The sequence below is a fragment of the Hippopotamus amphibius genome, chromosome 2 (assembly GCF_030028045.1).
Source record: "Hippopotamus amphibius kiboko isolate mHipAmp2 chromosome 2, mHipAmp2.hap2, whole genome shotgun sequence".
Lineage (NCBI taxonomy): Eukaryota > Metazoa > Chordata > Mammalia > Artiodactyla > Hippopotamidae > Hippopotamus > Hippopotamus amphibius.
Genome location: NC_080187.1, coordinates 97674110 through 98250825, shown reverse-complemented (window position 1 = coordinate 98250825; position 576716 = coordinate 97674110). Strand labels below are relative to the sequence as shown.

The following is a 576716-nucleotide window of genomic DNA, read 5'->3' as shown; positions in this document are numbered from 1 at the left end:
AAGATGGATGAAGTAAATGTTTGGATTTTTATCCTTGCTATTCTCTTTCTGAATTGGAAACTGTAAGTCAGTCCATTTCATCTTACCTCATCAATTCATTTGAGAATTCATTAAATAAGCATTTACCACCTGTTTTTTCATAAGCCAAGTACTGGGGATTCAGATACATACCAGACCCTCCTCGCATCTAACCCAACAGACACTTTCCTTTTCTCAGGAGCACTCCCTCCTTGAAACACCCTTCACGTCATTCCTGAACACTACACACTCCTTATTTTCCTTCTCCCACACCAGCCACTTTTTTGCCTTTCTTGCTGGCATTTTATCCTCTATCTGATCTTAGCCCAGGCTATTTTCTCATCTCTGTGTATATACTCTTTCTAGTGCAGGGCTGTCCAATAAAAATATAATGCAAACCACATATGCGATTTTAGATTTTCTAGCAGCTGCATTAAAAAGAAAAGAAAAAGGTGATATTAATTCTAACAATTTTACTCTAACGAAATATTACCAGTTCAACATCTAGTCAATATAAAAATTACTAATGCAATATTCTACGTTTTTGTACTAAATCTTCACACAATTCCTGTGTATATTTTATACTCTGCACCTCCTGATTTACATGCTAAATTTTCATTGGAAATACTTAGTTTGTATTTAGATTTCATAAAATTCACAGCAGGAAAAGCAGATTCACATACCCAAGTTATTTCCAACATCTTTACAAGTCTACCAATAATTAAGTATCAGGTTTTATATTTAAGTTACTTAAATGTTTAGTTTTTCAGTCACACTAACCACATTTCAAATGCTTAATAGCCACATGTGACTAGTGATAGCCATGTGTGACCATCCTGAACAGTGCAACTCTGATTATTCTCATATATTTTCATGGCTTTGAATACCTCATATGCTGGTGAATCCAAAAGTTATAGCTCCAGTCAGACCTGTCCTCAGTTCTGAATTGTATACTGATTGTATTAAATACCGACTTGGATGTCTCACAGCCAACTCACATGGATATTTCTAGAATGGAACTCTTGATATCCCACCCCAACCTGACCCTCTCTAGTAACTTAGGTTGGGTTTCCAGAGAAACAGACTCTAAGATGAAGATTCTCCTACAGGAGGTTTATCAGGGAGTGTTCTCAAGACCATCACCTGGGAGGGTATTACCATAGAAGTAGGAACAGGCAGGGAGAGAAGCTGAACTGTGCTGGAGTTGTGACTCCAGCTAATTAGGCCTCAGCTAATTCCACGGGAAACTCCAGAGCTCAGGGGCCTGCAGAGATGTCCCAGCCTGGGACGAGGGGGCGAGGCTCTGTACCCCTGCATCGACCAGTCACTGTCTGTGGGCTGTGCCTGAGGCACTCCCAGAGAGCGGTGTGGCTGTAAACCCTTAGCAGCTAACATTCCGTGCAGCTGGGGGAATGAGGGCCAAGTTCAGCAGTGGCATCTGAGAGGCACAGAGCACCCACCACACCAGTCTTCCCCATCTGGTAAGTACTCTGATTCCCCACCCATTTCCTAAAGCCAGAATCCTACGAAGCATCCTTTACTTTCCATTGCCAAATACTTATAGAGTGAATGATTGAAACGACATTCAGTCTTCCCCTTTATATTTACTATTCCTGCATCTTGGAACCCTCCAGCCCGCCCACCCACCCACACACACACCCACACATACCCTCTTTCTTAAATTCCAGGTCTCAGCTTAATTGCCGTATCTCCAGGAAGCCTTTACCTGACTCCCTGATCAAAAGTAAGCCATTTAAGTCTGTAATTATTTTATATTTTGTTTGCTCGTTTATTTTCTGGCTCTCCCACTAGAACTGTAACCTTCCTGAACGTGGGTTTATTTGTCTGATTATATAACCCCTGCACCTAGTGCCATGCCTAGAGCCTATAGACTCATAGTATGAATTTGTAGGATGAATCACTATAAAAACAAACAATTTAAGTAGGATAGGCAGAGGAGAAAGATAGTGGTCAGAAATGAGCAAGATCTGGTAGAGGGAGGTCAAGGTGCTATGAGAGCACAGAACTGGAACATGTAACTAAAAGATTGGGAAGAATGTTCTGCAAAGGCAAGGTGCTAGCTGAATATTAAGCAAGTAGTAGGGATCTGTTGGACAGAGAAGGGAAGAAGGTTAGCATTCATGGCAGAGAAGACAACTGCCTTCCCTTGATAAAGCAGAGAAATGCCAGTCTCAGCTCAGCCAAGTTGGACACTCTCTGAAGTCATCATAAACTCTTCTCTGTGGCTATAACATATTACCCCATATCACCCATTTTGGATAATTCAGCCAAACCATCTGTTGATTCGGTTTTTAAAATTCCTCTTTTAATGATATGGTCAATTGTCTTCATTTTGAATTTAATTAAATTGCTCTATATTTTAACTGAGTGGTCAGCTAACCTGAGCTTTTTAGTAGTTGGTCAAAGTAAATAACCAATGCCATCAACCTTAATGGTCCTTCAAGAAAATTTGTTGTGATCTTAGTGAAGATAATATAGTGAAATGACCTTATGGTCATATCCCTCCACGTAACAGTGAAGTAGATAATAATTATTAAAAGGTGACTGTGTCCAGTTCCCTAGTGTAGCTCCTACAGCCGAGAGAGCCAAAAGCCTGGTACTGTTGATCACCAGCTTCAAAGTCCTCCAGTATAGGTGTGAGTCAACCATAAGGTGTTGCATAGACTTGACTATAGCCTCCATTTACATCTTGTCAGGAACCAGCAATAGTTCACGTCCTCCAGAGAAAAGTAAACAAACAGCAAAAGAAAATTGCCTTTACGAGCAGAAGACAGATTGGATGAGTGGTACATTGTTGTTTATATGCAAATCAGATAACAAAAAAATCTACCCAAGTTAATACTTTAGGTTCTGTTTATGTGTCTGTTTTCAAGACTGTTCACGCTATTTTGCCGAAGCAAAGTTTTTGTTTGCCTTCTTAGGACCAACTCTGCTTTAAGGTGTTCGTACATGAAAGGGTTTGGAAAACTTATTTCTCTGAGGCAAGATTTGAGACGTGAGAAATTCAAACACTTTGTAAAATGCAAAGATATTTGCTTTTGCTAAAGTCCATTTCTGAGTCACCCTCTCTTTATTCAACAACTATTTGGACAAAAGATGTGTGAACTGACCCAATTCATAACCTAATTTCCTGTACCCCCAGGACAGATATCACCCAGTGTTTGAGTTTCAGCGCTGATCTACCACTAACAAATTAAGGAGGCTAGTTGACTCTGCCCAACTTCTTTTGTGAAAAAAAGAAAATAATGTAAAGACGTTTGCATTAATGCTTGTCTCTATTTCTCTGCTTTCCCCAGGATAAAAACATATATTCTTTTGTCTGTCACTTTAGTAGTGAGTTCAAATGCTACCATCACAGTGAACTTCACTTGAGTTCCCCAGCTTACTGACAGTCTGGCACCTTTTCTTAATTTCCTATTATCTAGTTTAGTGTAATCCTGAAGCCCTTTCCCTTCCTTCTTCTCTCAATTCTAACAATATATGTCTTCTTCTAGGCCCAAATCAAAGATGTTTAATACTATCTTTTACCCTGCTGTGGCTTACTTCACATCTTTGGATCCTCAGCAAGTATTACATCTTATTTTCATATCTAACTAAGGTAATTTTTTCCTTTCTTCTCTGCCCACAGACTCATTTCCCACTTAACAAGCATGTCAAATTCTTTTAATCTCTCCCTTTAAATTCTACTTCTATATCCTATACAATTAAAGTATGTTGAAACAGGATTTCCCATCTTTCCTACCACTTGGATTGCATCATATTTTTTAAAGATGCTAGTGACATTTCCAATTGTTTCCATGTGCAAGTTAAATTCTCTGCTTCAAAGGTCTCGATATTACCCCTTCCCCCACCACATGATCCCGAGTCCCTCCGCCTGCCTTCATTTCCCCTTAAATTCCACAACCAGACTGTTTCCTTGGACAGGGAGGGGGCTAACATTCCCCCCCAATCACCTCGACCTCTCCTGGTATGCGTTCTAGCTTACTTGCCAACTGGAATGACATTAAAAGGATTTTACATGAATGGGGTCCCTCATTCTTTCCAAGTTCTTCAAAGAACTACTTCTGGTTAAATCATTTTTGAATTAGCTTAGTGGTAGCTACTACTCAAAGATAGACTTAAAATCCTTTAATCTATTTTTATCCCTAATTCTTTCCCATTAAAACTTTTGTATAATATGTTAGTACACTTGGTACATTTTTTTGACTCAGGAGCTAATTGTAAATGTTAGAAATCAATTTTGGGTTATGCTGCTTGGGGCTGCTGGTGTGTTGCCTTTGATTTTCCACAGTACATGAAAGAAGAATATAGGCAGTTTCCCTCTCTTGGGAGGGAGGTGGGACAGTGTGTCCCTACCATCCAAGGGAGGAGGAAGAGTCTGTAAATTTTTTGTGTCTGCTACATCATGTACCTGAAAGAGGAAAAAATAACCCCTCCTCTCTCGAGTTCCATGAAGGAATGTACTCTGTGTAATTAGCTCACATTCATAGCCTTTAAATTAGAGAACAAACTATTGGCTCATTCTCTACTTTTTTGTCTCCCCTACCTCCCCACGGTTGAAATCAGAATTATTTCATAGTTTACGATTCAGTTCATGTTCTATCTAATCAACTGATAACTCTCCCTGCTAATGCTGATAAAATGTCTGTCTTAACCCATCTTTGGTAAGTCTTCCCACGGAGGATGAGGGCCAAGAGAAGGAATAAAAAAACCTTTGAAAGCTATTTTTTAGCAGTTTTAGAGGAAGGTGAGCCCAGTTCCACGCAAAAAAATTATGTGGGAAGTATTTCCCCGTTGGCTGTTTCAGCTAATCCCTTTCAGCTTTGTACAGGTACTTATCTAGAGATTTCTTTCTTCATCTCTAGTTTGTCTCTTTTCAGAGACATTATGTAGACAGCCAGGTACCCTTTTGATTTTAAGATAAGTCATCTTCTGAGAATAAAATTAGAGACAATCAAATAATGTTGTGGAAAAATATTTCAAGACACAGAATGCTGTTCATGCTATATTCAGTGAAAAATGTTACAAAGCAACATGTGCAATCGAATTTTTATCTATCAATCTATCTATCTATCTATCTGTCTATCTATCTATCTAATATCTTTCATACACATACACGGAGAAAGCCATATAAGGCAATATACAAATTCTTAGCAGGAAGTTGAATTATTACGGCTGATCTTTATATCATTTTCCCCAGTTTTCTTTCCAGAGATGATGCATTGTTTGTATTAAAAGTAGTTTTCAAAGAAAATAGCAATTTTACTCTCCTTGATCACATGCTGCCGATTGTGACCAGCAGAAACTATATTAGAAAGCTTCCACTACCTGTGATTTTGAAATGATAAAGACTGTCCTTTATTGCATGCCTCCCGTTTTAAAAAAATTTTTTTTCAACTGGTAATTTACCAAAAGCAACAAGGAAAACAGACTAACAGAAGGACAAGAGAGAGTCACTTCACTTTTCAGAAAGCTCTAAACAATTAGAGAACACATAGCTCTCTGCCAGCTGTCTGCTCTAGCAAGAGTGGCAGAGAGATGGCTGTTCTGTTCCTGACATGAAGAGAAGGTACATCAGGGTTGGAGAGGATTGGAAGCCTCCTCCCCCATTATTCTGGAGTCCTAGCTTTGGAAATGTGATAAAAAAAAAAAAATAAACTGTTTCTGAATATTCGTTGAGTTTACTATGTGTGTATACACAGTTTATGTGTTAACTCATTTAATCATCCCCTAAACCCTGTATGGTGGAAACTATTGTTACCTCGGTTTAATAAGGAAACTAGGGCATAAAGACACAATAATCTGCCCAACATCTCATCTAGTGGGTGGCAAATCTGGGGTTTGAATCAGGCAGTGTGGCTCCAGAGCTTGTGCTTTTAATGGTTCCTCCTTTGTGATCCTCTGAAGTATCACCAAGAACCCATCACAGACCTATCCCACTCAGGGCTGGGGAAGCTTAGGTGTTCACCCACCAACAGCATCCCTTGTTGGTCGAAGATTTCCACTGAGAGCCACAGATCCCCAGCACTTCTGGGTGGCTCCACAGGCAGGCTGAGCAGGATGCCCTGGTGCTGGAGCAAGCCCGTGGGCAGAGAAACAGAGAAGCTCATGGACTTGGATAGGAAGCTGTCTATGTGTAACAGCAACTCCCCACTAGATCTACAGGAGAACTCAGAGGCAAGCCATGAGTTCTGGGGTAGGGCCTCAGCAGTGCCCCAACAATGCACCCATCAAACTAATGCTGGGTCAATGTTTTCCAAGATGTTGTTAGAGGAAAGGCTGATGAACACTCAGGGGATCTCAGAGTGGTCCCCAGACCAGGAGCATCAGCATCACGTGGGAGTTTGTAAGAAATGCAAATTCTGGGTCCCTCCCCAGACCTCTTGAATCGGAAACTCAGGAAATGTTGCCCAACGATCTGTGTTTTAAAAACCCTCTAGGTGATTCTGATAAACATTAAAACTCTGCAAACCACAGTTTTAAAGATGGACAGGGCTCCATCCACAAATTAACTTAAAGATGGAAAGGACCCCATCCATAAATTGATTTATCTTCCGAGGGAAGGTGGAGAGTTAGAACTTTTCTACTCCCAAATATCTGGAACCCAGTTCTCCAAACCTAGTTCCTCACAGGAATGAGTCAGACATCCCCCCCACCATAGGTTTGTGTATTAGTTATTGTAAATATTAAGCTGCTGTAACAAAAAGAACCCAAAAGGCAATGCCTTAAATGAGATAGAAAAGTATTTCCATGTAAGAGTCTAGCAGTATAGGCTGGTGGGGCAGTTCTGCGCTACAAAATCATTCAGGGACCCAGGTTCTTTCCTTCTTGGGGGCTCTGCCATCTCCCTGAGTGGAATCTCCATCTGGGTAGTCAAACTAAGTTGCTGTCTTATCCAAATTCTGGCCGTAGGATGTGGCAAATAGAGACAAAGTCCAGAGCCAGAAGCTCATTTTAATTTGCATGTGACACAGTATTTGAAAACATCATATCCTCAAATAGTCTGTGATTCCAAATTTAGTCATATGACTACATGTAACTGCAAAGGGCACTGAGTCTCCAGCTTAGTGGCTTTGTTTCCAGGAAAAAAGGAGCTGGAGGACAACCAGCAGACAGTCACAGCATGTTCCGCAATGTCAGACTAACATTGAGGTCTTACTGCTGTTTTCGTTTCGTTTTGTTTTGTGTTGTTTTAGTTACATCCCATCGTGTTCTAGGAAGGCTCTAAGGCACCTTCAGTATGTGAGTTAGAAAACCTCATTCAGATGGCTTATGAAGACACACAAATGATTTTGAAGGAGGGAAGCACAATCAACTAATATCTTTCAAAGAAATCCATGCTCAGGTGTGATAGACCTGTCATCCAGTAAAATGGTAAGTTACTGTGAGGATGGGATTTAGATCAGAACTGTTCTGAAGGGAATAAAGGTGCACAACAGCATCAAAATTTCTAGATACAAGGGAGAAGGAGAAGGAACAGAGAGAATAAACCCAAAAGAGGATGATAGTATCTGAAGTCAAACCTGTTCTCACTGCAATCTTGCCCACACTTGGCAAGGTTGTGCGGCAGGGGAGTGGGGGGTGGGATGGTATGTCTATTTCTCATCTATGAATTCCAAATACATGCAGCCAAGGCACTTGTCCAACAGGTTAATTCCAAGGCTGGGCTTAGAAGGGACTGAAATAGGACAAACAAGGTATCTAATTCATGGCAATATCAGGAGGAGCCAGAAGGCAGCATCAGGGCTGAAGTGCTATAGGACTCCAAGGGTCCTTGGACAACAGTGTAATAAACTGCAAGTCTAAAAGAGGGAAGCTCATCGTAAAAAAAAAAAAAGAGGTAGCAAAAACGAAGTAAAAGGCCAGGTGGAAATAGAGCGGAATAAAACAATATGGAAAGCAAAGGGAGAAGGGTGATTTCTGAGAATGGAACTGGATGGTCACATTTTCTGGTTGCTGGGCCAGTCCTGTGGGCTGATGTGCAATCTCGACAAGAAGCAGTGTAGGGGACTTCCCTGGTGGCACAGTGGTTAAGAATCCACCTGCCAGTGCAGGGGACACAGGTTTGATCCCTGGTCCGGGAAGATCCCACGTGTCTCGGAGCAACTAAGCCTGTGTGCCACAACCACTGAGCCTGCGATCTACTGCCCACGAGCCACAACTACTGAGCCCATGTGCCACAACTACTGAAGCCCATGCGCCTAGAGCCCATGTTCTGCAACAAAAGAAGCCACCGCAATGAGAAGCCCGCGCACCACAACAAAGAGTAGCCCCCACTCACCACAACTAGAGAAAGTCCGTGCACAGCAATGAAGACCCAATGCAGCCCCAAAAGAAACAAACAAACAAATAAATAAAAATAAAAAAAAAAGAATCAGTGTAGGTGTGGGAAAGGAAAGCACAGGAACAAGGGTTTTGTGAGCAGTGTAACTCTCAGAGCTAAAGGCACAGAACCAAATCCCTATTACTTCTAAAGTAATATGTCATCTCAACACTCTCTGGGCATGGATTGAAAATAACAATTTAAAATAAATCATGATTAGAAAGCTAATTAACTGAGGCCATGCGCAATAACAGACATAGGCCTTGAAGTGTGACCCCGAAGCCAGCTGACTTGTGCTTTTGCATTTTTTTTCTTCCAGGAATAATGATTATATCTAAATTTATCTCAGTAAACCTAACAAATAAGCATGAGCACAATTAAACCACTCCACATAAAGCAAGAAGCCTCACCAATGTCAGCAAGCGGCAGCGTCCTTTTAAATTTAAAGCTTCTATAAAGCCTAAAAGGAAATACCAATCAGAAACCCTTTATCCTTTTAACGAAGGCCAGCAGCACTCATATTTTTATCTGTCTTTGCTCTACGCTGCACAGAGCCTCTGAGTGTGTTGTTTTCTCTCCGCTCACCACAGAATCAGCAGATTATATAACCAAAATGATTACTCTCTATTCCTTCATCATTTCTTTTGATAGATAAGAAATCTTCAGCGCTATTTAGTTATGCTTGCCTACAAATATAATACGTGGAGTTTCAGATATTCAAAAGAAATAGAGTTTTCTAGATATTTTAAAGATGCCGGCATGCTGTGGGGCTCCATGCCTATGCACAGTTTTGTCCCCTGGCCGAGCAGCGGGAGCTCCTCTTTTGTACCTCTCCTCCTCTCCCCTGTTCAAGCCTTCCTCCTCCACCTTCTGCCCAGGTTCATGAGGCTTTCTGGGTGTGATGGAGTGATCTAGAGCTGAGACTCTGGAACCATGCTGCCTGAGGTCATGTCACAACTCTGCCATTAATAAATTGGTTGGGCAAGTTACCTAAGCTCTCTGAACTCATTTCCTCATCAACAAAATGAGGCCACATCTACTAAGGTTGTTGTGAGAATTAAGTGGCTGAATATTGTAAAGCCTTTGAGAACAGTTCATGACACAGAGTAAATGCTCAGTGTGTTAGGTGCTTTTCCATCTCTGATTGCCCGGTGCATACACCAGCGAGACAGGATAGAAGGGGACACAGCACAACTATTAAAAGAATGAGGAAGGAGACACAGCCTGAGAAAGAAAGGATGTGACAAAAACCAGCTGATACCAGCTAAAACCAAGATGGTGTCAACGGTGGCCTGGCCATTAGCTTATTACATCTTCATCATAATACTGGTCATAATAGTAAAAGTCACTCCCCCCCACGTTGCATGACAGTTCTGAGGATAAGAATAAAAGGCCAAAAAGTGAGCCATGGCCCAATTCTTGAAAATCCCCACCCCTTCCCCCGATAGTTAGAATATTCCTCCCACTCATCAGTGCATGAAATTACCCAACCCATTAAACACTAACAACCCCGTACCCCAGAGCCTTCTGAGACAGACCACATTCTATCTATGGAGTGTGTATCTCTCTGAATAAACCCACTTTCACTCTACCTCTGCTCGCTCTTGAGTTCTTTCCTGTGTGGAGCCAAGGACCCTCTCTTGGCAGCCCCTCCCAGGGACTTGCAGGAGCCCTGGGATCTGACCATCCTCTCGCTCCCCCTTCTCCTGCATCACCATAGCACCCAGCCTTGCCTGAGCCCTGACAGTGGTCCAAGCCCTCAGATGATCCCACCTGCCTTAAGTTTCAACTTCCTTCAAGTTCTTCTCTCCACCACTTGACGGGAGAGCAGGTCGAGCATGGAGCAGAGCAGGTTCAAACCTGTCCACACAAGACACTTGGGGACCTTGTTATCAGGCAGGTTTGGATTCAGCAGCTCTGGAGTAGAGGCGGAGCTTCTGCTCACACTGCTGGTCCGTGGACCATACTTTGAAGAGCAAGAGGTTGGTGTCAACTAAACCTAGATTCTAATCCTCTCAAGAGCTCTAGGACCAGGGGCAAGTTTCTCAACTTCTGCCAGTCTGTTTAAGCTCAAAAGTACCTCAGTGGATCAATGTGAGGACTAAGTGAATCAGTGGATGTAAAACATTCAGCAAAGTACCAGGCAGGCAGCGGCGCACTTCCCATGATTGGTACCTATTAAGTTGTTAGGAGCAGGGTTATTAGATATTAATTCCTAAGGGAATTTGCATTTTAAAAGAGTTGACTTATATCAGCTGAGTTTAAGTGCTTTAATTCCCATTTGTAATATCAAAGAAGAAAACTGTAAGGTAACCCTGGCCACTGGTATACTATTACTGCAACCAACTTCCAGACCAAGGGCAAAAATATACAAGAAAAGCTCTCTAATTCCTAAACAAAATTTTGGCCCTGCTACCAACAGCACAGATTCTATAACTCCTTAATCTTTTTTCAGCCAGCAACACAGAATTCTTCCACTTCCAAACTTTACCAGTGACTTCTGGCCAAAGTGGAATAACATGGATAGTTATTTCCCACCCAAAATATCCAAACAAACAAACAAAAAGGCAAAATACGTAAAACAAAAGTTTTTAAGACAGCAGAATTGGACAATGAAAGACAGTAATTCTTGAGAGGAGAGAAACAAATGAGGTGAGATCTATGATTGCTCCAGCTTACTTTTCCCTTGAAAGAATTTCCAGCCCATAGTACAGGAAGTGAGAACCCAAATGGAGCCCAGGAGCCTCCCTCTTTCAGTTGAGGAGAGACAGCTAGAATCCAGGGAGAACTTGGTGGCTAGAGTTTTCCGAATAAAGTACCGGAGAGGAGAGAGTTGCACAGAAAAAAGATCTCTGGACATCTTACAATACAAATCTACATTACAGATTAATACAAATTAATCTATAATGACAGAAATTAGATCAAGGAATGATGGGAAAGAAGGGATTACAAAGGAGCAGTAGGAGTCTTTGGGGGATGATGGCTGTATTCATTGTCTTGATTCTGGTGTATACCTGTGTCAAAGCTTTTCATATGTAAACTTGATATGCAATTTATTGTATGCCGGTTATCCCTCAGTAAAACTATCAAATGAAAAACTTCACCTGCAACCCCGATTTCTACTTGTTTACCTTACAGTTCCAGAACACGGCAGAGGTCATGCAGCGAGGGGCTGGCCACACAGCTCGGACACGATTCACTCTGTCCTCTTGATTCTCTAAACTCTATTCCTAAATCGTGTCAAGTCTCTGATGCTCTCCCTTAAAAGTGACTTCAGGATTACAATTTCACTTCATACTTTTGCCTTTAATAACAGGGAAGATGTCTAGCATTTTGAAAGTAACTGTCACTAAAGAGCCCCAGAAAATACCTCCTGAGAGCAGGCCTGGTTCTCATAAATACAACAATAACAATTTTTTCTGGCACCCCAGCAAGCACAGTCTGCCTCAAAGGTCTTAAATGAAGTTTGAATTGACATCCAGTATAGTGGGGCCCTGGAATTTCTTGTGGTCTCTTGGGTCCTTGTTGTATGTACTCTCTCTACCCCTGCCCTATCAGCCCTAAAGATACTTCCCATTATCTTGTTCCATGAGCTCCGCAGGAATACACACCAGATAATTCACTCCTAGAGTTTAAATGGTGGATAAAGTTTATCTCTAGATGAAAAAGTAAAAATCTTGCTATTTGATATGGAGAATTGGGGAACTAAATGCATTTTTTTTTTTTTTTTTTTTTTTGCTTCTCCACACTGTGAGCACGTCACCCAATTACATTTGCTGTTCCACTTCACTGCTTTCACCTTGATCCAAGCACCCATCACCATTCACCTGATGACTGGAGCAGCTCCTTAACTAGTCTCCCTGGGTCCACCTTTGCCCTCCTGCATTCTATTTGCAACACAGCTTCCAGAGTCATCCTTTAAAAACATAAGCCAGATCACATCACTCCTCTACTCAAAGTTTTCCTCGGCTCCCATTTCACTTAGAGTAAAATCCACACTCTTCAGTGTATTCAAAGCCTTTCGTGACCTGGCCGTTGTTACCTCTGACCTCTTGTCCTGCCATTTTCCCCAGTATCATTCTTCTTAGCCCCCTGGCCTCCACCCCATTCCTGGGACTTGCCAGGTATGTTGCTGCCACAGGGCCTTTGTACCTGCCATTTCTTTTGCCTGTGAAGTTCTTCCCCCAGTCACTAGCACAGCTGCCTCCTTCCCCTTCTTCATCTTTGCTCAGATGGTACACCCTCATACTGCCCATCCTGACCATTCTATTTTAAATTGCAGCCCATGCCCCATTTAGTTTATTAATTTGTTTACCGTCTGTCTGTAAGGGCAGGGATTTTGATGTGCTTTGTTCTCTGATATATCCCAAGCTGCTAGAAAAGAGTGTGGCACATAGTAGAAGCTTGATAAATATCTGTTGAATGAGTTATGATTATATATTCCTTGATCTAGACATGAATTCTTATTTATTTATTTATTTTATTGGCTGAGTTGGGTTTTTTGCTGTGCGCAGGCTTTCTTTAGTTGCTGTGAGTGGGGGCTACTCTTCGTTGTGGTGCGTGGGCTCCTCACTGCCGTGGCTTCTCTTGTTGCGGAGCACGGGCTCTAGGCACATGGGCTTCAGTAACTGTAGCGCATGGGCTCAATAGTTATGGCTCACAGGCTCTAAAGCGCAGGCTCGATAGTTGTGGTGCACGGGCTTAGGTGCTCCGCGGCATGTGGGACCTTTCTGGCACAGGCATCAAACCCATGTCCCCTGCATTGGCAGGCAGATTCTTAACCACTGCACAACCTAGGAACCCCTAGACATGAATTCTTGAATGACCTTGGCCTACCTATATGTAAATAGGCCAAGGTGACCTTCCATGAGGAGGAAAGAACTTGAATTCTGATTTTAGGCAGGTTAGGGTTAGTATAGGTCACCTCTGGCTGAATTTCTAGCAAACAGACAGTCAAGCTCTTAGCATTTTAACCATTCTCCTTGAATCGTTTTTACAGTTTTATTATCATGGCTACACTGCTTATTCCGAGAGGCCCATCTGTCTCATATCTCTTCCCCACTCCATCTGTCTTCTCATTGCATGCTCTCTCTCCCACTTTCTCTCTCTTTGACCTTATGATTTGAATAAGAGCAAAATGTCTTTGGCACTATCCAGTGTGAATTAAAAGCCGAAGGCTCTTTCTGTTGATACAAGAGGAAGCCAAGGAAATCAGTTAGAAGACTGGGGTGGAAGAGAGGGTAGGGTGAGAAGTTTGCTTGTTTGTTTATTTATTTATGTGTTTGTTTAAACTTCATTCTAAAAATAGAATTAAAGTTGAACCAAGCATAGGGTTTGTTTTTTTCTTCTTTTTGAGTCTAAGGCAGGGAACTAACAATTTTTAAACATCTACAAGTTGTGAAAGGTACTCTGCACACACACACATATAAACTAAAAAATGTATGTTACATATATAATATAAATTTAAAATATTTTAACTTCTGAATTTTTTGCATGATGAAAAATCTCAAATATGCAGAAAATTAGAAAAATGAACACATATACTCACTATCCATGGTCACAATTTTTTAACAGTTGGCCACATTTGTTTTATCTGTTTAGATAAGTTTTTGCTGAGCTTCTAAAAAAATTATAGACATCATGACACATCACCCATAGGTATTTTAGCACCCATTTCTAAAAATTAAAGAAATTAAAGAAATTCCCACATAACCCAAGACCATTATCACATTGAAAAAGATAATTGCTGATATCCATAAATTTCCCTAACTGACCATTGATTATTATTCTTTTCGATATTCAAATTGTTTTAAATTTGGTCTGTGAAAGCTCCTTAAATCTGGCCCCTTTTGACATTACTACATTAATCTTTAAAAACTTCTCAGTTTTCAGGCTCACCTTGTACGATCACGCCACAGACCAGAAATCACCTTCTTCTTCAAAAAGCTCTGATTCCTTTTAGTAGGAAATAGTATTTAGCAACATAACTGTGCAGCAAGAGATGAATGTACAAAAAAGATATGGATATACATACAATGGAATATTACTCAGCCAGAAGAAGAATTAAGTTTTGTCCTTTGCAACAACATGGATGGACTTGGAGGGTATTAAGCTAAGTGAAATAAGTCAGACAGAGAAAGAAAAATACTGTCTGATATCACTAATCTGTGGTATACAACAAAACTAGTGAATACAACAAAAAAGAAACACATGCATAGATACAGAGAACACACTAGTGGTTACCACTGGAGAGAGGTGCAAGATGGGGTGGGAGATTAAAAGATTAAAAACTACTATGTATAAAATAAACAAGCTACAGGGAATATTGTACAGCATAGGGAATATGGTCAATTACAATAACTATAAATGGAGTATAATCTATAAAAATTTTGAATCACTATGTTGTGCACCTGAAAATAGTATAATATAAATCAACTATATTTCAATTAAAAAAAGAATAAATTATTTCAGTAGTTTATCGTCTTCCAAGAGATTTTGGTTACACCCCCCACCCCCCAGGCTTTCCCAGTTTCCTGTAACTATGGTTGCAAAGTATGTCTAGGTCCAGATCAGCCACCTGGGGACTGGTTAGAAATGCATATTTTCAGGTCCTATCCTAGACTTAATCAGAAACTCTGATGTGGGGCCTAGTGATCTATGTTTGTATAAGCCCTCAGGAGCTTCTGATTCACGCTGAAGTCTGACAAGTGCTCTGCATCTTAATATTTCTGCTCTGGAAAGTGAAATTCCCAGAAGCTTCCTAGGTAGCAAAGCGTTTTTATATTTTTGGTCCACCACCCCACATGCATATAAACTTATCCATAAACAATACATAGAATTTTTTCTATGAATATATTTTAAATGAACATACATAATAATATTCCATACATCTCATTCCACTTACTTTTTTCGCCCAACATTTTGTTCAATATACATGAGTGTAGGTACCTCTTATGCTAATAAAAGGATTGGAAATGGAAAATACGTAATGAAGAATAGAAAAGAGAAATTTACATGGATCAACAATGATGGTGTGCCACAAATTTAGGAATGTGATCATTCTGAAGTATCTAATCATATTTCAGTTTTTAAAATCCAGCTACACAGAAGTTTCCTCTCAATGCCATGGTCAAGCCTGCTCCTAATGAAGAAGTACTTCCCTGCTCTGAAGTATGTCAATGATCAGGTCGGTACTGATAGTACACAAAGGAGCACTATGGCGAGATCTTAGCATAATTATTTCATCCCTTTAAAGCACCTGTATTTTTTGTGGTGAGATGGTTATTATTCATTATGTTATCTCAGCTGGTACATATTTATGTTGCCTTGTTCTGTATTCTGCTTTTCCCATACTCAGCAACCCTTGGCACTCAAAATCATGATTGATGAGAATGGAAGACACTCTGAAAGTCTCAAGTATTACTAGGCATTAAGACCACCTCACCAATAAAAATCAGCTGTCACAAATTTTCTGTCCTCATTACTCTTCTTTCTCTACACTTTGGGGTGGGGGTGATTTAAGTCATTTGCATGATGTCAACCATCACCTCTCTGCTGATGATCCACAAATTCACATCTCTTGTCCACACCTCTTTATTAGACCTCAGAACCACATATCTGACAGGTTTGTGGACATCTTTGAGTCACAGGGGTCCATCAAACTCAACATATCTAACACACATCCATCACCTGCCTCCCAGAACCCTCCATCTTCTGGTCTCATAATTTGCATAACGTCACTCTTCTCCTAGGCAGCAAGGCTAGAAGCTTTTGATTCCTCTCGGCTCACAAATTGTTGACGAAGTTATTTCCAATCTACTTTTAAAGTGTCATTTGAATATAATCCCTTTTCATGCCTACAGTCTCTTTCTAAATTCAGGACTTTATTATCTCTTATCTAGACAACTGCTATAGCTTACTATTTTCCTTGACTTCAGCTGCTTCCTACCTTATTTCTTCTTCCAAAAAATATCTAACTAGGATAATTAACATTCATTGACCATTGACTATTTACTATTTACAAATCACAGTTCTAAACACTTGCTGTATATTATCTCATTTAATCTTAATAAGGCATGTATTAATGTATCATTTCACTCCCTTGCTCCAAAACCTTCAACAGCTCCCCATTACTTCCCCAATAAAACCCAAGGCTTCCCTAGTGCTTCCAATATAGGTCTCCAGATAAATCTCCTACTGTCCCTTCTCATATTCACTATGTTCCAGCCAGACTGGATTGCTGATCATGTCCCTAAGACATCATGCATTCATGGCTCTGCTTTTACCAATGCAACCACACAGCTTTTCCAATATTTACCACCACCTTTTAAACTCTACTTTAAATAGTATCTCCTCCACCATGATTTTTCTATGTCTTAAAATAACTCTCTCATCATTGTTCCTTCTTCCCTTTGTTATTCATTCAATAAATATTTATTTCCTTCATTATCCTTTCAACAAAAGTTTTACTGCTAGGCACACATGCTCCTATAGCATTTTGTATCCCTAGCATATTCCTTAGAAAGCTGTCTTACAGTGGAGGTAAGATTAACATGTGTATTTTTCCCCCATGATTATAATCTCCTTGAGGATAAAAGTCATCTCTTCATTTTTGTAGTTCAATCTACCACCCCTTTTGATACAGTGCTTAGAATTCATGCATGTGTGTATTCGTTCATTCAAAAATATTGCTTAAAAACCTATTATGTTCCAGGAACTAGCAGTGAACAACAAATAACACAGTGATTGCTCATTGGTGTTTATAGTCTGGATGGTTATAAAAACCTGTTTATGAATAATTAGACTGCAATGTAGCATATGTAGGGAAAATGGTGATTAATCATGACTTCTCAGGGCAAAGACGGGTGGCAAAGGGCATTGGAGCCAGGTCTTTAAGAACAAGTAGGAGTACAGGACTTTCCTGGTGGTGCAGTGGTTAGGAATCTGCCTGCCAAGGCAGGGGACACGAGTTTGAGCCCTGATCCGGGAAGATCCCACATGCTGCGGAGCAACTAAGCCTGTGCATCACAACTACAGAGCCTGCGCTCTAGAGCCCACAAGCCACAACTGTTGAAGCCTGCACACCTAGAGGCCGTACTCCGCAACAAGAGAAGCCACCGCAACGAGAAGCGCACGCACCACACTGAAAAACAGCCCCCGCTTGCCACAACGAGAGAAAGCCTGAGCAGCAACAAAGACCCAATGCAGCCAACACATAAATAAATAAATAAATTTAAAAAAAAGAATGAGAAGGAGTTTACTATAGCAGAAAGGCAATCCAGAAAAAACAAATAGTATGTCAAGGAGGACATCATGAAACAGCATGATGAGTTCAAGTAAAGGTCAATGATTCTGAGTTACCAGAACTCAAGGGGCCAGTGGAAGGAGATCCAGCAGACAGGTAGATGTCAGTCGGATTCTGGAAGGCCTTCGACACCATGCCAAATGAACATCATTGTAGGAAACTTAACATTGGATACATTTTTTGTTGGATACCTGAAAAATGTTTTCTCCCATTTGTGTGGTTCTAGAATCTTACACCACATCTTGAATTAATATATTTTATCTACTTGCATTTGCAGTTAAACACAAATTTTGCAACCTCTTTTCTGATTCCACAGTGTCCGCCTGCACAATTCACATTCACTGGCAAAAGCTGTCATGAAATTAAGCAGTCACTCTAAGAAGAGACAGGGGCATGTGACCAGCCTGAAACAGGAAAAAGCAGCCTCCTCCAAACCCAGAGATTCTGATGCAATCCTCTAAGCAAGACTGTAGTATTGAGAACAGTGTAACCTCATGTCACCTTTCTGTGTGTAATGTTCTGTTGTTTGGGTGTTTGTTTGTCTTAATGTGGGAAGAGTTTGTTTTTTAAGTTGGTTAAATTATCAGTCAAATTATTAATTTTCCTTAGCAGTATAATGTGCAAGAAATCTAAGCCTCAAGCTCAACTGCTCAGGTCAGCATTGTTTTTCCAAATCAATTGTTTGACCCCTAAACCTGCCCTTTTAAGAAAATCTGGGATTGATCAATTGATGCACACCCAATCCCCTTCCCCTGCCCACATACCCAGACATAAAATGTCCAAGCACCTGGAAGACTTATCTAGACAAAGGAGAGACTTGAAAGTCCTTCCGTCTATAGGTGCCAGGCTTCAGTCTGTGTGGCCATCAAAATCCGGTCCTGCCCAGTCCAGGGGATGCTTCATCACTCCTCTGGAGATGCTCTTGCTTCAGCATCACAGTGGCCTCCACAATTAGGTGTAGCTCACTCTTCTGAGCTGTGGCTTTCCTAATCACTACTCTATAGGCAGGTCTAAAACTTCAGGTTGTAGCCACATATTATAACAGAATCAATATCCCTAGCCCTCATGTTGGGCTCATTGGGCTAAATAGTCTGCCCAAGGTTACACAGCTAGAGAGAAGAAAGTTTGGATGCAAAGTCAAGTCTTCAGATTTCTACTGCTTTTCCCATTAAGCTCTGCTACCTCCAATAAGAAACCTGTCTTAGTTCTAGGGATAGATAACTAGGAAATAAGCCTTGATATCTACAAGGAGTTCTGTGAGATATGTGAGCCTTCAGGATTATTAAGACCTGGAACAGGTTCCTAAGAGCCTCTTATCACATCCAGCTGATCTTCTTTTGAAAGAAAGGATTCCCTGAGTCTGGAGTGGATAGTCGGACACTGTATTGGGTAGCTTAGAGCCCATGACCTTGAGTTTGAAGGCATTTTGGACGTTTCTTCCAACACTTCATGCAAAGCTACCCTTCCGCCTCAGTGGCCTGCTGGCATCATGCAGGGAGAGCCTTTTTAATGCTACATTTGTTCAATCAAAATATGCACTTCATGTAAACATGAGGGATGAGCAAACGTCGAGATTTTAGAATGCATCATATTTAGGTGAAAACTCTCAGAAATTACTTTTAGCAGTTGAGATGTATAGTATATAAATCATTAGCAATTCATTTGTCTTTCAACCACAGAGTAGAACATACATGACCAACTACATCAGTAAGGATATTATGACAAACCTTTCAAATTATAATGTTCTATATATAATGTAACTCTTCATTAAAACGTATAATGAAATAAACAGATGAATTGGGAGAGTTAAGATTAAAACACACTTTCTATAATTTGAAAAAGAAACTTTAAAAATGATAAAATAAATGTACCTCCAAATTGAGTTGTTTCTCAAACTATCCGTGTTTCAGTATATCCCCTCTCCCACCTCACTTTTTAGCCAGCAATTTACCTGAAATTCCCAAGGGTGATGTGGTCCCCTCTACAAAGACACAGCACATTCAACACAACCCGAGGAGGGCACAGTGAGGCAAAGGATGGACAGGTGGACCGGGAGGGAACAGATCCCCCCTCCCCCACCTCCCCACCCCACCCCCCGCAGTGCTTAGCTTCGCGACATTGGAATGATCACCCAGTTCTAGGTTTCAGTTTGCTCATTTGGGAGTGGAGCCGGTGATGGAGGAACTGAATTAGACGACTTCTAAGATTCTTCCCACCTTTGACATTTGAGATGTCTGTGTCGCAAGTTGATTAAAGTCTCAGAAGGCCAGCCTCCTGATCCAGCAGGTGAGGACCACCTCCTATGGCTGCGCTGAAGACCCCACATATCCGCCCCCGTCATCCCAGGGAAGACACCGAGATGTCTTCTCGCAAAGCTTAAGCCAGCTTTGGAATATATAATGTTTCTTATGAAAAAATGTCAGTGATTTTTTTTTTTTTAGAAATAAAAGCGTAATTCTTACTTTTGTGGTGATCATAAAGGGGGAGGGGAGAGGGACTAAACTCAGCAATTCAACACCCCACCTACATTAACCTTAGAGACGTAAAAACATATCTCCGGTTCAGGCCACAAAGACTTAAAAGCCAGTGGTTGTGGTACACCAACAACTAACAGGCTAACTGGTATTCATACTATACATCGTTTAGAATTCGACCCCATGATAACTCTATCAGGTAGGTTCCTTTCTGGGTGATTACAAACAGGCACTTGGCATTACCATACTTGTAATCGGATGCCTGGGTGCACTCCCAAAATGCCTATATCCACCCCCACCCCCAGCCCCCCATCTTTTGCAGTAACAAGTTTCTTTCCTCTGCTGCAGGTTCACAAAACAAAGCCTGCCTTCTGGCTCACATGTACCACACGCTGGCCACATACAGCAGTTTACAAAAAGGCAGGCTTTCCTTGCATAGAAGAGTATTTTAGCTGCTACTCAGGGTTTATAGACAACCGATTGCCTGTAAACTCTGATGTTAAATTTGGGTTAGGTAAAAAAAGCTTATTTGTCCTTCATAACGCTTCCATGAAACAATATTAAGTATATACCTAACCTGAAAGAAAGTTACAGACCTTGATTTATGAATCCCTTAATTCCTAAATAACACTGTGTCCCCGGGATCACAATACAGATATAAAAATGTGTATGCACACACATTTCTTAATCTACCAACAGAGATCACCCAAATCAGGTTTGTTTAGAGGGATACAGGAGGCCTCAAGTCTGTAATGCACCTCTGTAATGCGAATGAAACAGACACTTAGGGGGAAATACCCTTTGCCTTACTTGAGAGTGAGGAGTGATCCAGGGCGCTGGCCTACAAGGGAAGTCTCCGGCTCTAGCTGCATTTCAATGCAGTGCTTAGTTTATTCACCAGGGGTCATCAAAGGTCTGGATTTTCTTTGTCTACTTGTTGACTTACGTGTACACTGTACACTCAAGAACTACTGAATTCTTTCCACTTGTGCATCAGGAAATGTGGCCTGCAGTTCCTTCCCCCAACCATGCCAGGCCCACCCCCACCCCTTAGCACAGAGCTGTTACTCTTTATAGGCTTCTACCAACGCATTGCAGCAAGAAAGTCGGTTAGATGCATAAGGAAAGTGCCTTTTCTAACTAAAATAATCTATTAAAAAGGAGAAACAGGAAACATGATATCTAATTAATTTTTTTGTTTTAATAAACTTTGCTTCCATTTTTTAGAGTTGGGAAATGGAAGGCTTAGCAGACTAGTGTTTTCTGGATCCATGAGGTGAACTGCATGCTTAGGAAGCAAGTGGGTCATGATTCCCTTTTGTCAGACTGTGCTCGTAGCTGGATTCCTAGAGGGCTAGAGGAGGCAAACAAGTTTACATTGTTCCCCGAGACTTTTTTCAGCCCCACTGAACAAGTAAACAATGGAAGTTTTTGATGAGGCTTTGGCCCTGGCATGAAGGACAAGGACCCCACAGGTCTTGGTGATCCTGATGTACCTGGGCCGAAGACCTCCTTTTGAGCAGCTCAGGGTATTTATCTCAGTTTTCCTGTGACATCCTGAAATGTCTTTAGCATGAAGCTTTGGAGCCAGATGGAGTCTTTCTTACCTGTACCCTCTGAGTAAACCAAATCGCATCCTCTGAAGGCTCAAAAGTGAGCCATGCTTCAGCCGCAATGAGGAGTAGATTCAGTCTGCAGAATTCTTTCCAGGGCTGCACAGCTCCCACTTAAAACTCGACAGTGGCTCCCTATACCCTTCCTCCTGCCCCCAAATAGTCAGAGAAACAGCCTTGCTCTTCAAAGCATCTGATCTATATTCCTTTTGTGCTCTATCTGAAAATGCAAAAGTCACCTGGTCATAGACTATAAGAGCTGGACATGGCCTCAAAATCCAGTTCAATCCTCTTATCTCACATGTTTGCAAACTGAGCCTCAGAAAACGTAAGTACTGCTTCGAGTCATTTGCTGACAAAAATGGGCCTATTCACTTTATTCTGTGGCACTCTTTCCAAATAAAATGTGGGGGAGACTTACAATACAGAATATATAAGGTAAGACTGTTGAAAAAGGCAGTCAAGACCCTGGAAAGAAAGAGGGGCTCAGTTCTGACCGATGGCACAGTTGATAGATCTAGCTCTGAGCACCGAGGCCACAGGGTAGCACTCAGGACTCCCGATCCCAAGACTGCTGGTCATCTTCTTTAGAACTTGTCAGTAATGAAATAAAAATACTATGAGACATGGGGACCACAGTTCTGTCAACAGAAGAAGACGGCTTGTTAAGGCTTGTTATGACAAGAGATTGTGAGTGTAGATACAAAGTGGGAAACCCGGTTAGGCATGGTCCACTGAAAATGCAGAAGCCTTTTGAAATAGCCATTCCACACCAGTCGGGAACAAACATTTCTGCAAAATGTACAACAGCATAGTGCCTAGCTTTTAAGTTAATAAACCACTACTCATGACCTATTAACCTCTTAACAGAACAAGGATTTGTGATTAAAAAAAAAAAGCAGTGCAGGTAGGCGGATGGAGGAGCCCAAGGCAAGATGAGTTGCTTTTTATTTTCTCTTCACACAAATACTTTCTTAAAAGATGAGCTAGGAAACCCTTACGAAGCAGGACTTGTCCACTGATCCCATGCTGTTTTACATGAAATCATACAACCCAGCATCAACTTGTGCAAAAACAGGACCTTTTTCAAACATTCTCAAACCAAATAGCAGGGGCAAGTTATAGGGACATGTATACTGTCAGTGGGGGATGAATGGCTGAATAGTAAAATAGTCATCAAGAGAAGATTTAATCCCAGGACCAAGAGGAGGCAGCTACCTGTGAAAAAAATAAGAGTGCCTGGAGCTGCCCATAGCTTCTTATTTTTAGACAATTGGGCAATACTGCAAGTTGCAAAGGCTTTACTAGTCTGGGGTGTGTGTGTGTGTGTGTGTGTGTGTGTGTGTGTGATCAAGAGAAGAAGCAGCTATTGGCTAGGTCCAATATTTCTTATTTGTTTCTCCATTATTTCCTCTGATGATGGTTGATTTTCTTATCCTCAGATGCATCAGTTTCTGCCTCAGTCTCCTCACACCCAGAAAATTGTCATTCAACAGGTATTTTATTGAGTCCAACAGGTTACCAACTCTATGCGGAATGTGATCTTTTTAAAAAGCTCATACGTCTTATTTTCGTTCGGAGGATTTAAACACTCTGGAGTATATTTCAAAAGTCTGCCCTCTCACTACCCAAGTTTTTGTTTTGGAGGCTGTTTCCATGCCTCCTATTTGATAGAGATTAAATGTTTCATCTTTAAAGAAAGATGGGAAAAAAAAAAAAACCCCAAACCAGTTAGCTTCTGTTGTGAGGAGAAGGCTTCAGAGGGCACTCATGGTAACCATCAGCTATAAAAAGTATAATTATAGCTGATGATGACCCTCTGTTTCCTGTTAAGCACAGCATGATGAAATGGGTTTTTGCGAAGAAGACTGCTGACAATTTAGAATGCACCAATGAGCCATCAGGAGGGCAAGAGGACTGGGAATGACCTCAAAAGGAGAATAATTGAAAGAACTGGGGGTGTTTAGCCTAAAACTGAGAAGATGTTAAGGCAGCATGTTAGCTTTCGATAACAATCTAAAGGGCTATTAAGAGGACGTTCAGCTCTGTAGACCCATAGCCTAGTAGGTGGAGTTGTGAATAACCAGGTTCAAAATAACACAAGGACGCGCTTCCCATCAACTGAAGGGGCTGCCAAATACCATGTGTACCTTCTTCCCAGAGTCTTTCTGCAGAGGCTGGACGACCACATTCCAGGGAGGCTGTGGAGAGGATTCTTGAAATGGACAGATATAGCCTTAGACGATTGCAAAGGCCCTTCCTGCTCAAATACTGTAGATTCAATGTAACATTAGATGTGAATAATCTACAAGGGCAACCCCAGTGCATTTACACTCAGCGAAGTCATACAGGAAACACCTAAATATGACGGCCTTGCTTTTTGTAATTCTACGTACCAAACTTGAGCCTTTTTTCATCCCTGCCCCCACACCCATTGCTGACCCACTTCCAATATCCTTACCATCCAAAGCAATGAGTAAAAATTCACTTGAAGAATAATAACAGATTTTCAGCAAATCTTAGAGGGTATAGTGGATATAATTATGTTTTATAGTCCAGAAAATGCCAAATAACAGTAGATTTAATGGGATATTTATTTGTCTATGGGGTCAAGAAACTCAAGAGTAGGCATTTTGAGACTGGTATGGGAGCTCCATGGTCATGGCAAGAGCCTGGATGTCTAGCTTTCTTTCCCAACATCTGAGTGTGTGGTTTTCACCTCACGATCCAAGGTGGCTGCTGGAAGCCCTGCCCACATCCCAGACAGCAGGAAGCAGGAAGGACAGAGAGACATATCTCCTTCCTTTTAAGCAGCTTTACTTGAACCCTCACAAATATTTTCACCACATCTCATCAGCCAGATATAGATTCCAAGAATGCAAGCAAACAGAACTATTTATCTGGACAGCACTGGCCCAGCTAACACTCAGGCTTCTGTTACTTTGGGAGAAGAAAAGAATAGATATCAGGAAGTGGTTGGCAATTTCTCATAAAAAATGTTTATGTATTGTACAAAACGAAATAATATTATTGTCTGGATTTCTGTTTCCTCAATATTTTAAAGTAAATCCACTTAAAACAGAGGCTGCCTTTTTATAGTAAGTAGTGAAGGAAAAGTTTGGGATGTAATTTTACCTCGGAAAATGATACTAAAATTCTGAAAATTAAGTTATTTTATCTTATATCTAACAAGATTTAGGTTATATCAATTATTCCTTAGTTTTTTCCAAGAATGAGTGAAATGCTGATTATTTAATCTGATGTTATTTTGATGAGAAAATAATATGATCTAATATTTCTTTGTTTCCATTTGTCTTTTGCTATATGATCGTGGAGAGACTCTCTGTGTGAAAATATGCATCACTTTTACCAAGAGCCTCTCTTAGGCCTTTGATATTCAAATCATTCTTAAAAAGTCTATCCTAGTATCAAAATTCCAGATGCTTTACTTCAGATTTTTCACTGGTCTACTTCTGCTAGATCCTCATGTCAGGAACTTGGAGAGTGATATGATGAATTTTTCAACATCACTTTAATTAGTGTCATGAAATCTTGTACCACTTGCAAAATATGCAATCTCAATTTGCAATCGATTTTTATTACCAGATGTTCACAATTTATAATCTAGTAGAGAGTCATCTACAAATAGTAGGATGGATTGGTAGAAATAGACACTACTCTTTAGCAGGGAGGATTTTTGAATGTGTATTAATATTATAAGTGGACAGGTCACTGGTAAATGTTTTTGCATTATGAAGACTCTTGTTTCCATGGACAATTTTATAAACACAGGATTTTAGATAACAAAGTTTTGGATAATGAGGACTATTTTTTTGTCCTGTATGTTGTACTTCAGTTATGAAGTTAGGAAAAGAAATAGAAATCGTGTGTGTGTGTGTGTGTACACACACACACAAAGGGAAAGAGTTAATCTACCATATATAAGTGCTATGCCAGAAGTATTTTGCATGCTATTTCATGTAATCTTCACAACAAGCCTATAGAATAAAGTCTTAATTTCCATGTATAAATCAGAAAACTTAGAGACTCTAAATAGTTTACAAGTGCAGACAGCATTGTAGAGCTCTAATTTAAGTCCAGGACTGTCTGTCTCCAAGGCTCATGCTCTTTACTCTGGAAATATGTTATGCTTCAAGGTTTTGATCAACTTGTTTTTAAGGGTTGTCATTGTAAATGGAAAGAACAAGAAAGATAGAATGTTTCTTTCGGGTTAGCTTCACATAAATCTGGCTTGAAACTTGGCTGGAGGCCTTTTCATCTTTATGTGTTTCTCAGAGTCTATGCACATGAATTAAGAGGCTTTCAGCTGCAAGTAATTGAAACCCTTGGCAATTGACTTTCAGACCAGTGAGGATCAAAGTGAGTTCCCTGGTCAGCCACGAGCCACGTGAGCATCACCTGGGAACTTGTTAGAAAGGCAAACTCTCCACTTCTACCCAGGGTATACTGGGTCAGAAACTCTGGGGGTGAGCCCAGAAAGCTGTGCTTTAACAAGCCTCCCAGGAGATTCTGATGAAGGCTAAAGTTTGAGAACTACTGTTTTAGACAATAAAGAAATTACTTTCCTCACTAAGCAGGAAGTACAGAGTATCTCTGAGTGCAACAGGATCAGGGCCAGGTTCTACTTCTCTGACTCCCCTCATGGCCTCAACACCTAGAGGCGGCAGGAAATGAGCCAGTTCTTCCTTTGTCTTTTTCAAAGAGTGGAGACACCTTTCCCAGAAGTCCTCCCAAGAGGCTTGCCCTCATGTTTCAAAGGCCAGAATTGTCACCCAACAACACCTTTGGCCAGTTATCGGCAAGCTGAATGGGACCAACATGACTGGCTGAAACAAATCAAGACCCACCCCCTGCCATATGGCCATACCAAGGAGAAAGCATACCTAAATAAAAATGAAGTTCTCCTTGGAGCAGGAAAGCAGAGCAAGGAGGTGCTATATGGGAAAAGACACTGTATAGACAACCAAGAGTGTCAGCTACAGTCGTGAGCATGGTTGATTCACACTGCAGCAAATTCTCAGCTACATAAGAACTTCAACTTGGAATCTGTAAATTTGTTTCAATAATCTGATTATCTTAATTTGTTAGCCTTGTAGAATTTCAGGTCAAAAGTAGCAACCTAGAGATCACTTTGTAAGTTTTGGTGATTACAGTCTGACATTTAGAATCAGCTAGGCATAATAATATATGACAGTCCTTTTAGTAGCATCATTTTGAGATCTGTTTTATCTATTTTAGGTAAATGTTCTATATTTTTATACCAGAGCTCTGAGATAATTATAATTAAAAGGACACAAAATTATGATTAAAGTATGTATTTTCCCTCTACAGTCTTTGTGCTTCTTCAAATGACAGGTGTTTCTTCAGAAAGGAAAGTCTACTTATTGCTATCTTTGCTCTCTTTCCTACAGCAAAAATGAATTTTAAGTAATGACTTTTCAGAAGAGAGAAAATCTGAAATGATGAGCAGATTGCTTTGATCACCGCTTTGCTGAACAAAACAGACAGTTGTTTGGAGACAGGTTGCAATACAACAAACATTTAATTTTTGCTTGATTCACACATGAAGCTATCAGTCAGGAAGGTTAGTAATTACCAAATCCTCAATTCAATCAGACATGAATGCCACACAGCCCTGTACTTGTTTAGCTGTAATATGGAATTGATCTCAGCAGATGTAGTAAATTCGTTCATACCCATAAAACGCCTGAAAAAATTCACACAGCCTGCATTTCATGGTTGCTCTGTACGACAGCCCTCCCCAGCTCTCCCATTTCTTGAGTTTTTCAATTAAGTGCTTTCTTCATTTATATTCTACATCTGATCAAATACCAAAAAATGTGGATTAGTCACATTCCTACATAAATTGAAACATTATGTAACAAGTGTCCCAGCAGTTTGAGAAGGAACCTCAAAGTGGCATGTTGGAAAGAGCCCTGGACTGGCTATTTCTGGCTTCTCACCCCTACCCTGCCGCCAACCTACTTGGTGATTCGGGGTGATTTAATTTACAATTCTGGACCCGAGATTTCAGCAGTAAAATTAGAAGGTTGGCATTCGTTGTCTCTCAATTCTCTGATAGTTCCAACTGCCCCGACTGGAGAAAGATCAGAGGAGAGGTAGCTTGGCATAATGTGAAAAACCCTTAAGTTCAAATCTCAGCTCAGCTACTTATTAACTGTGTGACCTTGGGCAAATTATTTAAAATCTCTGAGAGTGTTTTTCTCATAGGTAGAATAGAGATAATATCAACCTACCTCTCAGGCTGTTAAGAGACTTTGAGAAAAATATTAGAAGAGGCGGGCATTGTTGATGCCTGTGGTCGTCACTATTATAATTTAAATGAGGAGGAAGAATTCCACCTTACTGTTTTTTCTCTATTCTTCACTACTAAAATTCTTGGGGCCAAAAAACCAAACACACACCAAAAAGCAGCTTGAGCCCAAATCTCCATTTTCTTGCCACCCTCTCATTCATCAACACTTTACTCTCAAGAAATTGACACCTTGGACTAATACAATGTCATATGTCAATTCTATCTCAAAAAACTGGAAATAAAAGACCAGAAAAGTCTGACTGTGGCATGGCATACCTTGAAATGCTGTGTCTCCAAGAAAAACTCAGAAAGGGCTCTATCTCCTTCACTGTTAAAAAAAAAAAGAAGAAATTGACAGCTGAGTGCATTTTTCTACTCTGCATTTTACTTGAGTGTGCTTCAGAATCACCTGCAGGGCTTATGAAAATACAGATTGCTGGGCACTAGCCCAGTGGTTTCTGGCTCAGGGGATCTGAGAACCTGGATTTCTTACATAGTCACGGGGGCTGATGGTCTGACGACCGCTGAACTGGTTCACACCAGGCCGATCATCAGAATTTCTTTGAGACGTTTACAAAAAATACTATTTTCTAGACCCATCTTTGGAGGTTCTGATTCAGTAAGGCTTGGCTAGATCTTAGGAATTGGTTTTTAAAAGCTCTCCAGGTGATTTTCACGTGTAGCAGTTTTGGGGAGGCTGCTCTGATTTTAGCTCTGTGAACGCACTTCCCAAAGCTCCCTGGTGCTTTTGGTGGTACAGCACTTTCCTCTTAGGATTCTGAATCCTTCTGGACCTCTCCTCCATTTTCATAGTCAAATTATCATCATTCAGCACCATCTCAGCTTTTCTTGATTTCTAGATAAATGTGATTTCTCCTTGTTTTGATCCCTGCTATCACCAGAATGTGGAAGTCCTGCCTTATAATATTGTTTCTGCCCCTCAAGACATTGATCTTTCTACATCTTTTTTTAAAGTGAAGTAACATTGGTTTGAAACACTGTTTCATGTGTACATTATAACTTGACTTCTGTATAAACTACAGAGTGCTCACCACCCAAAGTTGTTTTTATCCATCACCAAACAGTTGAACCCCTTTACCCATTCTGCCCTCCCCCCACCCCCTTCCCTTCTGGTAACCTCTGTTACTCTGTTCTCTGTACCTAGGTGTTTGTTTTCTTCGGTTTGTTTATTTATTTTGTATTCTAAATATGAGTTAAATCATACAGTATTTGTCTTTCTCCATTTGACTTATTTCACTTGGCAAAGTACTCTCAAGGTCCATTCATGTTGTCACAAATGGCAAGATTTTGTCTTTTTTTTTTTTTTTTTTGGCACACGGGCTTAGTTGCTCCGTGGCATGTGGGATCTTCCTGGAGCAGGGATCGAACCTGTGTGCCCTGCATTGGCAGGCAGATTCTTAACCACCGCGCCACCTAGGAAGCCCAGATTTTGTCTTTTTTATAGCTGACTAGTATCCCAGTGCATGTGTGTGTGTGTGTGTGTGTGTGTGTGTGTGTGTGTGTGTGAGAGAGAGAGAGAGAGATCATGTATTCTTTATCCATCAATCAATCAATGGGCATTTAAGTATTTATTTCCATATCTTGTCTATTGTAAAGAAACTACATACATCTTTTATTTGTGTGGTCCATTCTTCCTCACTCCAACTTCTCTCCCCAGCAGAACCAATAAGGACCTTCAGGGCAAGGATTGTGTCCTATTCAAAGAATTACCCTCGTATAAAGCTATGCAAGTAGGTAATCAAAACAAAGACATTGAACCAAAATGCAAGAAAGCCAGTCACCATCACCTCCACTAGCAACAGCTAACATTTATTAAGTTGACTTCAAGGACTTTCTGATCATGAGACACTGTTCCAAGCACTTAGTCTGTATCAACTCATGTAATTCATTTCATTGGCTCAAGGCATCTTGCAATCATCAAGTCATTTTCCCCCCTTAAACTACCCCTATGAAGTCAGAGCAGCAACAACCCTCTTTAGCTTGTCATCAGAAATGAAGGGACTAGATGAAAGATAAATGAGGAAAAGCCAGACATCATAGCTGGATAAGGAAGCTACATCTCTCCTGTGAGTCAGCAAATCCTAACTTCGGCAGTGTTGAATCATCAGCCCCTAGTAACTCTGAAAAGACTACCACACGATGAAAACAAGCCTTTGCTGTTGTTTGTTTTGGTTTTTTTTTCTGTAAACTCTGAGCATGGGGGGAAATCCTAAACCAAGTACAAGAAGATATAGGTCAACATCACTAATTATGATACATGTGCATTAGTTAACCTCCATGAGCCTGTTTCCTTACTGGTAAAAAATGAAAATAATAGTATGTCTCTCTGTGACAATCCAATGAGATAACATCACTGGAAAGAGCCATTTTAGAAACGTACTGTACAAAATTGGTGATATTCAACAGCTGCAGTCTTCTGGGGGTGGTTTTGGAAGTTTGTAGGGGCTTTGTTTTATTACGATTTTGGATACCTGTGATCTGAGGAGCATCTGATTGGTGGGGATCAGAGATGCCACATATCCAGCAATGTGCAGACAGTCCTGTACAAGGAAAAACTGTTCTGTCTTCAGTCAATTTTCTAAAGTCATAGACTTCAATTTGAAAAGTCAGACATTTGTGTATGTGAAAAACTTCTTTATAATAATCTGAGTGTATATCTTTACTTGGACTATGCACTGAATTTTCCAGACGAAAATTGCCATTTGATGAAATTGAGGAAATACAGAATTTAGTTTTGTTTAGAACTTTTCCAGCAAAAGTAGTATTGAGTCACAAATACAACACGTGTTTCAGTTTGCATTTATAACTATAGTATTTACAGCAATTTACAAATACACATGTATATAAAGACACACACACATACATTTATATACATACACATATATGTACTTACATAACCTTTATTTTTCAAATGTGTAAAAAGTTTAAACAGGAAAACGTTGGTTGAATGTTATCTTAATTTCAAATTTGTGAATTTTTAGTATGTGCAAGCATTCGACTACATCTTGATTCTCTTAAGTGCAATGTTCCTCAGTATTTACATATTGAAACATATTATTTGATTATACATTACTTTTTCGTCATTGCCCTTTAAGCTACAGTTAGGGCATTCAATTGAGGTTTTTAAAATTATGCTTATAGATAAGCTATCTAATCTATGAATTTGATTTCAGAATAGTAAAAGGGCAGCAGAGAATACATGCTTTATAAAGGGAGAGCTGGGACTGAGAAGGTTGAGGACAGAAGTACTACACGAAAGAAATGTGAATGATTGCTGTTTGTCCTTGGTTTTGCACAAGAGACTGACTGAATTCAAATTAGCCATGGAGAGATGGCTCTCTGCTCTTTATGATGTCAAGGCTGCTATATTAAACATCTCCCCACCGGCTTCTTTTGTCCTCTAGTGTGTGTCCGTTAGTTACGGTTTGCTAGGGAAATCTATGGTCAGATCATAGAGAGTTTTCTGAAAGAAAAAGTCAGCTCTGGGTGTGAGAAGTAATCCTGAGGAACAATGGCTGCTGGCACAACGGAACCCTTAATTTGATATCCACATGTGCATGTGTGCCTGGGGCCTTCACGAGAATGCAGGAGTGTCTTTTGTCAGCAACTCTGCTAAGTGCCAACTACTACATTCTAATGCGGTTATAGCCTGGGCTGTGTTTAAGGTATTGTTCTACTTCTAACCACTCACTGAGAAAACTTTTTCCCTCAAATGTGTCACTAAGTATGTCAAAATGCATCTGAACATTTGAGGAGAGAAAAGAAGACATAAGCCAAAAGTCAAGAATGAGACTCATTTCCCACCCTTAGCCCCTGTGCTGGGTAATTCTACAGACAATAACTTGTTCACTCCTAATTGCTCTATGGGCTGTGAATTATCACCTCAATTTATACTTGAGGAAATAGAAACTGAAAATAAAGGGTACATCTAGAGCTTGTAGATACGTGCAATATTTGGGAATCAAAACCATGTTATCTGATTCCAAATCTGACAGTCTTTTCAAGGTATTTCTCCACTCTCTGTCCCTAGCCTATACAAAGCAACTCATTTATCCAAATAGTCCTTGAGTCCCAACTGTAGGAAGCAACAGCAATGGATATGAACTTGGCTTTGCCTTTTAAGAACTCACAGAATTATAGTGTAGGCAGGCAAATAATAAGAGAATATTGGGAACAAGTGTTCAACACAGCTACAAAGGACTGTCTGTAAAGATGGCCACCATCAATTTCTTCTTCTCTATCTGGTCACAACCCTCCTTCCATCAAGAGGTGAAGTCCATCTCCCCTCTCCTTGAATCTAGACGGCACTTATATTTGTTTCGGTCTTCAGAATGCAACAGAAGTGCTACTATGTCAGTTTAGTACCTAGACCTTAAGAGACCTGAGAGGTTCCATTTTCATTCTGCTAGTCCTGAGCTACCCTGAAGAAGTTCAGCTACGCTTCTGGAACGAAGGCATGACCATCCTCCATGTATCCCAGCTGCTCCAGCTGAGGTGTCACACGTGGGCTGAAGCCTTCTGGGATCCTCCAGCCCCAGTGGATCCACTAATACCACCCAGAGCAGAGGTGAGCCACCCCCGCTGAGCCCTGCTAAAATTCCTCACCCCCAGACTACCAAGCAATGAAATCGTTTTTGCTCTAAACCATCTATTTAGGGATGCTCTATTACAGGGCAGTAGGCATCAGGGACAGAAACACCATAGAACACCTGGAAGTGAGAGAGAATAGTAAGGGAGTCTGAGAGGGATTTGCCAAAGAAGTAGAATTTGAGCTGGACTCACAGGCACGAGAGGACTCTCAGGGAAAACTTTCTATAGCTCCGCTCAGGAGCACATGTCCTATCTTAGAAGCAAAATACAACAAACAGCCACTTACAAAAATGTAACAAAAAGGCTGGAAGAACCAGAATTTTTGTCTTCAAGATGGGGAAGAATGCCTTCCTTCTGCTGCAATCTGAAAGAGACCATTGAGGAGTAAACAACCTTACTCCATACATGTGTTCAAGACACTCCCCAGCTCACTGTTCCTTTTCAAGCTCTACACTGAGGTCTGTCCCCTGTTTCTCTTCAAAGATTCCCCCTCAATCTTACAGCCATTAAAAACATGCTAAGACAATTTTTCCCCTAGTTAGTTTCTTAATTTTTATGACTTCCAAAGGAAGCAGTTTCCAGTGCCTTTTTCCTAGTAGGTACTCTTGAAATGGGTGTTGAATTACACGGTACTGAGCAGGCAATTAATTTGTCATAAAGAAAAGAAAATTTTTTTGCAAAGGAAGCAATAAAAGTCAGCGACTTTTGCTAAATTTTTTCTCACCATTTCTAATGAGTCAACATGTGTTGAGAAGAAGAAATTAGTCAGAGAAGAATGTATCCTATTATGCAGCTTCACTTTTGCGAGGGTGAGTCAGAGATTCCCTTGTTGTGGTGTTCTGGGCACCTGGCTGGGATGAGTAGGGTTGGGGGTGAAGAGAAACTCTTTCTTGAAAGACTTAAAAGGAAACTCTAGCAGAGAAGTGTTTAAACAGTTTCCAATTGAGAAAAAGCAAACCATAGCCAGACTTTGGTTCTATTACTATGGAAAAACATATGACATTGTTTTCTCCTATCCCGTAAATCATCCCAACTTCTAATTGGTTTGAACAAAGCCACTAACCTTACCCACTACACAAGGTTAAAAGGAGCAAGATAAGCATTCAGGGTGGTGATTTCATAGCAGACTTGACCAGATAAACAATCGTTTGATCCAGTGTATTCTGCATATGCTTTGGTTGAGAAACTGCTATGTGCCTAGCACTAAGCTAGGGTGAGGGACCCCAGGTTGAGCAAGGTCAGCCAGCCTTCTGAGGGTGCAATACTTCAGTGAAAGAGATAAACAACTAGGTGTGACGGGGTAGGGGAAAACAAGCATGAATTTGTGGAACACAGTCTGAGAATGGAATGTGCCTGCCTCTACTACTTCCAAATTGAAATGAGAGATTTTTTGTTGGAGATGCTTTTAAACCTTACCCTGACAGTGCAACTTGAGAGCAGGAGAAAGGAAGGTGGCTACCTTCTTATATATGGACAACCATGTCTTCAGTAAGCATATTTCTGGAACCAAAGATGGGAGCCTATTATCTAACATTCTGACAAGACAAAATTTTTGAAATATGTGTTATGAAGGGAATGTTATAGACTGAACGTCCCCCCAAAATTTGTATGTTGAAACCCTCATACCAATGTGTCAGTGTTTGGAGGTGGGACCTTGGGGAGGTAATTAGGTCATGAGGGTGGAGCCCTCACGAATGGAATTAGTGCCCTTAGGAGAAGAGGCTGGACATCTAGCTCTCTCTTTCTGCTATGTGAGGATACAATGAGAAGACAGCAGTCTGCAACTCAGAAATCTCTCTCCAGAACCCAGCCGTGCTGGCACCCAGATCTTGAACTTCCAGCCTCCAGAACTGTGAGAAGTAGAGTTCTTTTGTTGATAGGCCATCTGGTCTATGGTATTTTGTTATAGCAGCCTGAACTGACTAAGACAGCATGAGATCAAAGGCTGTAGTATCCACAGTACAATGAGGAAGAAAAAAACGTGTTTTCTTCAAGGTCAAGTTCAGGGCCCTTGCCAATCTGTGTGTTATTGCACACAGTTAAAAATGCTTTTTATAAGTCCTGCTGCTCCAGTAATTAATAATTCTAGGGCAAGGACTACATTGTGTTTGAATGGTGCTTTTTTTTTCCCCAAAATCTTAATTATTAAAAAAAAATGCACTAGTAACTGGAAGGAGAAACATATGGGAGGGCACAGAAGTGGTAAGCAATTATTTTTAAGTTGGATATATTCAAGCCTCACTTCGGCAAGGACCCAACCAGTAAATATCACTGTGGGAATGCTAACATGGAAACTGGTTTCATCTTTGTTTATTTTGTATTTAATAAACATTTATGGGGAAGCTATGTGCAGGGTATTGTGCCTCCTACAGACCTGCTCTTCCATCTGCCTGGTCAACCTTTCCACAGAGATAGATTCCCAGGACGCAAGCTCAGCAGGTCCAAAACGAAACTCATCTGGCCCCCAAACCTGTTCCTCTGCCTGTGTTTCTTATCTCAGTTAATGACATCACCCTCCTCCCAAATGTTCAGACCCCCACCTTTGGAATCACACTAGCCTCCTCCTCTCACTGTTCCCACACATCCCATCCATCATCAGATACAATCATATTTCCTATTCATCCCTTCTTTCCATTTAATTTTTCTAGCAACTTCTTGTCTGATTTGTTCAACTATCCCCTAAATGATCTCCCCGTTGTAAAGGGACAACGTTTCATTTTTGCCACCCACCATCTATTTGCTTTCCCAGTCAACTAGTAGTTGCTGGGGAAAGAGAAACTCTTTCTGTTCTCATGGATTTGAAGAAGAGAGGCTATAAGATCTACATCTGCTACAGTGGTCTTACAGCCACAATGGGAGAGCCTTGTCAGAGAGTGGAGCTACCGCAGAGAAAGTGCATTTGGTCCTACTCTTCTGGTAAGGACCCAAATATAGTTGTATACCTACTTTTTCCCCTTCCCCTTCCAAGCTGATCCATGTATCACAGCTTATTATCGCTCTATCATAAAGTTCTAGTCATTTCTCTGGTGAAAACTTATTGTGAATCTGATCAGGCAAAGAATAAATTCTAAACTTTTTAGTGTTACCTAAAATCCTTATACAATCTGACTTTAATTTTCTATCACTTTTTAATCTTCTTTGCAAATATTTTAAGTATCTCCTACCAACTTAAGTCCTCCAAACAGGCACTAAACTCTCATGCTTCTGTCACTTTTCTCCCTAGGCTTTTACCTCTATTTGGAATGTCCTTGGTCCATATTTCTGTTTGTTGAACTATTCAAACTGGGATGCCCATCTCAACTGCTACTATCAAGGTGAAGCCTTCCTTGCTCCAATGCCCCATGCTCAGGCTTAATTAACAGTTTCCTCCTCGGTGCACCTCCACCACTATGGCACTTCCCATGTTGCGCTTGGTGTTGCTTGTCTGTGTACCCCCCTTTCCCCTTAAATTATGAGCCTCTTGAGGGGAGGGACCATGCCTCTTATCCTTTCAGACCCCATAGTCCTTCAAATGTTTCTTGAATTGATAAATCAATGAAAAAATAAATAAATAAATAAATAATCCTTATTTTCTTCCAACAGGTAAGTATTCTAATCTATAGCAACACCTGATCCCAGACATGCTTTTGCTTTTACCAGAATAACAACGACGAACACTTATATAGTACTCATTACATGCCACATGCTGTTCTAAATGCTATATGTTTAAGCATGTTAAGTCATTTAATCATTACAATGACCTTATGAGGTTGGGCATTATTTCTATCCAATTCGATAAATGTGAAAAATGAAGCACAGAAAGGTTAAGTAACTTTCCCACTGTCATACAGATAAACTGTAGAACGGAGACTTGAACTCAAAACAGACTAAATCCAAATCCACTGCGACCACTCCACTACCCCACTATTCACACAGAATGTACAGTGATGGGAACACTTGTTTGCTACTGATGGGAGTATAAATTGGAACAACCACTGTGGAAAGCTGTCTGGCATTATGTAGTAAGGGTGAAGATAAAGAAAACTTGTGATCCATCTATACCACTCTCAGCCACAGATACCCTAGATAAATCTGTGTCCACACGCACCAGGATAGAATGTACAAGACTGTTTATACTGTTGTTGTTTGTAACAGCCCAAATGTCCCAGGGAGCCTTCAGCAGTAGAATGGATGAATATATTGTTACAGTTATACAATAGAATGCTACATAGCAATGAAAATAAATGACCTGTAGTTTCACCCAACCACACAGATAAAATGCTGAGTGACAGAAGCCAGTTACAAATGAACACGTGTCTGATTTCACTTGTATAAAATTCAAAAACTGGCAAAACTAAACTATACCGTTTGTAGATTCATCTTTGGGTGATAAAATTAAAAATTAGCAAGAGAGTAGTAACCTACAGACGTCAGGCTAATGGTTACCCTGGGGAAGGAGAGAACTGCACTCAGGAAGAGGTATTTAACAGGAACTTCTGGGTGTCGGCAAAGGACTATTTCTTGACTCGAATGGCCATGACACAAGTGTTCACTTTAAAATAATTAAACCTTAAATATAGCACTTCTCTGCATTTCAACTAGATTTCACTATAAATAATGATTTTTTAAACGATAAATGAAAAAATAAAAGCCCAAAGAGAGAAAGAAAGAGAGACAGAGAGAGAATGGGAGGAAAGGAATCGGGGACATTAGCTATTTCTTGTCCCCTTGTGTTTGGGTCACATTCAAGATGCAAAGTCCCAGGAGAGAGCATCCCGTTGGTTTCATCTATGCCATGTGCCTGAAACTGTGCCAGGGCGGGAACAGGGAGGATCTGGGCTATCACGTGGGGTCCTCCAGAAGGCATATTAGGGTGTTAACAGGAAGGGGGATTTGAATGCCAGAAGGTCCCAAAACTAATCATAAATATCCTGTAGAAATTCTAGAACCTTCAGAGTTTTGTTTTGTTTTGTTTTTTCACCTGTTAAATGGGGAATAATTGTTCATGTCCTCATTACCTCATCTTAGTGAGAGTGAAGACCTAAAATTACTGTGAAAATCCAAAAGCTCTGCATCGTATGTGCAAGACTTGATTCACAATAGCAACCCAGGGAGCTTTAGCCAAAGATGTGCTGCGTTGTATTTTATGGTAAACCCTTGAGAGGACTAACCCCATTTCTAAAAACAAGGCCAGTTTTGTGGTCAAATTGGACAAACACACTGACTGGAAAAGAACCGTGAAAACCAGCAAGGAAATAAAAAAAAAAAAAAAAAAACCAAACCCATTTCACTGTTTCTGTTCTTCTTGAGCAGAGAACAATGAAGCCACAGGCCGGTGAGTTTTGGCAGCTCTACCACAGACCAGACCACAGGAGCACGTTGCCCTCTAACCCACGATTATGGTCGTTTTGAAAGTTGGAACCTGCTGTAACATTCATTTCGAAAAGCTTTTAGGGCCTTTGCTTGTTTTGCTCTCCCTTTCAACAAGAAAATCAGGGAACAACAAAATTCCACAAATTCTTTCATATAAATTATTGACCAGCTTTTAGGGTAACCTTTGTTATGCTAGAGTTATCTGGTACAAATGCACTTCCTGGAAACAAAACAGAAAGAAATCGAATCCCTATAGTCACAACTTTGGTGCAGACACAGTCCGTGGTCATCTAGGTAGTGGGAGGCTGGAAGCTTCTCCTCCCACACATTTCTATTAAAAGGAAAATGATGACATCGATTCAATACGCCTCAAACGAGATCAAGATTTGTTTGTGATTTTTTTAATTTTTTGATTATTTCGCTTTTCTTTCATTTCTTCTTCACTCAGTTTGCTCTCCTGTCTTGGGTAAATTTGCCAGTCTGGTTGGATAAAAGAATTAACACCAAAGCAAGGTCATTACCCTATTTAGAAGGAATGTGCTGAGGGAGAATGTAAAAGGCTGGGAGTTTATGAGGCTTATGTTTTCCAGATTGTATCACAGCATAGATACAATAATTTTCCAAAAAATAACAACCCTCACTGAACAAATAGGTACAGTTTAAGCACAGGCTAGTGTAACAACCTTTAAAGGATGACAAGTATTATTATGAGAAAAATGTAGATGCATTTCAGCCCTGTGGGTTAGTTAACATTTAAAAGCACATATGAGAATGAAAAATCGCTCACCCAGATAACCGTGTATTATTGTGATATCTCTTCCATAATATTTACTCTTTTCTGTTTCAAATTATGTTCATTTACCCTAACATATCTTACCAGAAGTTTCAAAATACGCCTAAATAAAAACTGAAGTCCCAAATGTGAACACATTCATTCATCCCATTATAAAATGCAGAATTTCCAAAGTGGTCTCCAATCTAGTTTACATTAATAACAAATCAGTCAGACTACAATATTTCCCCTCCTCAATGTCTCACTCTGTCCTGTGTCAGCTAGTGAATTCTCATTTAGGGCCCCAAGATACATCAGACTGTACCCTGGTCTGTCTTCCACTGGAAGGGGCCAAGTTCTCCCAACAACTCGCGATTTTCAACGCGCCTGAACTCATATGCTCAGAAAATACACATTAATTCTCAGCAATTAACCTAAATAAAATGACCTCCCATACTGACCACCCACATGTGGTGAGTCCAGACCATAGCAGACACGACTGGCACTTGGCGGGGGGAGGCAGAAACAGTTGGCTTATGTTGTTTTCGGAAGCAGAATTTGATTGGGGTTTTTTTAGCTATAGACATTTTGCTCTGTGATTTATTCCATTGCTCAAGGTATTTTAGATTTAATTTTTAGGCAAGTTAGAAAATGCTTATGTCATGGGGTGTTACGGATCATATCCCAGCCCAGGTGTATCCAACTCCTCCGTTCAGTGCTCTCACCGCCATCAATACAGGGATCCAACTTTCTCCTATCCCCCCAACCCCCAGACATGACTTCTGGGCTGAAGAACATGTGTGATGTTGTAAGAAGCAGGATGCCCACACCTGGTAGCATGACAAGGACCAAGCCCAGTTTCAACACACGGATGGGTACGACCTCTGATGATCAGGCCACTGGTGAGGCCCACTGGGGACCAACTTCCCACCTGCACCTACTGGAGAATTTACTGTCATGGGCCCACATGGTGGTGGTAGGAGATTCTCACCGTTTGGGCCTGAGCAGTTGGCCAGTGGACACAAGCCCTTTGAATATTATCTTTCTGCGTCGCCCTTCTCCAAGGCCACCAGCCTCCTTCTAGCTTTTTATTTTTTTTTTTGGCTACTTCCCCAGGATCAACTCCCAGATTATGGTAATCTGTCATGTGACTGTCTTGCTTTCTCCTTCTTACCCCAATTCTCCATTCCCCAGTTCTCACCTCACAGTCAGAGCAAAGAAACTATTTCTCCATCACTAAATCTTGAAACAGAATCGCCAGCAACAGAAAAGACAATTCTTCTGTCCTTCAGAGCTTAACCTTCATATTCCTCTGAGGAATATTTGTAGATCACCCTACAGGGAATGCTGTCCCCTCCCCTAACTTAAAATAGGTTAGAGCCTTCTAATGTTGTAAGCAGAGGGAAAAAAGAAGGAAAAAATGTAGGCTTGTTTCCATATTAAAATTGGTTAAATAAAAATAAAAATAAAACTCATCTACACAGTGCAGCTGCACTTATACAGGGTTTGGTTCCAAAGTTAAAATCCAAGATTAAAGATTCTTTAAATAAAATATAGTTCAACATTAAAAATCCTTTAAATCACTCCAAGTAGAGTTTACTTATATTAAACACACTAAAGTTTGAGATTTATTTTGTAAACTAACAGAAGAAATTAAAGGACAATCTGTATGCAGACAGTCATTCAAACTATTCTGCCTTTAAAATAACAATGAAATCCTTAGCAATAAATTGAGGAAAAAGTAGAGAATTTCTATTTTTTTCCTGCTTTCCTTCAGAGTTCATTCCACTCCATTTTGATATGAAACCCTATAATCAAATCCATGTTAATAAATGTGTTTCTAACTCTGGAAATTAAATGAGATAGTGGAGTGGCAGTTTACCAGGAGTTAAATTACTAAAGAAACAAATAAATGAAATATCTATCTATCTAACATTTATATATGTATCTCAATAGAGGGATTAGAGAGACAGCTAGACGGGACTCTACTGTAACCCTACTAACAAAATAAATTTGTTAATACATTAGTGTTTTCCTTCTAGATTTTGATACATACACACTGTATACAGTGCGATGAGCCTCTTGTAGCTAAATATTTTCACACTCCGTAATTATTTTTTCAGATTCTTTACCTTTGGAATTTGTATATTCTGTTTTTGGGCATACAAATTAAAAATTTTTTGTTATCAAATTATAAAATTTAAAATTTATGCCATTTCTCTTTGTGCAATGTTTTTAAAAGTCTTTGTACTTTAAAACAAAATTAATATTAATCTATGCATTCTTCTATTAATTTATTATATCGTGTGTTTTCCATTTATAACCCAGCTGTCTTTTGGTGTAAGATTTGTGGTAGAGAATGCAGCCTTTTTCCCAAAAATGTTAGCTGATTTTTATCATCATCATTAATTTAATAATCTATTCTTTTGCACTATTTGAAATACCCTTTATTTTATAAATTAAATTCTTATTTTATTCTTAGAGTTTTATGACACTCCAGATATCTGTCTATTCCTACACCAGATCACATTGTTTTAATTACCAGAGTTTTATAATGCATTTTATTAACTGAGAAACTCTTTTTCCTGTATAAATATTCTTCCCTAGATTGTAAGCATAACAACAAGGACTATGTCACTTAAATACTATATTTATTGATCCTGTACATGGGCCCAACACAGACTTAGGCAATAAAAATACCTTTCCTATGTAGGTTATTTTGGTTTTCAAAGCTTTCTTTATATACTTTTCATATGAGTTCTTCCACATCCCAATTTCCTTACCAGTACGAACAAGATTAGACCATGTGTCTAAAGCTCATTTATGCCTCAAATACAGGCACATAGTAGGTGCTCAGAGAATTTTTATTTGTTGGTCCATACTGCCTCCTGTCCTGCTCAAGAAGGACAAGCTGAAAGACAATGAAAACCATGATGTATAGCCAGTGACTTAACATTTTGATGGAGTGAAGTGCAAAAAAGAATTCTGTCCTGAACCTAAACAAAATTAGAAACCTCCTAAGACTCTGCTAGGTGTGTTGTCTTGAACTGTGATTGGCCTGAACAAATGGCTCGGTGAGTATCGTGTCTATGAAACATCACAAAGACAGTGTAGTGAGCGTACAAATCTCCTATGGCCAGTATAATAAATTACCACCAACTTGGTGGCTTAAAACAACACACATTTATTCTCTATGGTTCTGGACATCTGAAGTCTGAAATCTGTTTCTCTGGGCTGAAATCAAGGGCCACACACCCTCCCGAGGCTCTAGGGGAAAATCCACTTCTTTGCTTCCTTCCTTCCTCTAAAGCTACATCCTTTGCACTTCTAAGCACCTGGCCTCTTCCTCCATCTTCAAAACCAGCACTGGAGCATCTTGCCTCCATCATCATATTGGCTTCTTCTTCTGTAGTTAAATCTCCCTCTGCTTCCCTTTTATAAAGACACTTGTGATTATATTTAGGGCCTACTCTAGGTAATCCAGAATAATCTCCTTGTTTTAACATTCTTTTTTTTTTTTTTTTTAAACATTCTTAATTTACTCACATCAGCAAAGCCCCGTTGGCCATACAAGGTAGCATTCACAGGTTCCAGGGATTAGGAACTTTGTGGGATGATTATTCAGCCTGCCACAGTGAGAGATCCCAAGCCCTGTGAGTCATGGGTTTTAGTTAATGCGCCAGGAGGATGTATTCCTCCAAGGAGGTCTCTCTATCCTGGAGATGCTTCTTCTTCATTTACTCACAGAACAGAATATGAGCAAGTATGGAGGTTACAAAAAAAACTGACACAGTCCCTGTCTTCAAGGGGCTCCACAATTTTGTCGTTGTTATTTTTAATTTTTGTTATTATTTACATGTAGGCTATATATCCTTGGAAGTGGAATTCATTGATGGTATTATTTTTGCTGTAAGGGAGGAAAAAATCTTTTTCTCTACCCTTTAGGTTTAGCTGCTAGGGCATGTAAATTAAATTGATGAAAGACAGGTTAAGAGTAGAAAAGGTTTATTTCATATGCACGTGGAGGAGCCTCGTAGAAAAGAAGTAAAAACACCCAAAAAAACAGGCATGGGAGTTGTATACCATTTTAACAAAGGGTGATGAATTTGGGAGCAGTGACAAAACACAGGAAAAGCAATTCAAGCTTCTAAAGGGAATTTGGGGAAGGTAAATATGTGGGGAAAACTACTGGAGGACAAGAGTTATTTTAGTGAGGTTTGTTTGTGCGGACCCATCTTAGGGCAGACCGTCTGTCTCCAGTAACAAGGGCTGTTCTCCTGGTGCGGGAGAGGAGAGAGGGACCAACTTCACAAAGGGAAATTAATGTCCTGTTTTCAGCAGATAGGAGTAGGGCAAAGAGCTCGTCCTACACTTGCTGCTTCTTAATTGCCTTTAGCTCAAAATAATTCTTATGCTGAAGTGTATATTTTGGGGTGCCATGTTCTGAGCCTATTCACTAAAGATGTTGCCAAGTTTTCCACTCTTGAGGACTTCTTCTTCTCTCCCATTATCCTTACTTGTCTGAGCCCTCTTCTCCTCTAACTTCCATTCTGGTTGCCAGAGAATGATCACACACACACACACTCTCTTAACTCAGTAAGTCTGCATATAGACTAACAGGAAGTAGTAAGAGCTATTTTTACAAATTAAAGGAGATAGAAAGTGACAGAGCAGGGATGCTGGTACCATTTTACGTAGGAGAGTCAGGGAAGACCTCTCTGATCAGGTTACATTTCAGCAAAGACCAAAAAGAAATCTAAAGGAGAAAGTCAGACAGCTAGCTAGGGAAAGAGTATTCTAGACCAGGCAACTAGCTCGTGCAAAGGCCCTGGTACTTTGCTGTGTTTAAGGAATAGCAAAGGGGCCAGTGTAACTTCACCCTCCCTAATACCCCACAACTCCTCCCCGCTCCAGGTTCCTTACTTCTCCCTTCCTGTTTCAGCCCAGTCTCCTACATACCATTGTTATTGTTCTTCTGAGTTAATTCCTGAATTAATTGCCTACAGTGTGTTAAGTAACATTCTAACCACAATAACAAATTTAATTCCCTTTAACAAGTAGGCAAACTGAAGCAAGAAGAGGTTGAAAAACTTACCTGAAGTCATACAGTCAATAACTGGCATAGCTGGGATTTGAATCCAGGTATTTTGGTTCCAGAGTCTGACCACCTACATCATTGCCTATCATTTCCACAGATGTCAAAGCTTTTCTCTTTTCCTAGAATGCTCTCCTCTACCCATGGGATGATCCTTAAGATTCAGCTTTTCTAGTTCCTCAAAATCCCTCCCATGAGATATTCTCCCAACTCCCTGCTTTATGGCATTGAGCCCGGTCCATGATATTTAGGTGGTCATAATCTTCTGTCTCCCAAAGGGACCATAAGTTCTCTGAGACCAGGGCTACGTCCCATGTTTTGGCCATTAGCATCTGAAGGGGTGAGCACACAAAGTGCTAGGAAAAGATTGTGGACTAATGACCACTTTTCATCAATTCCGAAGTGCACACTTTTCCATCACGCTGAATATCTCTGACATCAGTCATTCAATTGATGGTTTGTCAGGGTTAATTGGCAAGTTTCTTTTCTTTCTTAGCAGCCTCAGAGATTTGATAAAATATAGTAATTAAAAATCTTGACCATGCCCTTTTCTTTGATGACTTGGTATTATGAGAATTACTCAGAATGATGGAATGAAAAGGAAGTGACCTTGCTCTTTCCTGACCACTCCAGAGCTGTACCAGAAAGCTCTTTGCTGCTATGCAACATACCCTAGACAAATTCCACTTATTAGGCTATTTATGGGACATCTGAAATGAAGAAAAAACATTTTACATGTAGAAAACAGTGGCCAAAGACTCAAGACTTTGGTTATTTGAGGCCCACATATATGGAGGATGCAAAGAGGAGGCCCCACTGGACAGAAAGTTTTTGAAGTGCACAGATAGCATCTCCTACCATTCATTTTCTCTGCTGAGAAAAGAAACTCATGCAGGAAACATTTTAAAACCAAGTAAAGAAAACAGAGATGCCCGCAATTTCCTGCAAGTCTGATTAAAAATAGGAACTCTGCAATCATGAAAGCCGCTCATCTTGCAGCTGCAGGGCCGTATACCTTGGGAAGCTGAAATCACTGGCGGCTGTGGAGCACGGTGCGCGGCAGGTGTTCATACGCGCCCTTGTGGGGGGAGGGGGAGGCCACATTTCAGACGCTTATGTGAACAAATATATAAATGACTTAATAACAGGTAGGCGTCAAAAAATTATTTAATTTCTCTCCTCATTTCCATCTCCACCGGTCCTCCAAGGTCTCCCCATCCATGTTCTCCAACGTGAAATTCGAACTCCTTGCACCTAAGAGACAGATTGAAATTTCTCCTTAAAACGGGGCTGCGAAGAAACATCGGAGTTTTACTCTCCCCTCCTTTACCGTACCAAAAATATCGCAAACAAATGCAGGCGTGAGCTCCGTTACAAATATTTATGGCTTTTTTTTTTTTTTTCCGCCTGAATTACAGGCACACGGATTGGATCTTCAAAGCAATGTACAGGGTTTAAGCCAAGCAATTCTCATGCAAGTCTGTGGGAGGCACACAGCAAGAATCCTGTAATATCTCAGAGGATTTATTCCTTTTTAAGTTCTTTTATAAGAAGCCTTTGCTACGGGATTTACAAGAACTCAAGATTATTTAGTGATAATAGATGAGAAATGTTGCTGGCAGTGTAAAAGGCAGACACATTCCCACCAAAAGAATTCCTGATAAATAATGTCATTATGGCTCAAAGAATACCAAATGAACTTAATCATTAGCTTCTAATTGAAGGGCTCTGCCAAAGTTGCTTCTCCTTGCTACCTTAGCTATTTTCTGTTCAGTGGGGCTCTGTCAAATGTAAACAAAGAGTAGGTGAAGGAGCACGATTAATCACTAAGCTGGTGAGACAAGCCTGGACCCGTGGATTGGTGGTGGGAATTGGATAGTGTGTCTTTCGTTTCCCTCACGCCCCCACACTTGCCCAGTAACTCCCAGACAGGCCTCCTAATCAATGGATTTTGGCCAGTGGAAGTCAAATAGTCCCTTATTGAGGAATGCCAGGATAAGATTCTCCTAAACAAAGAGCCAAATAATGCTTCCAGACTGAAACAGAACACTGTCTTTGAATGTTTTCACCGAGGGGAAAAAAAGCAACTCAATTACTTGCAACATTTTTAAGATAAGGATTTTATAGCCAAATAAACATTTCTAGGAATTCTTTTTTTTTTTTTTTAAGATTTATACTTATTTATTTATTTTGGCTGTGCCGGGTCTTAGTTGCAGCACCCAGGATCTTCTAGTTGCGACATGCGAACTCTTAGTTGTGGCTTGCATGCAGGATCTTAAACCTGGGCCCCCTGCATTGGGAGCACAGAGTCCTACCCACTGGACCACCAGGGAGGTCTCTCTCTTGTTTAGGAATTCTTACAGAGGCTATGTATATACACAACTTTATATATGACCCCTCATAAAGTCTCAATTACGCAGAAAGTTCAGGACCCAAATCAAGTGAATTGTGTCATTAAACAATAACCAAAATTTTTCTCACTTAAATTTTTGAAAAAACTCACTGGAAAACATTTATAAATTCATCACTCCTCTTTCCTGTCTTATTCAGTACAGTAGCAGAATAATCCCAGTTGATTCTTTTGATAATTGAGGATTTTCTAGTTACCCATGGTTATCTTTTGACCATCAGTTCTGTTTCTATGGAATTAGAGATCTAGAAGGCAGCTTGATTCTAAGAAAAGTCATGGAAATTGTTTTAAGATCCTTGATGTGAGTTCTTAAAGCATCACCCCCCCCCACCCCCATGTCCAAACAAAGAGGAAACTTCCAGTTAATGGGAGGTCCTGGTTAAAACAGTTGAATGCTTACAATTTCAAACTCTACCACTCACCCAATTCTTGCCCACTTAAAACTACAGTTGAAAAGTTTACTTCAGGATATTCAAGTAGACTGTAATCCCTTAACCACGAAAAGGTTCACTGGAAAGTAAATCTCCTAAATTTACCTCCTAGGTAATTGTTATTATGAGAAATGGCAAATTGCGTTCATATTTTTCCACCGCTGAAGCCCATGCAGAATGAAGATCCCCTGCTGTCCCATATTTTGTGAGAACTGGGATGCCTGTTTGTGGAACTGAGACAGGGCGGCTGGCTCCCTGACAGTGTAGGTGAGAGCACGGCGTGTCGGAGCCAGTTGTCTTGTTACCTCACCACACCAGAAAGGGATGCTCTCCTCTGAGAACAGACGCTGCTTGATAGACCCTAAGATGAATACAGACCTTTTAAGGAGCGTCACCGGAACGAGACAGTGGCGCCCACTGGGTTCTTGGATCAAGTATCACTCAGCTACAGAGAGAATTCACTCAGGCCCGTGTACAACTGGGCCTCTCAGGGGAATGGCAGCATCGAACATGCAGACGAAAATTTAAAGCAGGGGTCCCCAGCTGCTGGGCTGCAGACCCGGTACCTTGTTCAGAACTGGACCACACAGCAGCAGGTGAGCAGCGGGCCAGTGAGCTAATCCGCCGCCCCCCATTGCGCCGCATCACTCACATGACCGCCTGAACCCTCCCCACCCGCCCCACTCCCCACCCCCTGCCCCCATGGAAAAACTGTCTTCCATGGAATCAGTCCCTGGTGCCAAAAAGGTTGGGGACCGCTGATTGAAAGGACCAGTGCTTCTAAAGCAGTTATCTTCAAGCCAGTCGGTGTGCAGGAAAATAATACATATCACATTCCATTATAGAAACTTCCATCTAAAGCCATCTCTGGGTTCCCTGTCATTCCACCATAGTTTGGCCTTGGCTTCGTCTGCAGAGGTGAGAAATAAGAAAAGGAGAAAAAAGGAGATAAGTAAGTAACCCCCTTATTCCTGCTTTTCCCTTTTTTGTGTAGAGCCCAGGAGAGAGGAGAATAGGAAAACTTGGGGGATGTCTTAGGCTGGCTCGCCCATACTGCCTATGCCACGTGGTCTCATTCTTCCGTTTTATTCTAGCTTCACTAAAGATGGAGGAGACATGTAACCTTCATTCCCTTCCTCGAATGTGGTGGCAGTGATGTAAAGTCACCTCGTGGGATCCAAAAAAAATTTTGGAATTCAAATGGAGTTGTTTTCAGAGAAAAAAGGCACGGAATAAGATGTACAAATGTGAGCAGATCCTGTGAAACCACTCATATTTATATAGAACTCTCTGTTTCCAAAGTGCATGGGAGTTCAGATGTTTGAAGGAGTGCTTGTAGAAGCTACGAAGTCAAAGGGGTGGCCTGTGTGACTGACCGATTTATTATCACCTCTCGTATCCAAATCAGCCTCGTTGTCTGCTCTGTGTACATGGAGCTTGCTCTTTGAAATATGTCGCCTGTGCTAGCTGGCACGTTTCTTGTTTGTATGGAGGTTTTTTCCATTTTTAAAAATTGACATAAAATTGATGTGACACAAAATTCACCATTTTAAAGGTATCGAGTTCTGTGGGTTTTCAATATATTCACAATGCTGTGCAACATTAGCCCTATAGAATCCCATAACATTTCCATCACCCCAAAAAGAAACCCTGTAAATGTTAGCAATTCCAGTTGCATCTCATTCCCTGACAACCACTACATCTACTTTCTGTCTCTGTAGATTTGCCCGTTCACGCAATACGCTGCCTTTGCTGGTGTCTGGCTTCTTTCATTTAGCATGATGTTTTCATGTTTCATCCATGCTGTAGCATGTATCAGTACTATCATTCCCTCTTTTGGCTGAATAATATTTCATGTTATGGACAGATCATATTTGGTTTATCTACATTTCTGTTTATTCAGTTGATAGACATTTGGGTTATGTCCACTTTTTGCCTGTTATGGATAACACTGCTATGAATATTCATGTTCAAGTTTTTGTGTGAATATTTGTCTTCAATTCTCTTAAATACATACCTAGGAGTGAAATTTCTGGGTCGTGTAGTAACTCTGTGTTCAGCTTTTTGAGGACCTGCCAAACTGTTTTCCACAGTAGTTACACCATTTTCTATTCCCACCAGTAACATATCAAAAGCTCCAATTGCCCCACATCCTCACCAACACTCGTTATTTTCTGTCTTTTTGATTGTTGCCATCCTAGTGGGTGTGAAGTGATATCTCACCGTGGTTCTGATTTATATTTCCCTAATGACTAATCACGTTTGCGTGGTTTTAGTTTTGTATTTTGAATCATCTTTAGGCTTACTGAAAATTTTCAAAAATAGTATTTGGGTCAAATTCTGAACTTTCCATTCTATTCCACTGGTCTATAGTATTTGTCTACTTCTGTGTCATAGCACCCTGTTTTAATTATGGGAGCTTTATATATGTTTTAGTGTCTGGTAGCACTAGTCCTCCCTTCTAGGCATTCTTTATCAGTATTTCCTAGTGATTGTTGCGTGTTTGTTTTGCCATATGAACTTTAGTATCATTTTGTCTATAAAATAACTTCTTGGTATTTTTACTGGAGTTGCACTGAGTTTATAAATTAACTTCAGGGGAACTGACATCTTTTTGTTTTCATCCTAGCCAAGAACAAGGAATGGATTTCCAAGTGTTCAGGTGTGCTTTTGTGTCTTTCAGAGGTGTTTCAAAGTTGTCCTTATATAGATAGGTTTTGTTTATTTCTGGTTAAATATATTGCTAGGCATTTAATCTTCTTGGCTGCTATTGAAAACAGGGTGTTCTTTGCCATTATGTCCTCTGTTCTTTTATATATGAAAGCTATTGATTTTGTTTATTAATTTTATATCCTGCCACTTCACTGAATTCCTACTCTTTGAATTGGTTTTATCATTGATTCTCTGGGTTTTTTCAGAGTACCATCATATCTTCAAATAGAAGTAGTTTTACCTTTTACTTTTCATTTGTATACCTCTAATTACTCTCTTGTCTAATTGCATTTGCTAACACATTTGGTACAATGTTCAATTCTTGCCTTGTTCCTGATCTTAATGAAAATACATCTAGTATTTCCCCATTAAATAGAATATTAGCTTTAGGACTAAGGCACACATTTTATCATTTTGAGAAGGTATCCCTCAAATCCTATTTCCTTTAGTGTTTTTATCATGAATGGATAATAAATTTAATCAAAGGTTTTCTCAGCATCTGCAGAAGTAGTGCATTCCTTGGGTATATCCTACTTGGTCATATTGTACTATTACATCTAATGTGGTGTTGGATTATATTTGCTAATATTGTTTGTTCCCTTAACTTTTCCATACCTCTATAAAGACTCCACTCAGTAAATTCTCTTCAATCCCAGATGGACTGGGAATTTTTTGTTCAGAATTTTTGCATTTATATTCATGAGTGATACTGGTCTACAATTTTCTTTCTTTGTATATTCTTTATGCATAATTTTATACTTGCTTCATAAAAGGAATTAGAACTTGTTTCTTCCTTTTTAATATTCTAAAATAATTTTTAAAACATTGGGACAATCTGGTCTTTGAAGTTTTGATAGAAATAATTTGTGAATCCAGTATGATTCATTTGGTTATTCATTTGGTCATTTTTACTGTGGATCAGTTTTTTATCAACACTATTTCTTCTGTAGAAATTAGTCTGCTTGAACTTTTTAACTCTGATGGCATCAGATCTGGCAATTTGAATTTCCCTAAGAAATTATCCATTTCATGTAGGTTTTCAATTTACTTGCATAGAAATCTTGAAAGTAGTTTCTTATATTGTTTTTAACTTCTTCTGCTTAAATGGTTATATCCCCCTCAGCATTTTAATTTGTATGTTTGTGTTTACTCTTTCTTTTAATTGATCAAGTTACCTTGTGGTTTGCCTATCTGGTTAATTTTTAAAATTACAATTTTGATTTATTAATTAGATCTGCTCTCTTTCTCATCCTTGGGCATTCTATCTTCACCCTAGGGTGTGTGACTGTTTCACACACCTGCTTTTCCTATATTCTTTAGAGTTCTCCATACTTATCAGCCAATTCCTCATTACCTCAATCACTTTTTATAGATAATAATTCTTTATATTAAACTTTTCCCATTCAAATTATTGTGTGGTTCTGTCCTGATTAGACCCTGACTAGTACCTTTGCCATTTCTTGGATTTGTTCCATTTTTCCCACCCACTCAGCAACCAGCTTCTTCCAGCCTTCTCAAGTCTAGATAAAGGCAATGTTCTTTTGTTTGTTTGTTTGTTTGTTGTTTTTTTGGCACACGGGCTTAGTTGCTCCGTGGCATGTGGGATCTTCCTGGAGCAGGGATTGAACCTGTGTCCCCTGCATTGGCAGGCGGATTCTTAACCGCTACGCCACCTAGGAAGCCCAAATGCAATATTCTTATAATATCTTGCTGATCTCCAAGTCTCTAGTTATGGCCCCCTTTAACCTATGTATCATGATGGCATTAGATTACTCTATCCAAAATGCTGCTAATGTAATCATGCCACTCCCCAATTTAAAAGCCCTCAATGGGTACACTACCCTAAATATGAAGTCTAAATTCCTAAGCATGGAACACAAAGCCCTCTATGCTCTGGTCCCTTCTTAACTCTTATTAACCAAATCTCTTATGTTGCCCACTTTCTGTCTCCCTTTCTTTTACATTTTAGGCACAATAGACAATCTGAAGTTCCTTGAACAACTGGATTATTTCTCTCCTCTTTCAACCATTGTTAAATTTCTCTTCCTGCACTGAATTCTGTCTCTGATCCCTGGTGAACACACCTATTCATTCCTCGAGACTCAATTCCAGGATTCATTTATTTAAGTCTATCTTTATCTCCTAGAATGGAAAATTTCCTCAAAGATAGAAATCATGTCTTCTTTGTCTTGAATTTCCAAATTCTTCCCCAAAGTAGGTACTAGATACATATGTGTTGAATGAATGGATGAATTTTTATAAATGTAACTAGCTTTGGTACAATGCTGTGAGGTTGAGGTACTTTAAGATGTCTAAGAAATGGCTAAGGACACAAGAGGACACTGCTATTCGAAGACATTTTCTATTCTCCATGAGGTGACTTGAGGAGGGTACAGCGTTTCAAGTCTTTAGGCCAGTTCCTGGCTCCTCTACATTTTAAATTGAGTGTTCTTCTGTAAGCCATTCTGAGAACGATACTTTAATGTCACAATACCTGAAGAACTCGGGATACCAACAATAAACAGAAAGTGCACTCCACTTGCATTTTGAAGAAAATTAATTACTGGAGTCTTTGTACAGGTATGGAAGGATTAGAGAAACCAACAGAGGGGGAATGGGGCATTTAGAGACTAGCAATAGTGAGAAGCCATTACCACTTAGTCCTAAAGGAACAAGTGAAGAAACAGTGTTCCTAGAGCCTGGAGTGAACTAGAGCCATAAAGAGAGGCTTCCTGAAAGGAGGTGTAGACTTAGAGATGCAATTATTGCCAGAACAAAGTACAGTGCAGCAGGGTAACAGGGGAAGAAATACCTTGACTTCTTTCTCTGTTTGCCCTCCCATCTCTTGCTAGCACTTCCCCTTGGCTCCTCTACTCAACTAGGAGTTACTGGCGAGGGTGCTTGAATGACAGGGTCTGGGAGCCAGCCGCATCCTCCTCCAAGCACAGAGCAGGGTGGAGAAAGGCAGAGAACACACGGGGGAGTGCAAGCCAAGAAAAACCGGCAAACCACCTCATTTATTTTTGTGGGGAGTAAAATACATATGAAAGTAACATATCAGTTATAAATTTTATGCAAAAAAGAATCCTAAATATGACATCATCAGAAATACCGAATATTCCACAGTTTATTTCCTTCCAGAAGGAATGCTTGGGATAGGTACAGGAACTCTGATTACTTATGTCCTGTCTGTGGTTAACAGCTCTCTTGGTTAGGGCCTGGTGTTGGTGAGGCCGAATTAAGAGATTCAGTCACACGATCACCAGTGTTATGTGGACACAGGCTACAGTCCAGGCTTAGGCCTGGGGTCCTGCCATTATTTCATCCTAAGCACATCAGTCACCATCACTTTTCAAATAATTTGCAGAAGTGTGTGTTCTACTGTAGGTCTGTGTTAGAGGGGAGATACTCAGGCATTAGAAACAATCTTTATGTGATGTTTCCAAAAACTTATAAGCCAGTCCTAGTAATTATCCAAATATCATCCAACCACCCAATCCTGCACTTCCCATAATAAATGCAAAGAGTGATGCCTCACAGCGGGTGTCAGAGTGCGATTCCAGGGTATGATCTGAGGAATACTCTGAGGAACTTCTCCCCAAAAGTTTTACTCTATGCGTTGACCCCACATACTAATAATGAGAACCTCCTCTTGGTTATTTACAACTGCTTCAGAAGTTCCATCCTAAAATATGCACAAGGCACTTAGGATTGGTGACACATTTACCTGTAGCCCTATGATTTCACTCAACAGATCAGCTAGAGCACTTCATTCATTCAACAAGTGTTTGCTGAGAGCTCACTCTGTGCTTTTACACAAAGCAAGAACAGCACCATGGCATAGGTTATTTTGGGTGGAGGAAGAGTAGAGAGGGATCACAAAATGTCCAGAGCTGGGGGCCTTATCAGAGAGGACACAATATGAATACCTTGTTAGCCTAATTAGGGAGAGGAGGGAGAAAGCTATGAGATTGGGGCAGAGATAAGTAATGTGAGCTCACTTCAGCTTGGCAGAGACATGTCTGAAGATGTTGCTTACATATAATAAGAAATTCTCACAATTATGTGAGCATGTGTGTGCCAACAGTGTTAATATGTTAAGAGATTTCTTTATCCTTAATTCTTCTCTTACATGGTAGGTACTGTGAAGCCCTTTTTTTTTTTTTTTTTTTGGATGATAAAATTGAGATTCAGCGAGGATGGGATTCACCTATATCCAAGAAGCTGATGCATGGTAAAGTCAGGAATCAAATTCAATTCTGTCTTCAGAATCTGCACTCTTTCCACTCTGTAATTTCCTATGGGTTTGAATCAGTAAAACAACTTCTACACCTAAAATCTGGCCATTAAAAAATTGCTTAGACTTTAGTGGTCTATTGAAAAGAGCAAATAGTAAGGTGACTCTCTTACACTTACAGAAGGCTTGTCATGGTTCTGCCCTCGTTGGTTTTGTTTTCTGAGGAAAAACTGAGAAGATACACTAACAGATTACTCAGCAAATGTTTGGTGAGTGAATAGCACCATAATTAAGCAGTTAGAAGTCACGCAACCCTTTCTAACACGTAAAACACAAGAAGATGTCTCAATTCCTCCCTGAGACTCGTTTCTCATTAAATTCTAATTTTCCAGTTGATGAACTGCAGACCTGCCCAGTATCAACAAAAATTAAGCAGTATTTCCTTGCCAGACTGATGGCTGTTGAGAAGCAAAGTAACAAATTAGGGCTGGACCAAATAAAAGACCAACAAATGAATAAGTGTGCTCAACGAACTTCTGGCTTTCTGGGCTTGGCACCCTCCATAGAGAAGGAAAACAAGGCAGAGAGGTTGAGCAAAGAGTTTCAGGAAGTTCTGTCTTCTTTCTTGGAGTTTGTCAATGGGGTTGGTTCCCGTGGATGACCTGGCTTTTTCTTAATGACGCATTGGCAGGCTCGGAACCGTGAAGTTCCTGAAATGGGTGGGCCTACAGACAAATGTTTGTCCCCTCAGCTGGCTGAATGGAAACCACCAGGACAATGACTACAACAGGCAAGGAACAAAAGCCTAAGCCAGTTGCTTTTGGACATGTGGCTTGCTCCTCACACCCACTGTTTGTTTACAAAGCGCGGCTGATGTAACTCAGCAGCAAGCACCCACTCAGTGTGAAAGGGACAGAAATAAAGAGAACACAGTTTTCCCAAACAAAAGCAGTGAAGCTTGAAGAAGCTCCCAAATCATAGAGGAGGACCTCGTACTTCTCTGGCCTGGCTGAAACACCATCTCTACTTCCACCCTCTGGAAAGAAGGCCATTTCATTTGGTTTCTCATTTCCTCCATCACCTGTCTAACAAATTCCCTGAATAATCCACTCTGTTGTCAACTCTTGCAGTAGTTCCTGATACCCTGATTAGATGCTGACGGATACGTGTGTATTCTTCCCTTTATTGTAGAGGCAATATGTCAAACACAATCTCGAGTCATCTGCTTTCCTGCCAGCTAGACTGTGGGTTCACGTCAAGAGTGAGGGGAATTGGAATTGCACTTTGAGGGCTCTCAGAGAGTATCTATTGAGCAAATAAGTCTCTCTGGCATGTTGCGACATCCTGGGTTTCATGTGTCCTTGTGGCCAGAAGGGAGGTGATGACATTTGGGGATGAAGGGGTTATGGCTCCACCCACCTCTGACTTGGTATTCTATAAAAATATTTTAAAAATAAAAGTTACTTTAGGACATGCATTAGGACACTTTGTTGCAATAAGAGATAGAAACCAAATCAAATTAATTTAAGCAAAAAAAAAAAAAAAAAAAGATTGACTCACATGACTGAAAAGACCAGAGGTTGCACAAGCTTTAGTCATGGCTGGGTCCAAGGGTTCAAACAATGCCTTCAGGAGTCTGCTGCATCTCTCTCCATCACTCTGACTTGCTTTCTTTTGCCTTCATTTCATTCTCGGACGGACTCTTGCCCGTGATAGCAACAGGGCTTCCCAGAGTTCTAAGTTACATGGGATTTTAGTGCTCTCAGCCTCAGAAGGACAGACATTATTCTCTGTGTGTCACTACTGTCTCTTAAGAAAGGACTCTGATTGGCCCTGCTTGGATTTCATACCCACTCCTGGCCAATCACTCTGTCCTTGGATGCCAAAGGCTCTGGGAGTAACCTACCCCTCAGCCACCTGTAGCGGGGGAAGCAGAGTCCCTGGACTGAAGACAGAAGGGAAAAAAGAACACTGGGCAGGTGACAACAATTCCAGGTGTAGCGTATTATGAGGCAGCCAGGTACTGAGGGGAAAGTACCTGCATTAGAAGACTTGGTTTCACTGTGAGAGCCCGGGCAGAGTATTTCACCTCTTTTATCCTTGGTTTCCTCATTTGTAAAATGTGTGGCTTAGTCTTGGAACAGTAATTTGTAAACATTTTTAACTACAAGACTCTCAATTTAAACAAACTGTTATAGAAAACACACGGATCCTTAGCGAAGCCGGCTGGACAGGCGCTGGGGGACCTACAGCCCCACCTGCTCTCCTCCGTCTCCTGTCCTCCTGATGCTGCTGCTCAGAATACAGTTTGAGGAACCTTCAGGCAGCTCATCTCCACAGCCTCTTCCAGCCTGAACTTTGGGGAAGTCTATGTAGATTGTCCAGCTCTCTTTAATCTAATTTTTCTCACTTTTCCTCTATTTATTTTTTGGGCTAAAATCATGGCTGTTGGCTATGTGTGAGAGGCCACTTAGGAAAAATAATCATTTATTCAAATGCTCAGCCAATTTACTTTGGCTTACTTGGAGCTTATTTTTCCTGATGGGGAGGGAATAAATTTCCAAAACCCACTTTGAAGTTCAGGCTAGAAAAGGTGAGTGTACAAGTGAGGAAAAATGGGCAGCGGAAGCTGCCAAAGCTGAGCTGAGCTGGAAGTAGTACATTCAAACCACCTCCATCTCCCCGACACGTGTGCCCTGCTGGGCACCCAAGACCAAGTGTGAGCTCTGGAACGGACGGCAAAGGAGGATGTTGCAGGTTTTGGCCTCACCACTTGTGAAAACTTACTTTCGGGGAGACACCCTCAGCGCCAACCTGATGTCTTTGATTGAAATAGAGCATCAGATAAGAGGAAGGGGACAGGCCAGGGACGCGGGCTTCCTGCAGCCAGAAGGCAAGGGGGCAGGAGGGCTTCTTGGATCCAGGCAGCACCAGGAGTGAGAAATGAGTGCTGCGGTGGTTTCAAAGGAAGCCGGGACCTTTGCATCCCTTTCCCTGTGACTGTTTAGAAAACGTCTATAGAGAAGCCACTAGATGTCAGACAGTCCTCTGGGGACTAGGTGTAGATGAGTGGTGGTCTCCAGCCTGGGGGACCTTAGAATCACGCGAGGAGGCAGACAAGCCAATGCGGGACACGGTACAGGAAGGCTGGGATCCAGCTGTCCTACACTGGCTGCTGATGGCTGGTGTCTAATCTGATAGGTCCGTGTCCTATGAAACAGTGTAATCATTTTGTCGTGTGGGAGCAGTACAACAAGATACATGGGTACACTACACGGCGGTAACACAGAGCGGGGAACATAACTCTGGGGGAGTTGAAAAAAGCTTTCCAGGGTGGTGGCATTTGGTCTGTGTCCTACAGGAAGGGTAGGACATCACCAAGAGGGATGAGAGGAGAAGGGAAGGGGCCTTACAGAGCACAGTGGGACCACCACGTTCTGTGGCCTGAATATGCACGGAGAGGTTGGGAAATGAGCACATGGGCTGGTGACCTGAGCATTAGTTGTTGGGGAACAGCTACTGAGGAGGTGAGAGCGGAGTGTGATGGGCCTGTAGATCTGTTTAAAAGCCTGGCCTTGCTCATGGGTGCAGCTGGGTGTCACAATCGGGCCAGTGTTCAAGAAGCTTCATTAGGCCTCCAGTGAAGCTACAGGAATTGGAGATGGGAAGACCAGCCAAAATCACTCCTGCTGAAGTGCCCAACAACTGGCTACAGTTTTTGCGTGGGTTTTTTTTTTTTTTCTTCTTATTAGTAAAAGCCAACATTTGCTGTTTTACTCTGTGCCAAGCACTTGCAAAATGCTTCCTCTTATGTAATCCACTGCACATTCCTGGCTCTACTGACCCCAAGTTACAGAGGAGAAGACTGAGGCTTAAAGATACTGCCATTGGCCCACTGGGAGGCCATGTGAGGAGGAAGGAGCAGAGTGACCCAGAGGCTGCTGCAGAGGAAGGGAACTCTGAGTGCCGACTACGTGCCAGCCTCCGTGAGATGTGCATCCCATCTAATTCTCCCAAAACAGTTGCATTCTCCCAGTCGCTCAGGCCAAAAGCTTTGGAGACATCCCCCCCGCCACACACACCCCATATCCAGTCCATCAAGATATCAGGTTAGTCCTCTACCTCCAAAACACATTCAGAATTCAACCACTTCTCTGCCTTCACTGCTGCCAACCTGGCCCAGCCCACCATCTCTTCCTGATTCTGCCCCTTACCGGCGGCTCTCCGTGCAGCAGCCCGGGTGAGCCACTCAGAACCCAGGTCAGATGTCCTAACATCTCTGCTTAAAATCCTTCAGTGACTCCCGTGTCACTAAAGTAAAGCCAATGTCCTGACATTTGTTTCTCGTGACCAAGCTAATCCCACCCTGTCATTACCTCCTGACCTCCTCTCTTACTTCTCCCCCACTTCTCACTCTACTCTAAGCACTCCAGCTTCCTTCCTCTTCCTCAAACTCACCAGGCATACGCCTGCCTCAGGACCTCTGCTCCACCTGTGCCCTCTGCCTGGAACACTCCTCCTCCAGGTATCCTCCTCACCTAAGTCTCTCACCTTCAGATCTTTGCTCTTGAAGCCTGTGCTAAGTACCCCATTAAATTTTGCAACCCGATCTCCCATTACATGGTGAATCTATCCCCGTTGCCCTAATTTATGTTTCTTTCTTATATTAATTACCAAATAAGTGGTAGAGCCAGCATTGGTACTCAGGGCTGCCCCGTGGCAAGTCCTGGGCTCTTGCTGTCCCGCCTGAGGGGGGAGGAAAGCCAACGGGAGCCTTGCAGGACAGCAGCGCGGGCAGGCAGTAGGAATGCCACCAGTCACGCTGACATGGGGCAGCGTGACAGATGCTGCAGCAAAGAGGACGGCACATTCTTCTTGCTCAATCTTGCTGCTGCAGTTTTTCAAAAATAAATAATGAACATCATGGCTGAGAAGACGTGTGTGTGTGTGTGTGTGTGTGTGTGTGTGTGTGTGTGTGTGTAGAGCCATTGGCCTTCATCCTAGAGCCTTACCTCATTCAGCAGGCATTTAACAAAGGCAGCATTATTGAATACCAACTAATTATCTGGCAACAGAGGGAGAGACTGAGACATGGATGGGCCAGAGCACACCTGACGGGATGAACCATGAGTCATTCACAGATATCCTCCACAAAGAGGCATCACCGACACGTGCTGCTTTAGGAGTACCCCACACAAACCTTCCACTTCCCGCAAGTTTTTTGAACCTGAGAGGCAAGGCTGAATTTTCAGGAAAGCGCCTCAGAAAAGACAATTCCAGGCTGCTCCTGGAGTTGCTGCCCAGGACCTGTGCTGCTGCCACCACCTGCCATTGGGCTTTGGAGCTGGGACCAGGTAACCTGGGTCTCTAGGCTCCGGGTTCATAGTGTGCACCCGCTGGTTAACAGCAAGGACTGTCCGCAAGGGTGGAGAGAATGCAGCTTATCGCAGCGGCCCCCTCGAGAAAGGAGGCTAGACTGGGAGGAGGCAGGCAAGGCACACACGCAGGACACCCAGGCCAGTCCTCACCCTGGCCAGGGGGGCTACTTCCTTTCCTCAACTTTATGCTCCCTCCAAATGCTCAGGCTCAGACGTGTGCTGGGGGTGGGGGCGTGTTTTGCGGAAACACATGGGCTCTCTGTAAGGCTTAGTTCAGAAGTGAACCACACCTCCCAGGTGCGGTGAGGCGTTACGTGAGTAAGGCCACCAACCACTCTGAGGGATCAAAAGAGAAAAGGAGATGCCTCCTGGCTGCTTCCAGGACACAGGCAGCCCTAGAAGGTAGGATGCTGCTGGATAAGCTGCTGTTAGGACAGAAATGAGATTTACTTTACACAGACATCAACGGATGACCTCCCCCAAACTTTACATATGACTAGACTGAAACCACCCAAGAGGATATCAAAATGTGAGTGCCAGAGAAAAGTATTATGAAACAGCTACTTTAGAAGTGATTTCTCCCACAAAAGAAACATCCAAATCTCCACTCCCTCTCTCTGGATCCCAGCTTGCGTGTATTGGTATGCAGAAAAGTACAGGGGTCCATTAAGTCCTAATCCTGTTTTGGTGTCCTCCCTTGTCATATCTGCTTATTGCACCACTGGAAATTTGCAGCCTCTGTGACATGAAACGTTCCTGATAAGATACCATCCTGGTCTTACTATGGCTTTTTCAAACGTTCTCACTATAAATGCTAATCATGTCTGCTCCACAGTCTGCAACGACAGTGGGCACCCTCTATGCCAGGGATTCTCAAGCTTCAGCTTGCATTCAAGTTCCCTGGAGGGCTGGTTAAAAGACAGGCCTCTGGGTCCCACCCCTGGAAGTTCTGATTCAGGAGATCTGGGGAGGGGCTTGAAAACGTACAATTCTGACAAGTTCCCAGGAGCTGCCCTTGCTGCTGGCTCTGGTATCATACGTTTTGAGAATCTCTCTCATGCTTTGTACTTGGATGGCTCCTTGAAGGAAAAACAGCTGTTTCAGAATCGAACCCAGGTGGTGTTAACAAAGTCAGCACAGGTATGAGGCCAAACAGCAGCTGGAGGATGAGCTGGGAACTGAGGGCTGGGTGTGGAGGTGAAGGTGGCTGTTCGTGTTTCTAATAGTTCCTTGAAAGATCCTTTTTCATAGCAGAAGAACCTAAACAGTGAAACGGTCAGTATTGGTTTGAATTCCTTCAGTTGCAAATAACAACAAGAAAAAAAAGAGCATTTATTGGCTCATAGAAATGAAAAGCCCAAAGATGGACTAATTTCAGGCATGGCTTGATCCAGAAGCCCAAATGAGTTTTTCTCTGTACCTCTTTCCTCTGCCTCTTCTCTGTCTGCTCCATTCTCAGATGGACTCTCAGATCCTGGTGGCAAAATGAAGGAGAACAAGTTCCTTCCACTGGCCAACATTTTAGGAAGCCTACTATGTTACAGCTGCTTATGAAACAGCTGTGGGGGTCACCCCCTCCCCATGTTCCTGAATAGAGAAGAAGGGCAAGAAGTGGACTGACCCACAGTGTATTAACCACAATAGCTATCACTGCTTGAATAGGTAGGAAAGCTGGGACAATGTAAAAATAGCAAAGCACCATGTTTATAATCAAAGCTTTCCATTATGCAAACCCAACCTCATCCAACTAAGAAAATGAAAACTTTTACCTTGGGGATTTTCACACAACTTTTACTTCTTCTGCCATCATCAAATGTGAAGTGTTTTACAGGTGGGCTTCATGGTGGAAACCTGTCATTTTAATGGTAGAATATGCCAGAGGGGTAGCATAGGCTAGGTGAAACTGTAGCCATCATTTCCCCCAGATTCATAATAACTTACAAAAAAAAAATCTCTCCCTCTGCTGAAAAACACCTGCCTAGCTACAGAGTCAAATAGGAGACTCTGAGGGGACATAATGCTATTTTAAGTGCTATTTTCAGTCCCGTAGAGTTTTCATTTAGTTCTTCATGTAATAGGCACATGTACAAAAGCAATTAAACTAGAACAAAGCAGAAAATAACAGCAGGCAACTTGCTGCCTTCAGTCACTGTGCTCCCAATTGGGAACACTGTCAGTCACCAGTGGGCCCTGCAGAATTAAATTAGTTGGGGGGAAAATTTTTCTTTTGGCTGAGTCAGCATCCAAATATAGGAATCTTTCTGAAGGACTGCAGGTTTCTCAGAGGGCTATGCTGGAGGCAGGGAGTAGACTGATTTTCAAAAGTCTATCCAGGAGCAAAGAACTATTGCAAAATGTACAGGTTTCCTGAGTTGTGGTCTGGAAAAACCATTTCTGGCCCTGGAATCTTGCCTTCCTGTTTGAGACCTAGACTTTGTCTTTTATTTCATTATGTTAAGCCAGTACAGTAATCATGTTCCTAGAATGATATAATCTAAAGACTGGGTTGCGTTGTGTATCAGGAAAGTTGGTTGTAATTAATGTGAACTCAAACTCAAGTATTAAGGGGGTATGTTAGAAAGACACTGGAGGTTAACAGAATCAGAGGGAGAGAAACTGCTGGACTTAAGGGATTTGCTACTGTCAGGTCCACCCACTCAGACACTCCCTCCCCCATCATCTCTCTCTAGCTCTACTCCGTGCAGTTCTCTCTGGCTTCCCTCTCTCCTGCTGGAAATAGATTTCCGCAGATGATGGAAGATGGCCACCAACAGCTTCTAATTCATGTCCTCCTGCTTCTGTGACCCGAAATGCAAGACACTCTCTCCCTCTCTACTTGAGGACACAGCCCAGAGAAAAAGGAGTCCACAAAAGAGATGAGAGAGGGATGACCTGAGAGCAGGAGAGGACCCAGCAGAGAGCTACGTCACAGAAACCAGAGCAGGATGGAGTTTCAAGGAGGAGGCCATGGTCAAAGACACCAGGCACCACAGAGGGATCAATTAGAATGTGATGGAAAAGTTCCTTACGAGATTAGTAACGCAAAAAAGTCAGAGTCAGGTTTATCTGTGCACATAACACTGCGGATGTGTAAATACCACTATCACAGCCCTTTGCTTGAATTTTGGTGCTCCCGTGCTGCCTGCCACATTAATTTGGTTAACTGCCCACAACTTTGCGGCTCCATGTAGAGGTGGTTTAAAAGCAGTAATTAACATAAAACCAAAATTTGATAAAGGACCCACCAACAACAGTGAAATAAATCTCAGAGAAGAACCACGATGGGCCTCGCGTAGGTCACCCACCTGCCAAAGTGAAAGAGTAGGCCAGGCTGGGTTACATCATGACTGTTCCTGTGTCCAAGAGGCTGAGTACTCTGACTGGCAGCCCCACCAGGATTATAGAATTGGAGTGGGGGATAAGCTGCTTCCCAAGGAAGAGAAGGAAGAAAGGTGTGTGGATGACCAACACAAATGGTTACAGGTGCACAGCTAAAGTATAAACACATCCCAAGATCGCCAATAACAACAGTTATTATTCATATCAACACTTATGTTGCACCTACTTCGTGTCATACCTGTGTAGGTCTTGGGTATCACAAAGATGAGTGGGGCAAGATCCTCACCTTCAGAGTTCAGGTAGTTGATCGATAGACATATGTGAAAATAAATTGGGCACTATGGAATGAGGACTACGGTAGAAGAATTTGAAACATAGTGTAGGAGAAGGAGAGAGAAAGGGATGAATTCCATTGGGGAGGATGATCAGGGTGAGCTTCATGGGGAGTCCAAGTTTAGGGGTGGGCTTTGAAGGAGGCGTAGGAGATTTCTAGGAGGACAAGACGGACTCCTAAAGAAGTCTTTCCAAATTCATTGACCACTGAGCCCAATTTTACTGGAGAATATTATAGGTTTGCAGTACATTGGCCAACAACTGGGAAATACAGAGCTAGTCCTAATTTCACATACAGAAACTAAAGTTTATGGAGATTAAATGATTTGACCAATGTAACACAGTTAGGGTGCTGCAGGCTTAGGGTGAGACCCAGACTTCTTGACGACCCGAGTAGTGCTTCTTCCATTCCTCCACAGGAAACCCCAAGTAGCCAAGTCAAGAGGTGAGGTGGGCTGAGCACAGCTGTGTTGATAGGCACAGTCCAGAGGGCCAGATCCAACCACAGGTATGACACACCGAGGGCACTACCAGCTCATCCGCCTCACCTGTGACGATGTGCTCTGAGCAGGAGTGTCAGGGATCGCACACGCATAATTTATCACCTTGAACAGGCTCTGAGAGTAGTGATAGAGGCACACAGACCAAACCTCGTGCATTTGTGGACGGCTGGTGAGAGGCGACATGAGCCTCCCCAAAGTCTCCGTGTGATATCCTGTCACTCCAGAGAAAAGAACAACGCTCACGACTGTCAAGAGTAGGGGGAAAACGGTCAAGACCACAGTAAACCAGCCATGTAAAATGTGAAACGAACCATCACTCTCGCAGTGGGGTAAAAATTCCAAATTGTCATCAGAATAGAAAAGAAAAACAAAGCTTATTAGTGTCACCTCTTTACGCAAAGTCCTAACCCACCCAAGCCCGAGGTCTCTGCCAGCCTCTCCTTCACATCCCTTTTGATTACATACACATTTTTCATGCTTCAGGAATGTTATTGGTCTACAACGGGTTGGAGAACTCAGAGCCACTTCCTGCGAAGGACTGGGATATCTAGTAATGTTTGCTTGATTATTTTTTGTGGTTTTATAGACATTCTCCATGGTATAAATCCTGGCTCTGTCATTTATTGATTATGTGACCTTGGATAAGTTACTTAACCTCTGCAAAACACCTCTCAAAAGTCTTAGAAAATGATGAATATATGAGATAAACCTATAAAGTACTAAGCACAGCTCTGGAACATAGTAGGTGCTCAAAATGGTAGCTGTTAATATTGTTTTCATCATTAAACCACAGTCCTTGCCTTTGAACAGCTCACAGTCTAATGGGAAAAGCGGACCTAGTTGTGACTCATGCAGGATATAACAGAACAGTTTTATAAGTGTAGGTTGTAGTTTTTTAAGATTACTTTTGTATAATCTGTTTCAGGTAGATGATGACAGCATTTGCAAAAATTCCGAGGAAAAATCATAAAGTTCTCATCAGGCTGGGAGAGTGTTCTAGATTCTAGAATATATCAAGATCTTTGTCTAATGTGGAAAGGCAGAAGAGACCTAGTGACACTAGATGCTAGCACCTTCAGGCAGCTTGGATCTCAACCTTGCACCAGAGGCACTTAACATTCCAGTGCTCATTCCACAAATATGCCAAGACAATTCAATGAAGGATAGGTAGTCTCTGTAACAAGTGGTCCTTGAACAATTAATATCAAAATATGCAAAACCTCACAACATTAAAAACAACTCAAAAAAAAAACCCTCAAAAAGGATCATAGACCTAAATGCAGGAGCTAAAACTGTAAGACTTCTAGAGAGCACACAGGAGAAAGCCTTCATGACCTTGGGCTGGCCAAAGAGTTCATAGATATGACACAAAAGCACAATCTATAAAATGAAAAATTGACATCTTGTACATCATCAGAATTAAAAGGATTTGCATTTCAAAAAACACCAGTAAGAAAATAAAAAGACAAGTCAAAGACTGGGAGAAAATATTTATAAATCACATATCTGATAAAAGTCTTGTTTCTAGAATATATAAAGAACTCTATAAGCTACTAATAAGAAGACAGTTTGATGAAAAAAATGGGCAAAAAACCTGAATAGCTATTTCACCAAAGAAAATACATAAATGGCTAATAAGCACTTGAAAAGATATTCATTAGTCATTATGGAAATACAAATTAACAATTAAAAACACTGACAATACTAAATGTTAGCAAAATGAAACCCCTAATCATTGCTGCTAGGACTGTAAAATGGTACACATTGGAATATAGTTTGGCAGTTTCTTAAAAAGTTAAACATAAACTTACCATATAACTCAGCGGTTCTGCTCCTAGAAATATACCTAAGAGAAATATAAACATATTTCTACACAAAGGCATACTCACAAATGTTCACACTAATATTCGTAATAGCCGCAAACTGGAAATAATCCAAATGTCCATCAACTGCTTAATAAATGATATGTGGCATATCTATAGAGTGGGATACTGTTCATCAATAAAAAAGAACATGCTACAACATGACAATATTATGAGAAGTTAAAGAAGCCAGATGCAGAAGACTACACATGGTCTGATTCTGTTTACGTGGATGTCCACAAAAGATAAATGGCTGGAGATAGAAAGTAGATTAGTGGCTGTCTGAGGCCAGACAAGAAGCAAGAATTGACTGTAAACTGGTAGGAGGGAAATCTGGGGGAAGACAGAAATGTTCTAAAACTATATTATGGTAATGGCTGCACAATTCTAAAAATATATATTTTCAAATACTTGAATTTATAATTATAATGGGTAAATTTTACGCTATATAAATTAGATGTCAATAAAGCTGTTTAAAACATCCCAGTGTCTAAGATCTCCTCCAGTTCCATTACATCAGAATCTTTAAGGCAATCAGTATTTTTTAAAGCTCCCCAGTATATTCTGATGCACAGCTAATGAGAACCACTGAGGCAAAGGGAAAAACATAAATGTGAACTGCCTTTTCACAACTCACCAGCTATGTGACTTGGAGCATATTATTTAATTTCTTTGAAGATTATTTTTCTTGTTTGCAAAATAAAAAAATAATACCTCATCAAGTTTTTTTTGAGGCTAAAGTAAGATTATGAATGTAAAAGAATGCAGAATAATGTCAAGTGGAACAATCGCTACATCTTGTAGATTCCCTGGGATCAGCAGAGTTTATAGAGAAGAGATGATGGTCATAAGCTGTGAGTCTATCAGACAATACTACAGCTACAGTAATCAAAACAACGTGGTATTGGCACAAAAACATCCATATAGATCAATGAAACAGAATAGAGAGCCCAGAAACATACTCACACACCCACAGTCAATTCATCTTCAACAAAGGAGGCAAAAATATACACTAGAGAAAAGAGTCTCTTTAGCCAGTGATGCTGGGAAAGTTGGACAGCTGCATGTAAATCAATGAATTTAGAACACACCCTCACACCACACACAAAAATAAACTCAAAATGGCTTAAAGACTTAAATATAAGACATGACACCATAAATTCCTAGAAGAGAACATAGGGAAAACATTCTGACATAAATCGTACCAATGTTTTCTTAGGTCAGTCTACCAAGGCAATAGAAATAAAAGCAAAAATAAACAAATGGGATCTAATTAAACATAAGCTTTTGCACAGCAAAGGAAACCATAAGCAAAATGAAAAGACAACCTATGAAACAGGAGGAAATATTTGCAAGTGATGTGACAAACAAGGGCTTAATTTTTTTTTCAAAATATACAAACAGCTCATACAAGTCAATAACAAAACAGCAAACAACACAATCAAAAAAATGGGCAGAAGACCTAAATAGACATTTCTCCAAAGAAGACACATAGATGTCCAAAAGCCACATGAAAAGATGTTCAACATTGCTAATTATTAGAGAAATGCAAATCAAAACTACAATGAGGTACCAGTTCACAAAGGTCAGAATGGCCATCATTAAAAAGTCTACAAATAACAAATGCTGGAGAGGGTATGGAGAAAAGGAAACCCTCCTATATTGTTGATGGGAATATAAATTTGTGCAGCCACTATGGAGAACAGTATGGAGGTTCCTCAAAAAACTAAGAATAGAGTTGCTATGTGATCCAGCAATCCCACTCCTGGGCATTTACTCAGACAGAACTAATTCAAAAAGATACATGCATCCCTATGTTCATAGCAGCACTATCTACAGTAGCCAAGACATGGAAGCAACCTAAATGTCCATCAACAGATGAATGGATAAAGATGTGGGGTGTGTATATATACACACACACACATATACAATGGAACAATATTCAGCCATAAAAAAGAATGAAATAATGCCATTTGCAGCTACGTGGATGGACCTAGAGACTACCATACTAAGTGAAGTAAGTCAGAAAGAGAAAGACAAATACCATATGATATCACTTATATGTGGAATCTAAAATATGACACAAATGAATTAATCTACAAAACAGAAACAGACTCACAGATATAGAGAGCAGACTTGTGGTTGCCAAAGGGGAGGAAGGGCAGAGGAGGGTTGGACTGGGAGTTTGGGACTAGCAGATGCAAACTATTATATACAGAATGGATAAACAACAAAGATTTATTGTATAGCACAGGGAACTATATTCAATATCCTGTAATAAACCATAATGGAAAAGAATATGAAAAAGAATACACACACATATATGACTGCATTACTTTGCTGTACACCAGACACTCACACAACATTGTAAATCAACTATAGTTCATTTAGAAAAACAAATCCTAAAAAAAAAAAAAACAAAAAAAAAACAAAACCCCACAACCCTGTGAGTCCAGCTAAGACCCAGAAGTCAGCTTCATGTCTGTCAAGTAACCTTGAATACCAGATATCCTTATACCAGGGAACCCTATGAGGTTAAGCTCCCAGGTACAGAAGATTACTTTGACTCATGGCAATTGGGGATGATTTAATAGTCTCTCAAAGAGCACTTCAATGAGATCGGGCCTCTAACACTAACTGAATTATCCAAAAGTTTGCTTTGAACTAAACTATCTAGATGTCATCAGCAATTTGCGATAATATTGCAATTGAAGACAGGGTCAGATAGTTGAGTTCCTGAAACCTTAAAACCGTCAGCCTAGCCTCTCACAGCTGCTATAATGATAATCAAATATCTTGTACGAATTAGGATGTGTTTGGCTGCAAGTAATAGAATCTTATTTTTGGTGTCAAGTCATGATTATTTTTCCTTTAGCAGATAGTCTGGAAGTAGGCAAACCAAGTTTGTTTTGGAAATTCAGCTGTGTCATCAAGGACCAAAGCTTTTTACATTCTTTGTCATTCACCTCATGTGTGGGCAACATCTCTCCTCATGGTCCAAAAATGGCTGCCAGATCTCCCAGCAACTCACTGTTACATGACAACATCCCAAGAAGAAAGCTGCAGCAGGAGGGGTGGGGGCAGTGACAGAAGTTTTCTCTTATTAGAAAGGAATGAAAACTGTTTTCCAGAAGTCCCAAGAACCCTATCCTTTATGTCACCTTAACTGAAACGGTCAAATGTCCACCTGTTAGCAAGGGAGGAGGAGGACTGGCTTCTGGAAAGGAACAAAGAGCATCTGCTATGTCACTTATCTTCATATGGTGTTTTACAGCAATGCATATGCAGTAGACAATGTTCCTAATTACAAGCAATAGAAAATGTTCCTGCCTAATTTAACCAGAAAATGACTTTATTCATAGGATTTTGAGTAATTCAGAGTTGTCTGGATGTCTGAAGAATGAAGCTTGAGGTTAAACTGCTGGAAACAACGTCCAAAATCATGAGTGCTATTCTAATAAAGAAGCCCCCACTGCTGTCAGTCTCCACGCACAACATCTACAGTCTGCACCATTGCTTTTTCTCTGATGAGAACTTGATCTTGCTTTCATCGTTACTGCTGTGGCCATCAAAGAGAGAGAGTAAGGGCGCTACCCGACCTTGGCTGTTGTGTCACTGGCTCCCAAGTCAAAGTCAAAGTGTACTGTGAATCATCTGATTGGTGGAGCCTAGGTCAGATGATTTTTACCTGGCTGCTAAGGTGTCTGGGAAGATATGTGGCATTTTGGGTATTTCTAAAAGAAGAAAGTCTTTGTCCTCGACCAAGACTCAGTAAGTGGAGAATTCCTGACTTAGATATAGCTTTAGATACAAGGGAGCTAGAGTGAATTAAACATGTCCACCTCCGTGTTAATGACCTTATCTAAATCTCACAATCTCCTGCAGTTAATCTCATTTTATCAAGAGAGCAACTGAGGCTCTTGATCCTAGAGGTCTTGAGTCCCCCGGTCCCATCTTTCTCTTCAGTCTGTGTCGGTGTCTTCCTCAAGCTTGCGGCACCCGTCACTCACCTCGAGTCACCGAGTTGATCCCGGCACCCTGATGGCGGCGAAGTAGAGAGACGTGGAGTGCATCCCTCTCCACAGATGCATTGGGAATGCATGGAAGGATGCAGTCATTCCCACAGAGAACCAGCTGAACACCAGCAGACGGCCTCGGACACCAGAAAGCACTGCGGGGAGCCCGACATAGCCGACTGAATATTCGTCTAATCCAATACTTGGACATTAGTCTGAGGCTTGAACAGTCTTCTATAAACACCTCTATCACCAGGACAAGCAACCCCAAAAGCTTGGACAACCATGAGGAAACAAAGAAACACCATGCAGGCAAAGGAGCAGGAAAAAAACCCACAAGACCAAATAAATGAGGAGGAAATAGGAAAAATGCCTGAAAAAGAATTTAGAGTAATGATAGTAAAAATGATACAAAATCTCGATAACAAAATAGAGAAAGTACAAGAAACAGTTCATAAGAACTCAGAAAAACAAACAGCAATGGATAACAAAATAACTGAAATTAAAAATACTCTAGATGCTCTAACCAGCAGAATGACTGAGGCAGAAGAACAAATAAGTGAGTTGGAAGATAGAATGGGAGAAATAAACACCACAGAGCAGGAAAAAGAAAAAAAAATAAAAAGACTAGAAGACAGCCTCAGAGACCTCAGTGATAACCTTAAACGTACCAACATTCGAATTATAGGCATCCCAGAAGAAGAAGAAAACAAGAAAGGGTCTGAGAAAATATTTGAAGAGGTTCTAGTGGAAAACTTTCCCAACATGGGAAAGGAAATAATGAACCAAGTCCAAGAAGCACAGAGAGTCCCATACAGAATAAACCCAAGGAGAAATACACCAAGACACATATTAATCAAACTAACGACAATTCAACACAAAGAAAAAATATTAAAAGCAGCAAGAGAAAAGCAACAAACAACATATAAGGGAAAACCCATCAGGATAACAGCTGACCTTTCTACAGAAACTCTGCAGGCCAGAAGGGAATGGCAGGATATACTGAAAGTCCTGAAAGAGAGAAACCTACAGCCAAGAATACTCTACCCAGCAAGAATCTCATTCAGATTTGAGGGAGAAATCAAAAGCTTTCCAGACAAGCAAAAGTTAAGAGAATTCAGCACCACCAAACCAGCCTTACAACAAGTGCTAAAGGAACTTTTCTAAACAGGAAACACAAGAAAAGGAAAACACCTACAAATACAAACCCAAAACAATTCAGAAAATGGTAATTGGAACACACATGTCAATAATCACTTTAAATGTAAATGGATTAAATGCTCCAACCAAAAGACACAGACTGGCTGAATGGATACAAAAACAAGACCCTTCTATATGCTGCCTACAAGAAACCCACTTCAGACCAAGGGATACATATAGACTGAAAGTGAAGGGATGGAAAAAGATATTCCATGCAAATGGAAGTCAAAAGAAAGCTGGAGTAGCAATACTCATATCAGACAAATTAGACTTGAAAGTAAAGACTATTAAAAGAGACAAGGAAGGACACTACATAATGATCAAGGGATCCATCCAAGAAGAACATATCACAATGGTAAATATCTATGCCCCCAATATAGGAGCACCTCAATACATAAGGCAAAAGCTAACAGCTATAAAAGGGGACAACGACAGTAACACAATAATAGTAGGAGACTTGAACACCCCACTTACATCAATGGACAGATCATCCAAACAGAAAATAAATAAAGACACACAAGCTTTAAATGACACATTAGACCATCTCGACTTAATTGATATTTATAGGCTATTCCATCCAAAAACGACAGACTACACTTTCTTCTCAAGTGCACACGGAACATTTTCCAGGATAGATCACATGTTGGGTCACAAATCAAACCTCAGCAAATTCAAGAAAATTGAAATCATATCAAGCATCTTCTCAGACCACAACGCCATGAGACTAGATATCAATTACAGGAAAAAAACTGCAAAAAATACAAACACATGGAGGCTAAACAATTCACTCTTAAACAACCAAGGAATCACTACAGAAATCAAAGAGGAAATCAAAAAATATCTAGAAACAAATGACAACGAAAACACAACAACCCAAAACCTATGGGACGCAGCAAAAGCAGTTCTAAGAGGGAAGTTTATAGCAATACAGTCCTACCTTAAGAAACAAGAAAATGATCGAATAAACAACCTAACCTTACACCTCAAACAACTAGAGAAAGAAGAACAAAGAAACCCCAAAGTGAGCAGAAGGAAAGAAATCATAAAGATCAGAGCAGAAATAAATGAAAAAGAAAGGAAAGAAACCATAAGAAAAATAAATAAAACTAAAAGCTGGTTCTTTGAGAAGATTAACAAAATTGATAAACCATTAGCCAGACTCATCAAGAAAAAAAGGGAGAAGATGCAAATCAACAGAATTAGAAATGAAAAAGGAGAAGTCACAACGGACACCTCAGAAATACAAAACATCATGAGAGACTACTACAAGCAACTATATGCCAATCAATTGGATAACCTGGAAGAAATGGATACATTCTTAGAAAAATACAATCTTCCAAGACTGAACCAGGAAGAAATAGAAACCATGAACAGACCAATCACAAGTACGGAAATTGAGGCAGTGATTAAAAATCTCCCAACACACAAAAGCCCAGGACCAGATGGATTCACAGGCGAATTCTATCAAACATTTCGAGAAGAGTTAACACCTATCCTTCTCAAACTCTTCCAAAATATTGCAGAAGGCGGAGCACTCCCAAACTCATTCTATGAGGCTACCATCACCCTGATACCAAAACCAGGCAAAGATGTCACAAAAAAAGAAAACTACAGACCAATATCACTGATGAATATAGATGCAAAAATCCTCAACAAAATACTGGCTAACAGACTACAACAGCACATTAAAAAAATCATACACCACGATCAAGTGGGGTTTATCCCTGGGATGCAAGGATTCTTCAATATACGCAAATCAATCAACGTGATACATCATATCAACAAATTGAAGGATAAAAACCATATGATCATTTCAATAGATGCAGAAAAAGCTTTTGACAAAGTTCAACATCCATTTATGATAAAAGCTCTCCAGAAAATGGGCATAGAAGGAAATTACCTCAACATCATAAAAGCCATATATGACAAACCAAAAGCCAACATTGTTCTCAATGGAGAAAAACTGGAAGAATTCCCTCTAAGAACAGGAACAAGACAAGGGTGTCCACTCTCACCACTGTTATTCAACATAGTTTTGGAAGTGTTAGCCACAGCAATCAGAGAAGAAAAAGAAATAAAAGGAATCCAAATTGGAAAAGAAGAAGTCAAATTATCACTCTTTGCAGATGACATGATACTATATATAGAAAACCCTAAAGACTCTACCAGAAAACTGCTAGCACTCATTGATGAGTTTAGTAAAGTAGCAGGATACAAAATTAATGCACAGAAATCTCTTGCATTCCTATACACTAACAACGGAAGAGCAGAAAGAGAAATTAAGGAAACTCTCCCATTCACCATTGCAACAAAAAGAATCAAATACCTAGGAATAAACCTGCCTAAGGAGGCAAAAGATCTGTATGCAGAAAACTTTAAGACATTGATGAAAGAAATCAAAGATGACACAAACAGATGGAGGGACATACCATGTTCCTGGATTGGAAGAATCAACATTGTGAAAATGACTGTACTACCCAAAGCAATTTACAGATTTAATGCAATCCCGATCAGATTACCAATGGTATTTTTCACAGAACTAGAGCAAGAAATCTTACGATTTGTATGGAAATGCAAAAGACCCCGAATAGCCAAAGCAATCTTGAGAAGGAAAAATGGAGTTGGTGGAATCAGGCTTCCTGACTTCAAAGTATACTACAAGGCCATAGTGATCAAGACAGTATGGTACTGGCACAAAAATAGAAAGGAAGATCAATGGAATAGAATAGAGAACTCAGAAGTAAGCCCAAACACATATGGGCACCTTCTCTTTGACAAAGGAGGCACGAGTATACAATGGAAAAAAGACAGCCTCTTCAATAAGTGGTGCTGGGAAAATTGGACAGCAACATGTAAAAGAATGAAATTAGAACACTTCCTAACACCATACACAAAAATCAACTCCAAATGGATTAAAGACCTACATGTAAGGCCAGACACTATAAAACTCCTAGAGGAAAACATAGGCAGAACACTCTTTGACATACATCAAAGCAAGATCCTTTTGGACCCACCTCCTAGAATCATGGAAATAAAATCAAGAATAAACAAATGGGACCTCATGAAACTTAAAAGCTTTTGCACAGCAAAAGAAACCATAAATAAAACTAAAAGGCAACCCTCAGAATGGGAAAAAATAATTGCCTATGAAACAACGGACAAAGGATTAACCTCCAAGATATACAAGCAGCTCATGCAGCTTCATACCAAAAAAGCAAATAACCCAATCCACAAATGGGCAGAAGACCTAAATAGACATTTCTCCAAAGAAGACATACAGATGGCCAACAAACACATGAAAAGATGCTCAACATCACTCATCATCAGAGAAATGCAAGTCAAAGCCACAATGAGGTATCACCTCACACCAATCAGAATGGCCATCATCACAAAGTCTGGAAACAACAAATGTTGGAGAGGGTGTGGAGAAAAGGGAACTCTCCTGCACTGTTGGTGGGACTGTAAGTTGGTACAGCCACTATGGAAAACAATTTGGAGGTTCCTTAAAAAACTACAAATAGAACTACCATATGATCCAGTCATCCCACTCCTGGGCATATACCCAAAGAAAACCATAATCCCAAAAGAAACTTGTACCATAATGTTTATTGCAGCACTCTTTACAATAGCCAGGACATGGAAGCAACCTAAATGCCCATCAACAAATGAATGGATACAGAAGATGTGGCATATATATACAATGGAATATTACTCAGCTATAAAAAGGGATGAGATGGAGCTATATGTAATGAGGTGGATAGAACTACAATCTGTCATACAGAGTGAAGTAAGTCAGAAAGAGAAGGACAAATATTGTATGCTAACTCACATATACGGAATCTAAAAATGGTACTGATGAACTCAGTGACAAGAACAAGGAAGCAGATACAGAGAATGGACTGGAGAACTCGAGGTATGGGAGGGGGCGGGGGGTGAAGGGGAAACTGAGAAGAAGCGAGAGAGTAGCACAGACTTATATATACTACCAACTGTAAAATAGTCAGTGGGAAGTTGTTGTATAACAAAGGGAGTCCAACTCGAGGATGGAAGATGCCTTAGAGGACTGGGGCAGGGAGGGTGGGGGGGATTCGAGGGGGGGGCGTCAAGGAAGGGAGGGAATATGGGGATATGTGTATAAAAACAGTTGATTGAACCTGGTGTACCCCCAAAAAAATAAAATAAAATAAAATAAAATAAAAAAATAAAGTCAAAAAAAAAAAAAAAAAAAAGAGAGCAACTGAGGCTCAGAGGTGCCTTGCAGTGTCCCAAAATCTAAGCTCTGCAGAAATGTACAAGGAAGCAAAGATTAGTGTCCAAGTATGTTCACTGTGCATTGTCAGGGGATATGAACTGAAAATAAACCAGATGTCCACCATTAGGTATTGTTAATAGGTGTTTGTTAATAAACTGTGCTACATTTATACAATGGAACACTACATAACATTTTTAAAAATAGGGTAGATTTTATGTGCTGATAAGCAGAGATGTTCAGGATGTATTATTAAGTGGAAAAAAACTTCAAAACTGTATGTATAGTATAACTCCAGTACAGTTCTAAGACACTAATACATACATACATACACACACACACACACACACCTCCATGTGTATCAAACTGTTAACAGTGGTTGTCTCAGGGGGACGTGAATAAGACCTTTCACTTTTTCTATTATATATTTTTTGCATATTTAAAATCTTTTTACAGTAACTACGTATTATTTTGTAAGCAACAGAATATGTGACAAATGCATTTTTCGTGGAGCCAACTAATGAGCTGCTACACCAGCCATAAAGGCAAAGGTCTCAGCTGTTTACAGGATGGGAGGGTGGAGACGGGGAGACTCTCCACGTTACTTAAGGGCTTTCTTGCCTGTAGGATGGAGATACTGAAAGGAAATTGAATGAGTCACACAAAGAGTAAGGTCAGTGGGAGAGGGAAAAGGCAGGGAGCTCAGCATTCTGTGAGAGGCTGGGGGCTCAGCCACTGGGGCCAGAGGGGTCACCTGCAGCTGAAGTCATGAAATCCTGAAACGGTTCCAGGCAGCAGAAGAGCCAGTGTTTCGTCCCAGATTAGGAGAGGGTCAGGCAGAGGGATGAGGACCAGTGCCATGTGTCACAGAGGCTGGACACTCGTTGGAGCCTGGGAGGCAGGGACTGGAGCCAGCCTCGGGGCAGGGCCAGGCTTTATTCTCAGGCACAGCTGCTCAGGCAGGAAGCTGCAAGTTATGATGTGGAGTTTTTTTTTTTTTTTTTCTTTTTAATGGTAAATACTCCTACCACAATTTATTATTGATGAAAATTGTTTCTAGTTATAGGAGTCCTATATTCCAGTACCACAGATGGCAAGATTAAATGTACAAACACTGAAAGAGGGGCAGTAAAGCTTAGTGGAGAAGACTGTAGGTTTGGATTTGGTGGTTTCTCAGTGTAGATAAAGAGCTGACCCTGGATGACTCTAGAGGAGAATCTCTAATTGAATGGTTGGCTTTTGGCAAGTCCTGAGAAAAATGGCTTCAGTATTGACGGGAACATCCCAACCCAGGCTTCCCCCTGATTTGTGTATGTCCTGGACTTTAGTTGTGGGAGTTGTGGTGGTAGGAATCTCTCGCGCTCTAGCCCTTGCGCTCTAACTCTGAAATGCTCAAGCTTTTGCTATAAAAGAGCAAAGAAAGAATGGTTACAATGAATCCGCTCCAGTATGTGCTGTAAGTCCTGTGCATGTGTCTGGAGGAGGTCAGAGCAAGCAACAGGGGTCCTTAGCAAGTCAGAAGGCCTGACTCCTACTGTAGGGCGGCACCCCACAGGCCTGCAAGCCCTGACCTTGCCCAGCCTCGAGACGCAAGAAAGAGCCCAGAGTCGGCCACAGAGACATCAGTGGTCTAATGCAGGGGTCCTCGGCCAGTTAGGAACCGGGCTGCACAGCAAGAGGCGCGCGGCAGGTGCACGAGCAAAGCTTCATCTGCCGCTCCCCACACCACAGCTCACATTACTGCCAGAACCATCCCCCAACGCCCCCCACCCTCTGTGGAAAAATTGTCTTCCATGAAACCGGTCCCTGGTGCCAGAAATGCTGGGGACCACTGCTCTCATGCATGGGGGAGCTTACATGTCTGACGTGAGGTCCTGACGCAACATCCCACCCAGAGCAGGCAGCCGATGGCGGCGGGCAGCCCATGGTGGCGGCCTTCATGACGGGAGGGAGAGGTTCCCAGTTACTGGGGGAACTGAGTTCAGGTTGTCTTGTGGGTTACCAGGGAAACCAGCAAAGGGGCGTGCCCCTTGCTGCCCCTTTGGTGAGCTCTCACAGGAGAGAGGTTTTAATTAGAACGATTACCAGCTGGGTCTGGAGGCAAGTGCCTAGGCAGTTAGATTAGGCTCTACAAAGAGAGGGAAGGTCAGTTAGGTGAGTAGGGCATAGCTGAGGCAGGGGCTGGTCCAGCAGGGGACGTACAGAGAGGAGGAGAACAGCTACCCTGGGTGGCTTGACCAGACACCTACTCAGCAGGAGGGACACCCTGCCTGAGGGTCCACCATATTGTCATCTTCCCGTTTGTTTGAGGTTTGATGTTAGCAACTCCCTCCCGCACTCGCCACCACGTGTGTCATGTCTGTCATGCAGGTGTCACAAACCGCTGGTGAGGAGCTGTGCTTGCAGAGACAGAAATCTAGAAAGATCACTTGAGGCAACGAAGGAGGACAGTTCCCCCCAGAATGATCCTTCAACATCCATGTGAATTTTGGGCTAAATCTCCTTGGCGAGTTCCCATGCTAAAGACATGACTTTGGGACAGTTTACAGAACAGCTTGGCATATATCACATTTGGGTTTTTTTCCTTCCCCGTTTTGTTTTGCTTCGCTTTCCAGTATCAAAGCAATTCTAAGCCATTAGATATAACTTCTATCCAATGACCTCAGATGAACAATTTCCAGATGTGCTACCTGTAGTATGTCTAAAATGTAAGTTGTAAAATGTGAACATCATCAATCCTTGGGGACACTATAGCATAACATTCTAGAGTGTGAGCTCAGGCGCCTCACTGCCTGGGATTGAATTCTGACTCTACCACTAGGGTGAGTGTCTAACTTCTTTGTGTCTCAGTTTTCTCATCTGTAAAATGGTGATAACTGCGGTACCAACCTCATAGGGTTGTTGTGAGGATTAAATTAATTTTCTTTTTTACAAAAGGATATGTAGTATAATAGTGCCTGCCACATAGTAAGTGCCCGATAAATGGTAAACATTGTTATTATTCAAGAATCCTGTCGGCTGCATCTTTAGGGTCTCACAGGGTGGGAAGTAAGTGGAGGAATGGGCCTTGGGCATCATGTGGGATGCTCAGCTTTATAGATCTAGAAAAGTGATCGCCTCAGTCCTATCATAGTTAAGGGGACCCAGGGGGATTATCCCATACAGACTAGATTCACAAACTGACAAAAGGGCTTACTGCCCCTCTGCCAATGCGTTTACCTACAGCAAGGCAAGGGGGCCACCCAGACATTCATGTAGCATTTCGGTGTATCCTTCCCTCCTACGCAAAGCTACTTGGGAAACCAAGTTTTAATTTGAAGGTTACTTGGTGAACACAGCAGTAGAACTGTGCAGAATTAATGCAGCCATCCCCACTACACAAAGAGAATATTGGGTATTTGCATACAAAAGGGGATGCATCTTCCAGCTGCCTGGTCAGGAAACTCCCTCTGTGAAGAGGGTGGACACAGCCCTGGTTCTGTTTCCACACAGAATGTCTCATTATGATAATATGCTTTCTTTGGAATTGTGGAGAGAAAAAAAAGGAGGGTCACCAGCTTTAGATATGCTAACACCGGACCCTGGGTACATCTGAAACTTATTAGCCATTTCGGCTTCAAATGAGTTTTGAATTGACATAGGCCAGAGTGGATTTTCTAGTGCACTGAATGAGGAGGTGAAGATTTTGATGTATAATAGGATGGAGGAATTTGTATTTACCTGAACTCTTCTAAAGGACAGCCCTTTGCAGAGTTGAAGGCTGTTTTCTGAGCCACTTGGCATCAATGTATGTGTGTTGGGGGGACGGGGTGGGTATGCTTGGACTCAAGAGATAGTCAGCAGGTTGAGGGGTTGGTTCTAGTCACCACAGGGCTTTCATTTAGCAGAAGCCAAGTTTTAGACAAGTGAGTGCTGCTAGAATCAGAAAGAGAAGTAGGACTGCATACTAGACAGGTAGTCAGGAAGAGATCGACTTGTCAGAGGCACATGTTTGAGGCTGTTGCCACATGGGGATTGGAGCAGTAAAGCGAAAACGTTCTCTTACTTCACGTGTCTTACCCTCCTCTTCCGGTGCAGAGTGCCCTGCAGCGCCCATTGCCCAAGTGTTCTGGGATGCTGCCTATTTTTCGATCCCCATTCTCCACCTTTCCAATGATTTTGTGAGCTCAGCTATTAGTCTTTCTGTGAATTCCCTTTTAAATTAAGTAATTAATTTATGGTGAAGTGAATTAGAATTAGTTTCTCTCTTTGCAGCCAAGAATTTTGAATGATACATTCTTATTTTAAAATATACCCTCTCTCCCTTGCTATCCCTTCCTCCCTCTCTCTCTCTGTCCCTCTCTGTCTCTGTCTCTTTCTCTGTCTCTGTCTGTCTGTCTCTCCCTGTTGGTGATTTACAGAAACACACAATGGCAATAGGGGAGAAAATCATGGCAAAGAGAAAATTATTTAAGAATAGAACACAGCAAGAGGTGACATCAATACACAAAATTCATGTTGTGCATTTCTGTGCCTTTTGTTTAGGTGGGAGCACATTTGAATCTAAGCTTCCCAGTAATCAAAGTGATAATAGGAACACAATTTGTTAAACAATTCTGTGGCCCATAGGAAAAAAACATAAAGCAGTTGCTCCAGGAAGCCATGGCTGACACTGACACCAAGAAACAATTTCTCCCATGGATCCTCCTGAAGAGGAAACAGTATGAAAAAGTGAACAACATCCTGCATGATATCTATGCTCTAAATACAATAGTTCATAAAACTGCAGATGAGAAAAACAAGCTAAATCTAGCCCTTGCACCAAAGGGCTAGATATATAATTATAGGTATATAATTCAGTGAGATAACTTCTATGGATAATAAAGCAATCTATCCCAGTTATTGGGATGGGGTCTGGCTTAATTTAGGGATAGATTTGAAAGAGTGAAGCTTCAGGCAGTTCTCATTTCACAAGGTATGTTTTTCAACTGATCTTTGGAAGGATACTGAGCCACATTAGATACCAGATTATACTTTCTGACAAGTACCTGGAATGCAGCTGTTCAGTGTTTGGTGGTTAATTATAAACTCATATGTTTCTAAGCCACTAGAACCGGGGTTAGGGCTGACTTTTTTTGTGAGATGTTAAAAATCTGAGGAGGTGATGTGCTTGAAGGGACAACCAACCCAGCTATTATCAGAGGTAGATCAAGGCATACCTATGAAGTCAAATCTTCTTAAAAAATAAATTAGGTGTGTATCCATCAGCACTATTCACTCTAGTCAGAAGGTAGAAGCAAAACAAGTGTCTGTCTGTAGGTGAATGGATAAACAAAATGTGGTATGCACATACAATGGGAAAATATTCAGCCTTTGAAAAGGAAAGAAATTTGATATATACCACAACGTGGATGAACCTTGAAGACATTATATTAAGTGAAATAAACCAGTCACAAAAGGACACATATTATATAATTTCTATTCCCTGAGTAGTCAAATTCATAGGAAGTAGAACGGTGGTTGCCAGGGGCTGAGGAGGAAGAGGAGGGAGGGTTAGTGTGTAACAGATATAGAGTATCAGTTTGGGAAGGTGAAAAAGTTCTGGAGATGGGTGGTGGTGGTGGTTGCACAACAGTGTGAACACACGGAATGCCACAGCACTGCACACTTAAAAATGGTTAAAATGCTACATTTCGCTATGTATATTTTACCACAATTAGGAAATAAAGCATGGAGAAAAGTAAACTTGGAATACTCCAAAAAAAAAAAAAAAAAAAAAAAAGGACGAATGGCCTCAAAATCTGACAGCACAGAGCCTCAGCATATAATTTTAACTTGAAAATCTTTAAAAGTAGCCATTGCCAAACACCCACCTTGGCTATTAAAAATCCTAATAAATCTCCCAGGTTTAGAATGTCTAATTTTGAGCAATGAAGTTTCCTGGTGAGCTCTCCAAGATAAATTGATTCCAAAACACACACGTGTGTAAATGGATTTATTGGCTTGGCGTCTTGGGTTGTTCACTGGAGCCAGTAGGGGCCGTGATCTTGTTAATTCCTACAACAACCCCATACAATTCAGGTCCATTTTGCAGAGGAGCAAACCAAGACTCAGAAGGATCAAATTGTTTTCATAAGCTCACCTAGCTAGGAAGCAGTGGATCTTGGATTTGAACCAATATCTTCTCCACATAGGCTATAGAAGGCCCATTATCTTTTATTATTACACCTAATGAATCTTCAAGCAATGGAAATTTCAGCCTGTATCCCTTTGCTGGGTTTTACAGGCTTTGGGGGGCTAGTACAAGACAACTGAATTGTAACTAAAAGTAGCCTGCTCTACCTCTGCCAGCAGCCTCTAAACTTCCATAGGGGTTGAGGACAGACAGGATATGTACAAATTTCCTTCACCATTTCATTTTACTTTATTTCCTCATTCGTAAACATTATTGAAAATCTACGACGTGTCGTACTGGCCTGGAAACTGGGGGTTTAAAGCAATTCACAGAGAAAATATTTGGTACATTTGAGTAGGAATCGCCCCTTCGATTTTCTGATCTCTGTCCTGAAGCTTTAGAGCACAGAGTCCACGGCAAGTCAGTTGAGAAAAGCCCCACTGGGCCACCTCCCACAATTCTCTAGGGAAATTATCATCCAATCAAGCCTGTTCCACATTCTCTCTGGTCCCCTCCAGCCCTTGCTAATTGCTCCTAATTACATACCTCAAGAATTCCTCTCTCTCCAGGGTGTGTGTCCGGAAAACACTTTGTGTTTTGTCTGCTCCTGGGCTAATTAGGATTTGCTAAAGGAAGCAGCAGGGCTTGGAGCCCTCTGATCTTCCAGAGAGGGCCTGCCCTGGTTTGTCTCCCTCACTGCATCTCCTTGACTCTGTCTTCCCCTGTTTGGACACCTCAGCTGCCAGGTGCAACCATCTTGTGGTGGATGTAAAGGGTCTCTCCTCTCTTTGTGCAGGTACCTGGTACCTTGGCAGCCTAAAGAGTACTTGCTGAGTATGCTAAAAACTCAATTTCTGCTGCTTTCTCCTTTCGCTTGGTTTTAGAGCAAGTTGAACTTTATGAAGTTTCAGTGGCATTTTTCAAGGCAGAAAGGAAGCGGTCTCCATGCATTTTTTTTTTAAGCTCTTTATTGGAAAATAATTGCTTTACACTCTTGTACCAGCTTTTGAGGTACACAAAGTAAATCAGCTGTATTTATACATATATCCCCATATCCCCTCCCTCCCACGACTCTGTCCCGCTCTCCCTGTCCCGGCCCTCTAAGGAATCACCCATCATCGAGTTCATCTCCCTTTGTTATACAGCAACTTCCCACTGGCTATCTATTTTACAGTTGGTAGTGTATATACGTCAGTGCTACTCTCTCACTTCGTCCCAGCTTCCCCTTCGCCCTCCACCCCCAACCCCGTGTCCTCCAGTCCATTCTCTGCATCTGCATCCTTATTCTTGTCCTGTCACTGGGTTCATCAGGACCATTTTTTTAGATTCCATATATATGAGTTAGCATACAGTATTTGTTTTTCTCTTTCTGGCTTACTTCACTCTGTGTGACAGTCTCTAGGTCGATCCACCTCATTACATATAGCTCCATTTCATTCCTTTTTATAGCTGAGTAATATTCCATTGTATATATGTGCCACATCTTTATCCATTCATCTGTTGATGGGCATTTAGGTTGCTTCCATGTCCTGGCTATTGTAAATAGTGCTGCAGTGAACATTATGGTACATGTTTCTTTTTGAATTATGGTTTTCTCTGGGTATATGCCCAGGAGTGGGATTACTGGATCATATGGTAGTTCTATTTGTAGTTTTTAAGGAACCTCCAAACTGTTTTCCATAGTGGCTGTACCAACTTACATTCCCACCAACAGTGCAGGAAAGTTCCCTTTTCTCCACACCCTCTCCAACATTTGTTGTTTCTAGATTTTTTGATGATGGCCATTCTGATCGGTGTGAGGTGATACCTCACTGTGGCTTTGACTTGCATTTCTCTAATGATTAGTGATGCTGAGCATCTTTTCATGTGTTTGTTGGCCATCTGCATGTCTTCTTTGGAGAAATGTCTCTTTAGGTCTTCTACCCATTTGTGGATTGGGTTATTTGCTTTTTTGGTATTAAGCTGCACGAGCTGCTCGTGTATTTTGGAGATTAATCCTTTGTCTGTTGCTTCATTGGCAAGTATTTTCTCCCATTCTGAGGGTTGTCTTCTTGTCTTTTTTATGGTTTCTTTCGCTGTGCAAAAGCTTTTAAGTTTCGTTAGGTCCCATTTGTTTATTCTTGATTTTATTTCCATGATTCTAGGAGGCGGGTCCAAAAGGATCTTGCTTTGATGGATGTCATAGAATGTTCTGCCTATGTTTTCCTCTAAGAGTTATAGTGCCTGGCCTTCGATTTAGGTCTTTAATCCATTTTGAGTTTATTTTTGTGTATGGTGTTAGGAAGTGTTCTAATTTCATTCTTTTACATGTTGCTGTCCAATTTTCTCAGTACCATTTATTGAAGAGGCTGTCTTTTTTCCACTGTATATTCGTGCCTCCTTTGTCAAAGATAAGTTGCCCATATGTGCTTGGGTTTACCTCTGAGTTCTCTATTCTGTTCCATTGATCTTCCATTCTATCTTTCTGCCAGTATCATACTGTCCTGATCGCTGTGGCCTTGTAGTATAGATTGAAGTCAGGAAGCCTAATTCCACCAACTCCATCTTCCCTTCTCAAGATTGCTTTGCCTATTTGGGGTCTTTTGCGTTTCCATACAAATCGTAAGATTTCTTTTTCTAGTTCTGTGAAAAATGCCATTGGTAATTTGATCGGGATTGTGTTGAATCTGTAAATTGCTTTGGGTAGTACCGTCATTTTCACAATGTTGATTCTTCCAATCCAAGAACATGTCTCTCCATCTGTTTGTATCATCTTTGATTTCTTTCATCAGTGTCTTATAGTTTTCTGCATACAGGTCTTTTGCCTCCTTAGGCAGGTTTATTCCTAGGTATTTTATTCTTTTTGTTGCAGTGGTAAATAGGAGAGTTTCCTTAATTTCTTTCTGCTCTTCCGTTGTTAGTGTATAGGAATGCAAGAGATTTATGTGCATTAATTTTGTATCCTGCTACTTTACTAAATTCATCGATTAGTACTAGCAGTTTTCTGGTAGAGTCTTTTGGGTTTTCTATGTAGAATATCATGTCATCTGCAAAGAGTGACAATTTTACTTCTTTTCCAATTTGGATTCCTTTTATTTCATTTTCTTCTCTGATTACTGTGGCTAAAACTTCCATAACTATGTTGAATAATAATGGTGAGAGTGGACACCCTTGTCTTGTTCCTGTTCTTAGAGGGAATGCTTTCAGTTTTTCACCATTTAGAACGATGTTGGCTTTTGGTTTCTCCAATATGGCTTTTATTATGTTGAGGTAATGTCCTTCTATGCCCACTTTCTGGAGAGTTTTTATCATAAATGGATGTTGAATTTTGTCAAAAGCTTTTTCTGCATCTATTGAGATGATCATATGCTTTTTATCCTTCAATTTGTTCATATGGTGTATCACATTGATTGATTTGCATATATTGAAGAATCCTTGCATTCCAGGGATAAACCCCACTTGATCATGGTGTATGATTTTTTTAATGTGCTGCTGGATTCTGTTAGCTAGTATTTTGTTGAGGATTTTTGCATCTATATTCCTCAGTGATATTGGTCTGTAATTTTCTTTTTTTGTGACATCTTTGCCTGGTTTTGGTATCAGGGTGATGGTGGCCTCGTAGAATGAGTTTGGGAGTGTTCCTCCTGCTGCTGTATTTTGGAAGAATTTGAGAAGGATAGGTGTTAGCTCTTCTCTAAATGTTTGATAGAATTCACCTGTGATGCCACCTGGCCCTGGGCTTTTGTTTGTTGGGAGATTTTTAATCACAGTCTCAATTTCCATACTTGTGATAGGTCTGTTCATACGTTCTATTTCTTCCTCATTCAGTCTTGGAGGATTGTATTTTTCTAAGAATTTACCTGCTTCTTCCAGGTTATCCAATTTATTGGCCTATAGTTTCTTGTAGTAGTTTCTCATGATCTTTTGTATTTCTGTGGTATCAGTTGTTACTTCTCCTTTTTCATTTCTAATTCCTTTGTGTCTTCTCCCTTTTTTTCCTGATGAGTCTGGCTAAAGGTTTATCAATTTTCTTTATCTTCTCAAAGAACCAGATTTTAGTTTCATTGATCTTTGCTATTGTTTCCTTCCTTTCTTTTTCATTTATTTCTGATCTGATCTTTATGATTTCTTTCTTTCTATTCACTTTGGGGTTTCTTTTTTTTCTTTCTCTAATTGTTTTAGGTGTAAGGTTAGGTTGTTTATTCCATATTTTTCTTGTTTCTCGAGGTAGGGGGACTGTATAGCTATAAACTTCCCTCTTAGAACTACTGTTGCTGTGTTCCATTGATTTGGGTTGTTGTGTTTTCATTGTCATTTGTTTCTAGACGTTTTTTGATTTCCTCTTTGATTTCTTTAGTGATTTCTTGGTTGTTTAACAGTGTATTGTTTAGCCTCCATGTGTTTGTATTTTTTAGAGTTTTTTTCCTGTAATTGTTATCTAGTCTCATGGCGTTGTAGTCTGAGAAGATGCTTGATATGATTTCAATTTTCTTGAATTTACTGAGGCTTGATTTGTGACCCAAGATGTGATCTATCCTGGAAAATGTTCTGTGTGCACTTGAGAAGAAAGGATATTCTGTCGTTTTTGGATGGAATGTCCTATAAATATCAATTATGTCGAGATGGTGTAATGTGTCATTTAAAGCTTGTGTGTCTTTATTTATTTCCTGTTTGGATGATCTGTCCATTGATGTAAGTGGGGTGTTCAAGTCTCCTACTATTGTTGTGTTACTGTTGATGTCCCCTTTTATGGCCATTAGCATTTGCCTTATGTATTGAGGTGCTCCTATGTTAGGTGCATAGATATTTACAGTTGCTATATCTTCATCTTGGATTGATCCCATGATCGTTATATAATGTCCTTCCTTGTCTCTTTTAATAGTCTTTACTTTCAAGTCTAATTTGTCTGATATGAGTATTGCTACTCCAGCTTTCTTTTGACCTCCATTTGCATGGAATATCTTTTCCATCCCTTTACTTTCAGTCTATATGTATCCCTTGGTCTGAAGTGGGTTTCTTGTAGGCAGCATATAGAAGGGTCTTGTTATTGTATCCATTCAGCCAGCCTGTGTCTTTTGGTTGGAGCATTTAATCCGTTTACATTTAAGGTGATTATTGACATGTGTGTTCCTATTACCACTTTCTTAATTGTTTTGGGTTTGTTTTTGTAGGTCTTTTCCTTCTCTTGTGTTTCCTGCTTAGAAAATTTCCTTTAGCAATTGTTGTAAGACTGGTTTGGTGGTGCTGAATTCTCTTAACTTTTGCTTGTCTGGAAAGCTTTTGATTTCTCTTTTGAATCTGAATGAGATTCTTGCTGGGTAGAGTGTTCTTGGCTGTAGGTTTTTCTCTTTCAGGACTTTCAGTATATCCTACCCTTCCCTTCTGGCCTGCAGAGTTTCTGCAGAAAGGTCAGCTGTTATCCTTATGGGTTTTCCCTTATATATTATTTTATCTTTTGCTGCTTTTAATATTTTTTCTTTGTGTTTAATTTTCATTAGTTTGATTAATATGTGCCTTGGTGTATTTCTCCTTGGGGTTATTCTGTATGGGACTCTCTGTGCTTCTTGGAATTGATTAATTATTTCCTTTCCCATGTTGGGGAATTTTTCCACCAGAACCTCTTCAAATATTTTCTCAGACCCTTTCTTTTTTCCTTCTTCTTCTGGGATGCCCATGATTCAAATCTTGGTGTGCTTAATGTTGTCCCCAAGGTCTCTGAGACTGTCTTCCATTCTTTTTATTCTTTTTTCTTTTTCCTGCCCTGTGGCAGTTATTTCCTCCATTCTATCTTCCAACTCACGTATTCATTCTTCTGCCTCAGTTATTTTGCTCTTTATACCATCTAGAGTATTTTTAATTTCTGTTATTTTGTTGTCCATTACTGTTTGTTTTCTCTTTAGTTCTTCTGAGTCCTTATTAACTGTTTCTTGTATTTTCTGTATTTTGTTACCAAGATTTTGTATCATTTTTACTATCATTACTCTGAATTCTTTCTCAGGCATTTTTCCTATTTCCTCTTCATTTATTTGGTCTTGCGGGTTTTTTCCCTGCTCCTCTGCCTGCATGGTGTTTCTTTGTTTTCTCATTTTGTCTAATTTATAGGATTTGTTTTCTCCTTTCCCTATGCTGCCTAGTAGTAATTCCTTTTGTTTCTGCCCTCTGCCCTCTGTGTTGGGGTTTGTCCAGTGTCTTGAGTAGGCTTCCTGGTGAAGGGGTCTGGTGTCTGCTTTCTGGTGTGTGGCTCTGTGTCTTTTCTCTCTGATGAGCATGGCCATGTTAGGTGGTGTGTTTTAGGGTATCTGTGAGGTTAATATGGCTTTAGGTAGTCTGTGTGCTGATGGGTGGGTTTGTGTTCCTGTCCTGTTTGTAGTTTGGTGTGAGGTGCCTAGCACTGGCAGTAGCAGACAGTGAGAGGAAGTCAAGTCTTAGACTCTGATACAGGGCTCTGTGAGAGTTCTCTGTGGTTAATCTTCCATGTGTCTGAGGACTCCCTAGTAGTCTAGCATCCTGGATTCAGAGCTCCCTCTGCAGAGCCTCCTACTTAACTTCTGATGGAGTAGTCCAGACTTCAGAGGTTGCTTGTCCTGGTGGTCCAGTGGTTAAGACTCTGCACTTCCAATGCAGGAGGTTCGATCCCTGGTCAGCTAGCTAAGATCCCACATGCCAGGCGTCTGGCGGAAGCTAAGATGAGATCAGGAAAAAAGTTCATTAACTCCAGGTGCACTGATGGAATTCTGCAGAGGGCATAGTGGGCACCAAGGGGAGGGGGGTTTCTTCCTGGGGGAGTGGGGAAGTGACTCAGAGGCGAGGTGATGCCGGGCCCCTGTGGAATGTGGAGCAGAAGCTTGAGAGGTGGATGTGGAATCTCCATGTATTCTTTATCTGTGTAATGTGAGTACCTCTGAGTTTTTTACACAATGTCTTCTGCCACATTGGAACATGAAATATTTTATAAACTAACTGCAAGTTTATATTTCCTCAACTTTTAGAAGTTGATTTCCTCCTGATGGTCATTAGAGGCAAAATGACTAGATGTTTCGTACCTTCCACGTCCATGTCTTTTTTCTGGTCATGTCTTTTTCTTCGGCCCTGCTGCTATTCTGCAATAATATTGTAGAAATATTTCAGTGCTGCTAAGAATTGCTGTGCTGGATCAATTAAGGGGTACTGCCCCACGTATGTTCCACAACCATTAAAAAAAAAAACAGTCGAGTGTATTGGAAAAAGAAGCAGGCAGAAAGTCAGGAACTCAAGGTTCAAGTTATGATTCCATCATCAATATCCTTGGGAAAGTGACTCTCCTTCTCTGCTTCTCAGCTGTGCCATCCCTATAGTGAAAATGTTTTATCAGATGACATCCTGTTACTCTGTCTTTGTGTTGTTTCATCAACTGCTTGTTTGTTTTAAGAGATTTGATGAGTTTTGTTGACATACAAATTGAAGAAATCTCGAGTTGATCATTATTTAGCCTTATTCTCCTCCCAACGAATGGTTGCCTTGAACCAGCTACCTTAGCCCAGCCAAATTTTTTTATTGACTGTGAATGAAAAGTCTTTTCTGCTCCACCTGGATTTGTGACTTCCCTTCTCTACCCTCCACCTCTTAGACTCTCCAGGCTTTGGATCACTGCCCTTTCTCTTGGAAGACAGGTTCTCTGCTTTTTCTCCCATGGGAATTCATTCTATCCCTTTTTCAATGTTAATTCTACCCTACTCAGTAGCTAAAAACTCATCCACGTTTCTGTGACAGATCTTTAAAATTCAGAGGGTCGTATATGAAGGTAAAACAAAGTAAATTCTTATTTACATTTAATATTAATTTGATATTAATCACATGAATCCGGAAATAGACCCTTTTTAGAGAAAGAGGTACCTGCTATAATTCCACCACTTGCCTTGGCTTGGAGGTTGCCATTTTGGACAGCAATGTTAGTTTCCTTTCTTTCTTTTTTTCCTGCCTCTGTGAATAAGGAAATGCCAGAGACCTTCCCACCCCCTCAGCCAACCCAGTACTCCCTGTTCAGGTGCTTCTGCCAACTAATTAACACCTCCTTCACAAGCTGTAAATTGGACGGCAGATGCACATGAATGCCGAACCCGGTGGGGAGTCTCATGCTTTCTCTATACATATATTTCACGAAAGGCAGGAAGTGAAATCAAGTAGGCTGATGGGAAATTCACTTTGCCAAAATGGCCAGCCCCGGAATTTTAAATGAATTTATGGGGCTTTTAATGCAAAATACATTTTCTTATATCTTTGGAGGAGAGACCCTTTTTGGTTGTTATTTTTCAAATGTAACCCAATGGGTTCTCAAAATTCCAGAAAAATTAATGAACATCTTTGGGTAGCCCTAGGATGCTACCAGAGATGCAGGCACATTTGCACACTTACCCTGGGTCCATGGAACATTGTTCTTCCAACCTCAAAGGACCAGGGGCTGGGTCATTAAATCCCTGCCTCTAGTCTCAGTCTGCTCCAATCTATCCTTTATTTTGCTGCCAGTGTTCTGTTCACAAGCCGGAAAGGATCATTGCACAGGCTTAACATAGTTAAGCTTCTCCAGATCTCATAGGATATATTCTAAGCTATTTAGTGGGTGTCTGTGACCCCTGAGGATCTGCTTCCTGCCTGCCTTTCTCTCCTGATACCCACGCACATTGCACACACCAGCCAGACTGAACCACCTGCAGTCCTTTGCACAAGGGATCTCTCACAACTCTGCATTCTAGATATGTCCCTGTCCCATTCTTACTCCAGAAGCCATCATTCCCACTTTCTCCAAAGAGTGGGGAAGTCATTTTTTTCATTCACCTTCAATTCAATTCAACAAAGTTTATTAAGGACCTTTTGTGAGTCTAACACTGCTGTGCTCAGAAAAGACAATGATGCTCTCTCTCTGGGGAGCTTACAAGTTAGTGGAGCAGGGGAGACATCAGTAAGTAACTCCAATAAGCTTCAGGGGCACGCCCCAAGGCCCACGGCAGCACCGAAGGATTTATTCTTCAGAAATGGTAGCCAGTGGGGAAAGCGGGAGGTGGGGGGTGGGGAGAATGAATTGGGAGATTGGTTTTTTTTATTATTATTTTTTTAAGCTCTTTATTGGAATATAATTGCTTTACACTCTTGTATCAGCTTATGAGGTACACGAAAGTGAATCAGCTGTATTTATACACATATCCCCACATCCCCTCCCTCCTGCGATTCCCCCCCACCCTCCCCGATCTGGCCCTCTAGGGCATCACCCATCATCAAGCTGAATTGGGAGATTAGGATTGCCATACATACATTACTAATAAGAAAAAAAAAATCAAATTGTACACTTTAAATATATACAGTTTATTGTATGTCAATTGTATCTCAATAAAAGTTCTTAAAGAAAAAGAAAGAAAGAAAGAAATGGTAGCCAGGGTCAGGGAGGGCAACTGTGTTGGGGGGAAACTTCAGACAGGGGGTGAACATTCGAATGGGTCCACTGCAGCTGCCTTATCTCTTTGCTTTTGTCTCATGTGTCCTGGTTGGTACAGGGTAGCTCTTTGTGCAAAATGGGAGGGAAACAACACAGAGATGGATCAACTGAATCGCATGGAAGGGCCCAGAGTGCTGGTTATTAAGTATCATAGATATGGGGAAACATGAAGAAATAATCCCCCAGATATGTCAGAAATTGGCTAACTTCCCTTTAAGAATAACTTAGCTTCCTTTCTGAGGGAGAAATGTCTATATTTTTGTACAGGCACACATTTGTATCTATAACAAATTGCTAAAGAGAGTCTGTTGTGTTCAAGCAAAAATTAGAGGTTGGCAACCTATTGCTGAAAGAGTTTTAGCTAAAATTTCAGAAAATTTTGAACATCTAGGTAAATGTGTGGAAAAAATGGAATAGTCAGGTAGCAAGAAATACAAAGCAGGTGCAGTTAAGTCTTCACTTTTTCCTAAGTAGCAAGTGATGACCTTGGCCTGGGTGTGCAAGGGGCTGGCCTGCGTGGATGTGGCCGGGGTCTTCACATCTGTGCAGGTCAGTCCGTATGGTAATGTCTGCTTCTGATGTAGGTGTCGATCTTTGTCTCTGCAGCTGGTTCTCAGCATGTGGTCCCCAGTCAGCAGCACCGGCACCACATGGGTGCTTATTAGAAATGCAGCATCTCAGGCGCTTCCTCGAATCTACTGAATCAGAATGTGTGTTTTATCCAGATCCTCACCTAATTCAAACGCACATTAAAGTCTGACCATCACCTAAGGCGGGAAGTGGGGTGGGTGGGATGAGCTGGGAGGTCGGGATTGACATAGACACACTACTATGTATAAAATAGATGACTAATGAGAACCCACTGTATAGCACAGGGAACTCTACTCAGTGCTCTGTGGTGACCTAAATGGGAAGGAAACCCAAAAAAGAGGGGATATATGTGTCCGTATAGCTGATTCACTTTATTGTACAGCAGAAACTAACACAACATTGTAAAACAACTCTACTGCAATAAAAATTAAGAAAAAAAAGTTTGACCATCACTATGTTCCCTCATGCAAACCTCTCAATGTCCTGATGGGTTCTCAACTCGGCCTCAGGCCTCAAGGACACAGGACATGTCTGATGAAATCCCCTGCAGTGTGTGCATTCGTGCATGTAAAGTGTCTTAGTTAAGAAAGTTGCCCCAGATTGTATTTACTCGCATTTCCTCCTGCATCGCATATGTGCACCACACACATTTTGAGAAGCAAATCAATAAAAAATATTTTCCCCATTAAAACTCCCCCCACCCCGACTCTCCCCCAACACACACACAGACAACTGTTATCAACTTTTATGTAGCATTTATAAAGCCAGTGGGCAGGGAGGGGACACCTGTCCATGGGGTACCGGATCTGTCTTGGAGGAATAAAGGAAACGAATCCCTGCACACAAATTGTAGTGAGAAGGGAAGCCTAGGTAGCCCTCACTCTTTCATTGTTTCTTTCTGTTGTTGCAGTTGTTTTAAATGTCACCTGATCGGTGGAAGAAAATTGCAAACCATTCCTAACCCCACGGAGGGGGACCAACAGTGAGCAGGACAGGCAGTGCCAGCAGCCCACACTTCCCAAAGATACCCCAGTCCTCAGCTGGATTTAGACAGAAGCAGTAATGTGTACAGACTGTGAACAGCCCCGTCCACCAGCAGCAAATTTCATATCTGCTCATGCTCAGAACCTCTCTCCCTACGCTTCCCTCTTGTCGCAGTGTTATTCATTTTCGAAAGAGAGAACTAAATCTGAAGAACTATTGGAAGAAGCAGGTCTGCCAGACAGTAGTCAGTTGAGGCAGGTTTTGAGAAGCATCCTGCCATCTCCGGGTCGCTATCCACTTACGACTGGTGGACGGTAGCCCTGGACCGATTGGGCTCCTCTTGACCTTTGAGTCATGCCTTTGGCTTTCACAGTGGCTCAGTTGCTAGGCTGCCGTGGTTACCTTTTAGAGCCCATACCAGGATCACAGAGCTCCCCCTTTATTGTCCCCTCAACCATGGGGGAGGGGCACAGGGGTCCAGTAAACAAAACTACCAAGTGCCAGGAGTAATTGATCAGACCAGGGGTGTGTACCTGTGTGAAGATGGACGTCCCAGAAGGCCTCCTTGTGGATTTGAGATCCGGATTGATAGGATATATATCCATATCTATGTCTATGTCTATGTCTATATCTACATATACACCTCTATTTATCTATGTGTGGAGAAAGGCTGACTGATTTACTCTCTTCCTTTATGCTGGTAAAGCATAAACCTTGGGATGTAGGAGGGGTGGGCATCCTGCTAGTTTTGTGGATCAGAGAAGCAGAGGAGGCAGGTCTGCAGAGACAGAAGAACAGAATAGCCAGGCCAAAATGAGTAAAGATGAAAGATGAGAGGGAGAGAAAGCTGGGTGAGCATTTCAGTTCCATCCCTGGTATTGCCTTACCTCTGTACCCTGTGTCTTTTCAGTAACTTTCCCTTCACCACTTAAGCAACTCAAGGTGGCTTTTGTTACTTATAAACGAAAGAGGTGCTGCTTTCCGTCCGGCTGTGCAGAGCTGTCCTTTTACCCTCTGACAGCTTGGCTGTAACCTCCAGTACTCTGCTCTCTGTGCCAATCCTGAGATTGCAGCCCAGGGTAAGGAAGGCCAGGAGAGGACGCCTCGGTATTGTTCTGTGGGCTGCAGGCTCTGAGTAGAGGCTCCCCTTCCTGAATGACCCCTATGGTTCCCATGCCTCAGGATGGCCTGTCCTACTGACTTCAGAGCTCTGCTGGAAACTCTCAGGCAGCACGGAAGGTGACCTTGTCACACGTCGCTTCCTGGATCCACCTTCTGGGTGGATCATTAATAGAGCCAGAGGCCAGGTGGATGACTCTGGCTGCAAAGCCCTTTGTGGCCCGGGAAGGTGAGGGACAACACACGTTCATAGCAGACTTTCCAACGAACACAGCAGGGCTGAGGAGGGAAACGACCCCAGAGGGAGAGCAATCCTGGATCCTGGGGAAAATGCTGGAATAGGAAGCCAAGCGACAGCATGAGAGCCTGCCAGATCTGTACAGGTCATCTGCTTCCTCTCCGGGAATTTTACAGTTGTGGAAGGGACATCACGACTTATTAAGAGCCCCATCATGTGACAGGCACGTGAATCCCTAAGAACCCTGTCGCTCTGGTGATCTCCTCATGAGTAGATGAAGAATCTGAGGTTCAGAGTCGTCATGTCATTTGCTCACGTGGTGAAGATGGAGTGGATTCTGAGGCCATCTCACTCCGGAGCTCAGGCTCTGGTCAGAAGTGACTTGGCCATCATCACCCAGTGGGAGCCTGGTCTCAGGAGCCCAGACCAGCGCTCTTCACCTCTCACCATGCTGCCTCCATCACAGGGCAATTGGCATGGCTGGAGCGGCACTGATCTCCGGTCAGATGGCCAGAGCCCAGCCAGGCAGCCTGAGATCTACGGCAAAGAGGAGACTGGAACAGGAGCCCAGGATTTCCCAGAGCCCCTCTGCCTCCACTGTGAGCGGTGAGCAAGCCTGACCGGTAATAGCTCAGCACAGCCCAGTCAGGTTTTACTAAGGGCAGTTCTAGAGAGCCTGGGATCAGAGGAAAAGTGCCCACCGTATAAACAGAAAAGCCCAGGCTTCTTGGTCTGGTCGTCTCCCTGGCTGGCCTTGGACAAGCCGCTGATGCTGCGTCTTGGTGCCTGTGCCGTAGCAGAGGCGCCTGGACTGGAGAGTGTTCAGTGACTGAGCTCCAGATTCCTCAGGTGTCCACGGGGGCCTGGAGCACAAACGGGCCTGTTCCATCACGAAGCCTAGGCCTCAGACACAAACCCTTTCTGGGGACATGAATCTGGCCTTCAGAAAGACCGAGCAGGAGTGCGCACAGGGTACAGGCCAGGGAGGAGAGAGAGGATGATTTGGAGTTGATGATGGGAGACCCAGCTGTGTGGCTGGGCTACACAGATGTGCCCCCCCACCCCGCCCTGCACCCCAGAGAGACCGTTCACTTAATGTGCCACGCAGATGTGGAGGCGCGCGTGAGGGGCATCCCGTAAAGCAACTCTCCAGTTTCATGGGTCACGCTATATACATGGGCAACACAAAGCACTGAACTGGACAGATGTTCCGTGGACCATACATGGGGACACGGTCTAAGATGGTCACTGGGGACTGAAGAGCACAGCCAAGTCAGGAAGCTCTTGGATTAGAAATAACAATGCATTGTTTTGTTTTTAAAAGCATCAGACTACAAATGTTTGCACTGTACACCATGTGCTGTCTGGCAACTGTCTAGGTGTTTGTTGAGTTCTTAAAGAGTTTTCACAGGCTTTCAAATCTCCACTGCACACCTTCTCTCCTGGTGCTTTGGGGGCCTACCGATTCCAGGCTGTAAGCATCCCGCCAGGCCCACCTCTAACACTTACAGGGCCCCCAGGGCAAGAGGGCGAATGGAGGCCCACAAACTCAGAGATCTAAATATTTTAAAATTCCAAAGAAAGCTAAAACAATTGTTAACAAATATACGTTCATAACAACCTGGAAGGCCAGGTTTGATTTAGAATAATCAAGACTCCTTGGACTTCTTGGCCAGAACACAGTGGTACCAGGAGAGCCAGTCCGGCTTCCAGCCTGTGACCTACTCCTCTTCTCTTCAAAGTGCTGGTTCCATCTTCAGCCATGAGGAGACTTTATGCTCAGGCATTGACAGCCCCGTCTCCATGTCTAGCTCCATCCACAATCCCTCTAAGAGCTATCCCTCACTACCTCACAGGCCCAGGGAAGTACACACTGAAGACCTGATCCACTCTAGCGGGGATGGGCTTGAGGAAGAAGACTGTGCTGGCCCTGGGACTGTTTGGACTGGGAATTCTGAGGTTACAGATACCTGGACTGGGTCTAGAAGTGGAAGGAAAGTGGGTTTGGGCTGCATACATACCTTCGGTCACATGAGCTCCTCATTTTGTGGGGCAGGGCATGGCTGGAGGATGGTCAGGAGGGAGCCTTTGAAGCACAGGGCCCAGCACAGAAGATCCTCGTTTGCTTCTAAAGGCACTACTATGTATTCTGATGGTCCCAGGAAGATGCCAAAGAGGAGTCTATGTGTACTATAGGTTGCTCTGAGCTCAAGATAAAGACAGACCTTTGTGGGCAATCTTGTCTGGGTGATTTTATGACTTGCATGCTCTCCGAGCTAGCTCATTTCCTCCCTGTTTCCATGCACTCATCTCAGAACTATAATCGTTTTCGTGGTCTCCTCACAAATTATCAGTCTAGTCTGGGTGCAGGATCAGTAATTTTTAAAATATGGCAGTCACTCTTTCCCAAGTACTTTACAGGAACTTGGGACTCTGCCAGATAATCTCCATAGTCTCACTGCCTTTGAGATGGGTGTGATTATTCCTGCTGGAAGAAGAAGGGGCTCAACACTGTAGTTGAGGAATTCTTTCTTTTGCTGCAAAGGGTGTAAGTGACAGAGAACAAGGTCTGCCTGACACCAAAGCCTGTGACAGTCCTTGATGTCTCCTGGATGAGAGACAAAGCAGGAGGTCATCTACTGCCCTGTCTCCCTCAAAATTTCTCACCACTCTTCCCAGGAAGGAGTGTTCTAGCCTTGAAAGTACTCTTGAGATGACATCCCAATGACTCTGTGTGTGTGTGTGTGTGTGTGTGTGTGTGTGTGTGTGTGTGTGTAGAGGTACCAGGGGAAGGGCTGAGTCAGAAATCCATTTTCAATAGTGTGTGTGAGTGTGTCCCCAATACACTCTTTATTACAAACTGGGCAACATAATGATGGGGGAACCTACGTTTCCCCTAATACCCTAGGTGACAGGAACAGAGCTATGCTGCTCAGACCCCCAGTTCCATCCTGTGGGGTTAGACGACACTATTAACGTCTCCAGTGTCCCCTCAGCTTTCTGGCTCTCTGGAAGGACCTCAGCCAATGAATGACCAAGACAGCGATAGCCAAGACACCCCCTTCTCAGGATGGCCTTCAGCCAGGGGGTGGCACCATGGCCTGGCTGTTTCCACCCAGCATGGTGCTCTCGTAGTGGGGAAGAGCAGTCTGTCGTCCAGAGCACTGGCAGAACCTCTGTCCAGTTAGCATCACAGTCTGCTGGTGCCTCCAGCCCAATCCAGCTCTGCCCCCTTTCCTTTCACTGGGGGTCACTCTTCAAAACTTCCTCAAAATTGTTTCCACTCCCATCTGTGCCTCAGCACCTGCTTCCTGGAGCACCCAACCATCAACGACCTCCCAGAGCCTCATGCTTCACAGACAACCCGAGTAAACAATTTGAAATACCAGTCCACTGGAATACGAGGCCACGAGGACAGGGATGCTGTGTTCTCTTTTCTGCATTATCACAGCACCCAGAACAGTAACAGGCACCCAGTGATAGGTATGGAGCTCAGTAAACAATGGTTAGATGAATGAACGAACCCCGAATCTCTGCACCTGCACACACTGGGATGGACGGGGTCTATGCCAGTGCCTCCTGTCTTCCGCTCCCGTTCACTACCTCTTCCTCTGCTACACTGACCTCCAACCCCTTCCTTCCATCTGCCTCTCTCCCTTCCTCAGTTACCTGAGAATTTATGTCGGGCACAGTGCTCTGCGTTCAGCACCACCTTCTGCAGTTGCTCCACACCACCTGGCCGTCTCCTCTCCTGCTTCTCTTCCTCTTCTGCTTTCTCTGCCAGCTGGTGCCATTCACAGCCCCCACTTTCACCTGTTGGGGGCCAACAGCCACCTCTCAGGCTCTACTCTCACCTGTCTCCAGAGCGCCTGTTCCCAAACAATATCCTAAGGAACATTTACCTAAGAAGGCGATTTTTTTAAAAACTGTCTTCTGGGTGTCAGGCATCCTATTAGGAGCTCTGTTTACATTATACTTAAAAAAAAATCATGGTAAAATAGACCTAACATAAAATTTACCATTTAGACCATTTTTGAGTGCACAGTTTACTAACATTAAGTACAGTTGTCCCTCAGTATTCGTGGGGGATGGGTTCCATGGATACCGAAGGCTACGGATGCCCAAGACCATTATATAAAATGACGGAGTTCCGTCAGCTGGCTCCAAACCTTTGGATACAGAAGGCTGGCTGTAATTCAGTGTTGGATAGACCACACTTCATCCATTCATCAGCTGATGGACATTTAGATTGTTTCTGCGTTTTGGCTATTGCGAATAACGCTGCTAGAAGCATTGATGTACATGTATCTGTTTTTAGTCCCAGTTTTCAATTCTTTTGAGTATGTATATAAGGATGGAATTGCAGAATCATGTGGTAATCGTATATCTAATTTTTTGAGGACCAGTCAAACTGTTTTCTACAGTGCTAAGGAGGTACTTTTTGGAAAAAAGGGTTCCCTGGTCAATAGACTCCATCCTCTTTCTTTGTGAGTCACAATGCACTTTAGCATAGTAAAGTCTCTGACAGGTCCTGTAGAAAATAACAACTTTGTAACTCTGACCCACAATTCCCCAGACTAATTTGAAAGCGGAACCCATTTTTTTGCAGAGTAAGTGGTAACATATCCCCTGCTGGTTTGGGAAACAATGTCCTGAGCTCAGTGGGGCGGACACAGGAAAGGCTGGGGCTCAGGGCCAGAGAAGAATCACCTGGAGCCCAGAGGCAGGGCAACCTCCAACTCCCCAACTAGCTTGTTGGGTGACACTGGCAAGTTCCTTCCCTTCTCTTGGTGGCTCTGCACATGTGCCATCTGCTGCCTGGTACACCCTTCTGCTGCTTCTTTGCTTCTTGAAGATTAACTTGACCTTCAGGACTAGCTCAGGCAGCCATCCCTTCCTTCAGGAAACTCTGACCATGCTCTCCTGTCTCCCCAGGCAGGAACTGGAAGACCCTCTTTGTTAGCTCTTATTAAACTATGTTGCCTTGTTAAATGGTCTGCCTCATCCACTAAATCAAGGGGGGAGAGGTGTCATAGTTAGCTTCCGTAAACAGCCACCTGGAGAGTTTATTTAAGAACGCAGATGCAACCATCCTACCCCTAAAGACTAACTCAGTAACTCTGGGTGTTGCATCCAGCAGCTCTACAGTGTGAATTTTGAATAAGCACCCAGGCAGTGTTTTTGGGCAGATGCTTCTTAAAATCCTCTGCTGTCAGCTATTTGAGGATGAGGGCCACTTCCACCTCTGTGTATCTTTCACAATACATGTTAAAGGAATGAAAGAATGAACAAGTGAATGAAACAATCTCAATTTCCTCCTGTGTAAAAGATGAGGTTGGACTGGATATTCTCTAAATTTCCTCTTGGTTAGACTTGTCTTTATAAAGTTCAGATTATTTCATCCATGACACTGTGTTCCCTGCAGCTTTAATATCCAAGCCATTCACAACATACAAAGCCAAGCACACAAAACTGCCAGGGAGACCTGCTGAAGAGAATGCAGTCCGTGCTAGTATTTAGCAAATGCCCCAGGACTCATGAACAAGCACACTTTTATCACAAACTAGAGATACAAAGAGAGCATACACTTATGAGCATTTGAATTTAGTCTCATTCTCTCCCATAAGCGTGAGCAGCTGCCAGGCTGCACTGTCAGGGCTGACAAACCCTTAAGCTGGGGAACTAGGGAGCTAGGCATTACAGGAATCCAGGGGCCAGGGAAGGTGCTGGGGTGTTGAGCACCTTCTCCTGCTATGAGGCAAAGGCACAGACTGTTACAGCACTGTCAGGGCCCCCTGACTCTGCTCCAACCATTTCTCGGTGGAGTCTTTGAACATAAAACCGTGACTCTCCTCTCTCTGAGAACCCTGCAGGTTTTGAGAGGCAGCTCCAGCTTCTCATAAGAGCTATGGCCTGAGAAAAATGAAGTCTCCCATTACTTATAATCTCTCAGCATTTCAGAGGAAAAGGTTGGCTCTGGCTGCCAAGATCCAGCAAATATTTGGTTAGCTTGGAAAGAATGGGTGCTCATTTTCCAATTCTCACAGATTTCTCTATGCCCAGTTCTTTTTATTAAAAACTTCAAATCCAGAGTTAAAGTCGAATGGCACTCCAGGCTCTAAGCATTCATCTGTATCCCGGGGAGCAAAACCCAGAATCTAAACAAAGAAAAGCTTAATCAACAGAACTCATGAATCTCCTCCAGGAACAGGACCCAACGTAGCCAAAGAATAAGCAGAGGGGCTCCTCACTGCGGTTTTCTTTGCGCAGATATTTATGGGAAGGGCAGGGGAATGTTTCCTCAGTTGACTAGGACAGCACACTGTGGCCCATGGCAAAGCCTGCCTGCTGCCTTGTTTCTTTTTGTATGGCCTGTGAAGTAAGGATGCTTTTTACATTTTTAAATAGTTGAAAAAAAATCAAAAGAAGAAAAATATTTCGTGACATCTGAAAACTATAGGAAATCCAAATTTGTGTCCATAAATAAAGTTTTATTGTAATACAGCCGTACCCATTTGCTTGTATATTGTCTTTGGCTGCTTTTGAGCTACGATAACAAAGTTAAGTCGTTGAGACAGAGACCATATGGCCCTCAAAGCCTAAAATACCTCCGATCTGGCCCTTTGCAGAAAAAGTTCGCAGACCCCTGGAGTAGAGAATGTAAGAGCTGATCTTCACTGGTATTTGAACTAAAAACTAAAAACTATGTATGGACAGTGAAATAATCGCAAAGCAGACACCTGTTTAGCCTCACACATGGGTTAGGAAATAAAACATTGCCGGTCAGCACCCTGGAAGTACTCTGGGTGCCCTTTCTTCCTGACCAGAGTTCAGCAGCAGCTGGACCTTTGTGGTAGTATTTTCCTCGCTGTTGTTTATGCTTCCGCCCTCTAAACTCTATATTTGAATTTTGGTTGTTTTCAAACTGTGTATAAATAGAAGAACACTGTATATTTTCTTTTCTGTCTTGTTTTTTCTTTCAACATAGTTCATGAGACTCAGCTCTGAATTACTGAATGTGGCCACCGTTCTGTCACTGCCCTTGCTGCAACACATTTCACGTCATTACTTTAGCACAGTGTCACTTATTCTGTTGGTGGACAGTTGGGTCATTTCCAGTTTTTGGCTATTGTGGATAGCACTGAACATCTGGCACCTGAACCGCCGCTAACTCCCGAGGGAGGAATGGACGTGTTGGATCTCGGGGTATGTGGATCTTCAACTCCACCAGTCAGTGCCACACCATCCTCTGAAGAGGCTGGACCACATCACCCTCCCACCGGCTGCCTCCCTTTAGGGAGCAGAGACACTCTTCGTGTCTTGTCAGTCAGCACTATTTTCACCTCCGAACCCTGAACCACATGAGTTTGCTGCCGGTTCCCCTCGCATCTTGAAGAGCCAGATGAGGTACATGGGAGCCATCATCCTGCTGCTTTGTATCTTCCATTAACATAATTCTCAAGTCTCAAACATTCAGTGAGAAAACTGTCAATTTTCTAAGAATGCTCCTTGAGATGATGTGATGTCTTTCAGAGTCCCGCGCTTGGCTCACGGGTCAGTCAAATGGGTGAGCATCCCGACCACCCTTGCCCCTTCCCTCCCCCCTCCGGACGGGAGCTGAGGAAAGCAGCTCATCACAGCCAGTGGGTCAAGCAGCCTCCCGAAGTCTGCAGATCGGACAGGACGGGGAATCAGGGAAATGATAACGGTCTCTTTCTCCTTTGGGAAATCAAAGGCCTTAAAAGTCAGGGTATTAGTTCACAGGAAGCTGATGCTTATGTCTATCTTGGAAGAGTTTTAGGAAAACTGGGCAGAAAGGGTCCACCCCAATGGCCAGCACGCTGAAACCCCATCACCTGGAGGACCACGTACTGGAGGAATTTCTGAAGCATGATATAGCACTACGCTGAAAAGGCACAAATAAACCCCAAACCCTAGCACACATTTATCCAGTTTTTGAAGCAGATTAATAGAATAACCAATAAAACATGTATAAAAGCTTTAATTAAATCTGATGAAATAAAACTTCATGTTTTATTTATGGACACTCTCAACATGTAAAGGATTCAGGGACACATTCATTTTTACTGCCATTTCGTCCTCATATCTATCATTAAATCCAGGCTGCAGCTCTGGCCCAAAGCGATGCGGCATTTTAAAACTGGCCTTGGACACGCCCTCCCCCACGCCCATCTGCTTTTAATTATAATTACCAACCCAATATGAGGGAGGCGGATGGTAAAACTAAACAAAATAATACAACAAACAAACAAACAATGGCTGTTGCCGTTGTGTTTTAAAACGACAGGCTGAAGGAGGATTTCAGGCAGGTGGGTGCATCCTCTGTTTCCAGTTTTATTATGTACCAAGTGCACAATCCCTTCATTTTACTTTCGACATAAAAAAAGGACTTCATGAAACAAGACAAAATAACTTATGATTATATGAAACATAACTGTGACAAATCACAAAACTATACATATTAATAGAAAAAAAGTGTACCTAATTCTTTAAAAGATTTATGACAATAAGCACCAGATGTGCCCCTAGAGTAAAATCAGCCCCATATCCAGTATGATATATGTAGTTCACTTCTCTACGTGAGTGTATATAACTATGTACAAGAGTCTGTGTGATTTATGGAAAACAGATTTCCACTCCCCCGCACCCCCCCAAAGTGCTTTATGTCAGCAACATTACACAGGATGCTCTGCTGTCTGTACAAAATAAATCTCTTCTTTTTTACACTCACCATCTCTCCAATGAGTTTTTTTTTTTTTCGCTTTACTCATTGCAAAAATAAAAAAAATGTAACCGCAGAAATTCCACACCACCAACAAAAAGTGCCATTAAAAATGCTGCTATAAAATGACATGGTCAAAACAGTCAAATAAAATACCAAATAATTAAATTGGACATTTACAATTCCTATTCCCAATACTTCAAGGCAACTGGGAAGCAAGGCTCTTGGATAGGGGGTTGAACACTTACCTCTGTTCTAGTACACTAATGTGCTTGACAGCTGCTAATTTAAAAACAACAGAACAACACCAAAGCTCTGTTTCATCAGTGGAAACTTTGCTGTGATTGAAGACCTTTTGTTCATTTTAGAATCACCTAAATAATTTGGGGGAGACATGGATAATGGAAGATAACCCCACAGGACTAGTAAGTATTTAAATAATATTTAACAGCTGATCACAGGCTAAATTACAACTTACATTTTGATGCAGTCCCTTTAGGGAATTAAGACAATGCAACAAACGCAATGTCTCTAGGCATACTGATTTTTTTTAATGTTATAGGATAATTGGCTTTGGGCTGTGTGTATTTTCACAAGCATCAGTTTTGTTTTTTTTTTTTAAAGGGGAATGACAATCTCTGTTCATATGTTTTATGAAAATGGTTACATATCAAGAGTAAAAAGACCAGGAAATGGATGGGAATGAGTTTTTTGAAGTTTCCACTTTTACTGCTACAGACATAATGATGAAAGCATATATAAATCTTGTGCAATGTGAAGGCAAGCAAGAAACAAATTTTAAGGTCAGGTGAGATTCTGGAATCTAAGGACAGTGTGTGTTGTCTAGAAGGAACCTGGAAGTGTCACGTCCTGGGTCCCTGAGCTGGGAAACGAGGGGAAACACGAAGGGGGCGTGAGGGGCATCGGCCTTGCAGGCTGCACTGGGCCCGCTCCCTCTGCCAATTCCTGGGGGAGGGAGGCCCCACAGGTGGGGCTGCCGCCTGGCACACCCTGGCTCCCTTGGGCTCAGGGAGGCCAACGGGGAGATAGAGATGCACAGGGGTGTCTCCTCCAGCCAAAGTTTCTGAGGCTCAGCTTCTGGCTTTGTCGTCCTTCCCTGTTTTCACCTTAAATTATAGCAAGAAGCTGTAGGCAGGCTGACAACATCAGCTGCAGTAACAACCTTGTCTTTCCATCTTTTTCCTCCTATTCACACAAATGAAATGTGTTTTGAGTTCCCTGTAGAGGCTCCAGAATTTAGAATGAATAGATTGTCTTTCTAAGATACCAGAGCCTTCCCTTCTCTGTAGGGTGTGACAAAGGACACGGTCCCTGTTTAGGCCAAGTGATGCAACCCACAAAGCCTGCCAGAAGAGTGGGACTTTGTGTGCCGTCTGAGAGCTCATTTGGGAAGAAAGACGGATGTGCATCCTTTCGTAAAGCAGAGCAGATTTTTGTAAAGTGGATAACTTGTCTCTTTTGCAGACATGGACATCTGTGTGATGGCTCTTCTCAGATCAGAGCCCACTAACCAGAGAAACTAGATTGACTGAGTGCACTGTCAAAACGGACCCCACACTTGGTTCTCTATTGACCTGATTCTACCGCATGTCGGAATGAAGTCAGGAATCAGGCAGAACACTACCCTGCAGACTGTGCAGCCAGACTGGAAGGACACGTTCATCTCTGGGATACAAACTGTCACCATATCCCAAGTCTGACACCAAGCTGTTAAATGTCTTGTTGAAGATTGTAATTATCTCAGTTTGACAAATAGCATTGTTTCATTTCTCTTCAGAGAACATTTTTAAAGAGAGAGAAAAGAAACCATGAGATGTGATAGTACTGGAATGTCAGAATTTACCAGATGTTTTGGGGGTTTGGCATTTTTTATTGCCTATGTCATAGGACTCCAAATCATTTTAATAGCTTGGTAAAGGTGTCACAGAAAACAGCTTCCTATTTAGGTTTGAGATCAAATGGCCAAGAGCTCTGGGAAAAATCCTGGCCCTCGAAACAGAGTTTCAGATAAAAAGGTTGCTTCCTTCCGGCCACCTTTCCAGAACTGTCCCCTCTACCTGCCTGAGGCCAGACCTTGCTCAGAGCTGAGGGGCAGGCAATGGCGGGTGGTGGGCATGTCTGAATCACAGTCAAGAAGAGGGTGAGAGCCATGCAAAAAGAGGGAGAGAAGAAAGGCAAGGGATCGACAGACAGACAGGGGAGAGGAGATCCTGACGGACGGAGCAGAGGCTGTGCAAAGTCGCTGGACATCAGGCATCTCTAGTTTGGTTTTCTGAGAGAACCCAAGAGCACACCTCCGTGTGTACCTGCTCTCTACAGCTTCTAGCAGGTCTCCGGGCAGAGCACCGGATCCAAGGTCACAGGTGAACCAGTCAAGTGACCTTTTCCTTTGAATAAAGTCTTCCAGGTGGAGTCGTTGAACAGTCAACCCATGAGGGTCTCTGTGGCAGCACTGGGAAGGAGGTGGCCACCCCATGCCCCTCAGGTAGCCTGTGCTGAATGCACAACTAACATTGCAGGCGCTTGCAGGTGCTGTGAGCCGGGGCCAAGCAGAGGCCAGCGGAGGCAAGATGGACGCAGCTGGGGTGATTAAAATAATTCTTTCTATCCAAAGAACAGACTTCTAAATATTTTTTTTCCTTTAAGAGTAGATGTAAATAACAAGTCTTTAAAATCAAAGAACTACAGTTGCAGGAATATAAAATAAGTTGTAGTGCTTTTCAAGGGCCTGTGCTTGACAGAACCCTCTCATTTTGCTTTTGCAGAAACACTGAAAAGCAACTGGTTAGCATGGGAATATCTAAGAGGAGAGAGGCAGCCAGCTCACTGGATGCCAGGCCAGTGCTGGGAAACCTGGGGCTCCTCCAAGAGTCGAGCCCATGCTGTGCTTTGGAAGTGGATTTCCCTTGCTGTGCTTGGCTCTTGGGTGAGGCAGTTCACCGTGCCCCTGGCAATTTGGGTTGTCCTCCCCTATTTGGAGTTTTCAGCCAGGGTGATCCCCAAATTATATTTTCACATGCACATCATCTCACTGGTGTCCTTGAAGGCTGACAGCCAGGAAGTAACAGGTATCCGGCAGAGTGAGACTCTGAATTCCCTTTGAAAAAACAGTCCTGCTGGTCACCGGCAAACCCAGAGAGAAAAAGGAGCAGCTGCAAATGCCTACAAAGCCCAGCTCTGACCATCCAGCCCTGCCCTCCAAAGACACAGCTGTGACTTGGCAGGTTCCGCTGATTCACTTGACATCCTTTTTCTTACAGTCTGTGAAAGTATAAGAACAAAAGGTGGCAAGGAACAGGAAGATTCTGGACGCCAGTGGTAGTGGAGGTCAGGGGAGTTTTAGCCTTCAGTATAGACGGAGGAGAGCTGGCTAGGACAGCGGTCCACAGCGCTGACCTGTAAGAATGTGGTGTCTTCAGGTCCACTGCGAAGAGACTCCCCAAAGAGGCTTGAGGAACCCGAAGGCAGATCACACACTGGAAGAGAAAGAGCGCACAAGTCAACTGCTGCCTTGTCACACCCTCTGGGCATGCAAGGAGCAAATGCTGACTGGGGGCTGAGGAGGCAACTGTGCTGGGACAGGCCATTCAGTGGGTCTCTGTCCTTGGGCTCCTCAGGAGGGGAAGAGGCTGACGTGCAGGCAGATGGCTAAACTGGGACTTGGCACAAGAGATGGGCTGAGGAGCAGTAAAAGTGAAGTTTTGTAGGGAAGAGTGAGGGTGACCTCCAAAAAGAGGCGATATTAAAGTTGAGTCATAAAAAAGGATGGGATTCTCACAGATGGAGAGGTAAAGAAAGAACATTCCAGAAGGAGGAAACAGGGAGCAAAGACAGAGAGGGGGCTACGTGGGGCCGAGTGTGCTGGCAGAGCTCAGGTGCAGAGCATGTCAGGAGACACGTGAGGGCAGGTCTGGAGAGTTTGATAAGGCTCAACTCCTGGGGGCTTCGAATCCTTGCTGAGGACAGTCAACTTTATTCTCCAGACAACTAGAAACTACTGAAGGTACCTGAACAGGAAAGCACCTTATTTTATCCTTCATTTTTGGAAGGCAATGGCTACAGTAGCATGGAGGGCAGAGTGGTAAAAAGATAAGGAGTTGACTCAAGGAAACTTGTTGGAAGGCTGTTGCCTAAGTCTGGGAGAGACCTGATGGCACCTGAAGAAGGGTGGTGGAAGTGGGGCTGGAGAAGGGCTGGAGAGGAAGATGAAGAGGAGAGACATTTCGCGGGCAGACTGGACAGGATTTGATGCGGTCATGTGCTGGGTCAAGTCCAGTCCAGGCTGGTCACGGGAAACCCACCTGATCTCACCTGCTAGTCTGCCCGAGTGTCTACGTACAGACACCAACACACCTGTAATGCCCGAGTGAGTTGAGAAGGCTCTGTGGAAAACGTCAAAGCCAGCCTGGCCCATAGACGTGGGGACCAGGCAGTCCTCGAAGGAAGGCACCACACTGCAGGAGCTGCTAGGCGGCATGGTTCTCTGAGAGTCAGGGTAATGTGGGGGGCAGAATGTCTGCAGCTGCCCATAAAATCCTGAAATGCAAACACGGCATTGAGCTACTACAGGGCACAAGTTCATTAGATCATTTCAACCCAGTCAGACCCTCACTCAGCCTGGCTTCATATGACAAAATGCCTTTAACCCTTAAGCCCACCTACAAAACCTTCTGACCTAGCATCCGTAATGCACTACCTGAGCAGAAGCTCTTCTACCTTCAGGAGCTTTCAAAGCTTGTTGGCTTATGACATTTTTATTTTTTGCTCCAATACCTGGAGTTGAAGGGATTCTCCCTTTCCCTAGACTCTCCAAAGAGTCCTGGACACTGAAGGCCTGACCTTAGGGGACATTCCTACCCCATTCCCTCTCACCAGGTTTTAAGCACATCTTCCTTACCTTCCTTTATTCCATATTCTGTTTTTCACATTTGGTAAAAACCTGAATAATGCTCTTAACAATGCCCACCTTAAAAATGCAATATAGATCTATCCATCTGCACTTCTAACAGACACATTCATACACATTTATATCTTTCCTTACCCATTATTGTGAATAGGTACATGGTGTCTCATAGTTGGATATGCTACCATTTACTTAACTATTATTATTGTTGATCTTTTCAGTAAATGGAAAAACTGCAAGTGAATAAATAATACAATGAAGACATGTGGAAAGATTTCTTAATATTTGAAAAAGATCAACATTTTGCTAACCTTGTTTCCTTATCTTTTTCAATGTTTTTCTTACTTAATGACATTCTTTTCCTTGGGGTCCTATGTGGTCCTTTTCTATGATCCTCCACACCTTCCATGATACCTTACCTTTTCCCTCTTCCTCCTTGTCTCATGATAAATTTAAGTAAGAGATTACTTTCTTGAGTATACAGTCTTAAAAGTACAATGAAATCTTCATTTAATAATTTATTTCATGGTACCTGTTTCCTCAACTCTAACGTGTGGAAGTCACTGTCTATTTCACTGGGTGATTATGAAGACTAAGCAAGTCACTGGACAAGGCAGTCCATATATAACATTTGAAAGTGCTTTATGAATGTCAGTTATTGATATCACGACTCTGTTTCTGGTGAAAAAAACAAGGCATTAGTAGAGGAAGTGCCCCAGGGTTCCTTCCACAAACATTACATGATGGCGAATACAGCACTAATTCACAGACTTTGAAGCTGTAGTCCTGTGTGCTTTCTTTCACTAGAACTGCTTCTTCTGACCTGAGTCACCTATCAACAGGTAGGGAAGGTGCTCTTTGGGTTCTTTTTAGCTCTCTTTAAGTACAATTGAGGCACACTAACAAATCCAACCTATTCTGCTCACACCCTTCTCATTTCTGATTAGTACTCTCAAGGCAGACTCCCCTTGGCCAGGAGGCCCGTTCTATGATTGCTAGGAATACCACCAAAGAATGTGTGCTGAACTGCTCATAACGCCACAGGCCAGCCCTCTAGGAGCTTATGATACAAGGCAGAAGGATGAATACAGATTTATTAACAGGGCACACTCACAGTAGAAAACAAAATAATATCCTTTATAAGTAACTAGTAGTATACTTTATATAGAATCAAGAGAAAAATCCATAGAAGATTTGGGAGAAAGATTAAATTTGTGTTAGCTGTATAGCCTAGAAAAAAACTACTGGCTCTTCTCTTTTTGATGCCCTAAGGCTTCTGCTTGGACTCAGCAGACAGATGGGCAAAGGACCCAAAAAGACGACTCAAATATGCATATAATTTATCAACCAATATGGACAACTGTCAATTCTCTAGCCATTAAAGCAATAAAAATCAAGACAATGATAAAATACCATATTCTGCCTCTCACATTAGCAAAGATTTCTGAAAGTCATTCTTGGTGCTGAGCTGAGATTGGTCACCAAGGGATCTGTGTAGTGTGTGCAGACACTACGAAGGAGTTTAAGCCTCTGCAAATCACTTGACAACCTGCACCTAGAACCTAAAAGTGGTCATACTTCTGGACAGGGGAATTTTACTTCCAAGAATGTATCCTAAAAGTGTATTCTGAAAAACAGAAGAAATTCTGCACAGAGGTAGTCATCACAATGCTAGTTGTCATAACAGAAAACTGAGGAGTCAAAATGGCCAACCATAAGAGAATGGCTGCACAAACAGTGGTACATTTACCTGACGGGAATGCTAAGTAGCCATGAAAATAATATTTACAAGGAGATTTTAACAACATGGAAAGACCATTATAAGGTTCAGTTGGAAAATAAAGTAAGATATGGGAGAGAATCAAGATGGCGGAGTAGGAGGACATGTGCTCACTCCCTCTTGCAAGAGCACCAAAATTACAACGAACTGCTGAACAGTCATTGACAGAAAGACACTGGAACTCATCAAAACAGGACACCCCACATCCAGAGACAAAGGAGAAGCTGCAATGAGATGGCAGAAGGGGTGCAATCGTGTTAAAATCAAATCCCATAAATGCTGGGTGGGTGACTCACAACCTGGAGAACAGTTATACCACAGAAGTCCACCCACTAAAGTGAGGGTTCTGAGCCACACGTCAGGCTTCCTAACCTGAGGGTCCAGCAAGGGGAGGAGGAATTCCCAGAGAATCAGACTTTGAAAGCCAGTGGGATTTGATGGCAGGACCTCCACAGGACTGGGGGAAACAGAGACTCCACTCTTGGAGGTCACACAAAAAAGTGTGCTCACCAGGACCCAGGGGGAAGGAGCAGTGACCCCATAGGAGACTGAACCAGACCTGCCTGCTGGTGTTGGAGGGTTGCCTACAGAGGTGGGGGGCAGCTGTGGCCCACTGAGGAGACAGAGGCACAGGCAGCAGGGGTTCTGGGAAGCACTAATTGGTGGGAGGCCTCCCAGAATCCACCATTAGCCCCACCAAAGAGCCTCTAAGCTCCAGTGCTAGGTAGCCTCAGGCCAAACAACCAACAAGGTGGGAACACAGCCCCACCCATTGGCAGACAAGCATATTAAAGTCTTACTGAGGTCTGTCCACCCAGCCCTACCCACCATCAGGCCCTCCCATCAGGAAGTATGCACAAGCCTCCTAGGTAGCTTCCTCCACAAGAGGGCAGACAGAAGTATCAAGCAGTATCAGCAGTATTTCGTCTTGTGGAACTGAAAACCACAGCCACAGAAAGATAGAGAAAATGAAAAGGCAGAAGACTTTGCACCAGATGAAGGGACAAGATAAAACCCCAGAAAAACAACTAAATGAAGAGGAGATAGGCACCCTTCCAGAAAAAGAATTCAGAATAATGATGGTGAAGATGATCCAGGATTTTAAAAAAAGACTGGATGCAAAGATTGAAAAGCTGCAAGAAAAGTTTACCAAAGACCTAGAAGAATTAAAGAGCAAACAAACAGAGATACACAACACAATAACTGAAATGAAAAACACACTAGAAGGAACCAATAGCAGATTAACTGAGGCAGAAGGACGAAAAAGTGACCTGGAAGACAGAATGGTGATAATCACTGATGCATCATAAAGAATAAAGAAAAAAGAATGAAAAGAACTGAAGACAGCCTAAGAGACCTGTGGGACAACATTAAACGCACCAACATTTGCATTATAGGGGTCCCAGAAGGAGAAGAGAGAGAGAGAAAGGACCCGAGAAAATATTGGAAGAGATTATAGTTGAAAACTTCCCTAACATGGGAAAGGAAACAGCTACCCAAGTCCAGGAAGCGCAGAAAGTCCCAGGCAGGATAAACCCAAGGAGAAACATGCCAAGACATATAGTAGTCAAATTGACAAAAATTAAAGACAGAGAAAATTATTAAAAGCAACAAGGGAAAAACGACAAATAACATACAAGGGAACTCCCATCAAGTTAACAGCTGATTTCTCAGCAGAAACTCTGCAAGCCAGAAGGGAGTGGCATGATATATTTCAAGTCATGAAAGGGAAGAACCTACAACCAAGATTACTCTACCTAGCAAGGATTTCATTCAGATTTGACGGAGCAATCAAAAGCTTTCCAGACAAGCAACAGCTAAGAGAATTCAGCACCACCAAACCAGCTCTACAACAAATGCTAAAGGAACTTCTCTAAGTGGGAAACAGAAGAGAAGAAAAGGAACTACAGAAACAAAAACAAAACAATTAAGAAAATGGTAATAGGAACATACATCTCGATAATCACCTTGAATGTAAATGGACTAAATGCACCAACCAAAAGACACAGACTGGCTGAATGGATACAAAAACAAGACCCATATATATGCTGTCTACAAGAGACCCACTTCAGATCTAGGGACACATACAGACTGAAAGTGAAGGGATGGAAAAAGATATTCCATGCAAATGGAAATCAAAAGAAAGCTGGAGTAGCGATACTCATATCAGATAAAATAGACTTTAAAATAAAAAATGTTGCAAGAGACAAGAAAGGACACTACACAAAGATCAGAGGATCAATCCAAGAAGAAGAGATAACAATTATAAATATATATGCACCCAATATAGGAGCACCTCAATACATAAGGCAAAGGCTAACAACCATGAAAGAGGAAATCGACAGGAACACAATCATAGTGGGGAACTTTAACACCCCACTTACACCAATGGACAGATCATCCACACAGAAAATTAATAAGGCAACACAAGCTTTAAATGACACAATAAATCAGCCTGATTTAACAGATATCTATAGGACAGTACATCCCCAAACAGCAGATTACACCTTCTTCTCAAGTGTACATGGAACATTCTCCAGGATAGATCACATTTTGGGTCACAAATCAAGCCTTGGTAAATTCAAGAAAACTGAAATCATATCAAGCATCTTTTGTGACCACAACACTATGAGATTAGAAATCAATTATAGGAAAAAAAGTGTAAAAAACACAAACACATGGAGGCTAAATAATACGCTACTAAATAACCAAGAGATCACGGAAGAAATCAAAGAGGAAATCAAAAAATACCTAGAGACAAATGACAATGAAAACACAAGGATCCAAAACCTATGGAATGCAGCAAAGGCAGTTCTAGGAGGGAAGTTTATAGCAATAGATCCTACCTCAAGAAACAAGAAAAATCCCAAATAAACAATCTAACCTTACACCTAAAGAAACTAGAGAAAGAAGAGCAAACAAAACCCAAAGTTACTAGACGGAGAGAAATCATAAAGATCAGAGCAGAAATAAATTAAAAAGAAACAAAGAAAACAATAGCAAAAATCAATAAAACCAAAAGCTGGTTCTTTCAGAAGATAAATTAAATTTATAAACCTTTAGCAAGGCTCATTAAGAAAAAGAGGGAGAGGACTCACATCAATAAAATTACAAATGAAACAGAAGTTAAAACGGACACTGCAGAAATAAAGAGCACCATAAGAGATTACTACAAACAACTATATGCCAATAAAATGGACAACCTGGATGAAATGGACAGATTCTTAGAAAGGTAAAACCTTCCATGACTGAATCAGGAAGAAACAGAAAATATGAACAGACCAATCACAAGTAATGAAATGGAAACTGTGATTAAAAATCTCCCAACAAATAAAAGTACAGATGGATTCACAGGTGAATTTTACCAAGCATTTAGAGAATAGCTAACACCTATCCTTCTCAAGCTCTTCCAAAACATTGCAGAGGAAGGAACACTCCCAAACTCATTTCATGAGGCCAACATCACCCTGATACCAAAACCAGAAAGAGATACTACAAAAGAAGAAAATTACAGACCAATATCACTGATGAATTTAGATGCAAAAATCCTCAACAAAATACTAGCCAGCAGAATCCAACAACACATTAAAAGGATCATACACCATGAGCAAGTGGGGTTTATCCCTGGAACGCAAGGATTCTTCCATATATGCAAATCAATCAATGTGATACACCGTATTAACAAACTGGAGGATAAAAACCACATGATCATCTCAATAGATGCAGAAAAAGCTTTTGACAAAATTCAACACGCATTTATGATAAAAACTCTCCAGAAGGTTTGCATAGAGGGAACCTACCTCAACATAATAAAGGCCATATATGACAAACCCACAGCAAACATCATTCTCAATGGTGAAAAACTGAAAGCATTCCCTCTAAGATCAGGAACAAGACAAGGATGTTCATTCTCACCACTACTATTCAACATAGTTTTGGAAGTCCTTGCCACAGCAATCAGAAAAGAAAAAGAAATAAAAGGAATCCAAACTGGAAAAGAAGAAGTAAAACTGTCACTGTTCGCAGATGACATGATATTATACATAGAAAATCCTAAAGATGCCACCAGAAAACTACTTGAGCTCATCAATGAATCTGGTAAAGTTGCAGGATACAAAATTAACACAGAGAAATCTCTTGCATTTCTATACACTAACAATGAAAGATCAGAAAGAGAAATTCAGGAAACAATCCCATTCACCATTGCAACAAAAAGAATCAAATACCTAGGAATAAACCTAACCAAGGAGGTAAAAGAGCTCTACTCAGAAAACTGTAAGACACCAATGAAAGAAATCAAAGACGACACAAACAGATGGAGGGACGTACCATGTTCTTGGATTGGAAGAATCAACATTGTGAAAATGACTATACTACCCAAAGCAATTTACAGATGCAATGCAATCCCGATCAAATTACCAATGGCATTTTTCACAGAACTAGAACAAGAAATCTTACGATTTGTATGGAAACGCAAAAGACCCCAGATAGCCAAAGCAATCTTGAGAAGGAAAGATGGAGTTGGTGGAATCAGGCTTCCTGACTTCCAGCTATACTACAAGGCCACAGTGATCTATACAGTATGGTACTGGCACAAAAACAGCAATATAGATCAATGGAACAGGATAGAAAGCCCAGAGATAAACTATGGTCAACTAATCTATGACAAAGGAGGCAAGGATATACAATGGAGAAAAGCCAGCCTCTTCAATAAGTGGTGCTGGGAAAATTGGACAGCTACATGTAAAAGAATGAAATTAGAACACTCCTTAACACCATCCCCCAAAATAAACTCAGAATGGATTAAAGATCTACATGTAAGGCCAGACACTATAAACTCCTAGAGGAAAACATAGGAAGAACACTCTTCAACGTAAGTAACATCAAGTTCTTTTTTGATCCACTCCCTACAGTAATGGAAATAAAAACAAAAATAAATAAGTTGGACCTAATGAAACTTCAAAGCTTCTGCACAGCAAAGGAAACTATAAGCAAGATGAAAAGACAAGCCTCAGAGTGGGAGAAAGTATTTGCAAACTAATTAACAGACAAAGGATTAATCTCCAAAATATATCAATAGTTCATCCAGCTCAATATCAAAAAAACAAACAACCCAATCAAAAAATGGCCAGAAGACCTAAACAGGCATTTCTCTAAAGAAGACATATGAATGGCCAAGAGGCACATGAAAAGCTGTTCAACATCACTAATTATTAGGGAAATGCAAATCAAAACTACAGTGAGGTTATCACCTCACACTGGTGAGAATGAGCATTATCAGAAAATCTACAAACAGTAAATGCTGGAGAGGGTGTGGAGAAAAGGGAATGCTCTTGCACTCTTGGTGGGAATGTAAATTGATACAGCCACTAGGGAGAACAGTACAGTATGGAGATTTCTTGCAAAACTAAAAATAGAGTTACCATATGACCCAGCAATCTCACTGCTGGGCATATACCCAGAGAACACCATAATTCAAAAAGACACATGCACTCCAGTGTTCATTGCAACACTGTTTCCAATAGCCAGGACATGGAAGCAACCTAAATGTCCATCAACAGATGAATAGACAAAAATGATGTGGTATATATATACAATAGAATATTACTCAGCTGTAAAAAGCAATGAAACTGGAACATTTGTAGAGACATGGATGGACCTAGAGACTGTCATACAGAGTGAAGTGAGTCAGAAAGAGAAAAGCAAATATCGTATATTAACACATATATGCGGACTATAGGAAAATGTTACAAATCAACCGGTTTGCAAGGCAGAAATAGAGACACGGATGTAGAGAACAAACATATGGACACCAAGTGGGGAAAGCGGGGAGGGCTGGGGAGGAATGAATTGGGAGATTGCGATACAAAATCATACACTCTAAATATATGCAGTTTATTGTACGTTAAAAAAAAAAAGAAAAAAAAAAGAAAAGAAAGCAAGATACAAAATTGAATATGGAGACCGGGTTCAGTTACATGGAAGACTATGTACAGGACAGATCGCAAGGCAACATATTCATAGCTGTCTTTGGGGGTTTTTTCGGCTTTATATTTTTCTGAATTTTAATAGTGGTGAAGAACAAGTACTCTGGAGCCAGATTTCCTGGGTTCAAATCCTAGCTCAACTACTTAACCAATTGTGTAGTCTTGGTGCATTATTTAGCCTCTCAGTGTTTCAACTTTCTAATTTGTAATATGGGGTTAAAAGTAGTTACCCATAACTCATTGAGTTAATATTAAATTTAGTTAATATTTTTTTAACACTGACACAATAGAGTTTAATATATAACCCATATTCAAATTTCCATATTTGCCCCTAAAATATTCTTTATAGCTTTCGGGGGGAAGGATTCAGAATCCAGTCAGAGGTCATACATGGCATCTGCTTGTCACACCTCTTTAGTCTCCTTTCATCTAGATAAACTGAGTTAATATTTATATATTATACAATATAATCTAAGAATATAATTGATTATATAATTAATATTTATAAAATATATCTTAATAATATAATTTGTTTGCTAAATAAGAAAAATAAAAAAGTAAAATTATAGCACAATAATGTAGCTCTCAAAAGTAAAATGTTTATTAAGAGAAATAAAATCTTCAAAAGGGCAACAAGTAAGTCCTTCAACAATAACCAAATGTAAGAATGGACAAGGCAGTGGGCATGTAGCTCACATCCAGTTCCCAGGTGGAATCCTCTGGAACATTCTTGGCCCTGGGAACCTGGGCTATATACCTCTCTCTTATGTTGGTTCCTAGATCCTGCACTAATTGACACACATTCTGATTTCTTCACTCATCCCAGTGCAAGCTCAAAACAGCAACAAGCTTAAGTGTGTTGAAAGACCTGGGATGTGCAGTTCTGTGGTTTGAGAGGTTCTTTGGACTGATCTTGACTTTGGGTACCCAGAGGCCAGGCACATGTAATCATGGCATCCCCATCAGGAGGAAAACATTATCACAAACTATCACAGTTGGTTTATTAGAATGTAATGTCTCAATGAACAAAATAGACAATTTTTGCTATTTATATCCCTATACTGGCTCTGTTCAAATTTGTCACCCATATATATGCCCTGATAGCATTCCTCAGTGTAATATTAACCTTCCAGGAAGAGAAGACATTTTTCACTTAACTCCCACAACTCCCCAGATAGGGACATTAATCACTCAGGTATGTCAGGGACAGTGATAGAGACTTTCACTGGCCTTTTGTGAAAACCAATTCATTCTCTCTTCCTGTCTTCTCCCTAGTTTGAAGACAGAGCAGGAATTTCACATGGCTTCAATCTACATTTGAGTGTTGTGATGCGTTAAGAGTATAAAAGGTGTGTAATACAGTGAAATATACTCGGAGAAGTTGAACAGTAAACCCAATGTCCTGGGCTCCATCTCCCAGTGTCCCCTGTCCGTCTGGGTCTGAGTGAGAGCGCAGAGTGAGCTGTAACTCGTGCCTGTGGGTGTCTTGGCCGACAGGAGAAACAGTTGAAACCAGAATGGCCCCACAAGCATGTTTTATCACTCTCACAGCCAACTCAGGGAAAGAAAATCCTCTTTATTAAATTCCTCCCTTCAAGAAGCCAGTTACTAGAGATGCCAAATACACTGGTGTGGATGACTGTGGTCATCAAATCAAAGAGCTTTAACATAGCCTCTTCCCACTGCTATTTCCATAAAACTAACAAAATGTTTAAAAATTCCATGAGGATCTTGCCACATGCACAAACCCAGAGAAAGCCTAACTCATTTTCTGATGAAAGGCTCCTGTATTCCAGCTGCTGAATTTCATGTAGTAAGTTTGGAAGGAACACTACCTCGAGGACCCAAAGCAAAATGCGGCCAGATGGTAACACATTTCATGCGCATAAAACATAAGAGCGATGGCGAGGTCAGCCAATCTGTCAGTCAGTCAGTCAATGATAGTTATCAAATACTGGTCAAGGTGTTTTTGGAGAGACCAAAGAAACAGAAGATAATACCTTGTCCTTGCAGTTGGAACAAGAATACATACACTTACAATAGCATAAGAATGCACACATAAGTTTACATTGGCAATAAATGTTAGTCATAACCTTTGCTCAGAAAATCACCCCTCCCCCATTTTAGAAGTTATTTTACCTCCAAGAATGGAGGAGCAGAAGAGGAACGTGCAGATAAACTGACTTTACTCAACTTGTAGCCCCTAGGTCAAGGAGAATCATTCCTCCTCTTGCCAACTTTGGGAAGGTTTTTTTTTTTCCCCTTCTAAAAACAAACTTGTTTTTCTAATTATGAAAATATTCTGAATTCATTGTTGGAACAATGAATTCAGACTACTATATGCAAAGAAAAGAAAAATTATCTTTATTTCCACAATTCAGACATAGCCAGATATATACACACAAAACTAGAATGTTATATATATTGTTTTGTATCCTGTTTTCTCTCCTAATATTATCTATGAGATCACATAGTATTACAATTCATTCTTAAAAACCCCTCCTCTTTACCTGGTCACATGGGGTCACTGACGACTCTGTGATGATAAGTTAGATCACGAGTTCACAGTCACTCTTGCTGCTTAATGATGATAAAACAGCCCTATGAAGCTGGGTGTGGATTTCCTTCCCACCGTGGAAGGGGAGTGGAGTAAGTTAGAGCAGAAAGGAATCACATGACTAAATACGATAATGGAAGGGTATTCTCTAGGGCAGCACGTCCAAGAGAACTTTGTGTGTTGATAGAAATGATCTATATCTCACTGTCCAATACAGTCGCTGCATGTGGCCACTGAGCACCTGATATGTGGCTAGTGGACTGAGGAACCGACTTCTAAATTTTATTTAGTTTTGATTAATTCAAATTTAAATGGCCACATGTGGCTTGTGGCTACTGTACTGAACAGTACAAATTTAGGGCAATCTGCATTCTCAGGTTTAAAAGACTTTGTTTCAGGAATGTTTCAGATTAAATTCCTAGAGAAAAAAAATATGACCTACTAAGAGTTTAAATAAAAGCCAGATAATGATTCTTAGACTCCTGGCCTGCAAGATAGTAAGTATATTAGACTCTTTATTACATTTATCTTTTCCTTACAAATTTACACTCTAGTCTTTGTGGAAGGAACCAGAGTATAAATATTTCAATAAATAAATAATGGTCACCCAACTCACAACCCTCATGAGGGCTGACGGGCATTGTTTTAAGCTAAACTTTCAGGGCATTTCAGCTTTCCTGCAGGAACCACTTTCCTTTCTGGAAGTAAGAGAAGGAAAAGGCAACACATCACCCACTTTCTTTCCTGCAGACTATGGGCCTAGCTCACTGTGGGTGGGGGAAGGGTAACAGCATAGGTGGGTCTCCAGTTTCCCTACCACATGATGATGGAATAAAGTTCAATACAGAGGCTCTACCTTACACTCATGGGTGGAGATGAATACTACCAGCCTGAACTTTGTCAAGGCGCTATGTCAGGAGCTGTGCCCCTAGTGGGTTTGTCTGTATAGCAGATGGCTTTGCAAAACAAAATTCTTGTTCTCCTTTATGATGAGGCTGAGAACCACCACCAAACTCTGGGCACCAGGAAGCGAGCTGGATGGACAACATCCAGAATCAAGGCCAGCTCTTTCCTGTGGTAGGTTCTGCCCAGACCATGATGCCAACTTACAGATGCAGACAGCCCACGTGTGGAGCCCATCACAGGCATCAGGAAGGGCCCCCAGAACTAATTCCTCAACTAGAGTGTGGCCTGATCAGGCTGGGCAGGACCCTTTGTGAAGCTCCTTGGAAACAATGCTGAGAGCAAATGCTTCCCAAGACCCCTCAATATCTTCAGATGGGAAAGCACTTCAACTTCTGTGTGATCGGAAAGTATCCCTTCAGGCAGCCAGGCCAAACACTGTTGTTATCAGATACTGCCCAAATCTCAGGAGTCATCTGTTCCCTTGACCTTTCAGAAGAAACAGTGGCTAAGCATGTGCTTGCCTCTGCTATTGTATTTTTATAAAATGGGGGGTGTTCACAGTGTCTACTTCATAAGGTAACTGTCAAGATTAAAGATTAGGATTAGGAGATGATCCATGGAAGGGCTGAGCACTCTACAAATGTTACTTTTCACCTTTTTTCCCTATTCTTCTAATAACGCAAACATTATACTATATACTAAGCACTTACTCAAGTGCTGGAGACACACTGGTGAATAAAACATACTCCATGCCTTCTTGGGAGTTTATGTTTTAGTGAGAAAGAGAGATACACAAATAAATGAGAAATCAAGTAATACAATTTACTATTATATGTGACAATAAAAAGGAAATTTTCTTTAAGGAATATAGAGAGATGCAACTCTTTTCTCTAGACTGCATCCAAGATAGGAAGAGGAAAAAGCTCAAATAAGAGAGAAGTTTTGGCACTCTCAAAACTTTTTTAAAAGACGTGGCTGTGCTTCTTTTTGTTTGGCTCAGTCTGGCGATGGTAGATATAATTAGGAGGCCATCCCACAGCTCTACTGAGGACCAGCCCTGGCAGAGTGTGGTTTTTTTTTTTTTTTTTTTTTTTTTTTGCCAGTAGTGCTGATCAGTTTGTGCCTGGGTAGGAGAATAAGCAGATATCAGTGACAGAGGCAGAGCTGGCAGTGCTCAGCTTTTTAGTGGAACAGCTGTTTGCTAGCCAAGTGGAAGGAGGGATGTATGTTTATGAGCTTTACAACTCTAATCGTTTTTCACAGAGACTACAGTTTTGCGGGTTACTTTAGGAAGTGCAGAGTTTTGGGCCCCAGTCATGACTGCTGCATGTACAGGGGCATGGACGAGCCTAAGGGGTGAACAAGGGGGCTCAAGTCAGGGAGTTCCAGGGACAGGGACACAGAAAGAAGGTGCACCGCCTACTCCCTTTGGCTGCCCTAGTTTCTTTTTCTCCAGCAAGCTTATGGCTCTTTGTGCATTCCCTGCGACTCTCTGGGGACCCTTGCACTCCCCCCTTTAAATACATTCTGCAATCCATGACACAAGCCAACGAGAAGAAGAGAGAAAAAAACAGATAAATCGCTGGTAAAGCTCTTAAAGGCCATAAGATATGATCTCTGGCATCACATCTAGCATGATTTCAAGCCCTTCAACTTTAGTCAGAGAAAGGCCCAGGGAATCACACACTTATTACTCACATGGTACCTTTTACAAAACTTTTAAAAAACTTAAAAAAACTCCTTCTTAGGCAGCCTCTGATGTACCTGTCTTATAAGTAGGTGATTCAAACAAATGTTCTCATTTTACAGACAAAGAGATGGAAATCGAACCACTTGCCTTTAAAACCAGTACTATGTTTATATGATACTGTGCAAATAAGAGAAAAGTCAAAAATTCATATAATCATTTTAATATTTACAAACATCCAGCTATTTGTAATTATTCATGGATCTAGCCTTTATCTTAAAACAAATGGGGAGCAGAGCTAAAATAGTCATCATATACATTTCTGCTAAGTCCAGGGTTTTCTCATCTGTAGTCCCCTTGCTCTGGCATTTCTTTAGACATTTTGGTTCGTGTTACACCAACCCCTCAGAGAATTCTTTCAGAAGGAAGGAAAGAAACTAATATTTATTTGCTCTGAGACAGGCATTGTCTTAGGTGATTTACACAGAAAATCTTGATTCTTACAACAACTTTTTAAAAAACTGAAATATAGTTGATTTATGATATGTTAATTTCAGGTGTAAGCAAAGTGATTCAGATATATATATATTTTTTTTTCAGATTATTTTCCATTATAGATTATTACAAGATATTGAATACAGTTCCCCATGCTATACAGTAAACCCTTGGTGCTTATTTATTTTATGTATAGCAGTTTGTATCTGTTAATCCCATATTCCTAAATTATCAGCACCCCCCCCCAATTCCCTTTGGTAACCATAAGTATGTTTTCTATGTCTGAGTCTGTTTTTGTTTTGTATATAGATTCTTTTTTTTATTATTTTTTAGATTCCACATATAAGTGATGTCATGTGTCTTTCTATGTCTCACTTACTTTACTAAGTATAATATTCTCTAGGTTCATCCATGTTGCTGCAAATGACAATATTTCATTCTTTTTAACTTACAACAACTTTTAAGTAGTATTGTCCCCAGTTTATAGACAAGGAAACAGAAAAGTTCAAATAACTTACCCAAATCCTCATAGCTACCAAATTTCAGAACCAGGACTTAAACTCTGGTCTGTTTGGTAACAGTTCATACAGACTACTAGGGCTTAAACTCACAGACAAATCAATTTAAACAAAATCTTGCCGTTTTTGTTGAGGTCCCTTACTGCCAGATTACAGGCAAAGTTACTCAGACTGGATCAACATTTCATAAAATACAAACCTTTTTATTAGGGAGAAAAGCATTGAATTAATTAACAAAATTGATGAAATTACCTAAATATTGAAAAATTCTAAAAACCCTGAAGTGTAGAAACAGAGACATCTCAGAAATTTCTCTTGGCCAATTTTCTGATTTAGTCACTATTTTATTTCTATCCATTGCATGAACAACTTGGATCTGGGTTCAAAGCCTGAGTAACCCATTAACCAATTGTGTGTCTCTGCATAAATTATTTTCCTTTTTGAGCCTCATTTTCTTTTAAAATAATATCTCTTTTATAGGATTGTGGAAAACATTATACATAAGGGCGTTCATAAAAGCATCTAGTGCATTCTCCAGCATGTAGTAGGCCCTCAGTAAATAGTAGCAATTATTACTACCATGAAACACTCAGAAGTATTTATAGATTCTGTGTAATGCACATGCAATTCTTAAGCAATTTTTCTCTTATAGCCCGTCACCCTTAGGTATAAAATGATGCTGCTCTTCAAAGTGAAGCCTCCACAGTTCGGTTGCCATTTTTTGCCTTGGCTTCTGGTCCAACAACCTCAGCCAGGTCTTCATGTAGTCAGAACTCTACTAAGCTTTCTCTCTGGAAGTGATGGAGAAACTGACTCTTCATTTTAATACAGAGTCTATAAATGGGGAAGCTACAGGAACAGCTCACAGACTGTGTTAGGAAGACAGATTTTTCTTCGGGCTGAGAACTAAACCAGCTTGCAAAGCACTCGAGCTATTTAAGACTGACATTTAAGCAACTACTGTACTAAGAAAAAGGAAAATAATGAAAATAATAACCCTTAACATTCCATCTGGGCACATTCCTTTTGAAGGAACCAGGTTAGAGTGGTTGGAAAGCTGACCAGTGGAGCAACTACCTGGTCCCCTAGCCTCCGGTCAGGTGGGTTGCCGCATGAGGGAGTCAGGTTAGACAAGTCCACCTGGTTCCAAGAAGTGGGGCATTTTTGTCTATAGCTTCTACCACTAGCCTGAAGGCCGCAGAGAGATGCATTCTGCACACTCTGGGTGCTCTTCTCTGCCCGTGTGCCTCACAGCACCTCACCTGGTCTGCAGCAAGCTGCTAACAGCATTTATTATTATTACGATGAGCCACACTCTTGCCCTCTGCGTTGTATACTCGGGGGTAGGGGAAGAGGGAGATGGTCTGCTACTGATGTCTGCAAAGGTCCAAATAAGGGGATGAGAGTGGGCAGAGCATGTTACTGAAAGGGACAAAAAGAAAATGGGAGAAAGCAAAGTGAGAAGGAAAGGCGAGTGTAAAACCCTCTTGTTAAAAGATGTAATCGATTTTCATTTAAATATCCTCAACCTAACCAAAACCCGAATGCAGTGTGGCCTATGGCTTCCAAATTCTCAACATGATAAGCTGCCAAAGTAAACTAATTGCAATGTGTCTCAGTAATTGCCATGTGTGGGTATATATAGTTACAGTAAAATGGTTCAGTGAACCCTGATGGTGACAATGCACATATGGCAATTATATGAAACAGAGACTCTCAAAACCAGAAGACCCAAAGATTCTTAAGATGGATATGAAAGCGAGCTTTGCCATTTATTGGCTGTGTGGCCCTGAGGAAACCATAGCCTCTCTGAGCCTACGAGTCCCTATTGATAAAAGGGGGAAAATAATACTATTTTGGCAGCATGATCTTCACAGTGGGGAGGGGAGGGAGCACAGGGAGCAAATGGAAATAGATTCGGCGCCCAGTTGCCCATGATTTGCCACCTGTACTCCATCACCTGCCCATGACTCAAAACTCTGGGATACGTATAAAGTCCAGAAAGAAGGGTGGAGGATTTGGACATTCTGGTTCTGATGGGTATGTGAAGTAAACACTTTGGTCAACCTCTGGTCAAGGTTGAAAGGAATGAGTTGGGAATTTCTCTATGAGAGGGGGTCACTGTTGCTGGTGTATATACCCCTCCTAGGTGGTTACAAGGATCAAATGAAATAATAAGTATGAAAATATTTTGCAAAGGGTAAAACACACTGAAAATACCAGGGCCTACTGTCTCGTTATAAGCCTGGTGTTACTTAACCTCCCTTCTCTGAGTACAAAGATACACTTGCCCTCAGTTGTATCAAGCTCTGTTGTATAAAGTTCATAAGAAACCCTTTGACTCAGGAGTACTTGAGCCTAAAACAGAACAAGGAAAGCACGGCAAAGAATGAAGATTTAATTCTAGCTGCTCTTGTCTCTCCAGGCAAGCTTTGCTGTAAGAGAGGTCTGGCAGATAAAATGATTCCAGACGGAGATTAAAAGGGACACTAACACACAATGCTGCAGGCTCCCCTGAGAGCCATCTTGGTTCTCTACAGCTTTTAGGTTGTGCTGCATTTGTAGGACTTCCCCAGAAGGTAAAGGGAGAAGGAAGCTGGAAGGCATTTCCTCAGTCACGGGCCAGTTGCCTCCTTTGGATTATCTCTGATTAGGGAACCGTGGTGAGGGGGCACGGAGTCCTACACTTCAGGTCTAGGCCACAGCAACAGCTCCCCCTGGGCTCTACCGCAGACGCAGAGAATCAGAACCTCTGGGTGAAGGGCCTGGGACTGTGCACGTTAACAAGGTGTTTCTTACACGAAAGGTTTAGAAGCCCTAAGAACATTTTTTGGTGATCTTCAACCTTTGGAAAGTTTTCCAAGTGAAATAACAGGAAAAAACAGAACAACTCTGATTTCATCTGAAATGGAGGAGGAGAGTTCTTCCCATGGGCATCTCTTCCTCTTGGGGTGACTCCCAGCCCTTTCTGCCGGACTCTGGGGCCTCCTGGGGATAAAGCAATGAGGACTGTCCCAAAGTGACTTTGGATTACAGATACAGATCAAGAGGACCTCGCTCCCCACCCCAGTGCCATTCTCTCACATGTAAGCTCTTGGGTAAGGTGAAATCATGGGACCTCATTTGAGTGACTCAGAAGTCTTACTGTTGGCCCCACACTGAGCTTGTGGCCTACACGTCTGCTGTCTAGCGGTAACCAAACTCCCACGTTATATCCGCTCCACTAACTAGGTGATTTCTTGTTTCCCCGAATCAAGTCTATGACTATACAACTTTCGAGCACTCTTATCTCTCTAAGAGTGGGCACCATCTCACACACAAATGGCTTGTTTCTCCTGCTGAACCTCTGCCTCACAGTTAAGTCCCTGTTACATATTGTTAAGCCTCCCCCAAATCTACTGTCTACAATATTATGTTGAGAGGAAATCTGGGCTTCAAGTAAAAGAAATCTATATACGTGGGTTTGAGAAAGCAGAGTGGACTTTGCATCTGTAAAATCTGATGTATGTCACTGGATCCCCAAATTCCTGTCACTTACTTACAGCTGGCCACCAGGAAACCTGCCTTTTCATCTTGTCAGACCTTGTGGACAATTACTAATGTGCGTAATCCAGTTTATGACCTGCCGTCCTCTGCTCTGCCTCTCTAGCGAGACAGACTTTGTCCCACTGCCACCTGGGGGTCACACTCCGATGAGCGTGTCTAGTCTACAGGGTCTTTCCTCTCCTCATCCCACTGCACACCAAACTCAGTTTTTTAGTATGTATTAGGCATCTCAAATGTGCCAAGTGCTCCAGGGATTAAATAGATGACATGATTCCTTGCCTGCATATGGGCCATGAGGAATATTCTCTCATGGTTGAATTCAAAGGTTTTGCTTGCCAAGAATCATCCCTTAGATGTAAGCTCAGGACAGGCAGGGACTTTTGTCTGTTTTCTCTATTAATATAGCTTTAGCACCCCAAGCAGGACCCGGCACATGATAGGAGCTGAATATTTGAGAATGAATAAGTGGACGAGTGAATGATACCTACATGTAGAGCCTTCGGTGAAGATGCTGATGATAAGAGGAACTATAACTGAGCTCAAAAAATTTTGATCTATGAACTCTGTACACAATAGCCTGTCAGGAGTTTCAGAAAAATAAAGTGACTTCCCTTTCTAACACTGACATTTTCTTTTAATGGAGGAAGAAACAGAGATGATGGAAATACAGTTGGCCCTGTCAAGGTGACCTGGGACGTTCTGCTGCTCCAAGCCACCATCTTCTGCTGGATGCCAGGAGGCCACTGAACCTGAAGAGCAACAAGGGTGTGCAGGAGAATTAAGTGACTCAACTCATCCATAGAATACTTTGCACTCTTTTAGGAAACCATCCCAAGGTTAAGGAACTTAGTCAACTAATCTGAGTTTCACCTCTAAATAGGAGTAGAAATGTATTTCCTACTCTCTTCACAAAGTTATAATGAGGATTCAGGTATTCATCCAACAAATATTTAATTGATCAGTTTCTTTATAGTTACCAGGCACTGATAATGATTTTGTACCTAAGGGTAATTGATAAAACATATATTGCAATATAAATGTAGGTACTATCACTGACCTCAATGATATTGATAAAAACACTACATCAGCCCAGATCCACAGACATGAACAACCTTGGGGTAAATATTTGGCTAATTCAGACCCCCTGAATCATTTTGCCATACTGATGACAGAATTTAAGAATCTGAAGTAAAGGCTTTGCTTTGGGATGTGTGATATGAGATTGGGTTGTGGAGGAATGTAGGAGAGGAGTGGCTGGTCGTTATACTTAAATGATCTAGAAAAATACCTGAATGTTTACTTCAATAGACTTGCATCTTTAAGGTCTAGTTCTCAAAGACCTTGCAAAAGAATGAGATACAGAGTTTAATCAGGACAATCTGGTTAGAGAGTGAAAATTTCTGTAATGAGAAAGCACTCACAATTGTTAAGTAAATCAACTAGAAATTTTAAGGGAACTAGGATTGTGGTGCAACAAGATGATCCAAAGAGGCACAGGTCAGGCCAGTTCCAGTGTTTTATTGTTGTTCTGTTTTATTAATACCGTGGCCTTGTTACCAGTAACACAGATGTTTCTGATGTGTGTGGGGTTTTTCCTTGTAAGGAAACTGCAACCAAAGCTATTCACATTTTTTTCTTCTAAACCATGAGTTGCTTATCATATTTACAAGGAAGATTCCAACCCAAAATACAAGAATTACAAGACACAGATTGCCATTAATATGTTCAGACCTGAAGAGTTCAACTGATCAGCTCCTAAAATAGAGTTATAAGAAAATATTTAACTTGATTTTAAGAGCTCTATTCATTAGAGGCTAAACTTCATGAGTTTCAGCTATAAGACAAAACATTTGCTTCTGGAAAAAATGTCATTGCTTCCCCCAAAGAGTGAAAAAGCAGTAAATCTGTAATAATGTTCATTGAACACTTTTCTCTAGTTTTTAAGTTAACTGACAGAAAAGTCACTATAGTCAATGAAACAGAAATTTTCTGGATATTTTCCTTCTCTTCAATAAATTCTCGCGTTCCAGTTAAGAAAACAAACTGTCATGCTGCCAATGACACAACCTGACTGGCAGGTGAAAGAATAAGTGAACTACTTAATAAATAATATAAATACCCAATAGTAGCTCCTGTTACTTAATTCCTATTATAACTAAACTACCTTTAGAGCTCAATAAAAATACTAAAAGATGCTCAATCACATTACTAACCAAAGGAAAAATCAAAACAACTTCGCTGTACAAATTGGCAAGAATTAAAATGACTGACAATATTGAGGGTGGGGAAATGAACACTCTAATGCACTGTTGATGAGAGTCTAAATTGGTACAGACTTTGGGAAGGAATATACGGCACCACCTATCCAGCTTTAAAATGTGCATACCCATTAATCCAGCAATTTGTCTTTCAGAAATATTTCCTAAAGAAAGTATGCAAAGAGATATATATGTGTGTGAGAGGGCTTCTATAAACACATGATATACATAAGGAGATTTAATATAGCATTGTTAATAAAAGCAAAAAAGTGGAAAAAAACCATAAATGTCTTTCAACAGCAGAATAAGTTCCTGTAAGTAGTATACAACTAAAAAGGAGCTGATCTACATACATTGACCTAGAAAGCAAAAGCATATATTTTAAGTTAAAAAAAAGTATGTCATAAAATAAAATGCAGAACGTGAGGCCATTTTATAACAGGGCACATGTTATCTACGTATACACACATATATTTCATTTTCAGAAGCATTTAAAAAGGTTCAGAAGCATTTTAAAAGGTCTAAAAGGAATACTCACAAATCTTAATAGTCATTACTTTTGAGTAGTGGAATTAGGGTGAACATAGGCTGGGAAGCAACTTAAACTCCTTATAAGCTTAAGTACCCTAAGCACCTTTAAAAAAATAAACAGGTAAATTTTTTTCTCCAATTTAAAAAATCAATACGAATTTTAAAACTGCATTTAAGGAAAGTAATAAGAGTCCAGTAAACCTGGTTTGTTGATTTAGTAATCAGGCTTCCAAACAGGTTCCCCCAGCACGCATGTGCTTGTGCAAACACGGCACGAGAGGATGCGTGCATGCGCGCGCGCGCACACACACACACACACACACACACACACACACACACACACACACACACACACACACACACCCCTGTGGGGTAACACCATTGGGGGCAATCAGAGAGTGAGCTTTCCCTTCCCTATAGGGACCGTGACAGCTCTCAATTCAGTGGTTAAGAGCATAGACTCTGTTGTCAGGTGGTCTTGGGTGTAGTCTCCAGCTCCACCATTTCAGGATTAAGAAATCATGGGCATGTTACTTAACGTTTTAGTGATTCAGATTACTTAGCTGTAAAATGGGAATAAACAATGCCTTCTTTATAGGGTTGTGAGGACTAATGAGAAAAATCACTGTAAGTGTGCACCATACTGCCTGATACGGGGTAAAAAGGCAAACATTTTCAGCAATCAGTATGCAAAGACACGAGACAGTGGTTGGTGGGAAACCATTTTGTCTCATGAATCATAGTACCTGTACTGCCAGCAGAATTTTAGCCCTGTAAGGCACCAACCTCATCCTCAATGGTTCCACATTTCACCTTCCCACAAAAATAATTCCCAAGTAACTAAAAACTCCCACAGCACTCTATCTACAGGCATCATCACGAAGGAGAATAAGCGTGGGCTTTGGGGTCAGACTGTGTTTGTAAAACCAGCTCTGATATTTACTAGGCATGTGACTTGGGGCAAGGTGTTTAATCTCTCAGTCTCACCTGGGAGGCTAGATTATATTAATATTTTTATTAATGTTATTGTGAGGATTAAACAGTATGAGTGGAAGTATCCAGCATACCCAGTATCTGGTTCACAGTAGAAAAATAACAATAATAATAATAGCTCTCATTAACTGAGCATATACTGCAGACCAGGCATTTTCTCTCATTCTTATATCACTATCCCCCTATTATACTCAGAATTTTAAAAACAAAGAATCAAAACAAAATGAAAACAGACTCATAGATTATAGAGAATGGGTGGTTTGCAGAGGAGAGGGTGGATGGAGAAACAGGTGAAGGAGAGTAAGAGGCTCAAATCTCCAGTTACACGAAAAGCCAAAGGAATGTCATGTACAGCATAAAGCATATGGTCAATAGCTTTGCATGGGGACAGACGGTTACTAGATTTGTGGTGATCATTTCATACTGTGTGTAAATGTCAAATTTCAGTACACCTGAAACTAACATAATATTGTACACCAACTGTATTTCAATAAAAATAAAATAGGAAACAGATTCAGGACATTGCATCACTTGCTGATATGATCCCAATTCAGATCTGGCTGACTCCAAAGTCTTTTTCTACACACTTTCTACAGCTCCCTGTTTTTCATCCTGTATCACGTTGGGCAAGTCACAATTTCCTCTTCTGGAAATCTCCTCTTCTGAGATAATATGAGCAACTTGGGGGTATGTAAACCAGCGGCTGGGAATGCTTTGAATACTGACAAGTGCTTTCGAAAACAAGGGCCGTGCACCTATGGGCCCTGGAAATGCCTCAGAAACCTCCTCCACAGGGCTGCCCCTGCTCAGAATTTCACTGCCTGACACTCAGTACGAGATGTGCAAATACTCACGAGAAGGAGTATTGCATTAAATTTAATGTGTAGGTGAATCATTAGCTCATCCTATTTCCTCTATAGGGAGAGATCTCAGGCAGTTGGTAAGCACTGGATATCTAAAGAGACGGACAGGAAAATAAGAGGAAGTGCCTGAAGAAAAGAGGGGCCCTAAAAACTTGATTTCAAGTCACAATTTTGCCAACGGCTGGGTCCACCAACCAGATTAAGAAATCATGGGCAAAATCCCCCTCTTCCTCCTCCCCTTTTATTAATTCATATTTATTTTAAAAACTTTTATGAAGCATTTCCATGTGCTAAATGTTGTGAGGAGATACGATCCCTGTCCTAAGGAAACTTAGAATTTAGTGATGATTACTCAATTCAGTCCTCTAATATCCTTACTGATATATGGGTTTAATCTGCAAGTGTGTGTGCTTGTGTGTGCACATGCTTACTTACACATGTAGATTATTCACAGTTCAGTTTTCCATAATCAAACAGTTCTTCTGATTAAGATGACCATCTTACACACCTGTCATAAAACTCAGAATGCTGAAATTCTGACTGCACTCATATACACAATTAAGTTTAACTTTTGTTTTACAGAATTAGCACATGGTCAGAATTTATCAAGTACTAGCTATGCAAAATTACTCTTGGGATGATTTTGTAGTAATTAAGCATATAAGAGCAATTAAGAATTTCCCTGGATGTAATCATCAATCCCTAGTACTATATAAGCATTAATAACATCATGGCTGATACCAAAAATTATTGCTGATTATGACTGCTGATGGTAACATCAGCTGATAACATCAGAATAACATGAAGTACACTCACTGGCTCATTCTCCTTATGAATACGTCACCCTTCTCAGTGAAGACTAACACACTGTTGATTTATCAATCTTATTTGTCTTCCTGAGATTTCAGGGGGAAGTTGTGACACATGCTTAAGTTCTAAGCAATGCTACTCCTAGACTTACTGCTTTATTATTCCCAACCTCACATATGCAGATGTGATCAAATTTCCTGTGGGAGGGAAGTATGTTTATTGTCTCTACAATTTGCCTTTGAAAAAATAAGCTTTAAACATTTAACACTATAAACCCCCAGAAATGAGATCAGTCATGGCTGTGACCCATAGGACTCTTCCAGAAAATACCACTGCACAATCCCTGTTAAGTAAACAGCCAACACAGAGGAAGAAGTTACGCTTGTACCTGCCACTTCATTTCATTTAATTATCAATGCTCTGAGGTTTCTTCAGTTTGAAAAAGATGGTTTGGCTGTTTGGTAGGACAAGCCATTTACAACATGTTTTGTTCTTGGAGGCCTGTTGGTGTCTGGAAACCTTTTGTTTTCCGCATTGTGGTGGGAAAATGCCACTATTTTCTGGGAACTGACTGGCCTGTTTCTTCGGGGCCTGCTTGCAGGGCACACGTTAAATCAAGAGAAAGACAGCTTATGATCCACAGGAGCCAAGACCAGCAGAGAAGCCTCCCGCTTCTCCCTGCTGCTGCCTTGATATCAAACAGCTCAGGCTGGGGAGAGAGCTTCGTGGTGATTTCCTAATGAAATCTAATGACTGGATCTTGGATGATGGAAATCTCTGTGTTGGCAACTGGCAACTCCAGAGGGGTGAAAATGAGAGCAAGCAGTGGGAAGTATAGAAACCTAAGAGAATAGAGAAGAGGGGCAGAAAATGGGGCAGAACCCTCAGAAAGAGGCCTCTAGGCTCCACAACTGATTTCCAAGAGGCAATCAATGTGAATGAATCTGTGAGACAGTTCCATTTTACAGATTAGAAAATCATTCCAGAGAATCTTTGGCACACCCTGCGGTCTGTGTATCCAATAAACATTATTAACAGAATGTCAGTTCTGTCAAAAATGGCAATGCACTAAAATACCTGTCTTCCCAGACTCCCTACACCGGTCCTTCACTCTTCTCCCTCACTTTTGTTTGAAATTGAGACAAGAAACGATTGGAGAACATCAGCATCCATATTGTGACCAGGAGGATGGAAGCCACCATTAAAGACAGCAAAGCAGAAGGCTGGAGGAGACTGGTGCAGTGCTGGCTCCGTGGGGCTGCTTCTCCTCCATGCACTGTTAGATGTCTTGGCACATGAGAAAAGTACACTGAGCAGCTGCTATAACATGAAAATAAATCTGGAGAAGCCCTTTGCTCTGTACAAATGTGTGTTACAAGTTAACAGGTACTTTGGGAAAACCAGTGTTGGGATGGACCACTCAAAATCTCTGAAACCTGCTAATGGCAAGAGTAACAAAATAATCAAGAGAGGATTTGGGCAGCCAGTTCAGTGTGGCTAGATGCTCTTTGGTGGTTATTAAAAATGCACAAAGATGTGGACTGGAAATGGTGCCTAGCAGGAACTGAGACAGCAGGTGACAGAACCAGCACTTAGGGAGAACTGTCATCTGTCATCAGCTGAGGGCTGGGCCTGCCAGGCGTGTACCTTTCTGGGGAGGTAGCCCCTAGGATCACGCCCATTTCAAATTTTATTAAAAAAGAGCAGAAAGGGGTCCTTCTTGTGCAGCAGATAGGCTGAGGGCTTATTCATTTTCTCCTTCTCTTGCCATCTCAGCTCCCCTTGCCTAGGAAAGATTGTGTGTGAACAGAGTTCCACATTATTCTAACATCATTCCCCTATTTACCAGTTATATCTGAGTGAATTGGACTGTTTACTTAAGTCATTGTTGTTTGGGTGTTCTATGCAGGGAGTCCAATATAATCCCAAGACTTAGGGATTTCGTTCTCCACACAATGCCCTAGCTGAGTTTCCTAAATACCACGCTGGCTTCTTCACTCGGCAGCATTACACTTAGTGTGGCCCCAAATCCCTTTATGAGCTGCCCTGGCTGGTTCCCCAGACGTCTCTCCCTCTGCTCCATGGCTGCAGCTGTATATCCCAGCCAGACACAAACTGCCTTCGCCTTGTCTCTCTAGGCACACACCATGCTGTCCTTTGTGTTCTTGCCTGGGTACTTTGCTTTCCCCTGCCTGGAATGCCTCTGGCCACTTGGCTTACCCAATGATCTATTTATCTTCAAAACTCTGTTCAGTGAAAGTGCAGAGTCCTAACCACTGGACATACAGTGGAATATTACTCAGCCATTAAAAATAATGAAATAATGCCACTTGCAACAACATGGATGGACCTAGGTATTGTCATAGCAAGTGAAGTAAGTCAAACAGAGAAAGAGAAATGCCATATGATATCGCTAAATGATACAAATGAACTTATTTACAAAATAGAAACAGACTCACAGACTTAGAGAACGAACTTATGGTTACCAGGGGAGAAGGGTGGGGGGAAGTGATAGTTAGGGAGTTTGGGACTGACATATACACACTGCTATATTTAAAATGGATAACCAACAAGGACCTACTGTGTAGCACAGGGAACTCTGCTGAATGTCATGTGGCAGCCTGGGTGGGAGGGGAGCTTGGGGGAGAGCGAATATGTGTGTATGTAGGGCTGGGTCACTTTGCTATGCACCTGAAACTATCACAACATTGTTAATCGGCTATACTCCAATATAAAACAAAAAGCAAAAACAAAACTAAAAAACAAACAACAACAAAAAACTCTATTCAAGAGTCACCTCTAGGACCCCTTCTCTGACTCCTTCCTCTGAATAAACTGGGAGCCTCTGATATCTTCTGTTATTGTATGTATCACATTGCGTTGAGTAAATGACATTCGTGTTTGCCTGGCAAAAGCAGGTGACCAATAAACACTTGCTGAATTGAACCTGGCCTCTCCTTGATGGGTCCAGAAGCAGGAAGGTTGTGAAGGTTCTAGGAATTCCCATGGCATTCTAACAGCCTGGAGTGGCTAGGGCATTTAAAAAGAAATTATCCATTAGTATCATAACAAAATGTACAAATATCAACTCTCAGGCAACTAATCCAGGCAAAATTCTGAAGCTTGCCTGGGCAAGAGAAAGAGAAAGAAAAGACCAAAGAATGAGCTTACATGATTAGAAAGAGTTGTCCTTATGTTTACACCTTAAATAAAGGACTAAAATGTACTAGGTAGTTGCCTTGGAGATGCCACCCAAACAGAGGCCTGTAAATGCTATCAGCATTCAAACATTAAAAGAAATGACACCTTATCCACCTTACTAATGAAGGCAGTATGAATGGATGAAGTGGATGCAGAATCAACAAAACTGAGCTCTGGTCCTGGGTCATCCACTAGTTAAGGGAACTTGGAAAAGCAGTGCTATTAATCTTTTCAAAGTAGACCTTTTACAAAATACTTCTTAATAAAAATATACATAGAGCACACAATATCTAAGCTCTTACCAATTAGTACAGCATGAACAAAACTCAGTGGACCTCGTTTTCTTCATTAATAAGGCCAAAGCCACTCTGAGTACTAACTTTTCATGGCTCTATGTAATGCAACAGCATCTACATACAAGTGTATATTCCATGGAAAGATATAAATACATATTTATTTTGATGTGCTGTTGACTTAGAAATAGGTAGATCAAGACTGCGGCCTGGAAATGTGAACTTCTTGTTAAAGATGCCCATGTCCTTTGCCAAAGTAGCAATGCCTAGACATTTAATATTCTTCTGTGTCTCCGTTCCCATCTCTGAAAACACAGCGATGACGTTTTCCTCTGACCTCTACCTACTGCAGGCAGCACAGGGAGGGTGGGGGAGATGATGCTCATTAAAGCTATGAACTTCTTGAAAGAAAGAACAAATATTCACTGTAGCTATTGTGTTAGCAACCCTGACACTGCTAGGGGCTTTAAAAATCTAGTTTTATTGAGGATGAAATTCCTTGTTACCAAGGTGCTATATAACACCACAGAGCAAACGAGTGCAACCACAGCTGAAAGGCACGGCCAATAAGAGCAGCTCATTTAGAGGGTCTCTGCTCCCCTCACTCCCAGCACTGTATCACCCACTTGAAAAATATTAGATGAATTTGGCCCTTATCATAAGGAGTAGTTGATGAGAAATGCTCATGCCCAGAAAGTGGCACAAAAACATTTTCAGAAAAAAATGCTTGAAGGAGGAAGTAAGTCTGCATCTGGATCTCTACTCCTTAAATCTTAGCGGTAGCCCAGGGGTTAATGCACTAACACTCCCTTTGCAAGCTTTTCACTGCAGCCACTTGTCCATCTTCCCAGGAGAAAGTCATGATTTCCCAATTTGCATAACTATATCTTGATCTCTTCTAGAAAGGCTTGTCCTATGTATTTATCTTAGAGCTGCTATTGTCACTGGCAAAGTCCACTTGGGTCTCCGGGAAAAATAAGACTCCTAGGTGATAAGATTAGGTATAACCTCTTCTTTTGTGTTTAGTTTCACTTGCCGATAGCGGACCTTGCACTTAATATGTCGGATTAGAGTTCCCACTGCAGAACTGCTGCGCCAGACACTTCAGCTTGGCGTGCATTGTGCAGAAGCACTGAGCACAACACTACAATTCAAGATGAGAACAGTGTGCCATTTGCAGAAATGCCGCTCCGGACCCCCAAGAACTCCTCCCACCCCCCTGCAGGAGAGAACCCTATAAAGCAGCCCAGCCTACAGCCTTTCTGGGAGAGCCTGTGCTCTGGAGTGGGAGCTGGAGCCTCTGCATGATTTGATCAAAGAATAAGGCTTTCCTTTGCTTCTGAAATGAACTCAGTCTCATCCTACTGGCTCGAACAACACTGGGCGGAAGGACCTTACCAATTAGGGAGGATCGGTAACAATATTAGCAGTTTCTCATTGGCCATGGAAAGTTTTAACAATTAAAGGAAATTTAAAAAAAAATCCCACAACTTCAAGTTTCAATTAAACTTGAGAAAATTCATTGTTCAACTAAAAATGAGAAATGTGGCAGAAGAGTCTTTTGCTAAGAGGTAGGGCAAAATCATAAGGTAAATCCCATTATCTGTATTTTCTTGTCTCATTATTCATTTGGTGAATGAGAGTGTCACTCACTTATTCACTAAATACTTATTAAATGCCTACTTTGCACTAAGTATTATGGTTGCCCCAAGGCTACAAATATTATTCCTATTCTCAAATAGTCTAATAAAAAAAAGGGAATAGAAGGAAGAGCATTAATTAATTAATTAAGCTCCTACACAGAATCAGGTGCTTTTCTTGGCGAATTCTCATAACAACTGATGAAAGAAGGTAGGTAAGACTCCCCTCACTTAATGAAAGTGAACTGAGGCTCAATAATTTGTCCAGAGTCACACAGTTGAGTAGATTGGTATTTGCATTCAAATTGGTCTAATTACAAAATCTCTTTTAGAATTTCTTTAGAAAGCAGAAAAAAGGAGAAGAAACTACCCATTATCTTACCACTGAGATTAAAAAAAAAAAGAAAGAAAACTGTTAACATTTTGGAGAATTTCCTTCCAATTTTTTCATACAAGTAGGTTAATTTTTGAAATTTTAAAATGTGTGTCACAGTTGTAATCAAAGTGTGTTATACTGCATTTCATTGGAACTATGACACTATTGACTGTGAAATGCTCCATTATTCCATGTAACACTGGAAAGAAAAATCACTGCCAATTACATGATGCAACTGACTGAGATACGTTCAGATTTCAGCAATGTTAAAATTTGAAGGTAAAAACTGTGTGTCTTAAAATCAATGACCTATTCTGTATTCCACAAAGCCCAAACTCCTGTTGCTCGCCTCCTGCCTGCAGGTGAGGAAGGCTTCAGAGCACCCGGATCTCTCCCACATTAGAAGAGCTCCTTGTCAGGGCTGGGAGGTCCCCCTCAGAAGGCAGAGTGCTCTGTTTGTCTTTCTCGCACATTCACTGCTTTACATATAGTAGGCATTCAAGCAATATTTCTTGGTTGCGTAAACATATAACTAAAGCTTGAGAAGAAATTTACTGACAGAAGAAGGTAAAAATTACCACAGGCCCAAGTTTTGCTGGGGAACAGAGGGTTTGTGTGGCTACTATCAGGAAAGGGGAGAAGTGATGGATGGAACTCTGAGCCAGAGCCAGTGGCCTTGGGCTTTCCAAGATTCTTCCCTTCCAACAACCTGCCACTGTCTCCACTTTGTCTCCTTGTTGGCTGTCTCGACCCCTGCTTTGATGTTGTTATCCAAACCTAACTCCAGAGTACTGCTTGATTCTGCCATCTTGGGAGGTTATTCACACTTATCCACACAGCTTGAATACTGATATAGATCTGTTTGGGGACACCGCCCATTAATTTCAAGTAATAACTCATACAGAGCAAGTTCAGGAATCAGCATGAGACAGATGGAGGACAGTCATGTTTCTCAGTGCTCAGACTCTCAGTCTAAAGGTACAGTATTCCTTCTGCTTATATAGCAAGTGTGTTTGTTCTCAGGAAGAAAAAGGCTACGTGTACTTTGAGTCTATATGATTTGACAACTCAACTTTCTATGGATGTCCACTAAGATACCCGCCTGAGTCAGCACAATAGGTTTAAGTAAAGAAAAGAAACTAAGCTAAATTAGTTCTCCATGCACCTTCTTCCATGAACCTATCAAGTATCTGTGTCTTTACAACATGTGAAGAACTGTGCTAAATTCTATAAAAGAAAGAACAATGCGTCAGAAAATTTTGACTTTAGAAAGAAGTTTACACATTACCAGTGAAGACAAGTTATACTCACAGAGAAGTAAATTACAAGGGAGAGAGAACATAAGTTGCATTAGAAATACAGGTGATATGCAATCAGAGTTTAGAGCCAGGAGAGATAACGTCCAGCAAGGAGATCAGGAAAGGCTTCAGGAAGAAGTGCCATTTCATCTGGCTCCTCGAAGGATGGAGGGGATCTGGACATATGGGAATGGGGGCAAAGATCTGTGAGAGGAGAGGCATGTATGGGCAAAAAGAACTCCTGTTGTTCCCTTTTACACTGTTTATTATTTAGGAAACAAGATGCTGTTGTTAGGGCCTACCCATGAGGTGCTAAAAGCGCTGGGTCAATGAATGGGTCATCACCTTGCACAGACCACTTGGGGGTGTCCTAAGTCATACCACCTTAGGGCCAAGGTCAGGAAGATACTGAAAAATTTCACGCTGATTAAGTGTGAAATTTTAGAGGAAAGTCATAAAAGCCAAAGCCTGGTGGTGTATAACAGGACATCTGAAATCCACAACAGGTAACTAAGACACTTGATTAAAAGCAACAACAAAACATCACTTTTCAAAACTCAAGGAACTGACAGCTACTCACTTACCATGGACATGGATTCCATTTGGTTGAAAAGAAGAGTTTGTTTCTGGCTGATAAGACTTCAGGTGTGATCCTGAGGGCTGCTGGGTATGGGGAGGCTGTGTTCTCTGCATTATTGAAGAAGGAGCTGGAACTCTCCGGGGGCTGATGTGGTGAGGAGATGGAGCAGAAGGTGCAAACCTGAGAAAGCAATTATAAAAGGAAACACGAGAGACGTAAAATAGCAGGAGCAAAGACAAACTCTTCAAAGCCAAATTCTAATTCCCTATTCTGGCTGTATAAGAGTGTGACAAAAAGTCCTTTAAAAAAAAATCTTAAGACTTTTCTCTCCCATTTTTAACCACTGACTTCTCAATTGAGATACTGAGGGAATAAAAGAGATCAACAAAGGGAAAATCTAGTCACAGTCTGAATTTGTCAAGCTTCTTAAAATGCATTTCAAATACTCTGGATTTGGTGAAATTCAAAGCACATCTTTTGCCAAACCCCTCTTCCGCTAATTTTTAGACCCATTTGCATTTTAGGGGAAATTTGATCTGTATGTCTCTGATTCATTTACACTTCGCTCATAAACATTTTGTTCTGTAAGACATATCTGAGGTCCAAGAAATGTTACAAGACTTTATTATAAGCCTCTCTAGTCCTACTCTCTTTAAACAATACATTTTCTTTTGCCAAGAATAAATTAACTTAAACCTCAAAGGTCAAGTGTGGTTTGAAATCCAGAACCCAAGAGATCTGTGTGGGTTCTGTGCTTGGCAAAGAACACTGCCCAGGGTGTAACAGGAACATGATTTGGGACATCATTTGCAGTAAGACGCGCCAATCACAATGAGGCTATTGATAGTTTCTGCGGCGAGACATACAGGTGTTTAAACAAGGTGACATCATCAACTAACCTGAGATATAAAATGGATAACTATCCACTGATGTTCTAATTGCAAGGGAAAATGGCAGGATCTGACTCACTAGGTTTAAAATGACAGTTTATACTTTCTAACATTGAAGTTCCCTTGAAGTGTACTTGTGTGAGCAATGTCACAGTTGAGCAATGACCACAGACTATCAGAACGACACTTGATTTGCCAGTTTAGTAGGGGCTGCTGCAAGTGTGGTGGAGAAAGGAGCAGGGACTCTGTCCGTGCAGTGAATGGCAGCATCACAATCATATGCGGAAAAATTATATTAGCAACGAAGTGTTTAGTTTCCCCCCAAAGGCTCAGGAGGTTGAAACCTTGAATAGACTGTTTCTTACACTGTGCAGAAAGGCAGGCTTTGTTTTATGCCAGCGTATAGATGTTGCCATCTGTGTACACCACTTATTTCATACAAACCGGTCACTTCATTTTTCTGGGCTTTTTGTGTAGGGCCATAGATGATCAAAGGGAGGATGAACTAGTCAAGTTTATCCAGAAATTTTCAACATTTTGAACCACAGTATTTAACAAAGCAGAGCTTCTAAATTTGTATTGCCGTAGTAAGAAACTATGGGATGAAATCCCATTTCTTTTTGCGTTCCCTTTGCTGAGGTCTGATGAGACTATGTAAGAAGATAATGTAGGAACCAAGAAGGGAGGATTTGGACTAGTTAACTTACGGAGAAGAGAAGTCAGAGGAGCCTTAAAGAAATTAGCTACTTTAGGGATGCCTGCTTAATCAAGAACGTATATCTTCACTCAGCTGGAAGAGAATAGTAACTGAGTGTCCTGTGCCTGGTAAATATATATTTTCCAAGCACATCATCTTAATTGGAATTAGCTTGAAAAAATGTGCTAAATGGCCTTGAGAAAAAACACAGCAAACAAACGCTGGCACTGTCCTGAGAACATCTATTAAAAACTTGTATGTCAGGATTCCCTGTATAGAGGCTATTTTCTTGGGGAACACGTCTTCAGTGTGTCTCACACACTGCTCTGAGGTTGTGGGAGAGGAAGGAGGAATTGTGAGATCACAGACTTTGGGGCTAGAAGGAGTCCTCACCATCAACCAACACCAGAATCCTGTGAGTAGAGGATCGCAGGGGAGGGAGGGAAAGGGGTGGATTTGAATTGGAAGGAAACCTGTGTCATTGCTAAGTAGCCATCTTTGACATCTCAATTTTGTTTTTTGGGGGCAAAGCAGTGAGATCCTTTGGCTGCCTTCTTAATCGTATTTCTTTATTTGGGAATAAAAGATGTAACATGCTTTTGGTGGTTTTTCAGTCTTCTCTTCTGGCACTTCTGCCACCTTTCCTTTCTGTTAAAGACTGAGGAGAGATGTGTAGATGGGGCAGGTTGCAGTATTTAGAAGTATGACCTTAGTATCATCGGCTTGATGGAGGAGAATAATTTTGTCTCACAGCTCCCTTCCCCACAGAACAGTAAGTCTGATTCACAAACAAAAGTTGGATTAACAAAGAGTAGAAAACGTGTATGGGGAAGGGGAAGGAGGCAAAGATTGTCGGCAATATAAAACCTTATATTTTTATAATTTGGGATGATGTGACTATAGGGTGAATTATGATTACTAGCTATAAAAATGGGGTGTATTCAACCAACTAAAAGAACAGAATTCATTTGAGCATTTTAGGTGTCATCTAGAATGTTAATTTCATACAACAGACCTCTATATCTATATTTAGAGTATATACATCTGTATATAAATTATATATCTATGTATCCTTCTATCTAAAGAGCATATAATTATATGCTAATTACAAATCATTCTTATCTATTCACTCACACAAGTCTCACACCCGGCCATCTCTCTTGGCCACCACATATTATTTAATGTAACAGCAATGTTGAGCAAAGGAAAACACTGTGAAGGTACATACACATCAAGACTCTAGCATCGTCTATCTGAGAGACCTGGGGGGAATAAAACAGTACTTCCTGAGCCTTCAACTGACTCTACATTTTGCTTTTTGCTAATTCAGACCAGATTTTTCTCCATGTTATTCAAATAAATAAAATTATATGGTATAAAGTTAATATAATTTCAGAATATAGTATGTCACTCCACATAAAGTATTAATAAAACTTTAAATATATACTATTCTAAATGTAATAAACGTATACCTAAAGTAGTCTTTGCTTTTGGAAAGAAAAGAACTGGTACAAAAACTCTAACATACATATAGAGAAAAGATGAAAAGTAACAAATGTGATCTTAATTGTGATCCAAACAATTGCTAGGAACAAGAAAATAAATAACAATTTAGCACTAAAAAGTCCAGTGTAAGAAATGAGTGCATAAATATGACTGACTTTCAAGTATAGCAACATAGAATCAATTTTGTTACTGCCTAAAAACACTACATGGTATTTTACTGAAAAATCTCTCACAATCTATTAACTTAAATTTAATTTTTATAAACTTGCTTACTTGTTAACTAGCTCATAGAAACAGAAATAGCAAATTAGAATCAGGGATGAGAGGGTAGGAGAGGAGCAGAGGAGGAAAGAGCCCTACTGTTCGAGGCAAGGCCCTGGGAGCAACCAAAAGCAATCACTAACTTACAGCAAGAGAGATGCCAGGAACGTTATTTAAAAAGCCAAAAAGACTCAAGAGGCCATTTACTCCAGAAGCAAGCAAACAAAAAACATGCACGCTTAAACAGAAACTCGCTAAACAAAACATAAAATGCTGTTATTGTTACTGAATGTAGGGTGGAGGGGGCTTGGAAATCCCATTTTCTTAATGTCCTCACTTATTTTCCAAGCTAGTCTTTTTACACACATGCCAAATGAAGATGGTCTGAATATTCTGCCCAAAACAGAAAGACTTTAACTCCACAGAAGGTGAATTAAATTTTCTTTGGTGTCAAAATAAACAAACAATTTTGACGCTGAGTATAAACTGCAGTGATTTTCAAATTTTCTCCTATGGAATATCTCATTCCCCCATTATGTCAGGACAAGATGATATCACTCTAATTCATTCTGAGCAACAGCAGTGCCTAAGAGCCAGAAGTCAGAATGTCTGAAGTCTTCCTTGGTCCAACTCTGTCCCCCAGCTGATCTGCAGTTAACATTTCACAGATTTCATCTGACATAGCTTACCAGTCTCTTCTTTGGCCTTTCATATTGCATTGAAACAATAGAAGACTGTTATGTAAAAATGCACACAACAGACTAGAATTAAAAAAAAAAAAAATCACTGCTTACCAGAAGCAGATCACACAAAAGCAAACCAGAGAACTGGGTCAACCATTTCCACTCATTTAGTGGAGGAGTTTGTATAACCTTAGCATGAGCCATGGTTCAATGGTTTGAAAAAAAAAGAGAGAGAGAGAGAGAGAAACAGGTTTTAAAGGGCTCACCAAAGATCTGGGGAAAAAAAAAAAAAAAAAAAAAAAACAACCAAACAAACAAACCTTGGAAAGGTTTCTGCAAATATTTATCTATACACACCTTGGAAAATGTCTGATTATTTGGAGGTATTTACTTGGTTATGCTCCTTCCCTTCTGAGGCCTGTTCCCACCCTCTGTTCACACTGAGCTTCCCAACCTTGCAGTGATGTGGGCCAGAAGCAAAGAGCTCTCCTGTACATGCAGTACTCAATCTTAGAGCATTTCGTAGAACAACAGGTCCCAAACGAAATACGCAGAACTGGTGAAGTTCACGTGCAGAGAAGCTGCAAATGGCAGGAGAAGCAGGTGGATGTTGTAGAAGACAGATGGGCCGCACATCAGACCCCCTGGGCTTGGAGTGTGGCTCCATCCCTTACTAGCTGGGTAATCTTGAATATATTCCCTGACTTCTCCCAACCTCATTTTCAGATTCAAAGTAAAGATAATCTTGACTCTTACTGCGGAATCATAAAATCTGAGATAACATATTCATGTATGCATTCATGAGGTACTTGCTGAGCACTAACCAAGTGCTCTGGGCACACTAGGGATAGAGTAACATATAACACAGATCTCTGTGTTTGTGGAAACTATATTTTGGTGAGAGGAGGCAGGCAATGAACAATTTTAAATCCACAAATTATATATTGAGCTAGAGGAAATGAGTACAACAGAGAAAAATAAGGAATGGAAGGTGAGCGGTAGGGGTGGATTATGAACAATTTTAAATTAGGAACTCACAGATATCAAAGTACTTTAAACAATGAATGTCTGACACCTGTTAGATGATCAATACATGTTTATGGTTTGACTGCTCTAAATAGAATGTACATTTAAGGTATTCCTGACAAAATGTACCCAATGCTGGAGAGTTGTCTAATAGCACTGTGTTAGAATATCCACGAAGCTCTAAAAATAAAACAAAAACAAAAACTTAGGACTCTTTTCTCCTTTGACTATTTAGATATGGAAAAAGGCTCAAAGAAAGTGAGACATTTACTCATTTGGCTAATTTCCTACTTCTAGGAGCACTCAGTGGTGGTCTTCTGTAAGAGTCTCTCTCTTTTTTTTTTTTTTTTTATACTGGCTTTCCCAACAAATTATCCTGAACTCAAAAATCCATATCATCATGGAATATTTGAGCTGAAGGGCAGCGGAGCACCACTGTATCTGGCCCAGAGACATGAAATGATTTACCAAAGTCACACAGCTAATTCTCCAGATATCACTTTATCCCAATAAGGTCAGATGCTCTCTTGTGGAGATGCAAGGCAAAGAGATGGGTTGAGAGAGGGATGAGGACTCTTGCGGGCATCTGAGCTTCTGTTCCTCATCACCAGGTGATGGATGGGGGGTATCAGCAGCCTACTGCCTTTAAGAAATCGGGCAATGTGAGTGTTTCCCAGTTTGCTCTGATGAACGCACTCAGTTCTAAACTGGGGCTCTTTACGCCCAAGTCAGGCTTAAACCTTTACTCTTTCCCATGGGATAACTCCTTTCAGTTACACTCTTTTCCTTGTGAATAATTCCAAAGTATTTCTATGTCAACTAACAACTGTATTTCTTCCAACAAAATTTACTAATAGGCTGTGTGGCAAATCAAGCGCATGTCATAAACATGTCTCACTTTTCTTCATTTTTACTGTATATGCAAGCAGTGTTAGCAAGCCATGTGGAACTGTGTGTTTTAGCACTGCTTTGGGGGTTAACACTTTGAAAAGAGGTGCTTACATGATCAACTAGATTAAATGTTGGTTGATATGTGCTTTGGAGAGTTCCCCCTCCCCCACTTCTTTCTTCCATGGGGCTCCCAAAGAAGGAAGAATGCATCAGAACAGCTCGTTTCATTGTATTCACATGAAAAATAGTATTGATTTGCTGCCAGGGAGTAGAAATAATGAATAGAAACTGGCCTATGGTAGATTTGGGGAGGTATTCTTTATTCCCCCACAGAATTGTGGGGTATCATCTGTAGTGGTTTTAAAATTCATCTGTGAAAACTAATCAATGAAAAATGGCTTTAGCAGTTGGCTGACTGCAGAGGGGGGGAAAAAAGGAATCCTTTTCAAAACCTAAAAAGAAAAGCACAGTTTTAAGGATTTCACATCTGATTTAACATCTAAAAAAACCCCCCAATGATAATACCCCACTTTGTGTAGCCAGACAGCACTCCATTTTAGTAGACTTTAGCGGTCTTTATAACGATTTATGAATCACTTCATGAATTCCTGGCTGACTCATCTGGGTGACTATAGTATCTACTTATACTTCCCTTCTGTCTCACAAAAGAGACACTTGGACTGAGTTCAATCCAGATTTGTCCCCGAATGAATCACAGCACGTTACTGGGGGAACTGCAAATTGAATTCTGCTTCTGAGACAATCAAGACCAGCTTTCAGAAATGAAGAAACGGCCTTGGGTAAGTGTGGGTAATTGCAACACTGTCCATCTGGGCAGGACCAAAGTTGGCCAAGAGCTGTATGTCTATCTGAGGACTCTATTCCAAACCAGTCAAAGAGCTGAATCCATCCGCTGGAAGGGCTTAGTGTTTCTTTCTCCTTATGAGGGTCTGGGTCAATATTAACTGCAAATAATTTATCACGTTGGATGAGACTAAGACTCAAAAATGACTGCCTGAGCCTACACAGGGCATGACAAAATGAGGGCTGTGAGTTGGCTATAGGTGAAATGATCACCAAGGCTTTTTGAAGAAGACACACATATATTATAATGAGTGAGTGTTTGTGGGAAATAGAAAGGATAGAGCGTTCTGAAGGAACGTTTCTCCACGTGGGTTTAGGGAGTAAGCTGTAAGTCAAGAAAACATAGCAATCAATGCCCAAGGTAGAGGAATATATTTTTTCTCATGTACAGTGAAATAGGGCCCATGGCATCACATCATTACTCCCCTGTGGAAAAGCAAAGGGAGGAGGAGAGGACATCCAGGATACGTTACAAAAATGCATTATGCAGGACATATTTAACCAAGAGCCAGGTTTTTTGGAATATCTTGACTGCAGAATTGGCTGTGACTAGGTTGTTTGTCTATTTCAGAATCTGATGTGATGGGGAGAAAGGAAAGAAAAGTCTGATTCTGCCAAATCCTCTTTACAAAAAAGTGCCAACCAGAAGAAAATTTATCCAGAGTGGTCTTAGACATTTCATGTCAAAAATTCTGCTGTGAGAAAAAATTCTGTCATGATATCATCCCTTAGGCTGCTCTGAGTAGGTCAAAGCAAGGGGGTTAACTCATAGTCCTGTGGCAAAGGAAAGACTTTCTCTTGTTCGGCATAGTGTTAGGCATAGAGTTCAGTTTGCTTTGCAACAGAATGCATCAGATGAAAGAAAATCATTCAGAAGAAAGTGTAATGAGAATGCCAGATAAGAAATGAGAAAAAAGTGTTATTTTTCTCCAAACATGAGAAAGAGAGGTATAGGTAGATTTAAAAATGGCTTCTTTCATGCCTTTCTCATAGTCTCAAACTGTAAACACAAGTCTCCTGACAACATCAGAAGAACTTTTAGAACTAACTTCCAATGCAGTACTCCTGCCAAGTACAGCCAGGTACCTTTGAAAGCCACTGCCAAATGAGACCTCAGAAGTCAATACAGGAATTTGACTATATCTGAAAAGAAACTAGCTGGATGGTGGTTTGGTCAGTAATAACAATGTGCTGTTTATATGTGTTTTTTTTTCTTCATCTGAAGGATGTCAGGTTACTATTGTAGTAACCACAAATGAATTTTCTATACCTTTTCTTGAAGATGAGACTCAACAATTGGCTACAGAAATGAATGAAAAGAAACAGCATATATTTGAAAATTCACAACGAGAGAAGGCCTCAGATGTTTGCTACATTTTGTATCTCCAGCACCTCATCCAATACTATGCAAAGGTGATTAATAAATGTTGGCTCTTGCTATTAAAGAAACACTCTGTTGAAAAGATCACTGGTTCCACAGACATGGCTCCCAACTTAGTGCCAATTCTTGTGTCCAGGTAGAGGGTACTTTTGTCAAATTGGTGCAAATGGCCAGTTGAATATTATATTTGTCCAGAAGCCAGTTTCTGTTTCTGAGGGGAGAACATCTTTTTTAAGGGAAGGATTCCAACCATTTACTCTGAGGAAAAATGATTAAAATAGAGAAAAGTTTTTCTCCTTGCAACTAAACAGAAAAGCAACTAAAGATTATTTCTCAGAAAAGGAGGCAAAAAGACTAATCCAAAGAACGTTGTCTCTTGGTTTCTGCTCACTTCAATACACTCTTCACCACTAACGAACAAACAGTACTTCACCTGCAAAGAGATATATAGTTTCTTAGCAGCGAATTTCTCCAACTGTCCCCTCCAGAGAGGGGAAAAAGATGAAGCTGATTTCCAGATCACACTGTTAAAACATTAAGCAGAGGCTTTCTTTGGAACAGCCTTTTCTACATCAGCAATGAGGCAGTTGTAATATGTGGATATCTTGACTCGGGCTAGAATGGCTTGTGGGCTTTCACTTTGGGAATTCTGGATCCATATGACTTGCTGTTTCAAAGAAAGGATATGAAAAGAATACGTTGCCACATTTGAATACTATAATGGCTTAGCGAATTCCATGTTGCTTCATGCTAACGCACTAAAGTAGAGGTTTCAAGAAAAGGAATTCTATTTTACCTCAAGCCTTCCTTGTTACTGTCATGACTCACTTTCCTGACTGAAAATCCAAGGGGACTAAAAAAACATCATCTAGGGCTTCACATGAAGTGGATTTGCTTGGAATGTGGGAACAAAATAAAGATGGCTGATTTGGTATTCGGAGGTGAAACAACCTCATTGGCACTTAAAAAATATAGTTCCTTTTACAGACCTTCTAATAGATGGTTTGTGATGTGTGTTTATAATTAATCTAAAACAAAGAAACAGTGCATTTCAAAATTTCAAATCCGTGGAAAACAATCTGATGTGAACGAATACCTGAACCACAAGCCAAGCCATTTGTTTGGTGGAGTGACACACATATGCTCACATCAGGATCTCCTGCTTTGCCGTGAAGTGACACAGGAGAACGTGGAGATGGAAGAGCATCAGTCATCTGCTCAGGATTATTGCTGCCTTTCACACTATAAGAAGGAGTTTGGACTTTATTCCAAGTATGGTGGGAACACAGATGTGAGCAGGAAATCCTCAATGATTCAATTTACATTTGAAGGGTAGCTCCTGTTGTGGTGTGGAGCAAAGTCCATGTGTGTGCTGGTAGGGTGAAGGTGGAAGGTTGTGGATAGGCAAGACTGGATGTTGGGAAACCAGTTAGGGGACTTGTACTTGAGACAAGAGGGGATATTGGTGTACTAGGTTTGGAGGAGTGGAGCTGATTAGGCTTAAAGTGTATTTGAAGGTAGCGCTAACAGGACTTCTACATTAATTCTATGTGAAAGTGTTTGGGCAGAGGGAGAAATTAAAGTTGACTCCTAGGCTTTTAGCTTTTTAATGGTAAGCTGAAGACAGCCATGTAGACTTAGCTCATTATTTTCCTCAATTATCAAGAAATATACTGAACTCTGGAAATTAGGCTCATAAAAGTTACACAGACCACACAGACGTTTAAATTAGTGGTAGATCAGGGAGGACGAGGGAAGCTAGTTCAGCAATGCCTTGTTGTTGTTGTTGTTGTTTTATTTTTCTTCCAGAGGAGCCATTCACAATCATTAGGCAGGTAAGAAGAAAGTAACAAATATCACCAATTTCTCTGTATGTGCGACTAGTAGAGGTGAAGCAGGGTGGCATATTTATAAGAAACTATTAGTATGGTGAATATCTCTTTGAGAAGAAAGGTCATTCCAAAGGCCAATAACCCAACTGATATTTTCCACAGGGGATGAAGCATGGCTGTGGTCATGGATCAATATTTAAGAAGTTTTAAGACTGGTGGGCTATTCTGCCCTGGAATAAACATCAACAAGTACCAGAAAATTTCCACAGATTTAAAGAAAACAAAACAGAAAAAAGGACCTCAAGCTTTTCCAGTCTAAGACCCAATGCTGTAATCTCCACTTTCTAGTCTAAGATATTGGAATTTTCCGCCTCTTTGTGCTCACAGCATCAACAACAGGAACAATGTTCATTACATCCAGCAATTCTCAAGTAGACATGTGTGTGTATATGGGAGGGGTGGATTTTGGACCCCACCTCTCTTAATTTTGAATATCTGTGGAAGTCTCTTGTCTAGAAAGAAACTGACCCCTTATTGGGATGTTAAACGTGGATAACTGTTTTCTGAATAAAAAGTGCTAAAGACCAAAGATGGTGCTCATGACCACATGGCATTAGGTGAGAATCCTATCAATGGACTCTAACAGAGGATGATGTAGATGTCAATACAAAGGCTGATAAAAATGGATATTTGAGACATTTATTTTTTGACTATGGCTTTTCTCAATGATTTCAATGATAGAGATTGACAAGCTTTGTTTTTTTGTTTTTGTTTTTGCCAGTGTTTGCTGCCTTGTAAGTTAGCTACCTTTCTATGCATGTGGGAAAGTGTCTGTAATACACATCAAGGAGCCTCTGAGAGCAGTGCTCACTGGGTAAACTGCAATTAAATTATGACACAGAGCAATGTGGACACTTCTTAATAATACCCAAGTCTTCCCTGGTATAATAAGAAAACTGAGGCCAAGATTATTGAAATTCGAGTTCTAACTTTCAGATGTTCGTCACTTTGTCTCTAACATGGAGGTAATTTTTTGACAGTAACTCCTCAAAATCCTCTTAAATAGGAGGACGTGCGCTCACTCCCTCTTGCAAGAGCACCGAAATTACAATGAACTGCTGAACAATCATCTACAGAAAGACATTGGAACTCACCAAAAAAGACACCCCACATCCAGAGACAAAGGAGAAGCTGCAATGAGACAGCAGGAGGGGCGCAATCAAGTTAAAATCAAATCCCATAAATGCTGGGTGGGTGACTCACAAACTGGAGAACAGTTATACCACAGAAGTCCACCCACTAAAGTGAGGGTTCTGAGCCCCACGTCATGTTTCCCAACCTGGGAGTCTAGCAACAGGAGGAGGAATCCCCAGAGAATCACACTTTGAAAGCCAGCAGGATTTGATGGCAGGACCTCGACAGGACTGGGGGAAACAGAGACTCCACTCTTGGAGGGCACACAAAAAGGTGTGCTCACCAGGACCCAGGGGGAAGGAGCAGTGACCCCATAGGAGACTGAACCAGACCTACCTGCTGGTGTTGGGGGGTTGCCTGCAGAGATGGGGGGCAGCTGTGGCTCACCGAGGAGACAGGGATGCTGGCAGCAGGGGTTCTGAGAGGTGCTCATTGGCCTGAGCCCTCCTAGAGTCCGCCATCAGACCCACCAAAGAGCCTGTAGGCTCCAGTGCTGGGTAGCCTCAGGAAAAACAACCAATAAGGTGGGAACACAGCCCCACCCACTGGCAGACAAGCAGATTAAAGTTTTACTGAGCTCTGCCCACCAAATCAGATTAAAGTCTTACTGAGCTCTGGCCACCCAGCCCTACCCACCATCAGTCCCTCCCCTCAGGAAGCACCCACCAGCCGCCTAGACAGCTTCCTCCACAAGAGGGTGGACAGCAGAATCAAGCAGTATCAGCAGTATTTCGTTTTGTGGAACTGAAAACCACAGCCACAGAAAGACAGAGAAAATGAAAAAGCAGAGGACTTTGTACCAGATGAAGGGACAGGATAAAGCCCCAGAAAAACAACTAAATGAAGAGGAGATAGGCACTCTTCCAGAAAAAGAATTCAGAATAATGATGGTGAAGATGATCCAGGACTTTGAAAAAAGACTGGATGCAAAGATCGAAAAGTTTACCAAAGACCTAGAAGAATTAAAGAGCAAACAAACAGAGATATGCAACACAATAACTGAAATGAAAAATACACTTGAAGGAACCAACAGCAGATTAACTGAGGCAGAAGGGCGAATAAGTGACCTGGAAGACAGGATGGTGATAATCACTGATGCAGAAAAGAATAAAGAAAAAAGAATGAAAAGAACTGAAGACAGCCTAAGAGACCTCTGGGACGATGTTAAACACACCAACATTTGCATTATAGGGGTCCCAGAAGGAGAAGAGAGAGAGAAAGGACCCGAGAATATACTGGAAGAGATTATAGTTGAAAACTTCCTGAACATGGGAAAGGAAATCGCTACTCCAGTCCAGGAAGCACAGAGAGTCTGAGGCAGGATAAACCCAAGGAGAACAGGCCAAGACATAGAGTAGTCAAATTGACAAAATTAAAGACAAAGAAAAGTTATGAAAAGCAACAAGGGAAAAATGACAAATAACATACAAGGGAACTCCCATAAGATTAACAGCTGATTTCTCAGCAGAAACTCTGCAAGCCAGAAGGGAGTGGCATGATATATTTCAAGTCATGAAAGGGAAGAACCTAAAACCAAGAATACTCTACCCAGCAAGGATCTCATTCAGATTTGAGGGAGAAATCAAAAGCTTTACAGACAAGCAACAGCTAAGAGAATTCTACACCACCAAACCAGCTCTACAACAAATGTTAAAGGAACTTCTCTAAGTGGGAAACAGAAGAGAAGAAAAGGACCTACAAAAACAAAAACAAAACAATTAAGAAAATGGTAATAGGAACATACATCTCGATAATCACCTTGAATGTAAATGGACTAAATGCCCCCATCAAAAGACACAGACAGGCTGAATGGATACAAAAACAAGACCCATGTATATGCTGTCAACAAGAGACCCACTTCAGACCAGGGATACATACAGACTGAAAGTGAGGGGATGGAAAAAGATATTCCATGCAAATGGAAATGAAAAGAAAGCTGGAGTAGCAATACTCATATCAGATAAAATAGACTTTAAAATAAAAAATGTTACAAGAGACAAGAAAGGACATTACATAAAGATCAAGGGATCAATCTGAGAAGAAGAGATAACCATTATAAATATATATGCACCCAATATAGGAGCACCTCAATACATAAGGCAAATGCTAACAACTATGAAAGAGGAAATCGACAGGAACACAGTCATAGTGGGGGACTTTAACACCCTACTTACACCAATGGACAGATCATCCACACAGAAAATTAATAAGGAAACACAAGCTTAAAATGACACAATAAATCAGCTTGATTTAATAGATATCTATAGGACAGTACATCCCCAAACAGCAGATTACACATTCTTCTCAAGTGTACATGGAGCATTCTCCAGGATAGATCACATTTTGGGTCATAAATCAAGCCTTGGTAAATTCAAGAAAATTGAAATCATATCAAGCATCTTTTCCAACCCCAATGCTACAAAATTAGAAATCAATTACAAGATAAAAACTGTAAAAAAACACAAACACATGGAGGCTAAACAATATGCTACTAAATAACCAAGAGATCACGGAAGAAATCAAAGAGGAAATCAAAAAATACCTAGAGACAAATGACAATGAAAACACAAGAATCCAAAACCTATGGAACACAGCAAAGGCAGTTCTAAGAGGGACGTTTATAGCAATACAATCCTACCTCAAGAAACAAGAAAAATCCCAAATAAACAATCTAACCTTACACCTAAAGAAACTAGAGAAAGAAGAGCAAACAAAACCCAAAGTCAGTAGATGGAGAGAAATCATAAAAATCAGAACAGAAATAAATGAAATAGAAACAAAGAAAACAATAGCAAAAATCAATAAAACCAAAAGCTGGTTCTTTCAGAAGATAAATTAAATTGATAAACCTCTAGCAAGACTCATCAAGAAAAAGAGGGAGAGGACTCACATCAATAAAATTACAAATGAAACAGGAGAAGTTACAACAGGCACCGCAGAAATAAAAAGCACCATAAGAGACAACTACAAGCAAATATATGCGAATAAAATGGACAACCTGGATAAATGGACAGATTCTTAGAAAGGTATAACCTTCCAAGACTGAATCAGGAAGAAACAGAAAATACGAACAGACCAATCACAAGTAATGAAATGGAAACTGTGATTAAAAATCTCCCAACAAATAAAAGTCCAGGACAAGACAGATTCACAGGTGAATTTTATCAAGCATTTAGAGAATAGCTAACACCTATCCTTCTCAAGCTCTTCCAAAACATTGCAGAGGAAGGAACACTCCCAAACTCATTTTATGAGGCCAACATCACCCTGATACCAAAACCAGACAAAGATACTACAAAAGAAGAAAATTACAGACCAATATCACTGATGAATTTAGATGCAAAAATCCTCAACAAAATACTAGCCAGCAGAATCCAACAACACATTAAAAGGATCACACACCATGAGCAAGTGGGGTTTATCCCTGGAACGCAAGGATTCTTCCATATATGCAAATCAGTCAATGTGATACATCATATGAACAAACTGAAGGATAAAAACCACATGATCATCTCAATAGATGCAGAAAAAGCTTTTGACAAAATTCAACACGCATTTATGATAAAAACTCTCCAGAAGGTTTGCATAGAGGGAACCTACCTCAACATAATAAAGGCCATGTATGACAAACCCACAGCAAACATCATTCTCAATGGTGAAAAACTGAAAGCATTCTCTCTAAGATCAGAAACAAGACAAGGATGTCCATTCTCGCCACTACTATTCAACATAGTTTTGGAAGTCCTTGCCACAGCAATCAGAAAAGAAAAGGAAATAAAAGGAATCCAAACTGGAAAAGAAGAAGTAAAACTGTCACTGTTCGCAGATGACATGATATTATACATAGAAAATCCTAGAGATGTCACCAGAAAACTATTTGAGCTCATCAATGAATTCAGTAAAGTTACAGGATACAAAATTAACACTCTTGCATTTCTATACACTAACAATGAAAGATCAAAAAAGGAAATTCAGGAAACAATCCCATTCACCATTGCAACAAAAAGAATCAAATACCTAGGAATAAACCTAACCAAGGAGGTAAAAGACCTCTACTCAGAAAACTGTAAGACGCTAATGAAAGAAATCAAAGACGACACAAACAGATGGAGGGACATACCATGTTCTTGGATTGGAAGAATCAACATTGTGAAAATGACTATACTACCCAAAGCAATTTACAGATGCAATGCAATCCCGATCAAATTACCAATGGCATTTTTCACAGAACTAGAACAAGAAATCTTACGATTTGTATAGAAACGCAAAAGACCCCAGATAGCCAAAGCAATCTTGAGAAGGAAAGACGGAGTTGCCGGAATCAGGCTTCCTGACTTCAAACTATACTACAAGGCCACAGTGATCTATACAATGTGGTACTGGTACAAAAATAGCAGTATAGATCTGTGGAACAGGATAGAAAGCCCAGAGATAAACTATGGTCAACTAATCTATGACAAAGGAGGCAAGGATATACAATGGAGTAAAGGCAGCCTCTTCAATAAGTGGTGTTGGGAAAACTGGACAGCTACGTGTAAAAGAATGAAATTAGAACACTTCTTAACACCATCCACAAAAATCCTCTTAAATAGGTCATGAGTATGTAAAATACAAGCTTGGAATTGCAGGGGACAAAACTGTCTTTACAAATTGTGTTAATAAGGAAAACAACACAAAACCCATTGTGTTGCCTTACCGGTCTAGGGTTTGGAAAGGGCGGCCTTTGTCTGCCTGAACCAGACAAATCACTTGTACATTCTTCATCATTTCTTCTTCTGGTGGGCACAGAATATGTTCCAAAGTGTTGCTGGGTTGGTAACAGGACATGGAGGACTTTGAAGTGTATGCCAGAATCACCAGGGTACCTGTCTTAGCCAAATACACAAAAGCCTGTTCTCTAGAAAAAGCCCAAGCTCCTTAATGCAGTTCACAAGCTTCCTCCCGCATTTATGTATGAAGCTCCACCCTCGCTTGCTTTCTCTCCTTTTAGCTTTTGTATATATGATGTTGCCTGGCTGGGTCCTCTAGACCTTCAGATTTCCGGGAGACATTTCCTCTTCTATTCCTCCCTCCCCAATTTCGGGTTAGGTGCTCTTTCTGTGTGCCTCCATGGCCTGCTGCATTGCCCCTTCATAACACCCTAAATTGTGACCACCTATTGACTGGGTTAGCTCTCATTGGACTGGGTGCTTTGAGAGGGCAGGGCTCCTGTCAGTCTTGTTGACCACTAAATCCTCTGTGTCCCGTGTACTGCCTGGTGCCCAAACACCAGCTAACTGAATGACTTGAGAAACGACCCTCAATGTTAGGATTGATTTTGATAAACTTTAATATTTTATATGATGCTTATGATTCTAGCCATTACTGCACACATACTAGAAGATCAAAAAGAGAGAGAAAAGATTATGTGGAGAGAGAGACAGTGAGAGAGAGAGAGAGAATGTGTGTGTCTATGGAAAAGCTGAGTGGGAGAACATATCAGTGTCTCTGTTTACTTTGAAAGTCATGGTGAGGGAAGGACAGCAAAGCAGCAGGCCTAGTTTTGAGCTATTCAGGTGCTACAGATGTAAATATGTGAGAATAGTATTGAGTATCTAGTATTAAAAACCACAGGAAAGCAAAGGGAAGCCCAGCAATGGGTGGTGGCCAGAGACTCCTAGCACTGTGTGTGTGCGTGTGTGTGTGTGTGTGCGCGCGCGCGCGTGAATGTGTATATTAGAGCAACCACGTATTGTACAGAAGTATGTAGGTTATATGGAATGCTGGAGCTTTGAGTATGAGGTCACTGCCCTTCAGACCAATGAATTAAGGGGAGTAATCTTTTCTAGGTACCTCCCACCTGGGCAGTGGGAGTTGGCAATGATCCCCTGTTTCCTAGGCATCCCCCTCACTGGTCCTTTTCCCTCATCAAACCCTCCTTAGTATCTACCATTGTGAAGAGCAGAACAGGAACCCTGGAGGTTACAAGGAAACTTTAGGTTCCTGCCCTCAAAGAACTGATTATCCAGTTAGCAAGTGGACATCTGGGAAATGGAAAATAAATGAGGCAGATAATAAGGACCCAGCGATTTAACTAGGGAGCTGCAAGAGGCAAGGAGGCTTTCTGGGTTGAGAACTAAGCCAAGCTCCAGGATGACAACATTTAGACAAGAATAAGATAATGAGGGAATTATCCTTATTGTCTCTTTAGGTAGAGAAGGATCCTGAATTAAGATGCAGAAACAACCAAACTAAGTCAGTGGGCAGGTTGGTTGGACTAGAGATAAAGAACTTTACATAACTGCAAAGACATTACATAGAAAACAACTGCTATTTTTAACCCCTTGGCATCCTGGAAAGCTACAATATGTTCCCAATGGTGAATTAGAAAATGCTATCTGTGAAGACCAGCCCTGGTTACCCAAAGGCATAGAAAGACTGCACATATATCGAAGTCCCTAAAATTCTAGCAGTATCACATCTGTATGAATGGAAAACAGTAAGGCTCCCCAATATTTCATACAGACACAAGAAACTGACATTTAATTATTATTTAATTATTATTAATTAATCTCAACACCTTATTTGGTTAAGGTGTTTACATTACTTTCTCAAAAATAGTTGTCCCCAACATTCTCTGCTATTGATTCCTGTAGTAGAATGTATTCTCCCCAGGGAGAGCACACTCATTCCTTGTTTTCAAGTCTTTTATCGCTCAGGGGTGGGGCTCATAGGAAGCCCTTTATGTGTTGCTCCACATTGCTAAATCCACAAGTCCCCTAAACTCTGTCACTTGTTCTACAGAGCACACCATAGTTGTGGCCTTCTTCAGAATGGAGAGAGGCAGCTGATATGCTCTTGGACAAGATGAGTGATAAATCTAGCTGACTTATTCCTGGGATTGCAACATTTCTCCATCTCAAAAAGAGACTTCCATCAATGTTTGTTTTCTCTGGTCTGACAAACATACTTTGAAACCCAGTAAATTAACATTTTGGAAGATGCTGGGTTTCTCTTATGGGAAGCCACTGTCATAAAGTACCACTGGCTCATTTAACATGACATAGTAATACACCACTTCCCATAATAATAATTTTAAATCAACATTAGGTGATGTGGTGTGGTTCGGTTTAAATCCCTGAAATGATGTGTCATTCAGATAATATTTCAAAATAAAAATGGAACCTCGTCAAACTGAGAGAACTTGTATTTACTTTATTTTACGGTGGTAAGGATCAAAGAACCTGATGCTAACTGGATAGATGTGGTGGACCTTTCTTGACTTATGACAGTGACTCAGTCCATTTTATTAACAAGTTAAAACTAAATAAATGATGAATCAATGCCTGCAAAGCAGGATAAAAATGCCAATTTCCCACTAAAAATCGCAAAGTGTGATAAAGTTATTTCCGTTAGGAAAACTGCTGGAGTTTTTACTGGGGGATTTCCCAGGCAAACAGAGGCAAGATATATAAACCCAAAGCGGAAGGTAAGCACATTTCCTCTTAGTGTTTTTATGCTGGACACTAATGCAAGCACAGTGAATAATTCAGGGCTGTTTCAAGCCGTCCTCATCTCCAAACCTTACTGGAAGAGATAACGCTCCATGCCCTTGCTCCTTTCAGCTGGGCTGGTATAGGAATGGGCCACACATCCTGCGGGGAGAGCAGAGCAGCAAGGCAAAGCCACAAAAGTGAAAACATCCACTTCATCCGCCCAGCCATACAAAGTACACTGCCTTCTCTGCCTCTTCATTTACTCTTCCGTGATTTATATTATCAACCACTGCAAGCATTTGACAACATCCTCTGGCTTCCAAACCGGAATCTCTCAGCCATGCCAAGCTTGCCTGTCCTCGTGCCATGCAACAAGCTAGGCGCTCTACCTGCTTTGGTTCATCTCATCCTACTTCCCCATGAGGTGCAAACTAAGGCTCAAGAGAGCTAAGCAACACCCCATCACCTATGTGCTATTCTTGACAAAAATGAACAAATCTGTTCAGGAGGAAAAAAATGAGACAAGTCCAAATTGTGGAGCATTCTGCAAAATAAATGTCCTCAGTTCTTCCAAAACTGTCAGTGTCATGAAAAAAACAATAATAATAATAATGAAGATGATAATTTTTTAAAAGCTGGGAAACTTCATTAGAGTAAAAAAGACTAAAAAGAAATGAGAACTGTGATCCTTATTAGATCCTGGATCATAAAAAGAAAAGACAAAAAACCCCTCTAGCTATAAAGAACTTTATTCACAGAATTGGAGAAATTTGAATATTGGTTGCATATTAGATAATAACACTTTACCAATGTTAAATTTCCTGAGTGTGATAATTACATTGTGATTATGTAGGAGAAATGTCCTTCTTAGATCTCTCCTAACGTAATTAGGGTTAAAGCTCATTGATATTCCCAACAATCTCTCAGACTGGTTCAGAAACAACAGGCAAGCAAGCAAAGCATCCCTCAAGTCAGAGACAGAGAGAGAGAAGGTGGCAAAATGTTAGCAATGGGTGAATGTGGGTGCAGTGTAATGGGTGTTCACTGTGCCATTCTTAGAGTTTTTTAATATGGTATCGACATTCAAAAGACGGAATTGAAAAAAATTATAAAATAAAACAAAATGAAATGTTGAAAACCAAACCAGAAACAACCCAAACAGCAGGAGCATCTAGGGAACACAATCAGCAACTGTGGGAGCTGGGATTTAATTAAGTGTTTGGGTTGTTGTTGTTTTTGACTCTAATAATGGCTAAAATCTTTCTCTACATTTATTCTTTTAAAGGGTGCGTATGAAAAAGAAGACGCACAGGTTACTTTTTTCTTACGTTCTTGTAAAGTCATTATAACTACTAATAATGAGACAAAGAGGAGGACGTCCCTGTGGATGGTTTCTTAACTTCCCTACCTTGTAGGGTATGATTCTTGGCCAGGCAGAGTGAAATGGGATGATGAAAAACTCGTGGATAATGTAACTTAAAACCCAACTGGAAACTAAATAAAATCTTAAAATGAGTAAGTTCATCTGAACTTACAGAAATATATCCAATACCCGGAAAGTCTGTGAACTTAATAGATGATTATCATCTGCCTTGCTTCGCTGACAGATCCTGTGGGAGAAGGCTAATAATTTGTTTACACTTAACCATGTACATAGAAGTGGTAGGATAAATCTAACACATTCTGATTGGTGTTTCAATTGCCTATCAAACACATCCACACGGATGTTTTACAACCACCCAAAAGTCAAAACCCTAAAGTCCATTTATTATCATTCCTTCTTTCCCTCTTTTCCTCTCTTAATGGCACCACTTTCCACCTTGATGTCTCAGGGTGTAACTCAGGAATGAATTTCGGTCCCTCCTCTTTACGCCACACATACATTAATACTTAGTGATTCTGCCTCTTAACTAATAGTCCTTGAATAAAGTCTCCATCCTTACTGCTTTGCCTTAGTTCAGGTCCTCATATTGTTCACAAGGACTCCTACAATAACATCCTTCTTATTTTCCCTCCCTCTCATCCCTATTTCAAGCCTCTATTACTTTACCATCTTGTCACCTGAGTTCCTTCTCTAAAATGACAATCTGATGTGTTTCTCTCCTAATAAAGGACCTGGAATGGTTTTTCGCTTAACAGGAGAAGGGGTAAAAACTTTAGCATAAAATACGTAGTTCCACATGAGCCAATCCAGTCTTACGTGACTTCATCAGCCATGTCTACCTGATGATGCCACTTGAGTTACTGGCACCTTCCTCCCTCCTTGTCCCTCTCATGTCTGGCTACCTTGTCGCTCTGTGGCTACCTTGGATGCTGTTCCCCATTTATCCATCTGGAAAAGGCTTAATCTTCCCGTAATGCCTAGATCCCTCTTTCTTTTGCCTCCCTCCCCCAGGCAGAGATAGAGCTCCTGTGGCATCTTTGTTATATCATTTATCCAACCAGCATTACTATATGTTGTTTGCATGTCTGTCCTTACCACTAGATCCTGTAATGGCAGGACCAGGTTTTAATCTTCTTTGCATCTTCAGCAAAATGTTTGACACACAGCAAGTACTCAAAAGATGCTTAAATGAACAGATGTATTAATAAAGGGTAGGCATAAATTTTTAAAATATGGCTTAATGGACTTAAAAACACATTAAAAAACTCTTACACCAGGCCAACACCAACAAAACCACAGATTGCTGGTGAAATCAAAGATTCAAAACTTTTATTCCTGATGCCTATTCAACCCATTATTTTGTCTACCAAACACCTACTACTCCAGGAATGCGTAGGGGTGCCCACAAGAACTTTTGCCCTGTGGATGTCTAGGAGTAACCCCTCCGTAAGTCAATTCAAGCCAGAATGACAAGTGGAGACGAGAGTGACAGGAGAGGCACACTGTCCACAGCACTGGAGGGCTGAGTGTCAGGGACGGAAGTGTCAAGATTTTAAAATTTTACCCAGGAACTCTTTATGAGGGTGGTATCAACACAAAGTATTCAGTGAATGGCACCTTCCTGGTAGTGCATATAGAATCCTGTGCCCTTTTATGCTATACTTTTAAGATAATGCTACTGACCTATGTGCTGAAGGCACCATCTCACATCTGGAAAGCATTTCAATCTGTATGGACATTACCTTAAAATTGAATCCTTGAAACAAACTGAGGAAAGACAGGAAAATTCTGATGCATTTTCCCAGCATCAGACACTTCGTTTGGCTATTGCCAGTATCTTCATTTTTTTCCCCATGGAAAATAAAACAGATAATGAGATATTTGATTCACGTGCTTTGTGCGTGTACTTTTAAAATGTCACCTTTGGGTAATTCAACCCACCAATGGATTATTAATAAAATTCAGCAACTGTTGAAGCTCTTCTCGGCAGAGGGAGGTTTGGCGGCGCCACCTATTAGAAGAGAGAGACAGATGGCCTTACCTCTCAGCTCCCGCGTCCACAGCTGTGAGTGGAGGTAACTGGGAGGAGGGGTTGTGGGGGCTCCCCTGTACATTATGTCCCGGAGAAGGGTGACTGACAGGATGTGGGGGTGGCACGGCCCCAGCAGCTGTTCCGCTTCGGCTTGAGTGATTGCTGGAGAAAATGGAAGCTGAAATCAAGGGAGAACAAGGATCAGACTGCGCCCCGAATGAAGCACACATTTTTTTTTAATACTGAAGGCTGACAGCAAGCATATTTTAGGGGCTTGTTTGTTTTCCTCTTGGTGGTTTTAAGGGAACAGTTCTCCCCTTATTGGATATACACAGCTTTTGTTTTCATGGTGGAACAGGTTCCCCGGCTAATGTGCCTTTACTGCTGCCTGAGGAGTTCACGTTCAGCTCATTCCAGGCTGACGTTCATGGTTTGTCTCATGAGAGCTGCCCTGCCCGGCAAGTCCCCTATCTGGACACTGTATAATTAGTCAGTCTTGTAATGTTTGCACCTGGGCGAAGGTCTCTGTATTAGCGCTTTTCAGTCACAGGGGATGAGAGTCAGGTAACAGCATGTGTGGTCTGCTGACCCAGAAGGACACAGCACAGGCCTTCTTCCTCTTCCCAGCGCTGCTGCGAGGTGCTGTGGGTCAGGCCTGGTCTCCCTGTCACTGCTAAATCAATGCAATGAGAACAGAGCTTCCCCTGACCCTAGTACCAATGCAGGATCCTACACTCTTTTAACGTCAGTCTAACTGACCCCGGGCATTTCCTAGTGGTGTGACGGATAAATGTACTTGGTATCCATCAAAAATGAGTCCTCTCTCAACACCATAAAGTATGGGAAAGGGGCCTCAAACGCAGCTCCAGGATCTTCTCCCACTGTTGTCTATTAAGATACAGAGAGTGAGTTATAGCCTTATTCTTGGGGGCAGCCTAGCCTTTGAGAACTGTATGTGACCTAAAACTTAAATATGTGCCCATTTAGATCAGCTAATTGGTACCATGTCACAGAAGAAACTGGGGCTTGTCACTTCAGGAGTCTATCACTATCAGAGAGGCTTTCTCAGTGTCTGGACCTACTCAGCAGACATCTCATTATGCTACAATCATACCAGCATCATTATGCTGACTCTCTTCAACTTCCTCCTCTACACAAAGCGATGCTGAGCTTTATACCCATCTTTGCTCTTTTTGAACTTACTCTACTGATATCAAAGAATAAATGGATTTAAAAAAATTTTAAAAATCAGGTTCAGGATTAAGAAAAAGCAGCCACATAATCAAAGAGATTTGAAGGTTTAAAAGTTCAGGGAGCTGTATTTTTAGACCAGCACCATTTTTCTCCAACCTCTCCAGGATAGAATTAATACTCCAGATGACCCAGCCCCCAAAAGCTTAATCCAATGGAACAAGAGTTCAAGTACTTAAAGGAACATGTGAAGAAGCAGAATTATCATCTTCCCGCTCAAAAAGCTACTGACAGGAGTGTGATCTGATTTGAAGGTTTTATTTTTGGTAAGTCAGCACTGTGTCAGGTTAACTCTTGTCCTCAGACGTCTGCATCCTCCACAGTCTTCCAAGTCCTGAAGCGGTGGTGAGACTAGAAAATGCTTACCAGCTCAAAAGGGCAACACAGAGCTTCTGCTGTGTGTCAGCCTCCAGAAAAGTTGCACATTTGCAAACTCGCTAGAGTCACCTTATGAATCACTACCTCATTTATGTTCAGTTCACTCAGGCAACCACATTCTGCTTGTATTCCAAATAATAATTTTACCCACGGGAGAAGGCTGTTTGGATTGACTGTGGCAATAGTTTCAATACAGTGTTTGTCAGCATGAAGCTTGGTGTTTTATATACTATTCCAAAAACTAATGGAATAATAAGAGGTCACAGAGACACTGTAGAAACACAGCTAATTTTTTTCTGCCTTAATGTAGAAACGTGAGCTCTCCTACTTATTTTGTTGTAGTTGCTGAATGCACCCATCACTTATTGCCCCCTGGAGATATTTTTGTATGTATGTTTGTGTGTTTATCACAGGGAAGTGCTGCCTTGCTGTTTACAACCCATGAGCAACAGAGAAAGTTGGTGTGCACACTCCATGCTCTGTGGTTCAATAGAAAATGTGCTGCTTCCCAAAGGCCTACACTAGCTCTTTTAGCCACATTTCTGCATTAGCTGCAATGAAATAGGCTGGGAAATTTGGTATTGTGTGCCGCCTGCCACACACCGAAAGTTAGGCCTGGATAAGGTCCTCTCCTTCAGCCCACTTAATAGCCAGGACGAACCATCCAGCCCCATGCATCCACACGTGCATCCTCAACCATTATTTTTTAAATTCAGTGTTTATTTGGTGCCTACTACCTGCCAGCCACTCTGCTATACGTGGGTCCCTGTCCTGGAGGAGGTTGCAGTTGAATGAGAGGAACAGACCGCTATAAATCATTACACCAAAATACTGAGACTTACTAATAAAGAGCGTCAAACAGTGTTCAACGTTTTAACACACTATCTTATTTGTGGCCCCCAAATCCTAAAAGGTACCCTGAGCTCTGGCCAGATCAGACAACTGGCCACACCTCAAATATGTCATGGCAATTTATGCTATTGTGCTTCTGCCGGCCATGTCCTCTACCTTTCTGTACTTGTTTTAATATTTTTGCTGCGTGTGCAGAGTTACTTGTGTTCTTCTCATTCCTCTCTCAGCAGCCAATTATTCCACAAATATTTATGGGGTACCTACCATACGGCAGACACTGAGCCAGGTTCTGACAGACTAGGGAACCAGACATCCTTGGTGCCTACTGTCTCCAACGCATCACTCATGTCTGTTTAGTAAACGAAGACAGACACAATCTAAATGCCGCTAGAGCCCATCTCGGGCTCTGTGAATAGGACAGGGACAGAAAGGAACATTTATTGGCCAACTCCTGTTCCCCACTGGTAAAGGGTGTTACTTCTCTCACATTTCCAAGTAGGTACGTGTACCACAGTGGCTAAAGGTTCTCACCTCACAGACGCCCAACACCAGGGCATCAGAGAAGCCTAAGGACAGAAAGGCAGTGCAGTTGGCTTGGGGGCCGGGGGGGGGGGGGGGGGGGGGGAGGGATGCTGCCAAGTTATGCCTGGTTGCCATAGCCATGGCTGCTGGTAGGAAAAGGTGGTGCAGGGGATGTGAGATGGGACATAAAAGGCGTCTGTTTTAGGGCTGGAGGCTCAGAAACATGCCCTCTAGCGGTGCTGAGGTCACGTGTTGACTGACCAGCAGTGAAACACACATCTACAGCCCTTCCTTCCCCTGCTACAGCCAATGAATGGCACTGAAACAGGCAGAGACCCTTTGACTGGGGACCCCAGAAGAATAAGAAAGGGAGGCTTTAGGGTTCAATTTAAAGTATATAAAAAAAATTGTGTGGAAAAGTTTCTTACATAGGGTATAAGAAATTACCTGTCAGCAACATGAAGTGTGTGATGTGCCTCTATATTCTAACAGATGTGATGAGAAGTATAGGACAAACTCTCCTCTGGTTAAATAACCCAGTGGACGCTTATAACTCAGTGTCTGCAGAGCGCTTTGCAGGCAGAGTCCAGGGCAATGTCTGTGGATGCTGCCTGGGACCAACATAATGACCAGAGATGTAGAGGGAGTGACAACAGAGCATGGCTTTCCAGCATGCACCCAACTCCCATCTTCATGTAACATGGACACAACTCTGGAGTCAGGTAGTGGCGGCTTCAGTAGGATTGCCCTGGACGTCTCCCAGAGGTCCACATTTCTTAGGAATTGCCACTGTGGTACAGCAAATGCCTCTTACTTACACTGACTTCTAGGAATTTCCAGCTATAAAAAAACCATACATCGAGGACTCTATCTCACTACAGTCTAAGAATACGCATTCTTTCACTCAAACGGAATTTTCCAGTTCTCACTCTGTACCAGGCAGGTGCTGGTCTCTTAAGAGTTGAAGTCAAATACCTGAGAACTTCACACAGACCTGCCCACCACAACAAATACTTATACAGACGAACGCTCAAGCTTTGCCAAGTGATTTTTTTAACCTCAGGAAGAAAATCTCTATGTTAGAGTGCAAGTGTAAGGTCAATCACAAAAGGAAAAATTTCCTTCCACACACACAAGTGATTTTCCAAACTCCACTAAGGGGCATACAATGAGGCCTATCAGTCAAAGCATAAGGAAGAGGACTGAAGCCTCCAGCATCCAGGGCGATACTAACAAAACTGTTGTGATCAAATCAACCGGCACACACAGGCTACCTACAGGGGCAGTCTTCATTGTCTAGTGTCACCTCGGGGGTCAGTGTTGATTTCAAGACTGGAAGAGGGCTTTTAGGTGAGCCTCTAGACCACACTGATGACTGGCAGCTGGAACAACTGATTAGGCACGGCAGAGCAACATATTGGAAATTCTTATTGCTTTTGTGATTAAGAGATGGTGGACTCCCCAAGGAAATAAAAGCTTGGTCTTGAGATGAATTTGTGAGCCCTACATCCAGCAGAGGACCAGGAGCTGGCCTCCCTGCTGCACTAGGCTTTCTTTCTCTTTGGGGCTTAGCTCACTGTAGTCCCTTACCCCATCTCCTTATAGTGGTAGGTGGAGGTGACTCAGTTGGGCTTTTTAATTTTGACAAAGCAGCATTTGTTGATCTATGTGGTCCCCAGATGCCATCTCACCAGCTACTGGGAACAGGGCATTCTAGGCTCAAACCTTTAACAGGCTCAGGTTAGTTTGGGTTAATAGGCAGCTCTCTCTCTATCCAAATGGAAACAATTAATCTATATGTCTAATGCATATGGACAGGGCACCCCTGGGGATACTTCAGCTGTCACATATTCAGTGTGTGACTGGAGGGAGGCAAGAAGTTCACAGCTTCCTGAAATGAAGTCTACTTGTCTCAGGCCCATCCCCAAAGCCAGGAAAGGTTACCATAGGCATTGTTTGGCGACTATGTTTTCATTATTTTAGAGGGCAGGGAAGAAGACCTCCCTTAGCAGGCTGAGGTATATTAAAAACAGTCAACTGGAGGGCATATTCCTGTTCAAAACTGTATGGGCAGCTAGAATCCTGCTTCTCAAGCTTTAATTTGCAAACTATTCACCAGGGCAAAATATTGATTCTGATTCACTAGGTCTTGCAGGCAGCAAATGCTGAGATTCTGAACTTCTATCAAATTCCCAAAGTCCCAGGCAATGCTGAAGCTGCTTTGGGGACCATACTTTGAGCAGTAGGTGTTGGACCATAACTCTGCTGTATTTCATCTTCTTGCCTGCCTCGTGCCCCAGATTCAATAGTTAACATTTGCTTAGTACTTTGCAAACCTTTCTCCAGTTTAGTGATGAGGAACTTGAGACCTAATCAGGTTTCTGATTAGGTTACCCAGCGTAGGTCATGCGGCTGGTAAGTAATAGACCTGGAATTCAAACCTGGGAAACCTGATTTCAGATCACATGTCTCTAACCACCACACTATCTTGCCTCTCAAATGCAGGATGGATGCAAAAAAAAAAAAGTCATAAGAGTGCTGATACCATATCAGAACCCCTGCACACCCCATTTGTAAAGGCTGCTTAGCGTCACCAGGCACTCGACCCCTACGACACACAATGCATATGGGTAGTTTTAACCAACAAAATAATTGTCAGGGTCCAAAAAGTATACTCCCATTTTTGTTTCTACCCACCTTAAAAGCATTAAAGTGACCTCAGTGTGGCTGAGCAGAATTTTCCAGCTCTGAAAATTAACTGAGGCAAGAAATTAACTGAATTATTTGGTTTGGAAAACAAACAGCTGATGGGAGATGTGCTTTTTCTGAAATAAAGATTTCAGATGCTTGTCAGGAGCATGTCAATCCACTGGTGGGAAAGAAGGAAGGCAGGAAGGGGTTATTTGTGAACAATCAGATATATGCACCTGTTACCACAAGCGAGTGTGATGTTGATGTCGTGGGCTGAAAGGCCACTGCCTCTGTCAGTAATGCACTAAGAAGAGATTTGCTGGGCAGATCTGTTGCCACCAATCAGTTACAATAAATATGCTTTTGGAGTCACTTATGATTACTCGAAATGCCATGGTGTTGCACTTCATAGAGGGCCTGCTCTATGGAAAGAAGGAATCACTCTTACCCACAGACTGTGCTGGGACACTGAGCAATCACATTCACCTCTTGATGGCCGGTACGTGTGAAGAGGTATGGGCTCACTACTCATCTCTTGGGCATTATTTCCAGGGTCTGGGTACAGAGGGGTAAGCTAATCAATGAAATTGGGCTAAATTGGCTTTCCCAGAGGTATTAAAAAAAGAATTAGAGGCCCCATTCAAATGGCAAGCTCAATCTTATCTCTGTCTTTCCTCCCCAAGGCTCCCTCCAGGAGAAATTTGAACCTGGGAAGGATTCAGCAAACAGCTGAACTGCAATGAAAATTTTAGCTCCTTTGGCCTCACCAGAAATTGGGCACTTGGGAGAGATAGCATCAGGGTGGTAATTAAAGGAACAAAGGGTATGCACTGGGAGTCAGACAGACCTGGGTTTAAATCTGAGCTTTACCAATTACTAGCAATGTGTCTTGGGCAAGTCACTTACCTAAGCTCAGTTTCTTCATCTTAAGTAAGGATAATACCTCACAGGATGGTGAGGTATAATGTATTGAAAACAGCACAGTGTCTGGACCATGGTTAAGTGCTCAACAAACCACTGTTGCTATTCCTTGGTTATTTATAGTATTGTAATGATTCCTATAATTAATAGGACGGAGAAGACAAAGGCATATATTGCTCCAAAATGGTAAATCTCCAATAAAGAATGGCCTCTTACCCAGAGATGCATATAAATATCAACTGTGAACTGTAACATCTTGTGGAAAAACCTGAACGAACTTTTGGGCCAACCCAATAAAATGCAGAAGAGTATATACGTCACACTCTCTAATAATAAGTGTTTTTGTTCAACTTTTCTAACGTAAGTTGCTATAAAGTGTTCATGTTGTACTCTTACATGAATAATACACACCTTTGAGTTACAACCCATAACGCATTTCAGTTTAAAAGATAACAAGTCATTTTCATGCATGAATGCACTTGTTAAGGAGCGAAAATGGGCTGTTACTAAAATGTCAACACAATTGGCCCCCTTGAAGCTTAGTTTATCTTGAAGTATTTTTACATTTTCAGCACTTCTTTGTGTTTGTTTCTCCAAGAGCATAAAGATCCAGTCATGGTTAATTTTCAGAATTCAAAAAAGACTTCCCCTCAGTCTCTCTGAAGAAAATGACCAACACAGAGGGTGACTGGAGTTTTGGTCCTCAACAATGAAAATCTGGACCCCAATACCTTCCGCAGTTCCTTGTATTTCGCCATGAAACAATTCAGCTGCACTGCTGTTCAGTGGAAAATGCTCTCATGACCTAAATCCACAAACTAGAGAGTTTTCTAGCAAGGAAAAGGCTCCAGCACGGTCACTTGGAAGGCTGCATCTGCTACTGAGGTTAACTGGAGACTGGGGAAAGAGGCAGCAGCTAGTCCTTGCCTAGTTGCCTACAAGTAGAGGGGCTGGTTCCTCTTTTTCTTTCCTCCTAATGTACTGGGCACTTCCCCCCTTCTTCTCTCCCTGCATCAGGAAGGGTATCATTCCATATTCCATCTGTATCAGGAAAAAGAAGCTTCTTAAGGGTTTGCCCAGTAAACTCTCTAATCTTTCCCTTCTCCTTGAGGCATGAATAATTTTAATATTGCCAATCCCTAAAAATCTATTCTTTCTGCCTGTCTTTTTTTTTCCTCCCACTTTGCAGTGTAGAGTATCATTATCCAGCAGCCCTGATAAGAGGATAATGAAACAATCCCTTCTCAACGAGATCGGGTGGTTGTCAGACTAAAATGACACTACCTGTACATCCTTGACATGCTACCCCAAGCTAATTGATGGCAAACAATGGTAACTGTCACCTGTGCACTAAGACAAAGAAAACATACTCATGTCACCTGATGGGAGAGCTACCTGGCAACCGATAAACAAATGTGCTAGGGAGATGTTCTATTAAGGTAAGAGAGGGTACAACTCTGAAGAACATGCCTATTAACTTTGAGCTTAAGAGCGCTGCTGTTCACTGGGGAACAGAAATAAATAAGGTAAAATGAGAATTTATTGATGTCTGGACAGTTACATGAATATGCAGGTTCTCTTACAAATAGATATTCCCACATGAGCTCCAAATATCTATGTAGCTGCCCAATTACATTTCCACATCATGCAGCTGGATTTATAGCCAGGAAAGAAGTAATTAGTGTTTGGAAGAGGATACACGCTTACATGCCTTTCTGGAATACACGGCAACACAACTAGAAGAAAATGGCTGATGTCATCCACATGAATGCCAAAGGTTACCATCAAACATTCTGAAATACCAGGTGTAATTAACTTCATGTTAGGAAAAGCTTCTGAAACATCTACATTTCAGAACAAAGACATTTAGTTACAAATAGAATGGCATCATCTGGCAGCTCTCTCAAATTCTCTGGGACCAACATTTCATGCAGCCCTCTTGGGTCTTTCCAGACAATGCATGACATATCTAACCTCAAATCTCATACCTTAGCTTTCTTTCCTTCACCTCCTAACCTCCACACTTATTCACGTGCAGAGAGTTAAGTTACACAGAAAGTCAGTAAAATAATTTGAACAAGGAAATAACTCAGACTACTCTGTGAAAAATGCAGTATTGCCCTCTGTGTGTTATGTTATCCCATTCTGAGCAGAGTAGGTGAACAGAAAGAAAGAAGAAAGATGGAGCAGTAATGGACTACCATTCCTGGAAGTTCTTATAGGAGTGTTCCTCATCTATTTTTTTGGAAATGCAGTCTGACTTGGTCAAAAAAACTGAAGTTCTAGTAAAAAAAAAAAACATACTGGGTTCTCCAACTCCTCATTATTCAGCCCTTAGCTATCTTCTACTTGTATCACGTTGACCACAAAAAGATGTTTCCTCCCTTTCAGATTCTGAAGAGACAACTCCACCCACTCTAATTTCATGTCACTTCTGAAAACATTTCACAGAGAAGGCTTTCTGGAAACAGATTTATAGCACAGATAGCCAATCCAGTTGTTAATGCAATTTTCTGCTAGCTAACTCAAGAGCTGATTTACCACCTCTGAACTCTCTCAGGACACCTCTCCCTTTCCTAGGTCTGTACCATGAAGTTAAAATAGCCCTTTGGGGGAACTGTGCTATAGCGGGGAACCAAAGCCTGCAATTACCACTTGCCCCAGGAAAACCTGCATAGATGGGGAACTTGGTTTGGTTGTGACTCCATAGAATCCCCTTACCTCTTTTTTCACACTTTGCCCGTGAAGTGGAAGCTCTTCACATTTTTGCCTTCAGATACTCAGTGTTTCCTCCTAGTTTACTTTCAAGATAGACTCTAAGTCATTTACATGTTATCCTGAATTTATGTCCACATACAACCTTTCTCAAGGAATTTAAAGGCTTTTCTCTGCCCGTGGAATGGAGGGTTTAGTCTTCAGTTATATGAATTTCAAGCATCTTTGTTGCTAGTAGAAAGTGTGTTTTTAAGGAAGCAAGCATCTTTCCTGTTGGAATGTAACCACATGGGTTCCTTAAGTTCAATATTTCAACGTTTTGCTTTTCTCCTGGACATTAACTTATATATCAACAAGAGACCTGGATTTAAGAAAACATAAGCCTAGATATTCAAGGGTTTGAGGCTCTTCTCTTTTTAGGAAAAACAGATCTTGGTAGAATTAAACTGTGACTGTTTTCTCTCATGGCTCTGTCATCCTTGGGTTTATCAGAACCAGAACCAAATCTTGCCTATCTTCTGGCAGCTTCTTCCTAAGAGGGAGCCACACTAGTGAGGGCTGACACCTTCCTACCATGGCCAAGGCTGCATCTGAAGATATTTGCTTACAACATGAGGACTTTACTGCTTACAGTTCCATTTGAAAGTGACTATATTTGGGGTTCCACAGAACACCCAAGGGAGGGCTAGGAGTGCTAGGCAATGGGCAGTACAAGAAGTCTGGATCCTTTTAATTAAAACAACTCTGCTGTGACCTGTTTTAAGTATTGGGCCTTATAAAAATCTCTGCAAACCCTTTCGCAGAAGACTACTAAAATATTTGCTAAATCTAAAATATTATAGGAATCAACAAAACCTATATGCACTAGAAGATCTTTAAAACAAAATATGATCAAATACACGGAAGCCATAAGCTTCTTTGATCTCTTTCAGTGATTGATGAATGTCCCAGATGTAAATATAAAGCAGTGGTTGACAAACCTTTTCTGTAAAGGCCCAGATAGTAAATATTTTAGGCTTTGCAGGCAAAAGGCAATGTCCTCAATTCTTTGAGCAACTGTTCTCACCTAAAGGCTAAATGTCTTTTCTAGATTTTACATTTAAAACATCTTAAAACCCTCCCTATCTCTCAAGCCATGCAAAAACAGGAGGCAGGCAGGACAGATTTGGCCCGTGGTGTAATACATTAGCTGTTGCATGTTAACCACTAAGAACCCTCATGAAAAGACTAGGGAACTGTTTTTGAAATGGAAATGAAATTTGAGGTAAGCAAATAGTCAAGAATAGTTTTCTGGACACCTTGTAGGGTATTTTGAGAAAAATGACATGTCCTGGAAGAGTCTATTTACAAAATGACATCAGGAGGGACCAAGGTTATAGCTCAGAAAGGTCAACACAATGATTGTGTAAAACTGTGTTGGTCAAAGTCATCAATCCTATTTCTTTTTTCCTCCACCTATCTCACCCTCACAGATTCAATGCTGATTAAGTTCATTTATCAACCAGGCACATTTCCACTCTGTATGACCAGCCTAAGTATACTTCTAGTCTTCACAGCAACCAAAAAAAAAAAAAAAAAAAACAACCTAATGTACAGATCTGAAGTTGGGTCTTAGAATATGGGAGTTCTGAGTCCTCATCCTGACTTGAGTTCTTCTCAGAAGGAATACTTTATCTCAGAACAGCTATTTCTAAACTCCAAGCAGTAGCACCCAGTACTAAAAGGAATGAATAGAAGAGGTTCTAGTCCCTGTCACAGACATAGACTTGGTTTGTAAGTGATTCTCTAAGCTTTTAAGCAAAGAGGAAGGAAGAAAAGAAAGGAGCATCAATTGAGCATCTACCAGAGGCAGGGAGTGTACTGAACTCTTACATGTGAACTCATTTAATTCTCACAACAGTCCTATGGAATCAGTAACTTTACCACCATTTTACAAAGAGGAAAGGTAACCGTTCCAAACTAAACATTCAGTGAGTGGAGAGGCAGGACTGGGGCTCAGATCTAGCCCCACATGCTTTCTGTCATAGCACACTGTCTATAAACAACAAAAACAAACAAAAAACCGTGCTATTTTTGAATACACAAACAGTGGTACCCATCAAAACACAATTTTGACTTTGTGATTCTGGGGCCATTGCACCCAAGTGAATCAGTGGGTTTCTGATTCCAGTTTGTTTTTCTCTACAGACCTACAGTAGATTTACAGTAGAATTTTAAAAAATGTTATGTGAATTACTGGGCAAATTACTGAAATACAAAATATAAAGGACTATATTTTAGTTTTCTTTTATTCTATTAAATGATGCTTATTAAATTTCCAATTTGTTCAGGCTTCCATATATTTCCTCATTCCTTAAACAATGGGAGTGGTAGGTGATTTTTGGCACCTGTTTCCTATCTGCTTTACAGAGTTATATATCTTCCTAGTATTTGGATAAAAGTAACAATAATAACTATAGATGCTGAACATTTACTGTGTGCTAGGCACTGTTCTAAGCACTCTGTATGTCATTTAATGTATGTCAGATCAGTAACTGATCTCAGTAAGAGGGAAATAAATTTGAGTTAGAGGAAGAAATAACATTTCCACTTACAAATGTTCTATTTGAGCACAGATTGGCTACATAGTGAGCAGGGGTCTTGTACAAAACGTGGCCAGTAAGGTGACTTAAGAAAAAAGACACTAGATATTGTTCATCCTTACTTTTGTGTAGATATAACCCCAAATTGCCTTAGTACTTCAGAACTATGGGAGCTAGATTATTATTTTACCAACTGCGAAATCTTCTGGGGCAGCTGATGAAATGCATTTTCATGAAGTGTGTCCATTTCTCAGAAAACTTGATAAGCATCCCTGTGAACCTGTCTGAGCAAACCCTTATGCACGCTGATGGCAGTTTATTCCCTTTTCTTTTCAGTAATGAATACAGTTGACCCTTGAACATGTATAACTTATAGTCAGCCCTCAGTATCCACAGCTGTCTCCGCGGTTCCTCAGCATCTGAGGATTCCATCAACCACAGACTGTGTAGTATGGCAGTATTTACTATTTTAAAATATCCACGTGTAAATGGAGCAACACAGTTCAAACCCACATTCTTCAAGGGTCAACTGGGAAGTTTACTTTCTGCAGTCTCTCCTATAAGGTGGAAATAACCTTCTATTAAATTACCAGGGAAAAGTTCCAGTGAAGATTATAAATCCCCAACTTTTTAGGATGTGGCTAGGAGTTAACAGATCTTTATGGTAGGACTCAGCTCTGAAATCAAAGATGATGAGAGTCAGAGCAGAAGCCAGATGTGCGTAGCTAAGTTCACTAAGAGAGAACAGGGCTGGGGTCCAAGAAGCAAAATTCAGGTAGCAACTAGAAACAATGTCATGAAAGTGAGGCTAGAGCAGCCTCGAAACTTAGGTAGGAAAATTAGGACCCCAAGGAGGCAGCTGTAACTTCTGACAGATCAATGCCTACTGTTAGAGAAGCGTTAATACTTCAAGACATGGCCAGGGCACCTGAAAGGGGCAGATAATCCTCTGACAATATTGAGGAAGACACTATAAAAGGCAGTCTTTGGAGTCAGTGCTGTTGGTGGCCCAGAATGGGTCAATTTCACAAAATCCTCTTTATACAATGCCTGCAATATGCTCCCTTATTACTGTTAATAGCAAAACATGACAAGTAATATTGATGCTAATGCAGTTATGTCCTTCACTTTAGAGTTTTATGCTATTCTTAACATTTATTTTCAGCGCTCACACAAATATAAAAAATGAACTCTCACTGTGGCTACAAACACCTTGAAAATGTCCACTTTCTCTTTTCTTTATTCTTCACATGAAAGAGAAATAACTACCTCTTTCTCTCTTTCTTTGAAAGCTAAATTCAGTTAAAGCAGAAAGTCAAAACTTTGGACCCAGACGTTTGGCCCATAACTTCCTAATCACAAAAGCTACTAGTTCCTCATTCCGGAAATTCTATCCCGAATTCTATTTTGTCATCCATCTGCTTCCTAAGACCTGCTTGGGGTACACTTTGAAGTAGATCCAACCTTTCCTTCCCACACCCCTTTGAGCGCCAACAAAATAGCATAAAAGGAGCGAAAGGAGAAATAGTTGTATAAAGAATACCAAGACTTTGCCAGTGAGAACACAGCTATGATCATCCAGCTTCACTACCTTCCTCTCCTCCTCCATAAGGTGTGGAATTGTCTTTGCTCACCTACAAAAATATTTTTACAGCAAAAACCTGTACGTATTATGAAACTGAATAATTCAGCTTAATCTTGTGTGAAAAACTAACATGAATACAAGAGAATAAGTGGATGTGGAAAAATGAAGCACCAAATTAGGCAGCCTGTAAACATATAAAGTTATTAACATTAGCTGCATACATACAAATGTGCCTTGTGCTGGCTGGGAAGCAGAATTTAATTTTCTTCAATTGGGTAGTTATGAGATCTCATTCTTAACCAAAATATGAGCTGTGCCGTTATAACTCTGATGTGGGAGGACACACTTAATATCAATCTATAGGGTCACTGTAATAAGAAACAGAAATATATACTACAGGGCATTTTTCTCCCCACTATTTGAGTCAATTTTATTATCTTCGTAATTAAATAATTACAAAGTACCAGTATTGTAAGTACCAAAGCAGCATTATTCCACTTATCGTTATAAATATACAGCATATCAGCAACATCATAAAATTGCCTTTTGTGGACAGATTTCCACCACACTGTTTTCATGTGATAATCTGCTTCATTTTTAAATACTTATTTTTTAATTTCAGCATCACTGAGGTATAAGTGACATAAAATTGTAAGATATTTAAAGTACATGGTGGTGATGTGTTATATGTATACACTGTGAAAGGAGTCCCTCCATCTAGTTAATTAGGGGCAATTCTTATTGTAACTCCTGCCAGTGAAAATTCAGGTCATGTTTTGCTAAAAGTCACATTCCCACACTTTATGATCCAGAGCAATGGTTTTCGAAGTGTGATCCCTAGACCACAGCACCTAGAGTCACCTGAGAACTTGTTAGAAATACCTGGCAAAAAATTCAAATTCTTGTGACTCACTCAGATCTACCGAATCAGAAATTCCGGGGGTGGGGCGCAGCAGTCTATTCTCATAGGTCTTTCAGGTGATACAATGCATACTAAAGGACGGCTCAGGGAGGGCTAAATCTATAGGTTAAAGCTATCAGTGCCTACAACAGAGAAGGATGAGACTTGCTCCTACCTTCACCAATCCAATGCAACCTGTGGACAAACCACAGACACAAGAGATACTACAAAAACAATGCAAGGATTTGACAGCAGTTCAAGGCAACATCAGAGAGACTTGACAATGACTTTATTGCCAAATGTTTCCCTTTAAATCCTTTCTGTGACCCCAGTATCCACCTCTTTCTTGATGTTGGACCACTAGTGTTGGTCCAACACCAATTCCAAATTGTTCTGTCCCTTTTTCAGCTCTTGTGAATTCTAAACAAAGCAGTGCTTTTCAAGATAATGCAAGTAATAACTACTGCATTTTTAAATAATGCACTATGCCTTCTTAAGGACTTCTATATAGATCATGTTATTTGACCTTCACAATTCTCCTATAAAGTTTAACCTATTGGGAAATTTGTGTGCCCATTTAGAACTTTCTAATAAAGTCCCTGAATTAACAACCACTTTTTGAGAGTAAACTATAATTCTGCAACTCTGCAAGCTGTCCCAAGGTAGCAAATATACTCAAGAATGTACAAAATGCATTAAAACATATACCATAACATTACATTAAAATGAAACTATTTCACGAAGTACGCTAAATACTGTATGGATTTAATACAGTGCTATGCATTACAAAAAGTGATGATATTGTAAGAGAGAAGCTTTCACCTTCCAGTAATGAGGTGAAGGGAAGGGAATGACAACACAGTCATCCCTCAGTATCCTTGGGGGATTGGTTCCAGGACCCCCACAAATACCAAAATGCTTGGATGCTCAAGTCCCTCTATATTCTTGAGTTCTGCATCCACAGCTATGGAGGACTGACTGTTACATGACTTCAAAAACTCCAGCCCTGAAAAAGTATTTGATTTTCCTTCTACAATCCCCTAAGATATCTAAACACTTGTTTTTTTCTCCTGAAGAATCTAAAGTTACATTCAAAATTAGGATAATTCAATAGGACTTATAAGCTCTAAAACATAACTATTTTATAACCCAAAAGAAGTGGTAAAAATAAAATTCCCTCATTCTTGCAGATTTCCTTGTTCCAGATGTATTAGCTCTTCACCTAATGGGTGGTTTCTGTGGCACTCAAATATCTCAACCACACTAGCCTCTATGATGTCTTCATGGCTAAGGGCATTTGCAAAGGCCATGTTTTATTGAGTCTGTAGTACAGTTTCAGGTTGGAGGGAGCCATAATTTTTATGATCACTCATGGGACAGATCTTCTTCCATAGAGCATCCTTTGTTAGTGAATGGACTCTCTGCCAAGGCCAGGCACTGGTCCAGGCTGTCCATGATAGTGCAGACATTAATTGTAGGCTTATCTACTTTAGTACTTCATTGAGGGAGCTGATGAGAAGATCTCTACACAGGCATTTAGCCCTGAATGTGGCATTCACACCTTGATCTACTGGCTATGAAATACTTCTCCCTCAGATTACCAGATAAATCACCTAAATTTACAGGCTGGCCTGGGGCATTATCTATCTGGGTTATAGAACTTCTGAACAAAAGCACAGAAAATATAAGTGAGCCATCCTTGAGAATTACTCATCACTGCCCTGACCTCCCTGTTAGATCACAAAATTACTCTCAGGTTAACCCAGGAGCAGGCCTGGAGAGTCCTGGGATTTTCAGAACAGTAGACAAGTAAACACCTCAATTTAAAATCTTCCTCAGTGTGGCCTCAAGTGATATTTGGCTGCTTTAACCTGGGGCACTATTTTCTTCCAAAGAAATAAAAGTCTTTTCATGCAATCCTTTCCAATCAAACTCTGTCTTATCAACTGAAAAGTTTGTTTCAATAAGGGAAGCCAATATGTTAGAAGACTTGCAAGACTTGTATGTGTCAGAATTGCCATTTTCCCTGTTCACCTTAATGCTCTGCAAACTATTCCTGTCTTGGAATCTTAAAAATCATTGTCTACTAGCCACTAAAAATTTCCATTTCAAAACCATGACTTCTTCAAACCACGAGTCCCCAGTCGTTGTGGCTTCTAAAAAATCATGAAGTTGATGCTAAACTATTTTCGATCCTTTGCCCATATACACTCAACCGGTTTCCATCAAAATATTTTTATGATAAATCAATTTACTAGCATTTATAAGTTCCTGACAATCTTTAAACAAATATTTTCTTGATTTTGTATAACAGAATCTTAAGGGAACAAATCCAAATACTTTTGCCATTTAGCCAAGTCTTAACCTTCATCAAATTACCCTAACACTTCAGATTTTACATTTAACTAATTGATGAACGGTTTCCTTTTCCTTTGGCATTTTTCATTGTTTGGCTTCTTTCCATAGATCTTTAGCACAGGTTTGAGACTGGTGTGAACATGCACTCCTGGCAAGTGCATTTCTAGAACTATAAAAGGAAGGCTTAAAATTTTTGTGTTTTAGCTTTTCCTCTTGCCTTGTTCTGCTCTGAGTTTGTTGCCTACTCAGCAAAACAGAGAATAAAAAAAAAAAAGTCAAGAGCAAAGAAAGTAAAATAGAACCGGAGGGAAGCAGGAATAAAGAAAGAAGCAGGGCAGATAAACTTTCATAGTTATAAGCTAACTGCAGAAGTAAAATTCTAGGAACAAAGTTAAGCAAGATGGCCACCTGCCTGTTTCCAATATTCCCAGAGTCACAGAAAATTCTTCATAATATGAAGATGCTCTGTTGACGCTGTGGTAACCTAGGCTCCTCATCTGCTCTGGCAGCTTGCCGGCCACAGTTAGAGGCTCAAAGCTAAGAGCTCTTTTTGAAGATCAAATGCAGAAAAGCATCATGAACAAAAAGAGGAATTCTGTTTGGAATGACAAAGCTATTTCAAACTAAACCTCTTAAAAAACTTTAATAATACCACCAGACATCCGAAAGAACATATCAAGACAAATGTGACTCCTAAGTTTTGAAAGTGAGACATATACTGTATGTCACATATAGCAAAGGTACTAATGTTTTTCATCAACAAAGATATCATTTCCAAGAGGTTTAAACGCAATAAGACTAGCCCATCACCATACAATATTTATTTATATTGGATGTTGAGCCATTTTTCAATCAATTCTGGTTAGCTTTGACTCTTTAATTGTTGGGTTCCAGGTATTTATAATAGTAATATCATGGATTTATGGACTAAATAAGGAGGGAAATGCCCTAAAGGCTGTTTTAAACTGATTGCTAATTTAATGTGCTAGAATAAATGTTCATATATCAAATATCTGGCAAATCAAACAGACACATGCAAACAAAAGCTAGTCACACTTTTTCATGTATATATCTAATACAAAATATTTGGGTGTTGATAACATTCTACATTGGCATATTTCATGTGTTATGTGCACCTGCACCCAAAACCTCTGTCAGACTTGGTCAACCTTTCAAATAAGTTTTAATCTAATCTCCTATGGTCTCAAAAAGCTGAGGCTTTGTTTTCTCCAAGAGTAAGTACCCAAAGCAACTGATAAAGTACCACCAACACTGGAACAACATTAAGGATGTCTTGATGACTGACCCTCTTGAAATATTTGCTTAATGCCCTTTTGCCTGCATTTGGATCAGCTGAGAACTGTTGAGTATAAAAAGTTATACAAGCTTGTCCTTCTCCTATTCCACTGTTATGCATCAGTAAATTCTTCATTCTTTATGGCTTATTAGTACTTTTAAAAAGAAAAAGCAATCTGCTGCCAAAACCTGGCTCTGGAACCAGATGCGGTGGGAGTAGAATTTATAATTCACAGAAAACAGAAAATTCCCATCGTCTGGAATGTGGAGCTGGTGGGACTTTTGCTTTCATATTCATAGCATGACAGTAAGAGCTTTCCATATATAAGGATGATAACCAATCATGTTTGCACAAGTATATCACCACTACAGAGAGTGGAAAATGCACAAAAATCCAGGCTAAGAAAGTAAACGAAAAAAATAATGTCCTTATTGCATATTAATCCTTTGTCATTTTTCACTGCATACATAACATTTTTCTAAACATAGAGTCATCTGTTATTCAAAACCAGGCAGAAGGAAGCTATTCTGGGAGGGCCATCTCACCCCTCCTCCCGCAATGGTTGACAAACATTAATGGACATTCTTACGAGTTGATTTACTGATGTGAAATTTTTTCTTAGAGGCCTGGGGCTTCCTTTTACAATGCAAAGACAACAATGACTAGTCCATTAAGAAATCCACATGCAGCCTGTTACCTGCTTAAGGGGGGAACATTTCCTTTGAGTCTAAATCAAGTTAATAAATTTAAGATACCTGGGAGGGTTGGGTACATTGAACTTTTGGCAGAAGTCCAGAACCTAAAGAGCTAATGCATTATTTTACTTTGTTTCTTTATGAGAAAAAACAGTCTGCTGCCAAACCCAGCTCAAGAGTCAGATGGGGAGGACAGAAGGCGGATAATCTGTAGTCAATTGATAAAGTAAAATACAGGTGATCTTAGAAGCATTTTTACGTATTCATTTCCTTTAACCAGAGTGAAGGGCCTAGAGAAGGCTAGCTGATATAGTTGGCTCTGCCGTTGCTGACATTACCTGGATAGAGGTCAGGCCCGGACCCTGGGGAGCACTCCACGGCCCTATCGGCAGCGTCTCGTGGGGAAGTGGCGGGCTGCAGGGGCTGCACGGTGAGGCAATCTGTGAGCAGGTCAGCATGGAGCTCTGCACTGGACCGCAGCTAAGAGAAGGAGAAAACAGAAGACACATGGAAAAGGAAGGCTATTCCTTGGAAAACTTTTCTGCAAAGGATATCATGCCCTCAGGTTCATGCAATTCGGTCCACAAATATTTATCAAGCAACAACTGCAGGTTAGGCATTGCACTTAGAGAGTCAATAAAAGGGTCAGTTTTCCAATTCTAGTTACACCTGGGAGGTGTTTTCAGGAAAAACGTGGTTAGAGGCAGATTTTACTTCAATCCTTGATATTTCCACTTCTGGAGACCCAACTTCCTATTATATTTTCTTTTATTTGCTCTATATCTTATCAGAACTTGTAGTGATAACAAAAACAAACTCAAGTATATTTAGACGATATTGTAAAGTGCTTTTAAAATGCAGAGATACCACCATGAAATATCTTAGAGATAATTAAGAATGTCCATTGAGATTTGACACTTACAGATTTTATATGAGAAGAAATACACGTTAAATTTTAAAATATTATGGAACATGATAACAAGAAAAACCAAAGTCATTACAAACAATAAACTATCCCAACAGTAAGCTACATTAAAAAAATTAGACTTCATTTTATCACAATAACAAAATGTCCCTCTCTTCTTTCCTCCCAGATGAGTAGACCAGAAAAGGGCCTTCCAGATCGTTTAAAGCTCCTAAACATTCCCTAGTCCAGGAATATCAAATGAGTGAGGCAGGAGGCACGCAGCAGAATTTCCTGGGAGGGGACTGACTCACTATGCAACCCTTGACAAACAAAAATTTTTAAAAAAAAGAAATATAAATGAGAATAAACATAAAAAATGTTCAGCACAATTGCAAAGAAATGCAATGCTAAAACTTTTTAAAAAAACTTATCAGATTATCAAAAACTTTAAAAAAGAAGTAGGTGTAATGAAGGTAGAGTGAGAGAAGCATTCTTAAACACTGCTGGTTGCAGTGTATATCGTTACGGACTTTCCAAACACTACTTGGGAATATTTTTTTCAAGACCCATAACTGAAATCATTTACTCTTAGAATTTGTCTTAAGGAAATAGCCAGAAAGGTGAAGGAAGATTTATATCCAGCACTCTAGTGATATATAGCATTAATTAGAGCAATATTAAAATTTAGGAAATGTTACTTAAATGTCTACAGTTACAGCTAATAAATGATGTTACATCAATTTGATGGAATATTATGCAACCATTAAATAATGTTAATATGAAAGTAAAACACAAAATTATGTATACAGAATGATAACAATTACATTAAAACATAGACAGAATACCGTAAGGAAATGTAATCCAATATTAAAAGTGATTTTTGTTCTCAGCAGCAATACCATGAATTTACTTCCTCTGTTTTTTTTTTATCCTTTCCTCTGCTTTCCAAATTTTCTACATTCCAGTGACATGTTAGAGCTGGCTTGCACCAATCCAAGAATGCCAATTGTGTGCACTTTTTCCAAACTTTACTTGCAATGATGTCATATTGATAGCTTGAAATCGGTCATGGTGATAACATCTATACCATGGAAACTGCCAACTGCTACAAACTGGGGCTTTTTCATCTGGAAAACTGGTTGTTAAACACTACCAGCACACCACTGACAATGTCTCTGATCAGAAAGAAAAACATACACAGAGATACAAAACATCAGTAAGTTACTATTTAGAGAGCAGTATTTCTTGGAACTGAAAAAGCTTCATGAAGAGAGAAACACATGTCACGGTCTTAGTCCAAGAATATGAAAATGGCACACTGACCCAAAGTATAGGGAAGAAGCATTTAACACATAGTGAACAGACATAATCATAATTTCTTCAGCTTTGCCACACTGGAATGCCTGAACAAGACTATCTGAGTTAATGCCTAACCCTCTCAGGGTCTTTGGAAGGTATGTTAGTTATTTTGGTACTAACCTAACACATGCCACGTAAGAAAAACTAGAAAAACATCTAGGCTTAGAATGAGTTCTGGTGATCACTTTTAATTTATCTTTCATCATTAAAATGTGATCTGGGGCCCACATGTTCTACTAAGAGTAGACATGAATGTCTTTCTGCTTTCTATTACCAGCTACTCTAGGGTTTTACAGATATGAGTACCGATGAGGTTTTTCCAAAGAATTTCATGGCCATGGTTACTCCTAGAGTCAAAGGCAGGCAATTCTTCCTTAGCTGCAACAAGTATTCATGTTTTCCCAGAGTGTGATTCCATACAACTTTGTGGTGAGAGTTAATTTGGTTTTCTCTGGGATTAGACATGGTTCTAGAGTGCTTCTTAAATTGAACAAGGCTTGAGGATCTTCTGAAGGAAGGCCATATGCATAGAAATGCAGTAACAATATGTAAGTTTAGTATCCCTCTCTCCCTCCCAGATTATTAGACTAGGAAAAGGCCTTCCAGATCATTTAAGGCTCTTAAACTTTCTCTAGTCTAGGAATTATCAAATGGGTGAAAGCAGGAGGCACACAGCAGAATCTCCTGGGAGGGATATCTTTCAGTATACTACAGTTTTATATGCGGAGTATGAAACCCAATTATTTATGTAAAACAACATCTTCTTAGCTCCTAGAAAAATTAAAAAAGACAGAGGAAACTTTTTCAATGGGGGATGGTCTCTAACTGTGGTTCTCAAACCTGGACATGCATCAGAACCACCTGCAGGCTCCAATGCAGAGCTGATGATTCAGTGGGACTGCAGTTCATTTCTGGAAAGTTCCCAGGTCATGATGATGCTGTTATCTGGGAACCACACTTTTAGAACAACTAAGAATCCTGATGAGAAGATTCTCTAAGAATCCTGATTAGAAGAGCTGAAATTTTTCTGATTATGATAAGAGGAAATGAACTGGAGAAATAAGGAATTATAAAAACCAGACTGTCCTTATGACATGAACCTCATGTAACCATTTCTTATTATGTCTCCCTTCAGACCTCAGAATAATGGTTACATGAAGTTCATTTCTTAAGGACAATTTGGATTTTTATTCTTTCACAGGGATAAACAGGGTTAAAAACTTTCAATCCAGTTTCATACCTGCCCTTAGAGGAGAGTGAGGTCTTGCCCTTTACAGACCCTTTACTGCTCGTTACAGGAAGAAGTGGAATTTGAAGCCCCCAATCATCAGCTCATCTATTTTAAGGGGCTGTTGTGTTGCCCAACACCAGGGAACTTTATTCACATTGCAATCTATGTGAACGGCACCCCTGGAGTCGTTCAACTCAGCTGCCCCAACAGCATGCCATTAGTTCTAGAGTAGCACTGCCCTTCTTTATCCTTCTGTTTCATTCACTGAATGAGCATTTTCTTGGGCCTCAACCATATGCCAGACACTCTTCTAGGGGCTGGAAATACATTCATAATCAAAACAGACAAAGATCCCTAAGGAGCTTACATTCTAGAGGAGGGAGTTCACAGTAAATAAACAAACCAAATAAGGTGTATAGAAGGTGGTAAGTGCTTTGGAAACAAAGAAAAAAGGAGAAGGGTAGGTGGGATTGTTATGTTGGGGAGAACTGTGGTCTTGTTGAGAAGAGAGTCAAGCAAAGACTTGAAGGAACTGAAGAAATTACCTAAGTGTATATCAAGGGGAAGAGAGTTCTAGAATGAGGAGGCCAGGGAGGCTGGAGTGGGGTGTGACCTAGAGAGGGAAGTAGGAGATAAATTCTGAGAGGTGAAGTGAGGGCAAATCCAGATCACAGGACCCTGCAGCCCTCAGTTAGGACGTGGGCTTTCAGTTTTAGTATGGCAGGAAACCCTTACAGGGTCTTCACCATCTGCTTCCTGGGAGGCTCATCTTATCCTCTGTTATCTACAGCCTCAAAGGCACTGTGTCTCCCTTTCTTTGAGAGTCCACATGAGTTGTAGGGTATGGATACCCTGAACATGAGTTGTAGGGTATGGATACCCTGATGGTAAATTTTGTGTCAACGTGGCTGTGCTACAGTACCCAATTATTCAACCAAACATTAAGTGTTGCTGGGAAGGAATTCTGTAGATAGGGTTAATACCTACGGTCAGTTGACTTTAAGCAAAGGAGATGATCTTCTATAACCTGGGTGGGCCTCATCCAATCTGTGTGAGCAAAAACCTAAGGTTTACCTGAAAAAGAAGAAATTCTTCCTTCGGACTAGAGCATTAGCTCCTGCCAGAGTTTCCAGCCTGTGGGCTTGCCCTACAGATTTCTGACTTGCCAGCTCCCACAACTGAGAGGGCCTATTCCTTGAACTCTCTTTCTCTCTCTCTCTCTCTCTGTGTGTGTCTATAGGTAGATATGGATATAGATACAGATATAGATATGGATATGGATATACATATACATATAGAGAGACAGAGATAGAGAGATACCTCCTACTGGTTCTGCTTGTCTGGAGAAGCATGACTGGCACAGATCCCATTAGAATGCACCTTGAAAGACACAACCAAACAGGAAGGAAAAGAGCATCATGTAGACAAATTCCACAGAAAGGGGCTGGATGTACAGAGTCACCATGGCACACTGCATTTCATGTCAATAAACATATGTGGACTCTGTGTAGTGTACTTGACACTGTGTGCCTCGTAGCAACCCTAAGAGGCACACACTATTGTGGTTTCCATTTTAGAGATGAGAATGTTGGAATGACACGTCCAGTAAAGGTCAGACTTGGATTTGGGTGTCAGAATCTCAAATCAAAGGTACATTACACTGGCTCAAGAAATAACCCACCCCCAACTTCCTCCTTTCCTGTGCCACTCACATATACTCATACACTTCCTTCTTTCTCTTAGGACTGTTAAATATTTTAGCCAGGAGACTATCATTCAGATTGGTCTAGTTGGGGAAAGAGCAAAGGGTCCCCAGGTTCTCCAGAAAAGTTCCTGGAATATCTCATTGCCACTGGCTTGTCACCTGATTCAGTCGTGGGCCATTAATATGAACATCTGCAGTTAGGAAAAATAAAGCTTGATGCCCAGCATTCCTTAAGATCTACATCATGCAGAGTGACCTCCAGGCACCTGAAAGGAGATGATCTTAATCCAGGGGGCATCCTGACCTCAGTACCCCTCTCCAAAAGAGGACACCTTACTTCTCTCTCTCCTGAGTCTCTGACTCCATGCTCTTCCCTTGGGTCCTCTTCCCCTTTCCATCCCTTGCCTGATGTTCTCTTTGGCCCTCACTCCTGTTTCTGCGGAGCTCAGCCAGACTTTGCGGGGATAACACTTATATCTCCAAGCTTTTAGATATGGGGTCAAGGAAGGCTTCTGGGAGGAGAGGACATTATGGACTGTGACCTGAATGAAGTAAGAGAGGCAAGATGTGCAGAAAGAACATTTTATGCGGATGGAAAAGAAAGGAAAGAAATCTAAAGAGGGAATAGGCTGATGGGTTCTAAAAACAGCTGCCTGGAGAGGAGGCAGCAAGGGAGCAAAGGAAAAGATGTGGCTCATGGGGCTGGAGAAATAGCCAGAGGTCAGGTTGTGTCCAGCCTTTGAGACTGGGAGATTTAGCATAGTCATCCCTCAGTATCCAGGGGGACTGGCCCCAGGACCCCTCTGGATACCTACCAAAATCCAAGGATGCTCAAGTTCCTTATATAAAATGATGACGTATTCGCATATAACCTATCTACGTACATCCTCCCATATACTTTGTCATCTCTAGATTACTTATAATACCTAATAAAATGAAAATGCTATGTAAATAGTTGCAGGCACATAACACATTCAAAGTTTTGCTTTCTGGAATGCTCTGGAATTTTCCCCCCATATTTTTGACCCGTGGTTGGTTGAATCCAGAGATGCAGAACATCAGGATACCAAGGGCGGACTATTTGATTTCACTGGGACAGCAACTAATGGGAGGGTGTGAGCAGGAAAGCAACTGGTTTGTCTTATAAGGTGAAAAGATCACTGATTACTATGCGGAAAACAGACAGGAGGACAAGACAGCCCAGTTAGGAGCTATTTCAACAATCCACATGGGAGATGCTTAAGGCCTGGAGTCAGAGGTGGTGACTTTGTTTTGAGAGTGGAGCTGAATGAGGTGTGAAATATGAGAGAAGGAGGAGAGTCAAGGACAGTTTCAAGTTTTGGCCTGAGGAACAGCAAAGGAGAACAGAGGAGTAGGCTGGAGGTAAAGTGGCAAATTGGTTTGACATGTTAACTCTGAGATGATTCTGGGACACCCAGGTGGAAAGAATCTGCAGGTAGCTGGACTTTAGCGGGCAAGGTTCAAGGAGCAAGATGGGGCTGGAGGGACTTCCCTGGAGGTTCAGTGGTTAAGACCTGGCCTTCCAATGCAGGGGGTACAGATTCAATCCCTGTCTGGGGAGCTAAGATCTCACATGCCTCATGGCCAACAACACCAAAATATAAAATACATAAAACAGAAGCAATATTGTAATAAATTCAATAAAGACTTTAAAAATGGTCCAAAAACAAAACAAAACAAAACAAAACAAAACAAAACAAAAACAAAAAAAGATGGGGCTGGATTGCCAATAGAGACTGCTAGGCATTACTTCTCCCTACAGGCTCTCTTCCCTCATCAATCCATACTGGGATTTCAGGCAGACTCTCCTAAAATAGAGTTTATTATGCCATACCCAAGAAACAGATATCCTCTCCTCGTGTTCAGCACACCAGTCCCAAAAGGTGAAGACAAGAAGAGCTTCTGTGATGTGATTCCACCACATAGCAAGGATAGATATTTCCCCTAGGCCTCGACAAAAGCCTCTGCTCCTTTCATGAGTCACGTCTCTCTGTCTGCAAATATCCCATTTATTGTGTTGTTCATTCCTCTTGCCTGGAATGGCTTCCCTCTTCCCAGTGTAATTCCTCCAAGACCCAATTTATGGCTCTGTCCTGAACGAAGACCCCTCTGACCAGGTCAGCCCACACGGGGCCTCCCACGGTACAGGGAGAGCTAAAGAGTCTGCTTTCAACAATCCTGCAACTGGACCTACATTTAAGGCTTTGTTTCTTGTTATGAGTTTAGTCTGCACTATTATAGAGTCTACGAGGACCTGGATGGCTGACTGCCTTTTAAACTTTCAAAACTCCACAGCACCTGGCAGGGTGGGACCAGCATCCGGATAAATCATTCAGTGCCAACTGGATTTGTAAGAATGAGACACGATTCTTTATCTAATGGACATTACAATCCCTAGTGGCCTGTGGATGTGTCTAAAAAATACAACGTGGTCATACTTTAGTTACATCTCCTGATGGAGAATTTTAAAAGACACAGATAATAGGAACTATAGTGGAAAGGCGGCTGCTGCTCTGCCCAGACGCCCCTGATCATTTGATTAGCTCTGTAGCGCCCCCTCTCCTAGCTGTAGTGTGCCCATCCCCCAGCTTCTGCGTACGTTACAGCCAGCAGCTAGCAGACACCCCCCACCAACACACATAAGCAGGACTAACCAGTGCTTCTTAGCGCCAAAATGGGACAAACTCTGAAGTGTAAATTCTGCTCCAGAGCTCCCTGTAGGATCAACCCCCAACCCCATTTAGCTTGAGCCCCTTCCCTCATTCCGTCCTGTACTCTCCTTGGAGCAGTTCTTTAACAATTCGCAGGCACCTGAATCCTTGGCTCACAGTATGCTACTGGGAGCACCCAACTTAGTAAACACCCCCAAACTCTTTTTGTCTCAGGAATGCAGAGAGCGAATCAGCAGCACCCATAAGGTACTCAGACACACACTGTTCCCCTTCCTTCAGCTCCTGCTCTGCTCGCACACCAGCAGCACAGTAACTAGGTGTTTAATGAAAGTGGGGTATTCTGGACCATTATAGATAATACTAAAAGCATAATTGTGGAGTCTAAATTAAAAACAAAACCCTAATTTACAAGAATAATTAGCATTCAAAACAGCTTCAGATGTCACTTGGGCCAAACCTCTACCTTACGCACTGTTGCCCTACAGCAACCCCAGTAGGTGGCTCTCAGTCTCTGCTTGATTCCCTACAGTAACAGGCAACTTACTTCCTTATACTGGCAGTTAGCTTTCATTTTAGACAGTTCCAATTGTCAGGAGTTTTATTGCATATTGAGTCCTGATCTAGCTCTCAGCAACTATTAGGATTGGCATGCATCCTTCTCTTCATAAATCTTCAGTAAGGCTCATGGACGTACTAGGAAGACATGAGACATCTCCGAGTCTCAGAAACCAACCTGTGAATCTTTGAGTGTTAATGATCCTGATCATTAATGACCCATTTTAGGGCTTAATTTCTTGGCCTATCCAGGTGCAAATAATAAATTGGCTCCTTAGCTTCTGTACAATCTCCCATTATGAAATATTTGTTCTAAAATTATAGTTTTTCAACGTTAATAGTGAAATCACGCATCAAGTCTTGACAAGGTTCCCGCGTTTGGAAACTTGAGCTGCTTCCCTAACAATGCAGGAATTTTTTTCTAATATCTAAAAACAAGGCACCGTCACTTGTGATTTGTATTTGTTTTTTGTTCAAGACTATTCTGTTAATGTTTATAAGCTCTTGAAACAAGAGACAGAAATTCTACTCCCATCATTTTCTCATTTCAGATATGATTGAATAATCGTCCAAGATTAAGTGAGTCAAGTGGAAATAATTAGGAGAGGGAAAAAGGCCCAGATTCTTCAATTTTCAGTTCCATTACATTTTATTCCAAGAGCAAAGGCATTCTGTTAGTCTGAAGCAAGTCATACTTCCAAAGAAAACGAGGCACTATCAAAGGCCTTTTGTTTTCCCTTTCTCCAATGAGCATCCTCTGTCTGGGCTGTGAATGTTTATGCATCACCTTGCAGGGATCCCTTTGTTCTCCAGAAATCAAATGCCACCAAAATATGTTTCTGAAGAAACTCAGTCAGGAGGAAAGACAAATAGGATTTTTTTCCAGAGGGTTAAGGTTTAGTACCAGAACATTCTCATCAAGCATTCTCTGTGACACTTTGAGCAATGTGGATCTTGGGGAATTAACTCATTGCCAAAAGGCTTAAAAATAATTACAATGAATTAACCTATTATATTAATTACAATTAATTTCCAGTTGAATCTAAAAATTCTCTCTCTAGGGGATTCCTCAGCACTGACATTTATGAAGTGGCTTTGGCATATCATAGGTAATTAATCTCCAACAATCTGCTATTAAATTAATTTCCTTTGGGAATGACCAATTTGCAAAGAAGGAAAGAAATGAGAGTGAAGACTTAGAAAAACAGTATTGGGAAAAACCTCTTCGGGAACAAGAGGTACTGTCCAATTGGACACTCTGAATTTCTATAATAGGAAGTACCTACTTGGTTAGCACTGACTCCAAAGGCCAAACATTTTATCTACAGCTATTTAATGAACATGCCAAAATATCTGAATAGATACATATACTGGGGTATATCTCAATAAGAGACATAAAAAATTAACTCCCGTATAGATACAACGAAACTACTGGCTGTTAGTCAAAAATGGTGATTGATGGGCAGCTGTTCATAGAAACAGAATAATAGAGTAAAAAGGAACTAGAGTCCAATAATGCTATGCACCAGTGCTATAGCAGTGTTGTCCAACAGAACTCTCTTGGGTGACAGAAAAGTTCTATACTGTACTAACTGGTAGCCACTAGTCATGTATAATTAATAATGACTTGAAATGTAGCCAGTGCAACTGAGGAAACAAACTTTATTTTATTTTAATCCAATTTTAATAAATTTAAATTTAAATGTAGGGTACTGAACTGCCCAACATTACTGCATATCATGGTGGCAGTTCAGCCTTTGTTTAAATCCTATCGATGACAGGGAGCTCACTTCCTTACAACTCATTGCACTCCACTGTTAAATAGGTCTAATCACTGGAAAGGTTTGCCTCAAACTGATCTGTAATCTGCCTCCCATAATTTCTACTCTCTGGAGTTTATTTCTCCCCTCCTCCGCCAGACCACACAGAATAACTTTGCTTGTGGTCTATTTTACATTTCTTTTAATATTTAAGAAGCCTCAAAATGCTAGAGTATCACAGAATTTCAGCCCTAAAAGGGGTGGTAGTTTAGTTTCTTTGTCAGCCCTCCCTTAACAGTTTTTTCTCCAGGCTGAATATCCTTGGTTTTTAATATAGATAAGAGTAATCTTAAGTAGGAGGAGCTTGGGCTTTTTAGTTTGACAAACCGTGATTCAAATATTGTGTGACCCCGAGCAGATACATTCACGTGCCCGAGTTTAGTTCCCCTTCTGTAAAATGAAGAGGATACCACTAAGCTATCTTGGTTGCTTTAAGAAACAAATTAGATAAGTTTTAGAAAATGCTTGAAACCATGCTTGATACACAGAAGTCACTTAAAATATCAATCCCTGCATTCTCATGTAGCATATTATTCCATTCACCACCCCAATTACTCTTAACACTGGACCTCATTGGATGTGTAAATGTGCAAATAATGTCCCAATACTAATATAGTGAACTAGCTTTCTGACCAGAGAAAGTGTAATAGAACAAACTCATCCCTTGCTCCAGATGTTCCTCCTCTATCAATTCAACTTAAAAGAATCAATAGTTTTTAAAGTCCATGTTATATTATTCACTTATTCATTCCATTTACTGAATCCCTTACTGTGTTTCCCAAACTATGCTAGGCCTAGAAGGTAAACTTATGCCCAAGATAACCTAGTTTCCTGCCCTCATGGAGTTTATAGTATAGCTCAAATAAAACTTGCCATTAAGTAAAATTTCTAGATCTCTTTTCATTTGTGATGCTCTTTATTTCTGATGGCTCTTTATATTCAGAAGCTAACTTTTTAAAGCTCCACTGTCATTTGGTGGTACAGAAGCCCTTGGCTGCATTTCACTTGACTCTATCACAGCTGGCTACCACATTCCCCACTTCGGGTCCATTTGCAAAGTTGATAAAATATTCTCTGGCATCGAAGATGGTGTTAAATGATGTGTTAAATCTCTGTCCAAGAGTGAGTTATCTCTGAAAAACAGCCCATGCTCTATTGACATTAACAGCTATTAACAGCCACTTAAATAATAGTTTAGGATATGGGTCATAAAAAATAAGAGTATGGGCTCTGGACCCTAAATTCCCCAGGTATTTGAGCTTTTGTATCCTTACTTATGAAATGTTAGACAACTGCTAACAAATAGTTTAATATCTCTTTAGCTCAGTTTCTTCTGTATAATGTGGGTAATTTATAAGGTTGTTGGGGATAACAGATAATATGAGATGATAAACTATTTCACCAATAATTGTATATAGTCAACATTCTGCACATGTTAACTACCATTTCTACTCTTACATTTTTCCCATTAATATCCAGCATGGAAACATTATAACACTGTATAACATGCACCTTTATTTTCTTTTTTCTGCCAGCCATCTTTAGATATTTTTCTCTTTCTTTTTCTCATACCATAATATGGCAATATGACAAAGGAAAAAGAACAGAGACTTTGGGTTCTAGTAGACACAAGTTCAAATATCAGCTCTGCACCTACTAACACGTGGCCTTTGGCAAGACATTTAACCTTGAAAGGCTTCAGCACCATCCTCTGTAGAATGGTGGTGATAACACCAACATTGTGGGATTATTACAGGATTAAATGAGGTGACCTACAGAAAGTGGCTAGTGTAGTACGTAGTTAATATTTTTTTCTTTTTTGCTCAAGAAGAGAAGCTAGTATAATTATTAAAAGTGATACTAGTTGTGGGAGTGGAGTCTAGATGGCAGCGTGGGAAGATGCGGAGATCGCATCTCCCCATAAACAGATCAGTGCCAGAGGCTGGTGGGGCACCTGAGGCCCAAGGAGACCTGAGGCACCCTGAAGCAACCTGCTTGTGGGATCTTGATTCACAAGCCCAGGGTCAGGCCTGAGCTCCTGAGGTGGGAGCTCTGAGTTCAAAACATTGGACTAACAGGGAAACCCAGTTACCAGGGAATAGTCATCAGAGTGAGGTCTCCCAGAGGCTCTCACCTCAACACCAAAGACCCAGCTATACTCAACAGCCTACAAACTCCAGTGCTCGAAACCTCAGGCCAAACACCGAGTGGGACAGGAACACAATCCTGCCCATCCAAAGTGGGGGGGGGGAAATGAGATGACCAAAAAATACATCACAGATGAAGGAACAAGGTAAAAATACACAAGACCAAACAAATGAAGAAGAAATAGGAAAAGAGCTCGAAAAGGAATTCAGAGTAATGATAGTAAAGATGATCCAAAATCTCGGTAACAAAATACAGAAAATACAAGAAACAGTTAATAAGGACTCAGAAGAACAAAGAGCAAACAAGCAATAATGGACAACAAAATAACAGAAATTAAAAATACTCTAGATGCTATTAACAGCAGAATAACTGAGGCACAAGAACGAATAAGTGAGTTGGAAGATAGAATGGGGGATATAACTGCCACAGGGCAGGAAAAAGAAAAAAGAATAAAAAGAATGGAAGACAGTCTCAGACACCTTGGTGACAACATTAAGCACACCAACATTCGAATCATAGGCATCCCAGAAGAAGAAGGAAAAAAGAAAGGGTCTGAGAAAATATTTGAAGAGGTTCTGGTGGAAAACTTCCCCAACATGGAAAAGGAAATAATTCATCAAGTCCAAGAAGCGCAGAGAGTCCCATACAGAATAAACCCAAGGAGAAATACACCAAGACACATATTAATCAAACTAACGACAATTAAACACAAAGAAGAATGTTAAAAGCAGTAAGAGAAAAGCAACAAATAACATATAAGAGAAAACCCATAAGGATAACAGCTGACCTTTCTGCAGAAACTCTGCAGGCCAGAAGGGAATGGCAGGATATACTGAAAGTCCTGAGAGAGAAAAACCTACAGCCAAGAATACTCTACCCAGCAAGAATCTCATTCAGATTTGATGGAGAAATCAAAAGCTTTACAGACAAGCAAAAGTTAAGAGAATTCTGCACCACCAAACCAGTCTTACAACAACTGCTAAAGGAACTTTTCTAGGTAGGAAACACAAGAGAAGGAAAAGACCTACAAAAACAAACCCAAAACAATTAAGAAAATGATAATAGGAACACACATGTCAATAATCACCTTAAATGTAAATGGATTAAATGCTCCAACCAAAAGACACAGACTAGTTGAATGGATACAATAACAAGACCCTTCTATATGCTGCCTACAAGAAACCCACTTCAGACCAAGGGACACATATAGACTGAGAGTAAAGGGATGGAAAAAGATATTCCATGCAAATGGAAGTCAAAAGAAAGCTGGAGTAGCAATACTCATATCAGACAAATTAGACTTTAAAGACTATTACAAGAGACAAGGAAGGACATTATATAATGATCAAGGGATCAATCCAAGATGAAGATATAACAATTGTAATTACCTATGCACCCAGCCTAGGAGCACTTCAATACATAAGGCAAATGCTAACAGCCATAAAAGGGGACATCGACAGTAACACAATAATAGTAGGAGACTTGAACACCCCACTTACATCAATGGACAGATCATCCAAACAGAAAATAAATAAGGACACACAAGCTTTAAATGACACATTAGACCATCTCGACATAATGGATATTTATAGGACATGCCATCCAAAAACGACAGAATACACTTTCTTCTCAAGTGCACATGGAACATTTTTCAGGATAGATCACATCTTGGGTCCCAAATCAAGCCTCAGTAAATTCAAGAAAATTGAAATCGTATCAAGCATTTTTTCTGACCACAATGCCATGAGACTAGATAACAATTACAGGAAAAAAACTGTAAAAAAAAAAAAAAAACACATGGAGACTAAATAATATGCTATTAAATAACCAAGAAATCACTGAAGAAATCAAAGAGAAAATCAAAAAATATTTAGAAAAAAATGACAATGAAAACACAACAACCCAAAACCTATGGGACGCAGCAACAGCAGTTCTAAGAGGGAAGTTTATAGCTATACAGTCCTACCTCAAGAAACAAGAAAAATATTGAATAAACAACCTAACCTTACACCTAAAACAACTAGAGAAAGAAGAACAAATAAACCCCAAAGTGGGCAGAAGGAAACAAATCATAAAGATCAGATCAGAAATAAAAGAAAAAGAAAGGAAGGAAACAATAGCAAAGATCGATGAAACTAAAAGCTGGTTCTTTGAGAAGATAAACAAAATTGATAAACCATTAGCCAGACTCATCAGGAAAAAAAGGGAGAAGATGCAAATCAACAGAATTAGAAATGATAAAGGAGAAGTAACAACGGACTCCTCAGAAATACAAAAGATAATGAGAGACTACTACAAGAAACTAGGTGCAAACAAATTGGATAATCTGGAAGAAACAGATAATTTCTTAGAAAAGTACAATCCTCCAAGACTGAACGAGGAAGAAATAGAACATATGAACAGACCTATCACAAGTATGGAAATTGAGGCAGTGATTAAAAATCTCCCAACAAACAAAAGCCCAGGGCCAGGTGGCATCACAGGTGAATTCTATCAAACATTTAGAGAAGAGCTAACACCTATCCTTCTCAAATTCTTCCAAAATACAGCAGCAGGAGGAACACTCCCAAACTCATTCTACGAGGCCACCATCACCCTGATACCAAAACCAGGCAAAGATGTCACAAAAAAAGAAAATTACAGGCCAATATCACTGAGGAATATAGATGCAAAAATCCTCAACAAAATACTAGCTAACAGAATCCAACAGCACATTAAAAAGACTGTACACCATGATCAAGTGGGGTTTATCCCTGGAATGCAAGGATTCTTCAATATACACAAATCAATCAATGTGATACACCATACCAACAATTTGAAGGATAAAAACCATATGATCATCTCAATAGATGCAGAAAAAGCTTTTGACAAAATTCAACATCCATTTATGATAAAAACTCTCCAGAAAGTGGGCATAGAAGGAAATTACCTCAACATAATAAAAGCCATATTGGAGAAACCAAAAGCCAACATCGTTCTAAATGGGGAAAAACTGAAAGCATTCCTCTAAGAACAGGAACAAGACAAGGGTGCCCACTCTCACCATTATTATTCAATATAGTTTTGGAAGTTTTAGTCACAGCAATCAGAGAAGAAAATGAAATAAAAGGAATCAAATTGGAAAAGAAGAAGTAAAATTGTCACTCTTTGCGGATGACATGATACTATACACGGAAAACCCTAAAGATTCTACAGAAAACTGCTAGCACTAATCGATGAATTTAGTAAAGTAGCAGGATATAAAACTAATGCGCAGAAATCTCTTGCATTCCTATACACTAACAACAGAAGAGCAGAAAGAAATTAAGGAAACTCTCCTATTTACCACTGCAACAAAAAGACTAAAATACCTAGGAATAAACCTGCTTAAAGAGGCAAAAGACCTGTATGAAGAAAACTATAAGGCACTGATGAAAGAAATCAAAGACGATACAAACAGATGGAGAGACATACCATGTTCTTGGATTGGAAGAATCAACATTGTGAAAATGACGGTACTACCCAAAGCAATTTACAGATTCAACGCAATCCCTATCAAATTACCAATGGCATTTTTCACAGAACTAGAGCAAGAAATCTTACAATTTGTATGGAAACGCAAAAGACCCCGAATAGCCAAAGCAATCTTGAGGAGGAAAGATGGAGTTGGTGGAATTAGGCTTCTTGACTTCAAACTATACTACAAGGCCACAGTGATCAGGACAGTATGATACTGGCAGAAAGATAGAATGGAAGATCAATGGAACAGAAGAGAGAACTCAGAGGTAAACCCAAGCACATATAGGCACCTTATCTTTGACAAAGGAGGCACGAATATACAATGGAAAAAAAGACAGCCTCTTCAGTAAGTGGTGCTGGGAACATTGGACAGCAACATGTAAAAGAATGAAATTAGAACACTTCCTAACACCATACACAAAAATAAACTCCAAATGGATTAAAGACCTACATGGAAGGCCAGACACTATCAAACTCCTAGAGGAAAACATAGGCAGAACACTCTAGGACATCCATCAAAGCAAGATCCTTTTGGACCCACCTCCTAGAATCATGGAAATAAAATCAAGAATAAACGAATGGGACCTCATGAAACTTAAAAGCTTTCGCACAGCGAAAGAAACCATAAACAAGACTGGAAGGCAACCCTCAGAATGGGAAAAAATAGTTGCCTATGAAACAACGGACAAAGGATTAACCTCCAAAATATATAAGCAGCTCATGCAGCTTCATACCAAAAAAGCAAATAACCCAATCCACAAATGGGCGGAAGACCTAAATAGACATTTCTCCAAAGAAGACATACAGATGGCCAACAAACACATGAAAAGATGCTCAACATCACTCATCATCAGAGAAATGCAAGTCAAAGCTACAATGAGGTATCACCTCACACTGATCAGAATGGCCATCATCACAAAATCTGGAAACAACAAATGTTGGAGAGGGTGTGGAGAAAGGGGAACTCTACTGTACTGTTGGTAGGAATGTAAGCTGGTACAGCCACTATGGAAAACAGTTTGGAGGTTCCTTAAAAAACTAAAAGTAGAACTACCATATGACCCAGTAATCCCACTACTGGGCATATACCCAGAGAAAACCATAATCCCAAAAGAAACATGTTCCATAATGTTCATTGCAGCACTATTTACAATAGTCAGGACATGGAAACAACCTAAATGCCCATCAACGGATGAATGGATAAAGAAGATGTGGCACATATATACAATGGAATGTTACTTAGCCATAAAAAGGAATGAAACTGAGCTATATGTAATGAGGTGGATAGACCTAGAGACTGTCATACAGAGCAAAGTAAGCCAGAAAGAGAAAAACAAATACCATATGCTAACTCATATATATGGAATCTAAAAAAATGGTACTGATGAATGCAGTGACAGGGCAAGAATAAGGATGCAGATGCAGAGAATGGACTGGAGGACATGGGGCTGAAGGGCGGGGTCGAAGGGGAAGCTGGGATGAAGTGAGAGAGTCGCACAGACATATATACACTACCAACTGTAAAACAGATAGCTAGTGGGAAGTTGCTGTATAACAAAGGGACATCAACTCGATGATGGGTGATGCTTTAGAGGGCCAGGACAGGGAGGGTGGGAGGGAGTCACGGGAGGGAGGGGATATGGGGATATATGTATAAATACAGCTGATTCACTTTGGGGTACCTCAAAAACTGGTACAAGAGTGTGAAGCAATAATATTCCAATAAATAGCTTAAAAAGAAAAGTGATACTCGTTAGAACCACCTTGTGGTCTTGCTTAGCCTCATAAACAGAGTGGGGCCAAACAGGGCCTTAATCAAGACAGCACAGTTTTTGTAGATGAATAATACTCTGAAATTATTCTATCTCAGAAGAACGTAGCTAGCTTTTACTGAGTTTTCTAATTGGACTTTTCCCAAAATATATTAGAATCAAAATCAACAACAAAATATTTTCAGAACACTCTGGGGGATGTTAACACTTACCTAGATGTCCTATTTACCAAAATCTGTACCACTATCCTGGACAGAGCTGGAGAACTGAGGTTCAAAAGTATGTTGAAATCAGAAAGGCATGCAGGTTGGATTTTCTGCATTGTTTACATTTGTAAAAACACAGTCTTCCTCCTAAGTCAATATTATTCTAGAATTGACGCCAAGAATCCTAAATTTTGTTTTTTGACTGGAAAACGACACACAAATGAACATAGTTAAAGGTAGATTCAAACTTCATTTGGAGGAACATCTAAAAGGCAGAACATTAAATTGAAGGCTGGACTCCTTTTTTAGACAAATACAGAACTATTAACATGAACTTTTGCATGGCCATGAAAAACATCCTCCTTCACCCTTTGGGGCCTGGTTATGAGGTTGTAAAGACTCAAAGGCAAGACCAAGGGTTTGCTTCCATCATAGCTTCATAAATTCTTCCTGACACCAGCTCATTGCCCTAATGTGACCACACACATTCCATCCCATCCAGTCAAGTGTAGCTTTTTGCTTTCTGTTCAAGTATTCTGAAGGTTTCATTAAAGCAGGCAGCTATCTAGTAATTACTTCCCCCGGCCATCTTACCAGCTCCTTACTGTCTCCCTTTGAATTGATTTCCTACTACAGCCCCTGCCTATGCTATAGTTTGGGAAGTGTGGACAGAGACTAACTGCAGAAGTTATTTTTTCCTTCCTTTCATTTAATTAAAACGGATTATCTGAGAAAGATTTAAGGCTGATTTTCACGTACATCAGTGTTTGGACAATTTTTAAATGCCTACTTCTAAAAGTTGAAGGCTGTCATTTCAAAGGAGAGCACTTGCTTTCTATTTAATTTTCCCCAGGTACACTGCTGACAACATCACTCCCCACTTCAGAGCCCTTTGGTGACTCTCCACCAAGCACCATCTATGGCCCAAACTCATGGACTTTAACAGGTGAGCTCTCCCCTAGCTGTGTGCTTTCATGTGCCGTGCCTCATGTCACACAGAGCCAACATGCTCTCCTCTGTAACCCTTGTTCATTCTCATTCATGTCTCATGCTGTACTTCTGGCCACAAGCTTCCCTCATCAGGAGTCCCCTTTACTCCAGACTCTGCATATCTACAACACATTCTGCATATTCTTCAAGGTCCAATTCAGTGTCACCTCTTCCTTGAAGTTGTCCCATATCTTTCTATTCCAAAGTAATGTCTTCCTTTTTAGGCATTCCAATAGCAATTTTTCTGTATCACTCTGATAGTAGTATGATTTTCTACATCTTATAATATTTATACATTATATGTGTGTGTGTGTGTCACAGGAGATAAAAAGTCTGCTTGTAAACAGAAACCATGTCTGTTTAATCATGTAAGCTAAAACAGTGATTCTTCTCACGTGAAAGGTACTCTACGTATCTGAAGAAATGGGTGGACAAATAGAGGAATGAATCACAAATGAATCAATAATTGCTAAGGATTCATTAATCCATGCTTGTCCTTTAGGGCAGCCCCTAAAGACAGATAAGATCATGTCTTCATTGCAATGCAAAGGGAAAAAAAAGCGAGGCAGTTTAAGCATGAAAAAATTATCAACTAAGAACAAAATAGGAACTGGACAAGTGAAATCTTAAAATAAGCTTATTTTTTTAAAGATACTTGGGAAGTTTATTTCCTTATGATACTCAGTCCCTGTTCATGCCAATTGGAATATGCAAATGAGCAATTTTTCCATTAGGAAATGCTCGTTCATTACATTTGTACTTCCCACCTCTCACTCACCTGGAAGGTCTGGGAACAAATCCAACTTTCTCCCTTGCTTTTACCTTGCTTTCAAAGATTCACTGCCTAGCATACATTTGATAAGCAGAACACAGAAATTTCGAGCCAAGTGGACCTGAAATTACACACTCTAGCCCCCTTTCTGACAACCTACACAGTCAAAACAAGACCCTCCATCCCTGGACCCTGGCTGAGTAAGTAGCCAGATATGGCCCTGGTCTCCCTGGTCACTGCTCTACATTCAGCCTTTAATATTGTTCCAGGGTCTTTTTCCCCCTGAGGTAATGTCAACCAACATAAGAGCTTGCCCATGGTGTTATTTTCGTCAAGGCACAGAAGCACTTTACTGAAGGTAATTTCTCCTCTCTCGTCTGAGGACTGTGTATTTTAGAGTGATGCACGAATCACATGAACTTTTAATGCTTTAGTAAAATGAAGCTCTTCTCTTTGGTCATGGGAAAGGAGGCCTGGTTCAGGGAAGTTCTTTAGAGTAAAGCCTGAGACAGGAACAGGACTCCTCTAGAGACTTCCTGTAGTCTCTGCAGCTTCTGCCAAAGTCATTCTCATGTTCAGAATCTATTATTCCACCTTTGGACACTGACATTACTTTGTCTTTCTTCTTATCATCCACCCCCTGCAATGAACTCCAATCCCCTCTCCAAAAACTCAACTGCACCCCAGAAATTCAGACAAGAAAGCCAAAAATCCAAGGAAAGTATGGAAGGATAATGACGGCTGCCAGCAGCCACTCGTAGTGCATGCATTACATTTCAGAAGCTCTCTCTTAGACTATGCCAGCCTTGCTGGTTCTGACAGCATGGGGAGAAATGACAGTAGGTCAAGATGAAGAAACAGAAACAGGTGTTGTCAATGCTGCATGTTGTCCTCTAAGCTGGAGAATGTGATGCTATTTTTCCTCCCCAGATGTTCTGCCATCTGCAGGACTTAGCATGTATGCTTTTGTTTTCAAGGTCCACAAGGAACTCCAAACTCAGTGTTCTGCTGCGTCTAACTCCATTCTCAAGTGCTCTAGACCTCATGTTGCCTGTCTGTCATCATTATTAGCACCCCGTTGGGAAGATGTTATTATTGGAGGTAATTTCAAATTCTGGCAATGCAGGAGCTAGTACAAGTTGTAGCTACTTCAGAGCTCTGAAAAGAGCCCTGTGCATTGGTAACTTTTAGTTCACTAGGAATAAAAAAAAAATTCATATATATATAGATGCTGAGGAAAGGAAAATTACCATCAAAAGACATGTTCCCTTCCATCCCCAATAATCCTCCAAAGTAGACCAAGGGAAAATAGATGGGTTGTAGAGTCAAACAACCAATGTTTTAAGCCAGTATGGGGGCATATTTTAGGGCTGATTTTAAAGGAAAAAAAACCTGACATTTTATTTTTAAACAGAAATTAACAAGTCAGCAAGTATTCCACGTAAAAGAAAAACTTAGAAACAAAAAATAGAGACACTAAGAAATAATAATTTATTGTTTTGAGAGTTCTGTTTTATTGTCAACAGAAAGTAAAGCCTGTGCTTTTTAGCAGAAATCCAAGAGTCTGTTGACAATGGAAAGCACACATCTTTGTAAAACTCCCATAGTAATCAAACATCAAGGAAAGGTAGTATGTGAAATACAGGCGACTTAATTTTTCCCTGGTATTTTGAAGATCAAAAGAATATCTCTATTCTACCAACAAGACACCCCCAACCCCAGTCTTCTACCACCTCACTGGGGGAACCAAGCAAATTCCTTGGTTTCTCATGTCATGACCACAGGCTGAAATGATGTAACAATAACAGCAAACGGGGGTGTCCCCCTGAGCCAACTCTCTAATCAGTTTCAAAGTATGTTTTGTTGGTTTTCATTGACGCCACTCAAAAGAACTGGTCACTCGTGGTCTCAAAAGTTTTACAACAAATTGTGTGATTAAATTCTTTAAATATGTCTGTCCATTACTAATCCTCTTTTGCCAACATCCTTTTCAGAGAAAAATTGCAGCGCTCCATGGTGCCTGATTTATATTTCATTTTGAGAACAGGAAGTAAAGGGATTAAAGTTAAGGATTAAAACACTTACTCTTCACTGCATTTTTTTTTACCTCCCGAATGGCTTCCTGGTTGCCATGGCTACTGTTCACTGGTCCTTAGTCCTGAATGCACGTCTTTGCATTAATAAAATATTTAAATGCAACTTCATGGAAAACAACAGGGAAAGTAGCTCTAAGTTCAACTGCTCTTGAAAGAAGAAATTAGATTTTTTTTTAATCTTTTTTTCTTCATTCTTTTATTGGTATCCTCAAGAGCGAAATAAACTAAAAGACAGCACAGGGACAGTCTAACGATACACAAATGAAAATCAGAACTATGCAGCAGGAGCACAAGGAGATTACTTTGAGATAGTGAGTTGGCCCTTAGCTTACAAACCAGTGTTTGCAGGAAGATTAAGGGTTCCTGGGAATTTCTCAAATGTTGCAACAACATAGAACATTTTAAAGGCAAAAATACACGTAAATGTAGTGTTGCAATTCCACATTGCAAATACCAGCCAGGAAATGAAAAACTGAGGCTTTCACCACCACAAAGTTAACTTAACCATATCACTGTAAATATCACTGCTTTGTATCCAAGTCACTGATGGCAGCATCTGCATAGGAGTGTCCAAAGAGGTGATAGCCACGAACAGCATGTGCTGTCAGGGCTGAAGACGTCTGCATGTATAGTGCACACAGCTGATGCCAAGTGGGGCATCGAAATGGAATGGTGACATTGACAGACAAGTGAGCAAACACAACTGCATTTGAGTTGTTCCTTTAAAAACACTCCCCTGACATTCATTTTAGAATGTACTGACTACATTCTTTTTAAAAGCCAAGGAAAACTAAGGAGATGGAATAGTAAAAAACCCATTTTAAGGTCTATTCTCAAAGTTCAATAGCAGGATAGGCTCCAGGATAAACTGTAGAGCCATTTTTTCCAGTGCTCCTCAATGCTTGGTTTTTCTCTGCCTTATCATTCAGTGCTTTCAAACTATTCCTTTAACCCCCTGAGACCCTACTGAAACCACCTCCCCCAGATCCAAGTATACCCAACATTTCTCATTTCTTCTGATCCCATACTCCCATTAAAACCACCTTCCTCTCATAACTTCCACAGAAGACAGAACTGCTACTTGAAAACTTGTAATTGAAGCCATACTGATATATTAATGGGAGTGAAGGGACTGTTGCATTGCCTTTGCCATATAACAAAACAAAATTATACAGGGGTCTTTTGGAGACAATTTGGAGACGGTAACCGGAAAGAATGATCGTAATGGTGGTGATTCTAAGCACTGTAACAGGCTAGTGGTATAAATAATTCTAGGTATAGGTGAGCAAACTAAATTATGAGATAATTGGTGCTACCCATGGCCAGGACTGTAGTATCTGAAACAAACGTGGATGGAAATGCAAGTTATATATAGACCCACAAGGTATAAAATCATTTCTTTCAAACATCCTTGTTTCTTCTTTCTTGGCTTCAGTCTTTTCTTTTGGAAATCATTTATTTTGGGACAATCCTGAAGATTCAGGGCCATCCCAGGACAGGCTGGGGTTACTGTTTGGCTGTTCTTGCATATTTGCAATCAAAAGGGAGCAATAAGAACTTACTGTTGAGAGGCAATTCTTCGTGGGTCTCTTAAGTTTCTCTGTGTCTTGGGAACAGAGGCACTGACTGCCTTATTAGACTATCTTTTTTAAGGATGGTTCTATACCAAACAGCTCTGGAAAACTGACTGGGATAGTATCTTACTCCCTAGCAAAAGGCAGGCATACTTTCACCCATCACAAGTATCCTTCGCTTTTCTAAAGTTGGCTTCTTGACACTTCACTTTTACAAAAGACCTACATAGTACCTGTTTTCACTAACCAAAAGAAATTTAAGGATTTTTGCTTTTATGAAAAAAGGTGATATGAGAAAATAGGGTTCAGCGTTTGTTTTGTAGTGAGGTGTTACAGAGGCAGTGCACACCCAGAGCAGCGAGAGTGGCACCACCAACCTCCCTCCCCAGAAACTATACTACACTCAGCATCTCAGCATCAAGCCTCCATAACACTGAAATGCGTCTGTGAGCATCTGTGCTTTATCTCCATTTATTCTGTGCATCTGTTAGCAAGATGTGTGATAAGGTAATTGCTTCTTTGTTTTATGCCATTTCTGTTTATGAAAGGTTTCACAGGAATGCTCTACTTTTGGATAGCAGGCGGAATCTATATAAAAGAGTTGGGTTCCCTAAGCTCAGAACGTCCCTCTTGTAATACAATCCACTGAGCATACAAGTGTCTCCTGGCCCTCTTCATGTCACCTTGTGGGAACTGAGACTTAAACTTGCACAAGAAAAAGATGATACTCTGGCTACTGCTACTGCTGTGAGTAATAACCTCACCTTTGTCTCTGACCCAGGAGGCTCATGTCTTCTGCCAGCATCCATGAAACTGTCTGTGGCAGGCTAATTTATTAGCTTGTACCTAGGGTAAAATCGCAGATGTTTTACAGTTCCTGCCGCTTACAAGACCATCCTCAGGATGTACAAGACCACTGGGAAAATTTTCGCAGGGTTCCTGTCGATATAATTAACTTGAGTCATCCCAGATCAATATGTTACTATCACCCTAGAGGGCTAATCTCAAGTGATTCATTCAGTGAAAGAAATGCCACATTGGCCAGCACGAGTGATCTGCTTAGCAGGCTGCCCTCTTGGAATTAGGTCCAGCCTCTAGGGCCTCAGGATGATCTCACAGGCGTGTGTCCAGAACCTCATGAGGGCATCTAGTTGATGCCACACACAGGGTGGAGGGTGAGAGAATGTCCTGAGGGAGAGCAAGGAGGGCTGGCATTTCTGTGGGTGTTACTCTGGGCTCAGGGTTCCCCATCTAGATGGTACTGCTGGCCTAGTCACCAAAAAAGGGTTTAGAAAAATTTGAGGAAGGTACTCCAAAGCATGGGGGCCCCTAGGGGCAGAGCCTCAGTCAGGGGCCCTGCTACCATCTTCTAACAGAAGGCTACTATAGAGCTTCTGGGAATGAACCTCATGCCAAGAACTTGCTGACAAGTCACAAAATTTCCCATGTTGGAAAATCAGACAGCCCATAGTAAGAATGGTAGAGTCAAAGGAGCCCTGGATGTGGAGTTAGAAAAACTAGCTGGAGTACAGTTCTGCTACGTACTGGTGTGCTTTGTAAAGACATTTAGCTTCTCTGAAGCTTAGGTCTTTCATCTCTAAAATGGGATTACAATAATTGTAAAACTGACCTTGCATAATTGTTATGAAGATTAAAGAGCTAAACAGGCATGCAAATGTGCAGTAAACTGTGCTACACAGGTATTTAGTGGTTGTTATTGGTCTTCTTCCTTTAGACTCTTATTTCATAAGGGAAGAGAATAAAAATGGGTAATTGAACTCATTGTGTTATTACTGGATGTCTTAAATGCCAATTCACCCCTTTTTGCCACCACTGATAGTTGAAGAGATCTAAGTGGTACTGAGTTTGTAAGTGTTTTGCTATGTTAAAGTCCTTGATCAATTTCAAGCTTAATATTCTGGGGTGGGAGGGGGCTCATAATTGGGGTAGTGATGGGATGTGGGGAAAACATCATGAACATTGGGTTCCTCTGTTCATTTATGCCAAGATTGAGGGCACCCTAATGTGTCTGTCTTTATGACTTGAAAATTGGGGAACTTGTTCTTAACATTTTTCCGTATGAAAGAATGAGATTTTTTTTAAAGGAGCAAGGGAATGGATCGTCCTTGACTGCTAATGTGAGTACAAAGAAATGAAATCTGATTTCTGTATTTGCTTATGTACATATGAGGAAATATCAACGAGGATGTCATTTGTAATACTATCATCTCAAAATACAATTTCTATTCAAAGTCCACAGTGGGTAAATATTATCAAATTCCTATAGCAAGTGCTTATATGCTAGGCTAGTCTATAGCACTGTCGTGAAACAGAGCTTCTTGTCTGTTGCGTTCTGTCACCTCTTTAACTATGTTTTCCCTTCTGAGTCTCCTTTTTTTCAGAGACCAGTGATGTTCTTGCCAATACAGAGTGATAAAGGCTCCTCATGGCAGTGATTTTTACTATATACTACTGAGTAAAAAGAATCAAAACAGAGGGGTCCCATGTTTATATACGATAGAAAAATATATGGAAAGATATGCAGCAGTGTTAAGCCATTGTGATCAACTATATCACAACTCGGCTACTACCTGGCTTCTATATATCCCATAGTTGAGAGTCCCAAATGAGAATAAATAGAAAAACAATTGCTGGAAGTAGGATGAGAGAGGAGAGCAAGGCCAAGCATAGCAGAGAATACAGCAAGAGAGCCCACTAGCTAGTTGGGGAATTCAAGATTCTAATGTTATACTGACTCTGCTACCAAAAAGACTTGTAAACATGATTATAAAAGTAGGCTCTGAGAAAGTACCAAAGAGATAAGGCCCAGAAAAATGGAGAAACAGAAATCCATACCTCAAATTTCAACAAGGCAAAAAAAAAAAAAGATAAAAAGGTAAAGTCTAGAAATGCAACTGATAATCAGAATGCTTAAACTTCATGCTTGGAAAGATTCTAGAAATAAAATAGGTTGGTGAGCAGTTCAGAAAAAAGTCAACAGGACCTAGGATGGGGTTACTGAGAACAACCAGAGAATCCTCATTTCCTTCTTATATACCATTAGGTGAAAGCCACACATACAATCAGCCTAGATTTCAACGAATTATTTAGTAAAGTCTCTCATTTCGGAGAAGATTGAGGAACCTGGAATTGATGATAGCCCTGCTGGATATAGTTATAATTGGATGAGCCACTGTATCTAAACAATATTGATTAACAAAAATATGCCAAACCCACTTGTTTTGTCTCCTTTCATCCTAGATCCCTAATTCATGCCCCACATTACCACCAAAATTATCTTTCTAAATCAGAAATCTGACCACGGTCTATCTTTAAACATCTTAATATGATATTTAGGGTCCTTTGACATCAGTTCCCTGTCAACATTTTCAGTTCAATGCTGCCTCAATAACCAATAAATGACACTGATGGTCTCCTGTGACCCTACCTGAAACTGTATTCTATAGCATGAATAAAATGGAGAGAACAGAAAGGCATGCCATCCATATGCTAAAAATATCTGGAAGCTGGGTAATAAGTAAAATCGTAGGATAACAGGAATATTAATGCAGAATCTCTACATACACCAGTAAGGTCATTAATGGAAACAAAGAAGCATCCTTGGAAGACAGAACTAGAGCTTCTGTGTGGGTGTTCCAGGAAGGTAGATTTTTGACTTAATAATATAAAGAATGTTTGGATATATTAGACTTGCTAAGTAACAAAAAAAGAGATTGTCTTAAAAATCGGAACGCTTAAGATTTCATGAAGAGACTTTATGAATATCTTCTGGGACTTTCTGAATGTGATTCCCCACACTGGGTTCCAGGGAGGATGAAGTTCCATTTAAGGACTCTTATAATTCTGATGGACTACAGCTGTGCCCACAGCAGGCCCCATATAGTGGCAGCACAGCAAACACCCATCCCTAAAAGGAAGAAAAGCATCTTTCTATTCCAGTGAAAAGAACAGCCCTATTGAGGCAGTGACTATCTACAGTCCTTTAACAGTTACTTAAGTGTTAGTCCGGACACAACAAACAGCGGAAACAGTGAGCGTTTAAGATGTCACATGACACTTTGCTGGAGTTTATAGAGGGGTCTGGATTGCTGAGTGGGAGAATACTCTTTTGCCAAAACGTTCTGTGGAATGCCAGGACTGCAAACAGTACGTCAAGACTTAACGGACGGCTTTGCGTTAGGCAGTATTAGCTAACTCTGGAGCACATTCTGTAGGTCTTGCAGGAAAATAGCATATCACCTTTGGCATCATACTTGGCTCCCTTTCCACTTGTAAACTTCTCATTTCTCAGAAACAAACTAAAGAGAGTAGAAGTAGTAATAAAAAATTCATCCTGACTCTAAAGGCCAAAAGAATAAAATAAGACAATGTATACAAAATGGCTCTGAAATGTTAAAGCATTAAATGTGGGCAAAATAAGATTATCACTGTTATCACCGTCACTATTAAAACAACTGAATCAGTAGCACAGACATATATATATATACTACCAACTGTAAAATAGATAGCCAGTGGGAAGTTGTTGTATAACAAAGGGAGCCCAACTCGAGGATGGAAGATGCCTTAGAGGACTGGGACAGGGAGGGTGGGGGGGACTCGAGGGAGGGTGGGGGGGAGTCAAGGGAGGGAGGGAATATGGAGATATGTGTATAAAAACAGATAATTGAACTTGGTGTACCCCCAAAAAATAATAAATAAATAAAATTAAAAAAAAATAAAGCTCTACCTGAGGGGGAAAAAAAAAAAAAAAACAACTGACTCACAGAGACTGGATTCCACTTGCTGAACGACTCAAGTGGTGCCTCGTAGAAGGCTCAAAGATCTAATCGTCAAGTTCCCACAACTTCTCAAGCAAGAATCCAAATAAACCAGCTGAGGCAGGAAAAATCTCTTCTCCCCTTAGAAAAGTCTTGCTATTATCTGACTTCTGCCTCTGTACATCACTACTAAAAGCCAGCTTCCCCAGCAGAAATGGAGGGTCCAAGGCATTTTTCTCTTTATTGTAAGACCTTCTAACTCCCACTCCTGTGACCACAGCTACCCCCTCCGAGGATCGAGCTCTGTCTTGTGCAGGAATGCAACAAGCACTGCGCATGTATTTCCTCACTAGTAGCTGCCACACTCCTATGGGACTGCTGTTACTGTCCAGATTTCACAAATGAGAGCACTTTAGAAGAGGCAAAGTCAGGAAACAATAAAGGTCTAAAACAGGTATGAAAGTAAAACTCTCTGCATGAAATCTAAATCCATCCATCTCCCATTCACATAACAAGATCTATAGGAAAACTGACAAATAGTAGGGATTTCCAACCCAAAGACATAGATTCTCTCCAGTAAGTTTGTCTGGTCGAGATTTTACAACACACAAACATGACCACAAACGTGTTTCTAGTATGAAGGAAAAACAAAATAGATATATAAACAATTCACAATTATGTCATGGTCTCAGTTTCCATTCATTGTTTTTAAACAGCTAAAATCTCTTTGAGGGTAAAATAAATTAATGGAGAAGTCTGGAGTAGAGAAAACCAACTTACTAAAATTTCAACAACCACTTGTCTTCTCTGTTAGAAACCCTTAATAGACGATATGATGTAATTCTAGTAGCAACAGCTAACCTTTTTTGGTCATGTATAATGTATCAGGCACCATGCTAAGCATTTTACTGTCATTATTTCATTTAATATGATACAAACGAACTGTATTAACAAACATTATATGACATAAACTTATGACAAAAATGACGAATTAAAAGTTAACATATGATAAACGTATGATTCTGTAAATTCTCTGATATATAACACAAAATACATGTTTAAAGAAGTATCTGCTTATTTGCTTAAAGTATAATCCTCTTATACTCTATTAGCATAGTATCTATAAATTAACTGGCATGAACAAATTTGCCTTGAACCATAACTGTTATAAGAAAAGAGAGTAGGACCAGTATATCTAATAATTAATTTCAGTATGTTTTCCTAATCAATTCGCACTAATATAAATTATATTTTGAGGTCTACCATATCCCATTTTTGTGTGGCTAGTGTCACCCTCAAATAAAGTAGCCTCAGTTAAATTTTAACATAATGAATTTTAGTTTGTGGGTGTGATGGTCAGTTTTATGTGTCTGTTTGGCTAGCGTCTAGGCCCTAGTTATGCAATAAAACACAAATCTAGGCATTGCTATGAAGGTATTTTTTTAGATGTGATTAACATTTACACTCAATTTTTAGTCCAGTCAGCTGCAAGACCTTAAGAGCGGAACTGAGGTTTCCCTGAAATAGAAGAAATTTCACCTGTGGACTGCTCATCCAATCCTAGAAGTAGGAACTCTGGTGCCATCTTGACTCTACCCTTCACCCCGGCATCCAATCCATCACCACATCCTGTCCACCCATTTTAATCTCAACTGCCACTGTCCTTGTCCAGGCCTCCATTAAATCTTGTAAAAGTGCATACCATCCTAAGTGGTGCAACTGTTTCAGACTCCTCCATTAACTTATTGTACCCTTGTCTCCACACTTCAATTCACCATCTATGCAATCAGCCCATTACTTGTCAAAATCCAGCTTTAACATCTCTGGTTGCCTCAAGGGAAAGGAGCCTATCTTACCATTTTTGTATTCACAAGCACATATCAAAATATCAGACACACAGTAAATTTTGGGTAAGCAGGAGTCATTCCTCCAGAATATAAGAAGCATAGATTCTTCTTAGTTGGGCAAAGTTTTTTCGGTATTATAATTAAAGCCAGGCAAAACATCACTAGGCATCAAGCATTTATTTTGGCTTAGAGGGTCTTTTTTTTAACAGTTTTATTGAGGTATAATTGATATACAAAGAACTGCACATATGTAATATATACAACTTGATGAGTTTGGACATATGCAAACACCCATGCCACCATCACAGCAAGGTAACAGATATGTAAACATCCCAGAGTGTTTCCTTGTGTCTCTTTTTTTTGGGGGGGGTTGTCTTTTTTCTTTTTTCTTTTTTTTTTTGGTCATCAGGAAATCTAAATTTCAGACAGTCAGTGAAATCTATGGAGCTTCTCCCTAAAAAAATACATTTTACATAATTTCTGGGATTTCATGAACTTCCTAAAACCCACTCTTTCATGTATTCCCTTATGGTCCATGGACCCCAGGTTAATAACTTCAGAATAGAACTAAATATCACAGGTTCAAGTTTGATTTTAATCCCCTCAGGTTTGGGTCTCAGCTTCCTTTCCCTCATTTGGATCTTTTTTGCACCATCATCCAAGCATCCATATGACCTAGAAAGACTAGCTATAGTCATCACTAAAAAAGGACTACACCTACAAGAATATTCACTTCTCACAAAGAAAAATATTTCCGAGGAAATTGTTGTTCTGTTGTCATTCACAATAGACCACCCTGGATTGCAGTTATGTGTAACGCTTTCTACTGAAATGGTGACCCTTTCGCCTTTGAGGCCCCGTGTTTGCCTTTCAAGACAGCTATGAAGATGAGGAAATGGAAAAACCAGGGGACTGTAACTTAAGCTAAGTCACAAAACAATTCACAGCAATGCATAAAAGAAGTCCATACCTCCTGACGTCTAATCCAAACACTACTCTGAGATAGACACAGCCACCTGCTCAGTAACCACCATGAAAAGTTTTCACATTAGGCTTGTCCAAGCCCTTCTATGAAGTCACCTAAATAAATAAATCTTTAGAACTCAGAGAGCCAAGATACAAACAAACAGAAAAATACTACTCATGGATATCAAAGACAAAACTCAACTGAATCTGAAACGGAAAAACAAGAGCGAACTAAAGGAGAAAGCAGTAACTGCGCAAGGGACCAGTACTTCAGAAGTGGAGACAGAGCAAAAACCCCAGGAGGGCCACGAGGAGTCTTATGCACACTTGCATCCATGGGTCTAATCCAATGCCTGACACACAGTAGGTGGTTAATAAACACGTGTTGAATAGAATAAATGAAATTACTTGAAATTGTATTTCTCAAATATTTACAGAAGAGTAGTTTGATGAGCTGTTCTAGAGGAAAAAGAAGATTGTTTTGTTGGCCAAGTAATTTTGAACAATGCTTAATGTTATTTTCCCTCTGGAATACTGGTATATCCAAGGCTCTGAGAACTTCTGCAAGAAGGAAACCACTGAATATTATTCAACTCAGCATTTCCAAAATTTATATGACAACAAAAAACTTTCTGAACAAATTAGCTGATAAGATCCTGTGGATTGCGTGCTAAAGAACACACTTTGGGAAACACTGCTTTAAGGGCTAGAAAAGACACTGGGCTAGGCTCAGAGATGCGAGTATTCATTTTTCTATACTCACAAGGCTGAAGATAGCTTCTCTGATCTTTCCAGAAATGAAAAGAAGTTTTTTCTCATTAACTGTTTACTCTCATGGACAACTACCCCTACTCCTCCACTTTCCCACCGCAAATATGAATTCTCAATTCCTTTTTAATAGCTCCAATCACCATGTAGCATCAAAATGTTCTCAAAAGCATAGCTGATTTCATACTGGGCCTACTTGAAATAGAAGCCTCCAGGAAACTAGTTTCAGTTCAGATCAGTATTATCAACCTGGGGTTAACTTTACTTTTTTCATTTAAATTTAATTATTAGCATCACTACCTGGAACCAAAATTGTTTGCTGCACAAAAGTAAACCTAGTGCCTTTCTTAAAATCTGTTACCCTCAACTGAGATATCAGGACATTCAGGCAGGTAGTATATCTCACCATCATTTTGAGGTGTAATGTACATAATTTGTCAGCAACAATTGTTAAGTAGAAAAGTTAAGTGACCCACTCGAAAACCACACACACACACACACACACACACACACACTAGTGCCATTTTAATGTCATCCCTGTAATAGCATCACTCTTACTCAAATTCCAATATGATTTCCTAAATGTGAGAGGAAGAAGAGGAGCTATGAGTTCATCTTCAAACGATATGTCTGTAATATGTGCCGATGACTGACATTCCATTGAGAGTTAGAGTGATTTTTAATTTATTGCTAAGCAGACAAAAAGAAGGATGAAAGGAAGAGAGGGAGGGAGCAAGAGAGGGAGGGAAGGAGGAAGGATGAACGAAAGAGTATTGTCAAAACCTGGGAAGGCCTCTGATTGTGTACCCCATTTGTATATGCCATATGCCATGTAGATGATGGCAAAAAACAACTGATAAAAAAGTGAGCCTCATTAGCTCTTTTATACATGTTTCCATTTGGGGAAAAATATGTTTTCACATAGCTTTTTAAAGATTCCAACAACTTCACAAAGCAAGGCAAGCCTATGTTGTATGTAATGAAATTGTTTATAGTTTTGAGTATGTATGGGGTGGTGGTGGCTCTGAACAGATTCCAAAGAATCACCAGTTCTACATGAAGAGAGCTGCATTATTAAACAAACAACTCTATTTTAGACAGAGAGCTATATAGAGCTGTTCTCTAAGTAGGAAATACACATACACGTTGCATTCACATACATTTCAGACATTATACTTGCCTGGTTTAAAACAGCCCATGTTGAAGTCACAAAAGTGAAAGTTATCAACCATGGTGGGTCAAAGATGGATGTTTAACAAACATTTAACAAATCACACCCAAAGTCTGGAATCTTTGTGGAAGTGTGAAATGGACAAAAGATTCACGTCATCTCTAACTTTTGGCCCCACACACACTATTAAAAAGTCCACTTTGATAGCAGGCCAGAGTTGAAGGAAACCTCCCTGCTTATGGCACCTCCCAGGTGAAAATGAAAAATTCTGATAAAGCTCACAGCCTTGAGGAAAATTTCAAGTGGCTTATTGCCTTAGTTTTCTCTTATTTCAACACTCATTATCAGACAGAATTGAAGGACAGATTCTGCCTTTTGCTCTGCAGGCTAAATTCTATTCTCACTGGAGACCATAACTGGTGACTTGAGTATTTTGCTACTCATTTATCTGTGTAGCCCTCTATTTAATGGACTCCAGATCTGCAAAGCACATTCGATGGAAGAAGTCTGTACATCAGCTGATGGGATGTGTGGGTGTGCACGCATTAGACAAAGAGAAAAAAGTTACTCTCTGCATGCAATGAGCCAAATTACCCCAATTCTTTTGCAGAAGAGTTGTTTTTTTTGTTTGTTTGTTTGTTTTTCTTCTTTCTTTTCACAGCTTGAATAATATTTAGCTGAGATTTCAGGTTTTTGGTTTTCGGTAGGATCCAACAGGTGTGGGAAAGGGCCACCTGCCCACGACCAGGGCATCATTTATGAGATCTCTACCCCTCCGAATAAACATCTGTCTTGTGGCTGAGGGTGCCTTGTCACTGGCAGTGATTTCAGAGTAGGGCTTCATAAAGCCGGCCACATTAAGACCAAAATAATGTCATTTAGTGTCTAGGGGGAGGTTAAAAAGAGGATTAGAGGCAGGCAGGCAGGCAGGGTATATTAAACGAGTCCATGACTAACAGGGTGTGACAGAAAAGGGTTTTATTCTTTTCAACAAAACAATTCCCTAGGGCTGGAACCATTACTCCACTGTGCCTTTATCACCTTGGAATTTTTATGGTTATTTTTGATGAATTCACATTTTTGTAAAGGCTTTTTGAAATGATGCCAGTTTTCAATTTTTAATTAAAGTCGTAAATAATCTTAATTCTGCCTTAAAAGGGTTATTGTTTCTTACTTTTTTTTCATTTTTGCTGCCAGGAAATATTTCAAATACCAAGCCCTGATGTGAGTTAGCAATTAGAATGTCTCCAAGGTCTAGTAACAACATTGTACTATGTAAATACTACATACGGGTATACCAGTGCAAGGTTTAAAAATGTGGATGGACTGATTTCAGGTTTATTAGCACTGCTTCTCCTGGGAGTGACACTTCCTCTTTTTATTGGATGGAGCAACTTTCATCATTTTAACTTCTACAAATTAGTGCAACACAGATCCACATAGGATTTTTTAAATCTTCAGATTAAAAGGACAGGTTAAAATTTGGAAAGTAAACACAGTAAACCTGTCACTAAGGACTATGCAATGAAAGTCAGCCAAATCCAATTCAATCACTTGAAGGAAAAAGAATGAATATGAAAAGCTAAATCACTGGAGAGACAATACCTCATTTTATAGAAGACAAAATTAAGAGAATGTTGTAATATTTAACATTAGATTATAATACTGCTCCTTGAAAGTATATCCTGGTTATCTGGATTGCCTGTTGAAGGTTATCTGCAAATTGTTTATAAGTTTATATTCTGTAGTCTTAAGATCTGATTTTCTTTTTTAAATTAGTGCTTCAAAAATCCTTCACATAATCAAAACTACTCTTCCTTTATGAAGAGGTTGAAACACCCCATGTTTGAACAATAGAAACCGTTAATAATTCCTAAAAATATCCCATCATGTTTTCATACCTACTGTCAACCTAGGTCACCTTCTTAAGTTGAATATCATATTATTGCTTATTTGTCTACATGTGAGACTTACATTCTGTCATGTCCACAATTGTTATTCTCTGTGAAGGTGGTCTTCAATCTTATGATAGACTCGCTATCACAGTAAAACCACATACATCTGGGACAACTTGGAGGTGGAGAACGGTCAGATTTAGGGGGAAGAAACTCTCAGCAAGAGGTTTTTTTTGTTTTTTTGTTTTTAACAAACACAACTTATTACTTCGAGTTTATAAGACATAAACGGATAATGACAAGAACCATTAGACAGTGGTCCTCCTGAACAGTTAACAGTAAGCAACAATGGTGTGTTATTTTAAGAATATTAAGCATCCTCCTTACAACTTTATATTATTAATTCACGTAGCAGTTCCTTTGCTGTTTTAAAATACAGGAACATATACAATCCATGTTGAGTGATCATCTATTACCATCTGTTGGTAATGATCATCTGTGATCAGTTTATTGGGATACCAATTAAAGAGACAACTATGTTTATAGAGAAATAAATAATTTTAACAATTGACTTACAAGACTGGGTTATTTATGCCATTAAGAGTACCTATTTTTTTTAAAAAAGAATATCTATCAAATCCTTCTAACTGGGCATTTTTCTAACTCACAGCAAAGAGGTCAAATTATTTCCATATATGAGCCCTCAACTGGCATTGTGCTAACACCTCCCAAGGAAGAGAAAGCTCAAGTAACAAAAAGATTATAGAGCATTTCCCAACATAGAAGCGTTAAATCCCTATAAATCATAAAAGAATGAAAGATTCTAGTTAGCTAGAAGCCACAGTGACCTGAAAACCACGGCCATAGGGTTTAATCACACCATGGGGTTCAATCCCTTGAAATACGTTGAGTCTTACACTTTCTTTACATTTGTTATGAAGGGCCCTTAAATCAATCAAGTACCCATCTGAACACAAATGAAACACTCAAAAAGCCAAGGTCAGGTCAACATATTTTCTGCCATGATCAGAAGATGCTTTTTGGTCCAAAAATTTACAAACTCAGTTGTTAGAAAAATCCTTGAAAGGTAGTAAGCTCCTCGTTTCTCAAGGTGTTAAAGCACAGCACAGTCATCCACTTGCTGGAGATCTTATGAGGTCAGGACAATAAGCCAGATGGGTTGGCAGGTTGATCTTTAACATTTCTTCCAAATTTGAGAGATACTATAATTTCTATGAACTTTGAGAGATGCACTGAGCCCTCAACGATGTCAAAGTAATTTTAGGTTCAAATCCTTTCTCAGACTTTCATACACATTACCTATTAAGGAACGTGTTTTTTCTAAGCTTAAAGGGATGAATGCTCTATACTTATTCATCCTACCTTCTTCACCAATGCTAATGATTTTAGCCAATTGATATTCTATGAAAAAGCACTTATCTCCAGAAAGGGTTACTGTTGTGCTGTTCTTCCCAACTCAATTTTCTTTAGCTATTTGGACTTAATTTTGTTACTTTCCAGTTTAGGTGACTTTCACTAATTTCCTCAAATTCCTGTTATACAAACCCTCCCCAGAAATTCATATCTGGATACATCAGTTATGAAAATCACAGTCTTGCTACTACTTCACTGAAGACTTCCCTACTCAAGAGTCTCAAACATGTGACACCTTGAGAAGTATTAGAATTACCAATGCCCTGCGGAAGTTCCCAGTACTGCAAGGGGAATTTAAATGTGCTTTTCCTGGCTGGATGAATTATCTTTTAAAATTACCTTTTTCCTTGCTTGTTGATCTTTGGAAGAATGTGCCTTCACATGCTTTCTTAAGGAACTTGGGTCTGTGTAGCGTTTGGTGCATCCTGGAATTTGACAAGCATAAGGTTTCTGAATAAGAAAGAAAGAAAGAAACAGCTGTGGTTAAATCATAAAGGTAACTGGGGAAAGTTTAGTCAAAGACTACCAACTTCAGAGCATGAACTGTTACCAACTGGCTGATGTAAAATGCTATGTAATACTCATGCATTGTAATTAGAAAGCCCAGTGAGTTTGCATCAAGGCAAAGAGAAGAGTAAACTTTCAAAACACAAAGAGATGAATTATCTTTGATGATTTTTAAGAGACTGCTACAGAATGTACTCTTACCAAGAAACCTCCTGTGGCATTTTTCAATATGGAAATTATTAGTATCTCCAGTCATACTTACAGTTATGTTCCCCTGAAAACAATCTCTGGTACTGTCAGAAATTAGGAAACACATATTCTTTAAGAGTTCAGGTATAAAGAAGCTGTAGAAAAGTCCAGAAAAGACTGGTAATATTTCAGAAGAAACCTGATTCAGAAAGAGAGAGGGAGAGAATTAAAAGGGAAAATTAGTGGAAAGTGAGTAAAAGACAGTAGAGGTTTCAAACAACAGACACATGAAAAATCAGCCAGAGAAACATTAATATTACTAGTTGTAGAGGAGTCTGGTGTTAAGCCTGGGTTAGGTGAATAAGCCCTTGGCTGAGCACGATGAGAACACAAGTTTTGGCTACTCCAATTCCCCCACGCATCTGAGAGATGTAAGGTGTGGAGCCTAAGGCAGATTCCGGAATCTTTTTTATTTTTGTGTCCCTGGTGATTGGTACATGATAATTAGGAATGATGAATGAAGGAATGAGAGCACTACACATTGATTCAAATTTTAGCAACTTTTCCTACTGTAACAACAAAATTCAAACCAAAGTTTTGAGAATATGGCTTTTAAGTTGTAGAATAAATAAAAACCTGCTTATTGTAAGAACTGAAAAAAATCACAAGATTAACTGTGTTTATAAGATGTATTAACAGTTACTCATCTACTTACTATCTTATCAGGTGAGATATCAAAGCCCGCATGAGGTGAAATGCAAGGAAGAGAACGAAACTGTCTCTACAATAGAATTCTTGCTCTAGAAACCTGGTATTCTACTGACCCCACCTCCAACAAAATTCAGAGTTTTTTCCTTACTGTTTATATTTTTTCCTGTTTTCATGCACTTGCTTGTCATTTTGTAGGCCAGCGTATATGTGGATTATATTATTTGCCCTGCTGGAAACCATGTATGTGATTCACTTTTTTTGTTGTTATCATTACCATTTTTGATCCCAAGAACAAGGTAAAGTCATGAATATATCATTTAGTTTGACACTCCCAATTTGAATTCTGAGTTTACGTGATGTATTTGCTCATTGACTGACTGACTGATTGAGTGAATAAATCACCCAGCAGCTCTTCTGCTTCCATAACATGCTGGGCACTACATACCAGGGATCTAATGATGAGCGAGGGATGAACCAGCCTCTCAATATGCCACAGTTTCTGCAAAATGATGAGCCAATTATGGGTTGAAGTCACTTGACAAGGAAGTTTCCATTGAGTAAACAAAGGTCTTTAACCTGAGAATCTTTTCTGGGTTCACACAGCTTCCTTGCCCTAGTCTTCCCTATCCTGCCCTGGTGTTATGGGGCCAATTTGCCAACATCTTTATTGGCAGTCATGTTGTGATCACATAAGTTCATCTTTTGAGCATCAGAGATGTTGCATGTAAAAATCCTTGGGAATATTAACGTGTTATATAAATCGATACCATCATTATTACAACAGTCACCATTACTTGGGTTAGAAACATAAGAAATGGGTAATGTCATTTTCTATTTGACTTTGAGAGGTTCTTGAAAAAGCTTGAATACTGACCATTCCTCCCAACTACCTTTCACTCTTTCCCCTGCTATCAGTCGAAATAGCAATATCAGGGGCTGGTCTAAGTGGTGTGATGCTGGTGTACTGATCATTCTAACTGAGATTACCTAAGCTTTAAGTGGCATGTTACACTTCATCAAACTATACTCTTCATTATTTTCCATTTGTACTGTAAAATTATTTCCCCTGTTTAGCTACTAAGATGCTAGTAGAGAAGTGAATTAACACTTTTCAGGTGACAATTATGAAGTCAGTAATCTTTATGGGGAAATCATTTTCCTATAAGTAAAGAATCCATTTAATTGAAGAAAGATACTTTATCCAAAATTCTGAAAGGGATTGGGAACCTGAGTTTAAATAATAAATTCTTCAGACAGCTACAGTTTGCTTTTTTAAATGTGTTTAATTTCTTAAAATCTTAAAAGATTTTAAAAGAACTTACCAATTTGTTAAATGCAATAAAAATTTAAACACAAGGTAGTTTGGATTTCAAAGGAAAAATGATGGTTTTTAAAGATTTAATAGAGAAATACTTTAAAAAAATAAAAACAGCTAAGTTTTAAAAGCTACTTCATTGAACTGAATCATGCAATTATTATCTCAGGTAGCTTTCCTCAAAAGTTTTAAAAAGGGATATATATTTTTTTTAATTCAACATGATTTTAGAAAATGCTCTTAGTTTGATTAGCTAGAATTAGCTCCAAGCAAAGAAGGGTATTGTAGAACCATAACACTTAGCCTCACAATAGTTCTTTCAAACTACAGATAACTCGCTAGAGTAGAAGCAATTTCTCAAGACAATCTTGTCTCATGAATGTTCATTCTTCCATGATAAAGTTTAATGACAAATTGGAAAATTTATTAGATTCTACCAAGACCATTTTAGACATACAAAATAGGGCATTTTAACATAATTCATTCTTTTTTTCCTATTTCTACCTTTAAAAAATACTGCTATTCACCACATTTATTCATTTAATATTCCATTCTGTTCATCGTAAAATCACTGAATTCAATTCAGCTGGAGCAGAAAGGGTCCATCTTACACCCATATTATTCTAATTATATTTCAGATATTTACAAGGCAAACCATCACATTTATGTATATTAGGAGATAATTCTGTTTAGAAAGGTTATATGACATATAGCTAAAATGACTCCTATCAATATGACTAATAGAGACTAATATAAAATTTAATAAATATGTCAGCTATAACATCAGAAGAATCTTAAATATGTATGAGAAGGTGTGTAGAAATAACAGTATCTTTTCAAAATTCAAATTCTGGCATAGTTTAATAATAGACATCAAAATGTTAACACCGAAAAATACTGTCATGAATACATTACTTGCAAGAACATGGCATAAGAGATCTGTGATGTGTATAATACATTTATCCTGATGGCTTTGTTAAGTGAACTAAAAAATACATATAGTCTACCTGGCCTCATGTAAAAAAGAAAATGGCATCAAAACCTGAGAAATGCAAAGGAGGACGATCAACCTAATTGAGAAAATAAAAGACAGAGTCATGGAAAGGGCACCAGCAAATGAACAAAATGTTTCAGCACTAAGAGTGAAGGCGTAACAATGAAAATGAATTGTTCTCTAGGGTTTATGTCAAGGGATATGTGGCTGTGAACACACAGGAAGCCTGCTGAAACTGAACCCTTGGGAAAGATTTGCTGACTCTTTTTAGATCACTTGAAGGTGAAAATACCAGGTGGCTCCTAAAGCAAAAGGCCAGATTCACTTTCAAAAATCATGCCAGTCTCAAAGTTCTTCTGTCAAGAAGAAAAGAACCAGGGTAAGAAAAAAGTGCTTCCTATTTCTAGCAATAGTGTATCTTATCTATCTTAGTATATCTTGATATTTGAATATATATCTTAATGTCCAATCTCTAGTAGTCATTGCCTGTACTAAAATCTACTATACGACAGCTCCTAAAGTGCCTTTGCTTTGTATATAGAGGTAACCAAGGAACCCCCTTTGTCCTAGGCAGTTGTAATATTTAGGATAACTTGTGACTACAGAAAAATAGAAGAGTAAAAACCAAACAGGGCCCCTTCTGGCTCTGTAGCAGGTTTCACTGCTGCCCTTGGCATTGTCCCTATAACCTACAGGTCATAAAGCAAACACCTTCACCATCCCACTATCAAACGGGCACTTCCTCACACCGGGACTTGGGGCTGGAAGTTGGAAAGCGCCTGCCATTCTTACAGTGTCCAGATGTGTCCTCTGGTGCTTGGCGCGGTCACTGGAGTTACTGAACGCCTTTTGACAGCCCGGATGCTGGCACAAATACGGCTTCTCGCCTGTGTGGCTCCGCAAATGAATCTTGAGATTTTCGAGCCGTGAAAAGGCCTTCTTGCAACCTTCAAACTGCAAAAAAGAAAACAATTCTTAGTTGCTGAGAAGGACCTTGAATGTTTGGGGCTGGGGGCAGAAAAATAAATGTCCTTAGTTTGTACTTAGCCTAAAACAAAAAAATAAAATGAAATCCAAAGAGTAACAATATTACTTCTAAAAATATCCATGTATTTATGTGAACTGCATTTTTCCACTGAATATACATGCCACTTTCCATACCAGATTTGGGTCCCAAACTGATTTCTGTGATTACTTATGTCAGAGAAAATTTGCTGTGAGCCATCTGGCTCAGTTAATAAAAATACAGTAATGCGTGTCTTAAAGATTTGTTAAAAAATTAACACACTTTTCCATTTCCAAATTGGTCTAAATTGAAAGAATCAGGAAGGAAGAAACTTTTTACAACTAATAAAGTAACAAAAAAAGAGTGATGTATGAAAAAAAAAGAAAGTAAACTGAAGATCCAAGAGTCAGAGATGAAAAGGACATGTGTCTGCTGAATCATTACGATCATAAACTTTCTTAACTCTACCTCAAGTGATTTTCAACTCCCAAGAGTGACCTTGTTAATATATCGGGTGATGCCAAGCCTAATGAGATAAAGTTTTCAACACGCTTTTAAAAAGGACATGGAAGCCAGTTCATTTAGTGATAAATTATATTCCAAATAGTTATACTTTTATTTATTTCTACTTTTTTAAAGAAATTTTGTTACCTGGTTCTTGAAGAGAAGAATTGAAAACGAAAAGTGGAAGATCTCAAGAAATGCTTCATTGGTTTGTCAATAACACTTATTGATGGTAATATTCACTTACTGCCTTCTATGGGCAAAATATTGGTTACTAGTAGAAGGTCAAAGAGATTTCAATCCTTAAAGTGACAATCTAATAGAAAACGTGTCAGAGAAAGCCTATACATAAACATAAATGTGAGATGGGTGTTTATCCTTTAACTCTCTCTTTGGTGCTAAGCCCCAGAATATTTATGTCCCTTTGACAATTTTAATGCCATTAGAGTTCCCAATGCAAGGAAAACTGCAATTTAAAAACTATCAGGACAAAACATACTATGTTTAATGCAATTAAGAAACCTCAATTCTTATAGAGGAATGTAGGGGTGGTGGGGAGAACAGAAGTAAAGAAGGGTAAACTGAAGATGTTTTTCATTAAAAATTAGTAGGTATAACTTAAGATTACTATGAGAAATGTTATAAAATTCCTTGGTTCCCTTATTACAACAGATGAGTACATTGTTCATGAAGGGATGACCCAGAGCTGGCCAGGTTCTGATTACCTGAATTTTCACCTTTAAGTAAAGGATGAACTAAGGAGGAAGAATAATCAAACATGTCACAACTCCATCTATTTAAGTTGTCCAGATTTTGCATGCTGTAGTATTTTAAGAAATTTATGAAAGTTGCACTTATTTTTGATTGAGAGTTATACATGTTTCACAGACATATGTTGGTTTATTTCAATTTTGATATTTTGCTTAAAATAATTTTGGTGTTTTCCTGATTTCTATTTCACATAAAAATAAATTTAGCCTGAACAGAAGATGATTGCTGACGAAGCCAACTACTTTTCAACAGAGTGAAAGGCATATAATGTTATATCACTAGGGGGAGAGAGGGGAGGTAAGTGGTTTATTTCTGCAGCTTTTCAAGTGGATCTCAAATTTGAGAATAAAGGGGCTCAAAGATAACCCCCAATTCATGGCTAAGAGCCTTCTGCCAACCAAACCTCTGTTTCTAAGGTTCACTCTGAATGATAACTCAGTGCAAACTTCTGGAGCTCAGTTTATTTGTCTTAGAATCACCTGGTAGACCACACAAGTCTAAAATGAGCTTGTGGTTTTGGACACATCAAGCCTGTAGCCTAGTTCCTAGCAAGGCTGTTTTGTAGGGTGGGCACCATTCCGGGCCCAGCTCCGGGGATGCATACCCAGATTTGAGTAGGCCCAACATCTACTCCCTTCTGTAGTCAACCTAGTTCTTGGTCAGAGAGAAGGCTGCATTATCTTGGCACCAACATGGGAGTGGAAAACCACTTTAGAATAGATAAATGAAGTTTCTGTGAGCACCAGACAGATAAGACCCGGATCTAACACAGAGTGATTAGAGGGGATCCCAAACATGTCCTAGAATTAATTCCAATTGCCCACTTCATCAGATGTAAACTGAATGTAGCCTAGCATTTCTAAGGTCTCTCCAGTTAAATGTCCACGTAAATGTCCAGTAAAATGTCCAGTTAAAGTCAGCTAATTGCTAGTATTGTTGTTAACAGAAGCAATGGTCAAAAACCAAAGAGCTTACTGCATTCCAGGCAAATCAGTGAAAAGTAAACTAAACCTCAGAACATCCTGACCATTTTTTTTAAATAGCAAAGATGGAGGAAAATATGAACACCCAGACTGAAAATGACAACAAAAGATTATCAGGAAAATCAGGAAAATCCAGGTGATCTCAGATGTTTCCTCTGTAACAAGACAGGACAGAAGACAAAAGTATTTGTAGTACTTGTACTAGCATTATACTATTTTCAGGAGAAAAGATTAAGAGTGAAGGGATTTGACCCCACTGCACTGTATGAACAAAGGCAAAAGCAAGGCAATCCCACATACTCAGGGGCTCATAAGAAACATCACCCACTCACTCTTGTTAAAGAAATACACTGGGAAGAAATCATGAACCCCAACCAATAAAATCAAGCACTGAAGAACTGACAAACGCTCCATGGGGGGCCTAACACCCAATCCATCACAGGAGCATGCAGAAAATCACACCTGATTGAACTCTCCACACTAACAATTCCGCAAGAAGAGAAATTAGGTGCTGTCCATTTCTCTAAAGGTGTCTGGATGAAACCTGAAAGCAAACAATTTTGTAATGAACCATTATCATTCATTATGGGAATAAATCTGTAATTCAACACAAGAATTTCCTCTCCCTCAGGCAACTTTATCCCAAGATTTATAAGTTCAATATAAGTTCAAATGCAAATGCATTAAAAATAAACTAACATTTAGGTAGAACTACACAAGATTGTTACAAAATACACCTACACTGGATGTTTTGGGTGTTTAAGTAAATGGGTGCCTTATTTTCTACTTATATTTTTTCATGCTTTCAAAATCTTTAATGAGTCTCACTTTGTAAAGGAACATCTGAACTTAAAGGTAAGCAGGAACCATAAAAGGAGAGTTTCCTTGAATTTGACCACATACTTTCTCATGAAGATTCCTAAAGTTTGAAGTCTATCCTGAGATCTAAGGTCCAAATTGTCACTGGACTGCTTGTGTCATTGACATGAACCAACCCCTACACAAAAATTGACCAATATCTTAGTCTCTGGGCATCGCCTTCCTGGCCTGACTATGGAGTCAGGAACCTAAGGCCCAGTGCACACAGCTGGATCATCAGGCCTGAAGTTGCCAGTGGTTTAAACACAGGCCATATACAGCAAGACGAGAGAAAAACAACAGATGAACTCTCAGAATCTAGGGGGTAGCAGAAGGAGGAAAAGTAGAACAAAAAGAGAGACAAATGTAGAATGGTAATGTGGGAGGGAGTGGTGGAGGGAAAAGGATCTGGTACACATTAGTACTTTTATCTAAATAGCATTCTTTTTTATCCCCTACAAATACTGAGTAAGCCCTATGAGCACGACACTGTGTGTTAAGCGATGAGAGGAACAAGATGAATACAACTCAGATTTTACTCATGGGAAGATGGAAGCAAGATCAGTGCAGCTGGCTGGGCAGGTCATATACTGGGGAACCCTGAGCAGTGATTCTCAAAGACATGGTGTGTGGACCAGCAGCACTGGCATACCCTTGGGAACTTGTCAGAAACATATATCCTCTGGCCCAACCCCAGACTTACAGAACAGAAACCAGGGGGTGTGGGCCCAGACACTGAGTATTAAGGAGCCCTCCAGGAGATTCTGATGCTATAGCGTGCAGCAGCCCTGGACTGAAAAGAAACATCTCCATCCCAGGATAAAGCAGGGTTATCTCCATTTGCACCACAAATAAGACAAAATTCCAGAGTGCTAATCTCATATTAGAGATTCTTTAAACTCCTGACTATTTAATCTGTTGCCAAGCAGATGTCTAGTTCTGAAACAGGTATGCCTAAAAGTTCCCTCAGTGGCCTCCTGGCCAACAAAGTATCCCACGTTTCTAGTGCCTATTACATTCCGCCATTGAGAAAAAACACTGAAGGGGAACCATCATTTTCCAATCGCACATTTCAGTGGCTTTACAGACACATATAAGAATAATGCATGAGGAGGATAGGATCAAGATGGCGGAGTAGGAGGATGTACGATCACTCCCACTTGCAAGAGCACCGGAATTACAACTAACTGCTGAACAATCATCAATAGAAAGACATTGGAACTCACCAAAAAAGACACCCCACATCCAGAGACAAAGGAGAAGCCACAATGAGACAGTAGGAGGGGCGCAAGAGCGTTAAAATCAAATCCTATAAATGCTGGGTGGGTGACTCACAAGCTGCAGAGCAGTTATACCGCAGAAGTCCTGAGGGTTCTGAGCCCCACGTCAGGCTTCCTAACCTGGGGGTCCAGCAACAGGAGGAGAAATCCCCAGAGAATCAGACTTTGAAAGCCAGCGGGATTTGATTGCAGGACCTCCACAGGACCTGGGGAAACAGAGACTCCACTCTTGGAGGGCACACAAAAAAGTGTGCTCACCAGGACCCAGGGGGAAGGAGCAGTGACCCCATAGGAGACTGAACCAGACCTACCTGCTGGTGTTGGGGGGTTGCCTGCAGAGGTGGGGGGCAGCTGTGGCTCACCGAGGAGACAGGGGCACTGGCAGCAGGGGTTCTGGGAAGTGCTCATTGGCATGAGCCCTCCCAGAGTCTGCCATCAGACCCACCAAAGAGCCTGTAGGCTCCAGTGCTAGGTAGCCTCAGGCCAAGCAACCAACAGGGTGGGAACACAGCCCCACCCATTGGCAGACAAGCAGATTAAAGTTTTACTGAGCTCTGCCCACCAAACTGGATTAAAGTCTTACTGAGCTCTGGCCACCCAGCCCTACCCATACCAGTCCCTCCCCATACCAGTCCCTCCCATCAGGAAGCACGCTCGAGCCTCCTAGGTAGCTTCCTCCACAAGAGGGCAGACAGCAGTATCAAGCAGTATCAGCAGTATTTCATCTTGTGGAACTGAAAACCACAGCCACAGAAAGATAGAGAAAATGAAAAAGCAGAGGACTTTGTACCAGATGAAGGGACAGGATAAAGCCCCAGAAAAACAACTAAATGAAGAGGAGATAGGCACCCTTCCAGAAAAAGAATTCAGAATAATGATGGTGAAGATGATCCAGGACTTTGAAAAAAGACTGGATGCAAAGATCGAAAAGTTTACCAAAGACCTAGAAGAATTAAAGAGCAAACAAACAGAGATATGCAACACAATAACTGAAATGAAAAACACACTAGAAGGAACCAATAGCAGATTAACTGAGGCAGAAGGGTGAATAAGTGACCTGGAAGACAGAATGGTGAAAATCACTGATGTGGAAAAGAATAAGGAAAAAAGAATGAAAAGAACTGAAGACAGCCTAAGAGCCCTCTGGGACAATGTTAAATGCACCAACGTTCGCATTACAGGGGTCCCAAAAGGAGAAGAGAGAGAGAAAGGACCCAAGAAAATATTGGAAGAGATTATAGTTGAAAACTTTCCTAACATGGGAAAGGAAATAGCTACCCAAGTCCAGGAAGCCCAGAAAGTCCCAGGCAGGATAAACCCAAGGAGAAACACACCAAGACATATAGCAGTCAAACGGACACACATTAAAGACAGAGAAAAGTTATTAAAAGCAACAAGGGAAAAACGACAAATAACATACAAGGGAACTCCCATCAGGTTAACAGCTGATTTCTCAGCAGAAACTCTGCAAGCCAGAAGGGAGTGGCACGATATATTTCAAGTGACGAAAGGGAAGAACCTACAACCAAGAATACTCTACCCAGCAAGGATCTCACTCTGATTCGATGGAGAAATCAAAAGCTTTACAGACAAGCAACAGCTAAGAGAATTCAGCACCACCAAACCAGCCGTACAACAAATGCTAAAGGAATTCCTCTAAGTGGGGAACATAAGAGAAGAAAAGGACCTACAAAAAACAACAACAAAACAATTAAGAACATGGTAATAGGAACATACATATCGATAATTACCTTGAATGTAAATGGACTAAATGCACCAACCAAAAGACACAGACTGGCTGAATGGATACAAAAACAAGACCCATATATATGCTGTCTACAAGAGACCTACTTCAGACCTAGGGACACATACAGACAGAAAGTGAGGGGATGGAAAAAGATATTCCATGCAAATGGAAATCAAAAGAAACCTGGAGTAGCAATACTCATATCAGATCAAATAGACTTCAAAATAAAAAATGTCACAAGAGACAAGAAAGGACATTACATAAAGATCAAGGGATCCATCCAAGAAGAGGAGATAACCATTATAAATATATATGCACCCAATATAGGAGCACCTCAATACATAAGGCAAATGCTAACAACTATGAAAGGGGAACTGCAAGGCAGAAATAGAGACACAGATGTAGAGAACAAACATATGGACACCAAGTGGGGAAAGCGAGGAGAGTTGGGGGGGAATGAATTGGGAGATTGGGATACCAAATTGTACACTCTAAATATATGCTGTTTATTGCCTGTTAACTGTATCTCAATAAAAGTTCTTAAAAAAAAAAGAATAATGCATGAAACTATAAGCAACAGAATTTTAAATCTCATGGGGTTTTGAAAATACTACGTTGCATGAAGCTTCACTCTGAGAAAAATCTCTTTAACTCTGAGGCTGTTTTCAAGTAACAAACCTTAATTAAAAAGTATAAGTTGCCTCAAATCCAGAGAACCTTAGCTTGCACTACTTCATTAATTTAGGAGATTATTTCATATTTAAAGGATCACAACTGGACTGTAATTACCATCTATATATATATATATAGGCTTGATTACAGATTGTTGACATTAAGTGGCATTAAGATGACCTTTGAAATATTACTTTCCCTTTCTATTAGAGGCTTTTGTGTAAGGTTTTGAAAATGAAAGACTCATTAGACACCATTAAAATAGGATTTATTCCATATGTGTAACCAATAATCAAGTAGGATATTACCCCCTCTCCTAATCAGCAATTTAGAGTGTTGAGAAGCACAAGTTCGTATTCAAAGCAGTAATAACAGCAAACCTTTTCTGATCAGGTTTCTATACCATCACTAGTGTCAACAAAACCAAAACAGAAAGGAGTCTATGATGCTGGACATGCTTTTTAAAAATATACATTTGATTTCAATTAAGGCTCAGTGTTTATGACTCTTGAAAGTATAAGCTTTTACAATTTCATCAGTCAAGACCAATTAATCCCATTAGTGATGGCTGATGCTGTGCTCTGCTGTGCAGCACTGGGGTCTGACTGATGAATGATATGCTAGTTTACATCTTCCATGTACAGCACAAAGGCAACAGAGATGAAAGACATTGGTGGAAAGATCAGCAAATATTTATAACACTGTGGATACAGTCAAGATGACTTCCACAATAAGCCCAAGAGTTCAAGTCCACTTGAATCATGGACATACCTGCAAAATGTATAAATGAAACATGGCTTCTTCTGTGACTCAGAAAGTTGGGGCCACAGGCATAGCTGAGGGCCCAGAGCCACCTCACACACCTGAGAAGAGGTGAAAAATTGACTCATGTGTTCAGCTGAGATTTAGAACTTTTCTTCTAAGATAGTGCTTCCCCTCTTTATGCGCTTAATAGTCACTTGGGCATCTTATTAAAATACAGATTTTGATTCAGTAGGTGTGGGGTAGGGCCTGAGATTCTGCATTTCTAACCATCTCCTAGGTCATACTTCTAAATGTTGAATGTTCAAAGATTCCACTTTGAGAAGTAAGGTTGTATGGATCATGAAACCACCCTCAGGTTGAAAATGTACAGTTTGATGGGATTTAAAGAAAAAAAAAGAGATAAAATTAAAAAAGAACTAGAGCAAGAATAAAAGGCTTGCTTTTGATAAACCAAACTAGTGCCACTTTGTCCTTAAAAGTGCGGAAGAGTAAAATCTAATTGTTAAACTTAGGTTGGGAAGAGAACAGAAAGTGTTATTGGGGGTGGGGGATGGTGTGGGGAGAAGCAGAAGAAAAGTCAGGAAAAAAAAAAGACAAGAAATCAAAACAGAAAGACTGCAGAAGCACACTGGGGCAATCTGGTCTTATTTATCCTTCAGTCTCATTCGCATTTGGACATAAACAGCTTGCCTCATGCCACCCTGTGGTTTCTGTTCCCAGTGCATTCTTATTAGGACTGGATGCTCCAGCAAATCTTAACATTTACCACATCAGTTTGTATCAAGTGTTACATAAAGGGAGAAAAAGAAAATGATTCAAATGTTTTGAGGCTTTTAAAAAGAATCCAGTTCATGAATTTATTACGGAGTTCCTTCTCCATGCTTCATTCAGACTATTAATTCTGTAACGTGGATGGAGAAGACATCTCTGCAGGTTCTCGCTTTGTGATTTTACTCATGTTTCAGTCTAATCAACTTCTTGTCCGTAACAGAAGAATGTACCCACAGAAAAGAAGTTTCTATGTTTCCTTTTGGTTATTAAAGGTAATATCTGATTTTAAAATATTTCAAAGTTTCTACCAAGAGAAACAGTGGTCTCACTGGAAAATTATTTAAAACTGCGGTAAGGTTACCCTGGTTAATCTGATATTTCTCTTAACTTCAAGGAAATCAGTGCATTCCAAAGTGATTTTCCAAAGATTCCAAATATCTAAATAGATTTGCACTTCCATTTCCTGGGACAGCCTTCAAAGTTTCCCGGTCCCACGGGTTGGCTGGGGCAGCCAGAGCGGGGAAGAGACTCTGACACTTTGGCCTCAATGAGTCAACCACTGCAGTGCATGCCACTCATCTGGCATTCTGAAGTGGCCTACTGTACTCATTTATCCAGATTTTCTGGAACTATTAAAATTTTGTAGAATTAACATAAAACCCTTTCTGTAATGTTTTCCTAAACTTATAATAAAGAGATCCCAGTTACTATGTTTTTCCTTGTTATTCTAGTGTACAAAATGAATCTATTAACTAGCTCATAAATGCAATGTTGTGCTTCTTGCTTTTGATTAAGAAATCTGTATAAAACAAAGGCTTACCTAAATGGGCAGTATGTATGTGTTTCTTATTGGTTTAAGGCAATTTGTTGTTTTTCAACATTTTGGGTCATGGGCAGCAGCTGATCTTTAAAAGGACACTCTAAATGAGGTGGCAAAATAAATGAGGGTGTAACATAAAAATTGAACATGCAAAAAACGTTTTTGAGAAGCCACATGACAATGTAGAGAGAAATATGTTACTTCTGTGCCAACATTTGAACCATATTAAATTTTTATGGAAATTATCAAGTGTCTGGTTTGTAAAAATGGAAAGGAGCTGGGGATAAATGGAGCCTCATCATGGGCATTATATTCACAACTGGAAAAAGAATACTCCACAGCACAACACCGATATTTGAAACATATCATATGACTGTGTCTGGTTATTCAGCGAATATAAGGTATCATATGTTATTCATGCTGTGTCAATACAATGCCAGAAAACTACAATTTCAAGCAAATAATTATTCTGTGAGTGGGTAAATAACGGAAAACTGGTTGTTTGAGGGTTGTTTAAACATAACAATAAGTTGCCTGAATTCTGTTGCTGCTGCTGCTGCTGTTGTTGTTGTTGATTAGCACCGATTTCATGCAATCCGCAAATACACATCCACTAGAGCACGTATCCTTCAGAGGTTCACAGTCAGACCTCAAGAAAAGCACTCTGATTACATGCCAGTAGAGCAAATATATTTAAGGCTATGTAATTGGCCCTGCATAAGTATACCTAAAAGAAATCAAATTATTTAATTTTCTTTGTATCTGTGTTTTTGACCACCACAGTCATATATAATTCCATATACATGGATCTACAAAAGCACAATACTTCTATGAAGTATATAAAAAGTCTACATATAAAAGCAACTTTCATATATTTTGCTACTCTATATTAAAGAAAACAACTTTTCAAATTTTTAAAGTATCAGTCTATATGCCAAAGGACCAGGGAACACTGAGTTTCTTGTATATGCAGCACTGCATAGGCTGTGTGGATGATACAAAACAACCACCAGGCTCCATTCTACCCTTCCTACATTCAGAGTACATTCCAGGAGACAGACATATACTAAGAACAAATTCTGAATCTGACCCAGCCTGCTCCAACACCCTCAAATTATTTTCTATATACTAAAGGTGAGGAAAGCACAGATGAAGGAATTATCTTTTGGATTTTAGGCATTATTTTTTGCATTTTTAAAAAATGTCAGAAACATTCTGTAAAACTCTAGTTTTTCTAAAAGGTCTCTCAAATTTTAGAAGGCAGATAGGGATAGATGAAGTAAAAGAGAACTAAGTGAGCAAAAGGAAAGGAGAAGTGGAAAAACAAAAAAAGAGGAGAGAGAGAGAGAGGCTACAGGTCAAAGAAGGGCTGAGCATGCACATGGTCAGGCCTATCCCCTTCCCTCTGTCCTCCCACCTTTCCCACTGGACTCCAGTCCAGTCCAGCTGCAGTTCTACTTTGCCTCTGCCTCTGCTTGTGCTACTCCCTGCGGCTGGTGACATCCTCCTGAACCTTTAGCTTGGTGTCACCTCCTCTGTGACACCTTCCTTTATGCTTTCACTAAGGCACAATAGATTGCTCCCTGCCCGCCCCCCCCCCACCCCCAGACACTCACCAGGCTTTGCCCACTGCCTTGATAACGCATGGAGATACACTAACTGGGTTGTTTGTCTCCTCCACTAGGCTGTGAGCTTTATGAGGATAAGGGACTGAGTCTTATTAATCTTTTTACTGCCAGAACTGGGTACAGTGCTTGGCATATACTCAAGTGACCACAGATTATTTGCTAAATAAATGCTAAACGAAATGGAGAATGAACTCTTTGTAAAGAAGCATATTGATTTCCTAGACTTCCTTGTGTAATAAGCTTATTAAGGCCTTTTAATTAGGTAGGGCCACTTACCGTTCAATATGACATCAAATGGTCAACATTGCAAAAGCCATAAAATGCATTTATGGGTTTTGCTAGATTTTAATGTTCTATAGCATTACTGTAAAACATATAATTATTTTAATATCTAATCACGTGGGGAAACAATACTAATAACATATGGTTGTATTTTTTTTGTGGATGTGATGTGTTAACTTCTTTATTGATGTTCTGAGAAATCTGTAGCAATACTGGTGAAGGGAGTGAGCTGTTTTCCTACCACACCCTTTTCCAAACTTGAGCTAAACATACACAGACCCACTGGGAACATGTTATTAGCAATAACTGAAGGCACATAAATGTGTGCCTTCTTCATACATAAAGGAAAAGAAACTGTTTTATATTGCCCTAAGATGAGCTAATATGCTCTCAAATATGTCAGGAAAGAGCCTCTCATCAGAGCTTCTCATGAAAAGAAAAAAGATCTCTGGGACCTTGCCCTGAATTACCTGAGTCAAATATCCTCAAAGAGCAGGTCAAGCAATTTTCCATGCCATGCCTCTGCTCACCATCCTATAGCCAACCCTTCTGAACGGGAGGCAGCCATTACAACCCCATACAATCCCAGGTTATAACCACACCTAACTCCAGAGCTTTCTGTATTCAGAGTACAAGGGGCTATGGCAAGGCCTTGGCTCTGCCTTTCCTGTTGGCAGCGGACTGGCTCCCCTGTAATTGTCTTTGACTGCAAAGAGGAGAAATGCCACTGCTTGCCTTCAGTTTTATTAAGAATTGGCATGCTAGGTTTAACAGAGCTAAGCAATATATTTATTTACTATGGTGTTTCCCAAAATGATTGCTGAATTCTGTCATCTCTTGACTGAGAAACTGTTTGTGGGTTGCAACAGAATGTATGCTAACATACATACAGCAACACAAACTTCCAAGACAAACTGTTTAAGTCAATTTACTATCATATAGGCACAAAGGTGCAAATATGTGCATATGCACTTGTGGGTACAGCCACGGGCACACACTAACACTTGCACACATATCCCACACAGATTCTGTAATAAATGTGTATATTTAAGATCTGTGTGCAGGGGTGTAGAGGCAAGCACGAATTTGCCAAGAGAGAAAAGGAAATTCACACACGAAGAGAATAATTTACCATAAATTGGCCCACACTGAATTTACTCCAAAAAACAGAGTGCAAGATGCCAAATTTTTAATGGCTCTTACTATTCCAGATCTGGCCCTGACAAGCTTTGGAAGAGATGCAAGTGGGCAGGAAAGATAGGATTAAAAAATTATATCTTAAGCCTTTTCACTTTCAAATGTAAAATTTCCACCACTGTGACAGGAGGAAAGAGTGTGGCAGGGATATTTTCCTGACACCATACTTTTCTCAACAAAAAGCCGTCGATTTTCATTATGCATTGCTTAAATATAAATTCTGTACTTGCTAAAAGTCATCTGCGTGTGGCTGCTTAAAAAAGAAGCAGATATGAAAATAATGGAACTCAAACCTCGCATTAGCCCCGGCAGCCATTACAAAGGTGTGAGCTCAGAGTGATGCTTTGGGCAGCTTCACAGTCTAAGAACTGACAATCCTTTATGACAACCCACGAGGTTCGTCAAGACCACTCACTCACTTGCTTCCAAAATGCATCACCTCCAATATTCTTTCTTTCACAGCTGAGCTTTTCTGCATGGCTTTCCCATCACATGCCTGACTGGTAAGTAGCAGGTGTTCAGAAAATCTCCCAAATCCTTCTACTTGCTCTTCTTCTTCTTTGTTCTGATTTTAAACTACTTAATCCACCTCCGAGCCCCTCTCCTTCTCGTTTGTCGAGGGAATCACTCTTCCTATACATATGCCCATGTTCACACATGGGCAAGAAACTATCATCATTAACTCTTTCCAACTAAGACATTTTAGGTATTGAGACCCAGAGGGTATTCAATCACTGTATGCACTGCACTGAGTTTGATCCCTATAATTCTCAGGCAAATACCTTGGCTAAGAATTGTAATCTCAATCCCCTTGACTAATCTACTTAATGCAACTTCAACCCTCCCTGCCCCCCTCCCTGAATGTGACTCCATTTATCACAAGAATAATAGGTCTACATAAAATTTTACCTAAAATTGTCAAGTTTGTGGTGTATGTGGATCATCTCAGATGTTTTAATTTGATAAGAATATTGATCTATTATTTAGAGTAGTTGACATTTTCACTGAATTTAAATTACAATTGTTTATTCTCCAAAGATATAAAAAAATGAGTAAAACATGTTGTTTCTAAGATATGTATTTGTTTTATCTCCTTAACCATCTTACAGAGCCAACAAACCTGATGTGAAAATATTTAGCACAGAGTAAATCCCCAATAAAAGTTACCCATTATTACCATCATCTTTTATGTATTCAAATTATCTAGTATTATTATCCCCATTTTACAAGTGAAGAAAATCGAGGCCTAGAGAAGTTAGGTGATTTGCCACAGACATAGAGCTAGTAAGTGGCAGGTGGATAACCAGAATCACAGCCTTCTGGGTCAATTATTTAACCATTTCCTCTACGCAACTCCAAGGTAATGTTATTTCTTAAGAGGTTAAAGAGATAAAGGAAAAAATATATTTGGAAGGAATCCAAAAACACTTTTTCTTTTTTCTTTACAAAGTGAAGAATATTAGTAGTTTAAATTCACTATAGCAAATACCATCAACTATCCTAAATTACACCAGTCATTCTCACCAAAGTCTGAGCATGGAGGGAAGTCATTGATAAGGACTAAAGAGTATCGTGAGCCTTATGTTCTTGGCATATTTTTTTGTTTTAATAACTGTAATTCTCAAATTAAAAAAAAGTGGTATGCATCTATAAAACACTCAGATGCTTATGCTGCTGAGAAACAAATGCAAAGTCAGGCCTAATGTGAAATAATCAACCTGAGCATTCTGGAAGGACTTCAAGGCTGCACACTCAGACAAACAATAAAATACTTTACAGCATGAACCATTACTCATTTCATCAAATGAAGGGGCTCCTGAATTTATTACCAGTTTACCAATGGTGACAAAACTTGGTCCTTCGTAGATGTCTATGTGGCTAAGCCTTTCTTCAAAGGAATTTTACTTATGAAGAAAAGAAAGATGTTTTAGCAGTTCCCATAATCTAATAACAGGTGCCTAATACGTATTAGGTGCTCAATAAATGGTTTTTTTTTTTGAAAAATGGTTAATGATTGAATATTTGCCTAAATATTTGTTGTAGCACTTCTAATTTGAAGCAAAGTTCCTCCAGAAAGAGGAAAACAGTTCACTTTACTATTTTCCTTTGTTGGATTTAAGGATGCAAACTGTATCACATCAGAAATCACAGAGCTATCAACTGTTAAACTTGGCCTAGACCTCTCCTTTGAGCTCCAGGTCCTACTGCCTATTCAATATCTCTGTATACTGATGGTCCACAGGTACCTTGATGTAAATATTCCAACACTTAACAATGACCTTTCCCCCAAAATGGAGCTTCACTCCCTGCTCTCTGTTTACCAACACTACAGCCCGGCACCTGGAAGTAATCCTTGACAGCCCTCTTCCACACACCCATCTCTAATATCTAGGTCCTCAGAAGTATCTCTCAAACATGTCTACTTCTCTCCATCAACATTTGACTTCCCCTAGTCTATACCCACTATCTCCTCCCACTTGGTCTACTTCAGTAATCTCCTAACCGGTCTCCCCCTCCTACTCTTGCCCCCATCCACCACCTAATCTCCAAGCTGCTGACAGATTAATCCGTTGAAAACTAGAAATCTGATCATGTCACTCCCCTGTGTCAAATTGTGTAAAGGTTTCTCATTGGTTTTTGGATAAAGACCAAAGCCTAACCAAGGGTTACAAGGTCTTGCTTGATCTGGCTCTTGCCTACTCTCCAGCCTCATCCTCCCCTCACCCTCCTCCTCTTCACTCCCTCAGCTTCAGCCACACTGGTCTTTCAGTTCCTTGGAGACGCCATGCCCTTTCTTTTTTTTTTTTTAATTAATTTATTGGCTGCATTGGGTCTTCACTGCTGTGCGCGGGCTTTCTCTAGTTGTGGAGAGAGTGGGCTACTCTTCTTTGTGGTGCGCAGGCTCCTCATTGGGTGGCTTCTCTTGTTGTGGAGCACAGGCTCTAAGCACATGGGCTTCAGTAGTTGTGGCATGTAGGCTCAATAGTTGTGGCTCACAGGCTTAGTTGCTCCGAGGCATGTGGGATCTACCCAGACCAGGGATTGAACCCATGTCCCCTGCCTTGGCAAGTGGATTCTTAACCACTGTGCCACCAGCGAAGCCCCCTTCATGCCCTTTCTTACCTCAGGGCATTTGCACATGCTATTTCCTTGGCCTGGAAAAATGTTTTCCTCCCATTTTCCTGGTTAAATATTACTCATCTTTTTGAGCTTAGCTTAAATATACTTTTTTCAGGAAAGCAGTCTCTGTCCCCAAGTTTAGGCTTAGTCTCCCACATGTATGCCCTTATAACATCCTCACAGACCTCGAGCTCCTTTAGGATGGGGACCAGGCCAGTCCTTTTCATGATGCACTAGTGTGCACAGAAAGCTCCTAATGAAGATTTGTTGAGCAATGGAAAAATGAATTATATATTAAAATACAGGCTATTTACATTAAAATGCTTTCATTTCCTCCCTTCCTTCCTTTCTCTTTTGAAAACTGTGTTGTTAGTGCTTAAAATCCACTCAGAATAACTATATACTCATAGGAACAGTACTTGTTCTAACAAACAATGGGGAATAATAAAAGATGAGTAAAACTTAAAGAACAGACCCTCAGGTCTGGAGAAAAAAATATTTATGAAACTCTCTATAATTTCTAAGTGCTACATGAAATGCAAATGTTTTCTGGATTCCAACTGCACACACAGAAATATCTCAACTCATTTTGACAAAGTTATCCACCAGGGAGATGAATAAATAGCTTCACTAAATACATATGGTGCAATTATACCCAGCAATAAGTGACAATAGGTCTTGCTTTATAGTAATCTAAAAATTCAAAGCCCAATTATTTCAGCTGCTAAGTAAATAATACTGAAAAGACGTGGTGGTAAAGCAACTTAAGAACAGAGTGTATTAGTAAATGCTAATGATCGCTTTATGATCCACAGAGCCACTTCTTTTTCTTCTGAAGGAAAGAAAGCTTTTTGTAAATTAAGAAAAAAAAAAAGACACCCATGAGCTACAGCCAAGAACAAAATGAAAGCAGGGAGTACTCCTTTTGATCTTTCAAGAGTAGTATTTAGTTAAAGAATGTATGCTGGACTACAGAAAAACACCACCAGAAACATGAGCGATTGGGACCTGAGAAATACAGTCGTTGGCAGCTGGCCTTTTAAAAATATATTTTTAAGGGGAAAAAAAAAAGGACTTTTCTCTATAGCTCCAAATTTCAGGGCAAACTGACACTGACTTTAATGAAAGAGGTCAGTTTCAGACTTCTTTTTTAGAATGCAGAAGCACTGCAAGTAATTGGTATAATTACCAGTTTAGATATGCAAATCAAATTCAAACTTGAAATGACTGAGATGGAAAAGCAACCTCAACAAGAAAAAAAAGAAGGAAAGAGAGGAGAGAGAAGCATGACAAAAACAACACTGGCCCTTCTGAATGATAGAAGGTCAGCTGAAGCCACAGTAAAGACAGATGGGAACACTGCTGATCTCTTTAAGACAAGTCCCGTGGAGGTGAGAGGCAAAGGAGAAAGCTGCCTAGACACAGGTCTACCTAGACCAAGAGAATCTGGAGAACAATTTACAAGGCAGAGCTGGAACTACTGCCCTATTTAGAGCCCTTGTTTGCATGCTCTCTGAACTTGTGGTGTTTATTATATTTCTAATTTGAGCAAACCATGTAAGCTTTTGGCACCTCAAAAAAATAGAATCATATGGCCAATAAAAATGTTTATTCAAGGGGAAAAAACTTAGCTCAAAGGCAACAGCTTCCTACTTTCTTAGCCACCTTACTACTGGGGAATGGTAACCTACCTTGCTGCTCTTCTGCCTATCTGGGGTCCACCCACTAGAGACCCACTTGAACCAGAAGCCTCCAAAAGGTAGCATCACTTCGGGGGATCCTGTAGCCCTCTCTGATCTTCTGGACACATCCAGGCTCACCCAATTTGTATTTTCTTTGCACACTGTACTTCTCCTTCATAATTCTTTACTCATCTGCCATTAAATAAAAATTTCAGTAATCATCTGCATAATGGTTATCTCCTGAGCTCTATCTTGTCCACAACCCTGTTTCCAGAGCCTAGTACAATGCCTGGAACTTGCCAGCTGCTCATTGAATGAAAATGGAAAAATCTGGGATTGATAGATAGTATTAGGTCAGATCATCCAAATGTCAAAGCTACTCTCGATCGTCATTCATTCAATGACCAAAAATCAATTATTGAAAATTTATTAATTATTGTATGAAGACACTGTATAATGACCTGAAGCAATCAGCTACCAAGTGGTATCCTAGGACAGTGCCTCTCAGACTGTAATGTGCTTACAAATCTCCTGAAGGATTCACTATAAGGCTGACTCTGATTTAGCAGGTCTGGAAAGGGGTCTGAGGGTCTACATTTCTAAAAAAAACTCCCCAAAGATGCTGATGGTCCTCAGGCCACATTTTCTGCAGTAAGTTCTTAAGGGTCAAATTGACAACTGAAACATAGCTTTTCCCCCACATGAATCTTATTTAATTTGCATTAAAAAAATCATATTGTGATTATTACCTAAGTGATTCCTGGTTTAGGTATACACAGATGTCTGCTTGGGAGGATGAAGGATACCATTTCTTGATTTCCTCTGGGACCTGGGGTCTGTACTACACATATTCTCTGGTGAACTCTATCTCGCCAGAAAATTTAGCCATGTCTTCATTATCCCAGCAAAAGGTTTATTTGCGTCAAGAGAATTTGGCCAGGAAAAAAAGTGAACTTGGATTTTCTATAGGACATACTTTTATGATAAAACCTCTCGAGAATATTTGCCTTTTTAAAGTTTTTTTTGAAAAATTAGTGCATATGCAGCACTTCACTGTTTATAAAACACAGAGGATCCTCTTTATCTAGGATTTCTTTTCATTTCTGTGATCAATGTTGCACAAAACTTTTTTCCAGCAGTTTCTAAGCCATTGTGGAAAGCCTGGAACAGGCTGACAGATATTGATATTTTGATCTTTTATACCAACTTCCACATCTATTAATTTTCAATGATTCTTTTGTAAAGTGACAGAGTTTGGGTTGTTTCCTCAAACAATGACACAATAATGCAGATGTTTTCTGTAGGCAATATCTGAACATCTGTTTGTTCACATGGTCTTGCCTCATACCACAATACAAAGAGCCTATCTGTGTTTAATGATTTTTCTATGGATTAAAGGTAATGAGTTTTAAATATCTCTTTGATAACAATGCTTTCCCTAGTACCTGATGCGGCTCTCCTAGAGGAGCACTGTCATTGGTAATTAGATTCGCTTATTATGTATATCCCTCCTCCACCTCCAACACACACACACACACACACACACACACACACAGAGCATGCATTTGCTGAAAAAGTCAACATGTGGCTTTACGTCTGTAGTACACCAATGAACATATCAAAATCCAAATTTAGAATCCTAACTCACAATACCACATTTTTCCCCTTTTTCCTCCTCTTTACTTGGAGTAAATTAAATTCAGTCTTTGTTGGAAGGAAATGTAAAATGTTTCACACATACATTTAACACTAATCTGTTCTCCCTACTTTAATTATGCTTTGAAATTCTGTGGGATCTTATATCCCAGGGACTCAATTTTACTTTTATAAATATTCATTGATTCTTTTCCTCCTCTTTCCATTAGTGCTGCTAAATATTACCCGCCATTTTGCATTTGGAGAAACTGAGGCACCAAGGAGGAATCTAAGGGTTGGAACCAAGGGTAGTCACAACTATAGAGATGAAAATGCGACTTAGAAGGCCCCTCTGATAAAGAGGCAACCCTCCCACCAAAGCATAGAAATAATGGTACAAAATTCGGCGATTAAATCAGAGATCGCCTGCTCATATTCTAGGCACAGCTATGTTCCTTATTTTGTCCTTTCCCTAGTACAAAGTGCAGTAACAGAATAGCTGCCCTGTGGTTAAAGAGAAATGATTACAGAAAAGAACAGTTGGAGAAAACAAGGCAAAAGTACTTGGATTTTAGTCAGTGGGAGTCCATCACAGTAACTAATGGGCCAAGAATGTTTCTATTTTTTCACCAACTAATCCATATGCAAATTTCCTGCAGTATTCAATATGCACTTCCAAGCTCAGTAAATGTTTTCTATTCTTTTCTGCTTAGCTCTCTCAGCTTTTTCCAATTAGGCCCTGTTTATTTCGAAAAAAAGAAAATGTCTGAAGAAAGGATTAAGCTCTGTATCTTATAGAGAAAGAATGAATATTAGAAATTCTTTCAGGATCTAGAGGATGCATTCTTTACTCCTCCTCCCGCTGGGATGGGTAGTGAGAATAAAGTAAAAAGGGAACAAGGCTTTTTACTTCATTTGGTTTGTTCAGCTGAAACATTCTTTTGAGTATCTGGAATTAAATCCAAAATTCATGACAATTCAGACAATGGTGTACATGGAATAAGACTGTGGGTAAAAATAAATAAAAGAGAGATGTGAAAGCTCAAAAGGACCCACCTGGTGAGCAGAAGTTCTGCAAAAGCAAGAGAATTCACGACGTGGAGGGGACAAGGGGACAGGCTGGAGAGAGAGAAAGCATGAATGACTGAAGCTAGCGGTTGTCTCAAATGAAGATGACCCAGGAAACAGAGATGTAAATGGGAGAGATGTCTCACAACCATGGCCTCTCAGAATAGCAGTGAGGGAAGACAGTGTGTGAAAGTCAGCTCTTTCATCTCCAATCACTACACCCACAAAGACATGTGGTGTTCTGCCTCTTTCAGGATTTAAATTGAAAGTTGACGGTCATTTTGTGTGGAAGGAAGGAAGGGAGGGAGGGAGAGAGAGAAAGACAATTCAACCAAGGGTTTTCAAAAAAACCTCTCTGCACTTGAATTCCACTGAAGACATGAGGACAGAGATATCATGGTGCCCGAGAAGGAATTTCTGCCACAGAGAATGGCCTGCCTCAAGAGGCTCTTGTGAAGCTCAAAGAGATAATATACAAGAGTGAGTCAAAAATTATTCACACTCTGGCTGTAGAATTTATCTTCATCAACTTTTAGAAAAGACAAATACATCATTTTTTGACATAATCTCCTTGCTTTTCAATACACTCTGTCCATCTGTCAACAAGCTTTCATATTCCCTCATTAAAAAATGTTTTAGGCTGAGCTCTGAGCCATGAATGCACCACTGTCTTCACTTCATTAGAATGAATCTTCATCCTCCTAGGGCTGCTTTCATGGGACCAAACAGGTGAAAGTCTGATGGAGCAAGATCAGGACTATAGGGAGGATGCTTTAATACCTCAAAATGAAGTTTTTGTAGAGTGCTGACAGTGTGGACAAAAGTGTGTGGACGTGCATTGTCATGCAAGATCACAATGCCTTTGGATAGCAGTCCTCTGCATTTAATCCAAACTTTAGGCTTCAGCTCTTCAGTAAGCATCTCTATCCATTCATACACACTTCCTTGTGACAAAACACTTTCTCCCTACTGCACACAGTCTTCGATAAATAACGGCACCAGATACACTCTCAGACCACACAAAAAAAATCACTGCACGCTGCTCTTCTTTTGTGCAGATCACAAGTGGGGCATCCATTTTTGCTCACACCACAGTTACAAATGAACTGATGTAACACGTTCACACCTGCACAGCAGTGAATGCGGAGACAGTAGGCTTGAATGGAAAGTGCTGATAAGACCGTGCAACCAACAGAAGTTTTAATATAACTGGAGTACAGATTAATTTTTGACTCACCCTAATGTATATATATAAGATTTTAAAAACTTAAATGCATCATACCAATGAAAGAGGGGTCATGAGCAGTGGTTATGGTTGGCATTGTATTAAAGAACAGGAAATATCCAAGATGCTTCTAGGGTCTCAGAACAGATCATTACCAAATAAAGTTGTAAAGAGTTAAGTATAAAAAGTACCAAAATGTCAAGTTAATTTTCTCTCCCAGCATTTAGGGACTCAAAAGCCATAGAGAAAAATAACTGATATATTGTATTTAAGGACAGACTGTTTACCTGGTGATTGAATAATATACTGAGTTCTTAAAAAATCCCCACATTGAGTTTGGTTGCCTAAGAGAGCATAAAAAGCAAAATCTAGGGAAAGAATGGTGTCATTATCATCAGTAGAGAGAGGTTTCCCTTTAATGGCAATTATGGGAAAGAGGAGGAACCTGAATGAGGTAATATAAATGCACCAGCCGCTGGCCACAACCATACCATAGCCTGTTCCCCCATAAATATTTCTTACCACAACCTACATCTTTTGGATTTGGCAAAAAATAGAAGAAAAAAGAAAATACTTCTTCAACTCTGGTCAAACCACCTCCTTACACTGTCCATGAAAACAAAAACAAAAACAAAAAACTGTTGTGGTTATGTTACCCAATGGTCATTTATAAAAGTTAAATTCTATTCTTCAATGCAGTTGTTGAAAGAAGAAAATCACTTCCAAAAGCTTTTTAAATTTTAAGTTCTAAGACACAGTAGTGCTCTCAAATTTCAATTCCTTATGTCTTTAGCTTAGAGAAAAATAAACTAAACAAAAGCCTGCCAAAAATCCAGGCTGACTATTAAAATGTTACAACGAAGTGCCCTGGGTTTGAGACTATAGCTGGTATCCAAATCAACAGAAATGTCCTGGACAGAAGCCTTCAGATCACCATGGAACAGGCTTTGATGCCCTTTGTTTAAGTCTGTGGAGACCCAATCCTCAAGCAGAATATTTTTGGCCCGTCAAATAAAAGCCTTTCCCAGAGAGCCAAAGGGCTTAGAGACATCATTCTGATTCTCAGTCCATTCTTAAGTAACCTGACACACTGGATCTCACCTCCAGCTTTAGGGTGCACCAAAAGACATTACATGCAGGTTCTTTTTTTCTTTTGATCCCATGCACCAGCTATATATTTTTCTCCTTTCATTACCAAAGTGGTTTTGTCCTCGAGCCAACTTTGAATATCCCCAAACAGTAATTATATTATAGAAACAGCCTTGTACATGAGAGGGCTGACCATGCTTTGGATGTTTAGCCTTTATCTGGCTTTTTCTTCTGCAGCTTTGCTGAAACGATGAGAGCTCCCCCAAAAGGAGAGATTTCTGCCTCAACTCACAGGCACATCAAACAACTAGAAAAATAATCTACACCTGCAGTCACAAACTGATTAAGCCCTGCATCTTCCCTGGCACAGCATCTAAGAACTCCATCCTTGAGAACTTGCCCTGGAACTCGCAACATGGTATAAGCAGTTAGAGCTAAAACCTGAAAAGTCTTTAGCAGACCTCCAAGCCACCTGCCTCCCGCAGTGCTGTGGAATGGGAAGAAAGTCTCAAAGTGGCTCCATATCTATATATCTGTTCTTTCTTTGAAGGTGTGGCCTAAGGGTCTCAAATGGAAATGCAGGATAAAATCATCAAGCAGTGGGTTTGGAGTCCTTGCCTGAGAGTCTTTTACACTGCCTACACATCAAACCTGTTCTTGTTTATGCAGTAATCAATGTATTTGGATTGAATAACACCTCTCCAGTTTAGCTGCCTCGCCAAATAATGTCTTTGCTTTCACCTTTATAATTAGCACATTTAAAAGAAGACTGTAAAGTTGCTATTGAGGTGGCAGTGAGGAGAAGGCACTGAGACTTGTGAGTGCACGAGGAACAAAGACCCAAACTACAGGGAGTTGGAGATGAACCTCCAGATGGAATTTGAATACTGCAGACATGTCAACCAAGAGACTTATCGAGCCGCCCTAAGGATATTCCACCAGGACAGTACTGACACAGAAAATTAGATCCTCACCCCAGAGGTAGCACAAGAGAACAGTGATTTTTAAATAGAAGCCATATTTAAAACCTTGCTATTAGGCACACACATATACCACGACTCTGGAAAACAGACAAAGAAATCTTAGCACCGACAGACTTCATGGTGAGGTTTCTTTAATTCTCATTCCCAGTCCTGCTCGGGTGCACAAAGGGAAGAGCTTTTTAATGTTTTTCCTTTTGTCTCAAAAATTAAGCATCTGCATCATCTGCTCAGGTCCACACAAAGACTCACACGTAGATGTTGCAAGACTGTGCAGAATGTTCTGCCTGAAATGCCCATGTTGCAAATCAGGCAGCCTCTTGGGAAGAGGAAATAAAGCCCCAAACAAAGGGATTATCATGGTTAATGAATCAGACCTTCAGTGCTGCTGTTTAGTGGTAGCGAATGTTACACTCTTAAGGTTCTTTATGAAAAGCTGATTGGTAATGAAAAGCTGTGACTCTTCCACTCCTCCAAATCCCTGATTTTCCACCAGAATGTTGTAACACTGCCTTCTACTCTCTCAGTTTGCTGAAAACATATTTTTGAGGTAAATATCCGCCATATATACAACTACCAAGCCCATAAGTGAACAACTGCCCAAATCAGAGTTCTAATGAATCTTTATGTGCATTTCCTTACGTGTAACAACAATAAGGCTTTCTGAAGACGAGGAGAAGAGAAAGAAAGCACCATTTTATTAAGCACCTAGTTCATGCCAGGCCACGGAACAGGTGCAGTCACAAAAGTTTCCTAAATTAATTCTATTTAAAAAAAAAAATGGTTTTACTAGTGAGGAAATGGAGGCTCTAAGAAGTTAAGCACCAATACCCAAAAGTAACGCGAGCTGGGGTTGAACTCAGACTGATGCTGGTGTGCCTATAAAGCCCCTCATTCTTCCCACTCTACTCCACTAGTCCAAGATCCCTTAATGGTTTCTCTTCTTAAGCACAGGGCCTTGACTCATAAGTCATTTAGTCATTCCCTTAATAAATGGGTGGTTGACTCCAACTCTGGGCTGGGTGCTGAGGTAGGCTCTCAGCACATGAAGATGAATGGGGTTGGGGTCCTTGCAACCCCTCACAGAGCTCACCGAGTAACTGGTTAAATGGGCATGTAAACAAACAGATGCAATACAATGTGATATAATAAAAGACACGAGCAATGACAGAGACGGATTGTGTGAATCTGAGCTGAAACCACATAGGAAGAACTTTTGAGATGGGTGTCAAAGTATGAATAGGAGTTCACTGTGCAGACTGAGCACTTAGGGAAATACAGGTAGAAGAAATATCACTGACAAAGGCCTAGAGGTGGGAAAACAGACAACATAATGTGAGAGCAGGCCAAGAGGGAGCAGCAAGAAGTCCTGGTGACTATATATGGGTAAGAGTCCAAGGTAGCCTGTGGTAAATACTGTAGAAAAGCCTTGAGCCCACTTTGTATCGGATGCATTGCTTTGTTTTCAGTAGGCACTCTATAATCTAGGCTTTAAAATGAAATGCAGAACATCTAGCTCCTCTGACTAAAATGCTCTACCGGCTTCCCACTGTACTCACAGTGAGATCCAAATTCCCCTTTGCAGTTGGCCAACAAGGCCCATGTGACCTTGTCCCTGCCACACCTCTGACCTAAAGCCCTCCCTCATCTTTACAAGCACTCTAGCTACTCTTCCTAAGACACATACCACCTCGGAGTCTTTTATATTTGCGGTTTCTTCTGCCCCAATACTCTGCCTCCACCTGTTCCCAAGACTGGTTTCTTCTCAGGTCTCAACTCTATTATCATTCCCTCCAGGATATGCTCTCTGATCACTTTCTTCTAGATGGCTTAACTGCTGTTATGGGTTGAATCATGTCCCCCTCAAAATTCACATGTTGGAGTCCAGACCCCGGATACCTTAGAATGTGACCTTTCTTGGAGACAGGGTCTTTACAGAGGGAATGAAATGAACAAGAGGTCTTGGAGGGGGGTGGTCCTAATCCAATATGACTGGTGTCCTTATAGGAAGGGAAAATTTAGACACAAGAGACTTGCACAGAGAAAGATGATACAAAAATAGAGGGGAAAGACAATCTACAAGTCAATGTGAGAGGCCTGGAACAGATTTTTCCCTCACGGCTCTCAGAACGAATCTACCCTGCTGTGCCTCGATTTCAGACCTACAGTCTTCAAAACTGTGAGACAACAAATTTCTGTTATTTAAGCCACCAGTTTATGGCACTTGTTAGGGTATCTAGCAGACTAATACATCTGCCACATTCACTATGTATTTCCTCCACAGCACTTGCCACCATGGTGGCAATCATCTGATTTATTTAATTTTTGTTTATAACTTGGATAAACTTTGTTTATCTATCCATTAAAATGTAGTCTCCATGTAGGCAGGGGTCTTTTCTTGGAATGAGATGGACAAAATCTCACTCCCTGACCCCAGAAGGGCCCTGACACATAGTAGGTTCACAATAAATTTTTTGTTGAATAAGTAAATGAACAGATTGTTTGGCTGGAGTGATAACTGGCAATCATGCACGCTAAAGAACGCATGTTTACAGGGCCTCCCCACTCCAGGCAGATGAGAGAGAGCTAGCCTGTAGTACACCAGCAGAACCTGCCAATAGTGAGATTAGCATTATGCACTGGTGCCTTACAAAAATTCTCGTTTTGCTCTTTGCCCAAGTTTTTTGTACGAACGTACTTTGAAAGATCCAGTTGTTTCTTTCAATGTCCTGATGTCCTGCCAAACCAAATTCAATTGATTGAAATATAGCCTGCTGATGCTTTTGTAAGGCTAAAGAAGTGGATGGCAACCTTCCACCCCTGTGCTGAATGGTGTAATTGGCCTGCCATAGAGAATTGGGGAATTTTAACACATTCCCCATTTGGCTGAGCTCACCAATTATTCCCCAGTTGCTATCAGAGCCACAGACTTTTCTTCTTTGGGGTCATTAAGCCTGTCAAAACTAATTTGTCACCACAACTGCTGACCCTCATTGCTCTGACAGCAGCACAAGGATCACCCTAAATAGGCTCTTGCATTACAAGAAAGTAAATGGTTCATCAGAACCCACTGTGCTCTTGCTGTATGGCTCATACTGGCCTTCTGACCCCAGGAGATGTGGAAACAGTATCCTACCAGTGACACAAGCCTCAAAACCCACATATTAATCACTTTGGTGTTACAAAAAATATATATATAAATAAACAAGTAAAATGAATATAAATGCTTGGAATACAGGCTTGAATCTGATATGTGACAAAAATATGCTATTCTCGGGCTCTGACAAAATCCGAACACATTCCACGTTCTCTCCATGCAACCACCCAATGGAAGTCAGGTGGAATTAAACATGCCATAAATCATGGGTTCCTAATAAGACAGTCAGAATAACATTCTTTGAAAGTTTCTTGATTGTAAATGCAAAAATATTCCACAATCAAGGTTGCCAACATTCAATAGGAAGAAGGAAACTTGCTGTGAGGAAATAACGTTCAGTTCTGAAACAGTGCCTTGTGGGCTCGCCCATATTGAGAATAGTTACTAACCATTTGCTACAGTTGGCAAGTTTAGCAGGTCTACATGCAAATCTCTGCACAATCACACAAAGGTAAGAACAAGTCTATTAATTTTAAAAGAACAAGGGGATCTGTAGTGACTGCAAAGCAGGCAGCATGAAAAGCTGTATTAACTCTTTCAGGCCCAAGGGTGCCATTTAATATGTGGACTAATATAACCCTCTCCAATAAATTATGATCTCAATGTATCGATATAAACATGTAATGTGAAAATAGCATTATCAAAGAACTTTGGTTTTTTTCTTCTAAAGAGATTCAACCCTAAATATAACTGAGTTTACAACTGGCTGCTACTATATTTTCTTGGCTGCACTATAGATTAGGCACAATGATAATTTGGGTAAATACTAAAGGGAAGCTGGAAATACCTGATGCTCCTGCTCATGCCTCATTAGTTTCTTCCCTAGAAATATTCATTTTCTCCTTTTAAAAGGGGAACAAGTTCCCTAATGAAAACTAACATTGTAAGTATACAACTGGCAAAAGGATTAAATCTCCTGAAAAAAGGCCAAGTCTTTAGTTGTTTATTTATATTTATTCAAACAAATCTGATAGGCTCATAGTTGGTCTCTGATGTCATGCCTTTGAGCTGTTTTTTGTTTGCTTTTAGTTTGAGAACTGAGTGTAGGATGGGTTGAGGAGTGTGGAGAGACAAGAAACAAAAAAGGGGTTGGGGGGAGATGTGGAGGCCAGAATTTCACGGGAGTCACAGATTTAGCTGAGTTCTAATGATGTCACTTCATTTTTACTCTAGCGACAGGGATCCCCCACCCCCAAACTCTGCACTTTCAGCGAGGAGTAAGCTAAAAACTTGGCAAATCTCACAGTAACAAAGTCCTGAATTGGCAGCCAAGATTTGGATGTGAATTTTAAGTTGTTTTCTCCCCAAATGTCCAACAAGATCTGCTGTGATTTAAGAAAGGGGGAAAAGAGAGGTTTATTGATGTATAAAAAGCCACCTTTGAGTTGCCAGTGCTAATCAATAATTGGAATTTCACAAAAGACCATGTTGGGCTCAATAATGAAAAGGACACACATATAAAGGCAAGTATAATTACATGGTATAAATAAGGAGAGGTTGCCAGAGTCTGTATGTTGCCAAATGCCTCAAATATTCATGTTCTTTGAAAGACTTATTTTTATGTCTATGCAGGATGAATAAACCTTGCTAAAAAAATAAGGCTCTTCCCAAACCTTTGCTCATTTCTGGAATTGAACCCTTTTGCAGGTTCTGAAATGTTTAACTTTGTATTTCATTAATTTGACATGTTCACACATCCCCTGCACTTCTGGAGCTCTGAACAAAACTGGCAGTGAGACTGCTGGAATAGCAAGGCGAGGACTGCTCCCGCAGTATTTCTGGCCCTGCTGGAGATGTGCTGCTTGTTCTCATAAGATGTGAGGTCAGACTCTGCACCCCTGGTGAAGTCTGAGCTGTCACAGGAAACCAGAGATTTTTTTGGTGCTTGGCCAAGTGGGATCCCATCTCTAAGTCCTTGGTGACTCAGCCAGAGTTCAAGTCAGCTCTGAGCTCACTGCGACTATCCTTCGACACAGGCATCACATATGAGGAATACTGATGGATGGATAAAGAGGGCTTCCTCCTTGCTCCTAGGTTTCATGCACACAAAGCAGGAGGGCCATTTAGAAGTCAACTTCTGCTTTGTGGCTCACCTCTAGAAATGCAGGTAAAGCAAAGGGTGGTATCTTTGCCAACCCAGACTGATAATATTGTTGGGGGGCTTTGGTTGGTGGGGATTACCCCTTGGGGAGACAGTCAAGGACAATGTTTGCAGTGCAGAAAGTTTAAAAGGACAAGCCCTTTGGAGATAGTATATGGACGGGCTTTCAGTAGGGCCTTCGGTATCCCTTAAGTCAGTTTTCAGTTTCATTTTCGGATCTGATTGCCATAAAGCTGCAATGAACCAAACACGGGTAAACTCGGTGCTTTTCCCAATCTGTGAAGATGCGTGGACTGCTTCTGGCTGCCACGCATGGTTTAAGTAAACAATGGCAAGAGCACACTAACTGGTAGAAGTTCCTGATAGCTGGAGGTATTTTCCAAGCAAAAGGCATAAATATTACTGCTGGCCCAGCCATTAGCTTCAAGGAGAGGATGTATTATGTTTACCACAGATTGATGGGACTAATTTACCAAATCATCAGTAAAAGCTATGTATCTCCTCAAACTCTCACATAGCCTTTTGCAGACAGAAAGATAAATCTGAAGCTCAGAGCAAGCTCATTTAATTTCCACCTGACAGCCAGTAATAAGAGAAGCATCATATAAAGGTTATGTTTCAATGAAAAAAATCTATTACTGGGCATACAAAACACACTTGCATTAATTACATTCTCTTTGCACTGCATTTGACAAAAGGTCAAGAAATTACCAAAAAAGTGGTGGGGGGGGAGGGGGGGATATGAGGAGAATGCTACTTATTTTCTGAGATTTTCTTTTTCTGATTCCCCAGGAATTCAATCACACATTCTGTACTTTAATTAGTGACTATGTTTAATTAAATCGGATGTTCTGAAGATGACTAGCCAAAAATATTATCAGGCATACAACAAGGATCAATTATTCTCCAACAGATGATGTTTCTATATTTCTAAAGTTGCCTGTGTCTAGAAAATACCTTGCCTGTCATGCTGTAATATTTGAAAAGAACAAGAGACAGAAACAGAATCTTTTCATATTTTGTCTTCATAAAAGGTTATCAGGTGCAATGATTTATAATAGACAATGTCAAGGCCCTTGTATTTTCAGAATTTCTGAGTAGTAATGGGGCATGAGGGTGAGTAGTAATTTTTAAGGAAATTTTGGTGTGTCTACTTCAAAAGTTTTAAAATTGAGGGAGATCTTAAGAGACAAGAGATTTTTCTTAACTAAGAACTTTCCAGGAGGGTACAAGGTTAAGGGTACTGTTGCTTCTTCGAAGTCAGATACAAATAATTCTATTATAATCTTGGTTCCGCTAACTACCCACTGTGTGATCTTGAACAAACTAAAAAAAAAAAACAAAAAACAATCAGCAAAATACTCTGAGGTCCACAGTTTTCACGTTTGAAAATGAAAATAATAATGAAGACTTCCTAAGGTTTAAGCATCACAGAATGCTTAAATGTACAGAGTAGTCACTAAGAAATATTGATATTAGTTTCCTTTCACGGTACCTCTTTCCTAATTCAAACACTAGAATTCACGAGTTCATAACTCTCAGTAGCTTCCTATGTTTTAATCATCAAGAGTCTATAGAAGAGTTACACAAGATCTGCAGAAAAATTCAAGCTCCCTAACCTTCAGACCAAATGTGGAGAGGAAAGCCAGTGCAGTGGAAGGGGTAGTCCAGAAGATGCTACTTTCAAAACCAGCTATGCTCCTACTCTTTGGAGCAGGCAGCACATCTCTCATCCAGCAAAGAATGCTGAACAGGTACCAGGTGATTATCAAGGCCACCAACCCTCCCATTTCCACCTGTGTTGTTAATTTGGATCCCACCAAACACAAGGAACTGAGGAGAACACAGGATGTGAAATACAGTACAACCTCATATAAGCAAGACTGTTGTGTACATACATGTCATTGTATGTTAAAACCTTGCTCCTCAAAGTGTGGTCTTCAGATTAGCAGAATTACCATCACCTAACTGCTTGGTAGAAATCCAGAAGTCCAGACAGCATCCCTATTGAACCAAAATCTGCGTTTAAACAAAAAACCCTGGTAATTCATTTGGGAAGCCCTGCTTTAAAATATAAAATAATGGTCTTCTCTCCTTTCTCAGACTTTAAGCTAGAGTATAGGCTCCAAGAGGGCAGGGATCTTCACCTTTCTTAGATATAAACACATTCCAAATGACTAGAACAGTGACTGGCATATACTAGTTCTCAGTATGTAGCTGTTGAGTGAATAATTGAATAGGACTGATAAAACTCATCAGTGTCTAAATAATAAGATCATGGCTTTCTCAAATGCCACCCTGGAAAATAACTATTGCAGTCAGCAGGAGCAAAAAAATTTTATTGAGTTAAATGCAGAAAATATTTATTGAGCAAAGTCCAAGAATTGTGAGACTGTAATAAATCAAACAGGTGTTGGTGGGCTGAAATTGACTTCACTGAAGGAAACCTTTTTTCTCAGATAATGCTAATTGATGATATAAAAAAAGATGTCCCATGAACTGCTTTAAAAATTTACCTCTTTAAACAACTTTATTGAGGTATGATTTACATACCAAAAAATTCACTCAATTTAAAAGTACAATTAAATGACTCTTTAGTAAATTTACTGAGTTGTGCAACTCTCACCATAATCCAATCTTAGAGCATTCTCATCGTCCTTGATGAGAATATTAATCACCTCAGCCCATTTACAGGGAATCTTTGTTCCCACCCCGGCCCCAGGCAATCTATTTTCTGCCCAAAACTGACATTGTGAGGACTCCTCAATCACGTACATAATTGATATAGTATGTGCAATTCTTGGGCATTTAGTAAAAATGACCAGTGAGAATCTCTGTCTGCCTATGCCTGGCTAACTCATTTTCAGTTACTACATGCACCTGAAAATAGTTTTTTAAATCTACTTTTCTTTGAAAGTTCTCTATCCAATATTAATATATATGAATAAATGTACCAGTGTATGTATTGCTTCATTTGTTATGGGGGCAGAAAAACAGGACATAGCCTGAATCCTCAGTTACAATACATCAATACTATAGGCTGTGATGTGGCTATTAAGAAGAATGTATTAGGGCTACATGAATTGATTTGGAGAAAGTCCACGACATACAATGTGCTGAGAAATACATATAGTATGATCCTATTCTGTAATAAAAAAGAAAAAATCATATGTGTGCATATGTTTATATGTTTCTATAATCATCAAGAATGTACAGACAGATATCCAATTGTTAACACATTACTTTAAGGGGGAGGGTGACTGGGGGCAGGAGGTGAGGAAAATACTTCATACGTTGTGAGCAAATTTCGCTTTGCTGTTTGAAAAGAAAAATCAGTAAATAATATCTTTAAAAACTATAATTACATTTTCCATTAACTCAGGTTAGCTTCCTTATCCTTCCTCCCTCCTCACCATAAATCTAAATTCATATGGTTTTACCAAATGTGTGGGCTAAAATATTATATGGATTGTGGAGACCTCTGGATTATAACTTAAGAGGTTTCAAAATTGGATTTCAAATTCACAATGCTGGTTTAAGGGGATGAAGACCTGGATAATATGATTTTATCATGCAGCTGAAGTGGCACAATATTCAGGATGAAACCTCACCTTTATTGGCTCTCAAAATTATTCCAACTGAATGGAGCAGTGGAGATACAGTAAATGCTTAGACTCATTAGGGCGCTGATGAAATGATATACAGTCCAATGGTACTGGTCTCAATACCCATTGTAGTCTAATTAAGTAATACAGAAATCTTATCAGTAAAGAACAAAGAAAGATTTTTTTTAAAGGAGATAGCATTTTCAGCATCACAGAATGAAATCGTGACAGTATGCACATATGAAAAATACATATTTGTGTGATAAGACTCCTATAAAAATGCTTAAAAGAGGTATACTTGCAAAGATGTTTGATTAAACTATACAAATGATAGCTGAAGCTCACAAAGGTGCCATGATTCTATTTCTTCCATGGGTAAGTTTTTCCCCCGTTTATAAACTTTTGTTACTCTTGTCAATTTCAGCATTACTCTTTTTAAAATAAATCTTTTAATTTAAGTACTATATCTAGGAAGCCATACAAATGATAAGCATATAGCTCAATTAATTATTGCAAATTGAACATACTCATGTAACTGCCAAGTAGATCAAAAAATAGAACATTTCATCATTATTCTTAAAAGAAATTCAATCTTTAATTTCAGAGGAGAAAGTCTGAATTACTAAATAAATACATTTGGTATATTTAGGCAGTTATCCCATCCACTGGGGTTTAGACTGGGCTGTCTGGGTAAAATTTAAATATGAGTGAGTGAGCAAATTTAAATATGACTCCACAGTCTAGAGACAAAACATCTCTTGGAAACTGTGTAAGGCTCCATCAACACAACTTGCCACAGGTCTTTTCCATGTGTCAGAGGATGGACTGTCAGGACCAATGACTTGTCCATGTTTGAGCCACAAGAGCTCAAGCCAAATGCTTGACTCACCTCTGGGTTCATTTTTACCCCTAAGCTTCCTTTGTCACCAAGGTGTAGTGTAATGAAATGCATGTGACCTGACAAACCGAACAGAGCCTCACTGTTCAAAGAAGGTAAAACAGACGATTAATTTGTCAGCACAAAGTGAAGACTCAGAAGGCTGGAATATCAATCTCTTTTTTAATCTTCATTCTTTCTTTGAATAAAAGGTTGCCTAGAATCCATATTCAGGTTAGAAACACATTAGTTCAAAAGTGAGCAGACCCTGAAGACTCCTTACACATGACAAGAAATATCTCCAAAGAAGAGTAGGTCCTGGGAAACGACTTATTAATGCCCAATGTTTCCACTCAAAGTAGATCTTTTGTTCTTGCACATACCAAATACACAGCTATTTGCTGACTTGATCAGAAGTGATATAAGGTGATCAGGATCAATTCCACGAAAGCGGAGATTCTCAAAAGCTATGGACCATTACAGGGTTGCTGCTTACAGCAAACAGTATTTTTAGCTTTGTTAAAGCTTCTGAAAGCCCAGGATAGCTTTTTGATTCTTCTGGAGATTTCTTTTTTGCAACCAAACAGAAAGACTGTGAAGGTCTCAGCTTGCTGTGTATGAATTAACCAAAATAACCTGGGTCCTTAATTTTTAAGTTCCATGCTCACATTGTTAGAAGCCCAAATGGTTGCTTTCAGAGCAACCATTCCTGATGACTGGAAAGTTATGCAATCCAGCTCCTCTGTCCAGAAACTGAATAAAATTCAAAAAGAAACACTTTCAGAGTGTACTTTTAGGGAAGAAAGCTAGACAAGGGGCTCTAAGTTGATTCTGTTATTTCCTGTTTCACGATATGTCTTGCAACTTGGTGGATAAATGCTACCTATGATAAAATATTTCACTTTGAATTGTACAGTCATTTTGTATTCTAAATGAATATCACGCACTGCATTCACACACGCTCACTCTCAAACATGAAGCCAGTAATTTAGTTTCAGCTTTCGTCTCTGCTTAAGTGCAAATAGCTGGCACATAAGGTAATTTGAAAACAATTATTAAGGGTGGTTTTCAGAGCTGGTACACATATATAATCACCAAATATCTGGCACAGATCATTCTGCTTAAGCTCAAAGGTTTCTTAAAGTGGAGAGTAAACAAGACCCTTGCTGTTTCACTAATGCTGGTAAAAATCTGGGACTAAAATTGTCATAAAGAAGACACTTTAATGGTGAAAAAATGCAAAAGTAATTTGATCTTACAGTTCTTATATTAGGAGAAGATGAATAGTTTTGATTCTCCTTTAACAGAAAATTCTGGTAATTTACAAGACATGGAGTTCAAAATGAAAATTTTTCTCTTCCCTAGTCAATTTGGGAAAACAAATGCATTATTTGGAGAAGGAGAAATGATCATTTTTATCAATCTGAAAGTCTGCCATAGCCATCTTCTCAAAAAATTTGGAAGAGACTACCAGTGTTACGTCCTAGGGCAGCAATTCTCAACCATGGGCAATTTTGCCTCCCAGGGAACATTTGTCAATATCTGGAGACACTTTTAAGTTGTCACAACTGAGTGTATGTTGGGGGAGGGCAGAGGCAGACATTATTAGTGTCTAATAGGCAGAGGCCAGGGTTGCTGCTAAACATTCTTCAATGCACAGGACAGTCCCACAACAAAGAATTATCCAGCCCAAAATATCTGCAGTACTGAGGTTGAGAAACCCTCTTCTAGAGTATGGTGATACAAGACTACTTGTGGCAGCAGAAGCTGAGATTGCTTCGACCACTGACATACAGACAAAACCCTCACTCTAGTCAACACAGCTCAACTTGTACACTTTTGAGAATGTTTGTCAAGTAACCACCTTAATGCAAAGCTGGCAATTAAAGAGAGAAGGATGAGGCGGTGAGTATTCCCTAAATTCAAAGCAGATTCAGAGGTTCAAAGTTAGCTATATTTGTCCTGCTATATGACCTTCGTCTCCTGGGGTAAAATAAGAAAGGATGGGAAGGAGGGAAGGAAGGGAGGGAAGGAGGGAAGGAGGGTGGGAAGGAGGGAGGGAGGGAGGAAGGAAGGAAGGAAGGAAAGGGGCAAGGAAAGGAGGGAGGGAGAGAGGGAGGTGGGAAGGAGTGGGGCAGGGAAGAAGGAGCCTTGTGGTTTCCACCATCAGTGATGAATAGAGCCATGCAAGGTAGCCATGTCACTCCGCTCAAAGTGAGGACAACTGGGGGGCTTATTTCAGACCCTTCCTGTGCACACAAAGACAACAAACACTTTCTGTCTGATGTCCCCTACATCAGAAGGGGCTTGAGGCTGAATTGTATTTTGTATTTTAATGGTGTCACTGACACAAAGCAAGACTGGGTCAAGGCAAAACTGACCCAGCATGACAAAAAAAAAAATCATTATTCCATTTCTATGCAGTCATCATTTGCACCTAAAAATGGCATTCTTCAGAAATGAGAAAATTCTGAATACGCTATTTGGGGAAACCGAATAACAGGTTTGTGAGAAGAGAGAAAGGGAAATGAAAAGAGATCTATCGCACAATTAAGATGCAGACACAACTGACATGCTCAGGCTCTGCTGGCACTACGACTGCCAGGATGCAAAGCTGGGTCTAAACACAATAAATTAATCTGTGGAACACACAGTAGCTGATAGGCATACGGTTATCTGATGGGCGCACTGCAACTGCTCTATTTGGTGTATTTACACTTAAGCCTGTAATAACAGTTCCTTGAAAAGGACTGCTGTATATTTAACTGATGATTTGGCTCCAACAATTAAATCCTACTACATTTTAGAATGCCAGGCTATTTCCAGAGTTGGAAAGAGACCAGTGACTCACATCTCACCCTTCTCTTTCAGGTCAGCAATGGTCCTTGGAGGCAGTACTGCAGTACTGAGGATGCCGCTGTTTTGAGTGGCACCTATTTGTCAACAAGAAACTACTTGAGAAGCAGGCATTCTCCTGCCATCTGTGATTACAAGTAGAGGCTTTTGTTCAGAAAGGTGTGTTAGGATACTTAACTTTCATGGAACACACTGTAGTGGGTTAGCATTTCATATCTGCACTAGTTTCATATCTAGACTAAGATGTCATAGAGGGGTATGTCCTTCTATGGAATGCTGAACTTTCACACTATTTTAAAAATTCTGTTTTGAAGAGTAGTGCCTGATTTGGGAAGGATAAAACTGGATATAATTCCTTTCTCCTCGCCCCCAGTATGACTTTGAGGGCTTAAGATCATTCTTCGCTGTTTTAGGATAAAATCTGTGCATATGACAAACCAGACCAATTCTTTTATTTCTCTGTCTAGTTTAAACTTTCCTCATTCTACACTCTGGTTATTGGTTACACCTCTGGATCCCGTGAATGGGACAGGGGGTGGGGAGTACAGCTGTTCAGTTAGCTTCTTCAGGATGCAAGGGTCCTGTGTTACAGATAACGATGTCCTAGACAGGGGGCTCCCCAAGTAAGCACAAGCTTCTTCAGCATTTAGGGTCAGCAAACTTCCATCTTATTTCTGGTTTCTTTCACTTTTTTAAAATATTTGAAAACAATTTATTATAAAACACTTTAAACACATACAACAGTAGGAAGAAGAGGGTGATGAACCTCCAATTCCCTTCATTATCATTCAACCATTATTAAGATTTTCGACACACCCTCTACCTAGTCCTTTTCCTTTTATTTCTGATAGATTTTAAAGTAAATCTCATATATCATGCCATTTAAATCCTACATTTAAAAATATATATTTAGTTATATAACCATAATACTATTATCAGATTTGTCCTGGGGACTTTCTACAACACTGTCCAAATTTTTTAAATTAAATTTAAAAAAATTAAATGTTCTCAATTGTGTCAAAATTATATTTTTAACAGGAGTTGTTTGAATTAGTATCTAAATAAGGTCTGAATCTTGCATTTTGTGGTTATATCTTTTAAGACTTTATTTCTGGTCTTTTGACTGATTTTTTTGGTTTGATTTCTGGTGGATTATCACAGGGTCACTTCTCAGATGAACCATCTTTAAGTGCTATTCCTTGTTCAATAACATGGAATGTGGTAGGGAAGGAACCCTTAGGATTTGAGGTTGTATTACCACTGTAAAATTCTTCCTACCTGTGGGTATAGCTTATACTGTTACTTTATCAGCATTAGTAAATATACATGTATTTATTTACTCCTCAACTTGTTTCAAAAATTAAGAGACTTCACTTACAGAAAAGTAGATTTTGATTTTTGTATTGTAATAATTCTTCCCAAGCCAAATGTTTCAGTGAGTCAAGGTTTTTCTAGAGAATTCTGCCTCTGACACTAACTGCAGGGGTTAACCAAATTTTAAAGTTTGAGGGCACAGTCCTCTACAAGACTGCCCTCACTTCTTGACACCACCTTCAAGTTTGAGAGGTTCCCGAAACCACCCTCAGGTCTGATAACTTGCTAGATGGACGCATACAACTCATTGAAAGCTATTATACTCATGATTATGGATCATTCAGAGAAATGACACAGATGAAAATCATCCAAGGGAAGAGACAGAAAGGAAAGAGTCTGAGAGGGTTCCAAATGTGCAAACTTGTCCCGAGAATGCATTACTCTCCCTGCATTGATATGGACAATCTGGGAAAGTCACCTGAGTTCTGGTTTCTTGAGTTTTTATTAGGCCTCCATTACATGGGCATGCTTGATTGACTGAATGCTTGATTGACTGAATGCTCTCATGGTTGATCTCAGCCTCCAGGGTGACTGCTATCAGGAGACCCTGAAGCCCTCGCCCTAACTTATGTGGTTGGTCTTCCTGGTGTGGCCAGCTCACCCTAAGATCTGTTGTGGGGAAACTCCCAGTCTAAAAAGTCACTCCTGCCGGGTATGACATAGGTTACCTTCTAGAAGCTGAAGGCAAAGGAGACCTCTCACTGGGCAAGGCCAAGTTCTTTATTACACAAATAATTTACCTGTTCTTACTGACCATGCTAATCCTAGCCTATTCCTTTTACTATAATATTTCACTATGGGAATAATTTTCACACAAACTGTTGTGAAATTTTTTAATAAGAAGCAAATTAGATCTGGGAATAAATGTCTCTGATAACATAAAACTAAGACTATCAAAACAAGAAGGCAACCTCCAAATAATAGTTAAAAATAAGATGAGAGTCACTGAAGAACAGCTTGAAAAATACACATCATTTCAAACTATGTAATTAAGAAGGGGAAAATATAAATGTTTTCAATATTTTATTTTTATAAAGTTTTAACATGTTTACTGAACTTTGCTGTTGAAAGCTAACCAAGTTTTTTATTGTATTCCATCTGAAATCTCACAGACCTAGGTAAGATATCCTAACAGAAAGGAAAATTCTTAGAAAAATCAGCATTTTATGAGCTTAGATCACTTGTGATTCCTGTAAGTACAAAAAATAGGTGGACATATGGTACAAATTCTCACTCATTTCTACTTTATTTTGCAAGTGAGATGTGTAAAGCTCTTCAAGACCTTCTCTACCATACATGAAAACAGAGTAAAGATTTCTGGATTTACACCTTTTTTTTTCTTTCCCAACATGAAGTTTTATGAATTACATACAGTTGGCTGGTCAAGAGCTGGGTTTGAATAAATTAATGAATGGTTTCTACTGCACTCAAAAAAATCGATGAATATGAAGGAACCATGATTTAATTTTCTCCTTTCTCCTCTTTACTAATTAATTTCTAAATCCAGAACTTCTCTCCCACGCAGAGCTGACAGTGGGTTATGTTTCTATTCAGCAGAGCTTCTGGATTACCTTGTCCACACATATAAAGAAGTAGTTACTTCCATAAAGGATCTCTGCTCCATTTGAAATTTTTGTTTCTGAGTGATTTTAATGCTGTCAAGTCACCAAGTGAGGGCAGAAAACTTCCCTAAAGACACACATGGCCTCTGCTATTCTCTAAAAGTCAATCAGTTCCATTTCTGTCTTCAGAAAAAGCAATCGCTCACTATTACAGAGGACAAAGAGTATATGGGGAATTTACAATGAAACTATCATAAGTTTAAAAGAACAGCATTCATATGTTTTTTCCACCTCAGAAGTGTTAAAGACTATAGATTGCAGCTGAGGGAAAATTAAGGTTCCCTATTTACACGTCTCACTGTGCCTGTGAAACTGAAAAAGAAATGCATTTAGTTGCAAAAGTACGCACTTCACTCAGGCAATTTCATTGTTTTAGTGTAGGGAAAATGTCCTTTAATGTCATCAGCTAGAGAAAGGTGATTATTCAGGAATTAAAAAGCAGCCAGAAATGTTAATGTGAAAAAGAAAAAGAAAAGGTATTGGCTTAGAGAGCATGCTAATGCTTATGGAGGATGAGGAAGAAGCAGCAGCTGGGAGAAGCCTCCTAAATCAGTGATTCCCAGCTGGGATGAAAGAAGATTAGAATCTCCTGGGGTTGTGGTGTAGTTTTTTTTTTTTTTTAAGGGCATTATATTTTGAATACAGAAAATTTTCTTTCATTTTTGTAACACAAACTCTATAAAATCTTCTTGGCTGGTGGAGATAAGCCAGTTCTAACCCAGCAGCCAAGAAGATTCTTGATAGAAGAGGGAGTGGGAAGTCAGAGGAGGGAAGTGCAAAACAAGTACCCCTCCCACCTCCTGCCTGGGGGCACAGGAGGGTTGAGATTGTGTCCGTTATCAAAAGAGGGCTTTCGGTTTTAAAAGATTGAAAAACACTGCACTGTGTTGTCTGAAAAATATTACTAACACTTTTAGAGCCCTATTCAGTAAGGGCCCTTACTGCAATGTCAAGGTAACCTTAGGGGCTCTTGACATCCTGGAATGCAGTTGACTTCTGGTACTTTCTGGAACCTAGCCAACCTCGGGATAGGGCATTCTATTTTGTTTCTGTATTTGCAGGGCATCTCTTTCAGAGAACCTCAAAGTACCTTATAGGTGTTTATTTTTTAAACTTCTCCAAGTGCCTAAAACAGAGTAGAAACAGTAATATTTAAGCTTTTATCTGCAGACTTCCAAATCAACATATGTGGCTCTCTTTTATGCCCCTGGTTGTTGTCCGTCTTGACAAATAGCATGGATTCACTAGGAAAAAAGCTATTGTCGTGTAAAGATCCCACAAAACACATCAAAACATTCAAAACCTCTCTGCTTCCACAGCCTGCGTTAACAAATTACAGCTGTCAATAAACGCAGATAAATTAGGTGACTACAAGTGAAAACCTCTAAAGTAAATCAGTGACTTAAAAAACAAAAAGCAAAACTAAAAACAAACTAAACTCCATGTAGGTGATACACATAATTCTGTCACTGGCTCATTAGATCAGTAGCCGATCAGGTCCTGGTGGACCATATGCGTATTTATAAATATATCTGCTAATGTAAAGGTCGAGCTGCTCGCTGCTCAGGGAAATCAGGCACATTTGGAACCATCACCAGAAGATTTTGGTTTCTTTAAAAAAAATATTTTGACAATTTGTGACAAACGCAATCCTGCCCCCATATGTTTTGTGCTATTTAAAGGGAAATGACACTCAGTTGCCTTCACATCAACACGTGAAATTTTTTCTTTTAATAATGAAGTCAGAAGATGGGAAAGGAGGGAGGTTACCTTCCATACATATTTAAAAGATGTAAATATCTTTTCAAACTTCCCATCTCCACACTTGCCCAAGAACACAGAGCTTCCAAAGTCTGTGTTATTGTTCATGAATTAAGAAATAATAGAAACTTTTATTCCAAGTTGGAGGAAGAAGTAGAAAAATAACGAATGACCAGAGAGTGTTGGTAGATTCTTGCTATAGAAACGCAGTCTCCTGCCCCCTTTCTCATTTTTTTTTTTCTGCTCAGTAACTCCTTCCTCTTTTCTGGGCACGGGGAGAAAAAGGGCTCTGTTTAAATGTTACCCTCTGCCAACCTCTGCAGAAATCTCTTATGAATTAATTTAGAATCTGCAGACATCTCAATCAGGACTGAGAATGATATTATAAGGCTGTGAGATCCAGAAGTCCAGAATAAACGTTATACACTACACATTCATCTACTTGCATCCCACTCCATTCTTTAGTACTAACAGGATATCAAGGTTTTCCCATGTCATAGAAGACAGAAACTTCAAAAAAAAAAAGAACCAAAAACAAAAACCCAAACACTCGAATGACATCTTTGGTGAAAAAAAAAAAAAAGCTTCTGACAAGAGGGAAGGGTATGAAAATATTTTCAGAGAACTTGTTTAATTGCTCAGCAATGTCTTTCGTTCCATTTAGCCCTCGAATCTGAATAACCATGACAGATGGTTTAAAGAAAAAATTAGCTAAATTTTCAGATAACGCAGCCTTCTGTCATGTTCTCCTACTCCGAGGTTTATGCAGTTTGTTTAGCAGGCCCTGAACTGCGGGCTGCTCGTTGGTGACCAGCTTTCACTTAGTATCTGCAGAATTCACACCACTTGATACCGTATGCTCAGAACTCCAAGGGGGTAGAAATATTGTCAGTTCAGATGACAAAAGACCTTCATAGGCCACCCCTCCCCAACTCAGATATTAGATCCACATTTTACACACAAAGCAATGTAAAGGGCCGAGAGGAGAGCTCTTGGCTTTATCAGCCTGGCCATCTCTTTGTAGCAGAATAAACTCATATCTGATGCTATAATTACAACCCTAATGGACACACTTAATTTATTTTGGAGAACTGAAGTTGATATCCACTAGTGCTATTATTAAAAAGACTAATGAGAGCTGCTCAGTAAGAAAAGAAAAGATTTATTGAATTCCTTTTGGCACCCAGCACAGCTTAGCAATTTTGAGAGCCCATCAAAACAGCAGATATATACCCTGCTCAGATGTGCTGTATGGGATGTGAGCTGGGTTTCAGATTTTCAATAACAAATCTGTCACTCCGATTTTAATTAGACGGCTTAAAGCAGCTACATCAATAATGGCAGAATGACGGCTTAGTTCAAAGATCATAGAGATGTTACTCTACTTTAATAGTTCTTTTATACAAGTACATATTTCAGAAGTTTGTGAGGCATTCATCTTGACTACCCCTTTCACCAAAGAGGAGGAAAAAATATTCCTAATTGAATTGAAGCACGAACACTAGCAGTCATCACCATTTCTACGCCAGGCTGTTGCATCCAGCTGGTTAGGAGGTCTAATTTCACACCATGCAGCAATGAAATGCTGCTAACTTTTATTTGTGAGTGTAAAACAGTAATATTTCATGACAGCAAAAGGCCAGTTGATGCCGCTGGGAGAACCCTCCGGCTGGCCTAAACCTGAGAGACAAATGGCGGTCTTGCTTGAGTACTGAAAAACGGACCTTTCTTGTGAAAAGCTCACAGGAGGGGAGGACCTGGAAGGAAGGCAGAAGCCATCTAGAGAAGTTCACATGCAGTTGGGAATACTTTTCAGCCCAAGAGAAGGTGGAGGTGATGACCTCTGAGAGAAAAGCTGCCAAAGGTCTAGCCATTTCTTAAAGGGGTAGGGCGTATATAATTATCACTGTATGTCTTTCCACTGATTCTATTACATGAATAAAAATGTATTTATTGCATAAATAAACGCTGTTAATACACATAAACACTGTTAATATAGTGATCTATGTCCTTCTGAACTTTATCCCATGGAAATATATAAATGTTTTACATACACACACACACTTTTCTTTAGAAAATGAAAGCATGCTATACACACACACACACACACATATATATATACTGTAAGGATTTTTTACTTAATAATTTATAGATATCTTTCCATGTAAATAAATATATCTCAAAATTATAATTTTTAACAACTGCATAATATTCCATTATGAATTACCCATATTATTTAATCAGTCCCCTCTTGCTGGACATTTCAATAGTCCCCAATTATTCTGCAATATGTGTATATGCCTATATACTATTAATAATAATACAGAGTACATAAACATGTTCTCTCCATACATGAACATGTACTATACACACACACATATAATTAGATTATGATATTAGAATAAATTATCTTAGGATAAATTCTTAGAACTGGAACTCCTAGGTCAAAGTATCTTCATTGAACAAAGTTGTTTTGCATATAGGATAGACACTGTTTTAATGCCTAGACATGGAATGTTTGTTTTAAAAGCAACTTCTCCTGGATCAGATCCTGACAAAACCCCAAACTTGGTACTATCACTTTCATGGAGTCACACAAATCCACAGTTTCATCTCTACCTCCTCAACAGTGCTGTTTATTACTCTTCAGAATAATATGAACTTTCCCTGGACCCAATCCCTCCAAGGCATCCTGTTCTGATCAATCTTCAATGATGTAGGCATGGTTGTACTGATTCCCCATTGGCACAACTAAAGTACTAAAACTGACTTCTGCAGATTCTAAATATCACATATTCAGAATGGAGACCAACACCTTTGTGCCAGTGCTATTTCATTACTCTGCACCAGCTCTGTTATTTTTCAGTCTACCTGACCTTGGGACAGTGACATCATCTATGAGCCTCAGTTTCTTATGTGGTCAGGTTTCCTCCTCCAGGAAGCCTTCCTACACCTCCCATGTCTGGGTCAGAGGCCTTTCTTTGTGTCCCCACAACACTTCACACTTCACCCAGCACAACACTTAACCACACAGTTCAATGGTTGCCTGAATACCTGTTTTTCCCCAACACTAGACTATCAGAACAGGAACCATATATATCAATATTGGTCACTACTTATTTTCACTGAAAAGATAGTTATTGACTGCCTACTTTGTTCCAGGTACTAGGGATACCTCTTTGCTAGAGATGTACCAGAGAACACAACATGTGACACATATTCCATTGAGGCTGAGCAAGCCAATAGCTAAATAGAGCAATACACTGTATGGCAGACATGGTCACTCTTGAGTAAGGGGAAAGGAATGCCAGAGGTTGGGGGTGGGCTGGGGAGGGCTTGGCGCTTAGGCAGAATGGGCTCTGAGGAGGGCAGAGGGCTCCTGAAAAGGTGACATGTGAACAAAGACCTGAAGGTGTCTAGAGTTGGGAGAGGTCACTCTCCCCTCTTGGAGCAGCTAGCTCCTTCTGCTGGGTTTCAGACACAAATGCCCTGAAAAATATTTTGCTTAAATAAAAGGGATCTGCTGCTTTAAAAAAAAAAAAAAAAAAAAAAAAAAAAAGATTTTTCAAACATATGTTCAAGTATAATCAGCTCTGTGCTAGGCACTACAGGTAGTGACTTTGAGGCTAGCACCCAAACAACGAAAGCTTCTGATAGGAAGCTTTAAGTGTTTTACGCTTTAAGTGTTGAGGGAACTGATAACACACACACAGGCCCAAGCTCACACTGTAAGTGGCAAAGCTGGGATTAAAATCCTTCTCTGCTACCTCTAGAGCCCACATCTCTCTACTCCACCAGAGATGTAAGGAAGACCAGCAGGCTGCCAAGTTGTTTCAGTTCAAATTTGACAGAACTCCCACAGCATTGGCATTGCTTTATTTGAATGTCTTTCCCACATGAGCTTGTTGTGTGTTTAGACACCTTTGACAGTCCACACTGAACAAAACCTAAAGTGATCTTCACTTTAAGAGTTCATTGATTGTGCCTCTGTATGTTCCAAGTGGTGATCTCTTAAAAATCATAGGGCATTTTAACTGAGATTTCTTCTCAAAAATGTAGGTAATTCTAATAGTCCAAAGTGTTTTCTAAGGATGTGTTTAGAAAGTATTGTTCCTGGCTGACTATCTACATCAGATCACTGTCCAGTTCTGCCTTCTGCTCCTCACTGCCTTTCTTCTTTTTTTCCTGCTTGCTTCCCTACTTCCAGCTGCCAGCAAGTCAGATAATTAAATGCCAAAGTAGTGACACTTGGCATTTCAATGAGCACTGTGTATTTACTACACAGTCTCTCTCGACAGCCCTGCTGCTCAGCATGCGTGCAAGCTCTATGCTACTCTGCTGAACTGAAGCACTCCTTTGTTGTAGAGCTGGACAAACTGAAGAAAGATGAACTCGGGCAGCAGCCCAGAACTGAGAGGAGGGGGGCAGCAGATTCCCCAACTTCTCTCCTTGCCACCTCTCAGAGTTTATGTCATCAATTCAATTAAAGAAGCATTTATTAAGACCTTAGCCCTCTGTGCTCAGCCCTCTGCTGGGATACTTTTTAATGAATTCTGTATTAAACAGGACAGAACTTTAGGTCTTTTCAACCAGGTACTGGCAGGATATTGAACGGTACATGATTGGAAGGTGATTTTACCTCGATGGCACACCCAATTTTATATGAAATCTATAGTGAGGATGGAAGTAGACAGTGGAAAGTCTGACCCTAGCTTCCAAAGCTGTAGTTTAGCCCTCAAAAGAACTGGATTCATTGAAAAGTTTCCTCTTCACCAAAGGTATTTGTTCAGGCTGCAGCTTAGCCATCACCTCCTCCTGGAAGCCCTCCCTGACTCAATGAGTCTGGGATAAGTATGCTCCTAGATACTCTGACACAGCCAGTATTTCACACAATTTTAAACCATAAGCTCCAAGGACAGGAACCATGTCCCACTCATGGCCCCAGTGCCAACCACACTGACTAAAGAAAATCAATGGTGCAATAATACATAATTTCAATTAAACTGCTTTGCAAGTGAGATAGAAAAGTATCTTCAAATCCCTTCAAGCCATATTGAGCTAAATATGATCCTAAAATCATCAATGTGATTATTAAATTCACAGACAATTTTTATTCATTCAAATAATATGTATTTATTGAGTACCTACTATTTTGCATTCTACTATTTTTACTATTGTTCAGAAGACTCACTAGACAAATAGTCTCTTCCTTCCTTTTTAAAAGCCCTTGTTTTTCGCTTTCAAAAAGGCAATTCAGGACTTCCTAGGTGGTGCAGTGGTAAAGAATTCGCCTGCCAGTGCAGGGGACATGGGTTCGAGCCCTGCCCTGGGAAGATTCCACATGTCACAGAGCAACTAAGCCCGTGTGCCACAACTACTGAGCCCATGTGCCACAACTATTGAAGCCCATGCGCCTAGAGTCTGTGCTGCACAAGAGAAGCCACTACAATGAGGAGCCTGCACACCACAATGAAGAGTAGGCCCTGCTCACAGCAACTAGAGAAAGCCTGTGTGCAGCAATGAAGACCCAATGCAGCCAATAAATAAATAAAATAAATAAATTTGTTTAAAAAAAAAAGGCAATTCACAGGCTATATGCAAGAAACTGGCTCACGAGTGCTTTTGGGGAAATTTTCAATCAATGACCACATTATGATTAGTCTGAGGTAAGAACCCTCACATTACTTCTTATACTGCTGGTGCCTTGCAGCATATATGGTATCTAGTAGAAGCTCAAAGAGTATTTGTGAAAAGTGAACAACTGAGCAACCCTAAACACGCTGCCACTATTGCATTAAAAAAGAGAGAAGGGAAGGAAAGGGAGGGAGGATGGAAGGGGCACTAATTTACATGAAAATAATTTACTACGGGAATTTTATTTTTGAGTGACATCAGTAACCATTATGCAAGGACACTATAAAATCCTTGAGTGGTACCCTCTTCATATATGTCACACTTCTCATTAATTTACCATTAAGATGGGGTAAAAGGGACAAGTTTACTCTCTGACCTGAAATACACGCACATACACACACATCCCAGATAAAATATATAAAACATCATTTTTCAAGACACTGGATACCAGGCAATAAAAAGCAGGGATCCCCAAGATAAAGAACAAATGAGGTGAGGCCTATTACTGCCCAGCTTACTGCCTTAAGAAAATTTCTGGGTAGAAGCGCAGGGAAGAAGGACCCAGGCAGAGGCAGTAGACTCCCTAAATTGAGGAAATAGAGCAAGTGGATGCAAGGCAGCTATAATTTACAGGACAGAACAGAGAAATGTACAGAGAAGAGAAGAGTCCAGGAAGAGATCTGTATAGAGTCCCTTCAAGTATTCAGCCAAGAACTGATAAGTAAACACATGCTTACTTACATGTGAATAAACTACCTGAGTGCGAAGATAACACCAAAGGATTAGAGGAAACAGTGCTGGGAACTCATAGAGGGTCCCTGTTATGCCTACCAGTCACAGTTCACAGGACACTGGGTAGAGGACTCAGGATAGTTATCCACAGTAGTGGGGAATAATTAGCCCTAGACTGAGCACTGCTCCAGGGCTGCCTAACAAAACAAGACTGGAAAGGATCAAACTATTTTCAAGCAACTTAACTACACCCCAGAGCAGAGCTCAAGAATATTTACAGGAATGCAAAAATATCAAGCACCCAACAAGATAAATTCACATTGTCCGGCATCTGATCAAAAACTACCAGGAATGCAAAAAAATCGGAAAACATGATCCACAATGTGGAAAAAAAATCAATCTGGTTTTGATGTATTGATAAATGACACAGATGTTAGAGTTACCAGGCAAAGCAATTAACAAAGTTGTTATAACTATATTCTTTATATTAAAAGAGTTAAGAAGAGACGTGGAAGATATCTAAAAAAGCAAACTTCTAGAGAAAACTGTAATGTCTCAAAAGAAAATTACACTGTAAGGGATTAACAGCAGACTTGACATTGTAGAAGCACAGACTAGTGAGGCTGAAGACAGCAATAGAGAATACCCAAAATGAAGCATAGAGAAAAAAGAGAATTTTAAAAAACTGAAGAACAGGGTTTTTGATTCGGTGCCCGATATATCTGGCTTTGGAGCCTGTGTTCTCCCTACCCTGTCATGCTATGTCTAGCTCCACGTGATCAATGACACCACAACGACAGCAATCTGACTGCCTCACTGAGGCGCCTACTCAGGGTGTGAAGCCCTAAAAGCAGGGAAAGTGTGTGACAGTGTTTATGTGTGGGGAGCAGTCTATATTCATGACCATCTCTGTAAAAATATCAGATCTGGACTGAAATACATGAATAGGTGTTGTGAGGTGTGCTGAGAAAAAACTCAGCCCCATGTGTGCTGGTTATGGCTAAAGTGATTGGGCACTCAGAAAAACTGCAGTGGAGCAAAGAGCTGCTTTTACACAATAAATCCTTGTAAAAACCCAACAAGTTCCGAATTTACTCTTCACATATTAGTATGGCCCAAGGGCATCTGAAAAACCAGCATTTAATTAAAAATAAAATAAAGTTTTTACTATGGCCCATTGCCCCACACATAAAATTCTTTTCCCATGAAAATAGCTTATATTAATATAGTGGTTAGCTCAACCACCTTTTTTTTTTTAAAGGAAAACAGGCTTGGCTTCCTGTATCCTTTCATGTGGTGGCTCTCCAGGCCCAGGGTGTGGACTCAGCCTCAGTTCCAGCTGCTGGCACTGGACCTTTGGCCTAGACTCAATCACCGTTAATTCATTCACCCGCTCAACCAAGGGATGGCACAGAATCACTAATAACAAAATAAATCAAGCGTTGGTAAATTCAAGAAAATTGAAGTCACTCCAATGTTCACTGCAGCACTATTTACAATAGGCAGGACATGGAAGCAACCTAACTGTCTATCAACAGATGAATGGATAAAAAAGATGTGGTACATATATACAATAGAATATTACTCAGCTGTAAAAAGCAATGAAATTGGGACATTTGTAGAGACATGGATGGACCTAGAGACTGTCATACACAGTGAAGTGAGTCAGAAAGAGAAAAACAAATATCGTATATTAACACATATATGTGGACTATAGAAAAATGGTACAAATCAACCGGTTTGCAAGGCAGAAACAGAGACACAGATGTAGAGAACAAGCATATGGACACCAAGTGGGGAAAGTGGGGAGGGTTGGGGAGGAATGAATTGGGAGATTGGGATACCAAGTTGTACACTCTAAATATATGCTGTTTATTGTCTGTTAACTGTATCTCAATAAAAGTTTAAAAAAAAAAATCCCATGGTTGGAAGGGATAATAACAGATCACCAATCCATTTATCATTTTTAGCTGCCCAATATTCATTTTCTCTTCCTAATTCACCTCAATTTCTTTTGGGAGAATTAGTTCTTCATCATGAAGTATAGTATGAGTACAAAGATAAATCCAGAAGCTGGCCACTCTCTGGAGAAACCACAGGAACCAATTCAGCCAGGGGTTGGGCATGCTATCTATTAAAAGTTGGGTCAATATTGTGTAGTCTCCCCTGGGCACTGCATTTGAGTAAACGATTCAATTGTTAAAGAACTGGTTGGAGATTATTCGTCATAGGGAAAGTGTACTGACCAAAACTGACTGATTCACAAACTCTGAAAGATGTTTTATTATTATTATTATTTTATTTTTTTGGCTGTGCCACGTGGCTTGAGGGATCTTAGTTCCCCACTCAGGGATTGAACCTGTGCCCCCTGTGGTGGAAGGGTGGAGTCCTAACTACTGGACTGCCAGCAAATTCCCTGAACGATGTTTTAGATTCCACTCAATCCCATGCGTGGTCCTGAAGCCCTACCTATCCTGTGAGCACCCTACTATTCTGCTTTAGTTTGATGACCTCTGAACCAGGGCTAATAATAATTTCTACCTCCCAAGGACATTATAAAGGGGAGTCAATACACGTAAAGTGCTTAGAACAGTAGCTGGCACACAGCAAACGATAAACGTTAGCAATTAGTAATAATAATAATGTTATTATTACCATTGTTTTCTATTATTTTACATCTATCAAATGGGAGAAATACACCTACCACATGAGAATATTTGGGATCAAATGCTATAATGTATGTCAAAGGTGTCATTAACCACACAGTGCTATACAAATTTATGTAATACTCATCACAAATTTGAACTCTCTAGGTTAGGGAGACTCATTTTTACACTCCACAGATGGAATTCAGAGAATCCACAGATCCCTTGAAATAGCATACAAAGCTGTGTGACTGTGTGTGTGTGTGTGTGTGTGCACGCACATGTGTCTCCGTATTTGGGGATGGGGCGGGAAGCGTAACCATAATCTTCATTAGTCCCAAAGCCATCCATACCCCCAAAGGATGCACATCATTGTTTTAGAGCTTCTAGGGAAAGATGTAAGATCTCCCTTTGACCTTAACTAGTGCTCTTCCAAAATTCTGGGACAAGGCTTACAATGGAAATAGCCTCCAGGGTGGCAGCTGTTCACAGCCAATTCCTTGAGCTTGCACATGAACTTGCAAGATCCAAGGTCAACTTGGGGGACAGCCTTAAGGGGCTGGTGGCTCAACTAAGGGCTTGCTGGAAGAAGGAGGTAGCCAGCTCTGGCTCCAGGCTGCACCATCAGCTGTGAAGGAACGGGCACCGCGCAGCTTTCTCTTCTTTTTCATTCTACCAGAAGTGGCCAGTTTAGGGGGTTGTCTTTGAAGAAAAGCAGTGTGAGGAGATGCATTTCTAGTACAGTGATGCCTCCAAAATTATTTCTAGATTAATTAAAGTCCTATTGGCATATAAGGATATAAAGATAACTTCACTGTTAGAATAATATGAGAAGGGGTGGGGTCAGAAGACAGTGGATAAGAAAGCCTTGCTTGCATCAGTACAGGGTTCAAAGTGAGAGCTACTTTGGAATTTTTTAAAAGGTATCTCTTTTTTACATGGTATCTTGGGACTCTGAAGATAGAAGATCAGAGCTTTGCTACTTTCAAATGTTCTTCCACCCTCTGTAACCTAGTTTCCTCATCTGTCAAGTAAGGCATCTGCGACAAACTCTTATGGTTCCTTCAGCTCTATAATTGTGAAAATTAGTGGCAAAAGGATGATTTTATACATAAAAGGCCAAACATTTTATTCAGTGTCAGTCATACTTGCCAGGCCTAAATTACCACAAATTTAAAGCAACATAATCCAAATTAATGAGTTTTTACAGAATGAAAAATCTTCAGTGTAGGCCCATACCCAGACCACATTCTAATGATTGAATAGAACATTGGATCCCGCCAATGAACGCTAACATAGACGTTTTCAAAAATGACAGGAAAGGTAAAAATGGAGATCATGTGATGACAGATTTAAAATGATAATTAGATACAGGAGAGAAAAGTTGAGAAAATTAAAATTTCACTTGTAAACAAAACCGGGTTATTTCATTATGAAAATATCTGCAAATTTTAAAGTAACTTAATATGAAATTCACTTCTCTTCTTAATTAAAAACCCAGATTATGTCACATGTAATTTGAAAATGTAACGTGAATGAAGAATATAAGAAGGAAAAAAGAGAACAGTTCCTCTTCTGGGGAATGTCTGGTAATCCAACTTCTGTCCCCTGTAGTTGCTTCTCTTCACTCTCATCTGTGGGGGAGGGAGTTGATTGGCTTTGGAGCTTTATAGCACTTCATACTCCATACTGGACCTTGAAACTCCCTAAGACTCCAGTCACAGATGAAGTCCAAATGTTTTTTCCAAGGCCTTCCTACAGAAATCTGCCCTTTTGAGAAGGTCTGGGAACCAATCCTCAGCTCTGTCCAACCTATTGATTCCATCTGTCGTTCTCTAGTTAGAGGTGGCTAGTCTGTGGAACACACACCCCCAACTACATTCCCAATTTGGGTTGACACAAAAATAAATGAATAGTAAAGCACAACTAAAGTTTCATTATATAGTTCAGGCTCTCTTGACTAAATCAGTTAGTAAATAATTTTACACTTCTACTGTTGCTAAGACACAGTGAATGTTAGAGACCTTAAAGGCATGCAAAGATGCATACAACATTGTCCCTACTTGCCAGGAGTTTACAATCCAATGGAGAATGTAAGAGAGACAGGAATTCACAGAATGCAAAGCACTTATAAGGAACAGAGGGTTTGAGAGGTAGGGCTGGTTCACAGTGGAGTAACACCTCAATTGTAGGGTATTTAGGAGAAGAAACGCTTCAGGGGTGGTGACTAACTGGTGATGGGCAAGAGGGAGACAGAGAAGGTGGAGTCAGGGGTTTTCACATTTTCTAGTTTCAGTAAAACCAGAAAAACTTGTAAAAGAAAAGAGTGTTTTCATTAATAAGGCAAAAAAAAAAAAAAGGAGAATGGAGAGATGCAACCAGGAGTCAAAAGGTTCTGTTTGGAACTTTCTCTTCTTTATATACCTAAGGGGAATCCAAGAAATCTTTGGGCAGTGGGTATAGGAGTGAAGCGGATGGGCTCTAGGGTCTGAACCCAAGATTGAAACTCTAGTAAAACTACTTAGCTTCTTAGGCCTCAATTTCCTCATCCACACAATGGAGATAATATTAACACTTACATTATATGGTTGCTCTGCAATAAGGATATGATTATATAGCACCAGTAGGATGCTTAGCATAGTGCCAATTGCATAATAAACCTCAAATACATTCTCTCACTGTTAGTCCTGCAGCTGAAGGGAAATATCTCCAGATTCCAAGACCCAAGGACTAAATGGAGTTGCAAGTCATAGCTGGTTACAGCTCGTGCAGCCATCCTCAGTATCTGGCCCCCTGCGCTGAACATGCTATGTATCTGCCCAGAGTATTTGTTTTCTCTGCTGATAAAGGTTCTGACCCAGACTTTGCCTAAGCTCCTCTTCACTTTGTTCCCACCTGCATTCCCCACTGCCACATAAGGCCTTGGGTCTTCAGCATCTCCCACACTGGCTTCATCATCTCTCTTACTGTCTTTGGTTTCTTGCTTGCCATCAGAATTCCCTGAAAAATAAATGTGATTCCATCCTTTGACTACTTTAAAAGGTTGTGTTTATCTTTCTTTCAGAACAAAGTCCTGAAGGAGGCAGATGAAGCTGGCTCATTCCCCTCACCCATCCACTCCCGCCATGATCTTATCTTTAGGCACCCCTCCCCATTAGCTGTTTCCTACAGATATTGTACCTCTATGCTTTACCACATACGCTCCCTCTGTAGAGAAAACTCTTCTTACCAGCCTCTGCTCCGGGCATAACCTGCATGTCCTCAAAGGTGCAGCTCAAATGTCACCTCCTCAGCAAAGCCCTTCCTAACTCATTGAGCCAGCCACTCCCACCTCTAATTCCAGATGGGTTATGATTTGGAGTGCTAGTCCAGTTACAAGCAATTATGCTTGATCCAGGTTTCAGAAACTCATCAAGTAAAGCCCAAAGAAAGCCCTATTCCTCTGAACAAAAGATCTGAGATGGCTAAAGCACTGCTGCGTGAATACAGTTCCCTCTCAGCACAGAGAAAACTGGCATCAAACTTACGGATGTGCTATGGAGTATTATGATTTTTCATAATGAGCATGATATAATTTCTTACCCTGAGCTTTCCTACATGGAATTGTGCACAAAATCAAATCACCTTGATTGCTGCTGGGAGCTAATTCAAGTTAGTCAATGGTGGAAACTTGTTTGGCTGAACTCCTAAGGTCCAGCTAGCTACATAACCAAGGCTCCCCTTTTGTGTATCTTTTTTCACAGTCTTCATTTTAATATTCTGTTTGAGCTTTCATTTGTGAATAACATCATTCTTTTGCAGCATAATATATCCTATTTCTTTTTTATGCACACATTTCTGTAACATGCAGTGTCTCAATAACAAGCATCACTGCACTCCTGCTGGTTAGACCTGATATGCTATAATTCAGCAAAAATTCTAACAATCTACTCTTGGAGGTGTATTGAGTTTAAAAAATTTCATGTCATCATCGCCATTTAAAAAACACAAATGAGACCATAAAATTAAGCCTCTCAATCAGTTACCAACAACCAGTTCCAAGGTTAGAGGTTTACGTATGAGACCAGTTGGCCAGAGAAGTACCTCCAGACTCCAGGGAATCAGAGCTGCTATTGTCTTTTGGCTCATTCGAGATGCTTGTGCTAAGAATGTGCTATGGGTAGACCTACTCCCAGCATCCTCTGCTATACTGAAATGGAGACTACAGAATGTTTGGCTTCAGTGCTGCCACAGCCTGCAACGAGTGTGAGATGTTTCTAGGGAGCAGGCTGTGTTAAAGATGCTTCTTGACAAGTTGACGTAAAAGAGGCTATAAATATGCCATTGGTTCCTGGGGCTGGAAAATTCTTCCTGACGTGAGAATGGTGTATCTCACTGACGCTGAGAAAAAGCATTTCAGATTAGTTTCAGGCCAGCTGAATCTTGATGAATCTCTCAGTGAAGCTCTTGAGTAGAAGCCCCCCCACACCCTTTAAATACTCTCAGAGCACCCTTTTACTTTTCTTCTGTGACTCTTCACTCATTTTAAGTAAACAATTCTGTCTTAGCAGTCTCTCTCAGGGGGCTGCAAGTTCCATGAAAGCAGAGGCCTTGTGTGTGTTGGTTATAGTTGTACTACTCCTAGTTACTAGCAGAGGTCCTGACACAGGAGGCATTCACCAACTATCTACGGGATGAAAAGTTCTGCAAAATGCCCTTGCTTTCCTTACCCCAAACTCCTTCCACTTCCTCTGTCCTCATCTCCTCTCTATCCTGTCCCATGGATGGAATATAATTAGCTCCAGGTACCCACTGCTGGTTTCAAAATTGAAAAATGCAGTTTGAACATTTCCCTTGCTGGTATGTTGAACATAAAATCAGCTGAGTTCGTGACACTAAGAGACGATACTCTAAATATTTCTGCCTTCATAGGAAGAGCAGGGAGTAGCATTAGGGGCAACGAACAATACAGAGGCAGGGTCATTATTCTCACAGAATTTACAACTTAGCAGGAAAGGTGAATCTGAAAACGTATAGTCAGTAGATATGGCCACACACAAAAAGTGCTTAAATAATGCAGAAGGAAGGAATATCTCAAGGAAGCGAGGATGTAAGAGATGTGAAAATTACTGGTCCGGGTATATCTTATTAAAAGTTGCCTGGCTTACGGCTATTTTACGTGAGGAATTTTCATGCTTCAAAGGGATCAAAATTGATTCTGATGCGTAAGGTACAAGTCAATTCTAATCTTAAATCTCTTGAATTTCAAGTGGGGTCCAAGAATTTATCTCTTCATTACTACTTAAAAATTATTCTTATTTCTCTCCAGGGTCTCCAGAGAGATTAGGGAGATGGGGTCAAGTTAACATGTTGGTTCCTCTTCCTCACCAATATAGAGGCTCTTTGGAGGCATGAATTGGGAGTTGCCAGGAGATCACAAGGATCATGGAGGAGTTAGGACTAAGGAAGCCTTGAACAATTTGTTAGGGCAGGGAATAAAGGATAAAGTTCACCACCATTGGGAAGGAGACCCCTGGGCAAAGCAGGACTGGGCAGGTGCTTACAGTGTGCGTGGGGTGAGGGGAGGGTGAGAAGTGGCCTAGCTGCAGTGGAGGAACAGGGGATACAAGTTGAACACATAGAGCAGGAAGTCACAGGAAACTTTCAGGATCCTCAACAGGGAAAGTAGGCCCACTGTGGAATTACTTCTGGAAGGAAACGCCCTCCCAGTGTCGCCCGGGTCTTGATTTTCATCCACACTTGAAAGAAAAGATTAAAATGCAAGTAGTAGGAGGCAACACATGGAAACTATGCATAGTAAATGTTTGTCAGTCAAGAAGGCCAAAGGACTGGTATCAGAGTCGTTTCGAAAGGGGCTAATGAAACAAATGGCACTGGTTAACTAGAGAGGGGAAAGAGCAGCAGGCAAAGGATCCCATCCCAGAGATAAGAAGAGAAGGAGCCAGCAATTAACAAGTCAAACTCTGAAGACCTGCTATTTTGCCCAGGCTCACCTGCAAGTGGCTGATACAAGCAGTGAAGCCAGGGAGATTTTTGTCCTGTTTGCCTGGGTGCAGTTCTGCTTCCCAAGATGCGTGAAGAGCTGTTTGTCCATTACAGGCTGGTCTGGACTCATACCACTTACCACTTTGTCAGTTTATCAGGATATTTATCATCCTGGAAATCAAAAAGTATGTAGAAACTAACCTCACATTCTCTTTTGAAAACGTGTCTCATTCATAGTTAATTTGGTGGGGTATTTTCAATGGGGGAGGACTAGAACTCTTCCTTCTTCATTAACAGTGTACTGCAATAGAGGTGACCTAACAGTAAAATCCAAGGCTGTCTGAGGCTCCTTGAGGACTTTAATAAAGTTGGTATGAAGATCTTCCCAACACTCAGAACAAATAAGGAATTCAAAACTCATTGGATGGATGGTTGGACAGGTAGGCAGATAAATGGAAGCTAGCATATTCATGTCTTTTGCTAGCATATTCATACTTCTCGAAGGTTTTCTAACAAGAGACTCCTTGAGAGAATCTTGCTGTCCATGGTTTACAACAAACTTAGGTTCACCCCAAGAACACTGGCTAGGGACTGTGATGTGGCTGTCTGGTTTTCTGGGTCTGTGAGAGGCACCACATAAGCTAATACTTGTCATAAGATGTCTTCTGTCATATCACCTAACCAGGCAGGTCCATAAGATGGTATCCTTCAGCAAGTGGAGGCCCAAACACTTGCTGGCAAATTCTTTCACAGGACGACATTCAAAACCCTGAGAGATATCTCAAAAGTTTCTAGAGAGTTCTGGTAGGCTCTGAGCTCTGCATTTCTGCCACAGAAGGAGGGAGGAAATCATGGAACAGCTTTCATCTTATTCCATCTGCAAAGTAATGGCTTACACTTAAAAAAAATTCCTGGATTGGCCTGTCTGATTTTATTATGCCTTTCAGAATGGCATCTTTTAATTCTTTTGTTGTTTCCATGCAGTGCTATTGTATTTATTTGCTAAAGCAGAGAACAGAAAAGAACATGAGGTTCCAAAACGTACTCTTTCCCAAGATTTGCCCTTCCTCTACCAGCATGAGGTACCTTAACTTCACTTTTTTTCCCCTACGCAGCTGCATAAATTAAGAAAGGAATCAACTGACTACACTGCCTCTTTTTGTCTCTTTTCTCCCTCCTTCATATTAAATATGGCTCCTATCCAGGGTGATCTTGGCATGGAGACTCCATCTCGCCCCCAGGTCCCCTACCCTAGTAAAGTCATGGTTACTCTGCCAGGCTCTGCACAGCTTGTTACCGCTCCAGTCATTCTGGCTTGTAAAGATCAAATGTTCTGCTACATACTACAATGTTTATATGTCTGACTGCATTCCTCTTTAACAAGTGGCCCATGATGGAAAACAAAGGAGAAGTTTCTTGTTGATAAAGTGGGGCCCTTTATGAATGCAGGCAAGGATGTTCTATAAATTTAATGTCTAAATAAGCACAAACCAATAAATATATAAGATTCTTTCAGTTTTTGCTCAGTCAGAAGGGCTAAGCCTGGCAAAAATAATCTATCTCCACTGACATAGTTAACCAATGTGTAGTTTCAAACTTTTTTCTTTACCAATACTTTTCTCAGAAACTGTAAGGAAATTGGCTTACATCCTAACTTCCTTTATTTTTTTCTGTCATCTACAGAAGTATTCAGGTAGCAAGCCAGAAAGGAGGTAGGACGATCAATGACTGGGTCACTTTAGGGTCACTGACTCTTAAATATCATCAGGAATGATACAGAATCCAAACTTTCCTAAATCAGAAGAAATCAGAGTCAAAATCAAGGTGAAGGGCCATGACTAAGGCTCTCTCAGCCAGTAAACAACATTCTCTTATACTTGGTACACTCCCTACATGTGGAACTTAATTCATGCAGAAAATTCTTCACCATTTTAGTCAAAACTAGATATCATTCTTGTGTCAGAAAGAAAATTACACAATTTTAGGGGTCATTAATTGCAAGGCACTGATTTCTGGTACATGGATGTTTGAGGCCAGAAGGCAGATGTATGTTCTTCTCTAGAATATCATCTTCTACCACAGATAGTGTGGATATACATCAGCTACTACCAGGTTCACTATTTTTTTAAATAAAATATGTCAACTAGTTATAGCAAGTGATTTTTCACGTAATAAACATTTTAGCAAAGAAAGAGAGATTTGCGTTTCTGTAAGAAATCCCAAATTACTCTGGAAAAGAAAGGATTTATTGATATGCAACACTCAACAGAAGCAGAGGTCATATGTGTTAGGAGTATTATGTACAAACGGAAAACAACTGAGTGATGCAACAATCTAGTTCCATAAAAATTATTTCTTAATGCTTCCTTCTAGTTTTTGCCAATTCCAATTTAAGTTAAAACCTTATGATGTTATTAAACTATAAGCTACATAATTTGTTCTACTCACATCAATTATAAACTCATTTGTAAGAGAAAAAGAAGAGAAATAAATCAGTCATGTTAATTAAAAAATATTAAGTGAAGAACTGTCAAGAATAACTTCCCTGAAGGGAAAGGGAGTCTTTTTTAGTTAAATTATAGAATCATTTATAGAAAATTAAAACTACCAAACCAACTCTCAACACTTTGGAGCCACGGGGTCCTATAACGAGAGACCCTCTGTCTTTCGCTGCTACTGCATGTGAGCAGAGCAGAGCTAAATGCGCTTGCCCAGCAGCTGAGGAGTCAGTGAGGACTGGACGTGGAGGCTGTGGGTGCTGCTGCAGATCATGTGCTCTGGGGCTTTGACGATTACAGGAACCAAACTGTAAATATGCACTGACGCTTCCTTGTGTGATAATAAACTACTCACAGAATTCCACCCCCATGGCCTGCCCCCACTCTGATCTCTCAAGCAGGTTTACTGGAAACTGAAATTAGGACTACCTCACCTTTAATCCACCACCTGATCTTTCATCCCCAGTACTATATGTACCATTGAGTTTGCAGTTAACATAAGCTATTCCTCACAGCTAGCTATATTTTGAGGCACAAGATTGGTCTTCCAATGAAATATTAAGTAAGTCTTGAGATCAGGCCCAATGTTCAATAAAATGTGATGACTGGTCAACAAGGTAATGCCTCTTGTCTAGACCAGGAAGGAGCTTCAACTGGTGGGTTACTTGCTTACATGAGGTCATTCAAGTGGACAAGCCATGTACCTCACTCGGGCTGCACTATGGCCTGGGGCAGGGTGGGGACAGAGAATATGGACAGGTGGGGGTGAACAAACAGGACCAGATCCAATAATACACACATAACCAAAGCACAGGGGACTGAGGTAGCAGATTATTTACACATCAACCTGAGTAAGGTCCTGTAGGCCTAATTCCACTTACTTAACCCAACACACCACTAATTTCAATGGAGCTTTTGCCCCAATAAGGGAGTATGGAATGAGGCCCAGAAATGCATAAAGAACTGTGATACCAGCACTTATAATAAAGGGACAAAAAAAAATTCTTTAAGAAAGAGACTACTTATACACTTTAAATTGGATACTCAGGTAGACAATTGAAACCAGTAAGAGGGATCCAGATATAGCAAGTGACCCAGTCTGGGAATCTGCTGTGTCCCCATGAGCCTGATACTCTCCTTCGCTACCTGGAAACACTAATAGGAGAAACCCACCACACCCTTCCCCCAGTGAGAGACATCCAGTGATGAATTCTCTCTGCTCCCTCAGGTAGCACCAACAAAGACCAGTGGGAGCCCCAGTGGCACCAGGCAATGAGAGCCAACCAAAGTAGCACCACAAGGGCACTCAAGATTAAACTTCCATTGGAACCACAGCCTGCTAAAAAGTTGGCAAAGACCCATATGCTAAACCTAAACAGGGTGACTGCCTGCTAAAATAAAAGACTGAAACAGAATCCAGTATTTCCAAATATAACAGACAAAATGTCCCTGATATAATAAAAAAAAAAATCACCTATCAACCAAGAACCAAGAAAATCACAACTTGAATGAAAAAGGATAAACAACTAATACCCATACCAAAATAAATCAGATGGATCAGACACTGGAATCATCTGAAAAGGATTTTAAGGCAGTTGTCATTAATATACTTTAATCAACTATAAATTTTCTTACAAGTGAAAAATAGAAAATATCAGGAAATAAATAGAAGCTATAAAAAAGAATCAAGTGGAAATTATAGAGAATACTATATAAAAAACAAAGTAACTGAAATTTAAAAACTAACTGGATAGACTCAATAGTAGGGACACAGAGGAAAGAATCAGTGAACTTGAGGACAGAACAAAAATCGTGCAATCTCAACAAAAAGAGAAAACATACTGAAAAAAAATAACAGAGCCTCAGGGACGTGTGGGACAGTATCAAAAGATTCAGCATTTGTATCATCAAAGTTTCAGAAGGAGAGGAGAGTGGGGCTGAAAGAGTATATGAAGAAATAATGGCTGAAAGCATCCCAAATGTAGAAAAAGACACAAACCCACAGATCCAAGAAACATAGTGATGGCAAAGAGAATGGATCCAGGAAGATCCTAAGACATAGTCATAATTAAAATTTTGGAAACTAAAGATAAAGAAAAAAATATTGAAAGCAGCCAGAGAGAAAGGATACACTACTTACATATGAACATCAATTTAAATGACAGTGGATTTTTTAATCTGGAACCATGGAGGACAGAACCAAGTGGTTTCAAGTGTGAAACGAAAGAATTGTCAACTGAGAATTCTATATCCAGAGAAAGTATCCTTCAGAAATAGAGAGGAAATAAAAATATTCTCAGATGAATAAAAATGAAGAGTTTGATGCTAGCAGACCTACCCTTAATGACTGGCTGAAGAAAGTTCTTCAAACAGAAAGGAAATGATAAAAGAAGGAATTCTGGGGCATTAAGAAGGAATAAGATACAATGAAAAAGTAGAAACACTGCTATATACAGTAGATTATCATTTATTCATGAGTTTTACAAATCACATTTGATGACTGAAACAAAACTATAACACTATCTGATACTCAAAACAATGATGTTTAAAAGTGGGGAAGGTAAATGGAAGTGAGGTTTCCATACCTCACTCAAAATTTATAGGAAAGGCACAGGCCCTAGAAGAACTATAAGACTCTTAACAAAGAAGAATGAAGGAGGAAGAATCAGTCTATTTTACATTAAGCCTTACTGTATAGCTGCAATAATCAAGACGATGTGGTACTGATGAAAGGATAGACACACAGATCAATGGTATACAATGGAGAACCCAGAAATTGGACCACACAGATATGTTCAACTGATATTTGACAAAGGTGTAAAAGCAATTCAATGGAGGAAGGACAGCCTTTTCAACAAATGGTGCTGGAACACCACAGACAAATGGATATCCACAGACAAAAAATGAATTTTGACCTAAACCTCGTACCTTTTACAAAAATTAACTCAAAATGGATCATAAGTAAAACATAAAGCTATACAACTTTTAGAAAAGGCTCATGGAAAGAGAGTGAAAAGATAAGCTATGCTGAAAGAAAATGTTTGCAAATACATATTCAACAAAAGACTAATACATAGATTATATATTTTAAAAACTTCTCAAAATTCAACATAATAAACAATCCAATTAGAAGATGCGAAAAGATATATACAGACATTTCACAGAAGATGGCAAAGAAGCACACGAAAAGATTTCAACATCATTAGCCATCAGGAAAATAAAAATCAAAACCATGAGATATCACTACTTGCCTATCAGAAAGGCTTAAAATAAAAAATAGTGGTAATAACAAATATTGGCATAGATATGGAGAAATTGGATCACTCCTATATTATTCGTAGGAATGTAAAATGGTATAGCCACGGTGGAAAACAGTTTAGTAGTTTCTTATAAAACTAAACATAAAATTATCATATGACCCAGAAGCTGTACAACTGAGTATTTATCCAGAGAAATGAAAACTTACATCCATACAAAAACCCCTATACACATGTCCATAGCAGTTTTGTATATTCCCAAACTGGAAATCAGCTTAATTGTCCTTCACCAGGTAAATGGTTAAACAAAGTGTAGACTACAAAACCATAAAATGATACTCAGAAATAAAAAGGAAAAAAATATTGATGCACATAACTAATTAAATGAATTTCCACTGAATTATAGGAGTAAAAAAAGCCAACCCAAAGAGGTGACATGCTCCATAGTTCCATTTATGTAACATTTTTGAGCTGAAAAAAATTCTAGCAATAGAAGACAGATTAATGCCAGAAAGGTTAGGGATGGGGGATGGGAGGCAAGAACGTATGATTATGGAGAGGAAATAGGAGAGATCCTCGGGGTGTTGGAAATGTTCAGTATCTTGACCGTGGTGGTGAATACAAGAACAGGAAATACAATTATACACAAATACACACACACACACACACACACACACACATTTCTGTATTATTTCTTACAAGTGCACGTGAATCAATAATTACCTCAATAAACATTTCAATTTAAAAAACCTGAATATTGTCATCACAATTTGAATGACGAAACCAGGTAATATTTCTACCATGAAGTTAATTTTCAAACATGGCATGTGGCAACCAAGGCCAGGTGTACAGCATGGAAAGGGCCTTGGGCAAACTGCCTCTGTGCATAGTTTTTCATCATTCAGTTAATCATCACTGAAAAGCCACTGCTTCATAAGAGGAAGGGGGAGGGAATGTTGCATTCACACAGTATTAGAATCAGTCAGGAGGAAGACATATGCTGGTAAACATCTTATCAGTCAATTAGCAATTACCAATAGCAATAGGTCTTAAATTCCAGAGGGCCATGACACATCTGTTTTATTCACCAAAGACTGAGCAGCAGCTGGCACAGCCTCTGACTCACGGGAGGCACTCAGTAGGGTTGACTGCTGAATTAAAAACAAACATACACCCAACACAGTGAGACTGTAAAAGAAATTCCTGCCAATGACGAGTTTATAATATTCTGGCTTTGTGGGTCAAAGAGGAATTTCCTGGCACTCTAACCACTGCCTAAGCCCATGCCTTCTGCTATACAGAAGATTGAAGGATATAACCTGAAGCTGTCTAGCCTTAAAGTCAAAATTGGTTTTCAAGTATCCAACCATATCCATGTTTATTTTATTTTTTTACTGAAGTCATTAGTTGATTTACAATGTTATGTTTCATGTTTATTTTAATATTTTTAAAAATATGCTAAATTTTATACAAGTGTAACAGACCTGAGGTACTCACCCTGCCAAATAAAAAAATGGTTCATCCCTGTCAGTACACACGACCCCCAAACTTTAAAAACAGGTCCAAACAACAATGGAGTTCTTTAAAGTATGAAATGTCAAAATGAAACAGTTTTGTTTAGCAGGGAACGAAAACGATGTTTCTGAAGTAGAAAATGAGGGCTGGGAACTTCACAAGAGTCTCAGATTATCTTTATTCCAACTAGTTCTTAAGCAGAAGTAGCTCCTAACATAACAGCAGAAGCACACAGCTCCTGCAATGACTTGGATAAAAGGGTATTGAAAAGAAATAGCATGTCACACAGCTTGCAACAGCAAGTTGTGTCAGTTTTTAAGACTGGAAAGTATATTATTGACATGCCTTGAAGATTAGTGTACAAATTGGTACATCAGTAGCTATCATTACATCAAATGTCCATTTTGATTTTTACTTTTACCTTCCCCCCAAAAGCCTCTTTAATGAAAATGCCAAAGAGTTTCAGCCGATGTCACTGGGCTCAAATCTGCAGGAAGATTAGTATATGGAAGGGATAGCAGAAGTAAAACAAAGTGAATCACGTAGTTAAAAAAACTCTGGACATAACCGGTGAACTTATGACTTTGCTTGAAGGTTTAATATGCTGAGAACACTTAGGAAAATTATACAAGTCCTGGAGTCTGTTCACTCCATTAACGATACCTTCAATTGCCATACTTAACATGGTGATAAATGGAATTATTGATACTTTCATTTTTGTTTTAATCTAATTACATTTTTGTATTTTTAACTGTAGCTTACCTTGGGAGTCAGCAATATTTTATTACTACATAGTTCGTCATAACTTCATGTGGGTTGAATTTTTCATCGAAGTTTTATTGTAACTTAAGGCCAATTACTTTTAGAGGAACTAAAGTCAGATTTTATAGTAAAAAGTCAATGAGAAACGAGAACTTCCCCTCGAATATGTTGCTTTAGGACAGCTTTGTCTGTTCTTGTCACAACCACAACTAATGATGTTAGAATGTGGACATTCAGAGGACAAAAATAATGGCATTCACTTTAATCCTACATGGTGCCTAGACTCATGCGTAGCATAAAGAATAAAACACACGTTTACCAGCAGTAATTTTGGGGAGAAAAAGTGAATTTTGTTTTCAGCTATTCAAAGTGTAAAAGTTCAAAACCAAAGAAAAGGGATTAGTGAAAATTAGTTGTCTGTGTATTTTAATGTTATTTGCTTCTTTGAGAAAGGGGGAAACAAAGAAATGCTTTTCTTTGTTCAAGTGTCTGCTGAAAAGTGTTCAAAGAAACTGCATTGCCCCCTGCCCCCACAGGCGAATGATGAATGTACAGAGGTTCTAAAATAAACCCCTCTCAAAGTAAAAGAAGAGATGCTCATTTATGGAATAAGGTTGGTAAGATTATTAACCCAGAAGCTCAATATATTTTTTCCATTATTAAGGAGTAAATGGTTTTAAAGCAAGGTGATAGGCATATTCATTATAACTACCCTTTAAACTTTTGACAATTTGGGGGAATCTCCATAATAAAAGTAAAAAAAGAGGCTAACAGTGGATTTGTTGTGTTTGTAAAGGTATTCCTACTCTCTGAACATTATTCCAGAGTTAATTTGGTCAGTGTAAAACACAAGACCAGACTGTGATATCCAATAATCTCTACTCTGACCAATTCCAATAAGGTCACTTTTATACCCTAGGAGGTGCTAGACAAAATTGTCTTAGTTTAGTTTGATGTGTATGAAGATTTTCCACTTGGGAATAAGTCCTCAGCAAATCCAGTGTTTTCCCTGTGTGACACGAAGCCAACTAGCTAAGGCTCAAAGTAAGGCTGGCTGCCAGTGTAAATCGTATCTTTCCTGGCTTCACACGTGAGCCAGATGTTGCGGATTTTCTGAGCTACAGGATCCTGGGGAAGAAGGTTTTTGCATTTCCTGTGTTCTCACTCCAGCTCTCAAACTTTCAGGATTTATGGCCAGTCAACAATGTCATGAACTGGCCTGAAAATATCCCCAGCGTAAAACCCATTGACAATGCACCTCACTCTGCCATGGCCTCATACCATCTGTCAGATCAGGATCTCTTTGTACTGGTTCTTCCCCTAACTGTTCCACAGAAGAGCAGTGAGGCAAGCGTAATTTCTAATCTTCTGAAGCCTGCAGTTCAATGCAATTCAACTACAACTTCAAAAATACGTTATTTCCTTGTTGCTAATATTTATAAAATTTATATTTGGCTATCATAGACAATTTAGAAATACATAAAGTATTAATGTATATGTACATTACAGCTATATGTAAAAATATCACATAATCTTACTATCTATGGAGTACCAACATCAGTTTCATGTATTTCCAAAGGCAAGTAAGGAATTCTCTGGGGTCCTGATGAATGTCTACATATGCCATTATAAGCATGTATGCTTGTATATGCATGCAAACATGAATTTAAACATTCTATTATAAGCATTTCCATCATTATTAAATACTCTTAAATAACTTTAATGACTGCATGATTTCATCAAATGTTTATACCATAATTCATTCCACTAGTACTGTACTGCTAAACAATTAGTTTGCTTCCAATCTTGTCTGTTATAAATAATTTGCTTTGCCACATTTTGAAAGTATTTTGACAATGGAAAAATCCAATGGAAAATGGATTGTTTTCTGAATCACTTCCTTTCTATTTCAACCCAGGTTTCTTAGGAACAGTAGTTTTCAAACTCTAGTATGCATCAGAATCATCTGGAAGGCTTGCTAAAACACAAATTTCTGGGCACCATTTCTAGAGTTTCTGATTGAGAAGGTCTTGGGTGGGACCTGAGAATTTGCATTTCTGACAAGTTCTATGTTCTGGACCACACTTTGAAAAATACTTGTCTAGAGATACATCTGCTGGATTTATGAAATTGATATAACAAGAGGCTTATCATTATGGTATCATCTCTTTTTACCACTCCCATTGAGAAATAAAAAGCCATTTCAGTTGCCATCTCACAGCACAGTCCATGGCCTGGCATGTGCTCAGGTGCCCTCTTTATGTTAAAAAATATTTGGCAAATAAGTAATGCTGGCAAGAGAGATTGCAATTTTGACACCTGTACCTCGATTTGGGATTCATTTTTCTCACTCAAGATTTGGCAAGTACATGTCTTCCTTAAGGTTAGGCTGTGAAGATACACTCTGACTCACAAACCTAACTGAAAACACCACAAGGGGTAAATAACTATTTCCATAACTAATGAGTATTAAATATCCTCATTTTGAGTTGTTTTACAGGCTTTGCCTGTATAACGAGATCTAAGTATTTACACAAGATTTGCACATTATTGCGTGAATAAGTCATCAGAACCAAAAACTTTCTCCCTGTAGCTAGACTCTCCCTGCTGTCAGCCTATGCTCAACCCTACCACCTACATATCTTTCTAAAAATCAGAACTGATTCCCTATTTACCTCTGTCCCTAGCAATATGGCAAATGAGAAGTTTAAAGAAATCATTTCTGAGGCAGCATGCCTAAAAACGTTGGTGAAAAATTTTTAAAGACTATCTTTAAAAAATTTTTATTTTATATTGAAGTATAGTTGATTTACAATGTTGTGTTAGCTTCAGGTGTACAGTGAAGTGATTTAGTTCTACACATACATATATCTATTCTTTTTCAGATTCTTTTCCCATACCGGTTATTACAGAGTATTGAGTAGAGTTCCCTATGCTATACAGTAAATCCTTGTTATCTATTTTACATATAACAGTGTGTATATGTTAATCCCAACCTCCTAATTTATTCCCCCCTACCTTTTACCTTTGGTAACCATAAGTTTGTTTTCTAAGTCAGTGGGTCCGGTTTTTTTTGTAAAAAAAAGTTCATTTGTATCATGCTACCTAAATGTCCATTCAAAGTTGAATGGATAAAGAAGATGTGGTACATATATATAGTAGAATATTACTCAACCATAAGAAGAATGAAATAATGCCATCTGCAACAACATGGATAGAACTAGAGGTTATCATACTAAGTGAAGTAAATCAGACAGAGAAAGACAAATGCCATATGATATCACTTATATGTAGAACCTAAAGAGTATCTTTTTTAATGCAAGGCTGACCTGGAAAGAGGGAATACTTTAGAGGCTGGACACACACACACACACACACACACACACACACACTAAACCCCCAGCAATCAAGGGTAAGAGCTGGGGATATTCTACTAATTCCAGGCATCCTAAAGCATGTCTTCTAAAGGGCCAGGTGGGAGAAAAAAAACAAAGCATGGATCCATATTTGGATCCAGAGTTTTGGGAGATACCATTCCTAAAGTAGGAGCTTCTGAATGGCAACATAATCAGCAAATGAACTAGGAAAAACAAATAAATAAACCTGACATATAGAGTGAGACAGTGGGCAAAAATATCTTTCTTGGCTGTTGGTAAAGGAGGGGAAGTTCCCTTAAGAATTCCTAACCACAAAACCTGGATTTTGATCCTGAATTCATGTACTTGTAGGGACTAAAACACCTCAAAGCTGATATTTTAAAGTGATACAGAGTTTATAGAGTCTTTAAGTTTTTGTACTTTCAACCTAGGCTGTGAAGAATTCACAAAGATAAACTTCTAAAGGATGTAAACTCACAGTACAAATTTACCACTAAGTGACTGTCAGCAGAAACAACACACTACAGAAAAAGACCCAAAAAGTTATCAACTATGCAAATATGGAAATATCATAAGTATGATTTGAATGTTTTAAGAAGTAAAAAAGAAAAATTAATGTATGACAAAGAACAAGAAATTTAAAAATCTGACTAGGCAGTTTTGAAAAATAAAAACTACTTCTAAAAATGAAAGATATAGTAATTAAAAATAAAAATTTGGACTTCCTAGGTGACGCAGTGGTTAAGAATCTGCCTGCCAATGCAGGGGACACAGGTTTGAGCCCTGCTGCAGGAAGATCCCACATGCCACAGAGCAGCTAAGCCCGTGTGCCACAATTATTGAGCCTGCGCTCTAGAGCCTATAAGCCACAACTATTGAGCCTGTGTGCCGCAGCTACTAAAGCTCACGTGCCTAGAGCCCATGCTCTGCAACAAGAGAAGCCACTGCGATGAGGAGCCCACACACCACAATGAAGAGTAGCCCCCCCTCACCACAACAGAGAAAACCCATGCGCAGCAACAAAGACCCAATGCAGCCAATAAATAAATAAATAAATAAATAAACAAATTTTAAAAATTTAATTTATAAGTTAAGCAGCAAAGAAGATGTGGCTGAAGAAAGACTTAATCACCTGGAAAACAGACCTATTCAAATTAGGCAGAACACAGCAGAGAGAGAAAGGGGTAAAAAATTATGAAAGACAATATAAAAGACATAGAAGGTAAACAGAAAACATACAGTAGCCTTCTAATCAGAGCTCCAGGAAGTGATAACACAGTGATGGAGGGAAGGCAATATTTTGAAACAAAATGAATAAGAACTTTCCTGAATTGAAAAAAACATAATGTTTTAGGAATTCCAGTGAATTTTAAGTAGAACAAATAAAAATAAATTCATCCCTAGGCACACTGCAGCAAAACACCAAGGCAAGGAGGAGACTTTAAAAGTAGTCCAAAAGAAAAGACAGATCACATTAGGAATGGCAGTTAGACTCAAAAGCAACAACAGAAGCCAAAGGACAGAGAATGATATCCTCAAATTGCTATGAGAAATAACTGACTATCTAAAATTGCACACAAGGTACAAACATCTTTCAAGAACAAGGATGAAATAAAAATGTTTTCAGAAATACAAAAACTGAGATTCTCACTAAAAAAATTTCTAAAGGCTGTCCTTTAAGAAAAAGAAAATTATCTCAGAAGAAGACTGGGGACCAAAAAAAGTAGAAAAATGAGGGTTAAATCAAATACTGGTCATTAAAATAATAACACTAAGATTTCATTTTAGGGATTAAAAAAATAAAGATTGATAAATTCTGGAGAATCCTCCCAATACAATTCTGGCGGGGAATGGAGTTAGAGCACCATTTGGGAAAAAGGTAAAAATACTGATTGACTTTACTTTTTGTTAAGTTAAATATGCATGTTATAATGTCAAAGTTTGTAAGAGACATATATATATATATATATATATATATATACACACACACATATATATAGCAGTTATTCCAGGGATATTCATAACCTGACATGTTTGTGTTAACAAACAATAAATTATTAAAGTTATTAAAAATGCAAATTAACTCAAAGCAGAAGGAAAAAATAAAGATAAGAAAAGAAATTAATACAGCAGAAAACGAAAACAAAAAGTAGAGGATAAATGAAGTCCAAAATTGCTTCATCAGGAAGAATAATAAAATTGATAAACCTCTTGCAAAACTAGTAAAAGGTGGGGAGAAGACACAAATTAATAACAGGAATGAAAAGGGGACATAATTACAGATGCAGCAGAGATTTAAAATATTAACATAATATTTTATGTTAATTTATAAACTGAGATGCAAAGGACAAGTGTCTAGAATAATACAAAATATCAAGACAGACTTAAGAAGAAACAGAAATCCTCAATGACAATATAACCATTAAATAATTAAATCAGAAATTTAAAACCTTCCCACTTCGTCTATATGGCTTAACAGTTGAGTTCTACTAACATTCAAGAAACAGGAAAGTTCACACTCACACGAAACCTACCAGAGTACAGAAATAAGACAAGAACAAGAAACGAAAACTTTAGGTGATCCTCATCATTAACATAAACGTCAAAGTCTTACAATATTGGCAAGCTAACTCATTAAATACATAAAAAATATAACATATCATGACCAAGTTGAACATTTTTTCTAGGAATGTAAAGTTCATTGATCATGTCACTGAGAGATTAAGGAGAAAAAAACAATATAACTACCACTATAGAAAAAAATGCTTAATGAAGTACAGTAACCATTCAGAATAAAAACTCTTAGCAAACTAAGTATATAAAGGAACCAGCTAATCTGTTAAAAACATACAGAAAATGTTATACTCAACTGCGAAATAGTTAAAAATATGGCCTTAAAGGAATAAGAATAAGAAAAGGTCATGCACTATCAGCATTTCTATTCAACATCAATCTGAAGTTCTAGTTTATATATTGTAATGAGAAAAAGAAATAAAATGTGCCAGCATTAGAAGACACAAAAATTGTCATATGTAGAATATATACTCTTATACATAAAAATCCCTATAGAATCTACAAATAATTCAAATTAAAAAGTTTAATGAAGTTTCATTTATTTCCTTTTCATCACCATGTAAGAATTCATTATTGTCATTGTTCTTTTTGATGCTTTAATTGACCCAAATACCTGTGGAAATTTGTTTAGGCCAGCTCCTGTGTTCTTTTGACATGATTCTGATTACTCTTTGAGGGCCCCCTTGCTTTCTGGCCCAAAAAGATAATCCAGGCTCACCTCCGATCCTTCCCTGCTCCAGATCTGGAATTAGCTATTTCTATAAGAAGTCCTGTTTCCTTTTAGTCAGGAAGATCTGTGTGCTGAGTGTGCTTATCGCTAATCGTGTGTCATTTCCCAGGTCCTTTCAAGGCACAGAGCTAGGAAATATATGATTTAAATCATAAATTCATCTGATAGAACTAATTCAAATTTAATATCACAGAGGTTTTTTATCTTATTATATATGTATATCTCTTTTCTCTTACAGTAAAACATTCTGGTTTATAATTATATTAGTATGCTTACTTATCTACTTTATCCTGTAATATTAACAATAAACCTACTAAGTAGAGATTAAGATTTCTTTGCAGTTTTGTCCTTAGAATACCTCCCATGAAAATGTTTATTTTGAGTACTATGTTTAAAAATAGTGAGTTATTTTTTCTGTGATTATGTTATCTATTTGATATACAGTTAGGATTCTTTTCGTTTCCATTCAATTTTAAGATTTGATATTTTTCATCCTTTATGGCTTTAATTTTATCTTCATTAAGTAAAACATATATCTCAAAAGTCAAAACTGTATAAATAGGTATACTCCAATCCCTATCACTTTCAACCCAATTACCACTCACCCCATCTTATCAATCATTCTAATTACTTTTTGGCTTATACTTTCCATATTTCTTTTTGCAAAATTAATCAACACACACCCACACCTACATACATATACACACATATAGACTTATTTCCCTTTCTTTTTTAAACAAAAGGTGGCATACAACACATACTCTTTTGTACCTTGCTTTTTTCACTTAACAATTATTCTGGCTATCACACCATACCAGTTTATAGAAATATTACTCATGATATTTTAGCTTCATAGTACTCAGTTGTATGGATATGCCATGGTTATTCAACCAGTCTTTGTAATTGAACATTTGGGTTTCCAATATTTTGCCATTACAAAGAATACTACAACAAATACCTATCTTTATGTTGCTTCATATTTGTAGAGGTATTTCACCAAAGTAAACTTTTAAAAGTGGGATTGTTAGCTCAAAGGGTAAACAAATATGTAGATTTGTTAGATATCATGAAATTCCCCCATCATGGAGGTTGTAACCATTTTGCACTCTCACTACTAATGAATGAGAACGGGTTTTTTTCTAGACTCTCCAATAGAGTGCATTTTTAAAAGCAAGGCTGCATTTCTAAACACCAGCAATCAATAATTTAAAGTGTAAATTTTTAAAGTTATCATTTACAAAATCAACAACAGAAATATATAATATATGGTGTGGAAAAAAAAACAAGTATTGTGTGAGATTTTTACATAAACAAAGCATAAAACTTTACTGAAAGACATTAAAGAAGATATAAATAAATTGAGACATGACATTAATGGATCAAAAGACTTACTATTGTAACCATGTCAATGATCATAGCTATAATTTAGCTATATATTCAGTAAGATTTTTTCAAAAATCTCAACTGGATTTTTCAAGGACCTTGAGAAGCTTATTCTAAAATGTATACAGAGAGCAAACAGCCAAGAAAGAGAGGCCAAGACAGGCTTAAAGAAGAACTAGGTTTGGAGACTTGCTCTATCAAGAAACAAGACTTAGTCATTGTGTAATTTAATATTTAATCATGGAGATAGAAAAATACACCAACGGAAAATAATAGAGATCCCGTACACAGACCCATACATATATAGAAACCTGATATATGACAGAGCTGGCATTGCAGATCTGTGAGGAAAGAATGGATTATTTTAAAATGCTGCCAGAACAACTGATCATCCAGAAGAAAAAAGTGAAGGTAGATTCCACCATTAAAAAAAACTCTCAAATAAATCAACAACTTAAAAGTGAAAGACAATAGGTTAAACATATTTAGGCAAAAAATATAGGATAACACTTTGAAGATCACAAGGTAGGAAAGGTGTCTTAGATAAAACGTGAAAAACACAAAGTATAATGAAAAAATTTATGTTTGACTTAAAATCAAGAATTCTCATCAAAAGATCTTAAAGGGAATAAAAATCCAAGTCATAAACTGGAAGATAATAACCACCAAAGGACAGTATCCAGAATAAATGGAGGACTCCTACAAACCAATAAGTAAAAAACCAACAACCTTATTTAAAATAGGCAGAAAAATTTGTTTCACAGAAGAAACACAAACAACCAATGAACATATGAAAAGAGGCCCAACCTCACTAGTATGTACAAAAATGCAAATTAAAATTCTAGTTAGAGAATATTTTATATACAACAAAGGGACAAATTAAAAAGTCTGACAATACCAAATCAGGATATAAGGAAAGAACTCACATACTAGTGGGAGTATAAATTGATAGAGTGGAAAAAGAGGTCAAAACTGAACATGCACATACACGATGACCCCATGATTTCTCTCCCAGAGAAAATCTCAAATACATGCCTCCAGTAAACAAGTATAAGAATAATTTAAACAGTATTATTCATAATAATAAAAACCTGAAATAAATACCCATGATGGTAAAATGGACAATTAAATTTGGTATAATCATTTAATAACTATTAGATAGCTGTGAAAATCAGTGATCCATAGGCCCCCAAATCAACAAGGTCCAGTAAGTCTCAAAAGCTACGTGGAACAGTAAAGCAAATCTTAAAAGAAATGCATTCAGTATGATTCTATTATACACATTATACAAAAGCAGCTAAAAGCAAACAATATATTTTTAGGGATATGTACACATGTGGTAAAACTTTAAGTAAAAGCAAGAAAATTATTAATACCATATTAAAATGGTAATTTCCCCTGATGTGGAGAGAGGGGATATGATTGGTAAAGGAGACACAGAAAGATTCTAAGAGGAAAATCATCCATCTCTTATTAGAATCATCAGTGTTATTTTACTTATTACTGCTTTCATCTAAAACAGACATATATGTTATATTCACTCTCTGGTAGATAAGATTCATTTCACAATTTCTCAAGTTTAACAGAAGGAAAGAAAAGATAATGTTCTTAGTCCTTTACCTAAAAGCTTCTAGTGGCTTCCTGTGGCCTACAGGATAAACTCCAACTTCCTAGCAAGAAAAACTACAGGCTCTTCCCCATCAGCTCTTCAAATAACTTTACAGCCTCACCTCCCACCATCTTCCCCCTCACAACCTCCCATGACTTACCTGTATTCTAGTGACACCTGAATTATCAGATCCCTTAAGCACACACCTAAGCTACACACTTGCAGCTCCCTCTCCTGACATTCACTCCTCCTGTCTCAATCTAGCCAATTCCTGTTTTCAAACTAGGCAAATGCCAGATCCTTAGTAGAGTCCACCCTGAAAATTCTTCTCTGGATATTTTCTTCTGTGCTTTCACAAAGATATATTTCAGTTTAACCATTTATTTATTCCTCCATGCTTGCCTGTGAGATCTTTGTAGGCAGAGACTATCTTTTCAATTCAATTCAACCAACATTTCCTGTGTGTTAATTTTATGTCATAACTGTGCTAGACATTGAATTTATCAGGAATAGGCCCTGTTTCCTACCTCAAAGAATGTGAAATTTAGTTATACTCACGCCAATATTCTTTATGCTTACTGCAGCGCCTGGCATATTGCAGATTATTCAATTATGTCTGATGAATCAATGAGTGAATCACGCAGGGAATGAACAGACTAAGGGACAAAAAGAACTATTCTTTTCTTATTTAAACAAACAAATAAACAAACCTTTTGCAATGAATCATGCTTTCAGTTGGTTTATAAATCCACGACTTTTTAAGGCTATAAGTTGTATATATCTGTCAGAAACTAAAGTTTATCTAAAAAAAAAGCAAAAGTGTATCTTAATGGAGATTATTAATTATTAATTATTCTGATGGAATTTTCAGAACCAATAAATTAATACTTGGATCCACTACACAACACAGTATCAAGCAATAACACAAGTTGTATTTGGAACTAGAAAATATTAAAGAAAGTATTCCTTTTTGGTCTCTCCTAAGTGAAACTCTGTTTGTAAACATAAATTAACTTGCTGCTCATTTTCTTAAAAGGAAAAAAATTCCCAAGAAAGAGTCCAAATCAAGCATTCCTTTAATGTTTTAAAACTTCTAAGTAGCTTTAGGCATCCAAGTAAGCAGCCAGTCTTCAGATCTGTCACTTATGAATATTACATGCCAAAGAATACTGAAAATGATGCATCTCTCAGACATTAGCTTTCAACAAACCAAACACAGAAAAGCAAGTAAGGATCATCTGTATGATATGGCTATGCCATCTGAATGCTTCCTTCTCCCTTCCTTGGGCCTCTATTCTTTGGTGGACAAATGTATTATTATTCTCAACAGACATCTTACTCTGGCCCTCTGGGGTGGTTCTCACAAGTCTCACTGTGGTAGGCAGAATAATGGTGCCTCCAGCAGTGTCTATATCCCATCCCCAGAACCTGTGATGTGTTACATTACATGGTAAAGGGAGTTGGCAGATTGATTAAATTAAGGGTCTTGAGATGGAGAGATTATCTTGGATTCTCTGAGTGGCCTAATGTAATCACAGGGTCCTTATAAGAGAAAGGCAGGAGGATCTGAGTTAGTAACAGTAGATGTGACAACGGAAGCAAGATAAGAAGGTGTCATAAGCCAAGGAATGCAAGTGGCCTCTACAAGCTGAAAAAGGTAAGGAAACAGATTCTCCCTTCAGAGCCTCCGGGAGGAACCAGCCCTGCTGAGTTTCACCCAATAAGACCACTAAGACTCATTTTGGGTTTCTGACCTCCAGAAATGTAAGATAATACATTTGTATTGTTTGATTTGCCACTACATTTGTGGTAAATGTTACAACAATATAAAAGGAATCCACTCATTGACGAGACTGTATTTCTGCATATATTCTCTTGCCCTAACATTTTTCTGGGCCCCACATAACAACCAATTCTCTCATTTCTGAAACTATTGTCGTGTCTTACTAGTCATCCTCTTGTGCTCTGGTATGATTTGTATTAACCTGATACTTGTTTGTTGCCTTTAGCAGACACTGTTGATTAATTACCCTGAAACCACTTCCCATTCACTCTCCCTTGCTGTCTCACACTGCAGTGGCTAGAAAGTCAAACACTCTTTCTCAGCCTTTTTTGCAAGTGGGATGACAGTATAACCCAGTTCTGAAAAATGAGGCATATATGGATGTCTGCTGGGAGAAAGAGAAAATCTGAGGAAAACTTTTGCTTTCTTGATGAAAAGGAAAGGTGTGACCATTTCCCTTTCTTCCTACCTTGAATATGAGTGTGATGGTTACAGCTGCATAGGCTGTCTTGTTATCATGAGCAAAAGACAAAAAGAACCACCAAGACATGGGCTCTGATGTTGCTAAGTCACGGAGCTGAAGCCAATAGTGGCCTGCCTCTGGAACTTCTGCTTTTATGAGGACAATAGCTCCTTTTTGTTTAAGCCACTGCAGTATGTATGGTGGTGCTACTTGCAGTTTGAAAGCACTCCTAATATATTACCTTTCTCTGCTAGCCCCCACTGTACAATACCATAAGCAACCAGATCACTGAGGCTTTGGAAAGTAAAACGGAATCCTCCCTAGCACATGGTTTTATGCATTGGTATATACAGAAAGGAAAGAAAGAAAAGAAAGGAAGGAAGGAAAGAAGGGAGGGAGGAAGGAAGGGGGAGGGGGAGGGAGGAAAGGGAGGAAGGGAAGAAGGAAAGAAAAGGGAGATAGGGAAGGGAGACAGAGAGGTAAGGAGGTAAGGAAGGAAGGAATGCAAAACCAAACTTCAGTCACTACTATGAAACTACAAATTGAAAAAGAAATGCTGAAGAATAGATGCATCCATCTTTATTGGCTTAGCCTTACAGAATTACATATTATAAATACACATTGAAGAATTTGCAATGACAATCAAGTTGAGACTTCCCAAATTCCCAATCACTCCTTCTAACATCAATGTATCGGGAGTCTCTAAGTCTCTCCATCACCATTCTGCAAACCCAAAACCAAATTAACTCAAAATATTACTAAAGGAGGCTTCATTTGCCAGTTCCAAATAAAGTACTCCAGTGTGCTGGAGACTACACATAACAAAATTCCCAGAGCAATAATAAAAACTATAGGGAGCTGTCTACAGGAAATCCATGCCAAAGAAGACAGAAGATTATTCTGGGAATGAAACTATACCAACTTTCTAATATTGGTGCCAACTATACCAACTTCACCTTGGTGCTCACATCATTAATTGTCTTATAAAATTTGAGATTTGTTAAAGTTCTTTGGTAAATCTTTTGTGGCAAAGGCAGAGATCTAAAATGGGATTTTTCATTAGAATACTCCATTGGTAATGACTATAACTATGGTGTCCCAGTGCACCAAAACATTTAGAGGCTGAAGTCAACAACCTATGTGGACAACCTACTCAATGGCAAGCACACAGCTAGAAATGGAGACAAAGAGAAATTACAGTTCTTATCCTTGTGAAGCTTAGATTCTGGTTAATAGACAGAAAGTTAACAAGTAAATATATGTTATGAGTTGTAAAAGGAAAATTACAAATTCTTTGGGAGGAATGAGGGAATGGATAAAAACTCCTTTTTATTGACTGATTGAAGACCAGAGCAAGGGTGGTAAACAAACAAACAAACAAAGAAAAGACTCCTTGACATTTGATAGGTCAAAAGATCAGGATGGTTTCAAGGAAAGAAAATAAAGGACTAGATGAAAATGATGAGGCAGTACATGGACTTTAACACATGAATTACTCAAATCCCTCCACAAATACCAAAATGTCTTTGGAGACATGACTGGAGAACAAGTTAACAGCTAGTAACAAAGTCATTCAAAAGATGAAGGATTAAAAGAGGATCCAGCCAGATACTGTTGTATGAACACTACTTGGAATAGTTGGAAGTCTGAGGAGGTTGGTCACAGGACAAGCAGAGTTTGGGGAAGTTCAATATCACTGAGCACATCTTTGGCACACCCAGGGGCTGCTGTTCATCGTGCGGGTCTATGGGTTTCGTGGGAATACTAGAAAGGGGAGCACTGGGATTAGTCATATGGTCACAGAACACTGAAGGAGATGGAGACTAACTTTTACTGAACAGATATTGTGTGGTCCTTACACATTTAGTTAACTCATTTAATCCTTGCAATGACCCTGTGAGATACTGATTAGTAATCCCATTCTATTAGACTTAGAATATGGATTTTAAACATACTTAGATTTGAGTCCTGGCTCAAATGTATTATTTATCTGTGATGACATAAATTTAAAATGTGACTGAATGAAGAAGTGAAGTAAAGTAACCTTCCCAAAGCAAAGTCAAAGTAGGATTAAAATTTGAAGCTCCTCAATGTATAGGCTCTAACCCCTTGAAGTACAATCCTCTCAGTGTGAATTCTCTGGTCTATTCTGAACTGTCATTAGAAACTCGAGCTCCTACCTTCACATATTTTGGTGTCATTTCTCCATTCAATATTCTCTGTGGCACCTAGCAGTAGAAAATATGTCTTGAAATAACTGTTGTAAGAGAGTAAATTGGTGCATTCTATTTGGGGGTGGGGGTGGGTGTGGAGCAGGCAATTCGACAATTCTTATCAAAATTCCAAATGCACATACCCTTTACATGACAATCCCACTGCTAACAATTTAATTTACTGCTCTACAATAAAAGTATGTCCTGCCATAAAGTATGGATGTACATATAGCATATATCCACAAATACACACATACACACACAAAAGGCTAACAGGAGACAGAGGAATGTGGTGAATAAGAGTATGGCCTCAGGAGCTAAACCTCATGAATTCAAACCCTGCTTCTTTCTGCTTCTACTATTTTCTAATTGTGACCTTAAGGCCTCTTGGATCACTATTTCTCAGTTTGTTCATCTATAAAGTTGGGATAAGAGTAGTACCTACCTCATAGACTTGTTGAAAGGATTAAATCAACTATACATGTAAAGGGCTTAGATCAACAAGTATGAACTACTATACAAATGTTAGCTGCTATTATTATGATGTTCAGTCAAATACTGTAATAGCAAAAGAATCCGAAAATAAACATCTGCCAAGAATAGGATGGTTGCATTCACGACGGCACATCCACGTTAAGATAACATGATACTACCACTGAAGATACTGAAGTGTATCTGTAGAAGCTGCTTGTCCAGAAGAGAAAGAATACACATATATATGTCAGGCAAAGAATCCTATCTGGGGCTCTGTGGGGGGTTTTCCCCCTCAGTTGTCTCAGCCATTTATTGAATTAGTATAGTACTACTATGGTCTGAAGTGCTTCAGGATGAGTGGAAATGTGAGATAATACAAAGATTAAAGTCGTGTATTTGCACATGAACATAACATCTTTACAGACCCACACATGTCCTTCCTACCTGCTGCTTCACTTCTTCAGCTATCATGGGAAGAAAACACGTGAGCTACCTTTCCCTCATCCCTGCTTTCAACAGACTTTCCACAAAAGCTGCCAAAATAATTGGAGAGAATGCATGTTTTCCGGCCTGGATCTACAGTGTTAGGCTCTTTGCTGTAAATTCTCTATTTCACACTCCTTGCCTGACAGGTAAACAGCATGAAATCTTCCTTAACAGATTATTCTGAGCACTGGTCTTAACTACAGTTACTCATATGATTCAAGAAAACGGTAGTATTTCTTAATCACATTTGACCAACTGTATGGAAATTTTGAAAACAGAGCAAAGGGGGAAACCAGCAGATGAGAATATAACTTAGCTGCCGGCCAGGTTATAAAAAATGTGTCATCACTGAATTCAAGCCATGCCCTCAGCATATTAGAGACGAGGAACGTTTGAAGACTTAGCATGAATTGTGGATGCGGAGCAGGGAAAGGAAGGGGAACCAAGGCATGTTCCCTGACTAACAAATGCCTGGCACTGTATATGCCTTAAGTACTCAATACTATGAACTAAGAGTCATCATCTCCACACTGTAGATGAAAGTAACACTGAGACTGAGAGAGCTTAAAAGACTTGCCCAAGGTTATTTAGCAACAACATGATATAGCTTTGATTTAAAAACCAAGTTGGCTGGTTCTAAGAGCTGTGCTCAATCTTCTAAAGCCCAACATCTTGGGATAGGACACTATATTTCAGTAATGGCAAAGGCTAAAGGGAGAATGTAGGAATAGATAGAAGGTCTATCAAAAACTCCTAATGGGGGCTTCCTAGGTGGCGCAGTGGTTAAGAATCCGCCTGCCAATGCAGAGGTCACGGGTTCGATCCCAGCTCCAGGAAGATCCCACATGCCGCGGAGCAACTAAGCCCGTGTGCCAAAAAAAAACAAACAAAACAAAACAAAAAACTCCTAATGGTACTCTTTGACCCAGAGAAACACTGTGAGGTGACAGATGTTTCAGAAAGTCCCAGATCCAAGCTGCCTGGGAAAGAAGCAAATGCTAACAGCCAAGGCCCAATGTCATTATCGTACTTCTCTGTGGACCAAAATGAAATGATAATACATTGGTACTGGCAGCATTTCTGGGAGTCACTTGGAGGTTCTTGTTGAGGGGGCACAAGACTTGAGATCAAGAATATGACTCATCTTCCTAGAGGAACAGACTATTGGGAGAAAAGCACAGGAAACCAATTGCAAATCCATACACTCAACAGGATTTCACAGTGCTTGGTGCAGCTCTGCTTGAGCCTGGTGGGTGTTGTCCTGCCTCAGGGGCCCCTAAAAGAGGGGACATCCAGGATTTAGGGTGAGCAGTAACAAAAAGCCCTGGCTGTCTTTCTTCTGATTGGATAGCAAAATAGCCAAGCTCTGAGCTTTAGATGGTGTGACCCCTACCTCCCACCACTTAGGCTAATGTGAGAAATAAAGTCCAACACTCTCTATGTTCCTCTCCCTCTTCCTGGTTCAAGGACACCTCCCTCACCCCACTGCCAGCTGCCTGGATGCCATCCTCTCAGTTCTCCGCCAAAACTAAGAGATATACAAATCCCTACTAAAATGCCATTATAAAAGATATATGATGCTAACAATCCTAGGGATAGTTGGAATTTCAGTGGGGATTGAACAGCAATTTTAAAAAAAGTCTAAAGAAACTAAAGGAAATGAATATCTAGTGGTAGAATTTCAGAAACTATGAAAAACTGATGATACGTACAAATTCTTAGTTACATGCACACATGGGCATGCACACACATGAGAAAGACATAAAAGAAAGATCACACACACACACATAATTTTTAAAAAAGCATGTCCATAAGCTATAAATCAAGAAGTACTATGTATACTGTCGATTTGGAGAGAGAAAGACTTGGGCAGCAATCACAGACATTCCTAAGGCTATTGCCTACCTCCAAATGGCACTATGTACCCACTGTCCCCAGGGGTACTGCCCCAGGCCTCTGAGAGACAGCCTAGGCTCTGGGACCAAAGGCCAGCCCTTCGTCAGCACGCTGCTCTGTGTACACCAGGGCTGCACGTGCCTGATCCCGCTGCACCTCAGCTCTCACTTGCCCAAGAAAGCCCTTAATTCCACAGTTCTGAAAATTCTAACAAACCCTCCCGGTCTCTGGAAAGTCTGTTGACTACAAAGGGCCTGGGAGCGGCTCAGAGAAGGCTTGGCCTTGCTTTTACATGACTCAGAGCGTATGTGCTGAGACTCCTCAGGGTCATTTCCAGATCCTGGAATCATGGTGCTTGGCTCACAGCAGGCCCTAAAATTACATTTGTTTAGTGGCTCTGAACTGCTCAGCCTGGACAAGTCCAGCCTTTCATGTGGGCTCAGAAGTTGCCCTCAACCTCCAACATGAGCACTGATCCCAACTGCAGTGGCCAGTGCCTTTCCCTGCTCTCATTCTATTCCTAGGTGAAGAGGTGAACAGAAGCTGTCCAAAATGCTCCCAGTGTATTTCAAAACCCAGCCCCCCACAATACCTCCCTGGATAAAAGAGGTAGGGCCTGCAGAATTCTATGTGGGTTACACTATCTTCTTTCATCCTTAACTTGACATCTTTTAACACAGGGAGTAAGGACTGATGTATGTGGCCAGGGGCGACTCTCCGAGCACTCCACGTGTATCGCTCCCCCTAGAGCAACTCACAGGGGACTGGCTCCACATGTTTGCTTATGTGAATTCTGAGATGTAGTCGAAAAGGCTGCAGGCTGGAGATCTGAAAGCTTCTGACCCTGGTCTAAATGCTAGGAAACGAACTCTAAAGCCACGTATGTTTAAAGTTGGAAGAGACTTTAAAGGTGATGTTTCAAATATCTACATCTTACAGATGAGGAAATTGTGATGAGAAGTGAGGTAATAAAACCTGGTCATGAATTTGACCCAGTTGAGTGCCCTTTCCACTGCAGCATCAGACTTCTTCATGGATTGGTATTCTGCGATACAGAAGAGGCGTTCCTGTTACTCAGAAGAAAATGGATACGTCTATAGATGAATCTCACAGAATCTGAGTTAAAACCCTGAGTCAGTGTCTCTGCCTCTCTCCTCGCAGAGCCGTTCCAGAACACCATGTGGGAGGGAAAACAACAGAATGGAAGTTGCTCACATGGAGCACGAGGGGGCTGCCCACCTCCCTCGCATAGCCTGTGTGCAAAGACAGCCCCTCAGCTGTGCCACAGATACAAGGTGGCTCATGCTTATTGTTTATTGTGACAGCTGACAAGCCAGCTGGCATGGATCACTCCTCACTTCCAACAGAGATGCCACCAGGACATGTGTGACAGGCACCAGCTGCTGCTCAAGAAGATGGGCAGTGTCCCTGAGGGCCAGCAAGTGCAGCCCATGGCCCAAGCCTTGGGTCCTGCAGCAGAGAAGTCCCAGCAGAGAGGAGAAGTGGGACCAGCTTCGTGCTGGCCATTTGTGGGAAGGGGTAGCAGCACACGCATGTAGGCTGGGTTGTTGGGGCTGCGACTGGAGCCTAAGTTTATTCTAAGGCTCCCCGTGGGTCAGTGCTATATTTGGCAGAGGGATGACAATCCTAGAGCAAGAGGAGCAAGGATGAGAAGGAAGAGGCAAAGTGTTGTATCTGAAAAATGCTCTAGGCACTGCCAACAGTGTGGGCCAAACACTTAGAGATCTGGCAGTCTCTGGAACAGGAGGGCCTCCCATCCTCTGACCTCAGCCAGGTCCACCTGTGGATTCACTGCAAAAACAAAAGCAGTCCATTGTACAGCTGGGAAAGGGTGAAGGGCTGGCCACCCCCACCCAGGGCATAGGACACAAAAGAGGCTCTCAAGTGGCAGACACCAAAGAACAGGTGAAGCCCCTCGGCTCCCACTCAGCATGGGGTATAGAAGGAGTGCTTGACCTCACACTGATGGCATTTTGGGATGGATAACTCTATTGTAGCAAGCTGTTCTATGCATTATTGGATGTTCAGCAGCATACCTGGTTTCTTCCAACTGAACTCCAGTAGCAACTCCCTCTCCCCAGTTGTGGCAATCAAAAATATCTTGACATGTCCCCAGTCTCCTAGCACAACTCCCAGTTTAGAACCACTGGTGTCAAGGTCAAGAGCACAGATTCAGGCTCCAGACTGCCTGGGCTCTTAACTCCAACTCTGCCACTTACAAGAGTGATAACTGTGGCCATGTCATTTGATCTTTGTGCTTCAGTGTCCTCAGTAATAACAGAACCCACTTTATAAGGTAGCTCCAATATTAACTTATTTCATACATGGAAAACACTCAGAATGGTATTTTGTCCATAGTAAGCATTCATCAGCCCCAGAGGAGCTCAGGAAATATTCCATTCTTCCAGAATCTCCACCAGCAGGGCTCCTACCAGTGACAGGCACCTTGTGCAATTTTGCAAACAGAAGAGGAGAAGCCATTTTCCCCTCGAGGAATGGCAAACAGAGCCACGTGCAAGAACAGACGTGGAATTTGCCTTAGATTCCAGACCTTCTCCTACAAAGTCCCTGCTTTGGTGCTCTAGATGACTGAGGTCATCTGTGACTCTTTCTTTTGATTTCTGCACCCTCTTAATTTTTGGAAAGCCAGATGCAGTTTTCCCTGAGCTCTTCTCCACTTGCCTGTCCAATGGTTCTATATGATATAATTTACTGTATGAAATCCCCTCCTTCTGAAAATATCTAGAGTGGGTGGGTCCTGTTTTCCAGACCAAACTCTAACTTATGAACCCATTAACTGTATCAAGATACTAAAATCCTACTATCAGGAAAGTGTTCCTGGGAGCAGTGATTCATTGGTGCGTGTGCATGTATGGATAGAAGGATGGATGGATGAATTATGTATTTATGTGGGTATCTATACCAGAACTTTTATTTGCAAAGAAAATCCCAAAGTACAAAACAGGTGAAAGAGGAGCTTCTCAAGGTAGACAGGTGTTGGGGGAAGAGGGTGCCCAGGTGGCTTACCACATGCCCATACTTCCCCACACCTATAAAATCCTAAGCCTCTGAAACACCCTGTTTGCAAATCCCTGTAGTAAGAGAAGAATCCTAAAATACACACCAATTCCATGCATACAAAGTGCTAAACTGGAAATCTGAAGGACGTATTCCCAGAGCCAGAGAAAGGAGCAAGAAACTGTCGATGGATTGCTCTAGAAAATCTGGTTTGCAAGGTGCGCTGTGCCCAGCCCTGGGGAAAGAAAGGGCTCAGTAAGTAGCAGGGTCTCTGTTCTCAAGATTTTCATAGTCAAATGGCAGACAAAAACAGAAGCAAGGCCCAGAAGGTGAAGAAAATAAGGTGACATCTTGGTGAGATGCACATGGCATTTGGTGGCCTATAAGTGTCTTTGGTCCTATGAGCAAGGCCTCAGCAAGCAGATGCCGGGCTATGCAGCACAAAGTGGTCTCCCTGATTCACAGGTATCACAGGTACCCCACTCAAAAAGGGTCTAGAATATAAAGCTGCCCAAGCAGGCGGAGGGGGCCAAAGACCTGGCATCCCATCTACCTGGTGAATAGTGCACTGAACTGCTCCCAGCCTGCCACCTCTGGTCCAGCTGCCCTCACCATTTAGGAGGCAAGTCACTGGATGATCATTATTTCTCGAACTGATTTTTGGTAAAGAGCTTTCATCTGGTGCATTTGGTTTGGGTGGACAGATACCTTGTCCCCATACTTCATTTTTCATTTGCTATGACTTTCATAAAACTCTAGCTATTCACGGGAAACTGGGCAAATCTGCTTCCAACATTTTTTAAGTTGTTTTGACGTACCCATCGAGAGATTGGTCTCTCTTTCCAGCACTGATTTCAAAAGTCAGATGTTTATGGTTGAAAATTCTCATTAAAAATGATTACTTTGGGCAGCAGAAGTTGGAAAGGTGACAGGAGAGAGGGAAGTGCTAGAGGCACTGAGATTTTTTTTTCTTCCGCTTGCAGAAAGCCTGCCTGTAAAACAAACATCATGGCGAGAACGAAAAAAGAAGTTTTAAAGTACAAGAAAACCCCTTCTAATGTTTACTTGTGTCATTCAAAGCAATTTCATAAGTATAAGGGCTAAATCACTGCCCTGTTACCTGTTTATACCTACTCATCAGGCGGTGAAACCCTTAAGTATGAGCTGTGTTTTCTACAACTCTGATCCTTCCACAGCAGTCACTGCAACGCCTGGCACATAGAAGCACTGATAAATGCCCATAAAGAAACGGATCGGTAAGTTACCAATAATAATTAGAAGAGCACAGATAAAAGCAGTCAATGCATATTATAAAGACCAAAAGCAGGGCCTAGAAATCTAGGCAAACTAGATCCTTTTTGATAATTATTGTATTTACACTTTCACCTGTGTCATGAGCAAAAAGAAAAAAGGTTGATGATCATTCCCAACTCCCCTCCAATAACTCTCCAAAGGAGCTGAACATATAAACCCTTATTGATGCTATTATTTAGATATTTATACAATTTCTTCAAGGATATCGAGATTCCTGTTTCTTTACTATGTAAAACATTCTTCCTTATATGTCCCTTTATGACCTGTCAGGAAATGAGGGCACCTGGTGGGCCCCAGTCACAATTTCCCTTGAACTTTGTTTTCTTCTAATCCTTTTCACATGTTGGATCTTCACCTGTCCCTGGTTTCTTGTACAGAAACAGTGCAAAACTGTGACTATCCTTCGGAAATCTTTAGCTCTCTGTGGCAGCTGGGATCACAGTGTGGTGATGCCTGTGAACTGATTTACATCCTCTAGTGGCTCATGATGTCCCATGTTCCCAACTCTCCAAGCAAGAATGCACACACTTCTCAGAGGATGAGCCAGTACAGACTTCAAGATAGCCTGCAAGTTTAAAAATCACTTCCACAGCAGACTCCATTTCTTTCTTATATATTTTCTCTTTTGATGATTGTTGTGACATTTACTTGCAATATCAAAGAAAGCAGTAACAATTATGTTAAAATTCAAAGTACACTTTCTCATGATATGATAAATCTTCTGTCCTTAGAGATTCATTGTTTCTTTCTATATGATTGCTGCATTTAAATATGTTAATAGGAACAAGATGCCTACTCTGTATACAAATTGATACATTTATAACAGGTATATAGGGCCTGGCATATAGCAGGTTCTCAGTCATGTTCATTTGTCTTCTCCAGCAAACAGAGAACACAGGCAGATCTGAGACCTACTATTATTAGCTTATTATTTTGTGGGTATGAAGTATTAGGCCACCTTTACCTTCACTTTTCTAGTCAATGCTTGATCTCTTGGTGGCAAGTGTCTTGTGTTAGGATAAAAGAGGCTCCAAGGATTAGCATAGTTACAGGCAGGCCAGATAGATAGATGCAAACCTGGATGACTCAAACATGAAGGGGCAACGCAAGGCAGAGGAACAGAAGTCCAGGTAGGTATTTGTCAAATTCTGGAGAGGCCAATGCCTCAGCACACAGCTGGGCAGTTTGCATTCAGCACAAGTATGCCCAGCCAAGGGGTGATGGGAGCTGAAATCCCAAACATAGGGGGCACCTTTTACTCTTTCATGCAAAAGTACCATATGGATATACTATAATTCTGAGAGAGCAATGAAAGGCGGACAAATTTGAAGAGAGAATTGACATGGGGCCCAAGAATCACGAAGATTTCCATTTGGACTCGGCATTTCCTACCAGCCAGTAAGCTCTGATATATGCCCTGCTGATGGCAACACCAATCCCTGGCTTTTGTCCCAACTGAGCCTGAAACATTTCTAAGACCAGCGTGAGGAGAGTGGAGCTGTGAAGATGGGAGAATGGAAACACAGAAGGCTAAGTTACAGAATCAAAAAACTGGGAAGGGGGACTTCCCTGGTGGCACAGTGGTTGAGAATCCGCCTGCCAATGCAGGGGACACGGGTTCGATCCCTGGTCCAGGAAGATCCCACATGCCACGGAGCCACTAAGCCCGTGCACCACAACTACTGAGCCTGTGCTCTAGAGCCTGTGAGCCACAGCTACTGAAGCCTGCATGCCTAGAGCCTGTGCTCTGAAACAAGAGAAGCCACTGCAATGAGAAGCCTGTGTACCGCAACAAAGAACAGTCCCCACTCACTGCAGTTAGAGAAAGCTCCCATGCAGCAATGAAAACCCAATGCAGCCAAAATTAATTAATTAATTAAAACAAATGAAAAAACAAACAAAAACCTGAAAATTGGGAAGGGGCTTTAGAAGTTGTACTGAGTTGAACTGTGTCTCCCCAAAGTTCATGTCTACCGTAGCCTCAGAATGTGACCTCATTTGGAAACAGGGTCTTTGCAGATTTAATTAGTTAAGATGAGGTAACACTGGAGTAGGGCAGGCCTTAAATCCAATATGACTGCTGTTCTAGTAAGAAGAGGAGAGACACAGACACACAGAGGGAAGAAGGCTACGTAAAAACGAAGGCAGAAATCAGAGTGATGTAGCTACAAGCTAAGGGACACCAAAGACTGCCAGCCATCCCTAGAAGTTAGGAAGAGGCGAGGAAGGACTTTTCCCTAGAACCATCAGAGGGAGCATGGTCCTGTCCTGATTTCAGACTTCTGGCCTCCAGAACAGTGGAAGAATAAATTCCTGTTGTTTTAACCCACCCAGTTTATGTTCTTTCATTATGGCAGCCATAGGAAACTAATACAGAAATAATGTAGTCCAGAGTATCTGAAGGACAGATGTACACACTGAGATTAAGAGAGATTTGGATAACTGACCCAGTATCACAGGGCTGAATCCTGGTAGAGCTGGGACAATTCAATCATTCACTCACTGTTCATTCACTCCTTCAATAAATATTCATGGACTGCTTTTATACTTAGAAGAGGTCACTGTGCATTAGAGAACATGAAGATAGACCTCTCCTTCATGGAACTTTCACTCTAATAGATTTGATAGATAATAAACAACTATTTACATAATCAATTATTAAATTATTACAAGTGGGATAAAAGCTACAGAGAGAAACACAGTGTCTGATGATGAGAGCACATGATGGGGATTCTGACCTAACCTGGAAATTAGGCAAAGGCTCCCTGGAAGTAATATCTGAGAGGAAATCTAAAGGATAAATTAAAGTTAGTTCACCATGTCATGGAAGGGTGACGTGTGCAGACATGGGGTTTTGAGGGAGTAAGGAGATAGAATTGGAGGAGAATATTCCAGATAAAGATTCTGACCTTTTCATCAATCTTCTTTCTACCATACTGCCTTCCTGGAAACTCATACAAAAGCAAGATAATGTCATTGTCCTATCAAGCTATGTTGATGAGATGTTAACCACAAAATACTTATAGCCTAAAAAAGACAAAGGGAACTCTTATTTGCAATATGCACTGAACTATAAATGTATACTCTAGAAATATTACAATATTCTATCTGAAATATTTCACCCTTTGTGAAGCCAAAAATATCCCCTTTCCAATTGCCACCATCCCATACGTGATGTTACATTTTTCCTGTCTACAAAGAAGTTCAACAGCAATAACAAGAACTTTTCTTCTCAATAACTGGCATAACAATCTGGCCTTGATAAATAAGAATTTGGTAAATACTACAGAGCTGATAAATTCTGTACCAATTACATATGCCTATCAAATTCAAAAGTTGTGTTGTGGTAGGCTATTAAATGCATGGTTCAAATACAACCTTCTTGCACATGACATTTCTTCTCTGGTTAAGGCACCAAAAGCTGATTCAAAAATAGGGCATATTTTCCACTTGAAGGTCATTACATTCAAAGTGAACTGAGTGCAGGGACTTCCCTGGTGGTCCAGTAGTTAAGACTCCACGCTCCCAATGCAGGGGGCCCAGGTTCCATCCCTGGTTGGGGAACTAGATACCGCATGCTGCAACTAAAATAGCTCCAATGCTGCAGCAAACATCCTGCACACTGCAACTAAGACCCAGTGCAGCCAAATAAATAAATAAACAAATGAAAAGTAAACTGAATGCAGTGAATGACTATCTGACCCCAACCACTAGTCACTAGCCACCCAGAAAGTCAATAGCCACGTAGCACTGTCATCCAATAAAAGCTTCACACACCTGAAGCTATTTTACATGGAGTCAACCATGAAGTCAGGATGTATCAGAAACTACTGAAATTCCCACTGTTATTGAAAAAGAGCTTCTGGTCAAACTCTCTCATTTTCTTTCTGGGAACTTAAGTTTTGTGATTCCTTTATTTTCTCACTTCCTTTTCATACTAAATAAATATGAAGAATTATATATTCCTAAACAGAACAAAGGGACTGAATGAGCTCACTATAATACAGCAAGCCAGAAACACCAAAGGGGCATTTTGGAAGATTTCACATGAAGTGACAGTGAGGTTCCCTAATGCTGAAAAACAATGCAACTCCTCTGCCTTGAGATTTCTGAACTTGTTTGTAAAAAGTGCCTTTTCCCATTCATGCCATTTCATTTGGGGAAGGCCCTGATGTTTTTCTGAAATTGCTCTGCTCTGATGTTGACTTGAAAAAACTCCTCCACATGGATTCACTCAATCACCCAGCATTAAATGAGACATCTAAGGATTCTGCCACTCACCATTTCTGTCGTTTTCTCAGCCTTTTGAGGACTCCGTTGCTGTGCAAAGCCACTGCAATCCCATTACAAGCTGGCATATGATCATATGATAACTAAAGTGAACATAAATACTTAAACCACACAAGGAGCTGCTGAGGTCTCACTCTTGGGCCATGCAGCCCAAAAGATTTTCTGACACCTGATCCATAAGCTGAACAATCACATTGCAAAATGCTTTCAATGTGGAGGAACAGCCGTTCAATTGGCCATCATGTGCCTGTCATCTGGTCCTGAGTGCTTCTGAAGAAGGCAACTTGGCCCTTATTCCCCTATGAAAACCTTTTATCTTTCAGAAACCACTAAGTTGTTCCAGTCTTCTTCCCAACATATCACCACTTAGATGTTTGCCAAGACCAGTTCTTATTCGGGGATAGCCTTATGCTTGTCTCTGAATAGTGGCAGCCGTTTGCTTGGAAAAATAAAAAGAGATGCTGATTTAGTTCTAGGTTAGTAACTATAACCAGTTCAAGAAGTTGTTTATTCCTTGACTAATCTTCACTCTGCAGCAGGGAGTAGCAGGCGGTATGTACTTCTTCACCCAGCAGATGATGCAATTTGGGTGCTGGATGCCATGAAATAAACAGAAGATACGCTGTCTCTACCTTCAAGACGTCAGCCATCTATCTGTGGGTACATGTGCCTGCACATGCACCGCCCCCCCCCCCCACACACACAAACTAATAACACCGGGAGTATAGGAATGTCACATGAGGGACAGAAAGAGAGTGAGGACAACCGTTTGGAGAAGGCAGAAATCTCCTCTGTCTTCAGATGGTCCCAGAAGTCTTCCCAGAGTAGAGATGATCAGACAGAAGCTGTGAAAGGTGGCTAAGGTTCAGATGCAAGCATCTGAAATTTACGGGGATGCCCAATGGGGGAAGTATCACAAGCAAAGACAGAAGTCTAAGAATGAATAGCCTGGTGACAGAGTGAGTCAGTGGAGAAATCTGAGAAGCTGCAGGAGGAATATACTTACCCTCCTCGAAATACCTGCTAGCAGCAATATTTAAGGATAGGCTCTAAGACTGATGAAAAAAATTCAGCAGAAATTGTGTGACTGCAAAGGTCAATCAGTCCAATATGCAGTTGGCACATTAGCAGTAAGACAGTGTGATGTACTGACCGAACTGACTGAAAGCACCATCTTTTTTTTTAACATGGCTGCTCCCCAACCCACTAATGGGGCAGGCCTTGTCCCCTGGGCCCAGCCCCACCCCCAGGGAACCTACTTCTAATACGAAAACATGGCTACAGATCAGGGCTGCGGGTATCTTCACAAACACATGATTTTTTAATGTTTGGACTGATAGAGAAGCAAAACTCTTCTACAGAGTAATCAAAATTTTCAAGTGTATCCTGACAGGAAGGAAGAAAGGAAGGAAGGGAGGGAAGAAGGGAGGGATGAAACTGAAATAAACTTGGCTACTTGTTAGTGGCCTTCCTCCTGTCTTGATAGGAGGCATGTTGAATATAAAATAGGACAATTAGGTTGAAGTTCAGAGGTAAGTTCTTGGCTGTGCTTCTTCATTCTCCCTCCCCAGTTGCACAAGAGCTGGCTTGGGAAGCCCTGGGGAGGATGAGCAGACCTGTTCCCAGAACCCACAGTTGAAAAAGTAGTCACTGAGGAAGCAAATAAGATGAATCACCTCTCTTGCTGGTGGTTGTTTCATGAATTAAAGGAACACTTGGGATTTCTTTCTAAGTCACAGTTTATCATCTTTGAATTAAATTAAGGCTATAAAACATACTAAAATATAAGGGGCTTCACAGATTCTTAGCTATAATTGGGATCTTGACTGGGATTAATAGGCTCAGAGAAGGGAGAAGCTGAGAAGGGTGACTTAGAGAGTAGTTTTCAAGTCAAAAGTGCAATAGCTCTCAAACTATCTTCAACCCAAACCCACAGTCCTCTCAGGAACAGCTGTGGCAGTGAGGCCTAATCCCCAGGGAGGCAGGTGCACACACTTGGAAAAGGAGTGTCCCCAGTGACACTGATAATGCCCCTCAGGAATCACTATGGTAGGGGATAGAATATAAATGGCAGTAAGCTAATGAGAGCCATTTTCCCTGACTAGAAAAGAAAAATCATGTATCCTCGCTTAGAGGAACAAACACGAAGAATCTGTGAATGACACAGGCTGAGGTCCAAATTTCAGCCATCCTACTTACTGTGTCTACCCCTCTGGGTCTTTAATTCCCATTGCAGATGAGGTAATAGCAGTTCCTTCATGCAGTGATGGTGACTTGAGGAAGGCACCCAGCACGGTGTCACCTAGCAGGCAGTCAATAAATGCCAGTTGATTCACTCAATGCAACAGGAAGGATGATGGTTAAGAATTTGGTGAAAATAGAAATAATCTTGGCTCTCTGGAACACTAACACTCAATAACACAGGATCAACGTTTATATATGATGTTTAAATGGTGCTTTCATATTTATGACTTCTTTGTCACTCACAAGCATCCTCAGGGATTATTAGGAAGTAATGGAGATCCAGGAGGTTAAGTCAATTGCTTGATATCATGCATCTAGCAAAGAAATTCAAAGGTAGGAACAGGGCTTCCTAGGTGGCACAGTGGTTAAGAATCTGCCTGCCAATGCAGAGGTCACGGGTTCGATCCCAGCTCCAGGAAGATCCCACATGCTGCGGAGCAACTAAGCCCGTGTGCCAAAAAAAAAAAGGTAGGAACAGACCCTGCCTGCACATCTCTGGGATTACATCAGACAGCCTAAGGCTCTGGCAACCATACCATCCAAGATTTTTTTTTCCAGGGCTCAAACCATAAATTTACTCACTTAGCAAATATTTATTGAGTGCCTATTATGTGCCACTTAGACCCATCCGTGAACAATACAGCAAAGAACTCTGCCCTCAGGGAGAGGAATGGGGAGAAAAGGCCAACAATAAGCAGGAAACACAGATGGTAAGTAAATTCCACAGCATGTGGGAAGTTGGTAAATGCTATAGTAAAAAAAAAAAAAGTTAAAGCAGGGAAAATGTGGGCTTCCATTTTAAAACAGGTGCTAAGGTTTATCTCACTGAGAAGGTGACATTTGAGCAAAGCCTTGAAGGAGGTGAGAGTTAGTAGAAGATGGCAGAGGGCACGTGGGTATCTTCACGCCCACATGAAGACAGAGGGAACAGCCAGTGCAAGGACGCTAAGTCAGGAGCAAGTCTTCTATGCAGGAGGAACAGGGGCCCTTGTGGCCAGCATGGGGTGAGAAGAGGCGGGTAATAGATGGGAAGGTCCGTTTATTTGTTTTTAAAACTGGCATAAAAGAGGCTTGTATGCGAGTATACTACAGTTCTTCCTTGCAAGGACTTGAGTTGCAAGGCCCTGCTCAAACCAAGCATGCCACCGTCTGTTTACATTTATATCATACCTAAACATCTGGTCAACTTAAGGGAAATTTCACCAATCCTTTTCTTAGTATTAGAGAGATCTAATTTTTGAAAAAACTCTTTGGGACTGTATTTTTCACCCTTTAAACCAATCAGGTTGGCTTCATGTCAACCTAAGATCTTTAGGAAGAGTCACACACCAAACAGTTAGTAACATGGATTCTGCCACCAGGATTTTCACCTTGGTTTTAATCATGAGATTTAATAACTTTTCCAATAAGCCTGAGCTTCCAGCTATGAGACACTTTTTAGACTTCTCCCCAGTCATTTACATAGCATTAGATTATAAATGTCTGATATTGTGAGAATTAGTGCTGAGCTGCATCAAACAAAGTAAATACTTAGCAGCAGCATGCATGGTGGATTCATTTCAAATTCTCTCTTGCTGTTAGCCTGATATAAGCAAATGATACTGGTCATGCATCTCCTGATCACAGCCACAGCAACAGTCCCCACAAATTAACTTCCACCTGTTCATAGTGTTAAAAATAGAGCAGCTCAGAGATTTCTGTGCATGAGAAAGTAGTGGGCCTTAGGGAATAAAAAAGACACAGATCTGATGCAAAGCTTTTTCAACAGTAACAGGAACTGAGCATTTTCAATTCTTGGACAAGTCCCTGAAAGGACTTGAAGGTCTCTGAGACTACTACCTAACAATTTTACTATATTATATATAATATATGTGTATGTGTATTATATATACACACACCATAATTTGCTATATATCTTATACTATGTTAAGAATAAAAATCAAGTTTGGAGAATGGTTCAAACTGGATAATGTAGACTATCAAAGAATAAACCTGAATTACTAATTCATATTCATTTTAAAATAACTTATAACATTTTTCTTGTGGTTTTGACGCAACTGAATAAGAAATTTATCTCTGTTCTTTGCAAAACCCCTCCTGGCCAAACTTATCTGACTGATGTTAGTTTAATGAGTTAATGTCACTAGCAGATAGAGACAAGATTTTATCCCTTACACAGCAAAACTTCACAGAATATAACAGCGATGGCAATATGTGGCTGCAGATATGCCTGACACGAGGTAACTTCAGCCCTGGAAAATTTCCCATTATTTATTTGTGCTTTACAAATACAACCTTTCATCGTGTCCCAGGCAAATTTCTTGTTCAACAATTTAACACAGTTAGAATCTCATTTTTAATTAACATAAAGTAACATTGCATTTAACACAAAGAGGCTCCTTCCATGTTCCTAACAAAATACACCCAAGGGCCTAGAGAGTTTCCCTGAGCTAGCTGTGAGAAGTAAGCTGCTTAAGCACTTGCCAACTGTCTGTACTTTTTCCTGAACTCAACACGTGATCAGCTGGGCATCACTTGGATAATTCACAGAGCAACTCAAGTCTTTTCGGTTTATCTGGAGCAACATGTCTCTACAATTTGAAGCTCCTAAAGCAGTAATTTGGGGGCACTGCTTAATCAAAGAGCAGGAACCAGACACATACAATCACAAGCGAAACATGCTGAATTGCAGTTCAATTGTTTTTTGTCTCTAGTGCAGCTTATGCACTTCTCAGATGGTTTCATTCAGACACCTTCTCAAATACAACAGAGATGTCAACTTAATATCTGAAGACTTGCTATGCCTAGACATTGTGCTAATAAGATCATCAGAATTCTGCATTTTAATTCTTACAGCAATCTTCTGAACTGTCACACCACTACTATTATCCCCATTTCACAGATAAGCAAATGGAGGCCTCCAAGAGGTTGAGCAACTGGTCCATGTCACACAACTAGGAAATGGAGGAACTCAAGCCCCAGGTCCTATGCTTGGTTTGATAACTACATGACTAGAATTCACTCTCTTCATATCTCAGTTTTCTCTGTTCTGAAAGTCTATAAGAGCATATTTTGGCATGTACTCTTACAGAAAATCCTTACCCCCTCCCCAACCTGGTTCTATACATTCATGTACAAAACTTAACTTTCTAAAATGCCAATGTGTATGCATTGTTTGGTGGCTGAATTTAGCAAAAAATGCTCTGTCCCGATCTCTTAAAAAGTTAAGCGTATACCCACCATATGACCCAGACATTTAACTTCTAGGTACTTGCCCAAGAGAAATGCAAACATATGTCCACACTAAGACCTGTACACAAATATTCATGGCTATTTTATTAACAATAGTCAATAACTGGTAACAAGTCAATAGGGAAGTGGATAAACAAAGTATGTTGTATCCAAAAATGAAATACTACTCAGCATTGCAAAGGAAAGAACTCCTGGGACACACAACATAGATAAATCTTAAGACAGATATAGTAGAGAAAGAAGCCAGATACAAAAGTACATACTGTAAGAAACCATTCATCTAAAATTCTAGAAAATGTAAACTAATCTATGACAAAACCCAGATCAGTGGTTGCCTAGAATTGCAGGCTGAGAGAAGAACAGATTGCAAAGCAGAATGAGGAAACTTTTGTGGGTGATGAAAATGCTCTCTGCATCTTGTTTGGAGCAATCATTTCATGGGCATATACAGGTGTGAAACAACTTGCATTCTCTCTTTAAAAGGATATAATTTATCATACATAGATTATACCTCAATAAATTTGAAAATAAGTTATATGGGTTTCAAAAGCAAACCATGCATATATAAACTCCAGTTATCAAATCTTTTTTTTAAAACATACTCAAAATTTTGTGAAACTGCCCAGCCCTTATCTCACACAACATATAGTTTGAGCTATCCACACTGTTTACTTTAGATTCTAAACTCCTGATAGTCAAGAATACCATTTATAGCTTAAATTCTGTGCAGTTCAGAATACAGCATTAGGCATCACAACTCTTCAGAGAATTGCAGCTCCATTCTGCTATTTTTCATTGCTTTTCAAAGGCATTCTGGAAGCAGAATCTGGAGTGAGCCTGCTAGCTTGTCCATCTGACCCTAAAAAGTGTCACCAAGGAAATGTTCGCATTAGTTCCTAAACATGTACAAGCATACCTCAGAGATATTGTGGGCTCCGTTCTGGACCAACTGCAATTAAGCAAATATTATAATAAAGCAAGTCACAAAAATGTTTCGGTTATTTTTACACTATACTGTAGTCTACTAACTGTGCAATATCATTATGTCTAAGAAAAAGACATACCTTAGTTTAAAATATACTTTTTGCTAAAAAATGCTAACCATCATCTGACAATGGAGGGTTGCCACAAGCTTTCAATTTGTGAAAGTTATAGTATCAATTTAATCAAACAAAGCACAATAAAATGAGGACTGACAAAAGCTCAGAACTCTAAGTCTCAGAACTTCTCCAAAATCCTCTTTGTGGTGAGAAGCATGTTATATTGTGTGGGCCATACTGGGAGTGTTGCCTCTGAAAGCCACGGCAATTCTGGGCTTGAACTTTAGGTTTTCTACAAGGTAAGGGATAAGGGGAAAGATGAAATAGAGTTTAGCCCACAAAAGGTCAGAAACTAGAAAGTTTTCTCAGCTCTGGATGTGCTCCCACCTCATTGCTCTCTCATCGATACAAAAGCATTAGAATTATGAGTGCTGGATCACAAACTATTGGTTACTGACACCCAATGAGATAAGTGCAGAAATTTAAAGTGTTTAGAAGCTCATATAGTAATTTGACATTGCTGTGATATGTGGACTCAATTTTCACTGAACAAGGGTATACAGACCAGGTCCAGTGTTGTCAAACACATCTGGTGAATCCAGCCATGAACAGGAGGACTATGCTGCATTTACAGCAGCTTAAAATGCAAAAAGAAAACACTGATCCTCCTCCACACGTGGTTTAAGAAGCACAATTTTATAGCACGTCTTACTCAGGCAAGGTTAATTTTTCCCAAAGTGATGATGGCGAGAACCAGAAAGAGGTCACTCGCTTTCATCCAGTCACATCCATGCAGCCCCCAGCCTATCTGTAGGTGTTTGGACTGAGACTGTAAAGAGAAATTAAATAAACCTTCTCAAAGAGAAAGTTTATCAAAAGTTCTCTGTTTCCATTCTAATTAGTATCATGGCTGTGTAAGCTGCAGATAAGGCTGTCATTACATCAAGAATCAAAATGAAGTTCATGATAGTGACTGTGTGGACAGGATGAATTTTCTTTTTTTGTTTCCTTCTTTTCCTCTTTCTTTCTTTATTTTTTTCATCCCTGAAGGAACACACTTATTCCTGAATCAGCCCTATTAGTTTTAGAGCAGCAAAGGTAGCAGGCACAGATGGGGCTGCTCCACGTGGGCACTGCTTAAATTTAATTAATAAACATTGGCCCAGAAAACTCTGTCTCCTCATTCCTCATGTTTCTCACAAAGATTAGTTGCAGGGGAACTCAGAGTGTATGAATATAGATGGGCCACCTCACTACACAGCAGTCAGGGGAGGAGATGTGATCCTTATAGTTGCTGCTGAAACCGTACAGACTCAAATGGGCAAAATGGACGCCAGGACTTCTGAATTCATAAGCAAGAAACTACTTAATGTTTATTCTTCCTTTGTATCTCAGGTCAATTGTCACTTTTTCAGATGGCCTTCCTCAACTTTCCTGATTAGATTGCTTCCTTCTGCTTATCACAAATAGGACAAATTTAGTCTGGTGATTTTTTGACTGGTGTCCACGTCCCCTACTGTTTGGTAAGCTCCACAGGGCAGCAGCCATGCCTGTCTTGTTCAGCACTGGATTCCTAGCACTTAAACACAGCAATGAACAACAGAACATATTCAACAAGGGTTTGCTGAAAGAAGAAATGAATGAATAAGTGAATGAATGGATGAACAAATGAAGTCTCCAGATATTAGACCATCTATACAATGCTTTGGTCCACGTTTTTAGACGAAAAGATAAAATTAATCATGAGCCTCATATAATTAAAAATTTAAGGGACTTCTTAGGTGGTGCAGTGGTTAAGAAACTGCCTGCTAATGCAGGGGACAAGGGTTCGATCTCTGCTCCAGGAAGATCCCACGTGCCGTGAAGTGGCTAAGCCCATGCACCACAACTACTGAGCCTGTGCTCTAGAGCCCATGAGCCACAACTACTGAGCCCATGTGCCACAACTAGTGAACCCTGCATGCCTAGAGCCCGTAATGCTCTGCAACAAGTGAAGCCACTGTAATGAGGAGCCCGCACACCACAATGAAGAGTAGCCCCCACTCACCAGAACTAGAGAAAACCTGTGTGCAGCAATGAAGACTCAATGCAGCCAATAAATAAATAAATAAGATACATTAAAAAAAAAGTTAAAAAAAAAAAAAGTAGGGACTTCCTTGGGTGGCACAGTGGTTAAAAATCCACCTGCCAATGCAGGGGACACGGGTTTGAGACCTGGTCTGGGAAGGTCCCACATGCCGCAGAGCAACTAAGCCCGTGCACCACAACTACTGAGCCCACGTGCCACCACTACTGAAGCCTGCACACCTAGAGCCTGTGCTCTGCAACAAGAGAAGCCACTGCAATAAGTCCGTGCACTGCAATGAAGAGCAGCCCCCGCTCACCGCAACTAGAGAAAGCCCACGTACAGCAAAGAAGACCCAATGCAGCCAAAAAATAAATGTTTATTAAAAAAATTAAAGATTGGGTAGCACATGGAGGCCTTATTATCAGCTCAAAAGGAAATAAAAATTCCTAAGAATTCAGGGGTAGGAAATATACTGTGAATATATGATTCACAATTCTTGCCCATAGGGAGTTTTGTAAATGAAACAGTTCTCTTTTTTAAATAATCAATAGAGAAAAAGGCATGCTATTCTGTATTGTAATTAGGATAAAATGTTGCAAATAATTTTCAAAAACAAAAGTCATGGAAGAGAAGAATAAATTTTAAAATACACACTTGTTTATATTTTGGGTCAAATCACAATTTCCAAGAACATTATCAACTGTAGATAGTAAAAACCAGAGAGAATATGGTTAGCCAAAATTCATATGTTGAAATCTAATCCCCAATTATCATGGTATTTGGAGGTGGGGCACTTGGGAACTTATTAGGTCATGAGGGTAGAGCCTTCATGGAAGGGATTAGTGCCCTTTTGAAAGAGACCCCAGAGAATTCCTGTGCCCTTTCCACCATGTGAGGACACAGCAAGAAGATGACCATAAATGAACCAGGAATCAGGCCCTCACCAGACACTAAATCTTGATCTTGGACTTCCCAGCCTCCAGAACTATGAGAAATAAATTTATATTCTTCATAAGCTACCAAGTGTTTGGTATATAACTATAGTAGCCCAACTGCCTAACACAGACTAAAAGTCTTTCTTCCAACATCAAGGTTATAAATGCACAAGTACTTTACCAAGCAGGCCCGCAACACTCCTGGAGCTAGGATATCACTATTTTAGTTGGAAAGAGAGGGTTTACCCATTCAGTATTTACTGAGAAACAATAAGCCGGTAGATTTGCCATCGAACAGTCTCAATTATTAATCCCCATAAACATAGGTCCATTAATTTTTTGCTAGCAATTACACAATTACTTTTACCATTGTGTATCATTGTGTATCTGAATAAACACTTTTCTGTTATCCTAAAGCAACAGTGATTACAGTCAGTTTTATTAATATGTATTTAAATGTGAAAGCTTGTAAAAAGTATTATAAAAATCTATGTATTTTAAATTTCTTTGTCTTCCATTTTCGAAAAACATTTGAGGTGGCCCCCAAAAGGATACACAGATGCCTGCAGATGTCAGATGCCTGTAGGGTAGGTGGGGGGGTCAGCAGTAAGGCTCCTTCAAATCTCAAACCTGCCCCATCTTTCTCTCAACAATAAATACAAGTTAACCAATCTTTAGGACACAAACACACACTCATCTGCTACACTATAATCAGTTTCACTGGTATGTTAGCTAACAGTCCACTAGGATACAATTTTAGTAACCTGGCTAACAGGACACATCTGTTTAATTGAACACATCTTAGTCCTTTCAAAGTCTGTAAAAGGACTGCAGAAGATTCTGAAAGATCTATCCGAACAGGTCTGTAAGCCACAAGCAAACAATGTAATTCAGGAGTTGTTCATAGCAGGAGTTTTGCTAAAATAGTTCACAATTGCATACGCTAGAATGCCTTTCCCATTCCCACAGTTGGTATAGGACAACCAGTTCACTTGAGGATTGAAACATTTTCAAATTGCACTGTAAAATTAGACATACTTCCTCAATTCCTCTTTCTCACTCTGGCTCTGGCTCTCACTCTCTACTCTAAATTTGACACTCTTTCTTGTCCTTCAAGTCTATTGTTCGGTTAATCTGTGCACGCCAGAATATTCTAATTTAAATCTGAGCCTGGGACATGCTATATTTTGTTTCTAGCTGCAAGAGTGTGAATGCCATAAATAACATGTACTGTGCTTGTTCTCTGCTCCTGAACAGTCTGATAAACTCATACTGAAACCATTTCAGCAATCACATTTGAGGATCCTGCTCCATCCGGCCTCCCAACCGGTCCATCACTCCTGCTGGTTTCCAGGAGGACGAGGCATTCAGACACCCAGCTCTAAATGAGAAGAGCCCTGGTGGAACCCTCACAGGAGAGGTACACTCCAGCTAACAGGCCGTCAATTTGTCAGTGTCTCTTAAGATTCCTCAGCTCTGTCCAACTGAAGTCCAGCTCAGAGCTGAGAGAGAGGGGAACCCAGTAGGGGTCCTGTCAATTCCATTTCCAATGATCCATCTGCAAACTTGTGCCAGACCAACCAGCAGAAACCAGACCCACTAGAGGAGCAGCATAGCACTTTCCTTTTCCTATTAACTCATCATCAAGTAAATAGTAATTGAGCACTGACGAGATTACAGAGGCACCATGTACTATAGAGAACTTTGCAACCAGAGAGCTCTAGGACCAGTTCCTGACTGCATTACAAACAGCAATATAAGCCTACCTAAGTTTCTGAAATTTTCTAGGTAGGCCTCAGTTTCTCCATCTGCAAGATGGGGATAACATACAACATTTCATAGGATTGCTGTGAAGACCAAACGAGATGATGCATTATGTAATGTAATGCATGACTCCAAAAAATCAATTTCCTTCTTTTCTTCTCCTTTTATCAGGACCAAAGATTTCCCCATTTTCTCAAATCATGCATTGTTTATGTTAAAATCCAGAACATACAACACACTGAGGAAGAAGGAAGGCTCTTTCCTTTTTTTTCATTTTTTAATAAAACATTTACTGAAGTATAACATACATACAGAAAAGAGCATAAATCATAAGTGTACAACTCCCTAAATTTTCACAAAGTGACACACCCATGTAACCTAGATCAGAAAAGAATATAACCAGTCCTCCAGGAGCCCCCTCGTGCCCAATTCCAGCCATTTTTCCTGCAACAGTAACCTCTTTCTGAATCCCAACACCATAGATTACATCTGCCTGCTTTTTTTAAAAATTTATTTAATTTAATTGGCTGCGCTGGGTCTTTGTTGCTATGTGTGGGCCTTGTCTAACTGTGGCAAGCAGGGGCTACTCTTCATTGTGGTGTGTGGGCTTCTCATTGTGGTGGCTTCTCTTGTGGAGCACGGGCTCTAGGTGCATGGGCTTCAGTAGTTGCAGCACGCAGGCTCAATAGTTGTGGCTCACAGGGCTCTACAGCGCAGGCTTAGTAGTTGCACATGGGCTTAGTTGCTCCTTGGCATGTGGGATCTTCCCCGACCAGGGATCAAACCCGTGTCCCCTGCATTGGGAGGCGGATTCTTAACCACTGTGCCACCAGGGAAGGCCTGCCTGCTTTTGAATCAAGTAATTTTTTAATAATGTTGACTCATGCAAAAGGCAAATGGGAATGCAGGATACCGCAGCTAATGAGCTAAGCCAAAGGGGTAATAAATTATAAAAATAAATAAATACATTGACAGCAATGACAATGTGTTGCTAGGACAGAGTTGGGCTCTCTTCTCTCCTTCTTACTCTTTATCCAAATACCATAGAACAAATAGGGGGAAATCTTACACATTCAGGTAGTGAGACTCATTGCATCTGCTTTCTAGTGTGGTACTAGATTGAGAAGACATATTTACTACACAATGATGATCAAGAAGAAGGAAGTGTATTTTGTAGAAAGAAGAAAAATTATTCAATTCTGAAAGTAACTGCCATCACTCACACTTAAAATACAAATCAGTAATTTCCCCAAAATACATCTAAAACTTAAAGAGCACTGACATCCTCCTCAGTACTTTAAAAAACTATCATAGGAAACCCTTAGGATCCTCAGAAAATAAATTTTAAAAATTCTCATCTAGCCAACTCTAATGCTATTTGCTCCACAGGATTAGAAATTAGAAATGACCAACAGGTCTTTTCTTCCCACCAGACCAACATGGGTGCCTCGCTACCATTCTTGATGGCATGGCAGTAAGAGTTCACATAACTCACACTCACCAAGAGGTTAACAGCTCATACAGAAAGCTAGGATGAGGCGAGACATGCTGAGTTGTCTGTTTCGTTCAAATATTCCACTAGGAACTGTATCTTACTCACTGACATCATAACATCATGTACTGACTTACCAAGAAACTGCTCATAAAGATGTTCAACATAATTGTCATTAAGGAAATGCAGCTCAAAACCACAATGAGATACCACTTCAATACCCACCGGGATGGTTATAATAAACATGGAAAAGAAGAAGTGCTGGGAATGGTATGTAGAAACTGGAACACTCATGCATTACTGATGGGAATGTAAAATGGTGCAGCTCCTGCGGAAGACAGTTCCTCAAAAAGTTAAAGGTAGAATTACTATTTGACCCAGCAATTCCACTCAGGTATATACTCAAAAAAAGTGAAAACAGGTATTCAAACAAACACTTCCACACATACATTCATAGCAGTACTACTCACTACTCAATAGCCAAAAGGTAGAATCAACCCAAATGTCCATTAATAGATAAACAAAATGTGGTATATACGTACAATGGACTATTATTCAGCCATAAAAAGAAATGAAGTACTGATATATGCTAAATGTGGGTGAACGTCAAAAACATGTTAAGAGGCCAGACACCAAAGATCACATATTATATGATTCCATTTATATTAAATGTCCAGAATAGGTTAATGTACTACACACTGAATGGGTAATTATATGTTATGTGAATTTCACTTCAATATTTTTAAATGTCAAAAAAAACAGAGAGTGATTAAAGAAAGAAAAAAGGAAAAAAGAAAAGAGGGGGCAAAAAAGGAAGAAGAAACTGCTCATAGGTGCCAAAGAAAGAAAAACCCCCAGAGGTATAAAGGTGATAAGAAAACAAATAACCAATTCAACCGAGAAATCAATTAGAAATTGCTCCAATAGTTCCAGTCTCTTTCTCTTCAGTGACACAATAAAGGTTTGAAATCATTCTTTTTAAACCCTCATTTTTCATGCCAATATATAGGAGGCAAGAAGCCTAGACTCCAACTAGGCTAAAAGGTCTGGCAGATACCAAGTCTAGACAGATAGAAGGTTAAGTTCAGCAAAATTCAAAGAACCCAGCAGGCCCTCTCAACCTTGGCAAGAAGGGTGGGGTGTTCAGAAGGTCAGAGAGAAGGCAGCTCAGGAGCACTGAGCAGCAAGGGGTACCTAGGAAGGTCCCCATCCTAAGTGCCAGATCCTAAGTGCCTTGAGTCCTGCTAAGAGTGTCTGTGTGCTGGGCCTGAGAGTTCTGAAACATGGATGTTCACTACATACAGAAGGAGGTTTCAAAAGTGCAGATGAAAACTTAAAGCAGAACAAGAGGTGCTGGGTTCAGCAGAAAACCCTTCACTCCTTTCACTCAGCATCAATCCTATAACCTATATCTGTAGCTGGGAACTTTGGCACTCACTAGTCTAATCACCAAGAACCAACTTTTACTGAAATCTACCAAAATTATAAAATGTAAAAGCATATCATCTTATTCTCTTCCTCAGAGAATAATTTTTAAAATTTTATATTAACCTTTATAACTTAAAAAAAAATCTTACTTTTAAAAGAATTTGTCTGCAGATAAATATGTTTAAGGATGGCAGAATGGCCCACAAAACAAAGGTGCAGAACTGTACACCATATAGCAGCAAAACAAATATGCATATTTCTAATGTGTATCGAGGAAAATAAATGTATGCAAAATATCAAATGATGAAGGGATGAAGATCTCTCTTTGTTGGTGTCATAAGGCATCTTCAAGTTATACCTACCCTAACACTTGCAGAAGGGGGGCAAGAGCACAAATGAAGGACCATGTATCACACGCCATGAAGTATATCTGCTCACCCCATCCAATTCAAAATGGGCAACTCCTGTCCATAAGACACCCCCAGTCCCTACTGACAACGGCATTCTTGTTGTAAGTTCCTCAAAGAAGGTGAGGCTGGAATCCAGGTTGAATACAGAATTCTTCAACTTCTCAGGTTCTGCACTAGAATAGAGCAGTCCAGGAGAGCCACACATACCCTGACTTTCCCCCTTCTTTCCACCTCAGTTCTGTCATACCACAAGGGACATCGGACACACATCCACAACAGCTGACCCTTAGCACCCCTCAGACCTGAGGGGTGAGTGAACCTGAGAAGGAGGTCAGAGAAGACCCTACAAGAAGGTGCTAGGCCACTTGGTCAGGGAATTCTAGGACTCCAAGTAACTACAGCAAGATCTAGAAGGAGGGGGCGCAGGCTGCGGGTAGGCACATCTCCGTGGATCTGTGGATTCCTTATCCCACGGGGAAGGGAGAAGATGCAGAAGGGCCAGAAGGGGGTCCTTCAGAGCTACGCTCCTCAAAAGTGCGCTCCATCCATACGAGAGTGGACGCCACCTGGGAGCCTACTAGAGATGGAGACTCCAAATCTCTAGGCGATTCACATGCACATTGAAATTCAAGTATGGGATTAGCACAGGGCTCCTTTTGTCCAAATCGAAGGGTGATGTCGTGTCTGGCAATTGTCAGTCCTTTAATATACTACTTAACCAATTTCAAAAGTGAAGGTCTTCTATTTCAGATGAAATAACATCCCACTCACATGCATGACAACACAGGGAATCGTATAGTTCTCCAACAACTAAGGCAAAGGGTCCAAGACAAGTGGAATGATGTGGGTCTGATCTACACTTCTGGGCTGAGACTGAGTCACACAGTTTTTAAAATTTGTAACAGATTCCCAGAAACTTTATTAATTCGGTCAGGGCATATCATCAGAAAAAAGATACACATCGAGGATAATCTGGCTCTATAATTAAAAGTAGGATTCCACAATCTAATTATTATATTTTCAATTAAAGCTGAGCTCCCAGTACATTTTTCTACTGTTTCTTGAATGAGCAGAGACCTGTGAGCATGTTCAGAGGGATATGTTAATTAGAGAACTTCCCAATAAGAAGCTCAGCCCACAACACCTGATAATTAGGAATGTTATAACAATTCACTGACCCTTTAGAGATGCTTTCCTAGCGTTAGCTGCCCTCAAGGATTCATAGGAGGCCACATCACAATTTCTACCACTTGTTACTTTCGTTGCTGCTTTTGCAGACTGTCACATTTACACGTCTTGAAGAAGTAGCTTGTGGAACCAAGTGACACTGAAATCCTGGCACCCCTTTCTCAATAGTGTCTGCCTCTCTATCCTTAGGGGCACTTTAACTTCCCCTGGAACACTTCTTGGTTGAAGATTTTAGCAGTGCAGAACCTCACATTCCAGAGTGCAGAATCTTGCTTTCAGAACCTGAATGTCACCTGGCGTCCTAGAGTGTCTCTCCTCTTCACCTAGTGGTGAATGGGACCAAAACACAAATGTGGAGGGTCTTCACCACTCTAGCAGCAGCAAGATTGTGCTTGACTTCACCAAGCTGCTGTGTGTACTATTACTGCTAGGTAAGCCAGGACACTGGGGCTCTGAACATGTTTTGAGAAATGTATGTTTCCAACAGAACTGCAGATGAGACAACAATACAGTTGTTATCCCTCAGTCTTTACCACACCATTTTATGGCAGATGTTATCCCCATTTTGTGAATGGCAAAATGAAGGCCTGGATTGTTTATGGAAGATCACATAGCTAGTGAGCCATGATTCAAAACCAGGTTTAGTCAACCAACTCAAAGTTGTTGACCAGTGTGTCATACTGTAACAAAACCAGAAGAGACTCCAGAAGACTCAGTCAGGTTTCTGCATGTTGGATTAGCGCAGCATACTACAAACCTACCTAACTTTCTCCCATTGCACTTCTATCTGTCTCCTAGCTAACCTCCACATTTGGCCAAATTCTTTAAATTTTAGCTCAGCCCACAACACCTGATAATTAGGAATGCTATAACAATTTTCCATTTTCTACTTTTCATTTCCATTGCCACTGGCCTATTTGGGACCTGGTTACTTTGTTACTGAAACACAAGTCCGCATGCCCAACACACAGTGAGGCCAAACAATACCAAAACGTTGGCGTTTGGAACAGAGAAAGGTTTATTACAGGGCCATGCAAGGAGATGGGTGGCTTATGCCTGAAAAATCCCAAACTCTGAAAGCTTTCAGCAAAGCCCTCTTATAGGAAAGGTGAGGGAGGGGCGTGGCTAGTAGTTGCTAACTTCTTGGTGTCAGATCTTTTGTTCTTGGGGTCAGGTCACGGTCAGGTAACGATGTTCCTGTAAATCTCCACCAAATAAATGTTACTCTCTGTTCTGACAAGAAAGGGCAAGGTCCCAAGGCACAACTCTCACCCTCCAAGGTCCAGGCCTGGCTAAGAGAAGGGGGTCCCTGCGGGGGCAGGGTGGGGGGAGCAGTTACCTTGCCCTGCAGTATTTGTCCAGCACCCAGTTTGGGTCCTCCTTTCAGTGCCCAGGCCTGCTGAAGAGGGAGATCACAGTTGGCGGCTCCCTCAGGGCCAGGTCCCCAGACCCTGCCCAACTGTCATCGCTGACGGAGCCAGGCGCCCAGGACCCAACTGGCCCTCCGGCTCCTCAGGCTGCCCAAACAGTAGGGGCCAGGTCCCCTAGACTGTGTCCCATGCAAACTGCTGCTGCCATCAGGTTGCAGAGGCAGGGATGGGGGAGAGGTTCACTGACGTCTCAGGGCCTGGACCCGGCCAGTGGGTGGTCTTGGTGAGGGCTCTGGAGCCCTGCAGGACACATCCCCAGCCTGTTCCCTGGACCCCCTGCTCACCCACCAATCCAAGGCCGGGTGAGCTGGAGGGCCCCGGGGAGAAGGCTGGGATCTACCTTTTACCTCACTCTCCACCTGACAACCACTACTCCACCAACTATTGGCTCAATGCCCCTCTAACCGTTGCCCACTGACAGTTGCTTGCTTTGGGGAGGGGCCTACTGTGGTGCCTACCAATGGCTGAATGGGGCCCCCTGTGGTGCCGACCAATGGCTGAGCAGGACCTCTAAGCCACTCTAACCATCCCACATTAATGGTGTCCCAGTAACCATTGCCTGGTAAAGGTGCACAGCAATGGCCAAGTGCTAAGGGCTACGCACTGCAGCACTCTATTACAACTTCTCTTCTCTGTTACTGCAACAGTGCTCTAACTGATCTCCCTTCATTCAGCCCCTCACTTCTGTGACACAACCTTCAACCTGATGCCAGAATGAACATCCCCAAGCAAGGTCAGGACACAGCCCTTCTGCACATATCATCCAACTTCCTAAAAGGCACAGTCTCACACTAACCTCCCTTCCTGTCTTGCCTTGTACACCAGTCTTTTTAACCTGACCCAAATGACTGTCTCTCTGCTCTACCCCAAACAAGAGCCCATAACCTTGATCATGGTTCATCCCATTCCCTAGGGCTGGAATGCCCATCTTTTCATTCTTTTCGAACAAAATCAAATCCTTCCTTCAAAGCTCAATCAGGAATCTCCTGTCAAAGTGGGTCTTCCCTTCCTAGGCACTCCCACACTGACTTGCCCTTGAGCTGCATTTATTTTATTCCATAGGTTTCAATTTGCCTGGCTCATCAGCCAGACTGAAAGATTCAAGGTCATCTTTATAACCACAGTACCTACAACACTTTCCATAGGGAATTACCATCTGAAAGGAACCACAAGTGAGACTTCTCCTTTAGAGTTGAAGGCTTTTATCCCCTTCTTCATCAACAAGAATCCTGAAATTCATTGCAATTCACATTTTGTTTTTGTTCTTATTTGTTTTTTCTGGCTAAAAAGCTACAAGTCAAATCTCTCCTTATTCTCAGCTCTTGCCCTATTCTAATTTCTATCTTCTCCAATCTTCATTTTCTACTTTTTACTTGTATTTTATTATTTTACATTTCCTTTAATTTACCTCAACTTCTATGGAATAAGGTGGCATATAAATAAATAGATGTATAAATAAAAATTAGATTTTGTGAAATGTTTGACAACTTGCATTGAAAGTAAGATCTATTGGAGAAAAAAGTGGATAACTCAGCCAAATTTGTTACAGTTTCTGTCCATAGTCAAAAGGGAAGGATACAGGACTAAAACAAGAAAGCAGTTTGCTCCCTGAGACTCAAAGGGTGCTACAGAGAAAATGGGGGTTGGGGGGCTATCGTACTCTGAAGCTTTAGCCTTAAGCATTGAGGTCCAGGTACTAAGCAGGTATCCAGTAAACAGCACTACCTAAGAAATTTTTACTTAACTTTGACTTCCCAAAGCCATTCCCACCATAAGTGGTTGCTAGTTGTACATGGGGCAGGAGTTGGAGAAAATTATACTAGCGATCAGTGATATACCAGGAGAAATCGCAGAAAAGCTGGTATTTGGAGGAACTCACTTTGATGCAAAAATCCCTCCCCACTCGTTTCATTTGAGTGCAACTACTGACCTTAAGGAGAAATGAAAACCGGGGGGGGGGGGGGGGGGGGGCTAGAAATAAAAGAGACAGACTGCAGTGGACTCCAGTTCATAGCAGTTACTCCTCCATTGCAGCTAAGGCAGAAAGAAAGCCAGAGCTGAAGCCAGGGGGCATCCAGGTTCCAACCTTCTGTCCCCATAACTTACTAGCCAGGTGAGTTTGGAAAACTCATCCACTTGTCCAAGCCTCAGTTTTCTCCATCCTAAAATCACAATAGCTATGCCTTCCTTACTTGGTACTTTGAGAATCAAATGAAATGACATGTGAATTTGCTTTATAAACTCTTCATAGACAAGACTGTTTTCATTTCAACGAAGATTTATTGAGAGAAGCAACACAGCATAGCAGCATAGATCACAGACTCCAAAACTACATGGCTTAGGATTTAAATTTCAGTTCTGTCATTTTCTAGTTTTATGGCCTTGGGCATGTTACTAACCTCTCCAAGGCTCAGTTTTCTCATTTGTAAAATGAGGTAAGAGTGACTATCTGATAGGGTTATCACGAGGAATAAATGAGTTAATTTGTTACCTACAGAAGCATCTGGCATACCATAAATGTTATACATGCTTCATAAGTATACGGATTGGGGCTGTCCCATAAGCCAGGTACTGTGTTGTATGCTGCAGGCTGCACCCCTCCCCCCCACACACACAATAACAATGGATCCTGTCAGAGCTCTCACATGCCCAGGCATAACTTAACCTATGACCCAAGGAGTAGGAGATAAACAATAAACTTCTCAGGGGCAGAAAATTAGATGACAACTTTGACAAGGGATTCATAACTGGAATTCTCCTAAATTTCGAATTTCAGGTTTTCACCCTCTCCTTGTGGTCAATTAATTTATAGCATCTCTCCAAGACTTGCTGTGATTCATTTATGCTTGTGAAATGTTCAAGCAGTTTTTTTTATACCATTTATTTAATGAACTATTATTAGGATAGCTGTGGAGAAATTTCACTTTGGTGTTGGGAAATATTTTATACACACCTTTCAGCTGCCCACATTCAGGGAAGACATGAAATGCAGGAAGTACAAAAAAAAACCCAAATCCCTTCGTTGAATGAAACTTTTACAAGGTCCCTTGTCCATGTTTGTGAGCTCTGTAGTTTTTTTTTGTTTTTGTTTGTATGTTTGTTTTAAGTTGAACATTAATGAAGCAGAAGAACATCTTTTTCCCTCTTCCTGTTCACCTGGCATGGAGGAGGTAACCTGGTAAAACTTCAATGAGGTCCAAGTAAATTTTGTCACTCTTGGGTAATTCACTTTGTAATTAATCAAGGGTTTTATTTGAGGATGATTAGCAACCAGCCATATTCCAGTCCTGACATTCTAAAAATATTATCCCACGACTGACTACTACTTTTGAAGTATGGCAGAAAAGTTGTCCAACTCGTTACCAATCTCCAAAAGTCCTCTCTGTTGACACAGAGGGAAACCTCTAATTACATGAGTCACTGTAGTTTTACAACTGAATAAACTGTTAAGTAAATTGGAAAAATTGTCATTAAGATGATAAAGGCCATTTTGGAACTCAATGCCAAAGCACTCCCAACTTGTACCTTTCAGAGAATGACCACTTGAAAAAGACTGACGTCTGGGAGATTAAAGGTGAAATCTAATACGATTTCCCAGATCTCAACTGGCTGCTTCATCCTGATTAAAAGGAAAAGGAATTTCCTGGGCATGTCCCTTCAGTGTTTTTGTCCTGGAAGTATGCATGAGAATCCATTCTGTAAGCCACTGTGCTAGCATGTAATAAAGATGACTGGCCCTTTGGCTTGCGACATAGTTTGGCCATACATATTCAACTTTCCAGTACTCTTTTGTTCATTCTTTTTCTTCAAAGTTTACATTTGTAAAGCTTCCTTAATCCTGATTTCTTAAAGGCATGGACCCAGCCTTTATATATATTAAATACTATGCATGCAAGTATTCTTATCTGTGGGAAAAATCAGGAAGAGGACACACTGTACTCCCTCATAACTCTGATCACTTGCTTTTCTCCTCCACTGATCTCTAAGGCAGCCCTATTCACACACTTGAGGAACTGCCTAAAAATCCCATGTCTTCTTTCTCTGTGAGCCACTGAGTATAGCTGGAGAGCCCGTCACAACATTGGGAACCATTCAACTCTTGCAAACCCTGAGAAAAAAGGAAACCAATGTAACAAGCTTGGGCACAAGACCCTACTCTCATCCCTTCTTCACCTCTGGGGAGTTAAGAAGGAACATTTTAAAGGCCCTTTTCACACCTAAGGTGCTTCCACACTCTACCTGCTTAACATGGAATTTAATAGACCACTTAGTTATCCTTTGGAGAGGGTCCAGCACACTCATTCAGAAAGGTATTTTTACATATATTAAAATTGGTTGTGAGGACTAAAATTCAAGGGCTTGACCGAAAAAAATTTTTTCGTTTTCCTAGCTGTTCAATGTAGTATTATTTAGGCACTGAAGGGCAACACAGAGAAGCTGTCAAACATTCTCTGTTCATGTCTTTTCCTCCTCCACACAAGGTATTACCCTGAGTTACTGACTGTGGAAAGAAGCCCGCACTTCGCTGAAGCAGTTATGCTCCCATAGGTCTCTAGGCTACAGAATACGTAACTTTACATAATTACAGGATAGCAGCACTAAAGAAGAGCTTACAGACTCCCTGCTTTAATTCCCTTGGTTTTCCAGACCGGAAAGATGACGGCAGGATAAGCGAAGTGATTTGTCCAAGGTCACACCACTAGTTAGTGCCAGAGCCTGGTTAGAGCCAGAGAGAACCCAGTTCTGGCTTCTCAGTCCAATGCTAATTCTCACTATATTTCCTAAGACATATTTCTTTTCAAAATCCATCTAAATAGCTACTGCTAGGGTTGTAGAAATGCCTATGAGAAACTGACTCTGCAAAGCCAATGGGCAAATACCAAACACAGGGCTAGTCCATCTCAAATTGTTTGGGAAGATCTGTGGGTCAAAAGGCAAGACAAGGGCAGGCAGCCCTACTTCAAAGGATTCTAAGCAGCTGTATTTGAGACCTCCTGTTTAATAAAATGACATCCTCTGGTCATCCTGCAGAAGGGCCCCCTGCATAGCCCTGGTACTTAACTGACCAAATGTCTTACCCATTAACACCTTCTTTATTTTTGGTAGTCATTTTAATGGGAGACATAAATAGGGACATGTTAGTCATGGCCTTGGTCTTGAAAGAGCTTGATACTTCTAAAGCAAGACAATCATGTTTTAAATAACATGTTTAAATTATGGAGCCATGCATCTAACAGGTTAAAAAAAAAAAAAAAACCTGCTACACTGAATATATAGTCTCCTAATTTCAAAGATATTTTGTCAAAATTAATTCCTTGTTTTAAAATCATGGTTAGATTTCTAAATTAATCCCCAAAGTCTAGTTCAATAACAAAGTATCACATCATGTCACAATGAAAATCGAAGACATCCCCACTGAAAACAATCTGAAAGCAATAAAACTAAATAAGGTGTCTTTTCCTAAACTCTTCAAATGCTAGCAAATGAAGAAAAACAGATCCAATGAGTAAAGGTATGGAAGGGACGTGAAATTTCTGAATAGAAATTCTGAGTACTTCTGAGGACTGTTAAGGTTGATTACAATAACAGAGTGCCTGCAGTGGAACTATGTGGGCTGTGAGCTACGAAAGATGGAAAAAGGAGAAAACTATGAGGAGATGAAAAGAGATGAAGACTAGTGAAGTTTGGTACAGATAGTTCCATGTCTGTCATTGGGTGGTGCTATTGACTTGGGACAGCTGGACCACTGCTTCTTAGGTAGAAGGGTTGTAATGATGGTCATCAGCAGCGGTTCTCAAAGGTGGTTCCTGGTCAGTAGCATCAAGACTACTTGGGTATTCTTCAGAAATGCAAAACATCAAGCTCCACCCCAGACTTAATGAATCAGAAAGATTTCTTTCTCAACATCTAGCCCTCCAGGTGTTTCTGATGCAAGCTAAAGTTTGAGAACTACTCACCAGTTATGTGGAATGCATAACAGCAAGAAGCTGTTCATCACACAGGATATTTGCAAGCCAGGCAATTTGGCCCTGTCTTGCTAGTGACTGTACTCTACAGCACTGGTTCTCAAATTTGGCTCCACATTGGAATCCCTAGGAAGCTTTGAAAAAATCCCTGATGGTCTGGTTCCACCCCAGAGATTCTGACTTAACTGACACTGGGGTGTGGCCAGGGCATCAGGATTTTTACAAATTCCCCAGGTGATTCTAATATGTAACACTTGGAAACCAATGTTTAAAAGCTCTTCAGTCATATTATGCACTCAGTTAAAAAAATCTTATTCTAGACCCTCCCTTCATGGATCCATGGTTAAGCTTGTGCTTTATAATCTACGTATCATTGGGAAACCCAGACCCGTTGGGATCTGCTTCCCATAGGCCAGCAGTTCTCAATGAGGAGCAATTTTGCCCCCCAAGGGATGTTTGGCAATGTCTGGAGACATTTTTGGTTGTCAAAACACGGGTGGAGAAAGTTTGCTACTAAAAATCTAGTGAGGAGAGAAGCCAGGAACACTGCCAAACACCCTATAATGCACAGGACAGCCCCCACAGCAAAGAATTATCCGGCCCCGAATGTCAGTAGTGCTGCTTTTAAGAAACAGTGCTATAGACAAATCAACTATTTCTAAATCCATTTTAGCTCTTGTACCTTAGAAGAAAGGGTGAGTTTGTTCCACGAGCACAGCCATTTTGGCTCACTTCAGCCTTACCAGAGCTCCTTTTTTTGTGCAGGTGTGAGGTTATCAGGCACCTGCTCAGTTATTAATAAAATGGTGCTTCATTTTCCATTCAAATATGGTTCTTATTGCATATGTTCTGTTGGTCAGAATCCCCAGAGGGAAGAAAGGATAAGTGGAAGGTACCCAAATCCTTCACCCTAGCAATTCCTATGACTAGCCTTGACTCTTCATTTGCAATCATCCAAGTTTTTTTTTAACGTATCAAGCTGAAGGTAGGCAGAATAGAGAAGAGAAATGGAAACAGGGTCTTATTTCAGCCAAACATAAACTAGACCTATGCTCTCTGCATTCAGACAGATGCTGGGAGCTGCTGATGGTTAACCCATGAGTCAGAAAGACATGCCTGCAGCTGAGAACAAACTCTGCTACACAGCCTGACACTTATTCATCTGTTTTTATTCTGCCTTAAAAAATGAGTAGAGCATAAACTCTCTTACCATCTACTGTGTTTTACCCCAAATCTCCAACATCCACCGTTCCAAAGATTTCCACACGGATTTAGAGCAATTTATGTCAGCCCAGGTGTTTAAAGTTCCACGTTGAAACATTTGGTTAATTAACATCATGCTGCAAACACTCAAAATCACTTCAGCTGCCACTAGAACAGAACAAAACTCCCCAAAACGAAAACTATGGGGAAATATAAACAAATGACAGTATTCTGTGAAAAACAATATATGATTTTAGGGACAATAAAAGCAGCATGAGCTTTCTTGAATTAATACCATGTTCCTGAAAAACGATTTTCTAAAATAAATTATATTGAATTTTAGTAAAGACTTGAAAGTACACATATTTATAAGGAGAATGCAGCTATGTGCGGGATGCCAAATCATTAGCACTTTCTTGAAAAGAAACACGGTGCGGAGAAAAAGCAGTGCGAACCCCAAGAGTGGCAATCTTGGAAGTATCTAAAGAAATGGCCATTCTTCTATTGAGAACCCAAATGGCTTTTCTCCCCCTAGTTTCAGAGCCACAATACACTCAGCCACGGTTCTCTCCAGCCCCTCCACTCCCCACCACCCCACTCAAGGTCCCAGTTTAACGCCTGCATTTTAATTCTTTTAAACATTCATTTGTGCCTTTCTTTCCAATCACTTTCAGTAAAACTTCACTTCTTTTGGAAAGAGGCCTGAGGTGGTTCTGTCAGAATTAATTTTTTTAAACCCTAAACTGTAGAGTGTTAAGAAATAAATGCAGTTTTCTTAGCTTTGAGGCAGGGGTCAGGGTGCAGCACACTGAGTTTTTGATGTATTTTCTTCTTTTCCAAGTACTAAGTAGGGTGGAAGGAGGGTGGGGAGCGGTTCTGGCTTAGCCTTGGTTGGACTCCCAGGTGGTATTTGGGTGTGGCTGGAATGAGGTGACTGTTAGGCTGACAACTCAACCAGGGTCAGTCTGCAAGAAGGGCTAGGGAGGGGCTCTCACATAAGATTCCAAGGGTAGAGACAAGTTTAGTCCCAGCTGTTAGACGGCTGGGAAGACATGGTTTTGAGTATAGTATTTTGTTTATCACACAGACTGCTCCCAGGAAAACCTTCTCACCCTGCAAGTCCTGGCAGCCATGCGCTTGTGAATGAAGCCCAAAGAAACAAATGCAAAGACCTGTTCTCCCACCGTGTCTGAGCTAACTGGGAACTGACACAGTACCTCTTTAGGAGGATGTAACCAAGTAACACAAAAGGGAGAGGACTCATTTAAGACAAAAACAAGATGCAGCTTCAATTCATCTGTGGTTCCAGAAATCCAATAAAAATTTGGTGGGTTGAGGGCTGGCAAAGACTCTCTCCTTAACCAAACTTTACACAGGTTCCTCTGAGCCCTCCTTCAACTAGGTTTCATCCTTGGGTCCTGTCTTTGGCTTGTCTAGTCCAGTTGAGCAAGAATCCTGCTAAGGCATTTAAGCAAGAAACCCCTTACCCCTCATGTCGCCTTTTAGTAATTTCCACTGATCTGCTCATCCTGCCCCTTGGATATGAATTCCCGTGTGTCTTGTATTTAGAACTGTGCCCAGTTCTATACTGGAGTTTCTTTTCCTCCGCTGCAATAGTTACTGAGTAAAATCAGTCTTCACCACTTTAACTCATGTTGGGATCTGGTACAGCTCCCAAGTCTAGCAGCTGCAGGAGCAGCAGAACCTGCCACATGGAGCATCAGCCGGCAAGCTGGTTTCACCAACACTGGAAGGCAGCGCACTGGCACTGTCGAGAGCACGGTAAGGGTCACCAGTAGGGGCTGGCACAGAAGAGGAAACTGGCAGATGTGCTTCCGTATCCCAGAGCAGCTGGGAGACCATCCGGCATGCCCGGCAGAAAGGGGACGAGAGAAGAGTCTGAACAACTCAAAAGGAGAACGAGAGGAGGACGGAGCTCCTACAACAGAGTGAGGAGTAAGTCTGTGAAACAGTGTGTGGCTCCTAACTCTGCTTACAGCCTCCCAGTCTCCATCCTCCGGTGCACGCTCTATAACAGCCATGAGGCTGTTACTGATGCATATGGTTATACAGCTCTTCTCCAAGACTGCGGGGGACATTAAATAATCTCTGCCCCTTTCCCTAAGGGAAAAGCACCTAGCCTTTCTCTTGTCTCTCGTGATCTCTCTGTGGGTTTCCATCCTCTGAGCTCCTGTTTGCCTGCTCCTATTCCCATTTTCCAGTTAGGAAAGGAATTCCTTTTGATATAGAAGAAATCTGACTGGCCCATTTCATCCTTGGGTGGGAAGATGTTTTTGCTGGCTGGCCCGTGGACTGCTGTCTTTGGGTCAGTCACACACCTGTCATCTAGTCAGCCATGGCCGAGCCAGGGTCAAGTGGAGTAAAACGTGGTGGTCCCAAAGCTGAGCAGTTACCCTCAGAAAAAGACTGTGGGCATGACTGATGAGTTACTGCTCATGATATTGTCACAGAGTTGGAGAATTAGCAAGTTTTCTCATATCTGTTTGAAAAGAAAAACCTGAGGAATATTCAGTTCTACTAGGACGAATATAGACTATTTAATTTCTTGATGTCTTTGGGCAGATACGTTCCTAAATTTTTCCAGATACCATCTTAAAAGTCCCCCAGAAAAGAAAATACGTACGAAATAGCCCACAAAATGCCATGGGTGAGGCAAAGTTTTCACCAAGCCAAAAATGTGGGTAAATGTAAATTCCGAGGTAGAGTCAATAAATTGTAGCACAGAAGTAAAAGATAAAGAAAAGAAAGCAGCTGAGGAAATAAATAAATAAACTAAGCCTGAGGTCAGCTCTAGGGAAGGAAGGAAGGAAGGAAGGAAGGAAGGAAGGAAGGAAAGAAAGAAGGAAAGAAGGCAGGCAGGAGGGAGGAGGGAGGAGAGAGGGAGGGAAGAAGGGAGTTGAGCCTGTCCTTGGCATAGTGCTGGGGTGGGAAGTCAGTGAACTACTGCTGCTAAAGCAGGGTCCAGATAGCACAGTCCCTAGAGTTGATGTTGATTTTCCAGTTCCAGGTCCTGGCCATTTCTTGATTCAACTTTGTGTTTCCAAAGAACCATTTTTGCTATTATTGCCACCTGCAGCCTTATAATAAGCTCTATTATTTGAAGAAGCCCACTTATGAAAGAAACCTACACACACACTGGGACTTGCGCATTTAACATAACTGGAAAGCTGCACGAAGATGAAGTGCTCTGGACATTTTTTGGTATTAAAATTGTTTTTTTTTTTTTTGTACATGCAATGTAACAACTCGGCAAAAAAAAAGAAGTCCTGGTCTCAACAGTCAAGGCCTGAAAAAAATCAGACAACAGGCTTAAGGTGAAATTAAACATAGCCTTGGAATCACAGCCTAGATATTATGAGTCCTCACAAAAGAGATCCCTAATGCTCCAGCCCTGTCAGAAATCTTTGAGTAATCATGGAAAATGGAAGATGTGCCAAAAACCGGGGGACTGGAAAATGTCATTCATGTTTTCAAACTGAAGAAGAAGGTAGATTCAAAAAACTGTATACAGGTCACCTTGGAAGAGCTCGGTAAAAATCTAAAATGGTTTATTAAATGCATTGTTCATGAGAATCAGAAAGAGAAACTGCAATCACCAGAAGGCAGCAAAATTTTACCCAGAATTGGCCTTATCTGCCTTCGCAGTTTTCCCTTTGATTATACTGAAATGTGGACTTCAACAATGCATTTTACAAGGTCTCTTAGGATATTATAAATTATGGGGTGGGGAGGGGAGGACTTAAAACTTATAAACATAAACCACTCCCAAAGTTGACACCCACCACAAGAGAGGTTTCCAGCAGCTTGTCACAGAATCTATCCTTGGCCCGTCCAGCTGAACATTTTCATATGAAGTTGAATGAAGACAGTAACAATAAGGGGATACCCATAAAATCCTTAGAGGTCACAGTGCTGAGAAAGGTAGCAGATACATCAAATGGCACGGTATGGAGCCAGAGAAGTTTGGCTAGTGTAAGAGATGGTTAGATCTAGCAGGATGTAAAGTTCTCTACTTGAGTCCAAATAAGCAATTACATAAGTAGAGGCTGAGAGATACCCAGTTTAAGCAACAGCATAGGAAAAGACTACGTTTTCATCAATAGAAAGCTAAACAGGATTCAGCAATGGGGCAAAGTCATCCATAAAACTAATAAGGTAAGTTGCATTTAATGTGCATATGGCTTCTGGGAATCAGGAGGCAATAAATCTTTTCTATTCTAGACCATATTTGAAATATCCCCTTCAGTTCTAGTGATGCATTTTTTGAGGAATGTACAGTCACTGGAAAATATTTAGAGGATACCTACTAGGGTAATGAAGGAAGCCTAAATTGTATCATATGAGGAATGATGAACTGGGTATGTTCACTTGGCAAGTGTGGGCAGGGGGACATGACAATTTTTCTTGAAATAAATGAAAGGTTGTTATATAAAAGAGACCCAATACATTGTCTAGGTATCTCTAAGGGAAAAATTAGGGATGAACCTATATAAGATATTTTAGCTCATTTGAAAACAGAATAGACTGCTTTGGCAGGTGTTCAAAGGCCCAATAACCACTAAGTTATAGAGAAGGTCAACCTTAAAATGGGTAGCTGAATTGGGTAATCCTTTAAGGTCCTTTTCAATCTTAAGAGTCTGTGCTTTTTAAAAAAAATATTACTGTTTCAGTCTTATATTCCAGTTCCAATCATGTCATTTCACAAAATATGCTACTGCTCCCAATTACAAACAGGCTTAAATCCAGACCCTTAGACCTACCTCTTCCAGATGGCTTCACTAGCCTTTCATTTTAGTGTCACAAATATTTCCTGAGTACCTATTATAACCTGGGCTCTATGCTAGGAACTAATTTTATATCCCCAATGCATGGTCCCTGGCCTCAAGGAGCTAAGGGGAGAAAGAATTTTAACATAAGGCTGTCAGAGTGAAAAGAGACAGAGTGGGCTCAGTGTGCTGCATCATTGGAGCAGAGATGAGGGGCCCCCTAGCGAAGTCAGAGAAGACCTTACGAAAGACTTAAGCTGGCATTATGGCTCCAGAGCCAAATCCTGGGCCTTTCTGTATATTCTTTCTGTTACACAGAAAAGTAACTCCAAGTGTTTAGACAAGGCCAATGAACTATTGTGAGATGAACACTGTTGGGATAGAAGGGGTACAAGCAGAACCCTACTTCCCCAAACTCATGCATCCAAGAAGAGATTTCCCAGGCCCTCCTTAGGAGAGAGATTTTCTGTGTAAGGCTTCTGGTCCTCTTAGCCATTACCTAGGCAAGGAGAGTGTGACTGATACTAAGGAGATTCTGACATCCACTGAACTCAGTTAACCAGGGAGTTAGTTATACCCTCCACAACCAAGTGCTATCTGGTAGACCCAGGAAGGTCTTTGTTCTCTAGTTCCAATTTTTCCAGCAGTTTCCAGATGGGAAGTCTGGGTAAGACTCAAGATTCAGGCAGTGAGGTAAAGGGCACCACTGTGTTCTGCACTCTAACCCATGATCAGAGAATCCTAAATAAAACTGATACTTTGTCCTATTTATTGCAGTTCTGTGTGTTCATACTGAATTTAGCCAAACCCTCCTACTCTGACTCTCTAGCAGATTCTGTCATTCAGGCCATGTTACAGTTAAACAAGATGCAACCTTTAAGCTGAACCATGGAAAGCAAACAGTATTTTTTAATTCTGAGTGACTTTCATGAGGATCAAGAGAAGAAAACACATGGAGCAGAAGGTGTAAAGGTACAAATCAAGCTGTGAGATGGTTCATGCACGATAAGGGATCCTGCTGAAAACTTATTTCCTTGTGGATCTATTTAAACAGTCCACCTTAAATGCTGATATTATACAGGGCTATCATATAGTCACGCCATGGCTCAGTATGTGCAGAATATAATATAAGCCACTCTCATAAATAGAAAAAAAGTTAGCTTGCACAGTCAGAAACAGCTTGCTTAAGCACATTATAGTATTCAACTGTGTGTTTATTTTTAAATTGTATTAAATCACTTGGAAGGCAATGATCTAACGAAGAGAGGAGTATCTCCTCATGGAGCACATGAAAGCATCATTTAAGACCAGGATTGAAAGGTGACTGCATCTCTTTCAACACTGAAGTTCTCTCTGTGGCAATCAGATGTCCCAGCTGCAAACTTTCTTAATAAGTTCACCCCTCTCGAATGCTGTCCTTCCAGGTCCCCATCATACAACCAGGCCTAGCCTGTATACCTGTTAGGACCCCTACAAAAACATCTTACCAACAACTTTGTAACTTCCAATATTTTAGCTCTTTCCTGGAAATAGGCAACATAGTTCTCCTAAAAAACCATCTCTGGAGAGTCAGTGACTTTACTGCATCTTTTCACTTTGAAATAGTCACCAACAAGCAGTAAGATGAGTTCAAAACAAGCCAGGACTCAAAATAGTTTTGGGTTCCTGATGTAGTCAGTAGGCCTCTATTGTACTAAATGTCATAGGCATAGAGATTGCTGAGGACAAATGGCTGGGTTCTAACCAGGTGGCAATTCAGATGAACACCAAGGATGTATGAGCAAATTATCACATAAGCATACTAGTCAAGAAACAAACAAACACCTAACACCAATCACCACCACCAGCTGTCCTAGACACCAAGTAGGCTACATCCTGATAGGAACTGCTTTATGAGCATAGGATACAGAGAGATCTGCAGACCTGCAGCTCATGTACTGGTTGTTGAAATATTCAAATGCATTCATACTGGTTGGTAAATAATCACTGCCCTGATACCTAAGTTCCCCCTGCCACTAGCATGGCCACCTGGATTCCTCCTATAGGACCCCTCGCCCACAACACAACAGCTAAAGGATGAAAGCCTGGCACAAAATGGGGTGTCCAGGACTCTGCAACAGCAATATAGTTGGCATCCATTCCAAATGGTCAGTGCTACGCCAGGCCAGCTATTAAAGACAGTGACTATCACCAAAGCCCACAGCCCAGGGATGCTAGCGGGAGTGTCCTGTGAGCTTATTAATATTCTGATTCTCTCCCTCATTGTCTTTTATACACATCTCCCTGTTTCCAACACACATATGGACACATAGGATTAAGCTCTCTGCAAAGAATGCTCTGAGAATGTCTTAAGATCACAGAGTATATATCTCTATATAGAAGAAACTACACTAGGTTAGGGGTCTTTATTGTTTTCACACATATTTTTCAGGATTCAAGTCTTTTAGTTGTGACTTTTTTCCATATTCAAATACTAGGTTTCCACTGAAAGTGACTGGCATCACTTTTATTAGCCTGGCTAGGCTCTACCCCCGCCTCCTCCATTTCCCCTCCCCCAGCTCCCCCCACCCTGCCCCATCAGAGATAGGCCTTCATGTAAGAGGGGCAGAGATAGGCCTTCATGTAAGAGGGGCAGAGATAGGCCTTCATGTAAGAGGGGATAAAGAGAGTAAGCCTTTACACCTGCAGGTGAAACCCTAAACCTGCCTCTTTAGGGTCCTTGTAGTTGGGGGAAGTAGAAAGCTTCACAATAAACTACAAAGATTTGTTTTTTCTCCTGTCTGAGAACAATAAACTCCTTCTGGTGAATGTAGGATCCTAGGCAAGTAATTATTACTCAGGCACACGTCTCAGAGAACTGCCTGAAAGCATCCATTGATAATGTCCTGTGAGGCCTAAATTTTCCCTGTACTCCCAGTCCCAAAAGAAACTGGGTCAAAATGAAAGTAGACAATGGGCCTCAAACAAACAGAACAGAATACGCTTCTCTTCTCTCACGTGTTTATGAGGGAATTCAAACACTGCTTAAGCAAGACATAGCATTGCTTATTTCCAATGCTAAATGTGGCAGGAAGAGTAAACAAAGAAAAAGGAAAGGTATATGTGGCAGAGGTGGGGGTGAGAGGCTGCCACTGACGAGTAGACAGAACATTCTGGATTTTTGGAAACTGTGACAATCCTAACATTTTCTTAGTCTGGTGAAATGCTTTATACCTGAGCCTAAATATATCAAAACCACCTCTTCAAAAATATATCTAAATACACCTCCACCTCCCAACAACTATGTAGATCAGAGGAACTGGTAGAAAAAAACAAAGAGGCCTGGCTAGCATTCATTTATGTCACTCAAAGAAAGAATATGGTCAAAACAACTTGAGACACTAAATGAATAGTACTTGAAATATAATTTTTTTTTAAAGAACATGGCAATCATTCTTACCAGAGGTTTGAAAACCCTTTAGATGTCATCAATAATTTGGAGGGGGGGGTGCTACAGAATTTTCACTAGTTTCTCATTCTAAGAAATGTCAGATGGATGACAAACCAAACTCAGTGAAGAAATATGGGACTATTGCTGGGGCTAATATTCTGAAGTTTGATCACAGGTGCTTATTTTCCCCATTTGTCTTTACTTCAGGTGCTAGGCTTGTGAAAGGTATGAATCTTTATAGATAATACATATATACATGTATTGAAATGACATCCTAGAGGCACAAGGCGGGTTAGGGACAGGTGAGGCCAAGACTAAAATCAGGCCTCTGGGATGCCAGGCCAGTGCTCTCACCCTTCCCCCGTGCCACCTCTATCTATGGCCATGTCTTCAACTTGCTCTTGGGAACCTGTCCAAACCTTCTCCACCTGTTTTAATTGTAAGTCTGGTGCTCTTAATAACGAATATCAACCCCTGGCACTCCTCAACCTCAGCGCCTTCTCTTTTCACTAAGATCCCAGGAATAGTCAACAAGCTCACAGGGGAGAATGTTCCTCACATATAAAAAAGTTAGACAGAGAGCATCAGGGGGAGGCGTGTGTATAAAACACATCCTATTCACTGCTAAAAGGTTAAAGATGTTAAAGTACAGATTCGTTGAAAAGATGTGCACATCTACATATTTGTACAATTGTATTTGTGTTCAATTCCATCTAGATAAGTGCCTAAAAGCAATACTCATATCAGACAAAGTAGACTTTAAAATAAGGACTGTTACAAGAGACAAAGAAGGACACTACATAATGATCAAGGGATCCACAAAGAGGGTATGGTCCTAAATAAATACCAAATTAAACTTCCTCCCTGAAACAAACATTAAGTCAGACAATCTATAATTACTTTCCAGAATTTTTTCCCACTGTATATAAACGTCTCTTGGTATGGACTGGTATCAAACATCATACTTGGGTTTAGTTTTTTTTATTGTGGTAAAATACACATACCATTTTAACCACTTTAAAGTGTGCAATTCATTGGTATTAAGTATATTCACAGTATTGTGCAACCATTACCACTATTTAGTTCCAGAACCTTTTCATTACCCTGAAAGGAAACCTCATAGCCATCAGCAGTCACTTCCATTCCCTGCTTCCCAGAACCTACTCAACCACTAACCTGCTCTCTGTCTCTGTGGATTTACCATGTCATATAAGTTGAATCACATGATAGTGGCCTTTCCGTCTGGCTTCTTTCACTTAGCATAAGGTTTTCAAGGTTCATCCATGTTGTAGCATCTGTCCTTCATTCCTTTTTATGGCTGAATAATGTTCCATTGTATGGATATAACACATTTTCTTTATCCATTCAACCATTGATAAACATTTGGTTTTGTGAATAGTGCTGCTATGAATATTCATGTACAAGTGCTTGTTTGAACATCTGTTTCAATTCTTCTAGGTATATACCTAAGAGTAGAATTGCTGGGTCATATGGTAATTCTACATTTAACTTACTGAGGAACCACCAAACTGTTTCTCAAAGGCTACCCCATTTTACATTTGTTTTATTTTCATAACTATTATTAAACAACATGAACAGTCAGTGTGGGAACAAGCAATTGTGCTGGCTTTTCCATATTGCCCAAATTCAGCTCACTGGACACCTCCTCAGACAGAACCTTTTGGTCACTCAAATTGAAACAGCTCCTCCCCTCCATCCTCAGGTACTTCCAGGCTACTATCCTATTGCACTCTTTTCACAGCACTTTCAGAGTCTCTGAAATTATTTATCTATTCATTTCCTTAATTGCCTACCTCTCTCTTCTAGAATGTAAGCCCCATGAGAGCAGCACTCTTTTGTCTTGTTCACCATTATATCCCCAGTGCCTAAAACAGTACCAGGCACAGTAGGTATTCCTTTAGTGAATAAATATCTGAATAGTGCTCAAGGCTAAAAAGAATTCCTATAAGATAAAGAGCCAGACTCAGTGCCTATTAATTTTCTTTCTTCTCACAAACAAAACAAAATAATTCTGGATGGCAACAGACTAAAGCCCAAAGAAAGAAAAGAAATGTGGCCTCAGAGGCCACCCGATTAGTGATGCCACAGACCAACTGTAGACTGCTTAGTTTCAATTGTGCATTTAAGCCTTGGCCTCTCTTTTACAGACCAGTCAACACTACAATTGGTTCATTTTGTTCCTGAGGTTAAGACAAAAGAGCTTAGCCCTTAAGCTAAGTTTGCTTCAGGCTTTGATTTTATTTTGTTCTGTTCTGTTTATCAAAATAGAAGCCTCCAAGAACTCACTTTAAGGTCAAAGCAAAAAGTCAAGTTACTTTGTAGGATCCTTCAACATGTACACATTTGCTTTTACCCAGCTTGGGTCTTTTCCACAATGATCAGATTCTTGCTGTTTGAATAAGAGAGAAAGAGGAACAAAAAGAAAATGTTTGAGTTGAGCACAAAGCCTTTCAAAGGTCTAACTCTTTCTTTCGGAAGATGAAGGCACCATGGCTTCATGCAGTAAACAGCTTAAAGACACAGAGCTCCCTGGTGGCAGGGGAGACTGCCCATCTACACGCACCAGCGGAACATCAGCTCCATGAGGGCAGAGACATTGCCTTTTGTGGTCACTGCTTGATTTCAGCATAGAGCAATGCCTGCAGTTTACTCAATAGACATTCCCTCAGCTCCACAGCACCTCCATGTTTCCAAGCTCTCAAAGGCAAAAAACAAATAAACGTGTTTTCCCAAGCTCTGAGGAACTACCTGAATTTAAGGATTGGCAATAAGCACCTTGGTTAGAGTCACATGAGGAATGTGCTCTGGTGTGAATTCAACAGTCAGGGCCTGTGGGTTCTGCAGGTACAGAAATGGCCTTCTGTGGGAGATGGGGGCAAATGTAGGCCTGATTAGGGTCTTAAGTGGAATGAGATCACAAGGAACATTGGTGACAAAGTGATGGGGGAAAATGTGAAGTTTATAATTTTATGCTAGCTCTGTTTCTGTAAAGACTGCTTGCTGTGCCACGATAAGAACAAGATGACCTAGTTATCAACTGTAACCTTAAGATGTTCTGATAAGTATGGAATGTCCTGCTCCTGCTCATGCAAGTTTCTGTTTGGAAACCCTCCCCCCCTTGCGTGTAACCCATAGCAACTCCCACGCTCTGTAACTGCCCATAACCTATAGTATTTATGTAACCAATCAGTTTGTGCCAAACTCAACTAGAGCCTTGTTTAAACCAGCCAATCAGTCTGTGCCAATTATGGCTATATGCCTTAACCTATATGAGGAAAAGATTCCCCTGAAATGGGGCCCCAGAATTTTGGAGCGTTAGCTCGTCTGGGTCCGCCGGCTCAATAAACCTGAGTTCTCCAACCCTCTGAGTGTGGTGCTTCGTCTCTCGTGGGATCGGTCTTCTGCAACAAAAGCTGCCTCCATGGCAATTCAGGGTTTGAAGATATGATTATCATTTTTCCTGGGCCTTGGCTTATTTACTTATTTCCTCTACAGACCTTTGCTGTTCCTCAAGCTAAAAATAAATAAATAAATAAATAATAATAATAATAATAATAATGGCAGCACATCATGGATAGCCAAGCTAAAACATTTTGAAACCAGAGTAAATTTTTAAAAGTTTTGGTGTGTGTTGGTTGGGGGATGGGAGGAGTGGGGGGTGGTTCCTTGACCAACAAAATCACCTGCGAAATCAGCAGTTTTCAACATCTTGCTCCTTGGCACACTTGACCACCATGGGCTTTGGGTGCTTAGAAGATTCTGTTTTTAAAAATAAAGATATTGGTCCAATTAATGGGCTCTCAAGGTTTTTCCCACAGGAGCTACTAATATAACCTTTCTGAGATTTAACAAGGTTTGCCCTAACATTGATATCCAGGGCTTTAAAAAATCATTATGATGCTACCTTGATTTTTTAAAATTCTATTTTCCTCTCTTTCTGGTCTTGTGAGTAAGGGGTAAAAAGGAAAAGATGATGCCAGATATGCTTCATCTTTCTCCTTTTCATTACTTTTTCATCCTGGACCAAGAATGAACAGTGCAACTGGGGCTTCCTGCTTCTTAGCATATGGAGCTGTCATCCTTGACATCAATAGACTTGGCAAGAGCCTCTGTTTTCTCTTTCTTGGGCTATTCTGAGACATGAAGCTGCAGATGTAGAGTTTGACTAGGAAGAGTTTGGCCTCAGATTACTCTAAACTCTAGGCAAAATGAATCAAGGGTGCCTCTGTGTATCCCTGTTCCTGATCCTATTTTTGAATGTCTCTCAACATCACCAAAAAGGTCCTATACTTGAGCACCTTCCATTTGCAAAGAAAATGGGGGTTCCAAGATGATTGAGAGAGTAGCTACCTCTTAGGACTTACAATCTTGAAACACATGAAAATTTAGGATATGTAAATATGAGATAGAGAATGTGTGATTTAAAATGAGGATTTAGAACTGTTTTGAATGGAATACTCCCTTAAAGATGGGTCAAACTGAATGAAATTCAACCTAAGATTGAATGCCAGTTTCTCAGGAAACACTCTGCAGAGACAGGCTTTGGAGCAAAGTAAAGGCTGGAGAGAGAAGAAGGAAAAAACAAAACAAAACAAAACAAAAAAACCAAAGAGAAGAATACAGAGAGAAGGAGAGAGAGGAGAGAAAGAAGAAAAGAGAGACAGACATAGCCATGCACACACAAACTGTGAGGTCAAGCGGGCAGGGAAAGGGAAAATGTTGATGAATAGGGAAAAGGGAACTGGCAAAGCAGCTACTACTTGCCCAAATAACATCTTTGTGTGTTAGAAAAAGCTTCTCTTCTTCTCAAAACACTTTTTTGCCATATGCCAGGAAAAAAATGCCACAATAATTATCTAAATCTATGATGACTAAGAATGTAAATGGTACTGCCTAGAATTGTGCAGTGCAAAACCTGCACAGCCTTACATCCTGGCCATGAAGAATTCACAACAACTACACTCCTAAACTTCATCTCATTCAAGACCATGACTCTAGAATGTCTGGATGAACAGCTTCATGAAAGATCAATGATGTCCTAAGGAACCAGAAACTGAGATAATCCAAATTCCAGAGCTGGTTTCATGGGCATACAAACTGTGTAGTTGCACAGGGCCTCATCCTTAGAAGGGCTCCAAACTTGGTTAAATGCTCTGTCACCACCCTAAAATTTTTAAAACTTTCTGAACAAGGGGCCCCATATTTTCATTTTGCACTGGGCCCTGCAAATTATGAAGCTGGTCCTGACTAATTTCAAACTGAATTTTCTCTGGTTGGGTCTGTCCCCAAGAAAAATATCTAATGAAGATACAAACTTTTATTCCAAAAAGCTGAACAGAAAAGCACAGAGAAAGGTGACAAAGAACAATTTTAAAATGGATAATCACAGATAAATGAAGAGAAGAACTTTTTCAACTCCTGGAAAAGGCAGGCATTTGGGGGTCTGTTTCAGACTCATTATTTGTTCTCGACTAAAAAGCACAACATAAAGTCACATTTCATGTGAACCAGTTCACCCCTCTTCAAATGATAGAAAACTGGAAAAGAAATAAAAAGGAAGAAAGGTCAACCAACTTCCTAGGGAACAGAATAATGCAGCATGAAAAAAAACAAAAACAAAAACCCAGTTTACTCAACTTTTTCCATGATACCAAAAGGATCCTTTGACAATTCTCAGCAAAGACATGACAGTACTTTTCATGCCATAAGAAAAAGTGGTCTTCACCGAGAAAAATCTCAGAAAAGAGGCTTTGATCGTGGGCTTATGCAAAAAAGCCCAGGCACCTTGCTATGAACTTGGGTCTACTTTACAGGTTAAACAAAATTAACTGCAAAGAAAATATAATGTTCTAAAATTATCTATAGATATTTAGCGCTATTCTGGGTTTTGGAACTCAGACATTTTCTTCTGATGTATCTGCCTCTTTGGATGAGTGATTTCTCCAAACAAAGCTAAGGAAAAACACAAAAAGTATCATTCATTGTGTGGCTTGTACAGAATCACAAATGTACCTTATTCCTAGGGAAAAGGAAATGAATCCAGGATTTAGCTATGAGCCTAGCTTCTTGTGCCACTAATTTCTCCAGCCCAAGAATTGCTTGTAGGGCTTTGCTTTCTTTTCTTTGTTTTGCTTTGATTTTGGTTGTTATTTATTTTTGTTTTTCCATAATTAGCAACTATGAACACACATGTACAATAGGGAGTACAAAAGCATGGAAAAGGATCAGTAGTCACTGCCCTGGGTACAGAAATCACATACGTACTGAATAGGATCTTTCTCTCCCTACTGATCTGACATTCTAGACTCTCCTGCCCCAACTTTAAAAAAGAAACTGCCATCTCTCCACTAAATTCTACATTTGCTCTTGCATGTTATCCACTTTTTTCCACTAGATCCTTGAGGATACCTAGCATAATCACTTAAAATCCTGCCTAATAATTACAAAACTTTATGCCTATTGACCTTCCTCTCTTGGGCAAGAGTCACATTCACTTGTTTCTTCATAGGTCTTATAACTTATTTTTTGCAGACATTTTGTGTAGAAGAACAAGGAAACTAAGTTAATATTTATCCACAGAAAAGGCCTCATCCTTCTTTGGTAAGATTACTGTTCGGGGAAAGGAGCACTGTGTCATTTAATCTGTAGCTGATCTGGGACTTCCTAGTGGCGCAGTGGTTAAGAATCTGCCTGCCAATGCGGGGGACATCAGTTCGAGCCCTACTCTGGGAAGATTCCACATGCTGCGGAGCACCTAAACCTGTGCACCAAAACTACTGAGCCTGTGCTCTAGAGTCCGTGAGCCACAACTATTGAGCCCAAGTGCTGCAACCATTGAAGCCCACGCGCCTAGGGCCTGTGCTCCACAACAAGAGAAGCCACTACAATGAGGAGCCTGCACACCTCTGCTCTCAGCAACTAGAGAAAGCCTGTGTGCAGCAACAAAGACCCAACACAGCCAATAAATAAATATAATTAATTAATTAATTAAAAAAAATTACAGTTACTATAGTTGATCTGTGTCTGGATTTACTGCAGCTGTAGTTAAATTCAATTCACTACTGGCTTCAATATTTTGAGGGTGGGATCAGGACTCTTGTTTCAGCAGGGCTTGAGATCTGAGTACTAATAAGATTCCAGAAGATCTCTCTATGCTTTACAGGTAAACCATCTGTTTTCAAAACTGGTGGTTATCTCTCAGTTTTAAAGTCCAGCGGACATATTTTGGGGTTATTAAAAAATTCTTTTCATTCTCCTTTACAGCTCCTGGCTTTCTAAATCTCTGGAAAGCTCTCTCTACCCTACTTTTGGGTACCCTCAACCTTAGGATGGTGACTACAGAACATCCCAGAATGCTGTGACAGGATTTCTCTCAGCTCTCCTCTCCTGTCCCCAGTCAATCTTCACTAAGCCACCGCCTTGCTCTTGGGAAAGCCCACATGTGCCTTAAGAGGAAACTATCAGCTTTTCTGCCCTGCTCTCAGTCTTTTGCCTGCCACTCCTATGCACTTGGTAAAAGCCCATGGAAAAGTTACAGGGTGATGCAGGCTTGCTCTGTGGCTAGGGATCCTTGGCTTTCTAAACAGTCATGCCAGTCAACATGCATCCACTCAAAATTAGTTAAAATTGGGCTAGTTTCTTCTTGCTCTGCCTATAACATATTCTTCCTCTTCCTACTCTTCCAGGAATGAAAGCAGCTCTGGGTTCCTTCTCTCCTAGGAAGAGAAAGAAATTGGGTATGTTTTCTTGCGTCCCTGGTTCTCTCACCGGTTTAAAAACATCTGTAATTGTTACTTATTCTCATTGTTAGAGTAGACGTGAAGGTCTCTTGCAATTTTCTACATCTGAACTAGAACTCAACTCCTACTTTTAAGGCCATGTTGAATTCTACATGCAGCCTTCCTCTTGGAACCTAAGGCTCCTGGCCAGCCCAACCAGCTTCTTTGAGCCCATTTGCCAGGCTCCATAGCATATACCAGACACTTTACTGGGAGATGTCTCAACCAAGCTCCTAGGTTGGAATTCCAGTCTACCCTGAAGTTCTCACTTAATGGAATTTTCACCCCTCACTTCATTCTGTTTTCAGTTCTCCAGGACTAACTGCCTTTACTCAATCTCCCATTATGTCTTCTCTTCAACTTTCCAATTTAACAAGTATTGCCTTTTTAAACACGAATCTGGTTCCAAATTCTCCTCTCAGCCACTCTGTTTCTTATCACCTTGGGTAATGGTTCCTCTCAACTAATATAATCCTTGGTCGCTTTCACCTGGAGGTGCTCCCTGCCAGCTGGCCAGTGAGTGGCATTCAGAGTGGTATTCCCTCTTCTTCTCCCTAAATCAACCAGACTCTGCCCCAGAAGCAAGTCTCAACTCTGCTCACAGGTACATTCTTATGCCCTACCACCCTCCACCCCCACCTATAGATTTTGTAGACTCAGTGCCTGCTCTCCAGGCTGGCCTATCCCTTTTACGCTCCACATACAGTTTCTACCCCAACCTTCTGGTTTTCAGAGGGACTTGCATACCACTCTCTATTTGCCTGCTTTGTGATGGCTGCTGCTCAGTTGTTAACATTACAGGGCTACATGGGGCTAGGGGGAAGGCTTTCTATTCTAGACTTGGAACCTCACGTAACCAGGCACAGAATGGTTTAATCAGACACTTGTAAAGACTGAACTACACAGAGTATATACTATCATAGTTTAGTGTAAAAATGAGATGCCAACAATTCTTTTTAGTCTCATGTTTACATGACAGTCCTGTAAAATATCTGAATTATCAAAAGCATCATGAAGGCCAACATCATGATATTCCGAAATGTTTCTAGAGGAAAAAAGCAACATGCTATTCTTTCTGTAAGCTTGTATTTGCACACCCCATGAAGAATTATGCTAGAATGCCGCATGTGAGTAATAAGGACTGTCTGCAGGTTTCACTCTGCTCCTTTGGTTTATCAGTGATCAGGGTATCCTGAGACAGCTTCTTCTCTTTGGGGCAACTGAACTTCTTTAAGTCAGGTGTTAAAAAAAAATAAAAAAGAAGGAGGGGAGCGGGGCATGGGAGGTGGAGAGGGCTGCAGTATCTTGGTCCTCTCAGTTCTCACTTCATTTGCTCTGAGGTTTTGGGCTGTCCCAGCACCCTTCCCTGACGTGAATTCATTACCTACAATATGGAGACTGAATTACTTCCTTGCCTACCCACACTAAGTACCCAGGTTGTGAAAGTTAATGTCTATACAGGACTGTGCGTTCTTTGACTCAAAGGAGCTCAACAAATGCACAGTCATATTAAAATGATACATTGCCCCTGTGGCTTAGTGACTTCCGTAATTTAGGACAGGAAGTTCACGCAGTTCAAAATGAAAATCTTCAGAAATGTTCCTTGAGGATTCCTTGATAATTTCCTCATATTGAAATTACTGGAGGGAGTGGGAGAAAGGTGGAAAGGAAAGAATGAGTTCTAAACTTTCTTTGCTTCTGTGCCAGTTTCTGCCACACAGAGTTTTCATCACACAAAAAGTCCAAGACAGAGACAGAATGAATATTGATTTAGGATTAAGAAGACTTGGGGGTCTAGTCTTAACTGAATCACTTATTTGCTATGTGACCTCAGTTGAGTCACTAATCTTCTCCAAACCTCAGTTTCATACCTATAAAATGGGGTAATAATAACTCTTCTGCCTGCCCCCATCATTGCTGTGAAGATTAATTTAGATGGTGTATGTTAAGAATGTTATACATACAGTAAGTACACTGTACAAGTGACAGAAATTCTTACTGTTATGTTGACTAAGCACTTGGAATAAACTCATTTATATCACTTGAATCTTTACCCTCATCAGGTTAATATACTGATGATTAATAAATTAAGTTCCATTTCTGCAAAGAACAAAGCACAAAAAAAAACTATTTCTGAGCCAATACCATCTTAGGTCGGTCTAGGGATGTGATTTGCACATTTTACAATACTCCCAGGAGCAAAATGTATGAGTCTTATCCTTTCTTCTTATTTATACTTCTTTTTTATTCCCCACTTAGTAAAATTCTAACTCTTATAAAACATATAATACAATGGGTAACTCACCAGTGTGGAAGACACTTCTAGAGGTATGTAACAAATTATCCTGGAAGGTGGGATGATATATTTGGCATGTTGGTACAGGAAAGAATAACATTATTGAAAACCAAATCCTACTACAACAAATTGCTTACACCAGGAATGAACAATGATCAAACACCTGTAAATCTATTCATGTAATTCAGTAGACTAACAGAATCAGAAATCCAACCAGATGACTGTCTCAAAAGAGCTTAAAAAAGCTCTTGATAAGATTCAATCCCAATTCATGATTTAAAAAAAAATAAGAATTCTAAAATCATGTTGTATTAGAGGCACATTCACTAAAATCAGAAGAAAGACAAGCAGGTTTGCTATCATCTCACCTCTAAGAACTCATCTATATATCAAAGGTCCTAAATAAGGCAATTAAACAAGAAAACAAATGAGTTGTAAATATTAGAAAGGAATACTTAGAAGACCTAGCAAAATCATTGGAAAAGAAATATCAAGGTAAATTAAAGAGTTTATAAATTGTTCACACACAGGTCATCACAGAAAAAATAACTTTTCAATATACAACCAATCAATTGAAAGGTGAAGGTATTCAGAGTGTGTGTATGTATATGTGTGTGTGTGGGGGGGGGTCCACTATCTAATAGTAAAGCTACTGGTAGAAGTGAAATATGTATGTGAAGAAAGTCATAAGACTTCACTACAGGACATAAAGGATGACATGAAGAAATGGAAAATATCAAAATCTGAACAGTGAGATTCAGTATTTACCTGTGAATGGAATGCAATTTCAATCAAAATCACAAGATTTTTTTATGGAACTTACCAAGTTCCTGATTCTGAGGCCCATTAAAATTAAAAGGAAAATCTGTAAGATCAACAAAATTTTGAAAAAGACTAACAATGAGAGGAAACATCTTATCTGGATGTCAAAACATATTTTAAAGCTATAAGACATTTTTTGGTAAACTTTGAAATGCCTCTACAATAACTGACAATTAGGCCACTGAAACAGATGCGAGAACTAAGTAACAGAATAAGGCAAAAATTAAATTAGTTTATGCTAAAGATAGCATATTACCGCAATAGAAATAGACCTTAACAATGCTGGGAAAACTTACATTTATTGAGGGAAAAAAAAACCCTATATTTGTACCATGTGCCATACATAGAAATGAATTCTATAAGGAATAAAGAAATAAAAATAAGTAGAAAAATTTTAAGTACTAGAAGTAAATACCAGAGAATTTTTTTAATATTAGGATAAAAAGGCATTCTTAAATAAGGTAAAAACCCACAAATAATAGAAGGTATTGAAGGATGTGACTAACAAAAATGTAAAGCTTTTACACAACAAAGCACAGAGATATTACTTACATAAAATGTATACATTAGTTCAAGGTTTTCCTTGATTGTCGTATTTTCTGCATTTCTAATTTTTATTTCATAAAATATAAACATTGGGTTTACAACACTGGTTATACAAGATCCACATCCCCATTTAGTTCATCCCCTTCCTACCACACACAATTCCAGATCGTCTGCTCAGAGAAGGTGGATAAAAGTAACCAAAGTCAGAGAGGAAACTACTTAATTCCCGTTTCATTTCCATTTTCTCATACAGGGAAATGGGCTTCAAATTGAAATTGAAGACCAATTAGACGAAAAAAAGTTAGCATGAGAGCATGTAGTCATGTCAACTGGGTCCCAGTGTCCTGGTGCTGACAGGCCCTAATCCCCCAGGGTGTTAATAGATGTAACTAGCGCACCACTATCAACTTGTCTGCAAGCAGAGCAGAGATGCCTGAAGATGAAAACTGGCACTGTTCCTAATTTTTTAGAAAAGGAAAAAAGTGATTCTGGAAATTACAAAATAATTTATTTTTAATTAATTAAATAATTTTAAATTAATTAAAATCATTAATTAAATAATTTTTAAAAAATAAATTTAATTTTATGCCCCATCAAGAATATGGAACTGGCTATTTCTTTCTTCTGTAGGTCTGAATTTCTGTTTTGTTTCAGAACTCCCTCAGTCTGTGGAGTTTGCAAACCAGACCCTTCCTAGGGACAAAGGCTCCTCTGGGTCCCTTCTCAGGTTTTCCCTGACTCAGAACCATCCTTCATGACCAGCAACATGGCCCAGATTGAAAAGAGAAGCATCAGGGGATACTGAACAAAGAATGAGCCAAGGGCAAGTGGAATGGTTTACTTTTTAAGTACTATAATATTCATTTTTTCCCCACATGCTATATAAAACCCTTCACTTTTTATTTTACTCTTTTTGAATCTTTTCATAGCAATACTGCAAAACAGCCCAAGTGAGAAATTTTCTGTCATTTTCAAACTTTAATATCAAATTTGTTTGTTTTATACAAATTTCCAACTCTCTGCCTTAATGTATTAAGTAACACGAATGTCATGTTCTACCAATTAGTAAACAGGCTTACTAAAATAGAACTCTGTATTAATCTTACAAATTTCCTATGGGCCAGAAAAAAAAAAAAAAAAGAAGCAGCAAAACCCAAATGTTTCTAAACCCATAAATCACTGTAATGCTAATTAACTAAACTGACAAGCATAGGATATTCCAGGTGAAGAGGTCTGTTTAAGATGCTAGAGTTTGGCTACACTTTATGTATAGATGACACTCATAAAAATTAAACGGTTAAAGCACGCAATATATTTTTAGCCCTGAGATGATGCCACATAGTTCTAATTTCAGTTAGAAAGGGCATAAGAAATACAGACTAAGAAGACTGGATTTTTTAATATAAGGTTAAAACAAGTATAGGAAAACAGATTTGTGGCACATTAAAGATATGAGACTTTCACTTGTATAAGTATACATATAACTCTGCCTCCTTCCATAATCTCATTAAAATGACCCAAAGAATATAAAAAACAGAGAAAATTTACATCCTTTAAGGAATTTAGAAAGGGTTACATTCACACACCAGAAATTTCAAGGTATTTCTGTTTAATAAAAGAACAAACTGTATTTGTCTGTAGGGAAGGCCGACCTTACACACAACTCTCTGGTACAGAAGTGAGAAAGGCTCCAGGAGAAACTCATTAACACTCATTACTGTGGGGCATTTGGGAACTTACCTGAACCCCGGCAGGGTTATAGAAGCATCCAGGCAGAGAGGCCCCCTGGGTGGAAGGCCCTCTGCTTCCCAGTTTGCCCTTGATGCTGACATCTGTACCATCTGCAGAACAAGAGCATTGCCCCAGCCTCCTCTTGGTGGTCAAGCAAGAATGAAAAAGAAACTTATCAGCAGAAAGCTGACGCGGCTCATTGCCAATGCTATGGCTCCAGCTCTCTCCCTGCTACTCCAGGCTGCTAGATTTCTGACCAGGTAATATGAAAGAATACTAAAACTAGTCCTTCTTTCTTTTATCTGTGGCTCAGAGAGACCACCTGTTTCAGTTAGCAACGTACTGACTGTCAACTCCAGTTCACCCTTCTTTGCTCTGTTTTGTAAAACTAAAGCTGAACCCTGTAAACATTTTTTCTTTGCCAGCTGGTAAAATATTAGGGTTTGTCAACAGAAGAAGCTGGAGGGCCACTGCAAGGCATAGTGGAAGAAGGGGCTTCTCTTCCTAGTTCTGATGTGCTTTTCCTCTTGCTTCTACTGCATTCCTGCAGCACTGTGTATGAGGCCCTGTGGTACCTACTTTCTAGTGAGTTTCTTTAGTACCCCAGTGTACATCATTCCATGCACCAGCCCCAGCCCATTGGCATCATGGTGGGTGACTTCCTGTTCAACAGCCGTGGCCAGCTGGCACTCCAGCAGGGGCTTCATGTGGAATAGTTCTGGTCAGCTAATACCCAGTGAACTTGTCCACCACACTTAGCTTCAAACACATCCTTTCCAGTGAGGTCTAATTCTCAACCTTGGTTGATCCAAGGGGATCTTGTTTCTAAATTCTTAGTTTCTTCCTTGCTTAGTCCCCCTCAGCACTAGGGGAAGCAACTGTTCCCTCGTTTGCCATTCAAGTATTCCTCAGAATCCTCTTATCCTTTTCAGCACTTAACACCTTTGACTGGTTAATAATACTTTATATTAAATTGTCCCTCTTCAAAACACTGGCAAAGTTTGTCTCCTGACTGGACCCTGCCTGATGCCCCGTCTCAACACTTTATTTTGCATAAACAAAGAAGCTTCTTTAGAGGAGTGAACAAAGGAGAGAGTAAGAGCAAAAAACACAGGAAAAGATGCTGTTTAAAAAGTGCTGTAAAAGATGTTGCCAAAAGAAGTAAACAGCCACAAAGGATCAAAGTAAAAGCATTCCTGTGAAATAGTTTTGCTTAAAGAACCAAGAGAATATTTCTGAGAATTTCCAATTTGTCTTTTCAATGAGATTCACATTGGTACTTTATATACAAAACTAGAGCAAACCCTCATGAAGAGGAAACTCCTAAGGACAGTACAGAGATAAAACAGATTTGCCCTATTTAAAACCGCAATTAAGATAGGGAATAGCAGACTGAATTCTAGGAGAGAAAAAAATTAATAATGTCTCATTTCAAGAAAAAATTAAGCATCAAAGCAAAGAAAAAAAGTTACTAGCAAAGAACAGATTGATTCCAGACTTCTCCTCCACAATATTAATAATTAGAAATAAAATGAAGCAACAATCACTGAGCTCTGAACGAAAAAGATTACGATACAATTGTTCAACATCCAGTAGTCATCATTCTTAGGTAAACATAACAGGAAAAAATTTTCAGAGTGTATGAAGTCAAGAAAGCATTACACTATATATCCTTCCTGAAAGAAGTTCTCAAAAAACTTCCAACTGGTAGAGAAAGGACTCAAAATTAAGAGCTCAAAAATTGGGAAGCATTAGTATGAAAAGGCTGGTAGTAAGCATGAGTTCAGAAAATAAATTTTCTAATTAAAATTAAATGCCAATACATTCAAATGAAGTGTCTAATTAGATAATGTTTTCATCTATTATTTTAATAATTATTGTGATGCAAGTCTGTTGACATAGAATGCTGATAAGTTGTAGGTAATAGTCAATGCCACTCATTTTGGCAGGAGTAGAAGTGCACACAATCTCTTAAGGGTAATTTTTAACAACTATAACATTACAACTGCACACAGACATGGGTACAGTGATTCCACTTTCTACAGATACTCTTACTCACAGGGACAAAGACTATAATTGCATCCTTTCTATGGTAGCAAAAGATGAGGAAGGACTTAAAATATATCTGAAGGGAGCTGAATTAATAAGGGAGTGTACTTTTACTGATACCACACACTGATAAAGCCATTGATAAAAAGACCGCACACACATACACACACACACACACACACACACACACACACATATATATATATATACGTATGTATATGCAGTGGTCTCCATATTTTAAAGTGCAAATGAGACCCACATTGTATGCTAAGATGGTACATGTTAATTAAAAGCAGGATAACACATATTGCACACACATAAACTCATATATAAATGAACTACATTTAGAAGAATGCCAACAAAAACATGCATTTGTACTCTGTGTATGAGGAAACTGCATTCTTGGCAACAGAAATAGGAGCAATACCTATTTTTTAAGGGTACTCTTAAAAATGTACTCTTTGGAGAAATTTGACAATACATCATTATCATGTGTTGTATTAAAAAATAAAGCTTTTTGAAACAAAAAAATTAAATGTCATGTATAAGATCATAAAATCTTCAGGCAAATTCTTAAAATTTTTTTGAATTGTAAGTATTAAAAGCAAAATGTAATTAAAATAACAAAAAATTTTAAATCATCATAATCTAATTCTAAAGTCAGGAAATCTGTCAAAAGATGCTATATTTCTTAGGTTACACAAGCGGAAAATCAATACAGTATTTCATTCATGATTTTGACAACTAGAGAAAAAGTTGTACACTAATTATAAAATTAATTTCAACCTAAAAGCAATAACTTCCAAATCACAAAAGGTGCAAAGGACAAAGAAACATTACATATATGCAAAGAAAAAAGGCCAATATTATATCCAAAAGCAGGTTAAGTGTTTGAGTGATGAATTTACTATTTTTCTTCCTTTATATTTTTCTGTACTTTCCAATTTGTTTACAATGACTAAGTATAATCCATATCATCAGAAACAAAGTAATAAATATTAGACAAAATCCTGGGACTCAAAGCTAAAATGTCAAAGAAGACATTCCGCCTGTCATTAACTGCAAAGTACGTCAGTCTACACGGTCCTAAACTGTCTCCATAAGACCAGCGGAAGGAGACAGACTAGTCATAAGATGGAAACACTGAAGAAGAGTACTGTCAAGGGAGTCTTTTCTTTCTTGACTATAGTTTTTGGGGGGTTTTTGCTCTGTGTGTGTGAGTATCTATGTGTTTAACATGTCTATTTGACTCCTCTTCTCAATGGAGACTTGACCAATAAATCCAGGTTTAATCATTGATTACAGTACACCAGAAAAATAAGGGATTTTTTGAAATCATCTATAATCTAACTCCCTTGTCTCACTTATGGAGAATTAAAGCGCAGAAAAGTAAGTAACTTGTACACATCCAGCCAATAGTGTTAGTTCCAATAAATGCATGGGATTAGCAGAATACTATAAAACTCACAGTTTTATGAAGCCTTTAGGGCCTCGGTTAAGGCTCAATAAAAATGCCCTGTTGAATATGTAGGAACTTACTGAGCAGAGTAGATTTCTATGATAGAACCAGCTCTAAAACTTTATAGTTGAGGAATTAATTGGCTACCTTGTCTTCCAGATTTCAAGACTTGAAGGTTGCTCCTTTGGGTCCCCTTCAGCCTCTGGCCCTAAAACCACTGGAGAGGCTGACCAGCTGGTAGCTAAACTTGGATCAGCACCTCAGCCATTCCAAACTCCAGGCTCATAAATCTTCCAGCTGCTATCCCCAGGAGAAAGCAGGATTCAATATAAGATATTTATAAATAAAAATCATTAATAGATTTATTTTTTAATATTTATTTTTATCTTTACTGGCGTATAATTGCTTTACAGTACTGTGTTAGTTTGTGCTGTACAACAAAAGTGAATCATCACTGAAAGATTTAAATGCACATGGGCCTACAAGCCTACTAAAGGCCTAGTCCCTGAGTCTGTAACAGCCCAGAGTGGCTTTCACAGATAGTTACGATCTGAAAAACCTAAAGTTTCTTTTTAGACTATCTGTCAAGTACTAGGCTATTTTTCCCCCAGAACATCAAAAGGTTTTTTGCTAACTGCATGCCTACCTCCAGATTTAGGCAGAAAGTACCTTGAAATGAAAGTTTGTGCAGAGGGGTGCATTTTGGTCTACAGTGCATACTTACAGGGAAATTAAGCCATTAAATTTAGTCAAGAGCCTTTTACAGCTGTTTTGCTATTTTGCTAAAGCTCTTTTATGAAAGATTTGGGAATCATTCTAAAATACCACAGTGGATTTTAAAAGAAAACTAACCCCAAGGACACTCTACCTTCTCCAGTTTGAAGTGTAACTTCGAAAATTTCCATTTAGGAAGGGAAGCCTGTGGATGACAGGAAGAGAAGCTCTGGACATGCTCCAGCCATCTGTGTCATCACCGTTGGATTCAGGCAGAGACCCACAGAACATGGTACCATGGTACCATGCACAGGCAGCTATTTCATCCACATTCTACTCGGTCCAGCTTTCATTTGCATGTATCTATAATTAAGACACTCAAGTGATTCTATCTTACTTAGAATGTTATGTATGTGTATACATACATACAATACACATCGTACTGTATTGTATACATATATATAATTTACATATAGGATCTTAATTCTGTCCTCACTATAGCCGCTGAAGTTGAGATTTCATAGTTGAGACAGCTTTATAGAAAAGTTCTTCAGATTCTTCAATTAGCAAATCCCTTCCTTATAAGAAGGTTCCAGACAGATCCATTCTGTACTGAATTCCTCTCTCAGACATAATGATTTCATGGATAATGACTTAGGATAAGGCCAGATTTGTACCTACTAAGAATAATGAGAAAACTGACAAATAAAATTTTGTTTGTTAAATAAGATCTCTCAGGACTTCCCTGGTGGCAGAGTGGTTAAGAATCCGCCTGCCAATGCAGGCAACACGGACGGGTTCAAGCCCCGGTCTGGGAAGATCCCACGTGCCTCGAAGCAACTAAGCCCATGTGCCACAACTACTGAGCCTGGGCTCTAGACCCCGTGAGCAACAACTACTGAGCCCGTGTGCTGCAACTACTGAAGCCCATGAGCCTAGAGCCCGTGTTCTGCAACAAGAGAAGCCATGGCAATGAGGAGTCTGTGCACTGCAACGAAGACCCAATGCAGCCAAAAATAAATTAAAAAATAATAAATAAATCTTAAAAACAACAAAAAAAGATCTCTCAGATACCTAAGACTATATCCTCAGACATGACTACTGTCTCTCTAAACCCTCTGGTATCAAAAAAGACACCAAAAAAGGGGGTAAACTCAATGTTTGTGTGTGTGTGTGTGTGTTAATGTGTAAGCTCTATGTAATTCTCTTTCACGCACCCAGGTGAAAGAGAATGGGTAAAATTATTTCTCTGCCCCATATATTCAAATTCTTGTACCCCAAAGCAAGTAATCAGCACTCAAATATTTAAATAATTAAGTCATTGACTAATTAATTAATCTGGTGCCAGTGAGCCTCCAATTATTTAAGAGGACATTTTTTTACAGTTCTTTTTTGGGCCTGCTAGAGAAGCCCTGCTAAGATAGAAAAGAGTTCACAACATGGTGGCAACAGTAACCCCCCTGCTTTATATACCCATACTTTAGCACTCAGAGATATGCACATGTACACTCACTGGAAGCAGCTTTCTTTGTCATTGTTTTTTCCCTTCACCACTGGGATCTTTTTTCTTCCTTTAAAACTGGTTTACGATGTTTTGATCAATATTATGCAAAGAGATCTATAAAACCTTTCAATTTCAAAGCATGCTAATACACGGAAAGCTCCCACTCAGGAATTAGCAATGGTCACATAACATTCCTTGAATTTAAATAAGGAGACAATGCATCTTGGGAGGCATGGGCTTCAAATGCCTATAGGTACATTTCAAAGACACAATGTGATGGGAAATATTCACAGCAGATGTCTGTTATGTAACTACTGGGCCAATATGAATAAGGAAAATAAAATCACAAGTGGATGCCCTTAATCTAAATCTTGCTGTTTTTCTCTTTATTTCCTCAAAGTACAGAGGAACTCCTTAAACAATCCACAAATGATTCTATGGAAATTGAAAGTAGTATTAGTTAACTATCCCTAAGATAAGCTTGATACTAGCTTTGCCAAAAGAGTGTGCTGGGGTTGAATTAGAATCAGGGCTCGAAGTGATCTATTTCTAAACCATCCATGACCTTTAAGTCTCCACCAATGTTTCTTTTTCTCTCCTGGATCTCAGATTTTGACTTTTAAAAGGAGTGCATGGATATCTGCAAGTGTTAAGGAACAAAGAACTATGAAAAACTTAAGTGACAGCCACCAATACTGTTACCTTTTAGATCTTACTGCTACGCATCTGTTCCCAGGACTGCTAGAACCAATCAGAGGGAAAAAGATAAAATTCAGTTTCTCTTTGTCATACTCCCTGGAGTCCACAATTCCTAATGTGGCATTTTTATCTTTGGGGAGAAGAATTATTTAGGTGGCTTTATAATTTTAAAGTACTTTCCTAATATATCTTTTAAAAAGTCACCCTGAGGGTTTCATAAAAGCCACAAAAACTCATCCATCACAAAGCAAGAGACAACGCCCGAAGAAACACACCCGAAGAGGAAAAGCAACAGATTGCATTTACTTGTCTTGATAACATCCCATTGGACAAAGAATGAAACCCACAGCTCTGTACAACATAAAGGATGGAGCTCTACATGTACCCACCTGCTAGGTCATTCTGTTGTCTCAGATGCTAGAGAAGGCCAAGCAAAGCTGTACAGGGATGCCTTCCTTCTCTAACAATAGAAAGAGTCCCCTCACCCTTCATTTCCAGTTCTGAGCCTCTCTCAGCGGTTCTTTCCTCCATAAAGTGCTTTCAAGCTACTCATCTTCTCTCTTAGCATTCATCTTGATAATGATTTTTAGGTCTGACCATTTCAGAACATGAGCTCACACACAACTCAAATCCTTCAAAGACGGGCCTTCTGCACTATTCACAACCATTGCAAGGTTTGGACTATTGTGAAAAGGGCCAGGCTGTAAAGCCCTTAGTTGACAAGTGCACAAGGACCAGGATAAAATGTTCCCAACATGGTGAGTGGGTAGTTTCATGGCGGGTCCGCTCTTCCATGACAATGCAGTCAGAGTGTCTTCAATCCATCAATAACATCTGTGCAATAATGAGTTAATTTTCAGAAGGGGAGGGGAAGAATTTTCCATAAAACTTCCAGAGACATTTTCAATAGCCATTATTGAGCTATCAAAATTTAGTTCCTATGTATGAAATGCATTCACTGTAAATAAAACATGACATTTCTTCCTCTTTACAATTTACTGAAAAGTTTAGCCAAGCATGAACTTTTTTTATGACATCCTGCTTATTACAGAGATTTCTGCACATAACAGAGAACTGACTTTCTAGACAGGACTGTGCTTTTTTGTTGTTATATTATTGTACTGTTATTGTAATTGTTTAGTTTCTTTCTTCTATAAAAGTAGAGTGAATTAAAAAAGAGAACCTTGTGATATACATGAGCAGCCTAACAAAGCCACACTCATCAGTTTACAGTTCACATATAGCCACAAATAGAACTGAAAGACCAAATTAGTAGTAAAATAACTCAAATAAAATCATATGCTTTAGCCATAAAGCATGATGCATGTACTTATGATCCCTTTCCACTTGGATTTATGGCTTTGTTTTTTTAAATATTGGCCCCTTAAGTATCTCTTTCTCTTTTGTAAATGGCTATCAATCTCAAATTGGAAACCAGCTTTATAACCTTGCAACCACTATATTTGTGTTGCACACCTGTTTCTCTAATACCTACCACCTGATATCTATAGTACAGTGGAGACAGAGGTACATTCATCTGGATTGATTTACAGGAATGATTCATGCAAAAGAGTATTGATGGTAACAATCTTCTAAATACAGGATGCTTAAACAGCTGTTCTCAAACCTCTGTGTACACCCAAATCACCCAGGAATGTGTTACACCTTTTAATTGTCAGGTCTCACTTTGAAAGTTTCAGATTCAGAAGTTCTTAGATGGGGCCTGGGATTCTGAACAAGCACCCAGGTCTTCCCAAAAAATCATGGACTACCACACTTTGGGACTCACTCATAAGAGGGGCCTGCATGTCCACTCCCAGCCTGAAAAAGCTGATAGACAGACTCTTGGGGTATGACAACATGACCAAAGCTGGCTGAGAAATACTCATAATTCACAGCCACAAAGCAGAAAGTCAGGATGGCCTCTACTGGGTAATAGAGCACTCTCTCCCAGCCCTGACCAGGGCATACCAGGTACAGAGCAACATAACATGGTGGTTTGAGAGTGTAAATCCTGGAGTCAGACTGCCAAGGTTCAAATCCTCATTCCTCAAAGGAATTAACTTCTCTCTGCCTCAGTTTCTTAATTTATGACATGGAAATAATGACGAGCATCTACTTTATGGAATTAATGGGAAGTTTAAGTAAATCAAAACATGCAAGGTATATAAAGCAGCACCTGACATATAGGAGGTACTCAGTGATTGAACTGTGTGTATCTGATGTGCGTAAGTACTCAAACCCCCACTTAAAATGCAGAACACAAAATAGTCACTGAAGAAGTAACCTGTAGAATCCCATTATTCAAACTGAGAGCCAAGGGGCAGATTTCCAGTTTTATTCACTGCAATTTGCATAAGGAGCACCGCTACAATCATTTTGCCTCACTCTCTGCCATTTCTCTCTCTCCATTTCCCTTCCAGCTGGCTGGTTCCACCTTCCTCCTCAATCCAAGAAATTAGAGTCTTCTTGCTAATTTGCCATCGAGCTAGCCCCAGGCTGTAGAGGATCACTGTCATGAATCAGGCGTCTCCAGAGGAGCAGGGCCATTTCAATATGGGCCCCCTCAAACGCTTTGGTTTCAGGTTGAAACTGCTCCACTTAAGCCACGACTGGGCATCCTCATCACCTAGGACTCATTACAGAAACTCCAGGGATTTAGTTCCCTTTTCTAAACACTTATTTTCTAAGCCTTTCGTGGCTTATATACCTCTAAATGCACTCAACTACTTCTCCTGATAATTCTTTCTAGATGCTTGGTGTCGCCAAACCCCATAACTTGAGAGACTCGGCCACATTCCAGTCCTTGTTTTCCATTTCTCACCAGCTGTCAATCTCTAAACTCCTTTCCTCCTTTGTCAGATATGGAAGTTCTACCCAACTGGATTATATTCTCTTACGCTCTATATTTTATAACTTGATCCCTTATTACATCATAGGAGATTTGTTTTCCATATTCCAATGATTTCAAAATGCCATCACCATGAAGAACCACGTTTAGGGCCCTATCCCTGTACCAAGACCTTTTCTTAGATAGCATTAGTTAAAATCATCAACATAGGACCTAGTTATATTTCAGTCACCTGGTCTCAGTCATCTGTGTCACCTACAAAGCAAACATGATCTTGGTAAATGTGATTTTGCCTCTATTTGGTCATCAGGCATTTTCACCAAACTGCAGAATTCTAGAGCTAAAGCCAATCTAAGAGGATCATCTAATGCAATCTTCTTGATTCTCCAGATACAGACAGAAGTTCTTATTTAAAAGACTTTCTCAAAGACACACAGGAGGCAGTTTATAGTTTCCTGAATGCTCCAACAATCTTTCTACTGATGCAATTTCACAGTGAAGATATAAAAGCCATATTCACCAAATAAGCAGTGGGCACATAATGAGAAGAATGACAAATACATTAGATAACAGAACTAGCTTTTAAAAGGCTAACATGAACTGACATGATGGAAATAAACCAAATAAAATGTATTAAATAGGAGTTAACATATAGTCTTAGATGCAGGTTTTTAAAAGATTTTAGGATGTTCACAGAAGCTTTATTCACAGTAGCCCCAACTGAAATACATCAAGTGTATGGACAGACAAACCGTGATATATGCATATAAATGCAATACTACTCAGCAATCAAAAGGAATGAACTACGTCAATATATGGTAACAAATGAATTTCAAGAACATTATACTGCACAGAAGAAGCTAGGAGCAGATTGTACATAGTGTATGATTCCATTTCTGTAAAATGATTAAAAAGGCAAATCTAATCTACAGTAACAGAAAGCAAAGAGGTGGTTACCTCAATCCAGAGTTGACAGAAGCATTGGCTGCAAACTGACACAAGTAACTTAGCAGATGGAAATAGTCTACACACTGACTGGAGTGGTGGTTTCACAGGGGGACACGTTAGTCAAATTTCATGGAACTTTATGCTTAAAAATGAGTACATTCTACTGAATGTAAATTAAAACCCAATGAAGTTGATTAAAAATACATTTTAGATCTGTAGCAGGTGGGGAAAGCTTGATTAATAGGTTCCACCTACTATCCCATGAGAACCATGATCCCCATATTAAAAAATATTGTTTTAAATGATTATAACCTTACAATGGAGCAACAAAGTGACATAATTTGAAAGAAAGGAAGAAAGGAAGGAAGGAAGGAAGGAAGGAAGGAAGGAAGGAAGGAAGGAAGGAAGAAAGAAAGAAAGAAAGAAAGAAAGAAAGAAAGAAAGAAAGAAAGAAAGAAAGAAAGAAAAAGAAAGAAAGGAAGGAAGGAAGGAAGGAAGGAAGGAAGGAAGGAAGGAAGAGAGAGAGAGAGAGAGAGGGAGAAAGAAAGAAAGAGAAAGAAAAAAAAGAAGAAAGAAAGAAAGAAGAAGGAAGGAAAGGAAAAGGGTGCAATCTTAGGCTGTCTTAAGTGAACTACATTTTTCAGATGAAGGGAAATTGTGATTTCATTATACTATACATTAATCAAAACATACCTATACAGTCTTATGCTCCAATCTGTGCACCAAATTACTTCTTGGCTTATTACAAAAGGAAATATATTTTAATTATAAAATAAGTTTAAAATACAAATAACTAGAAAGAAGAAAATAAAAACTGTCCATTACATCTCCACCTCAAAATAATCACCAATCACATGTTATATATTTAATATACATCCTCCCAATCTTTTTTTTAATGTGGATGTATGTATGTATTAAAAAGATATAATGATGCTGTGTAAGCCATTTCATAACCTGACTTTTGTACCTAAGAATACAATGTGACTTTGTTTTCATATTGTTAAATATTCTTCTTCACCAACATTTATAATACCTGCCAAGTACTGCACAGTACAACCAATCCCCTATTCTTAAATATTTATGGTTTTTCAAAGTTCTGAGAAAATGATCAACAACTTTGAAATTAATACCCTTATAGCTAAATTTTTATGCAGACCATGAAAACTTCATAAGGATAAATTCCTAGTAGTGGAACTGCTAAGAAAACAAGTATGCACATTCTTAAGGCTTTCAGTAGGCACCAACAAACTGAGAACCATATTTAAAAGAGATGCTGACAAACTGGAAGGTGTCCAAAGGATGACAACTAAGAAGTCTACACATGTCCTTGAGGCAGGTTGGAGGGACCAGCTGTGTTTTGGCCTGGAGAGAAAAGAACACTTGGGAAGGAAAGATAAATTCCCTCCAAAAATGGAAAGGGTTTTCTTTTCTTGTCCGCTTCTTTGTTTCCCACTTAAAGCTGATTCAACAATACACTAGGATACCTTGAGAAAGGGTAAGTTCCTACGTTGGTTATTAAGCTATTGCATCTCAGCTTCAAAACCACCCTTCTGTGCTATGCACTGTGATGCTAAAGCTGGAAAGCTGCAATTCATTTCTCCTTTGCCAGGTGGTTCTCTGTTAGCCTCTACCAATAGGGAGTGCTAGAGGAAAACCGGAGAAGGGAGGAGGAACTGGCTCCTTCCAGTTTCTTGTCAGGATTACCCTAGGAGAAGACCTTCATCTTGGCCACAGCAATTAATCCCAATCTGTAGTTTTCCCAACAAGCCCAGAAGCAGCCTCATCAGCTCAGAGTTTCCTCCTCAGAGATCTGGTTCCCAGCTCCTGGGGACCCTTCTCTAAGCTCCTAAATTTTAACAATTCTGACCACTTCTCTTTGTTCCTGTTTCAAGGGGTGACAGCTACTTCCCACAGTTACTTACTCCCCTTTTTTGAACCTTTTCATTTCCCCCATACCTAGTTTGGAATTGTTAAACTGTTTGGAATTATTATGAATCACAATTCTTTATATTGAATTCTCTCTGCTAAAATGAGTGGTGTGATTCTGGTCTTTTCAGTGGGCCCTGAACTGACTGATACAGTTGCCCATCACTGGAGCTGGGTATGTTGAGAAGGAATTACTTCTGTTCTAGGATACTGTAAAGGAAGTTTCTGGACTAAGAGAAAGTTACACCAGGTCAGTAGTCTTACAAGTATTTTTATCAATGCAACCTTTTTTGCAAATACAATTTCATGCCAAACAATACATAAAGTGCATAAAAGCAAAGCTGCTTTGGCTAAAATAGGGGTATGGAGCATTCTGCCCCTACCTGCATGGCCCCACTCCACCAGAAGCTTCCACAGATCCCTGCTCCCACCTGCCTTGCCCCACCCTTCTGTGGAACTCTCAGCTTCAGTAAAACCCAGTCTAGCAACCACTCATCCAGACAACTTGAGTTTCCTTCCAAATCTTATGATTCTGTAACCATGTAACTCTTCTTGCATGGCTCCAGGACTCTCTGCTGATCTACATAGCCCCAGTAATAGCTCCAGCAGTACAGAAGACTCCTGCCACAGGGTGCCTGATATATACACCTAGCCTTCCCATTCATAGCCCCATCTTTTGACCACAAAAGGAAACCAACAGATCCTTCTCAGCCAGGCTGGGGGTAATACAGTAGAGAAATCATTATTGTAGTGCTGCCATTCCTGCTGTTAAGTTAAGGACAGGTCAGCATTTTTCATTATAATCCCTCTTCTTTTGGAGGTTTCTAACATGACTTAAAAAATCTGCTTTAGCTTAAAGTCTGGCATGAAAGCTCTTGACTCCAGGCTGTACTTTCTTTCAGTGAAGCTACTAAAAATGTGTTTAGCTACTTTAGAGCTCAGAGAAGGCACTGAAAGTCCTGAATAAGAGAAATCTGTGTTTTGAAATGCCCTCCATGTCCCCCCCAGAAAACTATTAGGCTTTCTTTTCTTTAAAAAAAAAAAAAAAAAAAAAAATCCAGGCCATTTGCTGAAAATGTAGTCTTGCCTCTTTAGAAAATTGTTAAATTGAACCAAGTCTTTGTGATACTCAAACTCCTCAAATGTAAAGCAGTTTAATGCAAACAAGATATTTCATATTAAAGGTGGTTTTACTGCACCCATGTTCCACTGCAGTTTGCTTTAAGCTTATGTCTTTACCCTCTTTGATCCCCCAAAATAGGGTCATATTTCTTTTGGAACAAATTTCAAACATTTAAATTTTGTATAGGTAACGTGTAACTTGCAAATATTTTTTTCTTTATATCTTTTCAACAACTGTCAACAAAGGTGCTAAGTGGCAGGTATTAGAATTATTCCCTCTTCATAGAAGAAAAGATTGAAGCCCAGAGAGTTTGACTTGCTTAAAATCCTCGTCAAAGCCTGACTAGGAAAAAGACTTCCTGGATGCTTTCCCTGTGCTTGCTCTGAAAGGTATGCTGCTTTCACAAGCTGCAGTATCTGCAAACGAAAGTGAAGAAAGCAAAAAGGGGAGACCATCCAATCCTGAAAACTTCCGTGAGCCTGGAGCAACTTGTTCCACTGATGGGATTTTCTTATCTGCCTCTCCAGGAAAGTTCCTCCAATCAGCAAAGGTCACGGCAGTTTTAAAGTCTTCACCTTGTTCCTCTGCCTTTGGGACACAGTTCAAGTCACAACCAAGGAAATGCCTTTATCCCCAAGCATGTCCTCAGTGCTGGGAAGAGCATGGCCTTGGAGTCAGAGAAATCTACACTGAAATCCTAGCTTTACCACTAAAAAGCAGATCAGCCTCTATTTCCTCCTTTGAAAGAGGATTTAAAAAAATAAAAACAAACAAAAGACACTACCTCAAAAGATTGCTGTGATCATTAAAAACAGCCAATATACAAGAAAAATTCAATGAATCATAGCTGCTCATAAACATAAACAACTGCCCTCCAAAACAAACAAACAAACAAACAAAAATACTAATAATGAAAGGAAAGAGAAGGAAAAAAAAGAAAAAGCAGGTATTCCACAGATATTTGTTGAGAAAATACAGGACACTATGAATACTCTCATCCTAAGAGATGAAAAATATGCACAATCATTTAATAAGATTACAAACAAGGATACATTTGGAAATGCTGTTGTAAAAATGTCCATGCAGGAATCTGCCTACTAGTAAGACCTAAGGACTAGGAGTGTACTGGGTTTCTATGAGACCTGGCTTTATGATTCACCTGGAGACTGTGCACTGTGATTCCAAAACCATCCTTTACTTTTCAAGACACCTCATCTGTTAGTTTATCCATTATTTTTTCCAGCATTCTTGAATTTGTAAGGATTTCTTCACTATCTGCTATATCTCAGGCACTGTGCTAGACATTGGAGATGCAGAAGTAGTAAGCCAGGGCTCAGACTAAGGTTAGCTGGGAGGCATCTGCCTCAGATACACAATTTAAAGGGGCTCCAAAGCTCAGTAATCAAGATAAATAATATTTTGATGCAGTATTTTCAGTAATCAATATCATCACAAAAAATCCGCAATGAATAAAATATTAAGATTTTAAATAAAGACAAGATCATGAACAGTGCCTTGCTGAGTCACACAGGAGATGAGGCAGAGAGAAAATTAGTAATAATGACCCTGTTCTATTTAAAATTTTGATATTTTGTCTACCATGGATTTTTCTGTATTAATATTGATTACTTCAGATACAGTAAAATATTATTGATCTTGATTGATGAGTTTTGGCACCCCCTTAGATTTCTGACTCTAATCCTGGCCCTGAATAAGATATATCTCATAGTTGGCTGAAACTTGAAATTCCATAGTCGCCAATGGGGGGAGTCTAGGGACATTAAGGATATATTGCAAATATCGAGGCTGAGAAAAAGCAAGGGGTAAATGGCACAAGGCTGGTCAGCAGCAATACCTAAAACCTAAAAGATCCTTCCGTTGGATCTTCCTATGCTACATCATACAACCTTCTGAAGAAACAGCATTTCAGGTGGCTCTGTTTGTCATTCACAGTCTGTTTACATATGTAGCTCCACAGGTCAACTGGATTTCCATAGGCAGGATTTCCATTCCACAGGGCATCTCTCCAGAGCTGCCTGGCTGGCTCTTCGTCAGGATAGTAGAGTCTGCTCCAGAACGGACTGGCCACCATGGATCCCTCAGCTGTTCTTGGGTTATACAACAAGCTTCATATTCAATGCAGGCCAGGCACCCAAACTGCAACATGGCACTGAGGATTACCAAGCTATGTGGGAATGTGACTGCCAGACACAATTGGTACAAAAAAGACCCACTTGATCTCTTTTCAAAATATTCTTAAGCATCTCGTTCCTCTCTCCCAGGCTTCCCCACTCTGTCCTTACCACATCCAACCCTTTCTCCTCTGTGGCATATTCTTTTTCTCTGGTGGCAGAGGCTGTCAGCTGTTCAGTAAACTGGGCTACATTTCTCAGCCTCCTTTGCACCAACATTTGGCCATGTGCCTCAGTTCTAGCCAGTGGGACGTGAACAGAAGAGACTTACCCATTTTCAGACCTCCCATGTATAACCTACCTTTCCTTTGCTCCTTGTCTAGCTAAATGGAGAGAACACTGTAGACCTCCCAGACAATGGAGTCAAAGGTAGATAGAGCAAGGATCTCTGGATGAAACAAGGAAAGCCCCCAACTTGGAAATATACTTTGACTGGAAATAAATGTCAATAAAATAAGCTCATTGTATAAGCAACTGATATTTAGGGGTCTGGTATAGCAACCAGCCTATCCTGACTGATCTACTTCTCAATTAGACTATAAACTCCTCACTGGCAGGCTCTGGGTCTGATGCATCTCTGTATCCTCAACAGTGAGCTGAACACAGTAGGTGTGCAATAAAATTCTATAGTAAATTAACCACCTCTGTTTCCCTCTTGAAGCTATTATAAACAAGCGCCTCTACCACCATTACCAGTAAAATGACCAACAATGAATTGCCCTCCATTTCTTTATATTCTCAAACTTGAAAATGAAGGCAAAAATATTCCTAGAAACCCCTGTTAGTTATGATCACGAAATAGAATGATTCATGCTTCTTAAATACCACTGCATGTGCATAATCAGCTAATATCTAAATATAAACAAACATCCAAAGACAGAGGACGGAGTCAGAATGGGAGCCCCAGACACATACTTGAGTTTTCCTCTGGAAAGATTTCTAATGCACTACAGTGTCATAGGATATGTTTGTGTTCTGTGAATATCACAGTTGACATCTTTGTCAAAACCAAGGGAAATAATTGTATCCCTGAGTAACAGTATCATGCAGGCAGCAATTTAAATGTGGCACTGCTTATCAGCACTGATTTACTAACCTCTTACTGTATATAACTATGCGTGATAGGAGAAAAACATATACATCCTAATCAAGATTCCAGTATAAAAACAAAATTTGTTATGCTTCCAATTCAAAAGAAGATGGAACAAAGGAAAAGGGAATAAAATGAGGAGTTGTGTTTCTTTCTCTTAGAAATAAACTTTTAAAGAAATCTAAGCCTTCAACTTTTCATCTTCATTCAAGATGGGGTGGACAAGATATAAGCCAGTTTGCTCAGGTCTTGAGGGAGAAGAAAAACAACCTATCTTATGAGGTTATTAAGCTAACACCTCAGCAAGCTGCAGGCATCTACTCACTTATTACACAAAACCGAAATCATCTGACAGTTCATAATTATGTGCTGAGAACTCTAATGAATTACTCCGCATCAGAGGGATTCACGAAACTTTGATCAGTGTCCCAAGAGGCAGCAGGTCAAGATGAACCTTGGAATCTGATTAATATCACCCATCTTTATCTAGCATTCTAAAAATACTGTTTTGTAGCTCTTCCACTCTTCACTTGGAAGTTTTGAAAACATAATATTTTATCAAACATCCTAGAGCAATTATAAAACATATTAGTATTCACTTTTGAAACAGACTTAAGATTTAGTTTATATAATTTCCCATACATATTTCTCTACACCATTTTGTTCCTAGCCCATGGTCATCAAAAAAAGTCACATTTTAGGGCTCAATGATATACTACATTCGGTGGGTAACTGGCAATAATTTAGCACCTTGTCCTCTGCAACTGAACAGGTTTTTAGAACACCTGGGTTTAAAGCAGTGACGTGTTTAAATAAGTCACTTACATACCCTTTTCTCTATTCCTCTTGGTTTTAAGACATGAATCATGGAGCAGGAATTTGATTTAATTGAAGCTAAATCATCAGAAAAAGGAATAGAACCCATGCCTGTGGTTTCATCAATGATTTGGTTCAAGTGATATGTGTATTTGTGTGTGTCTGTGTATAAAATGAAAACAAAACTGTCCTGTGGTGCCATTTAGTAGGGTTAGAGACAATGCTAAAAACTTAAAATACATACCACCACTCCTAAATACTGCATTCAAGGCAGACATCAGTAATCAATACCCAACTCTTTCCAACTGAGCCTGGCAGTCTACAATCCTTACCATAGCCCTCTAGGTAGCTTCTACCAGACACTGGAATTGGAATACTAGGTGTAATCTAGTATATCCAGCCCTGAATTTGTCCTATAATTAATGAATGTTTGAAATGGACAAGACTTTAGAGTTTATGTTATTCAACTCCCCCATTCCACAGATAAAGAAACTGAGAAACGGAGGTGTTAATTGATTTTTCAAAGGCCAAACAGGGATTTTTAAATTGAAATCTTTGAATTGTTTTTTATATTCTTTCCAAGTATGATTTATACTACTGAAAACATGCACAACAAGATTTAAGAGTAAAGGGGTTCAAGAAAAACATTTCAGGTGTGCTCTATAAACTAAGCCAAAAAAAAAAAAATCCACCACATAAAATGCAAGGACAATATAAAAACAAAATCACTCTCTACATTTAAATGCATGCAAGATGATCAGTAAAGCTTACCATATAATCTTGCCTCAGGTACCATTTGCTTACATCAAGAATTTCTGATTTCACTTGCTATTTCATGGCAGGAAAAAAAAAAACAAAGGCAATACATGCAGGAATTATCTCTAGAGGAAGAAATTGCCTTTGTTTGACCATTCTGGATTCATCACCATTCATATCATGGTCACATCTGATGGTCCACCTTTCTCCACAGGGTCACATGGAGTTCCTCAGGGCTTGGACACCATTCAGAGTTTGAAGCCATGTTTTTAATAACAAAACACATTGGCTTCTCCAGGCCCATTTAATAAAGCTTATTCTATGTTTTTAGCTTAGTAGCATTAAAGACATGGAATCCTCTGGGAAGAGAGAAAACAACTATGAAGCCCTCAAAACCTCTGATAGCTCGTTCTCTCGCTCTCTCTCTCTCACCTACACACACACACACACACACACACACACACACTTCCCAGACTTCCCTTAAACTGAGAGGACCCACAGAATATCCTTCATCTTGGGGTTCTCTAAATTTGAAGAACCCTCGAGAGAAATGTTAGTGCAAGGGAAGGGGAAAATAATGGCAAACTGCTAATGCTATGAAGCCAAAAGCCTCCAGCAGGTTCGCTTTGATGGAGAAGAAACAGCCATGAGGAAGGACTTCACACAAGGAGACGAGGAGGAGCAGCTGGGGAGGAGGTGGAAGTGGGTGACAGAGACATGCAGCCAGAAACAGAGCTGTGAGGAAGAAGGGGAAAAAAGGATGAGCAGCCGAAGGCTGGTGGTTAAAATAACTGGTGGTAACAGAGTGTTCTTTGTTACCACACACTGCTCTTTGTTATCACACATTACAGAAAGTTATAAACAACAGAAGCATGCCATACACGAAAGCTGAGCTTCAAGCTCCAGGCTCTGGTGACCTAACAAGCTCCTCAGCTTCCCCCTTGTGCAGACTGACACTGCTTCCAGAACACCGCATCAGGACTGTGGCTGTTAATCAGTACATCTCAAGCTACACACAGGGGACCTTCTATAATATCTGGCACCGTGCTGCTTTTTTCCAAGAACCCTCCTAAATTCACATTGATGCAGGTCAGAAAGATGAAGACAGGGTTGGTCTCATCTGTGATGAAAAGTGACTATCAAGTTTCACAAGCAAAAGGATTAGAAACTTTTTTGGGGGGAAAAAAAGCCCAAAGAAAATGCTCTCATTTGAGTTTATACATAAAATTAGATACTCAACAGAAACAAAGAAACAGCTTGCCAGTGAAGGCAGTGGACAGACACATCCCAGGCTCACCACCAGGAACAGATGCCCCGTGGCGGCTCTGCAGAACCTTCACCCTCTCCCTGCCTTAATCACCATCTTTTACAACTGCCATCCTTCACATCATAGACAATCAACTCTCTCTCCTGCAGCTCCCACATTTGGTTTCACATTTACCAACCATCCTGGGCAAAATTCACTGAGTAGATGGCACGAGGAGAGATGGTATTCCTAGTCTTACTTCTTTTCATGATGCCCACTTCATAGCAAGTGGTTCATAAGTTCATCGCCTCTCCCCTCAAGGCCCTCCACTATGACCTTTCTTTCCTTGCCAAATAAGTCATATTCTCCCTCAAAAGCCAACACTGACTTTCTAACTGTCAAAGCTCTCTCACAGTCTTCATTCTACCTGATTTCTCAGTAGCAGTGGTCAGACACTATGGAATACTTCGTCCATGCTCAAACTCTCACCACTGTCCTGTTCTAAACTGTCTCATTCTGCTTTATAATCAATCACTTTGCTTCTATCACTGATGACTTTATTTACCTGCCGTTTACATGTTGATGGTTTCCAGAGATTCCCTTTTCTTCTCATTTCTTGCTCTGAATCCTGAAAATGCTGTTTCTCACGAGACTGTTAAACAAAACTATGTCTAATTCATCCACGAGTGCCCCTTAGCAAGGGTACAAATCCTGAGATAGCAATATGACCAACACATTCCTATTATCAACAGAGCCTGTTATTGCTTCTTCTGTGATATCTCTCAGATCTTTTTTCTCTTCATTTTCACTGCCACCTTCTCAAATTATCCTATCCAGGTAGTAGCCAGAGTTATAACCCTAACTGATCTCCAAACTTACACTTTCTCCCCTGCCCATTACATCCTTCAGAGGACCATCAAAACTATCCTTTCAAAAGACAGATATGGCTTATATTCCTACCATTCTCACACACCTTCAACCACTTCCTTTCACACTCATACAGGATGACATCCAAACTTCATGAGATGAGAAATTCAATGCCTCCAACAATTTGGCCTCAACCTCCAGGTGTTTATTGCTGCATGTATCCTATACTCTAGCCTTACTGATATACTCAACATGTATTTTGTCTTCTATTTCTTTGAACATATGGTTCTTGCTACCTTAGTCTAGTGAAATGCTCATCTCCAAGTCCCAGCTGAAGGATCATGACCGCAATAAAACTGTACCAGCCCCACCCTAGGGCAATGAGTCATTCACTTCTTCCTCTGAGTTATCAGAACTCTTATCCTCTACCTTTATCAAATCATTGAACATGTTATATTTCAAGTCATATCTTTATGTGTATCATACTGTGAACTCTCTGGAATCAGAATCCCAGTCTTGTATTGCCAGTACCTAATACAGCACCTGGCACATTTGCAGAATGTTTATTATGTTGGGTTGAATTCAATGATATTTTTAAAGGGATCTTCCAGAAATAAATCTTTAACAATTAATCAGACATAGGAAATTGTGAAAACTGGGTGTCTCTAGAGAGGAAAGATGACTGAATGTGTTAAGAGACAGACTTACTTTCCACTGTGTATCTTTTTATAGAGTTTTCGATTTTTTTACCACCCATGTGTACTACCTTTCAACATACTTTGAGGAGCCACTACAGTATGTGCCTGGCACTGTTCCCAGTTGGGATTTTAGGCATCATGGAACAATTTCATTAACCAAAGAAACCTATGAACTTGGATAACCTCTGTGTAGATTATTCTTTTGTCTTCCTCAATTCCCACAGAGTCATGTTGTTCTTTAATTGTGGCATTCTGCACAGTCTAACTGATAATGGAATGATTCATAGATGTGTCCTCCATGCTGGATAATGAACTCCTAGAAGGCAGGGACTCTCCACTCCTCACCTCCACGGCATCTACAAGCTTCTAGTATAGTGTTTTGCATACCCTTGGCAGTCAACTTGTAACTGTTTAGTAGACTTAGACTGACCAAGAAAATATGTCTAAGTTTCAAATTTTAAAAAGCAATAATTATACTAGTTTGCAGCTAATAATTCATGTTAAGTGGAGGCAAGGAAGAGGAAAATCTAAAATACTGCTAACAGGGAATACCAATAATATTAGGTTTGCTATGGTCAGACTGAGTGCAGACGTAGAACAGCTATAAAAATGTATCAACTGTTTGTTTTCTCATCCATCATTTAGGTCATGGATAAAATACATATTTTACTTTCAAGTGAGAGACTTGAATGTATGCACAGCCAAAGCTGTATAGAACCGCTATTGAGTGAAGGTGATAAAAAGTTTTGAGCTAAAAAAGGAAACGGCAAATGGATTCTGAAATGATATCCTTACAAACAAAATAAGAAAACAATCAGCAATTTCCAGATAGATCTAAAACCTAACTTCTCTGGTGAAAATACTCCAACTAAATCCTTTAATGTCTGGAAAACAGTTTGAAAGCCCCTTGCTATGAAGAACAAAAAGTACAGAATGTGGACTCTATCCTTACAGAAACGAAAATACAGTTATATTGACAGCCACATTAAAAGTTAAAAAACAATAGGAGAGTTAAGGGAAAAAAAGTGCAACAACATAAGATTCATAGATGTAAGATAAATACTCATTGAGCACCTAATGTGGAAATATGCAGTATCCATATTCCTACGTAAGGTGACAGTCCTAAGGTACTCCATTCTATTACACAGCCCAAACCTGACTATTTTCTCCATGAAGTCTTCACTTTTCTTCCTCCAGCCTTCCCTTCCTCCCTCTGCCTCCACATACACAGAATTGTTCTCTCTGGCCCCTAAACATATCCAGAGATTTATCTATCCCGGCTTATCCCATTTACCATTATCCATTTTGTATTATAGTTAGTTACAGCCATGGAAGCGACCAATGAACTTCAGATGACTTGCAAATAGACTTCACATCGCACACACTAATAAACCCTCAACACAGTTGACGGGCTAGATAATGCTTGATCACAGCATGGTAGATCTGGATTTCTCCTCTACCCCCGCAAGCCCTGCAAGAATTCTACTTCTCAAAGGGAGAAAGAATAAAGAAGATGGGAAAGAAAAAATGATGGAAGAGACGTTAGTATCATGTAGATAAATCCTTCTTATCAAGACAACTTGCAACAATTAATTTATTGACCTGCCTCCTTTTGGAAACAAGTATTACATTTTATTTACCTTTGCGGTCCCATAGCCTAGCCCAATCCTTGATAGAAAACATATGTCTAATAAACATTTTGTAAATCAATTAGTTAATGAAAGGGGAAAGAAGGGTAAGAAACAGACACGTTCTCACTTAATTAGCATCTATTGAAACAAGAATTGAATGAAGGTCAATAGAAGAGAAGTACAATCCTCCCTCATTTTCCCCATTCTAAGGTATCCCAAAGTGATTCAATAAGAATCTTAAACAAACAAAATGTAAATGTTGGCTTTATTTTTATTTTTATGGACTAGTCACAAATGTTCATATCTGGGCTAGTTTTTCATGCCTCTTAATAACCCAGATATTAATGCTTTGTCTGTCCCTTCAGCCAAATTTGAAAGGATATTATAAGTAAAAATTCACAGGACAATTATCTTCTGAAAACTGGCTAATCACTGTTTTAAACGGAATTCACTTCAATAAATATTTATTGAGCACCAACTATATATGGGGTGTGTTTCTGATATTAGGGAGGAAAGAGATAAATCACACCTTGTCCTTTCCCTCAAGGAGCTTACAATCTAGTGTCATGTTCTTTGCAAACTGCAGTGCCTTTTACTATGGTGCAAAAAACATGACATCTCACAGTATTTATGAAGTCCTATGTTTTAAAACCATGGCCAAAAGAGATACAGTAACACTCCTTTTCAAAAAGCCCAAGTATTTCACAGCCAAATCCCACATGGCAGCCTGTCAGTCGAAAGGGCCTCACCCAAGGGGCCTGTATTCATTCCTCAGAAAGAAAACAAAATAGACAGCTCTTCAAATGGAATTACCAATGACTTAATTTTGACGGAAACATCTATATCCATGTGTCTATATTAAAACAAAGCTGGTAGAAAGGCTCTCCCTCACAACTTTCCTCAAACAAAATGTAAATGTTGGCTTTATTTTTATTTTTATGGACTAGTCACAAATATTCACATCTTGGCTAGTTTTTCATGCCTCTTTATAATCCAGATATTAATGCTTGTCACAACTGCTGTGTGGCAATTTAGGCTCAGGTCTACGGGGATACATCACTCCATTATATAAAGGAGACATATTATCTATCACCTATAAAATAGCTCAGTTTAATCAATTTATCTCAAAAATGAAAAATAAAAATTCCTGAAAAGTCTAATCTTGAATAATGGATATAGTGGATAATGTCTTTTTCCCCTTCATAAAAGTATTGAGAAAACAAATTTAAGTATATGTGTACATGTGAATGTTTGTATGAATATATATATATTTATATGTACATGTAAAATATTAAAGATCATACAAAATTGTGTATTTCCATACATGGCTTTAAAATTCAAATACATGAATAAAGGGGAAATGAAAATATATTACTATTTCAAAATTATTGGGGAATTTCTGAGAAGAATATTGCCAAAATATAAAAATATTAAAAACATAAAAAATTAAATTCTCAGGTATCTTCACTAATCAGGCAGTGAAGAGGGGACATCCACGTTTCCATGTGATCAAAAAGAGAAATGTTTCTTTTCATTCATAAGAAGTTGTACATCCCCCTATGTACCATGTTCTTGGCATAAGCAGTGTTACGTCCAAGAACTCTGCTCTTTGTTGGATCCCTCCTGCCCTGTGTCAGTGAGAGCTGTCCTGTCTGGACTCCCAGGGACTTCAGGGTGTGTATTTCCCATTTTCATCCTATCTAGTTCAACTTACTTGTCCCAGAAATAGTATTAGACAGAGCTGTGATACAGATGATCTGCACTGCCTCTTCACTTCTACAGAGGCCCAGTGCCCTCATCATCTTCTAAAGAACACTAGACTTCTTAGTACCAGCTTCTTACCTATAACCCCCAGCAGATCCAAAACTGCAGTCTTGGCACAATATTTGATTCAAGTTTAAGAAAACCCCTTAAATTCATTCATATTGAGGATCTTAAACTGACACTCAATGAAAACAAAACAAAACAAAAAGACTTGATTACAGCTCGTGTAGTGTGTCACAAGAGAATTCATATTTTAACCTTCTTTAGGATTTAAAAAATAAAATAAAAATGAGGCTTCCCAGGAAGGATCAGGTAAGAGAGAGCTAAAGGTAGAAATCTTCCAAGTCCACTGAACCCACACTGATGTCCTGCCTGACATACTCAGGCCACCTGGTTCAGGACATGGAATCTGAACTGGAGACACTCAGGGTGGTATTAAGGCCCGGGACACTAGAATCAGACAGGTTTAGGCTTAAACTATGGCTCAGCTATATGTAGCCACCATAGCAGCTGTGTTCCTCTATTTCCTCATCAACAGGGATTCTAATAGTACTTCTCTCATAAGGTATGTGAAGTAGAGGATAATACACCCTTTTACCACTAGGCTGGTATCAGTACTTCTACTGCTATTGCTGAGTCTGCCGCTATTACCACTGCCAGTGTGCTAGACTCACTAGATTGTACACTCTGTGAAGAGGAGTTTCATGCACAGGACACTGGTTACACCTGTAGACTCTAGCGTCTGACTTCAAATCCCAGCTGGGCCATTTTCTGACTTAGGTAAATTCCTTGAATAAGTCATTTAACCTCTCTGTGCCTCAGTTTCCTTATATAAAAGAGGATGATAACATCCATGGAGTTATTGTGAGTGAAGTTCTATGTATAAAATGTTTGCAAGAGTTGTCCATAGTAAGCATTTTTTCCACTTATCCTTACAGTGCCTGAAGTAAAAATAATAATATTATTAATAATAATGAGCATACAAGATCACTTACTATAAGGTAAGTACTTTGTTAAGCTACACACACACCCACATACGTACATATGTATGTATGTATATTTAATTATCCTCATTTGCAGATGAGAAAACTGAGGCACAGCGTAAGTGACATGTTGAGTTGGCAGAGTCACAAGAGTTACGATTTAAAACCCAGGCACACCCATTTGAATTTTAGGCCATTTGAGACCAAAGACATATTCACTGGTCACAACAGGAGAAGTTGACCAGAAGGCCTTATCAATTCTTCAATATCCCTGAGGGCTCATCGCATAAAATCCCACTCCAAAAAACCAGGAATTTTAGGTCAACCATGTATTTAATCAATATTTTGCTATTGACTAACTCTTGGGAATAATTTGTTGCTTTTTTCATCCTCTTTGAATTCAGCTTCCTGCAAATGTCTTAACTTTGGATCTTTCTAGATCATATTTTCCATGCACACTTCCCAATAAAAAACTTCAAGCAATCTAAACTCTCAACTGAAACTACCAGATGATGGACAGAAATAGACAAGAAAGGAACATGACAGGCAGGACAGAGGGACTGAGGAACAAGGAATACAGTCAAAATGGATCACTGAGTTCTTAAAAAGATGAACATTTTCATCTACCAGATTAGCAAATATCCAAGTCCGCTGACATACAATATCAGTTAGGTGTAGGAGAAATTGGCACTCTCATATATGACTAGTGAGTGTAAATCAGTACAACTGCCTATGGAGGTAAAATCTGCCAATGTCTGTCCAATTTTAAATGCACACACCCTCTGAATAAGCCACTGCCTGAACATTAACCATATACCTGGATGCCATCTCGTGCTATACCAAAAAGAATCCAAATTCTGAGTACTTCTAAATTTTAGGAGAGATTTTAATGAATGGGTTTCATGATAACCACAGACATAAAGTTATTTGTAGTATAACTTTGCCTTAATTAACAAGTTAGGTTATAACAAATATGATGTCCAAGCAGATAGAGATCATATTTCACTCATATTTCTTTGGTGACTATATTGGGAGATTTGTTTGGGTGGCTGCTATGTTATATAGAGTTCAAAGGTAAGGCTTATTGGAATCAAGGGACAAGCTTTATAGTAAGGAAAAGGGTCTGGGTTTGAGAAAGGGGGACATACGGGTTCTAATCTCTCCTCTGCCAATAATCTTGAATAAGGTACTTCACTCCTCTGATTTCTCAATGACAAACGTGAATTAGCTATAAATTTGCTTCACTTTTAATGATCCATCTATACAGCAGATAAATTAAGCTGAATCTCAATATGCTGACACAAAGAAACGAACTAACACTTAAAGTAAGTTCCTGGCAGATTAAGATAGGCAGTGTGCAAAGATCCTGAACTCACCTCCTCCCTTGGACAGACCAACTCTACAGTTACATATGGAATAATTCCCTCTGAAAAAGAACTGAAAACTAGCTGAACTGCTCCTCCACAACAAAGGATAAAAGAATCACATGTAGATGGGTAAGATAGGCAGAAATTTGGTCTTACCAAAAACTCCACCCCTGGCATGGTAGCTCACAAGAGGAAGGATCTCACAAGCCTGGAGCTTCTCCCAGAGGAGTGAAGGTGAAGGGTTTATGCCCATTATCAGACACCTCAACCCTTGGGACCTATACCAGAGAGACAAGCCCTCAACATCTGACTTAGAAAACCAACAGGGCTTATGCCCAATGGACCCAAAGGGCTATAGGGAACAGAGATTCTCCTTCAAAAGGGCTCACAGGCAGTCTCGTTTGTCCCAGGACCCAACGCCAAAGCAGCAATTTGCAAAGTGCCTGGACTATATGTGAAGGAGATTCATTTGCTAACCCAGCATCTGCTGGAGGGGCAGAGGGACAGCTGGGACTCTCTCCAGAGATGGAGGTACTGGCAAATACCATTTTTGCACTCTCACTGTACCCTGCCAGCACAAGTGAGTGTGTGTGGACATGACACCCTCCTGCTGCCTTGCTAAGGCCTATGGGGGCAAGAAGTTGCAACACTATCCTGCTGTCTTGCTGAAGCCGACAAGTGCAGGCAGTTGCAGCACTCCCCTGTTCCCAGGCTGTGGCTAGCAAGCATGAGCCATCATGGCCTTCTATGGCTCCTTTGTTAAAGCAAAGCGTACAGGCAGACAAGGCACTCTCCTGCTGCACTGCTGAAGTCAGAGAGCATCCTCTGTCCCCTTCGCTCTCCAGTTGCCTTGTTAAAGGCAGCGGGCATGTGCAGTCAACACAGGGGACACCTTTAGATCACCTGGTCCTGGTGGTCGAGGAGGCTTGTGTGTCTGGGCTCCATGTGATTGTAACAATCAGAAAGATGGTGCTTGGCAGGCTACCACCCTCAGGTTACCACACAGGCAGCAGACTAAAACACATTCCCAGTCTTCCTGCTAAAAAGGCCTGTTTACTTGTCCTGGAGCTTCTGCATAAGGGACAGGCTTCAGGTTTGCCATATGTCTAGAGGCTACAGAGGCACTCCCAAGTAACATAAGCAGGGAGACACTATCCTTGAGCACTCCCCTGGTCTCACTCCAGCTCACTGATAGCTTCCACAAAACAGTTTACATACTCATCTGCAGCTTTATTTTTGCAACTGTCACCCAGGGGATGCCACCTCCAGATCTCTTGATCTGGAGGTCACCAGAGTTGATGATTTCAGCCCCATGGGACTGTACTTATTTGCATACTTTAAAAGCTGCTGCTTGAAGGTCTGGCTTCTAATCAGCCTGAAACTAGGTGCTATATGAGATCCCTCCCCTTGGAACACTGACAGGTCTTGGCATACACTCAACAACAGGGACATATCAAGAATAAATCGGCTGCTTAGACAATCATAAGGTTCAAGACACAACCAAGAGCTAGGGCAAGGTTGAATGATGAGGTTCACCACCTACACAAGGCCACTCCATCAAGACTAAGGAAATAAACTGCTTGCCTAAGATAGAGAAACAAACAGAGTCAAGCAAAGTGAGAAAACAGAGAACTATATTCCAAATGAAAGAACAAGGTAAAACCTCAGAGAAGGATCTCAATGAAACAGAGATAAGTAATCACCTGATAAAAAATTTAAAGTAATGATCATAAATATTCTCACTGAACTAAAGAGAAGAATGAATGAACACAGTAAGAATGTCAATGAAGAGACAGAAAATGCAAGAAAGTATCAAATAGAAGTCACAGAATATGATAACTAAACTGAAAAATATACTAGAGTATTCAACAGCAGACTAGATGAAGCAGAAAAATGGATCAGTAATCTGGACGACAAGGCAATGGAACTCAACCAAAAGAGCAGTAAAAAGAAAAAAAGAATTAAAAAAAAGAAAAGATAGCATAAGGGACATATGGGACAACATCAAGCAGAATACATTCATACCATAGGGGTCCCAGAAGGAGAAGAGAGATAGAAATGGGCAGAAAACTTATTTGAATAAATAATGGCTGAAAATTCCACTAACCTAGGGTAGGACACCCTAACGTGGGCAGACAGCCAGGTCGAAGAAGCCCAGAAATCTCCAAATAAGATGAACCCAAAGAGATTCACACCAAGACACATTATAATTAAAATGGCAAAAGTTAAAGTAAAAATCTTGAAAGCAGCAAGAGAAAAACAACTTGTTAAAACTATCAGCAAATATTTCAACAGAAATTTTGCAAGCCACAAGGGAGTGGCATAATATATTCAAAGTGTGCAAAGGAAAAAAACTTCCAACCAATAATACTCTACTTGGCAAAGTTATCATTCAGAATGTAAGCAGAGAAAAAGAGTTTTCCAGACAACCAAAAGCTAAAGAATTTCATCACTACTAAGACATTCTTACAAGAAATGTTAAAGGTGCTTCTTTAAGCTAAAGAGCAATCACGCTAATTAATAACAAGAAAGAATATGAAAGTAAAAATCTCATTGGCAATGGTAGTCATAAGGTAAAGGTAGTAAACTAATTACTTGTAAAGCTAGTATGAAGATTAAAAGACAAAGCAGTAAAATTAACTAAAACTATAATAATTAGCTAAGGGATACAGAAACTTTAAAAGATGTAAAGTGTGATATCAAAAACATAAAATGTGGTGGAGGGGAAAGTAAAAACGTAGGTTTTGGAGTGAGTTCAAATTTAAGTCACTTTCAACTTAAAATAAACTGTTATATACATAAGATGTTACATGTGAACCTCACAGTAACCACACAGCAAAAACCTAGAGTAGATACTCCCCCAAAATTGAGAGAGAAGTTTAAACATAACACTAAAGAAAGTCATCAAACCACAAGAGAAGAGAAGAAAGGAACAGAGAGGAACTACAAAAGAGCTAGAAAACAATTAACAAATGGCAATAAGTATATATCTATCAATAATTATTTTAAACATAAATGAACTAAATTCTCCAATCAAAAACATACAGCGGGTGAATGGATAAAAAAAAAACAAAAACATGATTAACATATATTCCGCTTATAAGAGACTTATTTCAGAAGTAAGGACACATACATACCAAAAGTGAAGGGAAGAAGAAAGATAGTCCATGTAAATGGAAATGAAAAGGAAGTTGCTATAGCTATACTCATATAAGAAAAAACAGACTTCAAAACAAAGACTGTCATAAAAGACAAAGAAGGGCATTACATAACAACGAAGGGGTCAATCCAATAAGAAGTTGTAAGATTAAAAAAAAAAAGGAAAGAAGATGTAACATTTGCAAATAAATATGCACCCAACATAAGAGCACAAAATGCATAAAGGAAATATTAACAGACCTAAAGGAAGATGCTGACATTAATAAAATAATAGTAGGGGACTTTAACACCCTACTTACATCAATGGAGAGATTATCCAGACACAAAACCAAAAAAGATACAGCAGCCTTAAATGACACATTAGATCAGATAGACTTAATAGATATATATAGAACATTCCATCACAAAGCAGCAGAATACACATTCAGGGCTTCCCTGGTGGCGCAGTGGTTAAGAATCTGCCTGCCAATGCAGGGGACATGGGTTCGATACCTGGGCCAGGAAGATCCCACATACTATGGAGCAACTAAGCCCATGAGCCACAACTATTGAGCCTGTGTGCCACAACTACTGAAGCCTGCATGCCTAGAGCCCATGCCCTGCAACAAGAGAAGCCACTCAATGAGAAGCCCGCACACTGCAATGAAGAGTAGCCCTGGCTCACCACAACTAGAGAAAGCCCGCGCAGCAACAAAGACACAACACAGCCAATAAATAAATAAATAAAAGAATATATACTCTTCTCAAGTACACATGAAAAACTCTCCAGGACAGATCACAAGTTAGGCCACAAAACAAGGCTCAATAAATTTAAGACTTATATCAAGCATTTTTCTGAACACAGTGGTGTGACACTAGAAACCAATTATAAAACTGGAAAAATCACAAATAAAAATCATCTCAATAGCTGCAGAAAAAGCATTTGACAAAATTCAACATCCATTTATGATAAAAACTTTCAACCAAGTGGGTATAGAAGGAAGGTACCTCAACATAATAAAGGCCATATTTGACAAGCCCACAGCTAACATCATACTCAAAAGGTGAAAAGCTAAAAGCATTTTCTCTGAAGTCAGAAACAAAACAAGCATGCCCTCTCCCCACTTTTATTCTACAGAGTATTGAAAGTCCTTGCCAGAGCAATGAGGCAAGAAAAAGAAAAGGCACCCAAATTGGAAAGGAAGAAGTAAAACTGCCACTATTTGTGGATAACGTATTTTACATATAGAAATCCTAAAGACTACACACAGACACACACACACACACACAAACTGTCAGAACTAATAAACAAATTCAGTAAAGTGGTAGGGTACAATATTAGCATTTAAAAATCTGTTGGTGTTTCTAGACACTAACAATGAACTATCAGAAAGAGAAATTAAGAAAACAATCCCACTTGTAACTGCATCAAAAAGAATAAAACACCTAGGAATAAATTTAACCAAAGAGGTGACAGAACTATATGCTGAAAATTATGTTATTGATGAAAGAAACTGAGGAAGACACAAAAAAAATGGAAAGATATTCCACACTCATGGATTGGAAGAGTTAATATTGTTAAAATGTCCACATTACCCAGAGCACTATACAGATTCAATGCAATCCTATCAAAATTACAATGATATTTCTCACAAAAATATAACAATCCTAAAATCTGTATAGAACCATAAAATAACCCAATTAGCCAAAGTAACCTTGAGAAAGAAAAACAAAGCTGGAGGCATCATGGGCCCTGATTTCAAACTATATTACAAAACTACAGTAATGAAAACAGGATAGCTCACATGTTAGGCCACAAAACAAATCTCAATAAATTTAAGAAGACTTGAATCATAACAAGTCATATAGATCAATGGAACAAATTGAGAATCCCAAAATAAACCTACATGTATATAGTCACTTAATTTATGACAAAGGAGGCAAGAATATACAATGCAGAAAAGGTAGTCTTTTCAATAAATGATGCTGGGAAAACTGGACAGCCACACATACAAGTATGAAACTAGACCACTATCTTACACCATACACAAAAATTAATTTAAAATGGATTAAGGACTTGAATGTAAGACCTGAAACCACAAAACCCCTAAAAGAGAATATATATAAGTAAGCTACCCGACACTGGTTTCAGTGAGGAATTTTTGGATCTGACTCCAAAAGCAAAAATAAATATGTGGGACTACATCAAACCAAAAAGCTTCTGCCAGAGCAAAGGAAACCAACAACAAAATAAAAAGGCAACCAACGAATGGGAAAAAATATTTGCCAATCATATCTGATAAAGTTAATATCCAAAATACATAAAGAACTCATAAAACTCAATAGCAAAAAAAAAAAAAAAAAACCCAAAAACCAAAAAACAAAAAACCTAACTAAAAACTAAAAACAATCCAATAAAACACTGGGGAAAGGAACTAAATAGATATTTTTCCAAAGAAGACATGCAAGTGGCCAATAGGCACATAAAAAGATGCTCAACATCATCAATCATCAGAAAAATGCAAATGAGAACCACAATGAGATACTGATGAACCCAGTGGCAGGGCAAGAGTAAATATGCAGATGTAGAGAACAGACTTGAGGACACAGCAGGGGAAGGGGAAGCTGGGACGAAGTGAAAGAGTAGCACTGACATATATACACTACCAAATGTAAAACAGATAGCTAGTAGGAAGCTGCTGCATAACACAGGGAGACCAACTCGATGACTGGTGATGACCTAGAGGGGTGGGATAGGGAGGGTGGGAGGGGGGCTTAAGAGGGAGGCGATATGGGGATATATGTATTAATACAGCTGATTCACTTTGTTGTACAGCAGAAACTGGCACAACATTGTAAAGCAATTATACTCCAATAATGATCTGAAGAAAAAAAAGATATTACCTCATACCTGTTAGATTGGCTATTATCAAAAAGACAAGAAATAACAAGTGTTGGTGAGGATGTGGAGAAAAGGGGGCCTTCATGCACTGTTGGTGGGAATGTTAATTGGTACAGCTACTATAGAAAACAGTATGTAGGTGCCTCTTAAAAACAGAACTATCATGTGATCCAGCAATTCTACTTCTGGGTATTTATCTGAAGAAAACAAAAACAATAATTTGAAAAGAAATAAGTACCCCCATGTTTGCTGCAGCATATTTACAATAGCCAAAATATGGAAACAACTTAAATGTCCATCAATGAATGAATGTATAAAGATGTAGTATATATAAACAACAGACTACTACTCAAACATAAAAAAAAAAAAGAATGAAATCTTGCCATTTGTGACAACATGAATAGACACTGAGAGCATTATGCTAAGCTAAATAAGTTAGAAAAAGACAGATACCATACAATTTTACTTATATGTGAAATCTAAAAAACAAAACAAACTAAACAAAGCAAAAATCATACAGAGAAGAGAATGGTGGTTGCCAGAAGGGAGTGAGGTTGTGGAGTGTTCAAAACAGGAGATAGAGGTCAAGAGGTACAAACTTCTAGTTATAAAATAAATAAGTCATGGGGATGTAATATACAGCATGATGACTATAGTCAGTAATATTGTAGACCACACTTGAAAGTTGTCAAGACAGTAAAACCTAAAAGCTAACTGTATGCCAACAGATGGATGGTAATTAGATTTACTGTGATCACTTCACGATGTATACAAATATTGAATTATTATGTTGTACAGATGAAACAAATACAATGTTATATGTCGATTATAACTCAATTAAAAATTTTTAACAAACAAAACAAAAATAAGAAGTGAGTTCCTACTAACTGCTTGCCATTGTAGTTCTCCATTTCCTAACCCTGCCAACAACTTCACATGGCAAGTATTATCATCTTCCTTCCACAGGCTAGGAAGTTGAAGCTCAAAGGAGTTAAGTAGTTTTCCAGACTCCAGAACCAGGAAGTGGCAGAGCAAGTGTTCAAACCCTGCTGAATTAACCCCATATCTGTGTTCTTTGCTTTTAGCTGTATTTTTTGTATATCCAGTATTCCAGACTTAAAGAAAAAAAAAATCTTCTATCACGAATTTTGTCATAATAGGAATACATCTGAATGCAAAAGCAAAAAGAGAAAATATTTTAAGGGAAAATAATGAAAAAGAACAAAGATAAATTTGTTCACCAAAGAATTAAACCGATAATTTAAAAAAAAACTGTCTGAATCACAAAAAGTGACTTAAAATCTATGTTTCTACATAGTACTAAAATAACCAGATGATTTGTTGTTAATTGACTGTATTTAGAATAATGCAAATATGGGTATTTGGTTCTTTCTTCCTACTAGTTGTGTTATAAAGACATAGACTGAATCACTCCTACACCTAGTCCAGGAATAGTTTCAGCTGAAAGATCATTTGTATTGTTAACTCATACCCAAAACAAAAGTAATGAATTCATCCTATGAATAACTGCAAAACCCTTAAGATCTTAATGGCCCTTTCTTTAATTTGGTGACCAGTTATAATTTTTAAAAAGGGGGGTTGGAGGATGAGGGAGTACAGCTGTTATTCAACCTACTTAAAACTAGTGGCTAAAGGCCGAAATGAAAAATTATAGTGGAGTATCTTTAATCTGAGGTTATTTATAGTGGAGACTATTCCCTCTGAATTTAGGAGTTGAGATGTAATCTACTTTTCAAAACAAGGCTAAAGGGAGAGGGGGAGGGAGAGGCAGAGGTGGCATCAGAGGAAGACATCTTATAAACTAGTGGAACAAAGGAAACAAAGCGTGGAATAAACTACAAAAAAGTCACTCCTCACTCCATGCGGAGGGTTCTGTTTGCAGAAATCTTTCTCCCAAGGAGGACCTACAGGTTTGGAGAGCACCACACCTCCAATATGTTAGGGTAGAAGCTACCTTTCTTAAGATTTCCTGCCATCAAAAGCCATTTGGAGCCAAGATTGCCTCTACTATAAACTGAGGAAAAGGAAAGGAAAGGAAAAGTTTCTTCTAGGTTTGAGAGTAAAAAGGTTTGAGTGAGTCTCTGCTGAGTGACGACCTATAGCACAAACAGGATGTCTACCTTCTAAGAAGGAAAAGGCAGAAACTTGGGTCTATGTGTAATCCTGGGCTTCAAGGCTCATCTTGGGGCAGAAGAGTGGGCTCACCTGATGCTCTTATCACTTCCTCTTAGAAGTCCACCCATGCACCCTTCAGTAAGAAGGCAGATGGAGGGGGGTGGCATCTCCTATGACCACTTCCACTAGTTTCCTCCCTGTTCTGGGGCTTTTAACCTAAGATATCTTAGTGGGTATTTCAATGCAAGATGTCAAACACTCTTACAATATCACATAGTGACCAAAATATTTTGTCAGGATAAAATATTTTTTTAAAAATATAATCATGGGAGTGTGCTGTGCTGTTGCAGAATGTGAAGCTCTCTGCTTATTGTCAGTAATACATCCTCATTATATGCTATGATCAACATGAGGAGTTTACTGGGAGATGATGTCTCAAGAACCCAATGGTCCTGGGTCTGCGTCACCCCCAAAAGCAGTGGGAAGACCCACTATTCAGTTAAAGCAAAAAAACAACCCAGAATTCTGAAAAATTAGGCTTCCATTTTTTTTTGTGGGTCATTTCTGGGATCTATTCTATTCCATCAGTCTATCTGAGTGTTCACTATAATATTCTTACAGTCTTATGTATTCAGAAATAGTTCATAGCTTTGTAAAGTCAGGGTCTCAGTATCACACTGAGAGGCCTACAGATTCTTCTACACAGCAGGACACTGAATGATTAAAGAAGGAAGACCTGGTACAGTTGAGAGATATGAAAATAAAAACAAATTTCTGTCTCTCAGAATTTGATTTCTCACTGAAGCTATAGAAGGATCCACTTTCAAGACTTTGTAACACTTTCTTAGTTAAATGCTAATTCCCTCTTGCAATTCTGAGTAATGACTGTCTTTAAAAAACCCTGCAGCAACACACAGAACCATGTCATTCACTGACCTTGGTATATACCTAATGAGATGTCCCTCTGTGATACAAAAACTACTGATGGGGGATGGGAATAATGAATGGGAGGGTGGAAGATGAATGACACAGAAGGGACACTGTTAACATTTTCCATGAGCATGATCGATATGCTGTGCAATAGAAACATAATAAATCACTTCATCGATGAACTCTAACCCCTGAAGAAAGCTACTCACAGGTTTGGCAGCAGAATCCAGTAAACAAATTATCCTGAGAGATTAACTGGATGTGAACTAAGGCCTCTCTCTGTAATATTTTCTTCTTCCAACTGTATACAGTGCAACTGTGCCTTAAAACTATCAGGATGCCTCTAAACTTAATCTAATTTCTAAGTCGTTGAAAAATTCTTCTGATCCCTTGCTATAGTGTCATTCTTCTTCACCTTTTTGCTTTCTCTTTATAGTGAAGAAAAAAAAAAAAACCATGATCAAAGCTGAAACATAAAATTCTAGGGATCTTGATTCAAATTTAGACAGACTCATGATTTAATTTCTCCTAGAAGCTTATTCATTTGTCTCTCCAAATTAGCTCTCACACTTCCAAAAGACATTAAACAAACCTGCATGCAGCTCACAGTAAGGATACCTATGTCCAGGACAGGGTGTGACAATCCCCAAATTCCCAGGAGTTGGGCTTCAGAATACATGAACCACAAGTGTGCTTGGAGCCCTGATGTATGGCAGACTAGAACGTGTACCACAAGACATCTGGTCCATCCTGCTCTGGCCCACAAGTTAAGAGAGTGTGTGTGCAGATGAGGCTATACTGAAATCTAAGGAATGGATGAGACTTTAGTGGATCCACACCATAATTTATGCCCTCATCATCTCTCAACTGGACCGGCATAAAAACCTCCTTACAGGTCTATGGTGTTGCTCCCATTAAGCCTCCCAAATGTATTTATCCACACTGCAGCCAATGTGACCATTTAAAACACAGATTTGATCATTTCCTTCTCCTCTGAAAACATTCCAGTGACTCCCCACTGCCTTCAAAATAAAGTCCAGCATTCTGCTGCATGGCTTACTATAGTTACGACAGCAAGAAGGAAAAACAGCAGTGACAGTGGCACCTGCAGCAGCTTGTCGAAGGCAGGCACAGAGGGAAGTCTGTATTAGTTTCCTAGGGCTGTTATAACAAAGTACCACAAACAGGGTGGATTAAAATAACAGAAATTTGTTGTCTCACAGTTCTGGAGGCTCCAAGTCCAAAATCAGGGTGTTGACAGGGTTGGTTTTTTCTGAGGACTATGAGTGAGGACTAGTTCTGTGCTCTCTCCTAGCTGCTGGTGGTTTGCTGGTAATCTGTGACTTGTAGATGTATCACTCCAGTATCTGCTTTCATCTTCACATGGCATTCTCCATGTCTCTCTCTTCACATCGTCTTCTGTCTGTGTATGTCTGTCTTTGTGTCCAACTTTTCCCTTTTTATAAGGACACGTCATTTTGGATTAGGGTCTACCCTGATCACCCTAATTAACTTGATTACCTCTACAATTATAGACCCTACCTCCAAATAAGGTCACATCCTGAGGTACTGGGGGGGGGGTGATGACTTCAACATATCTTTTAGGGGGGACACAATTCAACCCATAACAAAACCCTGATCCAAGATGAGGTTTGACTCTCTAAGCCCCTTTCAAACCCAATTTGTATTGGTTTCTGATTTGCAGGACACAGTAAGTTATGTATTAAGTATAAACCAAAACATGTGGCTTCGTGTTTTAAGACGTTGTTTGCAATTTTTTCTCACCTCATTCCACAAAGAATTTAAATTGCTTGAAATGTGTTTTTAACCTTTGAATTCCTAACATTATTTTGGGGTGAAAATGATAAGATTTACAACATAATATAAAGAAGACTGTCATATAATTTATTAACTTGGGCAATTCTCTCATATAACTTTTGTTAGCCTCAGTTTCCTGGCCTGTAAAATGGAAATAATAAAACTGCCCATTCTGCCTTCCATACTGGATGTTGCAATAATAAAGTGACACATACTGTAAGAGGGTGTTTTGAAAAGTATAAAATGGTATAAAAATGAAAAGTCATGGTATTCTTATTCTTACTTGGTTGTGTTTTATATTGGTAATAGAAATCAGAGTTCTTGCAAAAGAAACCACAATAGGTAAAGTAGTATAAAAGAATGAGGTTTACACTGGCAGGTCATTTTCCTTCCATCTTAACTGGACTTAATGCCCACCAGGGCTGACCTCTTAAACTACACACTATCCTAGTCACTAAACTTCTTTCATGCATTTTGATCAATTTTGTGCAAATTGATCGCTCATGAAAAGAGGACAAATAACTTTTGGAAAACATGAGAGTATATTAGTATATTTTTAATGACAACAAAATAGTATAAAAGACATCTGACTAATTAAGGGGAAAAACATGATTTTGAAAGCCCACTTCTAATACTCCTTGATAATACAGGGTTCAGAGAAACATACTTTTGTAACAAGTAAAAATGTGCCTTTTCCAGAATAACTAAATTCAAAAGAACAAAATTACATCATCTTAAACAAGATGAAATGATTCTGTGTCAGATACCAGGGTGTTTCTTTAACCAAATGAAAAGAAACAGTGGTGCCTTTTTTTTAATTTTGTAGAACCTGAGCGGCCATTTCCACGAGTAGTATCACAGAGTTATATGATGTTTTAAGTGGTATAATATTGAGGGAAGAAAAGAAGGAAAAAATGATTCTTTTAAAGTTTCCAGGCATAGAAAGCCACTTGACTCATCCACTGTATTGCTGTGCAGTTGCAATTAACATAGGTAGAAATTTTCCTGATGGATGGAATTCCATGTGGCTCATGTACATGGTGCTTCTCCAGGGACCCTCTAGTCGCAATACACCAGGGGGGTATGCAAAATTAATGGGGCCCTGGATTGTGCAACCAGCTGTCCTAGTGGGAGTGGGGACAGGAACTAAGATTGTGATCCCAGAAAAAAGCAGAGTATGAAATGGAATAAACATAACTCACAATAGCTTTATGGAAAGCTGTGGTGGAATGGAAAAAAAGTTCTGGTCTGAGTGTCCAACAGACCTGGGTCCTGGTTTACAATCTAGTACTTACTGGCTGTAAAACTTTAGTGAAGTCGCATGAGCTGCTCCTTTTATCTAAAATGGAAATGAAAACTACAACCACCTTTTCTACCTCTAAGAAGTACTGTAAGAATCCAATGAGATTATGCATGGGACGCTGCTTTGTAAACCTGATTTAACAAATGGAAGATATTATTATCTTGGGTAGAGTTCAGCTTCTCAACAGTCTGTCTCAAACCATGAAAACTCTTTTTCCCTCGGGATCCAGAAGTAAATGTCCAAATATAGCTGTTCTACTTAATTTTTTTCTGTCATGAGCATAGTGGGATTTTTATTATTCTGTATAAACCATACAAGGCCACTTTCATTTGTCAATGTCTACTATTATTGCCACTAGCCATTCTGTGTAAAATATCTACAAACCCAGTCTTGACTCAAAAAGTCTCCTGGATGAAACAGGTTAGGTAAACAATCAGTGTCTTATATTTTGAAAATTATTCTTCTAGGATAATACATGTAACTACTGATAATTATACCTATGATTTTCCTGATGAAGCTCCAGAAAGCTGCTTGTTTTAAAATTGCTTCTAATTAGCTGATTTCAAAAAAGTTTAATCTTGTAAGTACTGCTGGCTTGACACAGTTGTAGATCTAAAGGTTCTTTTGGCTTTTCTTATTGAAGTCAAGTAGTGATGGAAAGATCCCTTTTCTGTTAATAAGTCATTTACATCTAGTGCCATCGTGGGCACCAACAGTGCACCCTTTCAACGACTTATTCTAAATGGAAGAGTGAAATGGGCTTCACTTCTAGAATCAAGAGGCAGAGCACTGCAAGGACAAATACAGTGAAACTGCAAATTTGGACCTCTAAATTTCTGTATATTTTCAGTACTATTCTTTCACTATGAATACTGAAATTGAGAAGCTGAATATTGATAGGGATTATTCTCACCTAAGATTAAGATTCTGGCTTAAAATATCACACTAGTTCTCTCTAGATATTTCCCCACTTCCCCATCAGAAGAGAATACATTCTAGATACAGCCACTCTTTTAGAACAGGGAACCAATCCTCCGTTTATATCAGTATTTCTATAAGAAAAGGCAATTCCAGGTCAAGTAGGTACTTGGAACGATTTACATCCCTTCCTCCTATAATCCTGAATGCATCAAGGATTACTTCTTCATCAAGTCATCACAAGTTGCAGAGGCCATGGCCAGGGTCCTCGGTGAGGCTGGAGAAGAAAAGGTTCTCTTAAGGTCTCACTTGGAAATGCAAATGCCAAGTATCTGCATTTCAGGCACTGACTGTACTCTCAAAATAACTGCCCAGTCTCCACATGAATAAAGCAGATAAATTCAGGCTCCCCTAGCTCAATGGTTCTCAACCTGCAGCAACTTTGCCCCCAGGAAACATACAGAATGCCTACAGATATTTTTGTCACTACCAGGGATAAAGGGGGTAACATGTAGAGGCCAGGGATGCAGCTAAACATCCTACAATGTCCAAGAGAGCCCCTCATCAACAAAGAGTTATCTGGTCCAAAATGTCAATAGGGTAAGGTTGTGAAGCCCTGCCCTAACTAGTAGACTAGTAAACCTTGCTAGGCAATATAAGACAGTCCCTAAAAGAGATATAAACTCTATAAAATATAGATTTAAATATTATCACTGTTTTTAAGCACTGAATATACTTTCGTAGTCACTGGATGGAAACACACACCCACCCACACACACAGATTTTAAGCACTGTTACAACCTCCATTTTCTCTTTGTATTCACCTTCAATAGTTCTGCATAGAAAGAAAAAACAAAGTGAATGAGTAGGTGCTAGAAAATGGGGGCATATGGGAGGAAACAGAAGGGAAATATAAATGTACAAGAATTCCCTATCCCTTCTCTGGATTTAGACATGACATAACACTTTAGGCAAACAAAAGAGGCATCCTGTTGGAGCCAACAAAGTTTTATTGCCATAGACATGAACATCATAAAATTTTCCAAAAGCTAAAATGTAAGATTTTGTTTCCTAGCTATCACAATCTACAGTAAACAAACCCAATACATGGTACACAAAAGGTTTTTCATTAAGCTGTTTCTAGAGTAAGAAGAAATATAATTGTGTGACCTTAAAATTAAAATTATTTCCACAGACTCATTGGGTTTCAATGGCCAAGAACAGAATCCCTGAGCCTTTCAAGCAATGTACACATTTAGAACACGAATTCAAGTACAACCTCTAAAAGCCTCAAACCCATAGTCACTTCATACTGCTCCCTAGCAACATCATGGAGACATTCATAGAGCTGGCTGTCTAAGCAGAAATCAGCCAGGCTACTGAGAACATGAATTCTGGAATACAAGCTACCATCAATTTCACTGAGAGACTGATTTATTAAAAGACAGAATCTCAGAATCTCACTGTTGTAAAGGGAGAAAAAAATTACCCATTGTTTTTTGAATCCCCTCAACAAACACTGACCAAGAAGTCATCCAATCTGTTCCTGGATTCCTTGTCACCTCTATGTCATCTTAATGATAGAACTGACTTAAGACTATTTCTTGGAGCTTACACACTGTTAAGTTCTGTATAAACTAAGATTTTTGGATCCTATTATTAACAAACCCCTGATTTCAAGAGCATGAGACTATGACAGTAGAAAGCTCTTTATTCTCTTGAAGCATGTCCTCCTTTTTTTCTGTCTGCCTATCTTCTTATCTGGAGAAGTAAATACAGGTATGTCAATGGCAGCCCAACCTGAAATAACCTCTTCAACCCTATCTTCTTCTCTTCAAAGGCACCTTGAAATTCTCCTAGATATATGAGAAGTAGGGTCAGGGCAACATAACAAAGCAGGGCAAAGGAGATACAAGGCGTTTGGTAAAGAGGACTTGACTCCTACTCTCATCTCTCCTTTCACCCACCCCTCATGGGATTCAGGAGTACAGACACCAATTTTTTCATGACTCTACTTCTTATTTCACTTTCAATCAGGTCAGCCAATCTCATAACCTTGAATATGATCTATATACAGGTAACCCCAAAATTATATCAGTCTAGACTTCCCTGATCTCCAGACTCAGCCTGGGACTCACACCACAGGCTCCTGAAACGTAGCAAGTCTAAAACCAAACTCTCTGTTTTGTCCCCAAAACTCCCACAGTCAGTTAAAGGTAACTCCCATCCTCCCAGACTCCATACCTGGAGTCACTGCTGACACTTCTGTCTCCCACATCCCATATCTAATCCATTGAGAAATTCTGTCAGGGCTGGCTACATTCATACAGCCAGAACTCAACTGATTATCCTAACTTCTACCTCTGGACATGAGCAGGAAGACCAGAAAGAGGCCTACTGCAATGATTCCAGTTATGGAGGCTTGGTCTTTCTGCTTCTATTCCTTGTTTCTCTTCAATATACAGTCTATACAGCACTCAATCATTACATAAAAACATAAAATAAATCATATCATCTCTCTATTCAAAACTATCCTTTCATGGCCTACCAGCCCTAAATCTAGGACCTCATTTTTCCCCTGAATTCCTCTTCTCTTTCTTCTTTGTTCATTCCACTCCAGTCACCCTAGACTCCTTGATGTTTCTAGAACACACCAGGCCAACACTACTACCTCAAGGCCTTTACACTTGCTGTTCTCTCCGTCTGAAACTTTCTTCCCCCAGGTATCTAGATTATTTACTATCTTTCCCTCCAGAGCTCCAAGAGGACAGGGAGCTTGGGGTCTGATCTGTTCACTGCTATATCCTCAGGGCCTAGAAGAGTGCTTGTTATGAAATAGTTGCTCAATTGCTCCATAGTTGAGGGAGTGAAATTGAGATAGTCATCAGAGACCTTTTTGTCTCACACCTGAGGGTCACTTTTAGAGACCACAGAGAGTATGCACACCTACAATTAGATGAATGACTCAGTATTAAAATGTAATCATAAGCCAAATATTTAAAGATCTTTGAGTGAAAAAAATTACACAAATGACTTCATGACATTTTCCATATTAAGATAATTTTCTTTTATGTTATGATCATTTGAATTTTATATAATATGTTAATAAAAATGAAGGAGGAAACCAAATAATTTAGAAATGATCAGTACAATGTTTTTTAGAAATGCATGAATTTTGTGTTTAAGAATTTTAAATTGTCCCCAATTGCAGACACCTTCAATTAAACCTGTTCTAATCTTGTCTAAGTGAGAATCCAACTTCAAAATCTGACTCCCAGACACAGCTATTTGACAAGTGCAGCAGGAGCCTGTCAAGACACTTGGCAGCATCATTTCTTCAGAACACAATGGGCTTTTTTTGGGGAGGGGCAGACAACCCCTATTACTCACTGATGGTAATTAGCAAGCCAGTCTTCAGAGGAAATGTACAATCAGGCAACTAAAAACGTCTTTTATGAAACTCCTCCTTGAAAATAAATCACGGACACTGCAAATGGTCAATATGTACTCTTAATTTGGAACTAAATTGCCCATTGATTTACCAAGATCTATGTTCCTGACCCTGTGGTCTAGTGAAATTCATTTTTCTGAAGTTCTGAATTCAAGAGAAGTGACAGTGACACAGCTATTGATTCTGATTTACTACCTCAATGGAGTAAGCAATTAGAGTGATTTTTTCCATTATTTGCTCAGATTATACAGCTCCTTCTTGCCTGGTTCCATCATAAATACCCCATTCCATGAGCATAGCACGAAACCAGGGTTAAAATCTAAAACTGATCTTCCCAGGACACACGATGGAGCAGGATCAGGCTGACCCAGACAGCTGGAGTTGCTGGAGTCCTCACCAGTGGTGGGTCAATGCACTGGGCTGTTGGGGGAAATATCTGCTACAGGAACAACTAGAGATAATTGCTATAAACTCAGTCCTTGCCTCAAGAACCTCAATACTCTCCACCTCAATTTATCAGGTACTCTGGGACTTTCTGAAAAAAATAGCACCTGTCTCACTGTCACCTTTATAACAACTTGTAACCCAGCACACCTCCCACTGACACCTTCAACAAGTTTCGACAAGTGCAGCTGCACTGCTTGAGATGGGCCAAAAGGTCAGGGACCTGAAACTTTGTCAGCTTGATTATCTAAAGCCACTGGAAAGCACTCCATGTGTTTCAGAGAACAGGTAGACTTTTCACTACACAAAAGCAGCTTTGTTTCTGTATATGTGACGCCTCCTAATTAGAATCAATGATTTTTTTATTGTTGTTCCTGATAAGCTTGTTTGCCTAGCTTCATTTTCCTAAAACACTTTAAACGTTTCTAGGAAGGGTGAATGTCGGCAGAACACTGAGACAGGCCTTGAACCAGGGCTGTGGTATTGCATGATGTTTACAATTTGTCATCCTTGGGGGTAATTTTGTAAGCTTAAACGCACTAAAGGACATATTATAAAGAGCCAGGCAATTTCATTTTGTTTGAATATATTTATGGAAATGGACCAAAAGTGTCCATAGAGGCACATTGTCATTTTTTCCTTTTGTGTGTGCCAGTTCATGACCAAAAGCAAGCAGTCAGAGAATAGAAGAGCATTTATGACCACACTGTGTGTATCAAATAAGTTACTTTATGAACAGATGGGGAATATTGTGTTTCAGGATCTTAGTAAAATAGCCCTTCACACCACATTTCTGTTCACAATGGTGTATCTCTCTGTGATTCATTTATGACCTTGCCCTTTGATAATGAGTAGATCTCCCTCAAGGGTGAGTGCCTGTGGGACATGAAAACATCACACATCCTCATGACTTGAAAGATGATGAGCAGTGGGGAATTATGCACCAAGAACATGTAATTTGGACAAGGTGGGAAAAACTGAGTAATTCACTTGAGATAACAAGAGTTTTCCCAGCAGTGGTGACTGTATGGCAATGGAATCCTTGGAGAGTAAATAAGAAAAAAATGGTTGGGCTGGGAAAGATTTAGTAAGTTGAAAAGCAAGTTATAGAAGCCAGCACTGATAAGAAAAAAGAAATGGTCTTTTACAAAACCACTTTGATGAGACAGGGTGGCCACTCAAGAAAAACTCAAAGATGAAGACTTGAATGTTTCTTCTTTTCAAGGGGACACAGAGAACCAGGATATGTCAGGGGTGAAGCAGAAGAGGGATGTCTAGTTTCTTGCTGCAGGTATAATATTCTGTGTTTAATGTCCTCCTGTGCACACAGGAAGACCACACTTCCCAAGCTCCCTTGTTAGCTGGGGTCATGTGATTGAGTTCAGGCCAATGGGATGTAGGAAGAAGTGAAGCGTGTCATTTGTAGATCCGAATTCTAAACCTTCTGCACAATCCTCAACGTGCTCTTTCACCCTAAACGCAGACTGCAGAGCTATTAGACTGAAGGATCCTGAATCCTGCACAATCACAAGGAGCAAGCTGTATTACAACACGAATAAGAAATAAACCTTTATTGTACCAAGCCACTGAGATTTGCAGCTGTCTATTACAGAAGTTAGATTATCTTAAAATATTCCAATAATACTTCCTTCTTATCATTTGCCTTTCCAAATATCATGTTATTGCTTAAGAGTGTCTCTCATAAAAGCCATATATGAGAAACCAAAAGCCAACATCATTCTCAATGGGGAAAAACTGGAAGAATTCCCTCTAAGAACAGGAACAAGACAAGGGTTCCCACTCTCACCATTATTATACAACATAGTTTTGGAAGTTTTAGCCACAGCAATCAGAGAAGAAAATGAAATAAAAGGAATCAAATTGGAAAAGAAGAAGTCAAATTGTCACTCTTTGCAGATGACATGATATTATATATAGAAAACCCTAAAGACTCTACCAGAAAACTGCTAGCACTCATTGATGAGTTTAGTCAAGTAGCAGGATACAAAATTAATGCACAGAAATCTCTTGCATTCCTATACACTAAAAACGGAAGAGCAGAAAGAGAAATTAAGGAAACTCTCCCATTCACCATTGCAACCAAAAGAATAAAATACCTAGGAATAAACCTGCTTAAGGAGGCAAAAGAGCTGTATGCAGAAAACTTTAAGACACTGATGAAAGAAATCAAAGATGACACAAACTGATGGAGGGACATACCATGTTCCTGGATTGGAAGAATCAACATCGTGAAAATGACTGTACTACCCAAAGCAATTTACAGATTCAATGCAATCCCGATCAAATTATCAATGGCATTTTTCACAGAACTAGAGCAAGAAAACTTACGATTTGTATGGAAACGCTAAAGACCCCGAATAGCCAAAGCAATCTTGAGAAGGAAAAATGGAGTTGGTGGAATCAGGCTTCCTGACTTCAAACTATACTACAAGGCCATAGTGATCAAGACAGTATGGTACTGGCACAAAAATAGAAAGGAAGATCAATGGAATAGAATAGAGAACTCAGAAGTAAGCCCAAACACATATGGGCACCTTATCTTTGACAAAGGAGGCACGAATATACAATGGAAAAAAAGACAGCCTCTTCAATAAGTGGTGCTGGGAAAATTGGACAGCAACATGTAAAAGAATGAAAATTAGAACACTTCCTAATACCATACACAAAAATAAACTCCAAATGGATTAAAGACCTACATGTAAGGCCAGACACTATCAAACTCCTAGAGGAAAACATAGGCAGAACACTCTATGACATCCATCAAAGCAAGATCCTTTTGGACCCACCTCCTAGAATCATGGAAATAAAATCAAGAATAAACAAATGGGACCTCATGAAACTTAAAAGCTTTTGCACAGCAAAAGAAACCATAAACAAGACTAGAAGGCAACCCTCAGAATGGGAAAAAATAGTTGCCTACAAAACAACGGACAAAGGATTAACCTCCAAAATATACAAGCAGCTCATGCAGCTCCATACCAAAAAAGCAAATAACCCAATCCACAAATGGGCGGAAGACCTAAACAGACATTTCTCCAAAGAAGACATACAGATGGCCAACACACACATGAAAAGATGCTCAACATCACTCATCATCAGAGAAATGCAAGTCAAAGCCACAATAAGGTATCACCTCACACCAGTCAGAATGGCCATCATCACAAAATCTGGAAACAACAAATGCTGGAGAGGGTGTGGAGAAAAGGGAACTCTCCTGCACTGTTGGTAGGAATGTAAGTTGGTACAGCCACTATGGAAAACAATTTGGAGGTTCCTTCAAAAACTACAAATAGAACTACCATATGATCCAGTAATCCCACTACTGGGCATATACCCAGAGAAAACCATAATCCCAAAAGAAACATGTACCGTAATGTTTATTGCAGCACTATTTACAATAGCCAGGACATGGAAGCAACCGAAATGCCCATCAACAAATGAATGGATAAAGAAGATGTGGCATATATATACAATGGAATATTACTCAGCTATAAAAAGGGATGAGATGGAGCTATATGTAATGAGATGGATAGACCTAGAGTCTGTCATACAGAGTGAAGTAAGTCAGAAAGAGAAAGACAAATATTGTATGCTAACTCACATATAGGGAATCTAAAAATGGTACTGATGAACTCAGTGACAAGACAAGAACAAGGACACAGATGCAGAGAATGGACTGGAGAACTCGAGGTTTGGAGGGGCGGGGGGATGAAGGGGAAGCTGAGACGAAGTGAGAGAGTAGCATAGACATATATATACTACCAAATGTACAATAGATAGCCAGTGGGAAATTGCTGTATAACAAAGGGAGTTCAATTCGAGGATGGAAGATGCCTTAGAGAACTGGGACGAGGAGGGCGGGGGGAGTCGAGGGAGGGAGGGAATACGGGGATATATGTATAAAAACAGATGATTGAACTTGGTGTACCCCCCCAAAAAATAAATAAATAAAATTAAAAGAAAACAACAACAACAAAAAAAAGAGTGTCTCTCATCTCATTGTTAAGCAAAATTATTTCAGAGGCCTTTAAGAGCAATGGAAAACATTAATTTGTTTTCAGATCAGAACACAGGATACCTAAGGAAAAAATGGCCGGCAACATTTTCTGAGGTATTGGAGGGAACGAACAAACTCCTTTTCCTTCCTAGAAATTAACTCAAAAACTTTATTTGCTCATTTTTAACTGTTTATTATGGAAATTTTCAAATCTTCTCACAGGTAGACACAACAGAATAAAAATAACCTCCATGTATCCATCACCTGAGTCCAAGAATATATATGCACACATGTATATATATATACATATATATATCTACATATACACACAGATAGATAGATAAGTCAATTGGTTGGTAAATAGACAGATATGTATGTATTTATATTTGAGAGGTACTATATGTTATTCTGATCATTGAGCCAGGTGCTATGGGTAGGACTCAAAGATAAATAATGATCTTTGAATATGTAGTTAAAAAGAAGAGAATATGACTCAAACTCCACAAATTACTTCATTCTGGGGGCTATAGTGAAGATTAAAGTAATCTAGTAGCTCAGAATTTGTGACACAATTATTTTCTTTCCCTTTTCATTTCCCTAAAGGAGTTTCTTTCCAAGGGAGAGGTCTAACACTTTCTTCCTGGTGAAAACAGCAGCTACCCCTGAGAAAGACAGTGCACTGAATCTTTTCTCAGTCACTCATCATTTATATGTATGAATTTTATCTTTGCTGAAGTTTTTTCCCAAAAGCAAGCCTTGAATAGATGGAAGCAAAAAAAAAGGAGCAAAATCCCAGGGCTCTAAGGCAGCATGGAAATTCTGAGGGAAGGAGACGGTAAGAGTCACCACAAATGTAATGGAAGACAAATTTCCATTTCAGAATTTTAAGGTGGGGTCCCCCATTTTCCCTTCATTACAACTGCTCTTCCACCCCCAAATCCATTATCTTGGCTAACAAAGCACCACTTGGTTTCACACTAGAAACTGTGACTGGGAATGGGAGAAGGAAGAGGCAGAAGAGAAAGGGTTTAGTTGCAGCAATAATTCTCATCAAAGGATGAGCTTACCAGGACCAATATCCATGCCCCAATTTAAAAATTAAAGCATTTTCAAATAAGCATGCTAAAACACAAAAAAGGAATTGTCCTATAAATACAAGTCTGAGATGCTGCCTCATAAATTTTAAGAACAAGGCCCATCAGATGCTTTATCTGGAACACTCTGAACATCTAATTCTACTGATGTTGGCTCCAGGCTGTACTCTCCAGTCACACAGGCAAATGGCCCAACATTGGGAGGTTCAAGCCCCAGTGAGGTGAGTGCTTCTAGAGCAGGAAGCTCAAGTAACAAAAGGCCAGACTCTGCTTTCACTCTGCCTTCCCCAGTCTAGAGAGGCATGAGGCCCTAAGGTGTTCCAGACTGAACTGCCAGGAATGGGTGCCATTTTGATGAGAATTTACTTAACGTGCACTCCTCTAACCATCTCAAACATTTAGCTCTGCTCTGTATTAATTCAGTCTGAGCAGAAAAAAATTCCAAAGTAAATCTTAGCAGTCAGAGGGTGGAGGGATGTCTGGAAACGGCTGACAAGCTCAACATGAGGAGTACCAGTCCAACCTTTGCTTAACAGTACTTCACTCTCTTTACAGGTTATAAAAGGAAATATTCAACGAATGGAAAGCTATTCATATACAGGATAATGTATGTGGCCTCTGTCCACATCTTAGTCATTCTACGTAACTGATCAAATAGCCTCTGGTCCCTAGTCTTCCTCAGGTTTTTAGTTTTTTTTGTCTTTTTTTAAAGCCCATCACAGACAATACTTTTATGTTTCTCTCTCTCCATGTGTTTCCCTGGCTGATGATTTGACAGAAGAAAAATTTATGTTTCATATTATAGCTGTCAAGAGATATGTTTCAATGAAGAATGAAACTATAAACTTTAAGAGAAAATAAGATGGTGTGGGGGAAATCAAAGTTTCATTTCACATGCACTAAAGCACTAGGCTTACTACCTTAGTGATGTTGCCTCCTACGACGTTTTTTTGTTTGTTTTAACTGAATTTGCATTTGTATTAACTAGGTGTGTAATTCTTTCTAATTTTCAAAATATTATCCCTGTTTGATAGTAAACGTCCTTCGTTATTGGCCCAAGGTAAATTTCCAGCCTCCTTTCCCACTCCTATCCAGTCTTGGACCATTGAACTACCTAGGAATTGTTTCTTTCCTGGACTAGTTCACACCCTTGTGTTATCACATATTGTGGTGCTCTACTTAAATGGCCTCCTTCCTTTTTTCTGCAAGAATCACTGTCTGCTTTCAAGATGCAGTCACCTCCTCTAAGATTCTATTACATAGTTGGAAGCTTATTCCCCTGTTTTCCCATTAAAACAATTTGCATAGACCTACATCATAGCCCTTGTTTCATTACTGTGTAAATAACAATTTTCACAGCTGTCACCACTAGAAGACTATGATCTCCTCAAAAGAATGTCCCATTTATCTGTACCTACTCACCCCCAGCTTCCAGAACAGGGCATGGCACATGGCTTGTACTCAGTAATCAAATGAATGAATGAGCAGGCACTGATTGGCTGGACACATCAGTGCATACACTATTTGGGTAGGACAACTATACATCCTGGTTTTCCCGTGACAAGCCTGGTTTATACCGATATTCCAGGAAAAGAGAACCCCTTTCACTCTCAAAAGTGTCCCAATTTGAAGATGAAAGTATATGCTCACCCTAATTTTGAAACATGGTGTAACTACTCATATACGTTGCCTGTGCCTGCCCAGAACTAGGTCATCTCATTTTCCAGTTTCTCAATTGCTTTTCAACTTAACAATTTTTTAAATTCTTCAAAATTCAAAAGCATTAGATCTTCCCTGTACTCAAATCCAGCATTCATGGCCCAAGAAAATAAAAACAAACACTGTGCTGCAAAATAAGAACACACAGGTTTCATCCCATTTTCTCATCAAATTCCTATCTACACCAACCTCCCCTATGAGTGATGACACCCACTAAACCAACCAATCTCCCCTCTGGTTCGAGCAAATGGGAAATCGAGCCTGCCCACCCACGTTCTGCGTTTGCCAGCCCAGGGTTACTACATTCATTGTCTTATTGATAGCCCAGAAGCCCCAACTCAGTAATTACAGTAGAAACTAATAAATTTCCCTGGGGAAAAAAAAAAAATCTCTTTTCCACATTATTCTCCCAGAGCTTGAAGAAAACATTTCTGAAAGATCAAAGAAAATCAGACTACCTCTTTTATGGAAAAATAAATGTGGTCTTTCACTTTACATACTTGAATTCCATCTGGACTCAAAGATGTCAGCACGACCACTCAGAGCAAACATAACCAAGAAATATTCCAAAGGTCACAAAAGACATTTCTAATAAATTGCCAAACTAATTTTCCACACTGATGCAGAATGAAGAAAAATACGTTTTAAAATCTACATATGAACAAACCTCAAAAGACCTGAAATATATTCCCTTAATCAGATCACTTAGGAAAAGATCATCGTAATTTTTTCTAATTTTAAAAACATTATTAAAGGGCATGAAATTAGAGAAAAACCACAAAACAAATATGAACTAAAAGGAACATTAACCATTATGTAGTTAATGATTTTGTTTAATGAGGATAAAGCCTCAAATATTTAGCCTCTTAAAGTTTTTCTCATTATCTATTGCTTTTCATTAATCCTAGAAGTGCAGGGCAAAGAAACATAAACCACGATTTGCTATGAAACGTTTGCCCAAATCTGCTACGAATTTATTTTCAGGACAAAGTTCATGAAAGGCCAGTTCCTCAGGTAAAGTGGATTAAACGCCTTCTAAAGGGAAATAAAATTAAACTACTACCAAATGGAAGGTTTCTAAACTGTGTTTTGGGATGTAAAATCCAATCTGACAGACGCCTTACAAACTGTGGTCAATGCCCCATCTGATGAGAATTTCTGTGGTTTTGTTTTTACCTAAACTAACGGGTTTGTAATTTATGGTGACATATATATGTCTACACCATGTTAGATATGCATATACACAGATAAATATGGTGGTATCTCTTTCTTATGTAAAATTGTTGGGAAAAAAAATCTTGTGATTTAGTTGTATCTTTTTAAATCACTGAGTTTGCATTAAATATTTGACAGACTGATGTCTTGTGGGATATGATTTGGAAACTACGCTCTCTCTCTGATCTTTACCAGATGTTTCACTGGTGGTGTTTCAGCCTCAAGAGACAAAGAGGATATTAATGTTAATTTTATTTATTTAATCACATTAGGCAGATTTGATAAAAGGGAAAATTCAATATTTTGGTAATTTACCAACTCTTCAGAAACATCCATAGTAGCAAAAATGTTTTGAAGGTCATTTTATATCAAAAGCAGAAAGGCTGCATTGTAGTTGGAAGGGGAAACACTCTTTCTTACCTTTAAAAATGGGAACAAATTGACAGATTTGTCAGTTCCACTTTTAACTCAAGAGGTAAAGGAGGTGGTAATGACATTCATTACTCAGCACAGTCTCATCCCAACCTTTAACTGATTATTAATTGTAGAGAGAGAATATTCTGAACGTGAAATGGACACTCAGTTGAAAGCTTTCTGCCACTACCAGAGCTCCTCTGTTATCTTCTTAGCACTTGTCTTAAATTTTATTCCAAGGGAACATGAAATTACCCTAAACATTGTCAGGACATTGATGATAATGAAAATGTACTCACTACTAAACAGTGCCTCCCTATACCTTAACTGAAATGACAGGGTAGGCTTTCATCTATCTAGAGTTCAGTGTCAGAACGTGGAAGCTTTTAGAGCACTAGTTCTCACCCTTCTGCACTGTAGAATCACCTGGAAAGCTACATCCCCACCAATTACATCACAGACTCTGGGGGTAGGACCCAGGTATGTGTATTTGATAAATCTTTTCAGGCATTTCCAATATCAGCCAAGGTGGAAATCCACCTCCTTGGAGTAAGTAGGCAATGGCAAACAACTTTCTAGTCTTACAAAAATCACTTAATTTGCCTAGGCTTTTTTCTCCTCACCTGAAAAACTGGTATGTGTGGAAGGGAGTTACAGTGTTATACTCACTGATTTTCTTTTATCTTTAGATAAAAATACATATTTATAGTTATAAAATATTTCAAACAGGCAGCACAGCACAGAAAATATTGTAAGATACCTATGACACCGGTATTACCAGCACCAAGCTAAAAAATGTTAATATTTTGCCATATTTGCATATGTACTCTTTGCATAAAAGATAAAGCAAAATCTTCACATCCTATATCTTCCTATTTCTTTTCTCTCTAGAAGTATCCACTATCCTAAGGTTATCCTGCCTACATGATTTTACTGTTTAACCAAGTAATTATGTATCTACAACAACTGTATAATACTGCTTAGCATGTGTTTAAATATACATAAATTGTATTACACTGTATATACCCTTTTGCATGTAATTGTTTCATTCAACATTATTGTCTACTTATTCATGTTGTTATCTATCAACCTACAGATATATCAAGTTATTCATAGTTTATTAATTTAAAATTCCTTTATTTCATTAGGAATAAGCCACAGTTTGTTGATTTACCTTATCTATGGACAGATAGATTATTTATGCTTTTTTAAAAAAGAGGCATGTATTCCTGCTGCCAAGAGTTGCTCTAGGGTAGACACTTAGACATGGTTTTGTTGGATATGCTCATTCTCATGTTTGCTAGATATTCTCAAATTTTTTCCAAAGTGGTTACACTAATTTACTCTCACTAGCAGTGTTAAAGCATTCCCTTCTCCATACCCTCCAATACTTGGCATTATGAGAATTTATTAATTGTTGTCAATACGAAGACTGTAGAGTGATAACTAATAATTATGCTTAGATGATACTTTCCTGAGGTCCCTTCTCGTCAGATAATTGTGTTCACCACATTAATGCCAAGTCTGATCAAAATAATAAAATAAAGGATGTGGGGAAAAAAGCCTTCTTCCACATTTTACAATGAATTTACTTTTCCTCAAGAAATGTCTTACATGGCTAAAGCTGGCCCATGCACCCAGAAGTCAGACCATAAAAGAGGAATGGGGACACAGCCTCAGCTCTGTGTTTATTTTCTTGTATTCCATAATCCAATGTTACTTAAAAAGCAAACGGCCCAATAGTCAAGCCAAAGCAAATACTCTGGACTTTGCCAGGCAAAATGCCTGTGGAGAAATGAGTCAATTTATACAAGATTCAAAGCTGTCTTTGGTCAGTGACATTTTCGTGAAAATCTGTGGGTGGGTAAAAGTTTTACAAAAATTCCTTTTTGCTATTGGATAAAATTTATCCAGGAAAAATAAGCAAAATTTAAGTGGCGACCCACATTCCCCCTAATTCCCTTATTAACACTACCTAACCTCCCAGCACAACTGCTTTCTGTTGTGCACAAAGGCCAGGGTCATGTTTCTGATTCTGGCTGTGGAACTCTGTCCCTGCGCTCACTCCGCTCTCATCAGATAGGTTTCTCATGAGAAGCGCTGGCAGCCAGAGTGTGTCTGATCTCATTCAGAGCACACCTTCCTGGGGATGCTACCTAGGTGTCGCACACTCTTCAACTTCATGGCAAAAGGACCTACTACAGTAAAAACATTCTCAGTGTGCACTTAGTTGGAACTCTTACTATGGTTACTGTTAGGGACGGTTAGTATACATCTATAGTTTAGGGTTAAACTTTATGTTGTCCTTTTAGGAATATGCAACAGGGACTCGGGAAAGAAACTAATTATAAGGCTCTATTACTTGTTTTGACTTGAGAATTTGAAACCTTATCATCTCAGAAAAACGTAAGAGAATTCAGCAAAGTTACACCTGGGAATGCTAAAAAAGTTCCGATAATTCTGAGATTCATCAATGCTGAGGCTGGTCTAAGCACGGGAAGGTCTAAATAGAATGATCTGGCACCTACCAATTGCTTTATTAGTAGACAGAAGTGAATGGACTCAGGCATTTTTAATATAAAATTGCCATATCCCAGTTTCTGATTTAACTGAGGTCTGTGTGTCTGTCTGCCGAAGCCTTTACTTCTCAAGACCTTTGCCATTGGCTGAGAATATCTTTGTAATCAAGGCCAAGACCAGAAAGAGAACAGCTGGTTTGGCTTTCCACAGAAGCAGTAAGAATGAGATCTACAGAAGGGTGGAGTTGTTTGGGTGGGAAAGGGAAAAGAAACTATTCTCTTCTTCCAGTAAGTTAACCAAATAATAAATTAACAATCCTCCCCCAGTTCTGCCACCTAAAGTCCTGAGTGATCTGAATCCCAGAGTTTGGGTAAGGCTGAGGAGTTACAGTCAGAGACTCTGAGAATGTGTTCTCCCATGCATAAGATGGAATTTGGCATCAAGGGAGGACACCAGTGGTAGCCTCTTACTGTAAGCAGGCTGTCACTGAATAGCCCTTTCACATGCCCTCCTTTTACCATGACTTCCAGAAGCTCATTGTGCTGCCTGTAGTCATGGTCACTAAATACAATTGGGTCATCACATCTTTCTTGGGTCAATAAGCTAAGTTAGTGAAAATGATGACTAACTCTAACTATGGTCCTCAGAAAATTAATAGCAGTTAAACATACGTAAAACAAAAGTGGACTGGGTCTTATAATTTAAACTGCTCCTAGCCTTTGCAGCATGTGACACAGCCACAAAAACCCAAAGATCACTTCATGTCTCCAAAAGAAGAATGTGGTCATTTTACTTGGCAAGGATCTTGAGCTTTGAATCAACTCTCATCAGTTACTAAAAAAGTGAGAGATGAAACCGTTCAGTGTTAATAGTTCTTTGTGTCTGGATTCCAAGAGTGTAAAGACTGGTTTTGCAAAAGGCAGAAAAATGCATCTTTTTCATTTGTGCATCCACATTAAGCACAACGTCTTGTCTCCATAGGCCACAACTTGAGAGGACTGCTCAACTTTCAGAGCAGAGTTATTTGCTACCGGTAAGCTACAACCCTACAAATCAAGCAGATGACATGTAGCAACATAACAGTTTTCACAAGACACAATGCTCATGATATGCACGTTTTATATGAAAATGGATGTCTCCCTGCTAAAAATATATAGTCCCAAGATGAGAATTGCAGCATTTGTCAGCCCCTAAGAAGCCCTGTTTTGTATAATACTTTTGCACTATAACATGTAATTTAATGCTTTATGGGTCTAGATTTGATATGTTATGAAGTCTAGCACTCTAAATTCTGCAAAGATTCCATCTAGAAATGGGGAGTAGGCAGACTAGGGGAGCGAGAGAAATCACCTTCCATACCCATCTTGAATAATATCATGAAAAGCTATGCAGACGCCTGCAAACATCCACCTCTCAGCCTACTCTTTCACTGAAGTATTTCTATTTTTAATAGTCATCATGCACTTTAGCAAAAGTCAACTTTATAATGTTATATGCCTTTTCAAAATCTGGGGACAGTGGGAAAATAGGGAAATCTTATTGCACAAAAATTAATTTTGCAATGCAAAAAAAATTTTTTTTGGATAATTCAAGCCTTTATGTTTATTTCAGTAAAGCCAAATCCAGCAAACTATTTTCAGTCAGGATTAGTCAGAACTAAAAGGTTGGACTGTTTTCCTTCGAGACTGAATGTCTTTCTTGCCTGCAATAGGCCGGTGTGTTCCAAACAGAGTAAATGGAATTGCCTTCACATGCTTGTCTCTTTCTGGCATTTTTAACGCAGAACCCTACTGACAGAGTAACGTTTTGTTGGCTGGAATGTAATTATTCTTTTCAGTCATATAACCTGGCAGTCTCACAATGTATCAGCTTCAAGTTCTCCTTAAGAAAAATCATATCATGGGGCATAACGCAACGACAAGCAATGCAATTTCATTCCTCCAGAAATTCCTAAAGCTCTTTCAAAAATACCTACTGGCTGGTGAAAAAGTGCTTCTAATACCTGCCTTACAACTATCACCTGTTTGGTTTGCTTTTACATGAATCTGACAGCTGGGCCAATCTATAATCAAGCATAAAATGGTAAGCATGGCCCAGATTCTTTATTATGAAGACATATTACAGAAAGAAGGGACTCTGGCTGGGGGACCACAATCTAAATAAGTTCCTTTTCAAAACGATATATATATTTCACACATTTAGTGACCTGTAGCAAATTCAATATCCAGGGAATACCTAAAATTCTCAGATTCTTAACTCTAAAAGAAATATTCCTGTCCATCTAAACTAACACAAAACACATGTTCTTCTTTCTCCAAGAGTTAAGCGAGCTATCTGAGATTGTGCAAAGCCACCCTGGGATCCCAAGAGTGATGTCTTGCTTGTAAACCCTGAGGGTTTCTGTTAGGTGTGAAATGGTTGTGCAACCATTTGAGTAATATTATTCAAAAATAGTAAATTTTGCCAAGAAACAGAGATAGTTCCAGGATTGATGTTGTGAAAAGGGGAGGTGGGGAGAAAGAGACACCATGCCCACTTCCTTCAACATCAGAGGCACAGTCCCCTCTGGGTTCTTTCTCCTTATACATGTTCCACCAAATTCCCTCTCCTTAAAGTTCAGTGAGATCCAGTAAGATTCTGCTCCTGTGGTAACCCTGAGTGTTTTTATGCTGGATATAAATCATTAACTAGTCTTACAACCTTGGAGTGTGCAGTGTGCACACATGTGGGTGTATGCAGCAACATTTTTACTAGCCAAGTTGCTAAGTGTGAGTTCCTTTCCAAATATCAGAAGCACCCCTCTAATCCTAATACTCACCCAGTTATTGGAGTGAAGGGAAAATCACTGAATATTTACTTTGGAAAAGAGCTAAAGCTTGCTGGTGGTGCAGTGTGTGTTCCGCTGCCCTGCACATTTCAGCAACTTCAAGTTGGTGCCTGGTGGGAATCAATTTTCCAAGATTTTGGACAGTGTGGCAGATGAAACTCCTCTGATCATGTACACCTGCGCAAGAGAATCTAGAAGTGGAGATATATCCCAGCCACTAATAATTAAAGAAAGCTTCCCCTTCCTCAGGCTGAAGAGGAGTCAAATCTCATGGATACCTAGACCCCCAGCATCCAAATTCCATAAAAGAAGAAAATGCCACCTGACTTGTGGCTGCATTTGGAAAACCACATACACCTTCAATGAACTCCCGTGGGCTTTAGGACACTCACCGAACACTTGTTGGGCTTCTCCCCCGAGTGGACTCTCATGTGGATCAGCAGTTTATAGCGGGCATTGAATGGCTTGTACCTTCGAGGACAACCGGCCCAGAAACAAGTGAAGTCTTCCCCTTTGCGCTGGTCTATGTGAACCTTCTCGATGTGCCGCACAAGTTCCTCCTGCTGGTCATACAAGGCGCTGCAGTCGATCCAGCGACAGCAGTGCTTGCCCCCAACGTCATCCATCTCCCCATCCTCCTCCAGGGCGGCCTGAGGTAGGGCCAGTGGTTGGGCGTGTTGGACAAGTTCTGGGTGATGCAGGTGCGGGTGGGCGTGGTAGGGGGGCGGGGGGCCTTGGGGTGGCGGAGGCAGAGGCGGCAGAGGGGGTGCCGGGGGCAACTCCAGAGCGCCGCCTGGGAAATCATCCAGGCGCTCCGTCTTCAGCAGGCCGGCCGGCTGGCCGTCGGAGTCTGGCAGGCCGTGCTGTACCACCATGTTGCTGACCAGGCCGGGCTGGAGGCCGCTGTGCTCCAGCTGCTGCATGCGCTCATACTCCAGCGCGCCATCCTCGTCGTAGGCGGGGAGAGCCAGGCCGCCGCTAGCCACCCGCATACCCTTCTGACTGCTTGGCATGGAGCATGGCTGAGGAATACAGCTGCCCCGCACCCCCAGGAAATGCCCATAGACCTCAGGCTGTGGGGACATGTTGGCGGGAGAAGCCCTCGACCCGTTGATGTAGGCGACCAAGGACGTGGGCGAAGTGCGGATGATGGTATTGAAGTCTATCCCAATGCCATCCGACAACGGGGACAAGGACAATGCTCTCTTCTTGGAGCGGGCCGAGTGGGACCTGGCCGAAGAGTGCCGGGGATTAGGGTAAGGAGAGTGGCTATTTTCCATCCCGAAAAGGTATGATGGCAATGAGTTAGAGACACTGTTGCTGGACATGGCTGTCCCAGGTGGAAGGCTAAGGAGGTCCCCTAGATCAATGCCATTCTGAGAGCTGTGGTTGGAGGAGAGCGAAGGGAGAACCCTGTAGCCGTGAGACCACTCTTGTTTCACGCTCAAGGCTGACTGACTTTCTGTCAGACTCAAGGTTGAGGACGCCAAAGACTCACACGAAATAAGGGACCTGGAACAGCAGCCAGAAGGGGGGGGAGAAAAAGGACAAACATTTTAGCAGGATATGGATTGCCTAAGAGCTAAAAGAACATTGCATCGACAATCCCTTAAGTATTTCCCCTAATTACATTCTCGGCTAAACACACATTCTTTGGCTAAGATAAAACCCAAGGCTTTCAGTTCCAGGTAAATAACATTTTACCAAGAAGAACAATAAAGGCTAATGCTCGCTGGAATAATAAAACAAAAGATCTGTTGTTATAAATAATCTTAATACTTTAATGATAACAAATAGTCCTTGCTTTATTTTTAAATACCTTTTTTAATATAGGGAAAAGTTAGAGACCTAGGAATAATTATTGAAGCTTATCATGGCAAACTAAATAAACAAGTATTTATTAAGCACCTATTGTGTGCAGCACACTACAAATAGGCATTGCAGGGAACACAAGTCTAACGAGAGTCCCAGACCTGGAGTGAAATCTATTTGGTGAGGTAAAACATAAACCTATCCTTAATTTGAAAAAAAAAAAAGGAAGTCCTCAGAGTCAAAGGGTCATCCAGGGGACATAATAATTTCACAAATTTATTTCACTGACGTTAAGGAATTTTAAATATTTCTATAAAAGACAGCAACTCACACTATAAGTACTCAGTCACAACATCAAGTTGCCCTAGAAATAAAAAATATATATATAATACAGCTGTAATATATAAGGGAGCAACAGCCTGAAATAAGCCGTATTTGGAATTACGCATTTGGGCCAGGCAGGCTTTAATCACACCTGCTAGTTTTGGATCTTCCATGAGCTGTTGTCCTCGAATCATAACAGATTTGGACTGAGGGCAAAGCATCTGCTTTAAGTACTTCTCTTTTGCAACAATTCCTCTCCTGTCCTCCTTACCCTTTACAAAACATGCCTCACTTGTCACAACATTTACCTGAATGTCAAAATGCTTTGTAATGTAGTCTGGCCACTTTAAAATTCATTTTGCTTTACTATGACATCATTGCCTTAAACATCATTGAACAGAAAAGCTATGCCCTTTGGATAGAAAATTTGTCACAAAGAGATTAGACATAATTCACCATATTCCCAAGTCAGAATAGTGTATATCAGAAAACCCTGGCTTTTTTATGTGTACTTGCACTGGCTTTCTACAGAGATCTTTTTTCTGACAAAAAAATTAAAATAAAATATCATATAGAATGTCTATCTTCCCAGAATGAACCCATTTACTACTCCCAGCTGTTATACAGCAACCTGTTGCAAAAGAACTGAGGGGAAAATAGAAGCATTCTCATCCCATCTGTTCCTCTTACTTCTTTTCACAAAATGGAAGCCAGGAACAACAATGTTTCCTACAAGCATGAGAAATTAGCAAGAAAACATCTCCGCTCGGAAATGCACAGTGTAAGGTGATGGATAACACCGCTGTGGATGTGGTGTTTCCATCAAGTGAAGTAATGTTTACCAATGACAAACACAGCAGGAATTTACATCCAGTTGCCCTTGACACAGACGTTTTTTCCTCTGTCCAAATTCTTATATTTGGGCTGAAGTCCTTTTGCAAACCCCAAAGTGGTTTCTGAACCATCTGTTTTTTAATTCCCCATGGACACTTTTGATTATTATCCCAGCACACCCGCAGCTTGTAGCTCTCCCTGCAGAGCTCGGCTGAAGGCTCCTGGTGACAGGATGTCAAGGGCCTTTTGGTCCCTTCGCCAGGGAGATTCAGGAACTGCTTTCTGACCCAAGTCAAATCAGTAGTCGTGTCATATATGAGGCAAAGACAACTGACTTTGCTTTACACCCTGAGGTTGAGATGGTTTATACATTCTCAAATGGTGCATTTGCCTGGTCAGTGTCATAGTGGAGCATTTCAGATTTTTAAGCAGTGAATAGCAGGCAGAAAGTATTTTACCCACCTGTATATACTTCACATTTGAAATTATATTATTTGGTTTGAGGGCTGCCTATAGTGAGACATGTTCATTTGTTCCATTGTCAACAGGTGTTTCTTATTTTCCCAAAATATACCTAAGTATGGCTCAATTTAAATTTGAGCATAACCCCATGCAGGCACATTCCTTAACTTCTTGGACATTTCAGTTTTCTAAGACAGCTAACATACATTTTTCAGAAAGCAAATTCTATGTTCTATTCACTAAGGCAATACTATGAAAGCAGAATTCCCTCTTCTTTCTTGAACACCTAATAAGAACAAAACTTCCAACAAATGGCCTTTGCCTAGCAGCCCATCTCCCTTCTGAGCAATTACCCAGATCTTTTAACATTTCAAAGTTCTAATCCATGAAACCTGCCCCAAAGATAGTAGCTCTCAGTAAAAATCCTCTTTCCAGAAAAATTATATACTGTCTGTACTGAGCCTTAAACATAGCTAACTTTAGGCATCTGTGGGTGTTATCTTCCTCAATAAAATTTAAGGTCTTCCAATAAAAGGGATCATATTTATCTCCACCAGTATCCATCAGAATGTTAGATAAAGTTTTCCAAAAATATGTTGATTAAGGTGAGTAATCAATGATAACTGTCATTTTTAACTTATGAAGTATTTTCCCTATATATTATTTCATTTAATACAACCTGTGAAGTAAGTAAATTGGATTGTTTAAATAACCTGTTTTACAAGGAATAAAACCAAGTTCCTGTGAAATTCCTCCCAGTGACACCAAAAAAGGACCAAAAGTCCTTAAAGAAGTACAAATAAAGCAGCATTTGATAGGCAGTCACCTAGTTGGATCACATACGTCCTCCATTGTTTTCCCCACATCATACCCCACATGTAATCCATAATGCTCTGCTTGACTGAAAGACCTGGTGTAAGATGCTTAAAGTCACACAAGCTACAACTGGAACCCACATTTTCTGTTCTATTTCTGAAACAAAATGTTGAATGATTAGGAAAGATTCCAAACAATTCTTGCCTATAATGCCTGCTGCTACCCACACCAGGCCTATGGGAAAGAAAGTAACAAAGAGCTGTGGTTCTATCACCATACTGAGAAAAATCTCCATTTCCGTATGTTCATCTAATCCTAAGCCTTTTATTTCTAGTGACTGGTTAATCTGAAGCTATATGTGAAAGAAATATAACTCAAACAAAATAAAAGCAATATGAAAAACTCAGAAACCATCAGTGAAATAGGTTAGGGTGGCTGGTGAAGCAAGAGCTCAGTAACTCTCAAGGGGCCATAAGAGGTGTGATGACCAAATTGAATTGCCTGGTTCAGTGCCACGCTCAAAAGAAATATTAACTTATATACAGCAAGGAATTCCTCAAAATGATGCTCAAGAGGATGACTATATATATGTATACATATATATGCATATGTATATGTCATGAAAAAGAGATGTGCAACAAAAGAGTTACAGAATTGATCCAATAAAGTATTACTTATAATATTGAAGTAAAGGGAAACAAGTGCCCAGTATTAAAAGACTGATAAAAATTACAGTTTTATTTATATACATTTTAACAAAATGGAATCTTGGGCAGGAAGAAGTAATTATATGATGCTAAAGATTTTTTTACCACAAAAGATTATTACAAAGGAAAGTATATTAACTGAAAAAAGTAAATATAATACTATGTAGATCATTATAGATCAATTTGGTGGAAAGGGAAACTTATGCTTATTGTATATGTTTGCCTAGAGCTAGAAGGATACATATCAAAATTCCACCCATGGCTGACTGTGAGTGGTAGGATTCAGGATGACTATCACATACTGTCTTGCGCTTGTCCATATTTTCTGCATTTTCTACAATGAGTAAGGATTACATAGATAATCAGGAAAAAACAATAAATTTTACAGCTTTTTACAGGGTGGCCATCACTCAGAATGAACAGTTCACACCCCCACCCAGCCTCCCACCCAGTTCTTCCCCTCCCCCTGGACATGCCCCCAATAAATAAAACACAAAGCTGATTCTCTCTCCATCTTCTCTTTAGATAGCAAAATGCCTTCAAGTTGAACTGTTGCCTCCTGTCCTATGTCTCCTCTTATGGAACACACAAACCAATTTAAGTATTACAAATAAATGTTACCTTTCCAAATTGCTAAAAGTAAATTCAATATTTCACCAAGCTACTTCCCAACTCCTGTTTCTTTGTTCATCCTGCAAAAAATTATTTCCATAGGACACACAGAATACATAGTCAAAACATATGTCAGTGCACCTCTAAGATGTTGTCTTTTAAGGATAAAAATTTATGCTAAGGCATCAAATATGTCAGAAAACACTGAGATAATGACCCTTCCCTGCCCGACCCATGAAAGGGACTGCACTAGATACACGCATGGCTGAAGCAGCCTGTGCCCTGCCTACCTTCAGTTTCTTCGTTAATTATGACTCTCTGCCTTCAAGGCATGGGCTGGACTTACCACAGACAGGAAGCTGAAGGCTTCCCAATGACACCTACCCCACGAGTATAGTTAATTTTACATGCAATACTCAGCAAGTCTGAAGCGTCCCTCAAGGCATAATCATCAATAGGAAAATGACAGGAGTAGCTTTCCATCACAAAAAAAAAAAAAAATCTCAGGTGAAAAACAAGTTTCCATCTCATGAAAAAACTGGCATAAAAAATGATCCAGGAACTGTGATTTCAGAGTCTCGAATAGCAGCTAGGAGGACAGTGCAAAGATACAAGAGGGGGAAAGAGGAGTAAGAGGAAAAGAAGGAAGGGGAGGAAAAAGAGGAAGAAACAGAACCCAGAACTACAAGGCTTCTTAGCGGATTCCAGTCCCCCAAGAAGAGGAACAGAGGTCCACAGAACAGAGGTCCAATTCCTTTGCAAAAATCACAATTACAACAGATCTGGGACTAAGGCAAAAACTTTAGATTGTATTTCTCGAAGAAGACTATTTATAAAAGATGAAATAATCATTTCAAACATAGAAATAGACCTTATACACTGCACAGTATTTTGGTTTTATGTTCCCTGTAATATCAGCCTTGAGAGATATAAAAATTTGTCTGATGAGGTAATTTCCCTATTCAATTATCTCCCATGGAGATAAATATATGGCATTTATTGGACCTATTATTCCAGCACCTAATCAGACACTGTGGTGAAATGTTATGTAACTCACATACGAAAGTATGTCTTCCCGGACACATCATAAGGTCTTGAAATTCATGACTTCTATCTTTACTTTTTCAACTATCTCCCTAAACTTCAACTATTGTATATGCAGGACAGTAGGTATTTAAGATAGTTGGTTAAATGGGTGAATAGGTGGATGAACAGACAAACAGACTGTAAAGCAGTTTTAAGATGCTGCAACATACACACTGAAAAACGAGCAGCTGAGATAGATGTGCATGGAATATCTTATCTTTCTAGGCCATGATATGACCTGCTTCACCAGGAGTCAACAGATTAACACACTGGCATTTGGTCACAGAGGCCCCCAAATCTCAAAGTAGGCATTAATTTCACTCACACTGTAAGACAGCAGGTATTAAACCATTCTTCCCAATTAAGATGATATTATAGCACACACAGTTTTTATACACATTCCCCTACAAAGCTCAAAGTAAAAGAGCTGCTGGGGGGTCACGGGGGTAGGGGAGAAAGAGAGAGAGAGAGAGTTGTGTTGTGTTGTGTTGTGTTGTGTTGTGTTGTGTTGTGTTGTGTGGGCATGTGTTCAGGAAGGAAAGGGAAAACATTCATGGGTGTGATTATACCATAAGAAGGGGAAAAAAAAAGTAACTTGAGACCTGGTATCTGAAGGAGGTATATTCAGGTTGGCTGCATTCATTGCCCTCTGTAAGCTAGGACTGATCTGGTTGCATGCTGTAGAGACCTGGCTTGCTGGTGGTGAAATGGGTCCCAGTCGCTGAACCATCATGGGACTGCTGGTGACCACTAGATTGTTGCAGCTGCCTTTTCCAATGGACTTGCACTGAGGCCCAAAGCCAAGAGCCCCTAAAAACAAATGAATCAGGTTAGCTTTCATGTCCCTTACATCAGAAATCAGTAAATACACATATGTGCACACTTATATCAGGACTCATCTTTAGAGACAGTCCTTGGATCATCTTTTTTTTTTCCTTCAATATTAGTGATACCAAAAAACTTTCTCTAATTCCAATGAAAAATCCATAATGCTACAATAGAAACCCTCCTATAATCACCACTCATACAAAATATGCTTACATTTTCCTTCTTCTATATAGAAATGTCCAGTTATATTAAGAACCATATTTTATCATCCCTTTACCTAAAGGGTTAAGGCACTAAGTAGATGGGATTACTTATATCAAACCATGTTTTTTCTAGAATAGCTAATATCTTGAATCACCCAGCAAGGAAAGTTGACACTGCTGAAAAAAACTTGTTTAACTGGTTCACTTCATTCCTAGTCTGGCCTTCCAAAAAGCCTCTTTAAAAGGATATAGTCTGGCTGCGTCTCTCCAATCTTTATTTTTCCTCTTCACCCTAATACATTTTCATTGGACATACACCCAATTTTTTTTTAAAAATCAAGATGAGAGAGCCCTAAACAACACATTCATTCTAAAAGTAGCATGTTAACCAAATTTGACATAGATTTTTCATTGCATTAGTAACAATCTTCGAATGTAGTAAAATTTGGTACATACCCAGAGAGGAAAGAAAAAAAAAAGAAACCCTCAAGAATTTGTGCTGTTACGGAAAAGTGAAAAGCAAAGAGGAGAAAGGTAAACACTGCCATGACTCATTTATAAAAAAATAATAATAGTGGTTGAATCATTCTAGACATTCTTTTTACATGGATATACTTTTTCAAACATTTTTTTGCAAACTATCTGGTCAAGTCTTGGTTCCCATTTCAAACAAATAAAAATAAATATGATCTCAGTTTTTTTTGGCAAATTAGGATCTAAAATTTTTTCACCAAATTCCCCATCTTTCTCATTGATATATTTGGGATCAAAGTAGTAGAAAAGCATCACAGTAACTTTCCTTAGCCCTAGGGAGTATAATTTTTTATTTTGTCTTTTTCAAAAATTAAGTTAATAGCCCAAAATGACTTTTTCATCTTTTGTAACATTCTCTTCCAAGAGCCCACAAAACTAAGGATAAACAAGACCTTAGAGTAATCACCAATGCTCTCATCAATGAAAACACATCTCCAAAGTGCCAGGAGAATCACAGCATCTTTAGCTAGCAGGAAGCCTTCTCTAGTCCAGCCCTCTGGGAAACTAAAATCCAAGTGGTAATTGACTTGCTCAAGATCACATAGGGATTTACTGACAGAGCAGAAATGGATTCTACAAGAGTGTATTTTCATGGCACCTGTGTGCTTAAGTTTAGGTGTTGGATGCTTAGTTTCTTCCTTAGATACTTTCCAAGATCCAAGAAAGTTTCCACAGAAATTTCTCTCTGATTTTTTTTTTAGATACACAAACCAGAACTTTCTCCTCTCCCTGCAGCTTGTATCTGATGCATTTTCTTATGCCTTGAAAGATTAGTTATAGATAGTCTCTCTGTTTTCATAATTCATATAACACTGTACCTTCAGGGCTTCATCCTGACACCAAGAGTAGTGGGTACAATTTTGTGCAATGATCATAAACTTAGTATCTTTATAAATTCCAACAAGCTACATGCAATTTGCTTTTCAAACCTCCTTTTTACCTTGGAAAAAGGCTATGTAATGGTTCATATCCTAGTCCAGTGTATAAGACATTTGAATTCTATCCTCAGGTTACATTCCTACCAGCCACTGCTATTAAAAGCAGCATTAGATGTCAGGTATTCTGTCAAATTCAGTGTCATATATTCATCTAAGGAACTCACTCATTTCATGCCCGTTTCCTTCACAATAAAATGGTATTAATATCTACGTCTAAAACAAAGACATATTAGTAGCTGGAACAGCACACCCAAGAAATACTACTTGGTGTCAAAGCCGATTAATACATTATTTCATCAAATCTTAGATGTCATATATTATGTCATACCGTTATTTTACACACCAGTAAGAGCATTAAACTAGTACATGGTGTTAATATTTCAGAGATATTCTGATGTGAAAATAATGCACACCTTAGAATAAATACCAATAAGATTGCTGAAAAAAAATTTTAACCCTTTTCTTGTTCATGCTTTTCTCTCTGCTTGGCACAACATTACCCTAACTTGTCTACCTAGAAGCACCTTCTGTCTTCAAGGTCTTGATTCAAAGTTCATCTTCTCTATGACTCCCCCTCCCCCATTGCCAGCTAGGCAAATCTGACCAATTCTTCTTTTCATTCCCTCACAGTCTTTCATAAAACATTTGCCTCAGCACTTTCAGAGAACTGAAATGTTTACATGCCTGTCATCCATTTATACTATATTGCTTTTTATAGACAAAGCTCTTGTTTGAGACACTGCTGCTACCTCAGCACCTAGCTCAGGGCCTATACAGTACACAATAAAGTCTGTCAATGAAGCTAAGAATGAATGAATGAATGAATGAATGAATGAAAATAAAAGACAGTTATATATGATATTAAATACCGACACATTATTTCCACTGAAGTCCTCCTGGTCTTCTTGTTTAAAACAGTGCCATTTTTCAAAAACAGACTCCAACTAAGTCAATCCTTTGATGTGTCTCCGCTGTATGACTAATGAGGTCTGAATGGAAGATGAAGCTGTGGGAGTAGTAACTATACATCCGTCTCCCTGGGCTAGAATTGTACACTGGTCAGGGCTGCCCTTGTAACCCTATACCCTGGATTCTCACATTCACAGTACTTTCTCTGTCTGTAATAAAGGAACATTAATCCTCCCCTCTGCTGTGTCTCCATCATTTTCACTATAACACCTCCTACTCCCAAATTCACTGGCCAACTTGGGCCTCATCTAACCATAAAGGAGCAGCAGCTTCTGACAGGTATCACATACAATGTCCCTGAAGCATGAAGCTAAACCGTAAGCTTCCTGGGAACGTGTAATGTTTGTGGAGCAGCTGTAAGAATGTTCTAGAAAATGGCATCATCACCCTCACATGTGGAAGCAAATAACAGTTTGATCAAGAACCACTGTGCTTACTGCAACCATCTAACCCCAATTTTTTTCATGATGCCAGAGAGAATGAACACCTCCAGACGGCTCAGAATTGTGTAGTGCATTGTCGTATAGCCTCTGGAGACAGCCTGCTTGGGAACCCCCAACCCAGGCTGGATGTGTGACTTGGGCAAACTACTTAAACATTTATGTTTATCTCTATGTTTATGTCTTCTCATCTGTAAAGAGGGAATAAAAGTAACACCACTTCATACAGATGTTGTGTATCTAGTATTAATTACACAGGCAAAGGACTCCACACGTTGCCTAGCACATAGTAGGTACTCAGTGGATGTTAGCTACAATTTTTGTTGTAGTTGTTGTTATTATTGTTCATGCCTTTCATCATGTTTTTTTTTTTTGCTACATTCTCTTTCTTGAAATAAGAAGAAAACTAACTGTTCTTTATAATTTTTTGCACAAAACAAGATACAAGTAAACGATACTATTTAATTCTCTACCCATTTCTTTCTGCCTTGAGCCTGCAGCCAATTTTTTTAAAACCAGGTGTCATCACAGACAGAAAAAAAGTTTTCAACTGGCCAAGTTTGAATGTTCCTTGGCTTGTCATTCCCTGAAAACAAATCATACAACTTTTCTGACTACCAGATGTGCCAACTACTTGTGTGCTGGTTTTCATTTTGAAATACTGCTTATTTTTAGAGACTGTACAGTGTTTTTTAAAAGTGTGTTTACTGCTCAAATAAGGATTCGAGTGGATGGCATTCTGAATACCACATACGTTCTAGCTAAAATCACGGCATGCTGGTGGGGAGCGCAACAGTTTTGCATTTCCTGAACTAAGAGGTCATCTTAGCAGGGGCATGTTTTCAATTAACATTTTCATTAGTTAAGAGAGTTCTCTTGAAGTCAAATAGTTGACTATGCTGCAATTACCCCTGCTGAGGCTGCATCTTTCAGAATGATTTATGTTTATCCACTGGTTCCTTTAAAAATGACATAGATATTGGGGGAACAGAAATGTTTTACACACACACACACACACACACACACACACACACGGGAGGGGGGTAAGGAGAAGTAATCAAGTTTTTTTGGTTGTTATTGTTCACTCAACTGACACTAATCAAATGCCAGCCATGAGCTGGGCAGTCCCCAGAGGCAATGGTGAACAAGATAGAGTCCCATCCCCACAGAGCCTACGATGTGCCCATGAAGACAAATACTAAGGCAACCATTCTATTAAAGAGAACCCTGCTCCTAGGTTGGGTCATATGAAATGTTTTCCTTTACAGGTCAAACATGACCAAATAAGAGCAATTTCTACATGGTTCTTCCAAAACATATGCAGAGTGTTCTGGAAACAGAAATAATGCATATCAGGATTTGAATTTTGCCTCACCCACCCACTGGCTGTGCGACACTGAGCAACATCTTTAAAAGTCTCTGTGCTTAGTATCCTGTCCGTAAAATTAGGGTTGTTGTGAGGATCGAAAGGGTTAGTATATGTTATTATATGCCTTACCATCTCTAAGGATCAGGGTTTTCTTCCCCACCTTTTCACTTTAAAACATTTCAAATCTACAGAATAGTTGTAAGAATAGTACATGAATCCTCTTTATCTAATATATCAATTGATAAATCCCATCTATTGATCCATCCATCTATCCATCTCTCCATATATATCTCTCTCTATATCTCTTATTGTTTTAGTCATCATTAATTTGTTGAACTATTTAATAATAAGCCATAGATTTTATGCCCTTCACCCCTAAATACATAACTATAACACAATCATCAAATTTCAGACATTTAGCAATGATATAGTACCAGTACATAATATATACCATTTATAGTCAAATACGACTAATTATCCCAATAATACCCTTTAGAGCAATTGTTTTCCAACCCAGGATCACACATTTCAGGGAAAGGTTTTTGCTGAGGTGGATCTTCAAGAACGGAATAGTAAATCAATGGACACTAGGGCATTGAAGGTTGATGGAAAAGTAGAAATCAGAGAAAGAAAAGAAGTGAGCACCCAACACAATAGTTAAAAGCATGGATTTATACCCTAGCTCCACCACTGAATGGCCACGTGACCTTGGGCAAATTATTCAAGCTTTCTGTGCCTCAGTGTTCTGATCTCTAAAATGAGGTTAATACTAATACCTCACTGAGTTGTTCTGAAGATTAACTGATCTAATATGTGTAACATATTTGGGGCCAAGCACCTAATAAATGCATTATAAATGTTAGTTATATTTTATCAAAGAATTCATCTCTTGTATCTTTCTGATATTTCTAGCACCTCTTTTCCTGAGTGACCAAGGACTGCATGCTGATAACTTCCCACCCAAGCCCCTCCACTCAACACACAGTAGACTTATCCTCCCCTTGATGAACTCCAGATTTCAGGCCTTTCCTTGCTCCCATCTTATCTTACTCTTGGACTCTCCCCAGCTTTCATTCATACTCCTCCCTAGAACTAGAAATAAGAAATTCTGGCATACTAAATATACTAGGCTTGCTATATAGTTTGTCAAATTTGTAATGTTTTACTGCTGAGATACAGTAGTGACAACTTCATGAATACACATGAGTGTGTAGTGTGTTGCTCTGAAATACAGTAAGGCAAGGGTAAATGACTAAGAACACCAAAGGATGAGCATCAGAATGAAATAGCCAGCTTCTTTACTCAGGGGCAAAGCATTTAAATTTAGTGTATGTTACAAATGCTCAAAACTGCACAAAACTTATGAGAGGTAAGGACTACTAAGTAGAGCATCCTGCCTCCATGGAGCTTACAACTCTGTAGAGATAAGAGGTACTCACGTAGGAACAATCAGATAATGATACTGGACTGTACAGAACAAAGCATGAGACTGAATCGTAGAGAGAGGAGTTTAGAAAAGGTGGAAATCTCTATGTACCAGATAATTCACTGAAGAAGAACAATTTTAACCAAAAAGGTATTATTTCCCAAAGGTCTTCAGGAAGTCCAAAGGTGTTCAGTGATAACAGATAAGGTGGGGTCATGGAGAGATCCATAGTCAAATAGCTTTGAGAAACTCTAACAAAGTTAAACGTATCTCTTTACTACTGGTCTTCTCAGAGCCTTTAAAAATTGCAAATGCACATAATAAATCTCCCAGAGGAGCAAATAATAGGCAAAATATATTTGTTTAGGGTGCTTTTTTTCCCCTATGACTCATCCAAGACTGGCATACTAAAGAACACCCTTTAGAAAACAACAAACTAAAACATGAAGGAAAAATTAGCACATCAATGAGAAGGAGATAGAAAGATGTAGACATGGAAACATAAGGGAGGAGGCATGGTATGTACTAGGGAAATGAAGAAAAGTCAGGGTTGCCTACAAGAGGGGGCTCTGACCAGAAAAAAGGGAGAAGACAGACTTGTTTAGTCAGCCTGGTGGGCCTGATTTAACAACTGGACATTATGTGTTCACCAATGGCTCCAAACCTGGCTACACATTAGTGTCACTAGGAAAACTTTTCAAAAATGCAAATTCATAGGCTTCACTTCAAACCAACTAGGCCAGATGACACTGGTATAACTGGCCAGCTGACACGTACCTGGGACCCTGTGCTATAGATAGCGGTGCACCTCACTAGAAGCCAAATTCATGCTAAATTAATCTGATAGAGATGGGGAGAAAGGATGGAGGAGTACATGAAACAGAAGCTGGACAAACAATAAGGAGAAGCCCACATAGTGGTAAATGACAGTGTAAGGAAGGCAACGGTTAGGTTAGGGAAATAAATTAGAAGTAAGATTGTGGATTATATAATTGGTTGATAAAGATTTAGGAGATCAAGTTTAAAAAGGAGGAGGAGGTCATATAAAGCCTATTTTTGTAACTCCAATCTGAAATTAATTACCCGATCCCAGATAATAAATAGATTACATCCTAATCCAGATTAATGAAGAGTCCCAAGAATCATGCAGTCTCCCACTACTTTGCCCTCAGGAGTTCAGCTTTAATCTATCAAGTTTATCCCAGAAAGAATATAACTTTCACACTAACACTCTTCTAACCTTAGTCAGTATTCAGGAATGTTGGCCACAAAGTATGGAATCACCAGCATTACTCATTTTATTTTATCCCTGCATTAAATGGAACTGTATTCATACTCTGAGAGATTAAAAAATATCATATTCCTTTCTGTACCACTCAGTGCCCTGGATTCCTGGACATGAAGTCTCAGTCTTGCTCCCCACCAATGGGCACTTCTGATAAGATGTTATTAAGAACACACAGCTCCAAACCACCTCATAAATATGTAAAGATATATTAAACAGCATTCCCAAACTTTACATTCTAAAGTCCCATCAGTGAGCTATTGTACATCAATTATCAACTAATTAGTAGAGAGTGCTTATGCTGACCCTTCTGTTCTCTCTTGTAATGATTTGCCAAGTTAACTGAAAGCTGCTTTGCTCCATAGGGACTCTTAGTATAGCAAGAGTGTTAAATAAAGTTCACCAACAATTAGCCTAGAAAACCAAAGAGAAAATGTAAGCACATTTTACTGCTTTTCCCTCAACAAATTTTCTAACAATCCCATGGGAAGAGAGCAGATATATCTGTTAAACAGGCAAACCATTACTCTGAAAAACTGAAATACCAGTACTGGCATAGTTTACTAATTCATCATTCACGGATCAGGTATTCTTTTACTGTGCCCCTGCTTTGCGCTATAGTATATACTCTAAGGAGTGTGGATACACAATGGGTTAAGCAATTCTTGCTTACTCTCTCAATTAGTAGGTTTACATCAAGGTTTGTACATGGGATTAATCTGTGAAAATATATGAATTCAAGGTGAAATTATACTTATTCTATAAAAAGAGGACTTCCATAAATATAAGAAAGGATGAGGAAAAAAGGAAGAAGGAAGCATACTTTAATGGAAGAAAACTGCCTCAGTTTCCCAAAGACCATGAACAGGTCGTATTTATTAAGTACAACCTTTGGGCTTGGTGCTGTGCTGTACCAATGGAGTCCTAGGCCACTGGGATTTCCCCTGAAGAGCTTCTGACCAGTTGGAAAGAGTTTTAATCAACACATGAAACAATTAGGAAACACCTGATCTTTTTTTAATTGAATGAAAGATTCTTTAAAGTCTATAGTGCTTTACAATTTTCAAAAGTTTCACACACGTAATTTCTTATAATCCCATAATAACCTTTCTTTCCCCTACCCCTATATTGCCCCGCTTCCTTCTTCCACTGGTAACCACTAGTTTGTTCTCTATATCTGTGAGCCAGCTTCTTTTTTGTTTTATTCACTAATTTGTTGTATTTTTAGATTCCACATATAAATGACATCATACAATATTTGTCTTTCTCTGTCTTACTTCACTTAGCATAATGCCCTCCAGGTCCATTCATGTTGCCACAAATGGCAAAATTTCATTCTTTTTTATGGCTGAGTAGTACTCTATTGTGTGTATGTGTATATACATATGTATATTATATCTTCTTTATCCATTCACCTGATGATAGACACAGGTTGCTTCCATACCTTGGTAGTTGTAAACAGTGCTGCTGTGAACATTGGGGTGCATGTATCTTTTCAATTTAGTGTTTTGGGTTTTTTTGGGTTATATATCCAGGAGTGGAATTGCTGGGTCATGTGGCAGTTCTATTTTTAGTTTTTTGAGGAACCCCCATACTGTTTTCCACAGCTGTACCGATTTACATTCCCAACAACAGTGTAGGGGGGATCCCTTTTCTCTATACCCTCACCAGCATTTGTTATTTCTGTTCTTATTTATTTATTTATTTATTTATTTATTTATTTAATTGGCTGTGTTGGGTCTTTTTTGCTGTGCGCGGGCTTTCTTTAGTTGCGGTGAGTGGGGGCTACTCTTCATTGTGGTGCACGGGCTCCTCATTGCCATGGCTTCTCTTGTTGTGGAGCACAGGCTCTAGGTGCGTGGGCATCAGTAGTTGCAGCACATGGGCTCAATAGTTGTGGCTCATGGGCTCTAGAGCGCAGGCTTAATAGTTGTGGCGCATGGGCTTAGTTGCTCTGCGGCATGTGGGACCTTCCTAGAGCAGGGATGGAACCCGTGTCCCCTCCATTGGCAGGCGGATTCTTAACCACTGCACCACCTAGGAAGCCCTGTTATTTCTGTTCTTTTTGATGACAGCCATTCTGACAGGAGGAAACACCCAATCTTAAACTGAGTTGCCATATGCTGAACAAAGAAATAGATCAAAGAAGAAAAAGATCTGTTAAACTGGAGGAGGCTTGATGGAGGAGGTGAAACTTGATCTGGCCTTTTAATGGTCAGAGGGGAGAGGGTGGTACAAAGAGGGGGTTTGCCAAAGTGAAGTAAGGAATATAATGCTAGGAAGGTATGTGGAAGCAGCATGGGGAAGTGGTAAAGAATGGAGATGCTAGAGCCAAATGGCTTCACTTACCAGCTGTGTGACCTCGGGCAAGTTCCTTAAACTCTCTGTGCCTCTGTTTCCTCATCTGGAAAATGGGGATGATCACTGTACCTACCTTCATAAGGCTGTTTGGAGAACTAATACATCAACATATGTAAGCACTCAGAATAGTGTCCAGCACACAGTAAATACTCTATAAGCCTGAGGTATTCATGTTCTTATTAAAGCATTATTCGATTACACAGGCCCTCTGAGGCTAGGCCCTCCAAAAGAACTATAGTAGTGAGTGTGATTTGATGAGGGACTATGAAGAAGACAATCTCACTATTTTCAGCACATAAGAAAGCAGAGCAAGGTAGGAAAATATAGCTTTGAGCTCAGGATGCAGTGACAAGACCTAGACCAGATTGGGCAGAGGCAAATACAGGGGACAGAGTAATCCCAAATTATTTTATAAAGACAACAAATAAGAGGGTTGTTGAAGGGACTATAAGAAGTACTAGATTCCAAACGCTTCTTCATCAATTAAGATCATGTTTTTCCGAAGCTGCTTTTCCCCTCTTGGCCAACCAAAAGCAGAGACTGGAAGAGAAATGGCAAAGCTGCTCACTGGAAAGACCTCTCATTGTATGGAACAATGACTGGGATCCCTCTGTCAGAGAGTAAGTGTTCAACAAATACTTGTTGGATGAATGAATAAAGAATATGACTTTTAAGGCAAGTACAGTTCAAGGCCACAAATAAAACTGAGAAATTCCCTCTTAAATGTGAATTGTGATGTAGAAGAAAGAAAGACAGAGATCCCTGGTGAATACAAATGTTGATATGTCCTTATCTATAAGTTCCTGAACAGCTGGAAATTTTACTAGTTTGCTGGATCTCTCCTTACTACACACACACACATGTACACAAACACACACGTGACATGAAGGGAGAGTGGTCTAAGGCAGTCAACATAAATCAATGGAACTTTTTTTTTAGGATCTAAGAGCTGGTTCTAAGGGAAAATCCCATTCGATCCTTCATAACAGAGATAACTTCTTAGTATCTAAAAGTCACAACTTACACAGTCATCATTAAAAACTACTAGGCTAACTTGTTTTCCATCAAACAGTAATTCCTCAGAACTGTCCAAAGAAATATATACATAATTTTTTTCTGTTACACATTCTACATAGGCTTGAAAGTTCAGATGGGATGCCCAGAAGCATCAGATCCAAAGAAGTGGCAGTCAGGGAGATTACATTCTCTTATACTAAAAATTAAGTCACCCATATTTCTAGAAACCAGAAAATGCCCAGCTTCCTGCATCCAGAAGTCACACAGTGTTGTTCAACTGTCTCATCAACCAGATATCTTTTGCCTGTAGGCTTTAGATTCTTGACTCTGTGCTCCAAAGTCCATTCAGCAGCCCAGGTATATGCAAGAAAATTTATTGAGCTGCAACTTGTATTTTGTGCTCCTTTGTCTCAGGGGAGTTATTATAAAAGGGCTAAAAGTAGACACTGCCTGATTTCATCTACTCTTCTAGTCCTGTGGGGAAGCCTAAATCCACTGAGATTACCCAGGTGCTCTAAGTACCTATGAAGAGGAAGCCAGGAGAAGAGAGATTGCCCAAAGTCTGGGAAGAACATCAGTTTGACAGTCCCCCAAATAGTGAGGCAGCTCTCAGAGAAGGCAGTGGGGGTGGAGAGAATGGATGCAATGGCAATTGTACAAAGGCCAGGCTCTAGGTCCAGGGGCTCCCAGCTCTCCAGCTCTGGCAAAGCTTTCTGCGTGCAACCAAAGCACAAGCAGCAGATTTCTAGAGACCATGTGGGCCTGGTCAGTAGGAACATTTGGCAGGAACCTGGACCAAGAACCAGAAAAGCTCTTGGGATGTTCTGCTCCATACAAAGACCCTGGGATCTCATCTCTCTGGAAAGGTACTAGGTGCTCCAACCAACAATGACTGAGATTAAATTTCTGGGTCTTGGTGTCTGATTCGTTTTCAATTAAAGCAAATAATTTAAAGAACCCTTTCATTTATATGTGAGTTGGTAAAATCACATTCACTACAGACTCAATTCAAATTGGAGAGACTGGAAGGCTGAAATATCTACCCTTTGGCTCAAGCAACTTGAAACCTGTCATTGTGTAAAACTGTATAACATTACCCTAACTACCGAAATTTTTTTTTAAATTCTAACATCACAAGTCTCAACACACAGAAAATCTAAGGCCTACATAGCATAAGTTCCCTGTGTTTCTTTTATTTAATGCCATTTTTGAACTTATAAGAGAACTAGAGTAATCTAAGCATCTCTGTAAATATAATAGGGGCATGAGTTAGCATTAAAGTAACTGTGACTATTTTATAATACAGATTGATGTCATTATGAAAAAAATCTAAATTAAAAGTAGTGCTTATAATTCTTTTCACATCTGTCTCCTAAAGCAAAGGTAACAAAAGCAAAAATAAACAAATGGGATCTAACTAAACTTAAAAGCTTTTGCACAGAAAAGGAAGTCATCACCAAAATGGAAAGACAATGTACTGAATGGGAGAAAATATTTGCAAATGATATGACTGATAAGGGATTAATATTCAACATATATAAACAGTTCATACAATCCAACATCAAAAAAACAAACAACCTGATCAAAAAATGGGCAGAAGAATTGAATAGACATTTTTCCAAAGAAGAAATGGAAATGGACAACAGGCACATGAAAATATGCTCAACAGCACCACTCATCAGGGAAATGCAAATCAAAACCACAATGAGCTATCATCTCACACCTATCACAATGACTATCATCAAAAAGAACACAAATAACAAATGTTGGCAAGGATATGGAGAAAAGAGAACCCTCCTACACTGTTGGTGGGAATGCAAATTGGTACAGCCACTGTGGAAAACAGTATGGAGGTTCCTCAAAAAACTAAAAATAGAACTACCATTTGACCCAGCAATTCCACTCCTGGGTATATATCCAAAAAAAAAAAAAAAAAAAAAAAACCCACAAGAAACACTAATTCAAAATGATACATGCACCCTTATGTTCACAGCAGCACTATTTACAACTACCAAGGTATGGAAGCAACCTAAGTACCTATCATCAGGTAAATAGATAGAAGATGATAAGATATACACACACATACACACACACACACACACACACACACACACACAATGGAATACTACAGAACCATAAAAAAGAATAAAAATTTGCCATTTGCAGCAACATGGATGGACTTGGGGGGCATTATGCTAAGTGAAGTAAGTCAGACAGAGAAAGACAAATATTATATGATATCACTTCTGTGTGGAATTTAAAAATGCAACAAACTAGTGAATAAAACAAAAAAGAAGCAGACTCACAGATACAGAGAACGAGCTAGTGGTTACCAGTGGGAAGTGGGAAGGGGGGAGGAGCAGTATAGGAGGAGTGGGGAAAAAGGTTATTATGGGATTATATGAAATCATGTAACAATTTTTGAAAATTGTAAAGCACTACAGACTTTAAAGAATTTTTCATTCAATTAAAAAAAAAAGTAGTGTTTATGTTCTCCCTAAAGTAATACTTTTTTAAGGAGTATTATTATTTATCTGAATTTGAATATGAAAGCTGAAAATAAATGTGAATAAAAAGTTGAATGCTAACTGAATTGAAAACATTTCCTAAAAAATTTACAAATTCTTAGAAGAGAATTAATAACAAATCATAAGCAACATAAAAAATTCCTATAGCTTTAAAAGTAAACAGGAAAGAATGAAATAAAATTCCTCCCCAATTCTCCAAAGGTCAATTAAGTAAAGGCCTTGATTTTGTGATTAGAGTTACCTTCTCTTTTGACTACTCCAGCTGAACCAGAGTATAGTCTCTGCCAGAATTTGTTATTCTCTTTGTTCTAAACATCCATAACAAAACAAAAATAACAAGGAAAGGCAGAAGTCTCATTATGATCTTCTTGCACAATGAGAGGAACATGAACCGTGACACAAATCTACAGTTTGAAATAAAATATTACAATAAATACCTATGAATCACTGGGTATTACCAGCTACTTACAATGAGCAGAAAAATTATAAAGATATTGCTAAAATATTTTCAGTAAAGAAAACTGTTTAGGCAATCATCTTAGATCATTCTAACTCTAAATTCTCAAAATGGAGTCAATATAATTTGCTTCTGAATAAACCTACTTAGATATTAAGTTTGATAAAATTAGATAAATTTTAGCTCTTAGAGATATGCTTCAGAGTCATAGCACTTTGAGAAATCAAGTTATACTTTAAGGCTGAAGAATTAGTGAGAAAATAAATCACTTTCACCAAATTTCACAGGTATCCCTTTCCTTTCTTCTCTCTTACAGCTATTAAATACTAAATAACCAAACCTACTCTCTTATCTTATGAAACATTCAGAACAAATAATAATAAAGGGAGTTATTTTTTCTTTGGTCTTCTGCTTTCAAGCACACTAAGCTATCTATGGTGAAACCATAGCAAATTTCAGAAGAGATTTTGCTCCATGTTCAAATTCTAAAGCCAATGAGAAAAAGACAGAATGGACAATTCTTCCTTCCTCTTTAAACACAGTAAGCACCTTTGTTTGGAAAGACTTTCTCACTATATTCTTTCAAAAAAATGTGTCAATCAGAGTGGTCTAGGGGAGGGTGGGAAGATATGGCAACTGGGATCCTTGTTATTGTACTTCAGCAGAGAAGAGAAGGTAAGTGGATGAAGACTGAGAAATCTTGCCTCATGAATAGTGGTTGCTCTGTCATCTGACACCAGTAGCACAAGGAATTCTAGTAACACCTCCCTCTAGAGGAGGAAAGAATGGAGTCCGAAAAAAATTTGTACAGACGACATATAATTCAGCTTAACGGACTTGTTTTTTGACACGTAGCCTTGAAAAGAACAATTTTACCTCAGAAACTTGGCAAATGCAAACTGATTTTTTGATAAGTTTTAACATGCATTTTACTAAATGCAAGAATAGAGAGTACGGGGAGAGAAAGGCCAGGTATCCAAAGACAGGGAGGTTGTCAGGTTTCTCTTTTCTGTGTCATTTTTGTTTAGTCGGTCAAATGAAAATTCAAAACCATATAATTAGATGGTTGTTTATACATGATTAAGCATGAGCTCATTGGACTTTACATGCCAAAAAGTCAGAGATGTGGTTAAGGGCAAGAAGGAACTATTAATAAAAGGAAATAAAGCTGTAATACATTTTTCACTTATGAATAAAAATAATTCAAAGTTCTCCAGATGGAAAAAGAGGAAAAAAAATCAACCATGAGTAGGGGCAAGAAACCAGATAATTTTATAAATGGTTAGAATTCATGACATATAAAACATAAGCCACTGGTACAAAAAAGCTTTTCTTCCTCTTTGATTCTAATCCTATTTTTATTTCTTGTAAACATAATTCACAGTGAGAACATAACAAAACTTACCTGTATTATATTTCTTTAGAATTGTTCTGGGAAATATTTAAGCAAGAACATGTTGTTCATTTAAAAGAGTTACTTGTTCTCGTCATAACTGTCCTCACCAGTAATCCTCTCTGGAGAGACCAATAGCTGTCGGCTCCCTTGAAAAAGGCAAGTGTCTCTCATTTTTCACAAATGCAGAATTCTTCTTTCCAAAATGAAGTGAGCCCATCAAAAGCAAGGTTTAAATGGCCATAACCCTCATAAAGGTAAGGCAGACTTTCCCAGATCCCCCAGAGAATCTGTGATCTTAGACTGGGGCTGTGAAAAGTGGTGAATCAATTTCTCACAGAGATTAAACACCAAGCTATGGATGAGGTCAGTGGGCAAGTCTTTTAGATGACATAGAGAATGAACTGATCCGGGCTCAGACTACTTACTCCACCTTAGGTAAGGTTTTCAAGCCACTATTACAACCTCTCCATACTGGGAAAATACACCAACACAGGTCACCTCCAGGCAAGCTCCAGAGATGGTTCAACTGTGTGTGCTATTTTCTCAATTAAACAACTCTTTGGGTTGCCAGTGCTGTGACTGATGTGATATTATATAGTAGACCCAAATGATCAGATTGAGTATAGGCCACAGGAAGCCCAGTACACAGTCCTTAAGACTGAGGCTAAAATGAATCTTAGTAACAAAGCCCATAATGCCTAAGAATTAAACATTAACTTTTCTAGCCTGACTGTGAGAGCAAGGTCTCCAAGTCACATCAGTTCCTTTTATGTCAGAGAGACCTTCCATCTCAACCTCTTTCTCTCCTCTCTCTCCTCCTCCTACCCACCCCCCACCGCCCCGCCATGATCCTCATCCACTTCTGACTCTCAGAGCTATCTTCAATCCTGCACATATCTGCCCACTGGAATTTGAACTGAATATACTTAAACCTATATGATAAACTACAAAATATAAAAATGCCTAAAAAGCTCATTTCCAAGAAACTAAGATAATCATAGAGTACACGTCTGAAAGGGCTCAGATATTTGAGACAAAGCACAATACTCACAACTAATTTGTCAATTTTAACCTACAAAGCCTTACATATTATCTATGTGTCTTTCATAAAATATGTGCTTTGTTCTAAAGATACTTTTAAATTATTGACCTAATTTGGTTACAGTTCTTAACATACTCATTTAGTGTTAAAAGCCACCCAAAGCTGAGGGAAGAGTATACTTTCGCAAAAACTCTTTATGAGCCAGAAAGTAATGAATTTTTGTCTTTAATGTTGAAGGAAGGGGGAAAATCTTGCTACATTAATAAATATTGATTATTTGAAACAGTTTAATATCTACTATAGTCCCAGATAAGAAATGTGATAATTTATTCCTAAACAATGTGTGGCATGTAACTCAAAACTGCTTTTCATCAATAATTAATATTAATAATTAACACGTATAAACAACAAAAATACCTTTTGGAAACCTTTCAGCCTGGCCCTTTCCTCATTCCACAGTCTGCCTATTGCCCCCCTTTACCCTCTACGTGGGGTTAATAACTAAACTTCCCTCATCTCTGACATGCAACACTACCCAGCAGCAATCTTCCCAAGAATGCACGCACGAACACATAAGACTGAAAAGAACAAAAGTGTTATCAGAGTCCCCTGAATCTGGCAAACGGATTTCTAAATTAGCATCTGCAGTTTCAATCCACTCAACAGTGAATTAGTTTTTTCTGCAGTAAGGACAAAACCCTGAAGAAAGTTCACCTCAAGCACCTATTCTCCTACCTACAGACAGAATGTCTTATTGTCTTTAACACAGGGATTAGCCTAGTAATAAACATTAAACAGTACTCTAGATAAGCATAGTGGAAGGAGAGGATAATGCAAAAACTACTCATCTAAAAGAGGCCAGAACCAATGTACCAGGATTCTATTTGGCACTCATTCTGAAGAGCATGTAGTTTGACTTTTTCAAACTACATTGTTCCTCTTTCTCCATTTTGACTGTATACAGAATAGCATCTTCACAGTCAAACACATTCACTCTTACTGATACAATCAAAGGCGTTTCACCCACCATCTGCCTCTTACTTTTCTAGCCACCCTACCCTAGCACTCCACATCTCAACCAGCCATTCATTCCTTCACCAAACTGAAGGTTATGTAAGTAATATACTAAGTTCTAAAAGTTCAACATCATGTTACATTTTCATTTCTCACAGCAAATACAAATTCTACAATCCCTAATCCCCCTCCTCCACATACTTCCTTTCCATACTTCACCATTATTCTTCCTGAAAAGTGATCAGAATCACAGAAGAAAGCACCTCATGCTTAAGTTATTCATGTTCCCAGGTTGTCTGGTCACTGACATTTAAAAGTGTTAGAAGTAAGAAGCCCTCCCACTGGGGAGCTTCCATAGGCAGTTTGTATAAAGGTGTGGGGATAAAGGTGTTTACAGCTTTTTCTTGGCTGGGGGCCTCAGACAGCTGTGCAGAGAGTACTTTGCGTACATTTCCAGGGCTACCTGCTCTTTGGCTTCATGAAGTATGCACAGGGCTTGTGCATCCAGGGACTGCTAGGGTGTTCAGCAAGGGCTGGTGTGCAGAGAGGAAAGCATCTAACAAATGCAGCCTAAGAAACAATGTCTCCCTTCAAGTGGAACTGCTAGTGAAGTCAGCCAGCAGTGGCTGGTATGAACAATACTGGGCAGGTCATTAACTTGCCTGGTTCAGACGGCGATGAGCTCACCCACCTTTCTGGAAGTGCTATTTTAGTTGCTGAGTTTATACAAATAAAACCCATAATTTTCTAATGGCTAAACTAGGAATGTGTTCGAAAATAGCTAACTCTCTGAGAACCCTGCAGAAGCCACACAGGGAACTCACGAAGGTGTGTCTGCTGTTGTTCAAGTTTGCACACATCTTTATAATCGCCACATATGTATTACCTTGAAAATAAGCAACCACATAAGTAAACTGCAATTAAAAAAAAAATTAGGTGGTTAATGCATTGTGTTTTCTCCCTCTCTCTTTTTTTCTTTTGCATAGGAAAGAATAAGTTAGTTGTTAACTACACAAAGGAGTTAACATTTAACTTTGAATACTGGGAATGCTTTAGCTCTCAACCCCTCCCGCCTTTTATTATAGTGAAAATAGGTTCAGAAAAACTCTTACTAATTATCGCAGATCCTAGATGAGATCTGGCTTTCTCAGTTTCCTTGCTGAGCTCACAGGAGACCCAGTTCCTTTGCACATATTCCATTCCAGGAAGCTGAGAATCCCTGCCCACCACCCCTCATACCCCAACAACCCCCAACTCCCATCATTAAGGATCAGCTAACATGCTATCCCCTCCTTGAAAGAAACCTTCCAGATTCTTGCCTCCTATCCCAAGTTTAAGGTGCTTTACCCCTCCTTTAAAATCCCAAGTAATATTATTTTTGCATCTTTTGTGTTACTGATCACTTCTACCTCATATATTACCTGTACCTATATCTTACCTCTCCCTCTTATAATTGGCAGGAACAAAAGGATAAAGAACTTACCTTGTCTGCCTTCACCCCCAACCCTTCACCCCCAGAGAACCAGGCCACATCGTTGTGCTAAGGGCAGACACTCACTAAATGTCTATGGACAGGTAATGCCCATACCTTTTAATGTTAACTCTGAGCCACTTTCCACAGCTAGGTGAGGGGGAAGGCTAAAAGGAAAAGAGTATTTTATTATTTAAAATAGAGAGATTGCTGGGAGGCCGAGAGTCGGGGTGGGAGAGGGCCTCCTTTCTGTTGCCCCTGCCATCCCTAACCTGTCCTCCTCTCTCAGTCTCCATGGGCTGACTCTACACCTCATTACACACACAGTTTCTCCCCATGGACGCAGCCCTTTCCAAACTGTAGGACTTGTCACCTTTTCTGTGAAGCCCTCCATGGAAACAGGAGTATAACAAATCTCTCTCTCCTTTCCCTCTTCTTAGCTATTCACAAATATCACAAAAGAGACATAGAGGTTACCTAGGTATCGACATGGTGGTCATACTTCCTCACCAAGAACTCATACTTTTACTGCTGCTGCTGCTGCTACTACTACTAGTAACAATAACAGTAATAATACATCTATACATTAAAAACAAAATGAGAGCTAACATTAGTGGAAGATTTACTTGGTACCAGGGAAGGATGCCTGGCTCTATACTTGGATTAACCAGTCAGTTCACACAACAACTCTGACTATTACCATCCCATTTCACAGAGGAGACAATCTGAGGTTCAGAAAACACAGTAGTTTGATAAAAGTGAGGATTCAAACTCAGGTAGCCCCACTCCAAAAACATGCACAGATGTCCTTGACCACCAACCTCCACACAACTAGACAGATAAGTACTACATAGGAAGAAGATAGGACAACTGGAAACTGATACTTCTCTCCCAAAGCTGGAACAAACACTCACCCACAGCCTCCACAATCTTGGTTTCCGTATATGAGCAACAGTAAGGAACGATACCTTAATTTGTTCCCTGTAGGTGCCATAAATAGTGTCATGCATGCAAGTAGAAACAGATGACACTATTCTAACCTTTATGGTAGTAGATAAATGTCCATCACACAATCCCTCTCCCTTTCAGGAATTTTGGGTATATAACATTAACTTCATTTCTTCATTCACTCAGTCAGGGGTTAAATTGCATAGAAAGAGAAGGTAAAATAGAGATCAAGAGAATTACAACACAAAATGATGTCTGTTCAAATAAGGGAAGATCAAAAAGCTGTTGGAACACTGAGGAGCCAACGACAGTAGTGACAATACTTAGGAATACAGCACGAAAATGAGCATCTCCGTGAATCTTACTATGGAAGGTATTTACTGATTTTTCTATTGATTAATAGTCTTAAGCATCCACAATTCATCAGGATATATATTAGAAACGTAAGAACATGATAGGTGATTGCATGCACATGCGTGCGCGCACACACATACACACACAGAGGAGCACAAAGACAGTTGCACAGTGTGTCAGGTTCAACTAGAAGTAATTATGAGGTGTTTTGAAGGGGCAACCTCCCATGCAGTTCGATAGGGCTACTTTCTACTAGAAATCACAACCTTAAAAACAATATAAATGAAGCCTTCAAAGAGAATCTTTTCTAAAATTCTGCCTTAAAATTTCATCTTTCAAAACTGCCCTGACCTAAAAGCAGAGTCTAACCAGCCAGCAACTGCCCCCAGGCACGTGGCTGCTCTCTGCTTTCACTATGAAATGAAAGCATTAACATAAGGTGGAGAGAAATGTGGATGTACGGGTAGATGGGGGTCAGCAGTATGGAGATGAGAGGGGTCTATACCTGCTGGAGCCAAGTTGTAAGGCCAGGAGGCTAAATTTGCTCTGTGGTTTTGTAGCTGTGTGAACCTGACCAAATCACTCAGACTAAACCTTCCTGCCAAGCTTAGCTTAGTGAGAACATATAATGAACTATCTATCACCTGGCTTGGCACAAACCAAATACGCAATAAGCGTTAGTTCCCCTTCCTATCCACAGATCACGTCTGAAAACTTTTCATCTCTCATAATCTAAAAGACTACCTTCAAAGCAGAAAAGATGATGAAATCATTTCAAGAGTTTCCCTCATGAGAAAATGGTGTATCCATGCTTCCACCATGCTTTGAATTCATAGATTTATATGTCAAGAAGGAATAACAGAGATCATGTTTCCAATCTCCTTATTTACAGATGATAAAAACTCAAGTCCAGAGAGGTAAAGTGACTTATCCCAGGTCACACAGCTATTTAACTGCAAAGTCAGGATAAAAATCCAAGCGATCAGCACCCAACCAATCCCACTTTCGACTGTATTCTACAACATTCATTGGACTTGCTTAATAGTGCAAATATCTCTGAGGCAATCAAAAATGTCTTTTGCTTTCAAAATAGAACGAAAATGGCAGATGGTAGACTCCTCCTACACAATGAGTGTTGGGTTTGGGACGGGAGTGTTTGTGAAGAGATGAAAAGCTGGGGGAGAAAAGGGGTAAGAACTGAGAAGGGGATAACTGTGCCCCAAAATCAATTCCATTGCAGTCCACAAATTGAATCTGGAAGTGCCCCCAGACAGATTTTCCCTCACTTTTACCTATAAGCTTAGAGGATACAAAAGCTACCATTCTCCCAGATCAGACAAAATGTGTGAATTTTTCAGGAGAAAAGAGAAATGAGATTGTTTACCTTCAGTGGTTTAAAAAAGAGGTTCAGTTTGAGTTTGCTCATATCTCCTTAAACCTTAGGTTTCAGTAGAATCACTGCTGAACCACAGGTTTTAGTGGAACCAGTGCCTGCTTATTTACCTGCCAAATATAAATTTGCCATGGAACCAATGTTTAGGCGGCTTGGGGACAGCAAGCACCTTGTTAAGGAAAAGGAAAAAATCTAATTTCAGCATATCAAACTTGACAGCATAATTTTTTAAAAGATTCCCATCTCAAAGAAAGTTTACAAGCAATGAGTGAGGCTGTAAGAAGGTTATTTCCAGGTAATAGTAATTCCAATAGTAATTGCCGAAAATTGTCCAATTAGCAGTTAGCACTGAGGGAATTCCTTTACATTGTGGCCTTACAGTCTTCGTCTTTGTTCTGAAGAAAAATTTTGCCTTCAGGAGTCTAAAATAATGAAAGCGTTCTTCATTATTTCAATGAGAGTTTGGAGGGAGTCCCCATGGCACTGGGACCTTGCCTGGTAATGAAGCCTGCTAATGAAGCATAAGAATTGTCTGTTCCTAGTTAAACCTGCCCATACCTTCCACAGCAGGGGGGAGCTCTGGTTGAGGCCCCAACAAAAGGAGAGCTTTTGGAAGGTGAAAGAACTAGGAGCATTTGGGTTTAAGATCTCTCAAAAGAAAAAAAAGAAGTAGAAAGTGAAATTATCATATAAAATTAAATTCTATTCAACAAGTATTTGTCAGATGCCCAAGTTGACACAGGTCTTGTACAGTTGGAAATGAGAACTTTAAACCCTCCTAACCCCATATCTCACCTAGTCAACCAACCAGTAACACAATTTTTTCCCACTGCCCTTCAAACATCTATTAGTTGCCACTTCTGCAGCTGGTAAAAGCTCTGCTTCCTTCAACACCATTCAACTATAAAGGCTGTGTGAGCCTCAAGAAGGCAGAATACAGCTTAATCAAAGGAAGAACTTTCTAGCAAGCAGAAGTGACTTGGGAAAATTTGGTGAGGCAGAGTTCTTGTCCCTGAAAGAATACAAGGAAAGGTTGCCAGGATATTGCAGAGAAGGCAGACGGGGAAGGAACTAAAAGAGAATATTTCTAAAGTCATTCCCCACTCTACGTAACACCCCAAAAAGCTTAAAACACAGTGTCGAGTTTTATATTTTTATGTAAGTTATGAGACATTTCAATGCCCTCATCCAAAGGCTTTTGTGTGTGTGTGTTTCTTTCTACTCTAGGCTTCGACTATGTGACACAAGGCAAGTAAATTAACTTCTCAGGCCTCAGATTTATCATCACTTAAATAAAGGCAAGTAATTAAGTAATCTCTCAAATCCCTTCCAGCTCAAACATTTTCTGAGTGAACACTGAGTTTACTCTCCCTTCTTTTTACCAAATTAAATTTAGGAATTCTACCCACTCGTAAAATTCAAAAGAACCCCCTAAAAATCACTATACAGGAAAAGAAAATTCATTAAGGTGATAACACACAACATAAATATGGCAAAAGCAATAGATTTCTTATATAATATCAATTATGAGTTTCAAAATATAATGGGAAAAAGTTTAACTAAAAATACCTAGGAAAAGCATGTAATATGAAAAAAACTACTTTTTGTTCTTAAGACATGAAAGAATATATATATACATATTCTTCCGTGAGAAAACTAAATATAGTAAGTGTGCTGATTCTTCCAAGCTATTTCATAGACTTAATGCAGGGTTTCTCAACCTCTGCATTAATGACAGTTTGTGCCAAATAATTCTTGGGGTTTTTTTTTTTTTTGGTGGTGCTGGTGGGGTGGGGGACCCTGTGCATTGTAGGATGTTGAGCAGCATCTCCAGCCTCTACCTACTAGATGCCAGTAGCACTCCCCCAAGTTACTGATCACCAAAACCAAATGCTGCCCAGACATTGCCAAATACCCCCAAGGGACAGTGCTAAGTCCTAATGGGCCCTTCTTCATTCACTACCTTGGATTCTAAAATTTGTATGGAAAAATAAACTATTCTAATAGTCAGGAAGACTTTGAAAAAGAAAATAAATATATTATAGAGCTATGAAAGTAAAAATTGTGACATATAGAAGGAAGAGAAGTAAAACTGAACAAAGAAGCAGAACAGAAGCAAAGATCATGACTTCAGATAACTCAGATATATAATAACAACCAACATATGGTGGCATCACATATGAGTGGGAGAAAGGAGATCCTTCATTAAATGGTAGTGGGCAACTGTTTATTGTTTGGGGGAAAAAATCAAAGCTAAATCCTTATTCACATTATATATGTTCCAATTATCTACTGCTACATAACAAGCCACCCCAAAACGTAGGGTCTTTAAAACAACAGTTATCTCTTGTGGTTCTGGGAGCTGACTGGGTCAGCAAGGCACTTCTCACTTGGAGTCTCTCATGTACTGCAGTCAGGTGTCAACTAGAGCCGCAGTTATCTGAAGGGAAAACTGCGTAACTTCTAAGGTGGTTCCCTCATATCCTGGCTGTCAAAGGGAATATCTAATCATGGCCACTTCATATGGCTTGAGCTTCTCACAGCACAGCGGCTGACCTTCAGGCCAGTTAAGGGCCATGTCTGCCACAGGCACAGCATCACTTCTGCCATATATTGTTGGCCAAAGAAATCTCAGGACTTACCCAAATTCAAAGGGGTGGAAAAATAAAGAAGGAACTGGCACAGTCACACTACAGAAAAGCACATGGAATGGGAGAGATGGGTTTCAGTCATCATTCAAAAATACAATCATCCATAACAAACCAAAATAAATTCCAGGGAAATTAAAGTTAAATATTATTAATAAATATTAAAAATAAAATATAAAACAACTAAAAGAAAATATAGCTGAGATTTCTTTAAATTTTAGGATGCAGAAGGCAAAGATAAATAGATATAACTGCAAAAATATTTTAGCTCAGAAAGTACCATAAACAAAATTGAAAAGCAAACAGAAGACTAGGAAATACCAGCATTCTATACAACAAAGGGTTATGGGCTTAATATGTAAAGAGGCCTTACAAATCAATAATAAAGACAAATATTCCTAAGGGAGAAAAAAGCAAAGGACATAAGCAGTTCACACACACACACAAAGAATCCAGTAGACAAGACATAAAATAGACACTCTCAATATTCTGCTAGTAGATTGAGTAGAAAGTATAAAATGTGATATAACCCGTCTGGGGAGCAACCTGGTAATACAGTCAAGGGTATTTAAAATGTTCATTTGACCCAATAATCTACCATCATGTAAAAAGATATTTGTGATAATATAGTTTTAACAAAAAAGACACCAAACTTATTATAGTATCCTTCTCACACACACAAAAAATGTCTGCTGTACTTTCAAAGAATACTGAAATACATAGGGGAAAGTTCATAACACAAGGCAGAAAAAGAAAAAACAAGAAAACACAAAACTTTATTAAGATATTTATCACCACTATTATCTACCACAGGATATTCACACATATTTATCTCCTAAATATTAACAATGGGTTAATATCGTGTCTGGGGAATACATTATTCTTTTATTTTTAAAAAAAATTAAAAATTTTTTTCTACAGTATTATTTTTATACTCAGAAAAAAAAAAAAAGCTACTTAAAGAAAAAATATTAGAACTAATGGGTGAAAACCTGAAAAGGTCACATGTTACTAAGTTACTGCCAAAAGATTGAAAAGCCAGTAAAAAGCAGGAGAATAAACATGATTGTGCAGCCAGTGACATCAGGGACAATTACACCTGGAACCATTGACCCATTACACGGCCCATTTGGTCTGCAACCGAGTCATTTTCCCAGGCTCATGACCTGGCCATGACACAGATTCTCATGCAATTGTTCAGTGTGACTGCTTTATAAAGTCTTCTTTTTTACCCTTTCAATATTCAGCCCATTAGTTTTCTTTGCAGAGCAGTATCTGAGCTTCATTCTTTTCATTTTATCCCCATTAAAATGTACATATCCTTGTTAAGGACCGCCCTTTAAACTGCCAAGGGTCACTTACACCTCAGTGTGAATAAATTTCAAACCCGTATCTGATGAGGAGGGCCCAGGATGTCTTAGAGAAAGAATGGAAATACTTTTTAAGAAAGAAAAGGATATTAGATAGGAGTCTAGAGGGTATCTGAGACACACCATATCCTTCCCTGGTTGTGACTTCCCTGAAGGGCATCCTTGAAATGTCCTTCCTCACCCTAGTCTGCATTGGTGAACTGCAATGGTTCTCAAAGTGTAATGCCTGAACCAATAGCATCAGCATCACCTGGGGGCTTGTCAGAAATGCAAATTCTAGGCCCCACACCGTACCTATTGAATCAGAAGAGCCCACCCACTGGCATTTTCACAGGTCCTTTGGTGAATTGTGATGCACACTCAAGTTCAAGAAGCACTGCTCTAATGTCTAGTAGAGTGCCTGCCTCTCTACCATTAGTATGCACGATTATCATGGGTCTTAATGATTTGTCAGACTCCTTTATTAGTATAAGAACATCATTTTCAGAAAGGTGCATGAGGAAATTATAAGCTACTCATTAAGAGCTAAATTCTGTGATAATGAGGTAGAGAGTAAGTGTCTATGGCTGAGTAGGTAGCCACTGGATAAAAAGGAAGGTGGCCATTGATATAGGTCAATGTGAACAGCTCCATTAGGGTAAGTTGTTTGCCTCCCAAATTGGTGCAACTTGCAACAACCGCCAAAGCCAGGTTTTGCTTTCTTTTTAAAATTAGAGCTCTCAACAGGGCATGTCTTCACATGCAATTGAAAAAAGCCCACAAGAATCCCTATTGCACAATGAAATGTTCATCTCATGTTATTTAGCATCCTTGGTCTTTCTTTGGAGGGAAGAGAGGAGGGAGGAAGATGCATATTTTTAGAACCGGGGAACAATTTATCATTCAATGAAACAGTACAGATAGAGACTTAAATCAAGTGTGTGGAAATAATATGTTGTTATTACTAGTCTTAACTCTGCTAAATTATAACCTATAAACCCTGCAACGCTTGACTTAAGTATCCCATCCACATTTGCAGGAAATCTAAATGGCTATTTCCTCTTTTATTACATGCATTACAGAAGGATTTACTGTTGCTCCACAAAGCACATATGAGGAGCATGTTATCCAGGATGTCAGTGTAACCAGGCACAATTGATAAGCACACAGCCCACATCACGTATGTATTCTGGGAGCCTTTATGTGCAGTTAATTAGTTTAGCTATTGCTTTCATGGTTCATTTAGAAGCTTCATGCTTCATTAAGTATCAATAAATTTTATCCTCAAAAAACCTTTTCAGTAAAAATACAATTGTCTCTTCATGTGATAATCTTGTTAATGGATATATATATTGCAAGCATGTCTATCAGGAATATAAAACTCTGAATTGCCATGGTTGCAGTACCCTGAAGTAATATGCAAATTTTATTCTATAGTTTAAGACACATGCCTCATCCACACATGTTTTCTTACAGTAAGGGAAAAAATCTTTTTTAACTTTCCAAAAACGATGCATCTTTTAAGCTTCTATTTTTATTTCGTCAAGAATGCCTACTTATGTTTCATAAGCTCCTTTTATCCATTACATCAATTCCAAGTTCTCTCTATTGGAAAGACAAGCTTTTAGCAACTTCTCATAGCACGAAAGAGAAGTTTTCAGGAAACATGTGTTCTTTACTTCCCTGATACATGCATTCAGAGAGGGCAAGGGTCACAACTACCGGGCTTATCCTGTCAGGTATTAAGTCAACTCTACTAATGAATGATCTGAGCTGTTCACTGAATGCCAGGAGCAGGTGGGTCAATTAAAGAGGGTCAGGATGAGGAAGGAAGAGCTTCATCTACCTAAGCAGAAATAGTGCCTTCTGATACACTCTCTCCTGCCTTCTTGGTCTAGCTCACACACCTTCTCCATGGAGACATCCCCAACTTGCTCAGACATGGAAGTTGTCACTCTTTTCCTTACTTTCCTATAGCACTTTGTTAATGCTTCCATTACAGACTGTATTATAATGTATTACAGTTATCCATTCCTTCATTCATCCACTCATTCAACAAAATGGTAAATGAGACAAGTAAAATCTGCTTTTTCATAAAGTGTACATTCTACTGGTGAAGAGAGACACAATAAAGTGAATGAATAAATGAACAAGATAATTTCAAACCAGAGTAAGTGCCATGAAAGACAGAAAATAGGTAGATGGACTTAAGAAGCATGGGTGGGGTGGGGGTGGGGGTGAGGGGGGTGGGGGCTGTTACTTTGGACTAAGTAGCAGGAAGGCCTGTGAAAGAGATGGCTCATAAGCTGAGACACAAATGGTGAAACTAAGCATGCAACAGCACAGGCAGAGTCCTAGGCAGAGGAAGCTGCAAGTACAAAGACCTAAAGGGCTGATCTAGCTTGGCATGTGGAGAAAGGAAAACCAGGCTGACAGAAATGTACTTATTTAGCAAAGGGGAGCATGGTACCAGACAAATTTGGAGATGACTTACCAATCTTTTGACTTTAGACTATAGCTCCTAGAAAACAGGGCCTGTGTCTCACTTGAGTTGGCGGCTCTAGTCCTTAGCCTCATATATGACACATGGTCAACAAATGTGTGTTGAATGAATAAAGTACATGAGCCATTTCCCAAGGTCATATGTGAAAACACTGGGGATTTTTTTCTATTGCTTTGTATAATCTGCCTTCTCTCTGCCCCTTCTTTCAACATGGATGATCATGTCTACCCTATCTCTGCAGAAATAATATATCATGAACTTTTAATGCTGGAGAAGGTTCTTTTAGTTACTTTTCCATCAGAGATAATGAATTTGTACTTGGAGGTCCATATTGTTTTGCTGATGGCTCTTGTGACCAAGAATGAAATACGTTCAGGAGAAGAGAACCAGGAGTTAAAAGCACAACCCAATAAGGTTTCAAAAAGTAGCTTAGAAAAACTCGGACTCATGTCCTGAGATCTGTTTATTTATATAGTACTTAAATTCAGCCAATAATGAACAACCAAGAATTAACATTAACGTCACCACTGTCAGCATCACCAGCATCATCATCACTTTAAACACAAAATAATATAAATGATCTTTCCCAGTGGACTCTATTATCAGGATGGGTGACGAGAAAGAGGAAAAGGAGACAGTCTACTAGACATACTTTCATTTCTACTCTACAAAACATTTTCAGTCCTTTCAAAATTGGTTTATGTTGCCCCCTCGGTTTCTTCCTGATATCAGGCATGGTAGATGGGAGATAATGTTTGAATAATGGATGAATGAACACCTGGTTTCATTTCTTCAGAAAAAGTCCCAATAGTGATGAGGAAATGACCAGGTTGGCACTGACAGGCTTTGAGACCATCACAAATCCAGAAAGCCACGTGTGACCGCATTGGGTATGTGTGGGAAAGGCAAGCTTGCTGGATTTACGCACACCAAATTTCAAAGGGGCCTGATGCCAGGAAAATGCCTTATGTTGTCAGAAAGTACATCTCCCACACAGCAGCAGGTCTGGCACAGCTTGAGCCACATGTTAAAAACAAAGTAAGTGACAGGTGATATGGGCCTCGCTGCCCGATGATAGAATTCACGAGCTGTCTTCACTCTGAGCTTTTCGCAAACAGCGTCCACATAGTCCCAGCCTATTTGATGGTTTTGTCTTATTATCAAGTTGTTTTCTGCAAAGTCCTTGCCTTTTAGGTAACTTAGATTTAGTTTCCTTATTACATTTTCAGGATTTATTCCCAAATTATAACTGACTATCTGATTCTAAGGCACGCTGTAGTTTCCAATCTATTCTATAGCCAAGTTAGTATTTCAGAAATACTAACCATATTTCAACCTCTGGAAGCATGTAGGTGATTTCAAAAAAAATATTCAAATCAATTGACAAACCATACAGTAGCGCTTCTCTTAATATTCACTGAGTGGCCCACACTTCAGTATTTCACTGGTAATCATCTTACTTTATAGTATGTTGGTTTTACGGAAGTCAAATTTTAAAAAATGTTAGCCTACTGTAAAAAACCCAATTTTTGCCAAGTGTTTTGTTTTGTCATTTCCATGATACCTGTTCCGACAATAGGAGTTGGAAGAGCTTTTACTTACACTGGGCAGAGGAGCCATGATGACAATAAATGGCTTCCAAATCACCCCTTTGAGGATGCACTGTATTTTCTTTTTCCTCTTAGTCAGTGTCTATGTGTCTCTTCTCCCTCTCATCCAGCCCTGATTATTAGTAGTAACAAGTACCTTACTTGCTGTAATAGTTTCCTAGGGCTGCCATGACAAATGTACCACAAACTGAGTGGCTTTAAATAACAGAAATTTATTCTCTTTAAAGCTAAAAGTCCTAAATCAAGGTGTTGATGGGATCAAGGGATGGGATCCTAAATCCTTCCTCTTTCTAGCTTCTGGTGGTTGCCAATAATCAATCCTTTACATTCCTTGCCTTGTAGACACACCACTCCAATCTCTACCTTTGTCATTGCGTGGTGTTCTCCGTGTGTCTTCTGTTTTCACATGGCATTCTCATCTCAGTATCCATGTCCAAATTTCCCTCTCTTTATAAAGATCCAGTTATTGGATTAGGCCCCACCTTAATCCATATGAAAGCATCTTTTAACTTAATTACAACTACAAAACCTTTTTCCAAATGAGGTCACATTCTGAGATTCCAGGTAGGTATGAATTTGAGGGGGACACTATTCAACGCAGTATGACGGCTAAGCAACATCCTTTCAAGGAGTCCAAAGAACACTGCTATCTGAAGAATAGTTACAGACAACATAACCGCCCATGGAGGAACAGTGAAAGGAAAGTGACATAATTCACAAAAAAAGTCTAACAGGAAAACTGCCAAAAGCTTGGTGATCCAGGTCTGAATTATTCTCACCTATGAGGTCAATTACCAACAGATCATTATGCAAAAACACCCACCCAGCCACCTATTCAGGAAAATGACCCTTTTGACTGAAGCAACTTCTCCTCTGGACCCAGCTCCCTAAGTGGGGCATCTTCTACTCAACCCTTAGACAATCTATATGAGGACAGACAGAAGAAGTACTAGCAATGCCAGAGTATCACTCTAGGTACTCTACACACATAGTATCATCACCTCCCACAGAAGAAAAGAAACTAAAGTTCACAGACATAAAGCAATCAGCCCCAAGTCACAGAGGAGAGTCATACAGGTAGAGAGACTTATCTAAATCCAAAGAAAGCTGATATCTCATTTTTTATGTCTGAGTGCGCACACACACACACACACACACACACACACACACTTCAAAAATGACCATTTCATTACCCTGTATCTAAAACACATCGTTTTCTTAATCCTCAAAATATTAGAACTAGAAAACACCTCAGCTATCATCTAATACAACAATTTGATTTTATAGGTGAACACACTGAAGAATAGAAATGATAGTTGAATGACTTGGTCACTGGGAAAAACTAGTGACCAAACTGGGAATAGAGCCTCAGAGGCTCTGCCTCCTAGTCCAGCCTGGCAACATCTAGCCTCTCTAGTAGGTGGTAGTCTATGTAGTAAGACCATATCACAGGCAGGTTGAAGTGGTGGTTTGGAATATGGACACTAAAATTACTAGACCACGTAGATTCAGATCTTGGCTTGTCATTTACATATGTGGGTCAGCCACTTAACATTTTAGCCTCAATATTCTTAAGTATAAAACTGAGGTAATAAAAAAAGAGTCACACAGTATCTACTGTCTAATAGGGTTGCTGAGAAGATTAAATATGCTTAGAATAGTGTCTAGTGCCCATTAAATGCTTAGTATATGTTAGTTGTGGTAGCAGTTTTGTTGTAGTTTTATCACTACTACTACAGCATCATCACCATCATTCAATAAAAATCTAGAGATGAGTAACTCCAGTGTTTTCCATCACTATACATTTCTAGCAGCCACAGTGGTTGCAAGTACTCCCTCATTCAAGGACACAATGATACAGTGATTTCCTGGTCCTTCATAATAATTAACTTCAAGCTTATTTCATAATTTACTGTATGCCAGGCCAGTTGCCAAGTTTTCCTCCAAACACAAAACGTGCAAAGGGTTTTTTTTCTGGTTTTAATTTCCCTGATTGTCTGAGTCCACACTTAACTGCCTTCTTCAAATGATGGTGGGTCATTTAGTGTCCTGAAAAGCCAACAGTGTTATTACATCCTGACTCTGACAAATCCTTGCTCTTATCTCCCATCTTATCTGAGTCGCAGGAAGGCAAATCCTGGGAAAATTATACAAACAGCCCCAAATATTTGAAATCAGCATTGTCCTCACATGCACATGCCTCTCCGAAAGCTTAGAGCATTTCTCTTTCAGTTTTATTCTTTCATTAGCCCATGGCTTGCCAATTAATTGGAATTTTCCAGGGCTTTTGTTGTTGTGACAAAGTCGAACAATGCAAAATCTCATTCCTTCTTGTTAAAGAGGTCCATCCACCCTCCAAAGAGTAGCACAAAGACAGCTGGGATAAGAGGGAGGATTAAGACGACTTTGAAAGGGTCAGACTTCGTGAGTTCCTGTGGCCCCCTCCCCTGTCCACAGCTGCCTTCATCTTCACCAAAACTGATTTATGGGAAATGACATCTTAACCATGGCTTTTACCTAAAGAAAGAGGCTGCTTAGAGGGCATTATGTAGGATCTAAAATTAGATGGCAAAGAATATCCTATAAGCATGGAATAAACAATATTGGGAGGCAAAAAATGCTGTATTAGGTGAGAGGGCTACTTAAGAACAACAATTTATGGGTCAGGGAGGAAGGAGTGAAATCCAGATGAACACTCCCAAGCAAGGCACAAACCAGACTTAAAAGAAAAAAAAGATGCTTAATCTTGACAAAAAAAAAGTGCCACTTAAACCAAAGATAGCAGAGCAGCTGGAGATCAGAAATAGGGAAGGGGAGTGAAGAGACATTAATTCTGAATTTTGCTCTTGGTTTCCCTCTCAAGGTATCATGCTATGGTTTGATACACTGGGCCACTGGAACTTGTGGAAACCCTCATGGGCTGTGTCTCATCCATTCTGTGAGAGGCTCTAGAGCAAAGCTCTGCCTTTGAGGCTTTATGGATACAGGATAACAGAGGCTGAAGGAGTCCTCAAACATGGTGAGGAGGCCATTTCCAACATCATCCCTGCAGAGTTCCTTTTGATATAAACACCTACTTGAATACCTGAGGAAAAAAAAAATCACCCTATGCTTTTTAAAACTACATTCTTTTCTATGGGGGGGAAGGTTTTTTAATAATTTTTAACCTAATTTTTAACCTAATTTTTTAATAGGTAAATGCTTATAAAAAATATTTTCTAATATCCAGACCTACACATTATGACATGGAGCTACACCTACAGTTTCACTGCCGCAGAACCTGGGAGGCTTTCAAAATATCTCCCCCTCCAGGTGGATGCCTGAAAGGCAATCAATCACTCCAGTCACCTAAGATGCCACACAGTTCTGAACATGTTGGGTATGAGGTGCCTGTGTAGAAATCCAGATAGAACTACGTAGGCAACTGGAAGGGAGAGCCTGGAAATGGGGCTAGAATCAAGTTCTGGGAGTATCAGTAAGTACAGAGTCTTCAATGCAGGTGAGATTGCTCAAGGATCACTTATATAGGGCATGGAGAATAGGGAAAAGGATAGAACTCTGAGAATCTCCAATGTTTAGGGCTGCAGGCAGAACGGAATCTGCAAGAGAGGAAGAGAAAGTACCTCTGGGGTGGGAAGGGGTGAGCAGGAGGGAGCAAGGTGGGAAGTCACAGTATTTAAAGACACAGACTCTGGAGTGAAACCACTTAGCTTCAAATCCTGGAACTACTGCTTAGAGGATTTAGAACCCCAAATAAAATACAGAATTTCTCTATACTTCCATTTCCCTTCTGGAAAATGAGGAAAACAACAGCACACCACATAGTTGTTCTAATGGAAAGTACTTGACACAGTGTCTTGCTCATATTAAGCATTCAAAAACTGTTATCCACAATTAATATGTTTATAGGAATAGATACAGAAGGTACTGGGTGACTAGGAACATCTCAGATCCCTTTCCAGAACTGATCTGAATACACCGAAGAGTAGAAAGGAAAGCTTCAGCCCAGGAGACAGTGAGGAGAACCCGGTAAGGCAAAGAGAGACCACAGTGTAAGGAAGATGGGGCCCAAGAAAGTCTTTACCAAAAAAGAGGCTCGTGATGTTTGGCTGCCTAACAGGTGATGTGGAGAATAAACTATAAAAATAACCATTCTTACCACAATGGCAGGGTGAAAGAGAGCTGCACTAGAGATGTGAGGTCAAGTTCTGACCTGACTGCTAACCAACAGCACATCCTTGAAAAGGTTCCTTCTCCTTCCAGAACTTCAACTTTATCATGCAAAACAGCCAACTAAAACCCCTTCCAGTTCTGACCACTTATGATTTTTGGTATTCTATAAGTTAGCCTAAGGGATTCAGTGGCTACAAGTGAAAGCCATAGCACTGGTGAAGACATTAGGGATCAGAGGGCCTTCAGCCTCTTGTGTTCTCAGCATAAAACAGAGAACCCAAGAGTTACCTGACGTTTAAGAAATGGAGACAGCCATGTCTTCCCTCCTCTTCTTTTTCCTCCTCCATTTGCCCCAAAACCAGAGATGAGAGGAAAGCAAGGATAAAATCAACTGAATCAAGGTTGAAACCAAGCAGCATTCCTGTTCATCAGCAACTCCAGCAAAGCTTTGAGGGTGGGAAAGGGGGAAGGTGGATATAAGAAAGACAAAAATGCAGCTAACGTTGATTCAGGTGGAAAATCAGAAGTAAACCTATTAACATTGGATCTGAAAGGATAAAGACCAGGTCTAACTAATTCACAATCCTCATTTTACCATTGAAACAAATGACTCCCAAGGTGAAATGAATCACCCAAGAGCAAACAGTTAGTGACGCAAAGCTGGAATAGGAGCTCATGTTTGCTGACTCAGTTCAGTACCACAGAGGTATGCATTCCATGGAAGTATGCATCTAACTGGTATGCATCAAATTCCAAATTATGACATTTCCTAATAAGAGGCTGTATGTGGGAGGTAATGGGAACAATTGACTACAATTGCTAAATTCTTGGGAAATCTTTGGGTTTCCCCATTTTCATGGAAAGCTAAGAGGACAAATAGGAAAGGAAAATAAAATACATTAAGCTCTAACTACATGCTAGACATTCTGATAAGTGCTTTCATGTATGTTCTCATGTACCTCATGACTCTGTGAGTCTAGTAGGTTCTGAGCTCCCTAAGGAGAGGAGCAGCATCTATTCATCCATGAACCTCAGTGCTTGACAAAGTGCTGGTATACAGTAGGTGCCCAGTATATGCCTGCTGAATGAATGTAAGATTTTCTTGGTGCATAAAGTGAAGATCAGAGAGATTATGTATTCAAGATGGTCACGTTGCTAGTAAAAGTAGCAGCACTGGAATCTGAAGTTGAAGTTGGGATTGTCTGAGCCCATAGTACATCTGTGTTCCTTTCACTGCACCTTTCATATACTTTTCTCCATCCCAAAGAAAAAAACTTATTTTCTAACAGATGCAGTGGCTGATTTTTATCATGCATATGGCTATTACATCCTCTTCTTTAAGTCTTAGGTTGCTTTCAAAGTGTTTTTTTCAAGATGACATTTTTGATCTGGTTACTCCTCTCCAATGGCCAAGCATGGTCAGTATCTCTAAGGGTACTGAAGAGCTCTAAGGGAAGAGCATGTTCGTCTTGGGCTCCAGTTTGAAGTTTGTTCCCATTGTGTAGAGGTAACATAACTGGCTTGGTTAAACGTAATCTTTCCCTCCCTCCTTGATAGCAAAGATTTCAAATTAAAACTCAGCAAGTGGGACTTCCTAGGTGGCGCAGTGGTTCAGAATCCCCCTGCCAATGCAGGGGGGACACAAGTTCAATCCCTGCTCCAGGAAGATCCCACATGCCGGGCAGCAACTAAGCCCATGTGCCACAACTACTGAGCCTGCGCTTTAGAGCCTATGAGCCACAACTATTGAGCCCGTGTACCACAACTAATGAAGCCCACATGCCTAGAGCCCGTGCTCTGCAATAAGAAAAGCCATGGCAATGAGGAGCCCGTGCACCAAACTCACCACAACTAGACAAAGCCCCTGTGCAGCAACGAAGACCCAACATAGCAAATAAATAAATTTATAAAACTCAGCAAGTCAGACTAACTGTTGTCTTTCTCCTCTCTCCCCCTCTCTTTCTTTCTCTTTCTTCTCTCTTCCTTGCCAAAGCTTCAGACCAGGTCTCTGTTATAAATGACTGTCTAAAGTATACCCAAAAATGAAGTTTTTTCTCTAATTATATATATATATATATACATATATATATATATGTATATATATATATATGAGAAGTCATGTCTTTCAGATATTTTTTACTTGAGTCTGTTAACTGGCCTCTATTTTTTTCCATCCAAGAAACCCAAAGAAATGGATAATGATCCCAAACAGACTACATTTGAACAGTTCGCGTATATTATATGCAAAGAAATGTTCCCACAACAGTCACTAAACGAATGTCACCATGCCTGAATAAAGGAATAAAATTGAATTGTGATAAAAGCAAGTTGTTTAAAGGATATTTAGTTCATGTCTACGAAGTTATCCTGAGCATTATGTACTGAACAAAGGATCTGATACTCAGAGTATTAAGTAATAGCAACATCTTGAGAAATAAGCCAACATTTTTACTTTAGAAAATATTTATGTATCATTTTCTGGTTTTATGGATGTTGTAATTGTCCTCCAAACCTTTGAACAGTGTGAAATTCTTTTACAGTTCATACTCTGCTTTACTATGTTCTCTTTAATGCTGAAGGCCATGTTGGGATGCCTTATGGTAAATTAAGCAAGAAACTCTATGGAAATAGACATAAGCCTTGGTCCCTAATTAGGCTTAATCACTGAAACATCATTCTATTTAATATAGATTCTCTAACTGGTTTATAAGATTTCAAATTATTGGGTTTATTTATTTGAATTTATTTAGAATTTAGTAGATGAAAATCATGGTAGCAATGTAGGAAGATATATGTTATTTAATTTATAAATGATGAGCTATTTAAACTTGAGCTCACAGTATTCTAATATTTTTTCCTAGGGGTCAAAGATCATCACCAGCATCTTCAATGAGAAAGGAGGAGAAAGCTAATTGTTCTGTCTCTACAATTCAGGTGTCTCCAACCCTAGTTAATTGTTGGCCAAGGTTCTGCTGCTGTCAGGCATTGTCTCCTGGTAGTTCTCTGAGTTTCAATCTCATAAATGAGACCTCTACAGCTTGGCATACACAAGGAAAGCATGAAGAATGACAAGATGTCTACTTTGCATTCACTGACCTTTAAAAAAATATCATTACTAGCCCCAGATTCTGGAAGTTACTAAACAGTTTTGAAAGCCCTAAGAATTTTAACCAAGGCTTTCAGATAACTCCATGGTGGTCTCAGAAATGTTGTTTTGGTATAAGCTGAAAGATCTGAGTGCTAGTCTCACAGCTGCCACTTATGTGTGATCCAGGATTTTCCTTTGCTATAAAGGACACTAGGATAATTGGCAAAATCACTAAGGTCTATATACTAGATAACAGTATGGATCAATATTAATTTGCTGATTTTGATAATTGTATTGCAGTTACATAAAAGAATTTTTTTGTTTTTAGGATGTACACGTTAAAGAATTTCGGAGCAAAGGGGCACTATGTCTGCAACTTACTCTAAATGGCTCAGAAAAAAAAAATAGTGGGAATAGTGGAGCAAATATGGTAAAAAGTGAACATTTGAGAAATCTGAGTAAATATAAGGAAATTCTTTGTACTGTTCTTGCAACTTTTCTGTTGTCTGAAATTATAGCAAAATAAAAACTTAAAATAAATCCTGGGTATATAATCAGCAATTGGTGAATATTCACAGAATGCTAATTTAACAGTATCTTCATATGTACGACAGAGAACTTCATAGGTACAACCAACGGATTTTTTAAAATCCAGCTGGATTTTATCTCCAAGTGGCTCTGATTCCATGAAAAGTAGTGAATCACTGATACAGTAATTTTCCTGTAACACATGGAGAAAATAATAACAGTAGTAGATATGATTCTTGCCTTCAAGAAGGCTGAAATGATAAAATAAGGATAAGTACTCAGGCTGAGTTAAAGCTAACTGGAGAAATTTTCTAGAAGAGATGCGTTTCAAATGGAATCTTACAAGTAGTAAAGATATGAATCAGCAATGAAATTCTATGCGAGCCACTCTTTTGAACAGAGGGGCGGCAGCAGACCTGAGGGAATCTCCTGCCAGGAAGACCAAGCAGGTTTGTCTGGCTAGGATGAGGGAAACTGGGCTAGTCAACAGATCAATTTTGCAACACCACATGTGAGAATGCAACCAAGGCATGGGAGCCAGGATTAGAGCACCCTCCCAGCCTGATAAGAAACCTCTAACTCAATAGGCCATGTACAGTGTATTAAAGTCTTTGAGATAATCACCTAGGGGCATGTATATCTTATTTTCCAAGCACATACCAAAACAACATCCCAAAGATCAAGCACTGGATGCAGTTAACACAATGCTCTAACCACAATGTAGGAAAGTCTCATTCGGGACTAAAGTACATAGTGGAACTCCCTTCCCCACTCTGCAAAGTCTTCAGAAAAGTACTCATGCTCTATCCAACATCTGTTATGTTCAGGGTGTGTGTTTTACTAGTAACTACCTAAATTCATATAAGCAGGAACATTCCAAAGACTTTCACTATCAATACTAAGTAAAAACCATGAACCTCTTACAACACACAGAGTCAGGCAGGGAACACAATAAGGTAGAGATTAGATTAAAATTTAACCTATTGCATTCTGTTCTTCACCTTAAAAGAAATGATAAACTGTCCTCAGTCTTCCATTTTTAGTGTTAAAAAGGGAAAAGAAACACAGATGGAATAAACTTCATCCACTTAATTTGAAAATCAGATGCACACTTCAAAATCTGTAAAAAAAAAGAAAGATGCTTGCTGGTTGATTGCTTTAAAGAATTTATCTTTAGCTATCTGAGACAAGAACTGCTTATATCATCCAATGTGGCCTTTAATGGATTAATAAGTTATCACATGGCATAAAAATTTATGACAAAAGCAGTCATATGGAAGGAATCTAAGACAGTTTGAACTCTTTTCCTTTCAATATAAATTAAGCTTAAAACTGGGTCTACAGTGTTTAGACTTTGCACATTTTCAATAAGTATAATTTGGAACTACAGTACCACACACAGAATAAATGCCCAAATGTCAACTGGCTGAAAGATTAAATGACTGGAGAGAGCTGGCTTCCAAGGAATAAAATTTTAAAAGTAATTTAAAGGGAAGCCAACAATCAAAGGTTGAGAAATCTTTGTATTTTGTTTATATTTGAGGAAATAATGACCAAAGAGTTTTCATTTTTTTTAAATTCCAAAAATTAACAGACTTGCTAAACATTTATTTTTCATAAAATGCTTCTTTCATATCAGGTACTATGTATTTAAGGGTTTGTGAAAACTGAAGTTTAGCTCTGCCTCCAAATGTTAGGATCTGAGAAAAAAAAAATATATGTGAACCCAAAATGAATCACATATCAGGCTTGGGAATAAATCCACATGAATACATATTTTCTTATTTGCTTGGAAAGTCTTGTATTTGCATCTGTCTTTCTTACTATCAGTGAGCTTTCTTTTCTGGAATACTGGCTCAGCTCCAACCCTTTATATATACAGCCTCTTAACTACATTGTTCCCAAGAGTAACCTAGGCACTGACAGGGGTGAAGGATTGTCTGGTCCACCAAGATCATTCAGTACCCAAACTGAATGATTGATATGCTGCAAGTAGTTTCTCCCAGTGAGAATCTAGACTTGATTCTAAACATCTAAGACTATCCCAAATCCCAATGTACGGTATTTTTACAGTGCTCTTTCGTATGGGCTATTCAGCACTTCCTAAAATAGCAATTATAGATAGTGTTACCTAGATTTGAATTTTGGTAACAAACATGATATAAAAGTTTTTGTAATGAATGAGGAATGAATAAATGAGTACTGAATGAAGATGTATCATCTGAGATGAGTTATGGTACAGAGGGCTTTGGATGTACTCTCCACAGGTAAGGGTGAAGGAAGTCTATAATAAAGCAAAAATCATTAAAAAATCACTATGCAACAAGCCCAGGCTAGGCAATATTTATCTCCTCTCGCTGTTAGAAAGATTACAAGCTCTTTGCAAGCAGGGCTGTCTTCATCAGGGGCAATGCTCAGAAACGCCCTCTGAGATGAGACAGATGCTCCATGTAGAGGGCTAGGTCTGCTTGTTATCATGGAGGAAAGTGGGCTGCATGCTTGGTTGCTTCTTCAATTTTCTAAGAGAAACCAGAAGTTGAATTTTTATGGACAATCCTCTCATTTCTATTAGTTCTGTATTTTTTTTTAACACTATGTGGACTTAACAAAATAGCTGCAGGCCACGTTCTGCCCACGGACTACCCTTTAGTAATCTCCCATCTAAATCTTTCTACATATCAGTAAGAACTCACTGTTTATTTTTCCCTTATCTTCCAGTCTGACAAAGGATGGGAGATGGGACTAGCATACCAAAATCACTGAAGAAATCAGCCAAAAGAGGAATATAAATGTGAAAACCAAGTATAGCTTTTAAGTGGCTAAATTACAGTAAGGGTTCATATAATACTAAGTCCTTAATGCCCTCAATCTCAGTAATTATGCTCAAACTTCAGATGGCAATTTGTTTCCTCCTATTTTATCACCCACATTCTCACCCTAATTTGCCCCTAACTCTTCTTATTTATCACGCCATATATGTCTTCTTTTCTTTTTGTAAACAGCTTCAAATTCTTTTTGTAAAGAGGTGGGGCATAAGAAAATTTTTTAAAAAATAGTCTTTCAAATGTTCATGATATTCTAATTACAGGCAAGTGTATTACTATATTTAGGAGCAATATATTTTTAACACAAGGAGTGATCCCTGAGGGGTGAGATTTTTCTGAAGCAAAAAATGTTACTGGAAAATTCTATATCCAAAATTTTCACTGGAAAAAAACTGGAAGATCCTTATTGCAAAAGATTCATGTTCTTAAGCCTTTAGCAAAATAAGACAGGAATCCTACTCTGAATACCCAGTGAAAATATACACACACACCCACACACACTCAAGCACTTCCATATAGAAAAATATAAATTAAGAAAGAAAAAAAAACCTTTGATTTCCACATCTCTATCTCGGTTTTAAACCTCCTGTTTCAGTATTTTTAGGTCTCTGCAGGAAATTCTACATAAGTAGGTGAGACCATGAAAACCTTTTGCAGTAGGGACCTCTCTCTAGAAGAAAAAGCAATTAAAATAACAGTTTGCTCCTACAGAACAAAGGTAAATACAAATATGCAAGTATAAAGCAAAAACATGTGAATTTATTCATATCACAATAAGATGCATTTAAGTTCTCGTTATCAGCAAATTAAACAGGACTCCTGTATTACATATACTTAGATAACCTGTGAACTTCAGCTCAAAAAGATTGCTTGGACATGCCAAGGAAAATATATACACAAATAGACAATTTTCAATTCACTGATTTAAAGGGAAAAAAGAAAAAAGGAAAAAAAAAAAAAAAAACCAAGTAGAAAAACCAAGTTCCAAAATTTCAAAGGCAAACGGCATACCAAAAAATACACAAATTTTTTCAGCTTAGAATATTTAAATCATAAAAAGACACAGGGTATAAGAAGCACATTCTATTCTAAAACAATATCTCAGTGAGGGTCATGAGAGGGAAGGAAAGAAATGGATTATGCAAAAACAATTAGTATGTATACATCGTAAATTATTTAACTGACATTTTTATAAATCTACCACTAGTTTGCTTTTTATTGCATATGCTAAACAAGCAGATGCAAAGTCTGTAAGCTGTGAATTAACCTCACTTTTTAATTAATTGTTCCTGTGGAATTACTGGCTTTTGAATCCCACGCTTGCAGTTGCTTCGTTTTAGAGCTGTGTGCCAATTCCACATCCAGGTTCCCGGGCTATGTTCCAGGAGGCAGTAAACATCATTGGAGCTTTTAATTATTTAATGATTCATTTGCATTTCACTTATATATTGGCGTCTGACTTGGTTTAATTTTAGGTTCTTCCGACATGATCCCTCAGACCTGCAAGAATCTAGATATGATCATCTTCACAAGCAAACATGGCTGGTGACATTTGGAGTAGTGAGATGACTCAGAAACAGGCCAAGGACACAAAGGAAAAGGAACAAGTGAACAATGTACCAATAGTGGCAGCCCTCCCTAAATACTTGGTCTTCTGAACTCAGTCCTCCTTCTTTTTAAAGATCAAATAGTCCAAAAAGGAGGTTTCCTCAGGAATTGCTTTAAGGCCTTTCTGGACGGTCTCTTCACACTCAAAATTCTCTCTTGCTAACTGAACATTAGAATTCCACCATTAGAACCTCGTGCTCTTAGCTCCAAGCCTTCTCATTAAAAGCAAGTGCATCTAAGAAAGGTAACAGCAAAATCTGTTAATACTGATGTTTTTTGCCAGAACAAAGGATTTGACAGCAGTTTTCTGAAAGGGTGAAGAGGCAGATAGAAAGATTTAAGGTACTGGGTACTGGGTAGATGGAGGTGGACTAAGGAAACTGAAAAGAAATGTCTCTTCCACAGTTCTGGAACTCATTCTGTGCTAGGCTCCCTCTCCTAGTCACAAATACATAATACAAAGCTGGACCTCCAGCTACTGAAGACAAAGGACCGTAATTTTTATATATCCTCTGAGACACACACATAAACAAAGTTCTTAACCATGTCAGTCCACAAGTCCTGAAAAACAAAAACTGCCATTTGTTGTTCTCTTGGAGTTGCCAGAATCATCTACCCATCCAGGACTATCCTTCTGTTCCTCAGGATTATATCTACCCAAGTTCCCACGGTACTGGATAAGGAACAAACTTTCAAAGCACAAGTACGTTCCCTCTTACAAAACTCCAGAAATAAAGTAAGGAGGCTCAGAGTAAATAAAGCAATGGAATAAACACAGATTGAAGGTTTCTTTTACATTAATGCCAGGCACTACGTTAGGCACATTACCTGTCTTTTCTTGTTTTAATAGCACCATAAAAGAGGTATCATCATTCTCATTTGACAAATGAAAAAAGAGGCTCAGAGAGTTTCCAAATTCAGTCAAAGTCACATGGATAGGAAGTGACATAGCCAGAACTGAAACCCAGGGCTTCTCATTTTTGTGAGCTAGAAGAAAGTGTCTTTAAGTTGCTAAATCCTAACTGAACCCCCACACTGCCATTATACTTTCCCAAACATAAACCCAGAATTCCTTGATACTAACTTAAAAGACTCAGGGAGCAATTGTTGCCAGCAGAGAACTATGAGTGTGCCAAATGACAAACGACACGTGAAAATCTCTTCTGTTCACAACACCAAAATAGCACAGTGGAAGGCAGGCTTTGGCCTTTTCCTCACTCCTGGGTTATATCAGAAAATAACCCCAAACCAGACTTTGGTGGCATTTCAGTGGAATTGTCAGGAAGAAAAAAAAAAAACTAATTTCTCTTCCTCTTATAAAAGTAACCCATACAAACTGTTGAAAATATTTTAAAAGCCAAAAAAGAAATGAATAATCATTTGTAATCTCACTGCCCAGAGATAATCATAGCATTGTAGGCTATTTCTCTCTAGTTTTCATTCTGTATCTACTCATATTTTGAAATCATTCCAGTCTATACTTTATATGACGTTCTATTCACTTAACTGTATACTAAAATTATTTTAACACTTCTCAAGAAACTATTTGTAAACTTAGTTTTAATATTTCACCATACAGACATTAACAGTTTGCTTAACTGTTCCTTTACTGTAGTGCATTTAGGGTAGAGATCATTTTTCACTATTAAAAAATAGTGAAAACGTTGCAAAGAACATTTTTACACACATTTCTTCTACTATACTTCAAAATTATTTTGTTAGCATCAATTTCTAAAAGTGGGCTATTGGGCTATATGGGGGAACAACAGTCGGCACCTTTAATCCCTGTATAGCATGGTTATCCCCCAGTCAGAATACACACATGGACCAGTCAGAAAGGATGTGCCTTGTGAACATCTGCTGGGCTGCACCAGTGTTTACCAGGTGACAATGTGAATGTATCTTAAATATTTTTCAAGCTCTCTATATAAATATGCCCCCCCAAATTTATACCCCCAAAACACATATTGAAAACACCAATCTCAACGTGTTCTGCTTATCTACTAAGTATTATCATCTTTGCCAATTTAATAGATAAAGACAAAAACAAAACCTAAACCATTGCTTTAATCTATGTTCCCAAATTCAGTGAGGTTGAGCATTTTCTAAAAAGTCTTATTTCCTTTTTATGAGTGGCCTTTTTATGACTCTGTCTACTGGCTGGCAGTTTATGGCCGTGGTTCCCTTTTCATAAGGTACAGCAATATAGCAAAACAAGACATCCACAGACCAGAAGACATATTCTAGACCTAGGCATTGCCATTAACTAGTTGGAACACTTGGGACTAATCACTTCACACAGATCAAAATCTTTCAAATTTTGGTTGACATGGTCAAGAGAATTGTACACAGAGCCCATTGCATAAAACAGATAAAAATGAAGGTGCTGATATTGAAGCAAGGGACCTTACCTTCTTATGCCTGGGTCCCTCATAGCTTCTGAGATACCTTGGAGGAACCCTAGGGCTCTGAAGAATAAAATAAAATACTACTGGGCATGTTTATTTCTAAGATCTCTTTGCGCTTCTATGAAACCAATCATTCCCAGTGTGCAAAAGAAAGCTTTAAAAAACACACTAAGATTTGGTGAGTTCAGGAAGCCAGCATCCCAGAGGCATAGTAAGAAGCCTTCATGTGCAAAGTATTCCTGGTGAATCTGGAGAGGTTTTTTTCTCTCTCTGAAAATGCAGTTGATGCAGAGGAAAAAAAGCAATACTGAATAAACTATACGACAGGAAAACAGGAGTATTCTAAATGCTGAATGTTTCCAGCAGATGTATCAGCCATTCTTCAGAATTCACTAATTCCCATCACGGCTTGAGTCCTGGATAAGACAAATCAATGTGAAATATTTCTTCCTCAATTCTTCCAGCTGAAGCTGAGAGTCAAAGAACATTGATTATCACTATCTTCAGGGAAATATAGTGATTTATGGAGCGAAGCTAGCAATTACTGCATCCTTTCTCAAAAGCCTCACATTTTGGTACATCTTTTCATGGGACTTTCTTGTTCTTAAAGATACATCCTTATTTCCAAGTGAACGCGAACGACTTTGGTCAGTTGCATAATGAAAGAAAGGTAGGTGGACTGGACACTGAGGGGTGCTGAGAAATACAACCCTACCCCCAAAATTCCAGTCCTCACAACTGACTTGCCGCAGTGCCTGAGTACCTACTCACTCTTCTAAGTCACTTTTCTAAAAGATATCTACAAAGAAAAAAAAAAAAAGTTGTGGCACAGGAGATAATAGGAACCATCATCACTTGCAAACAGTCTTTAGGTTGAGTAGAGACCAGAATCTTAAGGCAAAGAGACAGGCTAAGGAGAGTCAGGGATCAGAGTGGAGATACATTAAAAAATCTCGAGCTAGAAACATCCAGTGTCAAGATTGCTGAAAACAAACAAAAAGCTATTGAGTGTTGTTGAATTTTGCCTGTTATGTGGTTTTCCCTAGGCCCTGTCCTCTATATATCTTAGGTATTCCAAATTTGTAAGTGCATATAATTCATGTCAAAGGAATCACAGTTGAATCATGATAAAATTAGGAAAATAGAAATCTAAACTTCCTAAAGAAATTCAGGAGGTCTGATATACCATTTTCTAGTGTATAGAATTATTCTCGATGTATATTGATTTATAGGATGTCTTTCACCAAAGACATTTTACCATTATCTAACCCCCATCAATTACCCATTAATAATAATTCTCAAAAGTCACTAAGAAAAGAAACAAACATCTTTGAGGGTATGTAGCATAAATGCCAGTTATTTAAATAAATTTAAGATTGAGAATGAGGTTTTACTATTTAGGTTTTTATTTTACAGTTTCTACCAACTTAAAAATAGATGTTTAAAGATAATATGAATTATTTAGGGCTGCAATTACCATGCTTTTTGTTATACCACTTGGCAAACAGCCATTCTACAATCACAAAAAGTCACACTTCAATCAGAGTTAGGGATGGTGCAATAATTCACACCTTGGACATTGTTTCGCCTCAGTATCTTACTGCTTCATTAAAGATGTTTATATTTGGATAGTTTGCAAATGTTCAGTATGAAAGACAGAATCCAAATGTGTGAACCAGACAAGAGAAACTTAATGGCAATTTGAAGCACTGGGCTATTAATAGCGAGCAAGTCAAAAAGTTACTCTTCCTTTCGCTGTTTTGAAGTCTGCCCCAGAGACATGCATGTATTTTCTTTAAAATTATTAAGACACTACCTAAAACAACTTGTCATCAAATTGTAAAATATGTGAAAGTAGTCCCAAACTTCCAAAGGTGTTCTATCCTAAAATTCCCTTAGCTATACGTCCCTGTTTATCTGGGATAGTTCTGGGGTATTATTAATAGTGCTCCCTTCCCCTTTCAAAAATGCTCAGCTGGGATGATAAATTATTTGAAAACTCTACTTACTGTCTCTCTGGTTTTTAACCCAGGATGCAACCTCCCCGAGAAAGAGAAGAAATATAAGCCCTTTTAAAAACCTTCATTTAAAATTAATTTCTAGCAACAGAAATGAACTACCTGTGTAATAGAATTTCTATAAGAAAGTAAGCTTGAAATTCAAACTTGAATTCCTGCATGAGCCTGTATCATCTACTTGGACCTGTAACAACATTTTTTTTTTTTTTTGCCACTTGACAGATACCTGATTTAGAGACTTCTCCAGTTCCAAGTTACCAATGATTACCAATGTCAAGGCTAGCTAGAGAGGGTCAGAGACAGAGATCTTGGGATTGGGAACAAGATGGGGATCCCGGGCCGGGGGGTGGGGGGAGCATGCCTAGGAGAGGGTGGAATCTAGGGAGAACTGGGGCAAAGAGTTATGAGGCAGAGTCTCCTATCAGCATGATTCCCAAAGCTACTTCAGTCCTACGTCAGTGATAACCCCACCCCACCCAGATGTCTCCACCCTGCTCCCCCATATAGTCACAGGAAGCAGTATGACACAAGGAAACAATATGAACTTCAGCCTCTTCCTAGCTCAGCCTGCACACTCAGAATGTTCAGCTGCTCTTGGCCTCAGTTTCCTCATGAACAATGAGGAAACCCTCCCATAAATTATTTTTTTATTTTTTTTATTTTTTGGTGGGTACACCAAGTTCAATCATCTGTTTTTATACACATATCCCCGTATTCCCTCCCTCCCTCGACTCCCCCCCCTCGAGTCGCCCCCACCCTCCCCACACCAGTCCTCTAAGGCATCTTCCATCCTCCCATAAATTTTTAGGGTTACTTGGGGATCAAATGAAAACACGCCTTGTAACCCACTGCCCAGCATTATGCATAGCTGGTGCTCATCACATGTCAGGCCTGTCATCGGAAAGATTTGCCTTTTTTTCTGGAAACTTTCTCTTTCCAGTTTTAATCAAGGGTCTTTTCTTTTAGGCTTTATCAGAGAACACGACCCCCCCTTACATAACTTTTTCCTACTCTCCTTCCCTAAGGAAAGTCAGTAGACTATTTAAAAAAAAAAAGGCCATAAATTCCTCCCGTCTCACACACAAGGCCTAGGGGTGGCAGGTGGCAGGAGGCAAACAGCTAGTGAACACAATCTCAAACTGGTTTTGTTCAGATTTACCCAAGCACCGGTGCTGGGTGGGGAATCTCTTCTACTTAGTGTCTGCCACCATCTGCCTGGCTGTTCAGAATGCCACTCTCTATTTGGAGGTAGGGGGTAAAGGGAATTATAAGTGCTCTTAGATGTTGAAGCAGGTGTTCACCCCATGTAGGTAAGATGAGCTGAGCAAAGTCTCCAGGCACAGGTGGGTGTCAGTCCTGAAAGACAAGCAGATGCTTGGCAGTCACCCATTCTGGGCATGCTTTTGCCTGATGGAAATGAGAAGGGCTTTAGGCACAGCTCCTCTCCACAGGCATCATTCAGAAATGTTCCCTTATGGATCTGTGGATATTGATCAGGCCCCATCTGTTGCCTGGACGTTGGGGCTGACCACAGACAGCACTTACTCCATGCAGAAACTCTTCTTTTTCTTTGTCCTCGATGATCCATGAGGCCTACAGGCATGATCCTCAGGCCCATTCCAGTCATTTGGCTACTCTGCCTGCTTCTCCCCATCCTCTGAGCTGTGATGGATGACAGCTAGGTATTCCAACATGACTGTGCTCTATGACATCTAGGCTGCTATTACCAAGCTGTGCCTGAAGAATCGTTGTGGACATTTGTCCTTTTTGCCTAACTACCATCCAACTCTCCTTCCTATATTTGGAAAATTTCCACCAAGCAGAGCCTTCTTTACCTCTGGAAACAAAAGTTACCATACAGTTTCCCAGGCACATGCAGGTAACTTTGCCATTCCCCCCACCAAAAGGTGAAGTCTATGCACTCCCTGAATCTGTGCTTGGCTATGTGACCTGCTTTGGCCAATGGTGCATTCGCAAATGTGACACAAGCAGAGACTTGAAAAGTACTTGAGCATTGGAGTTTATTGCTGCTGGGAACCCTGTGATCACTGTGTGAAGAAGTCTGGGCTAGCATCCTTGAGATCAAGAGGCCACATGGAGAGACAGTCTGTCCCAATATTCTCAGCTAAGGGCCCATATAAGTGAGTGAGGAATCCTAGGTCATTAAGCCCCAGCTGAGCCAGTCCAGACTAGAAGAATCACTCTGCCAATGCAGACTTGTGAGACATAATAAACATGTACTGTTTTAAGTAACTAAGTTTTAGAGTGGTTTGTTATGTCGCAATAGGTAAGTGATAAAACAAGTATAGCTCTTTGAAGATACAAATGTATCCATTCTTTAAGTACATAGATGATGAGCTTTTATGTGCCAATGGGAAGATAGAAAGGGAATAAAAATTTTTCAGTGAGGAAACTTTTGTCCCTTTAGGTTTATTAATATGGTTGTTCATTTTGATTCGAGTTATCAAATTAATAGCATCTGGCTGAATTCTGTAAACAAAGAGTTTAATTGAGCCTAGGGTGTTGAAAATTTGTTTGAAATGTGAGTCCCTATACGTGGGGCATATACTCTTCAGTTCAGCCATATTTCTCACCACTTTATAAAGTCCACACCTCCTACAACCATTTAACTCACCTGCCTGGCTCTAGAGACATCTGAATTCCTCCCCCACCCCTCCAATTTTGACCATTTGCAGTGATAAGTTATGGGGCACCAGGTATAGAAAACTTGAACCTCCTCTACTGTTAGGAATATTTTATTATCAGTGATAGGACAAAGCAGAAATATGAACTGAAAAGTGGATTAAAACTGTGGAGGTGATGAGAAGGTGTAAAGACTTGGGAGTAGAACCAACAACATCTTGGGGAATGTTCACAATCTACAAGAGCTCACTCTTCTTCTTCCTCTTTTACATGGGCAAGTTTTCCATGAGTCATGGTTCCCTCAGTGAAGAAATAAAAAGCAAGACAATATGTTGAATCAGTTATCTATTCCTACATAACAAATTACTTTAAAACTTTATAACTTAAAACAACAATAAACATTCATTATTTTTCACAGTTTGTGTGGGTCAGAAATTTTGGAGCATCTCAGTTAAGCAGTTCTGATTTGAGGTCTCTCATATGTCACTGGCGCTGCAATCACTGAAAGACTTGGCTGGGACTTCCCTAGCGGTGCAGTGGTTGAGACTCCGTGCTTCCAATGCAGGGGAGCTGGGTTTGATCCCTGGTCAGGGAACTAGATCCCACATGCATGCTGCAACTGAGAGTTCGTATCCCATAACTAAGGAGCCTGCCTGCCGCAACTAAGACCCAGCGCGACCAAATAAACAAATAAGTTAAAAAAAAAAAAAAAAAAAAAAGACTTGTCTGAGCTGTATCTGCTCCTAGGGCAACTCACTCACATCGCTGGCAAGCCAGCAGTGGCTATTAGCAAGAGGTCACAGTTTTCCACATGAGCTTCTCCACAGGGCTGCTTCAGTGTCCTTACAACATGATGGCTTCCTTCCGAGTGAGTGATTCAAAAGACGAAGACAGAAGCTTCTTGGTCTTGTTTTTATGACCTAGCTTCAAAAGTCACATACCTTCTGCAAATATTTTAGTTGTCACATAGGCCGGCCCTGATTCAATATGGGAGGGGACTATACAGGGTACAAGCACCATTGGATGTTATCTTGAAGACTAGTCACCACTAGTTTCTTGAAAAAGCAATAGTAATGATGATAGGATCACCCAAGAGCGTTCAATAAATTGCCACCATTTATTGAATGCATACTATATATAAAGCATCATTCTAAATGTTTTATAACTATCATCTCATCTGATTCTCCCAACAACTCCTAGTTTACAAATAAGGGAAATGAGGAGCAGAGTTGAACACAACTCACCAAGGGCCACACAAGAGCTAGTAAATGGCACTCAGTCTCTCTCACTCTAATGCCCTTTCTCAATCCCAGTGAAGAACGGTTATGTGTGGCCGACACAGATAGTGGTCAGGTCAGTGTGCTGTCTGGAGGCATTTCCCATGGTGCTATTTGGCCTGGGGAGCCTTGGAGAGACAGCTGGCTATCTTTGGGTTGTTAAGGCACTGTCAAATGAAAGACTAGTACATGACTTCCATGTTACTTTTGAGATACAAAGCTGAAACCAGATGGTGGGTGTCTTAGGCACAAAAATTTAAATTCAACATGGAACTTTAAGGAAACCTTCAATGAGTGTTGAGGGTCACTTCAACCGGGAGAGTCCAGGGTTCTATGAAAGCAACACCAACCATATAGGTCAGGAGTTCTGCAAGGAACCCACATTTCCAAATCCTGAGGTTAGCATGCCACTCACTGTTGATTTGATACATTTCCTAAGCAAAAATTCCATGTCTTTTTCATTAACTTAATTAGCCTCATTTTCATTAACTTAATCTAGCTTCATTACATGGTCTAGCACACTCTACTGGAGAAAAGTCTATGAATCTTCATCTGTCCTGACTCCTTTACTCTAAGCTGTGTGACCTTATAAAGCCCCCCTACCAGGTTAGATGGCAGTTTCTTCATTTGTACAATAAGAGCACTAATTAGATTTATTTCAAAGGTCTCTTTCAGATTCAACTTTTTCTTATAATGTTAATTTATCTTTTTAAAAAAATTTTTTAAAGAATAACACTTACTAAATCACTTTCAATTAGACTAGCTTTACATGCCAGCTGATTAAGGAATTCCTTCTATTTCTTCTTGCTTTTTCAGGATCCTGACTATTATTTTGGATCTTTTATAGGTTAGTTGTTTACATGTCAAACTTTCCATTAGCCTTTCAGGTCCTTGAGGGCAGAGAACTATAGATAATTCTTCTAATATACTGCTGCTGCCTAGCATAGTAGATATTTTAATTAAACTACATAGTTAAATTCAGTGAAACTGCAATTTAAATTCATATTAAAAAAATTCAATACCTTTTATTTTTATTGCCATAGGAAATCAATGGGAAACACAAAAAATTGACCTTCTGGTTATTAAAAAAAAAAAAGGCACTGGAAAAAAATTTAACTCAGGCCATTTAAAATGAAAATACCAATTAACAGGCTATAATATTTACATATAGATAATCACATATTCCAAATCAAAGTATGAGTGATTATAGCCAACTCTTGATTATCTTTGGCAATGTGGGAGGGCATGGATTAAAAGCAAATTTGTGGATAAACACTGTCTAATCTAAATCTAATCTAAATTCAACAATAGGGAGTCCTTACATTCTCATCCAAAGATATGAGAAAGCACAAGCATGTTGTTCAGGAAAAAAACTTGATAAAAAGTTTATTTCATTAAAATGAAATACCACATAGCAATTGAATAGAATAACAAATGGAATAATATAATCTTATTTTTCTTAGCAGCTGTATTAGAACACTCCCACCCCAAAGAGAGAGCCTTGCTTTTTTGTTAGGTGGATAAGGCTGCTTGGCGGGCATCTGAAGCTGAGGGGCCACTGGAATCTAGGACTGAGAGACACAGATAGAACTGTTCTCCAGTAAGTATGATCAATAACTTGTTTGCTAGAGAGAATAGGGAAGGACAAAGGAGGAGAGGGGAGAAGGGGAAGGGAAGGGAAGAAACAAGAGGGGAGAAGAACAACCCAGGCTGGTACTGCATGGAGGGGAAAATTTCCGGGGATGAAGGGGAAAATTTCCGGGGATGGGGAAGCCCCTAGTTGGATGTCCCTGCAGAGACCTGGGACAGCAGACCTCTCTGTTGTGGATACTAATTCCCCTGTAAAATCTCCAGTAGGGTCCACAGCACTTTCAGTGCTTTTAAGAAAATGGATTATTTGGGGGTGTGACAGGGAATGTGGGAGGAACTGAAGTTGTGCATCAATACTACATAGCAGAAAAACAGAATTATATACAAAAGCATTAAATGTATGGGTTACAGTTATAGCCACAGCTACTGACATAAAAAGATATCCAAGGTGTATTTTTTCCTAAACAACTTTATTGTTTACATACCATAAAATGTACTCATTTTAAGTGTACAACTCAATGAATTTTAGTAAATTTACCAAGTTGTGTAATGATCATCACAATCCAGAATTAGAACACATCCCAATAATATCCATGGTGCCTGTATACAGTTAATCCCTGTTCCCACCCCCAACCCTAGTCAATCACTAATCAACTTTTTGTCTCTATTGATTTGACTTTTTGAGCATTTAATTCAATTGGAATCACAATGTGTGGTCTTTTGTGCCTGATTTCTTACACTTAGAATAATGTCCTTGAGGTTTATCTATATCATAGCGCATTTCAGAATTCATTCATTTTTATTGCTGAATAATATACCATTTTATGGATATACCACATATTACTTATCCAGTCTCCAGCTGATAGACATATGGGTTACTTCTACCTTTCAGTTATTATGAATAACGCTTCTATGAATGTTCACATGCAAGTCTGTGCGTTGACACACCAACATAGATTTTTATGTAGGGGACAGCAGAGCAGATGTAGAACAGCATCACTTCCAAGAGTTTCGCGTTTTAACATCTCAGTAATTACGATCAATCATTTATATACCAGTCAAAGTCTCAAGAGGAAACAGATGGCATGCTCAAATTAGGATAATCTGAGGAAGGTTAAATAGAGGGATTAAATATAAAGGTAAAGGTAGGGCTGAGGAAGGGGAATCAGTCGTGTAGATGAGTCTACCACCTTGAGAAGAAAGTGCCCTTCTATCAAGGAGCACACTAGGCACAAGGTCCCCTGGAACAGTTATAGGAATAAATTCTCCTGCCTCACTCTTCTCCTTCTCTCATTTCCTGCAGAGGTTCCCAATTGGCCAGACCCAACTGGAAACCAGAGGGCAAGGGAGGACACTGACATGGTCCATACAGATCAATCACTCTTCCAGAACAGAGAACAGTGTGGAGAAGGGTGGAGAATGGATATGGAAGAGCAATCTATATCTATATCTATATCTATATCTATATCTATATCTACATATCTATATCTATATCTATATATCTGGCATTGACTAAACTGGCAAAGTTTTCTTTTTTTAGTGATACACAAAATAATGGTACATCTTTGAGAATTTTAGATTTGATGAAATAAGATATGATCTCAATTTTGTAAAAATCACTATTAATAATATATGTTCACAGACACATGAAATACCTGGATGTATATACCTCATTTGCAATGGGGGGAGTTTAAGAGGACATTTACTCATCTAAATTAAGAATTTCTTTAATGTTAGGATTTTTTACAATGAGTATTTTCTATTACCAAGACAGATCGTCATGGTTTCTGAACACCAAGTCTTGCTCTTGCTCTTCAAACTTCCTTTCATTCCTAACTCCACTTTGTCCTTCCAAACCCTTTTCCCTAACTGATGCAGAGCTGGCCTTCTGCCTTAGATTTAGAAAGCATTTTGATAAATACGTATCAAATAGAGGAAAGATTTAGTAAACAACCCAATTAATAAACTAAAGTGACTTAAGGCTAATGATCTTATCATTGATCCCACAGGTGCCTACCTGACCTCTTAGCCAAGATACAAGGAAACACCACAAGAAAAATACTGATGAGCCGGAGAGAAAAATGAGAAGAAAAAGGAAACAAAAAAAGAGAAACAATAATTCTAAAGCAAGAAAAAAAGGAAGGATAAAATAAAATGAAATTTTGCAGAAGGAGGTTAAAAGTAAATGGTTAAGAAGACCTTTTTTTTTTTTTGTGTGTGGCCTCTAAAACGTGTCTATGTATCATTTACATTTGAGTTAAAAAACCAACATCTTTTCTGACGAGCCCAAAAGGAGTTTTAATGATAAACACTTATCATAACAAAGAAAACTGTAAGTTTTGAAGTGGTAAATAAAAGAGTAGAAAACTGATGTTCTTGAAAACATTGTTTCCCAGAGAATTTTTCAGAATCTCTACCTTTACCTTCTTTTTTACACTAAGACTCTACCTGCTGCATTCAGTTTTGTTTTATTTATAATTTTACAAAATGCCAGGAAACACTTTTAACGTTTCTTGAGATGAAATGTGGGCTTATAACATTTTAATAGAATTTAAACTATGACATCTCAGTTATTATTTTCTAATTTTTAAAAATTTCAGCTCCACAGTTCAGTGACATGATGCATCAAATAATCCTTTGTGGAGTGGGGTTAACAGGCATAATTTACAATATCATTTATATGGGAAAATGTATTCCAAGTTCTGAACAACCAACTTACAAACAAACTTTTGGAACCCAACCCATTCCTATGTTAAGAACTGCCTGTACTGGTTTCAACATATGAACTCACCAACACTTTGGTCAGGGTTGTTAGCAAAATAGCAAAGTTGACTCATTTAACTATTCCATTCCACTTATTCATTTGTTCATTCATTCATGCAAGCATACATTCAGCAAATATTTATTAAGTGCCTACTTTAGCAGGGCACTGGGCTAGAAGGGAGATAACAGGAACACAAAGTAGAGTAAAACATGGTCCTGCCAGCAGGAAACATGTTAGTGGAGCAAACAAAGCAACAACTCTAAGACATTGTTAAGTAAAAAGAAAGGAGGAAAGGAAGAAAGAAAAGAAGGAAGGAAGGGAGGAAGGGAAGAAGGGAGGGAGTGAGGGAGGAAGGAAGGGAGGGAGAAAGGAAGAGGGGAAGACATTCCAAGAACAGCAGTCAAGGCCTCAGGGTGGAAAAAAAAGTTCAGTGAGGGAAGGGAATTGCAAGGAAGTCAGCATTCTGAATTGTGCAGTCCATGACTAGCATTGGCAAGATATAAGGCTGGAGCTCTGATCGTGAAGGAATTAACAGACCATTTCAAGGAAGACAGACCTTATTCTGTTGTCTCATGTTGGCAGAACTTTGATGATGGATTTAAGCCCGCAATGAAATGTTCAGATTTATATTTTGGTTATCTCATTCTGGTAACCCTATAAAACTTGTCAGCAAACTTCAGCCTGCAGGACTTTTGCATGATCTGTGTGCTAAGAAGAGTTTTTACATTTTTAAGATTTTTAAAAAGTCAAAAGAAGAAAAATATCTTGTAACACACACAAGTTATATGAAATTCAAATTTCCCTGTCTATAAATAAAGTTTTATTGGAACACAGCCATAATCATCCACTAACATAGTGTCAATGACTGCTATTGCAAAGCTGAGTTAAGTAGCTGGAAGAGACCATATGGCCTGCAAAGCCTATAATATTTACTATCTGGCCCTTTACAGAGAAGTTTGCTGACCCTGGTAAAGAACATGGATAAAATAAGGAAGACCAGTTGAAAAATGACATGGGGTTGAATTAGGGTAAGCAGTAATAGGGATAAGGAGGACAGGGCAATTTCACGACATAGAGTATCAAATCAGCAAAGTATGTCAATGAAATAAAAGGTCATGTCAGGGATAATCTCAGGTTTCTGCTTTCCACAACTAGGGAGGGTGGTGTTGTCTCCACCTAAGCTAGAGAATGCAGGAGGGATACCGGAAGGATGAGGTGTCCTTGAAGACATTTCTGTGGAGATGTCTTGGAGGCAACTGGATATACATGGGCTAGAAACGTAAGCTGCAATGAACTCTTATTCCTTTGTACCCTCATCCTCTGTACATTGTACACTAAAATCTATAAATCACTTTTCATATGCCAAATATGGGCTTTGTTTCCTCAGCTGAAGAATAAATATTTTGAGCTAACACGCAGTGACAATGCTTATCGGCCAGATGTTCAGTTCTGGTAGCGGCAACAATGCCTGCACTCAACAATGTTTGTGTAATTTTTTGGCTACTGGTGTTTATTACATTTGGGGCTTACTGCTTTATTAACTCCCCCCTCCCCCCCAAAAAAAAGAGATGGGAAAAGAAAATTGAAGTCTGACACTAGTGATTAAAGAAGTCAGAAATTATTGTGTACAGATAGTCAATGGGTCTAAGTTGATGAAAGCATGATCCATTATGAAGGAAAAGCACTAAATGAAAGAATATAGGTACACACTTTTGGAAATATCTTCCAGTTGATGGTAATGTCTAAAGAGAAGTATAATTAGGATTTTTATAACCATTTTTTCAACACATCTCAATGCCTTCATTTGACTTTTGTACTTGGAACCAACTGACACATTTTAAGGAACTCTATATCTGAGAGGAGACTCCTTGCATTAATCTGGGAGCAAGGCTGAGAAGATACAGAATATGGAAGTAAACAAAGAAAGCAAAAGGAGCAAGAAGAAAGGGTTGAACCCTGAAGAAACCAATGTACACTGTAAGTAAGAGTAAGAGGAGCCATCAAACGGAACTGAAATAAGAAAACCCAAGAAACGGGAAGAGAACCAAGAAAGTAGAGATATCATGATAGAAGAGGGTTGATACCGAGGCAGCAGAGTTTCAAGAAGAAATGTTATGACATTTCAGAGACAGCACCCACTGTTGTCACTGCCCCAAACCCTCTTCTCTCTTTTTGTTAAACGGCACCACAATTTTGCCTTGGGAACCACTCTTTCCCCAACTCTTAGTCATGTGATCTGGATTTACTGATCCCATGCACAGCTCCAAAGATGAGCCATGACTGGCTTCAGTCAATCCCCACATCAAAACCCCTGGCCAGAGTGACTGATTGGTTCAGGGACGGGTAGGAATCCAAATAGAGACAATGGGATGCAAGGAGATATTTGCTGGGGCTTCTGAGAAAAAAAAAAAAAGACATTTTCTATGTCTTTTTTCCTGTAAGGTTTTTAATGTAAGGATGTGATATTGGAATTGCTTGCAAATATGTTGTTGTAAGAGGGGAAAGGCTAGAGCTGGGGTGTGGAAAGATAAGTAAGTAGCACTGAAGAGCCAAAGAATGAAGCCAAAACATGGAAGGCAAAGCAAAGACAAGGAGAGGATCCAGGTCCTTGGTGAATTGTTCCAGGCACAGGACTAAGCTTCACCTAAGGCCAGCATTCACTTCAGGATTTTAATTTACATGAGCCAAGAATTCTCCATTATGTTTAAGCCAGTTGGAGTTGGTTCAACAAGACAAAGAATCCCAGCTGATACAAGGGATCACAAGTGACCTGAAGCAAAGCAGTTTCAATTGATTGGTAGATACATTAAATGTGGTTGACTTCTCCTTAATGAAATTTGAATGAAAGGAAAAAACTTTAGGCAGCACCCAAAGAAGAATCAGGTGTGGTCAAAAGAGGATTTTTTTTTTTTTTTCTTTCAGTTTTTTGATTGGTTTGTTTTGTTTTGCTTTGTTTTAATGCTCATTGTTTGTGTGCTTGCTTGCTTGCTTGTTTCAGTATACAAGATACCTGACTCTAATTTGAAAACTGATAGTAAGGATTTAGAACAAAGGAGAGCTGAAGGTCTAGACGAGAAAGTGAACAACTGGTCCAAGATGCTTCCACTCTAAAATTATGAAGGGAAAGTCCATATGCTTTCTGGTCGCTAACCCTAAGGAAATCTATAACAGAACTGTGTGGAAAGAAAATCTTGAAAGTGTTCAGGGGGATTTGCAAATTAGTTTTACTTCCTATACTTTCACTGAAGACATTAAAAAAATGAAAGTTTTTATTCTGGAAAGAAGAAAGTTTAGGGAGGCCATAATGAGAATCCTCCAAAAATTTACAAAAAGACTGATTTAAGGTCTCATTCACCAGTAGGTGTTTTTAAGCAGGATCTATATATGAAAGTGGAAATAAGATGTGAACCTAGAGGAGTACATTTGCATTTTTGGATCCTTTTGAATAAAGCATTATTAAACAAACAAATAAAAAAAAGATTTCACTCACCAAATTTCAGTACACAAAGATTAGCTGGTATCCCCTAACCCTGAAAGAGGTTTATTTTCTACACATGAAAATGACTATTTCCAACGGAAAGCTATAATAATGTAAAACTCAGAATGCTTACCAGTAGAAAATGCAAGCATAGCTTTATGAACTGCTTAGGAAAACCCCAAATAGTATATGAATTTTAGACATTTAAAGAAACCTCCATATTCCCTAACCTTTGAGCTCTCTGAAATAACAAAATACTTTATAATCTCTCCCACAGTATGTTGCTGGTCTGGAAGAACCATGGGTCTCACACCCCAAATTCTCAGGTCTAATGAGGAGTATGAACCATCCATAAATGAAATGATGTATCTGTGAAAAATGCAGAATTGTGGTAACTGCCTGAATGAACATCTTTGATAGATATGAACTCTGGATCAATTTACGCCAAAGCTGAACTGTTTAATAGTCTATTGAAATTTGACCTGTCAAATCTGAGGACAATTGAGAGATTAACATAGTTTTCACATTTTAACGTAGATACTTGGCATATTGCACTGGGAGGAAACGGGGAAGAACTAAATCCTTGATACCGACAAACAACAACTTTAACATTCTTATTTGGACACTCACGTCCACAGAAACCAAACACATTTTTGTGTGGAGCCAGAGGGGCTAGAAGCCAATGAAGACAACTTGCACTTTGAAAATCACAGAATCTTAGAGCAGAGGGCACCTAGAAAGTCATGCCAGTCATTCCCTATCTCCAGGTCACACTTCCCAATTCCTGATGATTTGTGAAGAAGAATCAAAAGCCTCTTTCTGTAACCCAGTTCAACTTTATGATCTAACCCCAAATTCTCTCCTCACACAAAGCAGCCCCCTACTGTAGCTGCCCCTCAAGTTCCCCAACTATAGGGAGGGGGCGTTACTTCTGCCAGCCTCACCTAAACTCAGAATGCAAAAGAAACATCTGCGAATTAAAATGTGCATTTTTCCCATTAAGCCTTTACCTCAAAATGATGCTTATGGAGTAATTTAGAGACAAGTTACAAATCTGGGATAATGATTATTCCTCTTTAAAGTTAATAACAGCTAATAACAAGAGTTAACATACTACTATGTACCTTATATATAGTAAGATCTTTATGGATGATATTTCATCTTCACAGCAATGCTATGGCATAAGCATTATTTTCTCATTGTGCCTGCACTGCAGATGAGGAAACAGCAGCATAGAAGGCACAAATATGTTGCCCAAGGCCATTCAGCCCATGAGTGGAAAGGGGGCATTCAACAGCCTGACCCCGGCTGTGCCCTTAACCACTGTAATACACTGCCTCTGAGCAGGGTAGGAGACAGAGAAGCAAATGAAACTAATTGTTAGGATCACTTCTAGGTCAGTGATTCTACAATTCTAACTTTGCTTTACCTGCCTAGAGTAAAGTACTTCCACCTTAACAGTCACAGAAATACTATACGTCCCTTGAGCAAAGCTGGGGGCAATGACAGGGTGCTTAAAACAGCACAGTTAGTGTGTGTGACTCAATAACCATTCTGTTCACCAATAGCAAAGTTATTTCTATTCTACTAACGTCAATTAACCTCCTTTTCTGCCAAGTGTAGGCCTAAACAGGCCTGCAGTTTTCATTTTAGCTCACTCCCTGGGGAGAAACCTTTATTTGTCAAAGCAGATTCCTGCCACACATAAGTAATCTAAGAAACTGGCTGATTTCTAAAATATGGCTTCTTTATATGACTACCAAGTATACATTCCCCCAAGAAAAATGAGAAAAGGAGAACTGATAATTAACATGCTTGGGAATGGAGGGATAGAAAAGATTTCTATTTTAGATCTTGAGACTGCAATGGCCATGGACAACTTCTGGTCTCCCTGCAGCTCAGCCTGACGTCAATGGAAAGAGGACTGAGTGAGAACTATGCCTCTGAGCAGCTTCCAGAGAGTAGTCTTAAGAATATAAAATCTACTAAGTTGCTCAACATGGTGTAGCATGAGTGTTTGAAAACAAGTGTGCTATTCTGCTCCAGCTGAAGTGGGCAGGGTTGGAAGAGGCCATTTCCTCTCAGGGCCCTTTTGTGAGTGGCGATTACGCAACTTAACCATGTCCCCATGCTCTCTGTAAAATGTGAATCAAATTTTCTGTCAGGGAATAGTATTTTCCACACCTGTGTAGAGAATAATTTGTAAAACACCAGTGTCTTGCCAGTTTTTACAAATTCTGGCTCTGTGTGACATGGGAACGTGTAGATTTTTTTTTTTTTTTTTTGCCTAAAGTCCTATGCCAATCTCCACATGCCAGGAGGTGAAGCTCTTTGGGCATTGCTTCTTGGAAAAACTGGTATCTGTCACCTTGTATGCCCTTCAGCAGAGGTGAATCCATGGCTAGAAAGTCTCCAGCTCCTGTGACATTCCTTCCCAAAACTTAGGCTGTCGGAATAGGAATACGGTGCCCAACTTCTCTGATGGTACACCCTTCAGTAGAATACCACTGAGCATGCCCATCATAAAAGGCATATTCATTTTTATATAAATTATGTACTCATGCTACTGTCTATGCCAGGTACTTTATGAAACATAGGTAAAAGTGCCATTTTAAAAGAACATATGAAAAAGATAAAATTATAGATTTTCTTCCTGCACTAAAATGGATACCCATCCTCCAATTGGAGTCCCCTGATCTAACCCAATCCCCTCATTTTATAGATGAAGACACTCAGCTCAAAGAGGTACAATTACTTCTACTGGGAATCACCAATTTCACCTAGAACCCACACATCCTGACCCTAGCTCAGTGCTCCTTGAAGGTTCTCAACATCGGTCTGTGCTACCTCACCTCAGGACATTTGGAAGAACACAAAGTCTCTAGGTTTGTCTTAATGCCTGGGTGTGGTACTGGCACTCACGAGTGTGGGTCAGGAATGCTAAACATCCTACAATCCAGAGAACAGTCCTCCACACAAAGAATCCTCTAGTCCAAATGGCAATAGGGCCCTTGTCGTGAGTAACCCTCTCAAGATGAGCTTCCTTTTCCCAATAGAAGCTTCATCAGTCATGAGTCTCTGTTATTCTCAATGCACTAGCCATGCTCTTGGATTCTTGTAAGTCACGTTCATTCTACTTCACTTCTCTCTACAACCTTAATCATAATATTTGTCAGAAAGACTCATTGCTAAAGCCATTGTCAAATTCCTATCATTTTATGTTCCTCTCTGCTAGGGTTTCTTAACCTTGGTACTATTAACATTTGGGGCTGGATAATTTTTTCGCGTGGGGAGTTGTCCTGTGCATTGCACCAGCATCCAGTAACATTCCCCCAGTATGACAAGCAAAATAGCTGCAGGCATTGCCAAAACCACCTACAGTTGAGAACCACTGCTCTAGACCAAAACTGCAAATAAGAAATCTACAGAGGCATAAGGAGATGAGATATCCCATCACTTTATCCCTAATTTCTTCTGTTGATATCAGTCTATGGCTTGGTGTGAAGTTAGGGTACACAGTTCACAGAGCATAAGGATGATGCTTTGTTCAGTATGGTATCTCCAGTGCTAGTACAATGCCTGGCACAGAGCAGGCACACCGTAAGTATTTACTGAATGAAAGAAGCCTTCTTCAGAATAATACATACCTTAGTCATTAACTCAAGCCTTAATAAATGAACCTAATTCCAGTAACAGAAGTCCCAAAGACCTTCTTGACAAAACATTAGAAAGCACCTATTATGATAGTTTTGCAATATATAAAGGATCTATGGTGTGGTTAATCATTCCATCTTTGAACAACCCAACCAGAAAGTAACCATCAGATTATCATGCCAGTTGTTATCAGTGAAGTTTGGCATCCAATTGCCTCTCCTATTTTGTGGTGGCCTTAGTTTATCTTAACATCCCCCTGTATTATCTGGTAAAGCATATGAATTGCCAATCTGAAAACAGGGCTTTGTAACATGCTTTGAATTAGAATAGAATTTCAAATTTGGCCTACTTAAATTCATATCTAGCAAGCTATTTATGACTGTTAAGCAGGAATATTTTTTTTTAAGAGCAAACTTTAGTAAGCTGCCCTGGGGAATTTTTTTCTTATCTTGGGCTTCTACAATCCAGAAAAACCATAGTCTTCAGTTTAAAAATAAGCAAGGCTCCCTAGAAAATGGTAAAGGCTCAAAATACAGAAAGAAATACAGCACTTATCTTGCTACTCCAGGGAAGAAGGGGCTCCTACAGGCTCCAGGTCTTGATGCAGTTTCACTTACCCAGTCCTATTTTCCTCAGCTCTGGTCAGGGTCTCACCAATAAGCCATGGTCATCTCAGTTATGGGCCGTTTCTCATGTTGGCCCCCACCTGGAATGTCCTTCATTTCCCTCTCCCAAGGTAAATTCCATATACTCTTACCTTCCCTCATCCAGGAAGCCAACTCTATCACCTCCAACTCTCATAGATAGTCCTCTACTCAGAGTTGCTACCATATTCATAATCTGTACCACACACTTCCCTACTTAAGTAAATGCTATTTTAGAGGGTTCAGCTGTGGCTTCCTTTGGATTAGATTGGTCTCCCCAGTAAGACTAAACTCCCTGGGCATCTATGAAGCCCACAGCCCACCAGCACCTAGCCACATGGTAAGTGCTCAATAAAAACTTGTTTACAGGGCTATTCCAGATTCTGCTAAATGTATGAATCTGTGCCCTGTTCTTTATGTACATTTCTTCTGGATTTCATGTGATTGTGTAACTTCAAGGTCCACTGGGTCCCACTAAAACAAAACCCACAAAATGAATTCTCATTGGAATGGCCTTGGGCAGTGAACTTTCCAGCAGACTCCTAAGACAGAGTTTCCCTGAGGAGGTTTCATTATTCACACTCAGCGCAGAAAGAGACCTACCAAGCTTTGCCACAATCCTGCCAATCCCTTATTCTGCAAGGAAAGAGACAGTCACTGAAGAGTCAGCTCAGAATACCAGGTGGTGGGATAAAAGGGTATGCAGCCTTAGTTAAAGTTACCCTTGAGAACAAAGATCACACCAGATACACCACTGGTAGAATGTAAAATGATGTAGTGACTTTAGAAAATAGTTTGGCAATTTCTTAACAAGTTAAACGTCATACCCATTAGGATGGCTCTATTAAAAAAAAGATTCTTTAACAGAAAATAACAACCATTGGGGAAGATGTGGAGAAATTAAGACCCTGGTGCAGCACTATGGAAAATAGTATGGTGGTTCCTTAAAAAATTAAACACAGAAATACCGTATGATCCAGCAACTCCATTTCTGGGTATTTACACAAAACAACTGAAGGCAAGGTCTCAAAGAGACATCTGTACGCCCATGTTCATGAAGTGTAATCCACAACAGTCAAAAGGTAGAAGCAACCTAAGTACCCATCCAGGGATGAATGGATAAACAAAATGAGTCATATATATACAATGGAATATTATTCAAACTTAAAAAGAAAGGAAATTGACACATTGTACAACATGAGTGAACCTTGAGGACACTATGCTAAGTGTAATAAGTTAGGCACAAAAAGACAAATATGTATGTTTCCCCTTATATGGGTACCTAGAATAGTCAAATTCCTAGAGATAAAAAGTAGAATGGTGGGGGTTGTTGGGGAGAGAGGGGGAGAGAGAATGGGGAGTTGTTATTCAATGGGTATAGAGTTTCAGTTTTGCAAGATGAAAAGAGTTCTGGGTACTGATTGTACAACAATGTAAATGTATTTAATAGTACTGAACTGTACACTTAATGGTTAATATGGTAAATTTTATGTTCTGTGCATTTTACCACAATTAAAATTTTAAGAAAACTTTTTTACACTTAAACATAAATTACCCAGCAATTCCACTCCTAGATATCTACCCAGGAGAAATGAAAGCATACATCCACAGAAAGATCCATATGTGATTGTCCACAGCAACATTATTCATAACAGCTAAAAAGTGAAAACCCCAATATCCACTAACTGATAAATGGATAAATAAAATGTGGTATATCCATACAATGGGATATTATTGAATACAGAAAGAATTAAATACTGATACTTGCTACAACAAGGATGAATATTAAAAACATTTTGCTAAGAGAAAGAAGTCAGACACAGAAGACCACATATTGTATGATTCCATTTTCATGAAATGCCCAGAAGAGACAAATCCACTGTGACAAAAAGTGGATTAATGGTTGCCTGAGACTGGGAGTAGGAACAAGGGTTAACTGTAAACAAACAGGAGCAATTTCACTGGGGTGACAAACATGTTCTAAAGCTGGATTATGGTCACAGTTGCACAATCATACAAATTTACCTTAAGTCATTGGATTGCATGTTTTTGTGCATGGTGTTGAGTTGTATATGAAATTACACCTCAATGAAAAAAATTAAGCATAAAAACAAATAACAACGGTCATTGATCTGCTTTCTTCATGAATGAATTTCCATCTCTTTTCTCCACCATTGGTTGAATTTTAGAAGCTTCTTCTAATGGGCTCCTTCATTTCAGAACCATACTTATTATTGATCACACCGTGGAAAGGAGGATGGATCCTCAAATCTATTCTTTCATTCCATAAGCAAATATTTACTGAGGCACTGTGCTGGGTACTTGGGGCAAAAAAAGGAAACAAGGTGGATGTGATTCCTTGCAGTCCCAGGGCTGAGAGTTACAGACCCAAAAGCAAGCAAAATAAGGCAGTGTGATATGTTCTACAATAGGGGAACACACAGGTGTGACAGGGCATACCTCAAGTGGGACACCTCACCTTGATTTCAATATGAGGGGATCCTGAAGAAACTCTCGGTTGAGGTCTGAAAAGCAAGTATGGAAACAAAGATGAGCCAGGGAAGAGGAATAGTTTTCCATGCAGAGAGAACAGCAGGTGCAAAGGCCTAGAGGCAAGGGAAATGGAACATTTGGAGAAGTGATGCTATTCAGTCATAGAGTAAGAGGTGAAGAGTAGGAAAAGAAATCTGGGGAAAGTAAACAGGGGTCAGATCATAAAGAGCCTCATAGGTACATTAAGGAGTTTGAGCTTTATCCTAAGTGGTATGGGAAGGCAATAAAGTGTTTCTAGCAATGAACAACATGATCCAATTTGGAGTTTGTTGGAGATAAAATGGGGAGGAGTCAAAACTAGAAGCAGGAAGTTCCATTAGGAGGCTGTTATAGACTGACAGTGGACTAGGCCTGAGAAGAGACAGAAGCGGCCATGACAAAAATATCTGCCTGCATGGCAGGTGGCTTATGAACGGACATGCGATCTGTCTATTCACGGGTAGGCCTCAGAATAAAGTACGTGGTCTCCCTGCAGCTCAGCATATTAGGGCACTTATTCTAGCCCGTTCTCTTCCAGCTGTTTCCTTTGACTCAGAAACTCCCTTTAGCCTGCCTAATCCCTGTGCATTCTTGCTTTCTCAGTTTAGAAGCTATTCCTCCAGAAAGCCATCTCTGACAATCCCTGACAGCCACATTCTAGCCAGAAGCCTCCCCTATATGCTCCCTTTGAAACATGTGCTTATTCTCTACACAGCATGTTATATCCCTCTGCAATGGCAAGTACCCAAATATTGATCTGTTTTATCACTAATTATGTGCTATACAATAGAACTTTCTATGATAATGGCAATATTTTACATCTGTGCTGTCCAATATAGCAGCCATCAGCTATATGTAAGCACTTGAAATGTTGCTAGTGTGACTAAGGAACAGAACCTTTAATTTTATTTAGTTTTATTAATTTACATTTAGATTTACATAGCCACATGTGGCTATCATACTGGACTGCACAGCACTACACATTATCATCTGTAAACACAGGCACTGTATCTTTTTACTGCTGAAACTCTAGCATATAAAAAAGCATGGGGTACCTAATAGGTATTTGATAAATATACAAATATTTATATGATGAATAAGTAATACAGGCAGGCTCAGAGTGCCATAACTACATGCATTCATTCATTCAACAAACACTTATCAAGCACCTAGAAAGTTCCCATTACTGTTCTAGATACCAGGGTTACAGATCAAGTACCCCACTTTTGTGGAGCTTACACTTTAATGGGAAGACAGAAAATAAACATTAAGCAAAACAAAAATAAACAATTTCAGGGAGAGAGGTGCTATGAAAAAAATAAAGCAAAGTAAAGGGATACAGAGTAATGGAGACAGAGTGCTGCTTTTAATGATACTTTGTCTCACTAAGAGTATTTGCCAGAGCCTCTGCTGCCCCAGCATTCTAGCACATATCAAACAAAACTCATGATGAAAGTTAATGGAACAAACTTTAACAGAAAGTAAGATAATTGCTCAGAAATAAATTCTGCTCTCTGATCATCTTGTCATAAAAGCTTTCAAGTATGCATTTTTGTGGAAAGAAGGCAGTGGCAAAATTGACCCATATTCTGTTTCAGAGCTATTAACGTGTCAAATGGTTAGCCCCAGCAGGCAGAGAATTTCTGCAAACTTTGGGGGAAACATCTTCTGAATTACTTAGTGTCACAACATGTGTCAGAACCAGCAGCCAATCAAAATCTCCACCTGCAGCATGTATCATCTGTTTTGTAATTCAATTCACCCCACCTTTACTAAGCAGCTCCCTAAATGTGAGAGCCAGAAACCCACTAGTGCCTGCCCTCCAAGAGCTCCCACATCAGGAAGAACAAGAGAAATCACACATTTAAAAACAAAAAAAAAGACAACTTGAGCAGAGCATGTCACCCCATTTTCTTCCTTTCTGTTTTCATTTAGCTTCTGAATGTTCTTTACTCCTGGTCATAAAATCTCCATGAATGCTGTATCCTCTCCTAAAATCAAGGTTATTTCATAATTCAGCATCTTGCATAAAACGAAATTTCCCTTAGCTACTGCAGCATGTAACATCATAGGAATTACAAATCACTAGCTGGGAAACATGTCAGAATATAAAGTGCATTTAGTATGCTGGAAAAAAAATCATAAGGCTGGTCAATAGCATGTGGCTTATGTTAACCACTTACCCAAGAGGAGATTCCCCAACAGAATCCTCTGGACTTTAAAAATATTTGCCCACTTCTCCTGGTTGTGAGAACTAGGTGCAACAGGGCTGGACAGCACTCTGTAGTTTAAAAAGCCCTGTAAAAATGGTCATTAGAAAAAAATTATGACCCTTGCTCTCATAGCACTGGTTGACTGGTACACAGCTAAGCCAATACTCAAACTCAGAGAAGAGAGATTAAAAACTTGGCCTCATGCAGACAGAGGCAAAACTTCACTGAGATGACCTCCAACCTCCTTGTTGGAAGAGAGGATTAATATGCAAGCAAATAAATTATGTGCAAACCCTCTGACCTCACCTCTGAAATTCTCCAGTTAGAACTGATCTAAACTTCTGCATGCACAGTCACTGGTCATACGTTTGCCAGTGAAGGGACAGGAAAGACATGCATGTGTGCGCATGCATGTATGTGTATGCATATATAAATAAACAGGCGTGCATGTATTATATATACACTCACTTGAAAGTGGGAAGGGGGTTCACTTCTTTTGTTAATTATGATGACAAGCTTTTGTGGAGGCTGACATATCACATCATTTATGATGAAGAAAAAGTATGTTTCGTCTTATTACCACTCTATTAAGAAAAGATTCCTGGATTTTCCATGATCTACTTTCATCTTCCAATCAACAAAAACCCTGATGCTTCACTATAATGCCATTGCCTGGGTGTATGCCATGGAATCATCTTTCTGTGATTCAATTTTGATACACTGAATGTTCCCGTCATCAGCATCCATTTCCAATACCTACTGAAAGCTCTAGGCTCTGAAAACATGCCTGTGTAATTGTACTACCTCAAAGTTTCCTCATGACATCGTGTTACTACAAAGTCATGTTCCAGCTCTCAATGTTTGTTTTCTTCAATAGTATGACAATACTTAGTTGGTATTTGCCTGCCTTAAAAGAAAGATGAACTTAGTTGTTTTCAAAATCCTTTTCTTAAAACAGTTCTGCAATATAGGGATAGACACAGAAGAATTAAAAAATAAAAAATATGGTTCTAATGCAATTGTACATTCAAATATAACTCTCATTTTGACGCTGGACTCCATGTTGTTTGGTGTGGTGGTCCCATTGTGGCCTTCCTAATGTTTGAGAAAATCATGTCCACATAAATTCATTACATATGCTCAGAGAAGGTTGTTTTTTTAAAAAAAGTCTTTGACTTTTCCTTCCATTTAAATAGACAGATGCCAGGGCAGTTTTTCTTCCCTAGTTCTAAATTAATTCCATGCAACAAGAAAATGTGGGTTGAACTGGCAAATGCATTGGACTTAGAGAACCCCACCAGAGTTCTGAAGGAAGGCTAAGAGAGCCAAGTTCAGTTGCCACATACAAGTTCCTGTGATGCATACCTGGTTGTTCTTTGTTTTCAGTCCTATCCCAATATTTCTATGATTCCTAGTATAACCCCAGTTCAGTGTGGTCTAGGACTTAGGTTTCAAAACTCCTCATACATTCCTGGTAAGTTTTATTCTTACTATAGCTATGGATCTGTAAATATTCATTCTCTATCTGATGAGCAGGATGTGGGGGAGGGGGCTGTCACAACAAAAAGAGATGAAGCAGACAAAGAATGTCACGTGCATTGTATTAAAAATCAAAACTCCTCCTCTCTTGAATAGCAAATTGGAATTGATCTGATCCACACAACAGCAAAAGAGAATGGAGACCTCAATACATTAAAGAGTGAACATTCAAAGGGGAACAGAGCCACACTAAGAGGACTGCTGCTGCCAGGAGCCGAGGCCCTGGAAACTGTGCTAGTGAAGTACACAAAACAGAGGAGAATGTTTCCCAAGCTCACCCCAGTTTGCTTTTGTCAGCCTGTACTGTGATCTCTCCCACTCTCATGGAACAATAAAGAGGGTCTGGAAATGTGAAGCAGGGCACCAGAGTGACTGGTTCGTGAGCACAAAAGTGGTTAACCCAAGAAGCCAAAGAGAACTTTCAAGCTTCAGAAAAAATGTGCAGGGAAACACACAGAGCATAGATGTGACTCATTTACTTGGCCCAGACCTGATACCTGTTTGTAAGCCATTAGCCATAAAAACATTGTGGCGTTAAAAAAAAAAGTTATTTAGCCTTCTCCCCCATGACAACTGTCAATGTAGGGCCTCTTACCCTAAACATGGGCAGGCAAGTGACTCCTTCCAAAAAGGGGACAACACTGGCAGAAATTTCTAAGAGGGAAAAACATCAAGGGTATGCACCCACATAACAGTGCTCAGCATGGACTATCCTTGTGTCTGAAAGTAGCACCCTTCTCTAAAGAAACCATGAAATGTTATCTGGTTCTAAGGCAGGCAACTTGCAGTATCCTCACCCCCTACAATTCCTTCTTTAGAAGACATGCCTTGCTTTTATATTTTAAAGTGTTAAGCTCCAAAAAGGTAAAGCTAGTATAATTTAATCTATCTGTCACAGCTTGAGCCAGGGTCCTCTATCTGTGGTCTCTTAGTAAGTAACTCTTCAGCAAAGAATCAAGAGCAAACCCCCCATTTTCTGGTCACTTGCAGTTGGCATCCCAAATCACAATTCAAACAAAATTAAAATAAACAAAGGGATTTCTGCAGAATTAAATTTTGCAGCAGCATGAAATAGTATTTAATAAAACAACCAAGAGACAATAATGGCCTCCCTAAAATTAAAGCAAGATGAGGATTTACAAACATATGGGACTTATTTAGCATGTTATGAGATTGAAAAACTCATCAAAATGGACTTTTCCTTCTCCCTCTACTTCCATTAAGATTTATTTAGATTCTGCTCTAGAAGGGATGGCATAATATGCCTAAAGCAGAATTCTCTCGATTTGTACGCTCAACACTGTTCCTGCTCAATCTTATCAATCTAACCCAGTTGCTCAAGCAGAAAAGCCACACATCATCCCTTATTTGTTGCTTCCCCTTTTACTACAATATCCTATCAATCAGCAAGTCCTGTTGATGATACTTCCCAAATCCGTTCCCAATCCATTTATTTCTCCCCACCTCCATTACAACCACCATGGTCTAAACCAGATAGAAAGTTCTGTACTTTCAGCAATGATGGAAATGTTCTATATGTGTACTGTCCAATATGGCAGACACCAGCCACATGTTTCTACTGAGCACTTGGGAATAGTGTAATGGGAATAGTGTAACTGAAAAAAAAAATGATTTTAGGTTAATAAATTTGGGGCAGAGGAAGGGATACATTAATGTTTTTAATTGTCTTTCCATATCCTATTTCTTGAGATATGTTGGATTGGCTCTCTCCTCCTCTTTTGACCCTAGCCTCATGCCATCTTGCTACTCTTTTCTTCCCTCTTTCTCCTCTCATCCTTCTCCTGCTCCACAAACTTCCGCTTATCTCTCTTGTTCTCATGTAGAAAATTTTAGCTAGTTCTTTTTAACTGTTTTTTAAAAAACTGTAGTAAAATATACACATAAAATCTACCATTTTAATCATTTTAAGTGTACAGTTCAGAAGAGGTAAGTACATTCACACTGTTGTGCAACCATCCTCCAGAAGTCTTCATCTTGCAAAACTGAAACTACACCCAGTAAACTACTACTCCCCTCTCCCAGTCCCCGGCAACCACAATTCTACGTGCTGTCTCTATGAATTTGACTACTTTACGTACCGCATATAAATGGAATCATACGGTATTTATCTTTTCATGAATGATATGTTTCAGTTAGCATAATGTACTACAGGCTCATCCATATTGTAGCATGTGTCAGATATGTTAATTAATTTTGAGTTAAATTTAAACTGCCACATATGGCTGGTGGCTACCATATTGGACAGCCAAGTCTAAATCATCATCTTTCTCCTAGTTTCCCACAGTCACTCTTTGCCCCCTAAAATTTATTCCCTACATATCAGTCAAATTGATCTTTTAAAAATACAAATTACAATGTTCCAAATCAGCCCACGCCCCACCATCACCTTAAAACACTCCCCTGGATTTATTTTTTTCACAGCACTCATAGCTATCTGAAATAATCCTTATTAATTCTTTATTATCTCTTTCCTCCTCTAAAATATAAGGCCTATGAGAGCCAAAATTGGTCAGTGTTGTATCCTCATTAACTCAAGCAGTGCCTGGCACATAAGTAGAGCTCAATAAGTAATTGCTAAAGTAATAAATAAATGAATTTGGAATAGACATTTTTTAAATTTTAATTTTATCTTCTATGTTTTACTTCACAGCAATCCTCCACTAATGGAGGTGATTAGTGAGCTTTGAGCTTTTGCACCTAACAGGCCGGGGGCTGTCGTGAGATATCCATGCCCTCTTACATAGTCCCTTCGTGATCACTGGCACAAATCCTACAGAGAACTGACCAACATCAGGCACACAGGCTACAAGACACTAGAATTAGGTCCTTGAACTATCCGAGTAGCTTAGGAGTATCATGGTCTAAACCAGAGCTTCTAAAACAGTATGTCCTTACTGGGTGACAGGTGTAACAAGATAAGGAAACCTGAATACCCACAGCCCCCAGGCCTGCTGAGTGCATCCTCTACAAATATTATCCATTCAACTTTGTGTGCTGAACAAGTATCACGATTTTCTATGTGCCTCAGGATACAATTGTTGAAAGCATTGCTAACCCACTGAACCCACCCTTTAATAAATGTGATCAAACCCCAAACACTCAAAATATCATTCAAATATTTAGAAATCAGTCACTTCTCTTATACCCACAGTGAACAGGGAGAAAGATGAAAAATACCACTTACAAATTTGACTTTAGTTAAGGCAATCACTATTCTAAGCCTCTTTCAATGAAATTACGAATATATATTTTTTTCGGTCACAAATAATGCAGCTGAGCTAAGGGAAGGCAGAGGCCGTGGCTGGTATAGTCAGCGTATGCAGCAGACGCACAATGGGCAGAACAGGGATGGGGCTTGTCCCAGATGACTGTTAGGCTGGAGAGGCTGGACTCAGGAGATAACCCTGAGGCCAAGAAATTGAGAAAATAAGTAAACAAGAGTAATGGGAGCAGTGTTCTCACTGTTGCAGAAGGAGATACAAATGTTGAAAGGGATACGACTGGGATAAGCCTTGTGGTGTTAAACTGGCAATTGGGGGTATTGGTATGAACTCAAGGTTTTTAATATCTATAGTCAGATAGATACAGAAACACATATAGATGCTTGTGTGTATATAGTATATAATATGTGTGTACATACATATACATTTCCTAGTTCTTCCTAGTTCTGCTGAGAGGGCCTAGAAGCTATACCTTAGTAGCAACAAGCACATCTACAACCCAAACCTTGGCTTCTAAATACCACTCTCCACCAAAAGGAACCAGGCCTCTTTAGAGAAGTGACTGATTCCAGGGCTGGGGCAAGAAAGTACTAGATAAGCCTAGAACATCTAATCACAGCAGAAAGTAAAAAATTGCTCAAAGAATGATAGAGACATTTCAAAAGGACTTGGGAGACAGTCTGAAAGGGCTCCCACTGGACAAATCTGGGACATATTAGACATCAAAATAAATATTGATAGCAATGACTTATGACATGCTCAGAAAATTAAAATCCATGACTTACTGTATACATAAATTTTTTTTTACTGTGGAATTAAATTAATAAATTTAGAAGGAATGATGAGATTAGAAAATAATCAGTGTAACTAAAAGCAGAGGGTAAAAGTTTGATGAGGAATAGGATATTTAAATAATCTTGAAGTATTTCCATATCAAAAACTTATGTCACTTATAAATTCCTGAACACAAAATATTCGTTAACTTTAGAGAGAAGAAACCTGGCACACACTACCTTGACCAAGAGACAGAAGTCACCATCACCAGCACTGAAAACACTGATGCCCCAGTTTGATTCCTTGAGAAGACCACAGCATCACACCTGAGGTCTTCAGACCCAGAGCACACTGCCGCGCGTAAGCAACATGACAACGTAAGAGGCAGGTGCTCTTCAAAAATGTCAACTAATCAAAGTAAAAAAACAAAACAAAAACAAATAAAGACTGAAAGTGACAAAAGACTAAGGAACTATCCCTGATTAAAAGAGATCAAGAGACATGATGAAAACAATGTGTGGCACTCTAAGTTGGATCCCAGCGTGAAAAGGAAAGGAAAAAATAAAAGAAGGATTTTTTTTTCTCTTTTTCTCTTCTGGGAAATATACACTGAAATATTTCAAGGTATTGGAACATGTCTACAACTTACTCTAATATGATTCAGAAAAAAATACATATAGAGAGATATACAGATATATGTCAAAAATTGACATTTTTGGAGAGCAGAGAGAGAATAACAAGGCAAAAATGAGGTAAAATGTTAAAATTTGGAGAATCTGGGTAAAGGGCACATGGGAACTCTTTGTACTAGTCTTACAACTTTTTAAGTTTGAAATCGTTTAAAAATTTGAAGTTAACCAAAAATATACAGGTAAAAGTAAAGAAAATAATTTTTTATTTGGCATTTTCTTGGAACCCTCAAGCATGTACAAAACACATGTATAATACAGGGACCATAAATTAGCTTGAAAATTTTTTTTCTCACATTTTCCTTACATGGGTGAGAACACAAAGATCAATTAGTGAGCTAAAAGGTTTTGAAAATTATCTAGATTTAATTCAGGCATCTGACCTAATTTTTTTCCCAACACCCTCTTTTGATATCAAAGAATGTCTAAAGAAAGAACTACCAACACACAGAATGGAAAATCTAATACGTGACTTTGGCTAACGTGATTATACCATGAGAGAAAGGGGCAAAGATAACATATGGAAATACCAAGGCAAAAACAACTGAGAAAAGCACTGTGTGTACTAACAATGAAAGAAAGAAGAGGCCAAGGCAAACAGTGATGATAGGAATCAAACAATCTGAAAAGGCAGTATCATCTGTCTTTAAGCAAGAAGAAGTCCCAGTGCTAGGAATCATCTATAAGAGCTCTTGAAAGGGACCACAGAGGCCACTCAGGGAAATCTCACAATGTAAAGAGGAAGAAATTGATAACTGGAGCCAAGCCATGGCTTGTTTCTAGTCTGACAAAACTAGACAAAAACCCAGACGTCCTGCCTCTCAGGCTACCACATCTCCATCTTCTATGCAAAACAGTTCTTTGGGACAAAGGTGATTCATCTTTCTGGCAAGCACCAAGAAAAGTTTATGCCACATAGTCAGGAGTCTTCATTCTACATACAGGTCTGGGAATATGTCCAGATCAGCTGCTCTTGGGCAGAACCAGAAAGGGAAGGAGGAAGAAGCTACTTAGGTTCTCGGGATGATGGAGTTGGAGCTTTGCCACAGGCCCAAAGGACCCTTGAGATGTCTTTGTATTTGACCATTCATGCCACTGGTGCCACCTTCAGACTCCTCTCCCTCCTTCCCTTTTCTCCACCCAGAGTCAGTGAGACCATGCGTGTGACACTGCTTTGCATGCTCTAAGCTTTGTATAAACATAAACCATTATGGACCACATTTCTCTAAACACTGTAGCAGTGTACCTTCCTCTTTATCTTCTCCTATTGCAACTCCCAAGCAAAATACTATTCTATTTACTAAGCTTCTCTCACTATCCACTTATCTAAAATACAACCTCTCTGCATCAGATTCTTTATGACTCAATTCTTCCAGAAAGCCTTTCACTGACTCACCTTTAAACTAGAAAATGGACACACAGAAATGAGACACTTAGCATGGGCCCACCCTTGTGTTTAACCTTTTCATTCGTGAATCACTTAACACTCATCACCAACAACAAACATAAAGAGACCCAGCCAAGACTTTACTTAACCCCACAGCACTGGAGCTCACCAAATGTTTCAAGTCACAGTGTCACTATCTAGTGTCAAATGCTTGCACAAATCACTAATTCAGTAGGCAAGTGTTCGGGTGTAAGGCTCAAAGAACAGTGGTACTTTAAAAGAAAGAATAAAGGCATCACCTGAACCAAGTCTGGGCAGTACCAAATCCAGGGGAATGTGTTATACTTTAAGTACACACTAAGCAACCTGAGTAAAAAAAAGTGGTATATGTTCTGCATCTTAATACATTGGCTTAACAAGTGCATATGTTTGAGATAAAACACATCAAATTCATTTTGCTGTCAGTAAGATGAAAAAGACGCAGCATTCCATTTCTTGGGCCAATGTGTTGGCTCACAGGGTTATACTAAGTGGAAGGGGAATAATAGGTTATGCCTCCATTCTGTTTACCTCAGTAGCCTTCATGTTAACTCCTTTAACTGCTATTCCTTACAGAATGAGAGAAAAAAAAACTTTTTAGGTAGGCTGGAGTTTTTTAAGGAAAGAGAAAGATTACTTTCAAAGTATTTGCATCTCCCACACCTACGCTCCACAAAAGGAATTCTTTTTAGATTTATGAAACTGCTTTGAGATAATCTGGCCCCAATTTTTAATTTTACAAATTAAGAAAGAAAAGACAGACGGAGAAAGGAGGTAACATCTGCACTGCCTCTTCTTTCCCTCCACTCCAGCACATCCCCACTTATCTTAGAGTTGGAGTAAGAATATTCAAGTCTCAGCCCTTTGTACTCCGTGACTTTGGTCAAGTCATTTAACCTTGAGAGTGAGACAGACATGATGTCTTCTCACAACCACCATTTCTAATGTTTACATTCTGGTTCACTACTCCTAGGTTAAAAGTCCGTAAGTGTGCTTCTCTCAAAGACACAAACTGCTTCACAAATTGACCATAAAAAGTCAAATTTCCCTAAAATCGCTCAAACCCACTGACTGATCCTTTTGGAGACCCCCTCTCATTTTCTCTAGAATCTAAGCCCCCTTGCTTATTCTCACAGCTGATCTCATGGTTCCTTGATTTAAAAAAAGAAGCTGGTTTTACTTGGCCTTTAAAACACCTGAGGAACCCCTTGAACAATTGTTACTTACATTAGAGGCCATCTTCCATGAATATGAGCAAATAGGTTCACTATAGAGGCCAACCTAAAATTCCCTTAGGCTTTTAGCCAATATTTTAAAACTCCATCTATGTTTCAAAATTACGGTTTCAGGTTTTTTTTAATTTGCTTAAAATATTGATGCTTTTCTACACTTTCTAGTTATGTATTTGATGATAGTGTTAACTTTCGAAGGAGAGGCATTCCAGGCAGTATAGTTACAAATTTTGGAAATTTTGCATTTTGGGACCTGTTCTCTATAAATTTCAGATCCAATTTTGCAGGCCTATCAGTAACTTCTACAATGAAAACCTAACAAAACAAACAAGATACAAAGATACCATCAAAGTCAATGGCTTCTACACTGTGCAAGGAACAGCCAGAAAAAAATCCACCACAGTAAACTGTTAAACTCACAATTAGAAACATATTGAAAGTGCCAAATGGTATTTATATCAAGACAAGGGAAGTTCCCACAATCACACAGAATGGGCTCAGAGGAAACTATCTTCACTGAAGCCTCTTGCGCTCTGATTTAAACCCACCACCTAACCCTGGGCCTTCACTCAACTCCTGTGGGCCTCAGTTCCCTAATCCACAAGACATAAGGAGGGACATAGGTGATCTCAGAGATTATTACTAGTCCTAACATACATTCAATCATGATTAAAACCAAGCAACTAAAAACCTGCTAACAGTGAATCTGTCAATTTTTCATTTGGCAGTCATACCAATAACGTCCAAAAATGTATGAATGCTTAGCATCAAGATGTCCTGATGCTTGGATGTTGCTCATCACACATTGTCCTATTTTATGACTCCCTGGGAAAATCTTTTGTCTTGTATCTCATTATTAAGAATAGCCCTGCTTCACTACGGAACTTTAAGGGCACTATGATTCACACAGTTAATTATGTTTCCCTTCTTGCACTGGCTGCAGGAAAACTGAGAACCCGATCTTTGACTCACCTCTAATAAATGGTGTAGGGCCCTATGAGATGCACTGGGAGTCCTAAGGTAACCCTTTTTTTCATCCCACTTTCCCTTTTCCCCATTTCCTCGCTGATCTTTCTTCATCTTTTTCTATTATTTATATCTTTGAAAGCTACTTTTAACCTTTCTTTGACACAAAGGAGATATTCCAAGCTATTTTCACTTACTGGCATCAATGCTAAACAGCAAAATTGTTCCTTTAGTGACTTGCATTTTTCAAACACTGTCACTATACCAACACATAAGAGCATCCAAGCACCCATTTAACATTCTCTTATACATAATTCTGTGCCAAGATTTAGATCACAATTGTCACTTTGAGTATCATTATCATTACTACAATACTTTTAGGCCCTTACATTTACAAAGATCTTCATAGTATTTTTCACGTTTGTTATCTCATTTGATTTTCTCAACAATCATATGAAATAGTTGCAGCAGTTATTAATAATGACTATCTTCATGCTTACAGAAGAGGAAAACAGGCTTGGAGAGGTGAAGCAGCTTGCCCACAATGACAAAGTTAATAAGTCAATAAGGCAAGGCCATAAGCTTTTTTCCCCAAGCCTAGTATTTTTCCCCATAACTACAAAATTTTGTCTCTTATATAGTTTACTCTTTGAAGTTTTGTCCTAGGATCCATGACTCAGATGTTTTATTTAGTTGGTTTTCTAAGTAGTATCAGCCTGCATGTCAAAATCATGTCCGTTACCCTTTGGTAATGGAACCTCAGCATGATGAGAACTAGACAGCCAAGATTCTGGAAAATTTTTTAACCATTAGAAAATGCATGAGTAATTTATTTCCTCCATTGGAATTCAGTGATGGCATTAAGAAAACTCATTCCTGCAACCTAACAAGGAATATAAATGCTTTAATGTGGTCTGCTAAAGTAGTCACACAGAGTAAAACGGCCCCTTGAGTCACTAGAACTAGTGAAAACCATTTAGTAGTAGAAGAAGAAATTTAGACAAGGCAGGCTGAAGAGACGATTTAACTGTTTCTTGATGATGAGCTCACACTACTTCAACCACATCTAAGAGAAAGAATCATGAAGTTCAAATCATACTAATTTCCAAGTCATTGACATTGCTAATGTGTGAGAGGATGAAATGTTGACAACTTGAACTCCTGAGACCCAGAATCTATTCACTCTACAAGTCATGAATTTGGGAAGTAAGGGAACACTGCATATGCTATTTTTCTGAGTTTTAATTTCTTCAGGGAAAATGAGGAACGGGGAGGTCAAACAGCACTTTCTAACTCAACATTCTATGATCACATGAATACCTACTAGCGCCACCTTCTTGAAATATTATCATTTCAACTGGCCAGAATTGTAAAATATATTTATATAATGTGTGGGTAATGGGTAATGTTCCAGCACATTTAAATCATTATTCAGGAATTTGACTATTTTCCTTTAATCAACTTCAAACATCACTGGTTTGAATTACTAATTCCTGCCCACGAGACAATGTATTCATATGTGTCTTTTCTCAGCAGACTGTGCATTGGATGCTCAAGTTAGTTCTGCTTTCCAATATCTTGACAATAAGGATGAACAGAAGTAAGCTGGTCTCTTACTTAGCTAATTAATTTTTATATACATATAGCCTGTATTCTCCCCAACTAATCTATAAACTCTATGAAGACAGGACCATATATGTCTTTCAAGCAACTGTAAGCTCAGTGCTTGACACACAGTCATTAGAATAAATATGTCAAAAAAAATGAAAAAAAAATTACCAACAAAGACATCGCAAAACGCAGAGAAATACTGGCTCTTCCCTAGAGAAGGTTAAAGGGTGCTATGCCTAGGCTCAAACTCTGTATCACAACCTGTCTATGCATAAGGGAGAGTGAATGGTAAGAAAGAGCTAAGCGAGGATAAGAAAACTGTATGGCTTCCTGCTTCTTATTGAAGTAGAACTTTATAGCATTGCTTCAAAGTATGGAGATAACAAGATATGAAGCAAAGAGCCAAGTCTCCTTCTGCCTAATCCTTATCTATATGACCTTAGGCGGGTTACTTAACTTTCCTGAACCTTGATTTCCTCTACTGCAAAGTGGGGCAGGAGTAACAGTTTACCTCACAGCGTTGTTGATGAGAACTGAAAATACAGTGGGTATAAAGTGTATAGCTTATAGCATGACCTCAGTAAGTGGCGGCTAGTATTATTAATTAATGAGTTTGAAGTAAATTTCTAAACTATCACTCCACCAGGTTTTTAAAAGAATCAGAATTATTAATCTCTGAAAGGGGCAAGTTGATCATATATACATATACATATTCATATGTATGTATGTATGTATATGTGGGTGTGTGTGTGTGTGTGTATAAAATCCAGTGAGAATAATCATTAGGAGCTTCCTTCGGGAAAAAAAAACAAAAAACAAAAAACAGAAGTCCTAGCACACAAGTAAGAAGCCTAGTGTGGGAAGAGGTCTGCGGAAAGATGATACACAATTCCATCCCTGACAGGGAGTGTGCAGAAGGTGACAGCTCTGCAGCAGTTGGAACCTCACCAAACACCCCTATTTTTCTCTTTCTCTCTCCCTTGGGTATTCCACTCTAAGGCAGGTGATCTTTCATGGTCCCAGAAAGACAGGTTTGAGCTTGCCAGACTCCCAAAAATAGCTCTCAGTCATGTTATGTTACACACACACACACACACACACACACACACACACACACATTAAGTCCACATAATGATGGTGTGTTTGGAATGGAAAGTTGGGAAGAGACACTGAAAATTTTAAAGCAAAAACTATGGAAAAGGCAGTGACTCCAGGATTATATTGGCCTCTTTGGTACAGACCCTTTTCCTAACACAATGGCAAAATGTGGGACTGATAAATCAGAAGATTTGAGTAAAAGAATAGTCATAATTCTGAATGTATGCTCTGGTATTTCTGTGTAACAAACTATTTACTGAAAGAATGACTTGAATAAGCTACTGAAATGCCTAAAAAGTACTTGAAAAATACCTGAAAAAGCCTAAGATGAAAGTACTGATTTACGGAACACAAAAGAAGATTTAGGAACTCTGAAAAGTATAAGGTCTTGACTTAAAGACACACAGCAGACCTATCTGGGACTTCTGTAAGGTCAAATAGTTCTATGAAGACAAAAACCCACAAATATCACCACGGGATAAAACCAAAGCATGATCCAGGTGAAGACCAAGGAGTTCTGAACTCCTTTCAGAAGGGAAAAGAAAGGAGAAGTAATTCAGATTCAATGGAAAGCCAGCACTGTTGAGGGTCACAGAAACTTCCCTCATTTCCAAAGGCTGCCCATGGACCCAAGGGATGCGGGCAAAGGGGTGCTGACATCAGAATGTGTGTTCACACCTGTATTGAATCACATAGTTTGCTGGAATCAATGCATGTTCAACTTAGAAAACCTTGCTGAGGACCCTTCTAGTGATTTTCCATCCTCAAGCCAGGAGGATTATTCTCCCTATACTTTTTTTTTAATATTTATGTATTTATTTATTTATTTATTGGCTGTGTTGGTTCTTCGTTGCTGCACAAGGGCTTTCTCTAGTTGCAGAGAGTGGGGGCTACTCTTCATTGTGATGTGCAGGCTCCTCACTGTGGTGGCTTCTTTTGCTGTGGAGCACGGGCTCTAGGCACATGGGCTTCAGTAGTTGTGGCACATGGACTCAACAGTTGTGGCTCACAGGCTCTAGAGTGCAGGCTGAATAGTTGTGCTGCAGGGCCTTAGTTGCTCCACGGCATGTGGGATCTTCCCAGGGCAGGGATCAAACCCGTGTCCCCTGCATTGGCAGGCGGATTCTTAACCGCTGCACCACCTAGGAAGTCCCCTCCCTATACTTTAAAAGAACAAAAGGGACGAGGCAGGAGAATTACAGAATTATAAAGTGACCAAAGCCTTGGACTGTCAGGAAACAGAAATAAAGACAATTTTTTGAAATACAAAAGGGTGAATTCAAAATTGGTGGAGAGAAGTCTACGGTGGCGACAGAAAAGGGAATAATGATGAATTTAGTTTTTTAAATGCTGTATTTTAAAGGCTGAGGGGACATTCTAGGAACAGCTAGCAGGGAGCATGGGGTAGCAGGAGGGGTTGAGACAGAAATGAGAACTGTCAACACATGCGACAGGTTAAGCTTGAGAATGCATGACTCCTCATGGCAATGATAAATTTTCACGTGTGTGGCCAAGGAACAAATTTCCACCAAAATCGGTCTCAAAATATTCACCTGCAAAGATCTATTTTGTATATGTAAAATCATATTCATAATTAAATAAATGTATTAACTAAATATCTGGTCTCACTAGGTGACTGTCACGAATGCAGGGCAAGGGAAGGAAGCAGCACAGTATTCCAGATCTCTTTCTACATAGTGCTTCTTAATCCCCCACGTATGTATGCATGCTTTTGCAAGCCTCTAGGCTTTCAGGTAAACACATCTTTGCTATTAATAACTGTGAACACAATGATATGAAATGAAAAATGATCAAAATGATGATGCTTTCCATCTACATACAGCCCAAATACAGAAATTGCTGGTGCCACCTATTGTTGAAAACACAGAACTGAAAAGCTAGTTTAGGAGCTGATTTCCATACAGAGAAACCCTGCTCTATTATCTACTCACATATGAAGTTCAAAATCTACTGGCCAGGAGAGCTGAATAAAGAGAGTACATTCTACTCTAAAATAAAATAAACCTGCAGTGCATATTAACAGCTCTTACATAATGCTTTATGGAATACAAGAAGATTCTAGCAATAATTAACAGTTTTAATGTAAAAAGTCATGAGGTAGCCTTATATATACTAATAGAGGTTGAGCTCCAAAATAAGTTGTTAGGTGTAAAAAACAAGGTTTAGAATGGTGTGCATGATATGCTACCATTTATGAAGAAATGGGATATGCACATACACACATAGAAGATCTCAGGAAGGAAATACAGAGCAGCAACACTCGCCGTCTCTGAGGAGGAGGCCTAAAGGAATGGGATAGAATTAGAGACTTGCTTTTACTGAATATGCTTTCTGTGAAAACTTTATCATGCACACACATCTTTTTGAAATATTTTTAAGAATCATTTAAAATAAATAATTTTGAAAACAACAGTTGATATTAAATTACTGTACATACAGAAAAGATTTAAAGAGATCTAATTTAGGCTGGTTACCATGACCAGTTCCCAGAGCTCAGGATCTGATCATAAGAGCACAAGCTACTGGAATGACAGGAAATTTACAGTAGGTCTTCAACAGATTTTAAAGGAGGACTGGAGTTGTCTATAACACAATGTTACATTTAAACCTGAAGTGCTCAAGTACATTAAAAAGTGCCTTGAAACATAGATATTTTTTGGTTCTTTGAATTTCATAAGATGTGAAATAAATAAAATATTTGCAGTTTTATTAACATCTGCCTTCTTAAAAGCTCTGACATAAAGTCTTTACTATCACATTATTTCTTATTTAAAAGAAAAAGAAAGAAAGCCCTAACAACTCATGAAGCTTTTTCAGCAGTTTCATAACACACATGAAAGCCAAGTGGAAGTTTATACTTGAGTACACATCATATCAAATGTCACATCTCCTGAAAATTGGTTCTGGAGAATAATTTCTGAAAGCTTACTTATTTCTTAATATTATCCTCCTTAACTTGAGATAATACTGACATTTACACTGAAGATGAAGTCTTGAAATTTATTTTAATATTACCCAATCAAGGAAACACCAAGCAGAAAGTCCCTTAATTTCTGAAGAAATTCTACAGGAGAGGATAAAAAGACAGGCAGACAGCAATACAACAGCACCTTGGCATTCCTGGAGAAACGACTTTTAAAACAGGCAGACTGGCAAAGTGAAAATGGTACAATTCAGGTCAAGTCAGCGCTTAAAGTCCAAGCTCCAAAACAGCTTCTTTGATCCAAACACATATTTTACATTTTAAAATTTAATTTAAAAAAGAGAAAATCAATAAGATATTATCAGTCTCAAAGGCAAGATAAATCTCCATCAACTAGAAAAGAAACAGAAATAAAGTGGGGTTAAGATTAAAGAAATGCAGGACTCCCAAATCAGGAGCAGGCAGCAGCAGCAGCAGCAGAGAACCGGACTTCTGAGGGGTATGAGGGCCTAAACTGTCACGTGCTAGATGGAGATGGAGCCTGGCTTACTGCTTGGAGTCAGAGACTGAAGTGAGGCTCCCTCCCTCCTTTGCAAATGTCCAAGTATCCACACATTTGTGAAAGGAACCCAGATGAAGTAACAGAGGACCTACGACTTAAGCTCCTAAGCTTTACTAGCAGCTATGTGCATAGGGAAAGAGGAAAGACGTCTTAAGAGAGGAATTGGTTCAGATTGCCTGGTTGCTCCATGAATCTGCAATATTCCCAAATCATCACAGAGCAAGGATATAATAAACACTGTTATAATACTCAATTATGGACTGGGCCTGAGGCATCAGGTAAAAGCAAATGCAAAACCACAAAAGCATTAGTCAAGAAGGAAGAATGAGAGAAAGAAACAATAGAAGAAAGCAAAAATCCCTCACATTCAAAATGAATCCACAAACTAAAATTCCTAACATATAAAAGGATCTAATTCTAAGAAAGTCAAATCAACCATCAAGTTATTAATTCAGCCCAAATAAAATTAATTTCACAGAATGGACAGTTTAACTACATAGGTTTGGGATGGTTAATAAGATAAGTAAAGAAGCAATAGCTGGGACTTCCCCGGTGGTGTAGTGGTTAAGAATCCACCCCCCAATGCAGGGGACACAGGTTTGAGCCCTGGCCCGGGAAGATCCCACATGCCGCAGAGCAACTAAGCCCATATGTCACAACTACTGAAGCCCGCATGCCTAGAGCCCATGCTCCACAGCAAGAGAAGCCACTGCAATGAGAAGCCCACACATTGCAAGGAAGAGTAGCCCCCACTCACTGCAACTAGAGAAAGCCTGCACGAAGCAACAAAGACCCAATGCAGCTAATAAATAAATAAATAAATTACCAATGGGGGGAAAAAAAGTTCAGTTAAGAGATTCAGAGGACAGACTGAAAGGCTACATTACATGTCTAATAACAATTCCAGAAAAAAAGAATGGAGAGAATTATAAAGATCTCCCATAGTTGGAGAAAGAAACAAGTCCTTTGATTGAAAGCATAAATAGGATAAGTAAAGATAAATCTACACCTAATACACTGATAAAACAGAAAAAAATCAAAAGAAAGCAAAACTCTTAAAGGAACTACCGTTAGCAAACTTCTGAAAAACAAAATTGAAGGCCAGCAATGCTAAAATCTTAAAAGTTCTCAGGAAAATTCCTGTCAATCAAGAATTTTATGCCCAACTAAACTATCATCCAACCAGTCAGGCAAAATAAGGACATTTTCAGACATTCAAAGATCAAGATTTTACTACATACAGACACTTATAGGAAGTACTATTAAACAGTATTCCAACTCACAGAACCTCATGGGAAATACTATTACAGCATATACCACGAGCAAACCAAACGGGATTTAAAACAGTGGCAACCACAAAGCTGATGAAGGCCTATGGTTGGCATCATGTTCCTGATAAAGCCATTCCCTCTGTTCAACAATAGTTAATTTGCCCAAGCAATACTTTGTTTTAGTTACCAGAAATCAAGAGAAACAATTTCCTTAAACCTGTGGCTTTTTAAAAGTAAGATGTGTATGAATTTAACTCAGTTTTACAAGTCAAAAAATGGTTTAAAAAATTAAACAAAGGAGTCTAACTTGTGCACTATACTTTTTAAAGTTCCTGTCTTCACTCTGCCACTATCTGAGTGACTTTGAGCAATCAGATAACTTCTCTGAATTTCAATGTGTTAGCTAAACTAGAGAAAATAACATCTAACTTTTTGGTTTGTTTGGGGGTTAATATATAAGAAATTTTCTAAACTTTATAGAAGGACTAACATCAGGTTAACTACTATAAAACAATAGGTATCATCACCATTATCCTCATTACCAGTAGGAGTCTCTGGAAGTACCCATAATAAAGATGAAGAAGTTAGAAGATCTAGAAAAGTCATCCAACATAAGGAGACTACCTATGTTATTCCTATTCTCTCGTTCCCCTCCTAAAATTTCCACTTACTAAGTCAAGTTTAAATGTTTGGCACTAAGATATAAGTAAGTGATAGGTTAAAATTACCCAGGAAACACTGGCCATACCAAACAGTAGAATGTTAATCCTAAAACCTCTAGTGGAATCAGTATGCAGGCAAAGTGCTTTTGTGTTTGGGCCTGTTTCTTTTCTACTGTAGAATATCATCAACGACTCTGCTGCCAAGACTACCACATGACAGTAATACCTATATTAACAAAGAGGATGAGTTCCAATGACCAATCACATAATTTTGGTACCAATGATACACTGGTGACCCCTTTTTCAAAGAGAGAGTATTCCCACATTATCTTCAATCCTTAAAACTGGCAAACAAGGTGATTTCTTGATGCTATTGGTTAACTACTGCTTCTCTTGTGACACTCTCCATTCAAACACCCAGAAGTTATAGCTGGCCACCTATACCACAGAAGCCCCTGATCCCATCCCAGGTTTGCCAATCTTGAGGAATCCAGAACTTCCTTCAACTCCCTCCACCTCTGAATAAGGGAAACTCTGTTCAAGGACTACGACGTCTACAGGACTTATGGGATGCTCTAAGGAGCATTTCTAAAGACTCACAGTCTAAGACTTGGTATAACTACTGTGGTCTAGTTGCACAAATCCTCAAACCTTCAGCCTTAGGGCTGAAAGACCTTTGACTAAAGTGACTCACTAGGCCCTCAAATGGGTTTTCCTGCATTGTCACTGATGTTACTACTCCATGGTCCCTCCCAGGACCATATGTCTATGAGATACCTCAGTCTTTTTTTTTTTTATTTATTGGCTGTGCTGGGTCTTTGTTGCTGCACATGGACTTTCTCTAGTTGCTGAGAGTGGGGGCTACTCTTCATTGTGGTGCGCAGGCTCCTCATTGTAGTGGCTTCTCTTGTTGTGGAGCATGGGCCCTACGTGCCTGGGCTTCAATAGTTGCAGCACATGGGCTCAGTAGTTGTGGCTCACGGGCTCTGGAGCACAGGCTCAATAGTTGTGGCTCACGGGCTTAGTTGCTCCGTGGCATGTGGAATCTTCCCAGGGCAGGGCTTGAACCCGTGTCCCCTGCATTGGCAGGCGGATTCTTTACCACTGCGCCACCTAGGAAGTCCAAGATACCTCAGTCTTTTGTATCCCTTTCCGTGTCTCATTACCCCTAAGCTGCTTGCTGGAAACCACTTTGACCAGCGATTAGAATATTAGTTCTCATAGGTCTATCATCCCATCCCCTGCTTCCCAACCATTAGAGGTAAGAGCAAGCACAGTTTAGAATCTGGGGGAGATCCTTGGTCAACCATTTCTCCCTATCTCATCAATTCAATCTTTCAGAAACAGGAATCCTGGTATATAAGAAATCCCACCAGGGCATTTAAGGAGAAGCAGGGTGATGTAGTGGAATGAATATGGCTCAAGAGATGCAATTGACTACTCATTTTTAACTTCTCTGGGTCAGAATTTCCTCACAGATATAACAGGATGTACCTGGATGCATTGTCATAGGATTAAATGAGACAGCATACGTAACATGGTTAAGCACAGTGCCCAGCATATATTGCAAGCTCAATTAGTGTTAAACTATTATTATGTTAATCCATTATTTGTATGTTAATTCTTAATACTGAGAGGTTGAGTGACTTGCTGAAGGTCACACAGCTATTAAGAGAAAGTGTCAAGATTAGAACATAGGCCTATCTGCATTAGACCCCACAGTCCTAGCTCTTAGACACTGTACTCTTTGTCCCCTCACAAACACTCTCTGAAGTTGGAAGGACTTGAAAACATGCCACTCCATATACTCCCTGGCACCAATCTCACTTGCCTCAGTCAGGCATGGAAAGCTGCACCCCACTGAACTTACTAATAAAAATGCGATGGGGGGCAGGGAGGTCATTGAGTGAGATATGTTGGAAAGAGTCTCCTGAAATATGTACACAGAAAGAAGGCTCACATATGTACCACTCCTTCAGATTCAAAGTGAAACTTCTATCAGCTTCAAATTTCTAACAACTTGATCTCAGTGATTCAGTCACGCTGGAATTAAGCTCAGAATGTTTCTTGTAGTGATTCAGTCCTTTTGGTAAGTGCCAAACAGTGCAGAAGAATTCATTCACCCCCAGTTACTCCTACTGGCTTTAGACTAGCACCCTTTCTAATAGCCAACAGTCATCCTTTCTGTACTTCTTGGAATCAAGGTCCTCTATGAGTGTGAAATGTGTGAGTGTATGTGTGCATGTGAATGCATGAGTGGGTATGTGAGTGTGTAAAAAATGCACTCCATCAGGGCACTGAAGAATTCCCAAAGCTAGAAAAATCTGTCATCTTGGATGGAAACCAAGACCGTTATGATTAAATCACTTCGCTGTACTTAAACATCAGTAGTAATGGGGCTGTGCACCGGTGAAAACTGATTAAAGAGAACCAAAAGAAAGAAACAGAGGACTGAGTCAAGCTTTTTCTGTAGAGAGCATCTTGGCATACTGATGAATTTCTTTTTCAGATGGTGCCAATAGACAGAAACAACGATCACCCCTAAAAAGCAAAATAACTATGTAAAAGAGATTTTGAGTACAGCTCAGGCTGCTTACTGATTAATGCTTTTGCACACAACACTCTGCACAAACCTGCGTAGTCATTGTTCCTAGTAAAACAAGCCTTTGTTGACAACTGGAGACAAATGATCCTCGCTGACCAAGTTCACTGTTCTCACACAGCTTAAAAGTTGGAGCACTGCTCCCTGGCCACAGCCAGGAAAAGTTGACATGGTTGTCAAAAAAAAAAAAAAAAAAAAAAAGAAAGAAAGAAAAGAAAAGGAAGAAGAGAGAGAAAGAAAAGAAAAAGAAAAAAACAGAGAAGGAAAACCTTTTGTTTTGAAGGTGAGAAGAAGTCTGAACGATCTTATGCACTAAGCATGTTTGTGGTTTACATCAATGTCTCCTTCACTTATTAAAGTTGTGAGTTTTTAAATAGTTGCTGTTCCAACCAAACAATTTATAATATTGAGAATTCCTACTTTAAAAAACTATTTCCCCTTTCCACATGGGTTGGGATGTGACAGACTGAATATTTGTTTTTATGTTTAAACAGTTTTTTGTTACAGTATTTGCAAATATTGGCTGTAGCAGTGAACTGTAAAAGCATACCTCATTTTAAGAAAACCTAGATGGAAAAATATCTGAAGTTTCAAGCAGAATAGTCTAATTTCTGTTCTGTTGATCAAAAAAAAATTACTTCAGGGTTACTTTCAACAACCTTTCCCACAGCATTTCATTTACTCGCAAATATTACTGAACTCCACTATGCATAAGGCATTTTTAGGTGCTATCTAATAAAAAAACAAAATTCAATTTATTAAAGTTGTATTTACTTCCAGATTTTAGGTCCCAGAACACTCACATAAGACAACGTAAACCTAAAAAATATAATCAAAATAAAATTCCTCCATTGAAGGCTATCTAAAACTTCTGATTGGCAGATGCTTTTCTTTTGTCAATAGCAATTCATTAAAAATATTTTTTGAGACCAGGATTCCCTTGGTAGATGACTCAACATCACCTCAAGTGAGAACCATTTCCAGCTGCATTAAATCTAGGGAATCCTTCATGCAGTATAACCTCATTGGGCACAAGTGGCCACATCCACTCTTAACTCTGCCATGTGAAAATCACAGAAACGTTTTAGAAAGCGATTTGACAATAAGTGTAGTCATAAAGATGCTCATTTCCTTCACCCATCCTATTTAAAAATAATTTTAAGGAAATAATCCAAAAATAAGGGGAAAAGGTATACTATGCAAAGATGTTCACAGTGGGTTATTTGCAATAAGGAAAACGCCCTTTGAAATAACCTAAATATCTAACATAAGATATGGCTAAGCACCATCTCTAAGTAGAATATTATGCAACCATAAAAATTATGACAACAGGAACTAACCACTCATGGCAACTTTAACTAAGAAAAAAATCAGACTATAGAATTAAGTCTATACTATGACTACAAATACTTTAAAATATGCAAAAAAGCAGAAATAGTAGTTTCTGGTGAAAAGCAAGAAGAAATATCTACTTCAGGGTCAACAGTGAGCCTTGAGGCATAACTAAAAACCTAAAAGTAGGATCTTTATCATTCCAGAATAATAACTTTTTTATAGCACAGGTCCAGGTTTTTGGTGTAGCACTTTCATTACCAACTTATATTATCTTTTTTATTCCCAGTTTTATAAATGTAAGGTTTTTAACATGGTTTATCAAACTGTTGATTCTCACAACCTGATTATCTCTCTCGTAAAACGTGCCTTTTGTTTTGCAATGTTTTTTCCGCTGTTTCACTTGAGATTAATTCTATATTGAGAGAATAACAACTGACAGTTTCATTTCTGTCTTCCTGTTTTTAGAGACACTGGAAGCATATTTTCTCTCTTCTAGTCTTCTGCTACTTCAGTGTTTTATCCAGTTGATGTGGCTTGAAATAACTTTCCCTTCCTCATGTTAATTCACTAGCTCAGCAGATTTCATGTGGACAGATTGAGTCCCTACATGTTCTCTTTATTCTACCTTTGACCAGTGACCATCCAGATCTCCTTCCTCAAATTTCTACCTAAGAGTGCTCTAGAACAAAAAAAAATTCTCCCAAATTTCCTGTTGCCAATTTCCTGCTGTCACTGGCATGTCTTGTTTCCATACCACTGAGCACAATGTCAGGGCCTTCAGGTCCACTCCCTGAAAAAGGACTTCTCAGCCTGTTTCATGTGAAGTTGATTTCCCTACAGAGCTTTCTAAGAGACAGTGTAAAACAATGTAGCTAAAAGGAAGACCAAAAGGGAGAGAAGTGATCTCTTAGTAGACTGCTCAGTACTTACCCCTCTCCATCCCTAACCTTTGCCTAGAATAGAATTGACACAGAAGAGGGAATTGTTACTTTGCTATGAAGAGTAATAAAATGAGTATACTCCTATTTCTTCAACAGTCAGAGAGCCTATCTGCATGAGAGAAGATATTAACCATCCCCCAATATTCTAACTTCCTTCCTGAAATATACCTAGACCTACCAGTTTACAATTAAAAAAAAAAAAAAATCAAGTGCCAAATATCCCCGCACCCTGCAGTGCTAAAACCACTATGGCTACTTGAGCTCAGAAGGCCTCTATTTAGCCACCAAAGAAATCTTAACCATTTATGGGCAGCATAATACAAGTGCTACCAATGTTCTCTCAGTTACTGATAACAGGAAAACGAACAATCTTCTCAACAAGTGTTCTCCCTATGTGTCATTCCTTATGAGTCAGACACCTTCTATCACTGTATTGTGTGCCTACTTGACATCTTTGTTCCAGAGTTGGCTTTCTTTAATTAAACCCTGAAGCACTCATGTCCCAAAGCATTCTGTGAGTCAGGCTTTCCCTGGAGTTCAGATTTTTGAAATGGCCAGCAGAGACGTGCTATAACCACTAACAACTGCAGCTGCTGCTGCTGTAAATTCTTCACCATGAGGAAACCTGTTTAAAACAAATCATTAAAGAGTTGTTTTCTCTAGCCACAGCAGTCACAACTTCTTTTCCTTTGTGACAGGGGACAATGAAGTTCTCATACTTCTGTATTCCCATGAGCAGACTTAAGTTGTGGGCCGCAGACTCTGCACCATTTCTAGAGACCTGGATGCTAACTCTAGTACTTTCGTCATTAGTGAGAAAACAAGGTTGAGAACTACTACACTAGTATTATCTATCTTTTCTTAAATTCAATACAACAGAAGGCCTGGCCTTTGGGAGCTATAAGGGATCTGATCATCACTAGGTCCCCTTTTTTTCACTAAAAAAGTGATCTGAAATTTTTTATGGTTTTCCATCCCCTATTTCCTTTCTTTGATTAGATTACATCTAGAATATTAATATAAACATTAAACAGTTTCTACTTGACTATACCAACAGCTGATTAAAAAGTATTGTGAGGCTATGCCTAGTTGCAGTAGAAAAGAGGACCATGGACAGTAAGTACTATCCACCACAATCACTAGATTTCAGGAGTGTTGGCAAATGGTGTCTATTTCCTCACTCTGAATCATTAGACCTTTATCAGAATAAAGGGTGATAGACTCTGTCTCACACATCTGCATTATGTTATTCACTAAGTTACTTTTTTAACTTTAGTTTTTTCATGCTGAATTTTCTGCAACCATTTAACTTGATCTTTTTACAACTGCAATTGCAATTGATAGGTAAAATTATAATATGTAAGTGATGGACATATATCTTATCTTTCTCATGATTATTTCATCACCTAAAGCCTAACTTCAACCCTCTGTTTCTAAGGTTTTCCCTTCAGAAATTTTTTTAAAACCAGCAACGATCATAAACAAGATAAGATAGTACTACATCACAAAACTAATAGATAACTTTATCTTATTCATACAGTCAGAATGTATTAGTCTTATAATTTGAGTAAAGCAAAAATGTTAGAAAAGATTTAAAATATAAATTGGATATATACAAATATTGAATCATTATGTTGGATACCTGAAAATATATTATGTGTCAACTATATTGCAATAAAATTAATTAACTAGTTACATAAAATATGAGTTGGAATGCTAAAGGGAATAAGGGAATAAAGGGAATAAGGCAACTACCTAAACTGCATACCCCTGTTCATTGAAATAAATATTCAAATGAAAATAATGACATAGGGTGAGAAAAGAGAACTATGACTACTCTGAGGAAGAAAATATGTATGTGTATATGTGTGTGTGTGTTTTAGACTAATTTCTACTGAAATTAACCTTTATAGGCATTTGTTGTCCTTTTATTTCAAAATAACTTTACTCCCATCACTGGGCAATCCCCCTTTATAATTATGACCTTACCAGAGTTTCCTTGCCTTTTTGTGCATGCTCTGGAACCTGAAGGTGCATTAAACTCAAGACTGGAATAAGGGTGGTGGGGTACCTAGGAAATGCAGCACTTCTACAAGTACTCCCAACAAGCAAAGGAAAATGAGCTCCAAGCTCAAGGGAAAAGATGGTGCGTCCCAGAGTAATTCACTGTCAATTGTTTTTACAAGACTTGTGTTTTATGTATTAAAATGCAAAGGATTTTTTCATTATACTCATAAAATAGCCACATTTGTTTCAATACAAAAATAACACTTGCTATTCTCTAAGTCTTAGAGTAAAATTATACCACATTTATCTGGTGGCTTTGAGGCCCTCAGCAATAAAAAGAAACTCACAGCGGTGCCTCAGGAGTCTGAGTAGTAGAAAAAAGGCAATCTGCTGCCATGGACCCTTTCTGATCCATCCCAAACCCCTGGAAACAACTTCCAACCTGGTCAGTTTCAGGTACATTGTGTCTTTTTATAGTCCCTCACTGTAACACTTGGCTGTTTTTCATCTCTAATTCTCCAGCATCTCCAGGAAGTGGAAAAAAACGTGTGCCAGCCAATCTACAGAAAACCTGCTCAGGCTTGGCTATTATCCAGGAAATCCTATACTTGTTGCTCAACAACTTTCTTTCTGAGGAACAATTCTCTTTATTCAGAGCTCTATAGGAATCAATCTGTTCCTTCTGAGGTGAAATCAAACACACAGTGGTATTCTAAAGTCCCATGCTCAACAAAACACTCTGACTTCAGCTACTTATTGGGCATGATCAACACATACCACGGAACTGCTCTGACTGATGGAGGTTGTCTGACAACAGGCTCCCTGTACCGAGTGGGATCCAACAATTAGAAATGACAGGCTCCCTGTCCTCACTATGGGACACTCTCAGGTCTCTAGACCTGCACTATTCAAATGAGTAGCCACCAGCCAAATGTGGCTACTGAGTGCTTAAAATATGGCTAATCCAAATAGAGGTGCATTACACAAAATACACACCAGATTCAGAAGACAATACAAAAACACTAAAATATTTCATTGATGAAATTCTTCATTGATTACATGTTAATATTTTAGATATAATGTATTAAATAAAATCTATTAAAATTAATTTCAAAAACCTAAGTAGACATTTCTCCAAAGAAGAAATACAGATAGCCAATAGGCACATGAAAAGATGCTCAACATCACTAACTATTAGAGAAATGCAAATCAAAACTACGAGGTACCACCTCACACTGGTCAGAATGGCCATCATTAAAAAGTCTACAAATAGCAAATGCTAGAGAGGGTGTGGAGAAAAGGGAACCCTCCTACACTGTTGGTGGGAATGTAAAATGGTTTAGCCACTATGGAGAACTGTACAGAGGTTCATCAAAAAACTAAAAATAGAGTTGCCATATGATCCAGCAATCCCAGTCCTCGGCATATATCCAGACAAAACTCTAATTCAAAAAGATACATGCACCCTCTATGTTGACAGCAGCACTATTTACAATAGCCAAGACATGGAAACAACCTAAACATCCATCGACAGATGAATGGATAATAAATAAGATAGAGTAGACACACACACACACACACACACACACACACACACACACACACACACACACGCAATGGAATACTACTCAGCCATGAAAAAAAGATACGAAATAATGCTATTTGCAGCTACGTGGATGGACCTAGAGATTATCATACTAAGCAAAGTAAGTCAGACAGAGAAAGACAAATACCATATGATATCACTTATATGTGGAATCTAAAATATGACACAAACGAACTTGTCTACAAAACAGAAGCAGACTCAGGGACATAGAGAACAGACTTGTGGTTGCCAAGGGGGAAAGAGGTGGGGAAGGGATGGATTGGGAGTTTGGGATTAGCACATGCAAACTATTATATACAGAATGGATAAACAACAAGGTCCTATTGTATAGCACAGGGAACTATATTCAGTATCCTGTAATAAACCATAATGGAAAAGAATTTTTAAAAAAAGAGACTGATTAAGCCACAAAAAAACAATTAATTAATAAAATTAATTTCACTTGTTTCTTTTTACTTTTTTGCTGTGGCTACAAAAAATTTTAAATTACATACATGGCTCACATGTGTGGCTTACATTGTACTTCTATTGGACAGCACTGCTCTAGATAAGCTACACACAGAGAAAAGCCCAGCTTTGTATGTACATCGATGAAATTTCAGTGTATCCCTGGCACGATTAACCCTTCAACCACTTGATCCCACATTAGAGACTCCAGGCCTTGAGTCTTCAAGACCTATGTCTTCAGGGACTTCTGTCTCCAAAAATCCTCCCTTAAGAAATAACCTTAAGGAGGCTGATATCTTAATCCATTTTTAGTAGCAAATCCACTTAATAATCAGGAGGAGTTTAGCAAACTGATATGAGAGTCAACTCTTATTTAACTTGTGACAGGGTATAGAACACAGAAAGGAGGAGGAAGTGGACAGAAAGGAACAGCCAGAAATGATCGAGGTAGAAGGTATCAAACAATCAATTTTCCCTGTCAGGTGATCTCAGACAGAACCTCAACATTCTGACTTACACACTGTTTTAGACACATATTTGTGTTCATACATGCATACAGATGCATGTACATATACATACATATACACTTACATATACATGTATATATACACACACAACTATACAGATGCACACATACACAAATAGTACTAACATAGATATATAGTACCAACATCCTTCATGGCTGATTTGAAATCGTGAATGGGAAATCTATGCTTTGTAGTTCCTCTTTCTTTCTACTTAGTAAATTTAGATTAAAGAATATATGAAATGACGGTTCTATCACTTTGGGATAATCCAGCCTAGGAATTGGGAGAAAGATTTAATAATCACTTTTAAATATGTGAAGGGGTTATTACAGAGGGCCAGGACATCAGAATGGATTACTAAGGGAAATCAAAAATGTTTCTCTGGCAGTTTTCTTAAAATAAGGTAGCCCTTAATCTGTCTGGGATGGGTCAGGTATAGCCCACATTGGAGGTGGGAGACTAAATCGCTACCACAATGATTTTTTTAAAAATTTTATTTATTTATTTATTTATTGGCTGTGTTGGGTCTTCGTTGTTGCATGCAGGCTTTCTTTAGTTGTGGTGAGCAGGGGCTACTCTTTGTTGTGGTGCATGGGCTCTCATTGCCGTGGCTTCTCTTGTTGTGGAGCCCAGGCTCTAGGTGCATGGGCTTCAGTAGCTGTGGCACATGGGCTCAAGAGTTGTGGCTCACAGGCTCTAAAGCACAGGCTCAATAGTTGTGGCGCACGGGCTTAGTTGCTCTGCGGCATGTGAGATCTTCCTGGACCAGGGCTTGAACCCGTGTCCTCTGCATTGGCAGGTGGATTCTTAACCACTGTGCCACCTAGGAAGCCTGATTTTTTTTAATTGAAGTATAGTTGATTTACAATGTTGTGTTAGTTTCGGGTGTATAGCAAAGTGCTTGAGTTATTCATATACATTCATATATATTTTTTCAGATTCTTTTCCATTATAGGTTATCACAAGATATTGAATATAGTTCCCTGTGCTATACAGTAGGCCCTAGTTGTTAATCTATTTCATATATAGTAGTGTGTATCTGTTAATCCCAAACTCCTAATTTATCCCTCCCCCCGTTTCCCCTTTGGTAACCATAAATTTATTTTCTATGTCTGTGAATCTATTTCTGTGTTGTAAATAAGTTCATTTGTATCAGTTTTTTTTAGATTTCACATGTAAGTGATATCCTATGATATCTGTCTTTCTATGTGTGACTTAATTCCCTTACTATGATAATCTCTAGGCCCATCCATGTTGCTATAAATGGTATTATTTATTCTTAGAAATGTACAATCTCCTAAGACTGAACCAGGAAGAAATAGAAAATATGAGCAAACCAATTACCAGTACTGAAATTGAATCAGTAATTTTAAAACTCTCAACATACAAAAGTCCAGGACCAGATGGTTTCACAGGTGAATTCTACCAAACAGTTAGAGAAGAGTTAACACCCATCCTTTCTGAAACTATTTCAAAAAACTGCAAAGGAAGGAACACTCCCAAACTCATTCTATGAGGGCAACATCACCCTAATACCAAAACCAGACAAAAAAGAAAGAAAGAAAATTACAAGCCAATATCACTGCTGAACATAGATGCAAAAATCCTCAACAAAATACTAGTAAACTGAATCCAACAATACATTAAAAGGGTCAATACACCATTTTCAAGTGGTATTTATCCCAGGGATGCAAGCATTTTTCAATATCTGCAAATCAATGTGATACACCTTATTAACAAATTGAAGAATAAAAACCATATGATCATCTCAATAGATGGAGAACAAGCTCTAGATAAAATTCAATATCCATTTATGATAAAAACTCTCCCAGAAGTAGGCATAGAGGGAACTTACCTCAACATAATAAAGGCCATTTTTGACAAACCCACAACTAACATCATACTCAATGGTGAAAGGCTGACAGCATTTCCCCTATGATCAGGAACAAGACAAGGATGCCCACTCTCACCACTTTTATTGAACATAGTTTTGGAAGTCCTAGCCATAGCAATCAGGGAAGAAAAACAAATGAAAGGAATCCAAATTGGAAAGCAACAAGTAAAACTGCCACTGTTTGCAGATGATACTATACATAGAAAATCCTAAAGATGCCACCAGAAAACTACTAGAGCTCATCAATGAATTCAGCAAAGTTGCAGGATACAAAATCTGTTGCATTTCTATATACTAACAATTAGATATCAGAAGGAGAAATTAAGGAAACAACACCATTTACTATTTGATCAAAAAGAATAAAATACCTGGGAATAAAACTACCTAAGTAGGCAGGAGATCTGTACTCCAAGAACTGTACGACTCTGATGAAAGAAACTGAACACAACAGAAACAAATGGAAAGATATATGTTCTTGGACTGGAAGAATCAATATGGTTACAATGACCATACCACTCAAGGAAATCTACAGATTCAGTGCAATCCCTATCAAATTACCAACAGCATTTTTTCAAAGAACTGGAATAATTTTTTTTAATTTGTATGGGAACCACAATGATTTTGTTTACATTAGGAAGCAAATCAAAATCCTCACAAAACCCACCTATTATGAGATTTCCTTCATAAGATAGAATTTAGAAGAGAGTTTTGAATAGATTAAGTTGGTCTGACAATAGATTAAGTTGGTCTGACTGTCCACTTTTTTGTATTCCAAGGAAATGGACTTCCTTCTTTTGCTGAGAACACCTGACCATTCCCTGTGTACTCTCTGTTTCTCTCTGCATGCACACACACAAACCCACACACCCACCCAACCAGAACTTCCCTTCCTAAATCCCCCCCATCTTTCCAGCCCCAACTGGAATGTTCCAAGCCATCCATAAATCTTTCTGAACCACCTCAGCCCACCCACACTCTGAACTTCTTTAGTGGTATATGCTCCTGTAGATTACACTGCAGCTGACTCTCTCTTAACCAACTCACCAAAACGACTAATGTCCTCCATTCCCTCTGTGAAATATACTGACTGTAGTCCATGGCACAGTGAATGCTCTTGGCTAGGGAGTTACTTTCAAATATGCCAGTGTACTTCAGCTCCCACCAACTGAGTAGGATATTTACCAGGAGTCATTATGTTTGTTCCCAAAACCATTTATGACAGTTGTATGCTGTTATATTTACATACTTTAATTAAAGATTACATCAAGTGAATAGAAAAAGAAGGCAGGTTGCTTTTCTATAAAAACTACATTGGAAAGAGTCAATTAAAGAAAAAAGGTCAACCACTTTTTTAAAAAAAAACCTATTACTAAATTAGGTGTGGGGCAGATATTTGTAAAAGATCTTAGAGGGGAATTTTAAAATCTAAAATGATTCCATACTCAAGATTGCCTCACAAACGTTTTAAGTTCTCACTCCACATTAAATAAATCAATACTTTTAAATTATAGAAGAGATATACAGGACAGATGATTGAAGTTGACTGCAAGAAGAAGATGCTTAACGAAAAAAAAGACCTTGATCCCAAATCAAATGACTGGTAAATAAATATGCATTTAGATGCTTTAAGTTGCTGTAACACGTTTAAGGTATGAATGTATAGCAGCTTTCTGATTTCCCACATGAACAATTGTTTTTAAATTATCTGAACAATAACCAGTCCAGATCATGCTGGCCAAGGGGGATTCTATTACTTGGAAGATACATGACCTCAGACTTCCCCCTCGAACTGTCCCTCTCTCAGAGAAAAAAATTATTGTGGCCCACAGTTCTCAGCATTCTACACAGAATTAAGTGTTGTACAAAAAGAAGTCATATTTGTTTAAGGAATCAGAAGCCCCAAATTCTGATACAAATTCACTATTCCCAGATCTTGACTTTGAGTAATTTTCAGGTTCTCTATCTATAAAATAAGAACCATAACATCATCCCTAGTTACTTCATAGGGTATTTATAGGAAATGAAGACAGACAATATTATAAAGGCACTTGGAAAAGTACAAGGAACTATATATACATGTAAGGATGTAAGAGTGGATGCTCAGCCTTTTTACCTAAATGAATGATTAAAGAGATGAATACACAGAGGAAGAAGGATGGAAATAAAGGAACAACTCTCTAAGACTGATAACCTGGAGAAAGGGGTCCCCTGCATAGGAAGCGCAGAGTTTTAACCACTGGACCACCAGGGAAGTCCCGAGAAAGGGATGTTTTAGAAATCACTGTAACGACTAAATGCAACCCAAACACATTGTTATTTTTTCCCCAAATGTATGGTTATTTTCTACTAAAGTTGTCTTCTTAAAACACAATTCAAATCAAGTCATTTCCTTCTTCAACATCCTTCGGTAACTTACCTCTGCCAACACGTTGAAGGACTCTGCATTGAAGGATTTCATCATATACAGCTCCAGTCTTGTCTTTCTCACCATGAGTCACAACAGACAGCTGACTCTTCCTTAACACTCTTCCCCAGGCTTTGCCCCACTCTTCCTCTGGCCTGGAATAGACTTCTTACAGAAATCCACCTCTGGGTTGAAAAGCTCAAAAACTCTCCACCTTTTCCATTCCTCCAGTTCCTCTAGGCTCCCACAACACTATATACTTTTATTATAACCCTATTTCTGCCTTATGATATAGTTAAGTTTTCCCTTCTTGTTAAATGCCTCCAGGACGGAAACCTGTCTTTTCAGCTCTAAGTCAGCACACAGCATGTCAAAGCACGGTAGGTCTGAACACAGAATTCCAACCGACTATCAAAGTAGTTAAAGCTCATGAGTTTTGTTCACTCTCATATCTTTTGTTCCTTACTCTGCATTTATTTTTCCTTTTCCAGTTTGACTTAGCAAACTACATAAAGAATAATCAGGGAAAAGTAATTCTTGGCTGTGTTTCCACCTCCCGTATCTGCTAGAAAAGGAAACACCCTATTACAAGGAGGGCCCATATCATTTATGAGTCTAAGAAGCAATAAATCCACTTAAAATACTTATTTTATTTTAAATGGTTAATAATGCTTTTGCTGACCAGAATTTGGAGTGCTTTTCATACACAAAACAATGTATATGATGAAGTCAATCACTGCCTACTGGAAGAAATAGACCACACTGTGTTCCCAGGTACGCAGATAGGAATTAGGCTTCTTAAGATCTTGTTTAAGGTAAAATATTTCTACAACTCCATAGGGGATTCTGTATGACTACAATTTACATGCATTTTTTTCCCTAAGTGCCTCTTTTGATCGTTTTAGGGTTTCTAAAGACACCCACTAAAATTTAAGTAGTGAGTAATCACTGAGGAAGCTACAGCCATCACTGTAGTACTGTATTTTCAAAACTGAGACTGGATTTCAGGATCCCCACTAACTGCTACTGACTAAAGGCATCTACCTGATATGAAATTTGCTAAGGCTAAAGGAAAAGACTGGTCTCATCCTTTTCCTCCTGGTCATTTCCTAAAAGAAAACTGCATTTTGCCCATTGTAGAACTTACTTGGAGCTCTTAAACGGGCTTTTCAACTTCTGTTCCTTTTAACTTCTGACAGAAACTGTAAATTATATTTAATTTGTTTTAATGACTATTGTCCATTGAGATAGTCTCTGTCATTTTCCTGAGGCTCTTTCACATCCTTTAACCAAACTCTGACACCAAAGGAAGTAAAGGCTTTACCCTAAATAAACTAGTTCACATTTAGTTTGTTTTAAGCATTTGTGAGGTAGATACCGTCTCTATTCAATATGTTTTGTCACTCAAACAACTGGGTGTTTCAAACATTGTGGATTTTAAAGACACCTTGTCAGTCATCCTTGCTTTGGTCTTCCTGAGTTCAATGTGTACAAAAAATGCCATTAAAATAGCCTCTCACTGCCATTTGTAAATATCTCCAGCCTCCTACAAAGTTTAAATCTCACAATTGCCTGGATTTTCTCAATAGCTGTTTTCCCCTCTGCTAACAGTATCATCAGTCAAAACCAGCTATTTTAAGGGGACATATCCTCAAAGCTCAAAGGACAGTTGTTTTAAAATAAATAAAAGATGAACTCAAAGGATAATAATCTCATGGTAAAAAGAAGTACAGAAATAGAGAGATACATTGTTTGTATGATTTAAAATTATAAATTTAATATAATTTAAAATATATTATTATATAAGAATAGCTATATAAATATACTCTTTCCCACACACAATCTCTCTCATCAAATCAAATGTGTACATATATTCTAGGAGTTAACAGACTCCCCCTAAAGCCCATCCATAGATCTCTAAGGATGTTAAGAATTCCTGCACCAGAAGCATCCCTATTAAAATTATGGACAAGAATACTTACTACCACCATTATAATTTAGCATTACTTAGGAAGATATAGACAATTCAATAAGATACAAAACAAAACAAATATTAAAACAGAGCTATCATTACTTACAGACTATGACAGGATAGTGAGAAAATCCAAAATTAAGAACTGAAAACTAACTGACACTTATTGCCTATCAGGTAATGTACTAGGCACAAGGGGTAAAAAAATAAATAAGGTTCAGTCAAGCCCTATGTAATTACCTCTTCCAATAAAAAATAATTAGAAGATATGTGAAAATGAAGATTCCATTCACAATAACAACAACATCAACAACAACAAAACATAATGTTAAGAAATGCATTGGATCTATTTGAGGAAAACTACAAATCATTTTGAGAAACATAGAATTTTTTAAAAGACTGAATAGAGAACCATGCCATATTACTGACTGAGAAAACTAGCGATTATAAAGCAATTCCAATGAAACTGGACAGTATACATTTCTTTTTGAAAATTGGCAAAATGTTCCAAAGTTCATCAGGAAGGGTTGGAAGAACTAAAACATTTTTGGAATAAAAAGATAAGGAACTTGCCCAAGCCCTAAATAAAAAGGATTCTAATGGTAAAATAATATTGGCACTGGCCAAAGATACAGAGAAATCACTGGAACAGATGAGTGATCCCAGATAGAGACACTCCTAGAAAAAAGAACATAACAATTCAGTGAGAACAGGATAAGCAATATTCAATTATAGTTCGGGGGTACATTAACTATGTAGAAAAAGGCCTTTTAAACCTTTATATCAGTATCATACCATTCAGTAAATGTAAATTTAATCAGTGATGGTTTAAAACATTAAGCATAATACGTTCATTTATATGAGCTAAGAAAATATAGGACAACTTTAGTGACAGAAATGCAAATTAAAATAATAAAGATATACAACTTTTCACCTATCAAATTGTGAAAGATTAAAAAGTATGTGCTCAACATCACTAATCATCAGAGAAATGCAAGTCAAAGCCACAATGAGGTATCACCTCACACCAGTCAGAATGGCCATCATCACAAAATCTGGAAACAACAAATGTTGGAGAGGGTGTGGAGAAAAGGGAACCCTCCTGCACTGTTGGTGGGACTGTAAGTTGGTACAGCCACTGTGGAAAACAATTTGGAGGTTCCTTCAAAAACTACAAATAGAACTACCATATGATCCAGTAATCCCATTACTGGGCATATACCCAAAGAAAACCATAATCCCAAAAGAAACTTGTACCATAATGTTTATTGCAGCACTATTTACAATAGCCAGGACATGGAAGCAACCGAAATGCCCATCAACAAAATGAATGGATAAAGAAGATGTGGCATATATATACAATGGAATATTACTCAGCTATAAAAAGGGATGAGATGGAGCTATATGTAATGAGGTGGATAGAACTACAGTCTGTCATACAGAGTGAAGTAAGTCAGAAAGAGAAAGACAAATATTGTATGCTAACTCACATATAGGGAATCTAAAAATGGTACTGATGAACTCAGTGACAAGAACAAGGATGCAGATACAGAGAATGGACTGGAGAACTCGAGGTTTGGGAGGGGGCAGGGGGTGAAGGGGAAGCTGAGACGAAGCGAGAGAGTAGCACAGACATATATATACTACCAACTGTAAAATAGATAGTCAGTGGGAAGTTGTTGTATAACAAAGGGAGTTCAACTCGAGGATGGAAGATGCCTTAGAGGACTGGGACGGGGAGGGTGGGGGGGACTCGAGGGAAGGTGGGGGGGGAGTCAAGGGAGGGAGGGAATATGGAGATATGTGTATAAAAACAGATGATTGAACTTGCTGTACCCCCCCCAAAAAAATAAATAAATAAATAAAATTAATTTAAAAAAGTATGATATTCAATGCTGGTAAAGGTGAAGTAAGGTATCTCAAAGGATACTTTGGGAATATAAATTGATACCATGTTTCTGGACGGTAACTTGTCTACAAACACTAAGGCAGGTCCACAGATCTAGTAATTCCACTCCTAGAAACTTACATTGAGAACATCATCAGGGAAGTGGTAAAAAAAAAATTATAGCAGCCAAAATTAGAATGAGCCTAAGGGTTGTTTATTAATAAGTAAATGAGTAATTACACAATGGAATATGACATTAAAATTACACATTTGATTTGAAGATTTTTAATTAAATAAATTTCTCCTAAGGTAATACTACATGAAAAATATGCAATTCAAAACTATGTTGTAATCATAATAAACTTCATTTGCTAATGTATATATATATTTATATTCAACACAAAATTAGGACAGGGATAGAGTTACAATTTATTTTATTCTTTGTATTTTTCAGTATTTTCCTAATTTCTACAATATATATTTACATAGTATATTTTACATATATTGTATATTTTATATATATATATATATATAGTTTTCAGAGAGGAAAAAGCATTATTTAAATAAAGTAGTATCACAGACAATATCAAACTTCAAAAAATAACTTAAATGAACTAATAGTTAAAGATCCACAATGGACTCATGAAATCTGAATATATAGCCTTGAGTTTAGTTAATAGTTATATACCAATATTGGTTTCTTAGTTTTGACAAATGTAATATAAAGTAATTTAGGTAATATTGGCAGTAAGATGTGATTGGGAAATATCTTAAAGTTCATTGTCAGTCCTCAAATAACCTTAGTCAGATAGTTGGCCTGCAGGGAAGTATCAGGGACTTGTCTTTGGGGCTTTATCTCTGTATTATCTTTGCAACATTTCTGTAAATCTAAAATTGTTCCAAAATTAGAAGTTTACTTTAAAAAAAAAAAGGCAGACTCATAACTAGTACAAAAGGAGAATATTTGGAAGATGGCCTTTTGCTTCTGAGGATATCATCACCGGAGGGAATCATGTTCACTTATAAATCAGCCCTTGGAACTCTTAGAAACAACAGAAAAATAGACCAGTTGGTTTTCTGTGGCAGCATTGGGGGTGATTTTATGTTTTCATGTGTTGATTTATTTTTTTATTGCTACAATAGTAAATGTAAATATATTTAAAATTTTGAAGTCCCTTGAAAACAAAATATTAGACTACCCTAGTATGACATTACTTGGATTCTCTTCTTTCTTTTCTCTTTTATCCAAGCAACCCTCCACATTTCTAACACGTGGAAATCATTCAACCTCTGTATTTCTCCAATCCTATATCTAAACATAGTTCTTCAGCTTACTATCACAAAGCCCCAGATGTCATCCAGCAAACAAATTTACTCTGGTCAACACTAATGAACCCTTACGGGTTTGCCATCACCTACCTGTCCCCTACTTGCCTGTATAACACTCCCCCCAACCAAACATTCTAGATACTTCTTTGTCTATCATTAATGAAGACCCCATCACTCAGATCCTATCAATATGTCTTTGTTGCCGAAGCATAAATGAGCAACATTTCAAGGATTCTACAAAACTCAGAAACCTAGAAACCAAGACTAACAAAGGACCTTAGGTTACATGAGATCTGATGGTCTCCAGTTGCTCATTTCCTAAGAAAAGACATATAACTCGTTGCAGAACCAGGAGTTTCCAATCCCTACCAGAGCAGGCAGCACCCTCCACCTTCCTCTTTGCACACAGGGAATGGAAAATAGACCTTCTTTGGAGAAACACTGGCAGTTTCTAATCAAACTCCTCATTTCACATGGAAGAAAACAAATGGAAGTGAAGTGTGGGGAGACTTAGGTGGGAGGGGTTAAAGCTAACCATATTCCCATTTTATTTACCTAGTTATTGACAACTCACCATCTCTTCACCCCCACAACCCTATCCCTTCATCCTCAGGGCAGACTGAGACCAAAGTTAAATGGGGGCGCTTTCAGTTTATGCTGTGATGGTTTTATGCAAGAGTAACCCAAAGAACATAAGATAATGCTTAACCAAGGTGAAAACAGCAGGACCTGTTCAAACTTGTCTTTATTCAAAATGGGGGGTAGAGGTACACAGCACCTTCCTGTCACTGTGACATGCAAACTATGAAAATATATTACTTAAATCTGCTGACTTTTGAGCCTTTCTGGGATAAGATGTCATTTGGTAACTTCTAGGAAAAAGGTAAATCTCCTCCTTCACCATGTGAACCAAGGTGTAAAAAGGAAGAGAATGTGTATCAGGACTTAAAGGACCCACTTGAGCTCTTAACTGCTAAGTTATTTTCACTAGAAGGACTAAACTTTAAAGTCCTAGACTTCCAAGAAGTGGGAAAATTCCATAGGGGATGGAAATATAGAAGAGGAGCAACTGGGAGGTTGTAGAGAAAGACTGACAATGACCCCTAGCCTTCTATTCCTTCAGGTCAAGTCTCCAGACCCCCCAGTCTACCAGCTATTTGATTAAGGTAATTAAAAGACTGGCACTGAACTTGAAGGTGCTTTCCAAGCCCAACTTATTAGTCGAGCACCTTCTCCATTTACTCAGCATTCTGGAAGCATGAAGCTCAAGAAATACTTTCAGTTCATTAATTGCCTAAAATTGATCTTTTTTCTCCATTTCCTACTATGTGGAGCTTCAATGTCCAATACAGTTGCCACTAGTACATGTGGTTCTTCAGCAATGAAATGGACCTCATCCAAATTGAGATGTGCTGTAAGTATAAAATACACACCAAATTTCAAAGACTTAGTAAGAAAAAAAGAATGTAAAATATCTTATTAATCTCTTGTTATTCTGATTACATATTGGGATGATGTTTTGAATATATTTGGTTAAAAATATATTATTAAAATTAACTTCACTATTTGAGTTCTTACTTTTTAATGTGCCTACTAAAACATTTCTAAATTACTTCTGTGGCTCATGTTTGTGACTACCATAATATTTCTACACCGCAGCACTGCTCTGGAGATAATGTGGTCCTAGTATTATAGACATTTAAACCCAAGCAGCAAACACAGGCTAATCTTTCTCAATTTTATGGAATTCTAGAAAACTGATGAGGGAACTGAGTCCTGGTTAACTCATCCCAGGGTAAAACTCATTTATACAGATCATCTGTGTCCCATCCACAAGTTCAACATGGAAAATATCAAAAAGCTTTGATGCTCAATTCGGGTCTGGGGTAGATGCCCACAATTCAATGTGAGCACCTCTTTCCTTTGGGGATATGTGAGAGTAAGACATGGGGCTTGAGGACTCTGCTGTGATGGAAGCAATGAAGAGGAGATATGGGGATGGAGGAGAAGGGAAGAAAGAGAGAGGAGGGGGGGGAAGGAGAAAGAAGGAGGAGGGGTAGATTGAAATGGAAAGAGAACAGAAGGGATGGTGAAAGTACAAATGGAAAGATGGAGATGAGGAAGAAACAGAGACAGGGAAGAATATCTCTATGGTGGGGAAAAACCAAACACCCATCCCACGACTCAGAGAAATTCTGAAGGCTAAGACTGAGAAGGCCAGTATGAAGAATAAAGTAACAAGTGACCAGGGAGATAACTCAAGAGGGTCAACCCACTCAGCAAAAAAAGGCACAAAAGTGAAAGTAAAGCCCTCAGAATACCCCTGAGCACAATGGGCAAAGCCACATCATGTAATTCACTCACTTTTCTGCCTTTCATCTTTGTCAATGACCATAAACCCACAATTTCACTAAGTGCAATTCCCATTTCAGAAAGTCTTAAATCACACAGCACTGCTCATGAACCTGTGAAATGGATCTTTTTCACTTTCTTCTCTTGAATCTCTCACACACACACACAAAGCACCACACTCCTCCTATGAACAGATATGAATTTCTTAAGGTTTTAGGGGCCAAATATAATACATCATAACTAAGCATATCCTCTAATATCATCTCCAGAAAGGGCTCTCCACAGATCCAGCTGATCCCCATGTTACAAAGGGCTGTGCTCTGAAAGTTCACGTGTAAGGTAGTTGTCTAGTGCTCAAAATATATTGCCATGGAGAGGAAAATAAAAATCAATGGTTAGGGGAGGAACCCAGGCTAATCCAAAAAGTCTCTTTAACCATAAATCTGAACCTGGTTCTAGGAGCTGTGGCACAGTGCTCAAGGAGGAGAGAGAGGAAAATGGGACAGAAAGTGCTGTCACTCTTTCCTGGATGAGAGGTAACAGTGGCCACTCATAAGTAGGGCTGTCGACACAGCTTAATATAAAAATGTTCAGGGACTTCCCCCGTGGTCCAGTGAGTAAGACTCCATACTCCCAATGCAGGAGGCCTAGGTTCAATCCTTGGTGGAGAACTAGATCCTGCACGCATGCCACTACTAAGATCCCGCATGCCCCAACAAAGATCCTGGTGCAGCCTAAATAAATAAATAAATATTTTTAAAAATAAATTAATTAAAAAAATAATGTTCATCGATACCTGTTAATTTTGCAAATTCACCTAATCATTCATAGGAATGCCTCAGAGAATGCTAAGCAGCATGGACTTAGGTTAGATGCCAAGCGGCAAACAGGCCAAGCTGGAGAAGGCAGCAGAATGGTTCCCTCCCTCCTTTTCTTCTCACTAGAAGCCTAAAAGGCTAAACCAGAGGTTCATAAACCCAGTTCCTAGTGTCTTAGTAATTTTTTCATGGCTCCCCTGGGCCAAGAGAAATACCTAACAGTTCCAACTGTTAAATAGGTAGATCCAAACAACTTAATAAGTATTTATGTTCTAACAACTTGGTAGTCATTCACAAACTAGAAATAAATTGATATGAAAGTAATGTTTTTGTTTAATTCTTAATCACAATTTTTAATAAGATGTGTATGCTGCTGGCACTGCACAGCTTCTCAGATTTTGAAATGAGTTTGAACTCCCCCACCCCATTTCCTGCTCCACATTAATTTTTATATAGTACTGTTTTTTTAAGGACAGTGAACCCAAGGAGCCCAGCTTTGCAAAAGTATGACATCATTAAAAAGGAATGTAGTGATCTAATACTGAAACTATGAACTACCTTGAGCCAGTGGTTCACAGGGTAACTGACAGATGTTAACTATTTCTGTCTTCCTTAAAAAAAAAAAATCAATCCCACAGCCTCCCTGTGAATTGCCTGTGTCACCCCAGGGTACCTCACAGAACTATTTGAGAAACTGCAAGGCTGGGCTTTTTTTCCTACTGCAACCAACTGAGAGTATCCTCGTTGGTTTACATCTCAAAGTAAGGAAGAAAGGTCTGTATGGCCCAGGCTGAAATGGCCTGAAGTAACCTCTGATCTGTTCTATTAAAAGTGTTTTACATTCAAGCCACAACAGCCTTTGGGTAACTGATAAACCCCAGGGTGACTCAGAGAGACTCTGCAGACTCAGGAACAGGGAGGACAGGGGTGCAGTGTTAATGGATTGATCACTTCTTTACTTCATTCTACTACATAATGTAGGACATTGTCTAGAACTGTGGTGGTTTATATACTTTTCATTAATTAACATGTGAGATAAATGTTCAATCATTACAGTTAGCTGAGAGAAAGCCATGTGCGTCTTATTATAATCATAGGATTTTGTCCCTGATAAAACTAAAAACTGAAGTCTAAAATAAGCAGACTGTACTGACACTACAAAAAGGGGAAAGTCTGGCTTGTCAATTCATTCATTCATTCATCCAGCCTTCTATAGCTGTTTTTTAGTTTCTATGATGTTCCAGACACAATGTATTTCACAGGAAACACAGCAGTGAAAGAGCCAGATGCAACAATGTGGCCTTTATCCTTTGTCAAGGCCAACAGTGTCCTCCATCTTCCCCAATTCAATAGAGAATTTTCAGGCTTCATCTTTCCCAATGTCTTAGCAACATACTCCTTCTTTCTTCAAACATTTTGTTCATTTGGCTTCTAAAACCTCTTCTATCTTTGTGTTCCTCATGCCTTACTGGTTGTAGCTTAAGGATTTCTTCCTCTTCTCAGCTTCCAATGTTGGTTGTCCCAAGGCTCAGTTCTTGGCTTTCTCCATCCTCACTTTCTTTCTGAGTGGCCCATGTAGTCCCATGACATCAAATATCATCTCTATACTTTTTTTTTTTTTTTTTTTTTATTATTTTATTTTATTTTTTTGGGGGGTACACCAGGTTCAATCAACTGTTTTTATACACATATTCCCATATTCCCTCCCTTCCTTGACGCCCCCCCCTCGATTCCCCCCCACCCTCCCTGCCCCAGTCCTCTAAGGCATCTTCCATCCTCGAGTTGGACTCCCTTTGTTATACAACAACTTCCCACTGACTATTTTACAGTTGGTAGTATATATATGTCTGTACTACTCTCCCGCTTCTTCTCAGTTTCCCCTTCACCCCCCGCCCCCTCCCATACCTCGAGTTCTCCAGTCCATTCCCTGTATCTGCTTCCCTGTTCTTGTCACTGAGTTCATCAGTACCATTTTTAGATTCCGTATATGTGAGTTAGCATACAATATTTGTCTTTCTCTTTCTGACTTACTTCACTCTGTATGACAGATTGTAGTTCTATCCACCTCATTACATATAGCTCCATCTCATCCCTTTTTATAGCTGAGTAATATTCCATTGTATATATATGCCACATCTTCTGTATCCATTCATTTGTTGATGGGCATTTCGGTTGCTTCCATGTCCTGGCTATTGTAAAGAGTGCTGCAATAAACATTATGGTACAAGTTTCTTTTGGGATTATGGTTTTCTTTGGGTATATGCCCAGGAGTGGGATGACTGGATCATATGGTAGTTCTATTTGTAGTTTTTTAAGGAACCTCCAAATTGTTTTCCATAGTGGCTGTACCAACTTACAGTCCCACCAACAGTGCAGGAGAGTTCCCTTTTCTCCACACCCTCTCCAACATCTGTTGTTTCCAGACTTTGTGATGATGGCCATTCTGACTGGTGTGAGGTGATACCTCATTGTGGCTTTGACTTGCATTTCTCTGATGATGAGTGATGTTGAGCATCTTTTCATGTGTTTGTTGGCCATCTGTATGTCTTCTTTGGAGAAATGTCTATTTAGGTCTTCTGCCCATTTGTGGATTGGGTTATTTGCTTTTTTGGTATGAAGCTGCATGAGCTGCTTGTATATTTTGGAGGTTAATCCTTTGTCCGTTGTTTCATAGGCAATTATTTTTTCCCATTCTGAGGGTTGCCTTTTAGTCTTGTTTATGGTTTCTTTTGCTGTGCAGAAGCTTTTAAGTTTCATGAGGTCCCATTCGTTTATTCTTGATTTTATTTCCATGATTCTAGGAGGTGGGTCAAAAAGGATGTTGCTTTGATGGATGTCATAGAGTGTTCTGCCTATGTTTTCCTCTAGGAGTTTGATAGTGTCTGGCCTTATATGTAGGTCTTTAATCCATTTGGAGTTTATTTTTGTGTATGGTGTTAGGAAGTGTTCTAATTTCATTCTTTTACATGTTGCTGTCCAATTTTCCCAGCACCACTTATTGAAGAGGCTGTCTTTTTTCCATTGTATACTCGTGCCTCCTTTGTCAAAGATAAGGTGCCCATATGTGTTTGGGCTTACTTCTGAGTTCTCTATTCTATTCCATTGATCGTCCTTTCTATTTTTGTGCCAGTACCATACTGTCTTGATCACTATGGCCTTGTAGTATAGTTTGAAGTCAGGAAGCCTGATTCCACCAACTCCATTTTTCCTTCTCAAGATTGCTTTGGCTATTCGGGGTCTTTTGCGTTTCCATACAAATCGTAAGATTTCTTGCTCTAGTTCTGTGAAAAATGCCATTGGTAATCTGATCGGGATTGCATTAAATCTGTAAATTGCTTTGGGTAGTACAGTCATTTTCACGATGTTGATTCTTCCAATCCAGGAACATGGTATATCCCTCCATCTGTTTATGTCATCTTTGATTTCTTTCATCAATGTCTTAAAGTTTTCTGCATACAGATCTTTTGCCTCCTTAGGCAGGTTTATTCCTAGGTATTTGATTCTTTTGGTTGCAACGGTGAATGGGAGAGTTTCCTTAATTTCTCTTTCTGCTCTTCCGTTGTTAGTGTATAGGAATGCAAGAGATTTCTGTGCATTAATTTTGTATCCTGCTACTTTACTAAACTCATCAATGAGTGCTAGCAGTTTTCTGGTAGAGTCTTTAGGGTTTTCTATATATAGTATCATGTCATCTGCAAAGAGTGATAATTTGACTTCTTCTTTTCCAATTTGGATTCCTTTAATTTCTTTTTCTTCTCTGATTGCTGTGGCTAACACTTCCAAAACTATGTTGAATAACAGTGGTGAGAGTGGACACCCTTGTCTTGTTCCTGTTCTTAGAGGGAATTCTTCCAGTTTTTCTCCATTGAGAACAATGTTGGCTTTTGGTTTGTCATATATGGCTTTTATGATGTTGAGGTAATTTCCTTCTATGCCCATTTTCTGGAGAGCTTTTATCATAAATGGATGTTGAACTTTGTCAAAAGCTTTTTCTGCATCTATTGAAATGATCATATGGTTTTTATCCTTCAATTTGTTGATATGATGTATCACGTTGATTGATTTGCGTATGTTGAAGAATCCTTGCATCCCAGGGATAAATCCCACTTGATCGTGGTGTATGATTTTTTTAATGTGCTGTTGCAGTCTGTTAGCTAGTATTTTGTTGAGGATTTTTGCATCTATATTCATCAGTGATATTGGTCTGTAGTTTTCTTTTTTTGTGACATCTTTGCCTGGTTTTGGTATCAGGGTGATGGTAGCCTCATAGAATGAGTTTGGGAGTGCTCCGCCTTCTGCAATATTTTGGAAGAGTTTGAGAAGGATAGGTGTTAACTCTTCTCTAAATGTTTGATAGAATTCGCCTGTGAATCCATCTGGTCCTGGGCTTTTGTGTGTTGGGAGATTTTTAATCACTGCCTCAATTTCTGTACTTGTGATTGGTCTGATCATGGTTTCTATTTCTTCCTGGTTCAGTCTTGGAAGATTGTATTTTTCTAAGAATGTATCCATTTCTTCCAGGTTATCCAATTGATTGGCATATAGTTGCTTGTAGTAGTCTCTCATGATGTTTTGTATTTCTGAGGTGTCCGTTGTGACTTCTCCTTTTTCATTTCTAATTTTGTTGATTTGCATCTTCTCCCTTTTTTTCTTGATGAGTCTGGCTAATGGTTTATCAATTTTGTTAATCTTCTCAAAGAACCAGCTTTTAGTTTTATTTATTTTTCTTATGGTTTCTTTCCTTTCTTTTTCATTTATTTCTGCTCTGATCTTTACGATTTCTTTCCTTCTGCTCACTTTGGGGTTTCTTTGTTCTTCTTTCTCTAGTTGTTTGAGGTGTAAGGTTAGGTTGTTTATTCGATCATTTTCTTGTTTCTTAAGGTAGGACTGTATTGCTATAAACTTCCCTCTTAGAACTGCTTTTGCTGCGTCCCATAGGTTTTGGGTTGTTGTGTTTTCGTTGTCATTTGTTTCTAGATACGTTTTGATTTCCTCTTTGATTTCTGTAGTGATTCCTTGGTTGTTTAATAGTGAATTGTTTAGCCTCCATGTGTTTGTATTTTTTGCAGTTTTTTTCCTGTAATTGATATCTAGTCTCATGGCGTTGTGGTCTGAGAAGATGCTTGATATGATTTCAATTTTCTTGAATTTGCTGAGGTTTGATTTGTGACCCAAGATGTGATCTATCCTGGAAAATGTTCCGTGTGCACTTGAGAAGAAAGTGTAGTCTGTCGTTTTTGGATGGAATGTCCTATAAATATCAATTAAGTCGAGATGGTCTAATGTGTCATTTAAAGCTTGTGTGTCTTTATTTATTTTCTGTTTGGATGATCTGTCCATTGATGTAAGTGGGGTGTTCAAGTCTCCCACTATAATTGTGTTACTGTCGATGTCCCCTTTTATAGCTGTTAGCATTTGCCTTATGTATTGAGGTGCTCCTATATTGGGGGCATAGATATTTACCATTGTGATATGTACTTCTTGGATGGATCCCTTGATCATTATGTAGTGTCCTTCCTTGTCTCTTTTAATAGTCTTTACTTTCAAGTCTAATTTGTCTGATATGAGTATTGCTACTCCAGCTTTCTTTTGACTTCCATTTGCATGGAATATCTTTTTCCATCCCTTCACTTTCAGTCTATATGTATCCCTTGGTCTGAAGTGGGTTTCTTGTAGGCAGCATATAGAAGGGTCTTGTTTTTGGATCCATTCAGCCAGTCTGTGTCTTTTGGTTGGAGCATTTAATCCATTTACATTTAAAGTGATTATTGACATGTGTGTTCCAATGACCATTTTCTTAATTGTTTTGGGTTTGCATTTGTAGGTGTTTTCCTTTTCTTGTGTTTCCTACTTAGAGAAGTTCCTTTAGCACTTGTTGTAAGGCTGGTTTGGTGGTGCTGAATTCTCTTAACTTTTGCTTGTCTGGAAAGCTTTTGATTTCTCCCTCAAATCTGAATGAGATTCTTGCTGGGTAAAGTATTCTTGGCTGTAGGTTTCTCTCTTTCAGGACTTTCAGTATATCCTGCCATTCCCTTCTGGCCTGCAGAGTTTCTGTAGAAAGGTCAGCTGTTATTCTTATGGGTTTTCCCTTATATGTTGTTTGTTGCTTTTCTCTTGCTGCTTTTAATATTTTTTCTTTGTGTTGAATTGTCGTTAGTTTGATTAATATGTGTCTTGGTGTATTTCTCCTTGGGTTTATTCTGTATGGGACTCTCTGTGCTTCTTGGACTTGGTTCATTATTTCCTTTCCCATGTTGGGGAAGTTTTCCACTAGAACCTCTTCAAATATTTTCACAGACCCTTTCTTGTTTTCTTCTTCTTCTGGGATGCCTATAATTCGAATGTTGGTACGTTTAAGGTTATCACTGAGGTCTCTGAGGCTGTCTTCTAGTCTTTTTATTTTTTTATCTTTTTCCTGCTCTGTGGCGTTTATTTCTTCCATTCTATCTTCCAACTCACTTATTCGTTCTTCTGCCTCAGTCATTCTGCTGGTTAGAGCATCTAGAGTATTTTTAATTTCAGTTATTTTGTTATCCATTGCTGTTTGTTTTTCTGAGTTCTTATGAACTGTTTCTTGTACTTTCTCTAATTTGTTATCGAGATTTTGTATCATTTTTACTATCATTACTCTAAATTCTTTTTCAGGCATTTTTCCTATTTCCTCCTCATTTATTTGGTCTTGTGGGTTTTTTTCCTGCTCCTTTGCCTGCATGGTGTTTCTTTGTTTCCTCATGGTTGTCCAAGCTTTTGGGGTTGCTTGTCCTGGTGATAGAGGTGTTTATAGAAGACTGTCCAAGCCTCAGACTAATGTCCAAGTATTGGATTAGACGAATATTCAGTCGGCTATGTCAGGTTCTCCGCAGCCCTTTCCGGTGTCCGAGGCCGTCTGCTGGTGTTCAGCTGGTTCTCTGTGGGAATGACTGTGTCCTTCCGTGCATTCCCAATGCATCTGTGGAGAGGGATGCACTCCACGTCTCTCTACTTCGCCGCCATCTTTTTCTCTCATCTCTATACTTTTAACTCCCACATTTCTATCTCTAGTTCCCACTTCACTCCAGAGAGCTCCAGACCTGTGTACTTGACACCCTACTTGGAAGGCTAAACAAGTATCACAAATATAATATGTTCAAAATAAAATCCTGATCTCCTACCCTCAAACTCAATTCTTTTCCATGTAGGGAAATGGTACTACCATTCACTACATGCTCAGGAAAACACCTAGAATTCTTCCTTGATTCTTCCTTTTTTTATCATAACATCCAACCCTTCAGCAAGTCCTGTCATCAAAACCCATCTCAAACCTGAACCCTCCATCTACTGCAATGGGGCTCTGCTGCAATAACTTAACTTGTTTTCCTGTTTGTACTCTTGCCCTCCACCCAGTCTATTCTTAACACAATAACCAGAACCTCCTTTTTATAAGTTAGATCATATCAGTTCTCTACTTAAAGCCTGTCAAAAGAGTTCCCATCACACTTAAAAGGTCTGAACTCCTTACTGCAGTCTCTAAGGACCTAAATGATCTGGCTATACCAGACTAACATCAAGTCCTATGCACTTGCTTTTATCTCTTCCAGGAATACTCTTCTTTAGATCTTCAGATGGCTTACTCCTCACTTAAATCAGAAGCCTTCTCTGGACGCCCTTTCTACAATATTATCCCCATCCCTCTGAACCCCATTATTCTGCTTTGCTTCTCTCTATTGCACTTAGCACTCTATGAAAACATATCTTAGGTATTTACTTGTTGACTGCTATTCCCATTAGAACATAAGGCGAGACTTTTTCATGTTCACAGGGGCATACAAGGGGCTCTCAAATTCTTAGTTAAATTAGTTAGTTAACAATCGTCTGACCTCACAAAGTTTACATCTGGTGAAAGATGACAAGGCAAAAACATTGAGCTGAAAAGACCTGGTTATGTCGTCTAAAGCCTGTTGCTTACTGTGCTAATTTCACACTATAATACTTAACACATTAGCATGTCTTATGTACCAATAATTATGTGAAATTGTGAACCTATATTATCTTAATTTTTTAAGTTTCTATAAGGTACGTACAAATGTTATCTCTTAGTCACTTGCTCAAGGTCCCAGAGGTGATCCTAGGGAGAGTTTAGATTTAGTCTCAGATCTATCATACTGCTGGTCTACAGCCTTAACCAATATGCTATGCTATGTACTGCCTCTATACGTCATTACCTGTAAAATGGAGGGACTGAGCTAGAATGACCTCTAATGCCTCAATTCTACCTCCTATCACAGGAAAAAAATGCTGTCACTTGTATTGCTTGAAATTTAATTTATATATTAAATCACAAGAACTCATTTACCCAAATACAATTCACTGAAGACAACTGACCACAGGCCAATGCAGAAACATGCACATACAGAGACCACACGCCATGTTAGGGTGATGAGGCATCAAATAAGACATTTGTCACACGACTTCATCACCCACATTACCCACATGATGAATTCTTCCCCTCTAAAGATTATACATTTAAATAGGAACTAGAGGTGACAAGTTCACAACCTGGAGTAAGCCAAAGCAACATACTTCAGTAAAATACTTTCATCCTGGCTTTTTGTTTGTCACCAGAAAAATTAGCTGCCTGGCTTATGCAGAAAGAACCAAACTAACTTCTTGCCTCAAACTTCCATTAACTCCTGATTGTGCAGGATGGAGTACTACATATAGACCCTCTTACAGTTTGACAGAACTCTAAGAAAATTCTCTGGGATCCTCCAGCTCAACTCTGGAACAGCACAAGACCTAAGAACAGGTACCACAAGTTCAGAGATGCAGTAAAGTGACTTCACTTCTTTCTTCTACTGCAATATAAATTTGGAATAGCCTATATGTGTACCCTATCAAGACACCAGTGGTTCTCACTGCCCATGCTATCTAGCATATCTACAACCGCAGGCATGCATTTTACACACATACGCACACACACACCTCCTCACCCTCCTTATCAGTCTGTGGTTGCCGACTGTATTCGAGATGGATATCATCCATTATGATAATGACGCACTTATTTAACTGCAAAATATTATAAATAGTAAAAAAAAATCCTGACACAACTCAAAGATTACAAATAATTCTTTGGAAAACAAACTATGTATCTGTATTCAACTTGACTACTAACCATGAGCCAAAATTATTTTTTTGTTCTAAATTTACCAAAAACTACATCAATTGTGACACTTGGCAACACGTAGAACCTAATTTAAAGTCACTTTTGACTCTAAATAAACCCATAAATTTTATAGAACTGCTGCTATGTGCTACATGCTACAATACAACCCATTTATGTAAAGGCTTCGAGGACTCAGCTATTTCATAAAAATCAAGGCTTTGGAAAATGCTGGTGGGAGAGAAGGAACAAGAGAAAAAGACAATTCTTAAGGGTTAAAGGGAGCGGCACTGCTTAGACAATAAGAGAAAAGCTTTCCCCCCACACATACACCCACCCCACACACCCATGTCCCCTCCATAACCTTAGGATAAACTTTGTTAAGCCAACACAACTCATCTCCCATCTTCTAATCTGGGAACACTTTGCTAGATTTTTCTAGCTCATGGGCATTTTCTGGTCTCTAGACTCTAGCTTTCCAGTGTTGGAATCAAAGATAAGTCTATAGATGAGCTATCTATAAATTGAGAAAGTAGACAGCCCCTTAGTAGCAAGGGAATCTAGCAGAAGGGACCACCCTCTCTTGGCTAAAGCTCTACTGATGAAATTACTTCTAAGCAGTGATTTGAAAGTTCCTGGCAAGACTGACTTCTAGTGCAGAAAAATACAAACTCAGCAAAGAAAAAGGGAATGAAAACAACAGCCAATGCATAGTGCCCAAATGTCTGAATAAAATGAGTCCATACTCTATTTGTCCTTGGCAATCCGTGGCTACTTAGCTACCAATCACACTACCACTACTTCTAACTCACCCAGCAAGTCAGCCTTCACCTCTAGCTCCAAATTCCTAAAAGGTGACCAGGCTCCTTACAAATCATAAAACCTAATGATACCTAATGACAGGTAGAAAAGAATCTCCAAAACAATTTCATTCAACTTCTTCATTTTAGAAAGACCCCAAATTGCTAAGATGACTCTCATAAAACCTCTAAGAAAATTACTGGAAGACCTAGGTTTTGAACCTCATTCTCCCAATCCCCAAGCCAGCATTCCTACTATACTATACCATTGCTGAAGAAATGAAGAGATTTGCTATCCATCCACAGATAAATAAGAACAGAGGTTTTATAGATATAAATTGCCAATACGGCTTAGTGTTAAGATCATGTACTCAAGAGTCAAACTGGCTGGTTTATATCTTAACTTTGCACTTACTAGCTGCGTGACTTTGGACAAGTTATTCAACCATACCTCAGTTTCCTTACCTATAAAATAGGAGGAATAATAATAACAACAACAACTAGCATGATGGTACCCACCTCACTTAGTTTGGGGGCAACTAAAATGAGATTTGTCCCAATAATACATTTTAAAAAATCAGATATCAAGCTCTTATAATATCTACCACATCATAAGTGTTATGTAAGTATTAGACATCACCAATCTTTCCAATCTTGTTAAGGCTGTAAAGAAATCATGAAAAGGAGGTTAAGGTCTCACTTTGCTCTATTTCTCTGGGCTTGTTTTGAACAGTTTTCAAATATGCAAGCTTCACTTGATACAAACAGTCTGAAAGGAATGCAGTAGTATGGTTTAGTGGACTATGCCTAGACCTAACTAGTGTAATTATTCTAGGTAATTTAAGGACAAGAATAAAAGGGGGAAATGTCCCACCAGTGTTTGGATCTAATCCATGATGTGTTTTGAGAATCGTTGTTGATTTGACATCTGTGTAGAGGACTCCAGGGTCTGTAGTGATGCTTCACAGAGAGTAGGAGATCATACTTGTTTGTTTGATTCTGGAAGAGCCACTGGAAGGGCAGTGTGTCCCAGATCTCCAAAGTACCAGCACCAGCTGGGCAGCACCTCCTCAGAGGTCTGGGTCCCAGTTCTGTGGTCTCTTCCTCTGAGCTTCTAGGTTCTGGTAACTTGGAATTTCTTCTTTTTGATCTTCCAGCCCTAAGGTCATATCTGCTTCCTATGATTATTGTCTACGTGTTACCTCAGAATTCTGTTTGTTTCCCCTTTTCAGTCCTTCAATATCTGTTTAACCTGTTAATTTCTGATATTAGATTCTCTCTGTTAAAATAGCTAAAGTGGTTTCTCTTTTTCTGACTGGACCATGGCTGATATATCACCAGATGGACATTCAGCCGCAGCTTCCTCACATTACACAAAATCACCCCTTATCATTAAAATTGACAGAGAAGGCAACACCAATCCTTCACCTGAAACATGTTAAAGCACCCTCGTGTCCCTCAAAGGGAGCTCTTCTTAATGTCTAATTCCAACCAATCCACTTAAGATATGAGATCTTCTCCACTTAGCTTACCTTCTCCTCTTGTCAATGTAAACTAAAGACATACTCCATGAGATCTAAAGGTATCTATGTATGAAGATACATTTCTCTTTTTTATAAATTTATTTATTTTTATTTTTGGCTGCTTTGGGTCTTCATTGCTGCACACAGGCTTTCACACAGGCTTTCTCTAGTTGTGGCCAGCGGGGGGCTACTCTTCATTACAGTGAGTGGGCTTCTCACAGAGGTGGCTTCTCTTGCTGCAGAGCATGGGCTCTAGGTGCAAGGGCTTCAGTAGTTGTAGCTCGCGGGCTCTAGAGGCAGGCTCAGTAGTTGTGGTGCATGGGCTTGGTTGCTCCAAGGCATGTGGGATCTTCCCGGACCAGGGGTCAAACCCATGTCCCCTGCTTTGGCAGACAGATTCTTAACCACTGAGCCACCAGGGAAGTCCCCTCAAGATATATTTCTAACATATAAAACAATGGAGGAAAAAGTTGCCTCTGGGAACTTTAATTTATTAATTTAATAAAAACTATATAAAAATTATAATATTATAAATAATATATACTTATATATGATATATAACATGCATAGCATATTATACAGTTCATATAATATATATCATTTCCAAGGTTATATATTTACATGTTATGAGTTACATATAAGTACATAAAGAATGTGTAATTCATTTATTCTTATTAATGAACTATTATTTATACAACCTCTTGCTTTTTAAAGTTTCTCCTTTCTCTCTTCATATTTGATTGTGTTCATAATGATTCTCTTCATACTTATATGTGTTGATATGTATCAGCTCCCTGAAGGTATAACACATGTGTGTGAGTTTGTGTGTGTGTGTGTGTCCACAGAATTTCTAACATTGTGCCTTGCCCTGTAAATGTGTGCTGGATTGAGTTACAATCACAAATATACTGAGATTTCAGGCTGCATCTTGTTTACCTTTGACCCCCTAGTAGCTAATACAAAATCATCTTGGTTAAAGTCAATGCTCAGAAAACATCAGTTGATTTTTTGACAGCACTAGATACATCGAGAAGCTCTTAAAATACAATCAGAAAATTAAGAAAGAATTTGACTTAGATATCTAATTTGCCATGTAAAGTGTATATGGAGTCTAAAGAAAAGGGATATAAGAAGAAAGTTTAAAATCAAAAATATAAAAAGTACACACATGCCACGTAGTTTAAGGTTTGCAAAAAGGAGATCCTCTTCATCCCTCACATTGCCACTTCTCTACCCCCACAAACAAATTCCACCAGGAACGATGCCTTTCTTTGCCTTAAGATATTGACCCAATTAAAACATGAACACCTTTGACAATTGTGATACTTTGATCAGTTGATCATCTCTTTTGATGAAAGCAAATTTAGATTTATATCAGTGGGTTTGGGGGACACTGCCCACTAGGAGACATCTGGAAGTTCTGGGGGCATTCTGGGTTGTTATCATTATTGGCATTCAGTGGTGAAGGCAGGGGTGCCACACAATAAAAAATTATTCCATGTGATTTTCTAGTGTCTCACCAGACATTACACAGGTAAAAACCTGTTTACAATCATCTGAGTTTAGAACCTAAGTCAATTTTATTTTCATAATTCTTATTTACAATAAATTATCTAAAATGAAGTTATAATGCAAATCAAGTGAATTATTGTTTTGATACAAATGTTATGAAGTACTGTCCACCATTTCATGAAATCCTATCATTGAAAGCAAACAACGAGATATCTGAGCCACCAATACAACAAATACAATTCTAAATCATCACAATTTTAGCTAATTCCACTTTTAGGTGCGAGCTTATTTACTTCATTATGTCTTCTGGTATAGCTGTGCTGGAACATTTTCATATTTAAATGCATTTTATTTTATTATAAATTATTTTCCTCTTTATTTTCTTTGTATTTCAGTTATGGAATTATATAAATTTTTTAAAATTATATGCATAGGTAGACAACATTGTCCATGAATTTTGTTTGAGAATAATAAAGAGGGCAATAAAAAGTAGGGCTATGAAACACAAGTTTAGATGGAGATGGAGGGCAGGAAGATAAAAGCAAAAGAATATTTGGTGGGAACATGACACTGAGAAGAAAGACCGGGGGGCATTGGGGGGGTGAGTCCTGGCAACAAGCCATAGAAGGTACTTGGTTACTTGGTGAATGCTTAAAGATGAACTGTCTTTGTTTAATTCTTTTTTTCTAGGCAAAAATGCCACATCAGTGTTATAGCTTGCAGGAGTTAGCCAGATGCGTGGAAGGAACAGTGACACTGGAGTAAGACAGACATGCATTCAAACACTAGTTCTGCCTCTTATGAGTCATGTAAACTTGGGCAAATAATTTTTCTCTGAATGTCTATTTCCACATTTGTAGAATGGAGGTAATATTTTTAAAAAGGCCTTACAATTTGGCTCTGCTGAACCTTAGAGCCTGTCACCATGTCTGGCATATCATGGGCCCTCAACAGAGGTTAACTCCACCACTCAGCCATAAAAAAGAATAAAATAATGCCATTTGCAACAACATGGATGAAACTAGAGATTATCATACTAAGTGAAGTAAGTGAGAAATATAAAGACAAATATCATATGATATCAGTTATATGTGGAATTTAAAATATGACACAAATGAACCTTTCTATGAAATAGAGTCAGGGACATAGAGAATAGACTGGTGGCTGGAGGATGGGAGGGGTGGGGATGGGAGAGAGTTGGATTGGGAGTTTAGGATTAGCAGATGCAAAGTGGTATACACAGAATGGATAAACAAAAAGGTCCTTGGGGTGGGATGAATTGGGAGATTGGGATTGACATATATACATTAATATGTATAAAACAGATGACTAACAAGAAAAAATATCAAATTGTACACTTCAAATATATGCAGTTTATTGTACTTTAATTATATCTCAATAAAACCCTTTTTAAAAGATAAAAAAGGTCCTACTGTATAGCACAGTGAACTATATTCAATATCCTGTGATGAACCATACTGGAAAAGAATATGAAAAAGAATACATATATGTATAACTGAATCACTTTCCTGTATATCAGTAATTAACACATTGTAATTCAACCATATTTCAACAAAAGATAAATTAAAAAAATAAAATCAAATAAAAACCTAAAAAAAAAAAGCCCAGAGGTTAATTCCTACCCATTTGTTCCTAGACTCTGCCTAATTTCTAGTGCTTCTTGAAAGAGAGAGAAGTCCAGACAATAACTGTATTAGTTATCTATTGCTACATAACAAATTACCACCAACTTAGTGGCTTAAAATAATACACATATATAATTATCTCAGTTTCTGTTGGTCAGGAATCTGAATATGGCTGAGGTGGGCCCTTGCTTCAGGTCTCTCACAAGCCTGCAATCAAAGTGTCAATTAGAGCTAGAGTCTCATCTGAAGGCTCAGCTGTGGAAGGATCTACTTCAAATCTTACATGGTTATTGGCAGAATTCAGTTTCCGGACAGTTGATGGATGGAGGATTCAGTTCCTCACTGTTTCTTGGCCAGAGTGCCCCTCTCTGTGACTTGCCACACAGGCCTCTCCAAAATCACAGCATTCTTCATCAAAGATATAAAACAAGAAGTCAATAAAGAGAGTCTGCAAACAGGACAACAGTGAAACCTTTGTAACCTAATGATGGATGTGACATTCCATCACCTTTGTCATGGTTAGAAGCAAGTCCCTACATCCAGCTTATACTCAAGGGGTGCCTATTACACAAGGACATGAATTCCAGAAGATGGAAATGATTGAGGGTCATCTTAGAGTCTGCCTGTCACAATAACGTATAGATAATTGTACAGAATTGGCTTCTGTGTATGTCTGGAAATTACCTGGGCCAAATATGTAAGAAAATATGCTTTCAACACCCAATCCATGTACTCCAACTTTTGAAAATTTAACTCACTGATTAATTGCATGTGTTTTGTTCCTGACAGATTCCTATTAAAAGCGGCATAAAAGCCGAGAGTATTCAAATCATGAGTAGATACTCTCTGATTATATAACCCAAGGCAACAGGAAACAGCTATGCTGAAAAATTTCAAAATTGACAGCCAAACTACTTCAAATTGCTGTGCTGTTCAAGGTGATTTCAAATAGAAATCACAGGTCTGTGTATCTGAACCCTGACAATCCTCACCTTCACTAAACTCTCAATACAACATACCCTAAATGCTTAATGGATCAACTATTACATGCTCTTAATTCCCACATCCAGGATTGAAAATCTGGGTAACATTAAAAAAATGGGTTACTTTATAAACTGTAGTAGCCACTACTGAAAAGTAATACAAAGTATCACAATCACAATTTAGTAGTTTATCTTCTAAGGGAAAAATAAATTAAAAAAAAAAAAAACTTTTCCTAGAATTAACTTTTGCTGGTGGTCATTCTTCCAAAATCTTCTCCCTTACTTTGGAATCATGCCAGCTGAAGAACACCACTTCTGTGATACCTTTGGAAACGTCACTGTTCTTTGAAGCATATCCCCAAACTAATTACTTAGGAGACTAAGTCCTAGGTATCACTCAACCTTCACATTCCTTTTCTGAGCAGGTGGGACCCATGTTTATTCCATGAGGTTCTCCCTACCCCAGTTGGAGGAACCAGACCTAACCCAAGCTGGACCAACCAGACTCTCTTTCTTTCCAAGGAACCTAAAAATGGGATAGAATAGAGGGACACTACCCAGTTAACCCATAGCACAGAAGTTCTGAGTACATTACATGTTTAGGGCTGGAGAAGAAAGCTATGTTGAGGCCACAGATACTGTGATGGTTAATTTTATAGGTCAACTTAATTGGGCCATGTGGTGAACAAATATTTGGTCAAACATTATTCTGGGTATGTCTGTGAAGTGTTTCTAGATGAGATTAACATTTGAAATAGTAGACTGAGTTAAGGAGACTGCCCTCCCCAATATGGATGGGCCTACTCCAATTAGTTGAAGGTGTACATAGAACAAAAAGTGGATCCTCCCACAAGCAAGGAGGAATTTTTCCTGCCTGACAGCTTTGAGCTGGAATGTTGGTCTTTTCCAGCCTTTGGACTCAAACTGAAACACTGACTCTGCTTGAATCTTGATGCTGCCTGCTTTTGGACTGGCACTTTCACCACAGGCTCTCCTGGTTCTCAGGCCTTCATACTCAGTCTAGAACTAAACCATCAACCCTCTTGCATACCCAGCTGGCCCACAGCAGATTCTGGTACTTCTCTGCCTACATAACTGCATAACCCAATTCCTTATTATAAATTATACACACACACACACACACACACACACACACACACACACACACTATACCCCTACTGGTTCTATTCTCTGAGAACCCTAACACAGACACACACACACATATACACAAAAAAAAGAAAGAAAAAGAAAAAACAGAAAAGTAATCTGCAGGGAGCAGAATGAAGTAATGTACAAAGACAAGAAGCAGAGATTACAAAAAACAAAAATCACACTGCCTAGGAAGAAGGAGTGTGGAGAAGTATCTTGTTCTTATAGTTCTTTGAAAGATCCTGTGGTCTATCCTCTTCTGGGGTGCCATGAAACAACCTTGGTTCCTTATAATAAATCCCCTTTTACATAAGCTAGCACAGTGGATTTCAGTCACCTGCAACCAAAAGCGGCTTCAATAAGGTACCTGGTGAATCAGTGCACTTGCAACAGAAAGCCATGGTCTCCAGCTCAGCCCCCATAACCTGACTCATCCCAAGAGAACACAGTAGGATGGTTAAGACCCAAGGCACTGGGTTCAGACAGTACCTGGATTCAATTCCCAGTTTTGCCACATACCAGCCACATGACTGCTACAAACTTACCCCTTCAAACCTTAGTTGTCTTAAACTAATGACACATAGGGTTGTTACAAGGATTAAAAAGAAACTGAGCTCCAGGGCCATCATGGAGGCCCTGGACTGTTAGGCCTTCTGGACTGTTCTCTAGCTGTATGGCCCAGCAGCTCTGCTCAGTGCAGCAGCTAGCCCAGAGTAAGGGTTCAGAAAAATTAGCCGTTACTGTATCTTTCTTTTTTACATCACATTGCCTACCTGATTGCCACCAACACCACTATCTTAATCAAGTAAGGAGGGGCACTTTTAACACAAATTGACACAAATACCTGCAACAGTTTACTGACAGTGATTTTCTGCTTCAGCTCACTGTTCTTTTCAAAATAAATATATACCAGATACTACACTACTACACATAGTAGAAATTATGGTAGAGATAATATGTCTTTCAGAAAATCATACTCAATTGCTAAGCACCTAGACTGTTTGAGGCAAACCCTGTGCCAAAGAACCAAAACAACATCCTATAGAAGTACTTAGGGCTCTGAAGTCTGCAAGGCATGGGTTAAAATAACCTTGTGTTCTTGGTCAAGTTTCTTAATCTTTCTAAGCCTCTCTTTCCTCATGTTTTCAATGGGGATACTTCATAGAGGTGGGAAGGATTAAATTAACATATGTAAAGCTAAACACAGTTATACGAAATACAAAGTGCTAAACAGTTGCTAGATCACTTATTTTCAACTCTAGAACAACCAGAAACTAATATATTCTACATAATAATATACCAATAGTCACTCAATGGCCCCAAGAAATAATTTGGAAAGAAATAACTTGTATGGAGCTAATCCTGTCAAGTAGGTTGAACTACTTTACCTTAAAGCAGTTGAGTAAAACGCCAAGTTTAAACGCAATTAAACTTTCCCCTAAATGTAGGGCGACCCTGCCTTCATTCCAGTTCATCCAGGGTAGTCCTGGGCATAATTATTAGTAGAGCCCCATTTCACTTTTGAAAGTATCCTGGTTTGGATAATAAATTATATGATCACCCTATCTATAGTAAAATCTTCAAATGGAAGACAAAAGATATTATTTCATCTCAAGGCTTGTTTATTGTGTTTTAATTTTTTTTCTCTAGCTTTTGAAGCAAACCGTGAAAATAGAATTTAGGGTTCTACATCCACACAACAAGTACCTTTTCAAACTGCCCAGACTTGGGAGTTATGACTAAGCTAATGGTCTTTTCTTCAAAGGACAAATCCATGAACGAACAGGGTATCGGGCTGAGGCCATCCCATCCAGCAGCAGGTGCTGTGGGTTACAGAGATCCAAACTACCTCTGTAATTAGAGAAGAACAATACTTTACATGCCTCTGACAGTTCACAGTATAAAATTCATTCTCACACTTACCATCAAGTGTAACTCTCAAGAGCAAACGCATTTTCCATTCCACAATTTCATGTATGCCTGAGATTTCCACACAAATGGGTAACCACTTGGGAAACCTATGCGTGCAGCCCCCAAGTTCTCTGACGCTCACTTCACCCTATCCGCAATCCCCAGTCCCTGCCTTCCTCAGTTCCTCGACTCTTGCTTTACATCCACTCCCAAGGATTTGAAAACCAGGTTTTTCACCTTCTTCTCCCATTCTGAACCCTGTCCTCCACCTTCATCCCACCCTCGGGCCCTGATGCCCAGGTTTGTTTATCAGCCTCATAAAACCAAAGCCAAAGATGAAAGGTGTTCTAGACACACTCCTACTCAAAGACATATCGCCAGGTCTGCCCTTTACCTAGAACCTGCCCATTTGAAAAGGAGCATAAGACACCACCCTCATTTTACAGATAAGGAAACTGAGGCAGAGAGGTCAAGTGGCTTGCCCTATGTCACACACCAGCAAAGGGTGAACCAGATGTGGGTCTTCTGAGTCTAGTGTCCACGCTCTTTCTCTTATACTAATGCTCCTCAAACTTCAATGTGCACTTGCAAGGTAAGCTACATAACTTACAGGGACCAAAATGAAAATGCTGGATCCCTTGTTCAAAAAGCAGGAAGACAGCATTTTCCTTTCTTCTCCCACATCTTGACTTGCCATGGTGTTTTGTTTTTGTTTTTGTTTTTATTTTGTGCTATTTAACACTGGGCTGCTTCCACACACGGATACTTACAGAGTGAATGCAGGCCTTCAAAGGTGTCCAGAGCCTCACCCCTGACTGGGCATGGGGGGCACACATATCTGATCCTGACCTCCCCGCACCAATGCTCAAGTCCCCACGGAGGGCAGAGGGCAGTAGTGGACAGTGGGTGGGGCAGGGGAGCCAGTGGCCATCCTGGCAAGATGTGGAACTACAGATTACCTGAAACTCCAAGCTCCCCTCCCCCCGCAAGCTCCAGTGTCCCACCAGACTTCACTTACAAAATATAATTTCAAAGAAAAAATTAATAAGAATGTCAAGTCAGTGACCACAGAGCATTATACCTCAAGCACAGGGCACCCCTTCTGAGACAGGGCCCTGTGCAGTCACCCTTAAGCCTGTGCACATGAATCACCTGGGGATCTCATTAAAATGCAAGATCTGACTCAGTAGATCTGGGGTGGCCCTGAGACTGAGCATTTCTAACCAGCTTCCAGAGGATGCTAACACTGTTGGCCTCAACCTGAGTTTCAAGATCCTGTACCACAAGTCTCTTTTTTTTAACTTGTTTACTATGTCAGAGCCAATTACAAACCTTCTATTTCTTTCATTATTCAAATAATACAGCCATGAAAATAAGTATTAAATACAAGTCACCATCAATTGTATCCTTAAAAATCTGATGCATCAGAAGCAGCAAATCTATCCATATATTCATGATATCCTCTGGCCTGACTTCATGCTTGTACATATACTGATGTCACTCAGGTGGCCATCACACAAAGGCTGCCTAATTCCTGCCCAGGTAGACAACGCCCTCCCTGCTAAGAAGGACCTACTGTTGAAAACTGTCAAGTACAATTTTCTAAAACAGGAGTAAGGGCCCATATCCTCAGCTCATGAATAGGAATGATGGCTGAACGGTTTTGAGTTTTTAAAGGTATACTTTTTCAGGAATGGCAGCAACCCTAGACTCTAATGGAGAGAGGGGGCAAGATTTCTCATAATTCCTGTAGCAGAAGCTCTCATTTTGTGGAGTCCTAGTCATTGGCAATCATGCAACACATGAAAAATGAGATCTCTAGAAAACTGAGCCTCAGTCTCTTCATCTCTAAAGTGGGGCCAATTACACTTGCCTTACCTCATGGGATGATGCCTTTGATCAAATCATATGAAATAGTCACTATGAAAGGTTATGAACTACCAAGTACTGTTCAAATCCAAAGTTGTTGCTGTTTAACAGCCTTAGAAAATGCTATAGGTTAACTAACGGATGTAACATTTCAACTTCATGTCCCATAGCATTTGAGGTGTGTGTAGAGGGCAGGGGTGTTAACGGAATACACTCTTTTAAAGGTGGAATGTTATGAGACTGACAAACCACTTTTATAACTGGAATAAGTTGTGCCTGTCATTCAGTAATACTTGGAAATCCATCATTAATTTGACTTATACCCAGCATCACACAAAGTGAACCCTGTGCAGACCAAATAGTAAACAAAAGTAAACATTGTGTTTCACCTGCCTTGTTTGGCAAGAGAAAATGAAAACTCTGGCCACCTCAACTGGAATAAAGCCTTTGGTCTCTGACTGGTTTGGTTATTTTTGGAAACTTTTATGGAATACTAACTTTATTTGCTCTAATTCTACAGGAAGCCACATTGGAAGTGCAAGGAAATATAAATGATTAAAAAGCAAAAGTGGGGGGGAAAGTAACCACATATTTTGCCTCATCTCTTAAGCTAATATATCAACTATATCTCTTCAAAAATGTGGGATACCAATTGCTATTCTTGTCCCAATTCTAACATGACTACATTCAACATGGTTCACTCACTAGTGTTAGCAGATTTTTTTAAACTGTCTGTTGTTTTACCAGGGATCAACATAAATGAAGGAATGACATCGGAAAGTAACTTTTTAAATCAGTGGCAGTGTTTTAAAATTTCTGATGTAGCATTGGGGGAAAATATGAAGCTAGCTGACCCACTTAGGAATCAAGCTCTAACCGAAGCTCCAGGTTATAATCAATTGAATTAATAAACCACAAACAATAAAAAATTAAAATAATACAATGTATTATTTAAAGTACACTAGTTTTTAGACCTCCCAGACTTAAACAACACATTTTCTTAGACCAGATCTTTATAAGAGACACCAGTCTTAAGTGACACAAAAGAGTTTTCAAATCGCAATTAGTTTAGTGTCCTTTGTTGATATTATTCTGCTTCTTCTGACCAACAATAATGAATAACCCACAAGCACTAATGAATAACTAGCTCCCTTTGTCTCCAAGGACAGCAGAGCCCAACGAGAAATGTCATAGGCCCCGAAGTAAAACAAAAACCTTTTACAATGAAAATCTTCCCAATTATGTAGTCCTAGGGGCACTGCGAATGTGGAATTGTCTTAAATATTTAAATAGCTGTGTCAAACATGCTTATAGTGAAGATCATAAAACTGATTTCCCAGATGCTTGGAAAAACGCTTTTCTCGTAGTTTAATCACAGTCTGTAACTGTTGAGCAGGAAGTAGGAAGAAATGCCATTAGTGGTACAATATAACTTGGATTCTAAACTCACCAATTCTAGGAGGACCAGAAAGTTGCCAACTGCAGAATGTCCTCCACACTCAGTGGCAAAGACTAATATGAAAATTCTTATCTCAGCACATTAAAAATTTACATGTAGTAAGCAATCATTTTTAAAACAAATTTCTATATCTTAGAAATATAAAACTAAAAGTAACTTTTTCTCTGTATGTAGTACAGAGCAAATAAACAAATACACTCATGTTCCTGAGAACCGGGTTCTCACTGACAAATTCACAATGAGGAAGAACTCTGTGATGTTGTATTTTAACTGGAACTCATTATCTTGTTCTGGTGTATTTCCTCACTCTGCCCACAGAAAGGACCTAGAAGCAATGACATCCCAGAGCCAATAAGAACACCCTTTCATCCAGTTTCCCAAATACCATTTCCCGCTAAAAGGAACCTGAGCTTTTTGGGAAAATGGCTGATTCCAGGTCTGGGGCAGGGAAGTACAACTGAGCCTAGAGCATCCTGTTATGTCTCAAAGCAAGGAAGTACTTAATGGGAACATGTCAAAAGGACACAAGAACTGACTTGAAGGGAATCCCATTGGCCAAACCTGGGACAGCTTGAGCATCAGAAAAAATAATGATGGTAGTAAATTATAGCACAGTGAATTTTTAAAAAGAATACATGAATCTGCAATGACTCTAAAAGGGAGAAAAGCTCTCCTTTCCAGAAGAATATCAGCTAATAAACATAGAAGGAATGATAAAATCAGAAAATAACCATTATGCAATCAGCAACATAATAACTGATTCAGACAAGGATCATCAATAAATGCTATGAAAAGCTGTTAGAGAATAAGATATTCACATATGATTATTTGTTAATTTTGAAAAGTGTCCTTTACAATGTAGAGATCTGGTGACACCACTTTAGACAGACAACCAAAAGCAACATCACAAATACCAGGACAAATGAACATTTAGTACTTCCTGGTATAACACAATGGGTGGCGTATATATCACCTATGTAGTATTCCTGCCAAAAATGTTTAACCTGAACCCAACCATGAAGAAATGACCCGACAACTCAGATCGTGAGACAAGACAGCTGACCTGAACTCTTTAAAAAGTATCAACACATTTTGTCATGAAACACACAAAAAAAAGGCAGGGGGAGATGGCCATTCTAAATTAAAGGACACCAAAGAGACATGACAACCAAATGTAATGCATGATCTTTGATTAGATCCTAGATCAAAAGGAAAAAAAAACAGCTACAAAGAACAACAAATATAAGAGGGGGAAGAAAATAATACTTTATATTGTAAATAATAAGTAAAATAAAATATATGATGAATTTGAATATGAACTATATATTAAGCTATAACTAATACTGTTGTATCAAAGCTAAATTTCTTGGTTATTATTAATGTATTTCAGTTATATGGCTTGAAAGATACCCTGCTTAGGAATTTGGGGGTAAAGGGTCACAGTATCTGCAACTTACTTGCAAGTGTTTCAACTTACTTGAGAGAGAGGTAAAGGTGGCAAATGCTAAAAAGTAAAATACAATAGAATGTTATACAAAATGATATAAGACGGAATCTAACTTCTTAAAAAAAATATATTCAAGAATGAAGAATAAGTTATATTTAAGAGACTAGTTGTGTACAATTGGAAAATTAAGTGGAAGTAGTCGAGTATGGCTCCTGCAAAGGCCAATTAAAGGAGGTAGATTGCAGGGGAATAGTCCCCTTTGTCTTATTGCCTTTTGTCCTTCTTCATTTCTCCCTCACCCTCCTCAGAAGACAGAACCCACAGAGGTGCTGCAGTGAGGCAGACTAAGGGAAGCTCCATGATGTTGCACCTGTCTTCCTTGAGCTTTTAACCATTAGCAGCAATCACCAACCCTTGACTGCTCTTTCTATTCGAAAAAGGAACTCCTATGACAGAGGGTCCCAGATGTTCTCAGTTCACGGCATTCTTGTCTCGGTAATTTTTTCATGATACCCCTAGGCCAAAAGGAACACTTAACAGTTCTGTTTATTAAGTAGTTAGGTGTCAATAACTTAATAGTATTTATGTGCTAATTACTTATTAGCTGTTTGAAAAAATAACATGCAAATTTTTTAAAAAGCTTTTTTTTTCATTTTTAAATGACTTCAATAACTAATGGGATGTGTACTTCAATTATGCCTTCTACTACTTCTCAAACCTTGGAGTCAGATTGGACATCACCACCTTCACCTCCTATTTCACACTTATTTTCACTTAGTACTTGCTTTTTTTATTGTGGTAAAATAGACTTAACATAAAATTTACCATCTTAACCATTTTTTAGTGTACAGTTTAACGGCTTTAAATATATTCACTTTGTTGTACAACCATCACCACCACCCATCTCCAGAACTTTTTCATTTTCCCAAACTGAAACTCTGTACGCATTAAACAATAGCTCCCAATTCTCTCCTCCCCTAGTCCACAGTAACCACCACTCTACTTTCTGTCTCCATGAATTTGACTATTGTAGGAACCTCATATAAGAGGATTCATACAATATTTGTCCTTTTGTGTCTGGCATATTTCACTAGCATAATGTCTTAAAAGTTCATGCATATTGTAGCGTATGTCAGAATTTCCTTCCGTTTGAAGGCTGAATAATATTCCGCTGTATAGATATGACACATTTTTTTTTATCCATTCATACACTGATGGACATTTGGGTTACTTCTACCTTTAGCTATTGTGAAAAATGTTACTCTGAACATGGATATACAAACTACTTGCTTTTTTTAATCGCAACTACCAAATATGTAGTTTCTCAAAGATATGTTATCATCAAAAAGAACATACTGCAATCTAATGTTGAAACTGTGAACCTCCTCAAGCTAATGGCCTGCCTGGTGTTCAGGGATGTCACATATCCCATGTTTTCTTCAAAATTTAAAATATCTCGGGCTTCCTAGGTTGCGCAGTGGTTAAGAATCTGCCTGCCAATGCAGGGGATACGGGTTTGATCCCTGCTCCAGGAAGATCCCACATGCCGCAGAGCAACTAAGCCCGTGCGCAACAACTATTAAGCCTGCACTCTAGAGCCTGTGAGCCACAACTATTGAGCCCATGTGCTGCAACTACTGAAGCCCATGTGCCTAGACTCATGCTCCGCAACAAGAACAGCCACGGCAATGAGAAGCCCGCGCACAACAACGAAGAGTAGCCCCCACTTACCGAAACTAAAAGAAAGCCTGTGCACAGCAAAAAAAGACCCAACACAGCCAATAAAATAAATAAATAAATAATTGAATAAATAAATAAGTAAATAAATTTATAAAAAGAAAAAATATCTCACAGCTCCTTCAGAGTCTCCTGTGGTAACCCAGTGCCCTTGGCACACTATTTGGAAACCACACCCTACAATGTTAAAGCCACAGTATTTGAGTTTTCATATGTGCAGAACTCAATCCTTAACTAACATAACATTACAATCAAGTTTATATTTCTCATGAGGCTCCCACTGGAAATTTTCTAGTCTTCAAATCAGATGTTTGTCTTTATGACAATCCCCAAGTAACTTATTCTATTGGAGATATATAGAAAGATAAATAGATATATAGATATGCCTCCTATTGGTTCTGTTTCTCTGCAGAACCCTAATACACACACAGAGTCACAGAATCTTTGGCACTTATCCTTCTGGATCATGACACTATCAATAGTGCATGGGAAAGCAGTGGAAAATCAGGAGAGATGTCAATACCTCAAGTTTATCACATCATCCCCAAGGTTAAAATCCTTCCACAGCTTGCCAGTGTCCTCAAGATAGATCCAAACTCCTTGGTATGTCACTCATGATCCTTCATCTGACTACTGCTTATTCTTTTCCAGCCTCATCTCTTACCAGAGTCTCCACACCTCCCCTCAATGTGAAACCAGATAGAAGTCCATGAAATGCACCATGATCTCTCCCCATGATCTCTCCAGGTTTCAAGCGTGCTTTTCTCTCTACCCAGAGTAAGTTCCAGAGAGCCCCTGCCCCTTCACAGGCATGTGCATGCATACACACACACACACACACAGAGGACATACTCTTCCATGATTATAAGGCGAGCTCCTCATCCTTCAGGTGTCTGTCTAGATACCCTACTCTCCTCCCAGATCCACTTTTCAAGCACAGGCTGGGAACCCCTCCAAATGTTGCCATATCACCCTGAGTGTATCTCTACCAGAGTCTTAACTATGCTTTAAGTGCCCATTTATTTTTTTTTGAATTCTCAACTCCTTGAGGGCCAGGACTATATTTTATTGGCTATTATATCCCCAAAACAGTGGCTCACCCATAACATATGCTCAATAATTATTTGTAGAGCAAGTGACTGAATGAATTTCAAACAGTCCCAGATCACCATTCTAAACAGTTACTGGCTTAGTTTAGGAATTGTCATCCAAGATCTGAAAGGGACACATTCAGCCACTCCTGGCACCATCCAGACCATCCAAGCAGCAAGGCAAGGGGGAATAATAACACAGTTGTCCTCATTCCTTATCCATGCCCATGCATGCCCCAATCATGCAGACCCAGAGCAGGCACTGCAAGCTTGGAAGCTGAGCAAGGAGCCAGAAAATTGAAGAGAGGAGAATCAGGAAGAAGTGCTAATTTTTACATGAGTTCCAAGATGTATCAATCCTGAGAGTTTGTCATTCCTTAAGTACCAGAAGCATTTTTCAGAAGCTATGATTATAATTATAACCATTTCTAATAACTATTAAAGTAATATTCCCAAACTCCTTATTGCCTGGCAGGGCTTAGGTTACTTATTCTTTCTAGACCTTAGTTCCCTTATCAGTTAATCAACAAGAGCATACAACTCAGGGCTGTTGTGAGGAATAACTGAGACTATGTACTGGAAAGTACTTAACATGGTGCCTGACACATGCTAAGTTATGATACAATAAGTGCAAGTTATTAATATTATCACCATTATTACTGCCAGTCAGGATTTCAAACACAAGCATATACAAAAGCAAGCTACAGTTCACTAGTCAAGCATGAGTTGAAAGATTTTATGGGGCCTCAGTCCCTGAAAATACAAGCACACGAGCCTGACATTAAGAAACTTAGCTTGCCACCTCATGAACACAGCAACCTAACAATGACAGAGCTATTTTGGATGCAGCCCCCAGGGAAAATTTTTCCTATACTTACACTAAATATCAGTAGCTCTGAGAAATAAAACAACTCAAAACCAAACCTAGACCAAAATAAATAAGTAAAAAAGAAAAGAAAATGTTACACATGTTTAGTTTTTTTTTAAATCTACCCATTTATACCAACTTCTCTATATACAGAAATAGGCACTAAACAAACAACTTTTGGGTTACTTGCCTGATATAACTCATTATTCCTCAAAACTGGGTAAGTTATGAGTTAACTGGGTGAATGGCTAGTCACAAGGCTGCTAGTAATTTTATTTGGTGGTATAAACACTTAGTATAAACATTTAAAACTAAATGCTAAAAACACCTAAAGGAATATACAATCATGCTATTTTATATAACAAAGCTATATTTTACACGGGATACATACTCCTTCTTTTTTAGCCGAAATACGCACATCATTAGCAATATACCTTCATTAAGTCAACGTCAGTTTCTACAGAGAGCATTCAAATATTCTCCAACAATTATCCTTAATTTAAAACATGTGGTAATTCAAACATTACTGAGTTAAAAGCATTCTCTCTGCATTTCAAATTAAGTTTTTCTAGTTCTCCACAAGCACAAAAATACATCTTTTCATTATACTCTTCTAGCTGCCTTCTCTCTTGTCACTAGCTGTATGATAAAAATTATAGATTTTGCTCTTAGAATAACTTTTTTATCATTTTATGTACTAGTTCCTCATTTTACTGGCTATTAAAATTTCTCCCTTTTTCTTTTCCTTCCAAACACCACCTTTCTTCCAGCATCCAACCAACATAATGACACTTCCAGCCACTCATCTCCTCCACGGCCTGCAGAATCCAGCCCCTGGTAAGCCAAGGCACAGCTTTGTGTATCCAGAGGGTAGGATCATGTTAAACTTGCTCTTGCCCTTCCTCTACCACCACCCATCCTACCTCCCTGTTTCTGGTCTTTCTATCTCATCTTCCGCTCTGTTTCACAGTCCCATGAGATGACACATTTAACACTGTGGTGCTCTTGCCCTCACACATATGTACACTTCCACATCCTTTCCTAGAAAGCTACATATCATTATAAGACTATCAACTTTGACCCTGACACTGAATCATGTATTTTTCCATAGGATTTGCTGGCAAAGAGACAAGGAGGAGGAAAAAAATAGTGTCCACTTTTAAAAGATCCCAGAAATACAATCCTACCTTTCCCAGAATTTGGAGGAAAGGGGCTTCCAAACTCCTGCTGCTTTGGCTTTAAAGTGTGTGGCCCTGATATGCCTCCAGCCTGGGTGACCTGGAATCGTGGCTTCCCACTGGTGAGCACTTGTCCTCTGGGGCTCAAGGCAGGCAGATGGATGGGGCTCTCATTCATGTTGCTCTGAGGAGCCATCCCTCCTCCTGAGGGCATCTTGAGATGGAGGCTGTTAGCAAAGCTTCCAATGGCAGGGCTTGGTGTGCTGCCATAGGACGAGGGCCCAGGAGTCCCCAAATGGGCTCGAATGGGAGGAATGTGTTGGCCACTGACCATCCCAAGCCCCTGTAGGGTTCCTGATGTCCGGTGGAGATTCATGCTGCATGACCTTCCATTCATTCTGACAAAACCTGTAGCCAGGTTGGTCAAATATCCAATGACACTAATGATTCCTTTCAGGCAAAGTCCAATAAGTTATCCATGGTGTGCTTTATTAGCCTGTTTAAAAAAATAAATGCAGGCATTTTTAAAAGTAAAAAGGAAAATAAGTTACAATGAGTTTTCAACCTGTGTAGCATTCATATCAGGAAGAAAAGAAGCCCTCTCAGCAAAACAGTCTTTTATGTAGAACAGAGTTATTGAATACACGGTTCATTGGCAGGCACTCTCCCCTCCTGCATTCATGGTAGACATGGATTATGGATCATTGCATTGTTTTTTTGCCCCTGAACTCTTCTCAATACAGTGCTCTTGGCAACTACAACCAATCTACTGGTGCCAGCTTGCAAAATGAAACTTATTTTGCTCCACAGAGGATTTGTCTGTACTAGTGAACATTTGCTACAGTGGATGCATCCTGGGAAACCCAAAAGCCTCACCTTCATGAGCTGTGAGGCTAGTGCTTCAAAGTTTCCAGTAAACAAACAAAAAGCCGATATAACCTCTAAATGAGATTATGGGAACATTAAACCATCTCAGATTTTTACTCTACAAGCAATTTTTTTCACAGTCCCTAGATTTACAAAAGACTTAAAAAGAACAGGCATGGGAATCTCACAAAGTCTTCATATATCCATATATCCAAATATTCACAGCAGCGTTAGAGTCTTGGTTCTATATTGATCCTGAGTTATGGGGATGGAAATAGAATCAACATCATAATACTCTCACCTTCCAGTAAGATCCTAGAAAAGGAAAAAGCTGTGTGAAATGCTTTATGGAAAGCATAAGGACAAAACACCCTTCTAAAGGTGAGTATGTTCACCATGTACCACACACAGTAAACCAACAGTAGTCCACGAAGCTTCCATCTGCCATCCTACCACCCCCTTCCTCAAGTGGAAGAGGGAAAACCAAAAGTAGTGATGTAGCCACAGGACATCATCATCCATCTGTATATAATAATATCAGTACTCCCCGGTTACAAATCATTAGGAAAGGCCTTTTCCTCTCTTGATCAATAGTTCCCCAAAATGTGTGTAATGACATGACTAAGTGCCACTACTTCAAATAAATGACAGACACAGTCACAATCTGTATTCGTTTATATAAACATGATAGTCATGGAAAGAAGCCAAAGCTGAACAAACACAAGAAATATAAACCAAGTGCAAAGTAGTAATGGCCAGATATCCTCAACTCTATGATTCCTACTTTTTCTCTATGATCCATTCAATGTCTTAGACGAATATTTGCAGCTCAGCTCCAAAATGACTGTTCCATAAATCATCGAGTACCGGACATCAAGGACAGCAAACTTTTTGTGAAAAGTTTTTAAAACAAAACAAAAAGAAACAAACAAAAAAAATTTTTAAAAATCAAAAAAAGAAAAGAAAAACTACAGGTATCCCTTGCTTTTCAAAAGTTCATTTTACGTCACTTTGTCACTTTGCTTTTACAAAACTTACCGAAGTACCTGTTTTAACTAACCAAAAGAAATTTGAGGAGGATTTTCACTTTGATGAAAAAAAGTGAAAAGCAAAAACAGCAGTCTGTAGGGGGCCATTATAGAGGCAATTTTCAACCCAAGCAGTGACAGTGGCACCACCAAGCTCCTTTGCTGGGAACTACACTCAGCGTCTCAACTTCAAGCCTCCATAGCGCTGAACTGTGTCTGTGAGCATCTGTGCTTTATCTCGATTTATTTTGTGCTTCCCTTAGCAATATGTGTCCTAAGGTAATTGCTTCTTCGCTTTATGCTATTTCAGCTGATGAAAGATTTCATAGGAACACTCTACTTTCAGACAGCAGGGTAAACCTGTAGTATTTAATTTTCAAGCCAAGCACTCACTGTGCCTTCTGCAAAGCTGACTGTATGTGCCATATGCTGAGTAACTTCCAAAAATTACCAACAATATAAATCTGGAATGTTTTCTTCATCTTTACCAAGTCTCCACTTTATTAAGAATTCTATCAGTCTGCCACATTTGATACTGATATGCCATCTAGTCCTTGCAAACAATCCTAGGTCTCACTACTGTCCTTCCCTCCACTACAGTGGCCAAGAAGGGACAAATAAATCCAATGCGGACTATCAAAAACTGCATCATTTCAGTTCTTTTATGGAACAATAAGAAACGAACCCTGATATCAGACTGGTTGTAAGATTTTTTTTTTAATGCTGGAAAAATTCCAATGCCTTTTCTGCTGCATCCATTGAGAACTCGAGTGTATTACCAGCTGGTCTGCTGATTCACTGGTTGTGGGCAAGAGTCATTTAATGTCTCTGTGCTTTGCCAGATGATATTGGACCATCTATGCACCACTCACTGATAAAACAGTGTTCTCTGAGGCACTTTGAACCTTGCAGAAGAAAGCACTTATTCAGTACCACTCCCCCCCACCAAAAAAAGGCAAAATAAATATGTCGTATTGGCAATTTGTTGAAAATGAGGAATTATCCAACATGACTGGAAATATGAGTCACTAAGACCATGGTCCAAGTGACAAGTTTCTGCAGATTTGCAGACTATGCCCATTTCCAGGTTTTTAAAAATAAGGGAGTCAATTTTGGCAGCAAGATCATACACAAGAAGGAATTCTCATCAAAAATCTGGATAAAAACATATAAATAAGTACTTAGCATTAGGTCAGATCATTAAGAAGGTGAGTTTGTAAGAAGGAAAAATAAAGAACTGAGAACTTAATTATCAGAACTCATACTTGCCTGGATATTTATTTTATTTTTATTCTTTATAAACCACACTCCTGTTTTAAATAGCTTTAGGGTGAAAGTAAAAATAACAACAACAAAAATGTACTTAAATTTTTATTACTAAAAAAGCAACAGCCAGAAAGTAAAGTGATTAATACCATAAAGAAAAAACAGTAGGTCAGTGGTGTGTGAGCTGAGAAAAACCAGCCTCAAGACAAAAATAAAATAAACTGTATGAGAAAATATGCCAAATAATCCAGTTTTCACATTAATTATATGAACAGACTTTTCAAGCATTAGATACCAGAATTTTAAAATCAATTTGTTTATTCACATCATATATTTTAATTACTTTTTGGCCAGGTCATGCTATCATGTACAATTCTAAGCCCACTTGGTAACAAAAAAGGAATAAACAGCTAACTTTTAAGGAAGACTCATCCTCACTGAATCAGAATGAACAGGGTACTCAATCAGAAGTTAGGACACCTGAGCTCTACTTGTGGCAAATCATTTATAACTTCTCTGGACAGTTTTTCATCCACAAAATGAAGAATTTGGTGATAATCATTTGAAATTTTGTTCTTCCAGATAATTAAGAAAAGGAAGATTATGGAAAATACTCATTTACTATGATGAAGGATAAATTTGTAGATTTTATACCTATGGCACTTAAATCAAAGGAACTGGGTGGATATGAAAGCAAAAATAACAGTAATTTCTACTGATTCCATCAAAGCAAGAGCTGATAGGAGGCTTTCACATCAACAATGTGTTGAAAGATAACACCCACCTTGAAAAATGAACACTGGGGTTAAATTTTCCTACACTTTGCCAGAAAGTAAAATCACAAGTAATCACTATCAACACCTGACTGGTAGGATTCCACTGGAATAGCATCTTTCTATTTAAAAACTTAATCAAGTTCTACAGCATTACCTTCCCCTCTGTCCTCCATCCAACCACTCTAACCCAGGCATCAACAGAAAAAAAAGAAGGAAAAGAAAAAGCAGGGAAAAACCAGAAGTATAAATTTACAGTACTTTGAATCTGACATACTAATACATTTAGATTTTTAATACTCCATCAGTTCAAACAATGAAAATGTTCATTCATTCTGCTATATGAGTCAATATAAGTTAATAAATTTTTCCTTTCGACCACTTGAAAACTCTTAAAACACACTCCGGTAAGTCAGGTCAGAGAGGAAATTACTTAACCCCTAAGGAAAAGGCACAAAACCATTTAATGATAATTTCATTACATTTCTAGAAAAGCTACAACTTTAATCAAAATACAAGATCATGACTCTACCTTCTACACGAGTCTCGAGGCACCGTGCCTCGTGGATTAAAACACTAAACAAAGCAATGTTAACTCATCACTTCAAGAAAATTCCAAAAAACACAAGTTCCATGATATCTATTTACAGCCAAAAGCCCTTTCTTAGTTAATATTATTAATAGACTCATCTAGAGTCATAATTCATCTGATGAGCCAGTTAATTATTAATTTTCATACATCATTTCATTTCCTTAGGCTACATTTAGCCTTTGTTACATTTTCCATTCCTTATGCCACAAGCATTTCTTACCCTGCATAGAAAACCTGATAATGAGACACGAAATACTGGTCAGCAAACAAACTGCTCCTGGGCTGGCTTCTCATATATAAGTCTAAACCATCTAAAATATAGTTTTTATTAATTCTTTTTATTTTTTCCCCTTCGGGTTAATGATTGTATAATTTCATTAACACTGACTTTTCAACATCGCTGCCTTGATCACTAATAGGCCCATGGGTTTCTCTCGTTACAGCTTTGCAGCCAGAAGAATATAGAAATGAAAAGCCTATTGATAGATAATGTTATTCTTATGCACGGCTGCAGTGTGAAGCACATTTTGCAATTCAATCAAGGACAGATAGAGCTGAATGTTCTTAGATCCCAGGAGTTCATTTTAATAAGCAGAATGTACCTTGTCCTAACACAGGTGACTGACTCCTCAGAAAAGATTGTATAAACAAAAACCAATCGTGTAAGTCATTTTATTGGCAACAATATAAACACAGCTATATGAGATGTCACCAATAAATCAAAATTATTCTTGTCTGCAATTTTAACAAGAGGAAAGTGCAAACATGTGCCTGTGAAGCTGGAGGATATTATAGAGGAAATGCACTGGATGTGTACAGTATCATTTCTCTAAATTGAAAGTATATTAAGTAACCAGCAACAAAGTATAGTTGATAATTTCCATGGTTTCATAACTTCATACAGTGAGGCTGACAGACTCACAGACTTTACAACAGAAGCTACACAGAAACACAAGGATGGAATAATTCCACATTTGGGATATGGAGAAACTTAGAAAGGTTACACCTGGTAATTAGCACATATAGACCATACAGTCAATTGGGCACTACCAAGGTCTAATAGAGATAATTCAAGAATATTAACATATTTATCTTGGAAGGCAGCTATGCTCACCACTAAACCACCAACGCACAATATATGTATCTTGAATACTAAAATATTTCGTATTAAAGCAATATAATCACCAATAAAATGATATCAAAGAGGTTTAGCTTTGAGTTATACCATACTTCAATTAAAAGTATGAAGATACATCAGTGTTCCCTTCAGAAATTCAAGACCATTCTACCAAAGATCACTCAGAAAAAATAATATAGTGAACCTATGGATCCCATCTAATAGAATTCCTGACTTTGTTTTATCTGTGATTCCAATCATTTGCTATCAAATTAGAGATATACACATTTTAACTTTTTTACATAAAATTTTCTCAAAAATAAAAATAATCTTCCCTAAATTTATGGAGCAAAATATCTGGCAGTGCATTTTTAATCAAATTAGTGGCTATGATACTAAAAATGTGGGTAAGTAAATAGGGACAGGACACTGAGGAAAGAAAGAGAAGGGAAAGAAAGAAGAGGGACATAAAGAAGGAGAGGCAAGGGCAGGGGAAAGGAGTGGGGAAAAAATGGCCAAATCTAATGCAGGAATTTATTCTGTAGTTAGTTAATCCTAACTTAAAAATCAGAAGCAGCATTGAGAACCTTCCACACAATGCTAGTGATTATGGATTTCTAGAAGAAATTCAGAACCTTCAGGAAAATACCACTGGAGGGCAATATTAGAAGTTCAATAACCTCTCTTAGAATCTACTTTCCACACTTCAATGCATCTATGCAACTCTCATATCCCCCTAACTTACTAAATGTCACTACTTTTAGTAGTAATTACCTATAAGTTTCATCGATTTTGCCTTAGTCATGAACTCATCAATTAGTACAGAAAGCTCTAGAAAAATATGGCCCTACCAAAAACGACAACAGAGAGGGGGACAGTTTGTGATTCCCATAATCAGCTGCAAGAAATCACACAAAATGAGAACAAACTTGAAACCAAAAAGATTTTTAAGACAGAGGTAAGTGCAGAAAGGTAACCATGCCTTGGCCCATGCACTGGACCAAGGTGAATATGGGCCATAAGTTCCTAGATCTATGTTTAACAAAGTACTGTTTCTAAAACTCTGTTTTTCAAATTGATTGCAATCCACTGGTGAGCCCTGAAATCAATTATTCAATAGGGAAAATATTTTTTTAGTGAAATAGAACCAACTAGAATAAAATAGAAGCTATTAATGTGCATCAAACCTATTAATGGTTAAGAACTGCTTCATTTAAATGATTTGTGGGTGTATATGTCTGCATATCCATATGCATAGTGTGTTCTGGGTAAGATGAAAAATATATTTTCTGGTGGGTTATAGACAAAAAAGCATAATTGCTACTGTTATAAGAGCATCTGGACTATCTGCCTGCCCAGGTACCTACCAAGAACATCTGTACATAGAGAGAATTAAACAGTCAAAATAAAACAAATACCATAATATAGCTATAATGAAGAAAAGATCTAAATGTTTGACATTTTTAGCTTTATGAAAAATAAGGATTAAATAACACAAAGCTACACTCCCACCACTGTTATCTTTCACTTTACCTTTTATTTAGTATCAATTGATCAATTATGTTCTACAAATATCAATTAACCTACTGACTAGCAGAATCAGGATCAAAAGGACTGTCAATTTTATATCTTCCTTGTTGCAAAGGGTAGATGACCTTCCCTGGAATAAAACTTCACTTTTGGGCTTCCCTGGTGGTGCAGTGGTTAAGAATCCACCTGGCAATGCAGGGGACATGGGTTTGAGCCCTGGTCCAGAGAGACCCCACATGCCTCAGAGCAACCAAGCCCGTGCGCCACAACTACTGAGCCTGCTCTCTAGAGCCTGTGAACCACAACTACTGAGCATATGTGCCACAACTACTGAAGCCCGAGCACCTAGAGCCTGTGCTCCGCAACGAGAAGTCACCACAATGAGAAGGCCGCACACCACAATGAAGAGTAGCCCCCACTCACTGCAACTAAAAGAAAGCCGGCATGCAGCAGTGAAGACCCAACGCAGCCAATAAATAAATAAATGAATAAATTTATTAAAAAAAAAACCTTCACTTTTACAGTGCTAAAGGGGGGAAAGTTTAAATTAACACATAACTGCCTTTGAGAACAGAGTTTTTTGAAATGTGTTCTTAATATGAGTTAACCATCAGATCCTATAAAGAGGAATTTGAAATGGAAAAAGGAACACATTCCCAATGATGTCACCACTGAATTAATTACCTGAATTGCAAAGAGTGAACACCACATGGCCATGGTTTGAGACACAAAGGCTTCTTCAGAAATATAAAAGAAAAGTAACTGGCTGGAGATTTTTCTTTAAAAAAAAAAATCCATCCTCACGCAAGGAGATAAACAGGTTGTAAAATATGGCAAATGAAAATGCATTCTTTGTCACCTAGTATGTATAAATAACTACTCAGCCCATGTGAATAGCTGTTTGCAAAGCTAAGACTCACAATCCTTTCAAAAGGGTAATAAACATATACCTATGGAAGATTCTAGAAATAAACTGAATTTAACATTCATTAAACCAAATATTCAAATATATTAAATTATCCCTATCACGTGTAACTGAGTGATTTCTTTCCTTCAGTGTAGTTACTTATTGCTTAAACGTAACCAACGTAACTATTTTTAGCGGTTGGTAGACAGAAGTTTTATAAAAGTTAAATTATGTTCACTGACATCACTGCAGAAGTATGAACGTCCACAACAATGACTAGGCCCTTAACCAACATGACAACATATTTATTTTTTTAAAAAAAAACCCTACATGAATGACTCAGTCAAGTTACAGACAGAAGTGGAATCTATTGGTCATGCTGCAAAGGTTGGGAAAACATTAATCCATTTCTTCACACAGGAATAAGAAGAATTCATACATAGGCTTGGCATCTGGTTAGTTTTCTGTGTACAGTATTGAGCAGGCCTAGAAAGGAAACTTCATAGATCTGGCTCAGAACTTCAGAAATAACTGACATTGAGAAAGTCTGACCTTTTTATTGGGGAGCTTGGGACAGGGTCTGATCTTGCACCGTAATCCTATCTGCCCATCTGCAGTTCAGTGAGGCTTGCTGCACCTGAAGGAATGTGTAGTTCTTCCCCCGAAGAGATCATGTCAGACAAGAATGGCCCCCACCGCTTTCTTTAAGTCTGCTCTCAACTACTTAGAGCCTTCATGATTTCAGTTTTACAAATAAATCCCCTGATTTTGTTCCCAAAGTAGAACACGATTGGATCCTTGTTTCTGTTCATCCTACATATTGCCTTTGAGTCCACTGGAGTGGTCTTTCCCCTCCTCCCTTCTTTTACCCTCTTTTTTACCCCAAATCCAGATTCTACTCGCCCTCCAGGCCCACCCCACCTCAGGCCTTCTCTGATCCTCTCTTAATCCCTCTGTTTCTGATCTGTAACATGGTGAGAATTACACTATTGTTCCTAGTTCACAGCATTTTAGAATACTAAATGAGATAATACATGTTACTTGTTTAGCACAGTGCCTGGTACATAGAAGGATCTGATAAACATTGACTATTTCACTCTGTGCATCTCCTTTAACATTCATAACTTCCTACGTTGCCTTATAGTTATTGGCCTGTGTTTCATCTTCCTGTCTAAATTCTAATTTCATTTAGTTTTGGACTATGTCTAATTTATCTTTGAACTTTCCCCAGCCCTTACAGGTATACAGACTATTTTATACCTATATATTTATATTTTTTACACTACATGTGTCATACATACTGACATTTCATATATATTTATGCATACGTATTATTATATTTATATTTATCACACTGCACTGCTTATTTATACTGAAAAGTATGGTATAAATGAAATACATAATTATATATTTATATATTAACATCCTATATTTATCATTTATTCCCTGAATAAATACAGTCTAAGTAAGGTGTGTCCATAAAATCATGAACCCTACGCTCTGTGCTCTGTGTCTTGTGGAACCAGTTTAATTACAGTTGAGTGCTTCCTGGTTTATACCTCCTAGTCTATTCCTTTCTCTATTAGAACAAAGCAGCATAAAAAATCTATCTCACTCTTCTGAGCAGGCATATTATTCTTGTCTTTATCTTGGCATACTCGTGAACAATGAAAAATGCTAGCTAAAAGCCACAAAACAAATACAGTCATTTCAGTACTGCGACCAGGCACTTCTTTTGATGTGGGGGTTGTTGGTCCTAACAGAGAGGCTGCCAAATGCATTTTGGGTTGTCATGGTGTAAGCTGCTCCTCAGCATTCTCCTTGCTCACTCTGAAGCTGGCCTCACTCTGTAGTTTCACTCATGTCTGTTCAGTCTCCCTAATCAGACAGTCATTAGGATAGAGAATAGGGCTTCTGTTTCATTAGTGTTTTTCCTTAATTCTATCATATTAAGTAATGCCTGACCAACTAATTCCTGCAAGCCAGATTGTTCCCCTAAACTTTAAAGGGGAGTCCAAATTATTTGACCTCCTAAAAGGTTGTTATATCAGCGAAAGAAGCCAGACCCAAGAGTGCATATTGAATTATCCTATTTACATAAAGTATAAAAAATGGGCAAAATTATTACATCTGTTAGAAGTTAAGGCAGTCATCACTCTTGAAAAGAACACAGTGACTAGGAGGGTTTGGGGAAGATAGTGATGAGAAGAGAGTAAGAGTGATGTTTCTGAGGTGCTGGTAATGTTCCATTTCTTAATCTGAATGCTAGTTATGCAGTTGTGTTCAGTTTGTGGAAATTCATCAAGCTTAAGATATATGTACTTTATCAATATTTTATTTTATCTCAATAAAAATTTGGGGTTTTGTGTCAACTCTGCCTAAAGGAAGTGGAAAACTAAGAAAACTTGGAATTTGAGCATCTTTAAATCAAACTGCATGTTAATGTCATTTTAAAGACTTTTCTGTAAGTTTTATCTTCCTGGAAAGAGTAAGGCAGCATGGTTATATTGCGCAGATTTCCTATGTGCCATTTATTTATATTTTAATTTTATTTTCAGTCCTCATTGAGTCTATAAGCCAACCAAACTTTGAGAAAAGTTAAATGTTAAGTCTTGTATTTCAACCTTCTTTATAATATCTTCTACAGAAAATTATTACAGAAACACAGAAAATGACTTGGCTCCAAGGAAGAGAATGTGCACAGGATGCCACTTCCTGAATTATCTCCTTCAAGAAGTACTCCTTCTATATTCTGAAAGAACTATAAATTAACATTCCAACTCCAGAGATCAATAACTACAATATGAGAGAGACAACACAGGAAAGAATGTCCTCAAATTAATTTACTAGCAGGAAAGAACACTCAGAGAAAAAAGACTGAGAACACTGAGCTCTCTTCTGAAATATGGAAAGACCACTTTCTGCCATATAAATGAAGGCAGGGCTGGTTCAAAACATTAATTTGCTATTATTTAACCTCCCCACCCTGCCTATTTTGGCCAAATAAAAATGTCACCCGCTAGGTGGACCCTGGAGTCCATCCAAAAAAAAAGTTGCTTTTCCTATTTGGAATCATGATCACTTCCTCCCAAGCAAACCAACTGACACCAAGTATTCAATCTCTGACAAACTCTTTACTATTGAGGGACTTGGATGGAATCAGGGACCAGATAAAAGATGCTCTCTCAAACTGGTCTAATGTGAACCAAGGAGAGATGGAGATATAGCAGCAATTAGATTTAACTATTCACTCTGCAGGATTACTGAGTCCTCTCAGCAACAAAAGAGAGGACTTCAACTACCAATATGGAAAGGCATTTGAAAGAAACTGGAAAGGAAATCCCCCATTCTTCTTTTCCAAGGTAGTGCTAGGGCTAGTCTAGGTGCACAGATGACTAGTGAAAACATATGAAAACTGTAATGCATTCAAAGGTGATCATTAAACTTCAACAGTTCCCAACTGCAAAAATAACATCTAATATCACACACTCCTGTCTCTAAATGGCTTCAAACATTCGTTTGTGGCAGATCGTTTTTCTACAAACTTTTGCAGGTTGCACCTGTTTCACACTTCACCATAAGCAAACTTGGAAGAGGGAGAAAAGAAGCAATGGAAAAATTTAAACCAATGCAAATCAATTTTATACAAAAAACAAATTTCCCCATTTATATAAAAAGGGAGGTCCAGTAGGAAGCGCTACAGAGGGGGAAACAGACATCTGGCTAACTCCCAAGGCAGAAATCATGACTCATCAAAGCTTTCAGAAGGGACAGAATGAGACTCCGCATTTGTCTTGAGTTCACCTTCAGGCCAAGAAATTCTCTCTGAACTGGGAACTGGGAAACTTGAGTGTTTGCGCTGCGAGTGTGACAACTGGCTCTGAGGCCTTGGGCAAAACTCCTAAAAGTCTCTGGGTCTCAGTTTCCTCATCCGTAGGTCATCATCAAGATCCCATCTAACCATACAGTCTATACTTGAGAGTCCCTCTTTCCACAACCTAAGGGGAACGGGTCCGCTGGGGGGAGCTGCAGAACATTCCTCTCTCAAACTCCAGAGGCCCCAGACCCAAACTCTGGGGAGATGCTATGTCCTGTAAGTAGGTGAAGAGAGGGTGCAAAGCCCTCTTCTCTGTAAGAGGGGGCCGCAATTCCAGCTATCAAGTCCCTGAGTTTCTGGAAGTACCCTCCACCCCCAGCCCCCGCCCGGAGTTTAGATGCTGCTGGGATGAGGACCCAGCTGACGCCCAGGAAAGCCTAACAAGGGAGTAAGGAATACCAAGCAAGGGGGCGGAGGCCTCTTCAGCCAGGAGGAGGGCTGGAGAGATCCGGAGAGGTGCCGGGGACCCGCCAGACGAAGGAGAAGCACGGGGGGCAGGGCAGGAGAAGGGCAGCCCTTATCTGTTCATGACCACCTTATCTTGGCCAGAGGCGATGCAAGGCCCCTGCCCCTGGGCTTTCTGGCGTGGAGCGAGGGGCGAGTCCGTGGACAGAGCTGACAGAGCCCTGCTGGGGACGCGCTCCTGCGACCCCGTTACTCTCTGGCCGCCTCTGCCCCTAACCCTCGGCCTTGTCCGCAAGCAAGCGCAGCAAAAACAAAACAAACTCGTGCAGGCTTCCTGTTGTGCAACTCAATCCTGAGTAAGTCTGGGCCGAACGCGCGCCGCCGAAGGCCGGCGGCTGGGAAGTCCAAGAGGCAGAGACCAGCGCACTGCCCGGCCCAAGCCCGAATCCGGAGCGAGCAAGCAGCCCTGCTCGCTGCTCTTGGGAGCGCACGCCCCCGCGCCGCACGCACTGCGCGGGCCGGGAGCCCCCACCCAGCTAGCGTCCTAATCCTTGTTCTTCTTTCACTTCTTGCCTCTTAGACACCCACCCCCAAGTCGAGGGTGAGACCCGGAAAGCCAGAAACGACCTTTCAGAAAGTTTCTCCCTACAGGTACCTAATTGAATCATCCATAGGATGACAAATCCGTCAGAGCCAAGTTTTCCAGACACTTGGGTGACTTCCTCATCACCGAAGTGACTTGTCAGCTCCAGTGAGTAACTTGGAAGTGTCGCTCCAGGCAAGGTGTGTGTTTAGGAGAAAGCCGGCTGCTCACTCACGCTTTCCAGAAAGCGGCCTCGGGCGACTTCAAAATACACACAGGGTCATTTATAGGGACTGGAGTCGTGCGCAGGACAAAGTCCCCGAGACTGAGACATTTTACAAACAGTGCTGACATTTTGTCGGGCCCTATAAAAATGTAAATATGAGGTGACAAACCTAGTAGAGAGTGTGCGCGTCTGAAACTGCGCATTTTGCGGCATGGGTTATAGTTATAGTTACAAGACCTGGCGGCTGCGAGTCGCCGGACCCGTCCCCACGAGGAGTTAATGTACCCCCTACAGGAGGACCTCCGGAGCAATGGGGAGGGACATCGGCTTGGGTGAGACACAGCACGGAAAACAGCCTTCGTTAGAGCTCCACAAACACGTGGAACTGGAAAAGGCAACTAAAGCCCCGTGAGCGCGAGAGAGACCTTATGTCAACCCATCAATTCCCACCTCTCCGAAGTTTCCCTTCAGTGGGGGCTCATGGGTGGCGTGCACGACCATGCCCTTGTATTCCGTAACTTGCCCTGATTTTGTAGCCTTCTGGACCCTGTAGTTTAGAAGAAAAGCCAAAAAACAAAAAAGTCTTACTAATTAGAAAAACTTTAAAACCTTGTTGATTTCCTTTCCGTCTTCTCCAGTCAACGCTTTTAGGCAACTGACAAGAACACAGCTTGATTCCCAATTGAGAATTGCTATATATCTCAGTAAACAGATCTTTTAGAGAATCTGGGTGTTGGGGTGCGCGTATTCTTAAACCTGAGCGAAGGCCACCAGCTCAGAGTGGAAATATTTCTAATCCTTAGTTTGTATCTCTGAGCATTGTAACTCCCCCACATTCTCAAGCGCCTGGCTCCCGTCTTTCGCGTGCGAGCAAAGTTCCTATGGCATCCACTTACCAGGTAACCGGGATTTCCACAACAAAGCCTGGCGTGCGGGTCCCTTCCCCCGGCCAGCCAGAGCGAGTGACAGCGGGCGGCCAGCGCTGGAGAGGAGAAACTTGGGGCTCCAGCCCTTCAGCGCGCTCCCCCGGCTCTGCCTCCTTAGGAAATGAAAACTCCCATCCAAGCCGGGGGACAGAGCGCGGAAACCCGGCCCAAGTGCCGTGTGTGCGCGCGCGTGTGCTAGGGCAGCGGCGGCAGGGGGAGGAGGAGGCAGAAGTGGGGTGGCCGTACCCTCCGCATCAGCTCATTCTGCCGTCCCCCCCTCCCCCCGCCGCGCGCGCGCACACACACACACCAAATAATGTCTTTAAAAAGTTGAGTTTCGACTTTGTGCCTTGCGCGTCCTATTCATCCTCGCTCTGGGCCTGGGGTTGCGTCTGGGGGCCAGTGCGGGATGCTGGCTAATTGCTTTCGGCGGGTTCCGTCGGGAGAACGCTGGTACGAGCCTAGACGGCTGCGGGGAGGGGCAGTGGTGGCGGCCCCAGCTCTGGTGCCCGTGCGCGCCGCGCTCTGGGCTGCCCTGGCGGCGCAGTGTGGACGCGGCTGCAAGGAGAGGGGAAGGGGGAAGAGGGAGGGAGGGAGGGAGGCGGCCTGGGAGGAGAGTGGATGTGTGTGAGGCCGCGAGGGCCGGCCTGTAGCCAGCTGCTTCCTGAGTGTGAGCGCGGGAGGGGGAAGGCGGGGGGGGGGGGGGGGGGGGGGCGGCGGGCTCGCTGGTCACCAGGCTGACCAATTCGAAGGCCGAGCTTGTGTCTCCCTCTCTAAGCGATCAAGCACACAGTCCTTCCCGTGAGCCTGGGAATCAAAGAACTCCAGAATCGGGTAACAGCCTGGAGACACCACCTTCTTCTTGGGCTTTACTTATTGAACCGGCTTTAAAAAAAAAAAAAACATGAAAAAGTGTATTTCCACAAAAGTTAATATCAAAGCATAAACAAGTTTTAAAGAAAAAAAAAAAAGGTAGTAAAATGGAGAGAAAAACTAAAAAGTGAAAAATGGCAAAAGGGTCTTTCTAATATACAGGGTTGGATGCACCCAACTTTGAAAATGGATAGGTGAAGATGCTTTGGCGACTTTTTAAAGTAAAGAACAGGCAGACAAGAGAGGAAGATGATGGAAGTGTTACAAGAATGTAAAATTCTAAACACATTCTGCTGGGAATGGAGGCATATTCCCTGCATATGTTATATCTAAATAGTGGACCATTCCTCGTAAGAATTCAACATCCTCCTATATTCCAATAAAGAGCTTAAAAAAAAAAAAAAAAAGAATTCAACATCCTCGACTTCATACTCCACCCTAAACTGTCACCCCAGCCCTTCTGCTTGGTTTGGTCAGAGCCCTCAAGTGGCTGCCCCCAGAAAGCCAACTATTAGTGTCTGCCTACCTGTACTGCCACAGATGCACAGACTTCCATCTTGGGAGTCAATGTATGTAAAGCACACAATCTTCTCCAGTTAGACATTTCTACAGTGAGAATTATTCGCCTTCATGAATGAAATGAATGAGGATATCTCAAGACACTTAGATTCTCACCAGTCCTTATATTCTATTCCAGGGCTCTCACTGAAATATAAATTACCATTCAGGTAGTAGATGCTATCATCAAGATAAAAGCCCTCAAGTATACAAATGACTCGCCAAAGATTGTTGACAATTTTCATTTATCTTACTTCAGAAATAATATTACTAGAGTTGGTCTGTATCCAAGATATGCCGTCACCAAAAAGTCCAGTTTTCACAATACTTCCTCTGTCTCGTCATGATCTGCTTTTCAAGATTCCCTTCAGGGAAGGCATTTTTTCCCTTTCCCAAAGACACAAACTCATCAGAATATTAATCACCAGAATATCTGTCAGCAGAAGTGGATGGAGGGAAATAAAGTCATAAGTTCTTAGGATATGTCATTCTGTCAGTTTTCCATTTTCTCCCTCTGTTCTTCCTCTCCTTTTAAATACAAGTATCTAAGCCCAAGATGGCAATAGATGGGGGTTCAACCACACTCAAGAAAAGAACATACTCATAAAATGAAGCATGCAGCAACATCACAAAAACAAAGAAACCAAGTGATGGAAGTTGCCATGACTATTCCATTGTGGCTAGTTATTGCAACATGCCTGACATTCACATAAAAACTCTTCCTCATTAACTCCAGCCTTCAGGAGCAGAGCAAGATGGGAGCACTGACCCTTCAATGCATCACGGGAAATTCTCTTCATCCAGATTTCTTGTGTTGTACATACTGCTCCCCAGGAACAAGACACACCTCAGTGGGGGAAGCAAAAGAACCTTTCCAGTGTACCTCAAATATCATTTCAAATACAATGATTTTGATGCATGAAATTACATCCTAGGGGCTTGCAGAAACTTCCAAAACTTCCCACTTGATGAGAATAGCTTAGCTGTAAGAGAAAAATATAGTGCTAAACCCTACTTTAATCAATGGCTCATGGAAATAAAACACTGGGAAAATTATGAGTCATCAGCCTGGAGATTCCCAAAATTCTCTTCACTTATAAGAGCCCAAGGGTGGGAATGGAATGTCATTTTTTATTTAGGTGGGATTTTCACAAGCTTCTTACATTCCTAAGACATTTACCTACCACTAAATAGGTACAATGCTTTGGCTGACTTTTTTTTTTTCTAGGAAGGTAGATCTGCAATGTCCTTACATTCCATGGGATATAATAAAAATGCAGTGTTGCCAATACAACCGTGGAGTGACTCAGAATGAGATCTGTACCTCTTCTGGATTGAATTGGTCAGCAGGAGTTGGGGAAGGGCAAATAATGAGATGGTAGAAAAGGAAATAGTGCAGTTCAGAAATGACACTCTCCTTTCCCCATGAGTTCTCCATTGTGCTTAGGAATCATGCCATGGCAGCCTTTCAGCCAGATAGGTGAGAACTGCAACCCAGTTGTATCTTTCCTCTCTGGAGTCGTTAGTTGCATGCATCTCCAGGGCTGACTCAGGGCAGCTGACTCAGCAGACCGGGCCCTGCTGCCAGCTCAAGTCCAGTTCTCTTTCATTTGAGAAGTATTCAGCCAGCTCTGTCCCAGGACTGTGGGCAAAGAAATTAACACATGTAGGCGTTGTACATGAGAGGATGTTACATAAAGCAGGGCCTGGGATATAGCAAACACTCAAGAAATGGTGGCTCTCTACATATATTACCTCATAAAAGCAATTGTATGAGATGGCCACTGGCAGTCTATTTAGGAGTGAGGAAGCTTGAAGCTCAGTAAACAGTTAAAGAGAGTAGGAGACAGATCTAGGTTTGCCAGTCTAGAAGCCCCAAGTCCTTTCAACATTGCTATCCTACAAGATAACCATGCATGCTCTTTGCATGTGTGTAGAATACACTACAAGTGTATAAAGTAAAAGGTCAATATCAGACAAGCACAACTGAGTGTGGAGGAGGAAGGAATAATTTCCTATTACAGAACATGGAGTAAGTAGCTTGGTTGTTTCAGCTGGACTTCAAAGAATGGGTAGAGAATTGATAAACAGAGGAGAACATTTCAAGAGGAGGAATCAGCAGCAGAAAGGGCACAAAAAGCCCAAGTCCAGTGTATATGCTCACAAAATAAGAACACTCACAATCTCAGAGCTACAGCAGTGGAACACAGTAGACTCTGGAGGGAACATCCTAACTGCAAACCTTCCGGAGCACTGTTATTTGTGTCAATCTGAGTGATGTGACAGCAAAGCATTTGCAAACTTGTAAAGAACTATGATCTGATTCCTACTCCTGTAAAGTGTCTAAAGAGAGTTTTAATTCCAAAATGCAGATAAGTTGAGCTAACAGCACCAGTGATAGTATGCCTAACTATTAACACACATATACACACACACATACACACACAGGAACTGACAAGAGTCCAGTTATGTAGAAATACAGTGGAAAAAGTCAGTGTTTGCCAACTTAAAGAGGGGAACTAAATGTGTAAGATGAAAAATTTCCATTTTACCTTCCGAAGTGAGTAGTACAAATAGTGAAATGTTATCAGTGCTTGATACACTAATAAAACTTTTAAGTTGATCTTTCTACTAATTTTGCCACAAGTGCAGTCAGCCCAGACTCTCCTGCTTACACATCAGTGATGCAGTTTTTAAAATTTGTTATTGATACCCATTACGTTCATAGCATTATGCTTATTTTCCTTTCTAAGGCCAAAACTGTAAATCAGAGTCTAAAATGTATCACTCCACAAACAACTGACCAAAATGTGAAATATTTTACTCTATACAATGTCTCGCCATCTTTTTTTACTGGTAAAATTTTTCCTCCTATTTTATACAAACCCAACTGAGATGCACCTAATATTCTACAAAGGTTTATAGGATATTTCTTGACATATTACTAAGATATATCTACAAAGAGTTTACCTAAGTCAAAATAAATTCATAGATATACACAATATTCTACAGGCAGCCAGTTTCCTGTGGCAGTTTCCAGTTTCACTTAATATCCAAACTGGCCATTCATATATAGTATTATAAATTAATTACCTGATCATGATGATATCTTATCCATAAATGCCTTCTGCAAGTGCCTTATAATGGACAGAATTTACATTTCTTCATAAGCTCTTCATGGCCTACCAATAGTGCTGGGCACTAGTACGTAATTAATGCTAATTGAATGTCTGAATTAACGAGGAAGCAAAAAAATGGTTTCTCTACTTTCAGAGATGGTGACTAGCACTATTGTCTTTGTGTATATGCGCAATCATTTCAATACTCCAAAAGAGTCTAAACACCTGTCATTCTTTTTTCTGTGCCCCCAGGCTTTTCACTGTAAACTGAAGATTAAAATATTATTTCCTATTTCTTGGGGAAGAAAATGCACAGTCTCTGTTCAATGCTTAGAATCAGGAGCGTGAGCCTCTACCTCCAATGACCGGATGATCCTTCCCTATCTGACACCCACTACCTCCTTCAAACAACTCCAAGCTGGGTCGTTTGTATCACACCCTGAATTCTTCTCCCCAAAAATATGTGTGCTAAATTACAGGGAGAAAAAAAGAGGGAAAAGATGGAATGAGGGTGCAGAGAGGAAGATGAGTTTTTTGAGAGGAAATGAAGAAGGCAGGACAGTAAATCAGGACACCATCAAGATAATTGAGAATATTGAATAGGTTCTGGGTAGAATTAAAATCTTAAAAAAAGTGATTCTGTGGATTTTCAGACTTCTCCCTGACTCACCTCAAGTTCCAAATACCCTTGGCAAGGGAGTTTGAATACATTTTGAAATTTTCTACAAATTCTAAATCCCTATGATGCTGAAGCACTCAGGAGGTTTTCACATGCATAAATACTTCTATCCCCTTTAATCCTGTAGAGAAGGGAGAAGTGTAATTTTATTGTCCATTGGATAAATAGCCAATTACTCCCAAAGTAGACCTGCCCTGCTTAAGGGTGTTGACCCCCTTCAGACTGGCAACACTGTTCCAAGTTTATTATCTGCATTACCTCACTTAATTCTCACAACATCCCAATGAGGTAAGATCTAGCACAACTACCATTTTATAAATAAGGAAACAAGCAGAGAGAGGTGTGATGTCTTCTCAGTGTCACCCAGCTCCTGGGGGAATGGCCAGGCTTCTAAGAGAAACATTCCCCCACATTAACCATTACTCTCTTACTCTTTCAGAGCAGGGAGCCCTGCTTCCACTGTACATTTATGTGTTCATTTATTCAGGAAGGGTGGTGTGTTAGAAGGAAGATGGACTTTGGAATCAGAAAGCATAGAAATTCTAACTCCACCACTTACTGGGAGACCTTGAGCTGGTTCCTGAGCCACTAGGACCCTCAGTTCAGCTATGTGAGTTATTGCAAAGACTGAATGGGAACTGCAACACTGGCCAGCACACATGTGCAACCAGGGGATTCCTCTATTGACAAGGCACACAGTCTAAGACCTTCAGGAGAAATGAACCCCAGTCCCAGCTCCAGGAATCGATTTGATGACTATGAGAGAAATCTCCCTCCCCTGGTCAAAGTGAATTGCTCATAAATCCATACCTAAGTCAATCAGTGTGTGACATTCATCTGGCCAGAAGGATTGGTTCATTGATGAGCATGTGATCAATTTGGTCCAATAAGATATGAAATAAGATGAGATGTCTAATAAGATGTGAAAAGGAAAGCTCTGATCATAGGGATTGATTCAGTGATAGGCATGTGGCCCAATTTCGGCTACTCTGATGTGCTCATGAGAGGAAGTTTCTCTGGTAGCTTCTAAGGGAAGTGGCTTCTCCTCTTTCTAGGGAGCCACTGGAAAGGTGACCTTTCCTCTTCTATGTGTTGTGAAGAGACAGAAGTGAAGCTATCTTCCTCTCAGCCTTCAGAGAGAGCTGACACTTTGTTGAGGGCAAGGTGGAGAAGGTGGCAGAAAGCAGGGGCCAGAGCCCTGATGGAGCCACACCTGATCTCCATCTGACAGCTAGACTTTTTCATTTGTGGGAGCCAGTAGATCTTTTATTTTTTAAACAAATAGCTAACAAATCATAGAAGTACCTACAGTGTTCTATAAGGCACCATGGAGGGTACAAAGATAAGCAAGATAAACTCAAAGGTACTCACTAACTAATAAATAGTTTTTGTGATATCACTTTAGCCTGATTATTTTAAAAAAGTTATAACTCATCCTCTTTTCAAGAGCCTACTACCATTTTGTCAGTATAATATTAAGCAAGAAACATTCCACTTCCCCAATAACTGCACAATGCCCCCTTTCAAAACAGCTGGTCAACTTTTGGGGGTCAGATAGAGTAGCATATCCATTTGGTTGTCAGACAACTGACTTGAAAAGCCAGGCCATTTCTACATGTTCTAAGTTACTGGTTAACAAATGTAGTCCTGGAATTCAGCACCTAATAGGAAATATATGTATTCCCAAATTCCTATCGAAATTTGACTTTATCTCATTCCCAGATAAAACAGAGCCAAGATTTGCCTGGAATTACATCCAGAAATAAAAAAGATTGCATCCAGGCATCTCTGAGTCCCACTCACTTTTCTTTTTGTTGCTGTTATTAATCCTACCTTTGAAAGTTTCAGTTCAGCCTGAACACCCCCTTCCCCACCCCCACACTTTCTATCTTCTGCTTCGTAACCAAATCTCATTTAAAACTCAGCTATAGATACCATTTGGGGTTGTTGGCATAAGCAGCAGGGGCAGAGAGTCCTTAGATTCTAGACCAAATTAAGGGCCCAGCAGTTAGACAGTTTGAGCTTGATAATAACGATGTTATCTCAGCAGGTTGCGTAGGTCAGAAATGTTCTTCCTATCACTGCTTTCTTTTTTTCCAGCAAGAAGTGGACAGTAAGGAGAAAGTGAGGGAATTCCCCAGCAGTCCAGCGGTTGGGACTCCACGCTTCCACTGCCGAGGGCCTGGGTTCAATCCCTGGTTGAGGAACTAAGATCCCACAAGCCTCACGGCAAGGCCAAAAAAAAAAAAAAGGAGAAAGTGAGAGTGGCAAGTTATAAGCCATTAGCTTAAGACGTAGTTTAAGTAGGGCAATAATAACAGCTCACATTTATTAGGAGCTTATTATGTGCCAAGGGCAGAGCAAAGTACTTGAGACTCTTGATCTCATTGAATCCTTATAAGTATCAGTCTAATGAGTGGTAGAAGTGGGACTAGAACCCATCCCCTATGGCTCTAGGGCACACGCGCTTAGCTGTAACACTATACTGCCCCCAAAGAGTACCGCTTATTGTAAGATATTTTGCTGAGATATGTGGTAATCATAATTATATATAAACTTTAAGAACAAAATATACTGTATAAGTGGCACATGTAATGGCCTGTTGTATGATACTACACTATAGTTCCTTAAAACCTACGTTGAACACTCTCCAAAGCCCCAAGCCTTTGTATCTGCTGTTGTCTACATGGAATGACCTTTACTGCCCATTTCTCCTCCTATTCTGTGAGGTTTTCTGTTGTAGAAGGACTAATGTCCCTCCCAAAATGTCCATATCCTAATCCCTGGAACTTGTGAATATGTTAGGTTACATGGCAAAGGGAATTAAGGTGCAAATGGAATTAAGGTTGCTAATAAAATAACCTTAATATAGGGAGATTATCCCAGATTATCCAGGTGGATCCAATGTAAGTATAAGTCCTTACAAGTAGAAAGGGAGGCAGAAGAAGAGAGGTGGAGAAAGTAATGTGATGACCATGGAAGCAGAGCCAGAGAGATGCTATGTTGCTGCCTCTGAAGACGGAGGAAGGAACCATGAACCAAGGAATGTGGGCAGCCTCTAGAAGCTGGAAAAGGCAGTGAAAAAGAGTCTTTCCTAGAGCATCCAGAAAGAAATGCAGCCCTGCCAGTGAGACTCAGGTAGCACTTTTATAGAACTGTAAGATATGAATTTGAGTTACTTAAGCCACTATACTGAGAGTAATTTGTTATAACAGAAGTAGAAAACTAATACACCTTCCGAGCTCTCTTCTTTCCTCTCACTCCAGAGTCAGGGATATCACATGCTCAAGGTCCCCAAAGAATACAGTACAGTCCTTACCAGTATTTAACACTAATTATACTACTTGGGAGTTGGGTCTGTACTCGCAGGCTTTCCTTTAATTCCTTTCAGGAGCACTATGAATGGGCCTTGCAATTGACCCAAAAGCCTCAA

General features: G+C 39.6%; 1 protein-coding gene across 1 annotated transcript; it reads right to left on the bottom strand.

Moving 5' to 3' along the window:
- Window positions 1–101177: 101177 nt before the first annotated feature.
- GLIS3 (GLIS family zinc finger 3) lies at window positions 101178–568316 on the bottom strand. Its single transcript, XM_057721332.1, has 11 exons — window positions 568025–568316; window positions 553967–554453; window positions 418584–418791; window positions 411721–412840; window positions 218665–218826; window positions 214496–214606; window positions 178310–178451; window positions 159233–159401; window positions 137112–137287; window positions 106239–106421; window positions 101178–105361 (listed from the first exon to the last, which is right to left on the bottom strand). Exons 2-11 carry the CDS (start codon window positions 554352–554354, stop codon window positions 105225–105227), a joined length of 2796 nt encoding a protein of 931 aa, XP_057577315.1. The 5' UTR covers window positions 554355–554453; window positions 568025–568316; the 3' UTR covers window positions 101178–105224.
- Window positions 568317–576716: the final 8400 nt, after the last annotated feature.

Bases quoted from the DNA above. Each gene is read 5' to 3' on its own strand.
- GLIS3 (XM_057721332.1), bottom strand. From the start codon at position 554,354: ATGAATGGAAGGTCATGCAGCATGAATCTCCACCGGACATCAGGAACC. The intron at 106,422-137,111 runs GTAAGTGAGTAG...TTTGCATTTCAG, and splicing joins AAATGGAATCCATGTCCATG to GATTTTATGGGCAGCTGCAG. The intron at 105,362-106,238 runs GTGTGTTGGTGT...TTTCTCTTCCAG, and splicing joins AACTCACTCGGGCATTACAG to TGTGTGATCTGCCTTCGGGT.